Genomic DNA, 576,716 nt, shown 5'->3' with positions numbered 1-576,716 from the left:
GCAGTACAAGGCGATCTTCCCATGAAATCAACTCCCAAGCACCATAAAAAAATATCAAAGTCATGACAGGGAAGAAGTCAACCCTGGGAAGCAGCTAAAGGGGGTGAGAACAGCACATCCTTAGTCCACTCTAAGAGGGGAAGGCATCAATCCACTAACGACCTAAATCCTACAGCACCTATAGCCAGCATCTTACATACAAGGACAGTGCTAAGTGATTTCTGAAACCTGCCAGTTGACTTCTGAATTACTTTTTTTAAATTGTTTTTTAACCTGATGTTTTAATATAACAGAGGTGATCAGCCAAGATGCTCTGCCTTTCTGGTCCCTCTTGGCCCCAGAAAGATACGACTTTCTGGTTCTTATTTCTCATCTAAATCAGAGCCTTGATCTGGCAACCAAAAGATGATTTAAGGCTATATGGAAACTTTTGGAACTCATGAACCTATGCTCAGTATTAACTTGGGGGACCTATTTTGTTCTCACATTGATATACATATGAGCTAAATATTCTCTTCACTGAAGTGATGTTGAATTTTCATTCTTTTAAATTAAATCAGAATTTGATCAAGAATTTTTAGATAGTGTGTTACTAAGGGCCTTGTTACACCTTACACTGTGAGCTGTATAAATGTTGATGGGTGTTAGTGCTAGTTCGAGTGTGGACCAGTCACACATTTGGGCCAGCAGAGGCCTGGAGGATTGACAGGTAAGAATCCACCCACCCCACTATTTCAGGCTTCCATCCTGCCCCCTAGGGCTTCCTCAGTTCCCCTGCAGCCCCATGGGACCCCTCTGCCCCGTTCCCTCCACTTGTGATTGCCTGCACTGTCTGTCCCAGGGCAGCAGGCTGGAAAGGGTTAGCTTGCCTGCTCAGTCCCTACCCCTGCCACTGTTGCTGTTGAGTTGATGCTTTTCTCTGGGCTGAGCCCATCCAGAGAGCAGTGGCATCAGCACTGGTGGTCAGGCAGGCAGATTAACCCTTCCCTGCCTACTCCCCTGGGACAGCCAATGGAGGTAGTCACAAGTAAGTAAGGGTATGGGGACAGTAAGCAGTGATCTGGGGTTCTGGGGAAGGTGGTGGGGGGCAGTGGGCCCATTCTTGGCCAGTGGAGGAGGGGGGGCCTGGGTGGGGTGTTTACACTAATATGTAGCCACCTTTATGTAACACGAGCTAGGCAACATAGATTAGAGATAATCCTACCTTGGACTGGCATAACTTTGAGCTGCCTAATGAGTGCTTAAAACTAGTTTCAGGTGTTAGTGTATGGATAATCCAGGGGTTAAGAGCTCCAGGAGCTACCCAAAATTACTGTGTAACAAGGCCTAAGGTCTCAAGGAATGTATATCTACCTAGTATGCCATGGTTTTTGTAGTTAATACTCAGCATACTGAAATAAATGTGTTACCTAATATTGTGAGTATCTCATGGATACTCAGAGTTGGGCAAATTCCATCTCCACCATTGAAATCCGTGGGAAATGAGGCAATGTAATTGCAGGCAAAATCTCCCCCTTCCCTTTTTCTTTTTTCAGTATGCTTTACATTTGATCGTTTCAGTACAATTATAGATTCTTAATGAACTGTTAGTATTCAGAATAAACAAAAGATTTGTCTGTTTAGAGTTTTGTCTGTTTGCATTTTATTAAATTTCACATTGCATATGGCAATGTATTACTGCCATTTTGTAGATTTATTTCTCTCCTCCACCTCCTGTCTCTTCAAAGTGTCTAGAAATGCAAGCACTTTTTTATTTGGGCAAGCTGTTACACTTTTAAGATGGAGTCTTGTGTATATTGTAACTGTAAGGTTATTTTTTGCTTAACATATTTAAAAAGCTGAAGGAAAAAAACCTATGATCTATTTAGTGTGATGGAAGTGAATTAAAAGAAACATGGAGCTACGTCTTCTGGACCTTGCTGGTAACATTTCTAAAAATTCTTGTTCTTTTGTTTATTTTCATAGTATCTCTTTCCTAAAGGTGGGACTGAAGATCAAATGGCCAGCTCTGTTCATCAGCTGTGATCAGCTCTGTTCATCTCATGCATATTTATAAATACTAAGAAAAATTATCAGCTTTTTCATCCAATAGAAATGTATTCTGGGTCAGAAACAGACAGCTTTTGGCAGAAACTTAAGAACCACTATAATGTGTCAAAATAGTGATTCATTCTTTCTGATATTATGTACCACCTAAAATTTAAGAGGAAAGTTTAGATTGCCCCATAATGGTCAACTGGGAAATGACCTACACCTACAGAAAACAATTAGTAATTAGCTTATTCTCTGTAACCTAATGTTTATGTTTTAGATACTTTAAATATCATGGATGGATATGTAAATGTTCTTATTATTTGTATAAAGAACAAATTATTTTTCACTTCAAGGTAACATACCTTGTGACAAGGTTTTCCTAAGTATTGATGAAGTGTTTGCTTTTATAAGTTTCAATTGTTGCATTTTGCTTTTAGTTTTTCATACGGAGTCCTCCAACCCTGAATTGTCAAATAAAAGATTAAATAGGGATTTATTCTATAATAAATCCTTTATTCTGTAATTTCATCTACCTCTCTCTCAACGTAGACCTCATGTTTTCAGTTTGTTTCCAGTTGAAGTCTTTCTGTGACCCAACCATATTTTGTCTATCTATCCCTTAAATGTTTAATGACTCCTTCTATGAAGAGCATTGCTATTACTAACAACTCTACTAATGAAGAGTTTTAAAAAATATCCCCCCCACCCCACTCTTCCTCTTCCTCCCACCTCCATCTTTTGTATGAAGTTCATTATCTCAGAATTGGAATAGTCACCTTCACCAGCAAGGCATTCAGGATACTGGGGAGTCAGAGAGCTGGCTCATGCCAGGTAGTTTGAGGAGACTGTCAGCCTGCTCAGCTGGTCAATAGCTAGGAATCCTGCAAGACAGGCAACTCAGGGAGCTAGGCAGCTTACCCCTCTGCCTGGTATTTGCTGATAGTTTAGATGGAAACTGGCACATTCAGATGGAAAGTTTTGATTTTATCATTTCCTGTGGATAGACTGTTCTTGCTGAGAATCTTTTACTATCTCTAGTTGTTTTATCTATTAGTCAGCTTCCTACTTAAAAAAATAAGTTCCTGAGGCCCCCTCTGCATGTTTCATGTATCACGCAATTACAGAGTTAACTGTGCACTTAATTTAGGCTGACTCCATGTGCATATTAACTGTCATGCCATAAAAAGGTCCATCCAGCTATAAAGTTAGAGTTGGAAAATGTGTACCAACTTTATAGCTGGTTCCTATCCAACTTTAATCTGTATGTGTGTGTAACAGGAAACAGGGTGTACTCTGTTACTTGTAGAGGCCTGTAGCAGGGCACTAGGGTGCCTGCTACTGGTAGCAGTAAAATGGGCTCAGCTTCCACTCACCAGGGCAGCACAGGTATGGGTTGCTAAGACAACCAGTTGGGTCAGCTGACCAGAAGGGGTCAGGGCCTGGCCTTTATAAACAGCTAGGTTGAGGCCGGAAGGGCAGTTCCCCTCTGGCAGCCTAAGAAGCAGGAGCCCTGCTGGAGCAAGCAGGGCGGGCATAGGAAGGAAGTCGGATGGCCTGAGCAGTGTTGGCATGATGATACGGAGTGGAGAGGACCTGACAGGGATATGGATGAAAGATAGCCAGGTTAGCTTAGAATTTATGTTATAGCCGGGGGCTTTGCACCGGAGGACCGGGTGAGGCTGTAGGGGTGGAGGAGGCCTCATGGGAGCTCCCCAGTAGTGGAGGGGGTTCCTAGTGCTGGAGAGAGCGCTGTGTTTTGGGGTGTCCCAACCCTGGCCCCTGTGTGGGCGATTATTGGGAGGGGCCCAGTGTGGGCATAGGCAAGAAGCCCCAGTGGGGCGTAAGACCCGGGAAGAGGATCTGGGGGCCAGGTAAGGCTGAGGTCGCCTGAGCCCCAATTGGGAGAAGCCCCAGTGGGGCATAAGGCCTGAGAATGTGGGTCTGGGGGGCCAGGTAAGGCTGAGGCCGCCTGAGCCCCAATTAGGAGAAGCCCAGTGTGGGCGTAGGACCCGGGAAAGGGGTCTGGGGGCCAGGTAAGGCTGAGGCTGCCTGAGTGCCAATTGGGAGATGCCCCAGTGGGGCATAAAACCCGGAAAGAGGGTCTGGGGGCCAGGTAAGGCTGAGGCCACCTGAGCCCCGATTGAGGGGAATCGCGAGACGCAGGCCCCAGTGCAGGCGGGGAATCGCGAACAAGGCCCCAGGGAGGGCGATTCGCATAAAGGCAAAGGCAAGCCCAGTGTGGGCAATATTGGGAGCGTGAGATAGGCCCCGGTGTGGGCGACGGTATAAGGGTGAGGCCCCGGTGTGGGCGACGGTATAAGGGCGAGGCCAGTCCAGGGCGGGCGACGGTATAAGAACAAGGCCCTGGTGTGGGCTGCAACAGCCATGGGAGACAGGCCCCGGTACGGGCGATGGTATAAGGGCAAAGCCCCGGTGTGGGCTACGAGAGCCGCGGGAGACAGGCCCTGGGGCGGCGAGGGCCACGAGGGAAGTGAGGGGGCACCCGTGAGGGCGCAGATGGGCAATTGGACAGAGCCCCTTTACAGCAAGGCACCATGCCAAGGAGGGCAAGGAGGCAGCCTCCCTTTCATGATATTTACCAGAAAGACGTGGCGGGCGAGATATAGAGGGTGTATTCAAGACCTGATTTGGCACGGTAGGTAGGGGGACTAGGGGAGGTCACAGCACCCCTAAGGCTGCCCTGCCACAGGGCCTGAGTAGCAGCAAGGCAAGTTTTTCTGCCAGCAGCTGGGAGAGCAACAACCCAGCTGAGGCTGCTGCTTGTGAAACCTTGGAGGTAAGGGAGGAACTATGAGGATGGCAGGAAATTCCATGTCCTGGGTACAACAGAAAACTACACCCTGCTGGGGAAAGATGGTCTGGTGGGGCAGCCCGTGGTGGGGTAGTCCCTGCAAATGCCAGGCCAGTCATCTCCCCAGTGAAAGGCAAGTATGCCCCAGCCCCCACATCCCTGGTGAGTAGTAAGACCAAGCAGGGGGAGCCCAGACTCACTGTGAGTGCTGAGGTAGGGCCCAGGTCAGGAGGAGGGACCTAAGGTGATGCCCAGACACAGATGAGTTCTGAGGCTACACACAGGAGCCCGGAGTAAGGCTCCAGGGGAGTGGGGTCATGAGTCTTGGGGAGCTATGAGTAGGTAGGAGCTCCTAGGGTGAGGGGATAAGGGGTTATAGCCCAGGGAGGGCAAAGGGATGGGGCCTGGTGGCCCAGAGTGGGGCTTGGAGACCTGAGCTGAGAGGGAGTTGGAGTCCCAAGAGTAGATGGGGCTTGGAGCCATGAAATGGTAGGGGCTGGGAGCACTGAGGGGAACCGGGCTGGAAGCCCAAGTGAGTGAGTGGCCAGATGGTAGGCCAGATGAGTAGGATGGATATTAGGCCATGGAACATCTGCAGGGCATTGGAACTATGAGCTCCAGAGGGGAGTGAGAGTCCCATGTGAGACTCTGGAGCTTGGGCCCCAGTGCATGTCACTGGAGGAACATCTGTGAGGCATGGGGTATGGTAAGGGATGGTTGGAGCTCTGTACATAGGCCCTTATCACCAGGGCAAGTAAATGCAGCCTCCTGCCTGGATACCATCGTATAATCATTAACATCTGTGGCAGGAAGCCACCTTTATTTCTTCCCAAAATCTCTGTGCTGTGAAAATTTGATTAGGATGGGCCCAGCAGAGGAGGCACACCTTTACCCTATCTCTTTAGGTAACCTGAGCTGGCTACATTCCTGAGGGAGGGGGGAAACCTGCTCCCTCTGCCAGTGTGACTGGTATCAGCTACTTGGGTGAGGGGCTTCTACCTGGTGGGCTAGAGTCTGCCCGGCAACTAGTGAGGTATTTCAAATTGGTTGGCCGACAGCTGACAGGTGCTGGCCTCCATTGGACCAGGTGAATGAGGTCACAGGGACTATATAAGTTAAGACTGCCCAGGAGGAGGGGGAAGCAGCCACGTGGGAGACTCAGACTTAGAGAGGAGCTTTACCATCTGAAACTGACTCTCTCCCCAATAACTCATGAGCTAGGAACAGCCTGCCTCCAGAGGGAATCTCCAAACAGCCTCTGGATGATGCTTCTGAGTAAGCTACTCGAAATCTGGTTAGCTATATAGCTGGCATTAATTCAGATGCATGATCAAAAGGCTACCTCAGCCAGACTGTTTTGCTCTATGGGATTTCTATGATATTGCTCTGTCTTGTACCCTATCTTCACCCTATCCCTATAATCAATAAAGTTCTCCTTTGTGACCGGTGTCAGAGACTTATTGAGGGGTGGGTCTAAATTATGTCTAAGAGGCCCCTTAGGTCTGTGGACTAAGGGAGACTTTCCTTTTTGGCCCCCAATTTGGGGAAGTGCCCGAAGTGCCTGTCCTGGGTCGAGTACCCATAGGAGTATTAGGTCTGTGTTTCCCTGAGGACACAGGGCCAAGAGAGTCCCTTCTTGGGGTGGTGGCAGCTTACGTTACCCCCAGGCTAGTGAGTGTGCTCCAGGAAGGGGGTTAGCCAGATGCGAAGCACCCCTAAGGAGGCACTCGGAGCCTGGAAGGGGGTCCGGCGCAGTGAGGTGGGTGGCCCAATGCAGGAGCACCCCCTACTGGTCCACCATAACATCAAGGTGTAGCAGGTGTGGAAGGCAGGTGGTTAGGCCTAAGACAGGTGGGCAAGCCAATGCCTGACCAGCCCCGGGACACCCAGTTGTAACAGCTTAGTATAGCTGTGCCTCTGCAGCTAGGAGCTCCACAGCTGAGGAGACTCCCAGCTACAGCACCATCCCACTGGCTGCCACAGCTGGGAGTCCCATCAGCTGATGAGTTCCCCCATCTACCTCAGAGGAGTCCAGAATCATGATCCTCGGCTCCCCCTACACTTACAATAAGGCACGATAGGATCTGATGTTGGATCCCACAATCATGCCTCCTGCTATGCATGCATGGCATGGCAGGAGGCATGACTGCATGGATCATGCCTTTTACCTGAATGTATAAAGGAGCCCTTTTAGGACATGGGCATTAGCTACCCATTTGTACAGTACCTAGCACAAAAGAGTTCTCTCTGTCCTTTAATGGGAATTTGTACTAATCTGGCATACAATTTGGATGAGTGGAGCACTAATTAACATGCAAGAACCACTACTTTAGTGCTTTCTAGCAGTATCCTGTGGGCTGCATGAGACCCCCAAGGGGTAACCTGTGGCCCCCAGGCTCCTGGTCCCCACCACTGGTGCTCCCCCTACTGTTCCAGCTGCTGCTGCTTCCACTGGAGTCTTTCCCCCTCCCTCCTCCAGCTTGTACTTCTTGCCCCTACCCAGGAGCAGGGTCACCAGCAAGGCTGAAGTATCCTATGACCAGGAGGCTCGGGGGAACTGAAAGAACCCCGAGCAGCTTGGCACAGTGTGGGAATGGGTGAGGTGGACCCATGGGGCATGTGGCCAAGGGACCTAGAGTCCCAAGGAGCTTAGAATATGGACAGCCCTGATCTACATTATTACAGTCCACTGAGAACCAATGTGGAGAAGATTTTAGAGTTAGCTGTGCTGAATTGATGTAAGCTGTCAAATGGTTTCATTACATTGTATCACCAGACCAGTGTCTTCACCTTGTTAAAGTTTGATGTATGTAGCATGTTGGTTCGTTTCTTTTCAGATGAGGTCCTCTGAGAGAATGATGGACCACCTTAATTGGTATTCGTCTTGGAGCAATTTGTTTTCATTTGAATTGTTACCTGGCTGTGAATTTAATAATTTAATTTACATGCATACCTAGCTGTTAGCTGAAAGCTGTCTATCATTTTACAGGTGGTGGTACTGAGACAGAGAAGGATACATGACTTGCCCAAGGTTAGCTAGTGGCAGGGTAAGGAACTAACCTTCACCTGCTGACTCATGTTCAGATGCCATTTCTTTTTAGCCCCATTGCCTTACTAATTTTGTCATACTCACAGATTCAGCTTCTACTAGCCTACTTTACACAGTTCACATTGCCTTGGTAAGGTTATAGGATTAAGCCACATCAGCATATATCCTGCTATGTAACGATGAAGTACTTCTATGCTCAAGCCTTAGAGCTGGATTTACATGCTTGCAGTGGGAGAGAATATTTGGTTTTAGTTTCACGCTAGAGGCTTTCCAAGTCTACTAGAAGTTTCCCATCTTCTGGGTTTGTTTTCTCCCAATAACTGTTTTACATACATTACGAGATGTCACATAATTTAATGCCGAATCATCTTTTTTTCCAAGTGGGATGTTTTGCCTTTCCTTGGCTCATTTACTCTGCCTTGTCTCTCTGGAGAGAGGCTTGGTGGCAAAGGGTGGGGAGGAGGGGAAGGGTTATCATTAACAAAACTGACTAAACTCAACTGGAGAAATCAAGCAAAACATTACTTATCTTTTTTAATATTAAGGAAGACTATTTTAAAATCACTTTCGGGATAAGAGCTCTGTTTCAAGCCACAATATTATGAATATTTGCATATGTAATAGAAAAAAACATTAACTTAAAGCATAAGCAAAAGCAAAGTTTCAAGCATATTGCTTTCAAACTCCATTAAAAACAGTTGACTCAACAGTGTTGCCCACTTTCCAGATTCTAGCTCAGTTCTGAAGTGTATGCATCTCTATGAAGACAGCGAGGGTCTTTGTCCTTGTCTGGTTGGTGCAAAGAGCTGTTGCTTCTAGTTCTTCAATTCAAGAGGCAGCAGCTCATGATTTGAAACAGCAACATACCAAGTTCTATATACAGGGTTGTAAGAGAATGAAAACCAAATGAAACATATTCAGAGCAAACCAGCACTCTATGTAATCCATTTCATGAAACTGGCTGCTCCACAAACATACTTTATTCCAGCGTGGCCCAAAATGTTTGGAAGGCTGCATGCCCCTTCAGGACAGTGAAACCCAGTGCACTTCTGTTGAATGTAGAATGATGGTTCCTCTTTTTCTCTAATATGTTTTGAGCAGTCACCCAAGTAATCATTTTGCTGTTCTAGGAATCAGTGGCAGCAACAAGCCCTCAATTTGAGGATGGTCTACCACAGGCCATTGATAGGTCTTGAGATGATTTAAGAGTCCAGTTCTTGAACCACAGATGCATTTATAGGAGCTGCAGGTCTTTCCACAGTAGGCCATAGCTTGGGATTTCTCTCCTTTTCATTCCACTGTTTTCTCTTCTCTGCTTTGAGGGCAAGGCACTTTACATTGAAGCAGACTGCTTCTTGGTTGAACCTGCTGTGCCATTGGAGTCAGTTAGCAGTCAGTTCCTCCTAGCTCTTGATGTCAGTATCTGTTTTCTTGAGATATGCTTTCAACATGTCCTTATAGCATTTTCTTGTGAGATCTCAGGCCATACTAAGCTGGGACTGGGGCTAGAGCGCTTGGTTTTGAAGTTGAGTCAGGCATCTGCATCTAATGTCCAATCCAGTGAAGTTGTTGCTTGAGAATCACTGACTTGATACTAGTAACATTGGCTTCAGGAAGGCTGCTGGCATTTGTTTAACATTCTTCCCATTTGATGCAGAGGATTTTCCAAAGGCATTGTTGGTGATACTTCTCCAGGTTCTTGAGATGATGACAGTAGGTCACCCTTGGTTCTGATATAAAACAGAATACTAGGCTACATGGACCTGTGGTATGACTACTGTAGCACTCCTTACATTATTAGCATCCCCTAAAAAATAGAGAAGGTGAAAACATCACCAGTGGCAGACTATGCTTTTGTCATAATTCATTATCTAGTTTAAATGTGTTCATGATATAATTATGTTTTATACCTCACTTTCCCTGCTTAGCTTTGTACACTGGCAAATAGTGGGTTAAATATGTTTGGAACCAGTGCTATGGGTATCTGCCTACTCTTCTGTTAGTGGGTAATGGTTCAACCCCACCTGAACAGTTCACCCTGCTGGTGTTGGGAAGGCACTCCAGTGCAAAGAGAGGGTCTTGAAAAAAGGAGATGCCAAGAGAGAGTGGGGGGAGAGGGGAAGGGAGGAGGAAAAGGCAACAGGAGAGGAGGCTGGAGAGAGAGCAGCAGGGGCTCGTACCTGGCAGATTGTTTGGGTTTCGGGGCCTAGGTATTCTGCCTACTGTATTGCTGTTGACCAATAAAGTTATTTTTGTTTAAGAAGATCTGCTTAGTTTGTTGCCTGTGACTTTGAGTACACTACATCCCCTTGAAGAGGTAATGTCCCTCTCCAGGAACTAAATCAGAAAGTAGATCTCTCAAGGGAGGACATAGATAACCAGGGGGGACAGGGACCAGAAGGCCAAGTCTTGGAGTCCAAGGAGTTGTCTCTGGACGGTGTGCCTGGGCTGGCTTCAAGGGACTCTGAGAGACTATAAAAGGTAGGGAGGGGTTCCAAGCAGGTGCTCCCCTGGAGAACCTGTGACAACCCCCATTTGGGTAACTGCAATTTATTCAATTGCAACCCCAAGTACCTTATTTGAAAAGACTGAAAGGTGTGTTGTGGGTGTGTAGGGACTTTTTATATCTATGTGTTATTATCTCTGATTCCAGAGAGAAAATCACCCTTTTTTCAGCTTAAATTAGCATATCTGCTTTCAAGCTAATGACTAACATGTAAGGACATACTTAGATTAGAAGGGTGGAATTTTAAAGGGATGAGGAGATAGAGGTGAAGAGCTCCATTTAGGGAGAAGTTTAAGCTGTTGCTTTATATTTTGGTTTCTTTACTTGTCACATCTGTTGGGGTGTGATATCCTTGTTCGTAACTCTAGAATTACTTATTCTCCAATATTTAGCAGCACGAAGGTTATTTTATAACTGCCTTTATACTAAATCAGTCACCTTTCTGAGTCTAAAGGAGTTTACATGGTTGTAAATCTCGTGTTTATGGTGCAGAAAATAAAGTATAGAGAGGTAAGTATAGCTTATGTAGCTATGTGATATGCACTGCACCCATTCATTTAAGTAGCTTTGTCTGCATTTTAAAAAGCAAGCGCCGAATAGCTGCTATTAAAGCTTAGGGACTGATTTATCCTAAGCAAATCATGGCAGTCACACCAGAACTGAATACAGCAGTCAGTCACACAGAGCATGCTATTCTCTGGAAAACTTATATGTTGGGTGTTTTTGTTTTGTTTTGTTTTTTGTGGTCCAAGTCATTTGGACTAAACATATCAGGGATAGAGAAAACATCACAGAAAACAATTAACAGCAGGGCAGAAAAAGATGAGTTCAAACAGATCATATTTTCAAGTAAACCTTATTTTCATTTGTACTTTACATGTTAAAAAGCCAAAAGAAATAACACCAGTTTGTCCAAAAATTATTGATGAGTTAGTGCTTGCACCACCTTTTGCATTTCTGTGTTCAGCCATAGGCCTTACTTGAAGTGCAAGTCTGAAAGCATCAATAGATGGGGCACAGGGTTTAAATAAAGGGAAAGTTCAAAGTAATACCTTACACTATGGACAATAGAACTGTCATTTCCCAGATAATATATTAAGATCTTTGGGGTTACATAGTATCCAGTAAATAAATATAAAAATTGACATATATGCTTTCAGATGTCTAATTAAACTTTGAGAAATTCTGACAAGCCTCATGTCATCAACAGGTATGCTGAGGTACCGTTTCAGTGGAATGAGTAAAGTAGACCACACTTAAGCTGAGAGCTAGGATTTTAGTGGATTCTATGGGTGCCTATACATGAGCAGCAAGGCTGCTCCAACATGCTGTAATTATAGTGTGTTGGTAATTACAGTGCTCCAGCAAACTCCAGCCTCTCATGTATCAATGTCCCTGTGCTTAAAAATGGTGGTAGGAGACCTTTATCTAAAGCTCATTTAAGGAGCTTTAAATAAAGCACTCCCACTGCATTTTTAAGTGCAGGGATGCTGATACATGATACATTCCAGGCACTTTAGTTAGACCAGCTCTCTAATTAAACTGCCCTCCCCTCCAGCCCCACAAACGCCTGGAGCTCATGTAGAAATGCCCTAGGATTCCACTAGAGCTCTGATTGCCTATTCTTCCAGTACCTTGTACGATTTTTTAACACAGATCCTCTGTGTAAGTCTTAAAACTATCAAATTCTGTTTAGCATAATTCAACATATTTAATAGCCCCTCTGTTGGGACTGATCTAGAGGAAACCTGGCCAAAAACTCATTCTGGTTGGTATGGTCAGTTTTATATTTTCTGGGGCTGCATACAGACATTTGGGCAGGTTCGATCAAGTTATAAATAGCCACCTGATTTAAGGTAAGTCAGAATGGGGGGGGGAGAGCAAGCAGGCTCCAGGAGATATTGGGGGGTGGAGGACTTGGGGATAAATGGAGTCCACAGGAGGGATTGGGGGGCAGGCAGGGTCCATAGGGGTGTTGCTGGGATCCTGGAGGGTTCAGCGAGATCAGGGGGGCTCACAGGGTCTGCAGGGGTAGGGGCTGGGAAACTCTCTTCTGCACCCCTTGGGACTATGGGCTGTTTTTAGCTCCCTGACCTCCATCTCCAGACAACCACCCCATCCATCTTGCCCCTCCCCTCACCCCAACTTACTTGCTCAGCTCCTAGCATTGGTGAACACCAGAAAAACTAGCACCAGGAATATCCTGTGAGGAGCGGGGAAGGTGGCTGGTCTGCTGGGGAGGGTTGTCCATCTGGGAATTGGGTTAAGAGGCTGGGGGACTAAAAATAGCCTGGTTCCAGGGAGTGGGTATGAAAAGCTTAGCCCCAGGGTCAGCAGCTTGGTTTTCTGCACTGGGTACTGTACAAAAGTTCACTCAGATTAGTCCACCAGACCCAAGCTAAGTGTACCTTGGAGGTAACTTAACTTAGATCAGTCTACCTAATTTATTGTAAGGTTCACACTTGGATAAACTCAGTTAGATCAGGTGACCATTTTTAACACAGTCTAACCTCCCCTAAACATCCCTGAATGTCTGTATAGTTTGGCAGTATAAATGTATCTACTTTCCTTTTTCCCAGGTTTCAGTTTAATGAAATTACTTAAATGCTCTAAGGACCCATTTGTAAATATTCCTGATGACTTCCTAGAACCAAGGGGTTAGACTGGTCTTTCAGGTCTTTCAGTAATTGTGTTCTTGCATGAATCATTGTAGGACTTTGCAAATATACATTGGTTTACCTGCAAATTCTATTAATGGATTTTTTTCAAAGGCACTGAAAAATGTATATTTTTGATAACAGACTGAAAAAAAAACAGTCACCAAACCTAAGTTAAAGGAACATATGTTTAAATATTAATTGATTATGCTTTTCCACTCCTAGAAATGCTTGAGATTGTTGTACAAGCAAATAGTATGCAACTAATAACCTACAAAATGAAGGCTCCATGGGAAAATGCAAGCACCAATAAGGGGTACCAATGGAGTCTTGCAGAGGAGAGATTTATTATATTGCAGTATCTAAGTATCCAAATTCTGCTCAGAAGTTCTGTAATATTGATACAGTTGATTTTGAATTAATCTCTTGCCCCATCACCCAAGTTGACCCCCAGAAATGCTCCTAACAAGAGTGATTTTACAACATCCTCTTAAAATTCATATTTGTCCTCCAGTGTGCACAACTTACAAAATAGGCCTAAATAACAATGCATTACAACAAAACCACATGTACGTGCTCATGGTTTCACACTCTCACCTTTTCCCAGAGTATAGCATGATTTCATTAATTTCATAGAAATTAAGGCTGGAAGGGACCTCGGAAGATCATCCAGTCCAGCCCCCCCGCCCAAAGGGCAGGAAGTCAGCTGGGGTCATAGGATCTCAGCAAGATAGGCATCCAATTTCCTCTTGAAGGTGTTCAATGTAGGTGCTTGAACCACCTCCAATGGCAGGCTGTTTCAGACCTTGGGGGCTCGGACAGTAAAGAAATTATTCCTTATGTCCAGCCTGAAACGGTCTTGTAGTAGTTTATGACCGTTCGACCTCGTCATCCCTTGGGGCACTCTGGTGAACAAATGTTCCCCCAGATACTGGTGGTCACCCCAATAAACTTGTAGGTGGCCTTCAAATCACCCCTGAGCCTGCGCTTTTCCAGGCTAAAGACAGGACAGGCCACTAAAACAGGCTCTCAGCCTGTCATTGTAAGGTCTGCTTTCCTGACCTCTGATCATGCGCATGGCTCTTCTCTGGACTCTCTCAAGCTTCACCACATCCTTTTTGAATTGTGGAACCCAAAACGGGATGCACTACTCCAGCTGTGGCCTCACCAAGGCCAAGAACAGGGGGAGAAGGACATCCTGGGATTTGCTTGAGAAGCATCTATGGATGCAAACCAGCATTTTGGTCACTTTATTAGCTTCAGCATCACATTGCAGGCTCATGTTCATCTTGTGGTCAGTGATGACCCCCAAGTCTCTTTCTTCCGTAGTGCTAGCTAGCATAGTACTGCTGAGCCTATAAGGATGCTGCAGGGTTTTTTTTCCCAAGGTGGAGAACCTTGCATTTTTCAGTGTTAAACACCATCAGGTTCTCGTCTGCCCATTTGCTGAGCCTCTTCAGGTCAGCCTGGATCACCTTCCTGTCTTCTGGTGTGGATGCTTTGCCACAAAGTTTGGTGTCATTGGCGAACTTGGCCAGTCCACTCCTGACTCCAATTTCCACATCATTAGTGAAGATGTTGAATGATATGGGTCCAAGGACAGAGCCTTGGGGGACCCCACTGGTCACAGGACACCATGATGACTGACTGCCATCAATTGCTACCCTGTGGGTCTGACCATGGAGCCAATTACCCAGCCAGCGGATCGTGGTGGACCCAAGGCCACAATTGTCCAGTTTGGCCAAGAGGTGATCATGGGATACCAGATCAAAGGCTTTTTTGAAGTCAAGATATATGACATCAATCTCTTGTCCCTTGTCCAGGTGATAGGTCACCTGGTCATAGAAGGAAATGAGATTGGTCAAGCAAGACCTACCCACAACAAACCCATGCTGGCTATCCCTCAGGATGTTGGTGTCAGCCAGTCCATTAAGGATGGCCTCTTTAATAAACTTTTCTAAGATCTTCCCCAGGATAGAAGTGAGGCTGATGGGCCTATAGTTAGCTGGATCCACATTCCTTCCTTTCTTGAAGATAGGCACCATGTTGGCCTTCTTCCAGTCTTCGGGCATGACACCAGAGTGCCAGGAGTTTTCAAAGATCCGTGCCAGGGGCTGAGCTATGACGCTCTCCAGCTCCTTGAGTACCCTGGGGTGCAGATTGTCAGGGCCAGCTGACTTGAAGGTATCCAGCTTCTCAAGGTGTTCCTTCACGAGGTCAGCATTAATGGAGGGCAGGGGATCTCCCCCACGCAGACCTCCCTGCCCCGTAGTGGGCATGGGCGTCCTATGGGACTGATGAAAGACCGACGCAAAGTACCCATTTAATAGGCTGGCTTTTTCCTGGGCATCAGTTGTCAGTTGCCCCATCTGGTTTAGCAGGGGTCCAAGCGTTGCCCTTGCTTTTCCTCCAGCTCCCTACATATCTGGAAAAGGACTTTTTATTGTCCTTGATGCTTGAAGCTAGTTGGAGTTCAGTTGCAGCCTTGGCTTTCCTGGTTTGCTCCCTGCAGGACTGGACCAGTGCAGAATAATCCTCCTTGGAGGTGAATCCTGTCCTCCATCCTTTGTAGGCCTTTCTTTTTGGCCTCAGGAGGTCTGCTAGGTCCCTGGAGAGCCGGGGGGGCTGCTGTGCCCTCTTGGTGCCTTTCCTCCGAGATAGAATAGACTTAGCTTGTGCATTGAGGATCGCTCCCTTGAGGAGCAACCACTTTTCTTGAACTCCCATCTCCCTGGGGTCATGGTCCCTTAGGGCCTGAATGACAAGCCTCCTGAGCTTGTCAAAGTCAGCTTTCCTGAAGTGAAGGACTTCTGTGTTGCTGACTGACTTGTCAGCTTTACAGTGGATGGTGAAGGTGATCAGCTCATGGTTGCTGTCCCCCAGCTTCCCATCGATCACTAGGTCGCCGATTAGGTCACCCCCAGTAGCCAGTACCAGGTCGAGCAGCGCTTTGCCTTTTGTTGACTGTGTTTGTGTGTTACTATACATAGATCAAAAGTAAAGTTAATTTTCAGTGCTCTAAAATGATGGGCTGGATTTTGGAGTCTTTATTTGGTCAGTCTTCCCAATAGGACTGAGAGTAAGATCCTTAGGGTTTGTTACAGGATGATCATTTGGAATATTCAAGAGGAAAAATGCTTCCATAGAGACAAAGAAAATACTATCATATTTTCATTGATTCAAAGATTAAGGCTCCTCCTCATTGTTGTATGTAATGAGGATTATAATAATTGACCTCTAACTGAAAACATGATAAACTACTTGAAGCTGCTTGACCTAATATAAAGCCAGCTGACCTAGACTCAAAGTAGAGCTATCTAACAAGTATTTAATTTTTCAGTGGAGCCAGTTATGTAACCTGCCTTTTTAAGACAGAGTTATTTTTGCCATGTCTATCAAAATAATACATTTACCAATTAAGTTAATTCAGTTCCATCTCTTGCGTCCTTAGGATCAGACAGAGGAAAAAGAGATTATCTTGTTATACTCTTTCATGCACAAAACCAAAGCCAAGTAAAAAAGCAAAATCACCATAAAATATTTAATTCCATTGCTGTCTTCTATTTCTTCAGTAAAGTTAGTCTTTAGGAACCTTTATGGAATGTACTACTCCTCTAAGCGATCCTCTGGAGCCTTCTGGCACAGCTGTATGGGCATACCTTGAGCTGGGTGATACGGACAATAGAAGACAGCTGCACAGATAGGAGTTGGGCTGGAATCTGGGTGATATGTTAGTAAGAGTGACTCTAGTGAAGGTCTTTGAACCAAGGCCTCAGTGAAAGGGCCTTCTGAGCTATTTGGAGAGCGCTCCTTTGCTGAACTCCTGATACAAGTACTTTTTTTGGGAGATGGCTGTCTATGATGAGGCATACTCTGTTCATCTGTCTCTTGTTTTCTCTAGTGCTGTTCCTCTACAGGTATGCTGTTCTGCACACATAAGTTCAATTTCCCTTTTTATATCAGCACTGGTAACTTAGAAAAATTTAGGCAGTGCTAATAGCACCAGATCCAATTAAGATTGCCCAAGACTCATTTATGCAGTATAAACAAATGGTGAAAATACCTATCTTTATAGGTAAGAGGGCATTTTCATTGAAGTTTTAAACAACTACTAGAAGAGGGAAGCTTCAGCAGTTTATGTAAATCACAACATCCTTAAATTACAAATACAGCCTATAAATAGCTGGAGTTTGTTTATACTTTGATATAAAAGTCCTAATTAAGGATCCAGTTCTGTGGCCCTGAAACAATCAGAAATTTCTATAGAGCTTCTGTAGGAGTTCTGCCTAATTAACAACCACAGTAGTCTGTGTGTGTCTCTGGTTGTTTATGAGCCACAGAATTTGGCCCCGGGTTCTGACAGAGATTTAAGACTTTAATTAGTGCATGGGTTTCTTTTTTCCTTGCAACCAGTACTCATTGATTGCTAAGGGCTGAGAACTTTCTCTAGTTACTCTTCTTTAAATCAAGCCCATAGAGCTGGCCTTATGTCCTCACTTGTTCTGTAACTGTATTAGCAATGGACTCCTGAACAGATTCTGCTTTTCTTGGAGTTTGCTGGGATCGTCTAATAGTTTGAGTGAGTAGTTTCGCTTAATTTAGGACAAGCATTGCACAAAGAAAAACTGAGGCAAGTGAACCATTCTGATTCTGTAGCTACGTTCTTATTTATGTGTGTCACTGCAAAAGAGGCCAGTGGCCTCTCCATTCAGAACAATTGTCTCAGCAGATAGGCAAAGATTAGAAGCATACATATTATATGGCTTGTATGTTGTTTAGTTATTTCTTTAATTGCCAGCATAATAAACTTGCTAAATAACCAAGTGTTAAGAAGGGTCTATACTAAGCTGGCATCCAAAGGAAAAGGTACTACCAGCCAAATTGGGACCATTGCCACATCTGTGCAAGAGTATATTCTTCCAATTATGCCCTCGGTAGCAGCTGTGCATCACTCTAACAATCAGTGGGATTGCACAGGTGTAACTAATTGGCACTTACTGAATAACTTTTCTTATGTGCAAGTTGAAATACCATCTGCAGTTTGCTCACTGTAGGCTCTGCTCTGTAGGCTCTGCTGGGATATTAGGAGTAAATGGTAGATATGAAGAGAGGTGATCTGTTGGGCATGATGATGCATGCAGTTGTCCTCAGGCACTTGTTTCTAGGCTTCTACTTCCTATTTTCCTGTATTAGGGCAACTCCTACTTTAACTTTGCAGATAAAAAAAGATTCTAATGGCTACTATTCAACTTATTAATTGGGGGGGCAAGGTAGTTTCTAATGCTTCAGCCACACTGGCACCCTTGAGTTGTTTAGTAACTGAACACCCATAAATGAGGTTTTAGTCCTTACTACAGCGACTGGATATGGTTTGGGCATGGGCAGATCTAGGATTTTGAAAAGGGGGATGCAGGTGGTGTGAAGCATCATTTTTCACAACACATTTTTCTCTGGTTAAAGAGAAACTAGAAGATTTACTAATATGTTAGGGGCCCAGTGCTGTACTATTCAGTTTAAGATCAAAGCAAAAACATATATAACTGTATTGGAATGTGCACTAACTTGCTAGGTTATATATTAATTTTAAAAGCACAATAAATTAGGCCAAAATAGTCAAAATATATTGTTAGTCCTGTAGTCATTATAGTTAAATGTACATATTGTATTCAGATTTATAAAACAAAACCTAGCCTTCTTGAGTAGCTTGACAGTGCATCCAACACTTCATTATCAATCATGTCTACACCTGAATTAATGTTCACCCCGAGTTAAGTATTTCCACACCTGAGTTAAGGCTTTTGGCTAGAACAAAAGCAGTCTGTGAAATAGATGAGAGATTTTACGCAGCATGGCTAACAGACAACAAAATTGCAGAAGAAAGAATAATTTGATTAATGGAACATCAGGACCATTAAAAAGGAGACAGGGTTGTTAACACCTGCAGAGTGAAGAGATTGGCAGTAATCAGGTGCATTATAAAAAAGCCAGGCAATCAGTTGACTCTGTCAGTGCTGTCTGAATAGAAATGCTGCTGCCCCTCCCCAGGCAGTTGGTTTTATTTCCTGCTCCATCCAAACTTTAAAGTGGGGTGCAGCTGTACCACTGCGTCCTGGTTGGATCCACCCTTGGTTCGCAGGAATATATTGTATCATGCTACATGCTCAATGTAGAATTGAATGAAAGAGGCAGTGGATCAGAATATGTATCCCTTTTTTCCTCAGGTATAGAAAAACTATAGAAGGTACAGCTAAGGGCAGCAAAGATAACCAGAGGAATGGAGGGGCTTCCATATGGGAGAAACTTCAGTTTAGAAAGGAGATGGCTGAGGGGGGTCATGAAGAGGTTTGCAAAATATTCATATGGTCCAGAGAAAGTTTATGTGGATTTACTATTTATTGCCTCTCTCAACATTAGAATGTGGGGTCATAACTATTAGAAAGTAGGTTTTAAACCTGACAGAAGGAAGCTGTTTATTACATGTGGTGCGAAGAACTTGTGGAACGTATGCCACAATAAGATGTTGTGGATGCTGATAATTTAACCCAACTCAAAAACAGATTAGACAACTTCATGGAGAATTCCACTGGTAGTTATTGAACATTGTAGATGGGCATTCTACCTTTGTATCAGCACTTCCTAAAACTCCGAATTCTGGACGCTCCATTGGAAGAATAGCAAGGGATGGGAAATTTTACACATGACCTGTTTAACCTCCTCCTCAGCATCTCTGCCCCTGTGTGAGACAGGATACTGGGTTAGATGGGCTGTGGTCTGACCCAGTTCTAACCAGTGGAAGCTGAACTTGCTTTCTGGATGTTAAGATTCTGAAAAGAAAAATATAGGGATTTTTAGGAGATACTGCAGACATGTCAGCTACAGAGAGGTTGTTGAAACAAACAGTAACAAACTTCAGTAATACATCTAATGCTTTCAAGGGGCTATAAATCACACTATTTAATCCATTAATCTCATTTGCTGGATCCTTCATCTCTTTTGCCCTAGCAATAAGAAATGGCTGTGTTTGGCTTAGCTGGCAGCAAACAACAAAGCCAAAACCTGTGCGAACTTCAAGTTTTAGATCATCATAGAGCCCCTCCCCCTCCCCCCGCAATGTGAGATTTCCCTTCTTACACATTGGATACCTTTACTGAAGACAATAAAGGGAGAGGGCTTCATACCAAGAAGGGACTGATATCACTGGGGAGCGATGCTCTGTACAAACGACATATTGTACAGGCAAGTGCAAAATGAGCTTTCATGCAGGGTTCTGTCAGTGTCATTCAGCCCTGCCTGAATGGACAGCCCTCTTGTGATTTATCTTCCATTCATCAGTCAATACCCTGTACTTTTTCAGCAGTGATGGATAAGATCTCTTGCTAAATTGACTACTGCCTGCTGCGCATTGTTGAGCCTGAGAACAGAACAGGAAAGGGAATCTTAACGTATCCCACTTGCATGTTGAGTTTGAGGTTATGAAATATACAGAAATGAATCAGAATGGTTTAGAAAAGTATCTAGCAGAGGGAAAGGATCCATTCATTCAGTTCCCTACCCCACTGACGCTAAAGAAGCTAGTTTCTGCAGTGAAGTCCAGGAGACTATGGAATCTGTGAAACAATGTTTATGTCACAAAGTATTATCTTCAATTATATTTCTCAACAATTTATTTTCTACCCATACACAATAGCTATTCTCGTGGTACTTGTGAGATAAGATGACAGCATACATACTGTTGTATTACACATCTACAGGAGTTGAAGAAGTGTTCTATTGCTTTAAGTATGCCCCAGCTATTGAGATGTCAATACCTTAAACTACTCTATGCCAAAAATATGCTTTATGAAAATGGTTATATATTGAAGTAGTGCAGACAGAGAAAAAATAAAAGTAGTAATTACATTTTCCAAACATTAATAATAGCTGTATTACATACCATCTATGTATTTGTAGTGTACAATGATAAATGAAATCTGTTGTTAACAGTTATCCGAGTCTGTTATTGTTAAAATACTTTGCTCCTTGGAAAATCATTTTAGTAAAATGATACAATTTCTTAGTTGCATATTGAAATGCTCTACTCTTTTTTTTTTTTTAAAGCAATAAAGTAAGTATATTGTCTTTTCTCACCATACAGGTATGATCAGCTCGCTTAATTGATCTTTCCCAGTCTTGGTGTGGTTCTTAGCCCTGCTTGGTAATGTTTTCTAGGGGTAAGGAGGCAAGTATCTCTATTATGTGAAGTTCTTCTGACCTCCAAAATACACCAACAGGTCAGATATTGTGTAGGCTTATTTTGAAAAGCCATACTTCTTTGTTTCTTTCACTAGGACACTTGTCTTTCGTAGATTTTAAGGGAACTCGCTTGTTAACATGTTGGTGTCAGTCACATCAAACATTGCGTTTATAGCTTGATTTATCTCTTTTAAAAGTCTCTACAATACATAACTACGTTAGGATGAATGAAAAATGGAGAGGATATTTTACGTTCTTATTTTCATTGGCTTTTTTAAATGGGGAAAATGCATATATCTAGGGCCATTCCATTAAATCACTGTGAAATAAGTGCAAAAATATGATGATTTTCTGTGAGTATAAAAGCACTGTGTTATGAAAATCTATAGGTTTTCAGCAGCTAGATTTCTGTGGCTAAAGGCACTGATAATACATGAAGGGAGAGGACTTGGGTTACTGTAGGAGCTTGAGTTATATCTGGCTGATAGTGAAACAAAGCCTAGCTTTCCAAGGTGGCTGCCAATTTTGTGTGTCAGATTTATGTAACAAATTCATATTCACTGATTCTGAGTTTATATTTTTAGAGCTACTGGGCTGTCTAAAAGCAGAGGGGTGTATGGTGAGAAGCCACTGTTTAGGTCAAAAAATAGTTACTGTCATCTGTCTATCTTCTAGATTATACAAAGTGACTTATTGGTTTCACTATGATACTTAGAGGACAACAACCCACACTGGAGAAACGTCTATCAGGGACACAGTTAGCTATGTTAGTCTGAAGTCAGGCGGAGGCCAGGGAAGGGTAGTACCTAAGGCCACATATAGACATTTGGTTTCTACTGGGAGAGTCGCTAGTGTCTCAGTAGAAACCGCAAGGGCTCAGATATTCAGGATTTTTCTCCCAGAACAGAAGTGGCTGCTCTGGGAGAAAAATAACCTGGGAACAACCAGGATTAAATCATTTCCAGGAGAGTTTCTTTTGGAAGAGTAAATGTCTGTACGCTTTCATCCACAGTCTTAGCAACTATCTGACTCAGTAAAGCATAAATTTTCATAGATGACAGCTTTCTTCATCAGATACTATGGACAGGGAAACTGATATCTCTTCTCAAAGAACCTTTCACTCTTGCTTGTTTCAGGGATGTGGAAAGGTTAGTATTTCTGTCAAGCTTTTCACTGAACTTGGTCTGTGGAGAGACACTAAGTAAAATTTTCAAAAGCACCTAAATGACCTGAGCACATCTGGTAGTTTCAGCCTTTTGTCTCCAGGAATTTATCATAAAATGTTACAATTTGAAGTAACTTAAGTAACTCTTTTCAGGGGAGGAAGAGGAAAAGGGTGTACATAATTTCCAGTGATAATAATTTCCAGTGATAATAATATATATTTCAGATACTTAGCTATAATACTACTAGTAGGTGCCACTTAAAAATATACTCTTTGTTTAGGAAGATTGTAAGTATTGTGTCATGTGATATATTTAGTACAAATGAGTACCTAAGAAAGCAGCTGTTAGGAAATTAAACAGTCACATAAAGCCTTCTATACAAATTAAAGCTGTCTCCAGGTAGTCTTATTTTATATGCACTCCTTGTGATTTTCTAGGCTGTTCCTTGGAAATTTGACTTAAAAAGAATAGTAAAGAAGAGATTTCACCTTGTGCAGCTTCATTAATATGGCAGTCTTCCAGCTTCTGTTGTTATTGATGAGAGTAGAGGAAGGTGAAAGCCTACACTCACTTTGTTCTTAGTCCTAGACTGGATCTGATTATATGACTGGCTACTTGTACTTATAGAAGGAAGACCCAGCCTATAAGATGTGTAACAAGCAGAGTTGGTCAGGATTTTTCCAGTGGACGTTTTTGTCAAATATCACTTTATCAATATCAAAATGTTTTGTGGAAACATAGGAATGTAGGACTGAAAGGGGCCTCCTAGGCTATTGAATAGAGTCCCCTAGCTTCACAGGCAGTCATTAATCTAAGCAATCCCTATGATCTCCCTGCCAACCCTCATTTCTCAAAAAGACACCATACCTGAAACACCAACACCTTATAATATGTCATGGGTCAAAGGAGGAGAGATGAGGGCATTGGCAATGACCTGTTACTGTAATGACTGGGAAATTGTTGGTTAATATATGTTCATATGATCTCAGAAGATATTAGGAAAAGTCTCATGCAACACCCTATAGATGAAGCAAAAACATGCATAGTCTATGCAAGTTGAATTAGGGGAAAATTCCTTCCTGAGCCCAAATACAGTGATCAATATGACCCTCTGTGGAGGAGCAAGACTCTCAAATGAGAAACCCCTGGGTTTAAAACCAAACCAAACCAGTTTGACAAATATCTGCACGGGCAGATTTAAGTTTCCGGTCTGATGGAGTGCTAGGAGCCTGGACTTTCAGAGTTTGCATCCCTGGTGCAACCCTGCCAGGTTAACTTCAAGGCTTGGCTGCCCCAAGTTTCCAAGGTTTCTAGGTTCATGGACTGTCCCAGAGTGAATGGCTTCCATGCCCCCTGCCTTAGAGCCAGGAGCCCGAATGCCTTGGGAGCCTTAATTCTTGATGAGATATGGCTACCAGCTCATTAGCAGGGAACATGGAAGCCCTAGGTACCCTGATTCATGCTAGGTGTTTAAGGTTTTGAATCCCTTCTCATTTAGTAATAAAACTCAGTTGAGCAGCCTGAGCTCTGAGCTACCTAGCTGAATGATGTCCTCTAGGTCACCAGTTCTCCATCCTTCTACTAGAAGCTCTGAGATATTTTGGTTGAGCTAAGAACCTCAGAGCCTGAGATCTTAGGCTGGATATTTGCTTTGAAATAAAGTAAGTCAAATCACTCTTAAAACAATTAGTATATTTTTAAATTCTACTTTAGTTACAGAATAGATTCTTCCCTTTTTTTGGTTCTTGTGTGTAGCAGGATGGGACCCTAGGGTCACTGTGCTGTCCCCTAAGGTGCCCTCTGTACTGGGCCAAGCGTTCTCTAAGCACCCTCGGAATCTCGCCCACCACATCTTTGATGTTATGTATTTATTGTAGGGAGGCTGCCCTTCGTTCCCTTGGCTATGGTTTCCTGCTATGTGCCGGACCCGCCTCGGTCTCCCTGGCACTTGGGCACGCTACAGCCCTGCCTCCACATCCTGTTGACGCTCTGTCCCTTCACAATCTCATCTCGCTCAGGCTCTCTGGAGTCCTGCCTCACACTGCACCTCACAGTGCTCAAACGGTCGCTGCCCCTCTCTCTGGGGCTTCTCGCCCACCCCGAGCCTCACTGGTGCTCAGGTTCTCCACGACCTTGTTCTGCCTTCTGGGGTACTCGGGGTCAGCCCTCTCCCAATACTGTGCCTTTGCCTTGGTGCTCAGGGATGACACCTTCCCCACTGCTGCGTCCTTACGGACGCTCTGGGTCAATGCCCTCCCTGCACTGTCCTTTCTGGCACACTCCCTCTGCTGCACCCTTTTTGGCTTCACGGTCACTGCCCACTCTCTCTGGGCCTGGGGTCCACACTCTAACTTGGTTCCCCTATGAGGCCTCCTCCATCCCCTTATAGCCTTGCCTGAACCTCCGGTCTAACAACAACCAAAACACAAGCCCCTGGGCTATAACACAAACCTATACCTCTTGGCTAAAATGTTCTCCAAACCACACCACAGGTGTCCCATCTCTAGCTGCTCACACATTAAGGGCCAAGCTCCTTCCCCCTTGGCCACAAGCTACCCCGCTCTCTGGGCTTTGGCTTGTGACTTATATCTGAGCCAGGCCCGGCCCCTTTCATTCAACTGACCAAACAGGCGTGTGTCCTAAACTCCCTCCAGTTGCCCCTACCAACCAGCACCTGAGCCACTACTCTGGCTTTCCAAGTAGCAGGCACCTTAGTGCCTTACTACATTGTGGAATAGAAATTCCAGCTTGGGATCAGCTTTTGTCTACAGATATGGTAAAGGAGGGGCAAGGAAGTAATTTTAAACCGTTTGTTCAGGAATAGATGGCAAATGCTTTGAACTTCTTTTTTTTCTGAACTTCCTACTCTTCACTTAAAATGAAAGACTCAAGGCACACCCTTTTTGCTGTAAGGTACCCCTTGGAAAATTCCAACCCTCAGTTTTCACTCTTTTTTGACTACAGAAAAATAATAGAGCAATTCTTCCGTTGCAAACAAATCAGAAAGCCCACAACAGCTCAGAATACTTTTAATAGTATGAATTCCTACTTGAGATCTCTGGGTTTAGCATATGGATTGTAATTGCACATGTGACAGTACATTTTATGGCACCTTAAAACACTCTTGGAAGGATCTCATGGCACCCTAGGGTTGAGAATAAGTGCTCTAGAAGTTTAAAGACCTACTATTCTTAAAGGATGTTTGTTGAATCTTAAAGTTACTTTAGATGGTACATTTTTATGTTTTTATATCATTGATGGAATGAATGCATAGTTGCTGGGGAGTTTTTTGTTTGGTTGATTTTGGTTTTTGTTTTTTTCACTCTGGATTATCCAGCTGCATAGTTGGATGAAGAGGTATGTTACTTCAGTTAATTTTTGTCACGTTAATTATTTGGCAGAGTTTCTTGGGGCATTAGGTTTGCAGAGTCTCTTAAATCTGAATATTGAAATTTTGAATGAAATCAATCCAAAATCATAAATTAACTGTGGTTGTGGGAAAGTGTGTAATTGTAAGAAGAAGGTAGAGTGCTTTCAGATGCCTGAAAAGAAAGGGAAAAAAACACGAAGGTTGAGATTCTGCCCTGCATCTGCAGAGGAGGCAGACCCAGGGAAGGGAGACAAACATTTGTTAAAGCTCACATTTGAACACTTAGGTGTTGCTCCAGCATAAATAAAAGTGGACAGGGATATCTCAATGGAAGCCTCCTGAAGTTTGCACATAGGGTGTTCCATATTCAAGAACTGCTGATACCTCTGACTTATCTTGTACTAAATCTTGTAGGTGACCTACATTGGCCTAAATTGTACCTTCGTGAAGGGAATTGTCTCCCAGTGCATTGCAAGGTACTTGGAGAACACACATTGTTCCACTGATAGAGCCAATTCAAGAAAGTTTATCACTTTCAAGGAAAGGGGAACCTATGAGTTTAAAGTAAAATTGAATATAAGCCCCTATAGCTCTCTGATCCTGGTTTTGTTCCTGAAGGTGGGCTCTGTTACAGAAAAGGAATATAGGGTTGGATATGTGACAGCATTAATACTGCACCCTTGCTGCAGGTCCCCATCTCTGTCCAGTGTCAAATCAACAGAGTTTACATTAATCTTTTTCTTAAAAGTAGTCAAGAACAAGACCACTTTTGCAGAAGAGATTCTATTTTTGTTTACGAGCTTTCTCTTGCGAGATGCAAAATTGTCCTTGATATATTATAGGCATGATAGACTGTGTGTTTGGGCTTGGACATTAGGACCATGTAACAGAACTAATAATTGCTGGACTCTGAAATAAACCTGAAGAGGAAAATTAATATTAGTCTGTGGTTTAACTTGTGAGTGAGGAGTAGCAGTGAAATGATAATTTATTTTTGGATTGCCTTTTATTATTAGTAGTAGTACTTTGTCAGCATCTGAGCTTTTGCACAGTTTGAAGAGACTGATGACTTGTAAAGTAGGGGAAACTCATTTGAGAATTTGGAGTTAGGTTATGAAGGGAATAATGCCTACAGGAGCTTTATAATATGAGATTTTTGAAAGCCTTTGTCATCAGTAATTATTCATCAAAACTTCTACTTAATAAGAAAACAATTAGAGCCATTGTATTTATTTCCAAAGTGGCTTAGTGATATTTCAACCTGACAAAATCATCATGCAAGCTTGCTAGCATTGGCTTAAAACCATTTATTCAACACTTAAGTTGCTGATGATGGAGAGACTAATTATTTTTGCTCAAAAAACCCCCACAAACTGCCTGGGGCAAATACAGTTTGCAGGGCTGATTTATTCTGATTTATTCTGCTCCTGTTTTGGCCACATCATCTGGAAAATAAAGCCTGTATATAAACATTTCTCCTGTTTACAGAGGCATATCTGTTCTAACAATTCCATATTGTCTTTTCCCCTCACTCATAGTTTTGTGCATCTGTTACTTTGTAGTTGCTATTATTCCACAGATAGAACTTATGTTGAAACAGTGGTGTGGTTCTACATCTGGAGTGGCTGCAGAATTCTGTGCTAAATTTGGAAAAATGATGGAATAAACATTTTAAAGAAAAATTCAAGAAACTCTTGGTCAATTGCAAATGTTCTGGCATTATTGGCCTCTTCTTGGAAGACAGTTTCAGTGGATACCTTCTCAACATCCCACCTTATTATAACGTGTTATAGGGAGATTTTTAGCTAGTCTCTCAGAAGATAAGCAAAAATCTGAATTGTTTATCCAAAAATGTTGAGCTTTGAAGTTGAAAACTGAACTGTCCTTTAAAGACCAAATTCTGACCAGCATGGTTTGCAAAATGAAATGCAGGTTTGTCTATCTTTAATCCAAATCTAATATCACATCCTGAAAAGAAGGGAACAACATTAAAATCTTGAAAGCCACTCCCTTTTTAGGTTTTAGAGAGATCAAGATCCCTATGCAGCTATTCCAGATAGACTTCATCTCCAGTTAGAAGGCTTGTACAACAGCATAAATTACAGATGTCAGGGCAGGGTAGCACCTTAAAGACAGACTCAGTGGGGCATGAACTTTCATAGGCTACAGGTTACTTCGACAAATATTACAGTTGTCCTACAGGACTTTAAAAAAAATACTGTCTCTGAACAATAAAAAGTTTTGTATTTACTTTAAAACTCTTTCTTTGTAGACTCCTACAAATATTGCTTTGTTTTTAATCAATTTTAATTCCCTGTTTACCTACCTACACCCCTTACCAGTTTTGGTAAATCTATTTCATCCATTTCCCACTTGATCAGAGGGCTTTGTTAAACATTTAATTTTAGTTATCTCCTGGAGTTCTTGACCTCTAGGTTGTCCACATATTAACACCTAAAACTAGTTTTAAGTGCCCTTTAGGCAACTTAAAGTTACACCACTCCAGGACCGGTTTATCTCTGATCTATGTTATCCAGATCATCTTCCATTAATGTGAGGCCACTCCCTACTGATAAGCCACCCAAGTTTCAGTCCTCCAGCATCCCAAGATGCAGTGTTTCCCTTCCCCACCCTTCTGTTCTGTGTGCACAAACTTTCCATCCCCTGAACTCTACTGTCTGGGGGGTGGTTCTGGCACAGAGTCAACTCACCCTACTTCCCCTGGGGATGTGACATTCCCACCCCCACTAGTGCAACCCTGTGTGAATGGCCTGCATAGTATATGCCCACTAGCCAGGTCACAGGGCACAGACAGGTACAGGAGTGGGGCCTAGGGGAGGCAGGGGGTACAAGGTAATGGAGTGGATTGGGTTCCCATGATCTTGGGCTTCCTTCCTGGGGCGGGGGCATTAGCTCCCCCCAAAAGCACCTTCTGTCACCACCCCCACTTCCCAGATACCTTAAGAAGCCTGACCTGCACCCCCCACACTCCAATGCCGAATTCAATTTTATTAAAGCATGAGGCATTCTTTCATTTACTTCCTCTTTATTTTGTTTTATTTTTTAACTCCATTTCATCTTATCCTGTAATGACTGACTTCCATCATTTCATCACCCTTCCCCCACCCCCATTTCCTTTCCACTTCCCATTTCATTACTCACCCATATCCCATTAACTCTCTGCCTCCCATCTTCATGCTTCTTCCTTCCCAACCCTCCCCCACCCAGTCCATCTCTCACACACCCTCACCTTGGACATGGATAGAAGCCTGTCCTGGCTCACTAGCCCTGTAGTGGCAACTCATAGCTGTAGTTCTTAGTCAGGTCTCTGCTCTCAAGCTCTATAGTGGCAAGTCACAGCTGTGCAGGTGAGGGACAATCGGAGAAGGCTTTTTGTTTTAAGGTGTAACTGTTCCAACCTTGAGCTAGCACTAATACCAGCTGATGTCTGGGAAACTCAAAATGCAAAGTGCAGAATTACTGGGCTGCAACGTTGCCAAGCAATTTGAATAACGGTATAATGTTGAAGAGCAGAACTCACTGACATGAACACAACTTTATAAAGACACTGGTATAAGACAGGAGTGCCACCTTCGGCAAGATGGCAATGAATCTGTTTGCATGTCCAACCTGTGTGGCTCTAAATAAAAAGAAGAGTGTTTATAATATATTCTATGAATGGAGCAAGCCAAGGGATGGTCAGTTGACATTTTTACCTAAGGTTATTAGCCACATTAGAAGGAATAACTAACAAATGTTTTGGTTTTTTCAGATGTGTAACTTCCTTATTTCCTGGATTAAACAACAAGTTCAATGTCAGAAGTTTCAAGGTCTTAGAATTAAAATAATAAAGCAACTTCTTCCCTGTGCCAAAAATAATGGTAAATTCAGTTTTAATACATATAATGATAAGAATATTGTCAAAATTGACAAGTGCATTTGACAGGGCCAACTGTTGGATATACTTCGACAAGCTTATTATTTATTTCCCTCCAAATGAAACTGATGGTAGCTCTGTGTATAGAAGGTGGAATTATCAAAAGCCAAAATCTGCCCCCATTGGAGTCAGCAGTGAAACTCCCATGGTTTCCAAGGGAGCTGTAATAACTCCAACAGTGAGCACTACTGCAAGTAGAGATGACTGAGAAGTAGGAATTTTTCTGCTAGAAAACTGCCTTTCAAGGTTCGCCTATCAAGATATTCTGTTTTCCCATAGGACTTTAAGCAAGTTTCTCAGCTGGCAAGTGTTGGAAAACAAAATGTAACAGACAGAGTGGGATTTTCAGGACTCTTATTCTCGGGAGACAGTGGAAGAGAAGCCTGCTTCCTTGCACTCATGTTTTGCCATTTTGAAAACAATCAAAATCTTTGACAGTGTCCCTTTCTGAAGGAAGGAAATATCACCAACTCTCAGAGTTTTCCATTTCTGCTGTTTTCCTACTGCTTAGCAGTAAGAAACAGGAAGGGAAGGTGGGAAAATAGCCATAAGCTTCTAATTCTAAAAAGCAAAACAAAGCTTGGGGTTTTCCTGAAATTTTCCTTCAAGAAGAATCTGGGAAAAATTCACTGTTATCAAAACCCTAATGTCCATTTTTCCAGCAAATGTTACCTAAATATTTTCAACTGGCCCCACACTGAATCTATAGAATCACACTTGTCTCAAACCTGTAGGCAAGTTGTTTTCATTTTTAAGATTGTGGTTCTGGAATTCTGCAGATGAAAACACCAGTCTTTAATCATTTTATTTTTCTCCTCCCTTCAATGAGGAGTGGATCCTCACAGTATGAGTGTGGGTTGTATTTTCTGCTCTGTTCATTTTTTTGAAAGCACAATTTCTCTCACTCCATTGATAACAATGAAGCATGCTTAAAGGAGAAGGCTATGCAGGATAAAAGGTTTCATTAATCATGAATCATTACATTTTGTCAGTTGGCAAAGAGAGACTTCCTCATTTATCCTTTGAATGAAATTAGCTCTGGCCTAGGCTGCAGTAAGAAATTCTAAATTACCTTGGCATCTTTCTGCTGCAGCTTGTATATGTGCCATAAAATGGCAGATGGTGTTTTATTAATGGCAGATGAGTTGACTTTGCAAGATTCATCTTTGTATGCGGTTCCTTTAAGTAGGTATGTATTATGCCTTGTTTCTCATTTCCTTCAATTTCACAGCATGTGCACACATGCTAATTACTAAAATAAACTTTCTTTTCAACATTACATACAGTGAGCTTGAACCAGCACTTGCTATTGCGGACATAGGAAATAACAGCATAGTAATATAAATAGTATAAATACCAATACTTGGGTTTATTTTTTACCTTAGCTAGTAAAAAATAAATGATCCAAGGTTTTGAGAGAGGTTGCTCTTCTACAGTGCTTTTCTCCACTTGTAAGCGACAGACAAAATATGGTACTGGGCTGTGGCATTAATTCCAGTTTACCTCTATATGCCCATAATAGAGCCTGGGTGAAAGAGCAGTGACCAGTACAAAGCTTAACTAGGGTATGAGGAGATTGAAGTTGTATCCTTATCTCCCAAATAAGAATTATTAGAATTTACCAAATAAATACCATAATAGCAACTCACATGCATCTCTACTTTTTGTTAAAAAAAAAATCAGTCCTGTACCAGTGGAAGTGCGGCCTGTGTCATAGATCGTTGATTCTTCAGTGACAGAGGCAAGGTATTACACAGTTTTCACCTGTTCTATCATGAGCACTCCAGGATTAGGGACTGAATAGTTCATTCAGGTGTGCAAGTGACCTTCACCATACCATGAGCTCCCCTTCAGCCTGTTCCCTTGTGCAACAGAGCTGCACCAATTTTACTAATATAAGAACCCTCTGAGAACAGGGATACAGGACATAACTCTTTAGGAACTACTGTCCAAATAATAATGTAGGAAATAGTCCTCCTTTTCATTACCAGCACCAACTTTGCTAGAGTGTCCAACTCTTGACACGCAAAACAAGTGCTCTACTTCTAGTTTACTAATGGCCTGAGATTTCATGGTGGCTGGAGGATATGCAACAAGGACACATTGAAAACATACCTCAAGAAAATGGATGCCAACATCAAGAGCTGGGAGGAGCTGGCTGTTGACTGATTCCAGGGGCACCACAACTTCAACCAAATGGCAGCCCATGTCAAGGTAAAGTGTCTTACCCTCAGAGCAGAGAAGAGAGGATGAAGAAAGGAAAACAAGAGAAATCCTAGCATATGGCCTAGTTCTGCAACTGTGCAGGCAGTTCTGTGGCTCAAGAATTGGACTCGTAAGTCACGTCAAAACCCATCAATGAGTCATGGTAGAGATAATCCTTGAATCAAGGTATTACCAATGACAGATGTTTAATTCTGCATTTTTCAAGGAAGGATTGCCTGATTTCCCTCCTCTTTAAAACTGATGGAGAATGTGAAACCCAGTTTCTTAGTTTTCTCAAAAAATATTTTAAGGATTCTATCAAATTATTTTCCTTTTAATAAAAGCTAAACATTAAACATGAGATTTAATACACAAGGAAAATGTAAATATTTCTTGCAAAGACATTTGAAGAAGCTAATGTCAATAGGCAGGCAACAAAAGCCACATGAATGGTTAACAAGTGATGAGTGCAATATAAAAATGCCTCAGGAATAAACTGTAATCTCTAATAATAATTTTGCCTTTTCTGTTATTTCATGTCTGAGAGAGATGATTACTTCTGCTAGCATTTGGTGGGGTGGAGAGGAAGGGAAATACCCTGAAAATCCTTATTAAGATTGAGTGATTCTTTCCAGTGTAATCAGATCTCTATATTGAAGAGGGATTTACTAGGCATTGTTATAAATTACATTTGGTCATAATGTTGGTTTATTAAAATGTCACTCTTTTGCTTATAGTTTTTTACAACACTTTTAAAGGTACAGCAACATTAATATAAACTACAGAACACATCAATTTTAATATCTCTAATGTAATTACAGCGACCATTTGACAAATGTATCTAGATTTTTTAAATTTTTTTTTTAAAAACACGTAGAGGTATTTTTTTAAACACAGAGGTACTCTGGACATGTTCAAAAAGTGTTTGGATGATTATCTTGTTGGTCATCTGACCCCAGCTGACTTCCTGCCCTTTGGGCAGGGGGCTGTACCCAATGATCTAGTGAGGTTCCTTCCACCCCTAAAGTCTATGAAATCTATGAGGTATATCCTATATGAAGCTATCCACGTGTGATATCATAGCAGCCCAACAATGCAATTGTATGTTGCATTTTTTATTTTGCTGACAGATACAATTTTTGCTTTCTAAGCATTCTTCTGGAAATATCTTTCAAGCTTTTGAAGTGTGGCAGGCTTGCCGGGCTTTGCCTGACTCTCCAGGCTTAGGAAACTGTGAATATGATTGTTGGGGCAAAGCCCTCCAATCAGAAGCAGGCAGGGGAGAAGCCAGGAGGAGAGTCTGCTCCGTCTGTACTTAAGAGTGGAGGGTAGGAGCTGACTTAATAGGGAACTGCAGTTGCAGCCCCTAATGGGCTCTGCCCCCGGATTGAAATGAACCACAGAAGGGGATATAAGCAGCTGTGTGCCAAGGATCCGGTGCAATTAGTGAAGGAAGAAGTCCCCAGGGCCAAGAAGAGCTGGGAGAGCTGCCTAGCAGGCATATACAGCTGCCCAGAAGATCCCAAAAGATTCTACCACTGGAAAGAAGTGGTGGGTGGTGCAGGTGTTGCTGCATGGAGGCTCCACAAGGGACCAGGAGCCTGGGAGCCACAGGGGGCAGCACGGGTCTCCAACCCCAGCACGAGGCTGGGCTGCAGTGCAGGTATCACTGCACAGAGGGTCCACGAAAGACCAGGACCCTGGGAGCTGCAGCAAGGAAGCTCAAGTCTCCAACCTCCAAGTGAGGCTGGGCATGGGAGCCAGCGCTATTGCAGGGTGAGTCATTGCAAGGCGTAAGGCCCAGTAGAAGGAGGGGCCAAGTAGTCTGGGACTTATTCCCTGCAGTGGGTCTACAAGGGCCCCAGGAATGGAGTGGTCCCTGAGCACAGGGAACAGTATTCAGAGTGGCGTGGCCCTGCAACTCCCCCTGAGAAGGGTTGAGCCACTGGGATGTGTGAGCAAATCATGCCACTCCCCTAAGGCCTGGAACTGAACCTTCCCTTGGAGAAATACTGGCCAGGCCAGGGCAGCTTATCAACAACTCTGCACCCAGCTCCTTGGGACACGTGAGTCAGTGAGCAATGGGTCTTCCACCGGGGAGTGACACTCAGCGGGGCTTGGGGGGAGGTAGTCTCACTAAGAGAGGCAGGAGGAAGGGACCCTTTGAAGGAGGGGACCCCTAAAGAAATCTTGTGCTTCATGTTTTGAAGTATTTTATTGATTGTTTGAAATGCGCGTGAATCTCTGGAGTGTTTATTAACTATACAACTTGTATTTTAGAGTGTCATTTATTGTTGTATTTACCTGTTCATATCAGTTGGTCCATTATGCTTACCTGCTTGTATATGGGTATGTATATAGTTATAGTTATATTTGTAACCTATAAATACTCACCTCAGTTCTTATATATTAAATTTGTACTTGCTTAAAATATTGTTTTCTGTTTCTCCTCTATAGAGTCATGGAAGGAACTGTGAGTAGACTGCAGTACCCACCCCAAGCATGGGTGCCCTGCTGGCTTTCTCCTTCTATTGGTGAGGAGGGCGCACTCACTTGGGGACACCTGGGTTACAGAAGCAATACAGAATTATTTTTCTATCCCAAAATGTCATTTATAAATTACTTTCTAAAGTGTCCCTTTCTTTTTCATATGTTTTATAGTCTAACCAACATTTTTTTTCTATATAACTATCCACAAGTATCAAACTTCCCTGTCTTGAACAAGCTTGAATCCAACTACAAATTCATCAAAGTGAAATTAGTATTTGAGACATGGCATAGTCTGGACTCAGACCAATGCATTGAACTAAAACCACTTTAATGAACTGAGCTTAATTGTTGGTGATTTTATTTCATAGATTTCATAGACATTAGGGCTGGAAGGGACCTCGGGAGATCATCGAGTCCAGCCCCCTACCCAAAGGGCAGGAAGTCAGCTGGGGTCATAGGATCCCAGCAAGATAAGCATCCAATTTACTCTTGAAGGTGTTCAATGTAGGTGCTTGAACCACCTCCGCTGGCAGACTGTTCCAGACCTTGGGGGCTCAGACAGTAAAGAAATTCTTCCTTATGTCCAGCCTGAAACGGTCTTGCAGGAGTTTGTGACCGTTCCACCTCGTCATCCCTTGGGGCGCTCTGGTGAACAAATGTTCCCCCAGATCCTGGTGGTCACCCTTGATAAACTTATAGGTGGCCATCAGATCACCCCTGAGCCTACGCTTTTCCAGGCTAAAGAGTGCCATGGCTCTCAGCCTGTCATCGTAAGATCTGTTTTCCTGACCTCTGATCAGGAAGTGGAATGAACATCTATTCTTCTTCTGAAATGCTGTGATGCATGTGACAAAACTGATGATGATACTCAGAGATTTGGGAGGGGAAAGGGGATTGTTCCTGGGTGATGCTAAAATAGTTTCTCTTCCCAGAACAGTATTCTATGCTTCTGGAGGTCCACAAGGATCAATTCTTCTTAGTCCTTTTCAGGGTCAACATAAGCGATATTAAATGAACTCTTGATTTTATCTGTACTCAGCTGACAACAGAAGACCAATTTCTACCTGTCCTTCATCATTTACAAATACAGCAGTACCCTCATGATGGCTTATTCTTCCAAGATTAGCTTATGTTAAAGAACCCTTGGCTGACACTGGAAAAAGACAGAGATGATCATAATGAACAGGGGAAAACAATTTGCAGAGTTCATGTTCCTGATAAAATATCCTTTTGTTGATAATATGCAACCACAGTTAGTCAGTTCAACAGATGATCTGCCTAGAGTCCTTACCAACACCTTGCATTCTGCTAGCACCATCTGCAACTAGCACTTTGTGTCTTCTATGGTGTACTAAGACAATATCCTGCCCCACCTCAGGATAAACTGACCTTTGTTAATCTGTTGCCAACTTTCACATGGAGCACAACAGTACCACCCATCTGGGCACAAAAACTTCAGTGCTAACAAGACCCTTAAAATGAGGGTTAATTTGTCATGTGATTGGTCACTTTTAAAGTGCCCAGCAGCCATGCACTTCTATCAGGGTACAGCTGTAGGGCGCTTTCAAGGGACTCCTCACAAGACAAATGTCACTTTAGTCAGTGCCTTAAGAGTCCTGCTGTCTAGCATTGCATTTAGTAAACAAATATTCTTTCTTTAAATTCCTTTCCTACTGTTTGTGTGAAAAAGGTAGTCCTTGTGCTCAAGATTGTGCATGAGGTTCTGTAGCTTATAGATTATCCTAATTGATGGTGTGATAATATTGTAATTCTCAAGGCTTTCACCAAACCTGACAAAAAATTGGCTCAGATGAAGGATTTCTGGGGCTGGAGACACCCTTCATTTGTCAAACTTGTACTCACCTGAGTGATGCCAAGTACTGTAATGGGAATTCATGTGGATAAGGCTTTGCAGTACCCAGCCTGTAGTCTGCATGCATACAGTGTAGCACTACAGTTAGAAATCTGGCAGTGTGTGTTCTCCCCTTACAGAGTTTACTTTAAGTGCTTGTACTTTGTTTTTGTCTTTGACTAATATAGGTTTTAATGCCACTTTAAGGAAATTCCATAAAATATATCTGAGATTTACATTTTACACATATTGCGAAATGTTTTTGACACGTTCAAGATATTTGGTTTGGAAACCTTAAATGTCATGCAGAACAAACACACACAGGGAATCTTATACCCCTAGTATTTGTCATTCTTATCCTTTTATCACCTATCATATGCTGTACACACATTTTCAGAAATTGTTAAGGGTATAAGACACAATATGCACATTTACAGTATTCAACAGCAACCACATATGTTCTATATTCAGAAGGCATGACCATTAGTCACTGCTACAAGTGGAACAGCTGGGGTCAAGTCAGATACACTTCTGGAATTTTTTTCTATCCCTAAGGTGACCACAACAAAGTATGCAGTACAAATTTTTCCATGATTCTAACATCCCAAACTGCAAAAGACAACTGGAAGTCATGACGTACCAGCAAAACCTAAAGATTTTGCAAAGTGGATATTTATTCTTAAACCTTTTCTTTGAAATAGTGAGTTTATATATTGTTTCAAAAAAGATGTTCAAATGTTAATACTAAAAAACTAAACACTCCGATATCCATAACAGGAATAGCAAGAAAGATGGCAGTTAGCGTCCTCGTGTTCTGAAGGGACTTCTTAGATCTTAAATCCTCTGGTTGTTTCTAATACAGATTTTACTCATGTTTGTTGCTGGACTCTGAGTTAAGTCAAATATTTATGAAATCTGTCTATTTCTGAAATGTTTACATGCAAAAATTAACAAGGAAAGATAAGGTTCAAGTTTAAACCCAGGCACTGAGTCCTTTCATCATTTTTTACCCTTTCTTCTGAGTGTTGTGTACATTTGAGAGAATTAATAAATAGTACTTCATTTTGAAGAAGCTTTGAGTCAGTCCAAACAACTTGCTAGTCAAAGGTCCTGGAGTAGAAGGTTATATTGATGCCAAGTGTCACTTGGCCTGCCAGGTTAACAAAGGTGGAAGACAGTCTGGCTAAGACAGTTTGGAGCCTGCCCTGACCTTTCCTTATTCCAGGGGTATGCAAAATATGGCCCTCAGGCCACATCCCGCCCCCCAGGCAATTTCATTTGGCCTGTGGGCACCCACCAATTAATTGTACCCTGCTCATGCAGCATGCTTCACTCACACCCCCATGCACAGTAGAGCCTCTGAGGTAGGGGGACCCACATGTGAGGTGCAGGGTTCACATGCACCTCCCTGGAATCCACTGGGGAGCAGGAAGCAGGGCTCCCTACCACTTCCAGCAGAATCTCAGGAGATACATGTGGTGGTAGGGAGTGGAGAAGGAAGCCAGCTCTATTGCGCAGGGCTTCCCCGCAGTGGCATGCAAGTCCCAGAAGCTGTATACGAGACCCATGTGATAGAGGCGGGGTGGCTTCGCTCCACCCCTTGCCACCACATGCAGCTCCTGGAACTGGTTGGAGCTGAATGCCACCAGGCAGCTATACATGCATGGGCCATGAGCACTCTGAGGGCCCGCTGACTGCTGCTGTTGCCACCACTGGCAGGGGCTGTGCACCATGAGGGGGGGATGTGAGAGGTCACCATATCCCCTACCCTCCCTCACACTGCAAAAACCCCACAAACCCACACCTTTCCCATACCCCACTACAACCTTCCACGTATACACATACCCAACCCCCCAACATACCCTACACCCCCCCTCCACACAGCCTTATCCCCTCACAACCCCTCCCACATGCCCTCCCATACTTCACCATACACACACACACACAACCCCCACCCACACTCCGCCCCTTACAATATTCAAGAGTAAGACTATTTTTGCACTATTGTGCAATCACCTCTATATATGCTATGCAAACACACACATAACAGGACAAAAATATTTTAAAAATAAAGTTAAAATATGTTATAATAGATATTTGACTATTAGTATATGATTTGTTTTTCTTTCCAGTTTCAAGATGGCAACCCCACCTCCCGCCCCACATGCACACACACTCATGCACATGCACAAAGAGTATTTCCGGGGCAAGGGGAGGGACTTCTGGTGGCAGAGGTTGGGTTGGAGCAGTACTTTCAGTCCCAAGATGATGACCAGGGGGCAGGGCTATCATTTGAACCCTTAATAGCTCACCAAAACTCATTAACCAGTCCTTCAAGCAAAATAATTGCCCAGCCATGCCCTAGCCACATGTCTAGCATGCTCCAAACCTGAAAGTATTATGGTGATCCACTCCAAGCTCAGACCTAGAAGCTGCTCTCAAAGCAAGAGGAATCAAGAGTGGCTGCAAAATGATGTGCCTCCGTGTGTTTTCACCACGGATCTCTGGGCTTAGAATGCATCTTTAGGTTTAAGTGAATTGAGTATGCTCAGTTCTGTCCTGGCCAGAACACATTGCCACTATGAGGAAGATTCTAATAAGTGCAGTGGGATTTGGTGCTCAGTTGTTGAGCTGTCGGATTCTACCCAGAGCGAGGTACAGGAAGGCAAGGCTGTCACACAGGGATACATAGAAAAAGGGCTACCGGCAATCCACTGTGCCATAACCAGCAAAAATGCTGATAAACACAAACAATTAAACAAAATATGTGGATCAAACAAAATATATGTTTGTTCAGGGTGCCGTAAAATTTTATTGCCAATTATTTGGCAACCCTTTGCATTACTCAAATAGAGTCAAGCCACTCATGAGTTATGTTGATCTTACGTTAAAAAGTGCTGATAAAAACTTTATAGCCATGACTTCTATCATTTTTCTCTGTCCCTACACATTTCTGTACCCTCCCCCAACACAGGGTGAGATCTCTTTGTACGGACTGAGCTGCAGTTTTAATTAAAAAAGAATTATTTTAATTTAGCCATTGTTTTATGAAGCAAGCATTGCTACCCACTAAGATAACTCTTAAAATTATAGCAAGGCAGTGTTCTACATTCTGAACTGCTTTAAATCATTGTTTGTTGCAGGTCATTAACAAACTAGTAAGCAGACTATTTAACAATGATGCTAAATGTAAATTGTCTATGACAGCAGCCAGTGGTATCCTGCTGACAAATGATAATGTCATTTCAACATGTCCTTAGAGCATGGTAATTACTGCTGTATTCATGAATGTATATAGCTTGAAGTTTACCTGATTTGAATATGAAAAGCTCTCTGGAAAGTTCATATATGCTCTGTGCACTGCGCATGTGCTGCATAAAGTGTTAGTCTTGACTATCTACAAAAAATAATGAATTCAGTTTCAACTCAGTTGACCTCAGGCATTCCTCTGTGTTCTCCCTGCAACACTGACATGAGAACCTTCATAGAATGCAAAATGAGGTTACTTTAACTGCCATATCTTACAAGATGAAATGAAAACATTACTATTGCAGATTAGGCCATCAACATCTTGCAAAGTAAACCAATAACATTTGTTGTCTCTCTCTCTCTGCATACAAGAATGTGTTTTTCATGGTTAAAAATTTGTAATGCAATGCATTAAAACTTATGCTTGAAGATGTTGGGATTTTTTTTTTTGGTTTAGGGAGGTATTACTTCAAAGAGATCCATGTTGCAATAACATTGACAGTAGCGAGCAATCTTCTCAGCCCTATGTAAATTGGAAGAAGATGATAAAAAGTCTTAGTAGAAATATCCTCCAAGGGTCATGTGAGAGAAGGGACAGATATGCACTGGTCACTTGGTTTTAGGAAAAATGCAGATAAGAGACTGGTAAACCTGGTATCCGTGACATCATTGCTATTTCTTCAGAGGGGAGAGCAGAAGCTACAAGTGAATCCATTAGATTCTACTGTAACTGGTTAAAAAAGAAAGAACAATTCAAAACATTAGCTTATCCATAAAACACATCCTTTTGGGTATTTCAGCATTGTTTCATAGTTTCATAGTTGGTAGGGTCAGAAGGGACTTGAGCAGATCATCAAGTCCAACCCCATGCTATGGGCAGGAAAGAGTGCTGGGTTCATGGTGTCTATCCAGCCTCCTTTTAAAGACCCCCAGGGTAAGAGTAAGCACCACTTCCCTTGGAAGCTAGTTCTAGATCCTAGCCACCCTAACTGTGAAGTACTGCCTCCTGATATCCAGTTTCAATCTACTCTCTGTCAACTTGTGGCCATTATTTCTTGTTACTCCCAGTAGTGCTCGGGGGAACAGGGACTCTCCCATTGCCTGCTGGTATCCCTTGGCCAGTTTATAGATGGCCACCAGATCCCCTCTCAGCCTTCTCTTGTGGAAGCTAAACAGGTTTGGGTCTTATAGTGTCTCCTTGTATGGCCTGTTCTGCTGCCCCCGATCATGCAAGTGGCCCTCCTCTGGACCCTCCCCATGTTGTTCACATCCTTCTTGAAGTGCAGCACCCAGAACTGGATGCAGTACTTCAACTGTGGCCTGACCAATGTCATACAGAGGGGGAGGATCACCTCCTTCAACCTGCTTGTGATGCATCTGTGGTTGCATGACAGGGTATGGTTAGCCTTCCTGACTGAATCCCCACATTGGTGGCCCATGTTCATATTGGAGTCCATAATGACGCCAAGATCCTTTTCTGCCTCTGTGCTGAAGAGAAGGGAGTTCCCTGGCCTGTAGGTATGCTGCTGGTTCTTCCTCCCCAGGTGCAGTTCCTGGCACTTGTCAGTATTGAAACCTATCCTGTTCTCATCCGCCCACCCCTGTAACCTGTCCAGATCCAATTGCAGCCTGTCCCTCCCTTCTAGCATGCCCACTTCTCCCCACATCTTAGTGTCATCTGCAAATTTGAACAAGGTGCTTTTCACCCCCTCATCCAAGTCACTGATGAAGATGTTGAACAGTGCGGACCCGAGGACCAAGCCCTGGGGGACTCCACTACCCACATCCCTCCAGGTTGAAAATGACCCATACACCACCACTGTCTGGGTGCGGTCCTCCAGCCAATTGGCAACCCATCTGACTGTAGGTATCAACAGCACAATCTTCTAATTTTTTAATGAGAATGGGGTGAGAGACAGTGTCGAAGACCTTCCTAAAATCCAAAAAGACTACATTTACCATGACACCTGCATCCAACCTGGTCATAGAAGGCCACCAGGTTGGTCTGATAGGACCTGCCTCTAATGAACCCATGCTGGTTGCCCCTATGCATACACTTCCCTGCTTGCCCCTTGCAGATGTGCACCTGGATAATCTTCTCAAAAAGCTTCCCCAGGACCGAGGTAAGACTAACAGGTCTATAATTTCCTGGGTCCTCCTTCCTCCCTTTTTTGAAAATGGGAACCACATTGGCCCTTTTCCGGTCCTCTGGCACCTCGCCAGAACACCACAAGTTCTTGTAAAGCCATGCCAGGGGCTCTGCAATGACTTTTACTAATTCCCTCAGCACTCTGGGGTGGAGATCATCAGGACCTGCTGATTTGAACACGTCCAGTCCCACCAGAAGTTCCCTGACTAGGTCTTCTCTGACCCTGGGCCTGGCTGTGCCTCCCCTGGGACCATCAGGGATCTTGCTGGGGGGGGGATGACCTGGTCCCTTCTCAGAAAAATGGAGGCAAAGGAATTGTTAAATAGGTTAGCTTTGTCTTCTGGTGAGACCATCAGATTTCCTAGTGTGTCCTGCAGAGGCCCCACGTTACCTGGAACCTACTTTTTACCCCCCCCACCCCCGTATTTAAAAAAAGGATTTCTTGTTATCTTTGATCCGGGTTGCTAGTCCCAGTTCCATTTCTGCCTTGGCCTTCCTAACAGCGCCCCCTACAATCCTAAGCAATGGAGGTATCGTACTCCCTGGTGATGGCCCCTCCCTTCCATTGGGTGTATGGCTCCTTTTTAGCTTTGAGACATTCCTGGATGCTTTTGGTTAGTCATAGGGGCTTTTGAGCACTCTTGTCCACTTTGATCTGTGTTGGAGAATCGTCTCCTTCAGGAATGACCACTCTTCTTGGAGTCCCAACTCCCCACGCCTCCCCAACAAGTCGTGTTGTACATCATCTGGCATATTTTTTATTTTTTAATTTTTTTTTAAACTATGTATACTTATATCCTCCAAGTGTTTGGTTAAATTTAGAAAACTAATTCAAAAGGTATGCAGCTGGGTTAGTGTCAAATCCAAACATACCCAGAGATTTTTCCAACATTAGAGAAAACTAGAGCAACATCAGAAACTAATGAAAAGTGCAAACAGGTCAGTAACTAGAATTCTCTTTTACCTGAAAAAGCCTGAGGTAAATAATTTCAGGTCTGGTAATTAGAAGGTAATTTTTCCTTCTGGCATTTTAAAAACAATTCCCTAGGAATAGATTTAAAAATCTGTTTTGATTCCTAAATTTGAGTTGCACTTGGTATAGGATTTGAGGGGTTGTACTTGAGGTGGGAAAAGGGAGTTCTTTGTCCTGTCCTCTCTTCTGCCTGGATGGCAAGCAGTTTGGCCATTGCCCTGATGCAGCATTCTAATATTATAAAAGCCTTAGTCTGTCTATCTGTAAAGCTTTATTCACACTCTGATTCGTTGTCTTGGCAGCCAATTACAATGCTTACTGAAACAACCAATCAGAGTGCTCTACACAGACAGAATCACTGCCATGACAGTGGGGACTGAGAGCTGGTAGAGATAGGGAGGCAGTGGAGGGGGGAGTGAAGCAGGAAATGGGGAAGTGGGCAACGGCAGTATAGGGCACTGTGTTGTGGCTGTGGGCATTGCATGCAAGCTTCCTCCCCTCTCCCATGTCTAGGAGGTGATGGCACTGCAGGGTGGAGTGGCAGTGAGGGTGCACAGAGCTGAAGGCAGAGCAGCGGTAGTGTGGGGCAATGGGCACTCCATCCCTGTCTCCCCCGCCCCATCATTCTTGACAGGCAACTGGCTAGTAGTGTCAAAATTGCCCCATGGTGTACAGTCCACTAATTAGGGCTGTGCAAAATGGGCCCTATTCAATTTGGATTCAGATTCGGCCCAGATCAGGGACAGTGATTCAATCTGTTGATTTCACTGTCCCTGATTTGATTCAGCTGAATCCAAATCTGATGATTCAGTGCTGAGTTGGTGAATCAGCGATTTGGGCACAGGCACAGCTTTAAAAGTTTTTCTACATACCTTGATGTAGCAGTGCGGCTGTGATCTCTGTGATGCTGGGGCAGATGCAGCATCCCACAGCAGCATGGGGTGGGAGGACTCTTCAGCATGCTGGGCAGCGAACTCAGAAGTAGACCAGAAGTACTTCCAGTCCCCCACATACCTAGCAGGCACCAGTCACCGTGCTGGGGGGGTGAGCATGGGGAGGAGCCCCCAGCACACTCCCTGGTGGACCAGGAAGTAAAGCGGAAGTACTTCTGGTCCACTTTCAGGTCTGCTGCCAAGTGTGCTGGGGACCCCACTTCACTGCTATGGGATGCTGCATCTGCCCCAGCACCACAGGGTTCAGAGCCCCTGTTACCTAGAGGTATGTAGAAAAATCATTAAAGCTATCTCTACATCTGAACAGCCAAATCTGTCCAAATCAATTCAGAGGGTTCTGAATTGATTTGGAGAGATTAAAGGGTCCTACAATTCAGTTCAGATTTGGAGATTTGGTCACCAAATTGGGCCGAATCTCCACTTAATCAAATCATGGACCGAAGCTTTGCACAGCCCTACTACTTATGTCCCCTTCACCCATCCATTTCTCAGAAGTGTTGTCTCAGCCTAGAGCTCTGGATTGGTGGTATAGTTTCACAAAAACTGAGTGATTGGTGAAGTCTTCAGGGACTTTTCAATGTGACATAAACATGAACTTTCCTAAGTTTATGGTCCAGATGTTACTCCCACTATATAGTCCAGCTTTGTTGTTATTCTGCTTAGGATTTTTTTCCCCCCAGAATTATCATAGCATTGAGTTTCATCCTCCCATCCAGTGTTTAAAAGGATGTATCCAGTATGACAGCTCCTCTATCACAGAAGTTCCCACAACCAGATGATATTTCTTTTAAAGGCTATTCAGAAAAGCTATGATATAATGCTTGTATTCATGGCCAAGACTCCTGGGCCCATACACTTCAAGAGATGGCATGAAGTATTTTTTTTAAAGCTTTCCTAACTGTCTCTATTTCTAAAAGAGTGTACTTCTCACACATGGCCCAAGCCAGAGCTATCATTTAAGGTCCTCCAATAGCTCTAGTGCAGCTATATAGTAAAAAATAATTATTCTCTAATAATAAAATATGCAATTGACAAGGAAAACTGTGTGGATAATTTATTTAGTTATTCAAACATTCATAGAGGTGATCAAATGGAACATTCTGTCTCTGAATAATTAAGAAAATGCAGATCTGCTAAAATTTATAGTGAATAACATTGGAAACAAATTATTTAATCAGCTTTTATCACTTCAGATTAACATTAGTGGGATTAACTGTTTAGTACTAACCTAATTCTGATTAAGTGGTTTATTGCTCTGTTAAGAACCATCTTTGCATATTGATTATCTGTTGGTTCTTTTATTGTCTTTCTTTTCTATTTGTATATTTTCCTTTTATTTAGTTTCTTTTATCTTCCTTTATTCCATTATTTCTTAAACTCAAGGTCTGAACTCGGTCACATATTATTACATGATTCAAGTGTAATGTCACTCCTGTTCTGCAGCTTTCTTATTGAAGACAGCTTCACAGGTTTCTATGGTTTTTAACACGGATATAAATCTAAAAATTTAAATTGGGTGAATTCTATGACCTATGGAGGTAATAAACTCCTATACAGAATTGTCTTTCTACTTTCTTTTTGTAATTATTTCATGTCATCCTTTTACAATTAACTAGGCAGTAATTCATATCTGTATACTATTGGGCAATGGTTCTGTTATTTTATAGGAATTAGTGAGTGAAGGAAAGCTATAAAATATTGACTCATACAAAATTAGGGTGGGAAAACTGATGAATCTGATGAAATTCCACAGGAATTTTGTATAGTTAGTGCCTTTAAAGATCTCAGCATTTTGATACTCTAACTTTAGGTACAGTTATAAAATGTGTTTCCATGCTATTTCAGCTATTAAAACTCTCCATTTCTCTCTCTCAAAGCTTTAACCTTGGTACTGGTGGTGGTGGTGGTGGTGTTTTCTTCAGGAATGTAGAATTGTAAGGACCTACTGAATGTTCGAGTCCAGTCGCTTGCATAAAGAGATCAAGCATCATCTTAAGCTAGTAAGGATTTTTTTCCCTTTTCCCCACCCTGGCCTTATTTTCTTTACTTTATAGGCAGCAGTCATGCCCTGTTTCAGATTTTATTCTGACCTGCTATAATTATGGAGCTCAAGTTGCCTTTGTATAAGCGTTGTATTTGCTCCACTCCCATTATACAGTTCCAACCCCAACTTGATAGATTTGTTTTAAAAAGCCTTGCTACCCGATCTATAAGTATGCATGCCATTTCTTTTAGAATACTGGGATGGAAATTATCTATTCCCCGTGACTTGAGTACATTATGTTGTTTGAGTTTTGCTTTCACCATGTTTGTGATTATATCAATTTCTGTACCATCCTACCCACATTCCCACTCACTCATTTGGTCCCATGGTCAATATGATCCAACAGAACCAAACTACTCATTTAGTGTTTGGGCCATACTTATGTTAACCTTGTCTCTATCCATTCCTCAGCACATACCTTCTTCCTTTCTCATTCTTTTTCTTACTATCATTTGGTTAGTAGAACATGTTGGTTAGTAGAAATGTTCTTCATATGGTTGAAGAACATTTTGCTTTAAAACTAAAAATCCCTAAAAACAGTATTATAACTTTATTTCCTGGTTGTGTGTGTGTGTGTGGGGGGGGTGTTCTTCCTTTTGTTTTTGTTTTTCCTTTCTGACAGAGTCTCTGTATATTCATGTTATCTATCTTAAGATAGTTTGGAGCCCTTCACTACAAATTATTTGCCCTTAGTCAAGATACAGATTTCAGGTGCAACTTCCAGAAAAGCTGCAAAAAGCTAAGCTTCTTCCATATCTATGTCCCTAAGCTCCTCAGTCAATTCCTTTTGTTAGCAAAATTCCCCTTTGAAACAAAGAATCCTTTTCTTCTTCTTTTAGAGTATTTATTTGTATGCCACATGCCCCACTTAGGGCTGGCCCAAGGATTTTTGCCAACCTAGGCAAACACAATTTTGCTGCCATCCCTTTTCCTTCTGGCAGAAATGAAATTGTGAACTCAGGACCTGCCAAACACATGCACTGCCTGCCTGCCCAGAGGCTGTTTTTTGCTGCTGTAGGCAGCCAGCTGTGTGGCCTGTATGCTTATGCCAGCCCTGGCCACACTCTTCCCAAATAGCAAACAGACCTTGTTTTGGGAAAGCAGAATGAAGAAAAAAAGATTTTTCCAGAATCCTACCTGCCATAGCATGGGGCACACCATGGCTGAATGCTCTGGCTGCATGAAGGACAAAGGAAGTCTACTGTTCACCATGACTCACTGGTCCTTTGCTGCTCCTTAACTAAAGTTTTAACCCTCTCATGGCTACTTTCAAATTGGCAGCAGCTTTTGACTGCACCCCATGTATCTCCATGTGGCCAGATGACCACATCATAGTATCCCTTCTGGCAGTAATTCCAATTTTTCCAGGCCTCCACTCTGGTGCAGAAATTGGCTTGCTTACTGAAGAACACACACCCGACTTTTGGGGGCCCAATTTTCTGGGAAAAGGGTACATATGGTGTGCAAATAAATATGGTAATTTAAATAGATTCAGCTAGTGATCGCATGACCCCAGGTTATTTTCTACAACCTGCTAATCTATAATGTTCTTGATTACCAAACACCAAGAATAAATTACATCACATCCTGTTGGTTATTTCATAGTTTCATAGTTGGTAAGTTCGGAAGGGACCTGAGCAGATCATCTAGTCTGACCCCCTGCTATAGCAGGAAAGAGTACTGGGGTCAAATGACCCCAGCAAGGTGTTCACCTAGCCTCCTCTTAAAGACCCCCAGGGTAAGAGCCAGCACCACTTTTCTTGGGAATTGGTTCCAGATCCTAGCCGCCCTGACAGTGAAGTAGCACCTACTGATATCCAGCCTAAATCTACTTTCCGCCAGCTTGTGACCATTATTTCTTGTCACTCCTGGTAGCGCTCGGGGAAACAGGGACTCCCCCAATGCCTGCTGGTCCCCCCTGACTAGTTTGTAAATGGCCACTGGATCCCCCCTCAGCCTTCTCTTGTGGAGGCTGAACAGGTTCAGATCCCTTAGCCTCTCCTTGTAGGGCCTGCCCTGCTGCCCCCTGATCATGTGGGTGGCCCTCTTCTGGACCCTCTCTATGTTGTCCACATCCCTCTTGAAGTGCGGCGCCCAGAACTGGACTCAGTACTCCAACTGCGGCCTGACCGGTGCCGCATAGAAGGGGAGGATCACCTCCTTGGACCTGCTTGAGATGCATCTGTGGATGCATGACAAGGTACTGTTGGCCTTCCTGACCGTGTCCCTACACTGTTGGCCCATGTTCATCTTGGAGTCTATAATGACTTCAAGATCCTTTTCTGCCTCTGCACTGATGAGAAGGGAGTTCCCCAGCTTGTAGGTATGGTGCTGGTTCTCCCCCCCCCTCCAGTGCAGTACCTTGCACTTCTCAGTGTTGAAACCCATCCTCTTCTCATCTGCCTACCTCTGTAACCTGTCTAGGTCCGATTGCAGCCTATTCCTCCCTTCTAGCCATCTTAGTGATGTCTGCGAATTTGAACACGGTGCTTTTTACCCCCTTGTCCAAGTTGCTGATGATGTTGAACAGCGCGGGTCCGAGGACAGAGCCCTGGGGGACACCACTGCCCACATCCCTCCAGGTCGAAGAAGACCTGTCCACCACCACTCTCTGGGTGTGGCCCTCCAGCCAGTTAGTGACCCAATTGACTGTGTAGGTGTCGACACCACAGTCCCCCAGTTTCTTAATGAGAATGGGGTGAGAGACAGTGTCGAAGGCCTTCCAAAAATCCAGAAAGACTATGTCCACTGCTACCCCTGCATCTAAGGATTTGGTGACCTGGTCATAGAAGGCCACCAATTTGGTCTGACAAGACCTGCCTCTAGTGAACCCATGTTGGTTGCCCCTAAGCATAATCTCCCCCGCTGGCCCCTCATAGACATGCGCCAGGATAATTCTCTCAAAAAGCTTACACAGGATCGAGGTAAGACGAACGGGTCTGTAGTTTCCCAGGTCCTCCTTCCTCCCTTTTTTGAAGATGGGAACCACATTGGCCCTTTTCCGGTCCTCTGGCACCACGCCAGAGCACCATGAGTGCTTATAAAGCCGTGCCAGGGGTCACACAATGACCTCTGCTAATTCCCTCAGCACTCTGGGGTGGAGATCATCAGGACCAGCTGATTTAAATGCATGCAGTCCCTACAGAAGTTCCCCGACTAGGGAATGTTCAATGACCATTTTGAAGAAATCCACCAGCAATTGTGCTGTTGCTAGAAAGATTTGTTCTTCCATGTGTATCTAGGAAGTAGAAGTCTCCCATAATGAGACTGTTTGTAGTAGCATTTATATCTTTAATTACATTATAGGACTCTCTATCCATGCCCAAATCTGACCCTGTAGATCTGTAACAGACTTCCAGAAACACCTCTTTTAACTATTCATCTCTAAAATGATTGTAACCCAAATGATGTCTGTTTCAGCCTTACTATTGTGCCATTAATGTAAAATATAAACCTTCACCTTTATCTTCATATTGATCATTCCTGAAAAACATATGCCTTTCAATATCTGTGTTCCACTCATGTTGGAAATGTAACCATATTTTTGTTATCCCAATAAAATCCACTTTCCCGTTCTATACAAGTAATATGCTTAGCTTATTAATAACCTTCTCGTGTCAGATTAGTATATGGCATGCTTTGTGTGGAATTCATTAGTGTTGATTCATATCATGGGAAGATTTGATTGCTGATGGTTGGAATCTGCTTTCAGTGGGCTAGGCATACATCTGGTAATATCTCCATGTGCTTATTTTTCAATACGTAAGAGATGTCTGATTGGCATATTGATTTGCTTATGCATTTAAAGGTAAAATCATGTTCTTTTATTTCAAGAGTTGGTCTTTCTGATTTTTTAAAATTTTGAAACAGGGAGTGTGTGTACAATATGCATGTGTGTGTATATACACACCCCCCCCACACACACACACATAAAAATACAAATGTGTAGAAAGGCAAGTGGCCAGTGCTAGGGAGGATGGTAAACATGTAAAGAAATATAGAAGATTTAAAACTTGTTGAAAACATTTTTAACTTAGCGTGTGCTCCAAGTGCTTTGCTGAATTGTTAATGAAACTTGTTTCTGATAGCTTGAGAATGGTATTTAAAGGTTTGCTTTTGGGGAATTGGCTTATAGATATATACACATGCATTAGAATGGTTCAGGATGGGCAGCAGGGGTTAGTTGATTTTTAAGAGCCTGGGTCTCACATACAGAGTTTTTCAGTCTTCAGAAGCAGACAGGCTGTCTAACAAACACGGACACATAGTCTGAGACAATGGGGGCATGTACCACACTGTTCCATAACATGAGATGAGGTGGCACCAGCTCAGAAGGCCAAAGAGTGGGGCCTAAGTTTCCTGTTTTGGGAAGGGTGTTTCATAGTTTCATAGTAGCTAGAGTTGGAAGGGACCTAGGTAGATCATCTAGTCCGACCCCCTGCCTTGGCAGGAAAGAGCACCGGGGTCAGATGACCCCGGCAAGGTGCTCATCTAACTTCCTTTTAAAAATCCCCAGGCTAGGAGCCTGCACCACTTCCCCTGGAAGCCGGTTCCAGGCCCTAGCCGCCCTGACTGTGAAGTAGCGCCTCCTAATATCTAATCTAAACCTACCCTCCGCCAGCTTGTGACCGTTATTCCTGGTCACTCCTGGCAGCACATGGGGGAACAGGGACTCCCCCAATACCTGCTGATCCCCCCTGACCAGTTTGTAGCAGGCCACAAGGTCCCCCCTTAACCTTCTCTTGTGGAGGCTAAACAGGTTCAGGTCCCGTAGCCTCTCCTCATAAGGCCTGCCCTGCTGACCCCTGATCATACGAGTGGCCCTCCTCTGGACTCTTTCCATATCGTCCACACCCCTCTTGAAGTGTGGCGCCCAGAACTGGACGCAGTACTCCAGCTGCGGCCTGACCAGTGCCGCATAGAGGGGGAGGATCACCTCCCTGGACCTGCTCGAGATGCATCTGTGGATGCATGACAGGGTACGGTTGGCCTTCTTGACTGCCTCCCCACACTGCCGGCCCATATTCATCGTGGAGTCAATGACGACTCCAAGATCCTTTTCCGTCTCCGTGCTGGCAAGAGGGGAGTTCCCCAACCTGTAAGTGTGGTGCCGGTTCTTCCTCCCCATGTGCAACACCTTGCACTTATCAGTGTTAAACCCCATCCTATTCTCATCCGCCCACCGTTGCAACCTGTCAAGGTCAGCTTGTAGCCTATTGCACCCTTCTAGTGCACCCACATCCCCCCACATCTTAGTGTCATCAGCAAACTTGAACAGGGTGCTTTCTACCCCCTCATCCAAGTCACTGATGAAGATGTTGAACAGTGCGGGCCCGAGGACCGAGCCCTGTAGAACCCCACTGGCCACGTCCTTCCAGGTCGAGAAGAACCCATCCACTACCACCCTCTGGGTGCGGCCCTCCAACCAGTTGGCGACCCATTTGACCGTGTGGGCATCGACACCACAGTCTCCCAGCTTTTTGATGAGGACAGGGTGAGAGACAGTGTCGAAAGCCTTCCGGAAGTCCAGAAAGACTACATCCACAGCAACCCCTGCGTCTAATGATTTGGTGACCTGATCGTAAAAGGCCACCAGGTTGGTCTGACAAGACCTGCCACTGATGAACCCATGTTGGTTGCCCCTGAGCATGCATTCCCCCGCAAGGCCCTCCTGGATGTGTGCCAGGATAATTTTTTCAAAGAGCTTACCCGGGATTGAGGTAAGACTAACTGGCCTGTAATTTTCCGGGTCCTCTTTTTTTCCCTTTTTGAAGATAGGGACCACATTGGCCCTCTTCCAGTCCTCCGGTGTGTATGTGATGAGTTTGGAATATGCTGATGGAACATAACATAGATGGTGAGATGGACACAGAGAGAGACCAATCGGTGATATCCATGGATGAAGAGTCATCAGGAGTCATCAGAAGGGAAGAAGAATACAAAAGCAGAGACTTGAGAGTAAGAAAGGGTCGTCTACCTGGGTCCCTCCCCATCCTCCTTCCTGAGAGGGTTCTCTGTCCCCCAGGAGGGGCCCCTGGGACCACCATGGACAGAGGGCACACCACCAGGCCATCTCATCCACTCTGTTGGAGAGTGGGGGACATTAAGGTCTCAGCATCTCCCCTCCAGGCTGCTGACCTGCTGGCATCTGACACCTAAGAGAGCCTCAGAGTGAAGCCTGCATCCTGGCCAGATGTACTTTGACTCTGATGACAGCCCTAGAATTGGTAAATATATAGAATTGTTTGATTGCTTGTATTGTTTCTTTTCTGTTATCACTGTGTATCAATACATTTGCCTATTATTGAATGGAAAGGTTGTGGTCAGTCTGAAGGTGGGTCCTCCCCCTGGGTGGATAATAAGGCATTTGGGTCCTACAGCCAGAGCCAACAGTTTCTCCCTTTTTAAATTATTCATCTTTGTTTCTGGTGTGTGTTCATTTTCTTTCTGGGGGTTTCATTAATGCCGGGCTACACAAGTTACTGTAAAAATATGAAAACTAAAGTGTCCTTTTTCTAGGGGAAGAGTTCTTTCCTCACTGTGCCTGGTAGGGAACCAAACAGTTCCTAGGGTGATGGCTCTCTATCTGTAGGTAAACATCTGATCAAATTCTAGTAGATGAACTTTGTCTTCTGAGATCCTTGCTTCTGTTCCCACTCAAGTCCATAGCAATTTTGCCATCACCTCAAATTGAGGCACAGCCTTTAAATGGTCCTTTGAGGTGATGGTGAATATTTACTTCAAAGTGTTCTGTGTCATTGGACCCCATTGACTTAAGCAGAACAGCAGCAGTTTTCATTTTGCAACGAAAAAGTTTCTTCTAACAATTGAGGGTTTGCTTAATCCCCCAGGACTGGGGCCTTAACTCTAAAATGAGCAGAAAAACGTACAGACAAAAGATTGCAGTAGCTTTTTGTACTGGATGCCAACAATAGAAAAGATACTAACAGCTGTAATAAAGAATTGCCCTTTTGAATATTTAAACAAATTGAAATGTAAGTTAGTATTACAGTCCCATCTGTCAGGGATCTATATTCTTAAAAATGAGCAAGCCTCCCTATTTTCTTTTTAAGAAAAGAAAACAAATCCCATAAGGTTCTCTTCAGCAAATATTTTGTAATTCTTTTCATGGCAAAACACAGATGGCCACTCTGCAGCAGTCCAGATGCTGCTGCAGGAAGTTTAAGCTCTCTGTGGAGCCATTTAAAGGGTGTCTGTGGGTGCTGCTTGCTAGTGGAGCTATGTAAGGTGGGAAAAAAAACATTTTAATACTTGCTTCCTTTCACTAAGACACACTTACAAATGTGTGCAGCTACAAAACACATCAGTGGGAAAGTAGCTTTTTTCATGCTATACGCAAGATTTGCTTTCAGCAAGAGTAACAACTGTGTCACCTTAGCTTTGACAGCTTTCATCCTGTTCAAGGATAACTCTTACATTCAAGTGAGTATGCAGAATGCATCTATAGAATTTCCCCATCTAACTCATGGCCACTAGTCTGACTGAATCAAATGGCCAGATTGTGGCAGTTGCACAGAAATTGCCTTTAATAAAAAAAAAAAAACAACAGTGTATGGTAATTTTAGGAGACAGAGACTAATGGAGAAAGTGATTCTATTTGCTTTGTAGATTTGCACTTTACAGCCTAAATCAGATTACAGCATGAGCTTTCATGAGCCCGAGGTCATTTCATCAGATGCAGGGAATGGACATGCACAGAGAAGTATATAAAATGGAGAAGGTGATTTGAATACAAAAGACAGGGAGAAAAAGGGGTTGGGGTAGTTCTGGGAGAAGCAAACAAGTAGTAACTCCATAGGAGCAAAAGGGTTACAAAACCTATCCAGGTAATGGGATAAGTCCCTGTTTAAACCATGCTTAACACGATCTATTCTGTGGATGATTTCTTGTTTTACAATTTCCTGTTCAGGTTGGGGGTATTTTTTTTTTAAGTTTTACTGCCCACTGCCATGAGGTTCAGGGAAGTTGAGGTGTTGTGTAACAGGCTGGTGTCTTTCTGAAGATGATATCAAGGATTACCCTGTCTGTCTAATGTAGAGAGAAGAGGGGCACTCTAAGCAGGTGATGGCATATATGACTTTTGTAGAGTTGTACGTGAATGAATCTTTTTATATTTCACGTTGTTTGGTCCAGTGATTACGTGATCTGTGTTCATGGGGGGCATCTGGTTCCATTGCAAGGCCTGGTGCCTTGGTGAGAATGGCAGTTAGCTAGCATGTTGCTTGAGAGATGTTGTTTGAAGTTGGGGGAGCTTTCTGTAAGCCAGGCCAGGTTTGTCCCCTGGGTGGGTATGTTGAGGTGGTTGTCCTTTTCCAGAAGGGGTTGGAGGATATTAATGATGTATCTGAGGTTGAATGACAATCTAACATCAGCTCCAGAAAGACTGCCATCTGATGAAGGGAGCTCAGGGTCACACAAGCTTATACAAAGCAAATATACATCTCTTATTTAGTTGGTCTATAAAGTGCAAATCTACCCCACCCTGTGCTTAACTTCAGACTAACAAAGCTAATGATGTCTCCATGGGCAACTGGTGCCGCCTTAGTTGGGGGGACACATCCCCACAGTCAGAGACTGGGGGGTGTCCCCCCATGGCTGATCACAAGGCCTATTGCTGCTGCCGCTTGCAGGAGTGGCTGCAGCTGCTTCTGGGAGTGCAACAGCGCTCCACTCCCCAGCCCTTGCAGGGGGGGCACTGGCACTCCCACCTGCCCCCTGCCCATTGCCTAAGCAGTGAGTGCAGCTGGTCAGAGGGTGCACATGCACCCCCATGCACCCCCTAAGCATCACCACTGGACCTCTCCTTGCTTTCCTGGCAAGAGTAAGTTAAGGTACACATCCATATGCTACAAGGATGTGACAACTGCTTTTATTAGTATATATAATTGTCATGGCGCAGGGACCTAGGAGCAGCCATGATCTCCCTAACGCCCCCTACCGTGCCAAGTAGGCAATTCAGGACCCTCTTTCTCGCCCGCCACGTCTTTGATGTTGTCTAAATTTTATAAAGGAGGCTGCCCTTTGTCCCCTTGGACACAGTGCTATGTTAATCCTGTCCCCTGTTCTATATGGAGTGACAGGTGCACCCCAGCTTTATGGGCTATGCATGCCTCCAGCCTCCCCTGTAGCACACCCCAAGCCTTGCTGATGTACCGGACATTGTCTGGTCAGTTTCCTTCCTGCGCCCTGACTGGCGCCCCCCGGGCTTGTCACGCAACCGGCGCCCCTCTGCTTTCTGCGCCAGGACTAGCACCCTGGGCTTGTCATGCAACCGGCACCCCTCTGCTCTCTGCGCCCTGAGTGGTGCCCTGGGCTTGTCACAAAACCGGCGCCCCTCTGCTCTCTGCGCCCTGGCTGGCGCCCTGGGCTTGTCACGCAACCGGCGCCCTAACTGGCGCCCCTCTGCTTTCTGTGCCCCAACTGGCACCCTGGGCTTGTCACACAACCGGCGCCCCTCTGCTTTCTGCGCCCGGATTAGCGCCCTGGGCTTGTCATGCAACCGGCACCCCTCTGCTCTCTGCGCCCTGAGTGGTGCCCTGGGCTTGTCACAAAACCGGCGCCCCTCTGCTCTCTGCGCCCTGGCTGGCGCCCTGGGCTTGTCACGCAACCGGCGCCCTAACTGGCGCCCCTCTGCTTTCTGTGCCCCAACTGGCACCCTGGGCTTGTCACACAACCGGCGCCCCTCTGCTTTCTGCGCCCGGATTAGCGCCCTGGGCTTGTCATGCAACTGGCACCCCTCTGCTCTCTGCGCCCTGACTGGTACCCTGGGCTTGTCACAAAACCGGCGCCCCTCTGCTCTGTGCCCTGGCTGGTGCCCTGGGCTTGTCACAAAACCGGAGCCCTGACTGGTGCCCCTACTTGTCACGCAACCAGCGCCCCTCTGCTTTCTGCGCCCTGACTGGCGCCCCGCTTGTTAGCCCTCTTGGGCCTGCTCAATATGTCTGCCCCTCTTGGGCCTGCTCAATATGCTCGCCCCTTCCTGGGGCTCCTCCGCATACAGACAGTGCAGCCCTGGGTCCTGTCTCTCCACGCACTCACCCTCCCCGGGCTTTTCTGACCATGCACTCACCCTCACTGGGCTCGTCTTTATAACAGCACCTCACCTTGAGTTTCGCTTCACGTATGCCCCCTGGGCCTTAACATGAACACCCTCTGGGCGTCTGGCTAGTGCCCACACTAGTGCTCTTAGCAGTTGGGGCTCAGGTGGCTTTAGCCGTGCCGGGCCCCTGCAAGATCGTCTGTTCCCCTTCTCAGGGTTGGGGTATTGCACCCCTAAACTACGGTGCCCAGCTGGCACTGGGGCCTCCACCACTATGGAGCCCTACTGAGCTTTCCTGATACTATCTCTCTGGGTCGGGATACCCCCAAAGTGCAGCACCCTCTCCAGTGCTGGGAGCACCCCACTTTACTGGGAAGCTCCTAATGAGGCCTCCTCCACCCCTACAGCCCCACCCGGTCCTCCGGCATAACCATAACTAAACAGAACCATAAGCCAATTGGCTGTAACACAACAATAAGTCTCCTGACTATAACATACAATCTAGGCCCACCCGGCTTTCCTGCCAAACCTTCCAGTCAGGATTCTCTCGCCCCGTACCATGGTACGGCCACTCGGGTGCTCTGGCTGCTCTGCTCAGCTCGACTGCAGGGCTCTGGCTCCTCAGGCTGCCAGAAGGGAACTGCCAGCCAGGCTTCAGCCTGGGCTGTTTATAAAGGCCAGGCCCAGCCCCCTTCTAGTCAGCTGACCCACTGCGGTTGCCGTGGCGACCAACACCTGTACTCTCATCATAGGAACAGGGCACCAGAGTGCCCCTGTGACAATAATGTAATGCACAGCACCATATTAAGCGCTGGAGTATTTGCTCCAGGCAAAATGAAACCTGATTCTATTTATTCTGACCTATCTCACAATTCTTTGAAACAACTTGACTTCTTATCACCACAATAGTTAATAAATGACCAAATTTTTTGTGTTAATATAGGTGTAGCCTATGTAAATTATGCAGCATATGGGATGTACCCTTGTGGAAAGAATCCTTAACTCTGCTTAAATGGAATAATTCAGAATGTTGTAAACATTTAAGAATGGTCTTGTGGAAGCTTTTTTTCATGGTAGCTGCCATTTTCATTGGACTTCTTTTTCTTTTTTTTCCTTTTAAAATTTTATAAGAGTTGAGGTCTTGTTTTGTCCAATTCCCTATTCCCCCATGCACATCCTTTAACGAAACCTACGCTTCAGGGATTCTGTTACTTGCCTATAAGAAGCAGGAAGAAATTTGCTTTCTTTGTATAAATAACTTCACTCCAGGGTATGTAAGGGAAGGGTTACCTTTCTCTGAAGCGTCAGAGATAGAGCAAGATGTACTCATGCTAATGAAGTGACTGAGAAACCCCTGAGATGTGCACAGTATAACTCTAAGTATGTGACCAAATCTACACAAGATGCTACATCATCATAGAAACAAGATACAGTGACGTAGCTCATCATTACAGTGAGGTAGTGTTGGCAGACATTAACCATGACACCACTGCTACAAGCTACCGCTGAGTAGGGTCAGAAACAAGCTGTGCACCTCTGGGACTGCACAGTCATTTAGTACTTGCTTTAGCAAGTTCTTATAGGTAACTAACAGAAGCTTTAGCAAGTACTAAATGACTGCTGAGTACCAACTGTGCAGTGGGGCACATGGTAGATGTGCCCACTGATTACCAGATTTATTGGCAAGAAGGATTTTTTCTCCAACTCAGCCCCCCTCTACGTATTGCAGGTATCATGCAATTTACTGGTGTAATTGCACAATTACCTTGATACCAGCTACATGTGCAAAGTACTTATCTTGTCAGAAAAAATTCTGACCAGCTATAAAATTAGACCTCAGAAATGTGTACTAACTTTATTTACTAACACATTTGTGTAGTAACACATTTCTAACTGGTTGCTACCAAGCTTTAATTTGCACATGTAGGAGGGTCTCCCCTGCAGCTGGGAGCCCTGTCAGTGCGGCTGGTCTGGAGGTGCATGGAACCCATGGGGCTGAGAGACTGTGGCTGCCATGATCTTTAAGCCCTGGGGGTGCATGGGGGACACCCCTGCAGCTGGGAGCCCTTCAACTGAGAGGGCTCCCGGTTGGAGGAGCTTGCTTCTTGCCTGTGCAGAGGGATCCTGGGATCAGGCTCCCCCTGCACTGATTATAAGACATGATGGGATCTAATACACAGTCCAACAACCATGCCTCCTGCCATCCATATGTGGCATGGCAGGAGGAATAATGATGTGGACCACGCATTAAATCTCAATGCACCTTTACCTGCATATGTAGAGGGTCCCTCAGATTGGCAAGACACAGTGGGGTTTAGAGGGAAATGAGATCTGCTGCTTCCTTCCTCTCATCTTACTCTAGTACAGTAAAGTTTAGTGAACTTTCCTGAATTCCAAGGTAGACCAGGATGGAGTGATGGGCACTAGGCCTGTGCGAAGCGGCCAGTATTCAACTCAGATTTGGCCGATTTGAGGAACAGTGATTCAATTCAGTGATTTGGGTCACTGTCCTGAATTGATTTGGCTGAATCGGATTTGAAAGATTCAGCGCAGGTTTGGTGTGATTCGGCCATAGACTATAATAGGAAATCACTAAAATGCCTATTACTTCGTCATTTGTTTCCAGAATTGAATGAAAACAGAAGGGGTGGTAGCCCCCCTCTGAGGGCATGAAGCCTGCCAAGTTTCAAGGAGATAGGTACAGGAGTTTCTGTGAAACTGCACCTCAAACTGTTGAAAGTAAAACTCGTGTCACTTGTGTATGTGTCGGCAGAGAGGGATGAAAACAGCAAGGTTGGTAGCCTGTAACAGGGGGCCTTCCTGGTGATGGTTAGATCTCAGCCTACCCACCTATTTCTGGGCCAACTGCCTACCCCTTTCTCCTGCCACGCCTGGTTGGAAAACTGATTCAGATGTTACCCAGGCAGGAGGCTGCCCATTTAGGTCCCTGATGTCTAGGGGTGACATCCGTTCTGCAGCTCTGTACCTCCCCTACACTGTGGCCCAGGTCTTGCAGATGGCATCCCAGGCAGCTAAACTTACTTGGAGTCTCATAACTTCACTGCAACCAGTAAGCCTCAGGCCTCTCAAAGATCTTACAGGTCTGGGGTTTCCATAGCTAGGACTTTGTGTGCGTGTGGTGTCTGGAGGTTTTCAGGTGCTCCCTACCCTCCTTTCACCAGGGAGGTTCATGGTCCTGGCATTTCCTGGGGCTGCCACACACCTGGCAGTCCCACCAGGCCTCCCTACCCTGGCAGGGTGCAGTTTTAGGTTATGCTCAGAACCTGGGGCCTCCTCCTTCCCCATAGCCCTAGTCTATACCTCCAAGTTCATCCTGGCATGGGAGCTCATCAGGGAGATGAGTTTTTAGCCCTGTTGTCTGGTGAAAAACTGTTTCCTCCAGCTCTGAGAGTGGGGCATTAAATGGCTGTCAAAGAAAATAAATAAAGCAAATAAATGCAGAGTGAGGATGGTGGCACTCACTCCATCTGCATGTGGAGTTTGGGGAAACCCAGCAGTGGGAGGTTCACCTTCAGGAACACCAGCTGCTGCACCAAACCAGGATTCAAGGAGGTGTAGTGGGGTATCACAATATCACCAGCAATGCTGAACACCCTCTTCCTTGGAACACTGGTCGGTGGGTGGGACAGGTGTTTCTGGGCAACTGACGCCAGATCCTGCCACAGCTGGCTGTGGGTTGCCCAATAGGCGAAGGGGTCTCAGTGCAGCAGCTCCACGTTCTCAACATGATAGGTAGTCACCAAGGCCTCCACACTACCTGCAGGATGCTGGGGTCTGGTGCCTCTGGACCCCACCACTGAAACCATGCCGCTGGCTCACATTGGCAGCGGCTATGGTGGAGGAGACTGGCTGATGCTTGGAGTGCTGGCATGGGAAAGTGGATTCCCCTCTTCTACATCCCCTCGCCTCTACCCTTCTGCCTCTCTGACTGCTCACCAACACCTTTGTCCAATGATCAAGGGTTTTTCTGCTACAGATGTTCCCCTTCATCCTTGGGTCACACATGCCCGCCAGCACATGGACTGTACCGGACCTCAACAGATCCAGCTATTTTTTGATGCCCTCCTTCTGCTACTTCACGAATGCCTGCACCTCTTGTGAAAGCAGCTTGTCCCAGCCAGGAACACTGATCCCCATGGAACGTCTTCATTTGGTTCTCAAGCTCTTTCACTATGGGGATCACCCAGCTAAGGAGGGCATTGCCAGCACTGAGGCTGTTGGTGGCTTCAAGAAATGGCTTGAGGACACCAAGATCTGGGAGACGGTATTTCACTCTGTTTTGTTACAGGGGCTGCTGAGCCCAATCTCCCTGACCAGGGACACAGGCCAACCTGGACAAGCTTGCAAAGTGGGCAGACCAAAGCCAGATGGCATTCAACATAGAGAAATGCAGGGCACTGCACCTTGGGAGAAAAAACCAGCATCATATTTATAGGCTCACTGGTATTACACTCGCTAGCACTGCAACCAAAAGAGATTTGGGGGTCTTGATTGACCATAAGATGGTCATGAGCCCCCAGTGTGATACTGTAGCCAGCAAACCAAACCAAACCAAACCAAGGGCAAGGGGGTGCTGCCTCCTGAGATGCAGCAGTATCACCGTGGTGATAAAATGTTTTAACCTCCTTACCCCAGCTGATCTGCCTTCGGCACTGCTGGCAGATAACATACCTGGGCTCATCTGCCAACTCAAATGATTCCACACTACAGGTACTGTTCCTACTTCCTTACTCCCACTGGCAGCAGAAGACTCTTTTTGCTCCTAGGAAAGAGGGTGTATCTATGTTGGGGGTGGAACTTGCAGCTTTCCCCCTACCTCCTTTACCCTACCTGCTTCCCCTGGCAGAAGACCTGGCACCTGCCTTTCTAGCACACTTCATAATTCTTGCTGTGCTGGAAAATGTGAATGTGTGTGTGTAATATATCTTGTATGTGCTTAATATGTGTGTGTGTGTGTGTGTGTAATATGTGTTTTCCTGCACAGTGATGGATGACATGCTGTCTGGGAAAACACAGCTTTCTTTTCTTAAAGTGTGGGGGTAAAAATAACAAGAATAAATAAGAGGATTCTTGGGGAAAAATAAGTTGAAAGGAATAAATTGGATAGGGATAAATAGAGGGATTCTAGGCAAGGGTAATAAGTAGGTGTATCCAGTTCTTTCCAAGAAGAGGGACTAGCAAGGGACTGACTAGGAAGCCAGTACCTTTGACACGCTTTTGCTTCCAGACAGACAGCTCACAAAAGGGAGAGAAAGAAAGGCTTCACACTGAGCCTTATATGCTGTTTCTACGTCCCTCCCCCAGAGCACTGTGATTTGTAAGGGAACTCAGGGAAAGATCACATTCACTGGCCAGCTATAGATATCAATATCAGAGTGGTCTTCCTTCACCCCACCACCCTCTTCCTCCCCACACCCACCCTCTTTTCAGTTTCTGTTTCCCTGCAAGATTGCCTGCCAAATCACTGAATCCTTTCCAAATCTTTTCCAAATCAATTCAGATGCTTTGAACTGATTTGGAGCTTTTAACAGGTCTCCCAATTTGATTTGGATTCAATGATTCAGCTGCCAAAATGAGCTGAATCTTCTCCAAATTGAATAGGCAACTGAAGCTTCACACACCCCTAGTGGAGACTTCAGGACTTGTACAGGCATTCAAGTCCCCTGGCTGAAGAGCTGCAAGGCATCTTGTAGGTGACCTTTCCAAACAGCAGTAGATAAGAGGTGTCTCCTTGGGTTCTTCCTGCCCTTATCACTAACAGCCTACCCCCTGCACTGCCTGCTGTTAACTCACTTTCTTGTAGTGCTACAAGGGCGTATTTAATACTACGAATGTCGCAACTGCCCATGGCACCATGCTCACAGTGATAGAATATAAGGGTGACAGTTTGGAAATAGATTTAGAAATACCAGTGAACATTTACCTTTGGAGGCAAAATAGATAAGCAAGTGGATAAAGGGGAAGAGGGCCAGGAAATAATCACAGAGGAAAAGACTGGTTATTGTAGGACCTCTAATGAGCATCTAGTGAAGCTTGCACTAAGCCTGGAGTGTTTACCATCATGCAGAGTTGTACCATAAATGTCTGCATTCTAGTTTGATGTTCCTGTAGTGGGTTTTTAGCAAATGGCAGTTAGCATTATGCAAGTGTAAATGTTGGTGTGTTGGGATAGGAACTGTACAATATTTTATCTGCACCTGTTGAAACAGAAAATAAACATGTCCCCATACTTTGGGGGGTTGTAGTTGTTACCTGGAGTGCATTATCTTGTCATTAAAACTCAGATGGAAGAAACAGACATACTGTTTGAAATTAATTACTCAAGGAAACACTTATCTATGAGGTCCCTTCACATTTCCTGAGAAGAGAAGCTCTCTTCAGGATTTCTTCAGATCTCTGTTAGCTTGTGAAAGGAATGCTGTTTATGATGCCATTTTATGGTGTTTTAGTGTCATATGCTGCAGAGATGACTGCTGTCATTTGGCAAAAGAATTAATGCTGTAAAATGCTACAATTGTAAACTGATCCATGATCCAGGAGAATGATTACTACTTCTAACAGATTAGGCCATCAGATTGTAACACCTTCTTTTGCACATGCAAGGACAATCAGAATTGAGAAAAAGTTTAATATATCACAGGAAAAAGGAGCCAGTAGTTAAATGTCAGATTAGTAACTGGACATAAAGAAACAATGTATTCTGTCTTATTTGCTGCTTATGCAATCTTGACGTATTGCCACATTACGGTGTTTTGGGAATGTGACCAAATATATACGATGGGGGTTTTTTGTTTGTTGTTTTTTTCAACCTTTCAGTTGTCTCATCTAAGACAGTACACTAAGAGGGAATGAGAATCAGTCGCATAGGAGCAGCAGCTAAGGACTTTACTAAAGTCCTGAGACAGGTAACAGTTCCCCCTCCCTTCTCTATGCTCAGTGGCACCTCCCCTCTCCTCCCTGTCCATCTCTCCCTCCGGCACTGCCGCTGTCCCCAGCTGACCTGAGGACTAGGGGAGAGGTCCAAAGCCTCTCCTGCTTCACTCTAGTTGGTCTGCAAAGGCACTTGGGCTCATACAAGGACAAGCTTAGCAATCATGAGCAAGAAACTCTATATTCTAACTCAGAGAAATATAGCTATCCTGTCTGAGAAAGCACAGATGTGTAAACGTGTTTTTGTCCTTTTTATTAGTATCAGTATTAGACCTATAGTATTTCTATTTTAAGTTGTTCTGAAATATGATTTTAAAGGGTATATTTCTCAATGATCTTGCATGAGAAATCCGAGATTAAAAAAAAAAGTCTATAAGCTTAGTGTGCCATAAAATGGGAATTTGCATAAAAGGGAAGAGTTTGTACAACCTGACTAAGGATTGAGGTCATATATAGCACATATTTGAGGTCATAGGCATATGAACAAGTTACTAGGAAGATAATATGGCTGGTGATTTGCAGGCATTAGTAACTAACAGCCTATGTGCACACTCTTACTTTGCAGTAGATTTAAGTTACCCTGTGGCAGATTAATCCTTTTCTGTTACTTTGGATGTAAGCATTGAGTAAAATTCATGCATGAAGAACTAATGGTCAGCTTAAAATGAGCTGACACTTAGCCATAGTATTTAGAAGAGCCAGCTCTCTGAGCAGAATATTTCCCTAGGAACATAGAAAAGGAAGCTGGGCTTGCTTTCTGCATCATATTACAGTTGTTTGTTCTAATATTAAAGTACTAAAAGAGGAATTTTATCCCTAGACTTTACAGGGCTTTTATATGTCCATAGTAGAGAATATGCACTAGACTCCAAATATGGCTCCATGGCCCAGGCTTTGCTTAATAATAACCGTGGAAAAGACTTACCTCAGCTGGGCAAAGAGCGAAGCCGGCAGAATGCCATGCCACAACTGGAATGCGGCAAAAGTGAAACTGCGGTGGACGTGGCTGCTGTGGCAAAAGAGAAAAAGGAAAAAAAGCAGCAAAACCAGGAGGAGCCAGGACCAGCTTCCATGTCAGCATGGGCACACTTTATAGCAGTGTGCCAGGGCCAATTTGCTGCCCGGACCCCTGAAGCTAGGATAAAAAGCCCGGTGGGAGACCAGCAGGGGGAACCAGAAATGAGGTTCCTGATCGGCATGGAGGGGCTAGAGCTGGAACAGAGTTCCACGGTAGGGATGTGGTGGCTGCCCCAGGAAGGGGCTTTCTCAAAATACCAGAGCCAGATAAGGCCCAATAACTTACTTGAAGAAACACCATGGAGGATAGACATCTACAACTTCGACTGGATCCCAGCAGAGCCAAAGAGGGTGAGGATGGATGTGCTGTCTGACCCACAGCAAGTGTAAAACTGGAAGCGAGAGAGGGACACTGGGGGATGGGACAGCCTGGGGTCTGGAAGACGCATAAACAAGATAAGATTGCAGTAGGGAACACTTGGGCAAAAACAACATCTGGATCCTACTGTGATAAGTTTAGAAGGCCAAAACACTATAGTGCATGTGATACCAGTGCTAGTGGCCCAGGAAGTGACACCTTTGGTTGGCGTTAGGTGGGGTGGAGGGGAGGCAGACCCCAAGCAAAAAGGACAGTTGGGACAACTGAAGGAAGGCACCAGGGGAGGCAGGATAGATCATCTTCCTCCCAATTAAAATAATTTCCAACAAAGACATGGCAGGAAAGACTGTCTGGGAGACCAACCAAGAGTTAGCCCATTAACAAGCCTGTCTTTCCTAAGCAATGGCAAAACCAGAAAAGACCCTACAGACTCGAAGCACAGGTGAATAGCATGGGAGACTATAGTAAATTATTCTATCCTACAAGAGAAGTTTCTGAGCCCCATTGTAGGGGAAGTCTTGCTGAACAGGTAGGCAGGTCCATAGCAGCCATGGCTTTGGTAATTTCAGACAGTGCTATCACTCATAGGCTTTTAGATGGCAGATCTCCGCGTGCTGATCTAAATTAATTTTGCAGAAATACTAGCCTGTGCAGCAGCCAAATGTATGTTTTAAAGCAGGGGTCCTCAACCATCAGCCTACAGGCCAGATCTAACCTGTGATGTCATGTCATCAGGCCCCCAAGGGCTCCCCATGAAAAAAATGTTACTGCCAAATTTCTGGGCCCATGGAGAACCCCAAGCCCTGTGCACTAGATCAGATGTGTGGGACAGCATGGGACCCAATCCTGGTGCACAGCACCAGGCAGGGGCAGCAGTGTGCCCGAGGGTCCGATCGTGGTATGTGGTGCTGTGTGGGGGTGGCACAGACCCCAATCCTTGCATGTAGGGCCAGAATGGTGGTGCCTGGCATGTGAGGCCAGGCCCAAGGCTTGATTCCAGCCCATGAGGCAAGTACAGGAGCCTATCTGGGCATGCATGATCAGGCTGAGGCAGTTTGGGGCCCAATCCGGGCATGCAGAACTCAGTCTAGTCAACAGAGACCCCAGTCACCTGACACATGGGACTAAAGGCATGAGTACCACTGGATTAAAGGCCTCCTAGTCCTTTCAGTCCCATCTGTGCCCCTGAGTGCTGCAGCACAAAATCTTGGCTAAAATCATCAAAGACTTGTTCCTTCTGTCACCCTGCCAGTTTTATACCAAGATAACTTGATTGGCTTTGTGATGCAGCTGCTGCTACTGAACATCTGTGTATTTTAGTGCAAATTGAGGCCCCGACCATAAAGAAAAGACTACTAAAAAAAGGGAGGGAGTGGGGAAGAAAGAATGTGACTTCATTGAATGTTTCTGCTTTTGGACAATGGGAGGGGACCATTTGAAACAATGTAATATGTAACAGCTAAGAACAATGACAAACATTTTAGCATGTACAAACTGATATTTATTAAATGTGTTGCCTCATTCTTTTGCATCATGAAAATTGGTCTAGATAGTGGAATGCATAAGTGCTAAGAACTGAAATAACATTGAAATTGATTTCATTAATAAATTTTGTCCCTTTCACAACAGTGAAATAACTTGCATTCTGAAATGCAAGTCTACTTATTAACAAATAAAAATATGGTGCTAGAAAATGAATTTATGAATAGTCTCTCCTCTCAAAAAAGACATAATTGAAATTGACAGGAGTAAATTACTGTGCAGCAGTGACAATTCAAATACAGAATTGCTGTCAGCCCAGTACCAAAATGCTGAATGGCAGGTTGACTGACATCAATGTGAGCAATAAATACTTGTCCAGAATGTTCAGGATGAAACTTTTTTGTACGGTTAGACTCCAACAAATTCCTTTCTCTTAATTGGCCTAAATGCTCTCCCAGTGCTAACTAAGTCCAGTACAGAAACCTGCATTTTTTTATCATTTAAAGTTGGTTCTTTGATGGCAAATAGCATTGCTTGTTAAACATGTAATATAAAAAGCATATTAGAAAGTGGTCAAGCTAAAAATTGGTCACTTTTATTATGGTAGCATTAGAGGGATGTTGTAGTCGTGATGGTCCAGGAATTATGTGAAAGGCAAGGATTTCTTAGGATAATATATTTTATTGGACTGATTGCATAATTGGGATAGAGTCATACAAGCTGTTGAATGCAAGACATGGGCATAATACCATTTTGCATAGTAGTGTTAAAGAGAAATAGAGCCTGAGGGTTCTTGTACATGCAATGGGGGTTTAATTCGGTTAGTTCTCCCTAAACTGGAATGGTGGTTTTTTAAAAAAACACCGTTTCAACTGCTTCAATTTAGGAAGAATTAAACAGTGCCAGAGAATCAGGCATAGTTAAATCAAATGAATGCTGGAGAATCAGGTAAGCTCCAGCACCCCTGCACCATCCCCACCACCTGGGACTGCCTGGGAACAGCTGGCTTGTCCCTGGGGCAGAGCAGCAGGGCAGCAGGAGGGCAGCTGGGTCTCCTGGCAGCAGGAGAAGGTGGTGGGGATGGTGCACAGGGCGCTGGAAGCCCACCAAGCCCTGAACACATTGGCTTCCAAGCACCCTGTGCACAGTTGCACTTTGTTAGGTCACAAAGTAAAACACCTTAGAGATGTCTTATCTTGCTACATAATAAAGTCATTTAAAGCACAATATACCGTCAAACGTGCAAACAGCAATGCCATTAAAGCAGTGCAAAAGGGCATTTAAGCCACTTTAATGGCCAATTTTGTTGCGTGTACAAAGGCCCAGAGTTATTTTCTAGCTCAGCCTATGAAACCAGTATAAATAGTTAGGTCCTAGACAAAATCTATGGAATTAGGAGAGAGATAACTCACCTGTATAGTAAATAGTAAAATACAGTAAATAGATGGTGTATCTATCTTATAGCTAGGAATTACAAGCCCAGGTAATGTATTTTTATTCAAAAAAATCCCAACCTATTAAGGTATGGAAAAAGAGTTAAGTACTCAGACAACTTTAACTCTGCCTTCTAAAGATCCTGCATAAGATCACATAATGAATGGGGTGTTTCACTGCTGGAATCTCAATTAACCTTGAAACCATGGTAGTGTTTCAGTGATGCTACATGGGCACAGTCCTGAGTGGGTAGCCTTTTTTTTTTACTCAAAGAGCCTGGCCTTTCTAGAATTACTCATGCTGAACTTGGCACTTTCAAAAGCGATTTTCATGCTAGCAGTTTTTTTTAAGTTTTGATCTTCACATCTAGCTGTTCTTTGAATTAGCAGGGTTCAAATGAATTTAAGAATCCCATGTTGTAAGATTTAGTTGTAACAAAACCCGAAGGATTGTTAGGTCAGAATTCAAGTTCTATGGAACTTGGTTGGTCCAGGGTTAGTTCAGGAAGAAACCATCCCTGCACACTCACTTAAATGGGGTATATGAACAACAACAGCTACTGCTGCAGTTGTGACAAGTGGCATGGCTGCTGTCACCCAGGACAGACACTGGCTATCACACTTCTGCATCTAGGAGCTAGAAAATTGTTTGGGTTCATTTGAACCCTTTGTTACTCTTATGGTAAACCTGGTGTGAGTTCCAAAGGACTTAATCTTGCACTTAAAATAATTCTGCCATAATTCTGACATGGAGGCCAGTTGTGGGGATCAATTTCTGTACAATTTCAGATGCTGCTGCAAATTTCTTCCTTAACTCTAATGGAATGACATGAATGGCATGTTTACTTTGTCAGCAGCTTAGTAAGTGTATATGTTTTGTTTCCTATGCAAGATGATCAATTGGAAAAGCAAACTATTACTTTTTGAGTTCATTGGTTTTGACACTGTCCCTCTGCAGTATAGTGAGTTGATTTGTAAATACAGTTCTGCAGTATTTTTGTGTGCATATGTGTGTGTTCATGCGCGCTCATACACTTCTGTGAAATGGAAAGAATGGGCATCTGTGTATGCAAAGGCATCTATATAATGTATATATACAGATATCCATTCCTCCACTTTTTTGTAGAGACAGCATACTAGCAGAGAAAGCCATGATCTCATGGCATGTAGTTCAGGAACTCTATGCTGTTTTCTACCGAACTCAATGGCAAAAGGAAACATGAGTACACTTCAACTAATGTTGTAATCCCGCAGATACTTCAGGGGTTACTGATGAACTTTTAAGACACAAGAGAGGCTATTTTCCTGGTGGCCTTTATGGGGTTAGCTCTTTGCTTTATGACAGCAATTAATGGAAAGCCTCAGACATTATCTGGTCCTTTTAGGAATGCTTATGGGTTTTTAATAGGACAATTGAGGATAAAGCCCACAGTAATCATCTCAAAATCCTGAGATTTTATGGACTCTGATGTACATGTTTCAGGATTGGGCCCTAGGTCAGGTCAATTTTGCTAATTTACTTCCTTCTATGTAAAAAGATATATAAACTGTAACACTTAGAGTACATTTACCAGATGTCTGAATTTATTTTATGGAAAATTGTACTGAATAAGCAGAATCAGCAAAAATACCTCAAGACCTATAAAAGATGAGTCCAGTGGAAGCATATTTTGCTTCTTCCCAGAACCAGAGAAGAAACATATACTAACAAGTGCTCATACTGAAAATAAACTAAAATTCAGAAAGAGCCCTGTTGAGGCTTTATGGCCATGTTTGTTCATATCTTATTTAAGAGGATATTTATGTGAGTCATATATTTTGAAATGCTTACTGTAGAATCAGCTGTGGAAGAAATGATGTTGAAATAAAGTGTGACATCTTATTCTTATTGAGATGTACATTTTCCCTTCACTGCATGCATCCTGTGCATGTCAGTAAGAATTCCAGGCACAACATGAGAATCAAGTGTGTTCATAGTTGATGCAAATCTGTTTATGTGTGTGTAAAAAAAAAAGACCAACGGTATAGTTGGGAGAGCAGTTGGAAAAGATTTTAGACATCAAGTGTCCTTCCTCAGGTGATCTATCTGGCTTAGGACATCACAAAATATCTATGCTTCTTGTAAAAAAAATGTAAAAAACAGATGTCATAGAAACCAACCTTAATCGTTTTTAGTTCAGAATGCTTAGTATTTAAACTATGTTCTTTTGATTAACTCTAAAAACAGATATATATTAAAATGTTATAGCTAGTGTTACTGGAGTTATTGGTACATAGGGATGATCTCAGATGTTGTTTGGAATCCTAAATTTTTGAGCTAAAATCTCAAAGTTACAAAGGAACTTGAAGTATTTAAAATTGTTGCTGAGCAAGGCATGGGCATTTCCTCAGAGCAGGAAGTATTTTGTCAATGTTTATATGTTTTCATTATGTTATCTAGGTATCATTAAAAGTGTAACAAAAGCTTTCCTTGTGGGGAGTCAGTCAGCCAGTTTGTGGCTTTGCCTTTATACCTATCTTGCTCTGAGATTAAAGCAAGGAAGCTCCTGAGAATGCAAGTATTTAAAGTGTACAGTATTTTGCCTATTTATCTAGTGACAGGTTTTGGCTCAACTTTTCAATGGATTGAGTTGTCCTGTTCCTATTAAAATTAAACTCTGCCTTTGTGTTGGACTAAATCAGTGGATGTGGTCCTTGTTTCTTGTCCATACCATAGTCACCTCCAGCTTGAGTACAGAGGGACCACGCTAAAATGGAAGCTGGTGTTTAAATATGAGAGTTTGTTTGCTTTCCTTTACAGAGATGGTTTCAGGAAGGATGTTTATGTTATAAAGACATTTTGTGCATTTGCAAGTGCAATTCAACACACATAGTGTTTTTGCATCTGTATATAGCTTGATTCCTTGCTATATCATAGGATTTTCTATGTCTACAGTCATACGAATTAATGTCATGTGTATCTGAGTGTCTGGGTGAAGATGACAAGAGTATTTGGGCAAATTGTTCTCTACCAAGGTCCTTAGCCTTGAAAAAGACATCTGTGGCATCACATACTGGACATTCAGTTGTTCTCTGCACTGCAAGGGAGCAGTGGGGGTGGGGAGGAAAGGGAGAGGTTGATTCCTGGATATCAGGGGTCAAAAAAACACCTGCAGGAAAAAAAAATGGAGCAATGCATGGGATGCTTAAAACTGGAGCTGGGCTGGCCAGAACCATGCTGCAGCTGCCAGCCAGGCTGCACACTGCTGCAGCCCTGGAAGGCCTTCCCCCTGGGCATTCCCCAGGGACAAGTAGCGGCAGCACAAAGTGTGTCACTGCTAGTTGTCCCTGAGGAACCAAACATCCGTGCAAACGTGGATGCGGCCTTGGAGGCCTCCATCAACATCATGTTATGCTATCCATTCCATCCCTAAATATAATTACATAGGAGGCAACAAGTTGGCTTATAACAGTCAGAAAGCATCCAGACGTGTGGACAAGAAAAATGATGATAAAGACCTGGTTGCCAATATAACCTACAAAATAAGTACCTAGTCATCATGTATCTAGCTGTTGAAGTTTCCTGTACACATCACTTGCACCTCAATCAATGTTAGGCGTCTGCACATGAGGACAAGAACAAAAAGATACGTATATTGTTCATGAAGTTCTAGCAGAATCTATAATATTTAACCTACTTTTAAGGTAAAAGATTAAGAACAATACAGGGTCTCCAGCTTAAAATTAGGCCATTTTTTCACTCCCCAAAACAGTATTGTAAAAATAAAATATGTGCTGTGGCTGTGACGCTGTTTCTATCAAGTGAAGGGTTTTGGAGTTGCTGCTTTTCAAAATATTCAGTGAATGTTATTTCTGTTGTTTGAACTTAATAGCTATCCTCACACAGGATCTGGTCCTTCCTCAGAAGAGCTTGTCAGGGAAAACAGGAAAAAGGAATAACCTTTTTCTATATATATAATCAAATCCAAGACTACTCTGAATTTAATATGACCCCCCCCAACCCCAAATGATTAGAATTTGTACGTGGAAAATTTATAATGGGAGAAGAACTGGGGAGACAGTGGGAAAGTAAAACAACTGGATGCTTGGCCCCTCCTGCTGCCTGCCCACCCCCCTGCCTCCACTGCCTCTGCATCTGCAGTCCCCCACTTGCCCCCCCATCTCTTTTCCTACCACTCCCCCACCCCTGCTCCCCAACACTTACCCTCGTTCCAGCCCCACTTGAGCCTGGAAGCATGGAGCATATGTTTGCTTCAGCCCCAGCCCAGCCTGGTAGACTGTGACTCAGGCTCCAAAGCCTGCTAGAGCTGGCCCCACCACATGACCTGTTATCAGGCCAGATGATGAACATGTACCCCAGCCCCCAGGTTCCAGATGCTTGACTTTGTATAGGGAGTAGGTGGTGGGGCTGAGATAGTAGGGGAGGGCAAGTGCTAGGGGTGCAGTTATGAGGGAGCAAATAACAGAGGGGTGGCAGAGCTGGTGCTAGGGGGCAAGGGTCAGAGCCAGAGCTGGAGCCACAGCAGCTGCCCTCCTCCTCCCTCTGCTGCCTTGTACTTGAATCCAAGACAAGTGGCTTTCCCACCCCCCCATATTAATGGGGAGAAAAAAACCTTGTCTTGGATTCTAGTAAATACAGTAATTATTTCTGTCTTAACAGGGAGGAATCTGAGGCAGAGAAACACTGAGAATCTTGCAAAGGTTTCACAGGAACACTCTCCGAAAAAGCTATAAATACAATCAAGGTAATCGGATCCCCATTTCTCCACCGTTAGTTTATGTAGCCTCTTCAACTTCATTGGAGAAATGCGCCACAGGCTCCTGCCAAGGTGTTCATCTGAACAGGGTTCACTCCAAGCAGCATAGACGTCCACAGACTGAGGCTTTGTGGAATGCAAAATGCAACTAGTCCTTTCCTTTTTACTCCACTTCTTGAACCCAGAGTATTATAATTGCATAGCGTTTGCCACTTTCACTTACATTCACAGAAGAAAAGACACAAAGAGCAGTTGTGCTTCTAGCTAGTTTGCTTAGGGCTAAGTTTAAAACTCCTAACATTTTGCACACTAACCTCACAGTACACTGACAGAGAGACAAAATATACTATCTAGTTTCCAAACAGTACGGAGGAAAAGTTACAACTTAAAGAATTCTGCCTGAGGAATTGGCTAAAATGGTGAAAGACATTCAACATCATTTGACACCTTAAAAGATCACGTCATATAAAGTCCCAATTTATTATATTTCCAAAGAATATGCTTAAAGTTAAGATCCCCAAGTGCCTTACTGACTTTTGATGAAGTTACTTGCATTATGACAATGATCTTCCTTTGAGTTGTGGATGCAAGATATGGGAAGTGATAGTGCCTCTCTGTTTGGCACTGGTTGGGCCTCATCTAGAGTATTGCATTTTAAAAAGCATATGGAGAAGTTAGAGAGGGTCCAGAGGTGGGTGACAAAGATGATAAAGGGCTTGGAAGCAAGTCATATGAGGAGAGGCTGAAAAGCTAAGCATGTTTAGCTTGGAGAAAATATATTTAAGAGGGCTGTGATAGCAATCTTCAAGTAATTAAAGGGCTAACATAAAGAAGAGGGAGAACATCTTTTCCTTCTTGCTGCAGAGAGTAAGATGTGGACCAGTGGCCTGACATTGCAGCGAAGTAGGTTTAGATTAGACATCCACAAAAACTTCTTTACTGTTATGACGGTGAGGTGGTGGAATAGACTGCCTACGGAAGCTGTGGACTCTCCATCTGTGGAGATGTTCAAGAAGAGGCTGAACAGCCCCAGTTGGGTATGATAGGCAAAACTATACCTACGTTCTACTATGGGTATTTCTCACATTTCTTGGGTTTGCTAGTTGTCCCATGGAGTTGTGACAAAATCCTGCTTCCCCTGCTCCTTTTCCCAGCCCACTTTGTGCTCCATGTGCCAGGGTTTTTTTTTAGTTTTGTGTGTGTGTTATTCTAAACCTTCCCCAGAGGCATTGGGTGTTGACTACAGCCAAGGTTGGGGACTTTGATTGGGGCATGCTAATGCTCTTGCTGGGATTAAAGCTATAGGTTCCTGGCTAGAGGGCCTTGCCCTCTGTTCAGAGGCAAACGTATTGTCAAATTTGGGTCAGGAAGAAATTTTACTCATGGTCAGATTAGTATGGACTGGGCGGGGTAGAGTTGCCTTCCTGTACCTGGCCCTCTTGAGATCCTATGTGGGATCTCTTGAGCATATATTAATGTTGACTGCCATGGTCCCCCTGCTTTACCTGTGGCAGGTTAGTGGATTAAGTCTTGTGTTATGTCGGGATTGATAGTATATTTATTAAGATGCCAGATTATGGATTTGTGTAGGATGATTTGAATAGGGATGCTGCCTCAGGCAGCAAATAGATGATCTCTGGAGGTCCCTTTTAACCCTAAATATCTATGATTTTTATGTAATCCTATAGCCCTGGCTTGTGTTTTTACCTTTCTACAATGCATTTGCTCTTCCCTGTTCATCTCAACATATGGCAATTCAAATGTCAGCAACCTCTAAAAACATGCTAAATGCCCTGAAGCACAATTTATTTAAACAGACTTTTGAAATAGTTTAACTTACATTCTGGGTACAACCATCTCCTTTCAGTTAGAGGGAATGGCTTCCAATGTGTCCACTTTACTCTGTCCTGAGCCCAGGAGTGCTGATAAGGAATGTGCCTACCAAATCCAGGAAATTAAGCCAATGGCACCATTTGAGAGCAGTGCTAAATGTGCACCCAGAGCTGCTCTCAGGCTGTCTGTCTTGGGGGCAGTCAGGGCTGCTGTAGGTTGGCTGATTTCTGAGATTTGGCATATGTAGAAGAGAAGCAAGTAGGAAAGGTATACATTCTGGTGGTCCTACAAATAATCTTTGAACATACACCTGCTTCAAAAAAATATCACAAGGAGTGCATTGTCCATGAATTTAGCTTTCATAAATTGTATGTGATTTTAACTAAGGGCTTTTTTAACATCCTCCTGTACTCACAGGCTTGTAACTTTCCCAAATATACTTTTCCAGCTGAATTTTTCTGTCTGTTCTTAGCTGGTTTCTTTTAAAGCAAAGGAAAAAATTGTAACTTTGATTTATACAAGCGTGTAAACATAAAGAGTATCACACAGTTAACACACAAAATAGCTCAGGTACCTGGCTACTGAGAGCTCCTTTAAATTTCAAAGCTTTGACAGCCTATGATGAGACGTGTAGCTGTGTTTTATTGATCATGTCTGCATTACCATACTCAGTAAAATACCACATGCATCAAGCATGCGCTGGGCTCACATTACACTGGAAAGAATTCTCGGTGGGAGTTTCCTTTTCGATTGTTCAGAACTCCTGGTTAGGAGTCCAGAGCTCACATTTCTAAGATGATATATATATATATTATTGAACTTTCCTTTCAACTTTGATAACCAGTTTGCCTGGCATGTGGGCTCACAAAGAGGAATCAGCATTCTGGGAAACCTATTAATTTGTTTTCCAATTGTTAAGAGAATTAATTTTAAGTAGGTCATAGAATAAAGTAACAGCGTTTGTTGGCAAAGGTTGTTCTTGCCAATGCAGAGTGCTCAGTGATATACTCTGACTTTAGACCCATGACTCTGAAGCTCTTTTTAATCAGTGGGCACTAGGTCATATGGGTGGTTGTGGCAGGTTTTAATGCTGGCTGCATAGAGCCATTGGCTGTAGAAACTGATGTGCACCTTAACCACACCAGGCATCTAGGCTTAGGCTATCTATGCTTAGGTGGACCTTCAGCCTTCTGTTTTATTCTAATTGCTGGAAATGTGTGTGCTTTGTTTGTGACACATTCAGAAAGTATATATAAAGGATAGCACTACATTCAACGAATATGAGGGCATTCAGTATCTATAAATTTAGGGAAGCTGGAGAGGAATCACAGCCTTGGAAACTTCTTATTAGCCACTGTTTTCTTCATGTTCTCATCTTTTGCATGGTCCCCCACCTCCATCCCAAACCAAGCTAAAAGAAAACACCGTCATTCCAGCTTCTTGCAGTCTCACACATTGTCATAAGTACTGTCTGCCTTTAACAGAGCAGCTCTGGTAAAATACAGTTTTACTCAGAATCTCTGGGAACCCATTTCCAAGGGCCTCCCTCAGCCCATCACCTTTATGCTGCTCAGAGAACACTTGCTTTCTTAATTCAGTCTGGCTGTATTGTGCAAAATCAAAACTCGTTGACATTGTTTTCTTGACTTTTCATGAAAAACTGCCAAAAAACAATAGGAGAAGCTTTAAAGTCTTATACAGAAAGGCAAGCAAACAAAACACATTTCATATACAGTAATAATACTGAATGAGCAAAAAGTCTGTATTTTGCATGCTGTTGAGAGTAAGTTCCATTTCCTTCCATGCCCATCAAACTGAATTAGCACTTAGTGATCTGGTAAAAAAAAAAAAATGTTGCCTAAATCGATCATCTTTTGGGATGGTTAAAGAAAAACTGCTGTGTATTCAGTCTGGCAACCAAAAATCAATAAGACACAGCTGAGCGTGCACATGAGTTAACATCAAAGCAGCTCAAGTTCAGACCCATGGTTAGTGAATGAAGAGAAGTCAGGACAATGACAACTATTTTTAGCTCAGGTATAATGTGTGTGCATACGTACTTCAGCCAGGCACAGAGATCAGCTGCTGAGCAGTAAGTGCTCTCAGAAAAACATTTAGTAATTACTGGTTTGTGTGAAATGTATCTCATGAGTTTTGGCAGAAAGCTTATGCTTACAGGTAGGAGTTCGGGAAGCTGCTTGTCAAGAATAGAGAGGAGAGCTGATCACCAAATGGAGGGTGGGCACCCACCTTCCAACAGCACAGCAAAAGATAAAAGCTTGTGAGTAAAAGGCCAAATTCTGACCTGGCTCAGAATCAAAGAGTTGCACATATTTTAGGGCAGGTTTTGACTTAGTATATTAAGGAAGGGTTTATAAAACCCAGGGGAAAATATGTTGGTTTTTGTTTACCTATCAAGCCAGAGATTCTAATACAAAATGTGAAAACAAGAGAAAGAAGATTCTTTGGGTTACATCAGGAAAAATGCTCTGTGTGTGTGCACTCACATGTGGACGTGTGCACTCCTGCACACACATTATACCAAGCAGAGAATCATACAAAATGAGGGTTGGGAGGGACCTCAGGAGGTCCTGTAGTCTAACCCCCTGCTCAAGGCAGGACCAGCCCCAATTAGATCATCCCAGCCAAAGCTTTGCCTAGCTGGGTTTTAAAAACCTCCAAGGAGGGAGATTCCACCACCTGTCTGAGTAACCTATTTCAGTGTGTTACCACCCTCCTAGTGAGAAAATTCTTCCTAATATTCAACCTAAACTTCCCTTACTGCATCTTGAGACCATTGCTCCTTGTTCTGTTTTCTACCAGCACTGTGACCAGTTCCATCCTCTTTCGAACCCCCCTTCAGGTAGTTGAAGGCTGCTATTAAATCCCCTTTCAGTCTCCTCTTCTCTAGACCAGATAAACCCAGTTCCCTCAGTCTGAGGGTAAGTCATGTTCCCCAGCACCCTCACCATTTTTGTTCCAATTTGTCCACATCCTTTCTGTAGTGGGGGGCCCAAAACTGAACACAGCACTCCAGATGTGGTCTCACTAGTGCTGAATACAGGGGAATCATCACTTCCCTTGATCTACTGGCAGCACACCTACCAGTGCAGCCCAGTATACCATTAGCCTTCTTTGCGACAGGGGTACACTGCTGCCTCACGTTCAGCTTATTGTCCACTGTAACCCTTATGTCCTTTCCTGCAGAGCTGCTGCCCAGCCAGGCAGCCCCCAGCCTGTACCAGTGCATGGGATTGTTCCGTCCTAAGTGCAGGATTTGCACTTGTCCTCGTTTGAACCTCATGAGATTTCTTTTGGCCCAGTTCCACAATTTGGTCCCTCTGAACCCTAGCCCTACCCTCCACCTCCAGCATATCTACTACTCTCCCCAGCTTGGTGTCACCTGCAAACTTGCAAGCATTTGGTAAGCCATCTTTAGATAAGTGTAGCTGTGTGTGTATAATTTCTCTGTAATCAAAATAAAAGGGGAGGCATCAGGAGCTCATTTGCTCATTTGTCCAAGAAATTGAACTAATCTGTGTTCTTATGTTTACAGCCGAATCCATTATGCCACATCTCCTATTAATATGACCCTATTATACAAGTATGTTTGCATTGTCACTGGCATAAAGAGCAGTGTGCCCTATGTTTCTGCATAGTTGCAGCAGGAGATTTTGAACCCCTTTGCCTCCTGAAAAGAGGAACCAGTTTAGTTTAATCTGTCCAATAGCTGCAGATGGATAAGAAGGATATTTGTGCTTCCAGTACATGTGCTAAGGCTGTGCCAAGGCAAGGAGCTGGTGTAAAATTACAAAACCACCACACTCTATTTTAAATTGCACAAAACATGGCTGAGTCCTTTTTTCAAGATCTTGTTATCATGGCCTTTCCAGACCACTCAGTGTTAATTTTAATGAATCAACCATGGTGAGCAATCACCATCACCACAAAGGATAGCCCTTTCTCTTAGTGAGCTCCAAGGTTTGGATAGAAAGGACAGATAATAGGTAGATAATTACCCCTGCTGTTTGGCTATCCCAAGCATTCAGAGCAGTCAATAATAATGGAGTCAAGTTTTCACCTGTTCCTGTAGAGGGTTGGTAGATGGCTTAGCTTTTCATTTTACTCTTAGCCATGTTATTTCTATTATGTTTGTAATGCATTAGTATCTAGAAGCCTGACGCCCCTTTGCAAGACACTATACAAATATAATAAGGGGAATGTGTTTCTACTGCTGGTTTTGAAATTTAAACATCTAAAATCTTGTATGCTGTGTGTAGGCTGGGAGTGAAATGACAAAAGGTAGTTTATATGTATTTGCTGCATTTTTAAAGGAGTGGGACCTATTTTAAGAAGAGGTAGAAATCTTATTTTACTGATGAGGGGAATCATTATCACAGTCTTATTAAGGCTGATTGATTATATCATCCACAGAACAACTGAAAAAAGTAATGGAGTTGAAGATGATTTGATCATTTTAACTAAGCCATATTTGCAAAAATAAATTCTGGCATGAGAAAAATGTGTCACTTTTCATCTTTATGAAAGATTGGTACTTAATATTGCAGAACGCTTCCCGCTTCAGAATAGCGTTCAGAAATTATGTTACATTTGTTTAAGCTGTTAGGCCATTATAATATTTCATGTAAACAAAAACAAATGAACTACATTAATTTTGTAGAGACTAAAATTTATAAAGTAAGGTGATAACTACTTTGTTAATGTGCTTTTCCTCCCATTTGTCATGTGAGAACCCAGCCACAAGTGACACACTGCACATTTTCTTTGTGTACCAAATTCCAGACTGTCAGGCTAGCCTGTATCTCTGGCCTTTTTTTTTTTACTTTGGTCCTAATCCAAAGTTTGTTGTAGCCAGGGGAGAAACTTTAGCTTTTTCTGTTATCTAATATCTTCATAGCTGCACTAGGATTTTAGGAATCAGTATAAGGGTACACCCATTTAGATTTCAATTATTCTTTTTTATATTACTTTTATTATTTCCAGATCATCTAATGTTGCTGCAGTTAAAAAAAAAAGAGGTGTTTCTTCTTTACAAGCAGAATAATGTCAGCCCTATTTAAAACTGATTCTCTGAACCCAGTTGTGGGGAGGTGGGGGACCAGTGATTGTCCCACTCCTCTCCAGACTGGAGGGGAAAGGAAACTCCCCAGCCTGGGCTCAAGTAGGCCTGGGGGAGGCAGGGAAGCAATTGCTGTTCCATTCTTCTCAGGGACTGGGAAGAGTTGTGGTGGGGAAAGGCTCTTTGCACCTTTCCCCAAATAGGAGTGATTCTGGTTTGGGGATACGTGGGGAGCAGAGGTCTCTCAGCTCCTCCCAGGACCAGGAAGAGTGGACCTGTAGCTGCTTCCCCCTGTTTTGCTATTCCAGGGGTACCCCATTATGGGAACATGGGGGGAGCAGGGGAGAGGGAAAAGCTCAGGTTGGAGTGCCTGTATACTTTGGCTCTCTCTAGAATTTCTAGTGCTGCACATTTCATAGAAAATCACAGAATCAGAGAAAATGAGAGTTGGAAGGGACCTCAGGAGGTCATCTAGTCCCACCCCCTGCTCACAGCAGGACCAGAAATTTACAGCGCTGGAGATGAATGCCTGCTACCTACTCACTGTGTGACACTGGAAATATCAGTGTAACCATGGAAGTCTCCATTGCTTTGTATCCTCTCCTACCAGTGCAAGGTGGAGTTGGAATTTTATCAAATCAGAATACTCAGGCCACGTCCCCTGGTTTGAATGACTATGTAAAGCCCTATGCCTTTGTTTATCCACCTGTAAAATTGGTAATGAGATTTCTCCACACAAAAGGAGTAATTGTGTCCTTTCATTTTCAATTATTTATTTTACATTAGGAAAGAGAGAGAGAGAGAGAGAACAATGGAAGGAAACGCTCAAGGAGTGATCGTGGTGCATTTTCCTTTTAACATTCTGTCTCAGCTGACATGTCAAATAGTGGCTGCCCCAGAAGTGTCCCTGAAGCAAGGTAGCTGCTCATGTTTAAAAGGCAGTTCCTTTAAAAATACCCACTTCTTTCAGTTACCTATGCCATGGATGCCCAACTCATGGTAGAAGTGCCATAAGTGCCAGATGCAGAGGCTACGTGTAGCATGCGTGGGCTGGGGTCAAGGCTACATGCAGAGATGAAAACAGCCATGTGCTGTCCTTCGGGAACCAGGAGAGGAGCAGCAGCAGCAGCAGGAAGAGGTGAATAGCCCTGTGCTGCTCAGCTCTTGGGAAGGGAGGGAGAGAAGAGCCCCTAGTGCCTGGCTGTAGAAAGCGAGGGGGATAACAGCCCAGTGTAAGGCACAGAAACAGTAATACTCAGGTCTTTGCTTCCTCAATACAGGTAAGACTGAACTCCCTCTTTCCTTCCCGCATACAGATGCCCAAAGGCTCAAACCTCCCAACAATGCCCTGGGTTCTGAAGGTGCCACTTATGAGGTCCTGCAGACTCCAGAGTACTGCTCCATCCCTGGACACCAGCCAGTACAGACCATATGGCATTAAAGGCAGTGTCCTGTCACAAGGGCAGAGCCCTATTTGTTCTGTATGGGAAGCATGAGCCCTGCATCTGTCACTGGGCACATGGCAAACCCATCGCTGAAGGAAGGTTGAGCTGCAGCCCCACAAGCTGCCTCAACTGAAGCTGTCACAGGATAAAGACACCTGTTACAACTGTGGCCAAAAAATAACAATGCTAGGAACCCCCTATCCATGAGACTCCCTGGCTGAGGACCCGTTGCACAGCCAGTATACAGCAATGTTTTTCTGCACCTCTTGAAAATGCTTTTATTTTCATTTTCTTGTTCATTCTCAGCCCAAGAGATGCAAAGCAATCAAACAGGTGATCAACCCTTATCCCAGGTAGCCAACCTTCACCCCACAGGCAGTCACTATGTGGCACATATGGCCTGAGCTCTCAGTGGAATGGAGGCAGGTTAAGGCTTCGCTGGCCCTTCAGCTGCTGCCAACTTAAAGCCTGGATCCTCCCTTGCCATATAAAACTAGTGGTTGCAGAGCTAGGGAAAACTCTTGGTGCTGACACCCTTTCTCTCAGCAGTGCTCTGCCACTGTTCTGTGCATCTGGAGCCTCAAGGCCCCCTGACACCATTCTGGCTCCCACAAACTCTATCAGGTACCTCTCTGGGGGGTGGGGATCAGAGTGGCACTTGGGAAGAGGTGGGACTTAAGTGGTGGCACGCCTGCCAAAAAGATGGGCCACTACTGACCTAGACCATAGAAAACAGTATTTGCCTAAAATAGGCAGGTTTCTTATGGTAACTGAGTATAATGATTATAAAACACTTCATAATCATGTGGTGAGTAATGTTTCAGAGCCACAAAGCACTGCTGAACCTGGCCATAATACAAAAATGTGTGTGTGTGGTGGGGGGAGTTGTTTGATTTTTGTTTCTCCCATTAAAAAAAAAAAAATCAAACTATCTTGTAAGACACAATGAACCCCAGGAGAAGTATATGGAAATGTGAATGTCAAGTAATACACTTCAAATCCTCAATACAGGGAAGAATTCAAGTATCGAAAGTTACATAAATTGCTGGCCAACCTGGATAGTACAGCAGAGAGAGCTGCAGAGTCCTGGAAGAAGGTTTAATGTGGAATGACCATAATTACCACCAGTCTTACTCTGATATAATGAAGATCATGGGTATTAAATGCAAACTTGATGTGTGCTAAAATAGATTAAAAATGAAATAATATGGGGAAAATTACTAACATTTGAGTAAAGATTTGTGGTGCTGCAGAAAGCTCTTAGTATACTGGGGTTAGGAACAGATGTTGCATCTGTCCCAGGACAAATTATGCTTATGTCTGTCCTGGAGCAGAGACTATCTGAGATTGGCAAGTGTACATGTCGCTGTTCCAGTCAGGTTTTAGCAGCCAGCTGATACTTTTCTCCCATTGATTCCATGATGCAGTCCCAGGACAACCATTCAGCTGCACTTTGAGATGGCTTAGGACAAACTGTTAGCACTTCTTATCACATGAACCTTTCTAAGGTTGTCTGACCACAAACACGGTTATCTGTATGGCTGCGCTTTGTCCCAGGGTAGAATGGTTTTTCTTGACACAAATGTAATGTCTGTTTATAGCATGAGAATTCTACTGAAGGCTACTGATGAAAATAGTAAGAGCTCTGTGCTTTTTTACTGCAATAAAAACAAGTAGTAATACTACAAAACATAAAATCTGGAATAATAAATCACACACATTTTTCTTTTCTATATGAAGCCAAGATGTACTTAGCAACTCTGGACTCCCAAATATCCTCAGCAGAAATGGAGATTTTAGATGTTCATATGTGTAAAACGTTTGAGCTATTTTGGGCCTGATACATGAAAGTACTGAGTAAGTCAATACCTTGGGCTTATACATCCTACCCCTTTTGACTTAAATTTGAATCTAAATTAGGAAGTTAGGGCAAGATGCCTCAAGTTGGTAGTATAAGTAGGAATGGGTACACAGGGTATAAGCCCCATGTGCTGACTTAAAAGGGGGTATCTTCAAGGTCCCCCTCCACTTTCCTCCTCCCCTCCACTCAGCAGTTCCCAAGTCTGCTAGACATGCCTGTGCCCCTAATTGTCCCCTCTGCCTTTGCCCCCTAATGGTCCCAGGGTACAGCAAAATAGCTCAAACATTTTACACATATGAACATCTAAAATCTTTATTTCTGTTGAGGATATGGGGAGTCCAGAGTTCCTAAGTACATCATGGCTTCAGAGATAAAAGAAAAATGTGTGTGATTTATTATTCCAGATTTTACGTTTTGTAGAAAACTACAGTATTCCCAGCACTCATGATTTTGTTGAGTCATTTGGTACCTGATGTTTCTTGATTCTTAGTGACAGATAAAATTAGAATTTCTGAATTCAACTAGAACAGGGGTTTTCAACCTTTTTTAGTCTAAGTACCCCCAGTGGCCAGATGCCAAGCAGGGGGAACGGGGGGTTGGGTTATGCACAGCTAGACACCAAGCGGGGAAGGCGGGGGTTGGCGCACAGGTGGACATGGAGCAGGGAGGTGGGGAAGGCATGAGGGCGGGCAGGGATGGAGCACCACCGCCTCCCAGGACCAGGGCCAGGGTGGGGCAGGGAAGCTCACTGCTCTAGTATGTGTAATGGTGGCAGCCACCGCATGAGAGATTCCTTGCCCAGCAGAGGGTTGCTGCTGCCCTCGACCTGCCCTGGCCTTACTCCTAGGAGGCAGTGGTACTCCATTCCTGCCCGCCTGCATGTACCTCCTAGAACTGGTCCAAGTACCCCTAGGGGTACACGTTCCCCTGGTTGACAACCCCTGAACTAGAAGAAAAAAATAATCTAAAAGAGAAACTCATGAAAGTACAATTCCAGTGTGCTTTACATACCTAGGAACCAAAGACAAATAAAAGGAACACAATATTTATTTAAAAAATTGAATGGTTTCAGAAGTCCATCTTGTGACTTGAGTCAGTTTTGTTTTTTTTAAATTGTAGTTTTTGCTGTTCTGTCTTGTTTTTTGAGAGGGTAGGGTGGGAAGGATTCAACAATTCTAGAATAAAGAATTTTAACAAGGATGTCAATGTGCAATAGCATACTATAGTCTTTGCAGCTATGGGGTTTCCAGGCATATGGTTAGAACCCTAGGCCCAGAATTCCAGGAGAAGCATGGGTCAAGGCCTCCATCTTTTATGATACTAACATGCTGTGGAAGAATGGCTTTCAAGGGGAGATTAAAAAAAGGAAATTTAAGAGGTTTGCCTGAATTACTCCTTACAGGAGTATGAAGATTTCAGAATCCTCCCCTTTATCTTGGCTATGCTGTAGTCATGTAAAGAGTAACTCCGGCAAACTTCTTGAATTTTCTTTTTAATCTCCTCTACAAAGCCATTCTTTCTCAGTCTCTGTGTGTGCGTGTGTGCTAGGAGATTTGAGAAATGGAAGTCTTTGACTCAGATTGTGGGATCTGGGGAAGAAGAAGCTTCTGCCTCTGTATGATCAGAGAATTTCACTTTTACATGCAATAAGGAGAAAGAAATTCCTAAGAATGTTTGTATTGATGGCAGGAATGGAAGAAGTTTTTCTTAAATCATTTTTCACATTGAAAAATAATAGCGCATTGAATCACAGTTATGGATACTCAAGTTTAAGTGATATGGCACTGTTTATGACTGATGTAGCTTAGGACAAATCTGTCAGTTGGCATTTGGGACAGCTGTTTGTCAGCTGGCATTTAATTAATTTTGGACAGTAGGATATCGAACACAGTTTTTCCTGCTCTACAGCAAAGCTGGTCAAAGGTAGGGGAAAATTCATAAAAAGCCGAGAATTTCTTTCTTCTCTTTCTCCTGCCACCCTGAACACCCACGTTAAGGAACTTTGAGTTAAGAGAAATTTTCATTGGATCTAAGCTATGTTGACAGAGCAGTAGGGGTTATTGCCTCAACAACTAACTCTGAAAGTAGACTGAACATTAACATTTTGTTATGGTACACATTTTGGTGTGAAGGCAGCTAAGCAAGAGACATTTTGATGGGATGGAGCACTCATGTTTCCCTGTAACAATCAAAAGCGTACAAAAACATCTGTTAGTCTAGAAAGTGCAACAGGATCCTGTGTTTGTCATGGGGGTAGAAGCAGTTAGCTGGAAAACAGGGATTTTATATGACTCTGTGGGCACTTCTGCATGTTTATCAAAGTACTATAATCACAGCACATTAAATTTACTACGTGTAATGACGGGTATTAACTTAATGCACCATAATTGGAGCTACTGTGCATTAGCACAAAAGAACACTTTTTTAGTGACATGAATGTGCATTAGACTAAATCTGTGCATTAGCATGGGTTTTGCCCACCATGCTAATGCGCAATAGAATTAGCCTTCTGCGCATTTAGTGCATATAGATGCACCCTGTATGCATAAGAAGTGATACTTTGAGCTCTGTATAGTAGGGAAGAAAGACAGGTTGATTACTGGACAGTGACAGGCAGCTTTATTTTAAGTGACTGGTCCTGTGGGTTGTGGGTGTGAGGGAGGAACCTGTATAACTGTTTGGAGTATTGGAAGAACACCATTATGTTTGTTCACATGTTTTCGAACCTGAATTGAGGCAAGTGGGTTACATTCAAGGCTTTAAATTTATAAGTTGTTGTTATGGTTATAAAGTCATGATGGCTTGCAAGGAGGGAGGTAGCATCAGGAAAAGAGATAAGTGATAGAAAGTAATTTAGATAAGTAACTCTTTAAAATATGTTTCCCTTTCCAACAGGTTTGTAATTCCATTACCTTGTTCTTTTGCTATTTCCTTTTCATGAATACTTTGGGAGGAGAAAATAGGGGTGTTTCTGGAGCAAATGAAACAAAAATTTAGAAACATTTTAGGCAAACTGAATTGTGTATAAAGAACCCAGGAAGAATAAAGAAATATATTTGTGGTAAAGTTAGTATATCATGTTCAGAACTCTGATGGAATAGTACTGGCTAGTCAGAATATGAAGTTTTACATACTCTCTCACATAGTAATTAGGCAAACCTGCTACTAACTATAAGAGCAGGGACCTGCTTCACACATATATAAATAATAGGCCTGTGCAAGCAGGCAGCTATACGATCTGGCTTTGGATACGGCCATTTCAAAAGCCAGGGATCCGATCCGGAGCTCCAGACAAGTTTTATGCCTCGATCTGGCTAAAGTGGTTCCAAAGCTTCAGAGCCACCTCAGAGATCTGGCCATAGGGTATAATGGGGAATCAATGAAATATCTATAACTTTGTTGTATTTGTCTGATTTGGATGAAACATGTAGGAGTGATAGCCTCTGCTGAGAGCATGAAGCCTGCCAAGTTACAAGTATATCAATGCAGGGGTTCGGGGAGAATTGCACCCCAAATTCATGAAAGCAAAACTCATCTCATGTGTATGTGTTAAGCCACAGGGGGATCAAAACTGCAGGGGTGGTCACCCATGGTGAGGTCACAAAGCCTGCCAAGTTTCAAGATGATAGGTGCAGGGGTTTGGGGGGAACTGCAACTCAAGCTGCAGACAAGCAAAAATCATGACATAGGTGACCCTGTGTGTTAAGTCACAGCAGGATGAAAGCTGCAGGGATGGTAGCCCCTGCTGTGGCCACGAAGCCTGCCAGCTGTCAAGGAGATAGGTGCAGGGCTTCTGGGTCCTGGGGCCCTGCACCTCTAGCTGCTGACAGGCAAAACTCGTGTCATGGGTGCTTGTGCAACTGTGTCTGTCTTGGGGCACAGGGCTGAGGGGAGGGCGGGGACGTGGATGGACATTACTGCAGGCCTGGCTGCTAAACTGCTGTGTTACCAGTTAGCAATTAATCATGATTCACTCAGGGACCAGCTCATTACACAGTACCTAGCTACTACGTAATGAGTTAACAAGCAATGATTAACCTACAAAACCACAGACTAAGGAGAGGAAATAATCCACACAGACAGTCAACTGCCCCAGGACAGAGACAGTCAGTTGCACAAGCACCCATAACATGAGTTCTGTCTGTCAGCAGCTAAGGGTACAGGGCCCCAGAACCCTCTTGCACCTATCTACTTGACAGCTGGCAGGCTTCGTGGCCTCAGCAGGGGCTAGCAGGCCTGCAGCTTTCACCCTTCTGTGCCTTAACACACACAGTGTCACCCATGTCACGAGTTTTGCCTGTCAGCAGCCAGAGGTGCAGGGCCCCAGAAGCCAGACTCCCCCTGCACCTATCTCCTTGACAGCTGGCAGGATTTGTGGCCTGAGCAGGGGCCACTACCCCTGCCGTTTTCAGCCTGCTGTGTCTTAACACACACAGGGTCATCTATGTCACAAGTTTTGCCTGTCGGCAGCTTGAGGTGCAGTTACCCCCAAACCCCTGCACCTATCACCTTGAAACTTGGCAGACTTTGTGGCCTCACCAGGGGCTACCATCCCTAAAGTTGTCACCCCCCTGTGATGTCACACATACATGAGACATGAGTTTTGCTTTCAAGAATCTGGGTTATGGTTCCTCCCAAACCCCTGCACCGATCTTCTTAAAACTTGGCAGGCTTCATGCTCTCAGCAGAGGCTACCATCCCTGCAAGCTTCATCCAAAGCAGACAAAAAACAACAGTTATAGATATTTCATTGATTTCCCATTATATCCTATGGCTGGATCAAAGCAGGAACCCAGTGGAAGTGTCCAAAGCTTCTCCAGATCTGAAGTACGGTCCAAAGCCTCGCACAGCCTTAATAAATAACTAAGTAGCTTCCCTGCACACTGAGCAGCTGAGATGAGTCCAGTTTGTATAATGCATGTGTATATGTAAAACAACAAGCAGGAAAAGCCCCTAACCACACAGGCCCTTCCACTTCATAAGCTTCTCTTCCTAGGGAAAGCATGAAAGCTAACATGTGACATACCAATGCACTGGAGAAAAGTACTCAATACTCTGCTGGTAAACATGGTACATGAGCAGCTATATGAAACAGACTGGTTTGGCTCTAGCTTTAAATCCTCACCTGAGTCCCCCTTGCACTGTTATTCATATAAACCATCGCACTGCATAGCATAATAAGGCATGGTTGCCTAAACAGCCTGGATTGAACTAGCATTAATTAGCCATGTCATGCTATTACTCATTGTCCATAAATTCGCTCTTACCATTCAGATCATGCTTGAATTTACTAGCAGAGCGGCATGTGGAAAACTTATCTGATCTGAGTGATTCTCTTTGGCATTTGTATTTGACTCATTCTGTTGGTATGAGGACAGATTCTTTCCTGCAAGTATGAAAGCAGGCTTAGAAAGGAAGAAGAATAGACTAAAAAATCTTGCATGTGCTTTGCTTTATATACAGCCATCAATGTTTTTTCCTCTCTCTGTACTACATTTTCAATTTTGAAGGAACCCACTTGCATGTAGGAAATAGTCACGGATTTTTAAGGTAGACCTGATTCAGCACTTTATAGATGAAGTATTTGCTTTGTTTATCTTTTTTCCCCCTTTAGTCATTCATTATGAGCAACTCTTTACACATGCAGATTTGTACCAGTGAAACATGAATGAGTTAAGAACACAAGGATAGTATACATAAGCATCTATACCTGTGTTTATTTACTTATAGAAAAATTTTGTAGGTTAGACCAGTGAGTAGCCATGTCCACATCTTGGTTTCATGTAATGATCAAGAGAAGTGGCTTATACCACACAGTAATCTACACTGCACCCTCTTAAGGAATATAGAAGCTAGATTTGATCAGTAAATACTTTCCCATCTTTCCCTGAAATCTCAACAATCTTCCCACAAAGCATGAAACCACAACTTCATTTTGTTTTTCATGGGGAGGGAGGGAGGTGAGGAAGGAGGATGTCTGCCCTGCAAACTTACTGCTGACTTCCAGCAATGCTAAATACCTGTAATGCCACAGAAATGGGGGCATACTGCTTCCAGTTTGAGAAGTAGCATGCATGAAGAACTGACTTTTTCTGAACATAAACATATTGCATCCTTACATTCCCAATCAACTCCAGTAGCAGTTCCCCAGTCATCTTCTGCATCCTGCTGCTTGGTTAATATACTTCCTTGCTGGCCTCCAAGTAAACATTTATTGCCATAAGGCAAAAATCTACTCACTGGGGGCATCTATATGTCTGATTTACTGTAGAGTTGACTAATTAGTTCTGCAGTAAAGTGTAAACACCTACACTTGTGGTGCTATTAGACTGGAGTAAACTAATTAACTCTGCCAAATGGTAGTACTGCCTGATACAAGTACTATCCTATGGCAGATTTATTTACTCCACTGCAATGCATGTGTAGATGGCAACCCAGGTTGGCTGGGGCACAAGGGTGCTGCAGTCTGGAGGCTGCCTGTTGGCTAGCCCCACACTGTAGCGCCCTTGTGCCCCAGCCAGCCCCACCACAACACACTGAGCTGGGGCAGAGCAGCTCCAGGATGAAAGGAAGATTCCCAGGGTCCCCTGCCAGCTGAGGCTGCACCACCCTGGCTCAACATGCTGCAGTCCCAGGTGCGCATGTACACATTGCACCCAGGCTTTGACCTGAACTGCGATGGGTTTATGCAGCCCTGCTAATTGCATGTGTAGATGTGCCCAGTGAGTAGCAATGACATTCTAATGTTGGGTTTCATAAACCTAATAAGGATTACCTGCGTATATCGGAAGAAAGAACTTTCTATGGTATGATTTTATTCTTTCTGCATGAAAGCTCTGTGCCTGTATGTCTGTTGTTGAAGCAATTACACTGCTGTTCACATTAAAACTACCAAACTACAGAGCTCTTTTATTGACTTTGTTGAAAGAAATATACAAGGTAGGAGAGAATGAATGTTCTCCTCCTCTAGCTCTGTGGTTCTCAACTCAAGGCCACCCGTCTGGCCAGCTGTTACCTTTCACTCATTTTTTGACTGGGGAAAAATAAAAGAGCCTTTCTTTTGTTGCAAAGAACTCAAAAAGATCACAAATGCTCAGGATGGTTTTGACACTATGGATTTCTATTTGAAATCTCTGGGTTTATCTTGTGGATCATGTGTAGGTGTTAGCACTGGTAGGTGTGCAAGTACTGTGCAACATCTCAATACCTTTAAAAGGATCTCATGGCATCCCAAGACACTATGGCAACTTGATTGGAAACAGTCAGCATACTGATGATCAATATCACTTCTTCCAATAAATGTCTTGGCTATAGGAAATATGTTTTAAGTAACATAAAGTCAAACCTAATTCCCCTCCCCCCCACATTTAACATGGACAAAGGCAGTGGTGTTTTAATTAATAAACAGTATGATTGTCTTGGGAACCACCTTCTAGTATTGACAAGGCAATGAAGAAAGGATGGAACTTTTGGTACCGGCAGCAGTGTCCTTAGCCATTTTTTTCCCTGGAGTGATATCATGGATTGTAAAGCAGATTTCATTATTGGTTTCAATGAAGATTTCAAATAAATAACATGGCATGGTCTGAAAGGTCTTGACTTATTGTTTAAACTTGGGAAAAATCACATAACACTTCTGTGCCTATTTTCTCTGTTTATATGTAGCTTTCATAGGTTTATGGAAAACTTAGTGAATAAGAGTTCTGTAAATGTGATAGACAGAAAATCTGTATTGAATATATCCAGAGCTTAGGCAGCACAGTTCATTGACAATCTTTATCTCTTGATGGGGGCTGGCTATAAAATGAAAAAAAATATCATTCTAAAACTGGAGGCATGGAGATATATTCTGGATTTTTGCAAGTATGAAGGGAGAGGCTTTCCAACTTTTAATCTGTTCCTGCAGAGCAGCCAGATTTTTCTGGTTAAAAAAGTCAGTATTGTAAGCTGGTCACACAATTCATGCTGTTGCATATGTTATACTCACATGTTCAAGTGCTGATGGGTATTTGTAACCTCTCTCTTTAATTTCACTTTCCAGACATAGTTAAACCTCATCCTGGATGCAAACCCATCCCACAACAGCATCTAAATCAGGCCCAAAGAAGTTAGAGCAATAAACATGAGACACTATTTTTGTTTCCCCCTCAATAATATAGATATTATTCAACTAAGCCTTTACTAGCATTGCTTCATCAATGTCTGTTGGGAACTAGTGCAACACAGCAGGAAGAAACCACAAACCATAACTGCATTATGAAGGATGCCATTTGTTTGCACTGATGTGTGTTTGTCTGCCTGATCTGAAACCACTGTGTCTGATGCTGCTGCTAGCGCCTAACTAACTCCCATGGGGCCAAATGGTACTTCCACTGAAGTCAGTGGAAAAATTCCCATTGACCTTAATGGGAATGGAGTTTGGCTTGTGTAGCATTATGTAAGTAGACTTTTTTATACTTTCTGTATCTCTGAGGCTGTTTTGATTAGCAATGCCAGAAAGCAGTATCATAGTTGAGACAGGGTGACCAGGGCAGCAGTCCCAGGTACTGACTTCTGTGTGTTGGGGGGTGTAACAGGGCGTCGAGTCCCTGTTACAGAGACTAGAGAGAAGTTGCTGGAGAGGGGGGACCTTCTGGGCCAGCAAGGGCCAGGTGGCTGAGTAGGCCACATGATGGGAACGGCGGAGCAGCCAGGACAGATAGAAGGTAGCCCAGTAGAGGGAGAGGAGTCAGTAGTCTCTGACCACTGTGAGGGTTAGACCACTGTCTGAGGGAGAGAAGGCCTGTCAAGACCTACTGTAGAGCTGCAGAAGGAGAGAGGCTTTTTGTTCAGGGTTTTTTTTCCCTTTTGGTCCTGGTTTAGCTTAAACAACTGGCCCAAACTCTTGAAACAGCTGTGTCTGTCCCCCACCAAAGTGGGAAGAGAGCTTTAAGTGGGGATTTTTTTCCCCTTTTTTTCTTTCTGACGGACACCTGGTAGACCAAGAGATATGGCAGCTGCATAACAGTGTATCCCAGCACCCTGCCCTAATACCTTTCTGTGACAGGGGGCTCCCCTCTAGGGCCCCAGGTGATCAACACGATCCCCATCTAGGGCAGTCCACCCCGCTCTTGTCCATCATGCCTTGCTATAACTAAATAGATATGAAGCAGGAGGCTACCCCATTTTACAGCCGTAATGCCTTGGGCCAAATACATGGCTCTGTACCACCCCATCACCATGTCCCAAGCCTTGCAGGTGATATCTGATTCCCTGTGTGCTCCCCTAGCCTTTCCCCTCCACAGGGTCACCCACAAGGCAGTGGGGGCTGAGGCTTTCTGGTGCCCCATCCTCACCTTTCACTGGGAAGGCACAGGTGTGACATTTCCTGGGGCTGCCCCAGCTGGATGCAGTTTCAGGTTTTACCCAGGACGAGGCAGACACTCTAGTCCTACCCTCAAGCTTTCCTCTGTTCTTCTCCAGAATGCCTTTCTACATACATGGGATCATTTTACCATCTCTGGCCCCTATTCTGCTATAGGCCTGGCTTCATTCATCTCTGCCTTCAGGTGGTCCAACTGACCCGCCTCATATGGGTACAGGTGGCTCCGGCTTCCAGCTCTCACCAGTGGTCCCTCATGCAAGGGACCTTTGCCCACCCAGGGCCTGGCCACACTCTCTGACCAGTCAGGGTGCCAGGGCTCTCTGCAGCACTCTCCTGCCCTTCACTATGGGCACCTGCCCTTCAAGCTTCCTGTGGCCTAGCCCAAGCCTGTGCCAGTCAAGGTTGGGTAAGCCCTCTTGGCTTCCTGCCCTCTCATGCTCTATCCAGGCCTTTCTCTCTGAGCCTATGCTCTTGTACTAGCTCTGGGACCTCCCTCCCCTGTCCGTTCTTCACCCCCACTGTTTTTCCAACACTCCCTTCTCTCTGGCACTGGTCTACCAATGCCTCTGCCTCTGAACTCTCTGTATTACTCTTCCCTCCTTAGGTGGCACAGTGGCTGCCCAGGCAGGCCTATCTTCTCTTAGGCCACCCCATTACCTGGGGTGAATGTGGGGCTCCCCAAGATCCCCCAGAGATGTTCACCTCAGCAGACTCTTAGTTTGGGCAGCCCTGGGCTCTACATGGACCCCTCTGCCCTCCAGGGCCAAGGTCCAAGCTGCTCTACTTTCCAGTTGGCCTGCAACCACTCCCTGCCCTGAGTCCTGGCTACCCCTGCTTCTTGGTCTGCAAGATGTCCTGTGGGGCCGTGCTCCTGCAGTCCCACCTTCCTACCATGTGTTGGGCTTGGGACCCTCTCAGGGTCCCCTGGAACCTCCTCTACTTCCTTTAGCCTTCAGTGCAAGGGTTTGCTTGATGGTGGCAGTATTTGAATGGTCCAAAGAAAGCCGATTGATATTGGTCATCTTCTCTGTAACAGGTAACAAGTTTTGCCATGCTTAATTTATCTCACTTTTGAGCTTACGTTATAAATATGTTTAAAGGACTTTTATGTCTATTTTTTTTTGTAAATCCATAACTGACCCTAAAATATTGTTTGGTGCATCAGTTTACATTTTGAGGCCTCAAAATAATCTAACATTTTTCTTTAGGATGGGATGAGGTTTAAGATGGATGAGCTGCCACTTTTTCTCTGATGAATACCAATGAGATGGAGGCCTTCCTGCTTCAAGGTCTCAGCATTAGCTAAAGAAAATTTCCTTTAAAGTAATACTTGAGCTATGGCACTGCAAACTGTAAGACTGCCAATTCATTGCTGCAGACTTCTGTCAAGAGTCAGGGTGAACTTTGGACTCAGTTTTGACATGTATGTTTATGTTATCACACAAGGTTTGCTTTTTTCCAATCATACTTCTCCTTCGGGTTTATTCAGTTTCATGAATATCATCAACACTATTTGTGTGGTACCTGCTGATTTATTATCAAAGCCATCTAACAAGTCACTCTATAACTTATTTTTCCTGATTGTAATTGAGTAACGAAATCTTGGGTTTGGAATTTACTCCTTGGGGAACTGCCTTCCAAGCCCCATGTAGGCTATTCCTTTTTCCCCCCACTCCTTAGACACTGACATACTATTTCTTTTGTGTTATTAAAGTGAGCTACTCAAGTCAAAAAAACATGTTGTTAGTGCTATTCATAATACAATGTGCTGTGTTCCCTTGGGACTTTGTTTTCTGGGTGGCATTGTGTGTTAATTGTGTCATTTCTTTTTTTTTAATATTTTTGTATGGCTGTTAACAGTATTAACTTTTATGGCTAAAAATACCTGAAACAAGTTGGGCAAAGGTAGTAAGTTGCCAGATGGGTGTGGTGTTTTAGGAAGACCAGAACTAGCCCAACATTGAAGAGAAGCCCTATCTATTTGTATGGTTTTGCTCTGGGAGGATGGTTGTAAATTAAAATGCTCCCAAAATGAATTGATCTTGGGTTAACATATTTTAGCAGGTAACATCCACATTGATTTTGCACTGCTATTTCAAGCAGCATTATTGACAAATGCAGAAAAATGTTTGCCTGTCTCTGTTTTTATTCATTACAAGCAGGTCAGTAATCTAATGCATGGTATTTCCCAGGAAGAAATTCCATAGGGGAATGGTGAATTGAGCAGCTTTGCCAAATCCCACAAATGGTAAGTGTGCTTGGCAAGGTGACTGCATTAATTGGAAAATGTTGAGCTGACAGATGCTTGAGAGTGATGGTATTTGACAGACACCTCTAATTCTCAACTGTGTGTCCCAGCTAGTTGGTAGCTGGATTTAGTTGCTAACTCATGTGATAAATTGACAGGCTCTGTTTGGCCTTTGGCCTGTGTAGGTGTTTAACAGAAGCACCCCACTGATGGGCCATCCTTCAGGAGGTGAGAAGATAATGATGTGGGTAGTTGTTCCAAATAATAACAAAGACTATTTGTCAGTCAATGGAAAAAGACCTTCATTTTGCATTTCAGAGAAGAGGAAAGCAAAACAGAATGGCTCAGTCAAGCTCCCAACTCTGGTACTGCTGTTCTTGAGGAGCAGTGAGACTGAAGAGCAGCATGGACAAGATGAGTAGGCAGGTACACATTGGTTGCAATTGCTAAGGAGGAATATGAGTGTCTCCATCTTGACTACTGGTGCTCCTTTACTTTCCAAGGCAAAAAGCACAGGGCCACTATGTCCTTTAAATGCTACTTAAGCTGTCAGGCTGATGGAGTTACTTGCATTGTGCTGGCTATCCATTTTGCATGGGTAAATTTAATTTGAATGGGTCACAGAAATGTTATACCTTGTAGTGGACAAGCAGGCTCTTGTTTAGAATTCAAAGTGCTGTCTGAAAAACAAATAGCAATACTTGATCATGTTTGAAAATAACATGGCTAGACTTAATCCATGGATCATCATCACCATTACAAGAAGGTCTAAGTGGAAGTTTGGTGCTGTTTCCATCCTTTGGCTAGTTCTCTGCCCAATACATCAGTACCCTGAGAAATATTGTGCTCCCATCTCCTAATAATGCAGGAGTGAGAGACTCAGGAATGAAATAGTAACCAACCTTCTATCAATTTACTAGTCTTAGTACTTATTATAGCTCTTATCCTCATGTGTGACTGAGTAAACTTCTTACACGAAAGCATGCCACAAATGAACTGAGCAACTGGGCAAATCTTTCAGTACTTAGCTTTGATAAGCTAGGATTGAGCAAGGTATTTCAGTACATGTGTAACTCTAAATGTATGTAGAGTCCAATTGACTTTAATGGGATTATGAGTGTGTTTCAATCCCTGTTGAATTAGGACTTTAGCATTAGAGCTGGCTGAATTTCAGGATTTTCATCAAATTCTGATTTTTTTTTTATTTGGCTTTAGTCAGAATTGGATGAAAACCAAAACTTTCTTCTGAATCAGAAATTCTTGGAGCAAGGGGAGTATTTCAGAAACTCTAAGACACAGCATTTCTGAAATGAAATATTCTCCCAGGAAATCCACAGCTGCTGGCTGCCAGGAAACTGACAATGTCAATTTCATTCAGCAGCTGCCAGGGCTCCCAAGTCCTTGGACCGAGGCAGCCCCTACTGTGAAGATTATCCCAGGGATACAGGTCTTGGGAACCTGTTCCAGGACTTCCAGACTCAGTCCCAGCTGTGGCGAGAGCCTGTAAGCCCTTCCATGGCTGCCTGTCCCACAGGCACGGATTCTTTGAGGTCCCTTAGGGATTCAGACCCCTGGCCACACTGCCCCAAAGCTGCAAATCCTGAAAGCCCTGGAGGTCTTGAGAAGTCTGCCAAGAATCCAGGCAGGGATCCCGGGAACTCTAATTCATGGATTGACATTTCAGGTTCAGTGAATCAGTTTTTTTGCCAAAACTGTGGCATCAAAATAAGTGTTGACCTGTCCTAGTCAAGTGATTTGCTAATGCATATACACACATACACGTATATGTGTAGACAAACATTTTGTCTCTCACCTTGATTTTGTGCATAGATGTAAATGCAGGATTGTCTCCATTACACTGCAGAACTAACAGTCTTGGTGTTTTCTTCTTCACTTTTATCCCAGTCTCATGTTACTGGAGGAAAAAGGGAAATAACTAAAAATACTTAGACAAAAATGTAGAGAGGGCTCTGGCTATAAATCTCAGATTCAAATTCAAACTTAAAAAAAATTGGTCTTATCCCATTCCTTTGTGCCAGTTTCTCAGCTGGTAAAAATTGACCAAAGTGCAGCTTTGCCATTGATTTATATCAACTGAGGATCTTCCCCTTCTCTCTGGTACAAAACAAATCAAACAAATGCAGAAGAAAATAATGTGTGGGCTTGGTTCACAGCCATGCACTAGATAAAGAACCTAGTTCAATAGTTAAGCTTTCACTCATTACAATTTATTGTGCCAGTGATCCATGAAATAAAGAGTATATTTTTTTTCCTGAGATTTTAACGATTGTTAAACATGGGGGAAATTGTATCTACCCATTTACGTCCATGTCATGTTTTTTATGTACATGATGAAGTGTTTGGCTTCAACACAAGGTTGACTGGAGTTTTAGTACTGACCTCAATGGAATCGGAACGGACCTTCAAGTCAGAAGGGTGATTAAAGGGGGGAAAATACATTCAGGTGCTTCTGACAGTTCTCAGAATGAGGCCTCCATGGTCTCGGATAGACTTCTGCTTTATAGAAAGAGAATGTGTATGTGTATTTGACTCAACACTAAAATGCAGTGATGCATTTTTTTTCTCTGAACTATAACTGATTCCAGAGTTTTGGGTCTATTCCTATTCCCACTAGAGTGAATGTGGTTTTTGCTGTTGACTGTACCAGGAAGACACTTCGGAGCCTGATTGTGGCCTCCAACTCTCTCACACTGTTTTCAGTGGAGGTATTATTGATTTTATACCAGATCAGGATTTTGCTTAATGGAAGATTGGAAGCTTCAAGTTCAAACCATTAACATTACTCAAACATTATTTGAGGATTGGTTTTACCACTAACCATGGTACATGGGATATTTCTGTTAGATTTTGCTAAATTCCATATTAGGATAGTTATTGTTGTTAGCATTTATCATAAATCCGAGCCTGGTTTCCAAACTGTTTTTTTTGTCTCCTGGTTTTGCAATTTTTGCAGCAGTCATGTTGAGTTAAACAATGTGGCTTTATCCAGCAATGTCACTAAGTAATTACCATAATTGCAAAGCAATATGCAGTAATGCCAAAGAGGAAAGCAATATTATGGTGTCTAGTGGACAAAACTTCAGAAGTAAATGAAGTCTATTCTTGGAAAAGCTTTTGATATTTGTGTTCAGCTATGACACTACAAATCCATTGATTTATAACCATTTTTTTCCATTAATATATATCCTTGTGCATCACAGGTTTAAGTGAAAGAAAAGGGAATTGGCTCAGATTTGTAAGCATCTTGTGATTGAAAGGAAAGACTGTGGCTGGTGCTACAGCCAAAACTCTTAAGTTTTAACATGTACTACATTATGAGCTCTCCAGAGTTGCATTACTGCAGTAGCTATAATGACAGAGCTTGTTAGAACATGGAATTTCTGTCACAAATTTCATCCTGAATTGGAACAAAAAAAATCAGAAATCTTCATTAAATAAAAATATTTCAGATAGTGAAAGAATCTAGACTCAAGCACTCTGTTTTAGACTTTTACATTCAATGATGAGATTATATTAGAAATCAAAACATTTTAAATTATAAAATTTCATATAAAATGTTAAATGATACATTTATGTATATTGTTTTTATATTTCCATTGTAAAAATATTTCATAGATTTCATTTATTCATAGACATTAGAGCTGGAAGGGACCTTGGAAGATCATTTAGTCCAGTCCCCTGCCCCAGGGGCAGGAAGTCAGCTAGGGTCAAAGGATCCAGGCAAGATAAGTGTCCAAGCATTTCTTAGAAGAGTCCAGAGTAGGTGCTTGCACCACTTCTGGAGGGAGTCTATTCCAGGCCTTGGGGGCTTGGACAGTAAAGAAGTTTTTCCTTATGTCCAGTCTAAAATGGTCTTGGAGGAGTTTGAAACCATTGGATCTTGTTATCCCTTGGGGTGCTCTGGTGAACAGGCATTCCCTCACATCCTGATGCACACCCCTTATATACTTATAGGCTGCCACCAGGTCACCCTTGAGCCTGTGCTTTTCCCAGGCTGAAGAACCCCATGGCTCTCAGCCTCTCTTCATAATGCATATTCTCCTGCCCTCTGATCATGCGCATGGCTCTCCTCTGGACTCTTGTAAGCTTCTCCACATCCTTCTTGAATTATGGAGCCCAGAATTGGATGCAGTACTTCAGCTGTAGCCTCAACAAGGCCGAGTACAGCGAGAGGGTAACATTCTGAGATGTGCTTGAGAAGCATCTATGGATGCAAGCCAGAGTTTTGTTCACTTCACCAGCTGCAACATCACATTGGTGGCTCATGTTCATCTTATGGTCAATCATGACCCCCAAGTCCCTTTCAGCTATGGTACTACCAAGTGTAGCACTGCCAAGCCTATAAGCGTGATGTGGGTTTTTTTTCCCCCAAGGTGGAGTACCTTGCATTTTTTCATATTGAATGTTATCGGGTTTTTATCCACCTACTTTCTAAGCCTATCAAGGTCAGCCTGGATCACCAGCCTAGGTGTTTGGTGTCATCAGCGAACTTGGCCAGTCCACTTCTTACACCAATGTCCACATCGTTAATGAAGATGTTAGAGAGTATAGGCCCAAGGACGGAGCCTTGGGGACCCCACTGGTCATGGAGCACCATGATGATTCACTTCCATCAACTACCACTCCTTGGGTCCAACATCAGAGCCAATTCCCCAGCCATTAGACTGGGGAATGAGCTGATGTAGCTGAGGCCGCAGTTGGCCAATTTTTCAATGAGGAGATTATGGGACACCAGATCAAAGGTGTTTTTAAAGTGCAGATATATGATGTCAATCTCTTTTCCCTTGTCCAGGTGATAAGTCACCTGATCATAGAAGGAAATGAGGCTAGTCAGGCAAGACATACCCACAACAAACCCAACCTGGCTGCACCTCAGGATGTTGCCACCAGCCAGCTTGTCAAGAATGGTCTCTTTGAGAATTTTTTCCAAAATCTTCCCAGGGATTGAGGTCAAGCTGATTGGCCTGTAGTTCCCCAGACCTACTTTCCTCCCTTTCCTCTTGAAGATAAGCACCACATTGGCCTTCATCCAATCTTTGGGTACTTCACCTGAGCTCTCAAATATCCTTGCCAGTGGATGAGCTGTGATGCCTGCCAGCTCCTTAAGTACTCTGGGGTGCAATCTGTCAGGACCAGCTGACTTGAAGGTGTCCAGCCTCTCACAGTGTTCCCTTACAAGGTCTACACTGATGTTGGGTATAAATTCACCCTCACCCTGGCCTTCCCGCATCATGCTAAGCAGGGCAGTCCCTTTGGGCTGGTGAAAAAGCAACACAAAGTACCCATTAAGCAGGTTGTTTTTTTCCTGGGTGTCAGTTGTCATTTGTCCCATTTGGTTTAGCAGGGGTCCAATGTTGCCCTTGCTTTTCTTTCAACTTCCCACATATCTGAGAAAGGACATTTTATTGTCCTTGATATATGTAGACAGTTGGAGTTTAATTGCAGCTGCGGCTTTCCTGGTTCACTTTATTCCTTTAGAATATTCCAGATTTTGATAATTCATCAGTTAGTTCCCCCCAAAATAGGAATAGAGCTGATGATCTTGTCAGATCCCTTGCAGCCCCTAACATCTATGAATGTGATCACAATACAAACATTTTTTTTGTAGACTTTAAGAAATCATATGATAGTATATTGATGAGATGGTCTTTGAGTTGCAATGAAATAATTCCATTGAAAAAGTTATTAGGAAGCAGGTGCTCCATGAAGTAGAGCATAAGTAGGGACTGAAATATCTGTCCATAAGGTATCAGAAAAGGCTTACGGCAGGTAGGTACATATGCCTAGTACTCTCTAAAGTAGCTATGGAGAAGTAAAAAACTCAGTGGACTCAGTGTGGCACTCTCAGATGGACTAAATTGAAAAGACTGGCACCAACTCCCTGTATATATTAGCTTCCATTATAGACTAAGGTGACACAGTACAAAGGATGATTATAAAGACTTGAAGGAAGAGATCCAAAGTATTGTGGGGAAAGACCAGGCTTTAGATGGACAAGGCTGGTATGAAATGATAGGTCCTATAATTATATAAAACCTGGATACCTTAGTCTGAAGGAAAGACAGATCAATACCCTCCAAAATAAAAGCACTCAAGTGGATTTGGAGTCTGGTAAATAGCTGCAAGGAGTTATGTAGTGCAGTAAATATACTGAAACTGCATTGACTTGAGTGGGTAGGGCATATAGTCAGAAGGCAGATTAGTTAAATGTCTCTTGGAGGACTTTTAGTAGGCTTGACCTCATGGCCAATCAGAGAGACAGTAAAGTACTATTATTGTGAATTACCAGCAATTGGAAGAATAAACCCTTGATGGAAGAAGCGAGGGCAATTTGTAAGAGCAGCAAAGGACTCCTGTGGCCTATAAAGCCAGGGAATAACTAAGTAGCATATCTGCAAAATAAGCACGTACAAGCCCAGGCCCCAGAGTCCCAGGATAACAGTATAGTCTGAAATGTATGTCAAAATACACCTGCTTTTCATGGCTGGAAATGAAAGCTTCAGGATTTTGAAATGAGTTTTAACCAATGGAGAAATATATGCATGGTTCTGCAGGTGGCTTCCAGAAGAGATGAGTAGCAACCACAGGAGTCAAAAGAAGCTATGTCGGTCAAGAACCACTACTGAGTAAATCTGACTTTTCTTATTATGGTAGTCTGTAACTGTGCTAGTCATCATAGCAGCAGGGGTAGCACATGCGCCTGCTTGAAGTAAAAGCTTATCCATATGGGATCCCTGCACCACTGCAATTTCAGGTGTTTTGCAGAATTTCCTGGACAGTGACAAGAAAGGACCAAAATTACATTTCCCCACCTCCCACTGCAATATGCGGTTATGATAAGTGGTTCAGATTACCATAGCCAAGACGTAGCCAGACTTCTCTGTTTTTTAGAGCTTCCTAATGCTAGGAAAGCTTTGCATCTTAACACAAGGAGGGAGAACATAAAGAAATAGTTACTTTCTGTATCAAACTAGCTAGGGTGTTGGTAAAGGAAAAGTCCATTAATGTAGAGACTCGGTCATGATTTCTTTTTTTAACTTTGTAAAAATGTCTTTCCCTCATGCTCATAACTAAAGCAAAAAAGATCAGAATTTAGTGCTGGTGATTGAAGGTAAGGTACAGTGTACATAATTTTTTATGTGTAGAAAATACAATAAGGAGGATACAATGTGGAGAGATCTTTGTCTCAGATTGCTGACAGAAGCTGCAGTGGAGGCGATGGAAAAACTTAACATGCAGATAGTGACTCACATGATTCAGCCAAGAGTCTTCTAGTGTGTCAGTGTAGAAGAAATACTGTACTGTCTACATAGGAAATCAATGACACTGCCATACTTTAAATACTCTACAAGCTTTTAAAGGTCAGACTGACCTCCCCATTGTACATTCACTTGCTTCCCCTGCCTGTTACTTCCCCCGATTGCTAAGAATATTGTAAAAAAATTCCCTTTCAGCATTGTTCACACTTACATGTATCCCCCTCTCCACTCTTGTAATTCTGCCACTGATTACTGTACTTACAAAGAACTAGCTTCTCTAGTGCAAGTGTGGATGTGGTGCAACGTCATACTTTTTGCTTATGAAAGGATGTCCCTCTAGAGGAACTGTTAGGAAACGTGTAAAACAGGGTCTTTAGTTTTGTGCTTGTATTGCATCTCCCTCATACGTAGGCCCTCGGTCTATGAAGAGGGTTGCCTGTTGATATGGACTAAGCATCAGAGTTTTCTCTTCACTCTCACTGAGTAGGTAGGTTTGTTTTTTTAGGCACTGAGAGCTTACAATTCCACTTGACTTTCATGAGACATGAGAGTAGTTGAGTCTGCTTAAAATCAAGCTGTCAGTTGAAATATGGGATGGCTTCAATGAAAGTGAAGATAAATCAGAGGAGTCCTGGGGAACTTCTTAGGTGGAGAATCAAGTAATAATTATGCAGGCTGGGGGGTGGGGCTGGTTTTGAGGGATAGATTAAGGGATAGCCTCCAAGGAGGTATAATTATGGTATGCTGGGGGAATCTGAATGGAAAGATACAAGGACTGGGGCTTTTAAAGAACAAGATCCTAAAGCAGTGAAATAGAAAGCAACGGAGTTTAGCAGTGTCATCCAGTGAATGTATGGCTTCCTTATTTTGTAATGTGCATATTAATCACATGTAATCAGCTGTACAGTCTCTTCTGCTTAGTATTCCTTTGCACAGATTGGAATAACACTGCTCATGCTTACCTGTACAAATGAAATCAGAATTTTTTGACTTCATAAGGAGGTAAGGAGTCTAAACATATTGTAAACCAATTACATTCCTATAAAGTAATATGGTGTTCTGCCAAAATCACGGTAGTTTCTACATGAGGACTTCTAGAGGAAGTGTTAGTGATTTCCACTCCAAGTACAACCTATCATGTGTTCAAAATATCCTCTTTTGGACAAGGTACAGCCACTTCTCATTTCAACTATAGCAACTACAATATACATTATTGTGTATCATGTGGTGACAGAAGAAAAACTGCTTCTCAACAAGTTTGCCTCTACTTATGGCATTCAGCCAGAAAACAGTTTGACTTGAAAGGACTGTCTGTGTACTGCAGGATGTGCAGCGAACCATGTTGCAGTCATCGCAAGATCATTTTTCCTTCTTTGCGGTGACTGTAGTTATCTAGGTGGGTGGGTTTATGCTTTAAGCATGGTATAAAGATTGTAAAGCTGTATGCCACAGGACGAAAACGCAACATGGCCTTATCCTGCCTGTTGTAAAACATATGCGTTATATGACCACATCTACTGAGTTTCTGTTTTGGAGCCTTTTATGATGAAAGCAGTAATAACAGAGAAAGGGGGAGTAAGAGAGAATTAGGTAGAAACATGAAGATGGTAGGGGGTGATGGAATATATTTTCCTTCTTTCTGGTTGTCTGTTTCCCAGTTAGTACAACATACCTTAAAACATTCTTCCTGATTTACAGATGTGGAAAATGAGACAAAGTTGAAGTGATTTGCCCATGGCCGTATAATAAGTGATTGGCAGACTTGAGTTTGGAAGTTAGGATCTCCTAACTACCAACTTCTTGGTAATGTTACCAAACTATCATTTAGGGAATAAAAGAAAAATCCTGCAACTAAATGGTAGTGGTGATATTGCAAGTGAGGGACAGTATGCTGATTGGACTCCCTTTTCTAAAATGCAACTGGCAAACCTTCCACATTTTGGATGCAATGGCAGTGATAAATCACCTGGAAACCATGTTCTGGGCCAAAGGTAACAAGCCAAATATTAGGTACTTTGGAATCCTGCCTTTAATACAGTAATACATTCATAATTCTCTTCTTTCTGGATCTAGTGCTTTAGAAGGATGTGAAACTACTTCAGTTTCCTCAACTGATTTAGTCCTTGGTGTCTTGTCTGAAATATTCAGCAAGGATAGCCAGTAATCAGGATGGGTCTGTTTGTAATGAGGTCAGACTCTAACTTAGGGTCATACTAACCCCAATCAAATGTGACTGGTATTGACCTTACATTATTTGAGTTGATTCAAAATCATAAATCAGAAGGGAAAAGTTCTGTCATATTGCCAATTCCTGGATCCATATTGTCTTGGAACTGCTTTTAGTAACATGCATTTTGGTTCCCCAAATATTAGTGTTAGAGGAGACAGTGTGTCCACTTCATTTCAAAACAAAAATGTATGTCTTTTGTGTTAGCTTGGTAGAGGGGTGTAACACAGAACCCTAACCCTGGTAATAGACTGAGAATTCCACTGCTGCAGCCAAGCACAAAGTAATTTCCCCCCATCCCTTGTCAGCTTCCTGGCTGGAAAATTTGGGTCCAATCTGGCAGATTTGGGTCCAATCAGACAAGATATGGATCTACCCACCCCTTGTGTACCCAAATAATGTAGATACAACCCTTCCTGGGAATGGAGCCCACCTAAACCCCCACCCCCACCCATGCGGTCTGTCCTGACCTGGTCCCTGCCAGGAATGGAGTCCCCAACTCCTCCTCCAAGGCAGCACGCAACCCGCCAGCACTCAAAACGCCAGCACCTGATCCTGATCCGACTCATCTAAATGGTGCCAAAACTCGTCAATCAGCTGGTGCCAGATGGGTAAGGACCTACTGAAGGCTGTAGGAAAGGAAAGCGACAGGCTTGAAAAGACGGCAAACACATTATGGTTCTGCTGGCTTGAAGTCTGAGCTGGAAGGAAGGGAGGGTAGGTTTGGTCCTCCAAGGCAGCCAGCCAGCCAGCTCTGACATGTGTCCTCAGCTGCTGTCAGCTGACTCCAGGCAGACAGATAAGCCTGAAAAGCATGCAGGGATGTATGCACTGGAGTCCCCTAAGTGCCATCAGCAGTACAGGCTGTTTGTAGAGCATTCAGCCAGGCTTGGAGCACTTGTATGGTGTTCTACCAGTAAGATTTCCAACCGCTCAAACTAAACTGCTAAACTTCCACCAGTTCACTTAAAGTCTGTTTCATGACAATGCCCTCTTCCCATTGCTAATAGCAAAAAATAAATCTGTTACAGAATTATATACCTACCAGTAATTATTCTATGGTGAAGTGGTTTGGGGCTTGCTCTTGAAAAACTTGTAAAGTTTCTTACTAAATATTGTAAGTATTTTCTTCTACCCCTATACCTTTTCCAGTATGCTTTCTGGTTGAATTGCTGAGCAGTATACTATCAAGTCAATCATACATAGTATATAATTAAGCTCTTTATGCAAGACATTTGCTTTTGTCATGCAGTATTCTTGCAGTGATGACTATAACAAAACAGCATATGTGTTCCAACAGCATTTTGAGAAATTGAAGGTTTGGGGAGAGCTTTATTTGCTTCAAGGGAGATGTTGAAAACTAACAGGGACTATCAAATTAGAAGAAATCTCTCATTTAAAGTGCAGGACAAAATAACACCTTAGCTGAACATCTTCAGAAAATAGTGTGTTAAGAGTTTATGATAAGTGACACAGATCAGAGCCTACATGCCACGCTGAGCTTGAAATCAGTATTCAACAGAGAACACACAGGCCAAAAATATATGGTTCTTGGTGGAGCCTTACAATTCTGAGTAAAAAGTACAAGGAGTAAACAAATAGATCTCCTCACAATAAAATCACACCTAGGGTTAAATCCTGTTTTTTCATTAAGAAATGACTGCCTGCTGTGTATAAAAATAGCCAACACAAATAGCACAGCTTAGCAGTGCTAATTTAATAGCTGAATGTGCTTATGGGTGTTCAGTGGAACGCAGTGAATAATCCAAAGGGAATAGTTTGTTGAACAATTTTAGTCCCTTCTTCTACTGACTAACCACAAGCAGATCCCAATTTCCTTGAATTCAGTCATTCAAATATTTTAGATAAATGGATTTTTTCCAGATACTACTTAGTGGACTGACCACGAACATGCCAAATTCGAACCATAGTGTATAGCTGTGATTAATTAAGCAAATCATATTTTGTCATCCGTATTCACTGTCTGGATGAGTGTGTAACATTTTTAGCACTCATATTTAAATTGTCTCTTAATCATATTTGTTCCAGTAAGCTAGATCGTGCAGATGCGTTTTGAAAGCACATGCAAAAGGGTACAGAATAGCCAAAGCATGTACATCATTTAAAAGTCCAACAAACATTCTCTTAAACCTTTTTTCCATTGTTTATGTAGTTGTAAGGCTGAACCAGGAGGCAAAACAGGAATTTATTCATGCTTAATTATAAGGCAAAATGGTATTTTAATACTCGTTTACACATTGGTAAGTATTTTTTGACTGCTGATAAGAATACAGTATCCTAGCAAACAGCATTAATATTGTTAGTCATTCACATAATAAAGTGAATTTAGTCATACAATCTGCTGGATTTTTCTTCCTAGTACAGAACTGGAATCTAGTTCAATGTAGATGCCAAAACTCAAATACTGTGCCTTTAATTGCATATGAAATTCAGTTGTTTGGGCTGCACTCCTCAACATCCTGAAGACAGGTATGCGTAGCTCAGTCACAGATGGCTCTGGGAGGCAGGGAGGTAGGGGGCACTTTAATTAGTGCAACTCCAAAAGCTGTGCTAAATAAAGTGTCCAGAACATTACAGGTATCAGCATTGAAAAGTGGAAGAGGGGCACTTTGAACTAAGCTCATTGAACAAGCTTTAGTTTAAAGCATCCTGCCACCTTTTTTCAGTGCAGGGATGCTGATATATGTGATGCTGGAGTCTATTGGAGCTTGGTAATTATCTCACTCCAACAGATTTGATTAATCGAGTCTGCTCTGATGTACTGTAATTACAACATATCAGAGGAGCCTCCCTACATGTGTATAAGAGCACAAAAAAAAGTGCTGTAAAATGAATAGCTTTGCACTGGATCTGCTGCCCCTCACTGCCCCATGCCACGTAGGGAGCTCTGCCATGAGATCCCTGACCCCCACCTGCTCTCCCAGCCTGCTCCCCCAGCAAGGGCTGCCTCGCCCACCCCAGCTCCTAGCCCTTAAAAAAAAAAGAAGCCCCAACTCACCAGCTCCTGCGTGGCTGGGGAGCAATCCATGCCATAAGCCCCCAGAAGCCCTGAAGCCACTGCAGCAGCTCATGAGTGTGGGGTTTTTGTTTGTTTTTTTAAAGGGCTGGGAGCTGGAATGGGAGAGGCAGCTATGGGGGGGCTGGGAGAGTGGGTGGGGGTTGGGGGCTCATGGCAGAGCATCCCATGCAGCATGGGGCAGTGGGGGGAGCAGGGATGACTCCCTCACCTGGCAGCAGCTGGTGAGTGGGCTTTTTTTTTTTGAAGAGCGGGGAGCTAGGGCCAGGTGGGCCAGCCATGGCAGTGGGAGCTGGGACAGCAGGCAGGGGTCAGGGGGTGCTCAGGAGGGCTGGGGGAGCAGGCAGGGGATAGGGCCTGGCAAGGGTCCCCCCATGGTCCCCTCCCCCCTCCTACAGTTCCCCCTCCTCCACCCCTACTTCTGGCATGGAGTCCAGGTCCAGCTCCCTGCTGCAGCCAGCAGAGACTGATCGAATCGCTGAAGCTCTCTGAATCTTTCCCAAATTGATTTGGAAAGTTTTGAATCAATTTGGACCTTCTAATTGGTCCCCTGATTGATTCAGATTCAGAGATTCAGCCACTGAATTGGGCCAAATGTCCTCCAAATCGAATCAGCACCTTAAACTTTGCACAGACCTATCAAATACCCACTTCAATCTGCTTCTATTCAAGGGTGTGGAAATGTACACACATGTAAAACGTGCATGCAGAATTAAAACTCTAAAATAACCTCTTTATTACACGATTTTGTTATTCTGTAAATTGATAGGAAATATAGGTGGTTGCAGTTTTCTCTGGAAGAAGTTAGGGAGTGTAGAAGTGATTGGAATAGTGTTTTTCAAGTCTGTAAGATGCTATCCCCATCTAAATTACGTTCAGAATCTAATCTAAGCAATAATTTCCCATGTCCCCACCCATATGCATCATCTATTGCTAACTGATCTCCAAACTTTATTACCTGGCTAAATTCTTAGAGACATCATGGTAGGAATGAGTTTTGCTAGCATTAAGTACAAATCAACAGTTCAGGTCTTTTCACCTTCAAAGTACATCTTAAAGCTTCTCTCTCTTTTAGTTTGGAGAGGGAAAGTATTAAAGGAGTAGAACTACCAGTGGGCATGGTAAGTGTTTTATTCTCATTCCTTGGTTTGGACAGGCTATTCTGTTTCTTTTTCAACTATTATAATCCCCCTGTATTAAAAATGCAAAGTTACCAAGAGTCTTATATACAGGCCTTTTTTTTGTGTTGTAGCAATAATACATTTTTCCAAGCTTAGGAACAGGTATTGCATTTGTCTCAGGATGAGTTGTGCCTCTGTTTGTCCCAGAACAGAAAAGTCCTGGGACTGGCATTTACACACATCACTTTTCAAATCTGGTTTTAGTGAACTGCTGCTTCTCTGTCATTTATTTTCAATGATGCAATCCCAGGACAAGCATTCAGATGCAGTTCATGATGTTAGCACTTCTGGGGACAAACTGTTAGAACTCTATTATTCCTTGAACCTTTTGAGGGTTTGTCTAGGGACAACAGACATGGATAATCTAAGCAATTTTCCTTTGTCCTGAGAGAAAATGATTTCTCCTGGGACAAATACAACATCTGTCTGTAGCCCGAATGACCTTGCTTCCTATCCAGGATGTCCTCCTACCTTCCAAAATAGTTAGGGATAAGAGAAGCCTCTTTAAAATCTGAATTAAAGAAGAAATATGGAGTGGTTATGCCTTTTAACTTGTCAAGTATGGATTGAAACACATGGTCAAGACCCAAAATAAAAGGGAAAAATCTGGAAAAAAAATAAAATGCAAAAAATTTCATCCCTGATGTGGAAATAAAATTAAGTTTTATCACTCCTGAAGGTCAACGGTTCTCTGAGAGAAGGGATGCAGAAAGCATGCTACAAGCCGCTAACTTTGGGCTAAAATGAATAGTGTCTGATACTGACAGAGAGACTGGTTACACTTTTGTGGTTTTGTTTTAGTTCTTGCAGTAATAGAAGTAATAGTCTCTAAATATTCTCTCTTGAGATTTTTGTACTGCTCTAGTTACACCATTTCTGTTTAATTTTCTTGAACTGATTGAGAGCACTCTTTGGTGAAATTCTAAAACAGGACTTGTTACGTTTTCTAATTATCTGTATATAGAGTTCCTGTTAATTTGACTACCCGTGAATTGCAGTACATATGCACAAGCAATACTGATAGCAGAAAATGAGCTGTTTTATTTAAAAGACCTAGAACTGTTGGCTGATGGAATTAAGCTTTTAAAACACACACACACACACACACACACACACACACACACACACACACACACACACGTTATCTATAAATAGAATAAGGGACACCAAAAAATAACATAGTAAGGCTTTGACTAGTTTGTGTTACATTAAAAAATGCTTCATAAACCTCACATAATTTGACCTTGAATGAAAGAGCTTTCACTGTTGATAGAAGCTAATTGGATGTGTGGTGTTCAAATCATAGTGTTAAAATGAAATTAGTACTGCACAGGAGGGGATATTACAAGGAAAAACATACCATCTTAATGGGCTATAAACCCTTTGAGTGCAGCATTATTTTTAAACCAATGAGATAGCTGTAAAGTCATCTTAGCTGTCTATGACCCTAGTACACTCCCTGAATGGCATAATTTATATCTGAAATAAAAAGATTGCAGAGACTTTAAAACCACATTCTGACACCACCAGATTTCTTTGTCTGGAGCACCAGAATCAGATGATATTCTTAGCAACTACAAAGCTTGGAAAACGTAAGGGCTTCATAGAAAATTACATCTGGACACTCATTCTTTGTACCATGGTATTTGCTAACAACCTACTTGAATTCATTTGTCCAGTATAGAAAGATGCTCCAAGGAGCTGGCAATTTGCATGTTTCAGTGATGCTACAATAAAGCCTTTGAGAGTCCATGACAGTTAGGATTACAGCCAAGATAAATTAAGTGTTTCAGAGATTTTTAGAGGCAAGGACTGATTGTGTAATTTTTTTTTAATATGTTCTTTGAAGGGCGGTCAGATTTTATTGTATTAATATGAAACTTTGAAGACTGCTCTTCTTTTTGTAAAAGAACATGTAATAAATTACTTAATGTGTTTTTCATTCTCCTTTAAAACACGTACTGCACTTCTATATTTTACACAGAAGTTCAAGTCTGATCCTGTTTCCTTTGAAGACAGAGGTAGTGATGCCAAGACTTCAGTAGAAAGAGGATTTAAAAATTGTATAGCTAACGATTTGGGAATGTTGCATGTTTTATTTTGGACTAAGGGGATGCACATATTGATATATATATTAAATTGCATATCATGATAAATATACATTTTTATAGATATCATTATGTGCACCCCTTAGTCCAGAATAAATCATGCAACATTCTCAAATTGTTCAGGTCATCATCTTACAAGCACACTTCCATGAAATTTAAGGCTTGATTTTTATTCATACTGGGGTTCCTTTCCATTGGTCTAGCTCTTGCAGTGTAAAGCACTCTTAAAATGAAATTATTGTAACTTCATGTTATTTACTTTATGTTGTCAGATTGCTTTAAAGTTCCTTTATGTCATCAAAATGGATAGACGTTCTAGAGGATGTGAGAGTTAGGCCCTTAGAATAAATAACTACTGTAACCCTTCAATATTATACATATCAAAGGCATTTATGAGATGCCTATTATACTATTAATTTAGCACAATTTGCTTTATCTAGGAGTCTGACTTGAATTTTATTATTATTATGTGAACAATGCTTAGGTAATGAGACATAATAGGCTACTTTTTAAAAGTGAAATGGAAATATAACTTTTCATTTCATTTCAAGAGTTTTTCTGAATTTAGAAATAATTTAGCTGCTAAACTCAAAATCATCCCTTTAAAAGTATACTGAGGTATCTTTAATATAAATTATTTAAAAATTAATTTTATGCTTAGGCCAAGGTATACAAGTATGGAAGAAGTCTCTGTTATTTTAGTGTCTTATCAATTTAGGACACTAAGCATTTTATTAAATACTACTGTAGGGCTTTTTTTCTCCTTATAGTCTCAATAGTATACAAGCCTATACTATATACTTATACATTTCCATGAAAATGTATTGTAAAGGAGCATTAACTTCTCACAAGCATCTAATAAGATCTATAATATAAACCCCCTTATTATTGGGAAATCAGAGCAGCAGATGCTGGGGCACTGCTGCAGTCTCCCAGACCTGGAGGTGTGAGATTGTAGCTGCTGTGCAGGAGTCCTGATGGGAAGGCTGGGAGCCCAGTTGGTTGATGAGGCTGTGAGCCACAGGGGTGGACACTGCTACACATGCTGATTGAAACTGGATAGCAACCAGGTATAATATTAGTACACATTTTTCAAGGTCTAACTTTATAGCTATTTGGATCTTTTTATGACTTGATAGGTACTTTGCATGTGTAGCTGGGTCTGCCCCTTTTTGTCCAATTAACCAGTTAATTATGTAATAACTATAACATGTAGAGGGGTCTTGTGACTTACTCCCACTGCTTCAGCCAGCTTGACTTCAGGGTAGTTCCTTGCACCAGGACTAGATCTTTCTCTGTTTCCCTTTGCCTGTTCCCTTGAACATCTCAGCCAATGTAGGTGGAGTATATATGTAACTCTGAATGGACATATCCCCAGTGCTTTCCATCTTCTATTTCTATAACTGTTCTAAAGTGCACTTGAACAGGATGGACATTTGCATACTGCTTTGAAAAACAAATCATGATAGGTAGTCAGGGTTGGCTGTTAGAAAATGTTGAGATAGCAGGTACTGCATCCTGTTACCCATGAAGTTTTGAGTCAGCATGTAAATAGTTAAAGATGATATAATGTTTGAAGTTGAGCATGCCCAGTTAGTGATTCTAACAGAAGCCTCCAAAAGACTGTGAACTTTGGACCTGTTGCCCCACTTAGTGTGGACGTGCATAGTAGGGTCAGAATGTGTAGTGGGAGAAGTGTGACTAGTTCCCAGGTAAAGGTGAGCTGCACCAGTTGAGTGACAGATGAATGCATCAACTCTCAGTGAGATTTATTGTTTGGTACGTGAATGATTGGCAGTGACTGACAGCCTTTTGCCTCAGATGATCGGTTGGGCAAGAATGGAGTGGTGTGAGTAAGAAAGATATAAAAGAGAATGTTAGAAGCCACACGGCATGGCAAGTGAATACCCTATGGTGAGTGATTTGTGGTTTACGCATGGATGCAGGCAAAGGTGTTTGGTGTTGTGAAAGTGTGGTGATCTCCATTATTGCTACCTTCTGGTCTAAGTACAGATGGTCAAAAAGCTGGAGACTGAATCAGTTCAATCTTCGCAGGTTAGTTTAATCTGCATAGATTGAACCAATAAGCAAGTGAACAGACATTCACTTTTGATTCCAAAAATGCAGCCACAGGCCAGAAACTGGTAGGTGCTAGAGCACACCTGCCTGCTCAGCTGGAGCAGACAGCTTGGGCCAAGGCTAGCCTGCCCACCTTGCGAGATGGAGCTTGCAGAGGAGGTGCAAAGCATCTTGGGATATTGCGGGACTGTGAGTTAACTTGAATCTGGAAGGGATCTGGCACAGAAGTTCAATAAACTTCAGTTTATTGAACTTCTGTGCCAGAATTTAAATCAGTTAAGTCTAATACTGTATCCATCCAGGTTTATCTTAAACTGGTTTCAGCCATTTTAAAGTGGTTTATATGCGCTGAACTTCTGTTGTATTACACATTTGAACTAGTTTCCAGTCATTTATATTGGTTTATATGTCATTTCTGTCCCTAGCCCCACTGTCCTTGTCTGCCCAGGAGATCTAGGGTATCTCCTTGTAAGAGTAAGAGCCTGTTGCTTAATTCTGTGAGAGTAGTTCAACATTTTGGGATTATAGTGGGGAAAGGAGAAGGGCTCCTCAGCTCCTCAGAGGAACCTCTCTGTTGTGAGAAGAAGTGCAAATGTCTTATCACAGGATTCTGAAAAATGTGCTGTACTCTGAAGCTTGCAAAGTGTCTAGGAAGAGAGGCGGACTGCTGCACAGATTTGGGGATGCTTGCAAAGATGATTCAGCATCCCTTGGAATCTCTGGGGATGATTGGGAAAGGAGTGCAGAATGCTGCTCTGGTTGGTGGAATCATCTTGCAGATAGAACGAGGCACTGGGAGGTAGACTGGATCATGTTTTGTAATGACCAGTGTCAGAGGAGGAAAATATCTGCTGCTTGGATTCAGAGCATTGCTAGTGTGTGGGTATAACCTGTGGGCCAGACTATTACTCGCACATTGAACTCAACAACCATCAGAGAACTCATCAGCACATATACCATGCTCTGTAAAGAATGATGGTGACAGTTGATTTGATTGACTGCTGAATCCGTAGGAGGTTCCATCGTGGTAGTGAGTAAATGAGTACATGTGAGGTTCTTGAATGATTTTGTAGAAGCTGTGGTTTCTCTCAAAAAGTACATGTATATATATTACTAGCTTTTAATTACTATTATTATTGCTGTTATTAAGAAATTCCTTTTACACTTAATTTCATTGACTGATAAACTAATATTCCCCGAAACCAGGGAGGGTCTCTATGCCCGTAGTATCCACCCATACCCTTGGACACCCTGGCTAATCTATAACCCTTTGTCATCCCTTTCCAATCCCAGTGAGGGTGGGGTTCAGGCTCTCCCACATATTCCTGGGTGCAACATCCCACCCTGTCAAGTGCTTTAAAAATATTTTTTACATAAAAACTATTAGGGGTGTTGCCTTCCTTTGAAATATTTGATGATTTTTCTTACAGCTTCACCTCCTGTAGTCAGCTGAGAGCTTCAGCTTTGATATATATATACATATATATATTTAATAAAACAAGCTTCTAGCCATCCCGGTTGCATAGGAAACCTTGAAAATGTGAGCTCAAACTAGAAGACAAATAAAAAGGAACCCCAAATGTATTATTCAGTATCTTGTGGTTTTAAAGCTATTCTCAAGATTTTTGACCACCTGTGGTTGGCAATGCTGATTATGTATTTGTCTTTGATCAGAGAGCCAAAGGAGCTCTTAGTACTGGGTCCTCCCTTCTGTTATTTCCTTGCAGGGATGGGGAGCTGATAGCAGTATAACTTCCTTCAAAAGAGCAGCAGCTGGTTCCCCACTGTTATGCCTCTTTCCCTCTTCACGTATTTGATTCTCTTGGTTGTAAGCTTCCTCACAAAAGTTAGTAGAGGAGAGGAGCTCTGGTAAGCAGGGGTGGGTTAATCCAGGGAGAGTAGAATAGCTTTCTTCCCTCCTATAAAAACATAACTTGGATTTTAAAAAGGGTGACTTTTCTAAATTTCTCGATGTCCCTTGGTCAGCCAAAGGTGGTTTTGAAATGAAAACACCAAGTGAAGGGATGTTTTTGGATGTTAACTGAACCAAAAAAAAAAAAAAAAAAAAACACATTAACCCCCCCCCACACACACCTAAAATAAGCATTTTAAACTTTCTTGCTCAGAAATTAATTTATGTTTAGAAGGGTAAATATTTTGCAAACATAGGTAAATTTTGAAACTGCGATATTGTTTTAAAATGTTAGAACACTTGCTTGGATATTTTTGAAAAATGATTAAACCAAAAACTACTTGAGTAATAGATATCTGTGAATGTTATGGGTCAATTGGGATTTGCTTTTTTTTTTTAAAGTTTGCATGGCTGTTAGAAAACTATTTCATGGAATCTCACAAAAATTGACAATTCAGACACCAAATTGCCAAAAAATGAATTTGACCCATTTTTGTTAGGGAGGGAAAGAGTTTATATTTGCACTGTAATTCTGTCATCAAAATCATAACAGCTAATGTTTGGGGTATGTAAGTTCTGTTTTCATTCCAGGGATCTGTCATGTAAATGCTACCATGAGCTACCATGAACTATTAATAAAAAGTGCTAGTTCTTAACAGTTAAATTCAGGACTACAAAACTTGATTTGAGTTAAGTTCCTCCATATTCTTGGACAGAAACAGGTGAAGTATGAAATACCATTCCATTACTTCAGTCATAAGCATCTTCTAAGGCCCCCACTATAACAGTCCAAAAAGACTTTCTCCTTTCTAGGACCTCCCGTCCCCGCACGGATTTGTAGGAAACTGGCAATATGATTAATACAGTGATTCTGTATTGGTGAAATTATTTAAGTCTGTCATTGACATGCTGAAAAGACTGGACCTAGAGAGAATTAAAGCTGAATTCATTCATTCAATTAATTCTGAATTAATTGGAACCGAAGAATAGCACACCGGGAGTAATAAGAAGATACAAATTAACGAATTAGAAGATATAGCCAACATATCTAGGGTTTTTGTCCCGCTATCAAAACTGGACTCAACTTAGAAAGGTTAAAAAGTATTAATGGTAAAATGTTACGGCCACTGCAGTCAGGATCTGGACAAAACAAGAGCAAGAGAAAAAGATGTGTCCATGCTAAGAATGAAACGTGGGAGTTGGTTAAAATTTAAGTTAATTGAATTCATCTGTTTCTTAAAAGGAGACAAGAAACCAAACATTTTAAAGCATGTAAAGTCACTTAAGTCCCCTCAAAACTGTTGGGAACTACTAAGCATATAAGGGACTTCATGCTTTCAACACAAAAATCCAGCACTGTTCAGGAACATTATATTCACTTCCAGTACTGTTGTTAAATTGTAAAACCACTGACCTCGAAAAATGACTTTGTTTTTTAACTGTCAAAGCTTTTTCTGAGCTGGAGTAGTCAGAAATGCATATTTATAATTAAGTCTTCATTTTCTCTGGGTACTCAGTGAAATTTAGGCTGCTTTGAAGAATCCCAGCCTAAGTCCATAAGTTGTATCTGTATACAAAAAAGTCCTACCAAATGGCAGAGAGATTTCACTTAGGAAACAGGCAGTGTACAGGACCTAAATCATTGCCTACAAGAAAGCAATTTATGCCAAGCTGCAAGAGAGTTAAAGTATTATAATGTGATGTCTTTGGCTCAGACTTGTCATTTAGGTATTTAGAAAGCAACTCCTACATTAAAAGTCATGTCAACACAATATTACCAAAAATGTGTTTATGTATGGCATCCCTAAACAGGGTGCTTACTGTATCAAAATTGAACCTTTTTAACTTATCAGTAGTACAGAATCTGGTTTTTTTCCTGTCTCTTTTGAGGGGAAGAGTGGAGAAGATGATAATTTGAGCTAAAGATAGTTTGTAGCACTTTTAAAATACTAAGAAAGACAATAATTCCATTTTGCATTTTGCAAAAGAGAATCTGTGTATGCAACTATTATCTAACTACAAAAGATTAATAGTGGGTGGCAAATGCCTCTAAGCATATTTACAGAGTAGCTTCCTTTCCCATACAGTTATCTGATCTGTAATTCCAGTAGAGGGTGGAAAGAGTTAACCTTGACTCACTGCTTTCACTGACTATAGTCTTCTTCACCAACAGCTAGCTTGAATGGCACACAATAAGAGGGCTTTTTGTGCTTTATGGGGCATAATTATTAAGGTGTGACAGTAGGATATAAGAATTGAGGCAGCAATCTGTTTTCCAATCTGTGCTGTCTGAGGAGGACACCCTTAAAGCTTTAGAGTGTTAATTTCCTTAGCCGTTCACAAAAAGTAAAAAGAGGCTTTGGCAAAACAGCTGCAATAAAACACTTACATCTTGCAAATGGTTTTTTCTTTTTACATAAATAATCTTATTGAGTGGAAGGCTGTGCCTTCCCGTAGGCACATATAAAATATCTAATTCAGTTCAACTCTTTCTCCTTTCATTACATTCAATGGCTCTAGTGCAATCGTATCTTTTGAAAAAATAAATTGTTGCATTCACCATGTTGGAGCCACATTATAATTGTTGACCTTCCATTTTGCCACAGTGTGGGTTAACTATGTAGTACCTGTAGAAGATGCAACTTTGCAGCCATTGTGAAGTATTTTTTGCATCATCTGCCTGCTCTGCTCTTAAGGGCTTTCATTTTTATTTATTTACTTATTGAATCACTTTAGTCTAGAAACCTCACTCTTGACATTGCCATCCTGGGTGCCACCCTGTCAGAACAAGACATGCACAGGAATCTTCCTTCAATAGCTAGTTCTGCAGTCATGGGAATGTGGCAACAAGGACAGATGCTAATGATTACTGAAAGCCCCTGGCCATGCACCTACATAGAGGCTGTGATTGTGTAAACGTCATTTTGTATTTGGAACTGAGACAGGTGTGCAGTTTGGTAGTTGCAATCTTAGTTGCATAGCTGTTAGGGGCTGGAAGGGACCTTACAGATTATTTGGGTCCAGCCTCCCTGCACATGGGAAGGAAAGGCTGCTTGGATCAAATGATCCCAGTAAGATGGGCATTGAGATGTTTTTTGAAGATCACCAGGGTGGATGACTATACCAATTCTGGGAGGAGCCTGTTCCAAACCCTCGGTATTCAGTTTGTAAAGAAGTTTTTCCTTATGTCTACCCTGAAGCAATCTTCAATCAGCTTGTGCCCATTATTTCTTGTCCTCCCCTGGGGAGCCTTGGTGACTAGATGCTCCCACAAACCCTGATGTATGCTCCTGATATACTTGTAGGCTGCAACCAGGTCCCTTCTGAGTCTTCTCTTCTCCAGGCTGAACAATCCCAAGTGTTTCAGCCTCTCCTCATACGTCTTGGTCTCCAGGCCTTTAATAATGTACATGGCCCTCCTCTGGCCTCTCTCAAGCTTCTCTACATCCTTCTTGAAGTACAGTGCCCAGAACTGGATGCAGCACTCTAGGGGGACAGAAGAGGTAGAGGTACCCTAAACATAGTCTATCTCATTTCACGTAACAGGAAAACCATGTTCTGTGGGATGATTCTATCGGTCCAAATCAAGTAATGAAACTTACAACCTAGAAAGTCTGCCCCCTGATGAACAGCCCTAATGGTGACCCACTAGAAAAAAGGATGGCACTCATGGCCAGACAATATGCATGTTTTGATGCTGGCATTGCTGCACTTAGTGAATTAAGATATGCAGGAGAGGGGCATATAACTGAGCATGGTTGAGGCTCCACTTTCTTTTGGAAAGAAAAATATGAAAAAGACACATCCATGGCATTGTTTTTTCTATAAAGACCAAAATTGTTAATCAGCTGTCAAAATGTCCATTTGGCATCAACAACCATCTCATAACCTTTTGTCTTCAACTGACCAAGACGTCCATGAGGCATAGAAAGAATCTTGGCCTCTCCACAAAAACATCAGGACAGGTTCACTACAATAGGTAAATACAGAACAATAGGTAAATACAAGCTCTCATTGACAGAAGAAGTGGGTTTTCAAAGCTTCACAGAATGACATCAGCTCCAAACAGAAGCAAGACACTTATCACCACATTCAAGTCAAGACCCAGAGGAAAATTTGAAAGCCAAAGAAAAGGTGGTAGGAGGACAAAGCAAAAGAGATTTAAAAATCAGCCACAATAGTAGTTTCCTGACTGCAACCAAAACTATCTATGAACTATCTATGCCCCTAACCCCCCATTTGTGGGATGCTCCATCCTCCCCACCATCTCAACGTTCATAAGTCACACCTGGTATCTCGAGGTATGTAGAAAAAAACATTTAAAGCTGGGTCTGTGGCCAAATCACTAATTCTCTGAATCAGAATCAAATCTTCAGATTCAGATTCGGCCAAATCAAACTGGTACAGTGATCTGAATTAGCTAATTGAATCACTGTCCCCTGAATCGGGCCGAATCTGAATCCAAATTGAATAAGGCCTGCTTTGTACACCCCTACCACAAGCAACATAAACATCTTTACATGGCCTTCATTGATCAGTCAAGGCTTTTGATTCAATTAGCAAATGGCCTTATGGATGGTCCTGATGAGATTTGGATGCCCATCAATATTTGTTACCATTATAAGACTTTTTCACAACATGACAGCAGTCACCCTAAACAGTGGCTCTGAAATGGACCTCTTCACTACTAAAAATGGAGTCAAGCAAGGATGTGTGATGATCTGACATCAGGACTCAAGCTTCTTGTTTCCCAGACTGTTATCATCTCTACCCTATTGTATGGGTATAAAACTTGGACAACATATCAAACACATATGAAATCTTTGGAATGTTACCATCAGCAGTGTATTTGAATAATCCTTTATATCAACTGGAAGAACAGAAAAATGAACACCATCATGCTGGTTCAGGCAAACACCACCCCCACTGAAGCCCTGTTTATACAGCATCAACTCCGTTGGCCAGGACATGTCATAAGAACATTTGACAACTGGCTCCAAAAAACAAATTTTATACTTCAAACTCACCGATGGTTATCACTCTGGAAGTGGGAAAAAGGAAAGATTCAAGGGCACCTTGGAGGCCAGTCTGAAGAAATGCAATATTAACATTGATTTCAATGATATATTGAAAAGACATTAATCATTTTGAGCAAACTCACTTCACTATGGAGGCAGATAGATAAGAGAGACTAAAGGAAAGAGCTGTGACCTAACATCATTGGGATCTATTACTTCCTCCTGAAAGTATTTGCCAAATCCACAATCAAACATACAGTTCTTGTATCAGCCTCCTTAGTAATTTACAAATTCACCAATGAATTTCCTATTTACTGAAAGACTATTATCCTTGTGCTGTGGGACTGTGGACAATGATGTGCAAAACAATTATCACAGAGTATGCTGGGCCTATTGAATCAACAAAACAGTATAGGGGTGGGCAATTATTTTGACTGGAGGGCTACTTAACAAGTTTGGGCGAGCTGTTGAGGGCATAAAATTAATGCAAGCATAAAATCAATGGAGAAGATATCATTTTAACAAATTATAAATAAAAAACAAATCATGCAACTCTAAAATATTTAATTTTATTTCAGTTTTCCCTGACTTATGGTTTTTTGAGTACTGTATATAAACGTGATTGCATAACAGCTCAGAATAAAATCTTACTCTTGTATATTGAAAATTAGGTTAAAGAAAAAAAACAAACCCTCAATGGGAAGAATGAAGCCTCTGATATAACAGATAATAACCAGAGAATGAAAGTCAGGCATCATCTCCATTGCTGCAATGCGGAGCACTCATCAAAGATCCATGTTTTGAATTATTGAATTTCATCACAGAAAATGTCTGATCACATATGTATATTGATCCAAACAGCACAAACATCTTCTAGGCATGAGCCTTGATATTTGGAAAGTTCTGTTCATTAAGAGAAGCATAAAACCTAGAAAACAGCACAGATTCAAATTGCTCCTCAAGCAATGCATCACATTGCAGGTCAATAAGCTTGAGTTGGAGGTCACATGGAGCATTGTCAACATCAAATGTGAAAGGTGAGGAGACCAAAGACAGGTCATTTTTCTCTCATCTGAAAATCCTCGAATCAATGAGAAAATTCAGCATGCAAGTCGAGTAATGATGATGTGTATTTTTTTCCGTTTTTAATCACAAATAGATTCTGCTGGAGAGTAGGAAAATGGACAAACTACTTGTTTCTTATCTGACAGGAGAAAAGGAGTAATTTTTTCATAAATGACTTGACACTGAACTGCAGTTCATGAGCATTAAGTCCCTTCCCTTGCAGTCTTTAATCCAGTTTGTTTATGTATCCCATGATATCAACAGCAAATGCAAAATCACAGACTCAATCCACGTTGTTCAGCTATGGGAAATCCAAATCTTTTTCTTTCATGTTGAAAAAAAACTCCGCAATCTCAGTTCTCAGTTCCCACACTCTTTTCAAAATGTTACCCAAACTAAGCCATCTTACATTGGTATGATAGGGCGTGTGTAGATGAAATGATATTACCCATTTATGCCAACGCAACTCCGTTTGTGTTTGCCTGACCCAGGATTTCCTGCCGCTCTGAAGTCCATTTAACACCTTAAACTGACACTACTTGGAGATGTGTTAATTTGCAATACTCTCCAGTTACGCTGCTCCAAATGTGGATTTCTTCATGCAAACAGCCAGACTCCTAGGACTTCTAATTAATCCCCTTTGCTATGAGGGGGCACCCGTGTTACAGCCTGTAGCCAGTAGGTGCTGCTGTGTATTCTTTTTTACCCTCCTCCATTCCTCGCTTCTCCCTCCTCCCTCACAGCATGCAGTTCAGGTCGGGACAGGTCCACTCAGACCAATTGTTATTTTAAAATGGGGGAGACAAATAATCTCTTAATTTTCTATACTCTCTTAATTCTTCTTCCCCTCCCCGCCACCTTAGTGTATGTCCTCCCCACCACCCATGTTACCCTCCTGTCCTTCTGCACCCCCACCCCATGTACCCTCCACCTGTGACCCCCATACCTCCATCATGTGCTGCCACTGCAGTGGACATAACTCCCAATGACAACTGCAGCACCACTGTAATGGTAAGTTTTTTGCAAGTAGTTTGAAACTTTGGAGTGTGTGGTTACCTGACCTCCCTCAGTATTGCAAACCTTCTGGACGTCATCGCATTCCATTTTAGAACCATGACTAAAAGTCCAGGGGCAGGATGCTGTCTGCCAGACCCAATGCCCAGGATATGTAGTGGTGATTGAGATGCCTGGAGGAGGAGCAGATTTAGGTGCCTGGAGGGGAGGCCAACCAATCTGAACTACGGGTCCTGACCAGCTTTGTGTCCAGCCTGCAAAGCTTCTGCATTCACTTCTGCCCCTGGCTGGCTGCAAACCACTCCGCTGCTCCCAGGTCTATGCCCTGAAATCCAGCAGGAGCAAGTACAAATCAGAATTTTTTGTTCCTCATCTTTATTTTTTTCACAATAAATTGAATTACAGTCAATTTGATTGAGAAATCACAGTAAAGCTAAAACAGAATAGACTTTTTTTTTTTACTCAGTGCCATTGGTAGTTAACTGGTGAATACATTTTTTTTTACAGTACAGCCATTGCCAGCAAACACAATGCAATAGGATAAAACACCAATTCACAATATGTTCCCATAGTCCCTTGAGTAATCCCTTGATATGATATGGATGGATGGAGGGCTGGATGGTGGGAGAGTGAGAGGAGAGCCTGCTTACTGGCCCTTCCTGGTTACTGATGACTGCATGACTTTTATGGAGTTATGGGGTTACTGGAAAGTTGCAGGGTGGACTGTTATTGGATGCTTGGCCAGTGCTAGTGTGCTCAGCTGGCTGGCTGAGTTGGGCCTTGCCCCCCTCCCCCCAGCCTCCTCCTGGAGGCAGGGGCAATGGAGCAGATGGAACAGGAGGGGCAAAGCCAGTGCTCACCCCCGCTTACCCTGGTCCTTGTAGGTGGTGACAATGGAGTAGGGGGGGGAGCCAGTGGAGCCAGTCCAAGGAGGGTGCAGGGCCCAGGGCAAATCTTCCTGGTTGCTGACCCAAGGCAGCGGGTCTCCCCACAAGCTGATCTGCCCTGACCCTGTACTAGAGCTGATCCAAGGAGGGTACGGGGCCTGGGGCAGATCAGCTCATGTGGAGCTCCACCCCCATCCTGGGATCGGGGCAGTGGGTGGCCACACAAGCTGATCTGCCCCAGCCCCATACCAGAGACATCTCAATGAAGGTGAGGGGCCCAGGGCAGATCAGCTCATGTGGGGACCCTCCCCCACCCTAGGGTCAGGGCGCCTAGTCCTTGCATGAGCTGATCTGCCCTGGCCCCATAGCCACTGGCCTCAGGCAGCAGCACCTGGCTCCTGTCAGTTGGCAGGCAGATCAGGGGCCTACCCACACCCCCAGGAGGGCTGTGGGAAGCTGTTTGGGAGTCCTCCCAGGGGTGCATGCTCCCAATCTACCAGCAGGGTGACAGGAGCCAGGTGCTGCAGTGGCAGCACAGATCTTCCCAGTGCTGGGTGCAGGCTGTGCCCAGTGCTGGTCTGGCATCTGGCAGGCAGATCGGGGCCTGCACCCCCAGGAGGACTGTGGCACAGGCCCCACAGCCCACCCAGGATGCAGGCAAGCCCCCAATCTACCTGCCAGACGAGAGGACCTGGGTGCTGCCACCTGGGACCGGTGGCAGCACTGATCATCCTAGGCAGCAGCACCCAGATTCTCTCATCTGGCAGGCAGATTGGGGGCTCGCACACGCTGGAGGCCTCTGGCACAGCCCCCACAGGCCTCCCAGGGGTGCTTGTAAGCCCCTGATCTGCCTGCTGGATGACAGGAGGCGGGTGCTGCTGGCTGGGACCGGCACTGAAGCCAGTAAGCCTGGCTTTGAAGCTTGAAACACTTCGCAACTTTCTAAATGTTTCGAGTTCCCTTGTTTAATTTCGAGGCTGTTTTGAAGGCTTTTGTTACATTTTGAGTTTGCTGTTTTGAGCTTGAAATGCTTTGAAACAGCTTTGAAACAAAATGCGAGGTGAAATTTCTCACAGCCCTACTCAATACATCTCATAATAGTTTGCCTTGACAAAAAAATGTTCTCAAACTACTTTTTCCTTTCTGGGTGCAAAACGACAGCAATCAACCATACATTCCTTTATAAATTCTCATTCAGAGAATGGTTTGCTGATCTTGGTGATGTTATATGCAATCAAATAGTTCATTGTCATCATTCTATCATGTGCCACCAATAGTCTTGTGAAAAAAACTTTGCTCTTTCTGCATTCAAGCAACTGTGTCCACAGCTTTTTTAGCTTTTTCTTTGGCAGACAAGTTCTTATCTTTAGAGTCATACTTGCTCTCAAAATGCTGATTTAAATTGCTTTGAACACTGCCCCATTTTCTTTGCAAATTAAGCACACAGTTTTACATCCATATTGGTAAAAAATATATCTTTGTTGAGTATTTGGCATTCAGCATCTGCCTCCTTCTGAGCTCTTTCCAACTCAGGCTCTGGCCATTCGGGGTGGCCTCCTGCAAGTACCGTCAGCACTGCCACAGGTTCCTGAGCCACAGACAGATGGGACAGTGCCAGCCCAGCCTGAACATGAATGCTAGGACCCAAATACAGCTCACCTGTGACCTGTCACACAGGGCCAGGTGGGTGGGGCTGCTGCTGCCCAGTGTCCCCTATGGTGCCTTTCTCTGATGCTGCTAAGCTGCTTGAAGACACAGCTCAGTAAGCTGACCCCAAGGCACAGATAGAGTTCAGTTCAGCCAATGCTTTTTATGCTGCTTTTCTATCCCTCCCCCAGAGCACTGGGATTGGAAGGGACCTCAGGAAAAGATCACAGACACTGCCCAGCTAAACAGGCCAGTATCAGAGCAGTCCTTCCTCCACTTCCCCGTCCCTCGCCTTAGTTTCTCTTTAGCTGCAAGCAAGCCCAGCTTCAAAACTTGAAATGTTTCAAAATGTTTGAAATGTTTCAAGTGCCCTTGTTTAGTTTCAAAGCTGTTTCAAAGCCTTTTGTTTTGTTTTGATTCTGCTGTTTCGAGCTCAAAACAAGTCAAAACTGCATCAGAATGAAACACCCGTCAAAATTTTGCACAGCCCTATTTGACAACCCTAATAAGAACTTAGTATTGCTGCTTCCACAGCCTTGCAGATCACTTATGGTGCTTCATTCAGATGGGCAGCATGCAGGATCATTCAGATGGGCAGCATGCAGGAACAATGCTGTGTTGTCAACTCCCTATATTTTATAAGCCTTTTTATATTCTTTTCTTAAAGCCCTAATTGCTGGAATCTAAATCATCTCCACTTTTATTTTTAAAAACCCAGTACCTAGCCCATGTAGTTGCTGAGGAAAGCCATAAAACTTAACTCTAATAGTACAGAACACAGAAAGAACCCCAAATTTATTATAGTAAAAAAAAAAATTGTGGGGTGGGGGCTGACTGAGGATTCCTGAATGCTTGAAACTGGCAGTAATTAACCATGCTGCTCACAGTTCCTGAACTAATTGCCCAGGGTGATACATAATTCACAGATTTAATAATAGATAAAATCTACCTAAATAAGTTTTTGAAGTGAATTCTAAAAGTTCTGAGGCTGACTTATGCTTATTGAGGCCATGAGACGCCTCTGGAGTCATAATGATTCAAGAAGGTCTAATACTTTCTTGACTAACTGAATCTGCGATGCATAAGCATCTGATGAGATGAACTCCTCCTCACAAAACCGTGTGCATCACTTATTCAATTAGCCTATAAGGTGCATCTCTACCCTTTCTTCTGCCAGACTTCAGACTAAAACAGCTAACTACCTCCTCCTAATACGTTTTTGTTGCAGTGGGAGATGGACTAGGACTATTATACACCTTTTTAAAGTATAGTCTATACTCCAACTTTTCCCACAGTGTCCTGGATGGACTTTGCCGGGTCAGACCACAGGCCAGATGGTACTGCTGATCTAGCACGCGGAGCATGGGGGGACCAAGGCAGCTCCTTCCTACACTGGGCCAGGCCAGGTGGACCCCCTGAAATCTGCTTGAAGCCTCCTCACTGGGGATTGCATGCCCTTGTTTGAGAATCACTGGTCTATACTATCCTGAATGAAGTAAAAGCAGTGCAGAGAAAGGTGTGGGGGCAGCGCCTATCCATGTTTAGGTGATGCAAACTGCCTGTAGAGCTAACTAATCTTCCCAATCTTCCGCCTTCAAAATACATCTTCCCTTTGTGTGTCTGGAGCAAATGATTCCGCTGACTGGGAAAGGCATAACCAAGTGTTACTGCAATCAATATGTATGTGAGCGATCAGATATTAAAGCCAGGATGAGCTTGGTGCAAGTATACACCATCTGTAGTATATAAAAATAAATATGAAGTAATTAAAATGTATATTAATGATCATGTTCACTTTTTCTTTTGGAACTGTACATGCTGGTATTATTGTGAGCTATTGCATATGAAATCTAATCTAAAATGAAATCAAATCTTCTAAGGGTTGGTGCAGATATGGGTTTTAGTTACCTAATGTATTAACTGAGCACTCCTACTTTATTTGAATTTTGTTGCCTCCTTGTCTCAACCAGAGTTTAGAGGAGGAGGAATTTGAAGCATTTATATTGTATTGTTGGTGCATGATACTCATATTTCATATTCAGAAATAGACCTCTAAGGATGCATTTGCTTTCACTGTGCCATGAAAGTGCTGTGGCCTTGTTATGAATCAACCTGGTTGAACAGACACCTTTTCTCATCTGGACAAAGTATGAAGGGTGCGATTGCTACGAACAATTCTGCAGAATATCAGACAGTTTTGAACAGACTTGGTAGACACATGCAAACAGTCAAAATTACATTGAGTATTTAGAAAGTTAGGCAGAGGTCCAGTAATTGCCTAAAACATTTACCAATTTTCTTGCAAGCACAACATGAATGACCTAATTATTGTAATAGAAAAATGTTTGCTCTTTATGAATTTGTAGACACATTGCCTAGGCGAGGAACAGTTTTATAAGGGTTAAATGTAACATTCTTTAGGTATCTTGCCTCATTGAAGCCTGGCAGAGTCAGGGAAAGAGTACAAGCCTTGAACTGTGTTCTTCGTCCTGCCTCCATCCTATGAGAAATTTCAAATTCCAATGCAAAACATATTCCTGTTAGCTGCAGCAAAAAGGTGATGCCTTTTTTTTTCTTTTTAAATATGACATGAAATGAAACAGTAATGGGTTTCAGCATAGGAGACTGTGTGCCAGGAGGTAGAGAAAAGGGTACATTTGTTCTGCTGAGCAGAAGACTTGGGAGTGACTTTAGAGCCATACTGCATGCTGTGGAAAACCAGGAGGAAGTGCACAGTAATCAGTTTCTAGAAGTTTGTTGCTAATCCATTGTTCATGAGATACCCCAACAGCTGATGTGACAGAAGGAAAGAGAATAAAAGATTGGAGGAAGGAACACAGGAGATTGGTAGAAAGAGCCCTGATAGCTGGAAAGCCTGCCAGTCAAATATAAGCACATACCTAATGGGACTTTTCTCTTGCAGCCTACAAAACAACATCATGAAACATGTCTCAACACTTTAATTTTTATGTGTCTTGTTTTATATAAGAACCCCTCAGCCCTGTTTCTCTTGTGAATTTAGAGCTACATTTCAGTGAGCAGAAGCACAGTTGTATGTGGAGATATATAAACACAAGTGTGTGTGCACTATTTCCCTGACAAAGCTCATAAACTCATGTGTAATAAACAGCTATCTATTGCATAGGTAAATGTTGCTGTCTGAATGTATGCACACGTGCTGACCTCCAGCTTCAGTCTTTGAAGATGTCTTTGATATTAGATGACTGGAACAGGCAGAAGTTATGTAGATTTCTGTAAATCCTTTTCCCTGTACATTGGATACATCAAGGGCAGTGATAGAGTAGGCTTCCCTACGATATGTCCAATGTACGGTGACCTGGATAAAGAGGGACTGGATTTAAGGGAAAAATTAATGAAGACCCCTGGAACTCTGAAACTTTGCTCCTTCCTGAGAAAGCCCAGGTGTGGCATGACTGACAAAGTGGGCACCCTTTTCATACTTCTGACCCTCCACAAAACTTGCTTCCACTGGCAGAAGCATGTGACAGCCTATATAAGAGAGACTGCAGGGGGCTTGTATGAACAGAGGTTCTGGCAAAAAGACCGGGAGGAGGTGAAAAAAGAGAGCAAAAACTGGAGTCAAAGTTGAGGAAGACAGGGTTCCAGGATACAGCCCCGGGAAATGCAGTGCAGGGGGCCTGTAAATTTAAGAACTTTAGTTTATATCTTGTGGTAATGAAATAATTTGTCTAGTTAGAAAAATATGTTCTCAGTGCTTAGGAGAAAATAAAAACAAGAAAAGCATGTTGCTTTGCACCGTTTAACTTTGGGTAAAAACAGACATCAAGTTTATCCCAGGTCTGATTATCATTGAATCCAAACAGGCACTGGACAGTTGTTTACATAGACAGCTTGAATGACCATTAACTCTGATTAGCCCTGATTGTCTTGTTATCTTGGTAAAAACTGTTATCTCGTACTTCACAGGTACTTACAGTGGGACAATGGGATAGTATGTCTGTAGGATCACAGAATAAAAGGCTTTGCCCTGCGAGAAATCCAACGTCTGTTTTTAGCCTTAGAAAACATTAAAAAAAACCTCTAAACAACATGTTTTAATTAAAGTTTCTAATTAACATACAGAACCTTCATAAAGATGTTTCAAAGGCTTAAGGCATGTTCTCTCACCTCCCTTATTTCTACAAACATCATCAGACTTTAATTCCCAATAATTCAGAGAGAGGCCATAGGGGGCTATTCCTCTGGGTTGGTTGGCTTATTGGCTCTATTGATTGGCTTGCTAGCCTTTATTTGATTTTTTGCACAGATGTATTTACCACTGAACCCAAAGCCTATTAAAATCAGTGGGTGCTCCCTTCACTTTAATGGGCCCCAGGATCAGCTCCCCTGCCACCTCCCCACATTGCCTCAGAGGGTCTTAGAAGAAGAAAATGAATACTTGGTAGGATTTAGAATTTAAAAATGTGTTCATTTAAACAGTCCCTACATTTGAAGGGTTTGGTTTCAGAGACTTTATTCAAGACACATCCTAATTGGTACAGGCCCATAGAATGCCTTGCAGAAAGATTCTTATCTTACCTATTATTATAAGTAATAGTACTGCCAGTTAAGTGGCAGATTAACTGTTCTGTAAGTTTAGTTAGAAACTGAGGCATGAACTGGTTTGGAGAAAAAAGAAAGAAAGAAAAGATTCTATTAAAACTCTTATTTCTTTGTCCACCGTATAAACAAACCCATGATGAAGGCCTGCAGTTGTTTACAGAGTATGAGCTCTGTTTTAGGCTTTTGATTTAATGAATTGTTTAAATGTTTATTTTCCTGCTAACACTGTTTGTAGGCATTTAACACCAGTCCAAAATTCTGGACCGGGTCAGGAAATTTTATAAAAAGCAGTATCTCTCTTTCCCCCTTTATGTTTATTTAAATATATGTTTGCTGTTCCTTGTCTCTGGGCAAAAAGGTGGTTGGTGATTTGCTACGTATATGTGAATCTGTTTGGGTCCCTACCTAAGACACATAGCATGAAGTTTTTGTTTCTGTCCTAGTTTTGCATTCTATGTTCTTTAGGGAGCCTAAAAAAGTTTGCTAATGATTTAATAATGAGAGTTTTTCCACTTTTAAAAACAGAGATAAATAGACTATCTGATTAGATGATTGGAGGATATCCAAATTGGAAAGTTAGCTTTAGTAACTGTAAGTCAGATTTCTCAGAAGTATTCATTGCTATATTTAACCCTGATACTTGATACATTACCTGGACCATGTAATTTCTTCAGTATGAGTTTCTGGAGACTTTCTCTGGCCTTCTGCATTATTGTGGTAACAGAAAGACTTTGGAAGTCAATTAGTGGCATTCTCAAGTATCTCTGTCTTTTCAGAGATGTCATTTTATTATTAGGTGAGTATTTGATGGTTTTCATAGGTTTAAGTATTCTGTTCCAAATTTTACCATATAGGATTGTTAAACTTCTTCAAGTTTGAATTCTTCCCAGGTTGGAAAATAATTGGTGCTTTTTGAAATCTCAGTTTGAATTAGATTTTCACTCCTGTGGCCTGACTCCTAGAATCTTGGGGCATTTATACGCAAACATTTGTTTGCTCCAACAGGATGGAAATCCAGTGCGTTAGGGGAGACTCCATTAATCGAGTCTGCGGAGGATGCGAGCTGATGCTCCTGGCGCTGCATCACATGCATTTGTATAAATGGCTAAATGTGTGTCAGCACACAGAAAATGGCAGTGGTGCACTTTTGAATTAAAATACCTTTGATGTGTTGTAGTGCAAAATTGCACCGCCAGCATTTTCTCAGCACTGACGTGCATTTCGCCATATATACAAATACTTGTGCCAAAGCACCAGGTGCTTTTGAAAGCACTTGGAGCTGCAACACATACATGTGTACAAATGCCCTTGATTTATAGTTGCTAAACATTTCATGTTGTATGCATGGTGTCTACATTTGAAGTTAGAGTGTTCCTCCAACTTGGAGTGTTGGAGTTTATATTTTTTTCTTTATTCCTCGTGAGATTTGACCAGCTCTATAAAACCATTTTACCATCTTGCTTTGTCTTTGAATTGCACCTTTTTGAGCATGGCATTTAGTACTGTTGCTGTTTATTGTAAACATCTGCAGCTCTTCATTGGTAAGACTGTTGCACTTTGAGTGTGCTGTTAGGAAGGTAATTTAGGTATTTGGTAGTGTAAGCATCCCACCCACACCATTCCCCTGCTGACCTGGAGCAGTCCCACAATGCCCCCACACCCCTCCTCAAAACCAAAGCTTATGGCTACCCATGCTGTTTGTCCTGGGGAAGCAGGCAGGGAAGGGTTAACTTTCCTGCCTAGTTGCTGCTCTCTGGGTGCACCCTTAGGGCTAGGGACAGAAGTTACACACAAACCAGAAGTTACATATAAATCAGTTTAAGTGATCAGAAACCAATTTAAACCCATAACAGAACAGTTCAGCACACACAAACTGCTTTCAAAATGGCCAAAACTGGTTTAAGATAAATCTGGTTGAATGCAGTATCAGACTTAACTGATTCAGGTCAAACCAGTTTATGGAACTTCTGTCCCAGACTCCTTCCTGGTTTAAATTAACTCACAGTCCTGGGCTGGGCTGTCTGCTGCAGCACAGTAGGACTGGCCCAACCCCTCTCTTCCCTAGCCAGAGCACTGTCACTGGGGGTGGGAAACCTTGCCCTGGAGAGACAATAGCCTGAGGGGAAGAGGGGGGAGTTTAATTACCCCCCCTTCCCCTCTCCCACCACGTGGGGCCTCAGCCAGGGTCTTCCTGGCAGGGGGGCAGCAGCCCTTGCCAGGCATCCCCAGCCCCCACCCCAGGTCACTGCTTGAGCAGCAGGAGTGCGGGGGGGCATGGTGCTGCAGCTTCTTGAATTCTTCTTTCACTGTCTTTAACAGCTGTTCCTCTTGTTGTATGTCGTTAGTTAAAGCTTTGCATATCAATTGTAATCCTTCAGATTGATTCATTTATTTGTCTCTTTATTCACCTAGGTTTTATGCCCAGAGATGATCTAAGGGACCACTGGTCACAAAACTGTACAAACTCATCTGGTCCACAGAATATATCCTTACTCCAAAGACCAGGAGCTGTTTTTCTTATCACCCACTTTTCTATTTCCAATAGTTCTTTTTTTCACCAAGCCTGCTATATCAAGTCAATCCGAAAAGGGGAAAGGTCCTGAACTCCAGCTTAACTTCTGCTCCCTTCTTTGCAAAACCAGTTTAGCAAGTTTAAGTGACTGACCCTCCTGGAACAAATTTTACAATTCTCAACAGCTCTAAGTTCAAGCAGCCTCCAATTTCTAAGTCCAGAAATTATAGGTTTATAGGCCCGGCAGTGCTACACTGGCTAGCACCACGGATGAAAGGGACTTGGCAGTCATGATTGACCACAAGGTGAACATGAGCCTTCAATGTGATGCTGCGGCTGGTAAAGCGAGCAAAACTCTGGCTTGCATCCATAGATGCTTCTCAAGCAAATCCCAGGACGTCATTCTCCCCTTGTACTCGGCCTTGGTGAAGCCGCAGTTGGAGTACTGCATCCAGTTTTGGGCTCCACAATTCGAAAAGGATGTGGAGAAGCTTGAGAGAGTCCAGAGGAGAGCCACGCGCATGATCAGAGGTCAAGAAAACAGACCTTACGACAACAGGCTGAGAGCCATGGAAAAGCACAGGCTCAGGGGTGACCTGATGGCCACCTATAAGTTTATCAGGGGTGTCCACCAGGATCTGGAGGAACAGCTGTTCACCAGAGCGCCCCAACAGATGACAAGATTGAACAGTCACAAACTCCTCCATGACCGATTCAGGCTGGACATAAGGAAGAACTTCTTCACTCTCTGAGCACCCAAGGTTTGGAATAGACTGCCACTTTGAATGCCTCCCAGACACATTTGGATGTTTATCTTGCTGAGATCCTATGATCCCTGCTGACTTCCTGCCCCTGGGGCAGGGAGCTGGACTCGATGATCCTCCAGGGTCCCTTCCAGCCCGAAATGTCTATGAAATCAGTGCTCAACAAAATTTCCAGGTGGTGTGCACAATTAAGCCTCTCAGTCCAAGTTAATTCAGTAGTGCCCACCCAGGGAAGGGGGAACCTTGAGCACTCCTGCAGCAAGCGGGGGTGGGGGTACTGGGGATGCCTGGCAAAGGCTGTTGCCCCTCCCCACCCCCCAGGCATACGCTGGCTGGAGACTGTGCAGGCCAGGGTGGGGATTTAAACCCCTCCCCAATCATATCAGCTTGCCAGAGCCTGGTCACACCACCCCATCCAGCTCAGGTTCCCTCCAGACTTCCAGTCACTGGAGAACAGAAGGAAAGGCTCACTCCAACACCCCCCAACTTCAAGCATGAGCCACTGCAGGCATGTGGCTGCATTCCCAGAATCAAAAGTGAATGTTTATTCACTTGCTTCTCAGTTCAATCTAAGCAGGTTAGACTAACCTTGCAAAGATTGAATTGATTCAGGCTCAGGCTTTTTGAATGTCTTTTCTTAGTCTAAAAGAGCAAGGCTTGGCAGCAGCAGCCAGACAGCCAGGTTAACCCTTCCCTGCCCACTCCCCTGGGACAGGCAACTACAAGCAGGTGGGAGGGGGGCAGGGAGGAGCCCTCAGGGGCAGGGGGGAAGGCTGGAGTGAGAAGGGGGTTCTTACCTTTCAGACCTCCAGGACCCTGCTGGCCTGAACATGCAACTGCTCCAAACTCAAGCTAGCACTAAAGCCCATCAACATTTGGGTGGCTCACAGTGTAAGGTGTAATAAGGTCCTTATATCACTAAAGTTTAGGTCTCTTTGAATAACGTCAGTCACCCTTATCTTAGGTGGAATTAGAGGTAAATTTCCCTAGAGGTTTCAGTGGTTCAACTGCTGCAGACATATCATAGATGGAAGATGTTGTACATTTTCAGTAGTTTGCTTCCCTTGAACATTGGCATCATCAAATCAGTGTCATTTAACTGCTATATATAATGTTCTTATTTTCAATCCAAGGATAACAAACTACATGTTTGGTCTTGTTGTAAATAATGTAGTTAGTGATTGTGAAATGCTTTGATTAAAAGCACCATCTCTGCATTATTAAAATATGGCATGATTTGTGTGGTAAAAATATTGGGCTATGTTTTCTTTTTCTTGTCAATAGCTGATGTTAAGAGATTAAATTAAATGTGAGCAAAGACTTGCTGAGGGAAGAAATTACCTGGCTCCAAACAAAACTTGTCCCGGTAATTTCAGGAAAGACAAATGATTCAACCAGGTGATGGAATGCATTTGTAACTGGCAACCTCTGCAAATGTTATCTAAAAAGAAAAAAAAATACAAACCTTAATTTTTCAAATGGAGAGACGTGTTTGATGCCTTCATCAGCGAACATCCCGATATCTATGGCAATGTGTCTTAGCATTCCTTTCTTCCCAAATAAGCCTTCAAACATCTGAACAAAGAAACTAATGCCTTTCCTCTCATCCTTCTCCTTGCCCCTACTGTTTTTAATAATGTATGTCTGACATGTTAACAATCGGGCACATGCTCATTCATTGTTGTCTGATCTCAGCTGTCTGATAATGGCTTAAGAGGGATGATGAGTGGAATCGCACATCAAGGGTCTCCTTTGTTGATGAAGTAACCAGGAGTGTATTTCCAATTTGCAGTTTGGCTCTGGGGCTTCAGAAGTGCCACATATGTCTGATATCCACTTGGTTGCCTGCCACCAAACTACCAACCTCAGAAGTCTATTTCTCTGCTGCTGTGGGAGTGCAGGAGTACAAAGACAAATGTCTGTGTGTGTGTTGGGAAATAGGAGCACATTTCTCAGGCAGAATTTTTTTCTATCACAAAATATCTGGGAGTACAAACGCATGTGAGAGAGAGAAACAAAGAGTGCTTTGGGGGTGAGTGCATCCCTGGTTTTCACAGGCTCTAAAAGACAACAGTCATTCCAGGTCTGACACCTCTGACTCTTCTGGAGTTACACCAGAGTTTTGCTTGACCCACTCTCAGCAAACTGTTTCCACATTAGCTCAGAATTCCTTTTGGCAAATCTGCTCTGTCCTTAATCATTTGGAATCAATCAGTTTTTAATTCTTCTTTGGCTTCAGCCCTGCAAAGTTTGTGTCTGAAATCCCTCTGCTTTAAGCATCAAAGAATGTTTTCTTAGAGTATCTCTGACCTGCTTATGAAATGCTTTTTGCCCGTTAACCTTCTTCACCAAGTAGTAGATATTAACAAAAGCAGATTCTGGAGTAATCTTCTGAGTTCTAAAAAGCTTACATAGCTGTGTTTGGTTTGGAATTATTGAGCCACGTATTCCACTGTTTTTCTTTGAAAGATGCCTAAGGAATTGCTACCATATATATGCCATATTCAAGAGGGATGAATTGGACCATATTGTTTCTTTATTAATCAGTATTGTTCACTAGCTGTTTTACACACACTTAATGGAATAAGACTCACCCTACTCCCAGAAGTGACTGCTTTGATCAGTCACATTCACAGTTCCCAATATAGATATCACATATGCAAATATCATAATTTACTATTGACCTAAGACTTTGGTGGAAACTATCTTTATTTATTGCCTTTCCTTATTAACGATTTATTGTTAGACCTAGAGCAAAACTGATAATGATAGGCTAAGGACAGATGTTTAAAAACTAATGCCTGAGGTCAAAGCAGTCTAAGTATTGCTCTTTACTCAAAGCACTCTGGATTAGGTCAGGACCAAACAGAACAGCCGTGCACTGTTTCGTGAGCGGGGTTGGGGGTTGGGGGGGGGGGCGCGGCTTGGAGCCTTCCTACAGTGGCCAAGGGAGCAGCTTAGGAGCGCTCTTGCACACCTTCCAGTGTGCCCTGTGGGCTCCTCAGGCAGCTGGAGACTCCCAAGCACAGCCAAATGCGCAAGCTATCCCTAGCTGGCTGCTTGGCATGAGAGACTAGGCCCCCCACTCCCCCCGCCTGCTGTCCTGTCAGCAGCAAGAATCAAAGAATCACAGAGAAGCAGGGCTGGAAGAGACCTCTGGTCCAGGCTGGGGATGCCCAGGGGCTGGGATTCAGGTTGGGGAGCCCATCTACAGAGGGCTGGTGGGGGCAGGCTGGGCACAGGCATCTCCCCAGAGCCACAGTGGGGGTGGGGAGGGTAGGGGAGGGGTGCAGGGCAGAACCACTCAGATAGGTTTTCTATATGTCTGGGTTTTCTTGGACACGTCCTCTTTTTGGGTCCTCCCATCTCTGCCTGGGCAGTTTTTTAAAATATCAACAAATGTTCAAGATTTTTCTCTGTCTCTGCTCAGCATCAAAGTTTTTCCTGGCACTTCCTGGCTTGCCCTAGCAAGGAGCTGCTTGGTGCTGGAGGCAGCGGTGGGGGGAAGGTGATTGGAGGCAGGGTATATATGGCACTAGGGCTGCAGCAGAGTGGGACAGCTTGAAGAGGAGCCTGCCCCTCCAGTGGGGGAAGGAAGTGGGGGGCTCTTTAGAGGCTGCAGGCAGCTGCATGGCTGGGCCGGTGCCTTTGCGTGCATGGGCAGGGCAGCTGGGAGATGCTGCAGGGGTGGGAGAAGCAGGGGGCTGTGGGTCAGGAGTAAGAGATGCCAACAGGGCTGTAGTTTTGGAGTGTGGGGCACCAGGGCGGGCAGTGGACTGTGGGTTGGGAGCATGTGGCACAGGCAGTCAAAGGGGTCTGTGGGTCAGATGTGAGGGATATCAACAGGGATGGGGGGGCAGTTATGGGTTGGAAGTGAAGGGCACCAGCATGGTCTGGGGGGCAGGGTACTGTGGGTCAGGAATGAGGGGCAGCAGCTCAGCTGTGGGACTGTGGCTTCAGAGTAAGGGGCAGGTCAGGGCTTGGGCATATCACTGTGCCCCCCACATCATATTACCTGCCCTCCCCCGACAGATGTCCTCATTTTTTAAACTAGAAATATGGTAACCCTAGCTAATGGCCAAGTTGGATACAAACACACACAGATCTGTCTGCCTCACACTGACTCATCCCTCACACTGCCCAAGCCCTGCCCCCCAAAGAGAGCGCATGTCAGTGGCCACATCAGCTGTGCCCCCCTCCCCTTCCTTGCTATGGAGGCACACATACCACACATATGTGTACATGCCCCCCAACAAACCTTGTTCCCCACAATCAGCCAGCAGCAGCAATTCCACACCACATGCTGTGGCCCCACCACGTCCCATGCACACAAAGCACAGCAGACTGCAGCTGCCACTTGCTCACTGTACTTGCCCTGACCTGCTGTGCTTCCTCCACCTGCCAAAGGGTCCAATTCTTCTGTCTGTGGAGCACCCCTGCCCTGTGTAGGGACATTGTATAATGCTGGAAAAATACAGAAATACACTCCTTTCCCCCTCCTCCCTGCCTGTGGCTGACAGCTTGGAGCAGCTGAGTGAGCCAAGCTCCAGTGCGCCTTCATGCAAAGTGTGGAGGAGGTTGGGGGGGAGAGGGTAGGGTGACCTGCTAGGTCACCTGGGATGCCAGTGGAATGCAACCTACCTTGATTTGCAACAGGATGTGGTACAAAAGTTCAATAAAACTCTGTAACCTAAAGCAGTTTAGTCTGATACCACATCCATCCAGGGTTTATTTAATGCAGAATCTGCCATTTTTAAAACACACTACATACTGTGAATGTCTGTTCAGTTATAGTTTTAGAGCACTTTCTGCATACTTAACACATGATAAGTGTTACTTCTTGTACAGGCCTAACATCCCCTGTTTTAAGAACTAATGTTACATTTCTGAGTTAGATTAAATACACAGGTCAGAGTAGCGCACGTATACAGTAGTGGAATATATGTGGATCAAAATAGCATTTTGTTCCTTCATTTATTCTGTCTCACTTGTTTGATCCTATGTGAGGTTATTCCAGCATCTTGGTGAAGTCTAAAAAGGTGCTACCTGATAAAGTTTGTTTCTCAGTTTGAAGGATTAACTGATACTGGTATCAGACTAGGACTGCCTAAATTTATTGTGCAGCAGGTATATTTTTTAACATGTGTTGTGCTTTAGCCTGAGCTTTCAAGAGCATTCTCTATGAGACAATTTAGTAGAACACATTTAAATTAATATTTGAATACAAATTAACAAATCAAAATGAAGAAAAACCAGGAAGCACACAATGAAATGTCATAAATAGCAGAGGTCTTAAATTAATAAATCCACTATGTATCACATTTGCCATCTGACTGAAACTTCATAAATGTAAACTGACTTTAAAAAGGGATCTTGTTAATTGAATACCTTCGTACTTCAAGGGTACATAGTAAAGAGGGCATTGTACCCACTTTATCTGCCACTTGCTTCAAAGGTATAATTAATTGATATTCAGCTTTTAAATGCAGAATGGATTAGGCTGAACCCAAAATGGCAATAATCCAAGGTAGTGGTATATCTTGAGATATGAGTGAGATGATTTTACCCTTCAAGCAGTACTTTTGGATGAGTGCTTGAATCTTTCCAGAAGCCAGAGTATGCAGTGTGCATTGACTCACCCCATAGTTCCTAGATGCTGTACAACCAGTGGCAGGTAGGGTCTGCCATCAACTCTTATACATCCCTCTCATATGAATATAAGGGGCTGCTCAAAAAGTAATACAAATGCAATTGAGGGACTTGGTAGTATTGGCAAGTGGACCCTTATACTTGTGCAGATACTTTCCACAGCTGCAGCACCAGAGCCTGCTTGCATAACACGGTTCCCAGGACTGGAAGGAAAGTGAGGAGTTGGACAGAGACCATAACAGCCTGCAGAGATTGTCCAGTCAACATCAGCTATTGTCTGTAGGACTGAAGCTGGCATCTGTTACCTAAATGGAATGCAGTATGCTCACATGGCACCCATCACAGCTTTATCTTTCTCCATGTTACTTCTTTGGAGCACTGACTTTCTGATGAATGAAGCACCAACTGCCAGTACAAGTTAATGGAAATACTATGTGCTCGGCCCCTTTGAATACTGAGCGCAGGTAGCACAAGCTGGCATTTGGTATCAGTGTGCTGGTTTGATACAATTTGGGCAAAATGATTAACCAGAATTCTGGTAGTTACTTCCCTCTAAGCCAGTGCCTACCCCCTGCATTTCGAGCCCCCATGCATACTCAGTTTATTGCTTGTATTTAAGAACATACCAGTTAACCAATTTTCCAGTAGTACTTGTTGTTTGCTACAGGTGTACTTTTTCACTGTGCCCTTGTGAACCTATTTTTCAATGCAAGGATAACAGTGATGTTGCCATTGTGATGAGACTGCTCCTATTCCCACTCCATAGAGCTAATAGGTAAGAACAGAATTTTGAAAGCAAGGAGCTTATTTATGCTATCATGTTGGTTGATTATATCACTCTTTACTCCACATTGTGCTCTCTTGTTCCAGCTTTTTCCTCTCTTCCCCGTAGGTTTCACTTTGACTTGCTTTGTTTTTAAAGTAGGTTTGGAGTATTGTTGTAGCCATGATGGACCCAGAAATATGTGAGAAGCAGGGGTATTTTTTAATATCTTTTACTGGACCAGCTGTATAGTTCAGAGAAATGGACAGAGTTTCGTGCACAAAGTTTCTATCCTCAAGTCTGTTTTTTAAAGCTTTTCTTGTAATAATACTTTTGTATTTAGAGGTTTATTTAATGCAACTATCTATTAATGAAGGCTCAGGGTGCTGCACAAATCCAATCCACATTATTACAATTTACATTCTTTTTTTTAATTTCTTGAAATACAAGATACTTAAGCTTGAATTTAAAAAAAGAACATGAGATTTTTGTGATATTTTATTATACTTTTATATGCGATCAAATTCAGCTTTGAACAGGGGGTACTACAGCAGTCCTAGCTTTTGGGTCAACTGGAAGTGAATATAGTAAGTGAGACCAGGCCAGGACGTGTCATGAGTGTACTACTGTTTGCATGTTCTTTTTGGCCTCCTAGTGGCTGTCTAAAGAACCTGTAGGGATTTCAGCATGTGGAGAAATGCAGCCTGATTGTGCACTCTGTTACCGCTGATTCATAAGGCTTGACATAGACAGTCTGTGGGTTGTTTGTCTACTGATTGTAAGCTGATCCTGAGTCTTTTGGACAGGACACGATATAAATAAAATTATATATATATAGAGAGAGAGAGAGAGGGAGAGAAAGAGAAGTGCAATTGGTATAAGCATATGGATAATTAAGTCCACAGTATGTAAACTTTGCACTAGATAAGGTGAACACTTCTGAGTCGCTGAAGAATGTGTGGCTTCATGAAAGTTTGCCTGTGGGTGTTTTGAATAATGACATGGAAGACAACCTTGTTTCACTTTTGATCTTTTCCTTTATAACCACCAGCTTCACAATTATTCACAACATTATCATTAGATACAGATGTTAAGATTTCCAAGAGCAAACAGTGTGTTCAGAATCCATTCCCTATCAAATAGAGTTTAATTTTCACTCTGTAGATAACTTTTTTTATCTACAAAGACATGGTTAGTTTTCTCTAAATAATGGTTCATCAGAGATGGAGAATATGGGAGTGGAGGCAGCATGAGTCTATGACACACATGCAGAAATATGAGTGCTCTATACAGATAAGTGAATTAACCATTTTGTGACCTGGGATAAATTACTATAGCTTCCCCTCCTTTGTCCCAGTTAGATTCTCAGTGGCTTGTGGATGGCATAGCCTTATGCTTTTTGTCCTGTGTTCTTACTTTGTCACCTTCCCTCCTCCTCTCCCTTCCCCCTGATCCCAGCAAATCTTGAGGCAGACCTGGTACCCCCACCACCTGATCCTATCCACCCCTCTCTTCACCCCAAGTTACTTGGTCCAGTTTCCCCACACAGCTGCTAGGATTGGTGAATGTTTGTACATGCTACTCCCAGGAATACATATTTCTCATATGCAGCCTAAGAGATGTAAAGAATACCTATTGTTCACTGCCCCAGATAACTACTGGTAAGGATGAAGATCTCTTTAGAAAATCCTTTTATGATCTGACTGGCCTCTTTCTCCAGAAAACAGTATGGCACACAATATTTTTTTTCAAGTAAGTTACAGAAGAACAATCATGTATGTGGGACACTGATCAACTTTTATACAAAGAACAGGTCTGCCATCCTGAACTGTGAGATAAAAATGCAAATTGTGCAGACAGCAGATAACTAGTCTTAATGACACAATATTGGACCAGCTAAAGTAGTGGTGCTTTACCTCTGGCTCATGGGCCAGCTGCCTTTTGAATGGCCTATCACCTAACATCATGCCTCTATAATGTCTCTGCCTTCAATGCAGGGGTAGATTCAGAGAGTGAGGTGGTGTGGCTACACCTTGTTTTGGGTGTGCAGAGTATGCACAGTGAGCTTTCTGAGCTCACTGACACATCAACATGGCTCCTACCAGAGCTCCACATGCACAGTGGGCTCTCTGAGCTCACCAGCATGTTAGTGTGAACCCTAGTGGAAGCAAGGGACAGTCCTCAAGGAGGATTATACAGCAGTGGTCTGCACCTGTAGGGAAATGATTAGGAAAGCTAAGGCAGTGACTGAGTTTAAGTTAGTCAAGGGTGTCAAAGACAATAAGAAATCCTTCTTTAGGTATGTAGGAAGCAGAAGGAAAACAAGAGGAGACTGAAGGGGGATCTTGTGGCTTCCTACAACTTTATCAGGGGTCACCAGCAGGGACTTGGGGAAAGTCTGTTCACCAGGAACAATGGCCACAAGCTGAGGGAGGATAGGTTTAGGTTAGATATTAGGAAGAACTACTTCATGGTAAGGGTGGCCAGAGCCTGGAATAGGTTCCCCAGAGAGGTGGTGCTCTCACCTTCCCTGGAAATCTTCAAGAGGAGACTGGATAGGCACCTGGCCGGGGTCTTATGATCCCTGCCACCCCCAGTGCTCCTTCCTGCCCATGGCAGGGGGTCGGACTAGATGATCTGTCTAGTCCCTTCCGACTCATTGATTCCATGATTCTATGAAATGGAAGTGTGGGGACCCTGCTTAATACCTCAGGACAGCTGGTAATGGACACTCAGGAAAAAACTGAGCTCCTGAATGCCCACTTTGCTTTGGTATCTCACTGGAACAAGGGGAAAGACAGGTGAGATAAGGATCACAGAGGGCATGGTGGGAATGACAGCCTTCCCACTGTGGATGCTGAGCTGGTACAAAACCAGCTAGAAAAGCTAGACATTTATAAGTCAGCAGGACCAGATGGGCTTCACCCAAGAGTGCTGATGGAGCTGGCTGAGGTCATTGCGGAACCCCTGACACAACTCTTTCAGAAATTGTGGCACACAGGGGAGGCCCCTGAGGATTGGGAGAGAGCCAACATTATGCCCATCTTCAAGAAGGGGAAGAGGTGTGGACCGGAGCAACTATAGGCCAGTCAGTCTAACCTCCATCCCAGGGAAGATTCTGGAAAAACTCATTAAAGAATCTATGTGCGATATGCTCAGTGAGGGTAAGATTCTGAACAACAGCCAGCATGGCTTCGTTGTGGGTAGATCTTGTCTTACCAATCTCATCTCCTTCTATGAACAAGGTCTCTCACTACCTGGACACTGGAGAGAGGGTTGATATTATATACCTAGACTTCCAAAAGGCTTTTGATCTAATATCACATGATATCCTTGTGGAAAAATTGGAAGATTATGGGCTTAACTGCTCAACAGTTCAGTGGGTGGAAAACTGGCTGCATGGTAGGACCCAAAGAGCTCTCCTGAATGGATCTGTATCATCCTGTTGAGAAGTGGCCAGTGGTGTCCATCAGGGGTCTGTGCTTGGACTAGTGCTTTTCAACATCTTTATCAATGATTTGGATGCGGGAGTGAAAAGCTTGCTGGCCAACTTTGCAGATGACACCAAGTTATGGGGGAGTATGGTCATGCCAGAAGATAGGTTGCATATACAGGGTGACCTGGACAGGCTGGAGAGCTGGGTAAATTGGAAACAAATGAAGTTCAATATTTAGAAATGTAAGGCGCTCCATCTGGAGACAAACAAGCCCCAACATACCTACAGGCTCAGTGGCGCCGCACTTCAACAAGAACATGGAAAAACTTAAGAGGGTCCAGAGAAGAACCAACCATACGGTCAGGGACTGGCAAGACAAGCCATATGAGGAGAGGCTGATAGACCTGGGCCTCTTCAGCCTACAGAAGAGAAGGCTGAGAGGGGACTTGGTAGTGGCTTATCGCTACATCAGGGGAAAACATCAAGGGCTCGGTGAACAACTGTTCACTAGGGCACACCTGGGGAAGACTAGGAGCAATGGATACAAACTCCTGGAAGGCCACTTCAGGCTCAATTCCAGGAAGAACTCCTTCACAGTTAGGATGTCCAGACCATGGAATAAACTCCCTCAAGCGTTAGTATAATCACATACCTTGGAAATCTTCAAAAGGAGATTGGACAGTCACCTTGCCGGGATCACTTGATCCCAGTTGTCTTTTCCTGCCTAGTGCAGGGGGACTGGACCCGATGATTTACAAGGGCCCTTCCAGCCCCTGACAATCTATTAATCTTGCCAGAGCTACTACTACACAAAAGTGGTGGCTCTGGCCAGAGCCTGTGCTGATAACTGGTGAGCTCAAAGAGCTCTCTGTGCATGTGAAGCTCCAGGGACAGTTTCCTGTGTGGCTCTCTGGCTATCTCTGGTTATCAGGTTTGGCCTACTTGTAAAAAAAATAAAATGTTGAGCACCACTGAGCTCAAGTATTGATTGTTTCCTTTCTCATATCTCTGACTCCATATATGGAAGCTGTGTGCACTAAGGACATATAAACTTCTAGCCACAGAAAGAAGTAAGTTTGGATTTTGAATCTTATATTTGGAAGCCATGCTGTAATAGGAAGATTCTTAGCTTTTTTTAATCAGCTATGTAGAATATCTGAGGATAAAAATACATGATGGCACAAAATATTTGACAATGCTCCAGAAAATAGATTTTAAAATTCAAGCTGGGGCACTGGAAAGGCATTAGCCAGGCTGCACGGAGCAGACACATGTGCAACTAGTGTGTGAATTCCACGTTCGTCAGGCAATGGCAACAGGAAAAGACTAATATACATGCAGACAAAAGTAAATACATCTATAAGCCCAGAGTTCATGCCCTGTCCAAACAGCAATGTTCTCAAAGCAGAATTAGAAAAGGAAAGAAAATCGAATCTTTTGAAAGCAGCATTATCTGAAATATAATGATAAAAGTGAAGACATGAAAATTGCTGCTCGGTAGGACCCTAGAGCCAAGTGAAGAAGCTGGAAGATTCTGTGGAAAAAGCAGAATCAAGCCTTTCAGCAGCTGTTGACTGAAAAGAGAGTAACTGATAAAGAACTCCAGATGGTACCGGAAAGAACTGATAGCTTAACAAAACTGAAGGATGCAATTGTGTTTAAAACATGCAGAGAGTCAATGAAAGTGATGATTTGATTGTAAACGTAGACAAAGGAAAAACAAAACTCCTGTTGGAAGAATCAGGAAGATGCAATATGCTGTGCCATTCAGTCCATCTCCTTGAGGCACCGTAAAAGAAAGCAAGCAAAGTGTTTTATGGGGGGAGGAGAAGGGGGGAATGTGCAAAATGATATGCAACCCAAACAAATAGGTCAATTCTTTAAATAAAAACCTATTAGAAATGTATGAAAAACAGATTCTTATGTTTTCAGACAAGAGGAGCAGCAATCTTTGAGTGCAAGATTAGTGACGAAAAGTCTGCAGGACTGAAATTTTATTTGTACTACTATAGTATCTGGGAGCCCTAGTCATGGACCTACAGTGCAAGATGCTATCCAGGCAGAGAACTAAGAAGTGATCCTTGCCCCAAAAGTTCACAAGTATAAAACAAGAGTCACCATATCCATAAGACACGGACAAGTGGGTCTGAGAAAACAATGAAGTCATATTAGTCAACAGTGTTGGCACTGGTTTCAGTACACCAGCTGTCTAACTGTGCTTAGGTTACCATGGATATGGTTTACTTTGACAACAAACCTATAGACGTTGCTTAGCCATTGATGAGTTATGCAAGAATTAAAAACTACTTTAGTGGCTTCCTTTAAGTCAACTGTGTGGTTAAGTCCTTAAATATAACTGTGTGCTATTCTGAAAACCCTGGAAGCCACCAGAGATTAGTCTGGTGCTCGGTGCAGAAGCTGTTGAAGTCTAGAGCAGATGTCCAATAAAAGAGCATTATTTCTGCAGCATTATACATTACTACATTTAGTTCTAAAAAGCACTGCATTTCAGGTAGAAATACTCTTTATTTAGTAGGGATTTCTCTCCCTTTCTCCAGAAACATAAGTGCTTAGGTAGAAGACCAACTAAGATTGACTGCATGGAGAAGATGACATGGTAAATGTTATTGACTGCTTTGTTATTTATCAGTAATATCAGTCAGATTTGAGAGAGAGACTGTTTTGAAAGCCTGCAGTGGCAAATTCCACTGCTTTTAAAAAAATAGTTTTACTGTTTGTTCTCTGGTGATAAAGGGTTATCTGGATTTGCACTGCTGTAAATAAAAGCAGAATTTGGTCCTGTGCTCTCAGTGGCTGTAGTATGTATAGTGAAAGCATAGTACCTGTCTACTTAATAAGATCTATCTAAATTAACAAGTTAATTCCCTTCACAACTGTGTGTTGTTTTTTTTTACCCCTTGGAAAGATTTAAGACTTGTAGATTTCTAAAACCTAACCGCTCTGAATCTGGAAGGGATCTAATAAGCAGTAGGGAATATTTATATCTAAGAGAATCAGTAGTGCTATTTACCAGTAACTCTGAGCCTTTCAGCTCAAGCAATGTCACCAACAAGCCAATTATCAATATTGTCATCATTTGTGCTAAGAAATTTGTAGTCGACCCTATAAGACAGTGGAAAACTATTTTTATTCTCTGCCTAGCCGAAGAGACAGACAACGCAGTGCACGCAGAACTCTTTCTCTCCATTTCTTCAAGGAAAATAAGTTGGTCACTCAGCTTTTATTATATCATTTGAGTATCAGTTGAATTATTTTATATCATTTATATCTCTGGAACTTCCATTTTATTCAGGACAATGATAATATTCATCTGTGCCCAACCAGGGTCCTCAAATTATTGTTTCATTAGAAGAGAAGCAGTTTGGACTAAACATACCTTTAAAAAAAAAGATGAAAGTAGACTATACACATATCTGTCCCTTTTTCCCTTTAAGACTTACCCTTCTGGGATTTTGCAGGACCCTACCTCCTTTAGACTGACTGAATCACTCTCCCCCAGTTCTCCCTCTCTCTTCCCTGTCCTTATAGAGTATCTGATGAAGGCTTCCAACAGGGATACAACCATAAGGCTTGGATCTAGAAAGTCATAAGCAGGCAAGTGCAGGAAGAGAGGGTCCATGATAAAACCACAAGACAAGGGAGCTGGCAGGTCAGGAGACACATTCCTGTCTGTAGGAGACAGAGATGTGGGTAGTCACTGAGAGTGAGCCACGAGCCAGAGGGACCAGGAACAGGAAGCAGGGTGACTCTATATCAATAGAGTCACTAGTGGGGGGGCAGAGGTCCAGACTGTGTGCAACATGAAGTCAAGAAGGAAGGGTCTGAACTGCAGCATGGTACAGAATTGCTGCCCAGAGGGCATCTGTACTGTTGAATAGGCTGAGGGATATTGAGAGATCACCTACTTATATGGAGGCAGCCACACTCCCATGGATAACTGGGATCAGCTCAGGGTAGTTGGGAGTCATTGAGGGAGCTTAGGTTTCTGGCAGCGAGGCCCAGTGTGCTAATCAGGCCCAGCTGGAAGCTAAAGTCTGCCTGCTGCTCTGACTCCTGGCAATTCCCTTCTCTCTCCCCGTTAGAAGTATCGTTAGTGTTCTTTTGATCTCTAGTCTTCTAGCCTGGTGTAACAGCTTTGACTTGTTGACCAAAAGTCTTTTAGAGCATTGTCTTATTATTAGTCCCAGGATTTTTTGGGAGGTTTTTTACTTGGGACCTTTTGTGAAGCTACCTCCTTCTCTCTGATTCCATGTGGGGTACCTTGCCCAGCATGCCTTGCTGAGGAGCAGTGCAGTGTAGGAAGCATGGAGGACCAACAAGATCTATGTCACTGAGTGTCTGGTGGCCACACAACACTAAACTGGTTCACGATGAACCAGTTCAAAGTAGTACTTGATTTTCAGATATATTTTTAACTATTCCTGGCAGCTTTAAGCTGGATTAATAGGCTTTTATATCTGTCTGTTCTAGGTTTAAATTACATTTAAACTGTTCTAACTGTTATGTGCATCCATGTCCTTACTGCTGTAGCTATTTTCTGTTTAGTATAACACAAGCTCTGTTTTAGGAATAACAATATTCCCATATCTGAATAATAAGGAAAGGGAAAAAAGAAAGCAAGTCCGCACTAGTATCAGCATTTGTTTCAGCATCTGAAATCTGATTTTTTTTCTGTACCATAGGTGAAATATAAACGAGAGAGACCCAAATGCTTACTGAGTACTACAAGATTACTATGAAAATAAAACAATTAAAAACATCTCTCTCTCATGTTTACAGCACATACTTTATAATATAATTCTTTTTGTGTGCATTTTTTGTACTTGTTAGTTACACAGTAAACTAATCCAGCTAGATGCCCTGTCTATTAGTCTGCAAGTCTGATGTCAAACTTGCAGAGGAATATTTAAATTCAGTTGACGCACTTCCACTCCACTTTCCCCAAAACAGAAACTAATCGTATGAATAATGTCATAATATATATGCACTTTATGCAGCCGTATCTCCTACATTTTATTCTGTTACTTAATTGCATCCTTTGCAAGGAGGCATTGGCAATGAGTTTGCTGTGCATGATTAATATTATTTTACTTTTTGATGGCCATTTTGGCAAGAGATGACATTTTCTTTATAAAAGAAATCTATTGTAGATAGTTGCTTTTATAGCTAAAAATACCCAAACCCTTGTCATTATTCCTTTATTCACACCATTCTAGAGGTCTCCTAGTCTTTAAGTACCTCTGTAACACAGTCTTATTTTATAAGATTCATATAATTCTCCTGTGCATATTCAGTCCTAGCTGAAATGTGTCATGCATGCATGTATTACAATGATATTTCCCCTGCAAACCACTTCTACTAAATATTTTACAGGCATTCATATAAGCCAATCTGTCTTCTCTTTCCCTCTTGCTTCTCCTTGTAGTAGTGACTAATGATTTGAAGTGGTGGTCTGGGGGTTTCCTTCAGTTAACAATTGCCTGCAGTCTCAGAGGACCAAACTGAATGGCCCAAAAGGTCCCTCTAAGTCCTATGTTCTTAAATGTTGTTATTCTGTGAACAATGGCAGTACTGCTAGTTAAGCTTAACCTGTAATGGCTAGTATATCATGTTGTTTAGAAACAGATACATTCCATGCATGAGGTTGGTTACACACTTTCCTCTTTTATTGCATAGTTAGCAAGTGATTTATGTTTCATGGGGAAAATATGCAGCTAAACTGCAATTGCATTTCCGACACCTTCCTACTATATTCCATCCCCATATTAAATCACGTTTTTCTTATTATACCTAGCCACCTCATATTTGCTGTTCAAAACTGAATTTTACATCCTGCCTAGTTAATCAATTTTTCTGTGAATTTTCAAGTAATTATTACATTAGTATTGTGACACAGTTGAAGCTTAGTTTTAAATAAGCATGTTCTTTCAGATAACTTACACCCTGACTTCATTCATCAACTTCATGTAGTACTTCACTTCCCTTTTTCTTTAGTCTTCTTTTGCACTTTGTTTATGAGTCCTGTATAACTTGGGAAGCTACAGAGTTTTGTTTATGGAGCACAACCTCTCCTGTCGTATTTAACAGTATCTTATTTGATGGCTGGGTGGCATTGAGCTGAGTAACTAGCCATAGGATTTTTCTATGAAAGGTCACTATGTCTATGAGTGGACCAGGGCAGGAGCTCAGCACCCATTTGTTCCCATTGTAATTCTTAGTTTCAGAATGTTAAGAGCTAAACACTATATGTGCCAACACTTTTCTGTTAGTTATGTGGATCCTTAAATGGGAGTTGAACTCTTGAGAATCTTGCTGTTTTGGATTTCATGTTTAATGAGTTACTGGTGTCAGTCCAGGTCTCTGGGAGGACCTGGTCATCCACATCACAACAACATCCTCCATGACTGGTATGAATTAGCAACAGAGGTCAATGTTTTGAATTAAAATATGTGTACATGCACTCTCTTGTGCTTAAAGATGATCCCTTCAGGTCAAGAAGGAGGAATATTGGCAGGACATCATGCAGATGCCACCATAAACACAGAGGCCACAACTATCTATGCATGTTGGCTTTAAAATAAACTCTCCGCTTTTTTTGTTTTTTTTTTAATAGTTACTTAGATTTAAAGCCCGAGATTAGAAGCAACTTTTTGTGGCTTCAATTTAATTAAAAGTTCAATTCAAGCTCTATAGACATTAAAAAGCCTTTTTGGAAGCAGACTCTGACTTAGAGTCCCGCAAGATAACATGATTGATTATTTTTGAAGTTATTTTAATAATCCTGTAATATTCTTCATCAGATCGAAAGTTGTTCTGACATTTTGTATGCAAGCATGAGCTCCAGAGCACTCTGTCCAGGCACTGCGATCATTGCCATCACTCAGACTGTGTCATTTCCTTGTTTAGCAAAGAAAAATATATAAGATAAATTTGTGTTTAGTAAGGATTTTGATCTCTCATGTATTAAAAAAAATTAGTTTAAGATTGGCAGAAAATCATAAATCATGATTATATGTTTCTCTAGAATGAGTTTTATGGAAGCTACAGCAAAGATATTGCCATGTGCACTCTGTGGTTATACAGAAATGCCACTAAAGGCTGTTTTCTTTCTTCAGTGGTGCCCTTTCAGGCAACACTAAATTCCTCTTAATAGAGTAAACATGCAATTTGTTTAAAACTAACACTGCACATTCTGGGGTGTCACAGTTAGGACTGCAGTGACTAATTTGTGATGAAGTAACATTTGCTTCAATATGTGAATTCTCTGCCAACAGTTCATGATTTTTTTTAATTACTTTCTTTGCTGGAAAATGCAAAGGAAATATTATCAAAATATTTCTGTCCATTCCTACTTTGAGAGTTTTCCCTTGTTTAGTACATGAAATCCAAAAATTGCTCTGTGTGGGATGTCACTGAGTATTTTTTTTGTCCCTGCGCATTGTGAATACATTTACAAATTTTGTTTTCCAAGAATAACCTCTGATATTTGCTTAAAATCTCCTTTCCCAAAATTAGGAGCATTCAGAAAAATGAAACCAATTCCATCCCCTTGCAAGTCTACCAGACATTAATAAAAGCATGTTGGTGTCAGTTCAGGATTTTATTGCAAGACTTGTGATATTTATTCCCACCCCCGGAATAAATTTGCTGAATCCAAATATTGCATGAGAATTTAAAATGTGGGTTATTTTTTTTAAATTAAATTTATAGCTGTGACCTGAATGTATCTGAAAGGCTCAGAAGCCAGCAACCACAAGTAACTCCAAATGCGAGGATTTTTAAAAAATCATATTTAAGGCTGTTTACCTCTTAATACATCCTGCATGTCAGTGAGTTTTTTCAAACAATCCCACCTCCCACCCCCTTAGGAAATAAGACTTTAGATTCTTTTAATATCATCTGTCTTCTGTGTTTGCATGCTTTGAGCAGTGAACTCGTTAACAGGGCTGATATTTTAAATTAGCATAGGAACCAAGCAGTTTGGGTCTGTAGTGCCTTTTGTGTTTTATCTCGGTAAGGCTGCTAGGGAGACAACATGAATCCTAGGCTGCTCACTGGGATATTATCACTGTCTTTTTCCCACCCTGTCCCACACTGCCTCTATATGCATATTTATCCAACAGACGGCGGATTGGACACAGCGGTAGATAGCAAAGGGCTGCTTCTAGGCTCGTACTCCCTGTGTCTTTATTGCATCCTGCTACTTTTAGAGAATATACTGAAGGGTGTTTGCTGTTTGTGATCTCTAGAGCTGCTGCTCAGCCCCTTTCCTCTTGAATGCTGCTGCTCCCTCTCAAAGCTCCTCCCTCAGAAAGTAGTGCAGGGAAGAGGGAAAAGCTGAAAAATTCCTTCTTCTTTGAGAGCTTGCAGCAGGTATTGGAAAATGAATATAGATAACTACCTAGCTGCCACTTCTTCCTTCAAGAAAGTCCTCCATGAGGAAAAGATGGATCGCTGAAGACCCTTCCACCTACCAGAGAAGAATGGAGGAAACTCCTAGGGGTATTAGAGACATGGGGCAGCCTTCATAGCAGAGCTAAGTAAGAAGGCCGTTTTCTTTCCACAAAAGAAAAAAGACACCTTAACCAAAACAAAAGGCTTCTTTGCTTCATCAGGAGCTTTTCATGTTTTTTGCTACATCAAAACAAAATTATTTTTAGAGTATAGGTTTTGGCCTTCTTTTTTCTCTCTGTCTCATTTTTGTCCCAAGAATGTTATTTGCTTAAAGTCTCTGAAGAAATCTGTAGCAGAGCTAGAAATCAAACCCAGATCTCCCGAGTTCCAACCCAGGGCCAAATCAACCTTCCTTCAATATACAGAGATAAGCTTATAAGCACAGTTATACACTGACTAGGAAAGGAGTGGGAAAAGGAAGAGATGGACAGGCCTGCTTTCAAGCCATCACCAAGGCTAGATACAGACATTCAAAAAGCCTGACGTGGAATCAATCTAAATGACGTGGTTTTCTGTAAGCGGTGTAGGTTAGAACAGGAGCAAACAGAACATACATTTGCCATTTGAAGCAGCAGGCAAATCTTAGACCAGGTTATACCACTTTTAAACCAGTCTGTGTGTGCTGAACGTCTGTTCCGTTACAGGTATAGACCAGTTTCTGATTACTTATACACATGGGCGACTGGTGCCACCTTAGTCGGGGGGGCACCTGCCCCCCTTGCAACCAGTCAGCGACCCAGGGGGGGAGGGGTCTCCCCACGGCCAATCTCGCCAACCAGGGGTGGGGGAAGCCCCCCCATGGCAAAACTTACTGACAGGTGAGCGGCTGCACTGCTCCTAGAAGCAGCAAGAGTGCTTCTGGAAGCGGCTGCAGCCTACATCTGGTGCTCACATTCCCTGGCCAGTGCTTGCAGGGCCACTGGCACTCCCTCCTGCCCGCCGCCTAGTCATTGCCTAAGCGGGGAGCACAGCTGGTCAGGGGGTGCACCAATGCTCTCAGGGGGTGCATGTGCACCCCCTTGCACCTCCTACACATCGCTACTGCTTATACCAGCAAAAGTATAATGTCTGTACCTGGCCCAAACCATACTTTCATCAACATGATTGCTTTTACAGGATTTTTTAGGGCTAAAATGCCACTTATTTAATTAAAAGCATTCTGATTTAAAACAAAAAAACTTTTAAAGAAAAGCTTGAACTTCTCCAGGGAAGCTGAGCCACAGGGCTGGATAAGATCTCAAGACACTGGGTAGATTATAGCAGTGTTTGGGAGATATTCAGAGAGTGTTTACTGTAAAGAGAGGCAAGGAAGCATAGGAGCTGAGGAGGTAGAGAATGAGAAGGGATAATGGCATGAGGGAGGACAGGGAGAAATGTGAAAATAATAAAAGGGCAAAAATAGATCAGAAAATGAACAATACAAGAATACTACATGATGAAAGAGAGAAGAAAAAAGTGAAAGAACAGTTCATGTATTTCACATGTGTTCATGTGTTTAAATTGCTTTTCCCCCTCCCACGCTTTTCTTTCCCTTTTCCTTTCTCACAAATCCTTCATCGCTCCAACCTCAGTACTTCATTTGAGTATCGAGTGGGTTTTATTCCCCCTTTTAAATCCATCCAGCTGAATTTCTCCCTCTGTTCCTGCCTATTGGAATTGTAGGCGTGAGCTAAAGAGCCCCTGACCTTCCTTTTTTTCCCCTGAAAACTTGGTCAGAGAGACAATAAAAAGTACAGATTCAATATATGTCAGGAAGGGAGAGAGCTGGAGAGAATGCAGTAGCACAGAAACCTTGCCACACATATTTGCGGGGAGATGATTTTAGCCTTTTCATCCTAGAGGCTTTGTTGCTGGAGACAGTATAGTGAAAAGACAGTGATAGTGTGCTAAAGTCCATTTATTTGAGACAGATGCTGAAATTAGACTTCTGTCTCTCTGGACATGGCTATCTTTTGGTTGGACTTAGATACTCTGCTTGACTGGTGGTGGGGTTTGATGTTTCTACTTTTCCTGTGCTGCTGGAGGGAGACGGGTGGGGGGGAGTGGAGAGCCTCTGATGCTGCCACCACCCTCTGAACAAGCTGATGTAAGCATGCCAGGCACTGGGTTGTAGTTGGGAAGACCCAAGTGCCAAAGGTTGTGTGTATGTGATTTCAGCAAGGAATTTAATCCTTTTGTGCTTTAGTAGCACATCCATAAAATGGGGATAATACCAGTTTCCTCCCATCCTTTGTATTATTCTCTAAGACTGGCAGCTGATCCAAGCAGGAGCTGTTTCTTACTATATATATAAGTAACACCTGCATGCATAATTTTGCGCAGGGCAGTGCAAATAATAAAAATGTAGCTGGCCCAGTGGTTCTTTAGCTCCAAGATGGCTGTTTAGTTTGGTGACAGGAAGGCCCAGGAGCAAAATCAAAATGGTGACCTGCAAAAACCAAAATCAAATTGCAGATTCAGTGTAGCCGATCCCTGTTTTTACCATGCAGAACTAGAGTACTATGTGCTGGGAAGGGACTGTGTATGTAGGAGCATTCCACTGAGCAAGGGATCAAAAAAATGAACACGTTTCAGCAACAGCTGCTCTGCAGTGATCCCCTCTGGATGAGGCATGGAATAGCAGGAACTAGCTCCAGGAGAAGCTGCCTTTCACTTTGCTTCTGTAGCCCCAGTGAAGCCCACACTGGGGGGCTTGGGATGAGGCAAATGTAGCAGAGAATATTTTAAAACAAACAAACAAACAGTTATACAGCAAATCTAATTTAAAATATGCATTCTGTGGTGAAACTTCTGATAATAAGATCAGAGATGATTGTGCCACTGGAAAGAGCAGAGCCTCTTGAGGGGCTTAGCTACAGTGCTTTGCTAGAGATATCTCAAAGAGGAGTAGTTAACTAGGTCTGAATGTTTTTAACCCCCAAATCAAAAAATTCCTGAAGGAGAGTGGACTCCAATTATTCTCTGAGGCAGAAGGGATTAAAAAATGAGATTGACCACTTTTATAATAACTTTTCCCTGGAAGCACTGAGGTCTGATAGCATGGCCATGTTTGCAATTGTGTTTAGCCTAGGAAAGAACAGTAATTGAATGTTATCAGATTGTAAGGGGCTGAAATGTTGAACCAAGAGCCTTAAGTTATGTGAATCATGTGCTGTAAGAGCAAGGACCCTAGGAACTGCTAATGTGAAGGGAGCTTCTTCCTGTGATTTATTGGCAGGTACTGCTTGTTTGATTTGTGCTTATTTTATCCATGGCACCATGACAGAAAGCGCTCTCTGTGGGCAGGAGGGGAGGGCAGGGGGAACTGGGCTGCATGTTATGGAGAAGCTACTAAGGAATAGGGAGCTCTGAATGTGTAACTTTATGATTAGCCCAAATGTTTGTAACTGGTCTGATATGAGACTGTTTGGGGAGTTTGAAGAAGATCCTGGGAACTGAGATCCAGGAAGAAAATGAGGGTATCTTGTCACTTGGGATTTTTAAAAGCTTAGACAGAGGTTTTCCCTCCTCAGATGTGTTGAGTTTTCCAAGTCAAATTCTGGGTTAGGGTCAGGTGCACTTTAGTTACCTTTTTTAAAGATTATACTTGAAGGTTAGGTCCTTTGGGTAGATGTGGTATCTGTTATGAGACCAACTGAGTAGTTGGAAAAAAGTTCTTTGCAAGCTATTGCACATGCACCCTTCTTCAGCCTTTGGGAGTCTCTGCTATTGTTCTGAGATCTCCAAGGAATGAATACTTGAAGGTTACCCTTGGAGGAGTACGATTGCTCCCCTATGCTGTATCAGAGACAATTGATCCCATCCTTTTACAGATGAAGCTTGCCTTTTCTCCTGTTCTGTGACAACATGGCTCCCAAGGCAGTTTTGTTTCTGCAGACTACTTCCTCTTTTCCTCACGTGTCCCACCTGCAAACTGATTTCCCATCCTCTTCAAAAAAGGAGGGTGGAACCAGCATTGCACCCAAGCCCCTTGCACAGAAGCTCGTGCAGCGATTGTTCCCCACAGCTCCTAGACTTGCACGTCTTTTTCCACCCACCCTCCACTCTGATCACCAGGGATCCTGGCTTCCTCTGATTAAAAAAAAAAATATCCCCAATTTTCAGTTGAAAAAAAGGAACTCCAAATCCACATTTTTCTGTGATTAAAATGAAATTCCACTAATATATATATTGACATATCTATATATCTATATTATATACCTATATAATATAGCTATACCTATGTCCATTATATACAATAGATAGCTATGGATATATAGCTATATCTATCTATCTGTCTATCTATCTATCAGTGGTGTTTCATTTTAATCACAGAGAAATGTGGATTTGGGGGTTACATGTGTTTCCGTGATTCAGATGAAACACCACTGTCTCTCTCTCTCTCTAGATATAGATATAAATATCTATATCTCTATATCATACCTCTATCTTTTGATAGATGACATTTCTATCTAGACAGATACCTCTATCAATTGATTGATAGATAGATTGTTCCATCTATGTATATAGTGGTGTTTCATTTTCAATATCTATCTATCTATGTATAGACATCTATAGATAGGTAGATAGATACCTATATCTATATTTATCTATCTATATAGTGGTATTTCATTTTAACCACAGCAAAATGTGGATTTGGGGTTCCTTTTTTTAATGGAAAGTTGGGAGGGTTTTATTAATCAGAGTATACCAGGATCCCTGCTGATCACTTCCGATGTTTGTGTGCTCTTTTCCCACCCCGCGTCACTCCTGAGCCTCCGTGTCGCCTGTTGTAGCGGGTGGGGACGGCACTAGGACCCGGCGAGCTCCCCTCAAGCTGCCCGCAGAAAGGCAGCGGAGCAGACTCCTCCTTATCTCCAGTGTCAAACTTGACATCAGCCTGCGAGCGGAGCATGGTAACTTCTCCTGCAATCAGAGCTCTCACATCAGTGGCATGCTTCAGGAAGATATGCTCCTCTCACTGCCCGCTGCACCAGCAACATGGATTGTCACATCTCCATCCTCCTCCTCCTCTGCTCTGCCCTGGGGGAACTGATTCTCCATCCTACCAACGAAGGTAAGGGAGGCACGGCAATTAGCAGCCCCCAGCAGTGCCTGCACTTTCCCTCCTCTTCATCTCGGATCCTGTTTGAAGCCTGGTCCACATCGGGGTTTTTAAGGTGGTCCTGGATTATAACTGTGTGCTCATCCTGGAAACTAGGGATTTCTTCTTTTTTTCGGGGGAGGGGGAGAAAAGAAAAGGAGTGATAAGCCCTTTGCAAACAGATGCGGAGCAATTGTAATCTGCAATCAGAATGCAAAACCATTAGTATTTAATTTAATTAATGCAAAGGAGCTTCTCCTTCCCCTCTCCCCCTAGTCACTGCCACAGTCCTCTTACAAGAAAGTTAAAAAAGCAAAATGTTTCCCCCTCCTCCCCTTTTAATTTTTCGTCTGTGAGCACATCTCTCGAGTGATGACATGTCGGAGTGACTGTGACCCATGACATTTGGGCATGCAAGGGAAGGGAGGTTGTGAGGTGGAAGAAAGCTTAATGCCCTGTGCTTATCTAGCAGCTGGATTTTTCCGCCCAGGTGAAAGTTGTGCCTGTGCATATCAAGGTGATGGGCTGTTTTGTGGCACAGGTTATAATGAGCCGTCTGTGCACTGTTAATGGCACTGCTAACGAGAACCATCATAGTAATGCACGGTGTTCTTGTCTGGATACTTGCATGTAGGAAAAGTACATGTTATGCTGTGTTAGAGAGCTGAAGGAGGACGGGAAAGGAAGAAAAGATGGAGAAAAAAGAAAAGAGTAAAGAAAGGGGGTGAAGATTGCATGCTTTTCTGCCACTGAGTTTATATTTTATGTGCCTCCCCAGTTACACAATTACAGAATTGATCTTGGTGTTTCAGGACTGATGTATGGACTATAACGGGTATAATTGCCTTGTGTTTTGGGGGGTTTTTTTAGTCGTTAGTCTGAAATAGTTTTCAAGTGACTGCTAATTATACTGAAGAATCACATAAGTTTACTAATTAACATAAATACACATAAAAGAAATGACATATGGCTCCTATCTTCTGATTCCATTACTGGTAACTGAACCTCAAACCTTGTTTATATGCATGATGGTAGTGATTTAATTAGTCTTGTTCTATTCCAAAATTTTTAATGAAATAAAAGAGCAGCCACTTGTGCTCCTGTGTTTATATAATCTACAGTTGTTGCTATAACAATTTAATTTCAGTCTTTAACTCCTTCAGTGAATCATGCATCTAATTCTCTTTTAATTCACCCATGCAAGACCTTAATACTATGTTCTGTTTTGCCCTTCCTAGGATGATTTGGTGACATTCCTGCGCTTAAAATGCACAAATTTCAGAAAAATAATTACACCCATCCGACACTCTCTAGAAAAGTAATGTTTAAAAGATAAATGGATAACAATAAGTGGTGCTTCTGTTCACTTGTATATTGGACACAGCCTCTGGCACCAGTGTGTCCAAAGCAATTGTCTTTTATCTGTAAAAAACAGAGGCCAAAAGATTGTGAATAAGTTCTAGCAGGAAGCAAAGGTTTAATGCCCCCCCCCAACAAACAAACAAACAAAAAAACTTGCACCTGCTTGATACACAGCATTTGTACAGAGACTAACATATACAAACTATTGAAATAATAATGTCTGGTGCAGAAGTAAATCTGCTGACCTGAGTGGTATTCTAGCTACATTCGGGGTTAGGCAGTAACTGAATAAAATTATTTATTTTATATTAGACTATTATGGAATGAATGAGGCTTAATGAATCCAAGCAAATTTTAAATCCTCTGTTTTTGCTGCTTGGGAAGCATTCATTGTATTATGTTATCATAAACATGATAGATCATCTGTTTGTACGTGTGCTTTCTCTGTGTAAATATTTTTGTATAGTCAAGGTTTCAGAGGTTATTTAATAGAACATGCTTTCAAAGTGGTAGGCTTAGCTCAAACTTCCTTCAGCCATGCATTATTATATAAATATTGTCACCCTTCACAAATAATTTTGGCTAATACAAACAAGCATGTTAGTGAAAGTTACTTGTGTGTGTATTTTATTACAAAAGCTGCGTAATAAGGTACGTAGTTCTGTTACACAGTCAGCAGAGCAGCTTTGCTTCCTTGGCAGATAGACACATAGTATAAACTAGGACCTTAATGAAGGGCAAAAGATATTTTTTCCAAGTTTGCAAGAACACCACTGGATTTTTTTATTATTATTTTTGAAAATTGCTGGCTTTGACTTTTAATAATATTGAATTAGGAAAAGTGAGGTGTGTGGGGGGGGGCGGAATTCTGTTTAATACAAAATATATATTGGGGATTGCCACCCCAAAAAGACTTTCATCAAGACAGTATTCATTATGACTTTCAGGTTTAGATTTGTTTATTTTAAAATCTTATGCAAAATAAAATGTATGTAAACATTTTCTAAACGTTTAATGAAAGCACTAACAAAAGAGCAGCTCTTACATGTTTCATCTTCCAGATGAAAATATTCAGTGTTCTTTCCTAAGGATGAAAAGTAAGTATGCCTGCAAAAAAGAAATCATACTAACTTTAAAATGATTGAATTTTTCTGGTCATTTAGGAAGGCTCAGGTTAGCTTTTCAGATTGGTTACTGCATATTTAGAATAAAATGGTAAGTTTAAAGGTTTGCGTTTTTATAAATTGTGAACCTCAGACACAAGCCCACAAAGTACATTTGACAATCAAGTATCCATGTGCAGCTTAAAATCTGAGTTCATAAATGTTTTCTATTTTGCTTTGAGTGATTTTTTTTTTTCTCCCAGCCATCTTCCTTTATTCTTCTCCCTCCCCGCCTTTGCCCTAAATTTCCACACAAAAAAGTGAAGGGAAAATGAATATTTATATACCCCCAACCAGCTGTGAGAATGAAAAATCACTGCTTTTACCTGAAAATATTATCAAGTGGTGTGTCTGTATAGCCAGATTGATGAGGTGATTTGATTAAAATATATAAATGTATAGTTTATTTGCACAGATATCCATATATTCAGTTAACTTTGGCATTCAATTAACTTTAGTAACTATTTAATTTCTCATCACCAACACTTTTAAGAAAGAACTTTTCACTTGCTGTTCAGTACTGCGTAACTTATGGTGGCATGGGAGCAAATACATAGTAGGCATTGAAGTTCTGTGATCTGTCACCAGAAACTTACAGCAGATTTTTCTGTGCCTCTGGAAGAATTAAATAGATTTTTATGAAGGCGTTTTAATAGTAAACTATGATGTAAAATACAGAGCCATTTCACCTAATTCTAATGCTGAAACAGAAAAAAAATAGAAGTAATGGTCATGTAGGCTTACTTCACTTTCCATTATTAAATCCAGGTGGACTTTTTTTGGTTAAGGAGAGGTAGAACATGGGATGATTTACATCATCAATATTTTTAATTTAGAGAAACCATTCTCTTGTGGAAATGGCTAATTTCCTACAAAGCTTATTCCTTACGTTATCCACCACGGAGTAAGCTTAGCTTCAAATAAAAACATGCTTCCACTTTGTATTTCTCAACAGTCTTAGTAGTTAAGAAGTTTAAAAGTGGGGTTTGGCTCTGTCTAGTACTGAAGTGCATCCCATTTTGCGTGAAATCAGAAAACGTTAGGAAGAATGGATTTCTGACTACAGTGTGTGGCTTATTCCCTGTTTTAGGTTAGGCATCAGTTTTCAACTTGCAAACAGAAACCGCAGTATGACAATATGCCGTTACCCTTAAGGTGCATGGAAACCACGTGCGCTGTTATTCCAGTTGTATCTAACACTTTTTTACTTTGCAAGGATTACATTTTCTTTCTTTTCTTTTCTTTTCTTTTCTTTAGAGGAATGTAGTTCCTTTCTAAACAGTTCATCTATTATCAAGAAATTGAATGTTATATAATTCTGTAATGTAATAGTTCTTCTTGATCATTTTCTATAACTATGCTATTTGCCCGAGGGTACCAGCAACCTTAATTTCACTGTTTTATAACCCACAACAGTTAACACTTGACCTAGGTCATTAACAGGATTATCAGCAAATTTGTTTAAGCTTTTACTGACAACCTGAATTGCTTCAATAATATTTTGACTGTGCAGACAGGAAACTTCTTGTAACCTCTCAATCTAGCATAAAATTAATTTCTTATGAACATGACTTTAGAAAGAGACCAATATTGTAAACGTGTTTACAGTACTTGGTTTTAAATAGTCTCAGCTTTGGTAAACAAATAGCTTCTAATCAGTTCCTCTTTTTGGGCTATATTGTTTTCCATTGTGTGGTTTCGTGTGTTACTCATGTTTTACCATCTCGGGACTGCACATCTTTCTGCAATCAAAACTGCATAGCTTTATTTACGTAAGTTTTTAACCCAAGGACTTTATTAATATTAATATGCTTTGTAGTGATGTCAGCTGTTGCATTTTTTGTAATACCAGTGTCAGTTTTGCAGTGGAATGTATGACTAACTTGTCCGTAGATGTTTTAGTGATGTTAAGAAATACTGAAAAGATGGGAATTTTTTCTGTAGAAACTGAAAGGGAGTGTTGTCTTAGAAATACTTTTTAACAAACCTTTTCTTACTGTATGTCAGCTGCTATTAGGTCATGCAGGGCTTGATGCATCATGACATAAGTCCTGATGCATTTAAAGTTAAGCAACTACTTTTTAAGAGTTTAATTGTGAAAACCATAAAAATACCTTGAGAAATATTAACAATAACCATATTGTCCTTTTGGACTTGAATTTAGGAAGAATAAAACTGGTGAGATTTAAAGGGCTATTTTTCATACAGCTGTAGCTTATTCAAAGCTGCTGTGCTTTAATCCCTATCTATATGCTGAGACAAGTAATGAGCATGCTTTAAAATTCACACCGTGATGTTTTTAACATGCAGTGCTACAGGAAGAGAAAGAGCAGATCCTTTGTTTTGTAAGACTGTTTTTAATAGGAGGTTTTAATTCTCTGAATTATTTGTTTTCTTTCATATTGGTCACTTTAAATCTTTCCTGATTAATTAATTCTGTGTTTATTGCATTGTGGCAAAAGGAAAGAAAAAAATCAGTCGATGCTCAATAACAAATTTAATTTACAAACATATCTAAAACTAAGGTTCTTGTTACAATTTATTTATTTACCTTTATGCACTTTATATGTTCATGTGTTCCCAAACAAATAAAAAATAATAAGCAAGGCAGCAGGGAATGCTGTTTAATTTTTTCCCTGTGTTAATTTCCCTCCTAAGAAGTTACAATCTTTACGGTCATCAGCTGACTGAAAAAAAGCTTATAAGTTGTTTCAGTGATCGTTACAGTATGCTCATTGCAAATAATTCAGTTATATAAATTCTCATTATAACTGAATGGATCTTGTTTGCATTTCCTTTCAGCAAAAATCTTGATATTTGTTTAAAATAAATGTTGTCCTTGGGATGAGTGACTTTTAGCAGTGTTGTCGGCATGCTTACTTTCGATTTTTGTTTCAAAATATACAACTTTTCTTCCGGGAAAGTATGTAACCACTCTTGTTCTTGTAATCCCCATATGATGAAAGGCTTAGAAATACATATGCAGGTGTTCAGAGAAGGTTTTTTGTTTTCAGAGATCTGGATTTTATCACCAGTGAGGGTCACTACAGAGCTGTTACCAAATCCGAGAGTACAGTCTGCAGACTTTTAAACAGAGGCTGATGTAGTTCTGTTAGGTATCCGTTATTCATCTAGGTATAATGGTATCCAAGGTTCCAGTTTCATTTATCTGGAGGTATAATGATGTCCTTTAAAAAATTGCTAACGTTCCATGTGATGCTCTATGAAACCGAATTGTGACATTTTTCAAAAAGTCACACTGACATTGATGCTGCTGAATTAACCGGGCAAGGAGGAGTTGCCCGTTAGGAGAAGGTCAGAGGTACGTGCAGTATCACAGGGCTTACGAGTCCCTCACTATTCAAGATTTTAGAAACTGGTTGCAACTGGTGGGGATTCTCTGTTGAAAAAGTCATTATCTGTTTTACTTTTACCACTGCTCCACCTTTTATGAAAAAGAGCTCAGTTGCTGAGAAGCATTTCCGAGTGAAAGGGTTTTAAAAGGAGGAGGGAAAAAAATTATACCGGGAGTGTGCTTCAACTTTTTATCATTATAACATCTTTAGCATTCCATTTGAGAGAGTCCATATTTTAAAAAAAAACCAATACAAAACCCCAAACCAAAAAATTGTGCATATAGAACCAATGAGATTTCATTACTATGATCTGTAATGCAACTGCCATTTTTGTTACTACAAATTGGAAGGAAATTAAAAATAAAAACCATAGTTTTAAATTGCAATTGTTTTCTAAACAATTAAAAAAAAAACCCTTCTTCATCATAAAGAAGTTCAAGAGAGATTTTATCTGGTTTAATTCAGGACCAACTTCATTATCATTTCTTGGGAGTAATTTTTAAAAGAACTTCTGTTACTTTAGGATCAGTTGTCTGAGATACTGGTGCATTTCAAAATCATGCCCAAAGTTTTTTCTTAATTTTTTTAAAACAGTGTGAAGCCAATGTGAAATAGGAATTGGGACCCTCAGATTATGGACTGCTTGTGAAGCTCAGTAATGAGTGACTGACTAAAGAAATAAAGATATAGAAATAAAGATAATCCTATCTGAAAGAAAACGTTGGGACAGTGACAAAATAATTACACTCCAGCCTGGGAGACGGTTGGATGGAATGAATGCCACCACACCAAATAAAGTCTTAAACTTGAAGAGATGTTATTAAACTAGACACACTGTAAGTAGAAACGTTACTGCCACACTCCTTTTTTTTTTGTAAACTACTGTATCCTGCTGTTTCAGGCAAAATATGGACAGAAAATCCCATTAATTTGCTGGAAAAATATTGATGAAAGGATAATAGGAGACGAAATGAACAGTAGCAGAAACTTACTAGCAATTAAGCAAACAATAGGATGAATGTTACTGAATAAGGTTCAGTCAGGGCAGTTTAGCGTAATATGTTACAGGAACAGTGATTTTTTTTTTTTTTTTAAATTTCCTTTTTATTCAGCTTGCTTCCCACACGGTTTTTATATCTATACCTCAATGGAAAAAGTAAAGTTACTTGGATCTGTATTTTAAGATATTAATAGAAAGACTGTTAGAAATCTGAACTCTGCATATATATATATATATATATATATATATATATATAGTGTGTGTATACACATATAAAAGGTGATACAAACTTAAGTGTTTGGTTTGAATTTTTTGTCTAAGGAGAAAGTTACTCTCTCCATGACAAAAGCAAATTTCTCGTGGAGAGAGTAACTGTCTGGATTCTCAAATTTTAAAAGTGCAAAAACTACCTCACTGTACAGCAGGCTTCCCACAAAATGTGTCCAGTAAGAAACACCATGGAATTGAGGGGTTTTTTTCCATTTGGGGGGCTTTTTTAAAGAGGGAAGAGTGTTGGGATGGGATTGGTCAAGTAGAGAGGAAGGCCTGAGCTGAATCTCAGCAAATAAACAACCGCCCAAAGCATACTCCCATTAGTAGCACTATTATAATTCTTAATTCAATGCTGACAATGTGCTGTGCACTGAACAAGGCACAAAGAAAGAATCTCCCTGCCCCCAAAAGCATTCAGGCTTTGTGTGTATTAGCAGGCTTCATGTTTGTTATTTTCCAGTGGAAGCTGTTCCATGGATGCTGCCATGTAGGCAGGGCTTAGACATTTTTAACACCCTATTTAACCTTTAAATGACAGGAGGTGAAAGAATACAAACCTTGTCTCCACAGTCAGCTTCGTGATGTTGATACTCATGGAACAGCATTACTGGAGAACCTATAGCTATGAAGTTTTTTTGAGTAAATAAGGTGTTGAGGTCTGAGAGTCCAATCCTACAACTGTCTTTTGCAAGTCTTTCCTTTTCACTGACTTAGTGTTTCCCTAATGAAGTGGTGGTTAGGCTCAGCTAGAGACAGAACACACTGTGATGGAGTTTGGGGGAGTGGGGAGTGGACACGGGATCTGTTAGAGTATCCAGTAGCGGCAACACCTACACATACACATGCTGACTGAAGAGAAGGAGGGCAGAAAATAGTCTCTGGGGCTTGTGCACAAGGAATATTTCTATTGGGCAGGGGTGCCCAATGCGAACACAAGGGGAGCATAAGGCATGATTGGCAAGAGTCTTGCAATGAGGTGATGCGAGAGGCGAGGGTTTGAGGTAATGTCTTTTATTGCACCAACTGCATGGTTGGGATAGAGTTCGACAAGATTTCAAATGCAGGGCATTCTTCCTCAGGTCAGGGAGGAGGTGAAGAACCAGCAGACTAAGGACAGTGAAAAATTGTGATGAGTGAATGGGTAAGAATGTAATAGTTAACTTAGTATTTACCTTGGGTATAAATATTTGTAGTTCATGCATATGGGAAGAGTGAAAAAAATGTTAGCAACGTCTGAATTGGAAAGGCAGCAAATGAAGTCTGGGGCAATTCCATTTTTCATATGGAGAGCTTAGCACACATGTTCTGCATTAATTACCTCCATAAATTCTGTTAACCTGGCAAACAATGAAATAGCATATTGGTGACATCACTGTATTGGAAAATAGAACTTGTTTTAGCATCTTGATTTCCTCAGAATGACACTTTCTGATGCTATCAGCTTGTTACTCTCCCAGTTTGCACACAAAAAAATTAATGATTTGCCCTTGGGTGTATTTTGTGTGCACAAGGAAGTGGGTAAGACCCCAAGCATGTCATACTCTGTGCATCTATACAAAAAAATACACCCTTAAAAAGACACGTAGAAAGAAAAGATTAATGAAACTCTGGGACATGCACCTGTATAGAATAGTGCCTCAGCATGGTCTCTCTGCCTAGAGAGATCTGTCTAATATCTTTGCTTTGAAGGAGGAAGCTTTCTGGTACAGTCCCATTTTTAAATTTTAGAATAGTTGTAAGTCAGTAAACTGCCATTGCCTTCTTAACGAATTTAACATTCTTCTACTTTATTTAAGTTTTTGTCCATCTTGCAATAAACTCTAGCATCAAAGAGCTGTTGATTACCTGTAGTTCCCCAAAACAGCACATGATCAAGACCTCATAAGATCAGGGCCTTTGGTATGTTCTATCCTTTTGGGAGTCAGTATAGGGGTGAACACTGCTTATGGGGAAATACTCAGTTGAGTTACTCCCGATTAAACATAATGGTAACACAGTAGAATCATTCTCTGTGAGCCTGGACCTTGAATTCACATACTAAGATGTGCATATGGTCCATAAGAGATGCTAGAGAAAGGACAGCTGAAGGAATCTGAGCATAAAATGGAATCCAAAATATATTTACACCTCTTTCCCTCCAATGGGAGGCTTGGAGCTCCATTATGCTCGTCCTTTGTTTTACTTTTTTAATTCCTTCCCTAATGAAAAGAGCTGGTAAAGTAACAACCCATAGGAGATAGGAGGGGAATTAATCTGAAACCTTATTAGACCCATTGGGTAAACATTAATTTAGAAAGTGAGTGACAGAGTTTTAACAACACCTTAGATTAGTGAAAAACTAAGTTGAATCTGGGTTAGGTGAAGTTCACCCAGGAGGAAAAAAATGTGAGGAACTAAGCAAAATTGCAAAGCTGTGAAGAAATCTCCCAATCATTTCTGCCAAAGCACCTTGCTCGTGACTGGCAACGTGTCTATTAGTTTAGTTGCTGTCTTCTGCTGAAAGACTGCTTAAGAGATTTCTCTCTTATCCTGTTAGAATTAGAGCCCAATCTTCTGTGAGTTTAATAGGACTTAAGGGCATTGTGAACTGTGGAGACTCAGTATGTATTGGATGCACAATAAAATGAGTATATTCTTTCCTATTTTGCACCTACCAGACTAGCTTTTGAACACCTTGATACTGTCAAATGTTTGCCAGTAGATTAACACTTCTCTAAGCTTAGTAATAAATGTTTAATAGTTTTAATTCCTATCTGAAAAACACAAACAAACAAAAATAATATTTTGCTCCTCCCATACATCTATCTTGTGTGGATTTAATAGTCCCATCAATTCCAAAACTTGTCCCTGTCTGTGTCTGTACATGGGAGGTGGCTCATAACCTGCCAATTTAAATACTTGCATGCTTCTCTTCTAGTGGTTGTGAAAACAGTTCTTCAAGGCTTCCACTTGGCCCGGAAGTGATGTTACATATAAACTGGTTTACGTGATCAGAAACTGGTTTTAACCTGTAACAGAACAGAAGTTCAGTGCACATAAACCAGTTTCAAAATGGTTGAAACTGGTTTAAGATAAACCTGGTTGAATGTGGTATCAGACTTAACTGATCAACCCAGGTCAAACCAGTTTATGAAACTTCTGTCCCAGACCCCTTCCTGGTTCAAGTTAAATTAGAGTCCTGCAGCATCCCATCATTTTGGAGCCCTGGGCTGGGCTGTCTGCTCCAGAGAGCAGGGCTGTCCCCACCCCTCTGCTCCCTAGCTAGAACAGTGACGTCTGGCTCACTGGCTTCATTGCCCACCTCTCCTCTCCCCCCTGGTCAAACCACTGCTGGGGTCTGAGCTCAGGAGGGGGGTTAAACTTCCCTTCCCCTAAGTACAGAGCAGCCCTGCCCTGCTTACTTAATGCTGGCTGTGACTGTGGACTACAAATCACAGAGCCACCTGGAAGCAGGGAGATGAAGTGATGAGCAACTCTGCAGAGTCCTGCTGCTGTGAGTCTGGACAGCAAATCCCTGAGCCCTTGGGGGCAGAAGGAGGAGGAGGTGAACACACAGTCCATGCAGGCTACATGCCAGAGAGCCATGCTGTAGCACCCCCGGGCTCGAGCTGCATGTGGCGGCTGCATTTCCTGAATCGAAAGTGAACGTATATTCATGTGCTTATTGGTTCAATATTTGCAGCTTAGACTAACCTGCAAAGACTGACTGAATTCAGCCTTAGGCTTTTTGACTGTCTGTACTTAGCCCCTGTACTCCCTGTGCATTCAGGTGAGACTGTGGTAGAGGTGAGCAGTAGAATGAACCTTGATTGCCAGGTACTACTGCTGAGCCAAAGCAGAAGGGGAAATGATCTGGTATTGGCCCATGGCAGCAATAGAATCTTTTCACACATTGCAAGTGGGGAGCCAGGGAGTGTAACGTGGCTCAGTCACAGCTTTCTTTCCGATTTGTTCCTGTCTGTTGCAATTTACAATCTGGCTCTTTACTTGCGAGTATTATTATAGTGCTTGTCACTGTCTCAGGTTCTCTCTTGAAGTTCTTTGCACCAGCTCTGTGAGAACAAAAACAAGAAACTCACTGTCATTTTCAAAACGTGGAAAGAATCTACCTGTGCCCTCACCCTACAAGTTGTTATGTATTTCATGAAGAGAACAGAGTCTTAGAGTGTCAGTAAATTATTAACTGACCTTAGATGACTCAAAGTATGAGAAAACAAATTTCTGTAAAAAGAAAAAATAAATAAAAACTAGTAACTCGGCACATCTGAATATTGCTGGGCCCTTGTGCTTTTTTATTTGAGGTTGATCACAAGAACTATTAGATTTGGACATAGTTTAGCTAATACTTTCCAAACATCTTTACTGGAATGGCAGAAGCTGTGTACCCTTCAGGATTTTTCTGCATTCGGTTTTAAGGCAATTAGGGTTTTTTGGGGGAGAGGGGTGAGGAGAGGGAGGGCATATGTATAGAGTTTTCTGGTTCAATTCTGAAGTCAGCAATTTAATCACAGATTGAAAATGTCACTTGCCAAATCTGCAATGTTCTGCACAAAATCATATTTGTGTTGTACAGTACAGCTGCCGCATAGCTGTGATTTGTTAAAAGTGCAAATCTCACAGCAGTCTTTCTCCTTAAGAACTACAGACTGGCCTTGATCTGCAACAGAATTCCCACTGAGGCTTGCATGTGGAATAGAAGAACTGGCATAGCAGAAGGGCCAAACTTTGGCATGTCTCCTGTACCACAAGAGTTCTGCACTAAGAGAATGTTCTGCAGCCTGAATTACAGCATTTAAATAGTGCCTTAAGGGGCACAAAAGGGCAGTAAAATAACTATGGAATCAGGCCTGCTCTTCCTTTCTTTTTTGTGTCCTTATGTGACAAGGTGGACCTGTTTACATGCGTGCCATTGGAATCTCACAGGGCTGTGCTGCGATTGCTTCTCCTATGGCCTCAAACTTGTGACCTCTGTCAATTGTGCCCCAGTCAGCTACTTAGATTTGGGGCAGGGATAATATTGGGTCAGGCTTTGTTGATTAACTCTATCTTGAAAAGAAACATAGCACTGGTTATTCCTGTTGAAGGAATCCCTAATTTTCCAATGACTTTTTGTCTATAACCGAAGATTCACTAGAACCCCTTTGCCTAATTTTTGATGCCTGGTTCCAGGGAATGGGCAGGTCATCTGTCTGGTCAAACCTAGTCTGTCTGCCTGCCTGCAGGTACCAGTTCTATCCACAAAACAAACTTAAGATAAAAATTTGAGCTGTTGCAAATCCATCTACTTCACTTTTGCCTGGAATCAGGTCAATTTGAGTCCCCAAGACTAGAAGGTATGCCCATAGACAAGGAAGCGCATAAAAATTCAGGTACAGATTGTCCTTGGAAAAAGGGAAGCTGCTGATCTAAAAATGTATGTCAGTATGTAAGCAGACTCCAGTGTGTCCCACCCCAAAACCAAATCCTGGTTAGATTCCTGCGGCAAAATGCTTTCTATGCTTCCAAGACTTACACGACACATTTCAATTATGGCATCCCCATTTTTTGTGTTGGATAGCAAAGCTAAGTTTTTTCCCTTTTGTTAGCATTTTGCCTAATAACTAATACACTCTCAGACTTACAGTTTGATGCTTAACCAGAAAAGACAACACTCTAAAGATGTTGTGGTGTGTGGCTTTTTGTTGTTTCTTTGCAAAAATGGTGAATGGAAAAATGTCATGTAGTCAAAAATCACCTTGTGTTAGTTGATCAGTCACTGATCATACCAACATTCATACCTCCTCCATGCAGCTAGGGAATGCTTCCACTAAGTAAGCTGGTGTTATCAGATCACAGCTTTTAAATTTGGCTGTTTGTGAGCTCTCACCTCCAGTATATATGAAACAAAGATTCTTCTGCTGGGCACACCATTTATTTATAATTTTTTCTTCTAGGTTTTGATTCTATCTTCAGTTTACAATAATAATTATTTCCCATTTTCCCCAAAATGTTGCATCATGATTCTTAGTTCTTGTTGGATTTACACTTAACAAGTTGGTCTTCTGTGAAGTTAGTCCCAATTTAGCCTAAAATAACTGAGAACAGAATCAGGCCCATTGTCATGACTCTACCCGTGCTCTGAGGTAGTATTTGTTTTCACCTTGGAACAGTATCTAATGTCTATATGTCGAATGCCACCCAACCCCATCATTCAGATAACCCCTTGTACCGTAAGAAAATGCAAGCAAGGCTTGCATTCCATGTGTGTTACATTCCTGTTCCAAGCTCTGGGAAGAGCTTCATCTCCTCAACTTGGCACAAACCTATATTGAAGCAACTAATTATGGTTTCTCTTACATTGTGAAGTTGGCTGCTGTGAAGCCCAAAGTAGCCAGGCAGGAGGCAAGGTTCTTAAAAAAAAACCAAAAAAAACCCCAAAGACACTCATGTTCTCAATAGACGGCACTGCCGGCACATTGCCATATGGCATTAATAGAGACAGTGTGCTCTGCAGCAAGAAAGACTTTTGAATGAAAGGAATAAGTCACTGAATTTCCAGAGTGGGGGCACTGATCGCTGCTCATTTTGTAGAGCGCTGTGATATTTAAATACTGTCAAACAGAATTCACCCTCACAAGTATCTGGCATCGTTTTAAAGAGAAAAACTTGCATGACTTGGGCTAGTAGAGTGTACTGAGGTATTATTAGCAAGCTGTTGACCTTTAAAAAAAAAAACTCCATCCCATCTCTTGAAGTCCTCTTTGCTCAGTTTTTGCTGATATGACCTTGGTTTTATACAGAAATACTTATATGCCAATGCCAATTTACAGGGATGTGATAATTAGACAAGATTTTTTTGTGTGTTTAAAGCAGAAGAAACTGTACCAATTTGTATCCCTCAGTAAGAAACTGACCAAAGAATTATATCACAATTTAGTAAAGTTTAGAGGCTTGAAGTAGTGAACGGCATATTTGCATCACAACATTTGTAAGTAGACTGAAGTATCAAAATGCCGATTGGCACTGAAGCAGAGTCTGCTCAAAATCCAAAGGGCTCTGCAGTTTTGGGCTGCATAATTAGAAACAATAGGTGTAAGACATGGGAGGTGATAGTGCCTCTCTACTCAGCACTGGATAGGCCTCATCTAAAGCATTATGTGCAGTTTTGGGCTCCACATTTTAAAAAGACCATGGAGAAGAGGGGTCCAGGGATAGCTGACAAAAATGATAAAAGGACTTGGAAGGGAAGTCATACAAGGAGAGTTTGGGGGGAAATAGGCATGTTCAGTTTATGGAAAAGGTGATTAATAAGAGGACATGATAGCAGTCTTCAAGTATCTGAAGGGCTGCCATAAAGGAGAGGGCAAATACCTTTTCTCTCTTCCTGCTGCTGCAGACCAGAACGTGGACCAATGGGTTGAAGTTAGTGCAAAGTAGGTTTAGGTTGGATATCAGGAAAAACTTGGTCACAGTGAGGCAGTGGAACAGCTTGCCAAAGCAAGCTGTGGAATCTGCATCACTGGAGGTGCTCAAGAAGAGGTTGGACAAGCACTGATCAGGGTTGATCTATGAGAACCTATGCCTATGCTGTACTGTGGGTATCACTTATGCTCCTGGGCTTTGCTGATTGCCACACGGACTAGGAAGGAATTATTTTCCTCTCTGGTTGCTGCATGCATCATGTTTTTTTTACCGTCTTCCTCAGAAGCATTGGGTATTGGTTGGCAATTTCAACTGGGTGTGCCAACACTCCTGATGGGACTTAAAACAGGGGGAACATAGTGACCAACATCCTGCTGCTGCACAGATTGTTAAAATATACTTGACAGATTCAAGGAGGAGGGCCGTGCTCTGTTCTACAGAGGAAGACAAAACCCCTCACAGTCCATATCAATATGACCATGGGGTAAAATTCCTTCCTGACCCCAAATACAGTGATCAGTCTGACCTGATAGGGAAGGGGGTGGGGGTAAAAAATTCCCTATAAAAAAATCTCTGGGTTTCAGTGCCAGGGGGAGCACTGGTACATTCCAGTCAAAATCCCTAGCCATGGCTGCAGCCAACGCACAATGCTTCTGAGGAACACGAAAAAGTTTATGGTATTATGCCTTTGGTTGTATCAGGGTTGACTGTGTAGTTTTACTGGAACCTTCTACTTACATAAAAACATGAGTAAATGGAAATATACAGTCTTGTGAAGTGGTTAAATAATAATCCAGCCATTCCTCTAAAGGAGAAGACTAAGGAATAGGGTGCCATTAGTGAGCCCACTGAGATCCTATATGGTGGGTCAGTGTCAGGAATAGAGGGAGCCCTGAAGTTGTGATTCCATTGCCTATGTTAAGCCTTAGGATATGGGAGTGAAGGTCAAATGACTTGATCTCACTGAAATCAGTGAGGCTTGTTAGTCCTCAACACCTCTGAAAATCAGGCTATGCCTAGAAATTAGTTGTGACTGCTTAAATCACTGGAGGTGTGCCCAAGTTTTCTAACAGTATGCCTATATATAAAAACTTCTTAGGAAATGCATGCTGTACATATATTAGTTCTAGATCTTTCATCGTCTCTTCTTTTTAAAACAAATGTTTAGTGTTTACCCTATTTCATATTACTTACACATTTTATAAAATGTAGTAAAATATTGGCATATTTTGGTTTTAATTCACTTTTAATTGTATATATTGAAAAGTCCTGTTGGGTTAGCATGATACGCACCAGCTGCTGACATGGCTGTGTATTTGTTGCTCAGGTCAAGGTTGGAAAGCAAACAGAGGGAACCCAGGGGTGGTTGCAACCCCCTCCTTTGGTGGTTTGCTATATGGGAAGTAAGTTGTCAGAGCTCACCCACTTCTGGTAGGAGCTCCACACATGCTGTGAGCTCTGTGAGCTCAGTACCAATTGATGCAGGCTTTGCCCACAGTCACTGCTTTCAAGCGTCACTGGAGCCTGCTGCTCTTCACTCTTTCCACCTCTCTTCCCCTCAGCAGCAAGGGAAAGGAGGGGCAAAGTGACCAGTGGTGTGAAGCCTCTGCTTTCACTCAATTCTGGAGGCTCTATGCTACCATTGCTCATCCTCTCTCCCCCTTTCCCTGCTCTGATTTTAGTAAGGGGAGGTGAGAGAGATCGAGAAAGTGGCTAGCAGCAGGCTCCAGTGTTGCTTGAAAACAGGAAGTCTGGGCAGACCCTGTGTTGGTGAGCTCAGAGCTCACAGCATGTGTGGAACTCGCTGGCATCCATGATCACAGCAAGGGGATGAGGTCACATCTCCTTCAACTCTGTGGCACTCGTGCAAAGAGCTGTCTTCCCTTCCCCTGTTCCCAGCCCTCGAAGAGAGTGTGGCCATAACTGCAATCCTGGATCCACCCATCACCAAATGCATTGGCTCTTAATACGTTCCAGTATATGCATCACAGCTCATGAAATCCTTTGGAGTTATTTTGTTATATGGGACAGTAGATTTTATAATCTACCATTACTTATTTATTATTTCTAATCCTTACAAAAAGATTTAGGCCACAAATATCTAATCCAGTTTTTATTTCAATCTTTATCATTTCATTTGATGTAAGGGATTGGGTTTTTTTTCTTTTTACTCCAGATTTTTAACATGATAGATCATGAGACACACAACATCCAGTTTTATCAATCCTTTCTTTCATGTTTTGTGCGCCACACTGTGACTGTCACAGCCTAATGAAGTCTAGTTGTACTGTTTGCTATGTATTGAGGTACCTGAGAGAATACTGTGTGGTTTTCCCTCTGCTAAACCTAAGGAAAAAATTACTTGTATATCTCATGAGCCTTTTTCCAATGAGCAACATGTGAACAACAACAACAAACTGTTAAAAAAGTGGCACTTTTTCTGGAAGGAGGAGATAAAAAACCCACCCTTTAAACTTTTTTTTCTAAGTAAAAAAAAAAATGCTGTTTTCAATTTTGAGTTCGATTCTTGCGAACCTGAACTTTTGAGCATCACAATTAACCGCACAATGGAAATCAGTCTAAAATATGCTAGCTTCTAAAACGAATCCCATTAGACCATGGAGGAAGGTCCTGAACAAAGGATAGGATGTCTTTACAAAGATTGTCAATGTCCATAAGCAGTGTTTCCTTTGAGCATTTTCTACTAGTGCTCTCTCATATATGAATATGTACAGTGTTGTGCAGAGGTATCTGGGTTAGGTCAGGAACCGGACCAGTATAAAACAAGGTGGCAGCACTTTGCCTTAGTTATTCAGATCTGCTGGAAGGTTTTGTTCAGAGTGAGCTGATGTATCTCTTTACAGCATTGCATTTTGTCATACAGACAAATATATCTTGACCTATCTCTCACTATTTGACAGAAAGGCAGAATAAAAAACTGGTGTCAATGAAGGTCTTATTGTAAGTAGAAGAACATGAGGCTTCTGATCTTATTTGACCAGAGGGGCACTTGGCCTGTTAGTCCCTTTCCCTTTTGGCGTCAATGAAAATTGATGGGAAAAGTATAAGACTGAACAGTAGATGGCTACCTGATGAATCAGTTCATCACAAAATTATCCTAGAGAACATCTCCCACCTTCCTGAATTTATGAGTAAATAAGTATTTCCAAATGCTAGTGAAACATATATAAGATACATACAAAATGATCAGAGAGGAGAACCAAGAAAATTGTAGGTCAGACTATGATCTTGCATTCAGTCTTTGTGCTATGAAAGGGACTGCTTTGGATCAGAACCAGGTTGTGATTGTGATTTTTCAGCACCTCTCTTCTGTTAAGAGGAATTTTCCTGCCTTTGCCGTTAGCTGATTTGGTTGCTATTTTTAAGTCTAAATTACAGGGTTGCTGCTGTTCTGTAACTTTTTTTGTTCCTTCCAATTGGCATTGTAACTTGTGAATATTGTTACATATGAACACTGGTGCTATACACCTAATGGTGAGAGGAAACTGCAAGAGAACGGCCTATATTTATTTATGTAAAGGTACTGGGCCACATCAGGACCCTGGGTATAAACACTAAGGTTCACACAGTGAGTATCAAACAAGGGGATACTACGTATCTGTAAAGAAGTTCCTGACCAGTAGGGTAGAAAGCATAATTTTCAGTGATTAGTTAAATAATGTATGGAAAAAAGAATAGGTCCAGTAGAAAGCATTGAAGGAACCTTAACTCAGAATGTTTTAGAGTCCAGAGGATTTACTATCCTTTTCGTGAGAGTTGAGAAATAAAAACACTTTTGCCAATTGCCATTGAATTGTGGAAATGTGAAGTTTGACTTGACAAAACTCACTCCAAAGTTACTTGTCCAAGGCTCTGTCAACCCACTTAAAGCCTTAACATGCCCTGGTTTTACTGTTATACAGTTTCATCCCAGCTATACTGGATTCAGCACTTTGACTAAACTATGATATGTTAGTGATGCCGGAGAGGCGGTTAACAAGTTAGTCTGAAATCAGGCAAAAGATGGGCCAGGGTGGCTGGAACCTTAGAGACCAACAGGTTTGGAGGCATGAGGTTTTGTAGACAGCAGTCTACTTCATCAGACATACAAAAGGGATTCTGAATGTGCTTTCCTAGGCAACAGCCACATCTGAGAAAGTAGGTTGTTGCCTGTGAAAACTCGTGCCCCTCTGAACCAGTCTCTAAGGTACTACCCTGCTCTACATTAGGGATATTAATAGCAATTTTCTTCTTAGTGTTGCACTCACCATTACAACTCCCTGATCTGGGGAAAAAAAGAAGTAATTCATGGTCCCATTTTTTATAAAGTGGGGGCATAACTTTAAGGGAGAAGTGTTTTTCATTCCACAGACTGGAGAATAAGTCATTCATTGTGAAATAACACAAATGTGAAAATATATTTATTTTTCTTTTTATCATGATGCATTCTCTGTTCTCTCTCTCTCTGATGTTGTGTGTCTGCCTTTCACCACCCCCTCACCTCCCCACTCCGGTTTAAAAAAAAAAAAAAGAAGGGGAGAAGGGGGATCTTAATAGCTTTATTTTCCTAACGACGGCAAAAATTAAATAGCAAGTCAAGGAGGATGCCAAAATTAATACAAATGGCACACTACTTAACAGATTTATGGACAATTTTACATGCTTTTTCCTCCTAGTCCCATTCTTTTCTTTTCTCTGAGCACCAATATTCACACCATCTGGTCCTCGGAACAGTGACAACCCTTCAGGCTTACAAACAGAAGAACCCTTGACAGAAATGCCTAGATTGTTGCACTTATTTCTGGTAGATCCATCATATTGAGATGTTAAAATGTCCTCATATGTGAAATGAGATTTCTGGCTTTTTTTCATTATCAGTAATTTCCATAGTTAAAAGAAATTACAAGATGCAAATATTGGAGGTGCTTGGATCTATGTATTGATGGAAATCAAGGCTGTTGTGTTGTCTCTTAATGATTTCTTATTAACTTGTACTCATATACGTTCCTTGCGGTTGTTAGTGTATACTGATTCACTTTTTCTGGCTTATGATAATAAATGGGTAGTTTATGGATCAGTTGCTTTTAGAATCTAATTAAATGTTCATGATGAGTTAATGAAATTATTTTTGTGTTTGTAAAAAGCAGCGTCAGAAATATGGTTTTTATTTGAAGCTGTCTTCTTTAAAATAAGACTTTAACAAAACTGTCAATTAATTGAGTAGAGAATTAAAATTTCAAACTGTTTCCAAATAAATCTGCACTCTGATAATAGATCATTTTTAAAAATAGAAGACTGTTGAGGTTAGCTTTGCAGCAGCAGAATCTTTAAGAGGTGTTTTTTCTTGAAGTTAAAGCATCTGTTTATTAAATGTTTTACCTAAGGCAATTTAGGAAATACCCCATGAGTCCAGCGTGAATTAGGGAATAAATTAGTTCAGAAAGTAGAAAGGATTAAGGCTGCAGTCGACATTTTTTATTTTTGTATTAAAAGTAGTATGTGCAAAGCATTTAATCCAATAATGATTTTAAGTATCCACCTATCTGGTTAAATTAAATGACCTAAATTTCAGGCATCTGAGGGAAGAACAGGGCAGTTTGTGCAGATGATGGAAGTGCTTCATTGCCAACCCCTGCTGTAATTAATTTGGACATAGATCCATTGCTTATTTTTGCCAGTACTTTTGTTTCTAAAAGTTTTCGCTCCTCTGTACTTTTGACTTTTTAATATAAACATGTTGATCCTTTTTCATTTGTCTGTTTTTTGTAGCAAATTTCCAGACCACCTGAACAAATTGACTGTTTTGCAAGTACCCCAAATAAACACAAATCTTTGAGTTCGGGGATAACTAAGGTTAACTGGACAAAGGCAAATTAAACTCATTCCTCTTCATTTTGTCTTCTTTTTGTAGTTAATCTGCTGGATTCAAAAGCAATTCAAGGGGAGCTGGGCTGGATCTCCTACCCATCACATGGGGTGAGTTCACTAGACTGTGAAATGGGAAAGTGCTGCTACAGATCAATGTGCTATTTAACCATTGTTTCCTCTTCAGAGAATACTGTGCAATAGCTGTGGATCTTTGGAGCATCAAAAACAGTCTATTCTAAAGTTGAAATTTATGGTTTGTGCTATATTACTCTGGTACCTTTTCATTAGAAAATAGACCATGCTGCATGTAATCCCCTAGTGAGATCATCCTGATTAGAAAGAATGAAAGGGGAGGGACTTCCCATTTTATGCAAATTATCTGCAAAGATCCTTCCCAGCTTTTCAACTGTATGTATATTTCTACAACATAGGGTAGAATCATGCTCTAACACTATTTTATGATTCACTCAGATGAAAGTAATAGGAAAATGTGTAAACGGGTTTTCAACAGATGTTAAAATATCTGTTTTGTGCCTTTCTGGTGATCTGTTGTCAGTGACCACTTCATTAAGAAAGGAAAATGTCTGGTTAATTTTGTTATGGATTTTTTTTTCTTGGTATGTTTGCAACTTTTATCTGCAGGAAATAAAACTGACTTTCTTATTTGGGTCTGTGAAAGAATCTAGTTCCAGAATTCTGTGCTTTTAGTGTTTAAACTTATTAAAAAGGTAACTTATCTTACAAGCAAGAAATGTGTGTGTAATATGACCATATGAAATACTTTTTTTTAGTGAAACAGCTATTTATCTCTTTTCTATCTGCTATAACAATTATGGATGGAGAAATGACATATTTGATAAGTACTGGTTAGGCTAAAACAGTACTCCACTGCTACTATTTGACAATGCAGAATTGTTCCCACCAGTACATTTTTTATCTAGTTTTTTGTATGGTCACAGTTAGAGAAAATATTCCTGCTTTTTGTCTCCCATTGGGAAAGAATTCCACAGCTTAATATATCTACCAGTAGGAAAGTTTGCTTCCATCCTCTGTTAAATGTTTTCTCCTCTCCTGTCTCCATTTCATCCCATCACCCCTGGCCGTTCTCTTTCAGGCCATACTAAAAGATTCCTTTTCATCTTTGGCCCCAGCTACTTTCCATTGAAGATCGGGCAGGAAAATGATGGCCAAAACAACTTTTTTTTCTTCTTTTGTGACTGCTGTTTGAATATGATGATAGTTTGGGAGAGAATTTCAGTGCTTGAATTTGATGGAGATTAATCCTATTTTCATTTTGAGCTGCTTTCATGTATCTGAGGCCTTTGTCCATCTCATAGTAAGTTCAGCAATATAATTTTTTAAAATTCAGAATGCAGTTCTCGGCTTTTCTTTTCCTTCCGGATCATAGTCTTGAGGAAAATTAGGTCTAAATTGCTTAAGTGCAAGTTTGCATTAGCTCACTGAGAAATAAGATCACAAAATCTAAGGTAATTTTACCTCCTCCTTATTGTGGCTGCTTCATATCATACATGCTGATGGTTCACTCAACTTTTGTCTGGTTTTCTTCCTACCACAGCTTGCAATTGATGGAATGCCAAATCTTCTAGATTATCACATTCACTACGATTCATCATTTTTTCTGGAATGGTTGGTAGTATGATTTGAGTCAGGGCTCTGGTATTTACGTGGGTGTAGGATGACTGAAAGTGGTTAGCATGGTATCGAGCAGGTCAGAAGGTGTTAGCATGTGCAATCTCAGATTTCAGTGGTCTAGCACGTAATTAAAAACATTTTAAAATAATCATACTAAAATCGATCATTTGTCAACTTCTTTGTCTGTTTTGTTTTATGGATGTATTCTGTCATGACTCAACCTTCTCTATTGGAGTTGCCAGGCACTGAGTACTCATGAAAAGATTCTGGCCACCAACCAGGTAGTTAGGCACCTAAATAGGACCTGTTCTTGAAGGCTAAACTCTTCAGAAAATCTTTCCCATCTTGCAGTAAGTCCTCATGAATCATAATTTTTGTGCGATTTCTGCACTTTTCCCCATCCAGAATTTGCTTGAAGGATTTTGGGTTATGACATTGTACATCAGTGAAACAAAACTGTGCCTGCAGAGAATAGTTAGGTTTCAAAATAGTAATGACAAGGGGTGTTTTTTTTTTTAAAATCATATGTTTAATATTCATCTAAAGTATTACATTTTTACCTACTCAATATAGTGAGTTCCTCACAGGATGGCTTGGATAAGTGAAAATGTAGTCATTATATTTAGGTTCCTAAAAGTGTAGATGCACTCGTTGGAAAAAATTGCTGGCTCTGGTTGTGTGCACTGATTTCCTTGTGACAAGCTGGCTCCTGGTCTTATTGTAGGCTTGGAAATTGTGAATTTTAGAGCTCTAGTTGTGAGAGTTAATGTGACCCCTTCTTTATCTTCAAGTCTACTAACTTGTCTGCTCTTAGTCTTTCTCTGTACATTGCTTACAGCATGGGTATCTCTCTCAAAAGATTCAGTTAGTAAATAATGGGTGGAGCCTGCTTTGTAAGTAACAAATGTTTTGAAACTATTCACTTCTGTTACAGTATTAATATATTTTATAATGTTTATACAGAGAGCATCTCTCTTTTGTCTCTTCAGAAAAAGCCTTCAAAAATGTTTCCAAGTCTCATAGAAAATAAGTGGGAAGTTGGATGTTAGAATCCATATATATCCTATGGCTGTTCCCATAGACTTTCCAGTGAGAAACCTTGTTGAGTTGGGTATCCAGAAAGGGATTCCCCAGAAATTTCCTAGCTCATCAGTTTTTAGCTGTCTATTTTGTGTTTTGTTTTACAAAGGCACTTTTTGTTCTTTTGGCAGTCACTTGGTCTCCTGTGCTGCTCTGATCTTCCTGCAGCTGTATCCCTCCTGTCTCAGATACCTAAAGCAGCAAGAGGCGAAGCAGCTGGCAGGGGAATGATATAGGACATGCTGGGGGCTGTAAGAAAAACAAACTTGCTAGGTTCCCTTCCACTATAAAAGCACCCCCAGATCTCTCAGAGCATTTTTATTAGTTTTTGCAAGTCAGTATTGGTTTTGGTAAGTCTGCCCAAGATTTTCTTATGTGTGCTGTTCCTTCCTATCGTAATATCCATGGGGAATAAAGCTGAGGTAAATCATTGAATTGTACTGATGTGCTTACAAGATAATAAAATCCTTAGGCTGAAGTCACAAGGTAGTAAATTCATTTGTGTCTTGTTTCTTTGTGTGTGTAAGAGAACCAGATCGGAAACTATTTTCCTAAGTGTGCTGAAGTTTTGTGTATAAAAATTGAAACGTCAATAGAAAACAAGAGAAGAAGTAAAAAGTATCCTATTTAGCATGGGGTTTTGGCTGTAGCCGTGTTGGTCTAAGGGCATAGTCAGGCAAGGTTCTTTGGGTAGATGTCATATCTTTTCATTAGACCGACCACCTTTTTTCCTATTTAGCATGCATTGTACCATAAAAGTGATTTAGAAGAGAAGTCAAATAACCGTGGAAAAGAGAAACGCCTTTTACATAGCACTTTATTTATACTATATTAATTAAAACCTGTAAATACGGCTGCATCTGTCTTCAAGCTAACTAAAATTATTAACTTAAACTTCAGTGGAAAACATTATAATAAAGATGTCACGTCATATTGAAACATTGCTAATAGCGCATTGGTGATTTACAAGGTAAAGCTAATAGAGCTACACTTGAGGCTGTGATTCATAAATGAGACTGTTGGTATTGTGCCAACTCTTTTCCAAGATCCAGCAGTATTCTCAGAAGCTGCAAATGCCAGTGTGCTGAGGAGGATGACTAATAAAATATACATTTAAATAAAATAAAATTAAAATTAAATGAAATCTTCTAGTGATTTATCAAACAATGTCTAAAACTTTTTCTAGGTTAATCATGCTAGCTGAGCTGTTGACAGTTGATTCTAAAAAAAATGACAAGCCTCGGTTGTCATGCTCAGTATTCTGTAATACGTCTCATTCTGAAAATCTGATTTGACTTTCTGGAGGGGATATATAATAGCAGCTTTCAGAAATTCCTGAATATTCATGTTAAGATTTATAGCTCATTGGTATTCAGACATTTCTGTGTCCCACATAATAATTCTCTGATGGCAGTGTTTTAGCCCCTGGTTGATAATATCACCCTGTAAAAATGTGATCACTCCTTGAACCATCCCACACATCCACAATTTTGGCATCAGTAACACTAAGCTGGTCAAGCTCATTAAAAACAGTTAAAGACAAAGCATCAGCCCCTCCAGAAAGCAAAGCAACTGAATTAGAAATGTAATAGTTGGATTTGCTTATCCTTGAACATGATTGGCAGCAGCCACAAAACCCCTATTCCTTAGTACCATCGCTAGCACCTGCATATGCAACCTTTTGTGCTGTCAATCAGTCAAATACCAGTTCCATTTCTATAGGTTTCATTAAAAGGAAAAAAAAGAAGAACTACTTAGTCTTTGCAGAGGATATTATTGATATGCTGATTAAGCATAACACAAGTGATCATTAACTGCAATTCACGTAAATTATAGCAGCACAGATGTGGGGGTTGGGAGGAGAAGGCAAGTCACTTCAGTAACATACAATACTAATGTGATGGATAATTCATACAGGACAAAGAGTAGAGCCTGATTCCTACTCTGCATATTCACGTGAATATTCATGTTCGTTTCAACATGATATCTTGGATGACTAAGATGACTAGGCTCTGACCCTAGTTACACGTTCTTTGGTCAAATTTAATGCATCTTCATGACACACAACTGGTAATATGAAATGCAACCTTTTGCCCACATTCTGATTAGGAGATGGACTGATCTATCTTACATTTATTTGCTGCTGGAATTTGTTTATTTTTGCTGTGGTTACCAGAAATAGGGAAACTGTGTGTTTATTTTGTCTTTCTGTTAGTAAACAGCCATTCTTTGCATTTATTTCCAATAAATCATACCTATTCATAGATCAACTGCCTTGGTTATGAACAACATTAACAAAGTACGGGCAGTCCTGGGACTTACGACACAATTGGTTCCTGAAAACCGCGTCTTGAGTTGAAATGTTGTAACTTGGAACCAATTTTCTCATAAGAAACAAGGTTATAAATGGAGGATTGGTTCCTGAACCAAGGCCCGATACCCTATTTTCACCAAAAATATCCCAGAATTTTGTACTCAATCAATTATAGATGAGTAATATAGTTACATTAATGTATTTATATTGTAAATAGCAATCATACTCATTTGGAAGGACATCTTTGAGGTGACTTTGCTGGGCTTTTCGTAGGGTTCTTGGCTGGACCTTTTGAAGGGTTCTTGACTGGAGTCTTCTCAGGAGTCTTGGCTGCAAGTTTTTCTGAAGTCTTGTCTGCTTTCTTAAAGAAAGTGTCTAAGGAAATTTGGAATTATGTTCTCCAGGGAGATGAGTGACAACGCAAACTTGTTCACTGGCATGGCGTCCCATCAGATCAAGCATTGTAAATCAAAACTGGCGTCAGAAAGTTGAAACAGGGTGTCAATTTATAAACCTTGTAAGTGTGAAATGTTGTAACTGGAAACGTTGTAAGTCAAGGACTTCCTGTATAGGCAAAAATTTCAAAGGCTGGATGAATTGCTTTACATCTGGAGGTAGCTTATTCAACCATAAGGCCGCTTTGGTCTAGCTCCACACTAACTGGATAGTTATAGATGTTCATTATTTTTGCACACATTATGAGACATTGTGCTAACATTGTGCAATACCCCAGGTTGTGAATCACTGATCTAGAGTGACAAAATATTTTCATCCTATTTTCCTCTGACCTTTCCTCTCTGGCTGTAGATCCAAGTACCAGACTTTTAAGCAATTGATTTTGAAAATTTTGAGATAAGTGTTTCTGTCTCCTCCTTGCTTTTGTTTTCAGTCTCATAGTCCTGTGTATGAAGGCAGCTGCATATCTCAAGGAAGTTGGAGAAGAAGAAGTACAATTTGTGCTGCTTCTGGAATATTTTTTATTCTTGCTCCAATACAGCAAATAGGCATTTTTCTGTTGATTTAAAATGGGAGCAGGATTCAAACCCTAAATATAGAGCTAAGTTTCCTTCAGATTTTTCAATAGGATAAAATATTTTGTCACTCTAAATAAGTGATTCTCAACCAGGGTGCGCAAACATGATTCACAAGATAAACCCAGAGGTTGTTTATAGATGTGCTCTGGGGAGTATGGGGAGGGTACTTTAACTAAAGCTCCTGGAGTATCATGTGTATCAGCATTCCCATGCTGAAAAATGGCAGCGGCAGCACTTTAACAAAAGTTCATTGAATGAGCTTTAGTGCCCCACCACCATTTTTCAGCATGGGGATGCAGATACACATGACACTGGAGTGTACTGGAGTGTGATAATTACCATGCTCCAGCAGACTCAATTAATCAAATCTGCTCTGATGTGCTGTAATTAGAGTGAATCAGAGCAGCCTTGCTGCATGTGTATAGGCACCCAGAGATTTCAAACAGGAATCCGTAGTGTTAAAAATGTTCTGACCTAATGTGGTCTTTCTGAGTTCTTTGCCAAAGAAGACTTTCTCCAATATTTTTCCATAGTCATTTCCAAGGGTGCTTTGAATATAAAAAGGTTGAGAAACATTGCATTAGATGTTGTTCCCACCATTCCACAAAGCAGTGTTTCTAAATCTGTAAAGCCCTTGACAGACACTAGTGGATGCATAGAACAGCTTTGTGTGCTAAGCAGTTGTAGCTGCTGTTTTTCCAGGTGAGAAAATAAAGGAAGATGAAGTTTAGTGATTTACCCAAAGCGGCACAACAGATCTTCGCTGAAGTCAAGATTAGAACTCACAGCTACCCAACATCTATCCTCGTTCTCATGTCCCTGGATTACATTACCTCCCATAACCTTTTGTTTTGTTTTGGTTTTTGGTTTTTTTGCCTAGAGGGGTTACAGTACATGTACAGGAGACTAGGAGGCCCCAAACTCAAAAAAAATTCACAGAGAGAAATTTAGTGCTGGGTCCTACAAGCTTTATTTGTGCTAGGAGTCCTACACTCATCTTTAACTTAGACTCTTATGAGGCCCCCATGAAGCCGTCATTCAGCAAAGTTTTTAAGTACAGGCAGTCCTCGACTTACAATGTTTCAAGTTACAGCATTTCACACTTACAATGTTTATAAATTGACACTGTGTTTTAACTTTATGACATTGGTTTCGACTTTACAACGCTTGATCCAATGCAAAGTCATGCCAGCGAACAAGTTGGCTGCGTCACTCATCTCCCTGGAGAACATCTGTCCAAACTTCCTTCAACACTTTCTTAAAAAAAGCAGACAAAACTCCAGAACAACCTGCAGCCAAGACTCCTGAGAAGACTCCAGCCAAGAACCTTCAAGAAGTTCAACCAAGAGCCCTTCAAAACGTCCAGGAAAGTCATCTCAAAGACGTCCTTCCAAATCAATATGATTGCTATTTACAATATAAATACATCAATGTAGCTATATTACTCTATTATATTACTCTATAATTGATTGATTACAAAATTCTGGGGTATTTTTAGTGAAAATAGGGTATCAGGCCTTGGTTCAGGAACAAATCCCCCATTTATAACATTGTTTCTTAAGAGAAAATTGGTTCCAAGTTAGGTTTCAACTTAAGACGTGGTTTTCAGGAACCAATCGTGTTGTAAGTCTGAGGACTGCCTGTAGTGCTTAACTGTAGTAGCATAACTGGCCAACAGGGGAGGGGACAGGTTTATAGTCCCAGGTGCTACCTTGGGCGCAGAGCAATTATTGCCACAACAGCAGCTGATTGTGCTTCTGCTGTTGGTGCAGCAGGAGTACTGCCTCACATACTGTGTAGCTGCTTTGAGTGCAAAGCTGCACTGCTATGCCTCTGCTTAACTAAACATGTAAGCACATGCGATAATCCCATTGATTTCCTTCTGTTTAAAAGCGTGTGATTTAAATTAAGCATGTGCTTAACTGGGCTGTGCCAAAGCAGGCCAGAATAAAGAAGACTATTTATGTGGTTTTCCCCCTTTTATAAAAATACCATGAAAAGACGATATATTTTCTTCACATCTTATAACGACATTTCTATTGCACTGAAGTCCAAACTCGGAAAATGAAAGCCCACACTAAACCTGTTCTGCTTCCTGTCTTTTGCTGACATACTTGGCACCTTGTACAGTTTCTGGCCTTCTTCATGGGATTTGAGAAAGAGCGGGTCTGAATCTCTATAAAATATGCTTTTGGATGTCATTCATGACTCGGTGAGGTGAAAGGAAATCTTCCTAGTTGAACTTGTCTATGTTACAGAAAGCCTTAGTAAAATGGCTGTTAACAAAAACCACTTGGAGAAGGGATATCCACTAAGGTGCATTGTAGAACTAGTGCTGGCATCAAAAAATGACCTAAGTGCTTGTGACATCTAGGTGCACAAAACGATGATAGAGATTCTTGAAAGCAGAGATGATTGAAATTGGTTCCTTAGCTTCTAAAGCAGTTACAGATGAAAATATATATTCATCTACATTCTTTTATCTATATATATTCATAAATAATCATCTTTACTACACCTTTAAAGTTAACTGACTACATGGTGGCAAATCATCTTTGAAAATGTTTTATCTTGTCAGCCTTTGGTTTTCCCCCTGTCTGAAATGGGGATATAGCCCAATGCATTAATTGTGTAGGTTTTCATTATATGTTTATAAAGGACTTAAAGATTAAACAGAGTTATAGAAAGAGCACTTACATAAAACTTAAGATTAAAATAGAAAATATCTCCTTTTTATATATTTTAAATATTTAAATACTGCTACAAAATGGAAGCATATGCTTTACTTCCTAAAACAGTGCATTTTCCTGTTCAATAGTAGTAGAAATTAATTGGCTGTAGTTAAAGATAACTCATTTTATTGAATACCAAGATTATTGATGTTACGTCTGAGGCCTGGTCTCCTACCAACTGTATATATTGTAGATCATCCTCATAGATTTCAGGATTTGTGCAAGCGGTGCTTGAAATGCAAGCAGAATATTTTGACAACTGCATGTCAGAAATAACCACATAACTTTCTAGTTTTGTAAATCACTGTCTAAATGTTTCTTATACTGAATAGCTGATTGAGAAAATCTTTTTTTTTATTTTTGGTATTTTATATCTCAGGATTCTAGGTAACTTCGAAATTTGATGTCTGATCTATATCTAAAATAGAGTATTTGCATACTTGATCTTCTTCCAAAAAGGAAGAGCATCTACCTAATTAAATTAGAGACATTTTAAAATTCATACCCAATTTATATCTCTGTAGCTATATAGATCTATAGATCGGGTATGAATGTATACCCAATGAATTTATACCCTTCTCTTATATCTATATCTATATCTAGATATAGATATATCATCTAGATATAGATATATAAAGCGAGATATCTATCTAGCTAGCTATCTAGATAGATAGATAAATAGTTAAATTGAGTATAAATTTTAAAACTTCTGTTTAATCAGGTAGACCCTTTTATATATATATTTCTTGTGACTATAAAAGTATGTAAAGTGTCATTCCTTTGGAATGAAACTTCTTTCTCAGTATTAGCACACTGTTTTGTTTAATGTCTAATACCCTTAAGGTGAAGAATTTTGTTTTGTAATTCTATGATACATTTACATTTTCTCTATTTCTAAATAAACAAAATAGCATTCATTTAAATGATTGCAGTCATGGCTCAGTTTGCAAAGTGGAAACTTTTTCAGACTGTCTGCTTCATTTTGCTAGCACATAGCTCAAGTAAAATTCCAGGTTTATAATTCTGTAGTTTTCTTCCTCTTCATAGACACTTAAGTTTTGGAGCTCCAAGTGTAGAATGCAGATGAAAATGGTGGTGCATGTGTTGTGTTTTGTTTGTCTGGGTCTGGATTTTTTGAGGAATTTCTTTTGTGCCTAGATTTTGCATATCAGATGCATATTCATAGCCTTAGAATAGAAGCAGGGGGGCTGGATTTAACTTCTGTCACCTTAGTTGGCTTTGATTTCTTACCTTTAGTTGTTTTTTAAATAAAAAAATTCAAAATAACTTTCTTATTTTAGATGAAGCTGAGTGGGGAAAAAAAATTGAGAGGGTGACTAATAGTTCAAAAATATTTTTTTTGAAATTCATACGTACTTGTGCAGTATTTTCCCAGGTCTAAAGAGTGACTCACTTTTATTTAAAAAGAAAGGACTCATTAAAATGTGAATGAAAAATGCAAAAATTGTCATAATTAATTGACTGTTATATTAAATTCAAATTTTAACCTAAGTGTTCCTTTACACTTTTAGATGATGGTGCTAATGTTTATCTTCTGTCAGCTTTTCAGAGATTTTGATAACTTTCTGTAAGGTAATCGAAAACATTCTAATTGGAGTTCGAGAAGAGTGGTTGCTTCTCAAGGAAGCGATCCTCAGTGCACAAGCTAAATCTATTCCAACACGGAGGAAAGGCAGCAAGAAGGCACAGCAGCCCCCCTGGCTCTCCAGGGACCTAGCGGACCTCCTGTGGCTAAAAAGGAAAGCCTACAAAGGATGGAGGACGGGATTCGCCTCCAAGGGGAATTATTCTGCACTGGTCCGGTCCTGCAGGGAGCAAACCAGGAAAGCCAAGGCTGCAACTGAACTCCAACTAGCTTCAAGCATCAAGGACAACAAAAAGTCCTTTTTCAGATATGTAGGGAGCCGGAGGAAAAGCAAGGGCAACGTTGGACCCCTGCTAAACCAGATGGGACATCTGACAACTGATGCCCAGGAAAAAGCCAACCTATTAAATAGGTACTTTGCGTCAGTCTTTCATCAGTCACATGGGATGCCCATGCCTGTTATGGGACAGGGAGATCTGGGTGATGGGGATCCCCTACCCTCCATAAATGCTGACCTCATGAAGGAACATCCTGTCCCTTCCAGCCCTGATGTCTATGAAATCTATGAAATCTATAATTACAAGCAGAATAGTTCTTTCTATAGCAAGGTTCGCTACTTTTGTTAACATTAATCTTCTTCATTCTATTCTCTGGCACTCCAAATTAATTGTAGTAATACTTCAACAACAACAGCAACAACAAAGAAGGGTGCAGTAAGTGCAATATCCTTTTTCAGATTGGGGATAAAATATTGAACAACCATCTTCTTTAATTAGTTATGTAATCAATCATTGTGCTATTTGTGTAGTAGGTTGTTGCAAGTTGGATATCATTTTTCTGTGGTTTCAAAAACCAGCAAGTTTCAGCTACTATTCTAAGGCCTAAATAAAGATTTTATTTAGAACTAGTATTGCATATGTTCCAACTTCCCATATTTCCTTTTAACTCCAAAACTTAGAAACAGTATCATTTCCCTCATGGGTAGGAATTGCATTTCTGTCAGTCTGTCAGCATAAATGCAGACCATTTGTGAGAAGTTATCAGAAAAATGATCACCACTAGATATTTTTCTCTTACTAAAGAAGGCTTTATTATTACATTTCTCTATCATCTCTCATTTTCTGCTGTGGTGAATTTATTTGCCTAAAATGCAATAAAACAATCAATTGCTAAAGCTAATGGGGAAACACAAGAAAAATGCCTTGTGATATCTTAAATGTAAATACTAGATCATATTCATGATGACATGCATTGAGAGAAAAATGGTAAAATTTATGAGCCAAAAAAATATTGGCTATAATGTCTATAAAGCAATCTTCATAAATCATTTGTCTTGCTGATAACATTGATATCACTGCAAAATAACTGTCACCATCTAATGTGTTTGTTTACAACTAATTCATTCTGGTTCTCTGAGATTCTTAAAATTAAATGACTTTCTCTGTAGAAGTAACTGGTGTTTCATGCTAGTTTGCTTGTGCCTGAATGGCTTGTAACAAAAAGCGAAGTTTACCTATTAAAAGGAAACCTCAAGGTAAATGGATAAATGGTCTAAATTTACAACTGAAACTTATTGGCAAATAATGGAATTGAGACTGTAGCATGTAGTGCCTGGGTAGAATAGATATGTAATATGCATTGCTGTTTGCCTCTGTTAAGACAACACACTTTTATAAAGACCCAAAGGCTACCTCTAGTAACAATCACTTTGACACCTCAGTGTACATTCTTTCTCCTTCAGATCCCTAGGTACTCTAGTTTTGAGGTATGGAAGTAGTATAACATGATGCCCCTGCATTGCAACAGGAACTAAAGCCTGGACTGCTTGATCGAAAACTGTGAGCATTTGCTGCCAATGCCAGAAAACTAGTGTGTCACCTCAGCAGCAAACTCACTGGTAGACTTTCAGCCATAAAAGCCATGTTGTGTAACTGTCGTTATGAGATTTTTAGTTCAGCCACCTGTCCCTAGCAGCAGTTCTGCTCTTGGAAGAACCTCTTTCTTTCTTCGTTGGCCTGGTCCTAGGGCCCTTCTGCCCCTCTTGTTGCTAGCACTGGCTTGTCCCCTTGGCATCCTCTTGTCTTCTGGCAACTGAGAAAAGCTACCTTCTGCAGTTTTAGTTAGCTCTCCTCCTGGTATTGGTGCTTCAGAATTGCCCTATGCCACCACAGCCATGCCTTCTGTTGCCTCTAACATCACTAAAATTGGAAGCAGCAGTAGCCCAAATCCTGTCGGGCTTCTGAAGAGATGCTCAGAACAGAATAGGAACAGGCAGCCACAAAGGAAGTGAAGAGAAAGGTTTATCAGTGATCCAGGGAAGTAGGGAAGGAATTGTGAATTCAATCATTTCACCTGGCTATTGGATTTCAGGTGGGTTGCTAGTAAGAAAGTTACAAGGCTGGCTTAGCTAATGTAGTCACACCCTTCCTAAAACAGTGTCCTCTCATTCGTATAGTAACTCCCCTCCGATTAGCTTGATATCTATTGTTGCAGGTGGTGTAGTACTTCCAGATTTTTGTATCTTTTGAGGAGGCTGTGGGTGAGTTGGGAAAGTTTTAAAACCTGTTCAGCTGGACTTAATCATTTCTCAGATATCAACTTGCACTTACATGGCCTCCTTCACCCTGAAGAATCCAGAGCACTCTCTACATCATTCATACATGAATTGCTTGAGCTTCCTTCCAATGCAGTCACCTACGGGTGGAATGCTGCAGCTGTTGAAAAAACATGCAGCAGCACTAAACATATCGGCAACTGGAACTGAAAAAGAAGAAGGCAGTCCACTGTGTTTGCAAAAAATGTGAAAGCCTCTCTAATGTGAAGACAGGGAAAGTATTGTAAATTTTGAAGTTGGCATCTGCAGCCAAACCCCTTTGCCCTGTGGTTTTGCCATCTCTCACAAGCTGAACAGGGTTGGTGTGAATCAATCTGTCTTCTCGAGGCCCATCCACTCCTATCCCTATCAATGCCTGCGGGCTCCAGGAGGTTGTGCTGGGGATTCAGCAGGTGGCACTCTTCCTTTTAGAACTGTATTAAATCAGTCTTGCATGGTTTTTGGAGGCACTGTGCTGCTGAAAGTGTACAAGTGGAACTCATCTCCTAACCTCTTTCAAATACAACTGGTGATATTCGTCACTGTCTGCCGTAAATTTTGATTATGCTCTTCATGTTTTCTTAAGCAGCTGATGTTTTCCACCCTGTAGACATGAATGTTTTGGAATCAAGTGAAATAGTACTAGCATGAGTGTTCTGTGTTTTTAAAGCTTAAATTTCTAAAGTCCCTTTGGATTAAAAGGTGTTATGCCAGATTTTTTTTCTTTTTGGAATTAATTCATAGTGCTTTTAGTCTATGACTAAGACATACAGGGTGCATCTACACATGCCATTAAGGCAACATGATAAACTCCAGCACAGTTCATGCCAGGTGTAGGTGTCATTATCTGCATAGACAGTTTGGCTGAGTTAAGTACTCTGCCATAAAATAGTACTGTCCCTAACTAATTACTGTGGAGTTAATTAATTTTCTGTGCCCTAATACATGTAGATAGTGACATGTTACTGCAGAGTTAATTAGCCAGCTCCATGATAAAACTCACATGTAGGTGCACCTACTGTTATCCATAATGTGAAACACATGTTATGTTCACAGTTTTTTTTACATGACATGTATAGTATTTACTATTTTAGAATCCATGTACACAGTGAGTTTTGCTCTACCATACTGTGTGACTCTTGGTCTTTTCATGTCTGTGTTGGTTTCGCCACCTATTATCTATTTCCTGATGCCTGTCAGACTAGAACTACGTTTTCCAGCTGTTGAAAATGTTGATTTTTCATAAGCCCAGAAGGGGAATAAAGACATGCAGAATGATCATTAGTTGTCTCTTAGCCTGTATACATACGGGTTAACACACTGCTCTACAATGTGATTTATGAGCTGGTCACAGAACAGTCACTGGGCAAGTAGGACATTTGACTCAGTTCTTCCACAGTTGACTGAAAACTGATTGTTGTTCAGACTCTGGGGAACAAATTTGGAACAGCTCTGTATAGGCTCTTGTATTTAAAATGGAATGACAGATTAAAACCAAAATAACTATTTTTTACAGGTGAGCTATATACTCAGCTTTATGTAATACTATAGATTTATCACTATTTTTTGATTTCCAAATATTAAATGCTAGCAGCCACACTATAACCTGTGTAGACTGGGCAAAAATTGTTTGTTTTGTTTTTCTGTGAAGAATCTTTCCTTTATCATTGATTTCTGGTTTAAGTGTACAATATTAGCCACTGCCATAGATATAGCATTTAACAACATTTCACCTACAACCATGTCTGGGATGGTTTTATTGGAGTTAGCTTAAATTCTGAAATACAAGTTATGACTGTGTGTGTTAACTTTAAACTGAAATGTAGTTTTCATTCAGAAGAACCTGGAAGTTTTCAGTGGGGCTAAAAGTTCTCCTGCATAGGTATTTTAGAGCAGTCCTACTAGATCCTGATGCCATGTTCATCTATATAGTAACTTGCCTGCATGGAGAACTGATATGCAGAGAAGCCCATGTGGGGTTGCAGAAATGGAGTCAGAGGGGTGGAATAGGGATGTGGCTATTCTGGCTTTGCCACCTCCTGGATATTTCAATACGGAAACTGCCTTTAAGCAGTTTTAACTTAACTTGTCCCTTGTCTAGAGAGCTGTAGAGTTATAACAAACACCATCCTGGATCCTGACAGAACCATTCATGCTTGGGAAAGGGGTCATAAGAGATATATGGAATTACAGGCCCTTTATTTCCATGGGTTTAAGTCTTTACTTCGTCTTGGTTCCTGGAAGTAGAAAACCATATTCTCACTCATTCTGTGCTGCCCAAACCCATTTTTATCAGAGGAGGGAATTGCCCTCAACTGGAATGCAACCTTTTGTAGGCAATTGATTGTAGACCCGTAACTGGAAAGAGACCAGTTTCTGGTCTTTCATTTATTATTATTTATTATTACAATAGTACCTCACGGTCAGTCAGTCAACAATGATGCTAAACACAATGCAGACTTAAGATGAGGGATGATCTCTGCCTGGAAGAGATCTCTTTTTAAGTAATCAATATAGACACTAGACAGGAAAAGAGATATAACATACCAACAGAGACACAGTATTGGAAGTTTCATGTTTGCCCTGCTTTGGGGGTATTATTTTAATGTTTAGATCCTTTAGTCTTAACCAAATTTGGGAGGGGGCAAGAAAAAGAGGAGGGGAAAACTGAACATAGTGGAAAGTTAAGAATATATGACAGAAGAGAGAAAAGGGACTTTGGGAGAGAGATGAAATGGAGTTCAGATAAAAAAGCCAGGTAGAAAGGTGTTGGGGGGACACCCAAAGCACAAGGAAGACAATGTCCAGTTTGAAAACTGTAGAAGGAAGTTTGACTCATCAGTATCCCATAGACACATGTTTAAACTGCTTTTGCAAGTGTTTTTACTCCCTTCATTCTTTGGCTGGGTTTCCCCAGAAATTTGCATTCCCAAAGCCATGGTCTGGGTTGGAGAAAGTATGCTACAAGGGTCCCACTAAGAGGAAGGGGATCAATCCTCCTTCCATCCTTCTGAGTCTCTGTAAAAATGCCATCTGTTCATGGACTCCCAGTTCCCATTGCACATCCAACTCATTCTCCTATGAAGCAGTACTCACTCAAATGCTTTTTCAGCTGATCCACTGGCTTATGTTCCTTTGAATTTATATGTAAATTTGTTCTAGAAATTCAAACTTTTCCCCCCTCCTAGTTGTTATATCTATCTGTATTGTGTTCACACAGTACAAGTCACAAAAAGCCAAAATATGAACTTCCTGGCCTTGTACAGATATTCAGTTTCTCCTGGGAGAGCTATTCCAGGAGAAACACAAGTGTACAGATGGTCAGGCTTTTTATCTCAGGGTAAAAATGGCTGCTCCAGTAGAAAAATAACCTGGGAACAATCAGGCTAAATCACTCCCAGGATAGTTTCATAGATTTCATAGACGTCAGGGCTGGAAGGGACCTTGGGAGATCATGGAGTCCAGCCCCCTGCCCAAAGGGCAGGAAGTCAGCTGGGGTCATAGGATCCCAGCAAGATAAGCATCCAATTTACTCTTGAAGATGTTCAATGTAGGTGCTTGAACCACCTCCGCTGGCAGGCTGCTCCAGACCTTGGGGGCTCGGACAGTAAAGAAATTTTTCCTTATGTCCAGCCTGAAACGGTCTTGCAGGAGTTTGTGACCGCTCGACCTAGTCATCCCTTGGGGCACTCTGGTGAACAGACGTTCCCCCAGATCCTGGTGGTCACCCCTGATAAACTTATAGGTGGCCATCAGATCACCCCTGAGCCTGTGCTTTTCCAGGCTAAAGAGTCCCATGTCTCTCAGCCTATCATCATAAGATCTGTTTTCCTGACCTCTGATCATGCACATGGCTCTCCTCTGGACTCTCTCAAGCTTCTCCACATCCTTTTTGAATTGTGGAGCCCAAAACTGGACGCAGTACTCCAGCTGCGGCCTCACCAAGGCCGAGTACAAGGGGAGAATGACGTCCCGGGATTTGCTCGAGAAGCATCTATGGATGCAAGCCAGCATTTTGGTTGCTTTATTAGCCGCAGCATCGCATTGCAGGCTCATGTTCATCTTGTGGTCAATGATGACCCACAAGTCTCTTTCTTCTGTAGTGCTATCCAACGTAGCACTGCCGAGCCTATAAGGATGCTGCAGGTTTTTTCTCCGAAGGTGGAGAACCTTGCATTTTTCGGTGTTAAACACCATGAGGTTCTTGTCCGCCCATTTGCTGAGCTTGTCCAGGTCAGCCTGGATCACCCACCTATCTTCTGGCGTGGATGCTTTGCCCCAAAGTTTGGTGTCATCGGCGAACTTGGCCAGTCCACTCCTGACTCCAATGTCCACATCATTAATGAAGATGTTGAACAGTATGGGTTCCAGGACAGAGCCTTGAGGGACCCCACTGGTCACAGGACACCATGATGAGTGACTGCCATCAATTACAACCCTCTGGCTCCGACCACGGAGCCAATTTCCCAGCCAGCGGATCATGGTGGAGCCAAGGCCACAACTGGCCAGTTTGGCCAAGAGGTGATCATGGGATACCAGATCAAAAGCTTTTTTGAAGTCAAGATATATGACATCAATCTCTTCTCCCTCGTCCAGGTGATAGGTCACCTGGTCGTAGAGGGAAATGAGATTGGTCAAACAAGACCTACCCACAACAAACCTGTGCTGGCTATCCCTTAGGATGTTAGCCTGGGCCAGTCCATCAAGGATGGCCTCCTTAATAAACTTTTCTAAGATCTTCCCCAGGATAGAAGTCAGGCTAATGGGCCACTCTCCTCCCTTTCTTGAAGATTGGCACCATATTGGCCTTCTTCCAGTCTTCAGGCACTACACCAGAGTGCCAGGAGTTTTCAAAGATCCGTGCCAGGGGCTGGGCTATGACGCTCGCCAGCTCCTTGAGTACCCTGGGGTGCAGATTGTCAGGGCCGGCTGACTTGAAGGTATCCAGCTTCTCAAGATGTTCCTTCACGAGGTCAGCATTTATGGAGGGTAGGGTAGAAAGACCTAGTCTCTGTACATACCACCTCTTTTTAATTGTGTGTGGTGCACTAAATTACAATGACATACTATACACATCCTATAACATGTGAAAAGTGGTTGTACTAGTATTGCTGCTGGAACTTGATATTGTATATTTCCAGATATACTGGTGACTTACCTGAGCAACCTTTTGTACACTATCCATGGAGGTAATTTAATTTATTATGAAAACCCAGTAATAAATGTACAAACTGCAGAGCATTTATGTAAATATACTGTAGCCTGAAGGAATTTTTGGTGGAGGAGCTGAACTCTTTTTCCCCTGCCGGTACTGTAATTCAGTGGCATCCATTCAGCAGTAAATGATTTTCAAATTAGAACATTTTCCTACAATGAAAACATCTACGGGGTGAACATTAAGTGAATTGGTACTGTTGTATTATTTGGATAAGGGGCAGAAGGAGGTGGTAAGGGAGGCAGTTGACAGAGAGAATGTGGAGCCCAGCTGCAACCCTGCCCCATTACAGTACCATTGGCTTTCATGGACTGTCTGAATTCTAACCCAGTAATCTTTTGTAGGTAAAATAGCTCCTCTTACAAACTAGTAAATGGAGAGGCAAATGGTAGATGTCACCATAGCACTAAGGTAGTGAGAGAGAGTTAAAAGCTGTTAAACACAATAAATGCAAGCGTTGCTGAGTAGTGCCACAAATTGAAACAAGGGCTTTGCACAGTTATGCCAATTCTTCGAACTGATGTGGAAAATGACAGGATCATATAGACACAGAAGGTGGAAGCTACTTCATTGTTCTGGTCCTGCAAAGACCATGGCTTTATTTTAAACGTATGTTAACATTCATTCTTTCTTTTTCTTCACAATATATGTATACATTGAGAGTGTGTACGGAAGTGTTCCATGTATATTTTACAGCACTGTAATTTAGAGCACTTGTAATAGCACAAAAATTTTACAGTGCTCTTAAACGTGACAGAAGTGCAGTGTTTGGTATGTGTGCATGGGGAGTGAGAGATGGGGAGTAGGGAGGGCAAAGGGCCTCTTAGCCTTCCTGCACTTTCCAAGCTAGGAATCAGGGAGCACTCCACTGCCTTCTGGAGCTTCTCCCTTCTCCACTGGTCAGAAATTTCACCAGTGCACAGAAGTTATGTAAAGCGATATAGTTTGCTAACTTTAAATTTAATACCTCATTTAACAAGAGTTAATTTAAAGCACTGTACCATTTTTAAAACACTTTATCCATTTTTAAAGTGATGTAAAGCCATACACTTCTGTTAAGTCATGGCAATAAAGCACTTTAAATGGTGAAGAAAGCAACTTCCGTATATACCCTTGAGAGTCTGGAGAAACTAGAGAGTAGAAAAAGGCTTTCAGATTGAACGTTAGTATGATGTGATGCTAACTGTATGGGGTTTGCGGAAAGAGTTACATACCCTGATATCATCTCACTAAATTCCATTGTTGTTCATGCCTTTGCCAATACAGTAGGTGATTTTTATGAAGTGGGGGACAGCACACTTATAATTAAATTGTATGGGTAGATCAGTTAATAATATTGATGAATGTAAACTGAGTGTTGTGCAATTCATGTTATATTAAGTTGGAAAACTAGTGATGGTGAGATCTGGATAGGAAAATAGTTTTTTGAGCCGGATAGTCATGCTTTAATCCAAGGAGAGACTGAGGCATTCTGAAGAGAGTGGGGAGTGCCAGGACTGTATTTTAAAGTTATAGAAGAAAACAAAACTGTTAGGTTATGACAAAAGAGTATAATCTCTTCAGTTTTGAAATTCAAATTAAAGAGTGCTGGGATCATAGGAAGACGAGTCTATATTTGGACTTTTTTCAGTGGGTTGATGCAGTTATGTCACTGGGAAGCATCTGCCATATTGTTTTATGCTGGACATAAAATTTACATTTGATTATGTCTGACATGTTTTGAAGTAACTTTTTAAAACCATATGTATCCTCACTGGTGCATACAGAGGTATTTACAAATATCGGTCAAACGTGATGTGTGTTTAACCTAGTTAAGCAGTTGAGTTGATGGCATTGCCATGAATGAATGTAAACAGCTTTTGGCATGCCCACTTGTAGTGCTTTTTGTGTAAAAATTAAGTTCATTTGGTGAATGTGTCTCTGTTTTTTTCTGTCATTTCCCCCCATCATTTATGGAAACTGATTAGGTGCATAGAATCTGACCTTTCTTTTGAGTTCTTTATTTTTTATTAATTTTTTCCATGCCCATTTACCAGTTTTGTGTGTTCACAAACAGTAGACTTTATGCAAGCAGAAATGACTTGAGTAGCAGATATTCAACATCCTACATATAATTGGAGTTCTTACAGCATTAACACAAATGTTCTCACTTTGTTAAGGCAATCTCTGTTCATGACAGGGGTTAGTTTCTGTTTTACCTGATAGAGGGGAATTTGGCTGGGGACTAACAGACCAGATCTGTTATGCAGGCAGAAACTTGATCCTTTTAATCACTAAATGCATTGAGGCCTGTTTTTGTAGCCATTTTGCATGCTAAACAGAGCCAAATTTCTCTGAATTCACAGTGGGTGCCCTGATACGGCACCCGTGGGATAAGATAAGAGGGAAATATATCATATTTCCTTCTCTGCCCTGCTACAGACTTACAACAACCATCTAACCCCCTACTATACTATGTTAAATTTTCTTTGTTTCTTTGGTTTGAATCAGTATAACCCTATTCCCTTAAGAGCTATTCTAGGTTTACATTGATGTAATTGAGAACATGGTCCATTTCAAGGAAAATACCTGCAATGAGTTTGAGAATTAAGTAGATAATAGAATGGGTCTTTTCCATTTCTCTTGTCCTGAGTACAGGTAATGATGTATTTGACTATTTGGTAAAAGGAAAAAAAAACATTAAATGAAATGTAAAATTGTTAAATTTCAACTAAACACATTTTGTGACCTTGGAAGAAATTGGGGGACAAATCCAGTGGGATAATGTACTGGATGGAAAGGACAGAGATAGGAAATAGGCATTAGAAAATCTGTTATTGGTCCCAAATGGCTGCAAATGCATTTGCTGTGAAAAGACAGGATGAAAACCGAAGTGCAATAAGCAATCAATGATTAGTGGGGTAAGCAACTTATGGATGACTATTAGGGCTTGGAAAGATTACATGATGGTTTATAACAGTATAAAAATGATGATAAGGAAAAGTATCAAAAGGTCATAATAAAGAAGAACAATGTATTAAATTATTTGAGGAAGAACTGGTCAATGGAGGAAGTGCTGTAGCCTCTTAGCAGTGGCCAGAATCATTTAATGAATGTAAAGATTTCTTAAAACAAAACTGAATTAATAATTTGTTTCAGTGTTCACAATGCCGCAAGAGATGATGGAAACACCTATAGCATATTATACATTTTCTAAAACAAAGAAAGGAATAATGAAAGAAAGATCGCATTGGAATAAGTGATCACGTACCCATTTCATATTAATCAGGTTGTTCATCAAGTACCATGAGTGTTATTGTGCCGTGACTCTTATTTATGTTTCCCTGCTTTATGGTTCAGAAATGTGGACTACACATGCTAGGCATATCAAGAGACTGAACAGCTTCCACACAAGATGTCTGCATCTAAGATCCTGAAAATAAAGTGGGGAGACAGAAAACCAAACACAGAGGTACTGGAGCGCACAAGATTGATGCTTAGAAACCACTATCAAGAAGAAAAGGTTGCAATGGCTTGGCCATGTCAGAAGAATAGGAGAAGACTGTATCCCCAAGAATATTTTGTAGACTGAGATTTGAAACATCTTTGGAAAGCAGGGTTGACCTCTATGATGGTACCATGGTGTGTACAAAAATGATCTGAAGTTGTTACACATCCATGTAGAAAGCTGCGAGGAGCGTGCAGAATCCCGTTCTATCTGCAGAGAACATCTGGCACTAGGTACAGTTTAATGTGAAGTGGCTTTGATCCAGAGGATGGAAGCAAAGCGAGAAAGAAGAAAGCAGCATGCTGTAAACTTGGACTCCACGACAGACAACATATGGATCTGTGAAACTTGTAAAAAGCAGTTTCACTCTCAAATTGGGCTTCTCAGCCACAAATGGATTCATCAAGTGTTTCACAAGATCTCTTATGCGTACACCAGGGGTAGGCAGTGTTTTTGGCTGGAGTGCCAAAAAAACTGCAATGTCTACCTTGTAAGGTACTAGAGTGCCGGCATGCCAGAAAAACAAAACTGGAGCAGAGTTATGTGGCAGGACACGCTGCATATGAATATAGTTAATACTCATAAATTTTGCTTTTTTTTACAGTAAATACCAGCCTTTCCAAAAATTCTAAACCTGGTGACACTAAATAAAACTTCATGTACTACTTTTGTTGTTGGGTATTTTTTTTTTGTTAAACATGTTGTGATGAGAGAGAGAAAAAAGAGAAAAAGTGGGGAGGGAGAGAAAGAAAAGAGGGGAGAAAAGATGAAAAGACAGAAGAGAAGGAAAGAAAGAAAAAAGAAAGATAGAAAGAAAACAGAAAAAAGAAAGAAAGCAAAAAAAGAAAAATTAGAGAGGAGAGAGAAAAAAACAGAAAAAGCAGGAAAGAAAAGAAAAGAGAAAAAAGAAGAAAAAAGAAACAACAACAACAAAAAGAGGGGAGGAAAAAAAAGAGAAGAGAGTGCCTGGCGTGCCAAGGAAAATGTCTCCGTATGCCACTAATTGGCTCATGCTGGGGATTTCCTATCCCTGATGTACACAATGAACCAGAGGATCAACAGTTGCCTATATGTCTTACGCTCCAAAAGAAGTATTGTAATTATTTTGGAAAAGTCCATTATAAATCTTACACGGAAGCAGACAGAATTAAGGCTGTGTAGGACCAGATCCAGAAGGGAATGATCTGGAAAAAAGGAAAGAAAGGGTGGAAAAATGGAGGAGCAAAAAGGCTAGAAGAGAGGAAGTGAGTCATCTATAAGCAGAGAGAAAGGAAAGCAGCTATGATGTCAAGGTACAGCATTCATACGATGATGTATGTCATGGGGAGTGTCTGTATGGCACATGGCAGATTGTGGAAGCGACAGATAGCGAAAGGAGCAGAAAGTGCAGCAACAGATTGGGTAGGGAGCAAAAAGCAAAGGAACAGGTCAGGCAGAGGAGGGGAATTGGGGTGACACTTGGGGACAGGGGGACGGGGGAGGGAGACAGGGCTTACCTTGTGGCATGCCAGTCAAATGATCATCCCCTACTGAGGTAGAATATAGTTGGGGCAGGAGGACTGTATCTTCCAAATCTACCCCAGGGCTGGAAAGGCTGAAAATGATTTTCAAGTAACTACTTACCAGCTAGAGAAACATTATTTATGAAGGATTCTAGAACAATTATATTTTAGGAAGAAATAGGTTGAGCAAGGTAGCCACATGATTTTATAACACAGCTCTGGAGGCTGTTTCAAGACTAGGCTAGGTTAAGAACTTTCCGTTTCCAACAGTATAGGAAGGATGTATGGATAACCCTCTTAGCAGGCATAAAAACTGCAGTCTTCATAGCAACATGGCCCTCACCCCTATGCATCTTAGTGCTTTCCCCAGGTCTGGGGGTCTTTATGGTAGGAGAAGGAAAGGGGTAGGATTATTACGTTCTTCTGTTGTGGCTTTTTACTAATACCTCCAGAAGTCTTATAGAATTTTTTCCCCCATCGTGTGTGGTGGTGAAGGATCCCACTCCCAGCCCCCATTTTGTTCAAGTTCTCATAAAAAAAAATCTGAGGAGCTCAAATTCCTACCTCAACTCTACTGGCTCTTAAAATAAACTTTTTGATTAAAAAAAATGTAACATTCACCTGACAAGTACAGCGTGGATCATTTTTTTCATATCTTCAGAAATAAATATTGTATCTTAAAAATGTGTTCTTCTGTGGTTCAAGGGGAAAAAAGAACTTGGCTACCTCATGTTCCATGTTCCTACTATGGCATGCTTCCTTGTTTCCTTTTTAGCCTCCTTGTTCTTACCCAAAATTTTACAAATATTTTAACAGTAAATGCGAGAATGGCTTCAGTGCACAATATGAAAATATTACAATGTCATCCAGTTTTATTCCTGAATGTTATAGAAGCTTTCTAGGCACTTTCTTTCAAAGTCAAAAGTGAGACAATTTTTATATCACCCTACTCTCTTTTTTTTTGAATGATATGGAAATAGTTAAAATATATGCTTAGTTTTCAAAGTCACATACTGCTAATTCTGTATGCAGCTTTCTGTATATAAACAGACATACTTATTTTCCAGTCATATAGTACATACTTATTATCTGTAAGCTGTATAAATCTTGCCAGTTTCAGTTTATAATGAGTTTATTTAAATAATTAATGTTTTGGCAGTTTCAGAGCCATACAGTATTATGTGCACAGAATTTAAGTTTGTTTCTGGAATGCTAAAGAGGAAACTTGGAAAGCTCCCTACATAGTGTGTGTGGTTTTAAAAATGTCTCCAGAGTTTGCTACTCAGAGGACTTATCCTGTATCCAACCATCAGATGTGTCATTCGGAAAATAACCTAAAACTATGAGTCTGCTTTAAAATGGAAAACTTTTTGCCTTCTTTGAAGTGTAAAGGTTTCAATCTTTAGCAACAGTCTGATCCAACAGCTGGTAGAACTTGGTTCTAGGTTGAAATCTCACCATAGCAAGTTCAGCTGCTTGCTGGATTATTGTCATCAGAGCCAATAATTGAGGTGCCATCATTTAAAAAACATTGGAAAGTAAAGGAGAAGCTCAATTTTCAAGTTCTAATTTTTATTTTAAAAAAATTTCTATCTCTTTAAGGTGAAGAGATGGCTTGATAAACGTAAACTGGTTCATTTAAACTGGTGAAAGAAATATGCAGCTGTGTTCTACTTCTATGGCTGCTTGGTTGTGTATATGAAGTTCAAATCCTTCCCCTCCACAGGCACTGCAAACTTTTCTGATTTAATCAGATATACTGGATCCCTAAGACTGACCCTGCTCTTCCTAGAATCTTTAGGATTGCCCTATGCATAGTGGGATAGTAGTGGGCAATAGGAATATTTGTAAACTTAACCTGGATTTAGTAATCACAAAATCTAATGACTTCTACCATGACAAAAAGTTTTGAAGGAAAAAAATGTGTGGCTGCTTTTAACTTAAGTAAAAAATCTACTATTCTGAATGGGTTTTCTCTTTGGCAGTGTTTTATCATTTTATAGATTTGCTCCCTCAAATAAGTCCTTGTGATTGTTATTTCACAAGTATTTTACAGTGTTTTAATTTCCCCCAATTTTTTTATTGCAAAGCAAAAAAAACAAGTAATATGATAGGTTAGAGTGAATCAGCGACAAAATAATTTTTCCTTTCCTTTTTCCTTTCCTTTTAACATGAGTATGAACTCATTTTCAATTGCCAGATATACATATAAATATACATATATATGTATATTATATATGTGTGTATATACATATATTATATACATATACATGTATATGTATATTGTGTGTGTGTATATGTGTGTATGTGTGTGTGTGTGTGTATATACATGCATATATAATATACATATATATGTGTGTGCGTATACACACAAACACACCTGTCTGTCAGACAGAAGGAGGAAATGTTTCCTTGGTTGATCTTTGGTTCCTTCCTTCACTGTTCTCAGTCATTGCAAATCTCATTTTTAGGGAACTGCTGTAGCTATGACAGATACAAAATCATACTAATCCCTTCTCCTGGTGTACTTTCTCTCATAATTACCTCATCTCCCTAGTGCAGGCTTTCCTTTTTTAACTGGTTTTTATTTCTGGTGCTAGCCCTTTAAATTTGGCAAAACCAAGGTGCTGCAGCCCTAAAACATAGTTCTGCGACTGCAAGTTGCATCTTTCCAGCTGCAGGTAGCTTACAAGTTTCCCCTTTCTTACTGCTAAGGAGCAGCACCCAAGTTTTATGGTAAATGCTTTTTTTCCTTCCCCTTCAGCTGAATTTGCGTGTTGTTTTCCTATGTCAGTTGTGTCATCTTGCAAGGAGTTGCATTCTCAACTTGAGATCGGAATCTCAATTTTATATTTGTGACTTCCCTTAGCTGCTTTGCTAAACACCATCTATTCATACTGTTTAGTACAGGTCTCTTGAGTACTGACTTTTTCCTCAAGTCTACACACAGCAGCTTCCACTTTCTGGAGGCATCAAATTCTGCTTGGCCCAGGTGGTCTGCCAGTCCATTTACATTTCTTTCCATGTTATTCACTTTTCTTAATACAGTATCAAACCTGCTTTCAAGGATGTCACATATTTGCAGGCAGCCTGCACATTTTGCCATGCAGGGATTCCCAGTCTCAGGGGCCCTGCACATACTAGCAGTGTGGGGCTGCTAGCCTAAGAGTGGGATTTTGGCAGCCCAGGCAAAATGCATGTGCTGTAGAACACAGCTATATTTAGGAAGCAAGAACTGAAAGAAAGTGTCATGGCTTTATTCATCCTATGCTGAACAGTTTGTCTAGTGGGCTTGCATTTATAGCTGCAAATTGTGATGTTGTGGGAATGGAACTCCTCAGTGCCAAATATCAGTACTTATAAATTTATTCACAGATCTAATTTTTTCCCCTTCATGGGAATAGTTTCAGGGTTATACTGGGTGCATCCTACACGTTGTTCTTTACTGCAGAATTGACTAATTAGCTCTACAGTAAAGGGTCACTATCTACACATGCTCCAGTACTAGGGCACAGTAAATTAACTCCTTTGTAAGTTAGTACTGCTGGGGACAGTTCTATCTTATGGCAGAGTCATTTACCGTGTCGCAGTGCTTGTGTGGATGGTGACTGGGTCTGCAGCAGTTTGAGCTGGGGCAGAGCAACCCTAGACTGGCAGCATGTTTGTGGGGGGTCAGCCACGCAGTTTCAGCATTCTGGTGCCCCAGCCAGCCTGTCTGCTGCTTGATGCTACTAGCTGGAGTGCAGGGCTGATCCCCCAAAGCCTACAGCCAGCTGGGGCTGCTCCATGGCCCAGGTCAAACTGCTGCGGCCCCAGATACACATGAAGACACTACACCTGGGAGCAGCTGATTCCAGTGCAAACTGCACTGAGATGCATTAATTGAATGAGTAGGTGCACTCACTATGAGTAAAGTTGCTCCAGTGATAGAGGTCCCACTGCCTGACTTCCTTCATACATGCTACCCTGCTCCCTTCTCTAATCCTCCCCCACCAATCCCCCCACCCCAAAGGTGTAGGATTGTGAGTGATTCATTTATATTTTTGCAGTTTTGAAGTAATTGGTTACCTTGTTTCCAATTTGGAATTCTTCACCTACCACATTTACCAAACACATTTGCCAAATTTGCTATGATGAAATGTGTGGTAACTTAGGACTTGAAGCACTCACTGAGGACCAGTGTATTTTTAATGTGTCCATTTATGTATGCTGCTACTTATTACCTCATTAGTTTTTTATTGTGAATTTTAAGCGTAAATCAGTTTCACCGTTAAATATTAATTTGTGTTAGACTGGGGATTACCAAACAGCACTTATAATAGTTCTCTTTCCTAGGGACAGATTCCTTGCATAAATGCTTGTATTATTTTGTAATGTCATTTTGTTTTGGAGGAGTTTGCTGCCTGTCTGTATCTCTGTTAAATTCTCTGCCTGAGGCAAAGGTACTCCCTGGGTAGGAACCAGACATTGGTGTTTTGACTGTGATTCCTGAAACAAATCTTTTTTTTTTTTGGTGAGTGTAAAAAAGAAATTGCACCGAGATATTGCACATGGAATCTGTCACCCTGAAACATATTTGGGCAGATATCATGTATAGCCTTGACATCTGCTACCATCAGCAGAATCACAGTGGTTAATATAGCATCTCAATTTCCATCACTGTTTGGAAAAAACAGTAACTTTTTCAGAGGGAATATTTCAGAGTAAACACTCTTGAGCCTTGCTTACACTGGGAAACTTCAGCATCTGCCATGGTACTACCAGTGTGGATAAAGGGAAGTAGTTGCCAAAGGCAGAGACAAAAGTGACAATTTTTCCCCAATATGGCCCCTGAAAACTCTCTTCAGCCATGACCTAACACAAGTGCATAGCTGCATAGTGCTTTAAAAGGGCCTGATCTCATGACAATCTGAACCCTCATTACATGAACGTTCAGATGAAGATGCTCCAAAGCAGAGCGCCTTTATTGGTTCTGGAGGATGGGATGGGTGGATCAGAGCCCCCACAAGGTGGGGACTCCAATCCACACCCCCTCCCCCCAACTCCAGCGCAGGCTGGGGAAACCCCAAAGCAAATGTCCCTTCCCTGCCTTCTCCCCTTCCCATCCTGAGACAGCACTGGGGGCCAGGAAGGGGGGTCAGGGGCGCAGCTAAGGAAAAAGGCTGAAGAGATGCAGCATCACTCCCTGGATTGGATCCAAACTGGAGATTGATCCCTCACCCTTCTGACTCAACAGATAATGTCTGTTGGGTCAGGAGGATCAATCTAACTCATGGCACTTTCTGTGAAGCACCATGAGTTAAACTAGGGAGTTGTACTTCTGTCTGTGCCTTATGTGCTGTGCAGAATCCCAAGGGAGTCAACAAACATGTAAACAGGACCATGATAGTAAAGAATAGGAATGTTACACCCTTGCCAACTTGACTGAATAATTACTTAGGAACATTTCAAGTAGAAAATTACAGAAACAAGTGACCAATTTGTCAAATTTGGCAGCCAATTCTGTATTTTTAGTAGACTTCATTTGGAGTTTCAGGTGCTTGGCTTTACTGAAAATCATAGCAATTTCCTCTTTAAAGGCTATTGTAGGATCTTTAATTTAGACACATATGCTTGGTCAAATTAAAAATTCAAATGGTATGATATGGAAACTATCAATAATTGTGCAAAAACATATTTATCTGTTACTATGTGACTATATGTATAGTAACATGTAGTGATCCATGATTATATCTAATGTTAGCTGAACTGTTCTAATTTTAAGCAAATCAATATACAGGAAAAACATTATATTTTAACTCCTTATCCTGTTTTGGCTTAGCATACGGAACTCAACACCTGGGCTTTTCTTTTGGGGGTCAGGTAATTTTAAAGTAATCAACATAAACTATACCCCAGTGTTTCCAAAACTTTTGGGCATTATTTTTTCTGTATTAAAATTGGCAGCACACTTCATGATTACATCTGAAAGTGGGGGGGGGAGGTGTTTCAAGCCATATAACATTCCATTCCCCTGCCAAAAGAAATGATACCTGTGCTGAGATGTACGATAGAAAAAATAAATCCATAATTATGGAGTAGAGGGGCAGACTGAGGGTTAGAAAGTGTGGGGGAAAGCAGCAGCAGCAGTATCAGTCCCAAAGGAGCAGCTTCGGGGACTGCTGGAGTAGCTGGGGCAGGTGCAAGGCACCAGACCCATTTAATGCCTCACATGGTGATCTCAGAGCACACTTCTGTCACTCTCCCTGCACACTGCTATACCATGGCATAGCCTTTGGGAATCACTAATATACCCTTGCAAGTAATTTGGATTGTGTCTTTACAATACATGAGAATAATGTCAATGGAAACCGTAATCCAGATATCTAATTTCTTATATGTTTTTGCGCATTATTAATGCATTAAAATGTTTATACCAAAGTAATCTGAGTGCAGTTCTGCTCTCACAGTACTGTATAATTCCATTAATTTTAGTGATGTTACTCCTAATATATATCCTGGTATGCTGTCTACAGGCAGCCTAGTATCAGTTTTGTCCACCTTCCTTGTTTGTAAGTCCATGCTTTCCTCATGATGAAACGGTGAACAGACTCTAGTGATACGAGTTTATCATCAATCAACACTAAACTTTCTTGCTAGTGATGCAGAGATGAATCAGAATAGGGTGGTTTAGAGTATGTGCTTTTATAAAATTTTGGTTGTTAGTGGAAACACTTACTTTGCATCAGTGTTTTAGAGGTTTCATTAATTTGGACACATAGGAATCTTCCACTATAAAAGAAGCCGCAGCAGAAGCAGAAGAAAGGAAAAACCTGCCACAAGCTGTTAAAACAAAAAAGAAATAGATTTTTTTAAAATTCAGCAATGGATAACAAAAAGAAAGAATTTGTTTATCACAGAGTCTCTGTGTGTGTATCTTTACTGTGGTTTTTTTGCAGAAAGGAACCCAAGTGCCAGCCTGAGGCTGGCAGAAAAATTGGCATAAAAACAAAACTTTTTTTTATTTTGTTGAACACAAAGAGAAATTTTAAGGAGAAGGTTTGGACTGCTCATCTCCTGTGGCAGTTTCTAGTTGTTGCTATAATACAAAATGAAAATAAAAGTTAATGAACTAATGAAAAATCCTAAAATTACTTTAAAAATAGAGTTTCTTCAAGACTCTAAAAGAGATCCTTCCCTGAGTTGGCATTAAAAAGGGTCACACAAATATGATGATGGTTGTTTTCAATTGTACCTAGTACTGCTATATTTCAGATACTATACATTTTATATTTGTATCTGTTGAGCTCTTGCAGCTCCCACCAACTCCTTTTTCATTAGGATTTCATCTTTGTGGTAATGTGGCAAAACACATACCATGCTGTGTGTTAGGAACCAGCCATATGTAAGTAAGAAAGGTGCTCTTTATTAGCACCCTATGAAAATGCAGAATATTTCACACATTTTGTAGGACCATTAAAGCTTCTTGCACAATTCAAATGCAGCTCCTAGGATAAGGTCCCTAAGACTAATAGGTATTTCTAGAAATTTTGTAATGATATTGTGGTGTTAGTCCAGTTATATACAAAAAGCGGGATTTGTTCGGTAGTGAATTTTATGAGATCAGGTATATAGTTGGGAGAAACATTTTATAGTTGATCCAACAAAAGCTATTGCTAAACTAAATCCTGCTCGTAAAAATGTTGTCCTTAATACTAAGAGCAGGAAACTGCATCTCAGATTTCTTAGGTCACATTAACTCACTGTGTTTGTAAAAGAGAAACAATTCTTTTCTGTCAGGTATATTGCATTTGTTTTTTGAAACAAAAAGGTCAGAAAAATTTTGGTTCAGAAATGGTTGTGTGGTGTTTTTGGCATTTTTAATCAAAATAGTGTTTTAGTATTCCCATTGTGCTTGGCTTCAGAATGTCAAAATGTTTTCCTTTACCTCAGTTCAACCTAAATTTGTGTCTCTCAGAACAGTTACATAGAAGATACAGACTGTGTGTCTCCTGCTTCTTTTCTTCTCTGTGGGCTAGAGTTCCTGGTTGACTGTTACTTATTTAGATTTAAAATGACTTAAAGAGTCATCTTTCCAAGGTTCCAGGCTACCTACAGATCATTAACAGTATAATAAAATTGCAGCTGCATTAGAGTAGCCATTTTATAATACCCATTCTTCATCATGGGAAGCCCAACCTCATTATTCTCCAAACACTGCCAGCAAATATGGGTATTTTGGAAAATGGCTGAAAAGTCCTAGACTCAGACTTCTGTGGCACACCGTGGTCCTGTGTATATCCACAGTGATACAGTGCAAAGGTACAACCAAAGGGAGTGCTGATGTGCATTAGGGAGAAGATACAATCCATCCAGGGGACAGAGGAGTGAGTGCTCACGGCATTGAACAACACCATTGCAGATGCAGATAAATGCCATACTGCCATAAAAAGAGAGTTGCATGTCCACAAATGCAAATGTTTTAATTTGCTTCAATTTTTCCTAATAGGAAAATTGAAAAATTAATGGCAAAATTGAAGTATTCTGGGATAAAACATTGTTTTAGCACAAACTTATATTTCATAGCATAAGAATGATGTCTAACTTAATTACTTAGTACCTTGTTACATGTTACATTGTGAGCCGCACAAATGTTGATTGACTGAGTGCTAGCTTGCAGTCATGCATTCAGTTTAAGCGCACTTATGTGGGGAGTGGCTGGGTTATGCAGATCAGAAAATAATCCTGCCTTGGAGTGGTGTAACTTTAAGTCACATAACGAGTATTTTAAGCCACTTAAACATGTTAATATATGGACAGTCTGGTTGTTAAATACTCTAGGAGCTGCTTAAAAATAACGTGCTTAGAGTTTTAAAGCATTTTGGGATCCTCAGATTGAACATGGTATTTTATTTCATGTATCATCTTTAGTGTGTGTGTGTATGCACAAGTATGCACATGGGTAAAATAGATAGCCATCACAAATGCAATTTGTAACAGGTTTTTGAGTTCTAATATATTAAATATATGTGACCTGCATATTTATACATCTCCATTCATACTAATGCTGTTAAGTAACTTTGGAGCTTTAGTAACTCTGTATGTTTAATAGGTTATTAGATTTTCTTCTGAAATTGAAACAGCATATTTATTTACTTCAAGGGTATAAGTTGTAGCCGTGTTGGTCTAAGGACATAGATAGATGAGGTTCTTTGGGTAAATCTGATATCTTTTATTAGACCAACTCAAGTAGTTGGAAAAATTCTTCCAGTATTTGAGTTGATCTAATAAAAGATATTAGGTTTACCCAAAGAACCTTGTCTATTTATTTACTTGTCATTTTTGACACTTTTGTGATGCCTAAATTAACTGAATGTGAAATGTGGGCAATACATTCAGTGCATTTCCTTGGAATATTTTGTAAAAGAAAATGATTAAAATTCTAATCAAATGGATAAGTCTTAAAACTATATAATCTGCTAAGTGGGTAGTGTAAGATATTGGTAGGTAAATGGATCATGGAGATAAATGTAGATTATAGGAAGACTGGAATTTGGGACATTATTACACATGCTACAGGATGCATGGGGGGCTTTAATTAGCGAGTGCTTTTAATTAAAAGTAGGGGTGCACCAATAGATATTTTTGGGGCCAATACCAACAGCCAATTTTTAAGGAGGTATATCAGCTGATATTGATCCAATTTCCAATACTAACCTGGCAGCTTGAAGAGCAGTGTCCAGCTGGTAAGTTTGTTGTGGTGGAAGGGGAGAGGGGAGGGAAGGAATGTGGTAGGGTAGATCAACGCACCCCGCAGGGGAGTAGTGCTGGGGCTGGGACAGGGGCTGGGGAAACCACTCCCCAGACAGGGTGGGGTGGGCACGGGATGGAATTGCCTCTTGTCCAGGGGGCATGGGGAGAGGGGTCAGCTCCTGCTGCTGCATCCAGGAGCCACTCATCTGGCAGGTCATCTGGCGCTCTCCCAGTGTCTCCCACTACTGCTCTCACCGCTTATCCAGAAAGGCAAGGGGGGAGTGTGCCCCCGGGTCTGCACAGGGCAGGTGGGGCCAGGGCTGTGCAGGTCATGCTTTGGGAGTGGGGCTACCGGGGGGTGGCTGTAGCCACACCAGAATTCGCCATAGCCCCCCCATAAGCCCCGCTCCCAGCACCACCGCTGTTCATCCCAAGCACAGCCTGGCCCATCCCCGGCCCTGCCCACCCCGTCCCTCCATCCACTCCGCACTAATATGGGGGTACCCCGTACCCAATGTCCTCTCAGACAAATGGCAGGAGCAGCAGTGGGAGCTGCCGGATGAGTGGGCAAGTGCTGGACAAGCCACAGGATGAGTGGCGCTCAGATGAGCGGCACACAACAGCAGGCACCTCCCCTACCCTCTCTGTCCCCCAGATGAGCCACAGTTCCATCCCATGTTTGCCCCACTCCAGCAGGCAGCCCTTGTCCCAGCCCTAGCCCCACTCCCTCCCTCACTGCAGGGGGGTGTTGATCTGCCCTGCCATGCCCCTTCTTTTCCCCCTCCCCTTCCACTGCAACTGCTGGCCTGTGCTCCTTCCCATCTACATGCTATGGCTGCACGTACATAGGCCATTTATCGGCCAAATTATCAGCCATATCAGGCCCATTTCCAATACAGACAATTTTCTTTATGTTTGTGCTGATCCAATATCGGACCAATGTATTGGTGCACCTCTAATTAACAGCGCCTGAGCATTACATGTATCAGCATCCCCTGTGCTGAAAAATGGCAGTGAGGTGCTTTGAACTAAAGCTGTTTTTCAGTGCAGAGACATTAATACAAGTGACGCAAGAGTCTGCTGGAGCGCATTTGTTTCTGTGCTCCAGCAGACTTGATTAATTGAGTCTGCTCCAATGCGGTGGATTTCCAGTACCTTGGAGTCAGCTCCCTGCACATGTATAGGAGTCTTTTATTTGAAAACCTGAAATGGTAATGGAGATTAAAAGCATCTCTGACACCAACAAGAAAAAGTTAAGTTGTTTACGTACTGGGAACGTAATTTAAAATAAGTATAGGAGATGATTCTGAAACTTATTTGGGAATATGGAGTACTGACCAAAAATACTGAGCAAAAATTAAAGGGTCAAACTCTAGCAAGTTTTGCTTTTTGAAACTAGGAGGTGTTCCTTTTTTCTCTCTGCTTATCATATGGAAGATCTTGAATGCTTAGATTAAAACTATCTACTATAGTTTCTTAGATAATTATTTAGGGGATATTTTTACCTGCAACTCGTATAAATAGGTCCAAGAGGTGACAGAGCAGGGCTGTGATAAGAACCAAACTACAGGGTGCTATAAGACTGCAATGCCAGATAGCCCATATCCTCCCCCATATTCTTCTAGGTGGCCTTTCTTGTTTTTTTTCCGCCCTTCTCAATCGGCCACACCTGTCAACTTCCAAATTTCACCTGTTTAAATTCATGTAACTAATACCACAATTAAACACATCTTTGGTCTGTTCCAAGGTAATATATAAATATGTAATATCATACTCACCCCAGTAATTCTTGGATTAACTTGTTTATATAAATGAGATGAGCAGGGTTTTGCCTTCACATGTGAGATTTTTTCAGTATATTTTGGTTTATTTAACCCAGATGTTTTATTTTAACAAATTAAGGATGCAAATATCAAATACACTGTCTGGGGAGAAGTATAGCTGGTTGCAAAAACTTGAACAGTGAGTCTTTAGAAAAAAAGAAGTTCCCAGTATTGAGAGGGCCACTGTCTGCATTCTCTTGGAAGTTACTGAGCATCAAAATCTACGCACATCTACGTCTCTGCTGTTATGTAATACATAAGGAGACTGCGGGCTTATATTTTTGCCCACAGTGTAGCTCATTGTGTAAATCTTTTTCAGGAAGGCTACATTTAATGCTCCATAAAAGTACAGGTATAATATGACAAGATTAAAATATTTTTTCCTAGGTAACTCAAGTGCAAAAGGGAGCACTTGACTGTACAAAAAAAATGGTGTGTTATGGGAAAGGGAGGGAAATAACCACAAGAATCTGAGGAAGAATCATTTTGGGCAGGTACAAGGTGTCTCTCTCTCTCATTTAACCCCTTTCTTATTGGACCAGAAATATTTACATTACTGTAAATATAAGACATATATGACAGGCTGAGAAGAACAGGAACAATTCAGCTTTAAAAGGTTGATTTGCCCAGACTGTAACCACAGGAGGGAAAGAGACATCCCTGCACGATGTAGAATATTGTGAATGTTCACAGCAGTTCGACACCCCAGTATTTTGCCCAGGTGTCTGTGTAAAAGTAATAGATCAAGCAGACATTTCCAGCTGCATTATGCTATAGTAGTGTCTCAGCTGCGTATGGTACTTCAATAGGAAGAACTGAAGACACAGGATATGTTTTTGGCTCATCTTTGAACACTTTCTCAGTCTTCTTAGCTTAAAAAAGAACAACATCATGGGAAGGAAACGTGTAAAACAGGTGTGGGGCTCTGATGGAATGGCATTACTTTCAGAATCCTTGGGGAGAAACTGGACATCCAAAATATTACATACAGAGCTTGTCATTGGCAATTAATCCCATTACTCTAGGTCCAGCAAAGAATTAAGTGGTAATTACGACTTCATTAGCCTGTAATTAATTCCATGCAGTCTTTATAATTTGCTGGATGGAAGTTCTTGGAGATAGTCTGAAGAGCCCAGCAGAGAGCAGTGTTGCCAGAAGTAGGGGCAGCTCTACCTCTCTTCAGGTTGGTTCGTGGTTTTCTGCAGCTTGTGTGTTGCAAAAGAAGCCCCTGACACATGACTGTAAGAACAGTGATTCTAGTTTTGAGCACTGAATATGTTTATGCCTCAGAATGGAAGGTCTTTTTCACCCTACCCCAGTAGGATTGGTGTATGCTGCATGGGGGAATGCTAATATTCTCAACACGGCTATTGTAATATAGTTTTCTTGTGCCAAAACCATAGGAGTTAAAGGTGAAGAAGGCACGTATGGTCATCACCTATCATGTTGCCTTGATGAGATGTATGCTTCTTACAATGCAACTTATATTTTATACAATCTAATTTTAAAATCCTAAGCAATAGGCCTCTCAAATCCCTCAGTAAATTGTCACTGTGTGTTTTATCTCACTGATGCAAATTATTTGCTTATAATTGGTTTGTTGTAGATCAGCTTTTTAAATGTTTGCCATTAGTTTCTTTTAATTTTACCCCTATGATTACCACATTTTTCTGGTGTTGGTATTGATAATCTAGCATTAGATTGTTATCATGCTTTCACTTTTGTTTCTGTTCAGCCAGCTATAAATACTGAGGCCTTTTAATCGGTTTTCTTATTTCAGCCCCTTTGGCTCCCTGATAAGATGTTTTACCAACCCTTCCACTGTTGGTAACTTGATGCTAAAAGTGCCACAGATTGAAAAAGCAATCCATTTACATTCTTTTTGTAAATTATATGTTGTAGCTCTCTGCATTCCATGATGGAAAAGGAAGTAAGATGCTACATTAAAGTGAAGCAGTGAAATAAAATCCATGTAGAATTTTTCTTCATGAAGGAGTGTTGATTTAATGAGATTTAAATGGGTCTGACCATGTAAATACACTTAATCATGAGAAAAGTGTGTGCAGGATTGGGGAAGAAGAGGGTTTTTTTGCAGGGAGGGGGCAATTAAGAAGTCGGAAAACTGAAATTATGTCCAACAGTTTTTTTTAGACAAATTCAAGTGCAACAGACAGATGATATACTCCAAGTCTGAAGCAGTAAAGGAACGGGGAATATTGTTAATGCATGTTTATACAACATCCCAAATATATGATCTGCCCTTTGCTTCTTCAGAGACAGGAAAGGATCTGGCATTTGTATCTGATACTGCCAGTGGAAATGAATCCTGATACAGTGAAGCAACATCAATAAGAGCCCTCTTAATTTAATCTTTGACATCTTGGTGTTGCTGGCTCCAGCCTACTTGAACTTGAGAGCAACAGGGCAGTGCTTTGCACTTGTTTGTTTTTCAGGGAAAATTATAATGTGCATTAAAATCTTATCTCTGCAATTTTTTTTAATGTGGCTTTGTATAGAAAATGTTGTCAGACCTGATTAAGATGTATATAATCATTTTCAGTATGAGTGCTACTCAAGTTTTCCACTTGAATTTTGAAGTGCTTTCCTTTTTATAGAATGCGTGTCTTTTTTCATTTATTTTTTGCTCAGTTTAAGTCAAAATATAGCAAATGTAAACTGTGGTTTTTTCAGTCCATTTACATTTTTTTTTGTTAGTATTAAATTTGCAGTCTCAAAGAATTGGCAATGCAATTGGGAAGAACTTTTTTTAATTGGTCTCCATTTTTTTCTGTTACAGATGTGATGAAGTTAAGGTCGCTTTCTCTCTCTTTCTTCTTCTCGCGCTCTCTCTCTCTCTCCCCCCTCTTCTTCACCCCCTTCTTTCCCCTCTTCCCTTTTTAGCTTAATGTAAAATAGTGAAAAAACTCTGATTACCCTAATTTATAGTTTCCTTTGTCCCAACTGTATAATGAAAATCACACTTTGTAACAATGGTTTGCAACTGTTTAGGGGAAAATGCAGCTGGCCTAACAAAGCTTTTAAATAATCTAACTTTTATATTAAAGATGTGTGCGCTGGACTTAACTACAGTCATTAATGAGGAATTTTATGCCTTCATGGATGTTCCTGTTAATGATACAGGTTTGTCTGTAAGTAGAGCTGATCAGATGAAAACCGTTCTTCATGGATAATTCATTTAGTTAAAAAATCGAGTTTATGATAATTTATTTGTAATAAATGTTTGATTAGGTCCATCAAGGACCTAATCAAGTAGGTGTATATATACTTTCTAAGACATGCTGCTGTTTCCTTGAAACTAAAGGTGCACCAATATATTGGTGGCATATTGAATTGGCCACCAATAAAAGGAAAATTAACATTATTGGCAATCAGTTTTTTTCAGCTGGTGTAGCCAATAATGTCACTGATAAATGCTGCATGCATGCAAGCAGCCAGGAATGCAGCCTGGCAGCATGGGGAACAGCCTCCTGCCAGTAAATCTGTTGCGGGGAAAGGGGCAGCGGGGAGGGAAGGGGGATGGGGGGGGCATATCAAGGTCCCCATGGTGAGGGCAGGAGTAGGGCAGGGGTAGGCACTGCCCAGCCATGGCAGTGAATGCAGCTCTGGGGGTAGGATGGAGCCATGGGCAGCTCATCCAGTGAGCATGGGGGGGGGCAGCTCTCTGCTTCTGTGCATACCTGTGGGGGAGGCATGGGGGGCATTGGTCCTCCTGGATTTATGTGCAGTTGAGGGTGAGATGCCTGCTTCAGGCTCAGGGCCAGGGGCTGCACCAGCTTTTTCCTGGTGCAGGGGCCTGGACCGGGGCTGCACTCAGGGCGGATGGGGGAGGGACAGGTGGCAGTGGCACTGGGAGGGGGCTACAGCCACCCCAGAATTCCTTATAGCCTCCCTCCCAGTCCTGCCACCACCCATCCGAAGCACAGCCCTAGTCCAGCACCGCCGCCAGGAAGAGGCTGTCATAGCTTCTGGCCCCAAGTCTGCAGTGGGCAGCCCACCCTCACCCCACACACAAATCTGAGGGGGCACATGCCCCCCATGTCTCCCAGCAGTGAGGAGTTCCCCGCCTCCAAGTCCCCTAGACAAGCTGCCTGCAACTCTTTGCCGTTCCCAGGGTCACATTCACTGCCCTGGAAGGGTAGCGCCTGGTCCTGCCCCTGCTCCTTCCCTTCCTCACCATGGGGGTTTTGATCTGCTCACCATGCCCCTTCCCTCCCCTCCCCTCCACCCTTCCCTCCCTCAGAGTTACCAGTTGAATGCTGCTCTCTAAGCTGCTGGGCTGCATTCCTGTAAATTGGCTATTGGATTGGTATTGGTTGAAATGGTTGGTTAATAGTTAGCCATTGGTATCGGCCAAGAAGATCTTTATCAGTGCACCCCTACTTGAAACTGTCAATGTTACCATGATTGTGATGAGTAAGCAGAGGCACACAGTGGCAAAGTCAGATACAGAGCCCAGCTCTCCTTTGTCCTAGTCCAGTGCTCTGTCCAATAATTCCCTTTACTTGCTCCAGTCCTTAACTGAGACATTGTCAGTCATTTGATTGTAATGTTTCTACCTCCTTCCATAAGAAATGATATGTGGTCTGTTAAATTAGCAAAAATTTCTAATCTGTGTAAATTTTAAAAACAGCATACAACAACCCAAACTTCTCAAGCAATCTATTTCATTTATTTGTACCATCCTTCTGCATTTTCTATGAAAAAAAAATTTAGGATGGCCTTTGGTGAAGACAGAGGAGGGGTGTGGGTGTGTGTATATATAAAACTACATACTATTGAGAGCATATTTTGTATCATAGGACCCTATTACATGGTAATTTTAGGCAGCTCCTGGAGAACTTAACCCCGGGATTGGCCACATGTAAACATCTTTAAGTGGGTTAAAGAGCTTGTTGTGTAGCTCAAAGTTAAACTGTTCCAGGGCAGAATTATCTCTGATCTGCATAACCTTGTTCCTGTTCCGTTAAGGTGTAGCTACTCCCCTCTGATGTGCCACCCAAGTTGAAATCCTCCAGTATCCCAGGAGGCAGTGGCCCCTCCCCCACATGGTGTTTCTGCACACAGCTGAAGACGATGACAGCTTGAATTGAGGAGTGAGGGGGAGGTGAGGCATGGAAAGGTAGAGTTGATGCACTAGATTACTGCTGTGGGGCAGGCAAAGCATTGCCCAGCACAAGAGAAAGAGGAAAGCTACATGAGGAAGCACTGAGGATATGTGTGTGTGTGTGTGGGGGGGTGCTTTGATGCTGGCTTTGCTGCCCACTCTGCTGAGGTGCTGATGGCTCCATTACTGCCTGGTCTGGGAGGATTGCACTGAGCCACCCCAGTGGTTTCCAAATGGAGCACCATGCCATGGCTTGTGGAGACATTTAGCAACCTTGGCAGTAAATCGGGAGGCAGGGGAAAGGAGTGGGAGTAGAAGGAGGAGGAGGGAAAGGCACTGCTTCATCAGCAGGTATTGGGGGAGTCACTGTTTCCCCGAGCACCGCCAGGAGTGACCAGACATAACGGTCACAAGCTGGCAGAGGGTAGGTTTAGGTTAGATATCAGGAGGCGCTACTTCACGGTCAGGGCGGCTAGGGTCTGGAACCAGCTTCCAAGAGAAGTGGTGCAGGCTCCTACCCTGGGGGTGTTTAAGAGGAGGTTAGATGAACATCTAACCTCCTCTTTCCTGCCATGGCAGGGGGTCGGACTAGATGATCTGCTCAGGTCCCTTGCGACCCTAGAAACTATGAAACTATCATGGTGAGCCGCCAGCCTGCTGCCCATATCCACACTTGGCTCCAGAGGAGACAAGTGACATTGACAGTTACATGTCCTTTCCTCCCCACCCCCCCAACCCACCTTTCACACCCCTGCCTGTGTAGCAGGATAGAAGCCTGTCCTGGCTCACCAGGCCTCTAGTGGCAAGTCACAGCCGTGCAGGTTGGAAACAGAAAATTTTTAGCCTTAAGGTATGACTGCTCCAAACTCTAAGCTAGCACTGCGTGGATCAACATTTGTGCAGCTCACAGCATAAGGTGTAACAATGCCCTTAATTTCACAAAGGAGAACGTTGGTATTTGGGGAATTTTGATCTAGTACATATACATCTTATAGGAAGGAAGCTGCTGTTAATGACAAGATGCTCACTGTCTTCAAGCCTGTACTGATTCTGAAGTTTTTGTTCTCCCCGTGTTTGTGAAATTTCTATGAAGAACCAAAGGGTGCATAAATAAAGAGCAAACAGAACTTTGATGTTAGTGCTCATCCAGCAAATATGATTTTGCCCTTAGGTAAAATGAGGTTTTTCATTATTTTGGTTGTTTTTAATAGAACTCGGTGAATAACTTATTCAGATATCCCTCAAATTTCTGTTTGAAACTCATCTAGAACTGCTAGAGAGTTCCCAAATTCATTTATTTAAATTATTCAGCAAATATTTATTCACCTAGAGATGCCTATTCTTTTCTTTTCTAAAAGTAGATATTTTAAATTCATATTTTGGTTGGTATTGATTTGAACCATAGTCCCCTAGTTTCCATCATCTAACTGAAAGAAAATAATCCTTAGATGCAATTTTTGGTGCATTATTAGTATTTACAAATTCTAATTTTTTAATTGACAAATAATCTTCAGGGTGCATTTAAAACTAACTCTCTTCCAACTTTCTTGCTTGTATACTTGTGTGGTTTGCACTTCTGTTGATTTCCTGTAAAGATTTCTTATAAAATGAATGTGAATGTACTAAAGCCAAAACTGATTTTGTGGACTTTGATTTACAATATTCACTCAGTTGCGACTCTGCAATTATTCTCATGAAAGAAGAGCAAACAACTCATCAATAATGAGAAACAATGGTTTTAGTTCATTTAATTTATTGTTTTAACTTTGGCATTAGCCTTCAGAGACCTAAGATATTCATGTCCCTTAAACTTTGAGTTCTTATGGATGTTGTGGAATATGAACCTGCAAATGCAATGCTGTCTTCTGAACACTGGAATATGTATTGTGTCCTAGCAATTCTGATATTTGTGTGTTGGTGACTGAATGGCAGTTATTTCATTTTCCTGGAGTAAGAAACTTTTTGCTTAAAATATTTCAATAGAACTTGCCCACTGCTGTTTATTGTTAGCTATCTAAAAATAAAGTTTTTTGTTAAATATCAGCCTTCTGTGGAAGTCTAGAGTTGCTCTTATGTATCTAGCCTACAGGACATCTATTTTCAGTTTTCAAGTAAAAATCTCTTCTTTCTCTTGCCCATGACTCATTTTTCTCTTTCAGTTTTAGTTTAACTAGTCAATGATTTATTATTTACCTCAGCATATTAATTTAAAATGCAGGTTCTGATATGCTAAAAGAAATAGGACTTCTATTCATGCATAAATGTAAACCTCGGAGTCCTATTGAAATTAATAAGGCTACTTGCATGTAAAGTTATGTACGTACTTCTGAGTTCACAGGACTAGGTCAATAATTGCCTCCTTTCATTTCATTTTTCATGTGAATCAGAACTGATCTGCTAATACCATGTATGCATATGTATGTGCGAATGCATTTCATTGGACTGTATATCTAAATATATACAGAATTTACTTTGTTCTCTGTAGAGAGATCAAAATTGCACAAAACGTAAAAATTAGGGGATGTAAAAACTTCAGGCTTAGAACCTAGAGTTCACTTTGAGGTTATGGAGGAAGATTTCTCTGTTGCTTATAACCTTGTTTGTCAGTTGCAAAGGGATAGAATTAGCACAGCTAGGTCACATGTCCTGCCCTTTTCTCTGAAGGTTTATCCTATTAGTTAACTTTTTAGCGGGTTGCAGAATAGAACGGCATAAAAGAGACCCTTATTGGCATTTCATTAGAAATGTTTAAAGTTCCAGAAAGCCACTAAGAGGAGAGCTAATAGTTGGCACTGAATTATAGGGGATGGGGGAGCCTTGAACTAATTTAAAGTCTGCAATTAGCCTGGATCACAGGTGGCAAGTAAAAGTTTTAATGATAGACTGGCCCAGGCCTTGAGGTAAATTATGCATAATTATTCATAACTGCTATTTTTGGCTTGCCTGAATTCGTCCTAGACCTCTGCCTGAGGAAACAATTTGAAATAATTAGTGTGCTAGTGCATTGACAATGATGAATGAATCAAATGAGTCTGGTGCCAAACATGGATCTTGATAAGAAGCAGATAACTTAGGCAACTGTGGAATTCTTGTTTTTAAATCTCTGAGACTGGGAATACTTGGTCCTTTTTTTTTTAAGCTGACATGCCCAAGGTGGAACTCTACAACATGCTGTGCCATGATCAAAGAGAATTTTAGCATGGCAAACAAGAAACAGTTATATGAAGTGGATACCATGTGTAAATATACATTGCAAAAAAACCTCCCTTGATGTTGAGTAATTGAACACGAGGTAAGCAATACAAAAATAAGATCCTGCAGCCTTATCTCCATTCTACTGGGCATCTTACCATATATTGATTCTGATATAAATTTAACAGGAGAACTAAAGTGGAATGGACCTCCTCATGGCGCAAGAATGGAAACCAAAAGGATTATAGTTGTCTTTTGTGTTCTAACCAACTTAACGGTGTGTTGGGAACATTTTCCTGGTTGGCTCACACCATTCACGCTTAATGAGAAAGTTACTGTAAATCAAAAGGGGAGATTGTTCCTCTCGAAACTTACATTCAGGGCAGCTTGTTCTTTCTCCTGCTTCTGAGCTCCCAAGTATCCTGTTAGGCTAGTGAAAGAAATCATACAGCTTTTGTATATGGTCAGAACAGGTTGTACACATCACCAGAGAAGAGGAACAATGCTATGTACCGCTTCAGGATTCTGTGAATCAAAGTAGTTACCACCTGCAAAGTGAATATCATATATAACTTATTCTGAAACAAACAGAACTGCAGCACAGAGCTAATATTCTAAAGAGAGGTACGTGAATTTCAACTTTGGCAAAAATATCCTTGATGAGCTTAGTTAAGACAGTTAGATGAATTTGTGAAGATTTACTCTTCTCTGCTTATTAGCCTTTCATTGCACTCGCCAGAAAAATGCCAAGAGCCAGGTCTACAGTGTAGTCATCATCCCACCCTCCTTTACAAATGTGAAATATGGTTGACCTACCATGGTCATCTCAAGAGCCTGGAGAGGTACCACTAGCAATGACTTTGGAAAATCCTCCACATGAAATGGGAAGATTACCACACAAACTCCAGCTTGCTCACTGAAGCCAATGTTGCAGTGAGTCAGTGATCTTCAAGTTCCAGCTTCACTGGACTGGACATTGCATGTGAAGGCCCAACTCTTGGCTCCCCAAACAAGGCTCTACTCCCAGCTTAGTAACAGCCTGAGATCTTGCAGTGGCCAGAGGAAACATTTAAAGCAGAGGTGGGCAAAATGCAGCCCACAGGCCAGATGTGGCCCACTAGGCCATTCTATCCAGCCCACAGGGCCCCTAAAAATTTAGAAAATTAATATTTATCTGCCCCTGGCTGCCTGTCATGCAGCCCTCAATGGCTTGCCAAAACCCAGTAAGCAGCCCTCCACCTGAAATAATTCCCTGCCCCTGATTTAAAGGACACATTGAAGGCATACCTCAAGAAAATGTATGCTGACACCATAGCTGGATGGAGCTAGGTACAATCTGGGCATGTCTACATGTGCAATTAATGTGACTAAATATGCTCCAGCTCAGTTTGAGCCAGAGTAAATTAATCCCAACATCACCATCTACACGTGTTTAAGCACAATAATTTACTTCACTGCTGGATGCCACTTGTATCTGACAGGACTTTCCAGTAGCGCAGTAAATTAGTCTACTGCACCCTAATTACCATGCACAGTGATGCTTTACTGTGCAGCAAATTAGTTTGCTGTGCAGTTTGTATAGACCAACTGCTTCCAATGGCCCCATAACTTCAACCAAGCAGCAGCCCTTTTTCAGGTTAAGTGTTTTGCCCTCAAAGCTGAGATGAGAGAGTGGAGGAAGGAAAAGGAGAAAAATCCTGACCTATAGTCTACTCTCCTCTGTGGAAAGGCCTGCAACTTTTGAAGATGGGTCTGTGCCTCAAGGATTGGACTCTTAAAGTCACTTCAAGACCCATCAGTGAGTTGTGGTAGAGATCATCTTCAAATCAAGGGATTGCTGACAGTGATGCTTGTCAGCCTTATTTTACACAGCAACCTTTTCAAAAAAGCAGTTGCTTTCACTGAATCTTTTAAAGTCAGTTTAAATTTGTAACAGATAAACTCTAGTCAGTGTACCAGTTACCATTTAATATTTTACATATTTCAAGCAGTTAGACTCTTGAAGTATTCCACCTCGCTATCACAAAAAATTCTGTATATGGGATAAGATAAATAGGGATTTATTACTTACTATCTCTTGCAATACAAGAACTGGGGATTCATAAAATGAAACTAGTATATAGTAGGTTTAAAAGTAATACAAGAAAGTTTTTTCATGCAGTGTGGAATTCAAGTGCACACCCCACCATACGCTCAAATACTCCTCTATGAACTCCACAACCACATCCTCCCCCCCCCACACAATGATACACCCTAGAAACACTATACCCACTAATTCCCTCCTCCAGCCCTCCACAAACCCCATCCCTCCCCCCACACACCCCTGGGGGGAGCCACACTCATTGCTACATGCACGCACCCCACCCACACACACACACACACACACACACACAGAGCCACCTCCCCCTTCACACACCCCACAGCTCCTCACAAACCCCATACCCAGACACACACACACATGTACACAAAACCCTCAAACCCCGCATACTCACCCACATCCACACATACCCCAACACCCTCCCCCACACTCTATATATATATACACACACACACGCACACCCCACACCTACCCGCCCCCCCCCCCCAATATACAGTCGTCTCTATATACACAATACAAACACACACAAGTCAGGACAAAAATATTTTTTTAATAAAATTAAAATATGTTATTGTGGATGTTTGATTTTTAGTATATAATTTGGTTTTTGTTCCGGTTCCAAGATGGCAACCCCCCTTCCCAAAAGGAATACTTCCAGGGGCAAAGGGTGGGACTTCCAGTCCCAAGATGGCGACCAGAGAGTGCGCCTGTCAAGTTGTGGGGTCCCCCTGGTGGGACAGCTCACCAAAGTTCATTAAGCAGCCCTCCACCTGAAATAATTGCCCGGCCCTGAATTAGAAGAATCATGAAACAACTACAATTTATACACAAGAACAGACTTTGAGAGAAAAAAATCTTGCCTCTTGCATAATTTCCAGATCATCACAGCCACATTGTTCAAACACTTCTATACAGGCTATACTATTCTATACAAAGCCTGATCCTTATGAATGGTTTTGAGTTTGTTGTTGTTGTTTGTTTGTGTGTGTGTTTTTAAGTGTATTGTAGGTGACTGTAATAAAAATATGGTGTTTTTTACTTGATTAGTTATACAGCCACTTACTGGTGGTGGGGATTAATGCATATAAAACCTCTGCTGTCCCGAGCAATATGTTTTTGCAGGTAGAAGCCAACTAGGTTCAGTTTCATGGTGTCATAATATAAATGCAGACATCCAGGGAAACAGAAGCAACTGTCAAAAATGATCAAATACCACTAATCAGAATTAATGATGTTTTCTGAGTGTCAGAAGAAAGAAATGCTGTCATGCTGGGTAATAGTATGCGGGGGGAGGTTATGTTTCTTTAAGGCCATGTTAATTGCTATTTAGTTTTTGTGCATTTTATTGAGCAAGTGATACCACAAGAAGTTTACCCGAAGCTTTAAGCATTGATGTGGACCTACTCTCTGTTCTCTAGAACAAGGCTGAACAAGTTGGCCACTGCACTGCAACCCTCAGATTTTTAATTCAAATGACTAAGGGAAGCTGGCAAACTATGAAACAAGTGCCAAAAAAATAAAATTAAGTCTTCAATTAAAAAGCACAAGATGATACTAAAAGTAATCAGATTTTCTACACAGCTGTAGAAATAGCCATGGCTCTTTTTTCTTTTTTTATGTAGTAAGTGCTCTCAAATCACTTCTGTATATGATAGTATGCGTATTCTGTTTTGCTATGCAAAACTATGTATGGAAAGCCCTTTCTCTTATTTTTGCCATTTTTCCTGTTACTTATGTTACAACATACATTTACTTGTGTGCCATGAAGCACAAGAGGATAATTTCTCTCTGGCAGCAGGATAGGACTGAATATTGAATTTTCCCTGAAGGAAGCTTAGCATAAATAAGAGAACATCTTTAGCAGGAGAATATAAAGCAGTTGTCTTTGTGGTGGGCAAAACCTATTTTATTGTCAGTGTCTTAAGCTGTCAATCCATGGACTGTGTATGGTAATAGCTAGCTTGAAGGTTATTAGCATCTTGTTATAAATGCTAACGGCTGCCCATACACTGAGGATGGGTTTTTGTTGTTAACATTATGAGAATAAATGGGGAAATCTTCCCATTCACATTATATCCCTGCCCTTCATTCACATGTCAGGAGCCCATTGTGTAATGGATGTTGTCAGAAGTTACTATATGCTTAATGGTAGGAGTTTGCCATTCAGGGTTGAGAAGAGCGTTGCAGTGGGAGGAGAGGATGCTGGCACAGGAAGCCAGGTGGTGGCCAACTGGCCAGTAACTAACATGCAATTTAACCTAACTCAGCTGCAGCATGCTGCACAGTCAAGGCTGTTCTACAAAAGGCACACATGTGTCCTCAGCAAGCTTCATTAACTCCTTTGGAAGAGAGAGAGTACTACTTTGACATATTAATTAGTTGCTGTGCTTTCTTTTACTCCAAGTTAACCTTTGCATTGGTCACTTGATTCAAATTACTGATAATTGCAGGGCTGTTAGAGGCCTATTTATGCAAAGTGTACTTAAAGGCTTCCCTGTCTGAATGACTAGGTGAATGTTTCATATCACCATAGGGCTGCTGGTGGGTTCTGCTTTTTTTAAAGAGCAAAGCAGGAAGAAACAAAGCCAGGAAAAAAAGAAGAGAGGCTGCTAGGGGAAAAAAGTCACTGCTAAGAAAGACAGATGCTCCCTACACAAGAAAGGGCACTGTAACAATGGTGGAAAGATTGTGCATAATATTTCCTGTGCTGTGTATGGGCTATTTAAATGTTGTGTGCCACAGGCACTATCAACTTCAAGAGAGCGTAATGCAAAGTATTTAATTTTTATATAAAGAATGATTTTACCTAAAACAAGCAGAAAAGAGTGAGACTGTTGACTTGGAACAAATACTTTTTTCAGGCATAACAGGAGCCCCCCCCCCAAAGGCCCACAAGATAAATTGAAATGCAAACATCTAGAACTTTTGGTTCAGAAATGATACCTACTATTTTTGCATTTCTTTTTGTCTCAGACCAACACAACTGCCAAATACATCCCTGAAATATAAGATAAATTAAAATCTATACAATGTAAATAAACATGCAGTGCCTTGTCACATAACAAAATATATTTAACATAAAAAAGTGTAAAAGTGTGATTAATATACTTTTTGCTGTATTCATCTGAAAAATGGTGTAGGAAAATTTAATTCCAGATCATCTGTGACCATATTTTTCTCCACTTCCTGAAAGGAGTGGGGCAGGGGAATAATATTCCTTTACCTGGTTTTTTTTCACCTTTAAAAAAAAAGTTTGAAGTGAAAAGTTGCAACAGTTCATTTTAACCTTTCCCCATTTTTGGAGCCTAAACTCTTGAATCTCATCTAATTTCATGAATAGTTTCAGGTGATTCTAAACTGTATTTTTCAGCCAGGAAACTACTACTATAGTTTCTTCACTGACAGTAATTTACACTGTGCATATTCTCTAAGTTAAGCACGTAATGAATGCCAGAAACATAAATTTAGGGCTTGTTTCATCACTCTGAGGAATCTTACGTTATCCCATTACTTGTGATATGCTTTCTGAGTCATACTTTCAAATGGCTGTGAGAAATGTCTGGCACTTATGCCAATTTGGAACAAGAAAGCATTTGGATGAATACACTGCAGAATGGTACATGTTAGCTCAATAACGATTCTCAACGAGGATGCCAAGGCACCCTGGGGTGCCTTGAGATGCTTTCAAGAGTGTTGTGAGGTACCACAAACTGTTAGGTGTGCAAACACAATTCACAACATAAACCCAGATTTTTCAAATGTGCAGTGTTAAAAATATTTTGACCTGTTCTGGTCTTTCTGAGTTCTTTGCCACAGAAGAGTTGCTCTATTATTTTTCCATAGTCAAAAAAAGAGTGAAAACTAAGAGCTGGTGTTTTCTGATGGATGCCTCAAGTTTGTTAAGAGGTGCTTTGAATCTAAAAATGTTGAGTACCACTGGCTTAGCCTCTTCATTTGTGCCTGTATTAAACCAATTTCAAAATGTTTATGGCTTTTTAACCGCTGTAGTCACAGCAGTTTGAGAAACTGACAATCCTGTATAACCCCGGGATCTTCTTTTTCAAATCTACACTATATACTACTAACAAACAATCTTTTCATTTCTCCATTGTTCTCCCATCCCTATCAATGGCATTGCCACAACGGTTAATAATTTTCTTTTTTTTTCTTCTTAGCATGGCCTATTTTATAGTAAAGATGGGAGTTCTATATTGTTGTTGTGCTAAATATACAGAAAAGATTCTTTGCTTTTTGTCTGCAATTTGTATTGACAGAGTAAATCTAGATTTTTAATTGCCATCATTTAGCACAGTGGTGGCAGTGACCCCATGGGGCTAGATCAATGCCAGCAGACATGTCCACAGGCTGCAGTGGACCCACAGACCACCCCACATTCCACATCTGAACTGTGCAGGGTGGCATGGAGCCTGATCCCAGCACACAGGGCTGGGTAGAGGCATCACAGGGCTCTGGGGGCCCTGATACCAGTGATAGGAGCACAGCAGAAGCTATTAGTTTTCCTGGGGCCCTGATGCCTGCACATAGGGCCAGGTGGAGGCAGCATGGGGTCTCAGGGCCCCAATCCAGATGCATGAAGCCAGGCAGAAGCAGCAAGTGGCCCTGGGATGTGTGGGCCTTACCATATGCTGCAGGGTCCAATGCACCCTGTGGAATCACCCCATGCCACTCATTTGGCCCATTTGATCGCTGTTGTTGTAAATCATTTAAATGTTTTATCTCGGTCTTCCATTGTAAAAGTGCCATATCTTATGACATTATATACTCTTACTATTACAGTAGCTCTACCTCCCCCATGTATCTGAACAGCAACAAGATTGTCTGCTGTATATTGCGTAGTCACTGGCTGGCATATCTGACTGTCCATAGTCAAAGTGGAAAGCTGGTGTTCCTTCTAATGAATATAATAAACTTGTCTCTGTGTGATTATTGAATGGCTTATCTGTAAAGTGCCAAGTCCAGATGACCAATGACCAAGGCTGATATGACATGTCTGTCTGTCATTCCTTTTTTTTTTTTTTTTTGGTGTCTAGTGGGCGCAGCTACATGTGCAATTAGTACATAGCAATAAACTCCAGCGCGGTTCACACCGGAGTTTATTTCTCCCAGATGCAGCATTTACATGTTCTCCCAGGACTGCAGCACGTTGAGCCAGGGTAGAGCAGCCATGGGCTGGCAGGGAGCCTAGGAAGGTCAGACTGCCAGCCTCGGGATGCTCCACCCTGGCTCAGTGTGCTGTGGAGGGGTTGGCTGGGGCACGAGGTGCTACATGGTGGGGATAGCTGGCAGGCAGCCCCTGCACTGTAGCACCCTAATGCCCCAGCCAGCCCCAGTTACTGACTACATGTTTTTTTTGGTGCAGGTAACTACTCTGCTGTAAGATAATACTTGTCCTGATCAGTACTGTGCTACAGCAGAGTTAATTTACTGCATCCTGATATGGGCGCGCCTCATTAGTCAGGTCCTCAGTAAATTGCACATGTAGATGCACCCAGTATTTCCATTTAAAAGTGAACTAGTCCACAGGAATTTAAAACCAAAAAAAAGAAAATTAGCAGGTGCTGTTTTTACGATGGTTGCTTACAGTGAGATTTTTGCATGGGTGTGATGCATGTGATGAACTCTGTATATGTTAGTATGGACACTCTCTATGACACCTTTTTTGCATCTTTCTCTTTCTTTGAGCCTTCTGCTGTTCCTGTATGTCATTTCTTCTTTTCTGGAGGAGCTAGTGCCATGTTGGAATGCTGATCTTATTCACTTTGTCTCAGAGAGAAACAAAGATACTGCATGCAATACAAATCCCAAATGCTGACTTTACCTGTATCTTCCTGTCACAGGTGGTGTCCTGTGCCATGTCCTTTTTACATATAAAGAGTCTCTTGTGGCGCTTGGCAACTGGCTATTCTTAGTCCAATGGCTCTCAACCTTTTAAACTTAAGGCACCCCTTGTCAGACTCAAAGCAGTCCCCCATAATTTTTGTGAGTTGTGCAGCACTCCATTTAAAAAAACGTATTTATTACAGCGCTTATGTCCTTGCAGACAGGCTAGGCACTGAGGTGGGGGAGTGGCCAGGCATAGAGAGCCTGAGCCTGCCGTTGCTTGTGTCAAGCCACAGTGAAAATTTATATCTAGGGTCTGAGGCTGCCCATATCTGCTTATCTCCCTATGCTTTCTGCAGTGCCGTTCAAAGGATCTCATGGCATCCTGGCTGATAATCAGTTTTAGTCAAAGCAGAATGGTAAGTGTGCAGCTTTGCTATGGCCAAAATGATCGGATCCTTATGCAAAGTTGTCCAGTATCGTCAGTGACTTGGCTTTTGTACAAGGTGTCTGATCTTCTCCTCATTATGGACCTTCCCCCTGTTAATTCTTAGTGTGTGTGTGTGGGGGGGGGGGGAGTAGGTACAAACAGAACAATTTTTAATTAACACAACAGCTGGACAGACTTGTTCATAATGTTCCCCAGAGTAATGACAGAAAGGTTTTTATGATCTCATCTTACTGTTCTCATCTAGGATCACACATGAGTCTCAGAACTACTATGAGCGTGGTGATTCATGTCAGAAAATGTGAAACCAGTAAATTAAAAATAGCACTGGTATATTTATAGATCAGGTGTTTGTATGTGTGGCAGTACTTACAAATAGCCCAGTACCAATGAGTTTTGGCTGTGCAGACCTCTGATCAGTTCTAACAGAGATGCTGTTCCCGGCATCATGTTAAAGTCACTTGGGAACCAGGAGTCTGTTTTTGGCTGCTCCAGTGCATGTAGGTAGGAAGGTAGTAATGACAAAATGAAATCCTGCTATAAATGGCATGACAAACAGTAATGTGAGAACAGTGTCATCAAAATCCCAAATTAGAGTTTCAGTCCTACTGAGAGAGAAATGGAAAGGCCACAAACATGCAGTCACACCCTTCATAGCTAACACCACACAGAACCTTAAGCACAGCCCTGCCACAGTAGCAGCAAAAGCCAGACAAAGAAGTGGTCACACCCTTTGTGTTTGGGGCTGTGCATGCGCTCACTACCTATAATTACTTGGTATGGATATCATGAATAAAATGTCATTTTAACTCTGACTCAATCATATAATATTACAATAGTCATATTTTCCAAGCAGTAAAATTCAAGTAAGCCCTGGTTCTAGTGACTTGAGATGGAAAAGACTTAAAAGTGATATGCCACATTTTTTTTACATACTACATGTCCCCCAATAAGAAAAGCACTTTCACAACTCAAAATGAAGGTTTTTTTCCTTACAATTATGCCTGAATCCTGACTGCAAGGGATCCTGACCATCACTGCTCAGTCAAAGCTACAGTTTTAACCCTCTCGTGGCCACTGCTGAATTAGCAGCAGCTCTTAGCTGTTCAGCAGCCATTGGCAGCATCCCTGAGCAGCCATTACAGCACAGAAGCTATTTTATCTGCTTAAAACATGTGCAACACATATACAGGCAATTTTGCATTGCAAAGTATGTTGTTGTGAATATGGTTTTAGTTTAAACATGACTGCAATTTTTTTGTATCTGTTTTGCTCTATATACACGTTTATGTGTATGTATGTATGTATGTATGTTTATGTACGTATCTTGTCTCCTCTCCCCTAATTGGGTAATCTGATCAGAAACGGTGCTCTTTGCTGGTCAGCAGAAAAGGCACATTTGTTTAGTCCTTTTGTTTTCTGACATACCCTGCTGCGTACTGTAAACATTAGGTTTAGTCACAGCAGGGGGATCAGACCCCATAGGCTGGTTAGCTGGACTGGGCAGTGTTCTTTTAAATTAATTGGTTGAGAGAGAATCTGGCAACCCCTGATTGGATACTTGGGGAGATGGCGTGCTAAGGTATATAGAAATTTTTAAGCGGAGGCTTGAGCTTCTTTGGGGCTGCAGAACTGGGGAGCTGAGCTGCAGACAACTGCTCCCCATGCAGGGGTCCCTCTACCCCCTCCCCCACCCCCGCTCTTCACTGGACACTGAAGAAGCGAGCTGGAGCTATGTGAAGGGAAAATCCAAGGAAAAGGGAGAGATAGTCTGTCTCAAAATTTGGGACTCAGTTTCTCTCTCTCTTTTTTCCCCCTTTGCTTTTCCTGGGTTTTAAGTGGGATGATATTCTCGGGGTATTAATTCCTTTCTGGCCAGGATTAAAACCTGGCAGTTTTGCTGGCAGTTTCTGGCCAGGATTAAAAGCCTGGTACGTTTTGTGCCAAGGTTGAGAGGCTGAACCCCGGCTGTATGTCTGCTGACACATTTTGGGCCAGGGTTGAGGCCTGGCACATTTTATTGCATTGGTAGCTTTTGTGCCTCAACCCTGCAGTGTGCTTGGGTCCTAGCTTAGTTCAGGCCCAGTGTAGGATAGGCTTGGCCCTGTTTTGTTGCTTAGTCCATACTCAGTGCAGTAGGCCTGGCCCCAACTTGAGGTTTTTGCAGCTTTTCTGCCCCAGCAGATCTGGGCATTCGGACTAGCAATTTTGGGGGTGTGGTATGCTGACTGGAGCTGCAAGTCACCTCATCAAAGCCACCATGTAGAAGGGGAGATTAGTGCCTTATGCTTCCCAGGGAACAACAGAGGGTCCCTTGCATTGCAGAAGGACCTGCACACACTAGCAGTGACCCAAGGTGCAGTGAACCCCCAAGGAGTAACTCATAAGACTCTCTGGTGTGCCCCCCACCCCTCCAGTCTAATACTGAATGGCAGGTGTAGGGGTACAGGCCCCCAGAACTAACCCTTTGGGTGAGTGCCCCCTCAAGTCCCAGACTGCCTGGGCAAGGGGACATTTCCTCAAAAAGGGTACAGCCTATAGACTGTACTTTATAGTTAGTAGTATTTGAATTGCATTTGTTGGTTCCTTTGGGGTTTTTTTGCCTTTTGTTTTCTGTAATAGATCTGCCCTTTTGTGTTTACACTGCTTGTGAGGTGGGGATTTGTTTATGGGGGACACCCAGCCAAAATCAGTAATCCCAGATTTCTGGGTGGGGGCTCAAACCACAGTAACAATTTATTGGGTACCCCAAAATATGAACCAAGCCCTTGTTGCTGCAGACCAGTGGCCAGCAGAAGGGTTACAGATGCCACTCTAGTTTTGGAGGGCTGATTTTTGGGGGAAGGTTGTGTGTGGCATGTTAGTATACATGGCAGAGTTGTGCTTAATCCACTGGATTGCCAAATCCACAGGCTCTCTTCAGTCTACAAAAATCAAAAGTGAGAGCACAGATCATATTCCCTCTTTCTTCATTACTGCTGTACACAGCAGTCACAGAGTGGAATTAGTAAATAGTACATATAAAACATATCTTTGGGGGAATTGTATCTTCTGCTTGAAATTTACTGCTGAACTTTTCATAGGAAAAAAAATCTGTTGTATAAAGTTTTACTTTTGAATCGTAAGAGAACAGGAAAGTGGAAAAGTTGATAGCATGACTTCTTTTCTGCAGAAGCTCTGCCATGCTGTCTTTATAGTACACAGCCATATTTTCCTTTTGTTGCAAACCTCCAGTATAAATGTTTTAAGTAGTCCAGTCTGCTTTTAATTTGCAGGTGTAGAATACAGTGAATATTTTAAGAATTGTGACTTGGAATCTAATACAGTATTCCAAAGTAGAGTTAAATAACATTGGAAAAAACAATATTTAAAGCTTCCCATCTTGGCATTTGTAATTCCCTCCTTCTGGGTCTTTTTAAATCCCTTCTTTCTTGGTACTGGAGGTTTCCAGGACTCTAGAGACATATTAGTCTTCTGCTGTGAAAAGCCTAAGTATATCACCTCCATCCTCTACTGCCTTAACAGGTTCCTGTTCCAATTCATAGCTGCCTTCTTGGCGCTTGAAAGGCTCCATGGATTTGCTCCATCCTCTCACTCTTGCTGGCCTTAACCACCTCCTTCTGACTTGTTGCTTGTGGTTGGGAGCAGCTCTTCACCTTATACCAGGTTATTTATTTTTTCATGGTGTCCTTTTTTTCTGATGAATTTGTCCTTTCTTTCCCTCTCCAAGTCTCTGACTTCATTTCCCACTCTTTGCAAGTCTCCCTTCATTTCTCTTTACTTTGTAAGAGTTGTTAAAGCATACCTGATCTTTTTCTTTTGATTTGGTTCCACTGTTATGCATTTCTTCTTTCTCATGGCAGAAGGATTCTCTCTGCATCACTACTTCTACTTCCCTACTCTGTCAACAGGCTTGCAACCCTGATCTAATTTTTGGCCTTGTTCCTTCCCTTTCGTACCCCAAACACATGGGCTGTAGTCAATTCTTGTTAGTTTTCTTCCTCTCTCTCTCTTTAAAATCCATCTTTTCTTTTTTATGCTTGGAGCATAAGCTTGCATAAACAATTTGCAATGAATTTTTTGGGGGTACATTTTGCCCTTTATCTGGTCTCTGCACTTTCATAAACCAGCTGTGATTGTTCATAACTTGTGTTGCTCACTGCTGTTATTTTTTCAAATGTGTACCATGTTATTCTCATCTACATCGCATGGCGATGTTGGCTGTTTCCCTGAGAGGATCATCTAAGTCATTATAAAAAAAAAAAAAGAGAGATTTTCCTGAAATTTTTTGTGAGACATACATACCTGGTCTTAGTGAAAGAAAAAGGCAGAAAGAGTAGAAAAAAGAATTTAGATAACAAAATAATCATTTTGTATTTCTAGTAGGTTTGGAGTGTTGTTGTAGCAGTGATGGGTAAGTCAGAACTAAAAAAGGCCCTTGTGCCTGATGGCTTGTCAGACAGCTCTCCCAACTATACGGTTAGTCCAATAAAAGATATCACTAAAAAAATTCTTGTCCCTTGCACACTTCATATTTGAATTAAGAAGATCTATGTGAGGTAACACAAGCAATGACTGTACTTTCATGTCATACTCATTTTGTCAAAGAAAAAACACTTAAGTATACAGTTGTCAATCCAATAATAGTAATAGTAAGTCACACAAAGCTGGCAAAAATGTTAATAAAAGAGAAATTGGAAGAAAATCACACAAGCAGAATATCAAGAATACAGATGAACGCTGCCTATACCACATTTGTTCTTGGAGTTCACCAAGTTCCATTTAGATGCACTGTTTAAACATAGCATATTGAAAATGCCCTTTATGTGATTAAAGCGATGGTTCTGGTAACAGAAACAAGTTTGCATTTCTGTCTCTTATTTTTCAGCCATCTGCTGTACCTTCCCAGCTAGATGTATATAGGAATATTTGTTGGAATTTTAGCTTCATCAATATGCATGTTTAAATTCATTTTTGTTTTCAGAATTTCTAAATATGACCAATGAACTACTAAATAGTATGAAATCTATTGGTATTTCACTTGGAACAGACAGAGAATTGTTTTTCAGTGTTGTCACTAAACTGTTAAAAATCAATATTCAAAACAGTATGTGGCAGCGCATCTTTGGGGGCTTGCCACTTTAAGGGCTGGAGACAGGCAGCTGGCAGGTGTCTGATTAGGATGGCCATTTTAGGACCCAGCTTATACAGGGGGAGGCAGCATTTTGCTGCCAGCCGCTATGAGAGAAACATGAGCCGGCTGAGCTACAGCTCAGGAATATCCCGGAGGTAAGAGCAGGAGCTGGGGGGATGACCTAAAATTGCACTCTTTTAGGTAAGGGGGGTCTGGCAGGGCTGTCTGTGGTGGGACAGCCCCCAAGAAATACCAGACCAATTACTCCCCCTGTTGAAAGGCTGGTAGGGGTGCCTTAATCCCAGTGCCCACCGTCTGGTGGGTAGTTGTGGGAGTAGTGGGGCCAGGTGCGCCCATTAGTAGGCACCTGAGCCCAGCAGGGACAAAGGGTCCCAGAGGGGGCAGCGTTGTTGGCAGACAGTTATGAGGGCCTGCACAGAGTAGGGTGCAAAAGGGGCACTTGAAGGACTGCGTGTGTGGGGTGCAGAGTAGGGCTTCTGAGGGAGGCTTGAATGGCTGTGCTGGGGCGTACTGAATAGGGCTGTGAAAGTGGTCTGAAGGACAGTACATGGGCCAACCCCTGCAAGGAAGAACAGAGTCAAGGGGCCAAGTGAGGGGCTTGGGGTGGAGTCAGACCAGTACCTGGCATATGGCCAGGCCACATAGAGTAGGGGACCTTGAGGGAACCCAAGGGCTGCATGGGTCCTGCTGGAGTGCAAGTAGCAAAGCCTGACAGCCCAGAAGAGGTTGCTCAAGGGGAGCTAGGGCCATGAACGACGCATGCCTCCGGTGGCTGTGGGGGGACAGGGCCGCAGTGCCGGTAAGCCAGGAGTTGGAGACCACCCGCAGATGCCACCCCCATTCTTCCCCCAATATGCTCTTTCATTGTTCCAGTTGAGACCTTTGGATTAAGGATGGAGGCCCAGGCCTTCTAAAAAGAACCAGTGCCAGTTGTGAGGGTGGCTTTTAGGTATGCCAGCATGAAATAACTGTAGAACATATGCTTTAAAACTGTGTTGTAGCATCAGTATTATTAGCTATAATTTTTAGGTTGTAATTTAGTAGAAACGCTTGCATTTCTATGGCCTTCATGGATTTCAACATAGTCTGAATTTTTTGTCATGTGATGGATTGCAAGTTAGGTACCATCTATTCAGTATGAGAAGGTTTAAACTCCAGAAATAGCTTAGATTCTTGGCAGTCTAGATTCCTTTCTCCGAAGTATTTTAACTTTTAAATTTGTTCTTATAAAAGATTCAAATGGAAATCACGCAAGACTGATGGAGAGACATTTACACATTGTAACTTTAGTAGTCAGATGTTTACTGTGGAGTTGCCTAATGGGCTCCACAGTAAAGTGTCAGAGTCTACATGTGCAGCCCTATAAGGCCACAGTAAATGAATAAACACTGCCATAGCATAGTACTTGTCAACACAAGTACCATCCCGTGGCAGCAATATTTACTGTGCCACAAGGCACGTGTAGATGCTGATGGGCTGGCTGGGGCACAGGGTGCTTCAGTGCAGAGGCTGCTTGTTGGCTGGCTCTGCACTGAAGTACCCTTGTGCCCCAGCCAGCCCCTCCACACCATGTTTTGCTGGTTCAGAACATCCCTGGGCTGGCAGGCTGGCCCTCTGAGCCCCTTGCCGGCTAGGGCTGCTCTGATCCAGCTCAATGTGCTGTGGTCCTGGGTCAGGTGTAAACACGGCGCTGGGAGCAATAAACTCTGGTGTGAACTGTCGGAGTTTATTCAGTCAAATTAGTAGATGCATCCAGTGCGTATTAATATGCCTTAAAAACAAAAAACAACCCAGGTAGATAGATTGGATTGTCCTTTGACTTCTGTGATTCAAATTCAAATAGAATTAGTTTGGTGGTCTTATCTCAGACCCCTGAGATTGAGTTGTCTTTATCAGAAACTCATATAATTTGACACAGTAACTCAGTTGCTAACCTTTGGCCAGGGAATACTCAAGGGACTGAGATAGCGCAAAGGTTGTCACTTCTTATCCTTGTAGTGGTGGTCCCTTTATTTGGGCTGAGGTCAGTGGCAGAGCGATATCGAAGACTGTATGGTTAACTACAGTAGGCTTGGATCATGGGCAAATAGAAGGTTTCATTATATTCTGGTGCTGTCTATACCTTAACCTCTGGAGCCACAATTCCTCAAAATAAATAAAACAATGAAATCCTTGTCTGATTTTTTTTTTCACATGCAGGCACAAACACAGAGAACAGAGTCAAACACGCTCACACTTGTAGATACATGTTCCCAGCAGGATTTCATTTATGTCCAGTGCTGCGGTTTGGTGAAAAAGATCTCTCATGTGTGTAGTTGTTTTCATTTTTGAGCTTGTCACAGTAGGTAATCAGTGTATCATAGAGAGCAATATAAGTTTAACTTCATTTTTTACCACAAGACCTACAGACTGGATAATTTGAATGGATGAATTAAAAAACTGCAGTACCATGTTGCTGGTACGTGAAGGGTTGTTATGATAGAGAAATACATCTTGGTAGAAACAATCTAAATTAGCTGTAATTTAAAACTGTTACTATAATGAGAACTCCTTAGACCTCCTTGTAAGACTTCTTGATGCCATATTTCTTTTCCAAAACAAAGCATTAACAATACAGTGATCACGATGATGATTAACACGATGTTTCTCAATGTCTTTTGCAAACCTCAGAATGCTCTTGTGAGGTAAAAAGAAAATATTAAGCCCATTTTTAAAGATGGAGGAAAAGCTGCTTATTTTAAAGGTAGGCTTAAAACTCAGGCATTTTTGTGCTCAAACTGGTGTCTGCCTTCTGTGTAGCTGCACACAAAATATAGGGTATATACAAATTATAGGGTTTAGGTATGTCCTAGAGATTTTGTAATATTTGGGAGCACAGTTATTTGTTTGTTTCTGTTTTTTTGCCTATCATGTGTCCTACTCCCTCTATAGTTGTTGGGCAAGAATCTGCTGCAGAAGAGTTTTGAGTCTGGTTTGCACACAACTGAAACTCAAGAGATCTGGCACAGATATAGTACAAGATAGAGACAATCTCATGAAAACAATTTTTCAAAATCCCTGGCATTTTGAGTCATCATCTTTTTATAGTAGTGAACCCTAAGCTAAACTTCATTTGAATCTAAAATCTCCTCACTTGCCATCTTGCTATGTTTTGTTATTACTTTATTTCATACAGAACTGTATTTACATCATACTGCCTTTTTCTGAGCTACAGGTAGAGGATCATGAATCAATAAAATGGAAATACTGTCTCAGCAAATGGTGTGTAGTAATTCAAGCCATAAACTGTTAATACCTTGTTGGTTAAAACACTTGCTAAGCCAGCTTTGTTTACATATTAGAAATCAGGCTATTAGACTGGGTCTGAGTTGTTCTTATTTTTAATGGTGTTTTCAATTCAGTCATTTAGTGGCAACATATGATCCTGAGAGATTAAGGGCAACTTGGCTAGAGGTGCAATTGATATAACACCTAGACTATCTCCATTGTTGTTAAACTCTCGTTCTCATTTATTGTCTCTGTCTTAAAACAATTCCTATCAAGCAATGATTTTTATATTAATGGAAAGCATATTTTGCAACTAAAATGAATATAGGCATTTATATACATCAGGAACTTACCTAATTGTTCAAGACATGGTAAGGACACAGAATTTCCAGAGCATTACAATAAAAAATTAATAATTCTCATTCCCCCTTTGACTCAGCAGTCTACAAAAGAATAATGGACCCTCTTAGAAGAGTTTTACCTATTTAATTTTGTAAGTTTAGTACTCAGCTCTTCTTTCTAAAGGCAGTTAATTTTATAGCCTTAAGAGGGTGCTAGATGAGGGGAGGGAGGGAAGTGAAACAAGTAAAATAATTTTCAGTATCTTTACTGTTACTCTTACCACTACTTTTATAGTATCTTCCAGCCAGACTTCAGACATATGCAAACATTAGTAACCTAGGTCTTAAACACTCTGAGGTAGGCAAATGGTATGATCACCATTTAACACAGAAAAAAGCTAAGATCCATTGTGAAGTAATTTACTGGTTAGTGGAAGAGCTGAGGAAACAGATATTTTGTGAGAGACAGAGTCTGTTTCTAACCTTCCACATTAAGGGCCATTTGCTTGTATTGGTCATCATAAAAAGGAAAGCACATATCATCCTGTTGTACATTATTGTAGCAGGGTGACAAGATTATGTATGTGACTTACCTTATTAGTAGTTGAGGTGATGATTGATTCCTGCTAACTCAGTGTGGTAGGCATAACTAACTACAGTTGAAGTCCTAAGGAAGTGTGAAAGGTCATTCAGTGAGAGGGAAGTCAAAATAAATTCAGTCACCATATGACATACTGCTGCGGTCAGTGGCACTACATAGGGGGTGCACCCCTGACCGGCAGTGCTCGTAGCTTAGGCATTGGGCGGGGGGGGCAGGCGGGAGTGCCAGTGCCTCCCCTGCCAGCAGATCTCTACAATCGCTACAGCTGCTTCTGGGAGCAAGTGCCAGCTGATCACTGCAGCCACTCCCAGGAGCAGCCACTGTGATTAGCCATTGCAGGATCACCTGCAGGTCACCCCCCTGGTCTGCAGGATTGCCCACAGGGGGACTGGTCGCGGAGGGGGCACGTGCCCTCCCCCCCGACTAAGGTGGGACCAGTCTCCCATGGCTGCGGTAGTTCAGCTTTGCTGCTACTGCTTCTAGAGGGGCTAATCTCCAATATCTCTCTATGGCATTATTTTGTACCATATGGACATAACTGGTGATAACAGAGCTCTTTGCTATTCTTGTTCAGGTACTGTGGTGTAAGACTCAATAGTAATGATATATTTAATGTTTTTGTCAAGTGTGAGAAGAAGTTTAAATCCTTAAATAATCTTTTAAAAAATGAAGTGATGTGTACATTTTTAGAGGAAGATTGAAAAGGGGCTCTACCACTTGTTACTAAAAAATTACGTTGAGTTCTCGGGCTAGGGGTATGACTCCCCACAAAAGAGCAATACTATTGTGAGCTAGTTGAAACAAAAACAACCTTCATAAAGATAACATTGAACTGAAAAGCCTTTTCTCTAGCTGACTGTGAGCCCTGTCCCTCCTAAAAGTTGCAAGCCTTTTTACAGGGAAATTTAAATCACTGCCTTAAAATAAGTTATGAAGAATTAAAGAGTTTTGAAGAGTTAAAGACAGACTAGGGCAATTGGTACCAGATAATAGGGACAAAGCTGTGCTCTTCAGTGAGTTTTTTGCTTCTGTATTCCCAAACACAGATCAAGACAAATCTCCCAATTGGATTATAGGCAGGCACAGAAGGAACACCAACCTGCCAACAGTTAACAGCAACCTACTGAACGGACACTTAGAGGGGCTGGATGTGTTTAGGTCAGCAGGCCCAGATTATATTCCTCCAAAGGTGCTGAAGGAATTGTCCAGTGTCATAGCAGAACCACTGGCACGACTGTTTGAGCACTCATGGTGCTCAGTACAGGTCCCAGAGGACTGGAAAAGGGCCAATATGATCCCTATTTTCAAGAAGGGGAGGAAGAAGGATCCGGGTACCTATAGGCTGGTTAGTTTCATCTCTATCCTTGGAAAAACATTTGAAAAAATTATTAAGCATTACATTCATGGGAATCCAGCAGGAAAAATAATGCTGAAGGGCAACCAGGGTGCATTCATACCAGGTAGATCCTGCCTGATTAATCTTGTTTCCTTTTACGACCTGGTCACAAAATGCTTAGATGCAGGAGCTGAGGTTGATGTCATGTACTTGAATTGTAAAAAGGCCTTTGATATGGTCTTTCATCCTATTCTGATAAATAAACTAAGCGGCTGTGGTGTAAATGATTACACGGTCATGTGGGTGACAAATTGGCTTAAGGGACGCACCCAGAAAGTGGTGGTGGACAGGTTGGTATCAACCTGGAAAGAAGTGGGCAGTGGAGTCCCCCAAGATTCGGTCCTTGAACCAGTGCTGTTCAATATCTTCATCAGTGACTTGGATGAGGGCATGGAGAACACTCTGTCCAAATTTGCACACGGCACCAAATTATAAGGCAAAGTAAACACACTGGTGAGCAGGGAATGAATTCAGGTGGATTTGGACAGTTTGGAAAAATGGGCAGAACAGAATAGGATACAATTTAACAAAGATAAGTGAAAAGTATTGCATCTAGGGGAAAACACTAACACACCTATAAATTGGGAGGTGACTTCCTAAGCAGCAGAGCAGCAGAAAGGGATCTCAGTGTTGTAATTGACTCCAAGATGAACATGAGTCATCAATATGACAAAGTGATCAATAAAGCTAACCACACTGTATCTTGTACTAGTCTGTGCATCACGAACGGGTCTAGGGAGGTGATACTTCCCCTCTGCAGCATTGGTAAGGCCGCAGCTGGAGTACTGCGTTCAGTGTTGGGCACTGGACTTCAAGAGGGATATGGAAAACTCTGAGAGGGTCCAGAGGAGGGCTGCTCAGATAGGGGCCTGGAGGTAAGGTCCTATAAGAAGAGATTGAGGGACCTGGATCTCTTCAGCCTCTGCAAGAGAAGACTGAGAGGGGATCTAGTGACTGTCTACGAATTCATCGGCGGGGACAGCAAGGAATAGGAGATGCTCTGTTTACCAGGGCACCCCTTGAAGTTACTAGAAACAGCAGCCACAAACTGATGGAGAGCAGATTTAGATTAGACATCAGGAATAACTTCTTAACAGTAAGGGTTACCAGAATCTGGAATGGGCTTCCAAGGCATGTGGTGCTCTCCCCTACCTTGGAAGTCTTTAAGAGGAGATGGGACAAGCACCTGGATGGGGTCACCTGACCCCAGTGTTCTTTCCAGCCCAGGGCAGGGGGTCAGACTCGATCTACTAAGGACCCTTCCTGCCCCTAAACATCTATGAAAGAAGTTCCACATAGTAAAGCTTTCCCACAGCTAGATTTTTTTTTTTTATCCTAGGTCATGTTTTCAAAAGAAGGAAAGAAAATTTCAATATCTTCTAGATGTCACATTTAGAAAAGAGCCAGTGAGTATGGGATTGTTGCCGATGATGTGTTCTGCAATGCTTTGAAAGAAGTTTGAAGATTCCAAGTGACTGATCTTGAAATTTTTCAAGGTTTCTGTGTCTTCATACAGGAGCATGTTGAGTCATTTGTAGGAATTGCCCATACCTTGAATGTTCCAAGCAATGAAGTTTCACTACTTCCATTAAGAAGTAGAGCACAGAACGATAGATTTTAATAACAGAAAATATTTTCTCATGTTTTGTCTAACCATATCAATAAAATGGCTGTCAAGATGAAAGTGAGCAGAAAGTTGAAAAGGAAATGCTAGTATAATCATAATTCTAAGGAAACAAAATGGCAGAACAGTGAAACAAGGAAAGAAAAGCTCAGTGAAATAGACTAGGTACCATGAAAAGCTGCATGAGGAAGGTGGGGTTATTTTTGCTATCTAAAAGTCAAGAGAGAAACATACAGGTAATGGAAGGAAGGGCAAGGTGCTAAGGAAGTAGACAAAGGAACAGCACAGACATGCACGGACAAAATCAGGAAATCAAAGGTAAAAAACAAATTACAATTAGTGAGAGATGTCAAAGCCAGGAAGAGAGTTTATAAAAAAGAAAGGTCAGGGAAACTGTATGTTCACTTCTCAGTGGAGAATATAAGCTATTGATGGCAGAGGCATAACTACAAATTTTGGTCCCATGGGAGAGGTGCTGAGCACTGGGAAGTGGTGCAGATGCTAATAGTGCCAAGTTCTTCCCTCCCTGCACAGGGGCCCCTGTGGCTGCAGTTGCAGCTCTATCTGCTGCTGCCTCAGCATGAGCTCCCTGAGGACCAACCACTTCAGTGGCATTATAGAGGCTCTCTGCAGCCTCCCACCAGAACTGTACCTAGACTTCTGGTAGCTCCAGGCTAACTTTTACTGTCAGGCCCTCCTTCACCAGAGATAATTTATAATAATAATCAGACAACAGAAAAACAATTACCATTTTCAGGCCCTCTTTCTATCCAGGCCCTGGGTGGTTGCCCAGTTTGCCAGTGCCTGTGTCCAGCCCTGCCTCCCATCATGGCCCCCTCTCTAAATTAGTGCCTGGGGCTACTACTATGGATGTAGACAAAAGTGACAATTTTTCACCTAATCTGTCCACAGAGAGCAGTTTATAACTGTGACCAAACACAAGTACACAGCTGCAAACAACTTTAAAAATTTCCAGTCGGGTGAAAAGCTGACCCTTTATTGCATGAGGTATCAGATAAAGCTGTTACAAAAAGTAGTGTCTTTTGTAACTTATGTCCCTGTTTTCAGAATGGGAAGGCGGAAAGAAAGCAGTGGGAATTCAGTCTAGGGGTTTTTCAGCCCACCCTGGAGAGTAGTTGTGGGTGTATTGTAGCCCCCCAAGGTGGGAGGGTGCTCCAGTTTACCCACCCCACCCTTCAGCACCATCTGGGGAGCCCCAAGAATGAGCTCCCTCCACTGCCTTCTCCTTTTCCCATTCTGAAAACAGCAGCACTGGCAGATCACCTGCCTGCCCCTTGCTGTGGGAAACTAGCTGCAGGCTCCTAGCCTAGTTTTCCTCCCCCCCTGCAACCAACAGCGAACTTCTGTTTGATCTGGGGTAACGTTATAACTCAGAACACTTTGCAAAAATCATTCTGAGTTACAGCTTGGAGCTGAATTTCTCTCTGCACCTTGCCTGCTTGCCCATTATGTGAAAAAAGGCAGAGTTGCCCAATGCGAACCATGCTTCCTGATTCACAATAAATAAAAGCTGCAAAAAGACACCTAGCAATATAAATATAAGCAAAGTGGGAAAGGCTCATGATGAGCAAAACCACATCTTTAATTATTTTGATTGAATTTTAGTCCCCAGATCCTGATGGAATCCACCCCACAGCATTCAAGGAACTAGCTGGGGAGATCTCAAGTAGCATTCTGCAGGGGTCTCTTCTGAGTGCAACATCGTTTAACATTTCTAATATTAATGAGTTGCAAGAATACAGTATCCTGATCATGTTTACAGATGATATAAGACTTGGAAGGAGTGCAAATGCTAGGTAGGATAGGATTAGGTTTCAAAGGAATCTGGATAAATTGGAGGTCTGAGCTACAGATAAAAACATTAAAGTCAAGAAAGGTAGTCCTACACATAGGGAAGAAAAAACAAATGCCCAAAACCAGAATAGGGACATACCTGGCTTGGCAGTAACACTGTCAATAGAAAGCGGAGCGTTTAGGTGAATCACAAACTCACCGCAAGTCAGAAATGTGCTGTTACAAGCAAGAAAAGCAAATGAAGTTTTGGTCTGCATTGAAAAACACTTTATGCAAAATCTGAGAAATAATAATACCTGTCCATAGTGGTAGTTAGGCTCCAGCTTAGGTACTCTGTTGCTTTCTCAGCATCACATTTTGAGCAGGATACAGAGAAATTGGAGATTTATTTAAAAATAAATGATGACGATAAATGGATCGGAATTTAAGCTAGCTGTAGAAAGGCTGAGGGAACTAAGTATGGTTAGTTTGGAGAAAAAAAAGTCCATACATGCAAGTTAGCACTTTTCAAATGTGTGAACAGCTATTGGAAAGAACAGGGAGAAAATTTGTTGTTCTTTGCCACAGAGGGCAGAACAAGAGGCAGTGTAAGTAAATTATAAGAACATAGATTTAGATTAAATTTTGGGGAAAGCTTTCTAAACATAGTAACAGGCATCTATCCATGGTGGTTTAGGGAGAGTGATTCCTCCCTCTGTATAGGAGCCTGAATCAGATGACCTGTGAAGGGCTCATCTTCCAAGTTGATGACCACATTTCTTCCTCGTTTATTGTACCATCTACATCAAATTTTCTTTATCCATAGTACATGTAAAATACTGGTAGAGGGCTCCAATGGGTTGAGAGCAGCTGGTGCAAAGATGTCTAGATTTCTTCCTGTTAGCTTTCTATTCAGAAAATAAATACTGTTTGGATTTTTTTTTTAACATAAAAGGTACTTAAAACATGTCCCCATTGGAGTTCAATCATGTGAAATAAGAACGAGTCCTATTTCCCATTGAGAAGTATTTTTGTACATATTTGTGTTACTTGTCCTTGTGTAGTAGTACTGCCAATTATATTTATTAGTCCTAAATATTAAACAGCTGGCAGGATTCCATTGTATATAAATAAGACATTTGAGACCTGGAAGAATGCCATTTCTAATACAGCCAGCTGGTGCATTTTACAGTTTCATTCAGCACAGCACTACTGAATTTCACTGTATATTCAATGTTGTGTTAAATGACAATAGGAGAACACATAGTGAACTGGGATTTCTATAAGAAATTCTGTTGTGTAGTAATATATTGTTTTGAAAGACCGAGCGTAAGGAAATAGTATATTATGCACCCGGTAGTGAAGCTTGAGGTAAACATAGTTTTGTACTGACAAAAAAAAGAGACAAACTGCAAAGATATTTGAAAGGTGATTTTTAGGAGGAAAACCTCTCTCAGTATAATAGCTGTCTTTTTTTCTTAAAATAATCACTTTATAATTAGATTTTTTTTTCCCTTTTTGAACTGTGCCCAGTATCTTTAAAAGGATGAATTTATACTTTGGGGGATTGCTAAATTGGTCTGATCTGCTCTTTATCAGAGCCCAAGTATATTCATATTAGCTTGGGACAAATTAAGCCACAGTCTTAATTCTATCAGCCAGTCTTGACTGCTGCAAGTAATAACTATGATATAAATTATGTATTCTGAGCTGCAGGAAATAGCACAAAACCGAAATAAAAGTCTGCTCTTTTATGGTTCATTTACTGCAAAATCACCTTTTAAAGAGAAAAAATTATCTCCATTTTACGAGTAGGGAAATGGAGAAGTGAGCTGGTTTCTTGACTTTATCAAAGTAAACAAAAGATAGTCAGGGCTAGAACTGATTCTTCTGTTCTCCAGGTACTAAACCATAATCATTCCTTAGCCAGTCTCCCTCAAGTTACCATCTCAAATGTAGCTGTTAGGTAGGTGTCTCTGGTTGATTTGGTGGATCTCCAGGGAAAATAGGAAAGTGGCATTTAATACTGTGGAAAGTAGTATTTGTGAATCAGCAGATAATAAAAATGTCTAGCTCTTAAGGTGCTTTCTTTTGGATAAGTATCATGATCAAGGGCTCAACACAGTGTTAAGAATGCTACAAATGGAAGTTCCATCTTTCACCCGAAGTGTAAAACCAAACTCAGATTTATGTGGGATTATTTGACTTGAGCATTTGGAGAGGTCCAAATAAGGTGGAGATACCCAGGGAGATACCCATTGTGTACTAAGCCACTGTGGGCTTCTATCCCCTTAAAGTGACCATGTAAGGCATTTTGGGATGACCTTTTATACCCAATAGTGAAGTTTGCCATGGCAGCTATTGTGTTTAGGCTGTTTTTTAAGAATTCTGATTATTTGAATAGTTAAGTGTTTAAGAAAAATCTGCTTCTCAATGATAAAGTAGGTTAAAGAAAAAGTAAAAGTTGTTTTACTTCCTTGGCCTCTCAAATACTGGATTTTGAAGTCTATTCAATTTCCTCAATTAGGCAGCTAAGTACTTAGAGGGTTTCTACATTACAGTTGCATTTTTCCCTATTACTAATGAGGGAAGTGAAAGGTAAATACCTTAAGGGAAGTGAAATGAAAGTGTTGGATTATTGATTTAGAGACATGTAAATATAGCAACAGTTTTACTTATCGTCCAGTGGGGTGAGGTGTGTTCTCTCCTCTTTGCAGCTAATATTGCTAATTATGGCTTTCCATTCTTGCTGTCACATGCATTCATGCATGCACGCGCATATAATATATGTGCATGTGTCTGCATGATGGCTTTTGGAAGCAAATGTGTGTTTCCTTATTTATTATCTTTCCGAACCAAGATATTTTCTCATTTCATCAAGCTAAACTTGCAAGAACCAGACTGTTATCACTTTTTCAGTCCATGCTTTCTCCAGCATAGGAGGAAAGAGTCTGGGGCTTAATTTAATTAATATAAACCCTAAGCATTTATTCCCTGGCACATGTAGGTAAGTTCATTTTTAAAAAGTGTGTTGATTACTGTGGCAATGTAGTCTTAGTAGGACTGTATCAGATCTTTTTTGTTCCATAGAAAGAAGGTATTTGAAACATTATTTGTAAATGAGTATGACCTGCTGAAAACAAACATTTATTTGAGAATGTCCCAGTAAACTTGCACTGCTTTTGGTTTGTAATAGCTGGTTAGAATTTACCCTTTAAAAACAGCATTGAGATTAGAGGAGCCAAGTATTGTATCCAAACATAGGGAAATTGAGGGGGAAAAGTTTGGAAGAAAGGTTTCCAGTTTGTTTCAGGTAAGTATGGGAAATCTGAGAATGTGCTGAGAATGCTCTTGGCAAAGTTTTAATGTGGTTAACCAAAATTAATGTATTAATATGGCTTTTGTTAAACTCTGTGACAACAGCCTACATATTCTGGTTACTTTTTCCCATATTATCAGAACCATGCAACATAGAAATAAGGGAGATTCTGATAAATGGTGCTTATTTTGTCCTATGTCTACTTCTGTAACTGTTTTACTCGAGAGCAGTGTAATTTTTGGTAGAATAAATTTGCATTTAGATCTCCATGAGATCCTATTAAGCCTTACATTCCTCTTTCCTTGCAAATCTGATAAATTCAATGGAGTGTTTGCACAGATAGGGAAGCAAAGTGCTGAATTCAAGGTCTACCATGTGCTTCAGAGAACAGAATTTTTGCCATAATTATGTATGTTTGTACTAGTATGGTTATCTATAGAATGCGACAATGACATCTACATCTACATGTGCAGCTCTATCAGGTCGCAGTAAACTAATAAATGCAGCTGTAGGTTAGTACAGCTCAAAGGTGTACATACAAGTGCTCAAAGGTGTACATACAAGTAGTATCCTGCAGTGGCATTATTTGCTGTGTAGCAGCACACATGTAGATGCTGATGGGGCTGGCTGAGGCACAGTGTGGGGGCTGCCTGCTGGTTAGCTGTGTGGCAGGCCAGTAGGGGGCGCTCCTGCATTGAGCCACCCACCTCACTGCACCCGACCACCTTCCAGGCTCTGAGTGCCTCCCTGGGGGTGCCTCACATCTGGGCAGCCCCCTTCCTGGAGCACACCTGCTTGCCTGGGGGTAACACTGCCACCACCCAGGGCTGGGCTTGATTCTGGCTCTGTGCACCCTGGGAAACACAGACCTAGTAGCCCTTGAGGGTACTTGATTCACTTCAAGAACTTGGGGTGCTTCCCTCAGTCTGAAGCACAAGTAGTGGTCTCCCTTAGTTGGCCGAACAAAGGGGATGCCAAGGCATAATCTGGACCCACTCCCAATAAGTCTCCCATGCTAGGTACAAAGGAGAACTTTATTGATTACAAGGGGTAGGGTTGCAATAGGGTACAGGGTAGAGTAATATCAGATAAATCCCATAGAGAAAATTGGCTGGGTAGCCTTTGATCACACATCTGAGTTACTGCAAGCTCTATATCTAGTTAGATCTCAGGTAGCTTACTCACAAGGATCACCCAGAAGCAGGGGGAGATTCCCTCTGGAGGCAGGCAGTTTCTTGATCATGAGTTTTGAGAGAGAGAGCAAGTTTCAGATGGTTCAGCTCTTCTCTCTCTCTGATCCTTCCTCATGGCTGCTGCCCCCACCTCCTGGGCAGTCCTTAACTTAGCCCTTGTGACCTCATTTACCTGGACCAATGGAGGCCAGCACCTGTTGGCTGTCAGCCAACCAATTTGAAATGCATCACTAGTTGCTGGGCAGACTGGCAGTTCCTAGCTCCCCAGGGAGCCCAAGCCCCTCACCCAGGTATGTGATGCCAGCCACGTAGGCAGAGGGAGCAGGTTTCCCCACTCCCTCAGGAATGTACCCAGATCAGGTTACCTAAAGAGATAGGGTAAGGTGTGTACCCTCTGCAGGGCAGAGTTTTTGGAGAGAAACAGAAGTGGCCTTCTGCCACAGGCTGCACACTGAAGCACTCTTGTGCCCCAGCCAGCCCCTCCACAACATGTTGAGCCAGGTTGGAGGAGCCCTGGACTGGTAGGCTGACCCTCCCCCTGCCCCAGGTCCCCTGCCATCTGGGACTTCTCCAACCTGGCTCAACAAGCTGCAGTCCTGGGCACATGTGTAAACATGATGCCCAGGAGCAATAAACTGGCGTGATATGTGCCAGAGTTTCTTGCTTTGTCCTAATAGCACTTGTAGACGCACCCACTGAAATCTACAATAGTAAACATTTGGTAGGAAATTAGGTATTGTCTTTAAAAGATAAAAAGGTATATAGGGTTATTCGCTTTTATTTTAAAACTTTCAAACCTGCTTCCCAAAAATGAATTGAATTTAAAAAACATATCTTTTGAAATATTGACCTGCATGGAAAGTATTAAAGAAAATCAAGTGTACTTCTCTTATACATGAACAGTATTAGTCCTTATCTTCTAAAACTTTACTCATAACAATAGCCTTTTTCTCATGACTTGTCCAGTTGAAATTAACCAGACTATTTAAATGAGTGTTGAATATCTCTGTGTATAAGTTTTATAATAGTTGTATTTCTGTTGATATACAGTAGGCTATAAAGCTAATGCTTCTCACCAATTATCTTTTTAGCTAGTAATTTTAACTGAAAAAGGATTTTTCTATTGAAGACTCTTAGGCTAGGGGCAGACAATCAAAAAGTCTGAGCCTGAATTGATTCAATCTTTAAATCTTAGTCTAACCTGTGTATATTGAACTGGCAAGCAAGTGGATAGACGTTCACTTTTGATACTATAAATGCAGCCATATGCCCGCAGTGTCTCAGGATAGAAGCCAGAGGGTGCTAAAGCAAGCCCTCCGTTCCCTTCAGGCTGGAGGAAAGCTGAACGGAGGGGGGCATGGCCAGGCCCTGGCAGCCTGAGTATGACTGGGGAGGGGTTTAAACCCCCACCCTGGCCAGCAGGGTCCCCAGGTAGGGTCTGCCTGGCTTCCCCCAGCTTGTGGCTCAGCATGGCCTGGTCCCCCCAGAATTCCTCTCCCAACCAGGGGGCGATCCCACTTCACCTTCCCAGATGTTGGGGCTGGGGTTTTGTTTGGGGCAGCCCAGGAGCAAAGGCCAGATGGGGAAAGGAAGGGTAGTGAAATGACCCCAAGACCAGGTGGGGACAGGTACAGAGGGATCACAGTGGTAGCAACTGTGTTCTGGATGTGAGCCCAGCTGAGCAGAGGGACCTGGGCTGGTGGGGAGCTCGAGTAAGTCAGTGCTAGCCCAGGACAGAGCCAAGCCAAGCCGAGCATGCAGCTGGGGGAGCAGCTCCTGCCCAGTGGTACCTTCAACCTGCTGGTGACCAGTGCCTGGGCTGCCCCTGGCCCCAGCCATGGCCCCTGCAGTGGTGCATACAGTGTGGGACACTACTACCTGCATCCCCAGGGCTGCTGGGCACCCTGATCAGTCTTCCCCTACCTGGTGGTGGCAGCAATACCACACACCCCGATGTACCATATGCTAGATGTGGGGCAGTACCCCTTGGGCTTTCCTGCCACTGCTGCCAGGGGGGCCAACCCTGGCTGTACTGTTAGGCACCACTCATGCTGCCACTAGGCAGGGCAGGCTATAACAACAGTGGGGAAGCCATAGGGGTACTAATTCATGTTTGGCACCTGGTATACAGGCCCATGCTGTGCCTATAGCTTTCCTACCACTGCTGTCTAGGTTGTGTCCAGACACTATCCCAGCATGGCCCCCTCAGTGAAATGGGCAGGGAGGGGATTTATTTCTCCCTCCACCTCATCTCCCCCTGGGGGACCACAGCTGGAGTCTATCAGCCTGAGCTCCTGCCTCTTCCCACTCCTCCAGCCAGACAGACTCCAGCTGGGGTCGCCCCAGGAGGAGAGGGGAGGAGACCTCAGGTGGCCATGCTGGCTGGTATCTGGCCATGCTGGCTGGTATCTGGCCATGGCCCCACCCCTGCTGCTGGATGGGTGAGGGGGGAAGGACCTTGATGCGGTAGCAGTCCCCATCATGGTGCTTAGGGAGCACAAGCAGGGAAAGAGTTTATTCTCTCCTTCCTCCCCTTGGGGAACCCCAACCAGGGTCTGCCTGGTCAGGGGCGAACGGTGGAGGCAATGGTCAGGGCTGGCAGATTGTGGTTGTGGTCCCCCAGTAGGAAAGGGGATGGAAGGAAGAATAAACCTCCAGGAAGAAGCTGATGGGCTGCTGTGTCCCACCTAGCCAGACCCCAGCTGGGGTCTCTTGAGTGGAGAGGGGAGGGAGTGGGGAATAACCCCCCTCTCTGACCTCCTCACCTTAAGGAAGCTATGCTGGCCCAGTGTCTGTCCATGCCCCAGATGCTGGCAGTGGTGGTGGGGAAGCCATAGGAACAGCATGGCCCCATGTAATGGCCAAAGGGGTGATACCCCTACAGCTTCTCTGCCTCCGTAACTGTCAGGGGCAACCGCCCTGGCCATACTGATAGGTGCTACCCAAGCAGTGTAGGGGTAGCACCTTGCACCTGGTATCTGGGGCTGTGCTGTGCCCATGGCTTCATTGCCACTGCTGCCATTTTCTTGCCTGGTGGCCAAAAACAGTTTGGCAGTGTGGGCAGTGCCTACCAGTATGGCCAGGGCAGGCCCCCCTGATGGCAGCAGCAGTGGTGGCAGGGAAGCCATAAGAGTAGCACCCTGTGCCTGGTACCTGGAACACAGGGCCATGCTGCACCACTGCCACTGAGTAGGGAAAGAGCCAGCAGTGTGCGTCTAGCTCGGTGCCCAGTGACCACAAGTAATAGGGCTTGGGGCTGAGGGGTGAGGCCACACTGTGCACACCACTGCAGGGGCAGCCGAGGCACTGCTGTCCAGCAGGTTAAAGGGGCCGCTGGGCAGGAGTTGCTCCCCTAGCTGCATACTTGACTTGGCTTTCTTCTGCCCTGGGCTAGTGCCAGCACACTCCTGCCCCCCACCAGCCTGGGTCTCTCTGCTTGGTGGGGCTTATATCCTGGATGGAACCTCTGCCACAATCCCTGTGTGCCTCTCCCCACCTGGGCTTGAGGCCATTTTGCTTTCTTCCCTTCCCCCGATCTGGCATTTGTTCCTGGACTGCTCCAAGTAAACCCCAGCCCTAGCAGCTGGGAAGGTGTAGTGGGGTTGCCCCCTGACTAGGAGAGGGCTCTGGGGGTCCTGGACCATGCTGAGCCATAAGCGGGGGGAAAAGTCTGTGCTGGTGGGACAGGGGAGGGAGGCAGGGAATTAAACTCCACTCCATTCCCTGTTCGCTTGAGTCTGCTGCTGGGGCTGACCATGCCCTGCCACTGCTCCCACAGTGAGGTGGGGCGGGGGTGCCTGACAGGGACTTCTGTGCCCTAGCCAGGCAGACCCCAGCTGGGGTCCAGGGAGAGAGGAGGAATAAATCCCCTCCCTGTCCCCTTTGCCTCAAGGGTAATGCCCTTCGGCATCTGTTCATGCCCCCATACCTGCTGCTGTTAGAGAGCAGAGGGGTGGGGCCAGCCCTGCTCTCTGAAGCAGACAGAACTGCTGGGACCAGGGCTGAAAAGCATGCTGGGATGCTGGGGGACTCTGATTTAACTTAAACCATGAAGGTATCTGGGACAGAAGTTTCATAAGCTGGTTTGACCCAAATCAGTTAAGTCTGATACTACATTCAACCAGGTGTATCTTAAACCAGTTTCTGCCATTTTGAAAATGGTTTATGTGCACTGAACTTCTGTTGTGTTACAGATTTAAGCCAGTTTCTGATCACTTAAACCAGATTATGTGTAACTTTTGTTCCTAGCCTTAATGATCACTGTTTGCTGGGTGATTTGATTAATGAAGTTACTTCAGTGGTTCTGTAGTGGTTACCCATTACAGAATACTCTTTTGTACTGCTTTTAAATAAGCCTGCCTGCCTTTGTCAGTCTCTTGGCAGAAAGAGGTCTTTTCCAGCATCTCCAGTTAAGGACCTGTTCCTGCTCCTCTTTAAGTTAATGGCCAAGCTCTCTCTGCCAGCAAAACTAAGGACCATTAAGTTAGTGTCAGGTATAGACCAAGAGTTATGTAGAGGGCTTATGTGAGAGTGCAAATTCATTTCCCAAACCTAACCACCAAAAAAGCATATTCTGGCTCTAATGGGTACATAATGCTCATCTGTGACAGCACCAGATATTTTGTTCATGCTTACAGTCGAGGTCCTGGTTAAATGGAATTCTGGTTAAGAAAATATTTGACGGCTGTTCTTTTTTTTTTTTTTAGGGAAAAATAGATAAGCTCAGCATATTGTCCATCCATTAACACAGTGGTTCTCAACCTTTTTGGCCTCAAAACACCCCTTACTGGTCTCAAGGCACCCCTCCATAACTTTTGTGACTTGTGTGGCACCCAATTTCAAAAACTAATTTATATATTTCAGTACTTACCTTCTTGCTGAGGGGCTGAGCAGTGGAGGTGGGAGATCATTCAGGCAGGGACAAGCCTGAGCCTGAAATTATCTACTTGGCTTATCTGCTTATCTCCTCATACCTCCCTTATCTCCTCACACCTTGCATCACCCTTCAGAGGATCTGATAGCACTCCAGGGTGCCCCTACATGTTGGTTGAGAATCACTGCATTAATAACAAAATTTCCATTTAATGTCTGTTATCTGAAATGTGTGATTGTGTTTTATGTTTAATTAAAATGTTCTTTCAAAAATATACATTTTCTTTTTAATGGATAATTGAGTTTTCAATAAAACAAAACATTTGAATCAGCATGTTTATTTTCCTCAGACTGTTTTGAATTTTTGCCCAAACTTGTGGCTGAAAAGTCAAATTACTTGTATTCTTGACAAAATTAAATTTGTACATCAGGGATATGCCCGTTCTTAGTATCGGTTCAGGTATAATACAAAATTACATGAATTATAGCACTTGCTGTCCATTGTTGTTAATGGGAGATTACACCAGTTTTCAGAAACTGAACTTGTGTCAATCTGGTCCCTATCTTTTAAGTACTTAATTTGGAAACTTTAATTTCATAATGAAGGATTCTTCCATTAAAAAATTTTAATGAAGCCTATATTAAACCTGTAGTTTTAGGCCCCGAAATTGACTTGTATGCTAAGATGTTTCCCTCTTTTCTTGTTTACCCCTGGTTGTGCAATTGCTTAGCAACAAAGCAAAACACATGATATTATCAGCCCCCTTTGTACTCAATCATTAAAATTTTAATGTTCACATATGATGTTATCATGGAGATGATCTTAGTGTTTGGAGAGGGAACTGATTAAATAAATGGAAGAAGGCAAAAAATAAAGTGTGTGTGTTTCCTTCTACTTGTCATCCACCTGCTCCCCTCCCCCCACCTCCAGTAACAGGTCTTCAATGTAGTTTATATGTTGTGTTCTTTGTCAGAGATATCCAATATATATTTCAGGGCCAAAAATTACTAAAACTGGTAGTGTTAACATACATGCACATTCACACACATTCTTTTTTACATTATCTCCCATAAGGATACACTAAAGACAGTTTGCTATTTGGAGAAAAAATTACCAAACACTAAAAGCCAGTAGAATGAGAGCAAAACCGATTTCAATGCTGCTGGGATTGCCTGTCTTAGGAGCTCACTCATGGTACAATGCAATTACCATGATAATAAGAATATCAGATTATTCTCTTTTTTTTCTTTTATTTGGCAATAAATAGTAATTTTCCCCTCTGTCCAGGATTTCCTGGACTTGTTAACACATGAAGCAATCTGCATGTTTTCCTTCTCCTTGTCATTTTCCTCCCTGCTCCCCCTCCCTCTTCAATATGATTTATGTGCTGTGCTTTTTGTCAGAGATGCAATATATATTTCAGAGCAACTAATACTAAAACTAGTAGGGTTAACACAGGGAAAGTTAGAAACATTATAAATAGTGTTTATTTCAAATGACATATGTTGTTTAACCTATTGCTCAGGTTTCTCAAAGAGATCCAAGGGGGTTAGATCCCACATGTATTGAATGTTCATGAAAATTAAATATCCAGATCGCCTACCCTCCCTTGAATATCTCAGTGGTAGTGGTTAGGTAGCTTAATGGTAATTAATGGTGATGGTAGTTCAAAGGTAGAGTCTTGAAATACTGGAATGATTTAATATTAAGTGGGATACCTTCTAGAAGTAGCACATTATAGACCAGATTCTGCTCTGAGATATATCAATGTGTGACTCGGGGAACTCCAATGAATGAAACTGAGTTGTTGTAAATGGTACACCAGTATGACTGACTTAAATCAGGGCCTGATTCAGTCTGTCATTGTATGATGTGTTATGCAAATGAAAATCTTGTTTTCCTCCAAAGTTCCTAACTAATTCCCACCCTCAACATAAATCTTTTACTGTTCCTCTGCTTGAGGATGGACAGACAACGTCAGTACTTCTGTACTCTCTAGAGTTTTTCTTAACCCCTACTTTTAAAAATTGCCCCATCAAAATTCTTTCAGTGGAGCTACTATTGTGTATTGTTTACCTCTTCATGCTGATGTTTCTTTGTGATTTCAGGCTACTTTAAACACATTTTAATGATGTAATGAAACAGCTCCAGGTTGCTGTTGCTTTAACAACATCACAGCTGGGACAGGCAGAACAGGCATGGTGGCAGAAGCTCAACCAGAGCTGTTTAGACATTCGTAGCTGCTAAGAATACTGCACTCCCCTCCCCGGCCCCCCATCCTTTATCTGACCTGCCTCCCTACCCTGGCTTTTGGGCCATGTGCCCCTACCACCCCACGCCTCCTCTCTATTCTCAGCATCACCACCTGGCTCTCAGAAACCATTTTCCTTAACCCTCTCACCCACTCTCCCACAGGGTTTGCCCCAGGCGCTAATTTGTCTTCTTATACCACTGCTTTATTGTCTCTCCATGTGGTAAGTGCAGCTTCCGTACCATTAACCCTTTTGAATGTCCACCTAGTTGACTCTTGCATGTTAGAAGTGTTGACCTGCAGTGTCCATAAACCAGAAGGTAGGAACATGCACATCACTAGAATCTTGAAGCATCTCTACAGGACTTTGGTATTTTTCTATATAGTTCAGAATGGTCCTCCCTAAGTTTTTCTTTTGTTTCCTGAACTTCCTAATATCCTTTCCATGTATCCATCCCTGATGCAGTCTGTGATCCCTACTAAAGCAAGAGCTGCTTTCTCTGCAGCTCCTGAGATATGGAATGACCATGATGTATATTTTCATTTTTTTTCTTCTTTATTTTAGAATTTCATGAGCAAGCACATTTATTCCATATTTTCCCTTATTTATTTCTTCCTTCTCATGCCATATTATGTACTTCTGTAAATCATTTGAAGATACAATTCATGAAGGTCAGTGCAATGAAGTTTCAATGATTCTCTTATTAAAGTTGTTGTGTAGCAGTGCTTTGAAATTGGGCAATTAATTGCTTCCCCTCTGCTACTCGGCCTACAAGAAGAGCATCCAAGAGAAATTATTCCATTGGCACCCACCTCTCTCACTAGCAAACAGAAGTATCTCTTCACAATACTTAAAGGTTATATACTTTAAAGTTTGGCTGTATATTTATTTTATAACTTTAAATGTCAAATAACCATAGAAAGGGTTTTATTGTTGCCAATAAGAAGGGTAGGGGGCTGTAGTTTAGGACATCTGATTTTGTTTCAGTGTTATCTGGTCTTTTGCCTTTATACAAGCAGTGTTCAAGTGCACTATAGAGAGCATCCTAGGATGACAGTGCTGGAGAGGGGGTAACTTTTACATGAAGAAGAGCTTGCATGTGTCTCTCTCTATGATTTGAAGTAGAGAATAGGTATAGCGCTTTGCAACTCTTTAACAACATGGAGCCTTGGGATTACCTATGTTCAGAGTAATCCTGAGCCTGTGAAATCCCTTAGGAAATGATGAACCAAACCCAAATAAATTATGCATACAGAGTTTCATTTGATTAGGCTTTATAGTAAATGAAGGGTTCCTGCTTCCCCTTTGGTTGATCTTAAGAGTAGTGGTCTTCTTCTTTCAATATTGATGGCTCTTGCTGTTCTCTTATGTGTTTCATGCTTGATTTATCTTTCTTGAAAGGCCAAGTGCTGGAGTCAGGCGAATATTTCAGAACCACAGCTTTCATTTTCTGTAAAAAAGCGGATATCTATCAAGCGTGGTTGCAGAGCTAATCTAGAAAATGAGGACCCTAAAGTTTTTTGGGGGGAAGATAGGAAGAATTAGATATTTAATTATTTTAAAATATCCAGTTTTAAAATCCATTCTTGTGGTTTGTGTCATTATTAATAGTGCCAACACTGTAGTTTACTTAGCTAAAGCAATTTGTATGAAGTGTATAATTTTGTTTTGAGTCTGATCGTGTAACTGTAGAAGTGAAGAGCAAGTGTCTTTTTACAGGCTATAGGATCAGGATTAGACCCTTCATTCAGAAAACCTCACTCTTAAATAGTAGTTTTAGAGACTTGCTGTTTATGCAACAGCTAGGCTGAAATGGCAATCTGCAATCATTTACAAGCAATTTGGTCTTCATTACAAATTAATGAAGTGATAATTGCTCTTTGCAACCCTTTATATGCAGAACATACTGGTGTTGTTTGGTTTATCATGCAATTTATACTTCTGTATTGACGTGCTTGTATAAACATGCCAGATTAGAAAGTTGCTGTGAAAAAATTGCAGCAAGATTACTATGGCACAACATATCTTTTGAAGTTATTAAAATTCAGCAAATCAAGTTCCTGTTTTGTTTGCATCTTTTATAGAAAGTGTAGAATGTATTGGAATGACTAAAAATGATATTAATGGGAACAGTGATGAATGAATCATGTGAATATCTATGTAAGATCCTTTAAATTTCCTTGTAATATACCTTTCATAATCCTGTCTAATTTAGTCTTAATTGATAGATGTCAATATTTGAGTGCAATTTTTCTAGAAATCCAAGTTTTTTACCGAAATTGGAAGACATTGTGATTCACATGTATATTATGTCTCATTTTTAGGTCTTGTCCACATACAGGAATTGCAGTGGTTTAATTTAAACTTATTTAATCAGTGAACAATTTTTAAGATCTAGTAGTTGATTGGGTGGAGGTCTCTATGTAGATCTCTTGGTTTAGGGTCTGAACAAACCTGGCGCAATTAGTTGTTATTTCAATGTAAATAAGTTAATTTTCACTATTCTCCCTTAGAATTATGCCTGAAAGAATCAAGGGCAAGGCTCAGCTGGTATAAGTGGCATCCATCTGCAAGAACTCCAGACTGCCAGCTTGTCTGTCAAGTTTAGTTCCTGCTTTAAACTGGTTCCTATTAGTGTAACATACCAGTGAAAGTTTCACTGATGTAAATGTTTCATTTGCTCACACATCCCGGCTACAGACAGACATTGTTGTCTGTCATTTTTGTTGCAGGACCAGCTACACCAGGCACAGCTGAACCAATTAATTAGCAGATGTAGATGTCACTTGGGGCCATTGTCCCACAGAACTGGGCTCCTGCCATTTCTAGGGCTTCAGTGGCCCAATCCTGCAGAACAACAGCCCCAGGTACCTAGCCCTGACCTGGGGTGCACTTCTACAAGTGCAGAGTGGGGAATCACCTGGGGCTCCCATGCTCTAAAGTGTGAAATGTGTCCCCTGAAATCCCCTATAGAGGAATTCCTGTGGCATGTGTTCCATGCTGCAGAGCAAAGGAACCCCATGGGGAATTCCCAGGGTTCATGCCTGCAAGTCTGGACCTAGGGCATTTCCTTGTTCTTCAGTGTGAAATATGTGCCTCTGGAATCACCTACCTGGGGCTACTGAAGAATAGAGACAGCCCTGGTGTGCATCGATTGTGCCATAACCAAACACACATTTGTCTGTGATAAAGCAGCACAAACCATCAATAGTAATCATCGTGCTAATATTTGGGGGCATTTTAGGCAAGGATGTTTGTTTACTTGTGTTTTATGCCACTATAAAAGTTTTTCTGATCTAACATGGGCAACATATCTTTGCAGCCCCATTGTGAGTGTATCAGTTTAGTTTAGATTGATGGTTGTTAGCCTTGAAAGACTCAAGGCACTCCTGGATAGACTCAGGGCACTTGGGAAAAGCCAGCTCTTCATTTTCACCTGTTTTTTGACTACAGAAAAATAATAAAGCAATGCTTCTGTTGCAAAGAACTCAGAAAGACCACATCAGGTCACAATGTTTTAACACTCCAGATTCCTCTTTGAAATCTTTGGGTTTATCATGTGAACTGTGATTGCACATGTGACAATGCTGTCATGGAAGGATCTCAAGGCACCCCAGTTTGCCTTGGCATCCTGAACTGTGTACAAAATTCCCCTGTGCATGTTTTACAGAGCTGTAATTTAGAGCACTTTTTATAGCACTATAAAGTTACAGCACTTTTAAACATGACAGATGTTCAGTGTTTGGGGGTGGGTGGGCTTTGAGCCTCCCTGCACTTTCCAGCCTCAGAGGTAGGGGGTGCTCTGCAGCATGCTGGAACTTCTCCATGGGTCAGAAATCTGACCAGCATACAGAAGCTATTTAAAGTGCTACAGATTACTCAAGTGCTATAAAATATTTAATACCTCATTTAATAAGGGTTAATTTAAAGTGCTGTACTAATTTTTAAAGTGATGTAAAGCACTTCTGTTAAGTCATGTTAATAAAGCGCTTTAAATGGCCAAAAAAACCCCAACTTCTGTACACACCCCTGTTGAGAATCACTGGTTTAGTTTAAACTAGTTTCTATTAGATCTAGCTTATCTGCTGAGGTATTCTAGTGTAAAGTTACCAAAACCAATGCAAGTACCTTGATTCCACTGTAACAATATGCACACAAGGGTTTTACTGATTTTATTTTTTTTATCTATACTAGTCTAGTACGAAGTGTACATGTTTACAAATGCTTAAACAAAAATAAGCCTGATTTAAACAATACAAAAGAGTATTCATAGGAAGATTCTTCAAAATAAATGATATAGAAGTGTCAGCTGACAGGACTCCCAGCCTGAGGGGTGTACCATGTCCAGCATAAAACCTCCAAGCCCTAGCGGGCTCCCAGCAGCAGAAGACTGCGTCTTACCCATGGAGGGGCTGCCCAGGATTGGGCTCCACCTGCATCAGCAATAAGACATGATGAGATCTAATGCATAATCCCATAATTGCCCCTCCTGCAATGCATATGCCTTTACCTGCATGTGTAAAAGGGGCCTCTGAATTCTTTGTAATTTAAGTAGATGGGGAAAGGCATATTCCTAGAAAAAAATTATGATCTGTACTCAGAGAAAGTGCACTTTCTCCAAAAATGCTTTGTTCCATCTACTTCACTCACTCCAACATTTACAACACCTAGTAACTCTGTCTCAGGGGTTACCACTCTCCAGCTGCATTGCATCTGATTGCTGCCATGGCATGGGGTTTGCATTTTGGAATGTGTTGTGTGTATCTCTCTGGGTGACAGTGATCCAGAAGATGGATTTTTGTAGCTTCTATAAACAGTCATGTTTCACTGTGCGCTAAGTTCTATGTCTTTGTATATGCATAATTCTCTTTAAAGATAGAAAAATAGCCTTTTAAAATTGTCTGTAAATGGAGGCATTCAAAGTTTCATGGATAGTTTTGAGGGAGGGAGATTATATAAGTAAAATATTAAAACATGTAAATCCATCGTTCTTGAATGGTTGAAAGTCCTTTTAATTGTTAGGATTAAATGAACACAGCATGGTAACTACAATAATCTATTTTTTCTATCAACAGTGAAAAAAGCCCATATATCTGTCAAAACTAATTAGAGGACCAACACTGTTAAATATCAGTTGTGATGAGGCTGGTGTAAAAAGCTATACAGAATTGAAGAACCTGAGTTATTGGATGTTTGAAAATAAAGTTTGTGATAATCTTTAGTAACTGTGGTAGCAAGGTTGAGGTGAACTAGTGGGGTCAGAGAGAGATGCAAAATAAATAGAAGTCTCCTTAAATTTTTTAAATGTTGCTCAGGCCCTGAAATGTTGTAAACTCATGGTATTTCAGCAGCAGCTGGAGAGAGAATGAGCTTTATATCACTTTATACTAAATGCTGACTTGTTAATGGTGACTGTTAGTGTATGTATAAAGCATTCATAGGATGGGTTAGAAAACATGAAGTGCATGTGTCACAAGACTTTCCTAGCAGTTTTAGGTAAAACAGTATTGCTCTGTATAGTGGGGCCAGACTCTTCAGTGAAGTGTTCTATCATAATGTGCAGCTGCAAATACAGTAACTACCAATTATAATCAATATCCTTAATATTTTTCTTTTTTTTTCAGTGGGAAGAGATAAGTGGAGTCGATGAGCACTATACACCAATCAGAACTTATCAGGTGTGCAATGTCATGGATCACAGTCAGAACAACTGGCTAAGAACAAACTGGATCCCACGCAATTCAGCTCAGAAGATATATGTGGAGCTCAAGTTTACCTTGAGAGACTGTAATAGCATACCACTGGTTCTGGGCACTTGCAAAGAGACCTTTAATCTTTATTACATGGAATCTGATGATGACCATTCGGTCAAGTTCAGAGAACACCAGTTTACAAAGATTGACACCATTGCAGCTGATGAGAGCTTCACTCAAATGGATCTTGGGGATCGAATTCTCAAACTCAATACAGAAGTTCGTGAGGTGGGACCCATCAGCAAGAAAGGCTTTTACTTGGCCTTTCAAGATGTGGGTGCATGTGTTGCCTTAGTATCAGTGCGAGTGTACTTCAAAAAGTGCCCTTTCACCGTAAAGAACCTGGCTATGTTTCCAGACACAGTACCTATGGACTCCCAGTCACTAGTGGAAGTGCGAGGTTCTTGTGTCAATCATTCCAAGGAGGAAGATCCACCTAAGATGTATTGCAGTACAGAAGGAGAATGGCTAGTGCCCATAGGAAAGTGTTTGTGTAATGCTGGCTATGAAGAAAGAGGCTTTGCTTGCCAAGGTAACAATGTACTTCATATTTATAGTTTAATTATTAGCAGGTGTTTCGTATCATGTCCCTTCTCTTCATAATGATTCATGTTCTTCACAAACTAATGAGATAGATTAACTGGATCACAAAATTACACATTTAGTTTTTACTTGTTTGATTCCCATGCATAATATACTTTAATAGTATCCACTTGCAGGATTGAGTGAATTATTTGCAGCTAAGATCACATGCAACAAATCCTGGCTCTCTTCCCTTATCTGGATATCTACAAACAGATTATCATTTCTTGAAATGTATTAATTCTGGTAAAACATTTGAAATTTTGTATGAAGTTTCTTTTTTTTTTTTAAATCTCGATGGCTTGAACTATAAGTATTCAGTATTTGCTGCTTGACTTATGGGTTGGTTAGGTCAGGGCTGATCAGATAAAACAGAAGATGTTTTTCTTGATCTCAATTGATCTAAATGTGCAAACACTTGCAAAGTGAATATGAATGCATGAAGTTTTTTATTATACTTCCACAAATACTCATGACCCAGAAATCATTTTCTGTAAATGTTTGGGTCAACAAAACTTGTTTATATAAGTTATGGAATGCGATGAGGATATGAGAGTTGCTAAATCTAAATATATGATTTACATTTTATTTGGAACATACTTGCTGTAATTAATACAACTGGTATGACACATTTTTTTTCTTCTAGTCAGATACATTGGGTTTTTTCTCCCTTTTGCCCCTTTGTGCCATGTGTCTACCAGAATATGGTTTGTTCCTGCTGGCCAGTGGGCTTCTAGTCTCCATGCTTGTGAAATCCTTGGCTTGTTCACAAAGAATTCCAGTGAAAAGGCCAATGAAGGATTTTAAAGTGCCTTTTGTAAAAAAGGTTTTACAGTTATCTCTGAAAGCACTGATATTAGTAGTAGTAGTTTACACTGTTGCTGGAGGTTTGTTTGTTTTTTAAATTAAAGGACACATCAGTACTTTGAAGTTGATTGAGACTAGCAGAATCTTGTAGTGGCCAAACTACCTGTCTCCCTAAACTCTTCAGTGCAACTTCCTCACCGTTCTGCCTGCCATGCCTTGGTGAGAATTGTATTTTACATTGGGAGGCTGTTCCCCTAGGTCCCTGAGTATGAGCCCCCTGGATCAGCATGTGGCTTAGCTGATTGGGCCCTATCTTTGCCCTCAGGCACTAATTTGCCTTAGGGGCATTAACTGTGGCCATCAACTACCCCCATAGCTATGCCCATGCTTTACAAGTGTTGCTCCATCATTACTTTTTATGAGACATCATCATCCCATTCTCATTCTCCCCTCAGGCACTAATACCTTTGTCTGAGTTTTAGCCTTCCAGATTTCTCTTGTTGAAGCCCTCAGCTGTGGCCCACTGTCTTGGGATTTGATTCCCCAGCCCCAGCCCCACTGCATTTAAGCCCTATACAGAGCTTAACACAGAGCACCCCCTTAGCACCCTGCAGGATGGCCTCCGGCCTCTTCCTGGGCGCTCTTCTCCCTGCAGACTGTGGGGCCAAACTAACTTGAACACACTTGGGAGTGGAGCCCACTGGGCACCACCCTTCTGGTCATGTTGCTCCTCTACCGTGTACAGGTGTTTCTTTTTAGCTCAAAAAAACCACCTGTTCCTGCTGTCCTGCTGTTACCTGTCAGCTCAGTATTTCCCCTTTAAAGTGACAGGGGCAAAGCCCCCTGTTACAGAAACGTAGGGGTTGTACTACTTTGTGCGCCCTTTAAAAATAATAAGAGCGAGGCTTTTATTGACCTGACACACTTAAACTTTGTGCCTTCTGTAGCTATCTTTTTAATTCCTAAAATTTGAAAGCAAATACAGATATTACTGTAAAGAACCAATATGAACTTGCCAAAACATTAGAGCACTTGTCCCTTTAATGACTGGAAGCCATTGGTTTAGAATTACAGTGAAATGTGAACTTGAAATGATTATTGCTCTGGAAAATATCAGAGAAAAATTGAAGTAATGAAAATAAGTATTTAGTAAATGAATAAGTAAAGGTGTTTTCTTAAAATAAGGTTCTACATTCAGACACTGCATGTATACATAATTTCTACTGGAGGCAGCAAGAAATGTGTGTTGGATTTTTTTTGGGGGGGGGTAGGGGAAGGGGAAAGGCAGGGGTGTTCACACTGCAGGTGGGTTTTGACCAGGAACAGAGAACATAAAAGCAGATTCTGTTACCCCAATCATACCTTGACAACCAGTTCCGCTTTCCCATTATTTTGGTCTTAGTTTCACACGTTCATCAAAAGAGCTTTGTATATGAGATTAAACAATTTTAAAAAGTGATGGGAGATTCTGGCTTGCACTGGCTCTGCATATAATATCCTTCTGTCATGACAACTTTCAACAGCATTCATATTTGTCAAATCTTTTCACCCTCGTTTGATTTAAGTGGCACTCTAAAAGCAGTCAGTGATCCAACCTCACTGTTGTTGACATCAGTAACAGCAGGAATTGGAAGGCTCGGAAGCAAATTCAGTTTTTCACATGTTTTTTGAGTGACTGCTTTGGCTCAGCTCTGTTCCTTCTGTACCATTTTTTCTTGGCTGTAACAGGACTTAAATTCAAAATTATAGTGTTTGAAGTAGACATAAGATGGAGTCACAAGCACACAGGCATGAATGAGTGAGGAACTAAGAGTAATATCACTCTCTAGTTGAAGTTAAAATAATCTGAAATGGAAACAGCAATAACAATGCTTCTTATCTTCAGAGTACTTGAAAAGCATTTAACTAATTATGGAAGAGATTTTACCAGATGAGCCTGTGTGCAAATACTTCCTGAAAATCTGATTTGCTTTCACACCAGTGACTTTTATTGTCTCTGAGCAAATACTTATAAGGATTTCATAACACATTTTCAAATATAAAATCAGTTTGCATTAGTAGAATGGCTTCTCTGATAATGAAATTAAGCACACTAATGAGGTCTGATCATCCCATTAGGTTTCTTTTGAAAATCCTGCGTGCGGTTTCTTTTATTATTGGCAAAAAAAAGTTGAGTCCCAATCTTTCCCTCAAATAAGTAGCATCTGCCATTTATCACATATGTTGCCAACACAGGTTCCCTACCTTAGCTTTAGGTCTGAATCTTGTACTGTGGAGTGTATAGACAAGCTGCTGGCCTGGTACAGAATGCTATATACTGGAAGGCAATGCATAGTAGAGCTGTGCAAAATTTCTCCAGCTGTTTGGTTTCAATGCTGTTTCAATTCATTTTGAGCTTGAAACAGTAGAATTGAAATGAAATAAAGGACTTTGAAACAGCCTTGAAACAAAACAAGGGCAGCCAAAACGTTTCAAAAGTTTCGAAACATTTCAAGTTTCAAAGCAGCCCTTCCCCTCCCCAAGCTATGATTGGGCTGGGGAATGGAACTCAGCCCAGCTTTATGACCCCCCTAGCTGCTACCTTGCAGTGTGGAGAACACCTGAATGTGTGGTATGTGGAGCTGCAGACATGTCTGTGGCACCACATACTGCACAGCTGCGCTTCTCTGGATGTGGTCTATGAATCCTGATAGCTGTTCAGTGAGGCAACTACAGTCAGATATAATGATCTGCCAGGATTGCCCTCTATGAATCTTGGGGAGCATATAAAATGTTCCTGAAACAGGACAGTTGGGGTGTAGTAGTAGTTTTTCCTGAAGCTGGTATGGGCAGGATTTGATAACATTTTCCTGTTCCAGAGTAAATACTGATGTGGAGTCCTCCCCAAGTTCTGTATATTAGTTGGTGTCTGAGAGTTGTCTAGTAGTCTCATTGTTAGAAATATTATATATAATATTAGGCTTGTAAACAAAAAGATACGTTTCTACTCCCACTGAGGAATTTTGGGCTACTTAATTGCTTTTAGGGTTATTATTAGGATTTGGGTCCTGGGGAGACTTTGCCAGCAATGTGTTGTTGTGCCTGGATATAACATTACATGCCAACTGACATAAAAAGGTGTGACTTAAAGAGCTTGTGTCTTTCCAACATTAAGGCCTTGAAATGTTGTTCACATTGCTAAAGAATTTTACTAACCAAGGCACTTAGCACAGTCAATCCTATTTGACTGGGGCATATATTGTTTGGGATTTTGTTTTCTTCCTTCAGCTTTACCAGTGTTTATTTTGGGGGTGGGCGTATAACATCCTTCCCCAATTAGAGCATTAGGTTTCTTCTGAGTACTGTCTGTGTTGGACTTTGTGGTAGTTTTCTGTTGTTTACTTAGTGCAAAGTTGTGTTCACCTGATTGGTTTTTAATACAGCTGTGACCTGGATATGAATATACAGTACCTGTCCCTATTCACAGAATGTTTTACAAAACAAATGGTTATACTGCCTACTTGTTCCTCTAAAGCAATGATATTTCATTTTTAATTTTGCCCTATTTAGAATGAGAACTATTGGGAAATTATTTTAGCTACTAGATTTAGTCTCTTAGTCTGTTCCTTGCTGCTGTCAGAGTTTTTCCTCTTCTACTTTTGTTAGTGCTTTGTCTTGTTTAGTTTAAATGTTCCAACTTTTACTTTGAAATGTGTATCTTCACACATAGTCACCACTTATGTTGTCCATGTTTAACTATTTTAATCCTGTTATCCATAACTTCAAAATTGTCAGTTATATAGTATATTTAGTCACTTGTTTCTTTACTTCCCTGTAACAGTGTAGCCTGACTAATCAGAGTATTCTTTACTTGGCTTTTATGAAGGAGCCCCTTGGCTACATGTGTCAAGATGCACCCTTTACCAAGATAGATGGGTTAATAGCTGTTTTCCAACCCTGAGGGATCCTTTAGTGAACAATTCACCCCAGGTATCTTGCCCCACTATAGTAATCTTAGGTGAATGAAAAGTTGTAATCATCATGATATTTTCAGAAATAGAGGGTTAGGACAGAAATAAGACCAGTGATAAACATAGACAGGAAAAGTACAGATACTGCTATACAGTAGCAAAAAGAAAAATAACTTTATATAACAAAAAATAGTAAAGAGAGAAGGAAAAGATTTGTTCCTCACGGCACAATGTTTACCACAGCTCTTTTCTGCAGATGTTACAAAGGATCTAAATTGATTTAATTTTGAAGAGTAAAGAGTATTTCCAAATCCTCAGGAAAGCAACTGGTTCTTTTGGTGACCTTCCTCCAGCTCTGGTAATTCTCTCAAAGAATATACACCTGCAAAGTACTTCTCAAAACAGATTGAAGTCATTCACCATCCTGGTGCAGAGCTTTCGGCTTGCCGTTGCAGACTTTTCCACATTCTCTTCAAATATCCCTGTGGATGATCTAAGGAGCTGATCTGAAGAAGACTCTCCATATATGGAGTCCCTATGCTTCCGTCATACAGGCAGTCCTTGGACTTACGACTCAATTGGCTCCTGAAAACCGCATCTTAAATCAAAATATTGTACCTCGGAAACAATTTTCTCATAAGAAACGATGTTATAAATGGGGGATTGATTTCTGAACCAAGGCCCAATATCCTATTTTCACCAAAAATACCCCAGAATTTTGTACTCGATCAATTATAGATGAGTAATATAGCTACATTAATGTATTTATATTGTAAATAGCTGTCACATTGTTTGGAAGGACTTCTTTGAGGTGACTTTGCTGGGCTTTTTGAAAGGCTCTTGGTTGGACTTTTTGAAGGGTTCTTGGCTGGAGTCTTCTCAGGAGTCTTGGCTGCAGGTTTTTCTGGAGTCTCATCTGCTTTCTTAAAGAAAGTGTCCAAGGAAGTTTGGACAAATGTTCTCAGGGAGATGAGTGAACGCAGTGAACTTTTTTTGCTGGCGTGGCATCACATCGGATCAAGCGTTGTAAAGTTGAAACTGATGTCACCAAGTTGAAACAGGGTGTCAATTTTTAAACATTGTAAGTGCAGAACGTTGTAACTCGAAACGTGGTTAAGTCGAGGACTGCCTGTATAATAAAGAGATTCAATCTCTCTATCTTCAATCAGCAGTTCTCAGCCTTCATCTTTAAAAGAGTGTTGAAGGAACTGACATACTTGTCTCTGAAGTGCTCCTCTCCCTTGATAGTCCATTTAGATGGAAGGATTGAAGTCACATTAGGACTTGTTTTATGAAAATCACAAGCATCCACTGGCACGGACAAGTGGAAGGATCAGATTTGTAGCCTAAGAGTATTGACCATTGAGTTCGGTGATAATGATAACATCCCATAGGAAATCTCAGCTACTAATTTGGGTAGCAAGATACTAATGGGATTGAATGGATAGCAGAACCTCTTTTGGCCACTTCTATTCAAAAAGAGTATTGACAGGCACAGAAGTATACTGCAAGTAGGCCATGCTGTAAGTAGATTCAATTGAGAGAATCAGCAAACCTTGAAAGGAGAGGTGCAACAGCCTTGTAGCTGTGATGACCATACTGCACATCTCAACTCCCTAAGTTGCTCAGTGATGCTCTGTTATAGGGACAACATAAGAGAGTTCCAGCAGTGCCACACACAGCCTTCTCTTGTTCCAGGGTACCTCATCTTCCTGCCTTAAGACAGTAGAGATCCAAGAAAGAGAATCAATTAATCTCAAAAGAGAGGTGTAACAATCATTCAGATGAAATGCTCCATATCATCGAATAGGGCCAAACCTGCTTTTTTGTTTGTTTGTTTTTAAATACAATCCAAATTCCTTAAATACCTTTCCTATTTTTTATTTTGTAATAATAGCATTATGGAATCGTTAGTTATGTTTTAGTTACAGCAGGTCCTTTAAGGTTTTACCAGCTACCTTTTATACTGGTAGACTTTAATATTTCCTCCTATCAGACATTACCTGCTACAGTATTCAATTCTTCTTTTCCTTACTAAGCAGAAGAGTCAGAATAGCTTCTCCTTGAATGGGATTTTTTTTAATTGAGTCTTGGTAGATTACAGACTCAATATAAGTCTGCAGTGTAATGTAGCTGCACAGAAGGTGGATGCAGTTTTGGGATGCATCAATACAAGCATTAGGTGTGAGATGTCGGAGGTGATTGTGCCTCTCTACTCAGCACTGGTTAGGCCTCATCTACGGTACTGTGTGCAGTTTTGGGCTCTACATTTTAAAAAGAATGTAGATAAGTTATAGAGGGCCCAGAGGTGAGTAGCAACAATAATAAAGGGCTTGGAAGGCAAGTCATACAAGCAGAGGTTGAAAGAAATAGGCAGGTTCAGCTTCTAGAAAAGGCCCTTAAGAAGAGACATAATAGCAGTCTTCAGATATCTTAAGGTCTGTCATGAAAAAGAGGGAAAGCACCTTTTCTCTCTGGCTGCAGAGACCAGGATGCAGACCAGTGGCTTGACGTTGCAGGAGAAAGTAGTCCTAAATTGGATAGCTGGAAAAACATCTTCAATGTTAGAACAGTGAGGCAGTGAAATAGACTGTCTAGGAAAGCTGTGCACTCTCCATTATTGGAGATGTTCAAGAAGAGGTTAGAGAGGCATTGGTTATAGATGATCTAGGTGTAGGTATGCCTGTATTCTACTGGTGGGTATTTCCCAGGCTTCTGGGATTTATTGATTGCCACATGGGATTTTTTTTCTCTTTCTGCTGTTATGTGGCAGGCATTGGCTTCATTCAAGGCTGGGGATTTTGACAGGGGTGTGCCAGTGCTCCTCTGGCTAGAGGGTCTTGCCTCTCTGGTCAGGGTCAGGCTGATTGCCATATTTGGGGTCAGAAAGAAATTTTATCTCATGGTCAGATTGCTATAAACTGTGGGGGGGGGAGGGCTGCCTTCTTCTGTAGTGGGGGGCATGGGCCTCTTCCTTGGATCTCTCTACTGTATCTTAACAACCTTTGCAGCAGCAGAACAGTGGCTGCCATTGTCCCCCTGCTTTACCTCTGACAGATTTGTGTGTCATGTCTTGTAGTTGTGTCAGGGATAACTGTGGTGTTTGGCTAGTAGGTTAGACATTAAATTTGTACAGGATGTTTTGGATAGGCCTGAACCTGTCTCAGGCAGGTGTTTGGATCACTTGAGGTTCCTTTCAGCCTTGCTTCTATATGATTCTATAGAGCACTAATGTTAAATGAAGAATACAAAGTAGGCATTTATATGATTCCAATGAAGGTACTTCTGGTATACTGTAGCCAATTCTGACCAACTGAGAGCCAGAAAGATTTAGATCAGGGGTGTCAAATTTATGTGGCCTACACCCCCTGCCCTCTGGGCTGGATCCAGAAAATAGGGAAGAACACAAGGGTAGGCCACATCTGAACACTATGGCAGGGCGGGCAGTAGCAACACCTCACTCCTTGCTTCAGGCACAACTTCCCAGCATGCTTCATACCCTAGGTTTTGGAAGCAGACCCTGCCCTCACTTGCCCTGAGATGACATGGCTCAGTGGACCATATGTTCTGCATGCCTTATTTAGATAAACCTGCTGCAGTCCAAAGAAGGCTAGCAATGGATGAGCATACGTAAAGGCTGCCAGACTGTCTGTGTGCAAAGTGGTCATTCCTCATTAAATTTTTCTTTTTAAGGATATAAATATGAAGGAGTAAGAGGAAAAACTGCAAGGTTTCAACTAAGAAAAAAAAAGAAAATGAGTGTTCAGGTTAAATGTTCGTAAAAAATCTCTACAAAATTTGTTCTGTGATAATTTTGAAATCTCCTGAGGGAAGTTAGTTGATGCGTCATTTCTGGAGGCTTTTAAACATATATATAAAATATATATGTATAAATATATGTATAAAAAGAAACAGGATAGAGGAAATCCTGTATTGGGATGGGATATCTTGATAAATCTCTTCCATCTCTGATTTGAGTTATTCTGTTATTGGGTTATTATTTCATGCACTTCAGATTAGCTGAACATTGAGAGTTACATTTTCAAAAAGATATACTTAATTTGCAAGATTGAAACAGGCAATTTCATGCCCTTTGGGGAACTTGCATGTACCCGAACACTTTTAACAGGTGACATTTCAGAGCACAAAATCCATTTTGTTCCCAAATGGTAGAACACAAATAAATTGGCAGAGAATGGTTCCTTATGCATAAAAGTGGGTTTTCTATATGTTAGCATTCCAAGCTAGTCTTAACTGTAAGTGATGATTTTCCAGTCTCCAGTAATTATGAATAGCAGTTATGCTTTTTTCTGCATTGTCATATTTTAGATTTCCTTGTAAATCTCCTACCTGATAAAGTGTAATACAATTTAAAACTTAAACGATAGCTGACTGGCAATTTTATATACCAAAAACAGAAAAAAAAATCAAGGCATGATCCAGCAGATATTTTAATGCACATGTTCTTACTTAGCTGCATAGTCTGGTTTAGTTAAAGGGGAAAATGCAAGTGGGGAGGGAGGAGAAAAAGGAAAATTCTATCTACTGTACATAGTTATTAAGGAAACAGTTTCCCAGACTCTGTACCATGAATAAATTATTCAAACATTTACACTCTATAGTAAGATTGTTCCAAATTGAATTTATAACTTTTCAATTCAAAGAAATATGAAAAAAATGCCAACTATGCCTGCATAAATCTGAACAATCTCATTTATGTGGGAATGAATACGATATTTCTGATGTATGGGTATTACAAACATCATATTAGCATCTGTGCAGGAGAAAAAGAGGTTTTGACTAAAAATGTTTAACTTAAAATACAGATAACAATTTTTGTTTCAGCATAATTAATTACAGGTTTTCTCCATCAGTAATTGTAGTCCTGCTTTAAAACATTATTGTTTAAATGAAGAGCAGGAAAGGATCTTTTAGGAGTTATTTAACATAGTATAAGGGAAAGCAGAGGGAGAGTGCTGGTTGCATTAGTATCCAAGTATGTTTCACTGATCAGTTAGCAGTTGAGAGAGCAATAACTTCTCTTAGAATGGTTGCCTATGCAATCTTGGTGCGTGACTACAATTGCCGTCTATAAGATGATATTGTGTTTTAACTAGAATTTAAGAGGTGGTTCTAGTAGTGGTTGTATGATCATATAACAGCAATCTAATAGTAACATACAGTGAGTTATCTACATGATACTTTACTGAAATCAGAGAAGTGTTGGTCATATGGTATATAAGTTATTAAGCAATAGTCTTAATTTTGAAATAATATCATTTCTCTTTGCTTTTCTTTACAAAAAAAGAAGGAAAGAGAGGAATCATCAGGATTTCTTTTGAAAGGGAATTTCTAATATATCTAGCTAGCTAGCTAAAGTTATGTAGCAATAGCTATAAATTACAACTCATAAATTACTAATAGATATGAAATATTCATTATTCTCATCCAATTCAAATTCTTAAAGTTGAGTGTTGGCCTAATTTATTTCCCATACAGCTGGTGGTAATCAATTAACCTTAATGAAGGCAGACTCAAACTGAACTGGGTATTTTGGTCAAAAAAAGACCATTCAATTTTTTAAAAAATGTTTACATTTTATTATGAGCTTGAAAAAAAAATCTTCTATAATAAGCAGAACTGCCTTAGTTATTTAGTAAATTAGATAACTTATTTTTAAGTTGCAGAATACATTTTAATGAATTATTTGTAAACATGTTAGTCATATTATGATCCCACTACTAAAGAAGGGCAAGATTAAACTGAAATTTCTCAAATTATATGTGCCAAAGGTTGAGAAATCCATTGATTCAATATTATGCAGCTAGCTCTTATAAAATATATAGAAAGTTTTCAGTGAGAAGATTCCTTACACAGATGCAAAATGAAATTTCTACCAGTACTTATAGAAATGTTAGAAGCTTTTGTGTTTTTTGTTGACTTCTTTTACATACTGTTAAAAAATCAAACAGTGGTCTTAATGATTATTTTATGGTCTAATATTTCTCATAAAATGTATGTGTAAGTATAAAGCATAATTTCATAACTATGGTACTCAAAACTGGCATTTCAGAATGTGCTTTCCTGGGATGCTGGTTGTTTCTGCATGAAAATGGAATTTTCTGAAGTGTAACTGAATCCCTTACTACTTAAATTTGCACCATATATTTCTTTAGGTAACACAAATGTATTATTGGCTCAGAGGCAGACAAGGTTCTTTGGGTGAATCTGATATCTTTTATTAGACCAACTTAGATAGTTGGAAAACAATTATTAAGCAAGCTTTCGGGTTTAAAAACCCTTTGTCAGGCTAAGGAAGTTTCAGCAGTTGGTGTGTGGTCTTCCTGGGTGGAATGAAAAGTAAAGAAGCCAGAGGCTGGGCTGGCATGCATACAAGACAGGTAGTCAGTGAAAATGTAGACTGAGGAGTCAATGGGTGAGACACAGGCTGGGGTGGTGTCAGGGGCAGGACCACCAGAGCCCTTCAGCCATAGGCATGGGAAGGCCCCACTGTGTTCAGCCAACAAAAAGCATGCTGAGCCCTGGGATCTGCCCTCAAAATTGGTTGGCTGCCTCCTTGAGTTAGGTAGACCTCTACCTAAGAGGAAAGATGGAAAGAACTAGGATTATTTTGTTTGGAGAAGAGAAGACTGAAGGGGCAATAGGGGTAGCTGGCCCTCTCCCTCCTTCCCCCTCCTGGTGGCCAGAACACAGTGCCATGAAGACTGCTGGCTCCTTCTGGGGAGCCAGCATTTTATTTTCAGCAAGTATTTTTTGGTTGGTTTGTTTGTTTGTTTGTTTTGTGTTTTTGCAGCAAAAATTGGCTCAGAGAAGCTTTATGCTATGAACTACTTCAGTTCATTTTGCAATCTGCATCTTCAGTACACTTTTTTTTAAGTTGTACAAGGTCCTTCCAAATTCAAGTTTTCAAGAGCAAATTAGACATGCAACTAAGATGAATTACTTACAAATGATTCTGCCTTGAGCAAGGGGCTGCACCAGATGACCTCATGAGGTCTCTTCCAGCCCTACTTTCCTATGATCCTATGATCATGAATTTGGTAGGTGCCTGCTCATAAGCTATGCCTCCCACAAAGCTAATTATTTTTGGTTTTCTACACTGGACTCTTCCCCAACTCTCCACATCCTTCTTGAAGTGTGGGGCTCAAAATTGGACACAGTATGCTAGGTGAGGCTTCATCTGTCCTGAATTGAGCAGAAGAATCACTTCCCTTGATCAGCATGTAATATTCCTCTTAATATATACAGTTAAATGCGGGCTCCCTGTGGAAAATTACTAGGTATCTGAGGGGTGGTAGGCTCCTATTTCTAAACTTGAAGTTTGTTCCTGAATTCTGCATTTTGATAGTGTGCAAGATACCATCAGACAGCTGTTTTTGTTTTTCTGTCAGGACTTCAGTGAAAACATTTTGCAAATACATATGATAAAGGCTCTAAAGGGAGTTTTCTGGCATTTCTTTAACCTTTTTCATTTTAATGATTTAGCTGCTTTTTTTTTTTGCTGCCTTGTTGGGTCTCACAAGACTTAAAAAAAAAAAAGGAAAAAGGAAAAGAAAAGAAAAAGCATCTTTTTCTTGCACTAACTTTGGTGCAGTTACACATGCAATGTAGTTTGGAGTCGCACAATGACTGTATTGTCAGAAAGAATTCATTGAATGCTTTGCACTTTTCTTTCTATCCGTTTATTCACCACTTGTGCCTGTGTTTAGAGTGATTTGACAATCCCTTATTAGTTCCACAGTGAAACCTATAAAAGCTAATAGGGGTTTGCATTACAAATGACAGCTGGTACTAGACTTTACTAGAGAGCAGTTGTAGTGAGAAGTGTAAGTTGTGATAACATTTGATGAAAATACTTTTAAAGTAAGAGCCATCTTGAAAGATGAGTATATAGGTAGACACAAATAAGATATAAAACTGATGCACCCCTCAGCATGCACACGTTGTTATCAAAACATGCTGTTGGCAGACATCTAAATATCCAGTGAATTTTATCAGCCTTTGCTGAACATTTAGGATGGTAGAAATTTTTTTGAATCACTCTTCATTAGAGTGTGAATAATCAAAATTGCATTTATAACCTTTCCCTTTTTCTGCCTTGTGAAATCACACTTATTGTCAGTACGTGGTTCTTGATGGCATAATCCTATTCTGTAATGACTTTATATTTGTGTACTAAAATGGTACATGAAAGTGTAGAGGCTTTTGGAGGAAAAACAAATATTTGGAATTAATTATTTAGGGTATGTTTGTAGTTTCAGTATTAAACCTATCGATGTCAGATGTGATGTACATCAGTATACCTGGTGTGTCAAATCAAAAATAGAGTCTGAAACATGAAGGCGAACAAATTCTTCTGAGGTCGGGGGGGAACGTGTTTCATTGTCATGATTCTGTGGGTTCAGTGGTTGTCTACTGTAAGGTTAAAATTTGAAATGATAATTTAGAACAGCTGCTGTTTGACGGGAAGATTCACTTTCTACAAGGGAAGAAAAAAACATACGGCAAAAGCTGACACTGTGCCAACCCTGAATAACTGCAGAAGCAGTATGGGGTGATTGCATTAAACAATATTGTTGAAGTTAACTCACCTTTACTTGCCATTACTATTTCCAAACTCTGAATTTCTGGTCAAGTGTATATTATACCGGAACTTTTGGCTGTGACTTTCAAAGTCAGATAGTGGGGGAGTAGGGAAGATTACAAACTAACCAAAATTTGAATACATAGGATTTATTCAACCAAATGTTAGTTAAACAACAATACCACCATTTCACACAGTAATTGCTTCAAAGTTTGCTACCAGAATCATCTATACTAAAGGAGAGGTGTTAGGTTAAGGTCTTAATTAATTAATTTATTTTCTGCAAAGTATATAAGAAAATGCTAAAGTCTCCTTGACTTTAGGCATCTATTTAAGTTTTCTTAAAATTAAGCATACACGTAAAATAAAGATGTGTAAAGCCCTGCATGGAACAGCTTGCACATTTGAGGTCTGTATGGTTAACAGAAGTGCAAAGTCTTACAAGAGGTTCTCTTGTCTTAACATTCGGAGGAAATGTTTTGAGGTCAAAAGTCAATTCCCTCCTTTTTTTGACACAACTCTCTGTTGGGAAGGGGATGATGGAAAAGATGACCACAGATGTCCAACTCTTAACTACAAAGTGAGATGTCTTGTATTTCTTGGCTCTATCAAGCCATGTTTTTCTACTTAAATATGTAATAAGAATATATGGTATAAGCATTGGAGGACGGTTTTATACCTCATACTTTTACAAGTAAGAAGGAATTTCCATGCTGAATACTGTAAAGCAGTCTGATACAGTGAAGTGGTTATTTGTTACTGTATTTAAAAATAAATGAAGTCTATATGGCGAAAATTATATAAAATCCATCTCTTAAACTTTCACACACCATATTAATACACAAGCATTTTACTAGTATAAACAGAGTTCAGCTGCTCAGTTTTTGAGCAAATTTGCATATTCATCATCTAACTACAAAAACTATCATTAGTAGGTACATATGTTAATATGTATAAAATTTGCACGCACATTTTTTTAAAATACACCCTTGATCTATCTTCTTTATGATCTTGTCTAATGAAATGTATTCCCAAGTGGAAAGTGGAAATTTATCCAGTAAATGAAAGAATATCAAATTAAAAAACACCCCCCTACCCCTACCCCTACCAAATAGACTTGGCAGAAAATAAGAATTATTCTCCTATTTTTAATATTGAATTAAGTAATGTATTCATTATTATAGGTATATTCATTGTTACAGTACAAAGAAATGAAAGCAATCATAGAATGTGAGGTGGGTCCAATTAAACAGGGGCATATCCAGCTGCTACAAAGTTCTCTTTTAGGTTACGAAACTATTTGAATTCTCTGAAGGTCTGACAGGATATAAAATCCTGCCATTGGAGCCTTTTTACTGTAATGCGATCCTAATAATGAGATGACAGGTACGAGCAATTATTTTAACAAGCAGTTTTTCAAGTCTGTCTTAGGAATTTCCAGGTTCTGTTCCCAGAAGAGTCATGAAAAAAACTTAAGCAGCTTTAGGGCTGTGGGATTGCCACTTGAGAAGAACTCAAGGTGTATCAACAAAGAAAATGAGAAAGGAATAGCCGTTCTATCTCTAAGTTTAGTTTTCATACTGAAAATTAAGCGTGAGGTCAGGGGTGAAGTATATTAGCAAATGGGAAGGTTTAGGAAATTTCATCTTGCCAAATTTGATGCTCTCTAACTGTTTCACAAATTAAAAGACATCATACACTTAAGGCAAAACCTTCCCCTTGTGTGTCATGAAACCTCACTGGCTATTTGTCTGTGAGGCTGTCAGTTGCAAATATTTTATGAATATTTGTATTCACACACCTGTGAATCCAGTGGTGGAAGGGGGGAAAGTGGAGGCTGTAAGTTTTAGAGGTCCATAATTAGTACTTGTCTTTAGCAATTTACTAACCAAAAGTGAATCCTTTCCCTCACATCCTTGGGGAAAGTGGAAGGAGGAATAGTCCATTGGGGTAATATGGAAAATAAGGAATAAGTATTTATACTTTGCTTGGTATGTGTTGTGCTTACAGCATGACATAGGATCTTATGAAAGCCAGGCTGGAAGGTACTTGATGAGGTCATTTTGGACCGGCTGGAGACAGGATCATCCCTAACTAACTCATCCCATTCAAGTGTCTACCTAACCTACTCTTAAAAACAGCCAAGAATGAAGATTCCAAGGCCTCTCCAGACAGCTTGTTCCAGTGCTTAACCATCCTCGTATTGAAGTGGTTCTTCCTAATCTTCACCCTAAATTTACTCTGCTGCAGTTTGAGGTCATAGCTCCTAGTCCTGTCCTCTATGGCCACAGAAAATAGTCTATCCCCATCCTTTTTATAATCACTCTTCAGGTATTTGAAGGTTGTTCCCAAATCTCTCACAGGCTTCTCTTCTCCATACTAAATAATCCTAGTTTTTCAGCCTTTCCATATAACTCATATGTTTTCCAGGCTTCTAATCATTTTTGTTATTATTCTGATACTTTCCAACCTATCCATATCTTTCTTGCAGTGTGGAGTCCAAATCTGTACACAGTAGTTTTGGGCGTGGCCTCACCAGTACCGAATAGAGCAGAAGGATCATTCCCCTTGATTTACATATGACACTCCTGTCATGGGTGGTAAATAGCTGGAGATCTTTCAGTAAAGGGAATGAGGAGGTATGTTGTTTTTTGGAAGGAGGAAGACAGAAATAAAAATTAAATCCAAAGAAAAAATACAATAAAATAAAATCAGGTGTAATTGAAAGAAGAAAAAGGCTCAGGGAAACATGAGGGAATTTATAAGCTAATTGTGAATAAAGTAAATAGTGTATATAATTCATTCATGTAAAGCCAAATGCTACAAATATAATACATGGTACATATTTGATGTGTGATTTAAAAATGTATAAATAAAGTGGGAACATATATAACAGAGCAGGAGAATATTGACTGTTATATGGTTTATGATCCATGATCACTTTAAAGGAAAAAGGAGAATCTTAGTAGTTGAAAATATCTTCTACAATTAAAAAGTGGTAACAAAGGTAATTGGTTCAAAAGTGTCATTCATTGTAACAGTTTCAGGTCTGTAGGTGAGCATGGGGAGCATTTATATACATACTTTTTGGTCCCGTGACACTGCCAGAGATCACTGTATTGCACACAGGTTTATAAGCAGTGAAATGTGCATCAGTGTGCAGAAATGGCAATGGTGCGCTTTTGAACTAAAGCACCTTCTACGTATTTTAGTTCAAAAATGCGCCGCTGCCTTTTCTAAAAGCTGGCATGCATTTTGGTGCTTATACCACTGCAAGCATGGCAGCACCGGGAGCTTTTCAAAGCGCTCAGTGCTGCGGCGCTTCCATGTGTAAAAATGGTGTCTACTTGTAGTAGAGTTCATCTAGAACAGTGGTCACTAACCAGCGGATCTCAATCTACCAGTAGATCTCAGAGCCTCCTGTAGTCAATCTGAAGCTGGGGTGGGGGGCTGAGTGCCCACATGCATACACACGTGGACCCCTGCCCAACAGGTCAGTATGTGGGGGAGGGAAGGGGCGAGGCCTCTGTGGTGAGGGACAGTGCTGCAGAGGCAGGAGCAGGGGTAAGTTGAATCAGGCCCCAGCCAGGTGGGACTTGCCTGCTGGGTAGGCACGCCCCCAAATAATTTTTTCTCCCTCTGCCTCGATATCCCCCCCCCAGAGACTTACCTGCTGGGTGGGGGGAGGTGTTGGCGACAATGCACACTAGATCTTGGGTTGCTTTTAAATGTCAACAGTGATCTCCTACTTAAAAAGGTATGAGACGTCTGATCTAGAACAGGAATGGGCAGAGTACAGCCCGCAGGCCAGATCTGGCCCATCAACTGACTGGAACCAGCCCACAGTGCTCCACATGGGGCTGAGTGCCACCTGCTCCTGCCAGGGCAGCCCACACTGTGCTTCCACCTCTGCCTGCAAACCTAGGCCCTGAGCAGTATGCCGCTTGCAACAGGGGTATTCCCAGTGCTGTTTTGCTCTCCTCACCTCCAACAGGAGCTGCCCAAGTGAAACTCCCCCCCAACCCTGGTTTGTCCAGAGTAGCACAGCGAGGCAGGAGGGGGAGGAGGAGCCATCACTGGAGGCAAGGGGAGCACATCAGCACCCGGCTGGCTGAAGCTGCACCAGCAACAGCCCTGCTGGAAGCTGCATGCATTGGCTGGGGCCTGGCCCTGTTGAACTGTTCTGCTCCCCTTGCCTTCAGTGGTGGCTCTTCCTTTTTGCTCCTGCCCCTGCTGCAACACTCCAAGTTGAGGCTGGGGGTGGAGTTTCAGCCAGATGGCTCCTGCCCCAGTGGTTCCAGCTCCAGCTCCCAGCCTCTTTCCACCTGCTCTGCCTGCTCAGCATGATGAGCAGCCTGCTCTGGACGGGCAGAGTGGAAGCCATCTGGGAGCTAGAGCAGAGCCTTGCATGCTGGGTCAGGAGCTGCCACCTGAAGTTTCCCTCTTGCCCACCCAGAGTGGTGCAGTAAGGACAGGGGCAGGGGCAGAAGCAGAAGCAGGAGGAGAAGCGCCGCTGGGCACAAGGGGAGCAGAACAACCCCACTGGCCCAGGCCCCAGGCAGCATGTGCAGCTTCTGGTGAGGCTGTTCCTGGTGCAGCTGCAGCTGGCTGGATGCTGCTCTGTTCCTCTTGTTTCCAGTGGCAGTTCCTCCTCCTGCTTTTACCTCTGCTGACCGCTCCAGGTGGGTGAGGGGGACGCTTTAGCTGGGCAGCTCCTGCTGGAGGTGAGGAGAGCAGAACAGCATGCAGCTGGCTTCAGTCACACCAGGAACAACCCTGCCAGAAGCTCTATGCTTTCCAGGGCTAGATCCAAGCCAGCAGGCAGGACTGTGGCATAGTCTGCCCCAGGCAGGGCTTGGCTCCATGCAGACTGCTGTGGGGGCCAAGAGAGCTCTGTTGCATGAGCCTCCCTCCTCTCACCCCCATGTGGCTCCTGAGACCTAGTGACCAGGTAGCTACACACACACACACACACACACACACACACACACACACACACACACACACACACACACACACACACACACACACAGAGGCTTACACTCCCCCCCCCACAGGGTAGGGGGTGCAGGGAGTGGATCGTGGCTTCGCACTGGCTCCAGCCCTGAGCCCTGTGACCCAGCCCTGTGATCCTTGTCTTGTCCTCTCATCCCACTCCTGAACACTGCTTTCTGCCTGCCCAAAGCCCCATGATGGGGTTCTGATCCTCTCCACAACAGCTCATCAAAACTCCATATGTGGCCCTCATGCCCAAATAATTGCCCACCCTTGAGGTGGAACCAGTTCTCCATACAACAGTAATGATTAGGGGTGCTGCTACACTTTCAACTGACACTAAGTTTAGTTAAAATACAGGCAGGCACATGTTCAAACAGTTTAGTATATGTAAAGAGTCCTCATGGCATTGCAAAGTCATTCCCTTTCAGGCAAAGGTTATCTCCTAACACTTAATAACTTAATATGTCACTACATTCCAATGGTTTGCAACTGCTGCAAGTGAACATGTGTCAAGGTATTAACAGATAAAGTGGAAACCCCAAGCTGAGATACACCTGCAGTTTAATGTGTGTATCTAAAAGAAGTCATATTCAAGGAAGGATTTGACTAAATTGTCCAGGGTCAACCTGTTTAAGGAGGAAGATCAAATTTGCACATCTGGATATAATCTGTTTTAGAACAAATTTGCACACATAGCCAAGGCTCTTAAGAATGGATTGCCTAACGTTAGGCTTCTAAATCTTTAGATTCCAAGTAAGCAACGTATTTTTGTAAGAACTAAGCTTAGCAGAATCTTAGAATAAGAACTATCTGATGTCCAGTTAAGTTAGGCTGTCAACTACTTTTTTTTCATGATTGAAAACAAAAGGCCACTTCCTGTACCAAACTCAGTGGATTTTGGCTTGAGTTGATCTGAGGAAAGTTTTGTCATGATCTCTTTGCTGATATGAACAGTATAGTTGGGAGAACTGTTGAAGAAGCTTTGGGGTATCAAATGTTCTTCCTCAGTCCCAAAAGCTTGTCCAGCAGCTCTCCCAACTATACAGCTAGTCCAGTAAAAGATATTGGACATAACCTGCACCATCATAGCTACAACAACACTCCAGTCCTGCTACATCATTTGAACTGTAAATAAATGGTCATATATCCAAAGGAAGAAAAGAGAAACGTGTTGTCTCTTTTACAAATGAACAAATGGAGAACTGTGTGAATTAGTCACGAGTGGATTGTTAATTTACCACTTGTCTTGGGCAAGGAGTTACGTCACCCAAGTGTTGGAACACAAATTGAAATGTTTAAAGGGATTAAAGTTATCCTCTTCTTCCCATTTTATTGAGTTCTTTACTTTTTCCACTCACCCAGCTACCTGCTCTATCCTGGCAGATCCAGGATGCTACCTATGTTCTGCCCATTGTGCACAGAGGTGATTATAGAGGTGAAATAGTCTCTGTTCTTTTCCTCCCAGATGGTTCAAATCCAAGTAGAAGTGAGCAAAAAGAATAAAAGCATAGAGGCAAGAGACTTGTTTCCTCCCTGTTCACTTGTATAGCAGAGTAAGGGCCATGGTTAGTTATCCATGGGGTTAACACAAAGTGGATTATAATCTCAACTACTTCATCTTTATGCTAGGATAACCGTTGATCTCAGTCATTTATTTTCTCATATAATATCAAAAAGAGCATCCAGGCCTTTTGACTCCCAGTTACAAATAAACTCCACTACATTTCTAATAGAAGTGGATGATATTGTCTTATCTAGTCAAAGAAACTTGAGATAAAAGCAGGTGTTTGGTCTCTAGGTTTGTTCAGCATGGAATGTGTGTAAACTGGGATTAACAGCTTCTTTGGAATCAAGCATGTTGTTTTCTTATGCAGTAATTAGTTCTGAAGGCCAGTCTGATATTGTTTAGGTCCCTTTCTTAAAACCAGGCATGCCATCCATCCCAAATTCTTTTATAATTAGGGATTATCTTATAGGGTGTCAGTTCCCCATCTGGTGGCTGACTTCTCTTTTTGGGGCTGTATTCAAGCTGTAAATTTATGCTCAACTCTTTACTGAATTTGATCACAGTACATACTGCTAACAGGTTGAAACCATGATTCTCTACATAGTTTATTTTTTGATGAGATACGGTACTATAGTATGGGAGTGTATATTTGGGTATGGAGACAAAGACTGTGTTTTGCATAGGTAGTTGCTCTTGGTTAGACTTTCTTGATAAAGAAAATCTGACTGGATATTATCCTATGGAAAAGATAGAAGGCAGGATATTCCTTTGTTGTAACTGTTGATTCATTCCATAAAAGAGAGTATGTGTGTGTACATGCACGTGTTTCCTTTCTCATACCCAGTTGTTTTGATAGGAAAAAAAACTGGGAGGCTGAGGACACTAAAGAGTCATTACCAGGTGGCTTAAATTGCTCTTAACTTCTCCATTTATAAATAAGGTTATGGAGGCAGATACATGTAGAGTGCTATTTTCCTTTTGCTGTTGTAATCAGTCCTGAGTTGAAAAGATCATCGTCAGAAAGCAAGTTAATTCAAGGTGCATTGCCCATTCCTATACATAATTCATCACAGTTAGGCTTTGCAGCAAAGTTAGTGATATTAGATTAGGGTCCAGTAAAAAGAAAAAGAAAATGATTGCTTGGCCATAACCATGCATGATAATACATGTGACGATAGTTGTCAATTCTTTTCACGATAAGCAAACCCTTTCCCATAAACACTTTATATGAAAGATACAATGAGACATAGAAGCAGTGATTAAAAAATATATATAATTTCTACAGGCATTAAAAAACTAGAAGATTATTTAGTTAACTAGAAGATTATTTAGTTATAGATCATTAAGCTATAGTTTAGGGATTTATTTCTAAAATTAGTAATAGATAAGTTTTCAGTCCTGAAAACTGGCAAACATTTGCTTAATTTTAGTACTTCTACCAAATTGATTGTGAATCATTGTTATTATTTTCCCTGTATGAAACCTGCTTTCTTTCCATGCAGATATTTAGGTGGTTTGAAACTGTTTGTTTTAGAAATTAAGAGGCTTTTCAGGTTCCAAGTTTACCAGATAATTCTACTATAAACATGGAAAAAAATTGTATTTTCTGCCTGAATTCAAAATATATTAGGAGCCTCAAGAGGGGTCTCCTCCTGATGTAAGTACAGTAGGAAGGTAGGTCTGGAACAGACCTCACAAGGTCATCTAATTCAGCCTCATGCTCAAGGATGGATTATCCCTCACTAAACCATCCCAGTTAAGTACCTGTCCATCCTGCTCTTTAAAATTTCCAGGGTGGAGATTCCACGATTTCTCAAGGTGGCCTGGTCCAATTCGAAACCATCCACATAGAAAGTTCTTCCTAATTGCCAACCTAATTTTTTCCTCCTGAAGCTTTAGGCCATTGCTCTTAGTCCTGTCCCTATGGCCACAGAGAAGAGACCCTATCCCCATCCCATCCTTTCTATAGTCACCTTGCAGTTATTTGAAGAATGTTATTTATGAAAGTTTTCTCTTCTCCGGACTAATAACTCTACTTCTTTCAGCCTTTCCTTATAAGTCTTGCTTCCCAGGCCCCTAATAATTTTTGCTGCTCTGCACCTGATTCTGTGTCCAAACTGTCCACAGACTTCTTGAAGCTTAGGGCCCAACTGGACACAGAACTCCAAGTTCACCAGTGCTGAACAGAGTGGAAGAATAACTTCACTTGCTCTTCAAAAGACCTTTTGGTTGATACAACCTAGTATGCTGTTAACTTTTTTTTTGCAGCAAGCATAGAAACTATTTTTCAGTTTTAAAGTCCAGCACGGAGACGGAAAAGGATCTTGGAGTCGTCATTGACTCCACGATGAACATGGGCCAGCAGTGTGGGGAGGCAGTCAAGAAGGCCAACTGTACCCTGTCATGCATCCACAGATGCATCTCGAGCAGGTCCAGGGAGGTGATCCTCCCCCTCTATGCGGCACTGGTCAGGCCGCAGCTGGAGTACTGCGTCCAGTTCTGGGCGCCACACTTCAAGAGGGACGTGGACAATATGGAAAGAGTCCAGAAGAGGGCCACTCGTATGATCAGGGGTCAGCAGGGCAGGCCTTATGAGGAGAGGCTACGGGACCTGAACCTGTTTAGCCTCCACAAGAGAAGGTTAAGGGGGGACCTTGTGGCCTGCTACAAACTGGTCAGGGGGGATCAGCAGGCATTGGGGGAGTCCCTGTTCCCCCGTGTGCTGCCAGGAGTGACCAGGAATAACGGTCACAAGCTGGCGGAGGGTAGGTTTAGATTAGATATCAGGAGGCGCTACTTCACAGTCAGGGCGGCTAGGGCCTGGAACCGGCTTCCAGGGGAAGTGGTGCAGGCTCCTAGCCTGGGGATTTTTAAAAGGAAGTTAGATGAGCACCTTGCCGGGGTCATCTGACCCCGGTGTTCTTTCCTGCCAAGGCAGGGGGTCGGACTAGATGATCTACCTAGGTCCCTTCCGACTCTAGCTACTATGAAACTATGAAACTATGAACATATTTTTAATGTGTGTGACATAACCAAAGGAAGCATACCTCTTGATAATATCTCTCTAGCATCTTAGTGATTAACAGCCCCAGCATGTGGACCCACCTTTGGTGCTGCTGACAGATGATAGAAACATGGCTATTATATGGGTGCAAGACACCTCCCAGGCCATTCTTAACAAACAAATCCTCAGGTGGAATGCATGAAATGGGGTATGCAGAAGAGGAGACCTGAAATGGGAGCATGTTTTCTTAACATATTAATACCAGCACACCTTCTGTTAGATAAAAGCTTCACATAAATTTTTTCCATACAGTGCTAGGAAGTGATGCAAAAGTTGTCCAGTTCTGGTAAACCCTTGATTGTGAATGCATGTATTAATGTAATGAATGTTGTTTTCAAAAACTGGCATCCAGTTCAACTTCTTGCGGAACAATAAAGGACTCAAGGCTTGGCCAGACTGGGGTCAGTTGGCAAGCAGTATCAGACAGATTGATGGAAGGCAGAGCTGTGCAAAGCTTCAGTTGCTGATTTGATTTGGAGGAGATTCGGCCCTTTGGTGGCCAAATCTCCAAATCTGATTCAAATTGGGAGACCAATAAAAGGTCTGAATCAATTTGAAGCCTCCAAATCGATTCAGAGGTTCGGGCAGTCCCCACTCTCCACTTTAGGAAGCTGAAAAGCTAAAGCAGACATAGAGCTAGTACTTGCGACCAAAATCAAAGATAACAAAAAGTCCTTTTTCAAATATATAGGGAGGATGAAGAAAGCACCGGGAAATGTGGGGCCCCTGCAAGATCCTCTGGGCGATCTGGTGGTTGCGCCAGAGGAGAAAGCAGACCTCTTTAACCAATTCTTCACCTCTGTTTTCTTGAACAGGGAACGGGGCTTCCCCACCGTGATGCAAGACGGACTCGAGGGGAACGCCTCCAGACTTCAGGTTGGGGAGGACCGGGTTAGAGAGCTTCTGGAGTGGCTGCACGCGTTCAAATCAGCGGGTCCAGATGCTCTCCACCCCAGAGTGTTGAAGGAGCTAGCAGGGGTTATTGCAGGGCCCTTGACTCGTGGTCCTCGGGCCAGGAGCCAGTTGATTGGAAGATAACCAACATGGTCCCCATCTTTGAAAAAGGGAGGAGGGAGGACTCGGGCAACTATAGGCCTGTCAGTCTTACCTCAATCTTAGGGAAACTCTTTGAGAAGATCATCATGGAGCACATCTGCGATGGGCTGGCCTCAGAGATGATACTCAAAGACAACCAGCACGGTTTCATTAGGGGCAGATCATGTCAGACCAAACTGATTGCCTTTTATGATCAGGTCACAAAAGGATTGGATGCAGGCGTCGCCGTGGATGTAGTCTTTCTGGACTTCAGCAAGGCCTTTGACACCATCTCCCACCCCATCCTCATTAAAAAATTGGGCAACTGTGGCACTGATGCCTACACAGTCAGATGGATTGCAGGTTGGCTGAAGGGTCCCACTCAAAGGGTGGTGGTGGATGGGTCATATTTGACCTGGGAAGAAGTGGGCAGCGGAGTCCCCCAGGGCTTGATCCTTGGGCCTGCGCTGTTCATTTTCTTTATCAGCAATTTGGATGATGGGGTGAAAAGCACCCTGTTTAAATTCGCTGATGATACCAAAATTTGGGGTGAGATGAGCATGCGAGTAGGGAGGGAAAGAATGCAGCAAGACTTGGATAGATTACGGGGGTGGGCTAGCAAAAACAGGATGCACTTCAATCCTGACAAGTATAGGGTGCTGCAGTTGGGCAGTAGTAACCAGCAGCACACTTATAAGATGGGAAACTCCCTTCCTGAGAGCACGGAAGCAGAAAGGGATCTTGAAATCATTATTGACTCCAAGATGAACATGGACCGACAATGCGAGGTCACGGCTGACAGGGCTAACCGGACCTTGTCGTGCATCCACAGGTGCATCTCTAGCAGGGCCAAGGAGGTGATCCTCCCCCTCTGTGCAACACTGGTCAGGCTACAGCTGGACTACTGCATCCAGTCCTGTGCACCCCACTTCCAGAGGGATGTGGACAACATTGAGAGGGTCCAGAGGAGGGCCACCCGCGTGATCCAGGGACAACAGGGCAGACCCTACAATGAGAGACTGCAGGACCTGAACCTGTTGAGCCTTCACAAGTGAAGGCTAAGGGGGGACCTGGTGACCATCTCTAAATTCACTAGGGGGGACCAGAAGCGTTTGGGAGAGACCTTGTTTCCCCTAGCGCCCCCTGGCATAACAAGGAATAATGGCCACAAGTTGTTGGAGAGTAGGTTTAGATTAGACATCCGTAAGAACTGCTTCACAGTTAGAGTGGCTAGGAACTGGAACCAACTTCCAAGGGAAGTGGTGCTGGCTCCTACCCTGGGGGTCTTTAAGAGGAGGTTTGATGCCTACCTAGCTGGGATCATTTGAGCCCAGTTTTTTCTCCAGTCCAGGCAGGGGGTCGGACTTGAAGATCTACAAGGTCCCTCCTGACCCTACTTTTATGATTCTATGATTCTATGACCTGGGCTCCATGCCAGTAAGTAGGGGGAGGGGACCATGGGGGGACCTCCCCCAGCCCCCCTGAGTGCCCTCTGACCCCCACCTACTTTCCCAGCCCCACCCCCCATGGCTGTCCTGCCCAGCCTCAGCATCCTGGCACTTTAAAGCAAACAAACAAAAAAAAAGCCCCGCACTTAACTGGCTGCTGCAACAGCTGTCAGGGCCTCTGGGGGCTCATGACAGAGCCCCCTCATGCAGCAAGGGGCAGTTGAGATTGCCCCCCAGCCTGGCAGGAGCCAGTGAGTGAAAGGCTTTTTTCTTTTCTTTTCTTTTTTTAAGTGCTGGGACTCTGGGGTCAGTTGGGGTAACCATTGACGGGACTGGGAGAGCGGGCAGGGGATGGGGCCTATTCAATTCAGAGATACAGCCAATTTGGCAGTGGCCAAATCTCTGAATCAGATTAGGCCAAATTGATCTGGGATAGTGATTCGAATCATCGAATTGCTGTTCCCCAAATTGGCCGAATCCAAATCCAGATCCGAAGCGCATACTAGCTGCTTTACACAGGTCTAATGGAAGGTCACTACTGAAGCCTTTTAAAGGCCTTTTAGAGGGTATGTACAAGGATTACACTTAGCTCACTCTAACTAAGATTAGGGAAAGCTAAATGCCTGGTTGTGTTAGTGTTCACAGGGTTTAGGTCATCCTAAAGATGGTCTGCCTGTCTCAAGTGTATTTCCCTAAAACCTGTGTGTTCTAAGTCTTCTCTACGTGGCATTATTGCATTTTTTTTTTATAATGTGGTCTTATATCAGGATTGCCAAAGATCCACAGGTTTTCATCCAGATGCTAAAGGCTACACTAGTGGCGCCAGATCTGGAGTGCAGAGTGATGTCATCTGGCCTGCAGAACAGTCCACAGGGTTGGATATTTGGTGGTTGGACAAGCTGCGGTCCAGCAGTGGTGGTAATTAATGCTGCTACTGCAGCCAAATTTCTGATGGGGCTTGGTAAATTTGACATCTCTTCTGTATATTTTATAGGCTGAATGAGCCTAACAATGCATCAAAGGCACAAGCTTCCAGCTAGAACACAGCAAAGGAAACAAGAAACACTTGAATTGTTTTAGGGTTAAACAACTTAATTGAGATCCTTGAAAGGAATGGCTCATACCAAAAGCATATTGAAAAAGCTGCTACCTGTTTCCGTGTAATTTATGTAAATTATCAAAATTAATCATAATATTGTGGTGGCACAGAACTTTTAATAGTATGTCGTTTCCTTTTACTTTAGCTTGTGTAAATCAATGTAGAACTATATACAGCAATGATCCTACACCCATTTCCATGAACTGGAAATTGGGGCTATAACCTTCAAGAGGCAGTACAGATTTTTTTTAAAAATGCAAACACACAAATATATATAGTGTGTATATATATACATACACACGCATGCATGCAAACATGCGCACACACATGTAGATACAGTTCTTTGTGGCTTTATACTCAGTTTAGGAGCCTTCCAGTGTTTTGGATTGTAGACCTTCATAACTGATACATCTGAGGAAGTTTCTGCTTAGCAAGAAAGATTGTATGACACAATTTTCTTTCCCTTTATGAACATGACGGAATGTTGGCACTCAACGAGAAACTTACTGGTAATGATTTTTTCGAACTTAAAGAGCTTTGAATGGAAATTTCTATATTAATCCAAAGTAATAGCATTTCTTTGTTTTAATAATGCCTTTTATGTTAAGCTGAACATATTCTAACATATCTATAATTTAGGTTATTGTATTTAAAATAGGTCATATCAGAGCCAAACTTAATTAAAATTTAAATGTTCACTGAGCTATATGGAACTTTAAAAAATCCCTTACTCAAAGTTGCAAACTTGGCTATAGAATTTACAAAAAAAATTTAAAAATTAAATACATCCTAAAGCATAAAAGGGCAAGCAGAGTTTCTAATCCAAAGTTTCACTCAAAGCATGTCATCTTGTTCATTCTGCAGCACTTCCCCCATTCAACAAGAACCTGTAAATGTGACTGTCTGGCTGTTGTTTTTAATGGGGGTAGATGTTACGCTATGAGCATGTCTTGCCTTCTGCATCAGCGACTATTCATAACATCAAAGCATTCATTTTTCTTTGTTGTTGTTGACATGACTTTTTACTTCACCTTCTCCTGCTGTGATGGACCTTTAGACCTTTGCACTGGCTGGCTTTTTTTTTCTCCTCCACGCATCTACTGTGTTACTGTTTGGGACAAAGAGGGTGGGTGGAAGAAGCAGCCCAGGTTTCTCTTCTTTGATAGCTGTTGCTGGCTGGCTGTTTGTGGATTGATGCTCATTGCTGGTTCTCAGTAGGAGTCAGTGGAACACATGACTAAGATAGATGATTGTACATTGGAGTCTGTCAGCTGAAAAAGGCAGTGCTCTAATGTGGGAAGGGGGGAAATGCTTTCCTCACTGTCTGAGCTTACATTCAGATCCTCCAAAAGGAGGGAATGGGGAAAAGCACTTTGTGGAATATCTTTAATTATTTTTAAGTGCCAAATGTTTGACCACACAAAGGGGCTGCTTTTGCCTTTATTCAAATTGATGACAAAGCTCCCAATGATTTCAAAGTGAGCAAGATTCAGCCAATGTGTATGTATCACACAATGTAAAATTAATTCTTGGACATAAGAGAGGAATTTATGGATACATTTTTTAAAAAATTGCATATTATTATTTAAAAACAGAAACATACCTCCATGGTGTTAAGAGATAACAGTAAATTGCAATAAATTAATGAATGCAGACCTGAAAAAGAATGTCTTGCATTTAAAGCTTCCCAACCAGCCAGTTGGTCCCATAAAAGAGATTACCTTAAAAAGCCCTTCCCTCTCATACAAATTAATGAATGATTTTTCACTGTTGTCTCTGAATGGTCTGCAAACAGATTATAAAGTATACAGGACTATACATCATCAAAATTATTCAGCAACTTCTCAAGCAGGTAATTTTTGTTTTGTCAGTCACTCAAGGACATTTTTTTGTTGCAGTTCACAAATTGAAACTGCCAGTGAGTGAATTATATGAGCCCTGTGATATTGTTTTTAGTTTCCTGATAGCTGATATAGCAAGCATCAATACACATTGCAAACATTACAGCAAAATACACAGACTTTCTGTGGTGCTGCTTAATTGCATAAATTAACCGGTCACAAAAACAAATATAGCTCCTTCATGATTTAAGTAATGGACAGGGTAAAGACTGTATGATTTTATAGGCAAATATACAAGTAGACATTTTCTTTAGCAAATACAACATACAATTTTTTTTTACAAATATTTGTGATAGCAAAACTTTAACTCCTTGTATACTGGCATTAATCACTCAAGACAAAGTTACAACATGGTCCAACTGGAATTCACTTTTGAATGTAGATGACTATGGACTTTTCCCCTTTTGGTAATTTGGTTATTCAGGATTCATTTTTGTCATCTTTACGTATGCTGACTAGTTGCATTACAACTTCATTACAACTGAGTTTCATTAACTGAGTTTCATTACAACTAGACCTGCGGTACATTGACAGCCCTTCAGTTGGCAATATATTCAAACAGTCTGAAGATTTCTTAGTGTTTATTGTAATTAAGGTACTAGCCTCAGTTGCAAAGTTCCTATGTGGATCTGAACGTCTAGTTTTAAGGGTTCCCATGTGGATCTGAACTTCCTGTAAGTCTGAGAGTTTGGCATCCCATGTTCTTGTCCAGATATGTCTTTTCAGGCATTGCAAGGACTAAATGCCCCTTTCTACTCCCTCCCCTCCACATCCCCCCCGACACCCTTCCCCATAGAGAAAGAATTGATGGCTAGCCTTCTCAGTTTTCATGTCTTGAGAGAGCAATTTATAAAGTACAGGACAGGGAGATTTATTTGAAAACATATGGAAACCATGGGGGTGCGGCCTGCAGAGCCCACTTGTCCCAGCATGTTGTACTCCATCTTAATCTGGGCGGAAGCCACTGGGATCAAGCTAGATGATCCCATGCTGGGGTTGGCAGTCTCCCTGCACTAAGATTAGAGTGACCGTGGGGCACATTTGGCTCACAGAGCACCATTGGCATATCATGCATTGTCCAATCTATAAATGCCAAGTGGCCAAACTTGCAACAGAAAAATGCTACTTAATATGAGGTGTGTTAAAGAGCAATGCATTTCTGCATTTCATTTAAATTGCTCTGGTCAGCTAATGGGGGGGAAATGAGAAAGAAATGAATTACATTTAATTGAAAAAGGGAACAAACTATGTCATAAAAGAATAACTCGATTCTATAAGCTGGAGGAAGGCTTGATTTAAAATTTCACTGTAAAGTGTAGCTGTTAAGAAGTATGTAGAACAAGGGATCAGAACTCGACATTAGAATGAAGAATTGTATATTATGTAAATCCCATAACAACCTTAGTGTCTGCAGCAAAGAATGTTTGCGTTTGTTGAGCTTAATTTAAACTGTGATTCAATTACCTTCCCTACATAACAGCTGTTTTAGTCCATTTTACCCTGAGGAAGGCTCATAATGTTGCACAAAGCATTGTTTAAAAATAATTATTCAAACAGAGCAATAAATTTCCACAATGTAATCTGAATGGATGGATGGCTTTCATTAATACTTCATAATTCATATTTTCTCAGCTTTGTTAATAAATGTTACTTTTTTATTATGATAGTGGAAACATTTTTTTAAGATGTCATTTTCTCTATTTGGGATTATGAATTATTACCCTCAGGTGGTGGTTTCTGGGAATGTTGCTAGGCTTAAGAATCAGCTGAAATACCTTCTCTGTAGTTTTTTGTCTTCAAGTGCCATGACGTTTTTAAGATGGCAGGACTTCTGAAACTATGGCATGTGGTCTTCTAGAGAAGCAACTTGGTGGAGCCTTGGTGGAGAGACAGAGAATAGGCAGGCATTGTTTGTAAGACTTTGGAATAAATAAGAGAATGAATTTGTAAGATTGCAGAATTCTACCTTGAGCAAGCTTTACATGGAGTTTCTTCTCGTGAAGTTCACAATCAAAAGGAAAAAATGTCTGCATGTAAATCCATTGTGCACTCAAGGCTGAAGCCTTCTGATTTAGCATTAACCATGTAATGTACTTGCACATTGTTTCTCATATTCTGGGATGAGGCATGTAAAGAGTTTCCCTCAACTATCCTGACTCCACCTCTGGTTCTTTAATATGATTCAGAATATGTTTTGACTTATAGGTATTTTCGAAAGTCACTCTTTCTTCAATTTTTCTTCTCATTCTTGTCTTTTGTCTTTCAGTTAGGTACCTACTCTTTTTTTTTTCTTGGTCTCTGTCATTTGTAAGATCTGACACTCACATTGATCTGAGACTGCCATGTGCCACTTGGTTTCTTTAGCTAAAAAAAGGAACAGGGAGAGGTTTAGTTCTCCACCTGGTCTCGCTGCCTTACTCATCCTATGATTAATAAAATACTTATATGCTGGCTCACTTATGTTTCTAGTACTATATGTGCTATATCAGGTGAGACAGTAGTCCACACAGGTGACACTATTGGCCTCAGTCTGAGCAAGGCTGGATCTTTTCCATATCTCAGTTAAGAAATCCAGGATCTCCGTGCTGCTTCCAGACCTATTCTTTGGGACGAATGGGATGGAAGCATTTACCCCGTCAGGGTCTGCACACTTTCCATCTCACAGCATGGATGTTTTCAGTGGCAAAGCAAGTTCCCTCAGAAATCTTATCATCTGCAACAGCAAATACTCTCTTAGATGGCCTTTCCATACTAAGTAAACTAAGTTCTTATAGCAGACTGTTCTTTATCTGTTCTTTAAGATAGTATTCTTGATGTTGATCATCTCAAAAGGAAGAATGGGTAAGGTCTAGGCACTGATAGCAGATTCTCTATGCACTGTATGTTACCTGGACAGGATCTCATACAGGACCCAATGCCAAAATCCCATCCAAGGTTGCAGTAGAATTTCACATTAATCAACAGATGAATTTCCTGGATCTTCTCCCTGAAAGGAGTGAGATCTGAGGCATTGCTTGGCAACTTAGAAGTGAGATGGGCACAAAAATTAAACCTTTCTGGAAGTCCCCATGCCTATTTGTTGTCATAATGGAAAGACCATAAAGCATAGGGATTTTAGCCCATACGCTGTCAAAATTGTCTTTGATGGTCTAAGGTGTGGCTATGATATTGGCACTGTGAATCTACTGACAGTAGTTAATATACATTCCAAGAAAACCCAGATGCCATTGTTAGCCCCCTTCCAATATGGTTTCTCTTCCTGACATTTATAAGACACTCACCTGAAGCTCCATTCATGCTTTTACTGAGCTTTATTCCATGATGGATACTTCCAGTATGTTTTCTGCCTTTGATGGGTTAGTCCTGGATGCTACCTTTGAGTTACCCTCTGCAAAGCATGAAGCAAGCACACAGAGAGAGAGAGAGAGTTACTTGTGAGCAACTGGAGGTTTTGAGACATTGTCTACCGTTACATTACATAATTCTGCTTCTCTACATCTTTCCCTTCTTCTTGGTAGTCCCTGATGCCCTGGGATTCTGTAGCTCAGAAGGAACCAAGGAGCAGGAAGTGCATGGCACTTGTTTTATGATCTCAGCAAAGAGTGGAAGAGAAGTGAAGATTATAAGGTGCATGTGCTTTCCAAGAATGTCTATATGAGACCTGAAGAAGAACAGTTTGCATTCAAAAGCTTTCCTGACTTTATCCCAACTATACAGTCTAGTAAAAAATATCATCTCAAAAATTCCTTGCTGCTTGCATATAAAAAAAAGCATCTCAAAGAGCACCTTTCATTCATAAATACCTCCTGTTTTTAAATACTGCATAAAAAGCCTTCTGCATAAAAACTCCTATACATCTTGGGTTACTTCCTGAAGGTGGCATTTAATACAAGTGGAGCATTTGACATGATTGGGAATTCCTTAGGATGTTAAAACAGAAGGTTGTCCAGTGAGCAGCTTATCATACACATTTTGCTGTACTGATAACTATATTTGCCAAGAAATCTCTTTCATTGAAGTTCCATCAGCAATAAAATTTAGCTCTCCCGGAGGAGTTTAATTCATTAATCACAAAGCCCTTTGGGACTTAGTTAAGTATTATCACCTACAATTTATAAATAAAGGTACTGAAATGAAAGGAGGTGTAATTGTTTGGTCACACGATGAATCCATGACAGAATGAGAAATAGAATCCAGTTTTCCTGACTTCCCACCTCCTTCTCACTCCATGAGCCCACAGCAGCCCCTCAGTGTTGGAAGTAGCAAATGGCTTCCATTTATGAGTGCATATGCATGTTCTGGTAATACAGTAAACAATGAAACCTTTCAGTATTATTTGAAGGTAATCATGTGGGACCAAGGCTGTGGTCCTTACTCAGGCAAAGGTCTTGTTGGCTCCAGTCAGTGTTTTGCCTTTTGGATGATTACAAGATCAAGCCTCTAGTGTGTGTTTAAAATTCTTCTCTGGGGAGGAAACGCACTAACTTGAAACAAATCAGAAGTGAGAAGGTTTTTTCTGGTTTTTTTTCTGTAGAAAAAAAGGGTTAAGAGTAGTGTCACTGTGCCTGATATAAGAATATACCTTGGAACAGAAGTTGGTTGTGAGTTCTGCTTCTCCTAAAACTATTCCTTAATTTTAAAGCCAACTACAGTGCAGTGATTGGTGGGTTCAATAAATACAGGTATATATGGATGAGGAGAACAATAAACTTATATTGTGGACAAGTATTCAACCTCTGGCTGGCTCTAACCAGATAGTCTGTCTGACTGATTATGCCAATTCCCAAACCTTCTAAAATAGGGGAGACTTTAAATTATAACTTTTATCACTACATAAAGAACCATCATACTCCTTATGGTTGATTTATCTGGTGAATTTTAGTATGACATATGGTTTTTATTTGTTCAATAGCATTCCATATATAGCAGAGGGCTATTTCTTACAAGAATGTCTAAAGAATTCCTACTCAAAATTTAAAAACAATAAGGTAAAAGAAATGGGAAAACTGAGGGACCCCAGTTTTTTATTTCTACAAACACTTGTTAATTTGCCTTTGGCCTTGTAAAATAATCCTGAAGTTGTTCGAATTAGATGTTTTAATATTGGCTTATATGGTGAAGTTGGTGACGATGATCCCTCAATCAAAGATGTTCATTACCACAGGTCAAGTAAAAGGTTGTGAGTGAATCCGTTGATGGCTAAGAAGGCTGCTTCTAGAGCCACAGATGCTCTGGCAAATGCCACAAGTGGTGGCTAGAGAGGACTGAACCACAGGTTTCTTGGTTTGTTTCCTTTCCTTCCATTTCTGTCATTTTTCTGCCTCTAGAACAAGAGTCTTCCTCAAAGTAAAATGTACCTTCTCTTGCAAGGCCTCGTCATGTAGCTCTGTTCCAGGCGCGTTTTTCCCGATTTGTGGTGCCAATGCCACAATTCTTAATGTTCATCTTGAGAGTGTCCTTCAAGTGTTTCTGAGTAGTATCCCAAAAACTGGGCACCCCAAGGCTAGATAATTTGTTTTCATGGCATTAACATCAGTTTTGTATCAGATATCTGAGAAAAATGTTTTTTGATGTTTTTATTTAAATATAGTACATTTTTTGCTTGGTAATGCAGTTAGTATCTTTTTACTTTTTTTCTTCTTTCTTTTGGATAGTTTTAATATTTTGTCATGTTTCTAATTGAAAATAGAAAGGTAAAGTACAGAAGCATTGTGTTGTATCAGAAGCAGAACAATGGGGAGCCTATGGGAGTAATTTCTTTCAGCTCCCCTCGTCCTTCATCAAATCATCAAGCATACAACACTCTCCAGCTGATGTTTTATGTCCCAAACATATCCTAACTGTAAATTAAGTTGGAATGCAGTACACAGTGACCTAAGCAATATTGAAAAGGTATTTTTGAACTAATTGGACGAGGTAGCCTTCAAATAGCCTCTGGTACTATGGTGCAAACAAAGGTCATTGCATACAATACATGCTCTCTTCACTTCATTCAGATTTTCACAGTAATATGGATATACACACATATGCACATTGTGTCATTTTTGAGAAGGGCTCAGATTCTGAAAAAAATGGCTCCTGTGCTGGACCAGCCCTGCACACTGGCTCCAGCCTGTGGTGCTTTTCTATGGGTTCTATTCGGACAGATTCAGCAACTCAGATGTAGATACAGCTTTAAATGTTTTTTCTACATACCTCTAGGTAGTAGGGGCTATGAATGCTGTGGTGCTGGAACAAATGCAGCATTGTACAGAAGCACAGGGGGCTCCCCAGTGTGCTTGGCAGCAGACCCGGAAATGAACCAGAAGCACTTCTGGTCCACTTCCTAATCCACTGGGGAGCATGAGGGTGGGCCCCTCCACACCCTGCTGGCTCAGCTACTGGCACCTCCTGGATCTGGGAGGGGGCACTGAGGGTCCCCCTGCAGCTGATCGCCAAGGGTATGGTGGGGGGGGCAGACCCAGAAGTGAATCAGAAGTACTTCTGGTCCACTTCTGGGTTCACTGCCGAGCATGCTAGAGAGCCCCCTGCGCTGCTGTGGGATGTTCCATCATGAGCCATGCTGCCACCTCAAGATATGTAGGGAAAAAAATTTAAAGCTGTACCTGTGTCTTAATCTCTGATTCGCTGAATAGGCATTGAAGCTTCAGATTCGGATTTGACCAAATCGAATCAGGGACAGTAATCCGAATCAACAGATTGAATCACTGTCCCCAATTTGGGCCAAATCTGAATCGAATAGGGCCTGTTTCACACAGCCCTAATACCAATTCCTATTTACTCAAAGATGAGGGGGTTTTTTCCCCAGTCAGCATGGGGGGAAAGACTCCTTGTCTTACATTTTCATATAAAGAAACTTCATTAAATACACTATCATTAAACACCTCATTAAACACTTGCTGCCAAAAGCAGGATATACTTAGTAATGACAACCAACTATGAAGTTGATTAAATGCAGCCAATGCTGAGATGGGAATCTATTTTATTTTTCAAAAAATAAATTGTTATATAGTTATATATATACAGCATCTAGCATAAACTTTCAGTCACACATCTTAAACCACATTAAGAAACTGCACACCCATTACAGTAAATGCACCAACTCCCCTGTGCCCCCACATACCCACCCTTTCTCTAGCCCAAATGCAGTCCCTTAGTCCTAGCCTCCATTTGGGTTTTACAGTCTTAGTTCATTTACTGTCCTTGTTGCTGTCAGTTGCACTGCTGCTGATCTTGCTGCTGTCTTCCTCACTGTCTGCAGGTCCAGTTGTGTTGCTGTCCTCTTTGTTCTCCCTGTCCACTTCCCCTCCCGGGGGGTCTTTGTAGAGCCTGTCCCAAGCATCTCTTTTGTAGGTGGAGTGCTGATGGGAACCTACCACAAGGATAGTTAGTGAAGCTTTTCTAAATAAAATATATGGTAGTGCTCATTGTGCTCAGTCCCCCTTTGTGCTGACTCTTTTTCAAGTAATTTTGAGCCACTGCATTGAATATATCTTTATTTCTTCTTGATTCCCAGAGCTGAACTGTGTCTTTCACCTTAAATGCCTGGCAAACCTCATCAAGCAGGGCCCCAAACAGTTCACCCAGAATCCTCATCTGAATATCATTTTTTTTGAGCATCCCAGGCCCCATGACAAGAATGCCTTGTGGTCATGAGTGGGGAGGGGGGCACGGGCAGTGCTAATTAGTATAGGGCATTAGTATATGGATGGCATTAGGTAATTAGGGCATTAGTATATGGATTCTTGGAGTATCTGGAGTACACACACATACTGAGCAGTGCTGAGTGTGGGGTCATCGTGGCTGGAAATGCTGTTGACCCTACTGGGGCCCAGCCCAATGAACTACAGTAAACTCTCTGGTAACCGGCACCTTACCAGCTGGCATGCTCTACTAACTGGCATGCCAGCTGGTAAGGAAAAGTGAAACTGGAAGTGCCTACCATGACGCTTCCAGTTTCTCTGAGCCCCCCATGGCCCAGGGCAAAGCAGCCTGCACTGTCAAGCCCCCATGGCCCAGGGGCATAACAAGCTGAACGGAGCCCACCTCCCTGTCCCGTGGGGCCCTCAGGGCCTGCGGGAGGGGTGGCAATGCAGCAGGAGGAGCGGAGGGACTGCCCAGATGCAGCAAGAGAAGCAGCAGCCGGGGCTGCCCAATTAACCGACATATTTTGTTATCCCCAGGGGATGGCGGATAACAGAGTATTATATATGTATATCAGAAATTTTGACTTTTTTGGCTTTGGACTAATATCATGTTTGTACTGTATATTAGTATGTACAAAAGCGCTGTTTAAAATAGTGTTTATGGAGTTAAAATTTGCAGCAGTTAACAAAAAAAAATGTAAAATGCATCAATTTTGGATGTACTAAGTCTATAAGCACCCCACAGGCATCTTTGTATCAAATATGCTTATCACTTCCATGTGCTCGGGGAAAGCAGAATCTGTCACTAACCAGAAGGGGTGTGGGGGCAGGGACAGGAAGGGGCTGCAGGGGGCAGAGGGCAAGGGGCCCACTGGTCCCTTCCAGATTTACTTTTCCTGCTGTAGCAGTGGGAGGGGGACAAATTCAAGGCAAATTTCCAATAGTTAAATTTTATACCTGGAAAACTATAGCAAATTTATACAATATCTAACTGTATACATATACAATATCTAATTATGAGGGGTCATCTTATATTCGAGTAAATATAGTACATTGAATGCAAAATCAACACAAGTTACTTAACATTACAACTTGTGTCCCTTGTTCAACTCAGAGATTTATTTGCACAGGCATTTAACCTGATCCAATGCATGAGAAATCATACAGTACAGTGCATAAAATTCAGGGATAGATTCATATTTTATATAAGCAGCTGCAGGTTCGTGCTTGATTTACACCTAATCAGAATTTGGCCCTTGGAGCATACCGTCAATAATTCTAAATTATTTATATATTCATACAGTGTTTTTATTTTCTCTGTAAACTAGATTCCTGGCTATCAAAAGCTGTTTAATCAAGAATGATTTGACTGTTGAGGGCAAATGCTTATTTAATATGGATTTCATTCTCGGAGGAATTCAAGCAAGTTGTTGGGAAGGAAAGTAGAGAAATATTTGGTGAATGACCACATACAATATTAGCATCAGAAGAAAGAGATAAATTGGGTGATAAAGTAGTCAGTATCTCAGACTAGAATTATTTCCTTCTCCCTAGAGTTGTTACAGAGAAATCTGCACAGCGAGAGAGAGCTGTTAGCCATCACAAATATCATTTAATGCCTATAGACAGAGAACTCTTAATATTTAAGGTGTTATTTTTATTTTTTTTTTAATTATGGAAAGAAAATCTATCCCTTTATTTAAAAAGAAAAGAAAAAGACAATGGATTTGCATGATTAAATTATTCAGCGTGTCTGAGTCCCAAATGCTTGATTACAGAGCTAAAAACTGTTATAATATTTTTTCCTTAGTGCCCTTTTTGAAATAGCATAATTAATCAAGGCAATATTTTCCAATAATTTCTGTGAAGAGTAATTTGCCTTATTCTTGTCTCTTATGTGACAAATTGCTAAAGTTGAGCCTGCCTCAGAGACAGACAGTTTCATATTTCAGTGAATGTTTTGCTGGCCTAGTTGACTTGATTTATAATAGCTGAGGTAGTGCAAAATTAAAAATTAATTAATTTGACTGAATTTGTAATCAACCAAACTGGGCTGAGATACAGAGATGCTAATAGTTTTATTCCCTGGCCCGTTCTGGCCAGCTGATCCCCTAAAATATACGACAGCTGCAGTAGGCAAAACTGACAACTGAGCACAGTCAAGGCGAAGGGTCAGTAGTTTGTCTTCTAACCCCGGTGGGGCCAAAGAAGGGAGCTGCTTCTTCTGACTTTTTAGTACAAGGAGGGAACTCTATCAGATTTTTAAAATAACATGTTTGTGTGACAACCTCAAGGGAAACCTCAGTAAAGAACCAATTATTCTAATTTGTATAGTACTGCCTGTTTCATAAAAGTAGCCACCTTCATAGAAGTAGCATACTTGAATGCTTTTTTCAGGTATGGTGACATTAGTTTTAAGATTTAAAGCCAAATCATAAAGTGTTGTTTCATCTTCTGGAAAATGAATTTTGGGAAGTTTTGCAATAATAAACCGGGCTCCTGATGCATGGTTTGTACCATTTTAGAGCTGTTTTTATAAACTGTATGTAAGTATAGAAAGATTCTGTATATACTCTTTAAGCAAGATCTTTACACTGATAATCAAAGGGAATTGAGCTCTAGAACCTTTATGCTCCCAATTTTCAAGCTGAAACCCTTTCCCCTAAGTAAGTGCCTAGAAATATATCTGAAAGAAAAATTATTTATAAGCTGACACAATTTAATCCATTCTCTTTAAGTCCTATGTCACCTCTTCCTCAGTAGCAGTCCATTTACTGTAAGATGATTGCAACAGATAATGGCCATTTCCTAGAAATAGCACCATGCTCGTTTTAACTGAAGCAGTAACAAAAGCAAACAAGATGAGAAACAAGCAGGCTATCATGCATTAGCTCTCTCCTCAACACTCTCTAGTTTTATCTGTTTCTTTAGTCCTTTTGTTCTGTACCACTTCATTTCTCCTGCAAGAGAGCAAAGGAATGATGATTAATAATATCACAAAGCACAGTATGATCTAAATTACCTTTGGGAATGTGTACCTAATGGCTAGACACAGACATTCAAAAAGTCCAAGATGAAATCGGTCTAAGTTCCGCATTTTTCGGTTAGTGGTATAGTTTAGATCGGTTGTGAAGAGAATACACATTTGCCCTTTGGTGGGGGCAATTCTTAGACCAAGTTCCACCAGTCTGTGCGCCAAACTTCTGTTATGAGGATACAGCAGTTTCCGATCACTTATACCAGTAAAAGAGTAATGTCTGTACCTAACCGATATGTTAACAAGATGGTCAACTAGAGTGTGCCTTTATCACTGAATTATGTTGCTGACATACTGCCTTTGCTCCACATATGCTCAAGCACTACTTCCTGAACCAAAAATAGTGTAACCATCTTAACATGGTGCTGTGCACGCACCACTAAGCTCTCCTGAGACAGAGAGTTAATTCTAGGGCTTGATTTTGTGTGGTGTGGCCTGCCTTCAGCTCTTTGTGAAGTCAAAAAGTGGGAAAGATGCTCAGTACTGCAATTTGTAGCAATTCCCATTTTAAAACCAAAGTCCATATTAAATGCAATTAACTGCATGGTTGGTTTCTTTTGTTGATCAGGATTTTGCCATACAGGTTTCTAGACACAAAGGCTGCTTGCAGACATTTAAAAAAATTAAATAAAACCCGCGCTTTACTGGAAGAAGCAGCATGTTAGCTTGACCTGGCTCCACAGCGTCTGTTTAAATCGGGTGCTTCTATTTGATCTGAGATGAAAGTGCCAAAAATCCCACAAAGGTGTCTGATCAATGCAGACATTGGGTGAGCTGGGGCCAATTAATATGCTGCCTCTTCTGCGCATGCACTGGGCTTGGCATGGAAGTGCGCCAAGTTTTAGGTAAAGTGCCTTTTCTTTAAACAACTGCAAACAGCTAGAACTAATGTATGTGTTCATACCTTACTAACTGCACATGGGAAAAAAAAAGGTATGTGCAAAACCAAATATGACATTCAACTGGATATCGATAATGATTATTATTACAAATACATTTATTCCTTATGGATTTTGAGTGATTTCTTTTTGTCTGAAAATTATCTACACTTTTGTGCCCCAAATTCTGATTTCCATTACTCTGGTATAAATCCAAAGCAACTTCTTTGACTTCAGGGTCTCTATCTGTTCCTGTGTCCCCTAAATAAAAATATATTTCTCATATGTATTCTACCACTTCTCCATGGATTTCAAACAAATATTTACTTAAGCACACTAACTCCTACCCAGGTGTCAGTCACTTACATGTCGTTGTTTGCAGTATGCAGGGATATGCATAGCTGCCTAGATTAATAGATCTGTGACTTGATATTTACACACACATGCACACACACAAAGGCAGCTCTGGGTGCAGATTATAATGCAAGCCTGTAGCTTGATATAAAATTCTCCAAAATCTGTGGATGGAATTGGTATCCTTTTGGAAAACTTTTCCCTTGCAAGAAGGCGGGTCATGTTCTATTAACAAGTTGATGGAGCAGTGCCCTTGTTGATAGTAATGGTGATTTGTTCCCGGTAGGCACATAGGTGTATCAAGTTTTTTATCCCCCAAACAGTAACATATGCCATGTTGTGGTATTTTGTTCTGCTCTACATTCAGGACATCATTAGAATGTATTTTGTAATTCCCTGTTTTCAGTTGTTTATACTTCAGTTTTCAAGAGGCCAGAGGCAAAATAGGGCTAGACATCATGAGCAGCAATGCTGCACGGAACAGCACTAACTACTGTATTCTCCCCCTGTAGCAGTGGCGGTATTTATATCCCCTCCCCGCCACCACCACTAAAGGCAGTACCTGGGACAGCTTCCCTAGTTGCTCTCCCCATCCAATTATGCTACTGCAAGAGGTTGTGCCCCCAGTGGCAGTTAGTCAAAATTAGGCATACTAAACCACAGGTATGTACTTTCACATCTTAATACCCAAATTTCCCAATTGCATATGCGGCTTAGTTGGGTGCTGTTAAGATTAAAATCAGTATTATCATTAATATCACTGTTGTTTATTAATGCATTTAAGATGGTCTTACACACACATCATTGAAATGCAGTACCTTCGTTGTGAAGACTGGGTATCCTACCAGCATGTCACAGTAGTATCAAGGGATGAAGGGTCAGGAAGTCTTGTTGCCCTGGACACCTCTGCAAAATCATCCTATTAAGGGAAATTCTATATAGTTAAAACAGAAGAGGTTAAGGCCTGCCCTGAAATCACCCATATGGTGAGCTACATGGAATTCATTTTTGTCTCAGGAAGATGAAAGGCTGAATGGATTTCTGATGGGATTTAAACCTGTGGTTCCAGAGAGCCTGGGTGTTGGTAGCTTGATGTGCTGAATAGTAAGCTAGCCATTTTTGTGTATACCTGTAGTGAGACAGCTAAATAGCTTTTATTTTAGCTATTGCTTCATAGTGCATCAAGCATTAAAGTATACCTGTTAGTATACTCTCAGGGTTGTGAGCAGCTCTAATTATTATTATGGCTTTCTGGTTTTGGCCTTTTCCAACTATAAGAAAAAAATATTAATTCAAAATAGTACACAAGTTGGTCATTCATATACCAACCTTTGCTCCAGCTGACATTTTCTAATGAATAGCAGACAGAAATGGTTCCACATGGAGTGCCTGGAGACAAACATAATTTTTCAGCTTACATTTAGAAGGTCTCCGATCCTTGGTGGAAGGATGAACAGGAAAGTTTCATTTGAGTTCTATATTTATCTCATTTTTAATATTAACACTTAATTCATGTGTTGAAAAGCAACTTACTTTCCTGACCTTGCATGACTGCTTCAATTCCTAGCAATAAAGGTTGATGTTTGCCCCCCAGTACATAGTGAAGAGCTCAATCTTCTATGTTGTACTCCGCATAGTTACTGAGTAGGATCTAAGTTTTCAAAAGTTACTACTGATATGGTGTCACTGGTTCCCACAGGGGAGTACTTGCTTGGGACCCCCAGACCTATCTGGTTTCTCTGAGTACTGTAACAAGGAACTCATACCCTGTTACTGGGAAAAGGCTGTGTGGCAAACAGGACCAGCAAGGGCCCTTGAAGAGCAGGTTTTTTGTGGCTCAGAGGGATGAGGGCTTAAGGGAGGAAAAGGCAGCTGAAAGAACCATTAGAGAGAAGCCCTGGGTGGCAAACAGCAAAAGGGAGAAGAGACAAGGCCCCTGCGATCTCCAGTAGTCCTGCCTTAGGAGGCAGGGCACTCCAAGGGCACTTACACACGTGCAAGGAGCAGAGTTGATGAATTGGGTCTGCTGGAGCACATAAATTGATGTGCTCTGGCAGCATCACGTGCATCAGCAGTGTAGTGCATCTCTGCACTAAGAAAATGGTAGCAGTGTGCTTTGAACCAAGACACATTCGATATGCTTTAGTTCAAAGCACCCCACCGCCATTTTCTTAGTGCGGGGACACGCTGTGCTGCTGATGCACATGACACATGGGTGCATTTAATTAGTGTGGCTTCCTAATTAAAAGCACCCAGCGCCATGTTGGAAGTACATGTAAAAATGCCCTAAAAAGAGACTGCTGCCAAAAGGCAGGCAGCTGTCAAGACTAATGAGAAACCCTGGGGTTGGGCCAGGCAATAGGACTGGCTAGCTGGAAAGGGACTGGCTGCATAAATAAAAGGCTTGCCCTCAGGCACAGAAAGGGCGCTCGGGCCCTGACCAGGAAGGATGCAGAAGTCCCAGGCAGGCCATGGTGGTACCTGGTGTAGCAGTAAGGGGAGCCCTGGTGTGTGGGTATGGAAAAGGGCTTTTTTTTTCTTTTGCCATCTGAGCAGGCTCAAAAGGATAAAGATTTAAGTTTATGTGGTTTTAGTTGAGAGTAGTATTTTCTTTGGGTTTAAGCTAGTAAAAACCAGAGGACTGGCAGGAGGCTTGGAAGCTGCATGGCAGTCCACTTAAAGACCCGGTGAACTTGGAGAGTATTTGTAAGGCAAACTCAAGTCATAATGCCTTGTACAAGCAGATAATTGCTTCTAACTTTTGCTATATTCTTACTGTGCAGTGTTCCCCAAAAGATGCACAGGGAAAAGATTAAACCAAAGCCTGGGGATTGTTCTAAACTATGGTACATTATGAATCCAGATATAAGCAGTGTGGCCTGAGCCCATCTTTGGCAGTTAATGCATACTAGAATACTTGTAGAATAACAACTGTTTTCAAAGCCAGTTCTGGGAAAATGGCAAATTTTGTAGATTTCTATTTTGAAGAGAGTTTATAACTATGGAGACTGTTGTTCTGATAGAAGCAAGAGGTAAGTGTATATTACCTGTTGCAAAATTATTTTATGACAAATACATGCACAATACCACCAATTAGATATGCTTTTAATCTAACAAATCCCATTTTCTGAATGTTCTTAGAGAAAAGTAAGTACAGTTAAAATTAGCCTGACTGTGGCTTAATTGCCTCACAAATCTGCCTGGTCTGAAGAAGTGTGTGGGGGGTTTTTTGTTTTGTTTTGTTTTTTTAAATCCTTGTTCAGTCCAGTCCCAAGGTGTCATTCTGTTATTCCCAGAGATAATGTAAGATTTATGTATTGACAAGTGGGGAGGTGAAACAGTGGTTAAAGGAGTGCTGCAAATGATACTCCTGATCCCAGCAGGGGTTGCTGGCATGCTTACATTTTTGGAAAATTTTGCAAAGGTTTCCCTTGTGAATAGCCATAAATTACCTTCTGGAGGCCTTTTTGTAGAGGCTAATATCACCTCCTTTTGGCCTCCAGATTCCTGAGGTACATGGCAGATGTAAACTAGTACATTTATGCTGGGTGGATCTACGGTTTTAGTATATGAAAAGAGGGGATTTGCAGGCTTATAAAGTAAGAACAATTACCACCAGATGATATTTAGAAGATTTTCTCTTTCCTCCCCAATAACTTTTTTTTTTAATGTAAGGTCATATGCAAAAACTTATAAGGTTCAAGGTAAGCCTTTGTTGTTATTACCATGCTGTACCTTCACTTAGCCTCTTGAGAGCTATAACATATATTTTATTCATCAGATAGAGAATAAGTGTCAACAGTGACCCCATGTATAATAGGGAAAGATCAGGTCCCAGTTTCATGGTGTATTAAAAACAAAGGCCAAGTTCAGGCCTCGTACATAAAGAAAAGAGAGGAGGATTTCAGGGAGATTACTGAGTCAGGCAGTGATGCTATCAATAAGCACTTACCTTGATTAGTAGAGCAAAAACTGTCTCTCCAAATATTTGTGGTTTTGAACAAGCTTCAAAAGCTTTGCTGGTAGGCAGGAGATTCTTGAAAGAAAAATTAAAGTACAAAACACACAGGTCTGGGCTGTCTACTTTCAAGGAGGGGTTAAAGTGCACGTTTATCAAAGGGATGTGAATTTCAGCTGTTCTTTCCATAAATGCACTGGCATTTAATAAGCAGTATTATCTTGCCCATGATTTCAGGAATTTTTAGCAGCAAAAATATCCCCAAAACAGACTTCCATAGAGTTTATGTGCCTAATTTTTTTTCTGCAAGCATAATTAATTAGAATTTTGGGTAGCAAAATTGAATTTAATAGCAACCTTCAACTACCTGAAGGGAGGTTCAAAAGAGGCTGGAGCTAAACTATTCTCTTGAATTACACGAGAGTTTTCTTACACCAGGTACTAAATGATGACCCATCTTTGTTGTAGGATGATATTTCCTGCATGCATGCAAATGCTGTGGCAGAACCATTCCAAGGATACTGTTGAGGTACTGATGATCTAGTGCAGGTTTCTTAAATAGCTAACAGCATTTTTATCACTCACTTTCAGAACAGAGATATGAGATGCTGCCTTCCAAAGTTCAAGAGGTAGAGGGGAGAAATAAAAGCAAATTAAGGGGGAGAATTGCATATTTGATTTCTGACTTTTATTTGTGGACAGAATTGGTTCAGTGACTTTTCAAATTCTGAAATGTCAACATGGCTTAGAGTTGGAATGACCCCCAGTACCTGTAGGCTACAAATATCATTGTGAACCCACTGACAAAAATAGGGCTCATATACATCCATTGTTTCACTGGAAGTGAATCTAGTGCTGTCCATATTACAGAAGAACATAATATTCTTTCTTCCAATAAGCCCAGTTGCTGGGAAACAGGAAGAGCAATTTCACAGTGCCTGAGACTATATAAAGGAAGAAATGAAGATTTTAGGTGAATTTTGAAGAAGAAAACATAATTTGAGTAAAACTATAAAGAAGCAAGTTTTAGTATGTATTTGAGTTAGAATCAATAATTCTGTACACATCTACATTACAGTAAGATCTTTCACTCTTTTTTATCATTGCTCTGTATTCAGTGTTATGAATCTCATGAGGTTCACCAAAGACAAGTGCAAAGTCCTGCACTTAGGATGGAACAATCCCATGCACAGTACAGGCTGGGGACTGACTGGCTGGGCAGCAGCTCTGCAGAAAAGGACCTAGAGTTTGCAGTGGACAATAAGCTGAATATGAGCCAGCAGTATGTCCTTGTTACCAAGAAGGCTAATGGCATACTGGGCTGCATCGGCAAGAGAGTTGCCAGCAGATCATGGGAAGTGATTCTTCCCCTCTATTCAGCACTGGTGAGGCCACATCTGGAGTACTGTGTTCAGTTTTGGGCCCCCCACTACAGAAAGGATGTGGACAAATTGGAGAGAGTCCAGCAGAGGGCAATAAAAATGGTGAGGGGGCTGGGGAACATGAATTATGAGGAAAGACTGAGGAGCTGGGCTTATTTATTCTAGAGAAGACTGAGCAGGAATTTAATAGCAACCTTTAGCTACCTGAAGCGGGGTTCAAAAGAGGCTGGAGCTAAACTATTCTCAGTGGTGGCAGATGACAGAACAAGGAGCAATGGCCTCAAGTTGCAGCAAGAGAAGTTTAGGTTAGATGTAAAGAAGAATTTTCTGACGAGGAGGGGGATGAAACACTGGAATAGGTTACCCAGAGAGGTGGTGGAAGCTCCATCTTTGGAGGTTTTTAAGACCCGACTAGACAAAGCTTTGGCTGGAATGATATAGTTGGGAATGCTCCTGCTTTGACAGGGGGTTGAACTAGATGACCTGCTGAGGCCCCTTCCAACCCTCATTTTGTAGGATTCAGTGATTTCTATAACTACTGTTTATGAAGTAAAAATAAGAAAGATCAAATAGTGGGCCAATCAATGTGAATATGTTCCTATAACAATCTTTAAAAAAAATGTATAGTGTATAAATAAATAAATAAATGGTATTAAAGGATGGTGATCTTATTGCATGTCAAGTGCTCCATGCTGATCTGTTCCATATGTCTAACCTTATCCTGTGGTTAAGTGGAAGCTAAACTGATGCAGTTTACATCAATTTAGATGAAAGAAACAACTGCTTAATTAATGTGTTTAGTTTCCGCTTACTTCAGAGTAGAAGCAAACACCAAAACAGTTACCACAGAGAAGCTAGCTGATGCATGGTAAAACCCTAATAGTTTCTAGCACAGCATCATTTGTTTTTCAGCCCTTTCTTCTTAGGGGAAGAAAACAAAATAGAGAATTCCAGTTAATTAAAGGAGAAATGACATAGCCGCCAATTCATGAAAGGAGGTAATTACATTAGAAGATAGGAAGTTCTGTTAAAAATAATGAGTAGAGAATTCCCTTGGACATGCCAAATACTTTAGTCACCTTACCTGATACTTTCTGCTTCCTTGAGAAAGCTTCCAATTCTGATTGTGCTTCAGAATACCTTAGTAGTCACTTAGATTGTTGGAATATACACAGCTCCTCCAATCTCCAGGGAATCCTTGATACTTTTGTGTAGGTAATTCGTAGTGCAAATATTACTTTGCCTTTATTTCCCCATCAACACAGATAAAATGTGGAAAATGAAGGAGATGTCTGTATATTTGTTATGACTATTGCATGTATCTTGGTTTAAGTGCCTGGTTATTCAGAGTTAAATCCAAGGAGAGCAGTAGGGAGGAGAAAAAAGCAGAACGTTTAATGGTAATAGGGAGAACACACATTGAGACAGAATCCCAAGGACAATGGAGGAACTACTAATTGAAAAATTTCTTTTCACCTTCCTCCAGCCAGGTAAACATTTATTTTCAAAAGCGTTGAGGTTTTAACCAAAGGGAGGTTACAACACCTGCTTTGGGAGGAAGAGGGGAGTGGCCAGAGACTTGAGGAGGGGGAGCATGTAGCAGTGGTTCATTCTGTTTCTTCTAGCCCTGAAGTTGGGTGACTGATATAGTAAAACTTACCAAAAATTTGCAAGACAAAAAGGAGGTTTAGGTAAGACATAGGAGAAATAAGTGTTTTGTTGTCTTTCCTTAGTTTCTCAGTTTGTTCTTCTGTGCCTTTAAGACACTTTAGTCCCCTAGGCCTATTGCCTGAAAGATACCTTGAAGAAGGGAGTGCAGAGGAATCTAAAATAGTTTGCCTTATAACCCAAATAAACATGCCTGTATGAACATATACACATAGAAAGTAATCTAGGCAAGAAAGTAAAGAAAATTGAACAGGAAAAAACCTGCATTTTTTTGTAATATGGAGCACAAATGGTAAGTGCAAAAATGAAGTAGGTGAAGTATGATGATCACTGACCTTGTAATTTATCAAACTTCCCATGCATAATGCCTCTGCCCTGCTTCAATATCTTGTGATAGATTCTATTTTCCTCAGACACAGATCCACCTACTCAACCTTTAAAGTCCTCCAAGAATAGTTGACCTTTAAGAAATTATTTAAAACAAAATGCCAAACAAAGATTCTTTTTTAAGTGAAATTATTTTCCCTGCATCCCCCTTCTCAGTTTTTATCCACTGCTTGGATACTTTTTATGCTTTCTGGCTGTGACAGCACAGCTTGCTCACAGATGCAAAGGAGGAGGAAAAAATAGATTGGGCCTTTTTTCCTTGGTAGCTAAATTGTAAATGAAACTGAATAAAATGTAGCAGAAAATTAGTGGGAATCAAACTGGATCAGTGGAAAAAGTAACCTTATCCTCTGAAAGCCAAATTGTGAAAGTTACAGAAAATCTTACAAAACTCCCAATAGCAATTTAAGGAGCTGATGAACTACATTACTGTTTGCTTTGTAAATTAATTCTATTGGATGTCTACTGATATGGGATCTTGAGGTTTTGGTTGACATTCTACTGTATGTTCACTGAAAGCATGTAATTAATTATTTGTGGGTATTTTATGCCATGGATAAATCAGATGTTACTCACTCAGCAAACAGGAAAGACCTATATTGTAGGGGACAAATCTACACTGACAAGAGGGGTGGCCTAGATGACCTAATGGGACTTTTCCAACTCTAACTTCTTCAATTCTGTGAAATAGGGTTTTTTTGGATCATAGTATTTTCTTGTTAAAAAACTGGGAAGTTGGCAAACATTCCTGACATGAAGAACAGGGAGATCAGGGAGGGGAATGGTAGAATTGAAAATAAACATGAGGAAATGCTGGTATGAGATGTTGGTACTCTAGTTGAATGAAAGGTCACAACCAGACAGCTTTACTTAACCTGTGCTGGTTGAATTTAAAATATTGTTAAAAGTTTTCTTGACAAACCAAAAGAACACATGAAGTAGAACACATCACTTGTTTCATCTTCACTCTCTTTAAAGTGGTTCTTCTTTAAAAGTAAGTTTGTTAAAAGTACCTACTAAGTAACATCTTAAGTGTCTCCAATTTTATTTATCTGTAAAAGGAGAAACTATTGTGACAAACATTTATATCTGAAATGAGTCTGCTGTTCTATTTTAGCAAAATGCTAATAAAAGTGAATTCAAATATCAGCTGTTTCCATGACAAGTTTGGGGTTATCTGTTTCTTCAGAAATGGTTGCAGAAGAGTGACAAATTGCACAGCTTATTTTTGACAAATACACTTTAGATTTCTTCCCTTAATTTGCTAAAATTCTTTTTACATCTATTTTGGTTTCAGTTTCTTTGATTTAGGGGCTTCGTGTTTAGAATGCTCATAGGGACAACAGTGGCCTTGTTCGTTATAGTAAGTGAATGGGGAACTATCTTTAAGTCTTTGGCTTAAAATGTTGTGATTATTTATTATTTTGAGCAGTGCTTCATATTTTTTAATCAACTTGTGTTCAACCCTACTTCACAGTAGGTTGACCACCTTTTCAGAATGCAAAAGTGGGCCATGAGCCCCCTTGCTGCCCCCCAGATGAGCCACCCATTGCTTCATCCTGCTCCCTGGCTGGGCCTCATGGCTGTGCATTCCCTCCCCAACCCTGGGCCCCAGGCCCCATGCACTGCCCCAGCTGGGCAACACCTACAGCCCCAGCCACTAACCCTGCCCCACTCCCTCCCTCACCTTGGGGGCCTCAATCTGCTCCCCCTACCCCTTGCATCACCTATGCCCCTTCCCCCTATAGATTTACCTCCAGGCAGCTGGGAGAACTTCTCTCCACCACTGGCTGGCTGTCACCCCCCCACCCCCCACCAGCCCTAGGTAAGGAACTCTGCCAGCCTGCAAAGGGAAATGAACTGTTTCCCATGTTTTTCTCGTGGTGAACAGAAAACCCGGATCTGTGTACACGCTACTGGGACAACGGTTGACTGTGTCAAGGGGAATCTGGGACAAATACAGTCCGAGAGTCATTCAGCCTAGGACTGGGACTCGATGTTTACATTTTAGGAGTGTCCTGCCCAATTAGGAATGGGTGGTCATCCTACTTCATAGCTAGTTTTACTACGTGTAGCTATTTTGATTCAGACACTGAGTGTATAATTTGGTGGGTTTGTTTCATAGTACATTTTTTGTGATTATAAGGTTGGTTCATATCCTGTTAAATGAACCTTCTGTTTGTAATTTGGAAAAAAAATCTCCAGGGCCACAAACCAACATTGTATTTGTTCTTGTATAAACCATTTTATCGTGGGACAAAGTGCAATCATTTAGCTATCCATATCCATTCTCCCAGGATAAATACTGAAAAGCTTCACACAATAAGAAGAACTAACAGTTCATCCCAGGGTATTATACAGTGCATCTGAACGGTTGCATCATTGAATCAATGAATCAATTGAACCAGCAGACTAGCCCCAAGCTACTCATCCATCCCATGAGCCCAGATAAGCTTTACACCCCTGACTTAGGGTAATAACAGCTGTTTGGTTTATCAGGGGCCTGATTGTCCATGCTTTGACTCGCATCAAAATAGGGCTGGGACAGTCATTTATACATGCAGCTTAAATGGCAGCTAACTTGAATTACCCATGATTGTCTGGGAGCAGAGTTGTGTTATCTCTGTGCTTCACAGGTATTTGCAGTGGGAACATATGCTTATGCCACTATAGGATCCCAGAATAAAAGACTCTGTCCCTGGAGAAATCCAGTAGAAGTCCAAGGTCAACATTATCAAATTGAAAAAAATGCCCTGCTTACTTCTGTTACATGTGTTTGTAGTGACTGTAGTTTATTTAAGCATTTTAGTAGTTTTTCCAAAGCAAAATGGAAATGTTAAGAGCCATCACCCACATGGTGACAAACCAGCATGTTCATGAGATGATTTTAAATGTTTTTTTTTTTTTATCACTAATGTGGCTATTATGACTCAAAATGAAAATGTAAAAAGGTTTCTAGGAGTAACACTAGAACATTGTCATTTTGATCATGCCAAGTGTTATGTAACACATTCAGCACCAGAAAAACTAAAGAAAGAAAAGACCTGTTGATTCCCATAGTCTTTCTCTTTCAGTTTTGGTTTGTTCAGTTCCCATTGGTTTTTCTTTTTGCTTTTCCCTATCCCTTTATAAAAATGCTAACTCAGGAGGTTTCCTATGGCAAGCTATTTCACAAGCCAATAGAGTTCAGTGTCAGAAATATTAATTTCCCCCCCAAAAAAACTCATTAAATATTTTTTCTACAGTTTTTTCACTTGTTCCTATCTAATACAACCTTTGTGATGTGCTCAGTAATTCCTCCACTTCCATGATGTTGATATGTCTTATGTATTTATGGATTCTCTGTGTCTCTGGTAGCATAGACCATAGTGAATAATGTGACTGTACAGCTTCCTGCTTTTATTCATTTTTGATGACAAGATATTTGGATTAAATCTTCACTCCCAGGTTTATCTTTGTGCATGGTACTGACTGTTTTCTAGTTCTTCCTTTCCTCTCTTTCATTCTGCACCTTGTCAGATATACACGACAATTCTTCATGCTTAGCTCTCAGGAACTTAAGTTTTGGTTCATCAATATGGGCATGAAGAGGATGGCCATACAAACCAGTAGTTTGTTATGCTAAGAGGCATCCCATATGACTGCCATTCAGGATAGTAGAGTACTGGTTCAGCATGGCGGAGAGTGAGTCAAATAAAACTTCATACACTCAGTTTCATATTTGTATAGCAGCTATTTTCTCATTAGAACCATTGTTAATTGGCTGTTTTTCCAGTATAATTAGGGCTAATGAGTGTTCCCCTGGCATCTATCCTAACAAAGCTGTTCAGAGGATTCAAGGAAGAAATGGTATAATCAGTGAGGAATGCCTAAGAGTAGTCCAGCTGCAGAATTGATTTGTCTTTGTTGTTGTCATTGTCACATTCTTCCCTCATTCCTTTTGTTCATTGTTCATCAGAAGCCTTCCCCACGCACACATACCACTACCATATATGTGGTATAGGTGTTGTGATGTAACTTAATTCATTTTTCTTAAGTCATTAGGGATGCGCCAGTGATTGAATCAAGTAAATACAAAGGCAAGAAAAAAGAGTCTCTATTGGACTTTGTGGAAGAATTGGGATGTTACTTTGTTCCATTCCACTACTCTCTCCATATAGACCCATCCCCTTTCCCACTGTTTTTCTCTCTACCAGATTTGTGTCTTGGTGGCTATTTTTGCTTTTTGGGCCTTTGCATATCTTTACCTGTGAACTACAGTATACGTGATTGCTTCAGATGATTCCAAGTGATTCTGTTTATAAAACATGAAAGACACAGCAATGCAACTTCAAAATTACTGAAAGGTTTTGGAGTGTTTTTGGTTTTTCTTTTGTCTTTTTACTGTGGTTGGAACTATGTGGTTTGTCTGCAGGCAGGATCACTGCAATTCCAGAAAGATAACACTGAGTCTAGTCCCACTGCCAGGGCTGCACTGGTTCAGAAAAAATTAGCCAGACCTACACCAGTGCTACCTATTACCTCTTCTCTTGGGGCAGAGTGAACTGCTAATGTGTTATTTACTGCTTATGCTCCACAGTTGCATAGCATGGTGGACAAGTCAAGAGGATACTCTTGTAAGCAATGTACTAGACTTGGAGCTAGGACAAAAATTCCAGTTTTTTGTCATGGACTTCCTGTGTGATTTTGTATTAGTCATTTTCTTTATTTTAATTTCCTGTCTCTAAATTGAGGATAGCATTTCCCTATGAGATATAGGTGTTGTGATGTAACTTAATTCATTTTTCTTAAGTAATTAGGGATGCACCAGTGATTGAATCAGGTAAATACAAAGGCAAGAAGAAAGAGTCTCTATTGGACTTTGTGGAAGAATTGGGATGTTACTTTGTTTACAACTATTTTCACTTGTTATGTTTCTATGATAACTGTACCTCTTCTCCTCCTGCCTAATAGACTTCAGTCTAGATGTTTCTAACAGTTTCCCTCGAGAAAACATCCTTCAGCTGTTGAAAATTGGGATGAAGAAGACATTTTGCCCTGTGTTCTTCAGCTTTAAAGCCAAGCCAGAAATTCCAATCTAATGTTTTCCAGGGGGGCTTCAGATTTGTTTTTAACCAGTCCCACTTCCCTGTTGGAACATATGCCTGATAATCAATTGACTTTTGCAAAAGGGAGTAAGAAGAAAATTATTCATTTGCAAATACAATCTAATCTTGTCATTTACATGCTAGATCTATGGCCGTGTCCACACAAGTATGGACTGTTGGTTCCCCAGGCACAGATAGTGGCAGCACACTGTGCGCCACCACTACTTGTCCCCAAGGAATCCCCATGCCATGTGTTGGGGATCTTCTGGGATGGCAGGGCAGACTCTGTGGGGAGAAGCTATGGGGTATGAACCTGTTCAGGCTCCACAAGAGAAGGCTGAGAGGGGATCTGGTGGCTGTCTATAAACTGGCCAAGTGGGACCAGCAGGGAACAGGAGAGTCCCTGTTCCCCTGAGCACTACCAGGAGTAACTAGGAATAATGGCCACAAGTTGACTGAGAGCAGGTTCAGGGTAGACGTCAGGCAGCACTACTTCACAGTCAGGGCAGCTAGGATCTAGAACCAACTTCCAAGGGAAGTGGCACTTGCTCCTACCCTGGGGGCCTTCAAAAGGAGGCTAGATAGACACATTGCTGAGTCGTTTGACCCCAGTACTCTTTCCTGCCCATGGCAGAAGGTTGGACTTGATGATTTGCTCAGGTCTCTTCTGACCCTACCAACTATGAAACTATGATTCTGCTTTGTGGAGCCTAGCCGGCACTCACAACATGGCTCCGGGTGGTCCAGCTCCACTTTGTAGTCGTGCACGCTGCCTGTGTATGCTTTGCTCTACTTTTTTTTTTTCCCACGGGTTTCTTTGACCCCTGGGTATCCAGGGGTCAAAAAACCCACGGAAAAAAATGTGGAGCAGCGCATACACGGGCAGCTCTTCCTTGCAGCGCAGAGAACATCTGAATGTGCGGTATGTAATGCCACAAACGTGTTTGGGGTACCACAGACTATAAGGCCGTGCTCGTCTGGACATGGCTATGGTGGTAATTTTGCACTGTTATGAACCCACACAGACTTACTTTTGTTTCCAAAGAACTTCAATTTGAGCTATGTATGGGAGAAAAAAACTGCCAATCTCTAAGACTTGTCATAGATGAAAGCATACCATTTTCGTATAGATATCCCATAGCTGTTTGTGGTAATTGATGGTGTTTCAACTGCCTCTTATTTTAGGGGGAAATTTTGAGGAAAGAATGAAAAATATTTCATTAATGAAAATCCATGAACCCTTGACTCCTTTGTGCGAGATGTCAGTAGTAAGAATCATTTCTCAGCACTCTACCCAGTAGTCTCTCTGTTCTAGATTCATTTTTACTTGCTTTATAAAATCAAACGGATCAAAAGTAAAATGTGGCTTGATCATTATTTAAAATGATTGAAAATGCACTAGATAACTGATTTTTACAGTTTCTATTTAAAAATATATTTGAGCTAATAATTTTTTACCAGATGATTAAAGATGCTTTAGAGGTATTAATTGAGAAGTTAATCAGTTCTGTATACTAATTTTTTATAGCATTTTTAGAGATGATTGATCTTGATATTAGAGAGGCTGACCTTATTCATGCCTTACTGTCTTTAAAATACAGAGTAATGTTTCGGTGTCTAATGTTGAACAGTTCCTTGCTAACTGCCATTGTTTAAACTGAAGTCACTCTTTGTCGCATGAAAGGAAAAAGGCCCCTGGCACTTTTAAACTATTTCTCACTAGATAAAATTGGCTGAATCCGTGACCAAAAGTCATTACTATGCATTGTTGATTTCAGTCCAATTCCTATAAGCACATCTGGGAGGAAAAAAAATAACACCCCCCATCCTAATTAGACAGTCTCAGCAGAGAAACAGAGGACCAAATGCACGCAGAAAATTAAATTGCCCACTCACCTCTTTGGTTTTTGATGATTTAATTCACTTTGCTAGGGTAATGCTAGGAAGGCTGTCTGGGAGCAAGCAAAGGTTTACACCCTCCAGGACAGCCAGTGTGTTCGCCTTTCTGAGTGCCTGGAAGAGGCTTGCATGCTTGCTGCTGAAGACCTTTCTCTGATTTTACCACCTTACTTAACGTTACAGATTACAAAGAATAGGGCTTTTTATGCTAGTAATGCTGACACAAGCTGACCTATAGCAGTGAAAACACTATGCTATTTAAAAGACTATTTAATCAGCTTCAACTGAGTTTTCCATGTGAGAGAAGTGCTGTGTACCATGCTGAGACTTCACAGCCTGTGTTCATATATTATTGATCATTCTACTTGTCACAATCTGATTCTTATAGGCAGGACAAAAGATGATTGAATGGAAAGGAATTTTTAAATGGTTGCCTGCCTGTAAGGAGTGGTACCACAGATTTTTTTTATACCTCGTGCCTAATTAAAGCTTGGATAATGATATATGTCAAGACAACTTGCTCTCTTCTATTTTTAATAGAACAATTTGAAGTATGCATACATATTAAAAAACATAGGAGCCCACAGCAGCAAGAAAGACACGGTGCTGCTTCTACTTCATAGATATGTCTTACAAAAAGCTTCATGAAATAAGTTTGATTAAGTGAGAGAATAAATTTTACCATGCTTTCTGTTTTCAATAGAAAGATTTATGAGACTATGTTGAATGGCTCTCTCAAGCCTTGGTTCCCACAAAACACAGGAAATGATGTATTTTTCTATAGCACCAAAGAATATATTATGTATTAAAGGGGATATCATTGCTGTTTTGAGGTACTACAGCTGCGATTTTAACTTATGCAGATCACAGTAACCTTGTTTTCAGTTTAAAAATATATAAATCAAGCATATACTTAAAACATTTTATTCCTTTAATTTAAAGGATCCAATAGGTGCCTTTGGTGGTAGCTGTCTGAGAATTTTTCTGATGCTTCTTTCTTTTTGTTTTAAACAAGGAAAAGGGCTAAATTTCACCCTGAAGTCTTCAGGGGACGTCTTGGCTCTCTTTTTGCCATACAGCAGGCTTTTATGGACATGCATCTTACGTATTTGCTTTGAAAAAGATTTTGGCCCTTTACCTAATTCATTAATCTTTCAGTGTTTAGTTCATGATCTGGTCCTGTTGTTGCAGCAGATGACTGTTGAGTGTGCCTTAGGCCTTAGTGTACTTTGGAACTTCATGTAATAGTGACACTTTTTTGATTTTAAGATTTAATTTCCACTTAACTGCATTTTATTTATTTATTTAGAGTTAGGAACCAAATCTGCAAAGTGATAGAGAACCTCAGCAGACCTTGTGGTGAGCGGTAGATATCTCAGAAGGGAAGTTTCATGTTTCAGGAAGGAGCACAGCAGAACTTCCTTATACGTTCATGGAAGTTCTGCTGTGCTCCTTCTTGAAAGTTTGGTGACATTATATTGAAGGAGCAAGAATGGGACCCGCCAGCAAGGAAGGAGACAGAAAGACCTAGGATTTGTCAGTGTTTTTTGTGCCACTGGCCTTGCTTACATCTGGCTCCAAAGTCTCACTAGAGATTGTGACCCCTTCCCTCTTTAGCACTCAGAATACAATCTGACTTGTAGCTGTCACGGGATTGATATGCTTGTTCTTGGGGAGGGATGACATGTTTATTTAGTTAACAAAGACACAGTACTGAGTATCTTCAAAGAATTAAAAGCATATGCTGTGCACACATTTCATGATATTGATACTTTACAGTAAATGGCAAAGTTGAATGGCCAAGCTGCCAACAGTAGACTGAGCATAGGTCAGGGTTTATTCTGTTACTGCTAGTGACATAATAGATTTTCTCAGTGGTGTAATTCATAGGTTAATCCACTGAAGTCAGCACAGTGATGGAGGTGATAAACTAACAGATGTGAGAAGAGAATGAAGTCTAAGCAGTTATTTATGTAAAGTATTTTTCTTTGTGTACTGTTTGGTGTAATAATACCAGGGTTTACCTTGCACTTCAGAAAGTCTTTATACTATTTAGAAAATTGCCCAAAATCTATATTGATATTTTATCCTTTATGCATTTGAAATAAAGCGTATTTCTATATAATAACATTCTGCATGATACAGTGTCTGATGGCCATCACAGAATAAAATAGTTGTTAGCTTTTCACCTTCTCACTAGCTCTTCTGATTTCCAAGTCAGGATCTGTATTTCCCAAATTCGTAAGGAGCTCCGATCAGTGGTAGTCTCGTGCTTTAACTTTCCTCCTTACTCTGACTTCACCAGAGTTACCTTCAACCATATTAAACTTGGGAGTGTAACAAGAAGGCTGAGTCTGATATGTCTGAGTTCTTATATGCCTGTTGCCATTCTGCAACAGCAATAAAGTAAATGACACAAAAATATTGAACTAACAATGGTGAGGAAACCTTCCTTAATATGTTCTTGGTAGATTTAACTGGTGGATTTTACTGGGGTTCAAATACAAGGTTGTGGTAAAGACTCTAAAAAAGAAAGAAAGAAAGAAAAAGGGACAGCAGCCTTAGTCTGATAGACTTGAATGGGATTTAGGCACATGCTAAATGGTTTGGGTCCTGTCAAATACAGGAAGAGAGTGGAGAGTAATAGAAGCAAAAAGTAATAAAGTATATGTTGTGAAAACCCACTCATACCAGCCTAGATTATTAAGGGTATCAATCCATGGCATAGCAGTGAATCCTTTATAATAAGAAAAAAAAAAAGATTTTTGTTTTAGACAATATCATTGGGGGTTGAGAGTGTAAGTGAAAAACTTGAACTACAGTATTTTTCAATAATCCAAAAAGAACTGAAGTGAGTTTGGTTTAGAAGAATTTTATTTTGGGAGCATTTGTCCTGCACTCTGATTCAGAGTTTTCATTTGCTTGTTATTGACTGTGCCAGCAACAGGTGTGACGGTGTCTGGTTGGAGTAGATGACTGGTCATGCACTATACTGTAGGCAAAAAATTGGCTGCTGTTGCCTTGGAGAATGAGTTCAGGATGTTCCCCCGATCATATTTCATATTTCGGACAATGATCTTTGCTTTTACAAGCTCTGTGATGGGTTTGTAATTTTTTTTACAAGATTCTTTTCAAAAAGTGTGTCTTTAATCCCCCTGAAGCCTATTAAAATGGACTCGAGATGCTTTTCTGTTGAATGAAAATTGCCCTGAAGGCCAGTTTGTTACAATTTTTCTTGCTCTAGTTTTCATTTTGAAAGATTTATTTTTAATCCCAGTCATGCTGGAACATTATTCAGATGCACTGCCTGATTTTATTCCAGTGCGCTGCTGGTCCTTGAGTCATGTGTTGGTAGCCTACATATCATTTCTCTGAATGAAGGTAGCAGTGAGCATGTGGCTGCACTGTAGGTGGTTCCAGGCTTAAGAAGCTCCATTCTTCCAGGTGGGAAATCAACCTGTCAGACTGAGTAATGCAAACATGATTAGTTTACTAAGTTCATTAAATGAAAACTTTTGTGGAGCTGGGTTCCCCTTGCTCACTGTGCTTGTTATAGTGAAACAATCCAGTTTTTCATGCACTGAGTGGAATACCATGTGTAAACACAGCAGGAGGACATTCCAGAATTTCCGTTGATTTTCTTTACCAGAAAGGTACCTTGTGATCTTGCTGACTATATATATAGTTTTTATCCTTGTCTTATTCTCTTGCAATTGGATATGGACACAAAATAGAATAAACATAAACTGTCTTGCAACACAGTACCTTAGTTGGGCTAGCTAGTACCCTTGTTCTGAGGAGTACTTTACATTGTACAAAAAGTTGCTAAAGATTTCCAACTACTTCAGTGACCCTTGAGATCCTTTTGGCTCATTGTTTCCTCAGGAACTCATCTAAACAGCCTGCAGAGCGGGGAGGTTTTTTTGTTTGTTTTTTTATATTTCGTACCACTTTTACTAAGGTAGAACAGCTCAATAGCCTACAAATTAGCCCCATTCACTTCAGGACATATACATGCACTTTGTTGAATATCAGCAATGGATTAGACTCTACCTTATTAATCTCTTTAACTTAGGCTATCATTCTGCCGTTCTATCTCACACCAAGAAGTACCTCCCCAAGAAATACCTCACTCTGTGATAGAATTGGGCCATTTGGTATGGGGAATAAAGGCAGAACCTGGCATCTCCCTTCTATATGTGTTGGCAAGACAGTGTTTCTAAGGACTAAGTAAGAACGGGGTCTGAAAAAATCATCCCAATGAAAGTAATTACCACTAAGAAGCTTTGTAGTTGAAAATTTACAAAACGCAACATTCAAAAAAGGACCTACAAAGCTGGATATGTTCAAGGGCAAAAACAGTAGTCAGGACAGTGACTTTCATTGGGAGCTCGGTGTTTAAGTGTCATTTGTGTCTTGGAAAATGTGCCTGAAATAACTGTGAGAGGCAAGGATTTCTTAGGGTGATATCTTTTATTGTACCAACTGTGTAACCAGGATAAAGTTAGACAAGCTTTCAAATGTAAGACTTTCTGACACAAAAGGACAAGAAGTTTTCTCCTTTTTTTAACTTAGCAAGGCAGCCAGCCTGTTAACTGAAATAAAGCACATTTTCTTTAACTAAAAGTGGCCTTCTCTGACTTAAAAAGCAGACTCATACCAGTCAGGTATAAATTCTTCTCGGTGCCCTCAACAATACGCTGAAAAGATTGCATCATCCTGTCTAATATAATATCAGCACTTAGCTTGTCTTTAAGGAAGAGAAGGAAAAGGGTCAATGAGGTACAATCACTGTGGTATAATATTTACAGATAAAGCATTGAATAAGACCTAATTTATAAAAGAAACATCTCAAGTTGTCCATAATTAATTCATTTTATACCTTCTTTTAAGCAGCTGTCTATAGATAATTGGTTAAGGGTTTCAAGATTTGTTTAATACATGCCCAGGGTAAATGGAGCTGAAAATACAGAGAAATGGCTCAATTTGCTTAGTATTCAGTGAAGTAAGCTGATCTGTCAGCCTAGTCGTACATGTAGGATTTTGGCTAATTGATCACAAGTGACATCCCACTGTTTCTTAAATGAGTCTATTCATCTTCAATAGTGTTCTATTAAAATGAATATTTGGTACAACGTTGGGGTGTAGGTAAAGCAAATGTGTGTTATATCCTCTACTTATTATAGGGGGCTCTCATTAATTGTTAGTTAGAGCTTTTTAAAACTAAATGGGGAGCCAGAGTGTCAGTGATAAGTAATGAGAGCAAGCAGAGTGTCTATAATCTTCAGCCTAATTACACAGGGCTATGATAGAAATGGTTTTTAATTAATTGTTCATGGTCTTTAAAAGTATAATAATGCATTTGCTTTAAAAAGTAAAGAAATTAATTTACTATTCCCTGAAAGTAACATTATTATTTGTGTTTTAGGTATAGATTCGCCACTAGCTAATTACAGTTCAGGTTTCTGTAGCAGGAATGAAAAATCAATAACCGCTGTGTTCCATAGATCCCTAAAGATTTGTTTCTATATTATATATAAAATATATTACATGATAATAATTAAGAAACAAGATAATACACTAAGACATGAATACCAAAATGTAGCTGTCTGTTTCCATTGTGATTCATTTTAAACAAGACATACAAATATGCATGCAGTGGCATGAAGAACATAAATTCCTGATTTTCAGTCCATGGAAAATACATTGGAATTTTGTCAATAATCTTCATATTTCATAAAGATTTCAGAGCACAATTTTGCTGAGAGACTGAAGAATGGTAAGTCAGATGGGAAACTGGGGGCCTTTTATATATAGACTAAGGGCAAGTGTTGGGATAGACAGTCTGTCTGCATTTTAGTGACAATAGTGTAGGAAGAGCTTCTCAGATTTAACACTAGATCAATATGAAGGCTGCTGGGGATTGGTGAGGAAAACCAGGGGGCATGTTGTCATCTTGTCTCTACTGCCTGTTGTACAGCTCATACAAATCAAAACACTTCAGCAGTGACAAGTGATGTTTCTATTCCCATCGATCAGGACTCAGTGAACTATCCTGCAGGGGATGATTGTTTTTCAGAGAGTCAAGTCTACTATAATCAGGTTTCGGATGTATTAAGAGATCCATCAATACATCTGTTAGAAAGGCCCGAAGTTCATGTAGATATGTATCTACCTCTGTGTAGTTACATATATGTAGTACACACAGTAGATTTGGCAGAAAGCTCAGCATTTGTTAAACATTCAATGGATCAAACAAGATGGAGGGAGAAAGAAGATGGAGAACATTTGAGTATGAATAACATTTATAACCAATCACTGAGATTCAACTTCACATTCCATCAGTGTGAGTGGGTAGAACTTTGATTATGGGCTTCTAGTGATGCAGAGCCCAGCAAACCAAACTCCATCCAACTGCTGCCAGGTCAAGGACGGACTTGGAAATGAGTGCAGGGTCAGCTCAACCAACCAATTTATTAATTTAAGATGAACATTAAAGGCACAAATTGGTGCGGTTCCATTCATGGCAGTGGTGTTATACAATATTTACCAACCTCAGCCTTTAAACTGAGGTTTTATCTCTCTGGGTAGATATTTTCAAAATCTAAATAGAAAAGAACTGCTCCTGGTATCGTGGATCTTAGGGAGACCCATCCTGGAATTTATAGCTGGAGTTTTCTGTCAGATAGTAGGCTTGCATCAGATATCCTCCCAGCCAGAACAGCTGGCCACCCGGAGTACTTATTTTGCAGACAGAGAAGGAAATCCAGCTCACTATATCTAGAGTGTGTTTTTGAAATGGTCCCACCAGTTATGATTGTATTTATCATTCAGGAAACAAATAGCACAGCAAAAGCAAAGTCACATATAGTTTATGTTACATTAATAGCTTTCCTTTTGACAATATTAATTTTAATATTTTTGGTCAGTTTTTAGTTCACATGCATAATCTAGAAGTGAAAGGCTCTGATCATTGTTGATTTCTTGATCCATCTAATGCTGTTAAGTTTGTTATATGTCCCAGTTAAAAATATGAGAATCCTGTAACCTGTAGAGATATAGAGTCTTTGGCCCCCGCTACGTTACATATAATACACACTTTGCTAGTTAATCATGCAATAAATTTAGACTAGCCATATGTGCAAAGTAAGACCAGCCACAAGTGCCAAGTAATTATCACACAATTAACTGGTTAATCATGCAGTAAATTTAGACCTGCCATACATGCAAAGTAATTATCTCACCATAAAAAGGACTACCCAGCTATAAAAAGAGCCAAAGTTAGTGCTTGAAAACATGTAACAACTCTATAACTGTTTTCTATCCAGCTTTAATTTGAATGTGTAGTAGGGCCCTTTATATTATTATAGTATTGCTGTATTAGATCAATGGCTGGCACCCATTTTAGGCTGTGGATTGGAATGGCCCAGTTTGAGTCAGGGGCAGGCAGGTGGAAAGCACTAAGACCAGCTGCCACTTTTCCCCTAGGCAGCAGGGGAAAGTAACTGCTGCAGAAGCCTTCTGCTGTCAAATGCCACTGAAGCCCCATATCTTTGGGCCAGATTAAATGGTTTTACACGCCAGATTCAGACCATGTGCCATAGTTTGCTGATGCCTGTACTAGACAGATACCGAAGGACTTTTTTTTTTCCATTGCCCTCTACCCTATGTAGTCATTGACACTGGGGCAGGAGGGAAAGGAATGAAGATGGAGTGGATGCTTGAGAAGAGAGGATAAAAGCCCTTTTACACCTTCAGGAAAAGACTCACCCACCTTGCTAGAGCCAGTGAGACCAGAAGGTGGGCAGGATGTGTTCCAGAAGGCAGTGGTAATGTGGGACTGCTGAAGGAGAGACTTGGGAACTGGGCTGCCTTCCAGTGCAGGAGTTTGGAGGAGCTCTGATAAACTGGGGGATACCAGCATTAAGCCCACAGTGGAGAAGGAGCAGGAGAGTTGTCTGGAAGCCACGTTAGGTGATGAGCCAGCCACAAAAGAGCTGGGCAGGCTCTAATTGAGGTCCTGAATTATTTTTTTTCTTTGTGGTTACTTTCACTAGAGGAGAGCTAGTTAGGCTGAGCCCTGTCACTGGGACCATGAGAGTGAGGAACCAGTAACTGGCTGGGCCAGAGAGATGCAGGACTAAAGCCAGGCTCCAGTACCCAGGCCTGCATAGTTGATTAGGGCTAGAAAAAGTCCTGCATCCTGGTGTGAGCAGACCCCTCTGGGAGATGCTGGGAACAGATGCTGAGGCTTTTGCATAGCTAAGAGGCAAACCCAGCCAGGGTCCTTATCAGTTCCTTGTTTTTTTGTTGGGGAGAATGGACTTTGCATGAAAGGGAGATACCCCACCACCCTCAGGAACCAAGTGTACTGCAGTGAGAGGTCTCCGTCAACGAGCTGAAAGACCAAGGAGACTGAGAGACTTACCTGAGTTTCAAGTTTCCTTGTCTGTATTACTCTTTATTTATCCTTACCTTCACAATGCCTTGACAGGGTGGCCAAGGTGGCTGTCATACTTTGGAGATGAGCTCAAGGCAACCACGAGTCTACAGGGTCAAAGAAAGGAGACCCAAGAGCAAGACTGGCGCTGTAACATCTGGGTGGCACATGGACAGGGTGTGGGGAAGGTAGAACCAAAAAGAAGAACTGCTGCCCTGAAGGGTCAGGCCAATGCTCAGGATCTCAATATTGCACTGTTAGACAGGAGGGCATGGTGTACAACTGCACATGCACACATAAAAATCAATTAAACACACTCACTAGATGCATACACCCCTTTTAGGCATGCGTACTCACACTAACAGCTCAGGCACATACACTATACACCCCAAAAGTTAGGCACAGATCACCAATTCATATATCATGCACACAATGCCATATATATATATCTGTACACACATACACACTCTCTCACAGTAGCATCTCAGATACACGCACGTTCAAAAGAATTAGTCTAGGTTCGCACACTACACACACCAAATTTAGACAGAATCAGTTACCAATTACCAACACTTGCACATCCAATACACATACCTGGATTACTAATTTATATACCACACACACACACACACACACACACTGATATCTATATATGTATATGTATTCACTAATTTACACACATACCACCCACCTACACATACACACAAGTGAGTTCCTAAGTTGGATGTTGTGATGTGCATGTATGTATGTACTTGGGATACCTGGGAAAAGGTTAAGGTAAGAAGATAGAAGTGTAGGGAGTTAAAGTTACCAGGACCGGGATTAGAACCAGTAGACTACAGGGGCCTGGGCTGAAGAACTGAGGCTTGGGGGTAACTTTAGGTTAATTGATCTTAATTGATTAAAAGACAACACCCAAAGCCTGCAAAACAGGGAAGCTATGCCAGCACAGCTATGGGGGAGCTGAAAAGGTAGGTAGTGAGAGGGAAAAATGGGACTAAGGGAAAGTATGGGTGTTAAAGAGGGGTTCTGGGTGTGGGGAGCCAGAGAATGGCTCTGGGGCAGCTCGAGAATTTGCAGAGAGCGGCAGTAGGTGCTGGAAGCTGGAGAAAACTGGACAGCTAAGAGGAGCTGGGAAGCTGCAGGGGTTGGGGGGAAGAGTACAGAAGGTGCTGGGGAAGCCTGAAAACAGAGAGGACAGCAGAAAATCACAGGAAAAGCAGCAGGCGACAGGGCATCAGGAAAGCAGAGAAAGGCAGCAGAGTCACAGGGAAAAGGCAGTAGGAGCAGGGAAGGCTGAGAGGTGGCAGAAAAGGGGAGATGGAATTGGGAGGAGATGGGGAAACTAGCAGAGAGGTTGGGAACTGGAGCTGAGAGAGAGAATGAGGCTGGAATTTAAGATAGGGAAGGGACTGGGATTCAGTAAAATACGACCCAACTCGGGGTTGCAAATGACAGTGGTTTTATTGAACAGGGGAGATGGTGACACAATGCCAAATTGGTTCCCTTGCACCCACGCGCACACACACACACAATGGCAGCAGGGGTTAGAGAGGCTTGGTGCAGGGGCTGAAGTCCACTGAAGTCCAGGAGGAGAGAGAGAGTCCAAATTGTAGGAGGAGGTAGTATCTACCTCTCCATGCTGGAAAGGGATCCTTGTCCAATAGATGTTGTCCAGAGGGGAGCCTCTGGCAGGGCCTGTGGGTGGTATAGGTGGTGTGGCATGGTGCTGGTCCAGATGGAGAGTGCATTCCACTGTGTCTGTTTTTACTGCCCCTTTTTATAGGGGCAGACCTTGTGTGACCCTAGTGACAGGAGGCATGCCCAGGCAAAGGTCAGCCCCTGGCATACTAAGCATGTGTGCTTAAGGCAGGGATGTGCAGTTTCTGGTGTCTGTAATGGTGAGAGTTGCTGGTTCTGCAGGGTCTTTTTTTTTTCAAATGCTGGTCTTGTCTCTGTTCCTGGGTGAGGTCCGTGGTTCCTGGATGAATCAATGCGAGGTGATGGCCCAGTCGTTACAGGCCATTCAGTAGAGGCCTGCTACCACTGTATTTCAATCACGCCCAATCATTCTCATTCATGGGAGGGGTACAATGAAACATATTGTTGCAACATGGGATGCCCAGGCAGAGGACAGAAGATGGAGGCTTGACATACAACATGGAAACTTACCATGACTTTGGTTCACTTACAAACACAGGCCTAAACCATGTAATATCCATATGAAACAATAAAAATCAATACACAAATGATAATAATACAATACACAACAGTAAAAAATAATACAAACCTAATAATTATACAGTATAAAACAGTGGATATCCCAAACCAAAAACTTGCTACCAAAATAAAAATGTTTAAAGCTTATCCTAAGTTTGAGCTCACTTATACTTATCTATAGGAAATAGGGGGGAAAAAAAGTCAGAAATGGTTGGGGAAGGGGAGGAAACACAATAAATAAAAAATAAAAAAAGAAACTGGGGGTTTTACTACAGAAGCAAGCCCCAAAAGAAGAACCAAGCCCAGGGCACCCAAGTCTCAGATACACGCTGTACATGGCTGAACTGACTACTTCCTGATAAAGTATCATTCAACACCAAGATATGACTGGCAAGAATTGGGTGACCTTCGCAGAATGTTTGAATCAGGTGATCCTGTGTCCCTATGGCCCAATCCGACCGGGCACAGGAACTCCGGGGCACATGGCCCTATTCTGTACTGCACTGACAATGCTATTTGTATTTTATAGTGTTCCACACCCAAATTACTAATACTGTGTAATATAAATGACCACATGTAGTACCGGACACTAAAGTATCTGCCCCAAAATAGTGTCTAGGAAAAATAATAGTGTTAAATACAGTTTTGGAGACTGGATACAAGGCAAGCTGACACTCTAATATTCTGCAAGTTTTACAGTAGCAGAAGCTGGATATTTTGACAATGTGTTTCTTTTTCATTTTTTCACTGGAGATATGTTAAAGGATGCTGCATTTTGAAACATATAGTGACATCTCTCACAGTACATCTATTTTTGAACAAACAGTCTATGCCAAAAACATGCAAAATTCCATCAAAATATACTTCTCGTAAGCTCCATTATCTGTAATATGAATAGTGACTATTTTTGAAGGCTCTTGTGATAATTTTGCCTTTGGGAGCCAGACAACGAAGACATTATTTCACAATTGTAATTTTTTCTGTCTAGGGGTCAATATGTTACAGTTCTTGTCCAAATAGACAATCATTCTTTTATTACTTTTTTCTGTTGATTGGATGGACATGCTGGAAATCTTCAGGGGGGACTTGTACAAAATGGGATTTGGATGTAGTCCTTTCACTTCCTTAAGAAACATCAGGACACATTTTTAATATCTGAAGCTAAATAATTGGCTGCATGGTGGTTTCAGCAGCTGCAGTTGGGCATATTCAAAAGTTCAGTTTTATCTATAGCAGTATAACTTACTGAAAGTTGAAGTTATGGTTATGGTTTGAGGAAGACCCTGGTTGTATAAACTCCTGGCTTCCTCAGTGCATCCTTGATTTAGCACATGTCCTTGGACAAATCACTCCATACTTTGTTTCTCAGCACATGCCACACTACAGCAGAGGGTAAGGATAACTGAAAATTAGGTACAAGCAAAGCCAGGTCCTGAAGGTGTTGTATCTGTTGTAGCATGGAGTTCTACACAGGCTAGTTTATCTGAGCGCTAAACTACTTCCATTATTCAAACTAAATCATTTAGGTTTGTTGCACTGCATTGTAGTATGCCATGTAGATATACCCTTAGTTAATCCAAGGATACAATACAAATAATACCCAGTTTTACAAGTCCCTTAGATAACAGGTGCCATAAGAAAAATGGCACTTCCTTTAATTTCTAAGAGAGTTTTTACAGTCTTCTGTTCATTCACAATTGTTTATGGCTTTATTGTGGTCTTGAAAGTCACAGATATGTTTTAGAATGTGGAAATGCATTACCAAGGAGAAAGTAGTACCACGGGCATCCTGTCTGTCAAGAACAGACACAGTCAGAATGCCTTAGAGGCCACCATGAGGGTATGCTTACAGGAGTAGCAACTACACCTTTCAAAATTGTGTTTGGGCTCATCTTTTGTACTGTTGACACCGGGCACTTTGTATTGCTCTACACCTGAACTTTAATGCACAGGAGATTATTTTACTGTTCATTAAAGCATCACATAAAAAACCATGACATTATGCTAATGTGCAGCAAAATAATCTAGTGTGCATTAAGCATCTCACTAAAAAAGCGTGCAAGTGTACTACCGCGCATTTGAGCAACCTAATGCACATTAATTTAGTACCTAACATTGGAAGTACTAAATTTAATGCATGTTAGAAAAGGCACATTAATGCATGTGTAGACGTGTCCGGTGGACATGTCTACATGAGATACTGTGTCACAGTAGCAATGAGCTTCTGCACTATAGTTGGGTGTTATGGCACTGTAGTGTTGCTGGGAACAAACCACAATGGTGACACTAGTACATTTAGGTGATATATGCTTTGGGTTAAGGGCTTTCTAACTCTGTGTCTAAGTGTGCACTGGCTAAGAGAAGGGAACTCTGGTAAGGGTCACTATGCCCTATAACAGTACAAATAATAAATCATGTACACCCACAGGTGTTGGGTCATGAGGATAGAAGTATATTCAATATGTTCAGCAGGGATCCTGGTTTTCTCTCTTTAAAAATCTAACCTTCTCTGATTAAGAAAACTAAAACCTGTGTTTTTCCACAATTAAAATGAAAGTCCACTATATATATAAGTATTAAGGCTGTGTGAAGCTTCAGTCCCTGATTCGATTCGGCCTGATTCAGTGGCTGAATTTCCGAATCCAAATCGAATCAGAGGACCCTTTAATCTTTCCAAATTGAATTGGCAACCTCTGAATAGATTTGGAGAGATTTAGAAAGATTCGGATATAGAGACAGCTTTAAATGTTTTTTCTACATATCTCTAGGCAGCAGGGACTCATTAATGCTGTGATGCTGGGGCACATGGAGTGTTCCACACAACTGCGGGGGGCTCCACAACACACTTGGCAGCAGGCCCAGAAATGGACCAGAAGCACTTCCGGTCCACGCCCAGGTCCACCAGGAAGCACACAGTGGGGGCCCCCCCTTCATGCCCCGGCTCACTGACTGGTGCCTCCTGGGTCTGGGGTTGGGCAGCTGGGGTCCCCTCAGAGCCAGTCACTGACCTGGGGAAGTGTGGGGGTGCCCCCAACATGCTCCCCAGCAGACCTGGAAGTGGACCAGAAGTATTTCCGGTCCACTTCCAGGTTCACCCCCAAGCATGTGGGGGGCCCCCCGCACTCCTGTGGGACGTTCCACATGCTCCAGCATCGCAGCGATCTCGAACCATGCTGGTACCTCAAGGTATGTAGAAAAAACATTTAAAGCTGTGTCTGTCTAAATCGCTGATTCTCTGAATCAGCATTAAATCTTCAGATTTGGGGTTGGCCAAATTGAATCAGGGACAGTGATCCAAATCAATGAATTGAATCACTGTCCCTGATTTGGCCTGTATCCAAATAGAATAGGGCCTGCTTTGCACACCCCAATAGGTATCAGATTAACACAATGTTTTATTGATATATTTACAATCTTAAAGCAATTTGGGAGCCTACCGGTGCCTCAATCATTATAATAAAATACATTCTAAATACCTATATATTTTGTTATTTGATTTTGTTTTATTTATCATAGAAAATCAAAGCTCTCCCTGCCCGCTTTGCTCACCAGGACACAGGATGAGCTGCAGCTGCTACAGCTGCATTGTGGTGCTACATCCTACAGCTGCTTTGTGGTGCTAAGCAGCACTTATATGCCGGTGTGCTGCTCCTGCCCATGCCGCTGCCCCTCACTCCCAACCCACAGCGCCCCCCACAGCCCCGCCTGCTCCCCACTCTGTCTTTCCTGGCAGCAGCCTCCTCACCCCTCCCACCCTGGCCACAGCTGCAGCTGTCCCACCTGCTGCTTTGTGGTTCTAAGCATTTGCTGGCCCTTGCTGTTCTGCTTCCTGCACCTATGCTCAGGCCCCAGTGGTCCCCATGCCCTTCCAGGGAAATCCTGCACTGGGGCTTAGGGGACTGGGCTGGGCCTGCCTCTGGATGGGCAAGCCCTTTCCCTTCCATGACAGTCTCCCCCTGCACAGATTGCTTTAGCAGGCCAGGGGGGTTCTAGGCCTGGCTCTGGAGGCCACTTCTTCCTTCAGCACTGCTGCTCCCCCATCTCTCTCTTACAAAAACAAACACCCCTCCTGCTGCAACCCCCAACCCACCACACATACACATAGACCCTGCTGCCACCTCCACCATTCCTCCCCGACCCATCACAACCGCCTGAATGGTTCTTGGGGCAGGCAAGTCTGAGAAGGCCCCAGGTCGGGCAAGGCAGTATGTGGGCTAGTTGTGTTACTCCTCTCTTCCCCTCCCCTCCATGTGACCCGTTGCACAGTGCATCCCCAGCCACTACCTCTAGTACTAGCCCTAGCAGAGTGGCCAGCAGCTGCCACAGATGCAGGCCAGCAGGATGTGGTGCAGTGGTGTGGTGAGCAGCAGGGCAGCAGCTACTAGCACAGCAGATGGGCAATGCTCTCCCCCAGTTCCCCGGCCCCAGCTGTGGGCACCACCCGGACTGGGAAGTACCCCCAACCCCAACCCTGAACGCTGCCCTGAGGGCGCCTGGCCTGGTGGGCAGGTGTGCAATGTGATCTCCCTCCCTCCCTCCTGCACTGAGCTGCTGCCACTGCTGCCCCAGCTGGGCAGTGCCCCCAGCACCAGCCTGAGCTCAACTGGTATGAGCCACAGTGGGACGAGGCAGCCTGCACCCACCCTGGCCTTGGCCTGCAGTGCAGGACATGGTGATTGCCACCCACACACCCCTGCCCTGCCCCCCACCCACCCTGCCAGCTTTTCCCATAGGCCACAGCCCCCCTGGCAGCATGACTCGCACTCTATCCACAGGGCCCACCCTAGCCCTTCTGGAGAGGGACCCCAGCTATTGACAATGTGTAAGGGGTGCATGCAGGTGCACGTGCACCCTCTGAAATTGGCCATGCTCCCCCTGAGATTGGTTGTTGCTGCTTGCCATCCTCTCCTACCACTGATGCTGCCAATTGCCATTCAGTGCTTACCACCCCCTCTCGCTTCTGACAATGCCATGGCTGCCTGCGGGCAGTCCCTGCTCAGCCCACTCTCTCTGCCAACATCATTGTGGCCACCTGTGGGTGGTCCCTGCTCAACGCCACCATGCCCCCACCACCACCACTAGTGCTGCCACCTGTAGGTGGTTGCTGTGCCCCCCAGCCTCAGGAGGCATAAGGCGTTCATGCCCCCAGCTGCCCCCATTCTCAGGGACCAGCCCCCAAAAGGCCTACTTACCCCAAAGGCCACAGGAAGGAAAGTGAGTCTAAGCCAGCCCTGGTGACTCAGATTCTCAGGCCCTGCCTCCACTTCCTCCGGATAGGGCTTAGGGTTTCCTTTCCTTCTGCAAGCAGCTCTTGGAGGCTGAAATGCTGCCAGCCTGCAGAAAGCTGTTTGCAAAAGAGGAAACCTGTGTTTTCTTGCTTCAAAGGGGAAAATCTATGCTTTTCTCCGTTAAAGGGGAAAATCCATGTTTTTCCGCTTTTTTCCATAGGAAACAAAAAACCTGGCTCCCTGTTGTTCAGTATAGTCACACACATCATCATGTCTGTTTCTGTCACCTGTAACAAGGTTTGTCTGCCATAAAATACCAGGCTAAACCATTTTTCAAGGGAAGGTTTGCTGTAGTCTTGTATATTACACTGTATGGGCCAACTTCAGTTTTATTTTATGGCGCTGAAGGCAATAGAGATGCCACTGATTGCATATCTATTTTATAGCACATCTTAGTGTTTACATACTGTAAGTATGCATAAACATAACTTTATTAAAATAAATAATAAGCAATGATTTATACATCTCTCTTTCGAAATACATAACTAGCAAAGTAGAATACTAGGTTTACATTAGAAAGGATAGAGTAAGAGGTCTTTTTATTGGTATTCCTTGGCCATGATTTTTATTTTAATTAAATCATCCATTACAAAATTGTGTTGAAAATCTACATTGCTTTTTTTTAGTTTGAAATAATTATCTTATTTTATACTGTAGTGATGCAATGAAACAATTTAGGAATATTTATTAACAAGGCTGAAATCATAAGCTGTCTTGTGAGGAAGGGATGAAAATGGTTTGGATTAGTTCTTGGCAATAGTTTTACAGTCAGAGGGTGAAACTGATTTGATTGCTACCTCCATTTTCATGATATACTTCCATATACTATGCTCTTTTTAAGATATTGAAGATTTTTCGGTTATAGCTTTTTGGTGATTTTTATTGTCTTTCTTTTTCAAAAGGATTGTCGCACATGTAATAATTTTTAGTACTGTAGATAGTACTCTTCCAGGGAAGAAGAATGAACTTCATGTAATTCAGTCAAAAGGAGCTAGATCTTTGTTCATGGTTTATTGGTCCCTTTTGTTGATTTATAAATTGATGCTTTTCTTTTGCATTCTGTCTTGAGTTTCACTGTACAAATCATTAGCAGAAGGGAAAATGTCTTTTTCCCAATTTCCAGATATGCCGTGATACTGCCAATAAATTTGTTTGTAAAGATGTATGTTATCAAAAGGCTGCATTATTAATTGGAAGTCCTAAAAAGATAACTAATCTTTGTGATGGGACATGGGAAATCTTTTTTATTGACCTGCTTTGATAAGTAATCATGTTCTAATAATCTTTTGCCTGCAGAGAGTTCTACCAAACGGGATTCACATTTTATATAGTCAGTCCTGTATTTGCCTCCCATCCCGGTCACTGGTCATTCTGTGATATGTTTAATATTTTCTGAAAGAAAATGCTGTTGCCCCAGTATTTTACAGTGTTCTATTATGACTATATCTATAAACTTATCTACAAGTATTTATCAATAGCAATTACCCTTTGCCTGTTTCACAGCTGGGATTGCTTCCCCCTTGATGGAGGAAGCCAGATGAGTTATTTTATGTTTTTATTGATCATCTATTTCAAAGAGTAGGTGACATTCTTATTACTCAGTGATTTCCAAAAATATGATTTTTTGTATTAAACCTTGTTTATGAGAAATCTATTACAGGAGTTGTAAGTATTGGCAAAGGATGGACTTTAATATCCACAATAGCTTTTAATTTATTGGAAACCCTTTAGAATGTCCCCATAATAAAATGTATATCTGCTATATGTCTTCCATAATCTTTCCAGACATGAACCTTTCTCATTCATTTGCAGATTAATTATTATATTACCCCCTGGGAATTAAGGAAGAGCAGAAATTGGTCAGAATGAGAGATGTTTTATCTCAGGAGAATGGTTCCAATTGTTTTATCATAAACTTTTTTAGGAACATTAGTAAAATGCGAGAAATCAAATGGTTTAGGCAAGATCACAAAGAAGGTAGTATGAAAGCCTTTTTATTTTTTTTCCTTGGGATCACAGATAGTTTTTGTTAATAATTCTCAAAATAGTGTACCTACATTCAGCTAAATTAAAATAAACTCAATCAGCACCTGTTCTTAACAGGCAGGTTTTATAATAATCTAGCCTATTGATACTGTTTTTTTGTTTGCTTGTTTCAGTGACTGATTTTATAGGCCACCCTTTCCAGCAAAGGCTCCGGCAGCTTATAATAAGGGGACAGAATAAATAACAAAATGGGTACAACAAGAAAAACAGTTTCTCAGTAATACTTTTTAGAGGAAGGGTATATCATATATGTAAGGCAGTGGACTTTGAATGAGTTCCTGGCTTTCATAGTACTTTCTTTGTGAACTTGTCTAAACCGTTTGATCTCTCACATTTTACTAAGGTTCCTTATCTATAAAACCAATATCATATAACTATATGGTACTTGACAAATGAACTCTGAGGTACCTACATTGAACTACTGGTGCAGCTGGATTCAGATTTAATGTGTGCTGTTGGTTTTTCTCTTCGGTATAATTGCTTATCTTCTTCATGGTTATGAGAGGTGCGTTATTAATAGAAAATGACATATTTGTAAATCTTTCTGGTTTAAATATTAATAGTACCTTCTTTGTACATACAAAATTTGCACAAGGTGGAAATGTTATCACTGACTCAGTAATTAATACAAAATATTAAGTGTTAGGGGTTGTAGTTTTAGAAAAAAACCTGTTACTGGTAGTTTTGTTCATGACTGGTACCAAATTAATAAACGTGTGGTGTATTGGTGGGTGGAAATTTAATGGATTTTTTTAAACTCTACTTGTGTGATTTTACCATAAAAACACTCTTTTTTTTTTTATCAAGTTGGCCTAGGGTCTGATATTAGTCATTAGAGATTATCAGTGTCCACCTACAGTACTCAAGCATGAAATCTTAATTGTTGGGGGGGGGATTGTTGCCTTACAGGTTCTTGAATTGACAGCTTCAGTACTTCAGCTGAGACAAGAGAAGCCAGGCACTGTGTTTTTCAGAGACCTGATCAGTAAAAGTGGATGGCTTTAAATTATATATTAGGGAGTGACCTTTCAGATGGAGTAATTGGGCATGAACTCAGTTTTAATGAGCTGATAATTATTTGGAACCTTATTATTACCTTGATGAATAGGTGAATAAAACACTGCTGAAGACAGAACCAAGTGGAGCTGCACAGTGCAGATTCTTAACAGAAACTTAAGGAGCAAAAAATCATTTTATGGCACTCAAAAAACACATCCTTCCCTGAGACTCTTCATGGATGGCCTCTAAAGGTGGAAACAAACATTGGCTTTTGTTGCCTTTATACCACCATGAAATGCCAAACAAACAGATATCTACATCCAGTGCCAGAAATGCCCAAATGTTGTGGCCCTCTGGTGGTGATATTTGTGCCACTATTTAGTGGTGGATATCTATTTGCTTTGTGGTAGGACAGCCTGGGCAGCGCTGAGCTGCTGTGACTCTCCCACCACCCTGGACAGGAGTTCTGGGAGTTTGAGGGTACTGATCCTGCACGCCCTAGGAATTTCAGTGTGGCATCGGGACCTGGGAGCACCTACCCAACTTTCCTACTTACAAAATGCACCCTGGGCAATCTTGGAGCATGTTTCTTTTTCTCATAAGTGGGGAAAAAACTGGGGTTTCCTGCTTATAGACATGTGACCTTGAAATCCCTGTAAGTGGGGAATTCCTGGGGTACACAGGACTAACCCCCAAAGACCTGGGAGAACATACCTCTCATTGTCCCACAGCAGAAATGGGCAACATATGCTTTGTCTGATGAAGTGGATCAGCTATGCCAGGAGACATCCCAGCATAACTGATTCACTTTGATTGGCAACATCTATTTCTAGCCTAAAAAGCATCTTTCCCTTACGCATTTTGAGGTGAACTGAGAGACTAGTTGCACGTGAGGGATCATTGGAACGATTTCTTTGGTGGGTCCCAGGTGGGTGCACACTTTTTCAGAGGTGATATACATGGGCAAACACATTTGTAGTCTAATTGTGTGCTGGTTCAACAGTATCAAAGGATGGTTACCTTAAAAATTAGTTGCAATAAGACTGGTTCTTAAATAGCCTCTGGCAATAAGCATAATGGCAACTCTTACAGTAGGTTTGTGTTTGTTACATTCAGAGGCACACACAGAGGACCACAGAAGCTGTATTTATTAACAGATGAACTGTAGGACATTATTTCAGACTTGTGATACTAGAGTGTTGTTCAGTTCCAGTTTACCACTGAAATTGCCTTGAATACGAGTTTTCATTTGTCTCTTAATCCCCGGTAGACTAAATGGTACTAGTGCAAACATTCATGGATATAATAGTCCTCATCATATAAAGACCACTGTGTTTGCCTGCACACAATGACTTCAGTACTCTGCACTTCATAATCTCTAAGGCTATTTAAGATGGTCTATGAAAAAGACAATAAATCGTAACATAATATGCATCATGGTACTTCATTTGTGTCAGGAAATGCATGCTATAGTTTACGACTAAGCGCACGAAGAAACTGCATTATGATACCAGTGTACAACAAAGTTTAGTGTGGAAATTATAAGTGATACTTCCAGCATTGTAAATAGTTGACAGACTCAAGAAAAAAAAATCAGAAAATATTATTTTATCTACTAGAAAAGTTATGAGGACTTATTTTGTGTGCGTGTGGATAGTGAAACATTGACTCAATTGCCATTAAGTGGGTTTTACCATCAGCGTTATTGGAGCCAAGATTGTTACCTTGTGTATATGTGTGTATCTGTAAAATAATGTGATAGAGAAATGGCAATGGTGGAAGTCTTTTGGATGTTTGCAGAAAAAATGGAATTTAATATTATGGAATTTTGTGTGCACTTCTCTCTCTTATCCTATCATTTCTTTTCTTTCTACTTAGTATTGCAACTTGGAATCTTACTGTGGTGTACTTTTTGGATTTGGCAATCTCACTGCTCTAATGAAGATAGGAGCAGCCAGGCAATGCTTTTTCTCCCACCCGCTAGAACAGATCAATATAAAGTGGACGGCTTTAGATCACAATTTAGTAGATAACCTTCTGGGTGAACTAATTGAGTGCAAACTGTATTTTACTAGCTGGTAATTAGTTGAAACATTATTATTAACAAGTTATCAATACTTTTGTCATTGCACACCCTTTTCTGAAAAGGCCAGTTTAGTTAAAAAATGAATTACCAATGGCAGTTTGCCATGTAATTCATTCTTATTAAAGAGATTCTCTTAGGGTTTATTGTATACGAGAGTGCTGCTGCTGACAGTCTTTTCTGTGGATCTGTAAAAACTAGAACTACAAAATAAAGGGGTCCTCTTGAATATATATGGTGCATGTTGGAAAGAAAGGAGGCATGAGTCAAAGTTCAAAATAAAATGTTAGTTTTCAGAATCCCTCAGAGAAGGAGAGTGTGCATGTGTATGCAAATATGTAAGACACATATAAAAATTCAACCATCTTTTCAGTCAGTTATTTGATCTATGGTTTTATGATGCCTTTGTAATCTTGGAGGCCATGTTTCCTGATGACTAAAACTGATTTTCTTTCTTGCACGTCTCAGTGTATTGTGTTACATCTTCCCTATGAATTTTTTTTAATACGTTTGGCCGGTTCATGTGAATCTGTTTGCAATAATAGGAACTGGTATCTGAGTCATTTTGTTAAAAAAAAAAATAATTTCTCCTCATGGTGCAGAACATTTCACCACCCCAAATATTTAACACTTTTAATTTTTAGTAGGAGTGCATTTTTGTTCTAGAAGCAAAGTTATTGAAAGTCCAGCTGGATTTTTTTGTTCCCCAGGGCTGTAAATGTTTCTATCACTTTTCAGAAACTGTCTGAAACTACTAAGAGTATCTCTTTCCTTCATCCATGAAAATATGCAATTTCTGGCATATGACCAGAGAACTAAATGTTACTGAGTATGTAAAGGTTAGTGGCATCAGAATAAAAAATTCTGCCATTCCTATAAATGTGAACCATGTGAGAGGCAGAATATAGAATTAGTAAGGCATTTCACAGTGAAGATCTTTTAAAGTCAGAACACAACAGAGCACACAAAAGAGCTGTTCTGATAAATAAAATAATATGAAGAGCATATTGGTAATAGCCCCATTATAAAGTTAGGAAAACTTAAGATATCGAGTTACATGCTCAGGGTTACACACTGAATCAGTGACAATGAGAGACTCAAGCATAGTTCTACCCTTCAGAGACCACCTTCTGTTTCAATTATTGCTTTTTCCATATACTCTTCCTCATCTGTGTGGTAAAGATCTTTTACTGTCCTTTTCCTTCCTTTGGTTATTTGTCAGACTCAAAGCAAAAGACAAAGCTGAGTTCCCATGACATGGGAGTTGGTAGTAGCATTATACTGTAATATTCACTTATTGGCCTTTCTCAGAATGAAGAGTTCTGTGAAAGCCAATGAAAGTCTTGCCTTTTACTAGTTTATTTAACTTTTCCAAGGTCCCTTAAGGAACAAAGTTTAGTGAGGCACTGTTGTATTTAGGGTTCCTGAAGCATGTGAAGTACATTTTGGTCTAAGAAAAATTACGGTGATTCAAAAGCAACAGTACCTAATTATGTAGAACAGTTCAAACAGCTTGATGTATATGCAAAGAGGCTTAAGTAAAAAATGCTCTTTCACTCCTGAACAAAGGCTGGAAAGGTAGGGAGGGAACAAGAGAATTTTTTGCAGGGCATTTGAATAATAAGATCAATAGATTGCCCATCTAAGATACCTTTTAGGCAATTTGGGTACTTATGACTTAGGAGTTATTATTAAGAGTCCACTAATCTGAGGACCTTGAAGTGCAATGTTGCATGAGATTATGTTCAAGGATCGTTTGCTGCACTGTATAACTCTGTCGCTTACTGACAGCAAGAAGAACGAAACTTTCTGTCTTGCATGGCTAAAAGTTTGGGCTGATTTATGTGATGTGTGTGCCCAGCTGGCAAGATGCATGAAAATGTCTGTTCTCCCAATGAACTTTTTTGTGTTCCACGTGAGATTTGATGTATTTTGAGCAGGTTTACACTCTGCCATATGACAGCTTCAGTGCCCAGTCAGTGGAGATAAATGGGAGATGGCTGGCAGTCAAATTTTAACAAATGTGCTGACATTCCCACTAAGCTGCAGGCATCTGATGTGATTGATAGTTTGGCCTGATGCAAGCATGAGGACTTGCTGTCATTCGAGGTTCCCCTGTTCCGTAAGCCCCTGGAGATGAATCGTTTTGGTTGATTTCCACCCAAACATATAATGCAATACTCTCCCTAATCTGTACCAATGCTCCTGTTAAGAATGTTGCTAATTCTCTCGAGCTGTTGTAATGGGTGACATAACACATACTAAACTGGGCAGGTTTTAATGGTGTAATATGATTTTTAGTGCTATAGTGAAACAAGCTGTACTTTCTCATTGGTTTTCCTCTTGTGTAATTATGATGCATTTGCAGACTGTGCCATAGCTGCTTTTCCATTTTCTTTGTTAAGTCATGTTTATTCTTTGAAACTAAATAAATGAAAAAGAACTAAGTGTTAATGCTGGTGCCCACCCGGGCTTGAGTCAAAGGGATTTATGAAGTGAGGCTTTGTGAATTTTTCCAGATTTTCTGATGTTTAACTGCTCTGATTATCCCATAATTGCCAAAGCACCAGCCAGTACTCAGAAGTGATACTAATTCAGTGGCCATATGAGATCACATATGGAGGACTGTTTAAAATTTTAATTCCAAGTCTTTATATGTTGAATAACTTTGATCTGATTAATGAGCAGCACAGTGCAAGCTGCCCCTTTGTCCTTCATTTGATTTCCATGTGTTCTCAGGGCATTGTCGAATAGTGGGAAGAGATTTTTTTTCTTTGTCCATTGGGCTGTGCTACTATAGAAGCTATACTACTATTGCTCCGAGTTTATCTTCATCCTGCCTGTTCATATAGGGTATCCATTTTAGGAAAGGTTCCATATGTGTAAAGCTTAGGTGTACAGTTTTAACTGAATTTTGGAAGTCAAAATAGCAAAACAGTAACAGTCAAGCCTTTGAACAGGTGGGTTAATATATTGTTTGACTTTTGTACACTCAGTGCACTAAGTCGGAATAGGTGACATATGAAATAGGAAATGTTGAAATGGAGTCTTAGTCGATTATTTATAAAGTACTGGCTTCGTCACTCCAAGGATCATGCAGATAGTGAAGGAGCAACATGAAAAGAATGTTAACCACAAGTGGAAGGGAGCCAAACAGTTAAAAGAACATCATTTTACTGGTGTTACAATGTTCAAATAATTGCTTATCTGAATTGCCTGCAGGTCCCAATCCATTATGGTGCTTTCTACTTCCCGTTAACTCTTAATAAATGTCAAAAACTCTTTATTAACCTCATGCTAAGGCCTTTTGCCCTAACTTTCTCTGCCTTGTTCATACAGCTCTTTAGCTTTTATGTAAATAAAAGCCAGGTATAATTACAGTAAACTCATTGTAATAGCTCTCCTTTGCTTGCCTTCCCAAAAAAAGAGATATACACTTTCAAAATTACAACTTATTTACCTCAGAGGATCTGATGGCTGGCATTCTTCAGTAGCACAGAACAGCTAATATACCCTTTCTGAAAACACAGGAAACTTGGTGTGGAGCAGAGTACAATGGATTTATCTAAGACTTAGCTTTGGAAATAGTAATTAAATCTTCAGCTGTATAGAGGCAATTTTTGCTGAAGGCAGTTGTTTCCTCCCTTGTATGGCTGTATGCACCCTAGAGAGTCCTGGTTCTTTGCTTTCTGAAAAGGACTGCAGTATACCCTTTTTTCCAGATTTCTATCCATTTTATAGACTATCTTTTGTTTTGCTTCTGTTGTTGCTTGCTAGCATGCCATGCAGGCCTCATGACACAGGTAATAGGTGCTATCAGGAAGTGACTGAATTGCTCAGGCAGTTTGTAGTGGGCTGTAGAACAATTCAGTCCAGTTTCAGTAGTAACTGGAAGTCGTTACTATCCACCTAGTAATTATCAACTAGACTTTAACTACTACATCCATAATGACAAATGCATTTTGGTCTTTTTCTTGTTGGTCTGTGACATCATAGCAGGAATTACCATTTTAGTTGGAGTTCTCGTTGATCATGTCAACAGAAAAGCCATAGATGTTCCCCATTACCACTGAGATGGTCATTTCAGAACAAAACTGAGGGACATAATAGTGTAATAAGAGAATCATTTATTCCTTTGAGACTGCTTTGTGATCTGATGCTAAAAATTTAATTGAATATCTTTCCTCCATACTATTGTAAGGAAAGATAACATGTATTGTCTAGTGTGTTCCCTGATACTTTTTCTGTCCTTTCTAATCACTTTGGTTATGATCTATATGGTTTTTTGTTTTTATTTTTTTAAATGATTTACTATTTGAATGGTTTCAATATTCTGTTTTTGAAACCAGGGATCTAGCCATGTCACTAACACATGTATATTGTGAAGCATACTGAAGCCCATATTGAAAAATGTCATCCTATTTTTCTGTATTTTTTACTCTTCTTAACTGTCTTAAATATTTATTCTAGAAAGATACTTGCGAATTCAATAATGATAACATAGGGCTTACAGTGTCCGTGCTTAACAGATTCTGACTTTCCATGGAACTACATCACTTGGGAGGCAGAAGAAGCACTCAGAGCACATGCAGTACTACTCCTTAGTGCCGTATCTGCTGTGCCTATTTAAAATAATAATGATTTTAGATCATACAAACTAAGAACAACTAAGGGATTAACAATGTTAGCTCATGCCAGGATTAGGCAGGTGCTGTCAAAATGTTCCTGCATAATTCTGCCAATGCATTTGAGTTTTAACTGGTAACAAATATGCCACAAAAACTGTGAGCCTCCTCTGAGCGGAGACACAGCCAATTTTATTTTAGAGTATTTTCAAGTTACATACTCAAAGATGATATATGTATGTGGGCTTTAGCTCATGAGCAGATTGCACTAAGTGATGACCATCCTTGCATTTTTTATGGATGAATAGAAGAGAGGGGGGATCAGAATTTTTTGTTTTGTTTTTAAAACAGCATTGAATCATAGGAAAGATTGAGAACCATTGTAAAGGGTATTAGTGGTGCATTGTATCCTTCTGCACTATGAAAGGATACTTAGGATGGTTTTCTACATTAATTTCGTGTCACATCCAGCCTTGAATACCTCTAACAATAGCAATCTCATAGAATCATGTGATAGAACACTGCCCTACTTGATCTTACTGTCATAAATCGCTTTCTAGTCATTTTACTTTCTTTATTTTGGCCCTTCACTTCAGTTCTTGTTCTTTTCCTTTCTTTATTGATTGCTGACAGACACCTACACACCATCAACTTGCTTTATCATGGTCTTTTCCCCTTGAAGACTGGATTTTCTAAACCTACATTACATGTTTCTTGCTCCTCTGTGGATTCCCTCCTTTAAGTTGGAGGCAAAGGGTGAGGTATCCCTAATAAAACTGCAAGCACACATATACTCCATCACTATCAAATTATAGGCAGGTGAGCCAAATTCTTCCTGTGTGCCAGTTGAATGCTCTGAAAGGTTGCACCAACTGGGAGTAGTGTTATTGGCCCACTTAGAAGAGATGTACATCTGGCATCTTTCTAGTTTAACTAAATCTTGAATGGATCTGGTAAGTGTGTGCAACACTCCAGCTGTAGTGCTTCTGTATGGAATTGAATAATCACCACCTAGCTCCAGCTACAATCTCTCTTGTCTCTGCATGTCAATATAACATTTGCCTTTTCTGCGGAAGTACTCTATGCCCTGCCATAATAAGCTGTGTTTAACTGTAAGTCAAATAGTATGTTAAGATACATTTTAAGCAATCTGGCTTTCCTATTTACAGGTCTTTAATTCTCCTGAAATGCATATATGTAACAATTGTTACTGACAATCCAAATGTTTTGTCTTGTCACTGCCAGTTTATAGTAGATGTAATAATAATATCATAATCTTAGTTCAGGGTATTTCACAGGTGCATTTTCCAGGGTCCTTTTTCAACACCTTCATTAATGATGACCCAAAATATTACAGAAAGTACATGTTTTGATTTTCATATTGATCACATCATATGTGTGTTAGGCCTGGAAGCTTCTCCCTGCCCTTCATTTACTTCCAGAAGTACTTTGCCCTTGGATTTCTGTGTCTTTCTATTTCTGCAGTACTGTTCCTAAACCAATATTCTGCTATTGTATACAGTCCAATAGATTCTCTCTGTTGGAAGGAAACTGCATATACTTACTATAATTAAACACCGCTCGCTCACTCGCTCTCTTTTTCTCTGCCCCATTCATGATAGACAGAAATGACTACTGGGGAAATGGAAGAGGTCACAAAAATGTTACTTAATCCTTTCACCTAAGATAGGGTTTTAATCTTGGTCTCCACAAGTAAAGTACTCATGCTAATAAAGGCATCTTCTGTTGCATTTACTTGAGAGTTTTGCTTAGCTACCTGTGATTTCAGGCATTGGTTCAGGAGTGTTTGAACATTTCTAATGAGTAGAAACCAGATGATATTTCACCAAGGCCTTTTCCCTTTTCAGTGAAGAAGAGCAAGGATCTCTACCTACAACAAAGGGCTATCCAAATACAATTGTATGTTTTATAGTGCTCCATGGAAAACAATTGTCTTTGTAAGTGGACCTGAATTTTATGTAGAGCATGAAATGCTGTCCCTTATAGTCATGGCAATAGGCCACAGTGCAACTCCAAAAACTGTAATAACTAAACACTTCCAGTTTCATTAAAAAAAACAAACCTCTAAAGAAATATAAAGTCACTTTATCATTGGTGAAAACAGCCACAGAAAAAAAAAACCCAGTAACAAGCCATGTTTTTAATGGAAGAAATGATGTATAGGCAACTATTTGATTTTAAATGAGAACAAACAAGCATTTTATCCATACTTTCATGTGTGCATTTCTCATTATCTTTACATAACTGTGCAAAATTCAGATTGTGAGGAGTGATTCAATTATTAAGAATAAATCTAAGAGTAAGCCATCATAGTTCATCTCCTCCATCTGGTCTATTAATAACCTGCAATAGTTGTAGCTTTTACTAAATATCCAGTTTCATGCAAAAGGAAATATTGCACTAACTAAACAGCTTTATCAAGAAGGATCACTAGCAGAGTGTAGGTGACATTCATGCTATAATAACATGCTACCTTAGTGTTCTATCAGCTGTTTGAGCTATGATCTTTGGAGCTATGGAAAGAATGCTGGACGGGTGACAGGCCTTGCAAATTAGAAGCAACTGTGAAGCTACAGGTCTCAGTGGTAGAACAGGTGGAAAATCCTAATTGACATTGGCCTTAAAAACTGTTTCTTATAAAACTGAAGAAATGGCCCTAATTGGATTTGTATCCAGAAGATAACATGCCTTTCATCACAGAAGGACCTATATAAATGCTGCTGCTTCTTATAAGATTGAAAACGGAAACTTAACGTACAATATGTATAGTCTCAGCAATTTTTTGTACCCATTAGTGTGACCTACGACCAGTACAGATGTGTGTGAGACACTGAAACGAGAGCCATTTCACAAACTGTAATAGCTCTGTGAATGTGACATGGAAAATGGCGCTCATTTGTAGCAGGGGAAACATCTCAGCTAGGCAAACAGTGTTTAGCCATGACAGGTCAGAAAAAAATTGATAGGTCCTGGGGTTCCAATGCAGAAAAAAAATTAGACAATTCAAATTAGAACATTTGAAATTAAATTAGTAAGGTACTACAGTACTTCAGCAATGGTGTAATTAAGGGTTGGCGTCTGAGGCATGAGCCCATGGCACTTAGTAAAGCAGGGCACAAAGTCCACCTGTGCAGAACAGAGAAGTCAGGAGTCCCTTCATCAGCCTCTGGCCCTATCCCTATGGAAGTGCTATGGGGGATGTTGCTGCTATGAGGGGGTTGCTTGGTGTCACTAGCAAGATCTAAGTTAACCCTTCTCTGGCTCTGCAGCCACCTTCAAATTAAGGGCTTTGGATCCTTGCTTGCTGTATAAAATTGAGGTGGCTGCAGTACAGTTGAGGGTTAACTGGTGGCAACCCTCAACATCTGGTGGTAATATACCATCTTGCAGCAGTGCCTTGCCCTACCTTCTCTCCCCATGGATGAGTCTCAAGCCCCTGTCCTTCCTTTCCAATTCACAATATTGTCAGGTACAAATGTGCTGCCCAGGATGCAAACTCCACCTGTTATGGCTCTGTACTTGAGTATACTATTCACTCTTTCTGTGTGCTTTGTGGATCTTCAAAGATGCTTCAGAAATTCCTGAACCAGATTTGGATGAAGGCATTTTGAGAATGCATATTTTAACAAGACATTTTGATCTATATATTTCCACTAATATTAGAATTAATAGAGATTCCTCTTGTTCCATCTCCAAAGTTTGGCATGCTAAGGCATTGTCTTACACAATTTTTGTACTGGTTTAGTGAAACCAGTTTAGTGAAACACACACAACACATTTCTATTCAGGAGTGCCGTGTTTTGGCATAGCTTAAATGTTTGCATGAGGTCTTATCTATGTAAGAAAGTTGCACTAATGTAAGTAAGGTTGTAATTTTAAATTAATTTAGCTAAACTGATGCAAATTCCTCTAGCAACACTATTTTAAGTCAGGCCTAATTAATTTTAGCTTGACATGGTTGGGAGCCTATATAAGGTAAACTAAAATAAGCCATTTTTAAAGTAAAATGAAAAAAACTACCAGAAAGCTTTCAATCTCTTAACTAAAAGAGATGAATAGTGCACATTTAACTAGGATGGTAGAAATGTCTCTGCTTAACTAAACTTAAACAAAACCAAAAGAAACTCAATTGAAATCTAAATACGTTCATCTGCAGTCTTTTGCATCAGTTTTACTAATGGAGATTAAATCACTCTTTTACTTTAAACCAGTACTATTCTGTATGTAGACAAGAACTCTGTTAGAAAAATAAGGAATTGAACATAACTTTGTAAAAGACAGATCAAAAATAGTTAGAGCATAGTTAGTTTTAAATATCCCTCAAATACTGTAAAGGCTTAACATCTTGCGAGAACAAAAATAATATGGGTTTTATGAGAAACATTGTGAAGACATGAGTGAGTCAGATCCTGATATCCAACAGAAACTATAATACATGGGGGGAAAGAGGTAAGCCTCTATTTTTGGGCAGTGGCTATAAATGGCTAAGTTGAAATGAAGGTAATGAGGGATCCCATACTGGGTGAATCAGACCTGTGATCAGTCGGATCTGACAGCCTGACTCTGAGGGCTTTGTTGCACATGCATTTTTAGGAGGCTTATGAAGCTCTTACCCCTGGGATTGTCCTTAATGTTACATCACTCTAGGGTAGGGTTATCTGTGATCTGTATTATGCAGCTCATGTTACACTAACATGTGGCCACTCTAGGCTCCATTCTTATATAATAAAGGGCTTAGTCCATCTGTCTGTCTGTCCATAATGCTCTTGGAGCACTCTGACTGGTTAGTGAAAAAACCAATCAAAGTGCAGAGCGCCACCTCCGAGGAGCAGAGCGGGGGGGAGGGGAAGGGGGGCAAAACTAGCAGTGCTGGAGGTGGCAGCAGCACAGGGTGGTGGGTGGTGGTACTCCATCCCCACCAGCCTCCTCCTTCCTCCCATCATTCTTGATGGGGTCTTCGCTAGTATTAGGGTGGCAGCAACTGAGCCAGCAGGTTCATCTTCCCTGCTCCTCTGGGACAGTGTTATCAGTCGAAATTAGCCAGGGAACATGGGGCTGTGTGCAGGTAAGCCACAAGGGTGGGGAGGTCAGAGGGGGGGAAGCACCAGGGAGCAAGAGGTAGAGTGGGACCAGGGAATAGGAGGGGAGAAGAGGGTTGTGGGGGCGGGATTTTTATCTTACAGTCATCCAGGCACATGTTCACTAGGGGCAAGTCACAGCTGTGCAGGTCTGGGACAGTCAGAGAAGGTTTTTAGCCTACACATGTGACTGCTCTAAACTCAGGATGACACTAATGCTGATTACCACCTTGAGAAGCCTAAGTGTAATGTGTAACAAGGCCCTTACAGTATTCAGCATCCAGGATTTTAGTTTTTTTCCATCTAATTTTTCACATACTTTGCTACTTGTAGCTTTAGATTTTTCTCATTTTTCATATGAAATGCTCATTCATTTTTTGAAAGCTACTTAAGAGCCTAGTGATACCTTGTGGCAAAGATTTCCACAGGCTAATGCATGCTTGATGGAAAAGGTATTTCCCTTTCATAATTTTAAATTTGCTGCTGTTCATTTTCCTTGAAAATCCCCCTTTTCATGTACTATTAGAGAAGAGGGAATGAAATGAATTATACACCTTGTCTGTATTATATTACTTATACCCTCTCTTGTCCCCTCGCATTTGTCTGTTCTCTAAACAACTTCATTCTTTTAACTTTCTCCACATAAAAGGATATTTCCCCTTATTTCTAATCATTCACTTTGCTGATTTCTGATACTCCTGTCCCTCAGGTTTCTACTCTGTCCTCCTCAGATCTGTTTTTGATGCTGTGTTTATAACTAGAGTACAGCTAAATCTGAACCCCTTCTACTCTACCGTTTTCTTTCTCTTATCTCAACATAATCTTGGGGCCAAAATTAGGCCTGGTATAATGAAGTGCATCCATTCTTTCCTTTAATTGGAGCAGAGAGTGCTTGCACCAGGGCTGGATAAGCCCACCATGGGTAACAAACCAAACCACTCTCCATACCTCTCTTTTGAATATCCTGTAAATGCAGTAATTTACCACTTCAAACCTTCTTCTGACACATTGCTTCCTTCCATTTTTTGTCACCACTGAACTTGGCAGTGTCTGTCTGGTCATCTCTAAAAAGCCAAAGCTGGGTTCAGCAGACAAGAAGGCAACACATTTGTATATGTTGTTAACTGCTCATCCAAACCAACTCTTTGGTTTTTTTCTCCCTCCTCTTCCAACCTTTTTCGTTGGTAAAGAAACTACTTCAAGATCTGTTGTAAAACTCAGCTACTTGCAATAGGAACTGTAGTCTTGAATCCATCAAATGTTGCTATATCAAAAGCTGTTTGTTCTGTACTTAGGGAAGTTCTGCTCTTTTGTGTGTGGTATGTGATGGGATCAGCCTACAACTTACACTGAGTCATCTTAGGGCAAAAGAGAATCAGGCCCAGTATGTTTGTCCTTAAATCCCAGAAATTGGAAACATAAGTAGCCAGTTAGATTACCTATTTCCTGCTCTCCACCTGTTTCAGGATTGTTCTCTACAGTCTCTTTCTAAATGTTTTGTCCAGTCAATTTATCATTTTTCTGTTTGAAGAGACAGTTTTGAAACTGCCTTAACTAGGCAAATGTCTCCGTAAGTTAGGGGTGAACTAGTCAAAATCAGAAACATGAAGAATCAAACTGTTCTTTTAAAATGTATTGATGAGAGAGAGCGCTTAACATATTCCATATTCACTTTCACAAGTCTTTCAGGGCCTTAGAGAAAAATCTGAGAGTTGAATTCTCAGATGATAATAGGTACAGGGTTTATTTGTTTGTTGTCACTGTGGATGGATATCAGCAACAGATAATAGTGTTTGAATTGCCTGACGACTCTGCCATTTTGGATTCCTTCAAGTTCTGTCATAGAGGATGGAATGGTACCACCTTACTTTTGTGAGACGAGTCTACAATTTGTCCCAAGAATTAAATGAGAGTAGTAGTCCTGTGGGACATTTTTTTGCTGCTGACAGGGATAAAGGTAATATGGGGTCCTGACTTTACTTTCCAACAGTAGTAGAGGAAGAGAGGATAAATCTCTCCAAATCAGAAAATAAACGTAATAATATGAAGGCTCCAGAGAGTCCAGTTGTAGGAGATGGGGGTCTCTGTGTGTGTGTCTGTGTGCACATCTATATGAGATGCTAAATGTGCAGTAGACTAATTCTGCTACACATTAGCGTGGCAGGAAAAAACCATGCTAATGCATTAATATACGACAGAATTAATCTACTGCTCATTAGTGTCACAAAAAAAGCGTGTGCCAGCGCTACTGCACAATAGTGTCAATTATGGCACATTAAGGTTAGTACCTGGTATTGCAGGTACTAACCTTAATGCACCATAATTACGGTGCATTAATGACATGTAGACACTCCCTGTGTGTTTTCCACTTTAAGGCATAGATCTGATGTAACACCATTGATAATTGTAGGAGGGTAAGAAGAGTCAGTGTCAACGCTTCCTATTTGTCACAAGCAATGTTTCTACCAATCTGGAGTTTTACTTCAATTTAAGAACAGCTAGCATTCCCAACACATGAAAGCTGTTGCTAAACACAAATCTTCTAATGAGTGAAGGGGAAAGAATCTAAAGTCGCCAACTTCTGCCATGAGGCTGTATGTAGGTATATTTTTGTTTAAAGAGAGAAACATGTAGAATTCACAATACATGTCCCCCTTCAGTGTGCTTATCATCAGCTTATTTAAAAAAAACCGAACCTGGAAAATGTTACTCCCATTTTCCCATGATACTTTCTTGAGTTTCACCTCTGTTGCTGATCCTCCCTCAGTAGTGGCTTCCTTTTCCATCTGTTCAAAGTCTTATATTGCATTCATCATGGTGGTGCCAATCCCCATCTGAGCACAGCTCTAGAGGGATACCTAGGAGTCATTGCTTACAGAGCAGATGAAGGGAGAGGAAAGGGTCATTGAACAGCCAGAAAAGAAACACTTCCACCTGCTGCCAGGATACTCATTAGGATTAGTCACTTAGGGTAGGTTTACAAACCTTCAGACATCATCGCAAAACTTGGACTGTTGGCAGCTATTAAATCAGCTTTAGGAATTCTAGCTTCCACCTGCCTTTATTCATGGCAATTAACCAGTGGGACATAGATGCCAACTCATTTCAGATTGCTGTTGTGTCATAATTCAATCCTGGATTTACCTGTGACTGGAAGGGTAGAGGAAAAGAACATTAAATACATAATATTAACAAACCATATATATATATATGTATGTACGTGTGTGTATATGTGTGTGTGTATACATATATATATAGGGGGAAAATATTTTTCTCAAAACCAGAAGGGAAAAATGAACTGCACTCTCTTACTCACCTGGAAAAGATTGTCAGCGCATGTTTACATTGCTGCTAGCACAGCTAATACTCAGCTGGCATCAGGCAGTGGGAAAAGACCATCATAATATTGGCAAATTCTGCCAAATTTCACATGGCTGTGATGCTTAGTCCGTGATTTTTTTTCAGCCAGGATGTGGTTCAGAGCAGATTTTGTGCACAGATAATTATAGGATGAAAAATTCAACCAAAATCCAGACCTGTGTGTGCCATTGTCCTGATATCAGGTGGGAAGGAAAGCACTTAATCAGCTTCTCTGGCATTTCTTGGATCCATGGTGCCAGGTTTATACCTGTGAATAGTTTCCTTAATCTTACTGCATGATGTCAACACAGTATCAGTGACATTCCTGTCAGTGAAACATCATTTCATATTAGTTCTGATCTAACATGGTATTTCACTGATGCATTGTGACAGTGTGTGGAAAATGCATAGCTTATATGTGCCTATTGCTTTTCTTGTACACGTAGTTTGACATGTTCCTTATCTCATCTTCACTGTAACAAAAAAAAAAATATATATATATATATAAAAACTTTCCTGTCTCTTATATGAGCACTTTTTAACATAGAACATTTTATAGATGCTTTTGCATTTCCCAGTTTGGTGCTTGCATGAGAAGAATTCAAGGAACATTTTTTATTAGGCTAATGAACACAGGAATGAATGCTAGAGAATCTGCATATGTAATGACAGACAGACAGGTGTGTGTGGGTAGTGTGGTGTAGTAACTGTTTGTGTGTTACACCATTGGCAATACAGTGTTCCCTCATGTTCCACAAAGTAATATTTTTACAAAAAGAATTTTTTGCATCAATTTCTACAAAAGTTGACTCAGGTTTTGCATCAAATCTAGCCCTATGGATCAATTATGATTTGAATGTGAGGAGTTTTTAAAACTCCTCATGACAGTCCTCAGGTCTGGGTTTGAAGAATAAAAATGGACATTTGAGATTATACAAAGATATGCTGTTTCTGAATGAGAAGACATTTTCCTGGGCATATCTACATGTTCATTAATGCACCATAATTGGCACTACTGTGCATTTGTGCAAACAAATTGTCTTTTTGTGATGTGAATGTATAGTACACTAAATCTACTGTGCCTTAGCAAGGGTTTTGCCCACCATGCTAATGCAATAGAATTAGTCTACTGCACTCAAAGTGTTTTGTGTAGATGCACCCCCTGAGTTCTACCTTGCCACTGTAATTTCTGTTAAAATTGTAAATTGTTAATCATGCCCATGTGTCATATAATCAGAAGATAGTTATCCCTCCAGGCATATGAAGGAGAATATGGACTAGTTGTCTGATTCTTTACCTGAGAGATAGAAACTTGTGAGTTCTAACCCTGTCTCTACTGCTTTGGCTTCAGGCAAATCACTTAATAGGCATCTCAGTTTCTGTGTTTGAGAAGTGAAGGAATATTGGTAATGTTGCCATATCCATGTTATTATGAAGAGTGAAAGTCAGATTCTCAGAAGAAGTTAAGGGAATTTGAGCAGAACGTGAATGGGTGTTTAACTCTCTCGGGGTATGGCCATGACCTCCTCCCTGCGTCAGGGCCGCTTACCGGTCGCCAAGTGTTGGCTCACCTTGGGTTGGGCATTTTACATGCGCTTGCCTCACCTGCCACAACTTTGATGATATTAGAGTTGGTTCAGATGGTCCGGTGCATGTCGTCCAAATATGAGACTCCTCGGTGTCCTGCAGGTCCCGCGTTGATGAGGGCTCCACCACCCCTACACCCTCGCCCGTTCCACCGGGAGCTGGCCACCTATCTGGCTCAGCCACATGTCCGTAGACCACACAGATTGTCCATGAAAGAAATGTACAGATCAACACAAATGCTATAGCTAGGGGTCTCCCTGGGTTGGGGCTGCCGCTTCTGCCTTCAGCAGACAGTCTCCGATATCCCCCCCGTACGCTGTGGGGTCAAAACCCTACTCCCGCTCTCACAGAGCTCTTCTTGAGGGCTTGCTCGATTCTTCCCTTTATAACTAAGGCTCACTGTGGCTGTTCCTCCCCTATTATAGGAACTACGGTGCCCACAGTCAATGAGTGCCCTGCTATTAGGGCTTAGGCAGTACTCGGCTCTTGCCGGGTCCCAGCAGCTCCCGGCCGGTAACAAAACAGTCCCATGTCCCACAAGGGCCAGCTGACTGGGCTCAATAGCCCCGTTGGGGCTCACCCCTTCTCCAAAGGCTCCTACCGTGGTTGAGAGCTGCTCGCATCCGCTGCAACATGCTCCAGCCGGCTCCAGCCCCTCCGCTGCCTGCTTCCGGTTCCACACCACCACTTCTTGCTGGCCCCGGCCTCTCTTTTATGCCAGTCCGGGGAGCACCGGCTCCACCCTTCCCCACACACCTGTGAAAGGTGAATTCCCGCCCAGCATCTTGGGCCTGCGGGCATGGGACTAGCGGGCTACCACTGGGGCATGGGGTCCCGGAGCCTGCTGGCTCCTTCTCTCCCTCACAAACTCCTTTAGATGCCTTTAACAGTACCACTTTAGTGTAGTTTGTTAATATTTGTAGCACATTTCCATAACACAAAGCTCCTGTCTAGGCTTGTAGTAGAGAGCCAGGGCAGAATTCCGTTTAATTTAATATACCCAGAGGGCAGTTACCCAACTGCACAGTTTGTGATCCTAATCCATATGTAGTGTGGACTGTCCACAGGACTGTTGAGTGTGTTTAGTAGGCTGTGGTCTCACTAAACATGTACATGGTTTCATACATATGTACCTGAACATAATTCCTTAGATTGTGGACTGGCAAAAAACAAGAGGAGGAGCTATAGACCAGTAGCATGGTGGCTGAGCTCCTTGGCCAGAACATGGTGGACACAGGATCTAGGATCCCTTCAGTGAGCAGGTGTTTGAACCCATATGCAGCCAACTTCCCAGCACAATACTCTAACCAAGGCATAGGTCTGACATTTTCTAGTCCCTTTGCTGTTCTTTTTGGAACTGAGGTACTTTACCCTGCATTTAATATTCACTGGATAAAATAAACAGCGACCACCAGGGAAGTTTCTGCCTCCTTGGAACAAGAATCCAGGCAAAAATTCAGCTGCCTATCTACCAGCCTTACACTTCCAGGGCAGCATCTGTCTCATGGAGCCACAAACCCTGTAGCTGGCTGTCTTCGTCCTGGCCCTACTTATCTCCTTGTTCTTTGTTTTCAATAATACCCATAAATAGAAATATGCTGAATAAATAACGGTAAATGTTTCTGTGAATTGAGATTTTCTTTCCCTTCTATAGTAATCACATTTTATACGTAATATGAATCTTAAAAGGCCACATTAAAAGCTGAAATATTGTCCTTCCTGCTATTTTATGGCTCGATTAAAATGCCTCTAGGCTTGAATGTATTCAGTATTCTGCAGAGGGTTAATTAAACTAGTACTGTATTAATATTTGACAATTTCCTGTGTTTGACATACACCAATGTGGCAGTATATCACTATAATCTAGAAAGCAATAGACTGCCCTGAAACAGTCAGATTCAATTTTAGCATAATATCCTATCATATAAGTTACTTTATTATCAAATTTTTGTAGCATCAGATTTTCTGATCCGGTCATAAAGAACATAATGATTAGAATAGGTCTTTCAGCAATTCTCCTGAAGAGGGAACACAATTTCCACAAAGAAGGGCAGCAAAGAAATTGCTTCTGTGTTGTTGCCAGGCAAATTTAACCAACTTCATTTTTTTTCCTGCAGTAAACAGGAAAAATGCTTGGGCTACCCTCAGATTGCTCAGTTAATACTGCTTAGCTAACCCTTGGAAATCTCATGTCTGGGGATTTTTATACCATGGAGGAAGGTCAGCATGAATATACCAGAAGCCTCTTTTCTATTAATTGTTGTACCAGCAAAGATAGACTTGCATGTATCTTGGTGAATTTGCTTGCAGAAATATGCTATTTTGGCGTGTTCATTTCAGATGTTCTCTCACACTTTGCTTTTGGTTTATGTCATAAAGTTTGTTCAAGCCCCATATAGCAAGGGTGAAAATCAGAATAAAATTTACTAATATGAAGTCTTCCTTCAACCCATATGACTCTACTCTGTCTTTCTGCTTGTGACACGTTATGTTATAAAACCAACACAGTGTCTTCAAACTCAGGTTTTGGGGTTTTTAAAATAGTTGCCTCAGAGTCATCAGAATTTTTGTCTTTGATTTTAAATGACAGGCAAGCTAGGTAAAGAAAAAATATTATGAAAATTAGAAATAAAGGTTCGCCTGCATAATTTTAGCAATATAGCATGACAGCACCAAGAAAGGTTTGCAAGGTGATGACATAGGGCAGCAGACCAGACTGGCTGTGTTCACAAGCCAGATCAATGATTTTTCAAGGGCATGCAAGGCTATGGACAGAAGTAGTCGCTATGATTGGATTCCCATCATAGACTTTTTTTTTAATTCTATGTCAAGAGAATTATCCAGGTAATACTTCACCTTTATGTGTGTGATTTCGTTTTTTTAATATATTCGTATAATTGGGAAACAGGAATGCTAGTATTAAAAACTGTTTTCTTATGGTCTTCATGTGGGATTCAGGCCAATTGGGAGACTGCTTCTTTTGTTGTGTCCCATTCTAATGCTCCAAAGCAGAGAGGGCCATGGTTTAACTAACAAGAGTCATCCAGACCATCTAAAGTACTGGTGAATTTGGGTTTAATATTTTGCAGATTTCCATAGCTCAGTAGTTTGTTGTCTAACATGAGTTTCTTTTTTTTGTTTGTTTTTGTTTTTATTCACAATATGAAAGAGTGCATAGTCGTGCAGTATTGCTATTTGAATTTTTTTCAGATTGTTAAACAGTGAGCAGTTCCCAGGCAAATAATTTACCAGTAATTCATACAATTCCCATTACATTTATTTTTGTATTAGAAAAGTTTACTTAGCAAGAACTTCCCACTAATGCAAATTGTCTTAGCTTCAGTTGAGTTAGAAACTGTTAACTGAGGACACAGTAATTAGACAATTTCATCCAGAGCATAAATAGGTCTTAGTAAGTGATCAAACTAATACAGAATGCCCTCAATATATAAAATTCCCTGCTCCTGGTTATTTCCTGCCTTGAGGATTGAATACTGCTGAATACCTAAGTCCCTACTGGGATGCTTTTTAAATCTCCTTTACTGAAAGACACAGATTTTAAGTCATTCTGCATCCCACCTAATTCATTTTACCTTTTTATATATTGAAAATGGAGATTCTACCTGCTTGTTTTCATATAAATCTTAAACTAGTGAATCAAGATGCTGAACTTTTTGCCATCTTATTCTACCTTTGTTGAGTAGATGGCAGCTTACTGTGGAAAGGCAGATTTTTTTCACACACAAGCACACACTTTGGTATTTTTAAATTACAGTAAGGTTCTGGCTTCAAATGATAAAAGCTAAGGATGCCTAGGTAATGGCCAAAAAATACAACCATGTTTAAATATTATATTTCTATGGTTCTCTAGTTTTTCAGCAATCTGAAGTTCCTCATTTCAGCTGTGGTCAGAGTTCTCTCAGGTCATAGCTGTCCCCAGAAGCCAAAATGTTTAATTTTCAAACTTTAGTTATAGCAGGAGAAAGAAAATTCAGCTAATGAAATAGAGATTTAGAAGAGTGGAGCTAAACTACTGAATGGATAGTAAACTGTGTAATCTCAGCCAACTCCAAGCCATAACCAAGCTCCAGTACCCGAACCTCAGTCATCAAGCTCCAGTACACTGATGATACTATGTGCTCACTAGGAAGCATATCTTCATGCAGTCATCAGCATCTTTACTAAAGCATGCAAAAGAACAGGACTGACCCTTAACAATCAGAAGACTAAGGTCCTCCATCAACAGGCTCCTAATGAGCAGTCCCCAACTTCAATAATTCAGAATTTCAGTGAGACTGCAGAAAGTTGAATATTTCCTGTATCTTGGAAACCATCTCTTGCAGAAAGCTGACATCAGTGAAGAAATCCAACATTGCCCCAAATGTGCACATGCAGCCTTTGGACGCCTAAGGAAATGGGGGTTTGAAGTGTGCATCATGAAATTCAAAACCAAGCTCATGATTTATCAAGCAGTTGTGATCCCCACCTTACTGTATGGATCTGAGATGTGGACAACATACAGGAGATGTCTCAAGTCACTGGTGAAATATTATCAATGCTGCCTGCAGAAGTTCCTCTGACTCCAGTGGGAAGACAGACATATCAACATTAGTGTCTTCATAAGCAAACACCACAAGGATTGAGGCAAATGATAATCTGACATCAACTTCTCTGGGCCAGTCACATCATCTGCATGTCTGACTCCAGATTTCCAAAGCAATTTTTATTTTCCCAGCTCAGTTAAGCATACGCTGGAGAAGATGGCAAAGAAAGCTCTTTAAGGATTCCCTTAAGGCCAACTTGAAAAAATGTAAAATCAACATCAACCTATAGGAGACTATCTCCCAGGACTGCCCCAAATGGAGGAAGAGTCTGCTGCAAAGATCTCAGTATTTTGAAACCTCACAATGATAACAGGAGATGGAAGAGTAGAAGCAGCAGAAACAGTGTGTTGTGAATGAACCAAGAATCCAGAGCCACCAGTCCCATACGGAAACATGTGCCCAAGTTACAACAGAGCCTGTTGCTCTTAGATTAGCCTTGTTAGCCATCTTCAGATCCACAGATAAGGCAGCTATGGAAGACAATCATCCTTGACTGTGAGGGATTGCTGATGATGAATGTTAGGCTGATGCTGTGGTTGTGATGATCCAGTAAATATAAGAGAGGCAAGGATTTTTGGAGGGTGAATCAATTATTTAGTTGGGAGACTAGACAGTTGGGGTGAATCAGTTGTCTAGCTGGGATGTCATTTGTTGAATCAGTTGTACAGTTAGGAGACATCTTAGATATGCTTTAAGGCACATGCTTAAGGTAAATAGCAGATAGAAAAATGGCCCTTGTAAAACTCCATATGCAAATATCACAGTCTGCTAAAGAAATGGATGAGGGGAGCAGAACAGAAGCAAAAAAACTTTATCAGAGGACAAGAGAAATGCAATAGAAAAGATAACCTGATTAGTGGAAGAGCAAGACAGTCCACAAGAGGGAACAAGGTCCTTAAGTTATCACCCATGGAGTCAAGAGAGATTAACAGGGATCCCAGATAGACTGTCATGTTCTACAGAGTCAGTGTCTGAATTTAGTCCATGTTTCTTAGTGTCCAGTAAACATACACAGATTTGTTTCCAGGCCTGTCTTCTGAAGGTACCTTGTATATTTCCATTGTATATGATGACTGTGAGGTCAGAAAAGAAGTAGTTGTTTTTATTAAAAGTGTTTTCCTATCTATGTTTGTATACCTCTGTCCTTTATCCTTTTTCTGTGATTGTTCATTTTGGTACTTAGTTTTTGTCCGGTTTTACCTACATAGTCTCCATGAAGGCATTGGCTGTAATTGTTAGATGATCCTTCTAATTGATCCAGGTATGGAATAAGAACATAAGTTCCACACTGGGTCAGACCAATGCTCCATGTAATCCAGTATTCCTTCTCCAGTAGTGGCAAGAGTGGATGCTTTAGAGGGAGAAAACTGAACTGTTTATATCTAGAGAGATCATGACCCAGTCCATTACCTTGCCTGGCATCCACCATGATTTATTTGGAGATGCTAAAAGAAACATCTGCAATTCTTTTTTTAAATAACTATTAATAGATCTATTGTCAATTTATTTTAATCTGTTTTTGAACCTAGCTGTATTATCTGCCTCTACAACCTCCTATGGCAAATGTGTTCCTCAAGTTATGCACGGCATAAAAAAGTATTTTTTTTAGTATTAAACCCGTCACCTATTAATTTCAGTAGATGCCCTTAGCTCTGGTATTCTGGGACTTAGTGATAACAGTTCCCTATTCATATCATGTATACCCTTTAATGATTTTACAGATCTTTGTCCTATTCCCTCTCAGCCTTCTCCTTTCCAAATTGATGAGCCATAGCCATAGCCTTTTCCATCTCTCCTGGTATAACAACTTCTCTGTACCCCTGGTCATTTTGTTTGCCTTTTTCTGTACATTTTCTAATTTTGCTATGCCCTTTTAAGATCATAGTTTCATAGTTTCATAGTAGGTAGGGTAGGAAGGAACCTGAGCAGATCATCAAGTCTGACCCCCTGTCATGGCAGGAAAAAGTACTGGGGTCAAACGATCCTGGCAAGGTAGCCTCCTTTTGAAGACCCCCAGGGTAGAAGCCATCACCACTTCCCTTGGAAGTTCGTTCCAGCTCCCAGGCACCCTGACTGTGAAGTAGCACCTCCTGTATCTAGCCTGAATCTACTCTGTCAACTAATGGCCATCATTCTTTGTTACTCCCGGTAACGCTCAGGGGAACAGGGACTCTCCCATTGCCTGCTGGTCTCCCTTGGCCAGTTTATAGACAGCCACCAGATCCCCACTTAGCCTTCTGTTGTGGAGGCTGAACAGGTTCAGGTCTCATAGCCTTTCCTCGTAGGACTTGTCCTGCTGCCCCCTGATCATGCCAGTGGCCCTCCTCTGGACCCTCTCCACGCTGTCGACATCCCTCTTGAAGTGTGGCGCCCAGAACTGGATGCAGTATTTGAACTGCGGCCTGACCAGTGTCACATAGAGGGAGAGGATCACCTTCTTGGACCTGCTAGAGATGCATCTGTGGATGCATGGCAAGATGCAGTTAGCATTCCAGACTGTGTCCCCACATTGGCGGCCCATGTTCATCTTGGAGTCTGTAATGACTCCAAGATCCTTTTCTGCTTCTGTGCTGACTTGAAGGGAGGTCCCCAGCCTGTAGATATGCTTTTGGTTCTTTCTCCTTAGGTGTCAGTATTGAATCCCATCTTATTCTCATCCACGCATCCCTGTAACCTGTCCAGGTCCAATTGTAGCCTGTCCCTCCCTTCTAGCGTGCCCACTTCTCCCCACACCTTAGTGTCATCTGTGAATTTGAACAAGGTACTTTTCACCCCCTCGTCCAAGTTGCTGATGAAGATGTTAAACAGTGCGGGCCTGTAGACTGAGCCCTGAGGGACCTCACTGCCCACATCCCTCCAGGTTGAAAATGACCCGCCCACCACTCTCTGGGTGCAGCCCTCCAGCCAATTGGTGACCCATCTGACTGTGTAGGCATCAATACCACAGTCTCCTAATTTTTTAATGAGAATTGGGTGAGAGACAATGTCGAAGGCCTTCCTAAAATCCAGAAAGACTATGTCCACTGTGACACCTGCGTCCAAGGCTTTTCTGACCTGGTCATAGAAGGCCACCAGGTTGGTCTGACAGGACCTGCCTCTAATGAATCCATGTTGGTTGCCCCTAAGCATATACTCCTGTGCTTGCCCCTCGCAGATGTGCACCTGGATAATTTTCTCAAAGAGCTTCCCCAGGACCGAGGTAAGACTAACAGGCCTATAATTTCCTGGGTCCTCCTTCCTCCCTTTTTTGAAAATGGGGAGCACATTGGCCATTTTCCAGTCCTCTGGCAAAGACCAGAATTCCACAATGTATTCAAGATGGGGGTGTACCATGGGTTTAGTATTATGACCACTTTCTCTGTTTTGTTTTCAGTTCCTTTCTTAATGATGCCTAACTTTTTATTGGCTTGGTTGGGAGGGGGTTGTTTTGTTTTTGGTTGGATTTTTTTAAACTTTTCACTTTAAGGTTGCGTTTTAGATGTTTTTGGACAGCTATTTATGGTGAAATTCCAAGGTCTCTTTCCTGAATTGTAACAGCTAGTTTAGAAGCCAGCATTCTATATGCATAGTTGAAGTTATTTTCCCCACATGCATAACCTTGCATTTTTCAACTTTGAAGTTCACTTACCAGTTTTGTCCACTCACTTAGCTTGGGAAGATCTGTCCACAGTTCCTGTCCGTCAACTTAGGATATGACTACCCACACTAACTTCATATCACCTGCAGATTTGGAGGTTACACTATGCACCCCAATTCCAGGTCATTGGTGAAAATTTTGAACAAAACTGGCCCAGCACAGATCCCTGCAGAACCCTGCTTTTGACATTCCTCCATCCTGAAAATTGACGATTTAGTGATACCCTTTGCCTCCTATCTTTTAATCAGTTTTCAGTCCATGAAAGAACCTTCCTTCCAATCCCATGGCAATTCAGTCTATTATTTAAAAGCCTTTTGTGAGGTACGATGTCAACAGCTTTTTGAAAATTCAAATATATTATGTAAACTGGATTCCCCCTTGCCCACATTCTTGTTACTCCAGCAGATTAGTAAATCAGGATTTCCCTTTACAAAAATCATGATGACACTTCCCCAGCAGGTATTTGTTCACGTGATTGCTGATTTTATTGTTTATTATAGATCCTTCCAACTTGTCAGGGATGGAGGTGAGACTCACTGGTCTGTCATTCCCAGTATCACTTCTGGAGCCTTTTTGAAGATGGGTGTGGTGTTGACAACCTGCCAGTCCTCTGGCACAGAAACCACTTGTAATGACAGGTTACATATTATTGCCAACAGTTATGCAATTTCAGCTTTGACTTCCTTCAGAACTCTTGAATGAATGTCATCTGGTGCTGCACCTGGGGTGAAGGAATCCACAGCATACATACAAGCTGGGGAGCTCCCCCCTTTGTGAGCACAGAAGCAGAAAGGGATCTTGGAGTCATTATTGACCCCAAAATGAAAATGAGCCACCAATGCCAGACCGCAGCCAGCAAAGCCAACCGCACCTTGTCATGCGTCCAGTGATGCATCTCAAGCTGGTCCAGAGAGGTGATACTCCCCCTCTACGTGACATTGGTTTGGCCTCAATTGGAGTACTGTGTTCAGTTCTGGGCACCACACTTTAAGAAGGATGTGGCCTGCCTTGAGAAGGTTCAGAGGACAGCCACCCACTTGGCTGGAGGGCAACAGGGCAGGCCCTATGAGAAGAGGTTGAAGGACCTGAACCTGTTCAGCGTCAGCAAGCTGAGGCTGAGGGGGGATTTGGTGGCTGCCTACAAACTCGTAAGGGGAGATCAGCAGCAAATAGGAGGGGTCCTATTCCCCCCAGCAGCACCTGAGGTGACAAGGAACAATGCCAAGAAGCTGCTGAAGAATAGGTTCAGGTTAGAGATTAGGAGACATTATTTCACTCTCAGGGTAACTAGGATCTGGAACCAACTTCCTAGGGTCCTCGCTCCTACCGTAGGTAAATTCAAAAAGAGGTTGGATGAACACTTGTCTGGGGTCATGTGATCCAAGCATGTGCTCCAACCAGTGGCGGGGAGTTAGACTAGATGATCTATTCAGGTCCCTTCTGACCACTAACTACTATGAAACTATCTGGTTCTAGTGACTGATTAGTATTGAATTTATCATTTTGTTCTAAAACTTCTGTTGTCTCTTCAGTGTGAGATGGTTCTTCAGACCTATCTGCAAGGAAGGCATGATCTGTTCTCTGCTATGGCCTTATCACCCCTGAGTGTACCTTTTATATCTGGGTTATCAAATGTCCCACCGATTTCCTTGCTTGGTAGTTGGCAACCAGATGTGTGCATCAGTTGGGGTTTTCTTTTTGTATTATAGTAGATTACTGCAGGATATTTGACTAACTCTTTCAAAGATGCAGTCTTTTTCTCTGCTGGACTGTCCTTGCTGAGTAAATGCTGAGTGGCAGGGATTTCTTAGGGTGATATCCTTTATCACTGAATAGTTGGGATGGAGTTAGACAAACTTTTAAATAGAAAGCATTCTTCCTCAGGTCTGATCACAGGAGATGCTGACAGAAATGGCACATGTCATGTGACCGGCCCCCTGAAAACACTCTATAGCCATGCCCTGACAGAAGCACATGGCTGCAGAATGCTTTAAAATTGCTGATCGCACAACAAATTAACCCACATCTAATGAGGGTTCAGATGAAGGTGCTCCAGAGTGGAATGCCTTCATTAATGTCTATTAGCCCCTGCACATGATCGGGGCTGGGCTGATCCAAAGTCAAGTTTGATTTCCTCCCTCTTCCTCTCCTGACAAATGTCTGTCGGGTCATGGGGTCATTCTGACTTACAGCACTTTTTGTGAAGCTCCATGAGTTACAGCAGGGAGTTGCACATCTGTTAGCACCTGAGGAGCCAGGCAGAGCATAGTAAAGAACAGCACTGGGAAAGGGTGATAGAAATTCCCAGGGGAAACAAACAGACAACTAACAGAAGAAAAGAAGCTACTTACAGAGAGATCAAAAGAGAGGAGGTCATTCTCACCTTTCATGTATGGAAATAATTGAGGAATCAGGTAAAATATAATGTGCCATAAAACCAATAGTCCTTGTTTATCAGTGTCCAGCCAGCTTATGAATTTTTGTTTCCAAATTAAAGGTGTTGGGTAGATTCTCTTCAATATGAGGATAGTGAGGTCAGAGACAAAATGGTTGTTGTGTGAGAAATATTCTTCTAATAGGTGGGGTTCATGTGTGTGTTCTCTCCGTCATCTTTTTTTCTATGAGAGTTTATTCTGGTGCATAGTTTTTGTTTAGCTTCATCTACACAGTGGCCGTGAGAGCACTTGGCACACTGGATCAAGCATATCAAAGTCATGGGTAGTAGTGGCAGTAGAGATGTCCTGACAAGTTAAACATTTCTTGCCAAGGTAAGGCTGTATCCCATGTGGTGTCTATTGGGCCATGGCGAGTTTACTTCTGATGATGAATTGGGCAAGGTTAGGGAGTTGTTTGAAAGCTAGGAGTAGAGGGACTAGGAATGTTTCTCTCAGTGTCCAGTCTTTGTTGAGTATAGTCCATAGTAGTTTGGTGGTTCTTCCATTTGATTCTAGTGTGGGGTGGTGAGTAGCCACGAGGGGCATGTGGTTGCAGCAAGTTTTCATTTTATATTGTAGCAGGTTACTGTGGGGTATTTGAATAGTTCTTTCAGATGTATGGTTTGATTCTGTGCTGGAGTGTCCTTATTGTATAAAGGCAGATGTTAGGCTGGTCAGGTGAATGTCAGGTAAGCATCACACTTCAGTGCAGAATCATGGTATCTGAGGGCCTGGCTATTGATTGCAGCTTTTTGGTGTGCTTTTGATGACTGCTCGTGAGCATAGGTCAATAGGTTTTCTATACATAGTGGTGTGTAGGGCGCCACCCTGAGTAAAAGTATTAGCAGGTTGGTTAGGTGGGCAATGTGATTGTTCTCCTTAAAGTATATGCAGTGGTACCTGAGGGTGTAGATTACTCTTTTCTTGCTGTATTTAAGATGATTGCTGATTTTGTGGACATAAGTATGGTGGTCCATGGTTTCTTTTGTATGTAGTGGTTTGTACAGGACCATCCCAGATATAAATCACAGCATCTAGAGAGCTGATGTCAATATAGGAGTATTCCAGGGAAAATTTGTTTGTTTGTGTATTCATTAGATTTTATTCTGCCTTATAGGAAAGGTTGAGAATAGCTAATTTGATTGAAGCATAGTAGTTGTTGAACCTGTGGTAGACATGAATAAGCATGTTTAGGGGTTCAGTTCAGATGATGAAAAATATAATCTTTGTATCTCAGGTACAGTGCAAGTTGCTAGTGCAGTTTTCCAAAAATTCCTCTTCCAGGAGGCTCATGAAGAGTTTGGAATATTGGGGAGTTATACATGTGCCCATAGCTGTGCCCATGGTTTGGAGGCAGTGTCGGGTATTGAAAGTTAAGTTATAGGTGTGGATGACATGGATGATTTGTACAATATTTTGTGGTTGCAGATGTGAGTGTAGCCCATTCTCCTCTGTATATTTCAGAACTGCAGCTGTGCTTGCATGGAATATTAGTGTACAGGCTAGTGATATCCATGGTTGTAAGTATGGCCTTCTCGTGGTGCTGGTTGATGTTCCAGATCTTGTTCATGAAGTCTATTGTGTAGAAAACTTGAGTGACAAGTGTGCTAGGAATAGCAAGTGGTTTTAGGATAGCTTCTATGAATCCTGACAGTTCTTCAGTAAGGGTTTCACAGTTATATATGATGATTCTGTTAGGGTGTCAACCTTGTGAATCTTTGGGAGTGTATAGAAAGTTCCTGGGGTGGGAAAGTGGAGGATTCATGAAAGAATGCTTTTTTTCATAGCTGCTCTAGAAAGGATTTGGAAACATTTTTCTGTGCAAGCAAAAACTGGTGTGGGGTCCTCCCCTCTTAAGTGGTTCATTTCAGCATTGTCTATTAGCTTCATGAATATGGTCTTAATGGCTGGGAATGACTATAGTTCTCCTTCATTAAGCTGGTTTAATTATTGGTCATTGTTGGATCTTAGGGACCATATAGCTTCTCTTGTTCAAGGAAACTGGTTTGATCATTCTGTTGAGAAAACACCAGCTGAATAGTCCTTTTCTGTTCAGTTTGGTAAAAGATATTAAGCATTTGAGGGAGGCAGTTGTCTCCTGGAAGACATTAAACTGCATCAAAAGAAGTATGAAATGTCTGTTGGAAATCTAGCAATGCACCAAAATTTTCTTGATATTCTGACATAACTTAAAAGTATTTTATTAATCAAAATACATCTCAATTGTACTTATAGGAGTTATTATACTGAACAACCATGTTGTAACATTTTCTTCTAATCTGGATTTCTCAGAGCTTTGGACAGAGCAGCATCATTTAAACATCTCTCTCTCTCTCTCTCTCTCAATCAATCTTGATATTGGCTCCATTTGTGACTCCAAGACACAGCATAACGTTAATCTCTCAAATTCTTTGTACCATATGTTGCTTCTTGTGGTTGTTTTTGGAAAATGAAAGTTGTAAAATTGATGGAGGAACATGAGAAAATTAACCGTAACTGTCTTTTGTAATACCTCCACCTCCAGGAGATAAACTGGAAGATCCAAGTGTAGCCATTAGAGAACTTTCAGCTTCTTTTCTGAAGTTCTGCCTCATGATATTAGGTATTGCAGAAATCCCAGCTGTTGACCGTGCAATAAGGCCTTGATTTCAAGAAATGAAATATTTCCCCCTTTACGTGAATATAATGCTTATCAAAGGTGCCAGATTATCAGAGCCAGGAACTGTAACCCTCTTTTATACATATAAAACTTATGTGTACAAGATGGGCCAATGCAACATAACACTGATCATTCAGCGTGCCAATACCTTGACCTGAAATTAACTAGACTGCTCAGCAGAAACTATAAACAAACGTACTAATACATTCTGATGACAGGAATGGATATATGTCAGCTGAGAGCCAGACTGAGATCCTCCTGAACTTACTCAGTCACCAAACAGGTTTTTGAATAGAGCACAAGACTTGTTGTCAGGGCACCAGAAATTGTCTCCTATCTCTGTGCTGACTTGGACAATTATTTACATTCTACCTCATTTTCCACAGCTGCAAAGTAAAAACAATAATTGCCACCTGCCTCTTATAACTGTAGGTAAAAAGCTTTGAAGCAAAAATAAATGTCAATAAATGCAAAGTAATGACTATCAGAGGGAAAATGTAACCATTTGTATATTTTAAAAGTTTCTGGTCTGAAAGGTTGTGCATTATTGTAGATAGTAAAATGAGAGAATCTGCTTAAAGTACTTAAATGATTTAAAAACAAGATGATGTTTGATACTAGGCAATGTGATGGATTAATATAGAAAATATTGTTTTTATATATATACCCGTAGTGCAAGCTCACTCAAAATACTGAGCACAGAATTGTTCACCTAATACAAAGTAACAATATTGCAAAATTGCAAGAATGGATGAAAATAATCAAAGGAAAAGGAAGCTTTCATATGAAGAGGACTTGGCAAGTATGTGCTTATAAAAACAGGAATAGGAAGGGGTGTGATAGAAGGTAAAATAATGATTGGCTGAGAGAAGGCAACTCAGGAGCATTTATTCTTTCTGTCTAATCATGTGAGAACAAGGGGGCATTTAGTAATTAATTAAAAGGTGGAAAGTTGTAAACTGATGGAGGGCAATACATTTTTTACTCAACAGGAAGTTTTGCTCTGTGGAACTCAATGCAGGCATCAAAAAAGAACTGGCTAGTTTACATGAATAACAAGAATATTCCAAACTGTGGTACATAGCTGTGATGAAAATATTAGAAGGGATATTGAACCTCAAGCTCAGGGTGTAAGCCAGCTCTAGCTGATAGACACAAGGCTAAAGGACAGACCTGCCTCAGATACTTACCAGTGTAAAATACAGGATACTAGACTAGACAGTCCCTGAACCACTATGGCAATTTCTGTATTCCTAAGAGAATTACAGCAATGAATAGCCTAGCCTTGCTTGGAATGTGTACAGGAGATGGGTGATAAAGGTTGCCTTAAATAATTCTGTGAGATATCCATGCAGCCTCAACACCAACCTTTTTTTTTTTTCTTTACGTTGTGAAATGTAGCCCAGGAGGATTAGTACAAGCCCCTTTGACTCACCTTCTCAAACAGAGGGGAATAGCTGAGGGCATATCTCCATTACCCATGGATTTTATGGAGCTTCAAGGCAATATATTCTTGTGCATGCATACTGTGTAGAAGGATGCCTCAGCACCAATGGGGTTAACAATGACTCATTAGCAAAACTGACATACAGATGGAAGGCAACAGAAAGCCTGAGTCACGATGGCACTTTGCTATTTCATACATTTGAAGTCCTTATGGCATGTTATATATATTCTTAGTGTGCACATATACCTATGTTATTTCAAATACCCATGTATTTTGAAGCTGTTGAGAACCTTTAGCAAATTTGTCTTCCAGGAATCATATTTTAACTATATATTTTTTAAAAAATGAAATTCTTGACCTTTAGGATTGCCAACAGTGCATCTAAATCTCTGAACTTTCTTTGTGTTCCTGAGTGACAGATGGTGATTGATTTTATAAATGAAAGTCTTTTTTTTCTTTTTACTCTTTAGAAAATATGTCTTGGATTTAGAAGTTGCTTTTCATTCCACAGCATGGAATAAGATCAACCTATTCTCGTGTTGACAAACTCACAGTTTAGGCTCCTTTTAAAGGATCCACAGGCCCTAATTCAGAACAGCATCCAATTCAAGGGGAAACCTGAAGCAGACGTGTGAAAATCTATTTACTAAGTTCCATGGAAATTAGTGGCTTTTGAGCCGGTGCTTACCTGCTTTCCTCAGCAGGAATAAAACTAACCACATGCCTATGCAGTTTTTATTTAATCAAGAGAGAAGTTTCTAATTCTCCTCCTAATAGCAAAACATTTAAATATTCTGGAAGAGAGTGGCTGGAAGTGAGTTGAAACATTGGCTGCCTTTTGGTGTGAAGCTTTTGTTTGTCTATTGCAACTCAAAACACTTTTTACACTTTTAGACCCATTTGTCTTTGACAATGTGCCTTTTGAGAGCATTGCCACTAACAATCATTGCCATAATGCACTTCAAAAAAAGAGATACAGAAGCCTGCAAAGGATAATATGAAGCTACAAGCGAAAGGTGCCCTGTTATTCCCTCAGGATAAAGATATCTCTTATGTACTTATAATTAATAAGTCTGCCAGTAACAGTTATTAAACAAAGAAAGGAATTGTTTCTGCTGAATAACTTGACCTTGGAGTAAAGCCAATTTAAAAAGCATCTGATTAAAATACATTTAGGTCACAGATCACTGTAAAATATGAAGTGGGAAGTAAAAGGCAGAAATTTACTCATGGGTAAGATTAATACTACTGAATATGTTGTTTCCACTAACAGCACTTTTCAAGTGTAAAATATGAAAAGTGCTCATTCTAGGATGGTTTTTTTTTGTAGAGGCATTTAGATGTTGCTGTACAGAATCTCTGAAGCATGGTTAGTGACAGTTCAGTTTTCTGGGAAGAAGTTGCGGGGGGAGGAAGGAGGATAAATGGTGAGCATGATATGTTATTGTTACAGAGTAATGTGCATCACCTTGTTAAATGGTCACAGTTTAACATTGTAATACAAAGTTTTTACAAGTGAACCAGGAATTCAAGATACACTTACACTCCCCATAGCTGTTAGCACAGAACCCATTGGTGCAGACTCGATATAAGGCATCTCGTTCTCATCTCTGCACAACACTTTAGTCCATTCAAGTGCTTTAATTTAACTCAATAGGCTCAATATAGAGATCTGTAGATAAGAATTAAGAATTAGTGATTTGCCATACACCAGAAATCAGAATAGCTCACGTTTAGCTTCAAAAGTTGTGTCATCTATGAAAATTAAACAAAACATTCTGGAAATATTGCCACTCTAAAATCTGTTTCTCCTATGTAACCAACTCATCCATAAAAAACACATTGGCCACATCCACACGAGCAGGGACATGCCTTTGCAGTAGCACAAATAGTACCAGCACTATTTTGTGCCACCATGCATGCTCCTGCCTGCGTGTCCTGCTGCTCCATGTACTGCAGGGAGGAGCTGGCTAGGGCACATCCCCTGTACTAGCCATCCCTTGCACTGAGGCACCCTGTCTCTTGGCCAGCTGGGGAGCAACACATGGAGCCCCCATGCCGAGACCCCCTACACCACAGTCAGTTGCTCCCTGGCTGCCTGGGGCTCATTATGGCTCAAGATGGGGGAAGAGGCAGCCCTGGGCTGGCTGCTCCCCTGTCTCCTTGTGCCTTAGCATGGAGGCTCCATTGCAGAGCCCCCATGCCACCCGGGTCACTTTGCCATGTGCCAGGGTGTGTGTGCAGGGGCATGCTCAGAGACAAATAATAGCTGTGCCTATATGTGCAGCTGCTCTTCGTCCTGCAGGAAGCACGTGTCCCTACATGTGTACGCTCATTGGGACATGCACATTATGGTCAGAAAACAGCTTTACTACATTTTTGACTAATAATTTATTTTATTTGTAGCAAAATCTGAAGAAAATAAGAAAATAGTTTTTGTCAACTCAGAATGCTTGATTCTAAATTACTGCGCTAGGTCAGGTTTTGTATAGGCAAGGAATATAAGATCAGTTACTACAGCAGGGGTATAGTTTGGTGGAGGGGGAGTGCAGAAGTAAGAAAAATATCGTGAGATTCTTATTTCCTGGGATAAAAAAGGTAAGATGCTTATATCATAGAGCTAAAATCCACAATTTTTTATAAACTAAAACTGTATAAATCATTTGAATGGTATATTTTTAAATAATGCGAAACAAGAAATGAAAATAGAAAAAGGAAATAATGAGAAAAAAAACTTAATATTTTAGAAAGCTCCAAAATAGATATATTTACATAATGCTTGGCATGTACATTACATTTCCATTTTCATAGGTACAGTGGTAGTTAATGAAACTGTATTTTTTTTTCACTCTTGTCCCCAAATTCAGCCAGACATAATATGCTTCCCAATGCTCAGAACTTAACTGTGAAAGAATAGCTTCAATATTTGTGCATAGGGCATCACACTTCATTGTAGAAGTTCTCATTGAAAGGATCAGATATTTTATCATGAAGGAACTGGAATCACCCAGGAAGACAGGGATAGTGATTTCATTGTCCAAAGCAGCGAATGATCTTTCTAGATCCTTGAGTTTCATAGCTGACATTTCAACTAGAGAATATTTCACTTTGTTGTAAGCTCCTGTCAGAAGGCTGAGCTCGCTCTAGAGCTAGAGTTCATTTCAATATTCAGAGCTGAGTAAAAGTGAAATACAGAGACATCTCTGGTCAGTATTAGACTTGAGTATTTCTCGCTATGTAGAATTTTCTCTTTACTTTGTAAATTAAATGGATTGGTGTCCGTTTGAACTATTTCATGTTTTAGAAGCAGAACACTAGCTGTTTCCATTTTAGTCAGTGGAGCTAGGAAGTTAGGGACCTGCTGGAAGTTTCATTCCCCAGCCTGTGAGCTGAACTCTTAACCTCTGTAGGCCAGGAGGAAGTAATAGGTCCACTGTTGATTGATATATTCAAGTTTTCTGTGCGGTAAATTGGGGCTAGATGCCAGGAGCTATTGAAGAAGCCTCTGTATGACCTATGCTCAAGAAACTCTCGTTATTGAGAGTGCAACTACTTCTCAGCTAGTATCTGGCTCTTACTTTGAAAATGATTGTGGCAAGGCAACTGATAAATGCCTGAGTCTTTGGACCCTTGACCCTGGTCAAAAAGGTTAGAGCTCTGGTGATGGGATAGAAATTATTCTGATTTCATCTCAGCAATGGACATCTGCACCGGTTCTGTTTTAGATCTGTCAGGAGCTTTTGATACCGATTGTGACATTGTATTGACTTGCCTACAAAACCCAGTAGGAGAGACTGGAGTTTGGAGGTTAAAATTAGACTATGTAGAGTTCCATCCTCTGCAACTAGACTACTTCTGGTACCCGACCTAGCTTGTTTAAAACTATCTTGGGTACTGGAGCACTACATTGCAGTCTAGAGAGAAGGCACATCCATTGTTCTCTTCTGTATCTGAATACAGTAGCTGGAATCTCTTGTTCCCTTACACCAAGCGTTCTCAACTTGAGGAGCCATTGAAGCCATATTATGATATTTGCCTGCTCCCCCACCTATGTAGTTACATGAGAGACCTGAGTGGGATATTTGCAGTCTACTGATGACATCCAGCTGTCACTGTCTACAAATTCCACTTAAATTGAAACTTGTTTCCTTACTCAAGACAGTAAGTGTTCATTGGATGTTTATTAAGACTTTTCTCCAGAAAATTCCTGTTGAGTTCAATAGGAGAGCAGATTGAATAAAAGCCTCAATGAGTTCCAGGGTAAGCTTATAGCCCCACAGTTTGTTTGTGCTGGGTACATAAGAGGATACTAAGGGATTCAGGAGTATGAATATGTCTGTGCACCCATGTGTGTCTATTTCTTTTTCTACTGTACTTTACAATGGGAGATAATGAAAAGTGTTTCTCATGGCCATCTCACTTGCATGCTGGCTTCTGGTTTCTTTACTGTTCCATCCAAGAAGAGCACAGACCAACTGCAAAAGGGTATTTTTACCCAAAAGCTTGCAAAGAAGAATTTTTCCAAGCATTTGAGTTGATCTAATAAAAGATATCAGATTTATCCAAGGAACCTTCTCAGCATTGAGGGATTTTATCAGGAAATCTACATTATAATACATTGTTCCATGCTGTGAGAGATCCCACAGTAGAATGTGAGGAATGAGAAGCTACACATTTTCAGTTTGGTTTAATGAATTACATTCATCCACTCATAACTGGGTGGCTAAGGACAGAACGTCCACCTTCACATTGAATTTTCTTGTCTTTGTCTGTTCGGGACAGAGACTTAATGTTTTAATATATGTTTAATTTTTAAATCTATCACAATCATGTCTCAAAGGAGCGAATATATAACTGGGTGACCTAAGTGTGAAACAAACCAGATCGTCTTTGTTAATACATGGTTTCAGATTTTGGTTTTCTTGCTTATCATAAAATGGGGGGAAAATGGGAGGAACGGAGAAAAACAGAAGGGACATTTAATGCAAGTAAAGCCTGATTTAATTAGTCTGTAAATGCAAATCTAACCTGCCTTGGGACTGGCTTCAGACTAACACAGCTATCTACCTCTCTGCTCATACTGGTAATGCCCTCCGTTGTCCCATATTTTTTTTCTGATACTTGAAATCCACTGCTTAAACCAACATTTTTTGTCAGTGGAGTTTACATTGACAGGCATTATTCCAGAGACAGTTTTAAAAGGACATGCCAAAGGTTTAAGTTTCTACCTCCGAGTCAAGGCAAACTGCTCTGTAACATTCACTGCTCAGCAAATGTGTGCTGTCCTCCGGCTACAGGTCTGGTGCAAAGATCTCCATGGCTCCTAGTCTGATCACATCCTTTCCTTAGATGAAAGCTGGAGTGGTTTGAAAGGCTTCCGTAACACGGTCCGCTCAGGGGGGCGCTTTACCATTCTCTTTGTAGAGGAAAGAGACGTGAGATGTATTCCAGGGCCACTGACACCTGTCTTGTTAAAGCATGGGGGGGCAATGGGGTGGAATGTTGTTATCTACGAGCCACACTGGTTTATGATTGAATCCCCTTATTTTCTAGATGTTGCGTTTTAATGCCATGGTGGCATTTTGCCCTTAGGCTTTTAGATTGAACAGTAGATGAACAAAGGAGGGAAACACTCGATCACATTGTAAATGCTGCCCTTTGCACACGGTGTTTAACAACTGCATATATCCACTTTCAGTGCATTGAAATGCTTCAGCCTTCCTTCAAAGTGTTGTACTTCTATTCAAAGCGCAAAGAATGGGGTTCCTGTAGGATCATGGAGTGCAGCTCATTTTGCGAATAAACAGTTGCTTTGACCTTGTACTGGCAAATGGGCTCTGTCAACCCTGGAATAGCAGGGCCAGGAAATCATGTTTAGTCAGTGCTGGTTCAGGTCATTAGATTGTGTTTACCACTGGGAATTGGTGATATTGCTGTGTGTATAGGGGGCTGAAAGTCTGAATACTAAAAGACCTTTATTTACCAACAGCTTTATTTTTTAATTTAAAATTAATTCAGACTGAAATGAACCATTTAACCCTTAATTAGGACCATGTTTTCCTCTTAAAGTCAAACACATTAGTCAAATGGAGGTAAAATTTGCTTTGCTGTTGAAGAGACTGTCACTTCTTTCAGTAGTAACTACCAAGACTTGCTAAACATATTTGTTTTCCTTTCACAAAGGTAACTTTCCTCATATTGTCCCTGGCTAAGTCAGACATATTAATTATGGCATAAGGAAACCTGTTGCTCTACAGTAATGAGACAGTACTGTCATCTTGAAACAATACTTGGTTTGATGGGAGTACAGTAGCTTCAGGAAATTCATTGATTTTACACTAAGGCAAGAAAAATAAAAACAATCTGCATATTTTAGGGCGTTTTTAATTAATGGTTTAGCAGGAATTGTCACAGAGGTCTACTATTGAATGTCAGGTGTAGTTGGGCACCTTGTACTTCTGAAATTCCCAGTCGTATTATATATTTATTGACATTATCCATTTCCTTAGTCACTTTCAAAACCTACTTCCCTCATTTCCACTGTGTTCAGACTTTTCTCACTATAACTTATTGTGTTTTCTTCTTCCCGTAATGCTTCTGCCTCAGAGTTGATACAATCAGGTTAGTACTCCTGTCTAGTTAATCAAAGGAGTTATTAATCCTGGAGAGCTTGCAATAACCCTTCCTTGCTATTCAAGCCCTGCAGTTGGGTGGTCTAAAGGCAGCATTTCTCTATATAGGCCTCAGTGAGGGGTATTCCTTTATTGATTGGTAATGATGATGGAACAACTTTTGGGATTCAGACAAGAATGACCTTGCCCCAAACAGTGTGACTGCTCTATGATCACCTTCTGTTGTGTCCCTTGGGGAGGAAGGGGGAACAAAGGGAAGAAGTTCAGCTGAGTAACGTAGGGAGCAGGAGCTGGTTGCACCTCTGCCTCAGTCTCTTTTCCAATAGCTAGAAGCAGTCCCCCTTTTCAGACACAACAGCATCCTTTCAATCTAGACTGAAAGTTCAAGATTAAAACCTTTCAGAATTGGCCAATATCTTTTTTTTTTTTTTGAGTAAAGCTTCCATGAAAGCTGCAATTTTTCAGTAATTCAACCAAAGGAAGGATAACCTATTTCTTATCTCTAATTTTAAATGAAAGCAGTAGTAGTAGTAGAAAGAGAGGCAGTAAAAAGTAAACCTTAGCCATAAAAGTGCATTTAAAGCAAATGCAAATGCTGTTCACAGCTATTCTCCATATTTAAACTTAAAAATATTGTGACAGTGAATGTACCGGTGCTTTTTTGTTTTCTACCTGCCTGAAACCAAGGGCTTATCTCAAGAAGCCCAATACTGCTCCTTCAAAATAAGAAACCCAGCCCTTCTTAGCCATGAAACTAAACAACTCTCATAATGATGGTTTCAGTTTTCCTACTTGTATGTAAAACAACTGACAAAAAAAGTGACCACTTCTTTGTGCCATCCCTTTCCATGTTTTAATTTTCCGTATAATTGCAGTTTTTTCTCCTTTGGGTTGCAGCACTGCATAATCTTAAATTAGTCTGACACACAAGGACAGAAAGTGCAAGGCAACCCAAGGGGAAGAAACACATCGGAATCCTTCTCCTAGGGCATGCTGGGACAGCAGGGCTCTAACCAGCTCCTTTCCCCCCGAGTGCGTGCTTCATACTACAGTAGCTTAGTGATACAGAAAGCAGAAAGACAATGAAATTCTTGCCCCAGAGGGGGAAAAAGTCTAATCTAGGCTTATTAGGATGTTTCCAGCCCTATGCTGCTTCCTTTTTCTCTCTTCCTTTCTTAAATGAAGTCTACAGGCTTTCCTCAGAGGCATCCAAAGGAAGAAGCATATTAACAGAGCAGCTTTGCTCCTTGTTTCCCTCTGTTCTTCTCCCTCCAAGTAAAAATTATGCTTACCTTTCACATAAGCTTATGTGCTATTGTCATATAAGCTGTTGTACAGATGCTGTAGTAATAGCCTCTTTGGCAATGCCCATAATAAAATATATCATATTGTAAATTCCACCCCAGCAGCTGCCTGTAAGCATAGTATGAATTACATTGATATTATGAATAAAGTGTTTTTGAAAGGCAGTTGCTGTTATGTCTAGGAAAAGGAGATGGATGGGTTGACTGCATGATGTAGATTTTACTTTTTAGAGTCTTAACCTTTGAAGCTCATCACTGCCAAGATAGGAATTGAGTATCACTATATTAAAGGAAGTATAACTTTTTCTATTCATCTAGCCAAATGTACTTTTTACTATTAAGCCTATTCTGCAGTCTCACAAGGGTTAAACTGAAAGGAAGACTTCTAGGGAAGGAATACTGTGGCCACGTCTACATGAGACACTGACTGTGCAGTGGTTACTGCCCAGTCATTTAGTTCTTGTGTAAACAAATACTAAATGACTGCCCAGTAACCAGAGTTACTGCACACTAGCATCGCTGAACAGCTTTTTCATGACACTGACTGTGCAGTAGATTGTGACTACTGCACAGTAGTCACCGGCTACTATGAAGTCAGTGTCTTGTGTAGATGCAGCCTATGTATCAAAAATGCAGTGTCATTTTGATTGTTTGAGGCATGTACTCTGGCTAGCACTTCTGAAGTTAGCATTAAAACCAGTTCTCTGTTGGTTTTGAATTTTTAATAACGGACTGTCAGAAGCCCTTTTATGCCAAGACATAGCAGGGTAATTTGATGACAGGAAGTAAAACCCACCAGGTCACTGTGACACTGACATTTTTGTCCATGGAGCCTTATTGGGGAAGGGGACTGAAGTTTGGTACTTCAGTGAAATGAAAAAAACAAACAAACAACAACAACAAACACAAGAAGCCATGGCCAGAGGGCACAAAGGACTGTCAGTCCATGCAGATGCAGTTATTGATATAGGGCTCTGTGAACTCATAGGCCAGGTACAGACATTCAAAAAGCCTGAGGCAGAACCAGTCTAAGTGATATGGTTTTTTGTAAACAGTGTAGCTTATATCAGTAATGAACAGGACATACATTTACCTGGGGGCGGGGGGGGGGGGCAGCAAATCTTCAACATTTTAAAAGCAGCTTATGTGTGTCAAACTTCTGTTCTATTATGGGTCTAAACCAAATTCTGTTCACTTATACTGGTAAAAGTGTGTGGCCAAACTGTGGCAGGTATCCCAGACATGGCATGGGCAACCTCTGCATGCGGCACACGGCAGATCACGGAGGCCTAGTGGTAGGTAGAGCATGAAGCAGAAACCAGACCAGGAAGGGACCACTGGGCAGGGAGAAGAAAGCAGGGCATCAGATCAGGTAGGGGAAAGGGAACTGAGGGGGTGCAAGGCTCCATTTGTTTTGCGTCTGCCAAAAAAGGTTGGCTTCCACTAGCCTACAAGGTCATTTTTGCAGGTCAGATTTTCCTAAAATGCCTGGTGGCTTCCACATCAGTGACTTAAGCACAGGCTTGTTTGTAATGCTAAGTGGGAAGATCTTTCAATATGAGGTCTTTCTGGGATAGTTTAACAACAAAATTAAGCTGTGGCAGCTGCAGTCAGTCAGGCTTTATTTGCAAAGTCTGTGGAGTACTAAATGGTGACCAGGATGTTTCTTGAGACACATGTCGTATTTCTTAACTTGTTTGTAGTGTTCTGTGAGATTCTATTTTTAAAAGTTTCTGAGCTGGATATTTGCCCAGATTTTTTTAAAATAATTATTATTTTCAGTTGTTTCATTCAGGTGTTTGGCACCCAAAACTGACAAACATATTCATCTAATCATCTAACTACAACGTGTCAAGAAACTATCTTGACATGCAGCATCAGAAAGTAACCAGTGAATTCATTTTTTGTACCCCAACAACTCTCTCTCTCTCGCCCACACTCACAAAACTATTGGGACAATTATTCAGTATCTTTTTCCAACTAACAAGTGAAGAGTTGGTTTCCTTTGCATGCATTTTGTTTTCTTTTTGAGTAGTATGTGGTTGATCTCTAAAAAGATCCCATTATTTTTATCCTGGATGTGATGCTACACTTATGTGATGGTCGTCTACCACTTGCAAAGCTGAAATTCAGGAAAATACTGATGATAAAGCCCTATTCCAGGTACAGGTGAACTTTCAAATCATAGACACTTCAGGATACCCTCAAGCTGATCTTGGCTGTATGAGTGAAGTAGAGCTCTGTCTCAAGTGCAGGAGAGGCCTGTAAGTGTTCTGTGAATATTTTACATAGCTCCCTTTTACCACAGGTCAGTTAGAAGATAGCAGGGTGTTTCCTATAAAATCTGTACATGGCCAATATTAGTATGGACCATGAGAGAACAAAAATTAGCAGCTAACATGTTCTAAGATGTATGAACTCTACTGTATTATCTATTGTTGATGCTTTTATGGTGTGTCATCATTATATATCTGCATATCTGTAATATGGCAGAAGTTCACCAGGACAGCTGTATTTGTTCAAACTAACTTTGAGAGGCTTGCATTTCTCAGAGAGAGGAGTATCAGTTGAACAAGAGAATTTGGTGCTTGTTATCTGTGGATCTTTTTCTCACATGGACCATGTCACACATGTGTTTATGTCACTTTAGACATGAGTGTTAGCATGTCCAAACAGTAAAACATGTACTAGGTGTGATTGTATTATAGCAAAATTAGGAGTTTTGCAGGAGGAGCATCTCCAGATCATATTAAGTATCATGTTCAGCTGTCGTGGGACTGCTCCATGAGATAATGTGAACACAGCTTTCTGATTTTCAATCCAGCTTGTCTTGAACTGGTTCTGGTGTGGTGTCGGGGCTGAGACCAACAGTCAGCAAGTTGTGCATAAGAGATCACGTCAGAGATCACAGCAAGCATTACCGTGCGACTACTCAGAACAAGTTTGAACTTTTAATATGGCACAATAACACTTACTACAATCTAAATGCTACAATCTAAATAAAACATGTGCTAAGTGTCCAGCAGAACAAGGCCCCTAGACAGCAAGGTCTTTTTACCAGAAAGAAGTCAATGGTGTTACTTTCCTGCACGGGGATTTTATAAACTACTTATTTACTTACTTCCTCTCATCTATGACATTTTATTTAAGGCCTTTTCTCTCTGCTGCAAGTGTTGCAGAGTTGATATTAAATGCAACAAGAGGGAATTAGGGGGAGCATGCCAATGTTAATGAAACAACACCACCTGGAGTATGTCAGATGCAGCTCATACAGGCTCAAGCACCACTCCTAGAGGACTGTGTTAATGCAAAAAGTCGTTGTTGTAGTGCACATGGTGAAGTCCCTGATATTCTCTCGGCATCAGAATGAACTCATTGAGCCTAGCTTCTCTCTCAGAAGCAGAAAAGATCTTTCATCTTATTTCAGGGTATTTATTTTTGGCCAAAAGAAGGCGGGGGAGGAACATTGGTTGACATCATTTTGCTTCTGTAAACAAACCTTTGCCAGAGGAGCCTGGGACAGAAGTTTCCTAAACCGGTTTGACCAAAATCAGTTAAGTCTGATATTACATTCAATCAGGTTTATCTTAAAACAGCTTCAGCTGTTTTGAAACTGATTTATGTACACTGAACTTCTGTTCTGTTACAGATTTAAACCAGTTTCTGATCACTTAAACTGGCTTATGTGTAACTTCTACCTCTAGCCAGAGAAAGAAGGTTAGCTTCTTTCAATACAACACAGACAGGATTTCAGAAGTTGACACCCAGTATGTGTGTGTAAGGGAGGGCAGGGAGTAAACCTTTAATGATGCAAAGCAGAAACTACTTTTTAATGCTGTTTTGTGATCCAAACAAATAGATTACGAATCAAAGTTTACATATAAAGGTTTCCATTGTACTAAGAATTGATCATCATCAACTCCCTTATTAGGAGAAAAGTATATATTTTATAGATGATAATCATCCGCAAAAATGCAATGTATATATAAACAGATGCCAAGGCAATAACCCAGAGAAAATGCTAAAATGAATCTGGTGCCTTGAGATTTCAAACTGCTGCTCTTGTTTTGCAGCTTGCCGACCTGGGTTCTACAAAGCCTTTGCTGGCAATGTGAAGTGTGCTAAATGCCCACCTCACAGCTCCACCTATGAAGAAGGGTCTCTGAATTGCAGGTGCGAAAAGAACTACTTCCGCTCTGAGAAGGACCCTCCATCCATGGCTTGCACCAGTGAGTAGAATTCTTATGGTTAAGGCCGATTGTTTTTAGGCCTCTGCCTGGTTTATGTTCTTTAGCTGTGAACAGAGCTTTTTTCCCTGATAGCACCTTGCTTTTCACATGCAGAATACATTCCACTCCAACCCTTCTCCCTAGTGGCGATGTGTAAGGGTGTACATGTACCCCCTGAGAGTGCCTGTGCACCCCCTGACGGGCTGTGCTTGCTACTCAGGCAACAGGCAGGAGCACCAGAGCTCCCCCCCCGCCCCTCCCGTGAGCACTGGCTGGGGAGTGGGAGCACTGTCAGTGAGACTGGCTCACTGACTGGTCACTGGGGGGGCCACTTGCCCCCCCTGACTAAGGTGGCACCAGTTGCGCATGCTTCCCCCTCCCAACCTCTCATGTTAAGCTTTTGACAACCTATAAGGCTTCTCAAGTTAGGTTTCTGTATTCTTGTTTTTAGTTCTTCCCTACTGTTTTCTGTAAGATTTCAGAGGGGAAAGGGAGTGGGCCTTTTAAATGAATACCACTATTTTCAGAATAATGTGTCTGTAATAAAGCAATAAATTCTTATGTATGTTTCAGAAAGCATCTCCAGTCTTGATTTGTATCTTGGAGGCCATTACCAAGTCTAGGCACACTCCCTGACTTTGTTTGCAATACAGTAGAATGTCCCAGAAGGCCCAAAAGGCAGATAAAAAAAAGTATAGTGAAAGAGCACCAGATGAAACAAAAGTCCTGTTAATCTATTTTTTTTTTTATTTACCTTTATAGGACCTCCATCTGCACCAAGAAATGTTATCTCTAATATCAATGAAACATCAGTTATCCTTGACTGGAGTTGGCCCCTTGACACAGGTGGCCGGAAAGATGTCACCTTCAACATCATTTGCAAAAAATGTGGGGGAACTGTCAATCTCTGTGAGCCATGTAGTGGTAATGTGCGGTTTTTGCCCCGTCAAATTGGTCTCACCAACACCACCGTGACAGTAGTAGACCTTCTGGCGCACACCAACTACACATTTGAGATTGATGCAGTCAATGGGGTATCTGACTTGAGTGCACTCTCAAGGCAATTTGCAGCAGTTAGCATTACAACTAATCAAGCTGGTAAGTGTCATTGTACTCACTTTCTTCTCTGTTATGGAGATTGCTAAGATTTGGTTTCCCTGTCCCCTTTTTCCTATTTCACCTGTGTAAATGTTTATGTGCCAGTGTATCTCACTGGGTCCAGTGTTTCTTAGTAAACTAGGAAAAAGAGAAACAGAACCAAAGTGTGTTTCCGTGAAGGGGTCTGGCAGAATTACTGTTATGATTAACTTCCAGTCTCTAGTCAATAGTCTCTAATAACACCCTGGTATGATGCCATAGCTAGAATGTGTTTTATTAATAAAACCATATTTTAATAAAACACTCATTTCAATAATCTCCAACGTAAATTACTATAGTAATCCTAGTGATTAATTTTGATTAAACAGAAGTGAAAATATGCTTTGATGTTGGGCACATAAAAAGCTAACATTAAATTATAGAGTTTTAAAGCACTGTGCGTTTTTTTTCTTAGCACATTCCCTTTTCCCTCCAAGTCCAGATTGTTGCCAACTACATAGGGATGTGGACCAGAATATGGAATTACGCCCTGAACCTGTAACTGACAGCATGGAGGGGGACATTCTTTATTTGCTGTAGGAAAGGCATTGAGAGTATGTATGAGCCACAGCAGTCTGTCTTCTGGGACTGCAACAGAGATCAAGGCTGCCCCACTTCTACCATTTGCTTTTCATTTGCCAAAGTTTCATTTATATGATTTGTCCAAAGGATCTCTATGGAACATTCAAGACTGAGGTAACATTTGCCAACAAAGGGCCAACTAGATCCCCAACCATCTGTAGTTCTTTTTTGTGTAATGCACCATTCAATAGTTTTCTTGCTGAAAGCACATACTTTTGTGGTATGTTTGCTCCCTCCTCCTCCTCCCCCCCCACCCATCACAAAAATAGAATTATTTTGCTCTCTTCCTCAAAATGCAGACCAAGAAATGAACGTGCTCCTGGCTAAGTTACTCTGTTACAGTATCTAAGGCATCTGCTTTTAGGAAGTTGGGTGGGCTTATGACAGTTGCTCTACTGGGACAGACCCAAGCTGGCATACAACTCAGCATTCTTTGGGGCTGCACTAACTTGCATTAAGGGCCAGTGTGGCACTGTGCTGCATCTAAAATTCATGAAATAAGATACAAAAGTATCTCAAAGCCACCTTTGGGTTCCTTTCCCTCCTTATGTCGTGTTATGGTCACGGCATGGGATCTGAAAAGTAAACAGAATCTGTCCCAAAGAATCTTCGTAGGGGTTGCAGACTATGCTTTTGCTACAGAATAGGGGTGTTGCGTGGCACCTGTCATGGGCTGGATCTGGCTTGGACCACAAGATAGTACTGGCAGTAGCAGTGGTAGTGGCAGTGGGGCAAGTGATGGCAGGCCAGAGAGTGGTTGCCACAGTGGAGGTGCATAAGCAGGGGTGAGCCATGTGGCTGCAGGTTGATCAAGGGCTATATTCGCACAGCCTTCACTTATGTACCTGCTACCAATATCCACGTCTACCAGGCCCCTGGATTCTGTGGCAGGCCATGCCCCAAGTTTCCTGGTAGGCTAGAAGGGACCGTATGTTTTACACCTCTGCTGTAGAAGCTTGTCTTAAGAATCCTCCTAGGTTTTTATGTTCCGGATTCTGAAAGAGAACTGAGCTAAACCTTTCAGTTTTCTTCATGAAATCTTTTGCCCATTGTTTTTCAAGCTCATTTACAAATATGGTAAGTACATAAATTTTCCTCTTTCCCACAGAGCCCCTCTTATCTTCCATTCCCCTCCCCCCCCCGAGCCTAGAAGACTGGTAGGGGAGCCACGGGGGGGCACGTGCCCTGAGATTGGCCACTGCCGCCACCACCGGCTTCTGTGGGCAGTCGCCACACACCACCCTGATGCTGACATCTCCAACACTGCTGCCCACAAACTGTGCCCCCCGCCAGGCTCAGGAGGGCAGCAGTCACCCATGCCTGAGAGAACTGTAGACACTCCAGCCAGCCAGTTGTTCTGCAGTCTTATGCCAGGTGATGATTTTCACCTGTAACAACTACCTGTTATTTTTCCAGAGGGGAACATTTCTGAAAGCACAGAGATAAAACTGCAAAATGTTTCATTTTCCTCAGTGGTGAAAGTGTGATTTCATGGCAGTTCTTCCAGTGGTGTGAACCATAGACTGCACATCTTCACTTCAGGCAAATACAGCACAGAGAAGTATCTGTATGAATTATAATTCCAGTGTTTCCAAAAAATCCAAAAGCCACCCAGAAAGTGAGCAAATGTTTCTGTACACAGTATTTGCCACTGTTTATGTGGACATTTTTTGCCTTTGACTCCATTAGGATCCTAATAGATCATACACATAAGTAATTTTTGGTAATGTTGGATTTAAGAGCTTGCTAGGCTATTTTAAAATAAATGGAGGCGTGATGCTTTGGCAAGTCAGTCAGTTATAAAGAGCAACACTTTTTATTGCATGTATATATAAATTACAAAGAATCATGTCAAATGCTGCTGAGAAATCAGCTGATGCCTGTAAAATGACTACAGAATTTTCCATCTAAGACTCATTGAAATGCATGATACTATGTAAGTAAAAAAGACAGTAAAAAAATGAGCAGATGTTTTCCATTCTTGAAAAGGAGGTATCCTTTATTATCCCACATAAGCTCTGATACTGTTCTGATCTCTCACTGGTGTCAATCCAGCAGTGATTCCTGGAAAGACAGTGGAGTTACAGAGTGTGTGGTGAGGAAAGAGGACCCAGCTCCTTGGCTTCCTGAAACACCAGCATGTTATGATAGTAGGTGTTAATGCAGCCTTTCATCCTTCCAAGATGAAACTTGTACCAGTTACATTCATTGTGTGGCACCAGAGTGTCATAAACTTTTGTAGATGGCAATCTACTTCAGCAGATGCCATTAAACTGATGTAATATTTTAAAAGATCCCCTTTCACAGCTGTTGAATGATATATACCTTAGATATAGGAACACCTTCCCTGTATTACATGCCATTTCTAAGATCCTTTTAGGATGGATTGGTGCTTTATGAATGTAAGAGACTGATTCTGATTCTCCTTTACCAATGGCAATGTCGTTTTCTTGGTGTAAAATGTGTGTGGGTGAAATCAAGCCGATTACTTTATTGTATGGTTCATGGCATTGAGTGACTGCTTGTTACTTCAACTCCCCAGTGATTGGTAAGGGAGACTGGGAACAATGTCCTCCCTCATGTGAGTTTTACTTGGCTTTTGTTGCATTTTGTTTCCTTTTGGTGAAGGTTAATGAAGCCCTGAAAAGCGAGCTCTCTGTCAAGATACAGCTCACACTGATATGACATTGCAATATTTATAATTCCCTTAAGACTTTCTGTCTTTGGCATGGAAATAATAATGGAAAGTTTAGCTTATAGAGTTAGGTTTGTTGATTACCCTCTTGATTTCATTGTAATATGCTATAAGATGCCTACATGATACGGAACCCTCTGAACTGTGCTTTATTACATTATAGACTGGAGCAGTGAGTCTCTGCCTATTGCATATGCTGAAGGGAAGAACTCCTCCTCCTACTTCACATCAATATGTTTTCACACAGATGTTATCTCCTAATAACACCAATCAACCCTGCTTAGGAAGGGTCACTGGCTGCGTTAGGAGATTATATGGTATTCGGTATCCCTGAGGGTGGGGTGCTAATTATGAATGTGTCATGCAGAGAGACTGACAGCTGTGCCACATTGCCTGGCCTATCTGCAGAATTATCAGGCCCATGTGCAGATTTGCTGGCTTTGTGAATGTCCTAGTCAGTTTCATTCTTCTGCAATTGATTTTCTTATTTTGTTTTTTTTTATGTTGAAGGATCCACAGATCCAGGGGCAGATCGAGAGGGGCTGCAGTGGTGCAGTTGTACCTCCCTTTGATTCCTGCTCCATGCAAACTTTCAAACCAACTGCCTGGGAGTGGCTGTGGCATTTCTATTCATACAGTGCTGAGGGAGTCAACTGACTTCATGTCCCATTGTAATCTACCTGATTCCTGCTAGTCTATCTCTATTCCACAGGTGTTAACAACTAGGGCTGTGCAAATCTTCGACTTAATATTCGAGTCGACAAATATTCGACATATTCGACCTTGAAAAGCGAAAGTCGAGTCGAATAGCAGCTGGTTGAATAGCTGTCGAATCGAACACCAGAAGTCAAATATTAACAGCGCGAGTTGAATGTTAACAGCACTTGCCTATACTGGATTCCCTGTGGGGGGGAAAAAAACAAAAAGTAAGGGGAGGGGGGAAGGAGTGCTTTCATGACTGACATGTGTGGTTGGCCAGTGACCTGTCAGTATTCTCTGAGGTCCCTTCCAATCCCAGTGCTCTGGGGGGAGGGCCAGAGAAAATGCATAAAAGGCAGCAGTTTTTCAGCTCCCCTGCTTTCTGCCTTGGGGTCAGTTTCTGAGCTGCTGGTGTTCTGCAGCACCTCTGCGTCAGACCACGATGGCTGGAAGCCCTGATCTTCAACAGATTCCCTGCTTGCAGTGCTAGCAACAGGGATTTCTGAGAACTTGGTGCTTTTAGTTTAGAACTACTTTTCATATTAGTTTACGCTTATATTGGATGGGGTTAGTAGTAGCCTAGGATCTATTCTATATATAGGAATTTAGTTTATATGTATATATATTTTTATACATCATTCATTTTTTCCACCACACCAACACTTCTCAATATATTATCCACACACACAAACACATTTACATAACATCCAGAAATCTAATCCGTGGTGCACAGCACACTTAGAGGTTCCAGTTTACATACGAAGGAACACATTATGAAGTGGGGTGGAAAGGCAGGTGGCCACACTGGCCAGCCTGCACGAAGGAGAGCAAGGGGGGTTGCAAATGGGGGAGCTGCAGTTTCTCCCCCCACCAAACTTAGACCCAGCCTCTTTCCTCCCACTACAAGGGATGAGGCAGCACAGCAGTGCGCTCTACCCCTGTGTCACTGCCGATGCTGAGCCTTCCAGCACCAGAAGAAGAGCTGGTGCTGGATCTGGATCTCAGTGCCCTGGCAAGGAAAGTCCTGGGGAAAGAGGGGGAATCAGTCGAGTTTGTGCTCGACACCCCTCAGGTTTTTCCTTTCAAGCCACGAGGTCTTTCCCAGGAGGCACTTCAGAAGGTGCCTCTGTACAGGTGAAGGCAAGCAGCTCATCTGAGTCTGCTCTTCCTCTTGCTGTGCCTCTGACTGCTGAAGAGGGGGAGAATTCAGCAGCATCCACAGATGTACCCGCACGCCAGAGGGAAAAGCCTAGTACTAGCATGGTCTGGGATCATTATGAGCTGGCATATGATCCCGTGTTTGCTATCTGCATGCACTGCTGAGCCAAAATCAGCTGGGGCAAGGGAACAAAGCCCATGACCACCTTGGGGATGCTGAATCATCTCCGCAGGTACCACCCCTTTGCCACAGGAACGGCCCCCACTTGCTCCACAGCCCCCGTCCCCCACAGCAGAAGCAGGGCACCCTGGCACATTGGGGGCAAAAGGGACCAGTTGCAAATGCGAACAAGGTCTCCCAGACCACTGGGGAGATGCTTTCTCTGGATGGCCAGCCCTTCACCTTTGTTGAGCAGCCAGGGTTCAGGCGGCTCCTGGCACTGCTGGCTCCATCCTACCAAGTGCCCGCATGCACCACCTTCAGCAGGACGGTGGTGCCCTCCCTATACTAAGCATGCAGGGAGCACTTGAGGGAGGAGCTGCACAAGGCAGGTCCACAGGTGACCGTACACTTCACCTTGGACATCTGGAGCAGCCAGGGTGGAGATCATGTGTACCTGTCCTTCATAGGGCACTGGTGTGGCCAGTCAGGCTGTCAGTGGGCTTTCCTTCACGCCAAGGTGATAGATGAGTCCCACACAGCAGCAGAGATAAGGGGGGCCATGAACCGCAGGTGCAGGGGCGGCTGGGCGTTGAGCAGGCTGAGCTCACCCGCGGCTTCATGGTCACCGACAATGGGGCCAATATGGTCAAGGCAGTCCGTAATGCCAACTTTGCTGGTATTCACTGAGTAGCACAGAATTTACATCTGATTGTGAGGGGTGCCTTGGAGGGGGACAGGGCTGCCGGTGATGGCGCCAGCAACACCAGCAGGCTCATTTCCAGATGCAGGAAGGTGGCAGGCTACTTCCACGGGAGTATCAAGGGGGGTAAGATGCTGTGGGACAAACGAGCAGACCTAAATGTCCCACAGCTCAGAATCATCCAGGATGTGGAGACTCAATGGAGCTCCATATACCTGATGCTTGAGAAGCTAGTGGAGCAACAGAAGGCCATCCATGAGCTGGCCTTGCTTGGGGAGATTGGGATCCGCAGCCCCCTGACCAAAGCTGAGTGGGATGCCATGTCCGAGATCTTCCTCGAGGCCACTGAGACTCTCAGTGCTGCTGATGCCTTCCTCGGCCAGGTAGTGCCCATAGTGAAAGAGCTCCGCAGCCAAAAGGAGAGCTTCCTGGGGGCCAATGTTCCTGGCTGGGGCAAGCCGTTTTCACCAGATGTGCAGGCACTGGTGAGGCGGCTGAAGGAGGGCTGTAGGAAGAGGCTTGAACCCTTGGGGCCCAACACAGTGCATATGCTGGCTACCAACTGTGACCCAAGGGTGAAGGGCACCATATGTGGCAGTGAGATGCTGAGTCACTGGGGGGAGGTACTTATTAAGAAAGTGATGGACGTGGAGCAGCGAAGGCAAGGGAAAGTGGGACAGGGGGATCCACTGCCATCCACGAGCCAGTCTTCCCCTCCACCACAGGCGCTGCCAGTATGGGCTAAGGCCATGGCAAACATTAGTGGGTCCAGACCCACCAGACCCCAGGATCAGGCAGACAGCCCTCACACCATGGTGTCTGCCTATCTTGCCGAGCCTGTGGGGCCCCTGGCCTGTGACCCTGGCCTACTGGGCAACCCGCAGCCCGATGTGGCTGGATCTGGCCACCGGGAATACCTGTCCTGTCCACCGACCAGTGTGCCAAGCAAGAGGGTGTTCAGCATGGCTGTGGATATTGTGACACCCCACCGCACCTGCTTGGATCCTGGTTTAGTGGAGCAGCTGGTGCTCCTCAAGGTGAACCTCCTGCTGCTGGGGCTCCCCAAGCGCCAGGTGCAGACGGAGCGAACGCCGCCCTCCTCGCTCCATCTGGATCATGAGTTTTGTCTGTCAGCAGCCTAAGGTGCAGTTTCCCCCAAACTCCTGCACCTATCACAGTGAAAGTTGGCAGGCTTTGTGGGCTCCTCAGGGGCTAACAAGCCTGTAGTTTTGAGCTCCCTGTGGCTTTCCACACAGAAGTCACAGGAGGTTTTCTCTCAAGAATTTGGGATGCTGTTTCTCCGAACCTTCTGAACCTACCTTGTTGAAAGTTGGCAGGCTTTGTGGGCTTCTCAGGAGCTATCATTCCTGCAAGTTTCATGAAGGTCAGACAAGAAATGCCAAAGTTATAGCCTGCTTCGACCTTCCGCATTATAGCGGACGGCAAATCGAAGCGGGACCTGGTTTAATAGTCGACATAGCTGTCGAATCAAATATTACCTGGTCTGCACAGCCCTAGTATCCCTATTAACAACCCTCTCTCCTTCCTGATGGTCTTCATGTTCCATTAATCAAGCTATCCTTTCTTCTGCAATTTTGCTGTCTGATAGCTATTTCTGGTAATCTCTCTCTTCTGTTTCACAGCCCTGCAGACTGTTTTTAGTTCTAGCTAAAAGCGTTAACTCGGGCATAGTAATATTAACTCAGGTGAACATAAACTCAGGTTTGAAAATGACAGTGAAGTGAAGTGTTGGATGCACTGTCAGGATGCTCAATAAAGCTTGGTTTTGTTTTAGTGTTCTTATTAAGATGTACATTTAACTATATTGACTATAGGACTAGTAAAACAATATATTTTGACTACTATGTCTAGTTTGTTATTTTTTTTAACTTTATATGTAATCTAGTAAGTTAGTGCACATTCAGAAAGTTGTCTTTGGATTTGCTTTGACCTGAACTAAATATCTCTGGGCCTCTAGTATATTAGAAAATCTTTTAGTTTCTCTCTAACTGGAGAAGAATTACTTGCTGTGTTATATGTGATGATATACCATGCCACCTGCATCCCCTTTTTCAAAATCCGAGATCCACCTTTGCACACCTCATACTTATTTGAGTGACTTACACAGCTAGTTGAGCATTATAGGCTCTCACTTTGATACACCAGATGGAAATAAAAAAACTATTCTAGTCACCATTGTTCTACCGTATGCAGACTTGTTACTAGGAAGAAACAGAATCCATCTGATAAAGAGAAGAAAGAGCATCTTTTCAGACAGGTTTGCTAATCTAGTGAGGAGGGCCTTAAACTGTTCACTGAGGGATGCAGACCAAAGCCCTGAGGTAAGTGGGGAAGTGGGTGACTTGGAGAAAGTGCAAGCAGGAGGGGGCAACAGGGGTGGGGTTCTTATTTTTCCTGAGAAAGTCGGGCTATCAGCTCAAGTGCCTGTACACAAATGCATGGATCCTGGGAGACGAGCAGTGAGAATTGGAAGTCATTTCACAGTCACGGAAGTATGGCATAATTGGATTAACAGAGATTTGGAGGGATAGCTCACATGACTGGAGCACTGTCATGAATGGGTATAAACTGTTCAGGAAGGAAAGGCAGGGAAGAAGAGGAGGAGTAATTTATATAAAAAAGCCATGATTGCTCACAGCTCCAGTATGAAACTGGAGATGGGCCTGTTGAAAGTCTCTGGATTAGGGTCAGAGGGGAGAGCAACAAGAGTGATGTTGTGGTGAGACCAGGAGGATGTGGTGGATGAGTCTTTCATCAAATAGCTAGCACAAGTTTCCTGATGATGGCCCTCGTTCTCATGGGGGACTTCAATCACCCTGACATCTGCTGAGAGAGCAATACAGCAGTGCACAGGCAATCCAAGAAGTTTTTGGGGACAGCTTCCTGGTACAAGTGCTGGGGTGGCCAACTAGGAGCCATGTTTTTATTGATCTGCTGTTCACAAAGAGGAAAGAATTGGTGGGGAATGTAGTAGCAGATGGTAACTTGGGCACCAGCAATCACAGGATGATTGAGTTCAGGATCCTAAGGAAAGGAAGAAAGGAGAACAGCAGAGTAAGGACCCTGGACTTCAGAAAACCAGACTTCAACTCACTCAGGGAACTCATGGCAGGATCCCCGGGGAGGCCACTCTCAGCGGGAAAGGAGCCCAGGAGAGCTGGCTGTACTTTAAAGAAACCTTACTGAGGGCTCAGGATGTGCAGGAAGAAGACCAGCTTGGCTTAGCAGGGATCTCTTCAATAAGCTAAAATACAATAAGGAAGCTTATAAGAAGTGGAAAATTGCACAAATAACTAGGAAGGAATATATGAGTATTGCTCAAGCATGCAGGGATGAAATCAGGGAAGCCAAAGCACAATTGGAGTTGCAGCTATCCAGGGACATGAAGGATAACAAAAAGGATTACTATAAGTATGTCAGCAATAAATGGTGGAGGCAACCCAGTGGCAGAGAATGCAGAAAAGACTGAAGTGCTCAGTGCCTTTTTCACTTCAGTCTTCACAGTCAAGTTCAGATCCCAGACTACTGCACCTGGCAGCACAATTTGGGGAGGAGGTGAGCAGCCAACAGTGGTGAAAAAACAGCTTAGGGACTATTTAGAAAAGCTGGACATGTACAAGTCCATGGAGACAGATGGGATGCACCTGAGGGTGTTGAGGGAGTTGGCTGATGTGATTGCAGAACCTCTAACCATTGTCTCTGAAAACTCATGAAGATTGGGAGAGGTTCCGGACAATTGGAAAGGGGCAAATATAGTGCCTATCTTTAAGAAAAGGAAGAAGAACTACAGACCAGTCAGCCTCATCTCATGCCCTGGAGAAATCATGGAACAGGTCCTCAGGGAATCTATTTCTAATCAATTGGAAGAGAAGAAAGTGATCAGGAACAATCAGTATGGATTCACCTGGGGCAAGTCACACCTGACCAAACTGATTGGCTTGTGTGATGAGATGGCTGGCTCTGTGGATGCAGGAAGACCTGCAGCTGTGATATGCCTTGACTTTAGGAAGGCTTTTGATAGGGTCTCCCACAGCATTCTTAAAAGCAAGCTAAGGAAGTAGGGATTGGATGAATGGACTGTAAATTGGATAGAAAACTGGCTGGATTGTCACAGTCAGAGGGTAGTAGTCAATGGCTCAATGTCCAGTTGGCAGCCAAAATCAAGTGGAGTGCCCCAGGGGTTGGTCCTGGGACCAGTTTTTTTCAATATATTCGTCAATGACCTGGAAGATGGCATAGAGTGCACCCTTGGCAAGTTTGCAGATGACCTCAGTTGAGTAAATATGCTGGCGGGTAGGGTTAGGATTCAGAGAGACCTTGAGAAATTGGAGAATTGGACCAAAAGAACATCATGAGGTTCAATAAGGACAAGTGCAAAGTCCTGCACTTAGGACAGAACAACCCCATGCATCAGTACAGGCTGGGAACCACCTGGCTAGGCAACAGCTCTGCAGGAAAAGACCTGGGAGTTACAGTGGACAATAACCTGAATGTGATCCAGGAGTGTGGCCTTGTTGTGAAAAAACCTAACAAGGTACTGGGCTGCATCAGTATTCGTGTTGCCAACAGATCAAGGGAAGTAATTATTCTCTTCTATTCAGCACTGGTAAGGCCACATCTGGAGTACTATGTCCAGTTTTGGACCCCCACTACAGAAAGGACGTGAACAAATTGGAGAGAGTGCAGCAAAGTGCAATGAACATAGCGGACTGGGGAAGATGACTTATGAAGAGAAGCTGAGGGAACTGAGCTTAATTTAGTTTGGAAAAGAGAAGACTGAGAGAGGATTTAATAGCAACCTTCAAGTACCTGAAGGATGCTTCCGAAGAGAACAGAGTTGGACTGTTCTTAGTGATGGCAGATGACAGACCAAAGAGCAATGGCCTCAAGTTGCAGCAAGAGAAGTTTAGGTTGGATATCAGGAAAAACTTTCTCACTAGGAGGGTAGTAAAACACTGGAGTAGGCTACCCTGTTGTGAGAGCTTGTGGAATCCTGCCCAGAGAGGTGGTACAATCTCCATCTTTGGAGGTTTTTAGGACCCAGCTAGGCAGAGTCTTGGCTGGGATGATCTAGTTGGGGCTGGTCCTGCTTTGAGCAGGGGGTAGACTAGATTACCTCCTGAGGTCTCTTCCAACCCTCATTTTCTATCATTCTATGACTTGGCCAAACTCAGAACTCCCCTGAAGTTAATGTGAGTTATGGTGGATAGCAGATTCCACCATAGAGAGAGGTAATAGCAACAACCCTTTTTTTCTGGATGTATTCAGCAGTCTGGTAAATGCTTGCTTATCTTGACTGTAGTTACCAGTTTAAGAACTTGGTATTGAGTGGAGTGTACCACAACTTCTGTGTTGATTTGGGCCATGATTATTTATTTTTGGCTTGGGCAGGCAGGACATTTAGAAACACTGATTCAAAAGTTGTATCCACAGTACAGCTTCAAACCATGATTATATACAGGTTGGCATATGCAAAACTCCCTGTTTTTAGGACTCTTGAGACAATAACCAAGGCTTTGCTAGAAAACGTATCATTTTCTTCATTATCAAATGATGGAGTGTCACAGATGGACATGCATGCCTTCCTCAAACATCACTTTCTCTTTCCCCTTCACAAAGAAAAGAAAAAGAAACAATAGCAACAAAAGCAGCATCATAGCAATGCCTTAGCTCTGGGATGCAGGCTCAAAAGGTTAGAAACTGGTTTTCCTACCTGTTGTGTTTTGCTTTGCTTTCTTTCAAAGGAGATTTGGGAGTGGGAAACTAGCAAAGAGACTTCAATCTCTGTTTCAGACTTGGAGGTTAACATTTTACAGCTGTAATGGAAAGTGTGGAAATTAATTGTAAGAATGATATTTTGGAGTTCAATTGTAGTGTTCTTCATTTTCTTCAATGGCTTCCTGATCAGATATTCTCAATTTACCAGTCAAAAAACTATTTTCTCTCTGCCATCACTTAAAACTCACTTCTAGTTCTAATAACTCTGAATTCATGATTCATCTGCTTTCTACATCATTACAAATAATAAAGATTCTTCAAAGTGACCGAGCAGACACTGTTACCGATGATGCATGAGCTATAATAAAATTTAGCTCTTCTGTTACGTCCTTATCTCTGAAGTGTAGTCAATAGTAAAACAGATTTGTAGATGTAACTTGGGCATATTGAGCAAAAAGTTATTTTTCACCTGCAGTGCTCTTATTCAAATAGCCACACTTCAAATAAGAACGTACAAATAATTGCATTCATAATTTTAGAGAAGACAAAATGAATCCACAGAAATATCAACCACCACTGCAGCATAGATAGTTGATCTTCCTGCTGGAAGAAGCCTTTAGCTGCTGTGTTTGCTTATACGGTATTTCTTAGACCCCCGGTATATATTACACTTACTGGGATTAACCAGTTAATCATGTCGTAAGTAGTGACCTGGCCACACATTCATGCACTTAATCATCGGCACCTGGTGCAACTTTAACCAGCAACCAGTCAGTGACTGGGGGAGGGGGAGGTGGTGTTCCCTGTGCGAGAAGTGGCTGTGACACTCCCAGAAATGGCCACGGTGTTTCCTCCGGCACTCCCACTTCCCGACCGGTGCTCGCAGGGAGGGCACTGGTGCTCCCGCCTGCACCCCCATTCCCATCGCCTAAGCAAGGAGCGTGGCCAGTCAGGGTGTGCACCAGCACTCTCAGGGGGTGCACTTGCACCCCCTATGTGTTGCCACTGCACTTAATGGTGCAGGGCAACAGGGAATAAGCCACAGTTATTATACAAAATATTTGTAATAACTTTGTTGCTGTTACCTATTGCTTCTTAAATTGAATGTGTGGCCAGTGCCAATCAGTGCTGATCATGGCTGAGAGTGCCCATCAGCTAATTTGTGTTCCCAGATTCAGGAGTATATCACAATCCTTGGCTCTTGATCTGCATGCCCAGCTATGGGAGTGCATCACTCTGATGTGCGCCAGTGGCTGGGAACAGTGGTCAACTGATAGGTGCTTCCATCTGTAGAAGCACTTTGGAGCCCTTCGCTTCATTGCGCTCTTGTGTCTGGATTCTGCAGTTGGGGCAGTGCTCCCAGCATGGGAGTACATCAGTGTCTTGAGGGGCTCCAATGTACTTCTGCAGCTGGGAGTGCCAATCAGCTGGTTGGCATTCCCAACCACAGGAATACTGGGCACCCAGCTTACTACTTACCAGTTCAGTAAGAACTGCTCATGCTTCTGGGCTTCTCCTGCACTGGCAGTAGGGTGTGATTGTGATCTGATCCCCTGTCCCACAATAGTGCTTCCTGGCATGCACGTGTAATTTGCTGAATAGGATCTTACACATCCAAATGTCCCACCAACTTTTTGGTTTTTGCTTGCTGTCCATTGCTTTGAAGTGAAGGCAAATTCTATTTTCCCTTGGAACAAATTTTATAAGCATGGCAATGATACATTGCAGCGTGCTTGAAGTGTTCCTGTAAATTTAACACATCAGTAATTCCATTCATCCTTTAGGAAGCTTCCAGCTGTAGATGGAGACTGTATTTCTTGAAGTTGAATAATAAACTATACAAAAACAGGCAGTCCACCTCCGGGTACATTTTTGGCACCATGATGAAGCTTAAAGTCTCAGGGTATAATCCTCATGCTCCACAGTAAGGTATCCTGCCACACCATCTTTACTATTGATCTTTATGATGCCTGCCTATGGCTAAAGAGGGAAGAATACTTAGGAGATGCAGAGGATTCTTTGCTTTTTCTTGCCAAGTCCTCTCAACAGCAGAAGCGTATTTGCATATAAAAGCAGCAGAATGGAATCCAGGGGTGTTATCCTTCTCTTCCCTTGCCTCCTCTCCTCACCATACACACACTTCTCCAAGGAAGGTGCTGTGCATACTGCCTTGTTTGTGTCTGGAGCATCTTCAGCTCTCCTTCAAGGAGAACAGGCTCAACTCTGAGTCATGTATTCTCTCTGCCTGTCTCGCTGATGTTTATTGATGATAGGATGAAAACAGGTAGTGTTTGTCTTAGCACTTAAAGATTATGCACACATGAATATGAAAAGCCACAGTTGGATAGGGATTATTTTGTGAGAGAGCTCCAGAAAAGCAGATTAGTACAAATGGAGAGATTTGATTTAGATAAACAACATCTTCAAGGTCAGACTAAACCTTCCTTTCTCAAGAAGTTTCATTAAAAAGGCCTGTATGATCTTGTTTCTTTTTTTCTTCTGTTTGTGTGCTTTTGCTGTGTATAGTTTAAGACCAACAGTGCTTCCTCAGAGACCTGGCTGCATTTCAGTGGTGGGTAGTTCAATACCTTTCTCTCAGGGTGGCATGTTGGGAGATCCAGAGACTTACCTATCGGAGAGAGAGGCACCTATTTAACCTCAAGAATGAATGTCGTAGAATTCAGTCAAATGGTTCTGAGCCCTTGTGTGATATTCTTCTTGTTTAATAGTGATTATTTTCTGTTAATTGTCTTAAATTACCAAGAACAGACTTAAGCAAAATTGAAATAAGAGCATCCACATGGGGTTTCCAGCCAGTCTAACTTGTTCAGATTATGGACTGATTTTATGATGTTACATTAGTGAATTTTTGCTCTACAGACAGTTGTATTGGAAGAGTTCTGTTTGAGCTCTGAGCCAAGAGAATCATGCAGGCTGTACAAGGTGGTCTGTAGAGAACAGTTTTGCCCTGACAAGAGAGCTAGATTGGGTAACTGTTCCAGTGTCAGGCTTTAAGTGCTGTGTTTTCAGTGGCACAGTGTAATTTCATGACTTTCAACCAGCATGTCATGGCATCCTGGGGTACTGGGAGATACTTTTAGGGATACTACGATATGTTGCTCAGTATTAGGGCTGTGTGAAGCTTCAGTCCCTGATTTGATTTGGTGTAGATTCGGCCAGATTCGGTGGTCAAATCTCCAAACCCAAACCGAATCCGAGGACCCTTGAACCTTTGCAAATCGAATAGGAACCCTCTGAATCGATTCAGAAACATTTGGAGATTTAGACATAAACACAGCTTTAAATGTTTTTCCTACATACCTCTAGAACCAGGCAGCTTGTGAAAGCTGCAATGCTGGGGCAAATGGAGAGTCCCACAGAACCGTGGGGGTCTCCTCAGCGTGCTCGGCAGCAGACCCGGAAGTGGACCGGAAGAATTTCTGGTCCACTTCCAGGTCCACTGGGGAGAGCGCAGGGGGGCCTTGCCACCTTCCCCCCGCCAGCTCGGCAACAGGTCTCCTGGGTCTGGGGGTCACCTGGGGGTCCCCCTGGGGCCAGTCACCAAGGTGGGAAAGCATGGAGGGGCCAGCATGTTCCCCAGTGGATCTGGAACTTTCAGGTTTGCTGCCGAGCATGTGGGGGGGCCCCCATGCTCCTGTGAGATGCTCCATGTGCCCCAGCATTGCAGCATTCACAAGCTGCACCTGGTACCTCGAGGTATATAGAAAAAACATTTAAAGCTGTGTCTATGGCCGAATTGCTGATTCTGCAAATCACCATCAAATCTTCAGATTCGGATTCGGCTGAATTGAATCAGGGACAGTGATCCGAATCAACTAATTGAATCACTGTCCCTGGTTTGGGCTGAATCCAAATTGAATAGGGCCGGCTTTGCACACTTCTACTCAGTATTAACACTGAGACTCCAGTGTCAGGAATCCATAGTGTCAGAAATGTTCGGATCTGGTCTTTCTGAGTTCTTTGTAACAGGAGAATAGCTCTGTTATTTTTCCATAATCGAAAGAGAACAAAATAGTGAAAGTTAACAGCTGGCATTTTCTAAGGGGTGCCTTAAGTCAAAAAAAGTTGAGAACCGCTGGCGTAAGTAGCGGAGCACCAAATTCAGTTGTTCATTGTGGAAAAGAACTTAACAAGGAACGCATTACTACTGACAACTGGCCAGAGATTATGGATATGGTCATTCAAAGCTCTGGACAGGGTTGGTGGGAGAAGCGTACCACTGTGCCCCAGTAATGCAACAACAACAGTTACCTGGCTATATATTGACTTCTTCAGGTCAGACCAGTGCCCAAAGTCTTCCCAAGGAGCCCAGAGGCTCTTCCTGATCACTGCAATATGATTCTATAGGTTCGAAGTGCTGGTAGTATAAGTATCAGTTACCATAATCCATGGCAAAAAGCTACATTGTATCCTGTTCCCTTTAAACTGCTTAAATAAATACTTCCCAAAATGTCATTTTCCCAGATCTTTACTGTATTATTATCATGCAACCAAATACCCCATTTTCTCTTAACCATTAAAAACACAATACCGTGGTTTTAAACATCATATTAAATCAGTTTGCTTGTTTGTTAGGGACTAGTACCCTGTCAACCAGACTAAGGCTTGCGGAGCATTGATCTCATTCACCATGGTCTTCACACTGCAAAAGGACACTCAGGTTTGGTATCCAATGCAGGTTTAGATTTCATCTGTTGGCAAATCCTCGTCCCAGGGAACTCCTAGAGAGGTGGCAGAACTGAACTTGCCGCTTACTGTAGATGGACCCCTATAAACCAGTAGGGACCCTGGTGAGCATGTGCAGAATGGGTAGAGGATCTGCAGTACAAAAGGACTGAGCAGACATTTACTCAGTCAATCAGGGTGAGACTTTGGGGTAGGACTGAAAGGAGGACTATACCACTGCACATAAGTTGCTCTATGGATAGCTCTGTATTCCTTATTTCATTAGAGAGTCCCTTAGGCTTGGGTTTCTGGCTAAATTTCAGCATTCAGCTTGTCTATTTAGCTGCATGATGAATGTGTTTAGAATCCTTGGCGTAACGAGCAGGCAACTTCAGCCACTTGCAATAAGAGTATCAGTGCAGAGGAGATTGGCTGGAGGTGTGTTGAGCTCCTATTTGTCTTGGATGCATCCAAAAGCATGGAGAGAACAGAGGGGATATGTCCTGATTTGAACACCCCAACTTTCACAACCCCTTTGATCAGATGTGCTGGGAAGGCTGGGATTGGCCCCTCTCTCATTGCACAGTCATGACAGAGGTGAGAACATTTAATGCTGCCTGTCTCAGAAGTGAAACATGGGGGAAGTCCAGCTGCTGTGCCAGATGCATCTCAGGACTGCAGAAGAAACCGCAGGAGATGACCCTCAGAAAATAATAAAGCTATTTTATTCTTTCTCTCTTCCCCAAAGACGGTGATGGAGAATAGGAGTAATGCTCCACCTTGCCTCTGCTGAGAAAGCACTACATCCTTTTCCTTCTTCACTGCTCCTCTCTTCTCATTTTCTTTCATGACATCTTCCTTCATGGACTTCCATAGTGCCCTGTCCTCCGTGTGTTTGGTGGTACTTTCTCAACATTCATCTGCCTTTCTGTGTATGCCTCAGTCCAGTGTATGAATGAGTTTATACTAGATTCCCTTCCTTCATTTCCCTCCCCTTCATCCTCTCTCCAGGAAGCCAGTCTGCCATGAAGCTGTGCTGAGCTATGATCTGAAGGTCCTATCTGGAGTTCAGCTCTCTCAACTGAGCCTGTTGGTAGGGATGGGGTAAAGCCTTTTTAATCATTGTTGTGAAAACTAGAATTTTCAAAATATTTTTGGCCAAAGTGGATCCTTGGTCTAGATGACTAATGCTTGCGCTAATAGGTATTTAGAAAATGGTCCTGAAATCTCCCCAGTATATGTGAGGTGGTGTCAGTGTAAATAATTATCTGTTACCATTTGTGATCATTTACAGTGGAATCTCTTCAGGACCTTCCTTTTACTAAACATTCTGAAGTGTCTGTTTAAATGGGATCTCAAACAATGTAAATAATAACCATAAGGTGCATCCTTTGTATTTCTGAAATCTATGATGCTGAAGTGTGTAGTGAATTTGCACCTATTGTGCCATATAAATAATCCAGCAAAGAATATAGGAAAGGAGATGCCTGCAAACTCAGAGCTCTGCCCAGCTTTCTATATATCATAGTGTCATTCTCGGATATTAAGTTTCACAGAACTTGATGCTATGGCATAGTTCTCGCTTATTGTTTATTCCTTGTTCAGAGAATCAGCATGCTTTTTCTGCAGCTAAGAATACACAATGTGATGTGTACATTTATTAGGTCACATTTTGCTATTTTTCCCCAGCTTTTGTTTATATGCTGATGCTTTATTCCATTCAATCCCAGTGCTGAGGTGGATATTGCACTAAGAATTTCCTTTGAATCATTCTCAAAGTACTTAATACTTACCACAAAGATGATTTCAGGACAAAAAACCTGTTGTCAATTCCACAAATGCTCGTCTCTGACAAAAGATTTAACTGTTGTGGATAGCAAGATTTAAAAACACAGATACTGCTTGCTTTTTGTTCTGTTTTGTTTTTTCTTTTATGTTTTTCATGCTCCAAACAAGCTGGATTCCAAACCTGCGTGAATTTCAGAAGGTAGAGCTTCAATGTGACTTACACTAAAACGGGTGTCTTGAGCACAATGCACAATTCATTCCGTTTCAGCTTTTGAAATCCCTTAGCTGAAGTCTGTTAGGAGCACAAGTTATTTGAAAGCTCACAGAGAGCATTCCCTCATGTGGAGTTAATAGGCAGCTGACTGGCAATGTGTGCTTACACAAATGTATCTGCTATTGTAAAGGAACCAGTGCAAACATTGGCTTTTCATAACCTGTTGTGACTGTTGGTTCTATTACATTAAATACATTGCAGTCCCACAGTCCTACTCTCATATTTCATGCTGTTGGGTGGAAATAAGTTGCATTATATTCTTTATGCATTGAGCACTAAGATGTTGAGCCTCACAGGGGCCTGGAGAAAAATGTGGCTTCATCCTCTGGAAGCTGAGCATGTTCATCAGAGGCAAGCAGTATAAATGGGAGAGATAGATCAGTGGTCTCCAAACTTTTTTGATCGTGCACCCCTATCAGTAAAAAATTTGAGCATGCACCCCCAATATATGTTCATTTGTATTTGCGCACACCTATCAGTAAAAAATTTTTGAGCATGCACCCCCAATGTATGTATATTTATATAAATATAAATAGAAGTTCTAATATTTTCTTTCTGCACCCCAATGGATCATCTTGCGTGCACCCCGCTTTGGAGACCACTGAGATAGAAGACACCTTCTGGAGAGGGGGGATGGATTTTTGTACAGTGTCAGTAATTCAGTGTTGACAGACCTCATGGAAGAACTATAGTCTGAAATGGGATTTGAAGGGAGGAGAAAAGGAGAGGAGAGGTCTTTCAAGCCCAAGAAAAGCATTGAAAGGAGTAGAAAAGTATGGAAGAAGGAAGCTTTTCAAGAAGCAGCCCTAGATGGAACATGGAAAGGGGCGTGGGATGAAACAGGTTTGTCTGTTTGCCTGGACCCATCACTGTGATATCTCCAGCGATAAGGAGCCAAATAAACTTAAGTTTATGCTATGTTGACAATTATTTTGGGACTCCTAGCAGCATTGTGGGTAAAATATTCTTCAACTCTTAGGGCTTAGTATGCTTCTGACATTCCACTTACTTCATATGCATAGAAGTAAACCCAGGCTAGCAGTTTCCCACTAAAAACCATTTGAATTCTTATAGCAAACTTTAGCTTTTCTTGTGTTCATGCTTCTGCATTGCCTAGCTGTGAATCTTATTTTGCTTGGATGGAGGCTTGCAAAAAAAAGATAACTTTAAGTTTATATGTACAAATAGTTATGGACAGCAAGCTTGAATCTAAGATTTATGCTCAGTCAAAGTCCTTATATGTTAAATATGTGAATCAGAGAACAGAATGTTATTTAAAGATGATATGTATGAAAATGAAACTTAATTGCTAATGCAAAATACAAAGGGAAGGATCATGTTTATGTATATGTGAGAAGAGGGAAAGTTATAGTTCAGCAACATTCATGTTAATTAATTAAAAGATAGGATACAGACCTAAAATAGCAGTAACCTAAACCAGCAGGGTAGCATGGGTCCTTTCCATGTGATTTGACATTTGCTTCCACAAGTTAAAAATCAAAAAATTCTGCACAGTCTATAGCATCTTGTGGAACCAGATCGCTTGGTGGTCATGCATGCAATTGGATCTAGAATTCAGTGCCATAATTACATGATATTTGACATTGTGAGATACATGACATTTTTTGGATTCCCCAACTTTCTGCAGTTTTAAAACACTTTAAGGACTTTTAAAGGAGCAAGTCTTGAAGAATTTGAATGAGGAAAAGCTTTTTTAGTGGGGAATGAGACTATCTATGAACAGGGACTGGTGTGAAAAAGTGTGCAGGCATACTTGAAGATGAAAGTGATTAATGAGGTATTGAGATTGGCATGAGTGGCATTAACAGGCCCCAGATATAGATGTAGCTGGTTGCTCACACCTTGATTTACACTGCTTTTTTTAAAGCATGTAAATATCTACTGAACTGTCATAGTTCCCTCACACTTAGAATTTAATTTTTCTGTGCTTGGTGACTGGAGTGAATGAGTGGCTTTGTATATGACATTCTGCATCATGTGTGACTTTATTGGAGTTCTTGGATGTGTACCTTATTTGCAGGAATTCTAATGCCTGCTGTAGATGCATCTTTTTTCCCTATTAAGCTGAAATACACTGTCCGTAGCAACTCACATACAGTGTATGATGTCCCCGGTTTCAATAAAATCCACTTTTAGAACTTTATAAACTATATCCTAAGACAGGTCCCTTAAGCAGATATATCTTTTAAGAGACACAATATGACAAACCAACAGATGTTTGGTGCATGATATATTTCTTTCTTTCCCAATGGCCCTTATAAAAAAGCCAAGAAGATAGAGTTATTAAAAGTCAGCTAATGACATGATGTAGGGAGTCTGTGGTTCAGTGGCTGTTATTACAGCTGTGCCCCATTACATATTGGTTACCTAGGACATGCTTGTTATTTGAATGACATTTATCTTTTGAGTTTCAAACATTCTTCACATAAATAAGGATTTTACGCTTTTCAAATGTGTTTTACAGTTCAGTCCAAAGAGTGCTAAAGGACTGTTCTGTTTCAATAAAACTCATCCTTTAGGGATGCAAAAAAAAAGGGAAGTGTTTATAAATGTGTCACTCCACATCTACTCTGATATGGGCATGATCCCCAGCTCCTTGGAACTTTTGGAAGTCAGGCCTAAGTTCTCAATTTCGTGTGTGAACAAGCATTTGTTGCACCTGGTCTTTAGGTGTAGGTGGCTTAGTTTAAGCTCCCTACACCTAAACCAGAAGCAGATGTATACAGCAGTTCCCTGCTCCCAGGAGCAGCACGTACAGGTGTCCACCACTTCCAGGAGCTATGCAAGGAAAGTGAAATAAGTAACAGGGTGGGGAGAAGAGTGGGTAGGATCAGGGTAAGGAGTGGCAGGTTCAAGGTGGGTTTAGTGGGATTGGGAGGGGCTGGCGGTCTGCAGGATGTGGAGTGGTACCAGGTCTAGGGAACAGCAGGGGGTTAAAAATAGTCCAGTCAGGGATTGGAGAGTGGAGGGATTAGCACGGGGCTGAGGTGACTGGCTGGGATTTCCCAGTCCCCGGGCTACACTGGGAATGCAGGCAGGTGTTCACAAGATTGGGTTAACCCTTTTAGGTTAACCTGATTTCAATCTAAGTTAGTGCAACTATTCAGGTAAGCTAACTTAGACTGGGAACACCATTTTTTTTGGTCTGATTTAAGACTTCTGAGCACCTGCATGATTGGGCATTTGGATTGACCTAACCCCAGTTACATCAATCTAAATATAACAGCTATACATACCTTTTGGGACAGACATTGCCCTTCTCAGTGGGCTCATCTACACGTGATGCGACATCACCATAGCAATGCGCTATGGCAATGTAACACTGACAGGCAAAAAATGTGACGCCGCAGCTACATTGCTGTATCAACACACTCCCTTGGTATAGCATGTTGCTACAGTGACATAGCAGCCAAAAATAACTGTGCGCTGTTGGCATGATGCAGTATAGACTTTCGAAAGGGAAGTACTAAATGACAGTGCAGTAACAATGGTATCATAGAGACACGTATAGATCTGCTCAGTGTAACATAAGCAGTCTGGGCACTTTTACATGTGCTCTGAGGGGAGGGGGAAGCATTTAAATTAGAGTGGCTCAGCACCTCGTGCATGAGCATCTCCACACTTCAAAAGGGCAGCAGGGGTGCTTGAACTAAAGCTCATTCAAGTTTTAGTTCAAGCACCCCCACTGCCCTTATGAACTGCAGGGATGCTGATACACAAGACGCAGGAGGCTGCTGGGCCTGGTAATTGCCATGGTCCAGCAGACTGGGCTCAGTAATTGCCACACTCCAGCATGGAGGCTGCGTCAACACACTGTGATTACAGCCATGCTCCAGCAGACTCGGCATGGTAATTGCCATGCTCCAGCGTGGAGGCTGCTCCAACACACTGTAATTACAGCACATCAATTGTAATTACAGACAATTAATTGAGTCTGCTCCGATGTGCTGTAATTACAGTGTGTTGGAGCAGCCTCCATGCTTGTGTACAGGCACCCTCTATCTCTAAATACAGTTGGTTCTTGATCTAATTAAGATGTGGAGCTTATGTTCAAAGCCTCCTTCTTACTGACACCCCTCATCTCTCATCCTTCAAACCCACCTTCCGTACTTTTAAGAGGAGTTGTTGGGCCCCTACATTAGATATCGACAGATAATGATCATTATAAGTGTACCACATATATAGTCCGCTTATACCTTGGCATCCAATTGTAAATGTTCAAGATGTAAGGTCACATACTTGACACTAAGGATCTTATCTCCACATATGTAGGCTGGATAAAATAGAAAGTAATGCAGGCAAGTAAAATGTTCAGCTTTCAGTTCAACATGGAACATTTCTTCAGTCATCTTGCTCAGTTTTCTTTCATTTCATTTGTTAGTATTTCAAGGTGAATCACCACAGAAAGAGGCTGTTCATCTACTCCTTATCTGCACACAAAGCCAACCACTTGTATTACCCCTTCAAGCTGCTTTTATTGGACAGTTTACAATTCTGGTCAGCTATAAAGTTAACTGGAATAAAACACCTGTCTTGGAGGTTTGTGAGTTTCCAATTCTTTAATCCACATTTTAACCTCAAATATTCATTCACCAGTTTCAGATTAAATATGTCATTTCGACATATTCAGAACTTCCAATAATTTCAGAAGACGTCAATGGGAGATTTTTGTGTATAAATTATATAGTAACAAATAATAGCCTCGCCAATTAAACTGCAGTTATTCATTGATGGTGATGGTCTCTCTCATGTTGGAAAGGCTGCATGGAATTTAATTTGTAGGTCTTATAGGATGCTGCCAAATGAAAAAAACCCTGCTCTATTGGAAACAACAGCGTGTTACTTCAGCCTAGCTCTGCAGTGTTTGTACAGACTGGGCCGTTTAGTGAGGCTTTTTAGCGCTTTAAACTAAAGCTGATTCAATCAGCTATTAGATAAAAGCACCAAAAAAGCCCCACTAAAGCACCTAATCTCTACAGATACTGGGAAAGCCAGGTGCAACTAACCTGCTGCCTGTTCTGGGCATGTGCTGGGCTTGGCGCAAGAGTGCACCAAGTCTAAAGTAAAGCACCCTTTGTTTGGTTTTTTCCATGTCTGCAAGCAATGACAGTCAACCTGAGTTTAAGACTATAAATGCTCAAAGAAGCTAAGCTAGTTTGTGAACCTTGAGTACCTCAGTTATTCCATAGTAACTGTGTACATATTCTTCCCTGTAGTACATAAAAGCAGCTTACCCCTTGGGCTAACTACTGACAGTCAAAAAACCCAAGGCTCAATAGATTCCGTCTTTGCAGGTTACACTGAACTGCATAGACTGAACCAATAAACAAGTGAATAGACATTCACTTTTAATTCTGGAAATGCAGCCACATGCCTGCAGTGGCCTAAGCCAGAAGCTGGGGGGGTAGGGAGAGGCACTAAAGCCATGCCTCCCTGCTCAGCTGGACTAGCCCACCCACCCTAGAAGGTAGGGTGGGGTTTGCAAGGGAGGTACCAAGCATCCTGGGATTCTGGGAGACTGAGTTAACTTGAATCTGGAGGGGATCTGGGGCAGAAGTTCAATGAACTGATTTACCATAAATCAGTAAAGCCTGCTACTACATCCATCCTGGTTTATCTTAAACTGGTTTCAGCCATTTTGAAAGTGCTTTATGTGCACTGAACTTCTGTTGGGTGTGTAATTTCTTTCCTAACCTCAGTAAACATGGACTAACCTGTGTCATTCTCACTAAAGGGTAGCAAGGTGTAGGAGCGTGCACATAGGCAATTACTGTGCAGCACATAACACACTATAAATGTGCATCTTAGCTTACCTCACAGTCACTTGTCTGTGTTCCCATACACTAATGGTGCATCCCATCATCATGGTAAGTTGGCATGCTCTAGAAAAGGGGTGGGTAATTATTTCGGCTAAAGGGCTGCTTAATGAGTTTGGTGAGCTCTTGAAGGCTATTCCCTGGCTGCCATCTTGGGACCAGAACTCCTGCCCCTAATCCTTGACCTTTTCTGCTGGAAGTCCTGCCCCTTGCTCCAGAAGTACTTCTTTTGGGAGGTGGGGCTTGCTAGCTTGAAACCGGAAAAAAACAAATCGTATACTAAAAAATAAAACATCTACTATAACGTATTTTAATTTTATTTTAAAAAATACTTTTGTCCTGATTTATGTGTGTTTGTGTAGTATATCTAGAGGTAATTGCATAATAGCTCAAAATACAGTCTGACTCTTACAGCCCTATGAGGAGAAGCTGAGGGATCTGAATCTCTTCAGTCTCTGCAAGAAGAGACTGAGGGGGGATCTTGTGGCTGCCTACAACCTTATCAGGGGCCACCAGTAGGAACTTGGGGGAAGTCTGTTCACCAGGGTTGCCCTTGGGGTCACCAGGAGGAATGGCCACAAGCTGAGGGAGGATAGGTTTAGGTTAGATATTAGGAAGAACTGCTTTACTTTAAGGGTGGCCAGAGCCTGGAATAGGCTTCCCAGAGAGGTGGTGCTCTCACCTTCCCTGGAAATCTTCAAAGGAGACTGGATAGGCACATGGCTGGGGTTTAATGACCCCTGCCACCCCCAGTGCTCCTTCCTGCCCATGGCAGGGGGTCAGACTAGATGATCTGTCTAGGTCCCTTCTGACTCATTGATTTTATGATTCTATAATTAATATATTGTGTGTGGTAGGGTATGTGGGGTGTGAGAATGGTGAATGCGGAGTAGGTGTGGAGGGGTGTGGGTGCAGGTTCTGTGGTTGGGTTGGGAGTATGTGAGAGGGTGAGGGTGTGTGTTTGGGTATGGTGGGGTTTGGAAGGGTGTGTCTGTGGGAACTATGGAAGGGTGTGGGTGTGTTTTGGGATATGGTGGTGGGTGGGTTGTATGGGTATGTGGGGGTGGTTGGAGTGGGGGGATATGGGAGCATGTATGGGGGCTGTGTGGTTATGGTCAAGGGGTGAGAATATGTGTGGAGGCTGTGGGAGGGTGTGGGTATGGTGGAGGATGGGCTGTGTGGGAGGGTGGGTCCTCAGAGTCTCTGGAGTGTGCGAGTTCCTGAAGTTGCATGTGGTGGCAGTGAGCAAGGCCATCCCCAAACTGCCCCACAGCTCCCCATGTTCACACCCCAGTCCCTAGCCTCAGGTGGCAGCAGCATGCAGGGCCAGCCACACCCAGCCCCATAGCTTTCCCACCCAAGTCCCCAGCCACATGTGGTGACAAGGTGTGGTGCCAGCTCCACCCAACCCCATAGCATTCAGCTCCTGTGCTCCTACCCCAGCTGCAAGTGGCAGCAGCAGGCAGGGCCAGCTGCACCTGACCCTGTAACACACAGCTCCCACCCAAGTCCCTAGCTGCATGTATCAGCAGCATGTGGGGCCAGTCCCACCCAGCCCAATGGCGCTTCTGCCCAAGTCCCTGGCTGCACATGGTGGCAGCATGCAGAGTCAGCCTGGCCCCATACTACATAGCTCCCACACTCCCATCTGAGTCCCCGGGTGCACATGGTGGCAGCATGTGGGGTCAGCCCCACCCAGCCCCATAGCATGCAGGTCTTGCGCTGCTGCAGCATGCGGGGCCAGCCCAGTCCAGCCCCATAGCACATGGCTCCCCGCATTCCCATCCCCTCCCTCACAGCAGGAGTTCCTGGCCTCGGCCCATTGTGGCCCATACCTGCATTTCCAGGCTCGCAGGCAGGGTGGCTGGGAACAGTCACAGGGTGGCCCGGCACAAGCTTTGCTAGGCATAGGCTTCTTGTCTCCAGCACCCCCTGGCTAGGGGCTGAGGCAGATTGGGCCAGGCTGGGGTGGGTGGTGGGGTGGTTGTTTTAGCAACCAGAGCTGTACCTCCTGCATGGAGGGACCGGCTTGTAGAGGAGCAGCCCAGGGCCAGGGCTTACAGAGGAGCCATGCAGGCCAGACAGACTTGCCTGACAAGCCAGATCCAGCCCATGGGTCATATTTTGCCCACCCCTGCTCTAGAATGATCCAAACTTATTATAAACTGCTTGACACTAGATCCTCCTCTCAGAGGTGCTTGGAAATCCAAGCACTTTAGAAGTAACTAGTTTGGATGCCAGAGTCTCTCATGGAAGTCATTAGCAGTCATTTGATTCCAGAGGAGGTTGCTTTTTTTTATCTGGCATTTACAAGTTGGAGCAGTTTAGCAGATCACACTGTTTTAGACAGAAAGAGTGTTAAAAGGAGAGGGAGAGAGAAAAGAAAGAAATATGACCTCCACTTTATTATTGACTTCCATGACACATTCTGGTGTCCAGACTGACCAACCTTAAATCAGACTAAAAAGGGTAGTGTGCAGCCATTCTTTGAAAGTACAGCTTTGTTCAGAGATAGCATATATTAATGAAGTAAGAACTAAAATTTGTATTCATTAGTGTAACCAGGCCAAAGGAGTCAGGATGGAGGCTGAGTGAAAAAGAAGAGTGTCTCTGAAATATTCAAGATTTTGTACTGTTTTTAGGTGGCTTTTGTTTATAGTATCCTTTGATATTACACATCTAGACTGGAGAACCTCTGATAACACTTGTTGGCAGACCAGTTGAAGGACTTCAGAGCTACTGATTAAGGAGGGAAGGAAAAGAAAAGACAACATTTTTGTAGTACAGAAACTTTAATCTAGCACCACACATTTTTTTCCAGGACTAGTGTTTGGTTTAATATGCAGGCAGTCATAGAGATGACTCTTAACTACATTTCTTACAGAATGGACAGAATTTTTCTGACTGAGGTGATAACTTGAGTTTCACAGAAAGGAAAAACCTAGCGATTCTTTGACAGTTGGTGCTTTAGTCAGGGTGAATAATTCCCTTTTTTTCTCAAAACCTCACACCAGTAAACCTAAGGCTGTAGTGTAACATGAAGTCATGAGACAATAGTGTGGGGGTGGGGAAGCAAAAATGTTTATTTAAAATTGATACGGCCTTAAAAATATTGAGTGAAAAAGAGGAAGTATTGAGAAGCTCCCCCACTAACATTTCAGACAGAGAATGGAAAGAATAACATTTTTATTATGAGTACCTTAGGCTGAAACCTTAAGAAAGCATACATGACTTTTCCCTCATCTGTAAAATAATAGCTATGAGCACCATGGCACCATAATTTTAGTTTCTGAAACAAGTGCCTTGCGCAGCCTGATACTTCCCAAATGGATATGGCATGTCGGTGATTTATCACACATGTGTTGGGCATATGAGTAAGTCAAGCATTTTGCTTACTGTGTGGCAGGCATTTGCTATCTCTTTTATGAAAAAGAGAGAGAAACAGAGAGATGAGCACCTGACACTGAAAAACCTTAATAAAGTTTGCTTTTATTTTAAAAATGAATAGCAGCAGAGGGGAATAAGCTGTGATAATCAAGTATCTGGTGACAGCTGCTGCCCTGAAGGTGGCCTTCCTCTGTACTTGAAAGCAAAAGTAAACAGCTTCACTTTAGTGCAGTTCCTGCTGGAGCTGCTTTCATTCCCCATTTGTGTTCTTCATCCTCTCTTTTTTCCTCCAGGTAACTCATACAGTGCTTGTAGCTGTTCCAAAGTGGGTAGCCAATGGCTACAGTCCACTGCCTTGGAAAAAGCATTTATTAACTTTCTTGTATGGGCTGCAAGTAGCCACTCAAGCAATGCTAATTAAAAAGTCCATTTTGCAATATGTAAGATAAATGTAGCATAGCTTTGACTGAAAAAGAGAATCGCACTTAGGCAGAGCAAGGCACATAATCCCACATTGTCCTGAAAATGTTGCAGATTTAGCTAGCAAGTTCCAATAGCTAATTTTTTTCAGTGAAAGCTTTTCTCCCAAGTTTTTTTTTTTTTAGGATTGGAGAATGACTTCAAAGGCTTTAACAGAAAAACAAGTCACAAGGCTTTAAGAAAAAAGCTTTGTTTGGGCTACAACTCAGTTAATCCTATGTACTATAGTATTGTTCTGAATCTTCTGAAGTTAGCCTGTTTCCTCTTAACCTCACTTCTTTCCCCTCCTGTTCTAACACTGAAGCATCTTTTTTCTAGTATTAACCCTTAGGTCTGGTTAGTCATCTGTTAGAAACCTTTACTCTTTTTCCACCTTCATCGTTATTATTATTGTGTCCTGCCAGAAATTTGGGGTCAAAATCTGTACCCCAACGTGGATCCCCTTGGCTCTGAGACTCGTTGAAGGCTCTAATTCCATGCCTTCAGAGAAAATAAAGGACAAGAAGGGTGAATTTCTTTGTGGTTAACAATCACTTAATGGCCGTACTGAATCAGGTGACATTTCACAGTGCACACCATAAAAATATATTGAGTCTGCTGCAGCTTAAACGAAAGGTGCAAAAATGCATACAAAAGTACAATGTTAGTTTAACTACATATCCTGGAGATTAAAGGGCAAAGGACTATGTGCACACATTCAGGAGGGGAAGACTGTATAGAGGGAGGGGAGATGTTGGGTTTAGCAGGTTTCTAACACTATCATTAAAATCTATTTCCTTTCCCTTCCATGTGCCTTGTGAGCCACCTGATAACAATGTTCTATTTGTACCCTTCTGAAATGTGCTCATGTGCTTAACCTTGTAAATATTTGTCTTAAAAGAACAATATATAGGGTGGCAACACATTTCATTCCACCCAATTAAGAGGGTAAATTGTAACACAATTGAAAAAATTTACCTCTTAAAAAGATTTCAACTCCTGCTTTCTGTAAACTATCAGGCAGAATAAAGCATTGGCAGAGGCCAACCTGAAGAGAAGGGAGATGGGGAGTCATGAATTTTGAAAGCAAATACCTTTGTGTTCATACAAAGAGAGTTTGTGTCGAAAGTATTGAGTTGTTGTGCAGATGTGCCACCATTGCCATTACAATTGATTAGTAAACAAATGGGTGTCTACACACATGATCTGGATCGGGAGGGAAGTGTTTTAATTAAAGGGGCTCCCAGGCAGCCACTCTAATTAAAATGCCACAGCATCACATGTATTCAGCCCCCTGCATTTAAAAATGGCCATGGTGTGCTTTAATTGAAGCTTGTTCAATGAGTTTTAGTTAAAGCACCCCTGCTGCCATTTTGAAATGCAGGACACTGAATACATGTAATGGTGAGGCGCACCGGAGCATTCCAGTTAGAACGTTACAGCAGATTCGATTAATCCAATGTGTTCTAATTAGAATGCATTGGAGCACATGTATAGGCATCACATGGATTCCTGCTCAACAGTGGTATGTTAGACAAAGACCACAATTTGGGAGCTTGCTCTCAAAAACTCAGCTTTTGGTTTCTTCCTGTTTTAATATCTGATTGACAGTAAAAAAAAAAAAAAAAAAAAAACAAGAAGAAGATAATTTGTTATTCATGAAAGGTGCTGGACTGAGATTAACATGTCAGCCATTTAGCTACATAGCACAAAAAGAAGCACAAGCCTCCTAACTTATTTCTTCACTGTGCATGTGCACCTTCTGTTTTGTACAGGCCATCCCTAGGTGGAAGAGTAACTTTTTCCTCATATCTGTTCAAAACTTGGCCTCTCCACAGTCACTTACAGCAAAGATCTCTAGGTCAGTAGGAGCCAGGTATGCCACAAAGAAGCCCTTCACCATTCCTAAGTGCCACGCTGATCCCCTTCCCATACTAATCTGCTCCTCTGCTTTCTGCTCCCTGCCCTATGCCCATGCCTATTCTGCTCCTTTCCTTTCTTTTTGTTGCCTTGTCTACCACTGTACTGCCTGATATACCACATTCGACACATAGAAACTGTCTGTGCTATTTGTGGCATGTGTGCTGCAGCTTGGCTAGTTCTACCCTTGGTAGTAGCTTCTATCATTTGGACTTTAAGAATCTGAGAACTGGACCAAAACTGCTTACCCTCCACCTCATTTTACATGCACCATCAGTCCTGAGTTGGTAAGGCCTTTCAGTCACTTCACACTTGGGATGGAATTGACCAAATGCCATTTGATTGGTAGGCTCCGTATGGCATTACAAAAGCATCCAGACCTTCAATTTCAAATATTACGTCTATTTAATGTACAGTATAGCTTTACCTAACAGTCTGGAGAGGCAGGGAAATAGACAAAAGGGAATAAGGTACATATTCAAATGATAATAGAAGAATTATGTAGAAGTAATCAGACTTTTTTTTTAAAAGGGGTTTTTATTTATTTAGTCTAAAGGTCAGAAAAGACCTGCCTTCAGGCAGCACAATCAATACTGCATTTGAAGTGGCTCAGGCTCCTTCCTTTGCAAATCTGTTCTAAATCCCGATGTGATAGCTGAACTTATTTGGATTTTTTTCTCCTTAACGCTACAGGACCAAATTCATCCTTGAAGAAAGGGGCTGAAATACCATCAACTATGAGTGGCACACAGTCATTTTATGTATGACATATAATCCTTTGTAACTTTGCTAGATAGTCACTAAAATTTCATTTGTGACCATCAGGACTATACAAGAAACAAGATGAGTCTAAATGTTTGACCAGTTGCCTAAACATAGCTTATCACAGGTCCTGCTGAATCTCCCTGAGAACACAGACATTTCTCTTACAGTATCTGTATCTGAAACCCAGTCACATATGAAAACAATAACCACAGAATAACAAAAGAGTCAATAAGGAGATTTATATACAGCTGCTATTAAACTGGAGGAAAACGAATGGTCTGATAGAGTCCATTTCTCTGGGAAATCAATTTTGGTACAGTTTTATTGTCCTTTCTGCTAGACCCTTCATGTTACTTGCTTGCAACTTTAACAGTTCTGAGTGAGGAGGGTTTTACACATGTGATCCTAAGCTCCCTGGATCACTGCATTTGTTACTTTTCCAACATACACATCCCCAGTTGCCCTGAATGCTACCTACCAACACCGAATGCACAAAGTCAATTTCCCCTGGTACCCTTAGGGAGCTCTGACGGTGAATGTTAACTGCTTACACCAGTCAGAACCAGCAATGCTATGCATGTACAAATAATAAACATTTGATGGACAAATATGTCTCTTAGTGCATTCCATGTAGCTGTAGAGAACGTACATCTTCCCTTCTTGGTGAGGGGAAAAAGTTAATTATGTATGTAAAAACGTGCAATGAGATTGTTAAATAAAAAGTCACCCAGGTTGTGAGGAAACTAATATTGCTGATCTAAGACAATATAAACTGTAGTACAAAGCACTTGAATTACCAGTGGGAGCATTCAGAATCTTCCAATATTGCATATTCTGCCTAAGCACTTTAAAAAAAGTCAAATCCAAATATATGTACATGCATATGCATATGCATACGTCTAATTTTAAGTAGTTCTCTGCAGGTCCTGCGCTTACCTCACTCTTCAATCTGACATTATTCTTATTATTGTCAGTGTTGAAGTTAAAGATTCTGAAAGAGTCAATCCTGTCATTTATCACAGAATATTACTTCTTCCCTTGTTGGTCTTTTACATATTATACCCTAGCCCTTCCAGGTAAGTGAAGGAGTAATTGGCTATATTAGAATATGACATGCTTATTAGAAAACAGACGTTGTTTTCTCCCTTGAACCAGATTCTCCTGTCACTAATTCTCATTTTCGTATCAGAAACAATTGGTTTTACATTTATATAAGCCTGCTGACTTAAGTGGTTCTGACTATGTTTTGCATCACTGTAATCAAGAAGAGAAATAGCCCCTTGGGTGCAAAAGAAGTATGAGGAAATAGTAAAGGCCATTTGACGAAAAGGATTATTTCAATTGCTACTATTTTTTTCTTGATTTAGTAAAATTTATTGGGAAAATTTGGAAAAAGGTAACTGACATACTACCATACAAATTCAGACCTATGTTCATTTCTTGAATTCTTGTCAATCCAGCCAAAGTAATTTCTCAGTTCAGGAAAACATTTAAGCTGTACTGAAGTCCAACCCTATTCAGGACAATTTCATTCCATAGTGTAGATGACCCTTCACAAATACTGCTTTACCTTCAGGCCTTTCTCATGTGAAGCTTGTGTTCTTCAGCTGATTTCTGTTGCTACAATATAGACTTTTTACATAGCCCTGACTTTCTACCATTCAATATCTGACAAACCTGTCCTGCCCAGCAGAATGAGAATAGTGGTTCTCTTTGAAGAGATCCTCATGGAAATTTCTCCCACACCCCAGGCTCTTTCCCATTAAATGTTTGTTGAAGGCAGATATTATTATTGTGAAAATGTACAGCAGTCACAAGTACACAAAAACATTGAAAGCTCTACAAAAATGTTTGATATTTAACAGGAAACCTAATTCAAATAAAACCATCTAGAGGTCATTAAGAAAATATGCAGAACATTTTCCTTTTACTTTTAAGTAAATTGCCCCTTGTATTCACGTCAAACTTTTTCTCCCCTAAACAAGGACAGTTTGGGTCATCATTTAGATACCTTGATCACAAGTTGATTAGACCAAGATTGGCAATGTTTTTTTTCCAGTGGTGGGCCAGAATAACTCGAATTGGGTCCAAATTGGACTGGCATCACTAGGAACTGGCCTCCTCTACCATCATGACTGCTTCTCCTTGCCACCTGGCCATGGCACAGAAGAGGTAAATGACAGTAGTGACGCTTCATGTGTAGTAGACTATTCTACTGCTCATTAGCACATTAGCATAATGTCACTTTTTTACTAGCATAGCAAATTAGATTTACTAATGCGTAGTAAAATAGTCTACTGCACATTAAAATGCACATATAGATGTGCTCTGTTATTAGTAAATGTATGATGAGTACATTTCCGATACACCAATGTAATCTATGTTATTTGCACATCTGTAGAGATCTGCATAAATGAGTTTAAAATAACTAATAAGAAAGCAGTTATAAATTGCCTGGGGACTGGAATGAATAAGATTATTTAAACCTGTCTGGAGAATATGCTGTAGTACATCTCAACATAAAGTATTAGAGGAAATAACTATTTTTGATAATCATTTATTAATTATACATACAATATTTATAAATTTTATCTTAATGGGAAGTGCTCCTGTTGAGGTATAGGACGTGATAGGGTGTTCAGATACAAAAAATGAGAAATGATGTAACTTGAAAAGACATAAAAATGACTTACAAGGGCATAAACACAGCACACAGGAGGAGATGACTTAACACAGGACTTACTACACTAGAACAGGCCAGCTGGATAATCACTTTGGTATCTTGGCTTCAGCAGTGGTCTGTACTTAAGTAAGTGTGGAATTACTAAAGGATATCCATTACACTTCTATCCTATATACCTTGCTTAATGCTTTTCAGCAACTGTAAGGGACTTGTATATGTAATGAGCAGAAGGGAAATTAAGGTAGACTCCCCAAAACACCCAGTATCAACAGTCTAACTTAAAGATAAACATTGACTTAGATTTGAACATTGAGAACAGATTTCTGAAATGTAAATGTTATTAAGGGAGGTGTGGCAGGGCACTAGGTGTGCCTGCCACTTTAAGGCCCTGGAGCTGGCAGCCTCCAGGTGCCTAATGAGGGCAGCCATTTTAGGCACAGGGTTGCCTATATAAACAAGGCAGTTCCGCTGCTGGTGGTCAGGCAACAACACTGCCTGGTTAGAGGGCTGTTGAGTTTCATCTGGAGGTAAGGGAGGAGCTGTAGGGGATGGTAGGAGGCTCCTGGTCCTGGGAACATCCTGAAACTACACTCTGCCAAGAGTGCATGGCCTGGTGGGGCTCTCAGTGGTGTGGGAGCCCCCAGGAAATGCCAGGCCAGTTACCACCTTGGTGCCTTAACCCCTAGCCCTCACCTTCAGGTGGGTCGCGTACACCAGAGGTAGTTGTGGGTGTGCCAGCCCCAAGGAGGAGAGTTGGAGGCCGGGTGTGGCCAAGGCTGCCTGAGCTCTATGGGGGTTTGAGACCCTGAGGAAGAGAGTTGGGGTCAGGCATGGCTACAGCCACCTGAGCCCACCTGTGGAGGGAAGCTCCGAGACCCCAAGTAAAAGGGGGTGTTACAAGCAGTGTGGAGCCCCCAGTGTGAGGGAGGCAGCGTGTGGAGCCCTGTGAAGGGAGAGGGGGTCCAGCCAGAGAGAGAGAGCTGAGTTCTGACCCCAGTAAGTCCTCTAATGTGAGGAGGCAGAGTTTGGGTGGAATATAACACTGGTAGTAGCACCATGACCTGCTGCGCAAGGTGGGGGGGAATGAGAGTCCCCTGTGTGACCCTGAGGCACCAGTTGTGGTGTGAGGTAACCCCAGCTCCCCACATCTGTGGAGGAGGACCCTGAGAGGGGGACCCCAGGATAAGAGTATGGGTCATACATCAAGGCCTGCCAGAGCTTCCCCTGACTGGCCCAGGCAGGGGCCAGGACCAGGAGGGTCAGAAGGGCAAGCAGGCCCACTGAGAGGGACACCCAAGAGCTGGGGGCCTGGTGTCCCGACTGGCCTGGAGGTGGGCCGGGGCTAGCGTGAGTTGAAGGTCCCAGTGAGGGACCACACCTGAAGGGGAGCCGGTGGCAGAAAGAGACATGGCCCAGTATGATGGCAGCAGAGTCCGCCTGAAGGGAGGAGCTCAGTTGGGGGTCCTACAGCAGGATTCTGGGCCCCATCGTGGGGGACTGGTGCATATGAGAACATCAGGATGTCATCTGCAAGGCTTGAGCTGTGGTGTAGGGGAGGAATGGAGCCACAGATGGTGCCCCTCAGCAGCGGGACAGAAAACGGACAGCCTCCCACCTAATTACATCTATTAATTAATCAATTAAGACCAAGGTGTGGCGGGCAAGAAGGCAGGCAGTTTGCCCAAGAACAGGTGGGCGGGCCACATGGAGATCACCCCCAGTAGGCCCCCTGTTACAGGAGGGTATTGCAGACAAATGGGAATCAGTTTGAACCACTGTCTATAGGAAGTGTATATAAATTTGGTAGGAGCATTTATATTTTTCTCATCTCACTGATCTATTAAGAGAGTGACTGTCAACATTTACGGGTAAGTCTTGACATCACAAGGTTTGTGTTTTAAAGACACTTAACAAAACCAAATATGAATAGAAATAAGTTTCTAATTTATTTTAATTAAAACATTTTTTTGGCATTTAGAAGTGTTCCCGCAGTGCTGGAAACCTGAATATAGCAATGCTGTTCTAGTGCATGGCAACAGATGATAGCTGAACCTAAACAAATCTTAACACTATCATAAATTCAGCTGAAATCCTGAGGGCATATCAGTACTGACTCTGACAACATTAGGCCATACCACTGTAATAACACATTGTGCCCACTTGCCCCACTCCATTAAATGCCAAAAAGTAGCCTAGCCACAATTTGGTGAGCTCCCATTGTGGGGCCAGCATACTTCTCCATCTTGAATGTGGTTAGTGGCACATGGCCAGGGCTGTTCTAACACTGGCATTTGGTCGAGCAGCAGTGTGTGGGAGGGTTGTGATTTCACAGTAGAACTCTACAGCTACAGTGGGAGGTGGTGTAGGTTCTAATTGTTCAGATCAGCTGATACATTTTTATTAGGATGTCGTAATGTGAACTGCACAAATGCACCCAATTTCTATCTTACTGTTTACTGGTAATTAGTTAGGTGCTGAGCTGGTTTATCATTAATTATGGCCACCTCAAAAAATGGACATTTGGAAGGGAATCGTAGTCCATTGAAGTTTTGCTATAGCCTGCAGTGGGTCCTGGATTTCATTCCCAGTTTGGGCAAGCAACATGAAGAATACTATGAACTGCTTTATGCTTGAAAACTTGTGAGATGAGAGTTTCAGGACCTCCAGTACTATTTTCATTTCACTTGTTAGTGGCATGCTGTCTTTTGCCACCTGTATCAGTGTATCTCTGAACTAAAGTTTAATTGCTTATATTTTGGCCTTTAGATTTTTTGCCTTGTACTTTGCCCTTTTAGATTTTTTTTTCAAAGAAACATTATAAAGGAAATGTCATGTAGGAGGGAACAAGTTGCATTAGGGGAAACATTACTGAATAATGTCATAAAAAGGATGTATTCTGTAGTATACTGATGATAATTATTAACTATGGATACCAGGGGACTCCTTGTATGTAATGTATTCCAGTCCTGTTGTATTCTTGCATATGAGAGTATTATCAATGATCTGCAGTGTCTGGTAATAATAATGCGCAAACGTTATAACAAATAGGTAGTACTGTTGTTTTGTTCCTTTTTAATATATCACATGTATTTCATTGCTTACATTATAGTAGCAGATTGAAAACATCTGCTTTCTTGCCACTAGTCCACAAGTAACAGAAAGTCTCAGCTCATTTTCCTTCAGGCCAGTATGCTTCAAGCCATGTTTACCAGGACTATAATCCAGCTGCTGAGTGTTGATACAGGGCCAGACCTATACTCAGGAGTCTTTTAAATGGAAACAATACCTTCTTGCCAAGGATTAGAACAGTGATAAACTCCATTTGCTTTTCTCTCCCTCCTCCCCCGCCTCCCTTTCCTTGCAGCTCCATCCCCCATCACAATAATTAGGAAGGACCGGACATCCAGGAATAGCGTGTCTCTATCTTGGCAAGAACCTGAACATCCTAATGGGATCATCTTGGACTACGAGGTCAAGTACTATGAAAAGGTGGGAAGAAGAGGTGGAAGGGGGATGTTTCAGTGTTTATAGTCTCGTACTGAAATCATTGTCTTTTGTGCCTAAAACGACCAGGATGCAGCCATGCCTTTGCTCTCTGTCTCTTTCAACAGTTACTGTTCAATTTGACAAATTCCTGGTTCATGAAAATGAGCCCATGGATGAGCACAAAATGTGCAGCTGTCTTTGCCTCCTTGGTTTCATGGTGTTTATTTAAAAAATACTCTTTTTAAAAATATTTGTTCATTTATGAGTTGTCCTTCAGGTGCAGCATATTTGCACACAAGTGATTTGAGAGAGAGTAGATCACAATTTACAACATCAGAGTGATTCACACTAGTGAACCATGAAAAGTAACGATATCTTTCCTAAATAGGACAGAAAAAGAAGGGAGAGGGGAAGAGAGAGGGGGAAGAAAAAGGTTTGTTTTATTTTGTTTATTGTGTTCTTTCAGTTGTAATCAGGCTATCTGCTATTGAGCTGTAGTAAATTCACTAGTAAATCATGCTGATAGGAAGGAAGATCCCCAACAACTGCTGTGCAAATCACAGAGTGAGACTTGCCCTTGCCTCAATGAATGAGATTCCACTATAATGTTCCAAAGAATACATTGTTGCCAATTCCAGTTAGGCATAAGAAAAAATTGGCAGGAGTAAAGGGTTAACTCAGTAAATACTGATAGTACTTATTTGTGCAAACTAAGGACTTCAAGCCTCCAAAAGTGAACAAGACACTAGTTTCTGTGGGTTTGTATCAGGATAGAGATTGTGTTTAAATCCTAGATGTTAGAAGTGAAAAGGACTTGATAGATCAGTCAGACCATCATTCTCTTATTTTAAGTCCTATGAAGGGCAGAGTGACATTACTAATAGAAACTACACTTGATCATCGCCAGTCTGAAGACTATGTTCCATATTCTAAAAAGATGTATGAAATGAGGCTAGGATTCAAAGAGACCTAAAAAAGTTGGAGGATTGGACCAAATGAAATCTCATGAAATTCAATATGGGCAAGTGCAAAGTCCTGCACTTAAGATGGAATAATCCCATGGACAAGCTGGGGACCAACTGGCTGGGCAGCAGCTCTACAGAAAAGCACCTGGGGGCGTTACAGTGGACAATAAGCTGAATATGAGCTAATTGAATATGTGTACCCTTGTTGTGAAGAAAACTAACAGCATAGTGGGCTTCATTAGTAGGTGTGTTACCAACAAATAAAGGGAAGTGATTATTTCCCTCTGTGAGGCACTAGTGAGTCCACATCTGGAGTATTGTCTCCAATTTTGTTCCCCCCACCACCCACTACAGAAAGGATGTGGATAAATTGGAGAGGGTCCAGCAAAGGTCAATGGAAATGTTTAGAGGGTTGGGGAACATGACTTGAGGAGAGGCTGGTCTTATTTAGTATGAAGAAAACATGACTGGGGGGGGGGGTTAATAGCAGCCTTCAACTACGTGAAGGGTGTTCAAAAACGGGTGGAGCTAGACTGTTCTTGGTAGTGGTAGATGATGGAACAAGGAAGGAGCAGTGTCTCATGTGGCAGCGAGGGAAGTTTAGGTTAGATATGAGGAAACACTTTCGTACTAGAAGAATAGTAAAGCACTGGAACAGGTTACCCAGGGAGGTGGTAGAATCTCCATCCTTAGAGGTTTTTAAGACCTAAGTAGACAAAGCCTTGGCTGGGATTATACAGTTATATATGTCTTGGTTTGAGCAGGGGGTTGGGCTAGATGACCTCCTGAGGTCCCTTCCAACTCTAATTTTGTGACTTTATGATCTGACCATTTGACTTTTTTGAGAATTTGGATTTTGAAGGGCCTTGGTGAAGTCAGACACCCATCATTTTTAACCTTTGCTGGTAAGAAGAAAAAAAATCCTCCCAAACCTTTTTTAGCTTTAAACTAATTCTAGACAGGAGTGTATTGTAGATTTCCTTTTTTTGAGACCAATTCAGTTTCTGTTTTGCCATTTATTTCAATGACATCAGGATTGAGTCATTAAAGGAGAACCAACCATATATCAATTTGTCTTTATTTATACAACCACATGTAAACCAGCAGTAAAACCACATGGAAAGTATTTGGACTTTCTCATTTTCTTTCATTCTTAAAAAAAAAAAATCATATAACGTATTGCCTTTTAATAAAGAATTTAGGGTTATTTACCTCACAAAGTACCTATATCTAAATGCACCCAGAGCTTCAGTCTCTTTCACACAGGACAGATTGTTTACTTGAGCTAATGACTTCCATCTCATTTGAGACCTACCAGTGTGCTCATGTTGTCATTGGCTGTAATTTTGTTTTTCAAGACCTGCAGCAGGATGAGCTCAGCTTGAGAGTCTTTTCTTTTGGAACTCATTTCCCAGGATGGTCCTTCAAGAGTTTGATGGGATTCAGGGTACAATTTAAGATTTTTTTTTCAGTCTGAATTTTGAGCAAGTTAAATATCTTCAGTAACTGTTTAGGAATAGGATGTTTTTTGATTTATGAGCAGAGTAGAGGATCACTGATTTTTGCAAATTGCATGACCCAACTGATTTTCTTTCTGTTTTTTTTTTTGTTTTTGTTTTTTTTTAATGGTAGCTCTACTCTGAAAAGTAATGTTAATGAAACAGCATTATTTTACTCAGTGACAGTTCAATACTGTGAGGTATAGGAGGCTTCTTGAAATCAAAATGCCTTACATTCCCTATGACTGGTAGGATTAAACTTCAAATATGCTTTCTTCGTAGTATCAGAGTCATGTCTGCTTATACCAATGATTAAAGTACACTTCCATGACACTTACCCACCATTGGCATTGCAGAGCTAACACAGTTCTGAGAACTTGACTCACAGTCAACTGAATCTATATAAAACACCCCATCATATATATTAACAACACAAATAAGTAAATGGCAGATTTCAGACCATAGCCTCTCTTTAACTCCTCTTCTATTTATTTATCCATGTTTCTGTGCTGCCTTATAAAAATATTCATTTCCACTCACTCAAGCTGTGGGTAGGAATTGTCATGCCACAACAGACTAATGGTCCATATCCTGCTGTCCAGTATCCTGCCTTTGTCCATTAGTGAATGCCAGCTGTAGTTATAATGCCTAGCTCTTTTCTCTCTACTTCAGATGAAATTTCTCTCTTGATGATGAGCCTAGCTGTCTTCTTCCTGGTCCGTTTCAGGACAGCTCTTCTAGCACCAAGCCCCTTTGTGCTTTTATTCTTCTCAGGTAGAATTTAACAATTCCCCTACTCATAAACTGGGCATGGGGCTGCTGGCCATCAGCTTGCCAGTCTGATCCCCATGTGGAACTCCCCTCTCTTCCCTTCCATGGGAGGAAGGGGAGATGGTCCTTTAGGTTTTCTGGTTCACAGGCCTCAGCCAGAAAGTTATCACATCTAGTTCTGTAAACTGACTGCAGCCAAGAGGTTGGATTTTCACTAATTTGGGCATTACTCTTAAACATGTGTAAAACATGTTTATAAAGGTGTGGCTTGTTTTGAGAGGTTGTTTCTCTCTGCTTGTTTTTCCTCAAAACCCCATTATTAAACTAAATGTTTTCATACAGACAGTATTGAATAAGCTGTTCAACAGACTGTGTTCATAACTTATTACACAGAAGCTCCGGTATAGTCACATCCCTCAACTAAAGCAAATTGCTCTTTTAAATGTTTATTATCCTCCCCTGCTGAATGTCACCTGTTGTTCTTTTGGCCTTCTCCCTATCTTTTTTTAAGCCCTACTTAAATTCTTCAGAATACTTAAAATTGATGAAAAATTTAACTAAGTTACAATTGCTGTTCCAAATCTGGCAGAAATCGCTCATTCACATATTGCTGAACATAAAATATAAAATAGTACCATTGGTAAGGTATGGTTAAGGGGAGATATCTGAGAAATTACCAAGCTGTAGAGCTGCGTCCAGATAAGCACAGCCATGCAGTATGTGCACCACATACCACACATTTAGTTGTTCTCCGTGCTACAAGGGAGCAGCATGAACGGGTTTTTTGACCTCTGGATATCCAGGGATCAGAAAAACCCCATGGATTTAAAAAAAAAAAAAAAAGCAGAGGAGCTCACACTTGGGCAGCAGGCACTGCTCAAAAGCAGAGCTGAGCTGCCCAGAGCCATGCTATAGCTGCCACCCTGACTCTGTGTGGCAGAATTGCCACTGCTGCAGCCCCATCCCTGTGCAGCCTCCCCTACCCCACCCAGGGTAACTTGCCATGCACCAGAGCATGCGTGGCACAGGCATTCTCCAGAGACAACTAGCAGTGGCACAAGGTGTCCCCAGGGAACCAAGCATCCACACCATGTGTGGTGTGTGGCCTATGAGTGTAATTGACCCACAGAACCTTCTTTACAGGTGGGATGTTACAACAAGAAAGAATATAGCTTTGAGGGGATTCTAGGAAGGGTTTGCAGTGGCACTTGTGGGAAAAATCTTTTAACTTGCAGGCCTATCACCTTGATTTAAATGTGATTGAGACATGATAAATATAGACTGCCAAAATAGCTTTTTAAAGACTGTCATTTCAGAAAAAAACTGCATTTTAAATAAAGTTTATGGTACCTAGTTAATGTTAAGTTTTATACAAAAGTTAAATAATATAATACTTTGAGAGAGAGTTTAGTAAAGCTGGAGGAAATACATGGTTCATTTTTTAAGGCAGTGCAAAATAATACTCAAGTTAAGCATATACCCAAGTGCTTTGCCAACCTCAGCCATATAAATGCCACCATGTGCACTGGCCTGCTTTTTTTTAGGTGCAGGTTTTTTTGACATCAGGATCTCCCAGGGTCAAAAAGCCACCCCATACTGCAAAGTACTAATGCAGAGAATGCCTGCATAAGCGGCACGTGTGATGTGCAGCACTGCAGACAGGTCTGTGGCGCCACATACTGCACATCCATGTTCATCTAGACATACCCATTGGGAATAGCCAGGGGTGCATAATCCCCAGCCTGTGGAACAATATCATCTTGCCCTTATGAGTCCCTATGAATCCAGAAGTTTGGCAGAGGGGGAGCACCAGTAGCATTTATTGCCACTCCCCTGCTGCCAGATTTCCATACTGTGGGGAACCCAGTGGGCTGGATAGTGCTCTAGATCAGGTGTATGGGACCAGGGGTGCGTTGCCTGATCCAGGTGTATGGAGCTGGACCAAGGTGATGAAGGGCTGGGGCTTCTCATTCCTGGAGCCAGGAAAGCATGGGGCCTGATCAGGATACATGGGGCCAGGCCAGGCAGCACAGGGCCCAATTAGGGCACATGGGGACAGGCCAGGGTGACTCAGGGCCTGATCATGATGTGTAGGTCTGGGCCAGAAAGGGGGCCCCATCTGGGCTCCTGGGGCCAATCGGGTCATGTGGAGATGGGGCAAGGTGGCTCAGGGGTGGAGGGCCTGATCCATATGCGTGGAGCCCAACCACACATGTTGACCTCTCAAAGGAACCAACCATGGACCACTTGTCCCACCAGTGGGGCCAAAAATTTCACACCCTTGGAATAAACTGTAGATAATCAGGTATTAGCCTCATTCAGACTCTGAATCCCTCTTTTTTGGTGGCTAGGTCCGGTAGGTTTTGAGAGGTTTTTTGTTAAGTTATCTTGTGAATGCACAGTTCAGATTCTGGATGAAGCAAAAAATATTCTTTCAATTGTAGGTGGCTATAGCTCCTTTTAGTTTCTCATGTGCATTAGCCACAACTGATCCATATAAGATTACATTGATAGTCTGTTTATCTAAAAAAGAACTGCCCTTTACTTTCATTAACATTGCCAATGTAAATATTAAATTTACCTGAAGTTTCTATGGGAAAACCTAGATTAAAATGGAACAGTTTTCATTGTATGAGACACTACTAATAACAGCAGGATTTTCTCTCTAGTAAAGATGATATCTAGTGTACCAGGAGGAAATGCTTAAATAGAACACGTAAGATTTAATTCATCAGCTAAGTGAGTGTTTGATTAAAGTTCTTCCTGGCAAAGACTTTCTCTTCTTTTTGTATATTCCTTTTGCTTATGGTGACTAGTGTGCCATATCTCTGAAGTTCTCCCTTGTCCCCAGGAAAGATAAACTAAGGCTTTTATGTGGTGTCAAGCTGATTTGATTACTATTCACATAAAAAATGACTTACAAAACATGTGTCTTACAAAGCTTACCATAAACTAAGATACTTTGATATCTTCCATACCATGATTTTAAATGTTTATTTTCAGAGTGGCATTGCATATTATTAACTGATATAGCCAACACCACATTCTGTCTGTCACATACATCCGCTAAGAAGGAAATATTTGTACTGTCTGAAGGGAACCTGAAGTCAGATTAAACTGAATATCCAGCCTAAATCATACACAAAAAAAATTACATTTTTAAAAGCAAAAAATGTTATGGCTTAAAAATCAAAGCATTTACTTAAATTTGGGGAGTGGGGAAGGGCAGTTAAGAAGTAAATTTAAGTTAAATCTAGTTAAATTGAATTAAGAAATAAATCTAGGTTTATTAAAGTGAAAAGTTATACATTTAAGTCAACCCATTAATTTTTCAGACTGTCTTGTATATTTTTTTTGCTTGCATGTTTAAACATACCCCTTTTTTATATAAGGGATAAAAAATGGAGAATAAAATGAATTTCTGAAAGTGAATGGAACATGATAGAGGTTTTGTAGAGGTAACCTCTCTTTGCTGAATTGGTCCAGTCCATCTTACTCTCCTAAAGAAGTCCTATTTAGGGATCCATTTATAAAAGTCACTTAAATGTTGTCTTTTTAGCATCAGTGAGTGCATCCACACATGCAAGCATGTGCACTTGCAGCAGCTCATATAGAAGCAGTGCAAATTTGAGCCAGGGCATGTCGGTGTATGTGTTTGGACATGTACTTTGTTGTGGAGCAAATTGTGCCACTTGGGGCAAAATAACCCTGCCTGGCTCCTCCTGGATCCGCAGCCAGGGGAAGCTAGAGCTAAAACCTGCCCTGTCCTTGCCCCATCAGTACAAAAAGCTGCCTTGGCAAGAATCTCAAGGCTACTCACTCTCGGGAGCTTCTGGGGCCCAGCCAATTGGTTCCTGGGGACACTACCCCTTGTGCCAGCTGGACTGCTCAAGCAGCCTGGAGAGTTCCCTGCACCCTTTACCCACTGCAGCATTCTGGCAGTGTGGGCTGCTGCCTGGCAGTGACCTGATGTGCACCTGTCAGACCTGGATGGGACATCTGCCCCTCTGGGTCAGCTGCCAGTGGGTCGTTGCTGCAGAGTTGGCCTTTGTGCGGCACTACTGCCATGTGTGCCCCCTGCCTGGCCATGTGGGCAGCTATCACCCAGAAGATGTTCTGGGTTTGGTGGCCTGCTTTGAACTGTCAAAGCATGTCCTCCTAGTCCCAATTGGCCATGAGGTCAGTCACAGTCAGCTAGGTCCAAGGTGACAGCTCAGAGCAGGCAGGGTCCCACCACTGGCCTCCCTAGCAGGAACTCTGGTGTTCCCTATTGGAACACTGAAAAATCCCTGATTAAAAAAAATCCCAGAGTCACTCTGTAAAATACCCCAAAATCTATGTTCCTCCACAATTGAAACAAAAGACCACTGTAAAGAGAGACAGCGATCAGATGTGCAATGTTGTATTGATATATCTACAGTGGTAAAGCAATTTGGAAAAACTACCAGTGTTGCTATCATAATATTAAAGTGAACTCTGAATACATGTTTCATGAATACATGAATATATATTTTGCTGCCCCCCAACAGGGGCCATGCCCCCCCACAGGGGCTACTTCCCTCCCCCTCAGGGGCCACAGCCCCACAACAGGGGCTATGGCCTTCCTCCAGGGCCCACATGCACTGCTCCAACCCCGCTTGGTCCCCCAGCTCCCCCCCCCATTGCTGTTCTGCCTGGGCCCATCCCTTGCTGGCTCCTACAGCCCCCCCAATGGCTGTCTCACCCAACCCCCCCCTCCACTCCCCCAGACCCCTGCAATGGCTGTCTCAAAGGTGTTTGAGATGCTTCAAGGAGCATGCGTGGGCTTGTCTGGACACGAGTTTTAACATGCGGTATCCTATTTTAATCCATTAAAGCATTGTGTAAAAAAGCATGCTAATACACTAATGCACAGTAAAATAGGCTACTGCACTTTAGGGTAGCCTAATGCACATTTATTTAGTATCTCAAAGCTAATACATGTGCAGCGAGTCTATTCCATCATCCTGTAATCACAGTGCATCAGAACAGACTCATTTAATCAAGTCCGCTGGGGTGTGGTAATTACTGCACTTTAGCAGACTTCAGTGTTACATGTATTACCATCCCCATGCTGAAAAATGGTGTTGGGGGCGGGGGGGTTAACTAAAGCTCTCCAAGTCACTGTAATTAAAGTTCTTCATCACCCCCACTCCTGGACATATGTATAAATGCCTTCGCATTGGAGGTATTAAATTTAATGTGGATTACGAAAAGCATATTAATGCATGTGTAGACATGCCCAGTGGGAATACTCACATGCTTATACATTACGCACATACATCAGTACATTCATAAACTGGGATTCAAGTCTCTTTTGGGTGTTTCCATACTGGAAGCTGCAGGCTGATATAAAGATATCTGAACTACTTCAAACTAGCTAGCTCAGAGATCTAAAGTAGTCTAGTCAGAGTAGGACAAAGCTCAGTGAGGGACTAATTTACCCTTTCAAACATAAGGTAAATGAGCCGGTGCTGAGCTTAGCATTGTTGCCGCTAGTGCTCTTTTCTTTTCCTTCCTTTGTTGTCTTTTCTTAATTGAGTTAGCTACATTAATGTTCATTCCAGTTTCTCCATACTGTGCCATAGACCACAATGCATACATAGCAAGTGTATGGGCACACATACACATTACACTCTGTGAAAGGATTGGGGAAGGATTGTATTGTATATCAGATAATTTGTGGTAATTATTATTTTATTTTTTTTGCCTACTCCACTCCTATCCTGCTGTAAGTGGAAGATAAAACATGATACTTAATCTGCAGTTTCCTTTAGGGGAAAACTGCCTAGTTTAGCTTCCATTTACCAGAGACCTCAAAGAGTTGCAGGGAATCAGCTAATGGACAGTAAGACCCCCACACACATACCTCCCTTCCATTCTTTTAGCTCAGTATAACGCAGGGGTGGGCAATTATTTTGGGCAGAGGGCCACTTACTGAGTTTTGGCAAGCCATTGAGAGCCGCGTGACAGGCAGCCAGGGGCAGATAAATATTAATTTCTAAATTTTTTAGGGGCCTCACAGACCAGATAGAATGGCCTGGCGGGCCACATCTAGCCCACGGGCCATATTTTGCCCACCCCTGTTATAATGTGTTCATCTGTCTTTACTATTAAATAGCCCACACTAGTTAAATTCCTTATGTGAGTAAGATAAGTAGCAAGTTTTGGGGTGTGAAAGTATACAGTCTACTTTCCAAACTCAGGATTCATGCCTCAGTACTCTTGGTACATCCAGACTATAATCACAGAGCCTCCCAAGTTTAGGTTAAAATTCTGAAACATCACAGTGGCCGTGTCTACACAAGACACTACTGCACATTGGTTACTGAGCATTTCTTTAGTACTCGTTTAAACAAGTACTAAATAAATACACAGTAACCTGAGTTACTGCACAGTAGCACCACCGAACACCTTTTTTGTGACACTGCTGCACAGTAGCTTAATACTATTGTGCAGTAGCGTCACATCATGGGTTTTGCCACATGACACTGCTGCTCAGTAGTATCAGGCTACTCCATAGTCAGCATCTCATGTAGATGCGCCAAATATAATACAAAGCTAGGTGAGAGTGCTTGCTCTCAATATACACCAAGTTCAGTTCAGCATCTTCCTGAAGCCAGGCAAACTCAGTCAAGTCAGTAATATTTTATATTCAGTTTACGTGTTCAAGCCAACAAAGTAGCTTTTGAAGGGAAAAAAATGTTCACATACATCCCTGTGAACCAGAGTAGTTGAATTCCTCACGGCTCTCTCCATACCTGTATTTCCTTGCTTACCACATCCCGCCCCAGTAAATGTTTCCCTGCTTCTGTTCCTCCATACTTCTGTTCCAGTGAAGAAAAATCAGCTTCCCTGTTTAAGACACACACTCCAATTTTAGAGGGCTGATTTAGGAGAGGAAAGTACATGTGATATTCAGTTAATACAGTATATAGCTGTTATCCAGAGTTTTTCCTGAGCTGCCATTTTAAGGAAAACAAGAACAGCACAGGCTGGCTTTAAAATACATAACTGCACAAAACACCTCAAACTACAAACAAGTGTTTAAAGCACTGGACTATCAAGTTACCCGTCATTTTCTTAGCATAATTAACTTTTGCAAGATATGAAATGTCATTCTTACTAAGTTACTGAAGCCGTGGGTGTTTCTTTGCTCACATATGAAACTTTTTATGAGAAATATAGATGTACTGCAGCACATTTTGTGTTCTGACGTATGAGGTGTGGATATAATGGATATACATATATTGTTCTTTGACAATCAGGGATAAAAAGCATACATACCTTGCTCTTTTGATTCCAAGTCCTCATCCAGGCAAAGCTTCTGTTGAGTTCAGTGGGATTTTGCTTGAGTGGGCTTGGGCTCATAATTTAACTGCAGTATAGTTCTATTAAAATCTCTATAAAACCAAAGTAAAGAGTTTGAATATTCTGTTCTAATTGCTATAAAGGAACAAACTGATTTGTAAAACATGTTGCAGTAAAAGCTGAGCCATAGCAATAAGTCTGCAAAGCACTAAAATGTTCTAAATTATCCTGTAACAGGTTTCAATTTGGTGCAATTGGTGAGTCTAGGCTTTATGGTTTTCAGATAACACTTTAATAATCATTTTCTTGTAGTATTACAGGTTAAGGACAAAGTGATATGAAAACATTAAATAAAATGTCATAAATAGAATATATGATACCAGGCAAAAGAACCGCTAATGATCTGAGACTCTTATTAATCTACAGACTCATGATGATTTAAATTGAATGGCTGCACAAAGTTTAATTGGTTCATAATTGTTATTATTCAGAAAAAACTGACAATGTCATGCAGCTAATTTTGTGCTAAATATTGAGTCTTTCTAATTTGATTTGGAGTGTGTTGGGTTTTAATGTGGTAACTTCTTCCCCCAAAGCAGGAGCAAGAGACAAGCTATACTATTCTGAGAGCAAAAGGAACCAACGTTACCATCAGTAGCCTCAAACCCGATACCACATACGTATTCCAAATCCGAGCCCGAACAGCAGCTGGATATGGGACCAATAGCCGCAAGTTTGAGTTTGAAACCAGTCCAGATTGTATGTACTAATTCAAGCAGTCATTAAATGTTTTTCCTGCTCAATTTTAGACTGATTTGAATGACTACTTTTATTCCCTATCTAGCAAATGTGAGTCATAACAATTTATAATGTGTCTTTCTGGGTAATATTACCATATAATGTTATATTTTTATCATTAAAACTGAAATATACTGTAAGGAATATACCATAAATAGCACAGGTGGTATTTGCTTCCATTCTCAGCCCTGAGACCTATTGCCAGAATTAATATGATCCTATACTAGATGGCAGCTCCTGCTGAGACGGGAAGTCTAATTCAGTAACAGACCCACATGGCATAATATTCCAATCTTGTTGCCTGACCCTCTGGACTGTAAAAACTCCATATTCGAAGAGAACTACTGTCTCATTTTTCTTCTAGTCCCATGGGTCAGTGCATAATTCTCCTCATTATGGAGGAGCATTGCTGTTTTCCCTTTCTAGCTATAAGGTGAAGTTGATATAATCAGAAGGCATGGTTATTCAGTCAAATCGTACTTCTGGTTGTGGTTGTGGTTCTAGTTCCATTCTGCCACTGAATTTTGTGACCTTGGACAAATTATTTATACCCCATGATTCAATTTTCTATTCTGTGAGGTGGAGACAATACTACTTACTACACAGCAGTAAAATGTGAGGTTTAGTCATTAACCTTTATAAAACGCTTTGAGAGTTTTACATGGACGTGCTGTAGAAAACAACATTGAGCTATTACTTCATCTGCTTTCTTTGCACTGAAAGATCTAACCTTACTTGAAATTGAGCAGTGAAAGAACAATTTTAAAGATGCTGGTAATGCTTTAAAATGTTTTTATTACAAATGTTTAAAAAGATGTTTGGTGTACTTTTCCTGATGTTTCTAAATATCTTTAGTCCCAGTTGTCAAATAGAGTGACCACAGTAATTCTTTGCACAGTAATTGCCTAATTTTATGTTTCAGTTTTGAAATTGATACTTGTGCTCACACAATCCAGATATTTGAATCCAATTCAGCAGGGCACTAAGCATATGCTTAACTTTTAAATCACAGCAGTAGTTCTGTTGAACTGAAGTTTAAAATGAAGTTTTCAGTGCTGAAATATAGTTCTACATGCTTGCTCCCCTACCAACATTTATGCCCATTCTACTTTGTGTGCATCTGCACCTTGATTTTCGGTGAAGGTGCCGTGATATCCTTTTAATGATGCTGGAGAGTGCTGCACGATACTAACATTGTTGGGTGTGCAAACATCTCAGCGCAAAGCACAAGATAAATCCAGAGACTTCAAATAGTGTTGAAAATATTCTGACCTGTTTTGGTCTTTCTAAGTTCTTTGCAATAGAACAATTGCTGTTATTTTCCCATAGTCAAAACACAAGTGAAAGCTAAGAGCTGGCATTTTCCAAGAGGTGCCTTGAGTCTAAAAAAGGTTGAGAATTGTTGTTCCCTTCTGCATGCAAGTTATGTCAATGACATTCAAATGCAAGATTAAAATGTTCTTTTACAGCTCATGGTTCTTCCATATTTAAGAATTAAGCTGTCAGTCTGCCTCCAAGTCTGTTTGAACAGATGCTTCAGGCTTTATGAACTAGACCTGATGAACATTTTCAAAAGTAAAATGTTGACTTCATGAACTGTTTGTCTGATATGGTTTTTTTATAATGCTATTAGCTTTTTTAAAAAGTTGCTTCTAAAAATTTTTGAGCAAACTTCTAATTTAATGAGCTTTTATTTCAACCCAGGTAATCATTTGTCAGTTTTTGTTTTTTGTGTGTCATCTGTTGTGGAGCCCTGTCACCCCAAAGGGACCATTTTCCACTGTAAAATGGTCATACGTAAGCAGGTTTTCAAATTTTGGTTCATCAGCTATATCTGTTTTTTCAGAATTGGAATACTTTTTTGAAATGACAGATTTTGGAATGTTAAAAAAAAATGGGGAGTGAGAGAGAGTGCATCCAACAGAAGAAATAAAATATATCTTTTTTTTATAAAACCTAGAAAACATCAACCAACAAATGGAATGAGGATGCTTTCTAGGATTTTTCTCTTCCAGCAATTTATTTATGTATTTGTTTTTTAGTCAGCTTCACTCAGAAGAAACTCCTCATTAACCTCATAACTACATAGTATGAAACAGATGTGTTGCTACAGATGTTGCCATCAGACATGTTTATTTGGTAATATGCTCTCACAGTGACATTTATTTAATTGCAGAAGACTATTGGCATACCAATACATCACCTAGATGGGTGCTGATACTTAAAGCTACACTGGCCTGCTCCACAGGGGTGAATGAGCAAATTAATCAAATACCTAGCCCAGAAAGATTTTCCAAGAGAATTTTAAGTAATTTATGTTTACAATAGTGTAATGATATAATCCAGTTAAATTACCTATGTTTCTCTTACGAGGCCATTCCTACCTCCTTTTACCCATGTCTGAAATCAGTAAAGCATCTGCTACTGTAATGCATACAGGGGTGTTGGTTGTAGCCTGAAGAAGGATGTTTGTTCCCGAAAGCTCGCAAAGAAGAATTTTTCCAACTATTTAGTTGGTCTAATACAAGTTACCACATTTACCCAAAGGACCTTGCCTGCCTACTGTAATGCATAAGCATTTGCAAGTTGTGTCTCTTATCTGTAAACTGAACACTACAGAAGTTAAGTATACCCTATAGTGCTCTGCTAACCTGTGATCCTTACGAGGCTTTCTCTGTGTTTTATTGTTGCCTAAGAAAGATTCTGGTTAGAGGTGTGCGAAATGGGCCAGATTCAATCTGAATTTGAATTTGGCCCGAATTGGGGACAGTGATTCGATTCATTGATTCAGATCGCTGTCCCTGATTTGATTTGGCCAAATCTGAATCTGAAGATTTGATGCTGATTCGGAGAATCAGAGATTCAGCCATAGACACAGTTTTAAATGTGTTTTCTACATACCTCAAGGTACCAGAAGCAGCTCATAAATGTTGTGATGGTGGGGTAGATGGAGTGTCCCACAGGAGCTTGGGGACCCCCCTGCATGCTTGGCGGCAAACCCAGAAGTGGAACAGAAGTATTTCTGGTCCACTTCCTGGTCCACTGGGGAGTGCGTTCCCCCGGCTCAGTGATCAGCTATGGGGGGACCCTGGGTGCCCCCCAGACCCAGAAGCCACCAGTTGCTGAGCTGGGAGAGCGTGGGGGGGGGGGTCCTGCACACTCCCCAGCGGATCCAGAAGTGGACCAGAAGTGCTTCTGGTCAACTTCCAGGTCTGCTGCCAAGCACACTGGGGAGCCCCCCATGCTCCTGTGGGACACTCCATGCACGTCAGCATCGCAGTGTCCATGAGCTGCTACCTTGAGGTATGTAGAAAAAAACATTTAAAACTATATCTATGTCCAAATCTCCAAATCTTTCTGAATCTCTCCAAATCAATTTGGAGGGCTCTGACTTGATTTGAAGAGATTAAAGGGTCTCCTGCTTTGATTCAGATTTGGAGATTCGGCCACTGAATCTGGCTGAATCGCCACCGAATCGAATCAGGGACTGAAGCTTCGCACAGCCCTACTATGCATCCAGAATATTTGCTTTATCATCAATATTGCGCTGGAAATTGAATCTGGTGTTTTCTTTATTACAAAGAAGTTGTAGGTGCCCAGCATATCGATGTTGGTTCATTTATTTAAGTGCTAAAATATGGATATAGATGCCTAATGCATAGAATCTGGTTTTGAAAATGTTGGTGACAAATTGACACAGGAAGGAACTTGCAGTGGAATTGCAGAATGTAAGCAATCCAACTCTCTCAAAATGTTCCTATCCTGTGTTTTAACAATAATGTTATACTGCAATAATGTTGCAGTTATGAATCAGGAGGGGAAGGATTCCAAAGGTACAACCTAACAAGATTATACCACAAATATTGTAGTGATGTTTTATTTATGGTCCAATTATAAGGCTTGAGAGTCTGAGGTTTAAGAAATATTCTGTTTAGAAATTGCAATGTCTTTAAAAATAAACAGAAAAATTTAGTAACAAGCCAAATAGTCTTGCACTTGACATGTTTGAATGTTTGAGATATGTGAGCTATTCCCCTTCCCTCTCAGCTCTTATTCTGGAAAATAATTGAGCTCCTTGTTTCAAAACCAGTTAGCTGCAAATGGCTATTTTGGTGACCTTCAGCCTTTATAGTAACTGACAAACAGTGTGTGCCTGGAAAAAAGTCGTTGATGATAGGAAGTATATGATAAGAAAAACGAAATCATTTATGTTCTTTCCATGTTGTCTTTAACTTGATTATAATGTATAACTGTATGCCACAGGGTAAGAAGCAGATCAATAGCTTTGAAGAATGGCTGACAGGCCACAGCTGTGAACATATCTGAATAATTTGTGTAAATTTTATGTAGATAGGTATTAAATTGCCCCATAATTTCATCACAATTATTAGTTTGTCAAGGCTGCACAATCATTATTGTATGTCTGTTATCTATGGAACATGAGCCAGGCTATGTCCATAATGCACAGAGACCACCGACTCTGTTATAAGGTCTTTCCTGCATTTGTTTAGCCTGCTAACATAGACTTCTTTTCTCCATTTCCAACTTCTCTACAGCCCCAGAAACTTGTGCCCCAGTTTGAAGTGACTGCTCTTTATAATGTACTTCTTCCTAAATGTATATGTAGGATAATGATGATTCCTGACCTCACAATGATACTCTGAGGTTTTGTCTTCTAAAGCACTACGATCCTTGGTTTGAAAATGTTACAGAAATAAACTAATGCTGGTAATTAGTGACTTGACCTTCTTGCTTTGCTCTTGTCACAGATGACAATAACATAAAACAGAGTAATAAATACCATCAAAATCTTTTCCAAACTTGTAAAGCAAAGAAAAGGAATGAAACCTTACTCTTTAGAATATTAGGAAGCAGCTTTTCAAAGTTCAGAACAAAGCAATGAAATAATGGGTTAATTTTTCTGATCCCCAAATGCATGTCAGTTGTGTTGTGCTTAATGCTTTCTTGGTTATTTTTTTATTTTTTTTTTATTGTTTTAATTTTCCCAGCCTTCTCCATCTCCAGCGAGAATAGCCAGGTTGTAATGATCGCCATTTCAGCTGCAGTAGCGATTATTCTTCTCACAGTTGTGGTGTATGTCCTGATTGGGAGGTTAGTTTATCATCTGTTTTACACATTTATTCTTACTTCTATTCCCCATCTGCCACTTGGTGAGCATGGTCAATCAAGTGGTGTCAGACAATAGAATGGCTGTATTTTACCTTCCCCCTTTCTGTAGCCTGAGAAATTGGAGCACTGCTACTCAGTAATGAGCCTGCTAATATGAGCAGCACCAGTCATACAGTACTAGTTAAAAAATGCTATAAACACATTCTTAGGCAATTGTAAAATTAAATGGTAGGGGTCAAAAATCAATGAATCCTCTCATTAGCTAATTTCCTTGAATTCCCTGAGAACATAGCTTGACTCTATAGGGTAGAGAATGGAAACATTGTTAAACTTCCAAACAGGTATTTAATTGTTATGGGGAAAACATTTTATTCTGTTTGATCAAATGATTAAGATGTAAAATTATATGTGTTTCTTTATATTTTTCTCTGTTGCTTGTAGATTTTGTGGATACAACAAGTCTAAACATGGTGCTGATGAGAAGAGGCTACATTTTGGGAATGGACATTGTAAGTTATGAAAGACTCTATATATTTTACTGAATAATCCCCAGCTCAGCAACTAGCTTAAATTTAGATATAAATGAAACAAAAGTTTTCTTGTGTCAGGCAGGAGAGTTCATCCAACTAATTAATATTTGGTGCAGTTTCTTTCCACCATGGTTAGATAGGCAATGAGCAACATAGTGTTGGCAGTGTTCAAATAATACTATATTACATTGATTCTGCTCTGCATTACTTGAACGAAAAACATAAACTTCCTTATTATTAAGCATTTGAAATCTAAATAAAGGCAACTTTTCCACAGCAAAGTATAACTGACTTCACAATTACTGAAAGTATCAAGGAGAAAGGTTTTCTTTACAAAGTTAGTCTGCTAATAAATTGAGATTAGAATTAAGCATTCTGAGACTTTGGAGAGGTTTCTAAAGACAAGCATATCAATTAAGTGTGGTCTTGTTTAGAATTTTCACTGCTCCAAGAACATGTCCTCTTTAATTTGTTAATGTTCAGTTGCCTGATGATAAGAGTGAAGCAGTTAGCACAGTATGCTTTCTGAGGGCCTGATCCAAAGTCCAGGTTAGGATTTTTTCCTATTGATTTCAGTAGTGTTTGGATCTGGACCTTATTTTACAATCAGTAAATAGCAATTTGTAATTAAAAACTCAAGATGTCTATTCTAAAGCTTCTCTTGGATGCTCTTGTAACAATCCCTTTCGTTATGAAATCTCTCCAGTCTCTCACATGCTTTAGTCTTTGCTGTGATTTAGATTGCACTTTTAAAAATATGCTATGCACTTAAGACACCAATACAGTCTGGCAGTGATTAAATACATTTATACTATATGGGGTACTGCATTTTAAAATTAATTTGGTTTACAGCAAAATTATGCTCTACCTTTATATCATTTTCTAGATAGCAGTGGAGACACTGCACCTTCTGCAAAAGAGAGCTGTAGGATATAGCAATTGGTTGTATACCATGAAAAATTGCATTACCATTCCATACTATGGGGTTATGCCACAGTAGCTGCAAATTAGAACTGTTTCCCAATTACAGTTGCAGTGGGACAATTGGCAGGTGACAATTAATATCATTCTTTTGTCCGGAGTTATTGTCCCCGCCTGCCCCAAACTCCCTCCCTCTTTTCTTCTAGCGCGTGGTGCTGAGCTTTGTTAGTGCTGCACTTTGGCAGCTGACAAACTAAGTTCAAACAATCCATTCAGTTGTATGTGCCCCATGTCATTAGAGCTTCATCATTCAAATTTAATTAGGTTATAAAATAAAAGCAGCCATTAAAAAAAATAAGCGTCACAGACAAATCACAGATCAGAGTTAGCTCTCCCTACTGCTTTACAACAGAATGGCACAATCACTCTTCTAAAACCTGTCGGCTCAGTTAAAATTCTTATGGATTAGATTGCTTTTCGTTTGGCTTTGGATACCTACGCTCTGTTTTCTGAGTAGTGTCATGCTGATACTAAGATGAATCCAGTTGGTCATGAATTCTGGGTCTTGATCACTTCTCTGAGAAACATCCCCAAAAAGAGTTACTGATTATGCAGACATATTTAGAGTTGTCAAGTTTTCTGCATGTGCGTGTCACTGTTGAAACTATTTTTCTGTTCCTTTCCAGCTTTTCTCACAAAAACAAAAAATTGTTTGTATTAACTGCAAGAAGATAAAGTCACTTCCATGGCTGTCATAAACTTTCTGCATCTTAAATACAGCAGCTGGTTTATTTCAGTTAGTTTATTCTGAATTGCTTTTTTTTAAAAAAAGCTCCAGCCATGAACTATTCCCTACAGCCTTATTACAAATCCTATAATATTACTTCAAAGGAGCTGAAATGTGTTTCACCTCCTCAGATCCTCTCCCCTTGCCCTCTTTGGCTAGGCCCTTTCTACTTTTTGCTACCCTTAGGGCAATTCATGCTGGTAAAATGGAAATGTAAATTATTGTGTTTGCACAGAATGAGCTGTAAAGTAGTGCAGCTTAACACATGTACATGTGTTTATTATCTGTTTTTCATGACAGAACCCAGTGACTATATGGGCTGCCCTTAATTATTGGTCTGAATGGATTATTCTTCTTGCAGTCACCATCACCTGATCTTGGGAACCTCTGGGGTCAGCATTAAAAATCAGCAGCCCTACTAAGCAGAAGCTTTTAATTGTTGTTATTTTTATTGGGGGCAGAGGGAGCCTTGACATACCTTTAGCATAGACGGAGAGAAGCATTTACGAGGTTGTTTTAACCAAGAGCTATATACGGCCAATTACTTTTTGTTTTACTTGCAAATGATTCTTTAATCATCAGATGCTTTAAGGAAACACGTTCATCATTTATTAATGCGCACATACCACACAGCCCTTTTGTTGGGAGCGTGAGTCTTAGTTGGCATTGTTGTGGAGGCAGTGAATATGGGGACTTGCTTTTGTAATTTTCCTCTCAGTTCTGAGGCCAATAAATCTCCATAAAATTTACTTTTCATAAAACCTGCAAGAAAATATTTGCAGTTTATTGTTGAAACAATGCCACACTTTAACCAATGATTTAAAAAAAGATTATTCTTTTCCTTATCATATGCACTGAAAAGCACATTTAAACCATAGCAGAGGTCAGTAGTTTTGACACATTCTTTCAGGCCATACTTGGAAAGGATACTCCTGAGGATGGTGGTTATTTTACTTTTTGTTAAAGAAGTGTTGTGGCACACAGAATGAATTCAGAGCCAGCCACACAATTTATCAGACTCATGCAGGAAGGGGGCCCCCAGCTATAAAGCGACTGAAGGGGGGGGAAAAGTCTTTAGATTGCCTCTGGCACTGTTGCCAGAGGGGATGATCTGGGATGACAATGTGTTTCCTTTCCTTCCAGCCCTGATGATGGGGGCGGGGAAGATTAGGTTAGCTTGTGACTTGCCCCTAAAGCCAGATAGTCCCAGGCACTTATTTGAGCATACTGCTTGCCCCAGGTGAAATAAAAACCACAGGTCAGAAAACTGGAAAGGACAAATTGTTTTGTTCTCAGATTGTCTGTCTCAGAATTAGCAACAACAGCCTGCCACTAACTCTAGAGGACTTTTGAGCATTCCTCATAAATGGTGGTTTGTCAATTCTTCCATAAGTGAAAATTTTGTTTGTATATATTGCAAATCATGTATATTTTAGTTTTTTCCTCTGTTTGCTACCCTGAAAAAAACAAAGTAAAGGAGTATCTAAACACTGAGTGGACATTATGAGGTAGTACTTTGATATTCAAATGCAGGCCAGTTTTTCAAGTTCAGATGTGTCTGAGGGCCTGTTTTCAAACCTTATGGTCTCTATCTGAAAATAGATATGTTAATGAAGAGCAAGGTATGTGTGTTCCTGAATGTTGTGGTCACAAGCTATTAAGAATTTTTGGCCTCTCAGAAACCTTCAAAAGCAGCTAATCACCCTGTGTACAACCTGAGGAAGCAATGCACCTTTTTTTTCTGATAGTGATTGGTGGGTGTTTGTTTATTGCTCTTTTCCTGTTTGCCTAATATGGTTAATTGAGCCCACATGATCTTTCCTGTCTCTTTCTGTTTGTCTTTAAACAGTAAAACTTCCAGGCCTCAGAACATATGTAGACCCACATACCTATGAAGACCCCAACCAGGCTGTGCATGAGTTTGCCAAAGAATTGGATGCAACCAATATAGCCATCGATAAAGTTGTTGGAGCAGGTAATGACCAGTAACAAGTCAAATTAAAAGGAGGAGTTGATACGTGAAATTTATTAATCTAAATCTGAATGCTAGTTAAAATTTATGAATTGTTTGGGATTGGATCCATACACAATGGGCTAGGTGTACACTGCGGGGTTGGGTTTTTTTCATTGACAAGAAACAAGCAATTGTTGAAACTGAACTTAGTCCATGGAAAGGTTCTGAATTAACAGCTCTGGACATACGGGTCTTATGCTTTTCTCCCAAAGAGACATAGCACAGATAAGACAGTTTCTCAAAATTTACTTGAACTCTTTTTTTTTTTGAGTCAGCATTGTTAAGAGTGAAAATCTTGTTCAGACTTACATGCAGCACTGAACAGGTGTATCATTGCAGTTTGTCAACACAGCAAACAGTTATAAAGCTGTCATGTTTTTTTTTTCATATATGGACACCGTATATGGCCTCAGCTGACTCCTGGAATTCACTTCATACTAGTCACCACCCACCCATCAGGTTGTGGTGACCTTTGATCCCAGAATTGATTTTGGTCAGCTTTTCAGTTTGAATTAGTGATTTAGGAGCAAAAGACTGGCTGACTGGTTACTGGCTGTCTGGGCCATAGAAATGCCCTTTAATATAGATTGTATTTAAAACAAACAGTAAGCTGCTTCCAGACATTTAAAAAAACCCAAAATGGTATTTTACTTTAAATTCAGTGTACTCCCATGCTAAGCCCAGCACATGCCCAGAAGAGACATTGCTTTAGTTGGACCCAGCTCACCCAGTGTCTATGTAGAGCAGGTGCTTTCATGAGGGTTTTGGCACCTTTAATTAATAGCTGATTGAATCAGCTGTTAGATAAAAGCACCAAAAAGCCCTGCTGAAGCTCTTGATCTATACAGATGCTGAAGAGCTGGGTCAAATAACATGCTGCTGCTTCTGGATAATACCACATTTTGGGGTTTGTTTGGTTTTTTTAACATCTGCAAGCAGTCGAGATGGCCAGATTTTGGAACAGGAATGCAAGTGTCTTATTGAACTATGTTGTCGGTGTTCCAGGATAGCCATGGTCTTGATGGGCACTCATTCCTCTTCATGTGACGTGTCAGAGTGCAGTAGATAATTGTAAAATCTCAGCCCTCCCCTCATCCCCATGGAAGTATTTTAAGCCTGAAATTTATCAGATATTGTTTTATGCTATTTCTTATTTAAGCTTCCTAATTTTTTCCTTAACCTTTTACTGATCTCATTAACATTTTGAGAAGAAGGAACAGGCTTTCAGCAAGCACTTTTGTAGGATTTCATTAAGAAAGCTGAGCAAGTGCTTTCCACATATGTCACAATTAACCCAACAAGGGAATAATTTTTCATACAGTTTTTATTCCCCTTCATTGCTGCTAGGAAAAAGTCAGATTATGCTCCTTGGCAGTAGACTTTTTGTTAGTGCTGGTTTTAATTTTGTCCCACAAGAGTGCACTGTTCTCCATCCTCTTCAGTAAAAGCAGTGAAGCAGTGTACTCACTGCACATGGATTTTTAGAAGTAGCAGGGGGAGAGAGAGAAAGGAGTCATTCAAAATCCCAAGTTATATTTCTGTGAGGCTGGAATCTTAAGATACCTAATGAATATATTGGGCTTCATACATTGTGAGACTCTTAAAAGCAGAAGGTACATCACCAGAAACATGTGTACACTCTTTGTGTGTGTGTGTGTGTGTGTAACTCATTGATATTACTTATTTTTATCACAGTGCATATAGGACTGAACAGTATGTACAAATTAATAAATAAAATATACAGCAGTGGGGAAAAGAGTTTTATATTCAGATAAGCCTCAAAACCAAAGGTCTCCTGAGGAGTCAAGGATGTCATAAACTTCTCCCTGAACCACTCCACCCCAGTGAAAGTGGCAGTGGCTTTTGACCCTCAAAACCAGCAGATTCTTTTTGACCCACACTAGTCTCAAGGGAGTTGACAGCAGCATAGAATAAATCTATGGAGAATCTGTACCCCTCTGTAGCACCTCTAGCATCTCCTGCCTCATGGCAGCATGCCCTTAATAGAATCCAAATCTCATGAAATGTCTGTAGATGTCATACCCCAGAGCTTGCTCTCTCAGCTTCCATGTTTCTAGCTAGCATCTGCAGGAACTTTTTCAATTTGAGGATACTGCCGACCTTCTTTCTGAAATGCCGTTTGAGCTAATTTCTTGGGCATTCCTTGCCCATCAGTCACCTTCTTTATAGATGCAAGCGTGAATAATATCAGAGGAAGATAAAGACATTGCATTAAGAAGCAGCTGAATCGAAGAGGGATTCTTTTAAACATTAAAGCATGAAATTAAGAACTACACACACTGGTCTGTGAAGTAATCACAACATTCTGGAGCAGTTCTTCAAATATTTCCACAAGGCTTTATCCAGGGACTTTAATAAGGAGGAACAGGGAAGGTCCCTTTATCCACATGACTTTGAATACCTTGGTACAACAAGGGTACATCCTTTTCTCATGAACAGAAACATGGAGGATTTCAGAAGCTGAGCATCAGAAAATACAACTTGAATAGTAATTGTTTCAGGTTTTCACCCAATTGTTCCTTCATTTAGAACAATTTACTTGATGCTTTTAAAGACCCAGTGTAGCAAAAAGCTTAAGTGTATCTTAAATCTTATTGGTTTTAATGGTTGTTTAAGCACATGGGGAGTGTTTTCTTGAATAGAAATGGATTGAAGCCCTTGCTGAACTATGCCTTAAGTGTTCACTTTTTTCTTTTAAAGTTTGGACAGCCTTATAGAAAAATGTCCAAATTAATCAAAGCCCATTTAACATTTGTCCTATCAATCAAAACGTATTTAGTTTTAATAGACTGGACACTACGTTTTCTGTAAGGTTTGCAGTGTATGTCCATGAGATTGATGAGGCTCACAAAGCTCATGAAACTTTTAACTTTGCTGACTCTCCATCTGTGGTGGAGGAGTGGATTCCATGAAATTTAGATTTAAAATCAAATCAAGGAAGTAGTCACTTTCACGGATTTGTCTGCTATGAAGCTCTGTGGTCTAAACTGACAAAATGTAATTGAGTGATGGAGCAAACAACCAATTTAATGAAACATTTTGGATCCCCTGAAAAGATTAATATCCTATAGAGCCCTTCCAATAATGTCTGTTTAGATTATCCAAATGGGCATATCAGTTTGAAGCCAAGGCAACACCACCTCTGTGCGTGTCATTTCAGCAGCAAACAATACCTACTGGATGTCAGAGACAACCAGCAGCACTCTCTCTTAAAAACCGTCACATATCTAAAAGTATGCAAAGCCCTTCTGTTGACAGACCTAATTTCCTGCTGAAATCCAATCACTTTTCCCTCATGTGAGCTCAGCTAAAGTGGATGAAGAGCAATGGCTCATACAAAAAAGGTGTAGTTTAACTGTCTGCTAGCATAGATATGGACTAGCCCAGGATCTTTGAGAGTCTGTCTGTACTGTATGTGAAGAGACCAAATGTTAATGAATTTGGAGTACCCCAACCACCATATTACAGTTTCTTCAAGGATTAATTTGTGGTACTCAGCTACTTGGAAAGCATGACACTAGGCACAGACAGAAGTGCAGCTTCCCACTGTAACTTGTAGCACTTTGCAGGAAGCGCTATGAATTACAATGATCCCCCAAACCCAACAGACATTTCCTGTTGGATCCCAGGGGTTGAGGGATTCAGATGCAATTTGGAGCAGCTGCGAGTCTGCAACCACTCTCTTCTAGCTTTGCCTATCCCTCCTCCTCCCAGCCACAATGCTGTCTTCAGAATGAGTGACCGGTGCCTCCTGATTCATCGACTGGGAGAGGGGGGATGGGGACTCCAAGCAGCCAATCGCCAACCCCGGAAGCGCCAGCAGCAAAACCAGATGTGCTGCTGGCAAAATTGGGAAGTGCCATTGGCACTTCTCAGGCGGGCACTGGCTGATGGTGTACTCAGCCCAGCCCTGCTCCTGGTGTGTACAGACAGACATTAATGAAGGCACTCTATTTTAGAACATCTTCATCTGAACCCTCATGCAGTGAAGGTTCAGATTTTTGTTGGTTTAGGCCCTTTTAAAGTGCTCTGCGGCCATGTTCGGTCACAGCTATAGAGAACTTTCAGAGGTCAGGTTTGACAAAAATTGTCACTTCTGTTTACTATCTACCTGAAAGCTGGAAAAAAATCTCTTACTTAAGTAAACTCACTTAATAGTCACAGTCCACAGAGGAGTGTTGCTACTATGTGATGTAATTTTCAGGAGAGCTTACAATACTCATTGTTTTCAGTAATGTTCATGAGTTTTCCACAGTTCTGAAAATTAGGTCAACAGGCTTTACATGCTGGGTCTGAAGGAAGACTATAATGTTCTTATAAATCGTCTTGGTTCATCTTGCATCTAAATTGCACAATTGCTGTTAACTGGTACAGAGAGTCGAAGGACATGAAGCATAACTTTTTTCTTTCACAAAAATCAAACAAATATCAAATAAACAGCTTATTCCTGACTCTGGTCAGAGATGAAGGATTGATTGCCTCTGTACTCAGCTTGCTGAAATCATAAATATAAGTCTGGTTGGCAGTGACCAAATAATAGTTATAAAAGACTTGCTTGTTAATAGTTTTTCAGGCTGTTAAAAATATAGAAAAGCAAATATGAGGCTACAGCACAAGATACATTTCCAATTTTTTCCTGTTTTAAAGTTGTGCTTTTGGCCTTCCTCTCAAAGGATGTCATAACAGTATTGAATGGTTGCTAACATATGAACTGTATCACTGTTTGCCCTTAACAAAGAATACTGGCAGTTTTAGCTGGTAGGGGATTTTTTTTTTTATTAGGCGTTTTAATGATATATATGGAGCCTGGAATAGAACTGTGCTGCCCACAGTCCTCAGAAATCATTAAAATATATATTTTCTCATCCAGTGAGTGGCTTTGTACTCTGTAAAAACATTTAATTTTAGAAAATGTCAGTACAATATAACATGTACTATTCTAATACTTTACTGCAGCGGATGTGCAGATATTTTGAGTAATACTTCATTCCATTAAATTTTGATAGGTATTTGTATTAGCAGACTAGCAAATCCTACCTGGGTACTGGGTAGCTTGGAGATTGGTTATGGGATATGAAGACTTTCAACTATAGATCGTTGGTTGAATTTCAACTTAGGGTAGTGGTGACAAAAAGCTGTTACTATATTATACAGGTTCATGCGACTGCTTCAGAGAAATAGGCAATGTATGTTAATTTCTAAGATGAGTTTATATTTAAAAACTAAAACCAATCTGTCTTGACACCATTTTTCTCCATCTCCTAGACTGTGGAGAATGATTTTTATCTTGTGCCCGTTAGTTGGTACTTTCAAAAGCGTGGGGAGACTTACTAATAGGTAAACAGGCAAAACTTTAGCAATGAGGGCTTTCAGTCCAGTGCTTCTCTGAGCACTGAATCCACTCAAACAAGCATACTACATAAAAGGTTGTCTACTCAAAATGTTTGATTCTTGTACTATACACTCATTTTCAGTTTCTGCAAACACTGCTTAGCACAGATAATGAGCTCATCAATGTCAAAATGAATCTCTGTGGGCAAATGACTTAAAATGCCTTTGTTGGCCTAAATAATCCTACTGCATTTGGGATTGACATATTGGGAACGTCTACATGAGATACTTAACTTCACATTAGCATAGTTTACTGTGAAGCAAGTATGTGCATCTATATGTGCACATGCTTGCTTCACAATCAACCTCCCTAATCCCAAGTAAATTTGCTAGCTGCAAATACAAGTTGAAAATCTATTTGGGATTCATAGTGGTGCTATAGTGCTCATATAAATGCCTGACCAGGAGCAAAATCTGACCTGGTCAGCCATCCACTAGGGGGCAGGAGATAGCTCCCTGCCCCCAGGAGCTGCCTGCTGCCTGGGCGGCCTCTGCCACAGGAGCCTGGGCAGAGACTATGTCCCCCTGCCCTGGCAGCAAGGAGTTCCAACCACCCCCCGCACCCAGATCACGATAGGGGAATTGGGGCTGGGAGATCCTTATCCCCCAGGCCCCACTCTACCATCGCAGTCGGGGAATGGGATGCTGAGAGACCCTTATCTCCCAGCCTGAGCCCTGTGGCCATGGAGCAGCCAGCACTGAGACATCCCTGCTGGTGATTTCGGAGTTGAGGTTGGGAATAAACTCCCCATCTCCAACTCCATGATTGTAATTCCAGTTGTGATTGTGGAGCAGGGGCTGGGACTTCCCTGCATGAGGAAAGTTCCCCACCCAGTCTGGAACTGGCTGGGACTTGCCCCTGACCAGGACAGTTCTCAGCCAGCCCCAGGCTGTGCAAGGCAGCACGTGCAGCCTGGAGGTGGCTGGAAACTCCTGTTCTGGGCAGTCTCCAGCCACCTCTGGGCTGCATGTGCAGACTTCCCTATGCAGCTCAGGGCTGGCCAGAAGCTGTCCTGGTCAAGCAAAGTTTGCAGCCCTGTGCCCTGATTGGGTGATTTGAGGCATGGAGCTTGGAAAAAGCTGTAGGGGTGGGGTAGGTCCCAGCTCCCTCCCCCCAGCTGCCAGGGCCAGGAGCTCCCTGTTGCTGGAGGAGGGGGACATTGTCCCCACTCCAGTAGCAGGCAGCTCCCCAGAGCTAGGAGACAGTTATCTTCTGGCTTGGTGCTCCCTGCTAGCCCCGGGGCTGGCACCCAGGGGGAGTCTGGAGCTCCCCACAATGGCAGCAGGGGCCCATTGCAGGGTTGCAGGGAACTTGGTACAAATTGGCTCCCTAATCCCCACATGTATAAATGCCTGCCCAAACACGCTTACTCCAGAGTAGCTTACACCAAAGTAAATTTGGGCTGCAGTAAATGCATGTGTAGATGCACCAATTAAGTGGTAAAAAGCTAATGTATAAACAGTATACTCATTCTTAATATAATGTATAACTCAAAAACTTCAGTAAAATTCTTGATTCACATAAAAATTAATCAGTTCAAATTCAGATTTGTAGCTCTTCCTTTCCCAGTCAAACTTTTCTACACCAGAACATCTAACTAAATATGACATATAAGGAGCTATTTACATTTAAACATAAACAATTTTGAGGAAAAGGGGCTGACTCAGTGCTTATCAATAGAAAATGGGCATTAAAATAGGTCTAGACATTGCTGCCTTATGGGGAAAAAACATTAGCTTACAATTCCATTCTTGTCTGTTCAAAACAAAATGTTTTCTATGTCATTTAAGTAAACCACACGGGGGGAAGTATCATGATATATAGGCTATAATGAAGTGGTTATTTATATGCCTCATATGTGGATTGTGCATATGCAAGTCATTTTCCATTTGGGGGAGGGGTTATTTTGCCTCTTGGAATGTGTCAAATTTAAATTACTGGGAGTCAAGAACAGCTGCCCTAGCTGATTTTTTTAAAGGCATTAAACCTAACCTGATACAATTGTTTAGAGATTGTTTAGTATAAAGTCATAGCTTCTCTATATCTAAAATACAGGGAATAATACTCTAAGACAATTTATTTGGAAAAAAGCAAATCCAAATTGTATGTAAGTGCAGTGTTAAGGCATCTAGAAAGTACATTCTAGCAACTTATCTATAGATTTTGATTTGCCTACATGGAACATAAAATAATTTTTTGTATGTATTTTACATGGGTCCTGTCTTGCCAATGTGTATCCAACAAAGAACAAAGGAAACTGCATAAAATAGTATTAAAAATATCTTCACACATAATAGTCATCACACACGTTTGCAAAATTGAGCTATAGTGGAGCAATGTTACTAAAGGTTAGTCTTTTTTTTTTTTCCAGCAGACTGTCTCTGGCATCTACATCCAAACTCTTGTAATAGTTTTTCACTACTTACATTGAAATAACTAAGCCACTTAATTTTGTTCTGTTCTACTGAGTGGTAGGTCAGGACACGGTTCATGGGAATGCCTCACTACTCTGATGTAACTGCATCAAATCAATTGGTCCTGTTGCTCCTGTCCCACACCACATCCGTTTAGACCTAACTTGAACTCTCAGGTGATCTCAACATGTACTCCTTCAATGAGGCATCAGGACCTGTGATGCAGATAAAGTATATAAAACAGGCATATTGAAGTTAAATAACTGTCTGAAGGTCTCATGCTTAAAACAAATGTCACTGACCCTCCATTTTGTAACTTGAGCAAAGGATGTATTACGTTAGTGACTTGGCTATTGGCAAGACTTCCCCCTTAAAGTCCTAAAGAAATAACTAGAATTCATATTTTGCCTCTGTTTTACTTTACCAGGTGAATTCGGAGAAGTGTGCAGTGGGCGTCTAAAACTTCCTTCTAAGAAGGAAATTTCTGTAGCAATCAAAACTTTGAAAGTTGGATACACTGAAAAGCAGAGAAGAGACTTCTTGGGAGAGGCAAGCATCATGGGACAGTTTGATCATCCCAACATCATTCGGCTAGAAGGAGTTGTCACCAAAAGTAAGACCTTAGAATGCATCTCATGTGGAGTGGCAGAGTAAAATTTTAAAAGAAACAACCTTATTTCAAGGTATCTTCTGAAAATCCATCAGTGTTCTTCTATGAGTATGTCCCAATAAAAGATGAATGGCACCTCCCTGAAAATCTAACAAGGGGGAAATGTGCCCCTTGATTTTTTTTTTCTCAAAAGAGGAAAAGACAAGTTCAGATGAATGATACAAAGTGAGCTTTCACTGATCTAGGAGTTGCTGTGAAGTCAGTGACCAGCACTGCTGGGGATCTGTTGCAAGTGAGGTTAAGAAGAGCGGTTAGCTGAAAAAAAATGTGCAAAGGGATCTACAAAATAAGAGGGAATAAAATGCCTACCTTGAAAGAAAGGGGGGGAAAGAAAAAGAGAAAAATAGAACATTTCATGAGAATATTTACAACTTAAAACTCAGCCATAAAATGACAGATTGTACTAACCAATTTAGTACTCCAGAGCTAATTGCTAACAAAGCAGCCAACAGACTCTTGCTGATAATCTGTTTAGAGTCATGGACTTTGGTGTCCTAAGGTTTCTAATGGGATAGAAGCAATATGCCACTTTCAAGCTAAATCATTAGCCATTTTTATTAGCACAGATTTGACAAATAATTTTTTAGGAATTCAGTTATTGGTATTAATAGTTTGAAGTGCAAGATATACAATATCTAAAAGTGGTTTTAAATGCCCCAATTTTTTGGGTACCCAAATTAAGCCACGCCCTATCTTACCGGCAGGGTCCTAGAAGAAAGAGAGAGCATGCCTATTTCTTCTCAAGAGAATTGCTTTATTGGGAAGCTAAAAATAAGATTAACTAGCATTCATATCTATGGAAATGCAAAACCCCCCAAAATGATGTGTTTAGGTTGGACCCCAGGATCTCTGAGTTCTTGTTAATTGTTCAGTTCCTCAAACAACTTATGTCTATTATTCCCTTCCAATCCTCCCCAGTTTTGCAATCACACATGTACAGTAACTAACAAAATGCATATACAATTTGATTGGATATGTGGCATTGAAGAAGGTTGACCCTGAAGACCTTCCCCCCCCACACACACACCCAGTTAACTGAGGGCACCACGATTGTTGAGTGCCATTCTTTATGGTAACAGGCTTCAGTTATTTTTTGTTTTACTGTGGTCAAACACTTAGGGTGAAGTTGCACATTGCACTTCACAGCAGGAATAGAGCTCAGGTATCCTGGCTCCAAGCCCTGCCGTTGTTCACCAGCCTTCTAGTGGCAAGTCAGAGTTGTGCAGGCAAAAAATAGTAGTAACCCTTAATTCTGTGGCTGCTCACAGAATGTTCTAACATTAACACCGCTTAACATTCAACAGATAACATGGTCTAAATATAACATATATCTTCACAACTTCACCCTTAGTCAGTGCTTTCTTGTTCAAATCAGAAAAAACGTGGAATCTGGCCTTGTAAGCCCATCTTTATATAAAGTTACCCAGAGTTTCCATTTTTTAAGTTACACATTTTACAGCAACAATACAGTTCCCATCTTTGTATAATTGAGGATTTATACAAGGTGGAGGCACTTATACTAAGGCCTCTATGTTCGTGCACATTTTTACTAAAGGTGAATTTACTACCTTGGCTCTTCCTTTTATTCCCAAGCAATAGGAATACTTTCAAATTTACAGGCTAAAAGTGTAATATGTTTTAGAGCATATTTCATTAGCATTTCTGATTTATTAGACTTACCTGTCGGACTACATTGATGATTCCTGCTGAAAACAATACTGTTTACCAAAACTGGGTCAGCGTCCACAGTTGAGCCATGCATTAGAAAGGCATCTCATTTCAAGAAAGCAGTTCTGTGTTTCCTAATCAAGCAAAATGCGCGCTATTGTGAATGGGGCATTGGTCGTGAAACAAACACAAATAGCTAGCATTCAATCAGTGTGATATTTGCTGTTATATATAAGAAAGGATCCCCTTTCTTCCTACAAGAGATATTGTGCAGCTTATGGGGGTGTCTGTTAAAAAATGCTCCCCCACCTTCTAAAAGATTTACGGATTACAGGTGGTAAACTCCTGAGGATACCAGCAGGCTGCATGCTGTCATGCTGGCCCAGTAGTAGCTGAGCTCCTCTAGCCCTGCGATACCATATGGCTGCTTCCGTTCTGCTGCTCCCCTCAACTCCACTTCACTGCGTTGTTGGCTCTCCATTTTTTTAACAAATATCACTTGCTGATTTGAGGTGGGGCCTCTGGAGTCAAATCTTAGCGTCCTTAAAGCCTACAACAGAATACAAAATAGTGGTTTCATTTTTAGGTTGGTAAACATAAATACAGAGACTCCAGTTAAATTTTCTAACTTAGAATTACATTGTAACGTGCTAAAAAGCAAAATCAAATTCCTGTAGTAATTGATAGGTAGAAGACCAATAGTATCCTGTAAGGAATACTCTGAAAAACCTATAGGAAGGAAGTGAAATTTCATCTCTGGAATTCTGTAGGTTAAAAATCCCTATGTAACTCTGCAAGACTGTCAGTAAAACAAACCACTAGAAATGACAACTTTTTGCCTCTTCAAGGAATAGCTTGGATACAGATGGGTTCTCTTCCATGTTAAATGGATGCAAGGATTGTGAATATATTTTAGTATTTCTTTAATTGCCTGCATGTGAAGTTTTATGCAATGTATAAAGGTAACTTCAGAGGTTCGCATCTGATTGCAACAGTCTATGAAATAAAGACAAACAAAAGGCACGAACAAAAATAGCTAGTGTAAAACTTTAGAGAATCTCATAAATTACATCTAATAGACACAGCTATAATAGAAATATTTTCTCTGGGACCATTCCATGAGCACATACTTTATTTCCTTAGATAACAAACTATTTATTTGATTTTTCTATCTGACAATCCAAATACAAATGAAAAGGCTGCCAAATCTGCCTATATAAATCTCAGTTATCTCATTCTTACATTTAATGAGACACATTGTACATTCTGAATTCTCGGAAGTGCTTGAGGCTCCAGTGATAGTTTGAGAATTGAGAAGAAATTCCTTACATTCATTTGCACTTGATATTTCTGTGGCATTTCTGAAAATAATTTCTGCACACACAATTTTGCGCATCACTGCCTCTGAGTGTGCACTGCAGAATAGCCAGTTCTTACTCTGTTCTTATGCAGGTGACTTTTAGGAAGTTCGAGTCTTGCGTTATATTATTCATGATAGGCTATGAATAATTTCAGTAGTAAGTTTTGCATATGAAAGGTCTGTCATATAGAGGCTTACATTTAAGTAAGAGAAGGCAAGATTTTAATCTTCTATATTCAAATCAGCAGAAAACTAGAGAATGCAGGGTCCTCTTTAAATATAGTCAATAGTTCAGATATAAATTGAGAAAATAATGGCATCTTTCCTTTCAACCCTCCATGCATTGTCACATTCTGGAAATCCTATAAAATTCTTTCGGTCAATTTTGCCAAGTGAGACAGCATCTCACTAGCAAATGGGTTGTATTCAAGTGTGTGCGTTTGTGTGTGGGCTGGATAAAGCTTGAATATTGTTGGTTTTCATTAATAAGTACCCATTTAGATAGTGGAAGAGTAAGCAGACAAGGTGTTTTTGTTAATGGCGTTGCCTGGAGTGGTATACTTTAAGCAACATATAATATTAATAGCAGTTATTAATGGTTAGTTATAACCATTAATGATTAGTAGCAGTCATTATTAATGATTAATAGCCTAGATTTAAATATACTAGGGACTTATTTGGCAATAAATGGGAACATACACAACAGTCAGAGGAGTGTCTGGTTTGGAAGAGAGTTTACAGGATCATTCCCGATATATAAAATGCAAGGTAAATAGGCAATGTGACTTTTCATCATTAACCATATGATTTTTGACAGTTGGCTCCTCCCTAGCAATGCACTGACTTTTTATACTGATCAAATGTTTTGAATCAATTTCTAGCAATCTGCAATGGCCAACCTAACTAGAGGAGATGATTGGCTATTAGAGGCACTCAAACTAGTATGGGGCAGTATGCCATGCAATACACAGGAGAGGTGATGAGGTGTGTTAGCTAAATAAGACCTCCGTCCTTTGTTCTAACACTGAATTATTCCCCTGCTTCATATTTGTTTCTATTCTGAACTTTCCTTGTACACTAGTCTCATGGGTGTCCTATAAGCAGTAGTCTTAATAGCCAGCACACATGTTCTGCTTAGTTTACTAATAATTTACAGCAATTTGTAGCCTGTTAGTATAATAAATTTCAGCAACACTGTTGACACAAGTTGTTATCATGTATAAATGGCTACATTTTGATAAATGAATGCAGAATGTTCCTTTAAAAGTACACGGCATTACTTTGCAGCATGTGTTTCTGATTACAGAAACATTTTCAACTAGATGCGAGTGAAAACCTTCGCTAGAGGCACTCAGTTTATGGGAAGACAAATAAGACAGGGAGATGTTATTTTATAATAATTTGAAAGGTTTTCCATCTTGCCCTAACTAATCTCAGATTTCTGATCCATCTTGAAATTATCTGATTTTTTTTTATTTTTTTTTTTTTACAGTAACTAGGCATTTGAAAGTGATACAGTCCTTCAGAATCATAAGAATATAATTTATCATGCAGCCTTTTCAGGTAGCCTAGTTATGATGCTACCCTGTTGTTCAGATTGATAATTTGAGGTGAGCTTTTCAGTATTCCAATAGGTTCTGAGTATCACTTCGCTCTTAGTATTACCAAAAATAACTGTTGGTTTTAAGTGTGTGTTCTCTCTTATTGTAGATTACCCAGTACCATGCTTGTAACCAATTATGGGAGGGTTGTGGGAGGTCCAGTGTTCTTGAGTCTCTTAAGCAGTCCACATCCAGTAGAACAATTCAGTACAGGGTCAAAGTTAAGAACGGGCTGATTTTTGTCAACTCTAGTCACTGATATAGGCAGGCAGACTACATTTCCCATGAGACATCAAAGCATATCTACCAGGAGAGACTCGAGTGCATCATGCATAAGAGAATCATAGAAGAATATTGCTGGAAGGGACCTCATGAGGTCATTTAGTCAACCCCCCTGCTCAAGACGGTATCTTGCCTGTCTAAACCATCCTAAACAAGTGTTTGACTAACCAGTTCTTAAAATTTCCAAGGATGGGGATTCCACCACTTCTCTGGGTAATGCTATTTCAGGCAGAGATTCCTGGGCACAACAGAAATGCAGGTTTACAGCTCCAGCGATGACTGAAGTGGATAGACTGGTGTTAATCTGACACAAAATAAAATGTTTCAGTTCATTTAGACAAACTAAAGTATGTTAATTCAATTTTCCAAACAGACTTAAAAAAGCTTTTGTAAAATATAAATGTTCTTTTTGTAAGTGTCCATTTTGTGGAAACCATTGCTGTTAAGAAGTAAAACAGAGAAAGAGACAGAGAGAGAGGGATGACAAATTCACAATAGGTTCTAATTGGTACCATTGATTTAAATGTCTCTTTGTTGTTCTTATGCAGCTAATTATGCAACATAATTCTTAAAGAGCTGGGGCAATTCCTTACCCTTAGAAGCTGCAATGTTATTGTGGGTGACTCAAGACTCTTGTCATGTGTTTGTACACCCATGTCTCCCTGTATTACGTGGCATTACAGTTACAGTAACAGTGTATGTCCCTAACTATCCCCCCAGTCTCACTCACTTTCCCTACCAAAAACAAGATTTGGAAAATGGACTGCAAAATAATAAAACCTGCATGATAGTAAGAAATTGAGAGAGCAAATGGCCTTTTCTAAAAACTTCACTGTAATAACTTTTATTTTTATATCTTTCTCTCTCATATGTGAAATGCCACATACATCCCTGGTTGTGCTGCAGAAGTCACAGGGCAAAATGAATGGTTTCACTAAGCTGTGATTGCAGTACCTACTGCATTTCTACAAACTACTTTCAAGGATATTTAGTTAGTTGCTTTTCAGATGTTCAAATTGTAATTCAGGTCAGAGCTGAACAGAGGAATTTTGAAAGTATTTCTCTAGAAGAGAACATAAGAAAATGAGTATGGGGCTGTCCCTCTGCTCCATCACAAACCCGAAATCTAAGGTTAAATGCTTATCCACATCCAAGCTGCCCTTAATATAGCAGGAAGTATGTTAAAGTGTAGCTTGTGATGATCTGATCTTCAGCAGCCCAGTTAGGAGAAGTATTTCTAAGTTACAGCAATGGAGAGAACTGCTTGTTGTGGAACTCCACATTGTTCCAATCTGTTCTGTCCCTAACACACTTTGCCCTCTCCTCCTGCACGGGGGCATCGGATGCCTGGCACAATAAGCTGTAGACTACCACAGAGTTCCCATGCACTGTGGGTGGGGAGGGGGAATTATCTGCTAGCCATTCCTGTCATGACGGCTGAGTCCAGACATGCCTGGATGTTTGGTTTCCTGGGGACAACTAGCGGTGGCACACCTTGTGGTCCCCGTGATGGCTCCGGCAGCCTTACCTGGGGTCCTGGAGGCCTCCTGGAGCTGCAGCAGTGGTGATCCTGCTACATGGCGCCTGACTGGCAGTGGAGTGTAGCTACAGATGGCCAGGATCCAGCTTTGGGTGGCACATGCTGCTGCCATGTGCTCTGCTCCACTTCTTTTTTCTGTCTTTTTTTTGACCGCCCCCTGGATATCCAGGGGTCAAAAAAAACCCTCCACACTGCTCCCTTGCAGCACAGAGAACAACAGAGCATGCAGTATGTGGCATCACTGACATGTCTGCCACGCCACATACCATACAGCCACGCTTGTCTGGTCATAGTCTATAAGATTTCATAGCCAATGGTAGGTAAAGGTATCTGCGTATTTAAATACACAGTGGATAAGGGCATTTCTATAGTACTTTTCTATGTAAGTTCTTTTTAGCACTTACTATTTGAACACCAACAAACATTCATTCTAAGGCATGATGGGATCTAATCCACAATCCCAACCACTACATGTGACTGGCAGGATGCACAATTTTAGGATCAAGGACCAGATCCCAGACATGCCCTACCTGCCAGTGTAGGGGAAGCCCAGCATCATGAAACTCATGTCTCTTTCACTGTATTATCATGCCTTAAATTGACTTGAATGTGTGGCTGGGTTATTATTTAAGGCATGCTTAACCTGTTAATTGCATCTTAAATATAACCTGTGTCAAGGTCCTTACTGTGAGCTCTTCATGATTGGGGGACAGTGTGGTGTAGTGACAGTGCAAACTGGAAACATTGGTACTTCACCTGCCTTTCTTAATACTCAACTTGTTCACAGTCACAAAGCTAATAAAACTGGGTGCATTACCCCTGTCTTCAGTGGAGTTGTATTTATACCTTAATACTGTTGTTCTTGCCTCATGAATCTTTCTTTAGTTTTGTTTTTCATTTTTTATTTAAAATAATCTGTGCTTGGTGGGAGGAGGACATTATTTAGAAACGAGTTTCTAAAACAGATACAAATAACTTCTTCTGTTTCTGAGAGTGGTGCATTTCTTTTAATGTATTTTCAGGTAAGCCAGTTATGATTGTTACTGAGTACATGGAGAATGGCTCCTTGGATAGCTTCCTACGAGTGAGTACAGCTGTCAGTAACATTGCTCAGTAATACATTTGTCTTTTTTTCCCCATTCTTTCCTTCCAGGCATCATGAATTCTCATCCTGTTCTTGTATCATTCATTGTTTCCTTTTTGTTTTGTTCATGTTTGTTTTGAAATGCTCCAAAGGCATCTGGAAATCTGTTATTCTGTTTTGATTCTTCACATTCAGAGTCACTCTGGAATTAATTGAAGAAAGCCGAAATGTTGCTTAGTTCATTCTATTTGCGGAAAAACAAATCTGATTCATAAACATTGTAAAGTGTTTTTATGAGGCCATAGTGCACTGCTATTGGTAGACAGTCAAGGTATGCAATATATGTCTTGCTAAGCACTATCGAAGAGGAATGACTGTGCGTAAGCGTTAAAAGTAAGTTGTTACTTAGCTGAGCAAGAGCTTAAATGTGACAAGGTATAAGAATAACCACGTACCAGCAGGTGTTGAAATTTTATGTTACCGATCTTTATTAGCATGTCCTCTCCTCCATTCCTGTACTGCATTCATTTGTATGCTTATTTTATCCTCTTTTCTTTAAAGCTTTTAGCAAAACTGGAACCTTCCCCAAATCACCAGAATTTAAATTTAGACAAAACAATATGTCAAAAATGAAATCCCTTCTAAGTGGCAACATTTTATTTTCATTTTTTGGGGGACCCTCAATTCTGACTTAAAGCTTTGTCTTGGTTTGGCCATGGTTGAATGCCCTCCAAATTCATAAAACTGAAATAGATGTTTAACCTTAAAAGGGATTTATTTTCAGTATTTATTTCAGTATGCTCTGTATAAGCATGTGTAACACATATACATAGTACATTAACTCTATTGAATTTAATTTTGTTAAAGATAAAAATCCCTGAAAAAACCTCTTTTTGAGTTTTTTTCTAATGTCTGATCTAGTTAGCCTGTTCAAGGACTTCACAGCCAGTATACCCAAAAAGTTCTCCCTGGACATATCTACACATGCACTTTAGTGCAGAGTAGCCTATGTTACTATGCATTAAGGCATCACATAAAAACCATACAATTACACTAATGCACAATAAAATAGGCTACTGTGCATTAAGTGTCACTTTAAAACCATGGGAATTCATTACTGTGCGCTAAGGCAGCCTAACGCACATTTCTTTAGTACCTCATATGAGAGGGCATTTTTACGCATGCATGTGTCACAGTGTCAGGAGCTTTGAAAAATGCCTGGTCCTGTGACACATATAGTTGTAGAAGTGGTGAAATGTGCATCAATGCTAAGAAAATGGCAGTGGTGCACTTTTGAACTAAAACACCTCGGAGGTGCCTCAGTTCAAAAGCATACCACTGCCATTTTCTGCACGCTGACATGCATTTTGCTGCTTATACAACTGCACATAGGGCAGTGCAGTTTGCCTCAGCTCACATGCGGAACAGACTTGATTAATAAAGTCTGTCTGCTCTGAAGTGGCGGATCTCCGGCATGTAGCTGGAAAAATAGTGTGTGCATAAATGCCCAGTAGCACTAAATGTAATGCACATTAGAAAAAGCCCAATGCACCCTTTAAGATCTAAGCTAAATCTACTTTGCCAGAGATGAAGCCAATTACTTCTTGTCCTACCCGATGTGGACATGAAGAACAAATTATTAATATTCTCTTTAGAACTATTTATTTACTCCAGGTCACAAGTCAATTATTGTTGTTACACACACACAAAAAAAACACAAACTGCATTTATTTTAACAGGTCATGCTTGTTCAAACTAATTTGTTCAGCATTTCACATCATTCCCTAAAAAAGTTCCATTCAAGTCAATAGCAAGTCTCCCAATTCCTTCAATGAGCTTTAGACCAGACCACATGAGGGGCAGAGTTTTGTGAGAAATCACAGCATATAATCATGTGTTTGAAGACCATTTAATAATATATATTCATAACGTGGAAAAGTTCAGGTAGTAGATGAAAGTTTTACAGGACTGGGGTCTCTTCTGTCAGCTGAATTAAGGGAAGTAGTTTCTAGGAGTGAAGTAAGTAAGGATAGTTGTTGTGCAACTATGTGCTCAGCTAACGGCATGGACAAACATATTTTTAGCTATTTTTAAACAAAAGGGGAAGATGCCCATTGCAAGTGCGCACAAACTGTTACAATCTGTCTGTTACATCTCTGGGATTCTGTAGAGATAAATTGCCCTAACTATGATCCAGAAAGAAACCAGGTTAGTACTTTTGGTACTGCTTTTGCTAGACTTACATCCTTGCAAAAATCAAACAGAGGCAATAGTTGCATTGTTTATAACAGATGGTCTTGGAATATTTTTCTAATGTTTTACGAAATCCCAGGGTCTGGTAAAGGGCTTAGCCCATAGCTACCTTTTCTACCCAGGTACATCTTCAGCTGATATTTGCATATAAAAGATACCATCCAACCAATTCTGGGTGCCCCCCAGAGTATGTGAGAGGCAAGGTGTAATAGAGTGCCATCCTTAGTGACCTTTAGAGGCACCTGTGGGCAATCTGGAGTCTCTTTATGTTTGCCCTTCCTGCTGGAAATAGACTCCCCTTCACTCTTCTGCCACATCTTGATGTTTCTTTGGGTTCCAAAGAGGAGGCTACCCCAGGGTTTCCCAGAGTCGGGTCTATGCTCATGAACACCTTGCAGTGACGAGCTTCAGCCTTAAGGACTCTTTATACATTCCTACCTTCCCTTAACGTGCACCATGCCTTGCAGATGTTCCCTGAATAATGTCCTTTTTTGGGACACGAGTTAGTCTAATGAAAGACATCACCCGAAGAAATCTTTGCTTCTCAGATTTTTTCTAATGCAGATTTGTACTGATGACCACTGTATATGCACTGTATCCTGCCACTTTAGTGAAGTCCCTCTGTTCTGCCCATGAAATTCAGACTTATTGTCTTAGCTTCCAAGGCCCTCCATTAGACAGCCTCAGACTCAGCCTATATCTTCAGGCTACTCTCACTTTGTATGCTTGTTCAGGCTGGTTGTTTCACCAACAATACCCGCGTGATAAATTTTGCATCGTTTTCTCTCACAGACATCTCAGTGCCATGCTCCTTTTTGGGTGCGGAAAGAAGTGCAGCCCTCTGCTATAACTGAGAACACTTTGCAGGAAGAGCTCCAAGTTACAACAGTCCCCTGGACCAAACAGACGTTCACTGTTGGTTCTAGGGGGGAGGGAAATCCTAGCTGCTGTCTGTAGCTGGCAGCTAGTTTCCCTGGCAACAGTACCCCCTCCCTCCCAGCCTATCCCTGTTTCAGAATGGCAGGGAGGGAAAGGGAGCAGAGGGAGCTCATTCTAAGGGTTCCCCAACCAGCACTGAAGGGTAGGGTGGGTGACTTGGGGCCCCTGTCTCAGTGGGCTCCAATACAGGCTGCAAAAGAATCCCATTACAGCCTCCTTCCTCCTCACTGTGGGTTGCCTGTCCCCCTTCTCTTTCTCTGCCCAATTGTCTGTCAATTGGATGTTCGGCAACCAAATTGCTGCCTACTGTCCCTTAGCCCAGGTAAGAGGGGGGTGGATCTAGCTCTCTATTGTTCTGAGCTTTGACCTTGTGACCTGGGGGCAGGGACTTGTGCCATGTCACACCCTTAGGTAACCATAATGGGTTTTTTTAATTGGTTGGTCAGCATCAAACAACACCTGCCTTTGATTGGGTCTTGAAGGAAAGGTCATTTAAGGGTCCCTTCATCTTGTGGGAAGGAGGGAAGAGGCACCCTGAATCTCAAGAACACACAATGCACTGCCTGCCTCCAGAGGAAGCTCAATCAGCCTCTGGATGACACTTGAGTAACTTACCTGAAACTTACCTAGAAGTATAGCATAACAAAAGGCTACCAAGCTGTACTGTTTGCTCTGAGTTATTCTTTGACACTTATTGACCTGTACCCTTCCCCAAGCCTACCAGTAAAGTTGTCCACTATAACAAGCTCAGTGGTGCTTGCTGGGAGAGGGATTGGGCAAGCCTTTTTGATCCCTTTGCTCAGCTGACTAAGGAAGGCTACTTTCTATACTTCAGGCTAATAGATGCACTCCACAATCCCAAGGAGTGGATCTACAGGTCCTGTGTATCCTGAGTGGCACAGGGCTCAGATAAAGGCCTGAGTCCGGATGGTGGCAGAGGTACCCTAGGCTTGCAGGTATGCTCCAGGAAGGGAGTTGACCAGAAGTTGGGGAGTCATCCAAAGCCTGGTTTTGTCTCTTTCAGATCACTCCTAGAAACTACTTCCCTTGATTCAGCTGACAAAAAAGACCCCAGTCCTGTAAAACTTTCATCAGAAAACACCTGCACACCTAAAAAAAATTCAAGCCTAAACCAAGAACCTTATCCTCCTTTCCATTCCTGGCATGTTTATATGCATGCACTGACTGTGATTGATAATGTGACCTTTTCAGGACAGGCTCCTATCACTGTGTCCTTATCCCATGCCTGTCACATTCTAATCAATGCCTGGACCTGACCTATTAACATTCCATCCTACCTTTCTTTAATGCATGATGTAATTTAGCCAGTTAATTAGCAGACTCTGCTTTCAAAAGTATTGATTTAAATGTACTAATGAATTCATTTAAATTTGTAGTTTTAATTTATCAGCTCTTAGAAGCATAGGACTCATCCACATGGGTCACTGAGTATAGCATCCAGCTATCTCAGGCAGCCAGCCCAGACAATTGCATTCATACTCCATCTTAAATTTGGCTACCTTGTTGGCTCCTCTTGGAAGGCAGTTCTAGGACATCATCCTTCCAAGTGGTAGAACCTTCTTCTCAATTCTAGCCTAAATGTGCTATGAGCAGTTCAGGGCTGTTTTGTTCCTGGGCAAACCAGGCAAAGTTTAAGTGAGTTTCATCATTTGCAAATGATGTGCATCCTTTACAATAAAGAGGGTTTTTTTTATGAAAGGAAATACAGAAGCTCTTAATTGTCATATGAACATCAGCAGGTTATACTATATGTTCCTATTATATTTACATGGATAAGGTTGGTCCATAAAATCAGTGGCCAAAAACAAAACTTATTCTTGCAATCTGATTGAGGTTTCACTCCTATGCTGGTTCAGACTCTTGATTTATAGTCTTAGCCTCTGCATAAGCCACAAGCTAAGACTATATGTTAGTCTCAATGTTATTGCAGAAACAGGGCTTTAGTGTGCTAACTGATGACTGAGCAACCTTTTGTTGTTATCTGTAGATTCAGAGCACCTACCATTCCCACCCCATTCTTACCTCTCCACTCCAGGGCTCTCCACTTTCTCCTCCCTTCTTTCTCCCATCCCTGTGAAGGAAGAAGAAAAAGAAGCGGGGAACCAAAAAAGTGAAGCCAGAAGTTGATGTAGCCTTTTCAAGTGCCCCATGGCTGGCACTAGCAGAGGCTGTAAAATTTGGAAACATTCCAGCCAGGAATGACACAGAGGGCTTTATGTGTGTCCCCTGGCTCAAACATTCCCTTTATCACTTGGAAACATTTAAGTTTTAAGTCTGCCTGCACCCTTAATGATTCCACTAGGATTTTCATAGGTGCCTAAATCTCACTGAAATTGGATTCACATGGAAGTTAAGCATTAACTGTCACTAGATACCTTGAAAATCCCAGCCTTGATGGACCTGTATAGTTTGGGTTCAACTGAAATTTAAATTTGCCTTCCTCTTGTGTGACAGAATTTCTGTTAAGAGTGTAAACAGTAAAGCAGTTTTTGTTCCCCAAAAGACAGCCTGTCCCAGATGGGCTTCCAAATGATCTAGAGATTGTTTTCCTTTAATTAGCAAATGTTCATATAATGAAGTTTATCCTGGGTTTCAGTGATTTTAGTAGAAATTATGTGCATGTGGAGGAAGAGGAGGGACTAGTCTCTTAATCATGCCTTTCAAATGTGTTACAGAAACATGATGCTCAGTTCACAGTCATCCAACTGGTGGGCATGCTCCGGGGGATAGCATCCGGCATGAAATACTTGTCAGATATGGGTTACGTCCATCGTGACCTAGCTGCTCGTAACATCCTCATCAATAGCAACCTGGTGTGCAAAGTCTCTGATTTTGGCCTCTCACGTGTATTGGAAGATGACCCAGAAGCTGCTTATACAACAAGGGTGAGTTTGAAGGTTGGGGTTTTGCCTTTCTTAATTACTGCTGTAAAACAGTGATGCAAAAGAGAGAAGTTTGAGGTAGAAATATGCCCTTGAACTTCTTAAACTGTGCCACATGAACCACTGTGCCCTACAGAGCCTCATAAAAGCTGAGCAGTGAACTGATCGGCTTGCTACTTACTGTTGAGCACGCTACAGCCAATTCCAAGTTGTACATCAGGGAAAATAGAAATAGGAAGTTATAGCTCTGCAGTTACTGAAAATCTTTCTATATATACAAATTAGGTGTCACCTAGCATCTTCTAGCAAAGAAGAGGTAGTCTTGTGCATAAGGCATTGGCCCTGGCTCTCAAATAAGCTGGGTCCAGTTCTCAGTCTGAGTGGCTTTGGGCAATTTTATTATCTATTGATACCTCAGTTCCTCCATCTATATAAAGTGATCAGTAATTCCTCCTTTCTCTTATCTTTTGCTTATTTTTTTTACAAGGCAGGATCCCCAGAACAGAGACTATTTATTACTATCTCTTTTTTACAGTACTTAATAAAATAGAGCTCCAGTTTTGACTGGAGTAATGTAGGCATTACTGCAGTGCAAGATTACTAGACTCTCCTAATGAAGACAAGGGAAAGCAAAGGTACACAGATGTGTGTGGAGTTTCTCAAGGCTATATATCAGCACTGTCAGAGTACAGCAGGGGTCAGCACCCAGGCACATGGGCTGAGCATGGAACGCAAAGCCATTTTGCTTGGCACGCCACCGCCAGCCTGGTCTCTAGGCAGCTGCTGCCAGCCACAAAACCCGGGCTGCTCCCAGCCGGTGGCTGGGCAGCTGCAAGCCCTGCTGCAAGCAAACCAGGCTCCGTGGTTAGCAGCAGCTACCCAGAGCCTGGGCCGGTTGCAGCCACCGGTACGGAGCTGATGCCAGAGCCCGAAGCAGCTGTTTGCAGCCACCTGGCTGCAGCTGGCCCAGGCTATGGTAGCTGCTGCCAACCACAGAGTCCAGGCTGCTTGCAGGGCTTACAGCTGAGCCCGCCTGACTCCCACCCACTCCAAGCCCAGCCCCAGCCCAGTCCCCCCCCAGGATGAGGCTAGTGCTGCCCCTTGCCAGGAGCACTGCACATTTTCTGGGCTTGGCTTTGCGGGGTGGGTGGTTGGTTGGGCTAATGGGCAGGCTCCAGGCTGGGGCCTTGGCCAGCTGCACTGCAGCCCAGGAGCAGGATCCCCAGGGAAGCACAGGGGCTCTGATGGGACCAGGGTATTGTTGGGTCAGACTTTGTCCAGTGGCCCAGGAGACCATCTCCATGTGCCCGTGCATCTGGTTCTGTGTTTGTCTGGTTTTGTGTGTCTGTGTGCGCACACGTGTCTGGCTCTGGATGTGTGTCTGCATGTGTCCGTTCTGGGTGTGTTCTGGTTCTCTGTGTTTGTGCACATGGTTTTCTGTGTGCATGTGTGTGTCTGGTTCTCTCTCTGCTCTCCTTTTTCTTTCTCTCTCTCTCCTTTCTCTTATTTGTCTCTCTTTTTTTTTCTCTCTCTGTCTCATTGCAACATGCTCAACAAAAAAGGAATACACAACAACAAAGGCAACATTTATGATTATTAAATATATATGCAGTGCATCCTGCCATGTACGCCCCCCACCCCCATTTTGTTTTTATGGCATGCTGGCACTCCAGCACTTTCCAAGGTAGACATTGTGGCTTTTTCGGCACTCCGGCCAAAAAACTTTGCCTACCCCTGAGTTTTAACCCTAGTTTCTTTGTGGCTAGTCTAGTACCCTCTCCCCTGGACTGTGCTGCCTTTGTAATATAGTTTTGATTCATTCAATTTGAAAAATGTCCTTATTTTTTTAATGATTTTGTCAGACTAACAAGTTTAGTTTTGTGTATCTAGTTGTTAAACAGGAATTGGGTTCTGTCATCCATGTTAACGTTGTTGTAAAAGCACTTTATTAACCAGAAGAAATGACATTTAATATCCAATGTCATTGTCTTATTTAATTTACACTGATGCTTGGTAAATGCACTCTGCTTTTTCACTGCACAAACCTGATTAGATTGGAAAGGATCAGCAAAAATTGTAATGCGTGCATTTCAAGCTTTCCTCTGCTTATGATCAATAGCAGGCACAATCAGCTAGCGTGATATTTTCCAAACTCTAACCTTCACAAGTGAAATGCCAGAGGATCTTAACAGGTGAAAAGTGAATTATATATGGTAGCTGTTTTCTTTAGATATTTTTTCATATTATAATCATAACTTGCCTATCATAAAGATGGCACTCTTCATCTTCCTAGTGTTTCTGACTGCTGCTTGATAAGCTGTCTCATTAGAAGTATACACCAAATGAAGCTTAACGGCACATAAGAATGAATGGATTCTCTACAGTTGTCCTTGAGAAACAGATACTATGAAGAAGATTCAATATGAGAACAGTGATTGTAATGCTCAGAATTTAGGCAGAATTGTATAAGATTATTAAATGCTATTGAATCATAGAAAGGCAAGATTCTATGATTTTACAGAATCATAGAAATGTAAAACTGGAAGAGCCCAGAAGGTCACGTAATCCATCTTCCTGCTCTGAGGCTAGACCCTATAAACCAAGAACATCCCTGATGAACGTTTAACCTTTTTCTTTAAAAGTGCAGCAGTGGCAGGGATTTTGTAGCCTATCCAGAAACATTGTTGTAATGCTTCTCTGTCCATACAGTGTGAAATGTTTTGGTCATTGCTACATTAAATTTAATCTATTGCAAATTATGTTGCTTATTTCCTTTTATATTCCTGATGGACATGGAGAAGAAATGGCCAATGTCTTCTTTATAACTTTTTTTTAGATATTTATAAGAACATAAGCACCATACTGGGCCCAACCAGTGGTCCATTTGGCCCACTATCTTCTCTCCAACAGTGGCAGGTGTGAATGCCTTAGAGGGAAAGCATTGAACTGGGTATATCTAGGGTGATCTATCCCCTATTTATTACTGTCCTTGGCATACACATTGGTTTAGACATGCCAGAGGAAACATCTCCAGTCATTTTGTCAAGACAGTTATAAGGTCTCAAGTCTTAACATTTCTAGACTAAATAGAAAATATCTCTTTCCACCTTTCATGATACTTTATTGCTTTCTAAATAACTTACCATTTAAATTGCTCTGTTCTGGATTCCCTCCAGCTTGCCTACACCGTCTTGAAAGAGTGGTGCCCAGAACTGGATAAAGTTCTCCAGCTGAACTCTCACTGGTATAGAATAGAGCAAAATAGTGTAGTATGTCTTACAAATGGCACTATTAATGTTATCCGCCTTTTTTGTAGCAGCTGGATTACGTCTTTTGACTTTGTATGGTTCACACAAGACATACATTTGCTAGGTTGAAAAACTAAACAAATTTTAAAAATCACGATCCATACTCCCAACATCAGCTGGATTTCATTGTACACATTTCTTTAAGACCTGCTAAAGTTAAATTTAGTGAGGGAGTCTTTGAGGCTGTGCTAAAGCTGAGGAAAGCTCCTGAATTCCATTTTGGTTGGAACAAAAGTGGCATGGGTAGAAATAGTCGCTGTGCATCAGCCTATGAAGTTTTATAAAGGAAGTGGAATTTCCTGAAAATGAAGTGCATGGATGGAATTGTATGACTTGTATAGCCTTTCGGTAGGAAATAAGGATCAGAGATTTATATGATATCATCAACTCTGGCCAGTATGTTCCTTAGCACTTATGTTCCTATGGCAAATGGTATGATTGAACTCTTCTCCTACCTGATCTACTCACAGGCTTACCTGCTTGTTTACATTCAGATAAAGAAATTGGATGGGAAGAAAACATTTTTCAGCATGTATTCCTCTGAATTTAATGAGGCCAACAGTGGCATTTAGACAGCCAAAGGAAGATGCCAAGATTATGAATATCTCCTAGAGCAGTCTAGGCCGCATTGTATTTCAAGCAAAGGATAAATGGGGAACCCTAAGACCCACTTAAAAATGGCAAGAGAAAAATTCTGCCAGAAGCAGGAAAGTTACTTAGTTAACAAAAAAATGAAGTGTGTGACAGTGAGGACATTTGGATGGCATTCCTTTTGTTGCTCTCAAGCACAGAGATTTTGGTAGCAGCAGCTGGGGGGACCATCACATTTCTGCATTTGGAAAATGTTGAATAGGAGAAGAAGTTTTTAGAGCAGTCCAGAGACCATCATTTTTTCTGAACATTTTACCCCTGAGTCTTTTCTGAAATGAAATTGAGGTCCATTGACAAAAAACAAGAAAGTTTATGCTACTGCTGCTTTTAATTTAATGAAATAAAAACACTGTCTACAGGACGGTCCACCCTAAAACATTTAACTGGCACCAAGTCCCTGATAAGCAAACAGAAGAAAAAATAACAGCATCATTTAATGCATGTACCAGCTACACAGAGCAGTAGCAATTAGGCCGTATTTTTCCTTAAATAACAAAACTGTGACCTTATGTCAAACCATTCACTTTAAAGTAGTGAATAAAGTGTGCTACACTGCGATGTTCTCAAGCAGTAATAGTTCAGGCCCCAGTCCCATGATGACTGCCTGGACAGACACTGGCTAGAAACAGATGTCTCCAAATGAACCTGATCAGCTGTGCGACAGTGTTACAGCACAGCCGATCCATTTCATCATGCCAAGCATGTCACCCCTTGTCCTACCCTTGAAGGCACAGGACAAGGAACTGTGTGATGTCCCTGCTTTCCCTGCCCAGCCAGACCCAGTCTGTAACAATCTGACTTCCTTGCTTATGGAGAGGCACCCCAAGATTTCTCAGGATACCTCTCTGTAAGCAAGGAAAGCAGGCAGGTGCTCCCAGGCTTGAGGAGGTCTCAAGGCCCCAAACCACTTGCTCTGGGTGGCAGCAGAGTGCAAGCAGCTCAGGCTGCTTATACTCTTTCACCACAGAAGTAATAGACATCTACCACAATAAATTAGCAGGGTCTATCATCACCTTTTGTCACACCACTAATTTTCCCTTTATGTAGCATGAAAAAGGGTGTCAGTGGCTTTTTGCTTAGCATTTGTGTCACCTTAAATATTTTAGGGTGGCACAAATGAGACGTCAGGGTGACATCTGTTTCTACCCTCTGTGCCTGTGCTGATTTTGTGGATGCTTTTGCTATTCTGAGTTCCTTACCCTCAGATGTTCTTTAGCAACATCATAGATATGTTCAGCTGTAAGGGACTTTGAGAGATCATCAGATCCATCTTTGTACTGAAACAGGATCAAGTATGCCAAGACTATCCTTGACAGATGTTTGTCTAACTTGCTCTTGAAAACCCTCACTAAAAAAGTTTTCACAGCCTTCCTAAATAACCTGTCCAAGGAATTCACTGACAAATTCACCCAAAAAGTTCTTAAAATCTAACCTAAATCTACTTTGCCTACAGATTAAACCAATTACTTCTTGTCCTATGTAATGTGGATACGAAGAACAAATTATTAGTATTCTCTTTAAAACAGTTTTTTTTTACATATTTGAAGATATTTCTCTTTCCTCAGTCTTCTCTTTTCAGCTAAGCAAACCTAATTCTTTCAGCCTTTTTCCATAGGTCACATTTTAGTTATTCTCTTCTGGATTCTCTCATTTGTCCATGTCTTCATTAAGGGTGAAAGTCCAAAACAGGATGTGGTACTCTAGCATAGGGTACTCTAGCATAGGTTATGTACCTATGCTAGAGTACCCTATGCTAATCCTCAGCTTCACCTGCTACAGCCCCTCCTGGCTTGGCAAAATCCACTGTTTATAGGTGCACCCCCTCTTTGGTCATCCAAGTTGTTAATGAAAATATTGAATAGAACCAGTCCCTGGAAAAACCCATGTATAATTGCACAGGCTTTATAAGTAAATCCTATGATACATATGCTATTGTCCAAATCCTCTGAAACATGATACAAAGATCACCAATTTGTGTGAATGTATTATAGGGCATCAGGCACGCTGATCGGAGTTTCACTGCGAACTGGCTGGGTCAACAGGGGGTCTTGTATCCCTGAGCAGGATTGTAGATCCTGCCACACTGCCATCACAAGCCCTCAACCTATGTTCTTTCAGCTTCCACCAGTGAAAACTAATGAGTGAATCAGACCTGTTGTATGTTTTGCTGCTGTTGTTGTTTTTTTAATTGAGCCTCTGCCACCATGCATATACTGTAAGTATCTATATTTTGTGCATGGAAACTGGTTTTACTTTCAGGGCCATGCACATGTCAGATATTATTGTCAGGTCAAATGAAATTTTCTTAAATGAACTTGTTTAACATTTGAGATGTGCATCTGGCTAGAACCTGGGATAATCACATAGTACTAAGTAATTTATATCCACCTCACTTATTTAAGTAAGAAATTATACTTCTCTAGGGCATGGTACTTATGTACTCAATACCTTAGACCACTTCAATGCATAGTTAAGTCCAACAGTAATGTGCCTGATATCTAAATGAAAAGTGCTGTCCAGTTAAGTATTTGTCTCTCTTTCTCTGAAGTCATAGTGTAGGAGCAAAAAAAAACTGAGGCAAGAAAAGTTTATCTTCCATTCTCCCTTGAACACCTACAGATCATTGGTCCAGATTATCACCTGCCATTCAGGAGGACTTTTAATTCATGGAGTTGGTTTGAAAGTCCGTTAGTGCACAAGAGGGATCGTATTCTTCAGTCTATTAAGACTCTTCAGACCTCTTCAAATTATTCTTCCCTGTACCAATCGGATGGCTCCTGTACTGATGATCATTAGAGCTGTGTGAGGCTTTGGACAGAGCTTTGGATCCGGAGAAGCTTTGGATGCCTCGGGGTCTGAAGCAGTGCATCCGGGTCGCAGCGCTGCCCTGTTCGGCTTCCCAGAGCGGTTCGGAGCTGCCTCAGAGATCTGGCCGTAGGGTATAATGGGGAAAACAATAACGTATCTATAACTTTGTTGTTTTTTGTCTGATTTGGATGACATTTTCAGGGGTGGTAGACTCTGCAGAGAACATGAAGCCTGCCAAGTTTCAAGAAGATCGGTGCGGGGGTTTAGGGGAACAGCACCCCAAATTCTTAAAAGCAAAACTCATGTCACATCTAGGCAGGGTGAAAACTGCAGGGGTGGTAGCTCTTGCTGAGGCCACAAAGCTTGCCAAGTTTCAAGGAGGTGAGTGCAGGGGTTTGGGGTGAACTGCCCCTCAAGCTGCAAATGAGCAAAACTGGTGCCCTGGGTGCTTGTGGGACTGACTGTGTCTGGCTTGGTGGGGTGGGGGGAGACACTGCTGCAGGCCTGGCTGCTGAGCTGCTGTGCTCCCAGTTACCAATCCATCAATCATGATTCACTCAGGAACCAGGGACTCGGGGACCAGCTCAATGCACAGGACCTGGGACTACATAACCAGCATCAATTAGCACCTACTCAACCGGGCTAAGGAGAGGAAAGACTCAACACAGACGATCAACTGCCCCAGGACAGACACAGGCTTGGCAGGAGTTGTATCTGTCAGCAGCCGGGGGTGCAGGGCCCCAGAGCCCCCCTGCACCGATCTCCACAGCTGGCAGGCGTCACAGCAGGGGCCACCACCCCTGCTGCTGCCACCCCACTGTGCCTGAACGCACACAGGGTCACCCATGGCACGAGTTTTGCTTGTCCACAGCTTGAGAGGCAGTTCCCCCCCAAACCCCTGCAATGATCTTCTTGAAACTAGGCAGTTCTCATGCTCTCTGCAGAGGCTACCATCCCTGCAAGTTTAATTCAAATCGAACAAAAAACAAAGTTATAGATATTTCATTGATTCCCCATTATGTCCTATGGCCGGATCATAGAGGCGGCTCCAAAGCTTCAAAGCCGCTTCGGCCAGACTGAGGCGGAAACCAGGTCCGGAGCTCCGGATCAGATCATGGCCGGATCCAAAGCTGGATCAGATCGCTGCTGACTCGCACAGGCCTAATAATCATCCAGTACAGTACAACACTGGTCCCTGTGCCCAGTACACACTGGCACTTCTGTAATGTGATCCCAAAATGTAAGGGTCAAGAGTCTGCCCCATGTTTTGCTGCCAAGTTCTTCTAAATGCATTCATTTTGTTCCTGGCCCCCTAATTAGGTACATGTTACCATTGCCTTGTAATTGAATATAAATCCGAATAGTAAGCTGAGCTATATACAGGTCTAGAAACAGCTTGTGTGTGTAAGGATCTTAGACTCACTAGACATAAGTTGAAGGCAATGTTTGCTTTTGACCAAGTGATGTTTAAAAGATACAGTAGGAATCATAGCTCCATCTATAGGAGGGGAAAATAGTTTCTACTTATTCTCTTATTCCAGTGCACAAGAGCACCTCTTAGGCCTAACTGGTCTAGGCTGCTGACTTGCTGCAGTTAAGTTCTTTTATCTCTGGTGTTACCGTCATCTCCCTACTTGTAGTCCTCCCTTAGAAAGAAAATTCCCTTATCCTTTAATTGAAGGCACAGAACAATTTTTTTTTTTTCTTGATACCTTCAAATATTCAACATAGTTTTAGTAATATCTTCTGTATGTAGCATAGGCTTTCTCAGGGAACATAACCCTAAGGGGTTGTTTTTGACTGATTTAGAAAATGTTTAGGAGGATCTTAGTTTGTATATTGTTCCTCCCTTGGATGTGCGAGGCAGTTTTGATTTCTTTTGTAAGTCCTTTAGCTTTAGCACTACCTTTTGAAAGTACTAATGCACAGTGCAGTAATCACCCCTACCACACTGCATGTGGCACATGGTTAGCTTTTGTCACAACCTTGCCTTAAAGCCGCACACAGTGCAGTACGGTGTGGTAAAACAGGGGAGTGCATCACTATGGCAAAGCAGCTGCCAATCATGTGCAGACTCACGTGATTGCTACATTTGCCACAGCATGCTGTACAGTGACATAGTCGATCACCATGGTGACATAGGGTGACATGTAGATGTGCCCTTAGTAAACTAAGGAAACAGGAAAAATGAAGAGTAAGTTTTAGGAAATAAGAGACCATGTTTTAATTACAAAGTAGGTGGTCATACAGCATGTATGCTGCTTTGGTTTGTAGCATTATGTGATCCATTTCCTATTTTCCATAGTCAACAGGAATTTATATTAGCTGAGCTAATGATTTAAATGTCTTTTTCATATGATTTAATTAGTCTATTAGTAATCCTATGGCTTTGTTTGTGGCTAGAGCTATCATTAAAAGAAGAGTGCATGGTGTTTTTGGATTATGTTGCTTCTAGGGGGCTTTTTTTATTTCTATCCGTGAAATACTACCCAATTTTTGCTGACATATCAGGGAGAAGTGAGAAGCCTATATAACAGGAAGAAAGCTATATAAGTGTCACCCAATTTTAAAATCAAGATACATATATACAAATGTACAAACAGGTGGAAATGCTTCTGTGACTCAAACACTCAGTGGCACTGTGTTGTGCTTCTTGTCTTGACAACATTTGACAGGTCCTTAACATCATCATATGTTCTTTCTGGCAGGACCATTTTTGTAGACAGAGATAAGGCAAAATCCTGTGTCACTTTACCCACACGGCAGTTACCCAACCCTGTAAATGCTGTTTTATGTCATTTTTACCTGGCTTTCAATCCTATACTACATGTATAAGCACCCACACAGCTACTGATCATGGCAGAGCAGGTGCATTGTGCATGGCTCTGTATATGCAGGCAAGTGTAAATCCCAAAATTTCTTTTGGCAAATAAACATGATCACAGTTTTTTTCTACAGCACTGTGGTAGTAAGTCAGAGAGATACAAGTTCAACCTGCCCCCCTCTCCCCTACCCCCCAGGTGGTGAGGACTAGAACCTGACCTCCCATTTCCTTAGCCAGCTCAGCTAGTGGGTTGAAACATGAATGGCTCTCCTTACTTTTGCCTGGCCACAATTTTGAGACCTATGGACCTACATAATTTTGAGACTTATGGACCTACCTGCTTATGCATGCTCTGTAGTTACTTGCACACTCATGCATCCACACTGTGTGGAACAAGATCACCAACTATGCATAAGTGCCAAATAGGGTTCTGCCTATGGTGGCTTCTTTTCTCAGTTTGGTACTCCATGTTCCAGTTTTCACTGATGCTCTCAACTTTTAAAGAATCCCAACAGCATTAGCCTGTGTTTCAACTCAGGATGGTTGATGAGAAGGCAGGAATTTTGGGATGCATGACGCTGCATTCCCACATTTCATGATGTGCTCAAAGTGTATAGTATAACTTTAACAGCAGCTGGCTCTTGCATAGCATTTTTCATTAGCAGATCTCAGAGCACCTGAAAAAAGAGGTATCAGCACCCCCATTTTACAGCTGGGGAAACTAAGGCACAGAGAGGTGAAATGATTAGCCTAAGGTACTCAAGAGATGTGGGGCAAAGGCAGAAATAGAACTGAGATCACTTCAGTCCCAGTTTAACACCATATCCATTAGACTACACTGCCTCCCTAAAGAACAGTATATTATAATATAGTGTAGTGCTCCATCTGTGAGACATGAGTCTGAAGAAACATGAGCAGTGCATAGGGAATCAATCTGTCCTTTCTTTGCTTGTCATATTTGTAATTACATGAATTGTAATTCAAAAAAAAATCTGGTAATAGTAAAGGCTCTCCAGAGAATTGTGTATACTTGCAAATGCCATTTTATGATTCATGGTCTAATAGAAAATGTTTGATTTAGTTTTGTTAAGTGGTTAACCAAAAGTTGCGTAACATCTTTGCTATGGATAAATCATAAAAGGTAACCAGATATGAAATACTGGTACATGTAAAATGTTCAACTAAGATGAACATTTCTTAAAAGGGACTGGGAGAAGTGATTAGCAAGTAGTTTCTTTGAATTCCCAAACTGGCTTTTTTTTAAAAATCGAAGTAAATTGTGTAGTTTCTTTTTGTTCCAGAAAAGGTATTTGTGAATAGAAACTCCAAATTCATTGTGCTGTGATTCACTGGATCATCATATTTGCCCTTGACTGCTGTTTCAAAAATATGAAACTTGTACTCAAGATGATGCTTAATTTTCAGTGCAAAAATGTTCATTCATTTAAAAATTCTTTACCATAAGTGTGTTGCTCGTTTTTATTTACTTATATTATTTATAACGATCAGGTCAAAAAGCTCTCTTTTTAACTTTAGAGTGGGCACAGTCATCGACTTTCATGTGTCAGAGCAGGTTGCAGAATGGCAAAATAATAGTTCTGTAAACAGGGGCTGCCCAATATTAATTGATTCCTTCATCTAAAATATCTAGAATAGCTCAGTGCTAGCCTTGGTTTTCCCTCTTGTTCACCACAGTCTTCATTTCTCCACTAACAGAAATATTTTGATGAGCATTCCAGAGACTCATATGTGTTATTTATAAATATAACTTCTAAAAGCTTATACATAAGATGCCTTAATGCTCTCAAAATGTTGAACTTTAAATATTTTGAATAATCTTTTGGGGGGGGTTAATTCTGTTTTCTTACTACTTTTAAAAAATGGATTCTTCAGCGCATTCTCCTTTAGTTCTCCAGTGAAAACTGAAAAAAAGCAAAGTTGCTTTTGACTTGAAATTAATGCCAGAACATCCTGGTGTATACTTCATGGATTTTTTGAGTAATCGTTTCCATACAGTGCAGAGCTGAAATATTCTGCTTTGTAGTGTTATTGGTCCTTGTCTGACCTGGTTTATTGCAAATGTCCTTGTTCACTTAAAATTATGTAGACTTGTGCTCCTTGTTAGATGCCTGTGCTCCCCTTAGCCAACCTGTCAGACACATGGAAAGGAGAGAGCAGGGGGACACGGATGGCTTGCAAGAATCTTGGTTTTATAGTAGGATTGTGTTGTTACTCTATTCTGAGAAATAGCTGTAATGTACTAAGACCCCAGAGTAAAATATTGGCTTCACTTAAGTCAACTTCAAAACCCCTTTCAAGCTCAATGGAGTCAGGAAGTCATCCCCAGTCTATAGATAAGGTCCTTGAATATTACATAGAGAAACAGGTTGAAACAGGAGAGAGAAATAAGTGCTCTTTTATATTTATATTCTTCATAAAAATCCAAGCAAACACTATGCCGAAAAATAGCCAAGGGACTTTGGTTGTTTTACTCCATTTAAAGCCATTTTACAATAAATTTATTTGTAAACATTTGAAAACGATCCCACGTTTTGTATTATTAATTAGATAAGGACTTTTTCCTTTAAGATGATAGCAGAGAAGATCTTTTAGCAAACTGCATTTTCCTTCCATATGTAAAGTGCTTGGCTTCTAATCACAGACAACTTTTTGTGTTTGACACTTCACATCTGGCAATAACTGCTTATAAAAGCCAGTCAGAATGGCCTTGGTTTTGCACTTGAACCAAAGCTGTTATACATTATACTTCACCTTTATTTCCCATGATCCTAGGACACACATATCTGCATATTTACATATACAAGTATGTTCCTTTTCCTTTCTATCAGGCTGTGCAGACACTTTAGAACTTTTTCAAAAGCTCTGCTGACAAATGGGAAGCAAGTCCATCCAGAAACTATAGACACCTGGATAGAAGTCACTTAGGGTCACAAAGAATTGAGACTGCAAACTTTCTTCCTTCCATTTTGTTGTTAAAAAGTCTCTCCTTGGCATCCTTTCTCTCATACACAGACACACGTTCTTCTCAATCTTTTCCAGCCATTTTAGTGCCCCTTTACTCTTGGATCTTTATTAAATACTGGCCATGACCAGAATGTAAGCTCCACATTCAGTCAGGGAATTAAAACTTTTGGAAAACAGCAGCCTGAAGGCTCTCAACCAATATGATCTTTAAAACAGTAGGACATTTCTTGCTTGTAAGAAAAATAATATTATTTATTACCCTCAGGTAAACATAACGTTACATTAAATACCTGGTATAAAAGAAATATTCTTATACTCAGTGGGCTTCCACATACCCTTATATGTGCAAATAATCCAGAAGCAGTCTACTCTCGAGTAAACTACTCTTAAACTACTCAAAAATAAACTCTCCTGGGCACATATCTACACGTGCAGAGATGCAGGAGCAGATTTGCTGCTCCTAGGAGCAGACATCTCCTGCTCCCTGTGGCCCTTCAACTGGTCCCCACAGCAGCCAGGGGAAGCTCTAAGCTTCCCTTGGGTGCTAGCCCAGGGGCTAAGAGACTGCTGTCTCCTGGCGGGGTAGTGGGGCTGGGAAATTGCTCCCTGCCCCCAGGAGCTGCCTGCTGCAGGAATGGGTTCTGCCACTGGATCCCAAGTGGGACACTGTCCCCTCTGCCCCAGAAGGAGGGAGCTCCCAGCCCCTGCTCCATGATCTCAGGGCCAAGGTTGGGAGATCCTTCTCTCCCAGCATCAGCTCCACAGCCATGGGGCCAGCACTGGAAGATAAGAATCTTGCAGCCCAAGGCCTGCAATCATGGAGTAAGGTCTGGCTGCTCCCTGCTTCTGGGGCAAGGGAGCATTGTCCCCCACCCAGGCCTCACTAGGTAGCTCCTGGGGGCAGGGAGCAATGTCCCAATCATGGGGCTTGTGCTGGGAGATAAGGATCTCCCAGCACTGGCCCTGTGACCATGAAGCTGGTGGTGGGAGAGAAGGATCTCCTAGCCCAGGTTCTGCAATTGCAGGGCTCAGGCTGGCATATAAGGATCTCCCAGCCCCCACCCCATAACTGTGGAGCAGGGCCTGGGAAGCTCCCTTCTGCTGGGGCAGAGGGACATTGTTCGCACCTGGGCTCTGGTGACAGCATTTGCCCCAGCAGCAGGCAGCTCCCAGGGGCAGGGAGCAATCTCCCAAACCCTGCTGCCCGGCTGACTGGGAGCAGATTTGCTTCCAGTCAGCCAACTACATGTGTGCTACTGCAAAGTAAGTAATTTTGAGAAAATTAGCTAGTTGCGTTTGTAGGTAACAAACTTAACTGCAATTAGAGTAAATTATTGCACAGTTAGTATCTGCACATGTAGACGCAGACACTTACTGCGCAGTAATTGCTCTACAGCACAGTAAAGCATCTCATGTAGATGCACAATATATTTTAAGATCCTTGAAATCCAAACTTATTCATACAGGGTTTGTCTACATAAGACATTTTACTATGCAGTAGCATAGTTTTCTGCACAGCAAGCATGTGCGTCCACACATGCACCTGCTTACTGCCAAGTAAACCTCACTAATCATAAGTAAATTTGCTACCTGCAAGTGCAACTAGGAAATTTAATTTCAATTAGTAACGGTGCAGTAGCATTTGGGTAGATGCCTGACTGAGAGTAAATCTGCTCCTGGTCAGCTGGCCATCAGGGGGTGGGAGATTTACTCCCTGCCTCCAGGAGCTGCCTGCTTCCAGGTCTGCCTCTGCCACCAGAGCCTGAGTGGGGACTATGTCCACCTGCCTCAGCAGTTGGGAGCTCCAAGCCTCCCGCTCCAAGATTGTGATTGGAGAGTGGGGGATGGGAGATTCTCAACTCCCAGGCCCCACTTTGCCATCATAATCAAGGAGTGGGGGGTTGGGAGACCCTTATCACCCAGTGCCAGCTCCATGGTTGTAGAGTTGGCACTGCGAGTACCCTGCTGGCGGGGGCTGGGAAGACTTTTCCCCACTCATCTCTGTAAGCACAGAGCTGGGTGGGGAGCAATTTGTGTCCCCCCCCCCCAACCTGTTCCCTACTCAGGACCATGCTCAGGGATCTGAGAGGGGAACAGGCTTCCTACCTGCAGGTATGGGATAGGTCCCAGCCCCCTATCTCAATCTGCCGGTGGGGCAGCTAGCAGTGAGCTAGCTGTTAGCTGCCCCACTGGCAGATCAGGGCAGGGGCTGGGACCTGCCCTTTCCCTGCAGCTCTTTCCAAGTTCCCTGCTTCTGATTGGGAAGGCTGGGCCAGGAGCTCCATGCTGCTGGGGCAAAGAGACGTTGTCCCCGCTCCGGCACAGCCGTCAGGGGCAGGTTGTAATGTCCCAGCCCCAGCCAGGAGACAACTGTCTCCTGGCCTGGTGCTCCCTGCCAATTCCTGGGCTGGCACCTGGGGGGAGCCTAGAGCTCCCCCTGATGGTGGCAGACGCCCATTGCAGGACCCCAGGAAGCAGGACCAGTTTGCTGCCATTAGCAGAAGATCTGCTCCTACTTCCCTGAATATGTAGACACCTGCCTAGGACCATTTACTTATATGTAATTTACTCATGAGTAAACTGATCCTGGATTAAATGCATGTGTAGGCACACCCACAGATAAGAAAAGACAGAAATGGCTAGGGTAATTCTGTTAGATCTGCCCAGTAAATCATAGTACCTTTAACCACAAGGTGGTGCCTCTGTCTGAATAGCCTGGTAGAAGAGCTAGAATTGTTCTTCACTAGCTCCATTCCTCTCCCTTAGAGACAACCCAGAGAGTAAGAGTGCACTCATTCACCTTATGGGCTCTGTCATGTAGTATATTCTTGGGATATGCTTTGCCAATCCTCTTCAATCTGTTCAATCAGTATTCTTAACCAGGGTGATGCAAGATACTTCAAAGGGTGCCACAAATATTAGCACTGTTGGGTGTGCGGACAGCTACATGTGATTCACAAGATCAACCCAGATATTTCAAATAGAAATTCATAGTAGCAAAAGCAGACTGCCCTGTTGAGTTCTTTCTGAGTTTTTAGTAACAGAAGAATTGCTGGCTAGGTTTCTACAGTAAAAAAAAACCATGCTGTGATAAATTTCTTGTTGAACCAAAGTATTGCTAAATTCAGAAAAGTTAGTGTGGGGTGCCTTGAGTCTGAAAAAAGGCAGTGTTGTAAATGAAGGTATTAAGGGGGAACAGGAGACAGCCTATGTTTGCTGATGATACTCAGTTCTTTATCTCTGTTTCTTTGGAATCAATAAGGTGTGATCACCTAGGCCCTTGGCACACATTCATTTAATTATACAATGAGATTTGATCCCCAGTCCCAGCAATCATGCTATCTGCCATGCCACACATGCATGGTAACATGCTCAATTTTAGGATCAGAGATTAGATCCCAATCATGTCCTTTCTACTTACTGGCACAGCAGGAGCCCGGGACCATGATCCAAGGCTCTTCCTGCACCAGAAAATTGAAAGCTGGGTCCTCAGCCCCATATGTGGGTTCAAGACCTGGGACTGTCCAGGGCAGGGATGACAGTCAGCTAATTGTTGACCTTGGCCCCAGACAGCCCTGGGGTATGAGGAAAATGCACAGTTTTTAGGTATCCAGGTATTTTTAGGATACCTAAAAACTGCTCCTGCAATCCAATTCCCTACAACTCCTTACCACTCAGCATTTTAAAATGATATGCCTTACTGCCTGTGGCAGGGGACTAGAAAGGCTGCTGAGCACAGGAGTCACCAATTGCATGGTGAGGAGAGCCCCTCAGCTGTTCTCCTACCAGGGAACATTGCAACCCACTCCCTCAGAAGCACATTTTTGGCATAAGGGAACAAATCAGCCCCCATCCCAGTGCCGATGCTGACAATTAGCTTACTGTCCACATCAGGATGGGGACAAGTTACACATTCAGTTTATGGCACCATAGAAACAAGCTACAAATATGTTCTACATATTTTGTGGAATACATTTGTGACTGGTTTGGCACCATAGATCAGCTGCATGGGTAGCCCTGTTGTTTTTTATGGCATAATTAACATGTGTAACATCTGCCAGGGGCTATAGTGTTCCCTGTGGTAATGGTTTGGGATACAACCTGAGGAATCAGCAAAAATGCTGTGACTGTTTGTGAGGATTTCATTAGCTTTTGTTGCAGAGGTTCACAGTGTAGATTCCATTGTTTTAAAAGCAGCAGCAGCTCATCTTCACTTGGATAGGACATTGTAACGCTTCTTTTCCAATCAGACTTTACTGTTATCTGTTCCTGCATCACTTGCTCCTAGCTGGATTTTTTTACCCATAGGACCAAATCATCCAATGCAGAATTCTGCTGCCAATGTACTCATCTGTGCGCCACACTGGCAACATGTTCCATCTGTGCACCAGAGGCTCTAAGAGCTGCAAATTCATTTCCAGATGTAGTTCAAGGGGTTCTTTTTGATCTTTAAAAGTCCTTTTTAGTTTTAAGTCCCAGGTAGCATACAGGCAATTTTATCCCAACAGTTAAGATCAACTGGGGCATGTAACAAATATTCCTTGGGTTTGTGGTTTTGAAGGTTGGGTGTACTCGGTGCAAAGATCTTGCTTCTTGAACTCACTTCCCCTTCGCACTGTCAGAGCTCATATTTGAATCTTCCTGTCTTTTTACAAGCCTTATCAATTTCTTAGTCAGTATATGTGGATCAAATAGCATTACAAGCTTTTTCAGTGTGTTTTCAGTGTGAAGTTGTATTTTTTTAAAGTTGATTTTCTTAGTTTTACAATATACTGGTAGATCTTACTTTGGTGTTTTCATTTTTTTCTCAGAGATCAGATCCATCAGAGGTTGCTATATGCAGACTGTACAAAGTACAAACAAAAATATTTAATGTAATAAGAGTAGTGGAATTCATTTATTTAATCTTCACTATTCTAAAAGAAGGAGGATTTTCTGGTTAAGACACTAGCACTCAGTGAGGCTATGCCAGGAGACTCATCCTGCAACCGTAAGCATCTATAAAGTGAAAATAGCAATGTTTCCCAGAAAGGATACATGTATTCTTATTAGTGTGGCATTCAAATATATCCACAATGCAAGCAGTAGAAAAACTTGTATATTTGAGCCAAAAGCATTTTGATTTTTCTGAGTTGGAGGACATCTTTTGGGCTGTAAGGTGAGAGAGAGTGAGAGACTGGAAAAACAAACAGTAGCAATTAACAGAGGTTCAGGAGTTAACGTGTTTGAGCTGCTCTGAAGTAATTGTCTGTGGGCACCTATACACATGCACTGAGCCTGCTCCAACATGCTGTAATTACAGCGCATTGGAGCAGACTGCAGCGTCACATCTATCAGTATCCCAATGCTGAAAAAATGGCAGTGGGGTTGCTTTAACTAAAGTTCATTTGAGAAGCTTTAGTTAAAGTGCCCCCACCATCATTTTTCAATACAGGGACGCTGAGACACATGATGCTCCAGGCACTTTATTTAGAGCAGCTCTTGAAACTGCTCTAATTAAAATGTCCCCTTCTCTCTCCCCCAACTCCCAGAGCATGTATATAAATGCCTTGTGTGCCCACTCTTACTCAGCAGTAAGCAAAAGTTTAACTGGAAGACCTTAGCCCTCAATGAAATGGGACTAAGCTACTTTTTGTTTCACTTTGACTTACCATGTGATGAGAATGGTCACATGGGCATTTACTTTGGAGCACCTGATTGTACAGTAAGTTCTTGCCCCTGTTCATCATTGCCTCATTTGGCTGTACCCAGAGACTAAGGGCTCGGTCTGGCTTTTGACATGGATTAAATTGACGATACTTCAAATCCTCTTCATGAGGAAGCTGCGTAGGGACTGACCCCAGTCACAGTTGAGGGTTGTGTGTGAGATGAGAATTAGTCTAAATATAAAAACACATACTCTGCGGAATCAGGTGATACTTGTGACTCAGGGGGACTAGGCTCAGTCCTCTTCACCAATTAATTAATTAATTGCAATTGGGAGATATAATTGTAGCACAATAAGTTATATAAGTGCTAGCTGTAATCTACCTAGAGTAACAGTAGGCTTCCGTACAGGCTGTACAAATCAGCCAAGCACTTTGGGTAGATATTTGAGCACCCTGTTCAGATTTGCTGATGACACTAAGATATCGGGGGATGTGGGCACATTGGAAGGATGCGACAGGCTACAATCAGACTTAGACAGGTTACAAGGGTGGGCGGATGAGAATAGGATGGGTTTCAACACAGACAAGTGCAAGGTGATGCACCTTGGGAGGAACAACTGGCACCATACCTACAGGTTAGGGAACTCCCCTCTTGTCAGCACGGAGGCAGAAAAGGATCTGGGGGTCATCATTGACTCCAAGATGAACATGGGCCGGCAGTGTGGGGAGGCAGTCAGGAAGGCCAACCGCACCTTGTCATGCATCCACAGATGCATCTCGAGCAGGTCCAAAGAGGTGATCCTCTCCCTCTATGCGGCACTGGTCAGGCTGCACCTGGAGTACTGCGTCCAGTTCTGGGCGCCGCACTTCAAGAGGGATGTCAACAGCATGGAGAGGGTCCAGAGGAGGGCCACTCGAACGATCAGGGGGCAGCAGGGCAGGCCCTATGAGGAGAGGCTACGGGACCTGAACCTGTTCAGCCTCCAAAAGAGAAGGCTGAGGGGAGATCTTGTGGCCTGTTATAAACTAGTCAGGGGGGATCAGCAGGCATTGGGGGAGTCCCTGTTCCCCCGTGCACCGCCAGGAGTGACCAGGAATAATGGTCACAAGCTGGCAGAGGGTAGGTTTAGGTTAGATATCAGGAGGCGCTACTTCACAGTCAGGGCAGCTAGGGTCTGGAACCAACTTCCAAGAGAAGTGGTGCAGGCTCCTACCCTGGGGGGTGTTTAAGAGGAGGTTAGATGAACATCTTGCTGGGGTCGTTTGACCCCAGTACCCTTTCCTGCCATGGCAGGGGGTCGGACTAGATGATCTGCTCAGGTCCCTTCTGACCCTAGAAACTATGAAACTACTAGCCAATGCTTCAATCCATGCTGCTGATGGTTCACTGTTGGGATCCTGGTTTTCTCTGAATTAAAACTTCCCCAATTTTCAGTTAAAAAAAAAAAAAAAAAAAGTAACTCCAAATACACATTTTTCCATGATTTAAGTGAAATACCACTATGTTAGACCCCAACTCCATGCAGTGCCCAACGACTACGATTGTTCATGGATCCTGTTATACATTAGCCAGAGCAAGCAGGGAGCAAACATGAGCACACATTGCTCACAACAGCTCTATTCAGAATGGAGACAGCTTCAGGCCAGGTCCCAAAAAAACAACGAACTGGGGACCTGCCCTGAACATTAGTTCTTTCACATTTTATGCACCTTGGTTTATACTCATTAACATTCACTCCACCCTCACTCTCCTTTGGTTCCACCCATTTCTCCTCCCATCTCAAGCTCTGTCTCTGTTTACTGCTTACTTCATTAACATGGAATTACCTATGCATTTCATTCATTTACATGCCTCTCTGGTAAGAGCACATGCATAAGGCCATTCACTCAGCTTCTCCCAGTCACTTGCTAGTTCTTTCTGGTTTCTTGCTGACTTCAGCAGCCTCTCCAAGGTTTTGCTTCTGCTTTATCTCCTGACGATAGTTGGTGGGCTGCATCTTGTTCTTCTTACACCATACATTCTATACACTGTCCCATTGTTAGAAAACAACTTACCTAAGCACTTGCAAGGTTATTTTAATACATCATTCTGCCTTGTGGTCAGCAGCTTTTGCTGAGACCCAGATTAAAGCCTTGTCTCAGCTGCAAATCCAGGTCTTCCCAAAATCCAAATATTGTTACCCTAACACACTATACATACAATAACAGAAAAATGTGGATTTGGGGTTACTTTATTTTTAACCAAAAATTGGGGATTTTTTTAAATTGGAGAAAACCAGGATCCCTGGTCATAAGACAAACTAGCTCTCTTGAAACTGGGTTACGTATGTCTCTTTGCTTTGCATACATAACTTTAATCTCTTGGGGTATATTTGTGTGCACAGTACAGTGCCAGGCAAAGACACCTGAGTTAGCTGTACTTATGCTCTCTCTAGTACTGGAAGCAATGTAGTTATGTTAATTTGTTGCTCTGCCTGAGCAAATTAGTCCTCCTGGAAAGGGTAGTTCATCCCCCCTAAGATGGATATGTTGCTTCTAGAATACATGCTAGCTTGTCTAGAGCAACTGTATGCCCTGAACTGTACCACATTGACTTACCCTCTGTTCTTCAGTTCCCCATCTGTTAAATAGAGATAGTAGGACCCCAACCCTCATGGGGATTTTGTGAGGATAAGTGTGTTGAAGATTGTGAAGCACTCAAGTGCTGCTGTAAACAGAAGGTAGAGAAGTGCTTAAAATAAATACAGTTTAATCTGAAGTCTGAGCTGAAGCTTAACCCAGAGCTGCATAGATTGTATATCCCTGGAGCTGGAAACAACTTTAAACAGTCACTACATTCTGCATTTAATTACATTCTTTTTTAAGTCATCTGAAGTCAAAAAGTTTTGTCTTGCCATGTTTTAGGGACCTGGTTCTTTCGTGCATGACCCTCAAATCAGAGACTTGCAAATGTTGTAAACACTGGCGCCAATGGAAAGTGATTGTCTCTTCCCTCTAATTCTCCCATTGCGGCCTGAGGCTACTTGCGTGTGTTTTGCTGATTTGAGTTATGGCAAAAACAGTGGCCTTAATCAGAGAGAGCTGTTTCCCCAGCTACATGTACTAATTGTAACTAGTTTTTATTCTTTTCCAAGTTTAAATCATTTAATGATGTGCTCTTCTGACTTTAGAAATGTTTAAGTCCAGCCTCTCCTTGTACAACTGAGCTGAAGTTGTGGACTCTTGGCCCTGTGGGTTGTTCTGTCCTGGCCCTCATCCTGACAGAGCAGTCTTGGAGCTGCTCTAACTTCACTTACTTGCATATGGTTGCCATGGACTTTATGTGAAGGACCAGTGTTAGGGAAACCATGCTGCCTCATATCTCCACCCAAGAGTGAAGCAGAGGGCACCAGGCTCCTCAAACCCTTAATATTAATGTGTCAATAAAAATATATCTATATAATTTATAAAGAGAAAATGTGCAGATATGCAGACCATCTGGACAATGTTGTGATACAATATCATTCAATGTTTGCTGCAAAAACCACTGTGAGTAGGACATGCAGACACACTTCCATGAAAACTGGCAATAGCTTTTGGTAATGTTAGTTATTTACTGAAGCAATGTACTGATAAACATATGGCTTCATTAAAAAGTATTAATCCTATGCAGTTATACTCGTTATACACTAGGTCAAGATTTTTTTGATTTTTTTTTCCTTTTGCTTCTAGGGGGGAAAGATTCCAATTCGATGGACATCGCCAGAAGCCATTGCATACCGCAAATTCACGTCAGCAAGTGATGCATGGAGCTATGGGATTGTTCTCTGGGAGGTGATGTCCTATGGAGAGAGGCCATACTGGGAAATGTCCAATCAGGATGTGAGTCTATTGTTGTCTGAGTTATGTTCTCAAATAAAGAATCAAGCTGTGAAAGGAAGTGGAGCATAATGAAACCAGGTGGCTCTGCATTTTTGACATTGACATTGATGAAGATGTAGAGAAGAAAGTTTCCAAGTCTCCCTGCTTGTGGAAATGGGTTAAATTTAACAGAAAATTATAGTTTTTCTAGAAAAAACACCTGAACTATTCCAGATTGCTAAAAAGAATGATGTGCCTGCAGCAGTGTTCTGTAAACAGTGTTAAAACAAACATTGTAATTTCTTTCATGTTCCATAGATTTTTTTATGAACCCCACCTACATTTCTGTTCAAATCTATAACATTCTTTAGAATTTTTCCATGACCCTTGAATGCACAAAGTAAATTGCTGTTGGTTCCCATGAATTAAAATTGAAGCATTTGTACTATGGTTTTAATGAACCAAAAATACTTCTGCAACCAGGCAACAGATAAATTGGGAAAATAGTTAAATTAATTTAGGAAGATTTCCATGTGGGGTGGGAGGTCTAAGTAATTAATATCTATGCTAACATTTTTGGTTTTTAGAAATATAGCTTTTTCCAAACCAGGATTTAGAGAGGGGAAAGGAAAAGCCTTTCCTGCTATTTCTCTTGACTTGTGCTTAGATTTATTCCACATGAATCAACTATAGACAAAGCTTCTGGATAGAAATACAATTAACCTTCTATTACAGTGAGGCCCCCTCTACACATTATAACTATTGTGCAATTAACTTGTTACTTGCACAACAAATTTAGATTAGCTACATTTGCACATTAAAAAGGTCCAACCAGCTATGAAATTACTTAAAAATCTGTAATAACTTTATAGCTGGTTTCTATCCAGCTTTAATCTGTACGTGTAAGTAGTCTGTGGTAGGGAGAACGCAGCTGCTGTGATCTCCCAGCCATTGCAATCTCCCAGCCATGGGCACCCCCACAGGTAGGAGACTGCAGTCCCCACTGCCCCATGTCTGTGAGGGCTGAGAGTCCCACAGCTGATGGGCTTCTTGGTCCTGGCTGCATACCATGGACAGCCAGGCCTGAGACTCCCCACACTTGATGGGGGCTCTTGATCCCAGCTGCACATGGGACACAGCCAGGAACAAAAGCCTCCATCAGATGTTGGGATTCATGATCCCAGCTATGCATAGTCCCTGCATCTGGGAGCCCCATCAACAAAGGGGGCTCCCACCTACGGGAGTCTGCTTCTTGCAGATGCAGGGGAACACAGGATCATGCTCCCCCCCCCCCACACTAGGAATAAAGTACAATTGGATCTAATGTGTGATTCCACAGTCATGCCTCCTACCATGTATGTGGTTGTATGGATCACTTATTAGATCCAATTGCACCTTTACCTGCATCTGTAGAGGGCACCTAAGGCATAGATTTTCAGGTGTTTTTCCCTGCCCCTTTCTTAATACAGAACAAAGGAGTAATAGTGGTAACCAGAATTAGGCAACCAGGGTTTTCTTTACTGCTGTTCCTAAAAATGGTAATATAAAAACAAAAATACAAAGAAAAACCTTCCTTCCAAATAAGGACTACTGGCTGTATATTAATTCTTTACAGCAAGCTGTACCTTGTTTTTAAATAAATATGATAATTTGACTACTGTAGTACAGGATCAATTTAAGAGTGTTCCTTAGGCTAATATTTTAGTGGAATGGCTTCCTGTAACAGGCAGCCAGGGGCTTCCTGTTATTGAAAACAGTGCAGCAGGCTAAGCTGGCTGTGTGGGGCTGTGGCAACAGGAGCACAGGCTGGCCCTTAACTAAAAGGGGAAACTCCAGTGTGTGGCTGGAAAAAGCCACATGACAGAAGGGGGTGGGGCTTCAAGGCATATAAGACCAGGGCTTGAGCTAGAGCAGGCTGTCAGACCCTGTATGCTGCAGGGAGAGGAGCTCTCTGGGGAAGCTGACAGCAGAAACCAGGTCCATGGACACCCAAGCTAACCAAGGGAATGAGGGTGAGCCTATCACTGGGACGTATAGCTTATGGTAGGGTATTGTTCAGAGAGGGAATGAACTTTGAGGATGCAATTTGCTCATATTTCTGTTTTACTGGAGTTTGTTTAGGACTAGAGGACCAGATTGTGGCTATGGGGGTGGTTTGGAGGCCACAGGGGATCCCTGAGAGATGCCCAGGAGAGAGTTCCCAGAGGCCCAGGGCCCAGAAGCATGAGGCAGGGGCCAGAGGCCCAAAAACATACGTGTACAAGATAGGGCTGGGGCCCAGAAGCTGAGGTCCAGGACAGTGGACCTTGGGTTAGGGGGCCCAGTGAGAGTAAAAGGGCTGAAGCCAGGAAGGCAGAAGCCCCAACAAAGTTTGAAGGTTTGAGGGGACAAGTGTAGAATCAGGGCCAAGGGCCCCTCCCTCCAAACACTGACTGACATATTCAAGGCACGGGCATGCCTATAGGGGTGGCTGTAGGTCACAATTATTGCTCCTAAGGCACAATTGGGGCTGCCTTAAAGGGGAAATCCACCCTGTGGAATTTGGGGCAGAGAAGCACTGAGGGCTATACGCAGAGGAATGGCACCCAAGAAAAGGCTACCCCAGCCTCTGGAGGCAGCTTACCATAAGATCAAATCATGGCGGGCAAGAGACAGGAGGTAATAGGAGGTTGAGGAGCATAGAAAGGCAGATCTGACCACTAGGGGGTATCAGATACCAGTCAGATCGCCTGAACCTGTCACACTTCCATAATACCTACTTATAGTAAAATGAAACTCAGGGACAGGGTATGCCTGTATGATTTTTTGCTATGAGAGTGCTTAAACATAGAGTCGTTTCCTTACCATGTTCTATCTAGGACTCTAGGGCTACTTACAGATGTTAACCCCGCCCCCCGCAAAAAAAACCAAAAAACAAACCTCCCCAGAGCTTTACTGGAAGAAGTAGCACATTAGATCGACCTGGCTCTGCAGCGCCTGTATAGATTGGACATTTCAGCAGGGCTTTTTGGTGCTTTTATCTAATAGCTGATTCAACCAGGTATTACACAATTACCTGGTTAATTGTGCAATTAATTTAGACCAACTACATGTGCAAATTAACTATGGTGCCTTAAAAAGGTCCAACCAGTTATATAATTACTGATGGAAAATGTGTAGTAACTTTATAGCTGGTTTCTACCCAGCTTTAATTTGCATGTGTAGCCTGTGCCTCCACAGTTGGGAACCCCATCAGTTGACAGGGCGTCCAGTTGCAGGAGTGCTCCATGCACCCCCACAGCTGGTTGACTACAGCTGCTCAACCTCCCAGCTAAGGGGGTGCACCATGCATCCCTGCAGCTGGGAGACTGTAACAGCTTCCCCCCCTGCCCAGCTGTACATGGGGCACCCCTGAAGCTATCAGATCACAGCAGGTGGTCTCCTAGCCATGGGGGGTATATGAGGTACCCCCATAGCTGGGATCCTTGTCAGCTAAAGGGGCTTTCTTCTTGCTGGTGCAGAGGAAGCCTGGTGTGAAGCCCCTTCTTTGGCAATAAGGCATGATGGGATCTGATTTGCAATCCCACAGTCATGCCTCCTGCCATCGTACACTTGTGGAGGAGCACAGTAAGATCTGTTACACTGTAATGACTATGTGCTGCCCTCTATCTATAGAATATCTTTGGGAAGGTAGGCAAATTACCCATGATTTCAGTAGAAGTTAGATGTGGACAGTATATGACATTAAAGATGCATAAATAATGGGGTTGTTACCCTCTAAAGTATAAAGTATTGATCAAGCTTTTGGAATCAAGTATCGAGTGGTCAGATATGGAGTGGCATTCCTAGCAATACTAAACATAGGTTATTGGGAATGATCTGATTTTTTTTGGTTTTGTGTGTGTTAGAGGGATGAGGACATGGGCATAATACAACTTACCATATTAAATGTACCATTTAACATAGACTTCACTAACATAATCATATGTCAGTTTTAGAGAAGCTTGTTGAAACTGCATCTTCCTCAAAGTCACATGCTGTATCTTAATTTTCCTATAGCTCTTTCTGTATGTCATTTATTATCTGATTTACTATGTAGATAAACCAAGAGTGTTGTACCGCAAGACAATTGGAGAATGAACACATTTGTTTAAACGTTAAATGTCCGTGATAATGTATTTTGCAGAACTGATAAAACAAGTTAATTTAATCACTTTTTTTCCCAAAACTTTTATCCTTGTGCAGGTAATTAAGGCTGTGGATGAAGGGTACCGCTTGCCACCTCCTATGGACTGCCCAGCTGCCTTGTATCAGCTGATGCTGGACTGTTGGCAAAAGGACAGAAACAACAGACCCAAGTTTGAGCAGATTGTCAGCATCCTGGATAAACTGATCCGTAATCCCAGCAGTCTGAAAATAATCACAAATGCAGCTGCAAGGTGACATATTCAATCTTACATTGCACATGCTGAAAATAAGTGTGTTTGCTTTCCCCACCTACAGTAATTAAAATATGTTTGCTTTGTCCACCCACTTCTTCAGTTTTAACCATAGTTATTTGCATTCTTGAAATCTGGAGAAAGCTTTCTGCAAGAGATTTTTTTTTTCTAATGCAAATATAGCAACTGTTTGGTTATGTGGTAAAACCCAGATAGCTGTGTGCTGAGATTGGAGACAAAAGGGATTTAGCTAAATGAATTTAAGAATTGCCAATTACCCTGTTTCTCACCCTGGGAGGGGCTGTGCCTTCACTCCATTTGATATACTCTGTCTCCAGAAACTTCTGGGTTTTCATCTAGGGTAGAATACTAGAGTATATAGGTAGCCCTACTAAGTTGTATGCTTAAACTTATACATGCTTTCATACCTTTCTGAATTGTGGCCAGCAATGTCCCACTCTCATGCCCCAGTGTAGCAAATCATCTAAGGATGTGCTTAACTTATCTGAGTGTTCTTTCTGCCTTATAGCACATCCTTAAGCTTTTGCTGAATTCAGGGTCTTAATAATGACCTGAATTCCTATTCACAAACCGATATAAGATGCCCAGTTGTTTTGTAAAGAGTCATTCATCACTTCTTTTATCCATAATACTTTGAGAGCATCAGTAATATCCAGATAATTAGGAGGGAATAGAAGGTGATGAAGGTGTGAATGTCTGAGCAGATAATTGGGGCAGTTACCTGGGAGTACTGGTGAGGAAGGGTGCAGATTAATAGGCCTGTATCGCAAACAAAATGTTTGGCTTTTAATGGTCTCTAGGAATAAGCCAAATTGAATGCCATTTTGAGAGGCATTTTTCCTCCCTGATTTCAAATGTAAATGTTAAAGAATGGGAAAATAGCTTGGAGACCAAGGTCTCAGGCCTGCAGAACAGGGACATCATAGGCGGCAGCAGCAAAGCTACTTGTTCAGTCTTTCTAATATATTACAGCCTGAGCCAAGGGAACTACCTCAGCAGGTAAAGGGCTCAACCAAGTATATTACTAAATGTCTTTTAAAAATGAATCTCATTGTTTATTCTTGTTAAACTGTTGTTTTTAAAACGTTGGGTCCCTTGTACCTGACCTTTACTAGATCCAAATTCTATCCCATTATAATGAGCCAATAGGAAGTCATTAAAGTGAAGGTGGGGTTTGAACTGAGAAAACTTGCTATGTGCTTCAGTCAGTTATGGCCATGAACAAGCCTTATGGTTCTTCCAAGGGGGCTGCCATTCCCCTGGTAAAATCTAGGAACATACAACCATTCATTCATCTTCTCCTGGAGGAAGAATGCCCCCTCAGGTAGAATGATCATCCAGGCATCAGATCTCGCTTCTGAAGGTGAATCTTTTGCAAGAAAGAACATTTGTGCACTCTTCTCAGGAGGCAAGTGGGGCAAAGCCCCACATCCGTTTCTTGGACTGAGTAGGTTTCCCAGGTCTCTCCCTGGATTCTTCTGGGACGGAAGTGGAGCAGCTGCTCCATGGCCCCCCACCCCCTGCCTGCTCCCTAGACCCTACTCTAGAAAACAGGTAGGGTGGGTGTTGCCTGCTGCTCCCTGACTGTGCACAGACCAGAGGAGCAGTCTATCCTTTTTCCCTGCTTAGTCCCCAGACTTGGGACCCTGGTCTGTGAAACAGATGGGAGGAGTTAACCTGTTGTTCCATTCCCCTCTGCTCCATTTTCTTCAGGCACTGGGAGGAATGAAGCAGCTATTTCCTCCCTCCCAAACCAGGACTGCCACATGTTGTTTTCCATGCCTGGTGAAGAACTGGAAAGCAAAAGAGAGGAGGCAGCTGCCAACTGAATATCTGTATACTCAGAAACGAATGTTCTCAAAGGAAATGTCTCAGAAATTTCCCCTAGTGGAAATGAATGCCTGTGTAGGTGCAGACATAAGCGTAGCTCCTGGATCTAACTCATGGTGATTCATAGAAAGCACCATGAGTTATACCAATCATCCTGACCCAACAGACTTCAGCTGTTGGATTGGGAGGGTGGAGTATCAGCTTCAATTTGGAGCCGATCCAGGGAGAGAGACTGCCTATGCAGCTTCTCCCCCTAGCCCCACTCCCCCTCTCACAGCTCCACTACTGTCTCTGGATGGTAGGGGGAGAAGGCAGGAGAGGGAAGTCTGTCACCTGCTCCTCCCACTCCAGGGGGGCTGGGGAAACCCCAAAACAGACGTCCCTCCCCTGCCTTCTCCCCCTCCCATCCAGAGAGAACAGCCAGAGCAGACAGAAATTAATGAAGGCACTCTGCTTTGGAGTGTCTTCATTTGAACCCTCATACAATGACTGTCATACTATCAGAGCACTCTGCAGCCATGCTTTTCTGTTTTGACATGGCATTAGAGTGCTTTCAAGGGGCCCATCATGCCACAAATGTCATTTCTGTCTGTGTCCTTCATAGCCCATGTTGACCTGGCTCTTTTGTCCCTGACCTTTCAAGCTTGTGTTGTTTCCAACTTAGTCATCTGATTACCTCCTACTGCCACTCTGGAGGTAGCCACCCCTTGTTATTGTTAACCCTTTATGTTATTCAAAATATATAATAATCTTAAAAGTTATTTGGTAAATACTCAACAAACCAAAATAAAAGCATTTACTAGAGTAGTTATGCCCTTTTAAATGTTAGTTGGCTGTTTTATAGCAAACTAGGTTTTAGCATTTTCTTGCCCAGTTAAATGAATAAGTTCTAAATGTATTTGACCCCATTTTTGTAAAGGACACAAACATGTTTAATATCAAGCTTAAATAAGGGTTTAGAAACCAGTTCCATTTTTTCATACTTGTTTCACATTTAAAACTAAACAAAATACACATTAGCTTCAAGCCTGTGATAAGAAACCCATGTACATCATTCCTCTATGACTTCTGTATTCCAAAGTGTTCCAAAACGAGTTCAGGGATGAGCTGCATCTATGATCGCTATTTCATGGTATGTCTAAATGGCAATCTAATAGTGGAGTTGCAGCTTGTGTAGAGACGAACCAGTTAGCTGAAGTACTGATACTAGTATAGACAGGGGAACAGTGGTCCTAGACAGATTTTTTAGCCTGCATTAAGATTTGTGCTGTCCTGGACAAGGCACTAGCCATGCTTCAGTCAACCAGTCTTAAGCCACTTCAGTATGTCTGCATAAGCTGCAGTTGCTTCTCTGATTCTTGTGTGGATATATAATCTATATTTCTCCATGATCGATTTTTTTTTTCCCCAAATTTCAAGCCTCTGGTGGTATCTCTAATAAAGAGAGAGCCTGCTTTTTTTACCTCACACTAGACCTAGGTTACCAGTCTAAAACATCTACTACGTTTAGGTGCAGACCAAGGGTATGTTTACGAAGTGTATTTACTTTAGACAGCCTAATAGGGTATGGGTTTCACTATATAATTCTCTTTGGGATCTCATGACTAGGGTCTTACTCAAATTGCAATCACACAGATTTCACAGAAATCATGAAACCAGGTGATCTTCACAAAATTTGTGGAAAAATAAAACAACAAAAAAATTACTAAAAATAAAATGCTGGCTCCCCCGTGGGAACCAGCAATCATCCTGGCCATGCAGCCTACCACAAAGGGGGCTCCTGGCATGAGGGCCAGCACACAAGATGGCTGCTGTCCCCACCCCTTGCTGAGATGGCTGCCACGGGGCCCTGCCCCTCTCCACCAATCAGCAGCAAGAGGTGGCAGCCCTCTCCATCAATTAGCAGTGGGGCCACCGGGTTTCCTCAGCCAATCAGAGGCTTGTGGGGAGGCACCACACTAAGCCCATGAAAGTGGGGGCCAGCCCCATAATCTGCCCAAAAAATCATCTGGCCACCTCCTGGAGTTGGGTAGACCCCTACTCACGACCATTTAGAAATTGCAGTGATGAAGGGCAATTCCTTCAAAAAGAAGCACAATGTCCTCTTTGAAAGTTAACAAGCAGAGGCATACAACTAAAGGAGTTTTAATAATAGTTAAAACTATTTTCATTGTGTGTCATCCAAATTTTTATCATTGTATCACCTGTACAAGTGAAGTCCTTTGTCCTTTTGTCATTTCTTTTATAGAAAAGTCACTACTTCTACATCAAAGTTTAACTTGAATTTGACTTCAGACCCTGTCTCTCGCTAGGCTCTCAGCTTAGTCCTAAATAGTACCTGTACGTATGATGGATCTCTACTCCAGTACATGCTAATTAAAGTGCCCCCATGACAATTAGCATGTGTCAGAGCAGACTCAATTAACTGAATCTGCTGGAGTATGCTAATTAGTGCAGTCCAGCAGCCTCCACATCACGTATATTCAGTGTCCCTCTGTTTCAAAATGGTGGCAGGGGTGCTTTAACTAAACAAGCTTTAAAGCACCCCCGTTGCCATTTTGAAACAGAAGGACACTGAATACATGTGACGCTGCTGGTGCTTTTATTAGAGTGGCTCTCAGAGCCGCTTTAAGTAAAGCCCCTCCCTCTCCTCCCCCCGCCCCCCCCCCCCTCCCCGCATCCAAGAGCATGTGTGTGATGCCCTTGATTACCAGCAGAGGCTTAGTGCTTTGAAGGATTAGTCCTTGTTTCTGTTACTCTATGGTAGTCGACATTTGCTAGAATTTGCCTCTGGTGTTGATAAAACCCCCAACATAAAGCATGGAAACACGGATTTCATAAAAACAATCCAAGTAACTCCCATATTCATCATACTAATATACTTGCAAATTTTACTTGATTATCCATCAGCACAGGAGGAAGAGAAGTTTGCAATCAGAGTGAAGCATTATGGAGCAAACTATGCCTCCCTGGGATTGAGTGGAGGAATCCTCCCACAAGCTACTATGATGGTGTCCTTTGAGGATACTATAGTTTTTACTGCCTATATGCTCTCAAGCATATTGTTATGGATCCCTTAACTCCCTCCTTTATCATTCATTTTCATCTAGCTTCCAAACCCCAGTTGTTGAAAGCATGCTTAAAACTTCCCCATGACATATGCACACAAGTGGTCAAAACCAATTCATATGGGAAATTTTTCAGCCAGATGACATCTCTCAAATGAGGTATATAAGACATGTATTTCTTTGATAGCTTTTTATCCTCAACTGCTTAAACCTGGTAATCAGCTGTTATTTACTTAAAGCAGTAATTTTGTTGTAGTACCCAAACAAAATGCATGCTACTGCAAGTATAGAATATAACTAGTGCTCATCTTGCATTCCTTTCCTTCTTGTATGAAGCCTCACTTTAGCAAACCACTTAAATGACTCCAGGTAATATATATGCACAAGTGCTTTGCTGAACTTGGGGCATGCTGAATTCATACAGTTCGTTTTATACTAAATCTTCATAGAAATTTGGGAGAAGGGGTACAAAATGAATGCATTCTTCAATTGTTTATTTCATTTTCATTTTTCTATTCCTCCCATGAACTGTAGGATACCTTGATACCTGCCAGGGTGTTTTTAGTCACAGCTGCTTCAATTTTTTTTTATGAAATTAAGCAAAAATAAATGTTTTAAGATATGTCTTCTGAAGGACCTGGACTCTAAATTCTACAACCACTTCCTTTTCCTGGTATTTCTGCTGCTGTAAAACACAGCAACATTCACTAGCAATTTTCGTTTAGTCAATTTGGGGTGGTTTCTGTTTAAAATCTCTGTACTTCAATTTTGTAGTCTATATAAGGACTCTTTTACTAGGCTATATAAGCTCAGATGTTTGTAACCTTTATGCCTCCTTGAATAGGTGTAAAGTTCTGTAAAGTGATGTTGAAATTGGGTACAGTACGAGTCAGTAAAGCATAGCATAACCTCCGAATATTTTCTTTTGATTTGTGACCTGCTGTTCTCTCCTGGTATCTGAGCATTATGTTGGATTTCATAATTGAATTTCTGAGTTGTTTGGCTATTTTTACAATGGAAGTTATTTCATAGTTCTCCTTGTCCCATTATTTTTCTCCATGGGCTTATTATTTTTTAGTCCACTGTGTATTACTTCATGTCTGTGAATGTTTCACTGAGTTACAGAGCATATGGTAAACTTTCCAAACTTTAATAGGTGAGCCAGAAATTCTTCATAAAATGTTGGTGTAGCTATAATCTAAAAAGGTTTCTTGGTTCATTTTTGACAAAATGTAGGAACCAAAATCCATATAATTGAAAATATTTCTCAAGCAATCAAAATCTAAAAAAATCCTGGCACCTAATTTTTTTAATAAAAAATTAAATCCAATTAGAAATTTATGTTTTTCTTCATGGTGCATTGACCCAATTTTATTGTGGCTAGATTTCAAGCAAACATTTTTTTCCTATTTCAAATGCAATTTCTAAAACTTTGTGTTATCATCACAGACATCAACGCTTTATTTTTCTCACCCCCCCCCACACACTTTAAAATACAAACATATATTTAAAATATAGTAGAAGTACTGCATTAACCCAAAATGGGTAATGTTAATTTAAAGTAGTGTGGTCTAAATATTACAAAGTACTGACCTTGGAGTTGAGTGATATGAGTATTATTTCCACTAATTCATGCAGTAGTTAGGGACAAAATTACTTATTATCTCTGTGTTTCACCCCGTTTCTGTAAAAATAAAATAAAATAAAACAAAATAAAATACCCCTACCCAAAACATAAATATAAAAAAAATGAACAGAAACTTGGAAAACCATATTTTTAAAAAATTGCTGATATTAAAATTTTGAAACTGTAAACTTCAAACATTTTCAAAGTTGCAGAATTTCACAAAATTGGCAGGGTATTCCACCAAAAAAAATCATGACATTTCCTTTTTTATTCGTTTGCTTTGAATTTTTTCATTAGAAATGTTTTTCTCATCCTGACCAACTTCTTGGTAAATCGAAAGCACTTCGTAATTTCCAGGGTATATCATCAGCAGGAAGAAGTGAAAAATAAACATAGTGGAGGCAGAGGAAGAAAGCACTGAAAAAAATAGTATATTTGCTCTGAATCTCTTGTAACCCACAAACTAAGTGCAAATATATAATTTGACATCTGTAAATATATTTTGGTGTACACCAGTTCTTGTAGAAGGATAAATGCATTTGCTTGCTATTTTGTGTTTCACCTGTTAAACCAAGTAGCAGAAAAAGGATAAGCTTTCTTGTAAAGAAATTATAGTACTGTGAGTTGCTTGATCTTCATGGCTGCCAATGAGAGAGGTGGTGCTCTCACCTTCCCTGGAAATCTTCAAGACAAGACTGGATAGGCACCTGGCCGGGGGCTTATGACCCCTGCCACTCCCAGTGCTCCTTCCTGCCCATGGCAGGGGGTCGGACTAGATGATCTGTCAAGGTCCCTTCCCACTCATTGATGTGATGTTGTTTATGTAGTATGTTCTTCATTGAAAATTGCCACAGTTTTATTCAAAATTTGTGGAGGGATTGAGATTTTTATTAATGAGACACAGAAACTGTAATATCTGTGTGCCCCCATTTAAAACTAACCAAAGGACCTTTTGAGTGAAAATTATTACCAGCTTACCATCTTTTATTTTGGTAGTTTTCTGATATTAACTTGTGACTTCAGTCCAGCTCATAGTGAAACCATAACAGTAATTAGTAGACCTGATTCACCAGTCTTCCGTTTGGAAACGAAGTGCCTTCCAAATCAAAACACTTTGAGAAATTATATCTATTCTGTTTCACAGGTAAAAGGGAGAAAGTTCAAACAGCTCCAGAACATCCAATTTGACATTTTTCAAGACAAAAAAAATAAATTCGTCCATTGTAAATTGTATTTGATTTCAAATATGTATTTTGTATTGCATACGAAATAATATTTTTAAAGTCAAAATCAAATAGAAGCACTTTGGTTAAAGTGAAGATTGCTTTATGGAACCTACTTCCATGGAGAATTCTGAAATGTTCAGATTAATTACAAGTAAGAACCAAAACACATTTTGTGATTTGTAAATTCTATACAAAACTCAACAGTTCTCCTTCAAGTTCTAGTAATTTACAGGCCACCACCATAAATTTCCACGAAAGGGACCAAAAAGTAAATGGCTAGAATGGAGATTGAACTTGTCAAGAACAAAAGTTGAGGTTTATTTGTGTAGCAGCATGTGGAAGATTTTATGCTGCAACTGCCTGTGATATAGGAACCAGATAAATAGATTACCTCAGTGAGAGAGAGATGGTACCATTTGTGGGATGAGCAACAATTCCAGGAGGCAATAGCTTTTCAGTGATGACCCTGACTCTTACATAAAGGTCATCCTCTAATTGTCTCAGTGGTGGCTTAATAAGTTAGCATTTGCAAGTTGTTTTGAAGATGAGACATGTCATATGCAGGCTAAATAGCTACTAGGATTCATTTTCCACTTCTGCAAATATAGCTGTTTTCACAGCATTACATTCATAACAAAATGAATTGTTAGAAATTGTTCTATAAAGCCAGTGGGCTTTAGTAAAACCATTTGGTTTCATAAATGCATACCAAACTGAGGATGACCTTTTTTCCCTTGCCTTGTAGATTTCTCCCACTCTACCACTCCTCCTTATTATATCAGCAAAAGTTTCTAATTCACAGTCACTCCTTGCCATAAGGAGATTTTTACAGAAAAAAGGACAGAAAAACTAAGTTCCTGCTTCCAAAATCTTATGAAATAATACTTTGTTTGTGTTCTTTTAAGCAGTTATAGAATCATAGAAAAAATAGGGTTGGAAGGGACCTTAGAAGGTTATCTAGTCCAATCCCCTACTCAAAGCAGGACCATCCCCAACTAGATCATCCCAGCAGAAACTTTGTGTAGCTGGGTCTTAAACTTCAAAGGATGGACCTTCCACCACCTCACTGGGTAACCTGTTCCAGTGTTTTACTACCCTCCTAGTGAGAATTTTTTCCCTAATATCTAACCTAAACTTCCCTTGCTAGAACTTGAGATCATTGCTCTTTGTTCTGTCGTGCCACTACTGAGAACAGTCTAACTCCATCTTCTCTCAACCCCCACTTCAGGTAGTTGAAGGGTGCTATTAAAACCCCTCTGTCCCCTCTTCTCTCAACTAAATAAGCCCAGTTCCCCCAATCTTTCCTCATAAGTCATATCCTCAAGCCTCCTCACCACTTTTGTGTCCTCTGCTGGACTCTCTCCAATTTGTCCACATCCTTTCTAGAGAGCGTGTGTGGGTGTGTGTGTGTGGGGGGGGGTGGAAGGGGGCAGGGGGGCATATTGATCCTTCCAGTAGTCTGTCCTTGCTACACTAAGCAACCTAATATGTTTTAAACAGGAAAACTAACATGGTCAGTGCTTATTTTCAGTTTATTAATGGCTTTCTGAAAAGTCACATAACTAAAAAAAGCAGCTTCTAAGATAGAAAACATTTTTTTTTATGATAGTGTTTATCCATTTAAAAAGACATTTAAAATTATATTCCTCCCCACCCCCCTAAACACAGACCATTATCCTAGTTAACTAATCCAGTTCTTATTTGGTAGAACATTAATAACATTTTGATCTAAATCTCATTCTTGAGAATACAGGCATAAATCCATAGAAACTCCATGAGATTAATTTAATCTTCATATGTAATAATGGATATGGGAGCAGAACCTTGCCTCTTATATGTATTCCTCTATGCAGTAAAGATTAGGATACAAAACAATTCAGAATATTAGTTGATTATATTGTGAAGGAGGAACTCTGTATCTGTCATCCCATAATTACATTGATTTCTAGGACTCCTGCAAGAAAGGAATCTGCCAACAAATTGTACTTAGGCCAGAATTTGTACAATTCATACTACTATACAAATTTCAATATAAATCAGTTAACTTACTGACTTTGGTCTTGTGACAAAGGCTGAGCAGTGCACATCTTATTATTTAATTTAAAATAAGTTTGTTTGTTTTTTAAACATGGCTTTAACTCCTAACCCAATATTATTATTACTATTATTTTTTAAATTTGTAATCATGACCCTATCTCCAAAATACATTGTGGAATTCCAAATAAGTTTGTGTCTAATAGTTCTCTGTTTAAAATGTTATGCCAGCTGCTAGAAAAATATCCTTTTGAAATCTGCACATGTTAGTATGGTCTGTTAGAACAACAAAAAAAGTGAAAAATGTACTTATTTTCAGGAAAAGTATGCTTTGATCCACTTAATAAAATCCAGCAGCTTACAAGTTCAAGGGGTTGGAAACAATTCTCTCCATGATGAAACCAAGAATCTAGTTGGAAAGTTATGTAAATAATTCATAATGTGTACTTTTTCAGATGGAAAACTGTGATTTTTAGACTGCAATATTTTCAAGATTAATTTCTTCAAATACCTCCAGCTCTGTAAATTATTTGAAGCATCTTAATGCAGTTGTTTGGTACTAACGTGCACTGATTTCTGGACTTATTGGTCTCATAGTATCGTTTCAGTTCCTTTGTTGTTTAAGCATAACCAATGAAGTATCAAGTCCCCAAAGCAGTTACTCACATTTTCAAACTCAAAGTTACCTTCCCACAAATAGCAGTAGCAAAACTTGGAGGGGGGGTGGACTTTGGGGGCGAAAGCAATGACCAGGACACCAGCCCCTGGCATCAGTTCAGAGGAGAGTGCCAGAATGGCATTCTTGGGAAGCTTGCACCACTGCCATAGCACATGTTGGGCGAGGTTGTGCTGAGGCAGCAACAGCCCATGCCACCACAACCTGCTTGAGGAAATAAGACCTCTCTGCCCCCCCTCCACCTTTGCCACCTCAGGAACCAAAATTGAAGTTACTCCTCTGATAAATACTATCTAGAATTAATTTAAAATGTGAAACACAGAAGTGACATTTGTCACATGATCATCCCCTTGAAAGTGCTCTACAGCCATACCCTGACAGAAGTGCATGGCTGCAGAGTGCTTTAAAAGTGCCCAATTGCATGCTATATTAACCCTCACTTAATGAGAGTTCAGATGAAGGCTCTCCAAAGCTGAGCACCTTTATTAACTCCTGTTTCTCCCTGTGTGAGAGCAGGACTGGGCTGATGCCCAAGGTTGGGGGTTCCAATCCAGCTGCTCCCCCTGCCCCCTCCAGTGCAGGTTGGAGCTCAGAGCTCCCTCCCCTTCCCAATCCCCTCTCCCATCTTGCAGGCAGCACTGGAGCTGGGAGGGGGCACGGCGGGGCAGGGCAGGGCTGGGAGAGAGAGGCTGCAGACATGTAGCCTTTCTCCCCTGAATCAGCTCCAAAATGTAACTCAATTCCACCTCCCCCCCCCCAGCCAACCAAACAATGAACATCTGTTGTCTGTTGGGTTGGGGGCAGGGGGAGTCACTGTAACTCATAGTGCTTTCTGTGAAGTGCCATGAGTTCAGTGGGGAGCCACAAGTCTGTCAGCATCCTATAGTTTGCTGAAACCTAACTCAATTGAAACAGTGAACAAGTTAGAGTGAATATTCAAGAACAATATATTTTTATCTTTCACCCATTTCTGGTTGTCAAACAGCTTTGTAACACATCAACTATTTGTAGTGCTGGAATAGCTTGTTGAAACGCTGCCTTATTTATGACCATTGCAGAATGGTTAGGAGTCTTGAAACCCAATCTAACATGCTCTAAATAATGGTTACTTGCTTATCAGAGGGATTTTTAAACGGACGGGTTTCGTAATAAAGCTGCAAACTGACTTGAAGCATTTCAGTCAGTGCCAATTATACTGTTGTGTTTCCTCATTATATGCTTGTCTTGGTACGCATCACGGTTTCTTAGTTTGGCAGAATACCATGCAATGAGACCATAAGTGTGAGTTTATGTCCTCATTCAGAAGCTGCTAAAAATGTAATCCATATCTCGGTACAGACCATCTGGTTTAAAAGGCTCCATGTAACAGATGCTTAATATTTTACCTCCTTGTTAAGTTTTGTTATTCTGTTCAAATATCACGGGGGTAAAATCTGAATCGCTAATGCTAATGAAACAGGCAACGGTAAAGGATATGCTCTGTTATTGAAACATCTGCAGTTAAGGAGTAAGACAAAAGTGATTGCTGGCCTGTTTAGCTAGTCAGGATTAACTCTCTTCTATGAAGTTTGTAGACACATCATGCCAGTAGTGTAACAAGTAGTGGGTGACTGGGGCACCAGCCCTTGTTGCCTACTAAGAAAGAGCCCAAAAGCAGCACTTCTTATAGCTGACCTGGCAACTACTGCTGCTTGTACCCGGGGTGCAAACCCTTGCTGTTACACCTCCTGGTGATGCATTTACTTCAGCACATTCCCAACTTAGTCTACAACAAAAGTACAGCAGACACATGGTAATAAGCTTTTACTCCAGAGGAACTGTTGTTCTCCTTTGTAAAGTTACTTCTGAAAATCAAAAGTAAATTCAGAGAAAATTAGTCTCATGTACATGGGGTGTGCCATTCTTACTTCCACTTCAGGGTAGCCATGTACTTAATGTAAATGAACCCCACCACACACCTCAGGCAAGCAGCTTGGGAAAACTGGTCATGTGTCCCTTCTTACTATAGAGTAAATTTGTAACAGTAAAATCTGGGGTAAATTTATCCAGAGCAAATGTGTTGTATGTCTGCATCCTTAGAGAAATAAAAGAACCCCTTGCCATGGTACTCTTTCCAACAGTCCTGATAACAGAAATAACCCCTTTTTCTATGGAAATGCAAAATAATTAGGACTTATGGTTAATGTATAATTAATACAACATATTCTACTATTTTGTGCTTTGGATTTGGCTGTGCTGATGAGACTCAAAGAATAAATAAATTTCAGATTGATTTATACAGTTTAGAATTGTCCACAGTAGCCCAGAAACAGATCAGAACGTGACCTTGTTTTCATTGCTTGCTGTTTACTGTGATTCTAAAAGGGTATATTCTGTTCTCAACAAAATGTTCAGGACTTTAATGGTGTAGCCCTCATTAGTGTTAATGGGAATTCTAAGCTGGAAGTTCTGGAAAGCAAACTGAGTAGGGCTCTTGCCCTCTGTAGCAAGCATTAAGCCTGTACAAATTCACAGTACAGTCAAATGTGGTGCCTCTACAAGGCAAGTTACATGCACAAAAAAGAAGAGACAGGGAGGCAGCATACCACTTTGAAAGCTCTCTAAAAGCTTTTTTTTCCCCCTTAAATCTTTTTAAAAGGCTATAGATTATTTTAGCAATCATGGGTGGCTGATAATAATGGACTCTCTCTCAGCCAGTCCTGAATCCCCAGGAATATTTTTGCACTCGGACTGTTGTTAATATTACATATACATAACAAATTGAAGCTATATTTCTGCAACACAGCAGTAAATTTTACCTGCAACACCATCCTCACTTTTAAGCTGTGTTGGTCTTGCTGGGAAAGAGTATAGTGAGTTATGTTGTTAAAAATATCACGTGGCTCATTACATCAGTTGGAATATGGTGGGGACTGGAAGTGGATCATTGAGAGAAGAACTGGTGTGTGTGGTGACTAACTGAGAGAGGAACTTTAGAAGTCTGATGAGAAGATTAGCTTTCTTTGATAATAAAGCCACTCAGAGGGTGAGTACACATAGGTTATGGAGCATGTCTTCAGAATAAGTTGGATATGTTGTCAATACATTAAGAAAAATACTCTTAAAGTAGAGCTATAAAATAGGTAGGTTTGAAAAAAGCTGTTTAAAAATAGGGTCATATCATAGAAAATGAGCATGGGAAGGGACCTCAGCAAGTCATCTAGTCCAACACCCTGCTCAAAGTGTGATGATCCCCAACTAGATCATCCCAGCCAAAACTTTGTTTAGGCAGATCTTTAAAACCTTCAAGGATGGAGAGTCCACCACCTCTCTGGGTAACCTGTTCAAGTGCTTACTACCCTCCTACTGAGAATTTTTTTTTCTAATATCTAACCTAAACTTCCCTTGCCATAACCTGAGACCATTGCTCCCTGTTCCTTCATCTGTCACCACTGAGAAGAGTCTAGCTCCATACTCCTTTGAACCCCGCTTTAGGTAGTTGAAGGCTGCTATTAAATCCCCTTTCAGTCTCCTCTTCTCTAGACTAAACAAGCCCAGTTCCCTCTGTCTTCCCTCATAAGTCATGTCCCCCAGCACCTTCACCATTTTTGTTGCCCTCTGCTGGACTCTCTCCAATTTGTCCACATCCTTTTAGTAGTGGGGGGCCCAAAACTGAACACAGATGCGGCATCACTAGAGCTGATTAGAAGGGAATAATCAGGACTAGGAGGTCTTGATGCATGTCTTTATCACAACAGCAGCATACAAACAGACTGCTCCAGATGACTGTCAAACATTTTAAGGCAGTGCAATGCTAACAGTGCAGTTCAACTTCTTCCCCATCCAGAAGGTACCAGATGATGATCTATAGATCTTTCCCATCACCTTTCAGCTAGTGGACATATGGATTTTGGGATATGTCCTTTAGCAGCCATTCACCCATTTGTGGGTCAAGAATTCCTAAACTATTTGGTTCAGTTTTTTCTTTTAGCAATAGAAGCAGAAATTACAGAGCAAGGTGCTCTGCTCATCTCCTAGGTTTCTTGGACATTTTGGTAGAAAACTATCACCAAATTTTTTGAGCTTAGCTGCTGAATGAATAAGTGATATATTTAACTAACTAGAGTAATGAACCTGAAGTGAAGTGATGGACCTAATTATTTTAGAGCAATTCGTTGGATAAGGTGCAGGCTGTGATGTGTCTGCAGCACGTATGTCAGTTGGCAGCAGGCCACCTTTCCTAGAGCTTGAATACATTGTCATGGTGGTAGATTTGGTGCTGACCTGAAGGCTGTGGGGCTGCAAAAAGAATTGCTCAGGTTTAAAATGGAGGTTCCTGGAAGACTCCACAGGAACATATAAAAATGCCTTTTGTACAGTCACTAGTGGAGAGCTGCTAACACTTCCTGTATATTATTTTGCCTATGGGCAACTGAGAGCTGACCAGTGAAGATGTGTGACCTAGCAAGATATATGAATCTTCTAAAGAGAAAACCAGAAAAGGACACTTGTCCAAACATTAGAGAGAACCCACTAGCTGCTCCTATAATCTGTCTTTTGTTTGTTTGTTTGTTGTGCTTTTTGTAATTGGGGGATCATATAAGCAGGAAAAAAGTGCCTGCCTTTATTTCTCAAACCCACTTTTGACCTCAGAGACAAAAAGTAGCAACAATACGGTTGACTCTCAAACTGAGCAAACTTGATATGAAACCTGGGGAAAACAAATATTCCAATCATAGAGGTGAACTTTATTTTAAGAGCCAAATCACTAATTTTACCACAGGGACCGTATAAACGAGACATAAATAGCTGTAAGTGCAAAGAGTCTAGTCCTCAAGGACCAGGCATAATTAAAGTAAACACAGTGACTTAACATCTCCTCAGTATGTCATTTATTTACTAAGCTCCTGTTGGGAAGCACGCACACTCATGAATTCATTTGCTGTTGAAGATAAACCTAAAATTAGTGCACATGCACTCCATTTTTACAAAGTTGGAGATAACTGTGTTGGCCTTATCATTAGTCCAGGATTTCAATGTTTGAGGTTACTTGAATCATAAAGAGATTTTTCATTGAAGTCTATATGGTGAGGGCCCCAGTTACTCCCCTGCTTTTTAGGAAATGCTTACATCTACAAAGTCCAGCCATAATATCTAAAACTTATTATGTGAAATAACTTTTTTTGTTAAACTTTGCTCCTTTTATAAACCCATGCTTCAACAAGCATATGTAATTTCTTTTAAAGGATATTTTACAGATATAAGGAATTAGATTGCACTGATAGGAAGAGAGAACATGAAATCCAGGATGTAAAGTACAGGATTCCTCTATTCAGCAGCACAATACTGCCTTTTATTCAGAGGTAATGCCTGGGCATTATCCCCTTGGTGGTCTTGGTAGCTGAATATTACAAATTAAGTTATCTCCTTCCCAGTGGACAGCTGGCACACCCCGAGTAGAGGTTTGTATCAGCAGGGGTGAAGTTCTATTGCTCATTATATTTCTTTCTAGACATGATGGGCTGTGACAGGAAAGTTCCTTGCTTCATGACAAAATCTATCTTAATGACAGTAAACTGTAGTTCTCCTTGCTTATGTGCACAACATAAAAGTTAATTCCAGCTGTTAACATAATGGGCCTGTCCACAAAAAGCTCATTGCAGCAGGGCATTTTATAGAGAGGCACTCAAGCATCTTGCTGCAGAATTTGTCACTATATTTAAATTGATATAAACATATATAGATTTGGAGTGCCACACATCAGCAAATATGGCCCTCCAGCCACACAGAACTATACAGATGAATAGCCCTGAAAATATTCTCCATGACAATAGATGGATAAGAACTTGCAAACGTGGGGGTTGGGGGTAGGGGAGCAAAATACAGAATTGGGGGGGGGGAGGGGAAAAAAAGCAGGAAATGTTCTATTTTACTTCCCCTGAGCAAACATGTAATTTCCATGATTTCTTTTTAATGACTCTGTTCTGAAGCTAGTAGGTACTGATTTATGAAAAGCTGTAAAAGATCAGGTAGAACCCTGCAGGACATCGTTTACAGCTGCACGGATTGCAACCCATCTAATTTGTCTAGTAAAGTGTGAGCTCATGGCGCACATCACCCAGCCCATAAATTTCATGTTCAGACCTGCTGTCTAGGGGCTGGGTCAGAGGGAAAAAAAAATTGCCGACGTGTGCAGATGCTCTGGAAGCCCAGCATTCCCTTGATGCATGTGAGGAGACATCACAGACTCTTCACAGTGAGAGACAAATTCCTCTCCATTGATAAACTGTCCAGATGTCCTCTCTGAGGAGGAAAGTAACTAATTTTTGCTTGGAATCCTACAAGGAGAAAAATGATACTTTACAGTGCTGGTTATGCTGAGGTCACTTACATTAAAATTAGGTCATATTTTTTGGTTCTGGTGATACTTTGATCCAAGTAATAAACATAAAAGCTCTGCTGGGCCACTCTAATTCCTAATCCCAGTGTCCTGTTCTATTTCAACTTGTTTATACTTTTTTTTTAAATATTATTTTTCATTTTGTAAGGGGATTGTTGAGCTAGGCTCTGCTGAATGGGAGTTAAGTTTAAAAGCAAAGCTAAGTTGAACAAAGAGGAGTGGGGACCTTCTCCCTACTTTATCATGAAGCACACTTCATAAATAGTCTTAAGAACTGTCTTGGGATTTCAGACTTTATACCCAGAAAACTATAAATAAAAACATGACTCTTCCTGGAACAAGCAGTAGTTAGCTAGAGGCCAACTGGGTTACTACTGGCCATGCCTGGATTTGATTGTCAAATAGGGCATCTAATGCTGAAGAATGTTACCTGAACACCTTACACCTGTTTTTGACATGAAAAATGCCAATGATGTAGGCACCTAGCATTAAAGGGCCATGTATGAAAATTGCTTCCTATAGACCTCTCTTTGTTTCCCTTAGTATTACTTCTCAGTCCCTCCATGTCTATTGTACTGTTTTTTCATTGTCATCTTTTATTTCCTTAATCCATCATCATGGTCACTCCCACTGTCCAGACATTTCTTTCATTTCTAGCTAGGAGAGTTCTCAGAGGGGCAGCTTTGCAGCCAGTATAAAACATTATATTGTGGTAGAATCACAATGATTTACACCCGCTGAGGACCTGGCCCCAGCTGTCTCCCAAGTCACTAGGCTTTTGGACTGGATGGCTTCCAAAGAGGGGAAGGCCAGGCAAAATGGATTATCCAAGTTTAAAAAGACATACACCAGTTTTTCATTAGGCGGGTTGCTGATTTGAACCTAGCAAGAACTGTGTATGAGGCTGAAGCATCTTATGAGGAAAACAATCCTGTCCATTATGAGTCCTGGGATCAGTGATTTGTACCAAACCCAAACAGTCATGAACCGAAGGAGTTATGCTGTTCTGTTCTACACTATACTATTCTGTAGTAGCGTTTTAGTTATACTATTCTACATTATACTACAGAATGAGTTATACATTTTACATTTGTGATATCTGGATTTTTCTGTGGTGATCAAACACTCACCCACAGCTTCTAAGGCCTATGTTCTTAAGAGGTCTTTTAAGAGGTAATTGATTCATAAGGAAAATCTCACTGGTAAAACACACAGTTTGAGTCAGAGCTGCTTATCTGAATTGAGTCATGATTCTGCAATCTAAAAATTAAGTTCAAAATTGCATGAATAAGAAATCTGATATTTCTTAGTTCCTAACTGGAGCAGAAGTTTGCAGTAAGATTTGCTGTTATAGAACCTGATTTTGATGCTGCATTAAGAAGGCAAAGCAGTATAGGCTAGTATTTTCAAAATTAGCTTAAAGGAGTTTGGCACATGTCTTCTGGTGAAATTCCATGCTGAACTCTTGGTAGAGGTGATATATTTTATTAGACCAACTAAACAGTTGCAAAAAAATCTTTATTTGCAACTATTTAGTTGATCTAATAAAATATATCACCTCTCCCAAGAATTCTGCATATTTTTTGCCTGTAGAGCAACATAGCTAAAACCTGTATCAGTGATATTCCATGGAATTTGAACACTGGGTTCCCCTGGAAATCTTTACAAAGTTTTCTTTAAAACTTGTTCTAGTCTTTGGACTTTCTTCAGGTTTTGTCTGAAGAATGCTAGAGGGTGATGGTAGTGATTCATTTCCATCCAGATAATAATAAAAAAATCTATGTAACAAGTACTGCATAATCATTATCTTTAAATTGGATCACTTCACCTGCATGGAGCAGATTAATTAAGCTTTTCTATGCAGGGGAAATATGATGGGGGAATGGGAAAGTGAAATCTACCAAAAGTAGGGACTGAAGCCAGAGCAAAGCTCCAACAGCTTTGATAGAGCTAGCCATGTGAATGCAGATGGTGTGGCTTGTCTGGCCCATCCTCTGTTCCTGTCTTCAGTGGACTTGGAATGGGTGAAGCAAATCCCTCTATAGCATGTAGCGGGTCTGAGCATTCTGATGGCAGGCGCAACATGTGGTTGCAGTCCTGCAGCTGGTTCCCCCCGGCGAGCTGCACTAGATTTAAAGATACACAAAGGAGGCAGCTGGCCACCCTAATGGGAACTTATAGGCAGCAAGAAAAGCAAATCTGCAATGTTATTCACTAGAAATAATTGTTTTCTGTTAACATTGACAGTGTTGTCGAACCTGCAGCAAAGAACAAAAGTAGCACTTTCTGTTTGGATGGATTAGTTTGTTCTTGGTTGCTTAGACATTCCTAGGTTAATGTTCCGTTGTGCATGCTAGTGTAGCTAGTGGTCTTCAGTGATTGTGTAAATTTTCACACCACAACTGAAAACATTAGTAACAATCTCTTACAACAAAGGAACTGAAGGTGGGGCAGAGTGACACCTTATAGATCAGGGGTACTCAACCACTTGGCCCAAAGCCTGGTCCTAGCCTGTTGAACCATGTCATCCAGTCCACAGGGCCCACCATGAGTCTGAAAATTTGCTGGTTGGGGAGCAGTGGAGATTCCAGTGGGTGGATAGTATGGCTCTGCATGCTAAATGGGGAATACAAGATCTGATCCAAGTGGTGTGGGGCTGGATTCAGGTGGTGCAGTGACAAATACGGACACGTGGCACCTGATGTGCTAACTGCATGCAGGTTCCAGCCCTGTGCTACTCATCCAACCCACAGGGGCAAAAGGTTGAGCACCTCTATTATGGATTAACTCAGAGAGGCATAAGTTTTTGTAAGCAACAGTTTATTACCTCACACCACTCTTTAAAACTAGGCTTTGCAGTGCTACATTCTCTGAGACAGGTTCTCTGGTGACTTCTAAAACTGAGATCAGGTTACATGTGTCCCCTATTCTCCAGACAGTTGCACCATAATGCTTTGAAAAATCACTTGAGCACATGGTTCACTTTAAGGACATAGTTGCACTTTGAGGCTACTCATGTGCTTTGTTGAATTAGTACTATAAAGCTGTCCATCAGCATTATCTGTGTGGCTGTCAAATTAAAAACAAAGGATAGTAATTCATATTCTCTCAAGGTAACCAATTTGGGGAGGAAGCTGTTATTGCACATTGAGAAATCAAAATAATTATCATGGGTTAAAATGGTGGGGGCCAACCCTTTTGGCAAGTGTACCACAAATTAGCCCCACATCCTCCCAAGTGCCACTGCCAACTCTTTCTCTTACCCAATCTGCTGCTCTGCTTTCTACTCCCTGCTCTGATCTGTCACTCTGCTGCCTGTCCCGTCCCCAACCTGCTGTCTGCCACACAGACACTGTTCATGCCACTTATGGCACCCATGCCACATGTTGGCCACCCATACACTAAGATATCTTGCAACAAGAAGGAAAATTGTGACTCCATGGCTGTTCAGAGGCCTTTCAGCAATGTTGAGAAGAAACTGCTAGAACTATTGGCCATCTCTCCACATCTATGTACTGAAGTAAGACATTACAGTGTATTAGCAAAGTAGGAACCCCATCACAAAGTATATCTGAACTGCCGGATCAGCATGGGAGCAGAAACATTAGCCACCATGCAACACTGGCAGATGCAGCTAGAAGAGTCATCCAATTCTCCTCCTTGATGTGGAAAACACACTTTGGAGCTAAATATTATTTTCAAAAGCACATTTACTTCCTAATTGTAGTTCACCCAGTCACAGCCTCCTGTTAGGAGCTACACAGATTGAAATATGGTTAAAATAAACCAAGCAAAATATAAACAAGCTCTTTCCATCTTTATGAAGTGTAAGGTGAGGAGGAACAAGAACACTGTGTGAAAACGTTTGGCTCACTAAAACGTGTAGTTTCAAATCAAATGAAAGCATTCACAGTCTCAGGTTGAATCTGGTAATTAGTTTGTGTTGAAAATATGGAAAAATACGTTTTACTTCAATATTTCAAAACAAAACATTTCAATCTTCCATTTTAAAAATAATCTTTTAAAGACCAAATTTGCTTAAATTAATTCAGGTTTTTAAAAAAATAAGACCCCTCAAAACTGAAACATAGTGTTTTGTTTTGAATAAAATAAAAGCTTTCATTCAGCCCAAGACAGTTGGAGGAGAAGGGAGGGAGGCAGAGTACAATGCAGGGTTAGTTTTGTAGAGAAAAAAGAAACATATTCATTACAGATCATGCCCCAGTTTGTTGTTGTTATTTTTGTTTGACTCATTAAAGTCATTGAAAAAATCAGCTCAGGATCCAGTTAGATCACACACTAACAGTTATATTTGTTGCATATCCTATTAAAACAGACTGCCTTTCTGAATTACCAATTGTATTAGATGCATGCTGGAGAGGATGCTGTTCTCCCCTTTACTCTAATTCCTGCTCATCATAGTTCAGTGGCTTGCTTATGTAATACAGAACCCTTTGCTCACTAATGATTTTACTCATGTTTGGTGTGAGCGACTTTTAGTACCTGTCATTACCAGTCTTTGCTTGAACATTAACCACAGTGAAGCAAATTAGTGGTCTCAAGTCTGATTCATAAAGACCAATTTGTACCGTACAACAGGGGAAGGAATGAGAGTTTGAAGACTGACATAGTGTCTCATCATTACAGCAGAGTCCCAATAGGACTGGACTAAGGTACCTAGGGAGTGCAGTGAAAGGGAGAAAGTCTGTGTGGCTGATGTTCTTGTCCTTTGTTTCATGGATGAAGGGAAGATTTGGTCAACCTACCATTTGTGAGCACTAAGGTGAAAGAAAAATGAGTGTTAACTTAAAAGCAATTTCTGGGTTGTATTACTATGTTGCAAAATCCTTTCGTTGGTATGGTACTTGCTCCACTAGTTGATTTTCTGATTTTGAGCCTTAATGGAACTTGCAGTTTCTTCCCAATGCTCTCTGCAGTTATCTATGCTTCCCCCCAAATTCCACCATCTAGAATAATCGCATAAAACTGCAGCGTTGCAATGATGAGTATCTAGTAGTTAGACTCAGTTAAATTTTGTAATTGTTTAAATAACGTAATGATAATGTAAAAATATTTATCATGAATCAGGAATGTTTCAGGGATTTAAACCACAGGCTTGAGGTGAGTAGTTTGGAGCCCATAAACAAGATGATTACACAGAGTTTCTTAAAGCTGCCAGCTGGAGCAAATGAGACCTCAGTGGGTGCATCTACACAAGACATTTAGTGCAGAGCTGCCTAATTAGTTCCACAGTAAATGTGTCTGTATCTACACATGCTCCTATTAGGGCTCACAAAACTAATAAATTCTGGAGCAGGCTAATACTTGTATTTACTTACTAACTTATAGATACTAAGCATTGGAATGCTGCAGCCTTATGGGATAATTCTAAATGGTGGCATTTGGGGGGGAAATCGCAAATAATTGCAGAGAGCAGTGGGAAAAATCATGAATGCTGCATGCCCCCAGAGGCTGACGGGGGCAGAGTGAGCTCCTGCAGGTGGTGACAGCACTGTCAACGGTGGCAGCATGGCGGCAGCAAGCAGGGAGCTTCCACAGGTGGCTGCGGCATTGGCGGCAGCAGGGAAGGGGTAACAAGCACTGACCAGTGGTCAGTGAACACCTGCCAACATCGCCGGTGGTGGTGGCCAGCAGTGATCACAGACTGCCTGCAGATGCCACTGGTAGTGTCGGTGGCAAGGAAGGGGAGTGGTGAGCAGCAAATGCCTGCAGGTGCCGCTGGCAGTGTCAGCAGCATCTTTTTGCAGGGGGTGCACCACCAAGTTCAGGGGGTTCACATGCACCCACGTGCACCCCCTACGTGTCGCCAGTGAGTTCTATTAAGGCTCAAAATTTACAAGTACTAGCCTGCTCTAGAGTTTTCTGATGTGCAGCAGCACACATGTAAATGCTGCCTGGCTGGCTAGAGCATGAGGGTGCTTCAGTGCAAGTGATGCCTGCCAGCTAGCCCTACTCTGAAGCACCCTTGTGCCCGAGCCAGCTCCTCCACAATACATTGAGCCCAGTTGGATCAGCCCTGGGCTGTTGCCAGCTGGAGCTGCTCCTATTGAGCTAAATGTGCTGTACATATCAACTCCAAAGCAATGTATTCCAGAGTTTTTTGCTCCTAGGTGCACATTCAAACAGTGAACCCTGCAGCAAAACATGCAAAGCAATAAGCTCTGGCCTTTATTTGTGTACATTAATTGCATGTGTAGATGTGCCCAGTGGTAGACAAATTTCAGACATGGACAGGAAAGCCACATGTCATCTGGAAGTCCCTGATGATGCCAGTGTTAAGTGTAGACATGAGGGGTATGTTTGCTTACCCTAGTTCTCATGCTTTTGCTGTCTTGTTATTTCAGGCCATCAAATCTACTACTGGACCAAAGCAACCTTGATATATCCGCCTTCCGCACAGCAGGTGATTGGCTCAATGGTATTCGGGCAGGACACTGCAAGGACATTTTCACCGGTGTGGAGTACAGTTCATGTGACACAATAGCCAAGATTTCCACAGAGTAAGTTAAAGCCATTGGTATAATGATGTATCCCAGGACCTGTGACAATTTTTTGTGTGTGTACACATAAATGCGCGCACACACACACCCACACACATATATATACACACACACATTAGCCGTGTGTAGATGAAATGAGAGGCGTGTGTGCACAACACTTTAAAGCGGGCTAAATGCTTTTGCACTGCTTTAATGGTGTCAGTGTTTGCACGCCTCAGTGTCATATTGCACATTAATTCCAGCCACTGTATGAAATTCAGTGGCATAATGCACTTTAAATGACTTGCGGTGCAGGAAACTCCTATGAGGAGTTTTAGTTTGCTGCCCCATCAGCCGTGGAGTTAAGCTCAACAGGCTCTGTGGAGCTCCGTGGCTCTGCAGGAAGCCCTGCAGGCAGCCTGATAGCAGCCCAGGAAAGCAGCTCCGCCCAACCAAAGCGGTGAACTTAATCCTCCTTCCCCACCCAGAGCCTGCCTATCTGCCTGCCCTGCGCAGTGGCCCGATGCTTCCCTCCTTGGCTGTGGTACACCCTGGGACCGCCCAAGCTGGGTGCCTGTGGGCAGGTGCCACCTAGAGTGGGGCCACAGCTGCCACAGAGGGAAGCCCCAGCCCTCAACTCCCCAGACTGCGGCCCAGGGATTGCTCTGCCCACCGGCAGCTCGCCCTCCCCTCCCAACCAGAGAGGCAGATAAGATAGGACGGTGTGTGCATGGCATGGTGGTTTAATCAGCCCTAAATTGAAGTGGTGTTTTTTAAAGCCCACTGCTTCATTTTAGGGCCCCTGTTTCATCTATACACGCTCATAGATAACACACTCTCTCTCTCTCTCTTTCTCTCTCACACACACATACACATATAGATATCTATCTGTCTGTATATAGATATATACTCACAGACACACATACACCACCTTTGCTCAAATATAAGACAAGGTTTTTCCCCCCAGTCAGCATGGGGGGTGGGGGGAGGGGAGAGAAATCTCTTCATCTTAAATTTGCATATAAGGAAAAATCATTAAATATACTGTCTATTATTAAACTGCTGCCAAAAGCAGCATATACTCAGTATTGGAAAGCAACTATGAAGTTGATTAAATGCAGCCAGCCAACACTGAACATGACTGGAAAATACTTGTCCCATATTGAGCAAATGTACTACCACAAAACTAGGTTAGTACAGCTCATCTGAATAATGATAATAATAATAATGATAATGCCCACTGCATACAGTCCCCCTGAACACCAACTCTTTTTTAAGTCATGGTGAGCCACTACACTGAATACATTTCAACTTCCTCTTCATTCCCACAGATGAGCTTTCTTTCCCATTTCCAATTATTCCTGTTCTTTTACCAGCATTGAATGTTTTTCAAACATCACCAAACATGGCCCTGAACCGTTCATATAGAATCCCTTTGTCACCCCCTCTCTCAGCCTGTTGCATATGATTAGTGTGGCCCCCACCTTCAATGAAGTGGAGCTGAACAAGGTTGCCCTGAGCCTTGTTTGCATATGACTTTTGGAACATCCCAGGACTTGTGACAAAAACACCCGGTTCCAGTCATGAGTGGAGGGCTAATTAGCACATGGATCCTTTGTGGGGGTTATCTGGAATACACACACATACTGAGCAGTACTGAGCTGGGTTCACCATGGCTTGAAATGCTGACTCTGCTGGGGTCTAGCCCAATGAACTATGTGGTAAATTATGAACCTTTTGTCTTTGAACTAATATTATGCATAGTTTCTACTTTCTATAAGTAGATACAAAGGTGTTGTTTAAAAGTGTGTTTATGGAGTACCTTTGCTAAAACTTGCAGCAGTTTCCAAAGAAAGGTAAAATTCATCAATTCTGGATGAACTAAGGCTATAAGCACCCAACAGGCATGTTTATTTCAAAATCAGTGTTTTTAAATTTGCTTCCATGTGCTCAGGGAGAGCAGAGTCTGACAGTAAGCAGCTAGAAAAGAGCTGCAGGGAGAAGAAGTTTTAGGGGGCAGAGAGAAAGGGGCCCACCTGACCCCCTTCCCCAAATTTACTTTCCCTGTTATAGCAGTGGGACCAGAGATGACTATAGCAGGGTGAGGGGCCCGAGGTAAATCAGCCTAGGTGGGGCCCAGACGCAGCAGGGGGTGGCGAGCAGCCAGATGTGAAGCCAGCCCAGCTCAATGGAGCTCCCCAAAACATGGGGCCCAGGGCAGTTGCCTCAATTCCCTCCCTCTACCCAGGATGGCCCTGACTCTGAACACCTTCAAGAGCAAATTGGATGCTTATCTTGCTGGGATCCTATGACCCCAGCTGACTTCCTGCCCTTCGGGCAGGGGGCTGGACTCGATGATCTTCCAAGGTCCCTTCCAGCCCTAATGTCTATGAAAGTCTATGAAAGAGTGGAAGGGGGATAAATTCAAGGCAAACCTCCAATAATTAGATACTGTACAGGGAAAAGTATAGCATAAATTTTTCCATATATAGAATCTGATTATTGGGTGGTCATATTCTAATCAGGGTCATCTTCTATTTGAGTAAATGTGTGTGTAAACATATGTACTTTAACACGCATCAGATATTACAATTTTGATCGTGATTATAACATGATTTCTGATGAAAATACTTTTGTATTTAAAGGCCTGTTTTAAATGTAAATTCACAATCTATTTATTATATACCTGGAAAAAACTACTATTGTTCTGTGTATGGTGTAGAGGTGCCTACTATAGCAGAATCCCACAACTTCCTCTCTGCAAGCAGGTTCCTGTGCTCACATGGAGTCCAAATGAAGTCAGTAGAGGCCTTCCCGTGGGATGCTAGCTGCAAGTTCAGAGTTTTCATATGTGGTTAACTTCTGAGAAGTCACTAGTGCAGCTTTAATGACTGCAGAGATTGCTCAGCAACTCTGAAAATTAAACCACTTCTGTTGAAGAACCTGACTTTAGGCACCTAGCTTTGAACAGCTCTGACATCGACAAACTTCTGTTATGGTTTTAAAAGTTTCCATGGATTTTAAAGTTCAGTTTTGTTCAGATAGTTTGCTGGGAGCAAAGTACCAATACCAATTATTACTAGAGCTCAGTGAGAGCTATTCTAGCAAACAGTTTCTCCACTGAATGTATCAGTTCACCAAACTGCCTTTGAGGAGAGATCACTCGAAGCACTGCTTTTATTCTTTTGGTCCTTTCAAGCCATGAATATTTTGTGTAAATATATTTCTGCCCATGAATTGTTCCCTATTACATTTAGAGATAACAAGGATCAAAGCCTGTTTTACTAAGTACTGTACAGCCAAACAGCACAGGCAACAACTGCCCTGAAACTGCAATTCAGACAGCGCGTGGGAATAATTGCTTATAGAAATCCAATGATTTATTGCAGCACAACAGAAAATAATTCCAGCATACCCAAGCAGAGCTTAACATCCTCCTCTCCCAGCCTGGAGAAGAAGCAACAAAATAGTTTAAAAGATGAGCATTTAACCCTAAAGTGAAGATACAGCATAGCATCTTGGGCCATGCGTAGATGAAACGAGGGGTGTGTGGGCATGACACTTTAAAGTGGGCTAAATGCTTTTGCACCACTTTAATGTTGCTGGTGTTTGCACACCTCAGCGGTGCATTGCACATTAATTTCAGCCACTGTAGGAAAGTCAGCAGCGTAATGTGCCTTATATGACTTGGGGCACAGCAAACTAAAACTCCTAGTAGTTTTAGTTTGCTGCCCCTACAGCTGGGGAGTGAAGCACTGGGCTACATGCAGCTCTGTGGCTATGCAGGAAGCCCTGCAGGCAACCTGGCAGCAGCCTGGGAAAACAGGGTCCCCCCCAAGAAAAGCAGCAAGCCTGATCTTCCCCTCTCCTCCCCCCGAACCCTGGAGCCTGCCTGCCCGAGCTCCATGGGGGCCCGGTGCTTTCCTCCATGGCTGCAGTGCCCCCTGGGACCACCCGAGCCAGGTGCCTGGAGGCAGGTGCCGCCTGGGGGGGTGGCCTGCCACTGCCGACGAGGAAAGTACCAGCCTCTCCCTGGTGCCCAAGGGCTGTGCCACCCAGCAGCAGCTTGCCCTCCCCTCCCCACTGCCAGAGATGCGGGTAAGTTGGGTGTGTGCACAACGTGGGGATTTAATTGGCCCTAAACTGAAGTGATGTTTTTAAAAATCCACCACTTCAGTTTAAGGCCCGTTTCATCTACACACACCCTTGGAGGTAGGTTTTCACAGATTATTCCACCTTCCAGCATGCATTTTGCTTCCCTTTCCCCTTATTCCAGGGGAATCCAAGATTGGTGCTGTCTCTCAATATGTACTCCATGGTTTAAACAGAATCCAGGGTCAGATTAGATCATATCTCCTGGGTTATATCTCTGAAGATACTTATTATTCTTCAAGAACTCGGTACCATACCACAAGAGGAACTCTTCTAGTTACTTCATTTCTTTGGTCTCTGAAGGTGCCTTTCTCAGGTCATCTCTCAAGCTCTTTACCGGACTGAGCTGCTTCCCAGGTCTTGACATCTGCCTTTGTGACAGACTTGGGGACATCACTATGTTGCACACCATCCTCATGTTCTGATTTTACACTAACTGCACTTCCTCATCAATTGTATTAATTGCCCAGACCCAGAACACATTCTTTGGTCGAGACTGAAAGAAAATTCTGATACCCAGCAACTTTAACTGGGTATTTGTAGTCTCAAAAACTCTTCACTGTTTACTACATCAACTCATTATCTTTAGAGGCACTGCTGCATGTTTACCTCTTCTCATCACAACTTTAATCTGAGCCAACAGGGGGAACATTTCACTATCATCACTTTGTTTCATGGCACCTCTAGGGACTCAAGTGTTGCCTACATGGTTTACACTTGCTCTTGCTCATATGAAGCAGCAGTATCTGAATATGGCCTACAAACAGTTTATTCTATTAACTTCCCAGCAGTTTTTGTGATGCCCTTCAGGAGATCTATTTTCTTTCTAACAACAGTGGAGATACTGGTCCATTTAATGTGCAGAGTCCCCAAGTTCAGTAGGATTAATATAACTCCTGCAAATTTTCTTCCCCTTCTTCAGCAGAACAGACATATTTCAGAATATGATTTGAATAGCATTGTTTGTCTAGCCCCCAGTGTGTCTGACTCACACAACAAATATCTTGATACCTCTTCAAGTTGCTGATAATGGTTCTAAAGCATCAGAAACTCTTTTTTTTTTTTTGGAGTGGCTTCCTCTGCTTGGAAATTTTGTTTCCGGTGTTTCTGTGTCCCCATTGCCTGCAAATGACATGTGCCCAGGCCCACTCAACAAACAGTCTCTGGCTGTGAACAGATGAAACAATTACAGTGCTTTTATGTTATTCCACTTATACTATTATAAATTACTTTTATATTGGTGGGTGGGAGGAGAAGAGGCCTTAACATGCAAAGGCATGTCAGCTTCTCCATGTATTCACTTCTAATGAAGGACCTGCTAAAACACCATGGTTTAGCTACTGCTTACTGTGAGATAGAGTGTACACATGAAACAGTGAGACTGGATCGATTTAAAACACCCTCTCCATGTTTCATCTGGTTCACAATGTTTTTTCTGTTCCCTGATTAAATGATTACAAATTTAAAAAGGGAAGAGCAGTGTGCAGACATGATGCAGGATTACATTCTCCAAGGGAGTGAGTAAAAACATTGAAAACTGAGGTAGTATAGATAAACAGGCTGAAGGATTTTTTTTTTAAACTGTAATCCAGTTCTTCATCATCCTGTCTCCAATCCAACCTTTCTATGTGGTCTGTTCCCAATATTCTGCACAGGCCACTGCTTCTGGTTGATGTTGCCAGATCTTGTGGGGTGCATTGTGATGTTACAGGGCATCTCAGAAGGTCATCAGGTTTATATCTGCTCACCTTGCGAGCCTATCCAGGTCAGCCTGAATACCCAGTCTATCCTTCAGAGTAGCTGCACTTCCTCATAGTTTGCTGTCATCGGCAAACTTAGCCAGTCAGCTTCTGACACCTGAATCCAGATCGTTAGTGAATATATTAAAGAGTACTGGTCTGAATACTGAACCCTGAGGGATGCCACTGGTCACCAGACACTATGCTGACTCAGTGCCATCCACTGTGTCTCTCTGGGTCCCATCACAGAGCCAGTTCCCCAGCCATCAGAACGTAAGGTCGTCAAGGCTGCAGTTCCCCAGTTTTGCAAAGAGAACATCATGAAAGATCAACTCAAAGGCTTATTTGAAATCCAAATAAATGGCATCAACCTTCCCCCCTCCCCCTCATCCAGGTGATGCATCACCTGATCATAGAAGATGAGGTTAGTCAGACATGACCTACCCATAACAAAGCCACGTTGGCTGTCTCTCAGAATGGCATCTTCTGTCAGCCTGTTGTTGATGGATTCTTTGATCATTTGTTCCACAGTCTTCCCAGGGATTGAGGTCAAGCTGATTGGCCTGTAGTTCCCTGGACCCAGCTTTTTCCTGGGTGTCGGTTGTCAGCTGCCCCATTTGATTCAGAAGGGGTCCAATGTTGCCCTTATGTTTCTTTTGACTTCCTACATATCTGAAGAAGGACTTTTTATCTTATAGCCAGCTTGAGCTTGGTATTGGCCTTAGCTTTTCTGGTCCACTCCCTACAGGTGCAGGCCAGTGATGCATAATCCTCCTGCAATTCTCCACATCATACCTATAGGCTCAGCAGTGCCTCACGCACTAGCACTATATCCAGAAGAGACTTGGGAGTCATGACTGACCACAAGGTGAATATAAACCAGCAATGCAATGCCGCAGCCAACAAAGCAAATCTACTTGGCTTGCATCTACCAACACATTTCATGCAAGACCCAAGATGTCATTCTCCTGCTTTATTTGGCCTTGGTGAGGCCACAGCTGAAGTACTTCATCCAGTTCTGGGCTCCACACTTTCGCTCAAGAGAGTCCAGAGGAAAGCCACATGCATGATTCGAGGCCAAGAGAGCAGGCCTTATGGGGAGAGGCCGAGAGGCACAGGATTCTTCAGCTTGGAAAAGCATAGACTCAGGGGGGGACTTGGTGGCAGCCTATAAGTATATCAGGGGTGTACATCAAGATCTGGGAGAACATCTGTTCACCAGGGCTTCCCTTAGAAAACAAGGTCCAATGGTCACAAACTGCTGGAAGACCATTTTAAAATGGACATAAGGAAGAACTTCTTTACTGTCCAAGTCTCCACAGTCTGGAATAGACTCTCCAAAACTGGTGCAACCACTTACTCTGGGCAGTTTCAAGATGCATTTGGATGATTATCTTTTTGCAGCCATTTGACCCCAGCTGACTTCCTGCCCTCTGGGAAGAAGGCTAGACCAGATGATCTTGCAAGGTCCCTTCCAGCCCTAATGTCTATGAAGTCTATGAAATCTATGAAATGATTCACGGTTTACTTCTCCTGACAAATACATTGGTCAATTGCATAGAGGCCCCATGATTTAATTAGAAAGTTATACCTTTTGAGACCCACTCTTAATCTGTTCAGGCACTGCCACATGTGCCATTTGTAATTGGAGCAGGATGCTAACTCTTCACTGGGGGTAATTCCTCGCCAGCTCCATTCAATGGCTTTGTAATCTAGTTCTCCAGGAACAAACACTGAGATCCCAATTAAGGATCCAATGAAGTAAATGGAGACAGGTTTGGAATCTTAATTTTCACACCGTACTTTTTGTACTTAGGGAAATGAGAAGGAGAAATATCAATTTTTAAATCCTTTTGCAAATAATCTTCCCATAGCTTTGTCATCCTCTGTTAAAAATCTGATGTATATTCCTAATTCTCATTAACACTCATGGGACATAGATACATACGTGAAAAAGAAAATATAGAAGAGAATATTCTCCACTAGGCCTAAATCATGACAAGTACTACAGTCCTCCTAATCTACTTTAATTTCTACTGTTTTTTAAAGATAGTTGTGACCAACCTTTCTGAGCTGTGGGCTGGATGAGTGGTACAGGGTCAGTCCAATGGGTTAGATCTGGTGCATGGGATCAATTTGTACAGGGTGGATCCATTTTTTTCCCAAAGAGGGGTGCAGGAGCAACAACCCATACTGCAGTGGTGGCTGTGCTCCCTGCTTCCAGCCTCCTCTCCTCCCACCAATGCAGGCAGACCACCCTTGGGAGCCTTCAGGGACTTTTCAGAGAACCTAAACTGATGAAAAAATCCCTCCCTTCCTTTCCCTTCTCTCCCCCCCAGCCCCTCCCCCAGCCACTGTTGCTTTCCCTGCTGTCCTGGGGGTAGGGAGAGCACCAGAGCTGTTCCTTCCCCACTGCTGTCAGGGCTGGGTTCAGCTGGGGAGTGGGGCAATGGCCACAGCATGGCAGGAGATTAGCTCTTCCTCCCTGCCTGGTTCTCTTACAGCAGGCACAGGAAAGGTGATTTCCCCCCCACACAACCTTCGTGTCCTTAGCTGAGCCCAGCCCATGGGGAAAGCAACAGAGGCAACTAGGAAAGAAAGGAAGGCAGGATTTTCATTTGCTTTAGGGACTTAAACTAGTCCCCAGAGGCCCCTGTGGTGCAATCCAATCCAAAAGGGGGCACAGTCACACCACTGCACCCTTTCTAGGCCACTCCTGGGTCTGCAGACCAGATTCAGTGTAGGGTTGACATGTGGCATATGTGCCATATCCCTCTGTCCTGGACCTGTACGTGCCATATTGGGCCTGCTGCCCAGATCCCAGCCCCTCAAGCACTGGATCAGGCCTCCTGCCCCCACCCTCTGCATGACAGATTGAGCCATCTGCCACAGCCCCAAACCCCTGGTGCCATGCACACCAGATCAGGCCTGACACCCTAGTTCCATCTCTGTGCATGCTGGATTGGGCCCCAGATCCATGCATTGACCCTATCTGGCATACGGGGCCATGTCATTGAGCCTGTGGAACCTGGAAGTTGGTGGTGGGGTGGTGACAGTGTTGACTGCCATCACACAACTGGTGCCAAATTTTTGGACGTAGGGAGAGCTCATGAGCCAGATGACATGGCTCCACAGGCTGGAGGTTGAGCACCACTGTTTAAAGGAGAAAAAAGTCTTGCTCAGATTGGTAGTTCATCTGAGTCTTCTGCTGCTGGCATTTTAAGGAAAGAGTTGATATACTTAATACCAAGGGTTCATGCTTCCCATTGAAAAATGAATTTGTTTATTAAAATTTAAATCTGACCCATCTTTATCCTTTTGGTAAAGACTGGTATAGTAGTGTCTCTGCACCTGATGAGGTATTGGATAATTACAAATATACTGTAATAAAAAATCTTGAATCCTCATTGCTGTAAATTGGTTACAGATACGTGACAGAGAATAAGTAACCAATAGCTGCAGTAAAAAGAGTAAAACACATTGATACAGTCAATTAGTACGTTATTGCAACTGTAAAAAAAGGTTGATAATGTCTTATTATGGCAATTAGCCTTGGGAGACATTGCAAAAACTCTCAGGTAATGGCCAATTTCCTGTGGACTAATGGTTAATTAGCTACAGCAGAAGTGTGAAACCACATTTCCAGTACACCCAATAAAGAGAGTGGACTGTCTGGAGAAACAGAACGTGAAAACACAGGAGACCCTGCAAGTATGACCACTTCGCTATTGTTTCAGTGCCGGTGCCAAAGTTATGAAAGGGTAACTGTTAAGAGCCTGCTACGTAATGCAAGATGGCAGGGTCAGTCCAGGGGAAAGAAATCAGGCTGACTGGGGTAAATGAAGTATGAAAGAAGCTTGATGACTTCTCCAAAGTCAGAGCACGATTTACTGGTACAGAAGTAAAAAATAAAAATCTAAGTGGTCCCAGTTCCCTGATAGCCTGCTTCTATCAGTGCTTCTACACTGTGCTGTTTTTCTGTCTTTACTTTCTGGTGATCTTTTTCTGGTGTTCAATATAGGAGAACAAGTTAAGTGACAACTTGTCTTCTTCCAAACATTGGGAGATGGTAGTCTTTTTGCTTTATTCTATGAGAGTGGTTCTCATTTCTTTCCAACCCGAATACCTGTCTCGGTTCAATTTTAGAAACTTATCCTCGAAGAGTCTTCCAATTTAGCAACCTAGAAAGGTCAGGGTGATCACTATCCATTGATATCTGTTCCTGACTTTCAGTTTTGAAAGCTTTTGTGATATGAAATACAGAAGTAATGTGTCATGTACTCACTGAGCCTGTGTTCTCTTTCTTTTAGTGACATGAAGAAGGTTGGTGTTACAGTTGTTGGGCCTCAAAAGAAGATTATTAGCAGTATTAAAACTCTAGAAATTCATACAAAGAACAACCCAGTTCCTGTGTAAGGTACCAAAATGATGTTGCTCAGGACAGAAACAGAGAGAAGTTGCTTCAAAGGGCAAATGGTGATGGCTGAAGAAACTGCAGCATTTAAAGGCGTTATCACAACAGTGCTGGGAATATTGGTGGAAATTTCTAGCCCACTAAGACACTCAAATATTGAGTACAAATGCCTTAAAATAGGAGCGAACTTTTTTTTCTATTAGTCCTAAAGGGTGGGTGCTTTTCTTCCCCTATGATAATTGACTGTTAATCCATATAATAAATTTGAAAAGGAAAAAAAATATGTAAAATTCTTTCCAAGTAAAACAGTGAAACTAAAACCTGGAGCCATTTGAACATTAACTGACTGAATACCATGAAGAACCATAAACACACAGGCTCTGTGTTTGATCAACAGCAGCAACAAGAAAATAAAAAATAAAAAAAAAACTTGCAGTATTTTTATACACAGAAGAGATCTGTAGCAGGTACTTTATTTCTTTAAAATCAAGCAAAATAGAGGATTATACCTCAGACTTATCTGGCCATACTTACAATATTATCCTTGTAATACTCTATTTCAACTGGAATACAGAAGCAGTAATCACTTTAGAGTCAGTTCACAAATGATTTTTGCCATTATGTTAACTCTCCTGATTGTGTTCTCTTTCCAAACAAAAGAGGCTTAATTTTTGTTAATGTATATTTCTTTTCCCCAGTATTGTTAACAATTATGGTGAAATATCTTAGATTTCTTATTGCCAAGTGCCAAATCTTGTAAAACTTCATTGGTTTAAGCTGAAAAATTGTTTGATGATGTGTTACTTACTAGATTTTTTTGTATAACATTTTAAATACAAAAGAAAAAGTCTTTTTCCAGCTCTTGTTCTAAATGATCTGTCTGGAGTTGCTGCATTCCATCCATTTACAGTAAACAGCTGTGTTACACTTTTAACCTAGGGTAATATACTGGCAGAAATGTATGTGGACAACATGCATGTTGTTCTCTAAATCAACAGCAAGCAAGTTTCTTTCTTTGACTTCCCAAAGGACAGATTTGCCATCAATATAAATGATTGGTTTCAGTAGTGTGATTTGCAGAGAAAGTTGTGACATCTCAAGTAAGTGGGGCAGAATTGTTTCTTCGCTTGTTGGAGCTCCATCATAAGTTTGCTTGAGAAAGGTCTATTTCTGGAGCAGAAGGTCCAAGCTTGCTGTATGTGCATGATTAGCTGGCAGTGAAGGGCTGTGCATGTATACAGGCCTGGTCATTATACTAGCATGGTGATGCAGGGGCAGATCTTTAAAAAGGGACTTTAGTGCCTACAGTCACACTTGTGTGAAATTTAGGCAGACTTGTCCCAAACTTCCATCCTGAACACCCCTGCAAGCTACTGCGTAACCCTGTAATCATCCAAATCCCATAGGCACTTTACCTTTTGCTTTTGGGTTTCCCAGGCTCTAGAGCTGTGCCTCTGTGCATGTTCAGAATCTCCTCAAATTCGCTGAGCAGCTCAGTGCCTTGCTCACATGTCGGCATGTTAAGAAGCCTTATTGGTGGCCAGAGCTCAATCCAGTAGGCATTTCTAGAGAACACTGAACACAAGCTGACAGAATTGGGCTCTGCCCAACAGAAGTTGCAACTGCAATTTTTCTTTTAAAACCCGTCTGGAGCAGGATGAGGAAAAGGCAGTTGTCATGTTTTTTAAAGAAAGGAGTGATCCCTGCTAAGTATTTTGATAGGGAGTGCCTTTCTTTAGGAAAGGGCTCAGAGCTATGGGTCCTGGGCGGGACAGAGCTGCATCCCTGAATAAGGATTCCTGAAGGAAAGGATTGACAACTCCCCTCTGTCCTACCCTTGCCCTCTTGGCTCACTCAAAACAGCTGCATGCTAGACGTTCTACCCTGTGGGGGCTCCACGTTCAGTGTCCTTGCCATTTTGAACCAAATTCTTATGCACCAAGCCCTCTCCCCGATTGGAGGCACGTAGCATGTGGTTTTGGACTCCATTCAGGAGCAAGGGGATGATACAAAAGTTGCCTGAGGTTCTACTTAGGTTCTACTTAGGCATCTAAACTCCAAGTGAAGTCAATGACCTAAATATTATGCCAATATTTAGGGTCCTACATACTTTTTGGGGAGGGTTTGGATCCAAGGTACCTAAAAGATGGTGCCTGTGTTTTATTAGAACTGACTCTTTGTGTTAGCAATGACTTGAATGTTGCACTCTTCACACCACCACCAGTCCTACATTAGATTGTCCCAAATAACACTGAGTTCTTGTAAACACAAACAGAAAGAACACAAAAAGAATCTTAAAGAGGAAGGACTGTATACGACACAAATTACTGTGTGCTCTGCTAAGTCAGCTATCAGATGTACATTTGGTTTTCTTGAAGTGCGCAGCCATGTGAGGGATATGGACAAAGGCAAGGCTGAGCTTTTACAATGCACTAGGCTGAATCAGCTTCTCAACTCAAGATTCAAACCTTGAACAGTGTAAAGAAAATACACTGATAACTTGTTGCTAAATAAAGACATACATTATAACTTGCCTTTCCAGCAAATCCTGACAGTAAGCCTGCTCAGAAGAATCTGTTTTGAAATGTTGCTCACTGGATAATATATTTGGAAAGAACAGTGAAGTGGTTTCAACTTAATTTGACCTAAAACAGAGAAAAAGGCAGACAATAAAAACAAAGCACTTATGTACCATTTGTTATGCCTTTTGTAGCTTAAGTGGTGTGTGGTGAAATAGCAGGATCAGAAAGCGCAAATGCCAAGTTCAGCTTGCTTAAGTATGTTCGAAATCTTTCTTCCACTTGGATTTGAGAATGAGATCCCAGTTCAGACATTGTTCTTAGTGAACATAATCCACTTAAATCCTGTTTGGTCACATGTGTACAAAATATCTTTTTTATGTTTTCACATAGTATTTCTATAGCTATTTCTCCTCCACCTCATTCAGGGAGGAATGTTTTAGATGATTTCAAAAACAAGACAACTGTTCTTTAATGACATTTTTGATTGAGACTTAAAACCTTGCACCACTTGCATACTGTCCGTGTACTGTCATCCTCTTGCACATCATTCTGAACATGCCCACTCTTTGCAATTAATACCACTTGTTCTTGGGAAGAAGGAAATCCATTTTTGCTTTTCTTTGCAGTTATAAATAGAGAATTTATAAACCAACTTAGCTTTTTCTCCCTTCCAAAATGTTATTTGTACTATAAGTAAGTGGCCTCTATTGCAAATATCCCACACTCCCCTTACCCCCTGTACATATGTAAACATAACCGTGTACAATTCTTAAATGTGGAGTAGAGGTACTAGGATTCTTGTGGCCATCCTCCTATACAGGACGTGCATTGGTTATTTACATCAAACAAAATGCAACTATTCACAAAATTATGTACCATATTATTGGTTTCTGTATCTTTAAATATAGTTTACATATATTATTTATTTCTGTTAACATATATAGTTTTGTGCTGTTACTTAGCATTCAATAAGCAATGTATAGATGTGATTTGATTGGCAATATGTATTTACTTTAACTTGTATTTCAAAACATTACTTACTCATTTAGTTTATATGTTGTGCAATTGTAGATGGCCTCTTACTAATGTAAAATGATTTGTAGTGGAAACATTTATATTTTTATAATAAACATAATGAAAGTATTTTTTACATATTAGAATACTGGGGTTATTGCTTTGAGGTGATGTTTGATGAAAAATGTTTGATGAAACTGACATTAAACATAATTAATTACAAGTGGCTATGCATTAAATTGTAAAGCACAGCTTTGGGGCTAAGCTGTAGTTATGATCAACTATTTGATAAGTCAATAGTAGATGTTTAAAGAAGATAGATTGGCCATTTGAGCGATGTCAGATTCCACCAGCTGAATATTTGACTCACTCTGTGTGCACTAGGAAGGCTGTTTTAGTTGCGGGCTGCATGTAGGATATTGAGAAAAGTTTTGTTTATATTAGTTAAACCACGTAACTCCAAACTTCTGTTTTTGTTTCAAGGACTGGACCTCCTCTGGTCTTGTCAAAATGCCTGAGTACAGCATGTTATGTACTTTTCAAAAGGATAAGAAAAAGCCCATCGCTTACTCTAATTTTCCCTGTATGATCATTTATTTCCTCGGGGTATGTCTCTGAGGCAGTGTTTCTTCCTGCTCACTATACCAAAAAAAAGTTTTGTTTCTATACGCTTCACTGAAGCATAGATCATTTGAAAATACCAATGTACAATCTAGCTTTCCATCCTGAGAGCTATCTTCCTAGAAGAATGAGAATGCTTAAGAATGTTCTGCTCCACCAGTTAAAATTACTTCAGGATGAGTAAAAAATTGGTATCCTTTTGTGCTATAAATGAGAAGCACGTGCTTGCATACACTTTAATTCACTCAGTTTCTGACTGTACGAAGCAGCGGATTCCATACCTATTCTGTAGTGTATGTGAGTAAACATGACAAGCTTTATCTGCTCAATAATATTATGTGACATTTAATCTTGGTGATGCTAATTGAAAGGAGAACCACTGAAAAGAACAGAATAAAGACACAGAGACAAGACTTTGACTTAACTCCAGATGACAACATCTGGAGCAAAATCTATTGCCTCTTCATAACACCCATGGGCTATTTCGTATGAGTAGTGTGTGCATATGGTACAAAGTTAACTCCTAACAAGAAACTTGAAACATATACTTGAATGGTGAGGAAGCTACTCAGTCTGTCTAACCTGTACTGTCTGCAAGCTGTTTACTTTTGAACAAATTGTCCTTCACCAGTAATAGTTCCAATGAATGATTTGCCTTGTGGTCTTTACTGTCACATTTCAGTTATTTTCTTGAGGGTGATTTGAATAATAACCCTTAACAGCAGTTTTATTTATTGTAAAATAATATTTGGGTCTGTGAAAGGTTCTAGATGGACAGACGTGACAGTGGAATAGATATTATATGAACAGAAACAAAGAAATCAAACCTCTTCCTACTGATCCCTGCACCTCAGTTCAAATCTACAGGAATAATTGGTAATGGTCAGTTCAGTATCCACTTGTTCTTAAAAGCACCTACAAGTACATTTTTACCTAACGTCTTGTTTTCAAACCTGGTTTGAAATCGTAAGTCTTGTTGAAAAACTGTGAAATGTAGGCTCCTAGGTTACATTTAGAAATGTAAACATGCACTCCGGTGAGTTCAAACCACTTGCATACTTTTAAAAACTAACTGTCTTGGAGTCTCTGTTTCTCAGTCTGTTATTGAAATGTTCAGGGGTGGTGTACCAATCAGTGCTAGTGAATAAGGTGCTTTAAATATCAGTCTGCAAGGAACAAGTCTGGGAACACCTCTCCATTTAACATGTAATTTGCTATTAAGAAACCTTTGGAATTGCTTAATGCAGCCAGTAGTCGAAAATATCTACTATGGTCACACAAGTTTCTTTTATCTGAAAGAGCCTACTTGTTTCCTAGCTATTACTTGTACCAATGCTGGGGAATACTGCTGGAACAGGTGATGTCTCTTAAAACAAAACAAAATCATGAAGTATGGCCACTCAGTGGATCTCCACCGAACCATTATACAAGAGATCTTGAATTTTGAAAAGGTTAGATTTCCTTGGGTGGGCACACCCAAGTTGCATGTGCAAAATGGTTATTTTACATGGCAGCTGTATTTGTGTGTAGACACACAAATATGGTCCTAAACCCCCATGTTCTCACGAGTGCAACATTCCCGATGTGAAAAGGAATTCCCTGAACAAAGACTACACTATTTTAAAACAACTTCCCAAGAAAATATCTATTTAACCTTACTTGCAAAAAGGTCAAAGTAGATTGCAAAACACTATCGTTCCATAGTTTCATAGTTTCTAGGTTCGGAAGGGACCTGAGTAGATCATCTAGTCCGACCCCCTGCCATGGCAGGAAATAATACATTTCATTATAATACATTTCATTTCGATGTCCATTTCACCGTTTCATAGAAACAGTGTTTCGTTTTGTCATTTTGTTTCATTTCGAAGCACTGTACCATTTTGTTTCATTGAACATTTCACCCATAGACTGTAATGGGGAATCACGAAAATGCCTAAAACATTGTCATTTGTTGCCTGATTCAGATGCAAATTGCAGGGATAGTAACCCCTTCTGAGAGCATGATGCCTGCCTCGTTTCAAGGAGATAGCTGCAGAGGTTACTCAGAAACTGCACCTCAAAGTCTTGAAAACAAAATTTGCCAGCAACGGCAGCCTCCTGTCATCCAGCAAGCAGATCCAGGGGTCGCACCCCCGGGAGGGCTGCGGGGCTGTGCTGGATTCATCCCAGGGGTGTGGACCTTGGATCTGTGCCAGATGACAGGAGGCTGCTGCTGCCACCTGGAACCGGCACTGAGCACAGCACACACCCAGCGCCAGAGAAGACAGGGGCTGCTGCTGGCCACAGGCAGCAATGGCAGTCTCCTGTCATTCAGGTGCAGATCCAGGGGCCTGCACCCCCGGGAGGGCTGCAGGGCTGTGCTGGACTGCTCCCAGGGGTGTGGGCCTCCGGATCTGCACCCAGATGAGAGGAGGCTGCCCTGTCACCTGGGACCGAGAAAATTGCTGCTGCCACCTGTTCCAGGCACCAGCAGCAGCCTCCCCTCATCTGGCACACAGATCTGGGGGCCCACACCCCCAGGAGGAGTCCATCACAGCCCAGGTGCAGGTCCCCAGATCTGCACCCCAGATAAGAGGAGGCTGAAGCTGCAGCAGCAGCAATCTTGTCCAGTGCTGGGCATAGCCTGCACCCAGCACCTGTCCCAGGTGGGAGAGGCAGCTGTGGCACTGATTGCGGACCCCCAGATCTGCGCCAGATGACAGGGACCGGCGCTGGGCTCCATAGAGCTCAGCCCACTGGTGGGAGGTGGACAGAGCTGGTGCTGCACTCTGATCAGCTCCACCAGCCCCACGCAGCGCAGTCTGGCAGTGAGAGGCAGACAGAGCCGATGCAGTGCTCTGCCTCTTGCTGCTGGGCTAAGCTCCATGGGGCTGGCAGAGCTGATCAGGGTGCAGCCCGGTGGCAAGAAGCAGGCAGAGCCAGCACTGCCCTCCAATCAGCTCCACCAGCCCCATGGAGCACAATCCTGCGGTGGGAAAGGAGGGAGAGCCAGGGTTGTGCTCCCCACCAGGCTGAGCTACATGGAACTGGCAGAGCCGATTGGAGGGCAGCCCCAACTCTCCCCTGCCTCCCACCACCGGGCTGCTTCAAAACTCAAAGCATTTTGAACCTTGCGAAATGTTTCAAGTGCCCTCATTTTGTTTCAAAGCTGTTTCAATGCTTTTTGTTTCATTTCAATTTCACTGTTTCAAGCTCAAAATGTGTTGTAATATCTTCAAAATGAAACAGTGAAATTTCACACAGCCCTATTAAATACTGTCAAATTCCCATGCTTCTGAAGGCCTTCCTCAAGCTCTCTAAGTTGTAATAAGACTAACAGTGTTAAGCTAGCCCTTCAGATGTCATCGTCACCAATTTCTGGAAGAGAGAAAACACAGAGAAAAGGTATTCCAGATGCTCCCCCTACAAATCTGAATAGTTAAACTCTACTCATTCAAACTATCATCTGAAATAATCTTTAAAAAATGCTGCAAAATAGACAGATAGATAGATATTGATGCTTACCAAGTGGCATTAAAAAAAGCCAGCCCAGAAGCAGGGCCAAATGAGCTACTTCCAAATTATTGGAAATAGTAAATATCTCTGTACTTGTTTCAAAGATGTAGTTTGAGGTCCCAAACCCTATTCTGGGCCTTTAAGTCAAGCAGTAGTGCCAGAGTGGCCCACAGCTGAGTTCTTCTTGGAACTGGCTCACTCATCACTATTCCACTATTCCATGTGTACAGCACAGGTGAGTTCAAAGCGATGAACCATAGTTTCAGAAAAGCTGGCTTATAAAAGCCATGATTCCTAACATGTCAGGCCTGGTTGGATGTTGCCTCACTATACGTGCAGTTAGTTAATATGGATTGCTGTTGTTGTAATTATGTATGGTTCATAAAAGCGACTGCCTTATTGAACACAGACGGACTGTGTTCCTCTGTCTGCAACCTGAATATGCACTAAGATCAATGTCTGGTGTGAAGAAGATGTATCATAAAGAATGTAGACTGGGTGAAATTCTCCACAAGGTTAATGTGGTTCTGCTTAAACCCTGAAGTGCTGCAAAGCCCCTGGGCTTGGTCCTCTGTGCAAGGGTAACTTCATTGCCTTGAACACAGCTCATAAGAAAGGTAACCAGACACTTGAATCCTCTGGCGCAGATGCAAGTATGCAGCATAACATTTGAATTTAAAGGACATTGAACAGAAATGAAGGCAGAATGAAGCCATACACTAAAAATGATTTGTTTGAATGAAAAAATGAAGGTATAGTGCCTGTGTGTTGAGTGCTGTGATGGGGGGGGAAGTACCCTTCAGGTTAGCCCCCAACCTCCACCTCCAGCTGCAGAACGTGGACCCCTGAGCACAGAGCGGACATCTTGAAATGATTTGTTTTCGCAAGGCAGTTGAGTCTTTTCTGAGCGCCCTTTCATGACTCTCCAAGCTCCCATTTTCTTTTGCACAGTTAGGTAGTTCGAGTAGTCCCCTGAACTTGGGTTCAAACTGTAAACGTTTAACAAGTGAAACACCCCTTCATCTCTCTGCTTTCCTTGTAACTTAGCTTTCACCTTTCTTTCCCAGTCTTTTGAAAAACTCCTTTGAATATTTCTAAAAACCAGGAAAATAAAGTGCAGCAGCTATATGTGTGAGAGTGGAGTGTAATCCAGAAATAGGTGCTGGATATTAAGATGCATGGAAAGGAACATTTTTCAGCCACTATAGTTTTACTGGTAAGTTGGAATCCATTGGTATATACAAGGAGGTCTATTTCCCTGGCTCTCACTCAGGCTAATATAGGCTCCCAACACCTGGTAAGAGCTCCTTATATCCTGTCAGATACACTTGTACCTACTTATACTTATTTAAATGATGTGTGAGAGCCAAGAGGAGACTGAATTCCTGGAGCTTGCAGGCTAAAGAACCAGAAGAAAATGGAGCTGTAATGAGTTGGAGCTGCTGTAAATTACAACATACAGGGTGCATCTACACTTTCACTTTAATGCACATTAACCTATTTTAATGCTTATTAAAGCATCACAAAAAAGCCCATGCGCTCCTGCTAACGCACATTAAAATAAGCTAATGTGCCTTTTTCTACTACCTCACACTGGAGGTACTAAATTTAACTCACATTAGCAAAAGCGCATTAATGAACATATAGATGCACCCAATTGTCCTGTTTGGTGCTACTTTCCTCCTTTCTGATCTCTTGGGCACGTCTACAAGAGATGGTTAATATGCAGTAGACTGACTGATTGCATATTACAGCAACATGGCAAAAACTGTGGTATTAGGTTAATATCCAGCAGTATTAGTCTCCTGCAGGTATTGTCAACTGGGGGCACTTGTACCTGTGGGGATACCTAGGAAGGCCCTAGGGGATATGCACAGGCAGGGACAGAGTACCAGCACCCTGTGCTGCCACCTCCCAGAAGCAGGGCCAGGGGGGAGGCAAGGGCAGCCATACCGCTCTGTGTCACTCAGCTGGCTGGATGCAGGTGGGGGAAGCTCGCATGAGGCAGCCGCTACTGACACCCACCACCCTGTGTTGCTGCCACTCTGCTGCTGGCTGCATACCACCCTGTCTCCCCCATCCCCCTCCACTCCTCATCTGGCCACCTGGGGTACACTTAGTAGAAAAGGTTGAAAACCCCTGGTCTACTTCACATTAACTGTCACAAAAAGGTGTGCAATTGTGCTAATATGCAGTAGGGCAGCCTACTGTGCATTTATTTTTCAAGTGCTAAATTTAATGCATGGTAGGGACTGCGCATTAATGAATGTGTAGATGCGCCCTTTGCCATGCAAGGTGCACCAGTATAGATTCCTGTTAGAATATTAGCCTTGTCTCTGAAGTTGTCTCCTAAGTTATGCAATATATAGTTTTTTCCATTCAGTTGTATTTTCAGTTAGCAGAAATCATAGGACAGAAACAAGTTTCTACATTGTTACACAGATTTGCTGTTTTTTTCATCAAAAGTCTATGTGAGAAAATCTTGATAAGAATAGATGCATCCGTAGGCCTTTGTAGGCATGTAATTTAGGCTGTGTTGAATTAACATCCATACAGACTAATGCCAAATATCCAGTAATTCTGCATGTCCTAGTTGTCTGGCATCTGCATGGTTTGCTGATTAGTTGGATATTTACTAGCATTCTTGGTTACTGATGGAACATAAGAGTCTCTCTGCAGGCTAACTGTTGGCAAACTGACACTAATGATTCCCTGCTTTTGGGTTTCTTCTGTAAAACTGACATATTTTATTTCAAAATCTTCCCTTCCCTCCTAAAGTACTTATTTGGGGGTTTGGTGGAAGAATCATACTTAAAATTGCATATAATTTTAAAAATCTATGTCTCATTAACTGAGTTAATAAATGCTTAATTGTAGCAATAAAGCAATAAAATCCAGTCTCTGTGACAGTGTGATTTTGTAACTCCCCTCCTCTAACTGATGGAGCTATGGGATATCTGCCAGGGAATTGCAATGAAACCTAGGAAGTAATATGAACAAATAAAATTTCTAATTTAAAAGTTAGGTCTATTATTGCTTGCTTTCTCTGCCTTCTCTCTCCTTATGTCATTACTTTATTCCCCCATCTCTTTTTCTTTCTTGCCAACTTTTAGTCTATCCTTTTTTGGATTTCCTTTCTTGTTGTGTATTCAGTTTGGATGCTTTTTTTCTTAAATTTTTATACTTAAATTGTATAAAGCAATTCCATCACGCACACCAGAAAAATGTATCTTGAAAAAAAATTATTCAGTAGCCTTTAAAAAAAAATTTCGAACATGTTCATATAAGTAGGGACCTACCGAATTCACAGAGGAAGTGGGCTGCATAGCAGCTCCTTTATTCTTGCAGGTTTTCCAGCCCACCCCACCCTAGTTCTCATGCCCAGCATTGGCTGCTTGTTGCTGACAGTCTAGGAAGCAAAAACAGTGCCATATTTAAAGCCACAATGTTTGCCTCCCTGATGATAAGGCGCTAGTGGTGGGGCCCCTCTGCCAATCAGCACAGGGATGGTGGGCAAGGGCACAGGGAACCTGTAAGATTAAAGGAGCTGCCGCACAGTCCACTTCTGCTATGAATTCAGTAGGTCTGTACACATAAGAAACTAAATTAGTGCAAAACATTAAAGGCCAAACTCTGACCAAAAGTCATTATGCTTGGGACACTATATGTGAACTGAAACTAAACAAGGTCTCCTTCCCTAATTAGAGCATGTAACATTTTCATTTCAAATTTATCAAAAATTCCACAGAAATCCCCAATACATAGAATACAGAACCAGAGAGGAGCTTCCTCCAACATATTTCCTAAAACTCCCCCCGCTCCAATTGATAAATGTAAAAGTTATCACAATATGTTTCTATGCAAAAATATTTAATAGTGCATGCTCTTGTACATAACACTGACTCTTAACCTTTCATTGACACCTGAGGTGTAATACAGTCTCCCATCTTTCAGCATCTAGTTAGTTTTCCTAACCCAAACATAGAAGAATGATGAAATATTACATTGGCTATAAGCTCGTGGTCCATTTTAGGATGTCACTTACCAAGTAGGGTTCTATGCCTGCATTATACTATGAAAAATCATAGGTATCAAAGAAATCTATTGTTTCTCTGATTGGCACCACAATCATAATTGCACTATATTTCATCTTCGTAGGACTCCTGTTCTAAAGTGAATTGTAGGCCAATCACTAAAAAGCAGACTTGGGTTTTATTTCCAACTGCAATCAATATATCACCAATAGAACCTCATCACCAAGAAGCACCTTCCTCAATGACTTTCATATCTAAAATTCTTGGGTGCAGAGCTGTCCTTTATAGGAACCTCTTCTTAGTACAGATTTCTTGGCCTGGCACTTTAAAGAGCCAATCACTGCCAGCTCTCCAGTAGCTATTTTATAACCAGGAATTCTTGGCCGTCTTCCTTTCTTTTTTACGTACTGGTAAATACCTCGTAAAAGAATTTTTACTATTACTACCAAGACCATGGAATATTTAGTGTCATTATATATATTAAGGGAGGGTGTGTGGATATGTGTGTAAATGGCTTCTGTATAGAAATATCTCTTGAGAAACAAGAGAACCAAACATATTTAAAAGGCAATTACCTTGGCCTAGAAGTGCCAACCTGTCTAAACTTGATGAAGGAGGAATCTGAAACACAGACAAGATAACCTTTTTAGTTTGCACTCTTCTCTTTGAAGTGCTGCCTGGCTGAAAGAGGTCAACAGTAGTGAAGGATAGTTGGTTCTCTGTAACCTACCTCAACAGAAACTGTTGTGGTTGTAGCACTTTATCCTTAAATTTGGAAGGTACAAGAACTAATGGCGCTACGGGAAGTGAAACTAGGAATTCTGGCACCCTGGGCAGGGACACTAGAGATCAGGGCAGAGAGAGGCTGAGGAAGATGGGGGAGTCTTATCTAACCACATGGTGCGAGCTGTCTGCATACCACAGTTCAGACTCCCCAGGGGCTGCCATCCTAGCATCCCCTCTGCACTGGCACCCAGAGTGGTTCCCCACCTACCCACCCACCCACCACTAGTTATGCTAATGAAAAACAATGGAAAATACACTAAGGTTTGTATGCTCTTCTAGTGTTTTTCATGAGCTAGTGGTCTATGTTTGCACTTTTAGCATTAAAATAGCATTGAAAATACAGGTTTTTCTTTTTTATGTCCCATAAAAATGACACTGGCTTTGAAAACAGGTATAAGAAATATAGTTTGATGTAATATTTCTCCTAAAATGCTCTCTTCTGATAGTATCCCCCAAAAGCTTTGGGGAAAGGTTGCCACTAGTATGCACAGAGCACTTAATATTTTCCAGCGTAAAAAATTCTGCAAGACTCAGGAGACTTGTCAAAAATTTCACCCACACTTTGTGCAGAATTGATTAATTCTCTAGTGGCAGGAAAGAAAAAAATATATATGGTTTTTACCTGAAATACCAAGCTCAGTAAAATCAAGAGGCAGGGTAAAGTCTCCGGGGGAGCATTCTTGTTTCCTTCATTTAGCCTTAGCAGAGTACGGACACAAAGCTAAAGTTACCTTGTTCTCCAGAGGTATTGTGTAAGATATGGCATGCAGAATGAAGGGGGTTTGTTGTAAATCTTTTTGTAGAGCATAACATAAAAAATGCAGGGCTGGCGGGGGGGACAAAACTATGTCATGTAAAGATTGCTGCATTCATAACTTCACAGTAGTGGTCTAAACACTTCATATTCACAAGTACAGATAGTGAAAACTTCTTACACGTGGTTCTGTATATCTTGAAAGTGAAGCCAAGAATTGAGGAAATGCTTAGGTAATTTACTCCAATAGCAATAAACTGTGGTTAATAGATACACCTCTTTCTCTTTACAGAATGCATAATTTCCCCACTGTCTTTTAAAAGGTGGCTTTTCATTGTTTTGACCTTTAAAGGCCCAAAGCCTGATCATCTCATCAATTTAGCTTGGTGATAGATGTAGTGCATATAGTTGCTTGGTATTCTAGATTCATGGTCAAAGGGCTCTCTGTCATTGTGCGACTGAATGTCTTGGATATTTTGAGCTTCTGTCTGAAAGCTAAGCTTTCAGCACCAGGACTGGAAATTTTCAGACTCATGCCACACTTGCATGTAGGGTTTTTTCCCCACTTTAAAGCTGGAGCAAAAACAGTTCTACTTCCTGAATGAAATGAAAAAGTACATGTTTGAGAACTGTTTTCTTTATTAAAACATGCCCAATTTGAGCTCCAGAGCTGAAAGGGCTGGGATCTGTCAGGAAGAGAGGCTGTCTGAGAAATGACTGAATGCTGAAGGCAAAAATTGGGTTTGATTATATTTTCTGATAGTCCATTAAAAGTTGGTAACTCTTCTGCTGGACAGTACCTTAAACAGTGTTTCTGTGTGTAAGGTTCCCAGGTAAAAAAAACATGGGAGGAGGTGAGGGTGAAGGGATACAGCTAGGCACCAAAGATGGTAGTACAGATGAACACATGGTCTGTTGCTACAAACGTTAAGTACCTTTCAGGTTTTGTTCTAGGATTTTTCTCTGTCTGTGTTTTTTTAAGAACGCATTTCATGACAGTGAGTCCTGACCTTCACTCCAGATTAAAGAGGCTCAGTCTCCCATAGTTTAGAATTGCAAATTACTCTCTTAGGTAGTCTGCCTCTCTTGAAAGTGCTCCTGCTTGTTGTCAAAAAGAGAACCCTAATATTTCGGCTTCCCTAATGAATAGATCAACAAACAAGAATACACATATAGGAGATCTGTTGCTAAAAGACAGGACCTCTTCAGGTACTGCTTTTATTCTAAAGTCGTTTTCATGTAAGTGTCTGCTAAAGAGCACAGACACAGAATTTCTCTGTCAGCGGGCCCCTTGGCATCCAGAGCAAAGCAGCAACGCTTCTCATGCATATTTTAGCAAAGGGCACAGGAGGGAAGGTGCACTCCCTAGGGTGCAGGACAATGGAAGTTCTCCCCTCTGAACTTCAGAAGGTCCTCCGGAGGTAGCCAGCTGCACCCTTTCTGTTGAGGTTTGTACACATAATTGTATCTGAGCGCATGGTGATCAGCTGGAACATGGGTGAGTGTTGCGAGTGGGGGAAAGTGGTGTCTGCAATGTAAGGACAGCACTGGAATGCAACAGGAGACGTGTAAAAAATCAGCAGGCCCTAGTCCAGAGGGATTAATAAAAAAGACAAGATCACAAGGAATACCTTTCCACATCAGTCTACCATCTGCATTATGTCAGATACAGGTAACCATTCATAAGCAGCCCTATAGCTGCAGTGTCAAGCTGGAACAGAACCATAATTTTACAGAATGCTTCTGTACCCAAAATCCTTTGCAGGGAAGAGACACCTGTCCTCTGCTTTCTGGGTGACTGGCAGTCCAACCATCCAATTCAATTCTCCTACCCTTGCCAAGCCTCCAGAAAGGGGTTCTGCAGAGCATGGGGAGGAGGTGAGGGTGCAGTGCAGCAGTACAAGGCAGCAGTGGCTGTAAGGGCTTTCAGCTAGATTGTAAACTTAGAAGAGGAGTGACAGTATTTCATTTCCTGCGGATATTCAACACCTGGCTGAGCAAGTCTCCAGCTCTGTCTGGGGCATCTGGGAGTGGAGGCAATGCAAATGGTAAATAATAATGTCATACTTTACTATGAGATTTGAGAATGCTCACCAGGTGGGTTGAAATTATTTTCAATCTTCAGAGAAATACATGTGTTTGAATACCTCAGCAATATAAGGCGAGCCAACAAAGCTAAATCATGTGCAATTAATATGTTGTATGTGCATCTTTAGCAGCCTCTCCTTATTTTCAGTATCTCATCACCTTCTCAATATCAATGCTCACACACCTCACCTTTATTATTACTTCTTAATGGAACAGCTGTAATTTACCTTGCTACACTTCTGAGTGCAAATTGGCCTTTCTATGTCTCCATCACACATCAGCTTCATACAGAAGTTAGCGGTGTTCCTGTTGCATCACAACGGAAATGACGAGACTAGCCAATTGCTAGTATCTTTTTTCCCACTAGGGTATTCAATATTTTTCAAAAAGTTTCTTCTTAAAGGCTAAGTACAGAGGTTCAAAAACCCCAAAGCAAAATGGATTGAATCTTTGCAGGTTTTTTCTAAACTACGTAGATTGAACCAATAACAGACTGAACAGATATTCAGTGTCTGGGTGGCCAAGACAGGCAGAAGCCTGCACTAGCCCAAGCCAGGAGCCTCGAGGCGCTCACGTACACCACCCCTCACGGCCAGGCTGCCTAAGGCTGCTCAGCTCAACTCAGTGGCAGCCCAGGACTAATTGGCAACGGGGAGGGGGGAAGCTCCCACCAGCCCCACCCCTTCCCCAGCTGTCCGGCTCCGAGAGATGCGGGGTGCAAGGGTGGGAACACAGCCCCCTTGCCTGGCACTGCCCTCCTCCCTCCCACAGCTGGGGTCTGTCCAGAGCAAGTGGAAGAGCAGGGGGAGCGGTTTTCACGTCCCCGCTGATCAAGTGGGGCTGGGATCGCAGCAGCCCCACCCCTTCCCCAGCCATCCACCTCCAAAAGGAATGAAGGCAGGAGGGGGGAACACACTGCCCCCCTGAAACACCCCCAGCTTTGGTCTGCCCGACATGGTGGAGAAAGCACCTACTGGGGGTCTTTTCACCCCTTGCAGGCAGAGCTGGGTTGGGATTGCCCTAACCCCACTCCTTCCCCAACCATCTGCCTCTGAGAAGAGCTGGGGGTGGAGGGGGACAGCTTATGGGAACACACTGCCCCCTGCACTGGCCCTCCCAGCCAAGGTCTGCTGGAAGTGGGGAAAAAGCTTGTACCAGGGAGGCTTTTTCGACCCTCTTCCCTCCCTGCAGCTCCAGCCTGGCTGGGATCACTGCAGCCCCACTCCTTCCCAAGCCATCTGCCTCTGAGAGGGGTGGATGGGCAAAGTGTGAGAACATGCCACCTCCCTCCCTGCACTTCCCCCCACCCCAGCTGAGGTCTGCCTAGAGCAGGGAGGAAAGCACCCACCAGAAGGCTTGTTGCCCCCCCATGCAACAGGTGGGACACGGGCTAGGATCCCCCAGCCCCACCCTCTCTTCAGTCATCTGCTCAGAGGTGAATGGCTGGGAAAGAAGTGGAGCTGAGTTAATAGCAGCCCAGCTGTGAGCTGCAGGGAGGCAAAATACCCTCCCCGCCATGGTGCTTCCCCCCTAATTCTAGGCAGACCTCACTAGGGGAGTGCCGCAACAGGCACGTGCTTGCTTACTCCAACTTGTTTTGTTCCCAGTGTCCCTCCCTCTTGCGGCATCTCGAAGCAGTTTGAGATGCCGCAAGAGGGACACTGGGAACAAAAAAATCTTCCCTGCACTGCATATTTGTGGCATGGACTCTAAATGTGATACTGGGAAATCCCGGCTATTTGAGCTGCTGCAAGCCTACATGTCTGGATGTGCCCCTAGGCCACATCCAGATGAGCGCAGACATGTGGCTCCCCAGGGAGCACCACTCATACTTTGGCGCTCGACAAGTTACCCCAGGGGTGGTAGGGAGGCTGGCCCCAGCACCCTTACCTGGGGTTCTGGGGGCCTCCCAGGGTTGCAGCTGCAGTGATCCTGCAGCATGGAGCCTGCCCAGCAGTGAAGCACAGCTTCGGGTAGCACAGCTCTGCTTTTCAGTCACACATGGTGCCTGCATGTCCACTGCTCTGGGGTTTTTTCCACCATTTTTTTTGATCCCTGCATATCCAAAAACCCAAGGTAAAAAAAAAAGGAGCAGCACTCACACAAGTAATGTGCCTTTGCTGCATGGACCACAGCTGACTGCGGTATGTAGCGCTGCAGACATGTTTGTGGCACCACATACCGCATGGCTGTGCTCATCTGGACGTGCCTCTACTGTCCATTGATCTACACTGCTTCTCTCCATTCTTTTCAGGCCTCAAGCGCTAGCAGTCTAGTAATGAGAAAACAGCCTATGAAATCTGCTTAGTGAGAGAACAGCTCATCTGAGCACAGTTTCTTCTTCTCTGTTGTTGAATATAACTTCCCTGGGGTAGGTGAAAATTTTGGCAGTGTACAAGAAAGCTCACAGAGAGAAGCAGAAGCCATAATAGAGCTGTTATGACTTGACAGCCCCATTTTGTAATGCCAGGGGGAATTTTATTACAAGTTAGTTGAAGCTTTAAGAAGTTTAAAGGTATGGCTTCTACTTGTACAATATGTTGGGTTTTTTTAATGTTTAATATATGAAATTACAGTAGATTTAAACACAGAGAATAAAGCTGTAGCTGTTATGGATAACTTAATAAAAACCAAAATCAGTCAAACAGCTTTATTTTACTGCCAGCTTTTAGACCTATAAGTAGAAGTAAGTGCGTCTGCAGCTGTAATAATTTCACACACATTTTTTCAGGTACTGGAGAAACACTGCATTTTAATGGTGCATCAATTCTTGCTAAAGTAGTGGTTAATAAAAATCTTGTCAGAGTAAAAATTACTTTAACGTAGCTTCCCAAGGACCAGTGTCATTTACAATGCATAACAATAATGACTGGAAGCCAAAAAAACCCCACACTGTCAGCTCTACAACTAAGGAAAAGATACTTTCTGGAAATTAGCCTTTTCTCTTTTTTTACATGAACAATGCCTGGCAAAGCTTTTGCAGTTCTAATTTTGAGTATTTTTGGTATAAATAACAGATAAAGGGGGCAGTTAAATGGGAAATGGTAGTTACTCTATCATTCTAACCCTTTGATCAAGATGGGATGTATTCCTACTGGCAAAGAACTAGCTCAAACAGAATTTATGAAACTAGGTCAGGAATCACTGGCAGAGGTTTTACAGCCTGTCTCATTTTGTAAAACAGATTAGAAGGTTGTCATGAATCGTTGTGGCTTCAAATCTATTAATTCTTATAGTAGGGATTTCCATTAGGATCCAAAAGGAGCCTAACTCCTAAATCCATAGACATTCACATCCCTAAATATATTTATAGCGAAACCAACCTTAAATTATCACTTTCATAAGTAGTATGTGGGAGGAGTGCTGTTTTCCTAGACACTGCCACATATTCTTCTTTTTCATTTTCTTCTTTGCTCACTTGTTTTAGTCTGTTGCCTTTGGGAATTCTCCCACTGAAGCTACAAGGAATACGTTTAGGAATAAAATTACACACGTGCATAAGCATATTGCAGGATCACAGGTTAAGTCACCATTACGCTATCCACTTTCAGCCCTTCCATAGCTGGTGTTTCATCTTAAGACACTAGTAGTTATATTTGCTGAGGTATATTGTGAAGCTTGGAACCAGGAACAGGGAAAATTCAATGTTCTCTTAACAGCTAATTCTACACTGGTTGGATTAACATGTGCTCAGATAAAGCCAGTTCCTCTAGTCTGTATTAGAAGCCAAGTATAAATGGTTATCAAATGCTTTTATAGACTTTTGACAAAATAGTTCTGTAAATTTAAAAAAAAATGCCTTGTTGTAAGTGTTCAGATCAGTCTAATCCATTTTTCAAACAAATTTCTCAGCTAGTGCCTGAAATGTCAGAGTAGATTTATATGCTAATTTGGGCATCTAAATGATAACGCAGACAGTTTAAAATGAAGGATCCATTCTGTGTTTCATAGCAGGAAGTGGGACATCTCTCTGGAGTAATAATCCCCTGCAAGCTACATGATGTCTCAGCCTCCCTGGCATTTGCTGTTGATGAAGGTTAGGTGCATTTAATGGCTGGCATAGAGTCATTAGATATAGTTTCAAATTCTTTACACATAATGGTTTTCCACTAGTTTCGGGTAGCTGAACTACAATATTTCAGTATCTGGCAATTGAAATTTCAATTAGCAAACTCTTCCACCTCTCTCATAGATAGATAGATATAAAACCCGTGGTATGCACACTACCCACAGCCATGTCCAGATGTTCAGGACCTGGGGTGCCAGGTAGCTTTACCCCTGCGCACACAGGCTCCCTGAGATGAGGAGCTCCCTTTTACAATGAAGAGACCTTGCAGACCCAGGAGTAACTATTTACAGAATGTAATTACATTACAGAAAAGAATTGCTATATGCAAGTGAATCTTAAATACTATCAAAAGTTTGCCAAACTCTACTCAGAATACACAAGGATGAGTTTATACAAAAATAACAGTTGATAACTGGTTACACTTAAGGGGTGATCAGGATAATGAATACAAATCCAATAACTTATGCACTATGTTAAATACTCATTGTATTATGAGGATGGCAACTGTTGATCCTTCTGGATCATGGTGTATTCAGGAGGACCACCCAGACCTTCGATGCGTATGCCTAGGCAGGAATTTTTTGAAGGAATGGAGGCTGCCCAGACCCTCCATCCTCCCATTAGGTCACTGAGAGAGAATCCAGAGACCAGACTGAGTCCAGATGTTTGGTGCCTCCGTGGCTGTAATTGTATAAGTCTCTAAGAATTGAACCTAGGTCTCCTGTTGGTAGCCAAGGATCCTACCACTGAACCACAGAGGACTCCTTCATTGTATTAATCCCCTAATTAATTATTTACAACTAACAGCCAGTCAGTCCAAACATTGCCCAATAGATGGAGGGAGGGGCAGTCCCTCACTCCTCTCATCCTGCATTTTGTGGGCTTCAGCTGTCTCAAGTTAGCCCACGCAGCCCAGGTGTCTCTCAGTCTGCAGAGACTGTTTCTACTCTAGATCTCTCCAAAACACAACTTCTTCCCCATGCTTCTGCATGCACATTTCTCTGCCTAGGCACAGCCTCCCCAAGCCCACAGAGCTGTTCATGCATTTAAACTCGGTGGGAGAGCAAACTGCTGTTGGCAGGCCAGGCAGCACTTCTGGACTTACTTTTCCTTTAGGCTCTCAGGCATACCCCGGTTTCCCCGGGTCTCAGTCCACACAGGTGCCCTGGGACCTTTCTCTAGCTGATGTCTCTTTCCACCAAGCTGACCCAATCCTGCCACAGTCCTCTCCCTGACCACTCGCATGGAGGGGCAGGTTATCACACTCTTAGCAAACCCCCAAAGTCTCCAAGCCCAGTGGAGAATCGCCTTCCTGCTCTCTAGGGGCTTTCCAGGGCTATGTCCCCACCCTAAGGAATTTGTTAAGCTTGCTCACAAACTCAGCATGTTCGCTGTAGGGGTCTACTCTCTCCTGCTCAACCCTTGAGGCACTCCACTGGCCCCTGGCCCACTCAGGAAGGGTCCAGCAGGCACCCCCGGGGACTACGCTGCAGGCTCTTCCCAGCCCTTTTCATGCAGCATGCACCTCTCTCTTTCCAATCTGGGGAGACACCTGGTCTTAAGGGGAGCTGTCCAGACAATCCCTGGGCTGCAATTTTCCCAAGCTCCCTAGCTGCTTTTTTAATCGTGCATCCCCTTGCTAGGGATAATACCGAACTACAATTATGGTGTCCCTGTTGGGACAGTCTCCCTCAAGCACTCAGACAGAGCCCGACGTAGGACACTTGGAAAGTAAGTGCCCCTTAAACTGCCTGTTAATATACATTTTCCTTTGACTTAAGACCGAATTTTTAACCTGTATCAGCATAAAACTGTTGCAACCCTGTGAACATCAATGGAGTTACCGTGGTTTAAACACTGTGGATTTGAAGGGAACTGGAGGCTCCATACCTGAATGATCTCATCCAAGAAAAGGGTAATTTTATTTATGCTGTAATATGCATAGCATGTGTTATGGCCTCAAGCCAGGAAACTACAAGAGAACACTGGATCCTAACAGATGTACTCATGTTTCAGTAGCAGCAGGACTGACGCATGTCCTGACCAAGCCTGGTCTACAGACCAAGGTATATATGGTGCCATATGGACATAAAGACTAGTGCAGGCAAAAAAGACCTCAAGTGCATAGTCTTTGGCAAAAGAGAAGAACCAAATAACAATCCTGAAACAGATAAACTAGGAAACAAATTAGGTAAAGCAGCCAATATACTCCTTGGGGCACCAACTTCTCAGTACTAGTCTTGGCTGCTACACAAGCATGAATATGCAGATAATGCAGTCATTATATAGTAACTCTGCTAAATGACTGGTATTTTTCTTGTCTAATGCCTAACACAGATAAGTCTCACTTCAGATGCAATTTTAAAAGGTAATATGCATATTAATAATTAAGAAAAGATAAATTGAGCATATTATTTGTATATAAAACAGTGTGTATAAATTGTATATGTACCTATATGTGAACATATTTATTTGTATAGAATATAATATACACACACACAAACACAGATCCTTTTTTCTGGCAGCTATCCTGTCCCATGTTATGCAGAATCTCATCATCATCATTGCCGCCCTCCCTTAAATGCCTGTGATCTCCTGCTGCAAATCCTCCTGGATCTTAAGAAGAAAAAGTCACTTTACCTGCATTGCTTCCAGACAATCCTTGCTTCTTGGTCAAACACCAGAATTCTTGTGTCAAACTAGATGATTCAGTCACACGGGTAAAATTCAGGGGTATAGGACATCCACAGAGAGTGAGGATAGGAACAGAACTACAGGAAAGATCCCCTTCTATGCCTTATTAGGTTCCATGGCCTGAGACTAAGGGTTGGAATCCCACTCTATTGGAAAGCTTGACCTCTCCAAAACAGGCTTTATTTTGAAGCAAAAAGGTAATTCCAAAAAGAAAATATATATATAAATATATAGGGAGGGTGTGTGTGTGTGTGTTTTGGAAAATCCAAACCCTTTCTGACTGACTTTTTAAAAATGAAATAGAACAGCCACTTCCTGCAGACTTCCCTCTGAGCTGCCTCTGCCTGATACCCCCGGCTCCCAGCACTGCCAAGCTCCCTACCATTGAGAGGACTGACTCTCCAGAATGCCAGATAATTGGGGCTCCGAGATCACGGGGCTACCAGCTATGTAGAAGAACTGACAGCCCAAACCATATTAGCTATGGACCCTGGAGTACCATGAGTGTATGCTTATGCAGCATTTATGTTTACTCTGAGGATTTTCCTCCATTAGTCTTAGTTACACAAGCTAAGACTATATAAATCTATATAATCTATATAAAACTATCTATATATTACTTTGCAGGCACTGCACATTGTGCTTCTTGTAAGCAAAGCCCTTCTAGGAACTAGTCTGTCTACTACTTGTCTCTCCTTCTGTGAATTGCTCTAATTACAGGCAATGGAGCAGGAAAGTGAGATGCAGAAGGGCCAGAAGTAAGGAACGGGGAGTTATGAGACTGCTGTTGGCAGAGTTCCTGGAGTTTACAGGTGGTGTTCCCAGCAGATTGCAAGAAAGGACAGATTAGAAGGGAGGTTATTTCAGTACCTGGAGGTCTGCAGAGCTTGCAGGCTTGGCATAGACTCCCGTTCAGAGTCAGGTTTAGGGGTTTTTAATGAGGTAGTTGTTAAACCTGGTCCTGAGAACACCCTAAGTCACTCAGAGCAGCAAGGAGATCCCAGATCAGTCAAAAACATAGTGCTCTCTCTCACAGCTGCAGCCCCAAGAGGACTGGTCTCCACAGCAGCCCCAACAGAAACCTGCCTAGGTTTTGGCATATTTGTATTTTGAAACCGAACCACTTTTTTGAAATATTTTGGTTTTAACAAATTGGGAACAGGCCTAAACAGGCTTGTGTGCAGAAGTGCTTGGTCCTTGACTGAGGAACTCAGCTGAAGCTGGTCAGTGGATAGTAATCTGCCTGGCTGGGAGGCTAGGGGCCAGCCAGGACTGATTACCAGCTATTGAGGATGGAGCCAGCAGGAAGCTTAAGAACTCCAAGAGGGACAGCTAGAGCAGGTCTCCTCTTCTGATGCCTGAAGTAAGTTTGGGAGTAGGGGGTCATTTGTTCAAGGGCCCTTCATTCAGTTTGTTGTGGAGGCAAGATCATTCTGTGCAGAATAAAGTGGTCTGAAAAACTGAAACCAGAACAGACTCATCTATTTAAAGCAGCAGGGTAAGTGGCCCACTTACAGCTTACCAGAAACCTTCTGATCTAATACAACTAGGGACATAAGAAGTAATAAGAGCAAAATGCTTTAGAACACAAGTGGAGTGCCCCAGGGGTTGGTCTTGGGGCCAGTTCAATGCCTTCATCAACAATCTGGAAAATGGCACAGAGTGCACCCGCAGCAAGTTTGCTGATGACACCAAGCTGGGGGCAGTAGTAGCTATGCTGGTGGGTAGAGCTAGGATTCACAGTGACTTAGACAAATTGGAGTATTGGGCCAAAAGAAAGCTCATGAAGTTCAATAAGGACAAGCATAGAGTCCTGCACTTAGGACAGAACAATCCCATGCACCAGTACAGGGTGGGGGCTAACTGGCTGGGCAGCAGCTCTGCAGAGAAGGACCTAGGGGTAACAGTGGACAGTAAGATGGATATGAACCAGCAGTGTGACCTTGTTCCCAAGAAGGCTAATGGCATTTTATCTTGGTAGGTGTGTTGCCAGTATGTCAAGAGAAGTAATTATTCCCCTCTATTCTGCACTGATGAGGACACATCTGGAGCGCTATGTCCAGTTTTGCCCTTCTGCCACCTGCAGAAAGGATGTGGACAAATTGAAGAGAGTCCAGCAGAAGACAACAAAAATGGTGAGGGGGCTGGAGGACATGGCTTATGAGGAAAAACTGTGGGAAATGGGCTTATTTAGTCGAGAGATGAGGAGAGTAGCCTTCAACTACCTGCAGGGGGGTTTGAAAAAGGATAGAGCTGGACTGTTCTCAGTTGTGATAGATGACAGAATAAGGAGCAATGGTCTCAAGCTGCAGCAAGGGAAGTTTAGTTTAGATATTAGGAAGAATTTTCTTACTAGGAGGGTAGTAAAACACTGGAACAGGTCACCCAGAGAGGTGGTGGAAGCTCCATCCTTGGAGGTTTTTAAGACCTAGCTAGACGCAACTTTGGCTGGGATGATCTAGTTGGGTCTGGCCCTGTTTTGAGCAGGGGGTTGGACTAGATGACCTCCTGAGGTCCCTTCTACCCCTAACTTTCTATAATTCTGTGATCTCTTGATTTCAGGGAATGTCCTGAGTTGGTGTATAACTTGAAGAAAGTCTGATTCTGACAGCTTTAGCTAAATAAACACTTATATGCTAGCAGAGAGAAATAGCACAGTAACAGAGCTACTATTTTTAATATTCCTTCTCCGTAATGAACGCAAGGAAGAAAGCGATGCATTTGTTAAATGTGACGGCTCTAGGTTGATGAAGGAACCCTGGGGATGTTATCTTGAAGTCTGACACTATAGTCAACTTTTATACCATTTCTGTACACGCAATTCTGTGCGTACAAGCAACGGAAGACCTAAATATAAGCAAAACATCTAATGCGTACACTTGAATTGTTTTGCCAGATCCAGGTTCATTACAATCTTTGTGCAATGAAAGTACAACCGTCCTTTCTTTTACCGTGCAGCTGTTTGGAGTGAAAAGCAACCTCTAAATGGACATATGGAAGCCTACCAAAAATACTGCTACATCTTGCCCAGTGTGCTGATATTTGCACATGCATTCCAGATGGTGTTGTTAACTAGACGCATTAGGCCTCTTGTGCTATCATACATTACTTTCTGTTCCTCCTCTACAATCATCAGAGTGTGGCACTTGTCCTTTACAATGTGGTGCATCACACCGAGCTGGAGAGTACTGCCTAATGACAGCAAAAAAGGAAAACACAAGCTTCTATTTAATAACTGAGTGATACCACATGTACAATCTCTGGATGTTTACAAAACTGTGTGGGTGGGTTCATCAAACACACTGGGCCTTCCCTTCAGTTTAATTCCTGTTTACAGATGAGGATGAGAGGGGGAAAGCCCTCCTTGGGCTAGAGCCAAACAGCAAAATAAAAGATGACCAAGTTGGACTCCATTTGTATCATGTTTTTCAAGGATTACCCAGTTCCAAGATTGTCTGTTCTTTTTCTTGATTATCAAGCCTTGGAATGAACACTACCTTCCGATTTGGCACAGGCTGAGTTCCACGTTCTCTCAAGATGCATAATATGTTGCAGATTTATTCCAAGGTGGTTATGGGACTTATCTTTTTAAGAAAAAAATTGAGACGGAAAGATTCAGCATGAAGAACAGCAAATGCATGCCCTGACCTGTAGAAATGAAATGTCGCATGCCAAGGGCCCTTGAACACAGCTCCTAAATAGCTAAATGGATACTCTAGGGTGTGTAGACATTAGGAATGCTTTGGCACATGCTGTTTGGTCTTAAGGGAGACATTTGGAGATCTGAGTAACCAGACATTTGTCAATTGTCATGGGAATGTCTGTTTCTGTTGTTTTAAGACAGAAGATGGATTTGGCCAAGAGTTCTGCAAGCTTTGTCTCAGGGAAAGGCCTTACATTTGACATTTGAGTTAGCTTTGCTTTCTGTGCTGCTGCAGGTCAGAAAATACAAACTCAAGGCAAACAACTAAAAAGAAAGCTTTTCAAATTAGTAGGCCTGGCAACCTTGTGTCACATGTAGCTCTTTTGGCATATTCGGGAGTACACTACACTACCAAGTCAGAAATGGTAGCTTTTTTGCATAGGCATAAATACAAGCTATTGGAAGGCATGCAAGTAGGGCTGGATTGCACTTGGGTGAGCCCTGGCTGCATAATGGACCCTTGGGGGCTATTGTAGCATGATTTTTTTTTTCATAGATTTCATAGACATTAGGGCTGGAAGGGACCTTGGAAGATCATCGGGTCCAACCCTCTACCCAGAGGGCAGGAAGTCAGCTGGGGTCATAGGCAAGATAAGCATCCAATTTGCTCTTGAAGGTGTTCAATGTAGGTGCAATTCAAGTAGCCCAGAGGCTGTTCTAACTGCATCCCCAGGAGCAGGGGAGCTCATGACTGGCTGAAAGTGAATCCTCAGAAGAAAAGTTGAGAGATGATGTCTTGTTCTTTCAGAATGCAAAACATCCCATGTTGTATCTGTATGTCTGTGCACTTACCAAGCTGGACCTCAGTTTTGATTGTACTCACTCTTAACACTCTGTGACTATGGTATGCATCCACTTTTACAAAGATCCTTCATCCTCTTAACAACGTAGCAATTTGTTTTATTCCAAAGAAGGAAAAATCAATAATTCTTCATCAGAGGTAACAAACTCATCCAGCCCTGCAGGGTCCAGTCCATGGTACCTGCTGGATGCAGCACCCATGCCAGACCAGCACTGTATGCTGGTTCTGATATGTGGTTCCTGTCAGTGGGCCTGATCCAGACTGGCTCTGGATCCAGTATACAGGGATGGTTCCACATGCTGGCTTCCTCCAGCATGGTCCCTGGACCAGCCTCATGCAGCACATGCAGTGGGTGCCCTAGACTGGTCCCATGTACTGCATGTGCTGACCAGGGCTGGTCTGAGACCCACAGGCAGCATAGTGAGCCAGATGATTGGGCTCCATGAGATGCACCCAGCCTGCAGGCCATATCTTTGACACCCCTGTACTAAGCAATAGCCTAACCATTTGTAACACTCCATATTTAAAAAAAATGTTAGGCACACTTGGTGTTACACAGTGGACTGGAACTGACATATAAATTACACTCTCTCATGCTGAGAGAGTGCATTTTGAACTTCCCAGCACTGCATTGCCCAGGCCCCAATTTTGACCGACACAGACCCTTTGATTTTCTGTTAAGAGTTTGGTCATATTGCAGAACAGTCAATAAAATCCTGTTCTGTTTTTTCTACTAAGGCAGCTTAAAGTGCCCTGATCTTTGAGCTGCTTGTGATTTCCTGTTGAGTAGAACATGGAGTTGTAGGAGTGTATTTGGTGTTTGACTTAAAATATGAAGCTATTTCAAACCAAAGTAGGGGGGTTTTTTTGTCATTTTCCTTCCCTCGTTTTGTCTGCAATCAACTCCCTCCTTTCCCATGGGCTTTTTGTGCCCATTTATGATAGCACCTCTCCTCCTCTCGGCTGGGATTTTCATTAGCAAATGCAGAGCAACATGGTACCGGCCACCATGTGAACCAGAGAGCAACCAAATGTGCTCGAAAAGCCTCCAATTGTGGAGTGAGGTAGAACAGTTGCTCTGTTACATTTTTCCTTCATTGTCCACATCCTACAGATGTCTGGGCTCCGTGGCTGTGGGAGAGGGAGAAGCAGAGGAACGTGCAGACACACATTGCAGAACATTCCTCTCAGCTCTGGGAGTATTTCCAAGAAGCTGGAAGTGCTTTCTTTTTTCTCTTTCTGTCTCTTCTTCTTGTTTCGCTGGTTGTTTTGGCCTTTCCCCTCCTTTTATTATTATCATTATTTAAATTTTTGCACCAGTTCTTTTGTTCAGCCACAAGAAAAACCTTAAATATCAGATTTCCTCGAGGTATTGGAGCTCAGCCTTGAACCTCAGAACAAGCTGAACCTTGGCTGTCTACCTAGACCCAAGATTTTATAAACCCACTGGATTTTTTCAGATTTCTCTGATGCCAACGGCATTTGCAACACGGTACATTCTGACTGTTTGGATGACACATTTGGCATGCCACTGGACATAGGTGGTAAAAATTCCTATTGACCTTACTGTAGTGGAAATGCTTAGGTAATGCTCAGTCCTGGACCAGGACCCTGTGGCGCTAGGTGGTTTTCAAGCATAGAGAAATAAGATGGCTCTTGTCTCAAAGATTTTGCAATCTATGCAGAAGAAAAGAAACAACAGGTGGGTACAGGCAGACAAATGCAGGGACCCCAAAGGAAACAATGAAACAAATGTTGGTCAGCTCAGAGGGCAGTGGTCACAGCACACCAGCTGCCTAGTGGTTGTCAGTCTTCAATGGGATTAAGTTTTGGCATTATGTGAATTTGTATGGTGATTACTTCACCCTCTGAAAGATAAAGGATTGTAGTAGGAAAGCTGGAAGACTTTCGATTCCAGTGACATATGTCATTCTTTTAATGGACTGCTTAACCCTCAAATTCTACCATTATCAGGAAAAACGTTTTACACCAATCGCCATGTATAAAACAGGATTATGAACAGTGCATGTGACAAAAAGACAAAGGAAAAAGATCACAGAGCAAGTTAGGTCAGACAGGGAGCTCACTTCCCTAGAAAATAAAATGCATTCTTTATGGAGGGTGTGGGGAATAATCCCTTTGCTGCACGCTTTTGGCATGTCAGCTTTCTGATCCACAGAAAGCACTAATGCAAACTGTTGTAAGAACACTGAATTGAATTAAATTCCAGGCTTGCAACTCAACCTCCCACCTTGACAAATCGTCTGTTAGCTAAACATGATTTGAATCACTCTAGTGCAGTTCCATTAGTGTCACTCCTTGTTGGTCTATTAATAGGATGTGTTAGCGTCAAACAGATTGGTGAAATGGTAAATATTACACAGCACATGGTCATATTGTTCGTTTGACTGTAAATTGATTCTGAATAATGCTATGATAGTAAAGAGAATCTGCTTAGTGTAAGGCATGAATTAGACAAAATCTCTCTCTCTCTCTTCCCCCAGCTTCTTTCCTTCCTTTCCCATTCCAGAGCTCAAATATCACAAGTACTTATTTTCTTTGCCCTAATTAGACATAATCAGTAATACAGTCAGTGACTAGTATCAATTCCCAAGCCACAGAACCACAATATCTACCTTTTTAAAAAGTTAATCCTCCTCATTAGCTGATTAGTTTAGTTCATTTGTAGTGTCCCATGGTGATTATAAACTAAATAAAAGAGGGAATCTGTCTAATGTCTTTTCATATAACTGCATGTGCTTGTTTGTGTGTATGCAATACATAAACACATATGCCAGTTTTTTAAGAGGAGCTGAAGAACTGTAGCTTATTTGGTACTGCAAATTAGGTAGAACATTTTTTCTGTATTCAGTTAGAAGACTCCTTTTTTCCAGGTTTTCTGTGGAATGAAAATGAACATTACATTAAAGCAAACAAACAAACATAAAACTTGTCATTCTTCTGGGTTTCCAAGTACATCCTGGGCACATCTACACCTACCATTAGGGGGCAGCAATAAACTCCCAGGGGTTTATTGCTCCTGGGAAACTCCTGCATGCACAGTTTACATGTGCGCCTGGAACACCACACATTGAGCTGATGGTGAACACCACACCTGGCTGACAAGAAGCCTGGGGGGTCAGCTTGCCATCCTGGGGCTGCTCCAACTGGGCTTAATGTGCTGCAGAGGGGGTGGCTGGGGCATGGGGGTGCTTTAGTGCAGGGCTAGTTGGCAAGCACCTCCGCACTGAAGCACCCTTGTGCCCAAGCCAGCCAGCTCAGTGTCTACACATGCACTTCTGTGCACAAAAAGACTCTGCAGCAGGTAAGACTGTATTTATAAGTCCTACCTTGCTGTGGAGTTTATTAGTTTTGTGCACCCTAATAGGGGCACACGTGTAGATGCTGAGATATTTACTATGAAGTTAATTAGTCAACTGTGCAGTAAATGACTTGTGAGGATATGCCCCCTGAGTCTTTAATACTTGAGGCTGAAATTGTTCCCTTTATAGTGCTGAGCATGCAGTCTGCAGCTACATAATAAAATAATGCATATCAACAACACGGAGCAGTCAAAAGTGTGAAAGTAAATCTCATATTTGAATATTTCACTGCATTCTGCTCCGACCAAGTGCTGTTATCATGGAATTAAAATGGCTACTAGTAGCAAGTATTCACTTCGGATTCAGCTGATTTGGAGGGACACTGATTTGATTCAGTGATTCGAATCACTGTCCCGACTCAATTCGGCCAATTCAGATCTGAAGATTCAGCACCAATTCAGAGATTTGGCCATAGACTACACAGGCAGCAGTCCTTGAGGATGATGGACACAGCTGCCTCCAGCTAGTAAGTCTGTTGTAGTGGACGGAGAGAGGGGGTAAGGGGGAGGGAAGGGGGGCGTGGGTGGGGGCAGATCAATGACCCCACAGTGAGGGAGGGATTGGGGCTGGGGCTGGGACAAGCTGCCCAGCCAGGGTGGGGGGGCATGGGACTTGGGGGGGCAGGCTCCTGCTACTGCGTGCCAACATGCTCTGCCAGTCCAGGAGGGTATGGGAGTGGGCGTGTGCCCCTGGATCTGTGCGGGGCAGGCTGGACTGGGCTGCACTCTGGGAAGCTAACCCCAGCCAGACCCAATCCAGGTGCATGCACCCACCTCTATGCCCTGCTGCTGCTCACCCAGTTGGGTCAAAGCCATGGCTTATCCAGGAGGCACAGAGAGGCTGGGTGAGCAGTGAGAGAGCATAGCCCCCACTCCCAGTGCTTTCTGCTACCTGTCCAGAGCACAGCCTGGCCCAGCCCACCCTGCACAGATCCGGAAGCAAACACCCGCTTCCATGCCCTCATGGATCAGCAGCATCAGAGCCCCCCTCCCCACGTCCCACACCCAGGGCTGTCCCTGGGGAGGGCGAATCAGAGCAACTGCCCCAGGGCCCGTGATTTGGGGGCACTACGGACAGTCCCATACAGGCCCTGCTGCGGCCACCACACACCGCCACTGCTGAGCACTGTCAGCTCTACTGCTCACCAGCTCCAGCAGATCCTCTAGCCACTTGCCACCCCTCCCCTCCCCAGGCCCCGCACGCCCCTAGGGACAGCTCTGCCTGCACACACACTGCCCCTTCCCCCCACCCCTGGCTTGTCCCAGCCCCAATCCCTCCCTTGCTGTGGGGGTGTTAATCTGCCTCCCCCACACCTCTTCCCTCTCCAATCTGCCCACCACTACAAACTTACCAGCTGGAGGCAGCTGTGCCAGCATCCTCGAGGACTGCTGCCTGTTTAATCTATGGCTGAATCTCTGAATCAGGCCAAATCTTTTCTGAATCAATTCGGAGGCTTCCAATTCATTTCAGAGCTTTTAATTAGTTTCCTGATTCAGAGATTTGGCCACTGAATTGGGCTGAATCTCCTCCAAGTCGAATCAGCTACCAAGGCATCGCACAGCCCTAATGGCTACACCGCTTCTGGTTTGGGATGTTGTATGTATTGAGTGCTGTGTTTTGCTCAGCTACTCTGCCTGGCCTGGTCAGCTAGAGATGAAGACCTGCCTGGTTGTTTCATATGTTTTGTAAGACTGGTAAAACTTGTTTATGTTGCTCATTGCAAATGGTTTCTTCTGTAGAGCTAAAGAAACCGGAGCAGTTAGATCTGATTATGGCACAGAATGTGCTAAAATTTTATCCAATTTAAAGTCAGGTCATGGTCAGTCAAATTTAAAATATAAAATAGAATGTTTGTTTGTAGGGGTCTGTGGAGAAGAAAGATACTTTCCCTACAAATATGTAACCTGGTCAGACCTTTTCTCATTAAGGCCCTTGAAACTCAGACCAGCAAAGTGAACCTTTTCAGAAGTGGTCACTGATACCACATGGCCTGTTTTTGGGTGCCCAAATTGAAATATCTAAAACCTCATTTTCAGTAGTGCTGGGCACCAGCTGTTTTCATTGACTGCTGTATTAATCTTTATGCCTTCAAACAGACTGCAACAGCACTTTCAGAGATGGCATTTTTCATTCTGAGACAGGTGGGTGGCGATGATAATCTGATCTGGTTCAAAAGGAACTGTTAAGATAGCAGGTAACAGAGACTTGTAATAGTAAAATTATTAAAGTGTCAAGTTACTCCTCTTTTGTATTTTACACAGACTAAAAGATTGACTCAGGGTGATTTATCTTCTACTAGTGTCAGCTGACAGTGAACAAGACTGTAACCAATTTGCCTCTAGCAAAGAAACTAAGAATAAATACTGAAGGACTAAAAGCAAAGGAAAAGCATAAATTAAATGTTCCTTCAAAGACTCCGGCCAATATTGTTAATCTTATCCCATCTATCATTTGTTTCTAATCTCCTAGAATTTGCATTGTGGGATACCAGCTAATCACATCTTTATTGTTACCTGACCACAAGTTAAAACAATTAATAGTGTGATAAACCAAGGAATAAGCCACAAAGTTATTACACAGAAAATGGGAACCCTCTGGCCTGTCCTATCCTGTGAAACCTGCAGCCAGGTATTCAGTCGTTCACCCTCCCTGCCACCGCTGGCTTCATGTCTATCCATTTACTAGCCACCTCTCCACCGCTGATGCCAGCTTCACATGTATCCACTTTCCACCCCGCCGCCCGGCTTCTTTGGCTGTTTGCCGTCACCCCCACCAACACTGGCTTCTTTGCATCAGGGAGCCCCAAAACTATATCTTGCAGGGGGCCCCAAAAATTGTGGGTTTGCCCTGGGAGCCCTGGAACTTGCTACTTGCCAGTGCAGGGGAACCCAGGATTCTGAACCCAAGTTCCCCCTGCACTGAAAATAAGGCCCCCTTTACACGTACAGATAAAGGTGTGATTGGATCTAATGTGCGATCCAAACAATTGCATATTCTGCCATTCTCCATGTGCATCACAGGGGGCAAAATTGTGGGATCACACATTATATCCAATCACATCATATTGCTGGTGCAGGGGGAACCCAATCCTGGGCTCCTGGCAAGAAGCAGGCTCCCAAGGCTGGGAGCCCCCTTTGCTGAGAGGGCTCCTAGCCATGACATCCACATGCAGCTGGGATCAAGAGAACCCCACAAGTGATGGGGTTCCCAGTACCAGCTTGCATGTGAGGCACAGCTGGGACTGGCAGTCCTGTCAGTTGCAAGGTTTCATAGTTTCATAGTTTTTAGGGTCGGAAGGGACCTGAGCAGACCATCTAGTCCGACCCCCTGCCATGGCAGGAAAGAGTACTGGGGTCAAACGACCCCAGCAAGGTGTACATCTAGCCTCCTCTTAAAAACCCCCAGGGTAGGAGCCTGCACCACTTCTCTTGGAAGTTGGTTCCAGATCCTAGCCGCCCTGACCATGAAGTAGTGCCTCCTGATATCAAGCCTAAAGTTATTCAGTCCCAGTTACAAGTAAGGTGTTGCCAGAGCTGAAATCCACATCAGTTATGAGGTCTCTTGGTCTCCGCTGCCAGTGAGGAGCCAGACAAAGCCCTTGGTGGGCTGTGGGTTTAACACCTCCCCCCACTGCCAGACCTTAGGAATCACAATAGGTGTGATCCCCAGGGCTTGGGATTTTCACAGTGGGCATGGGCCATCACTATGACTAGGAGCCCTTTCAGCTGATGGGGCTTCCAGTCACAGTGAAGGCCCCACTACATGTGCAAATTAAAGCTGGATAGCAACCAGCCATACAGTTAGTACACATTGTTGAGGTCTAACTTTATAACTGGTTGGAGCTTTTATCATGATAGCTACTTTGCACATGTAGCTGATCTCCAGGGCTAGGAACAGAAATTACACATAAACTGGCATAAGCGATCAGAAATCAGTTCAAATCTGTAACATAACAAAAGTCCAGTGCACATAAACCATTTTCAACAGGCCAAAATGGTTTAAGATAAACCTGGATGGCTGTGATATCAGACTTAACTAATTTAGGTTAAATCAGTTTATTGAATTCTGCCCCAGATCCCAGTTAACTTACAGTCCCCCAGAATCCCAGGATGCTTTGCAGGGTGGGTGGACTAGCATGGGTCTAAGCTGTCTGCTCCAGCTCAGGCCAGCACCCCCTGGCTTCTGGCCTGGGCCACTGTAGGCATGTGGCTGCATTTCCAGAATCAAAAATGAATGTTTGTTCATTTGCTTATCAGTTCAATCTATGCAGCTTAGACTAACCTGTGAAGATTGAATCAATTCAGCCTCAGGCTTTTTCCACTGTGTGCACTTAACCAGTTAATTGCACAATACCTGTAATGTGTAGAGGAGGCCCAAGGCATGATGGGATTGAATGCTGGATCCCACAATCATACTTCCAACTATGCATGTACAGCATGTGTCAAGGGGGCAATCAGTCAAAAGAGCCCCAGACCGCACACTGGGGACCCCTAGAGTGGGGACCATACACAAAAGAAAAAAAATAACACAGGTAAAATACTTAACTGCAGCAGGACCCACGGCACAGCCGGGGCAAAGGAAGGAACCCGTGTGGGTTGTAAGTCGCTCCTTTATTCAGCTGAGGCTGGCCAGTGACATCATCGGCAATCATTGGCTGGTGGAAATAAAAAGGACTGCCGGCAAAGGCTGGGGGAAGGAGAAGGAGAGAGAATCAGTGAGAACTCTCAATGCCAGTGACAACAGGCATATGCAGGAGGAGGAAGAGCCAGCAGAGGCTCTCTGTACCTGCAATGATCAGTATGCTTGGAAGGAGGAAAGCAGGCAGGGGCTCTCTCCACTGGCAAAGCTGGTGTGCCCGGGAAGCAAGAGAGCCAAGGGAAGCTCTCTACGCCAGCAGAGAGTGGTGTAAACACCCACAGAGGAAGCCTAGTTGGGAAGCAGCAGACTCAGCAGCAGGTGACAACACAAACAGTGACTGATCAGACCCAAAGGAACCATGCTTTGTTGTTCAGGGTGCTGAAAGTGGGACGTCCCAGACAACGTCAGGGGAGAATGATTCCACAAGCCGCATTTGACCGTGTGAGGGGAATGGTGGCCCAAGAAGAGAAGCTGTGGCCAGATGACAGGTCATCTCCCATTGATGTCCCAGATACCAGGAGCGGAATACTGATTAGCAGAAATGATTCTGAAGAATTTTGTAGTGAGAGTGACGAGGAGACATCTCCTTTTTCATGTGGTAAGGCTGGGGAGGGAAACATACGGACCTTCCCCCAACTTGTAATTTTATTTCGTTCCTTTTTTCTTTACCCCCTTTTGGAGGGGCTGTGTGTGGCAGGATAAAACAATGCCAGAGGACTAAGTCCCCCAGCCAGGAAATAAGTCCCTGTTAGAGGAATAGAGCACAGAATAGAGGCGCTGGCAGGACGGCTCCTTTCCATGCTTCCTTTTTGTTTTTTTTCTCTTTGGTTCTTGGTTGATTTTCAGGTCCCAGGCCTGAGGCAGCATAGGGTAGGAGGAGGCCCCCTCAGGCCAGATAGCGAATCAGTTGAGCCATCCCAGGAGAAAGTACTTGGGGCACAATAAAGCTCAAGAGAATGTCAGGGTCAAGAGTGCAGCGGCATCAGGGGAGCAGCTGACAAAATCCAGTGACCTCCAAAGGTTGGCGTAAGGTTGAAGTTTAGGAGAGGTGGAGCCCAAAGGATGGCCACCTAGAGGAGTACCCACCACGGAGGAGCCCTGGATGATTTGCCCCCCTACCAAAAGTCATGGCAGGAGAGTCTGGGGGTGGTCACCTAGGTGACAAACATCTACCTCATGGTTTACAGGAAACCTTGGGACGTCCATTGCCGACCATCCAGGCCAGAGAAGTTGTTCAAGGCCAGGCAGTCACAGCATGGTAGGAAGTGTAATTGTGGGGACCCTGCATCAGACTCTGTTGTGCCTTCACTCGCATATCTTCCAGGGGGATAATTTTCTGGAAGGCTTGTTGTGTCACTTAAATCTGCTTAGTATTTTCTGGAACTTTTTCAACTACCCATGCTTTCTCCTTCATTCCTTCTCCTTTTCCTTTTGAACCCCATCCCCAACAGTTCATGCTCCTTCTCTGCACCCTTCTCTTCAACCAGTAGTTCCAGATTTAGTTTTCTTCCCTCTTACTGGAAAAAAGACTGTTTAGGTGATGTGGAATTCCTTCAAGTTGGCTATTCTCTTGAAAATGAGTAATCAAATGAATCAGAGAACTTCCCACAGAGAAAGATGAGGTAGATACTGGTGGAAGGACCAGCCAACAACTTTAACCAACTATGCAATTGCTTCTGTACTCTTCTTCTTAAAAGAACTTCAATCATGTGTTTATGTTGTCTCTCCAGTCCTCCAAATGGAAGGACTATGACTGAAGTTAAAGACTTGCATTTGGTTTACTTGCTCAGATAAGCGCTATGGGCCTTGTTACACCATACATTGTGAACCACACAAATGTTGATCCACTCAGTGCTAGCTTGGAGGTTGAAGCAGTCACACCTTCAGTTTGAGTGGTACATCTGTGGGGAGTGGCTACATCCTAATGGAACAATACCTGGGTTCTATGGATCAAGAGGTAATTCTGCCTGTGGAGTGGCTAACTTTGAGCCAGATAACAAATGCTTAAATGAGTGCTTAAAGCCACTTTAAGTTGGCAATGTGCAGACAATCCAGGGGTTAAGAGCTCCAGGAGCTGCCCAAAATTACCATGGAACAAGGCTCTAAGTCTGTTTAGAGCTCCAAAAATAAGAAAAAAAATGCAATTGTTTGTCACGAAGCAAAAGATACACTACAACATTAAATAATTACCATTGTTTTTCTTTTGATTTCATACATGAATTTGAAAACTATTAAAAGGTAGACATTACACTGACAACTGTGAATGTTATATCCTGTTGTACCCCCTGAGCAAGCAGAGCCCAACCAAGAAGCTTCAGCCATGGCCTAGAGGAATGATTTTTAAGGGTGAGAGGATTATTTATATCCTATGTATATTCAGTGATTCTTCTTTCTGCTGTGCAGTTACCTACACCAGCATTCTGGGTATTAGTTTCAAGGTATCTGTCAAAGCAATTGATGGACATATTCCCATTTAGGATCTACTGATTTTTAGTGCCTGCAGGAGAGGGGCTTGTGCTCATTGGATAGCAATACAGGAAGCTCTGGGGAAGTATATGAAATACTGTCTTTGGCTGGAAGTTTACAAGAAGAAAACTACAGTGTGGAGTTGCATAAAAACAAACAAAAAAACACGCATCTACAGACTTTCACCAGGTGGATTAAATCCAACCTCTGCACTAAACCCCATTTAGCACAAGTTTACTAATTAATTTATGTCTCTTTTTTTTTTCTGTTCCAGACACTGATTCAGATAGCTGAGAGCCCTGAGTTTGGAGAGATGGGATAATAAACTTTTGTAAGTTGTAATATTTATCAATCAGTAAAAACAAAAGGTTCTTCTTTAATTAAAACACACGGATTCAATCCCAATTTCCCCTGCACTTCTAGAGAGCTAAAGAAATAATTTTTCTGTTCACTAGGAATACAGACACAAGTTACACATAAACTAATTAAGTGATCAGAAATTGGTTTAACCCTGTAACAGAATAGAAGTTCACTGCACATAAACCAGTTTCAAAGGCCATGTGTAGATAAAACAAGAGCCGTGTGTGCACAACACTTTAAAGTAGGATAAAAGCTTTTGCATCACTTTAATGGTGTCAGTGTTTGCATGCCCAGGCAGAGTATTATGCATTAATTCCAGCCGCTGTAGGAAATTTGGCAGCGTAATGCACCTTAAATGATTTGGGACACAGCAAACTAGAACTACTTTGAGGAGTTTTAGTTTGCTGCCCCACAGCCACGGAGTGAAGCACCAGGCTCCATGCAACTCCATGGCTCTGTAGGAAGCCCTGCAAGCAGCCTGGCAGCAGCCCAGGAAAACAGGCTCTGCCCAAGAAAAGCAGTGAGCCTGATCATTCCCCCTGCCCCACCGTGAGCCTGCCTGCCTGCCTGAGCTGTATCAGGGTCCAGTGCTTTCTTCCATGGCTGTGGTGCCCCCTGGGACTGCCTAAGCCAGGTGCCTATGGCAGGTGCCACCTCAGGGAGGGGGCCACAGCTGCCGCAGAGAGAAGCATCACCCCCACAGCCCAGGGACCACTCCTCTCACCAGCAGCTCACCCTCCCCTCCCTGCTGGAGAGGCAGGTAAGTCAGCAGGGTGTGTACATGACATGGGGGTTTAAATCAGCCCTAAATTGAAGCAGTGTTTTTTAAACCCACCACTTCAATTTGGACCCCCTGTTTCATCTACACACACCCAAAATGGCTGAAACTAGTTTAAGATAAACCTGGCTGAATGTAGTATCAGACTTAACCAATTCAGGTCAAACTGGTCTATGAAACTTCTGTCCCAGCCCCCTTCCTGGTTCAAGTTAAATCATAGTCCCCCAGCATGCTTTGCAGGCCTGGACTGGCTGTGACTGTGGACTACAAATCCCAGAGGCACCTGGAAACAGGAAGAGGAAGTAATAAGCAACCCTGTAAAGTCCTGTTGCTGTAAATCTGGACTGTAAATCCCAGAGACCTTGGGAGCAGCAGGAAGAGGAAGTAAACATATAGTCCATGCGCCATAGTGCTGTGGTCTAGTGTCCCCTGCTTTCTGGCCTGAGCCGCTGCATTTTCTGTATCAAAGGTAACTGTCTGTACATTTCAATTTCAGTGTAATCTCTACATCTTAGACTAACCTGCAAAGACTGAATCAGGCTTTTTGACTGTTTATACTTAGCCTAGCTGTTCTGACAAATAATAATTAAAATAAAATTAAAAAAGAAGGTCTGGGTGAATCTAAAATAAAGTGCATTTCTCACCCACCCCCCCCAACTTGAGCTTTTAAATAAATTATTAAAAAAACAAGTTTGACCTGGATTTTTAAATGAAAGTTCTTTTGAACTGGCAAAATAAGTTTACTTAGAAAATTGATTTCGCTACGTTTTGACTTTGGGGGAAATTTTTAAAACTTTTTTGTGAGGTTAACAGTTCAGCAAAATTGAAATCAGTTCATGAAGTATTTTTGTCCCCCAAAATTAACTTTTTTTGCTGAAAAAAATGTTTGAATGACTTTCCCTGCCCCCCCTTTCTAATTTCTAGTTAATTTTCCCTGCAGCAACCCAATCTTTTAAGTGCCTTCTGTTCTAACCGGAAGCTAAGTGTTTTCAAGTCTCATTCTCCCAAGACAAAAGTATCCCTTTTCAGTAACTACATTTTTGTTAATAGAGCCTTGAGGCATTGAGAACATGTACAATGCCCCCCCTTCCCGATAACAAGAATGTGTACTGTATCATACAACTGATATTTCTCCATTTCCCCTAATTCCACATTTTGTATTCCCAATTGTAAATGGAATATATAAAGGCAGCCATTGAGCAGGGCAAACCATTGATTGGCAACCAACATTAGCTGAAGGTCAGTGCTAATTACTCTGCTTCATTTGCATGAGGAGTTTTGAAAGATGGATCCTAAAGTGTCTGTGGCATTTTCTGCCAACAAATTACTTGGTTGACAGGAGGATGTCACTGCTCATCAATGCTGATAGAGTGTAAGTTGGTGCTTATGCAATTAAGGAGGATGGAAATATTGCCTCAGAGAGTTACCTTTCTGGGAGTAATTACTGTAGGTGTCAACATGCATGAAAAAAGAATATATTTACTGTATGCGTGAGTCAAGGTTATGAATGATGAGACAGTTGCTTAAGATAATCACCTCTCTCTCTAGCTCACCAATCCTGCCTTCTCTGCTTCTTGCTTTTGTAAATCTTATCACTGATTATTCCAACACTGGAAGAGATAGAGACAAACAACTATGGTAATTAGGCTCTGTTGATTAGATGCACTATGCATATTTCTTTTGTTAATTGAACCATCTAAGCTGATGCAACATTTATAATGTCTTTCTTTTTCAGACATCCCAAAGAGATGCACTGCATTTAAAGATGTTGCAGAGCTGAAGCTTATGCTAACTGGCCATACAATGAAACAGGAAATTCTACAAAGAAAAAAATGTGAGGTTTTTGTTTCTTCAGTTCTAATCAAATGATTTGAGGCCTGAAAATCTCAATTCCTAATTACCTCTCCAGTTTTATTTGAAAGTGGTTCTGAGGCCTCCGGCTCCCAGGACCAGGATTTCTAAAGATAACTCCAGTTAGTTACCCAAAAATATGACCTGAAGTCACAAATCACTCTTGAAAACACTAGCATTAATACTAATGAAAGGTCCCATAGTAACGGCAGTGGACATCTGCAGTGGTTGTACAAGCTTTACCACAAACATGCCACAACAACCTGGAAAAATGCCAGTTGCAGTATGAGAAAATAAATTAATGTCTATGTTATCCAATCCTTTGGCTTTTCTGCTTTCAACACTAAACATACCAATGAGAAGGTAAATTTCATGTTAACATGAGTTTAGACATTTCAAAATGTTCAGGAAAAAAGTTTGCAGAGGTTCCTTACTTTTTAGGTAATCTATTGAGGTATCTCTTAGATTCGTTTTAAGTGACTTGAAATAACCTACCCATTTAATTATTCACATAGAGTAATTTAGGCTGGAATTTTTGCAAGAGTTAATTGGAGTGTAGTCTATAAGGACAAAGTAAATATCATATAAGCATAACTGATTCAGTTTAAAAACCACAAGCTAAGCAAAGAGATTACTCTAGTCTCATATAAATCAAATAAAAGTATGGCCTTATCTACTATACATAAGGGAAAGATAATGTATAAAATATAACTATCCTTTGAGACTTAGATCCACATATCAGAGGTAGTGCGATTCATCAGACTTTTCCTGGATTGAGGCAATGAATATCTTCCCTTTTTTTCTTCTACAGCATCTGTACCAAATTTATTAGTGCTGTACACTGTGTCACTGTGTTGTTTTTGGATCTGGCATGCATCATTTTATACCCTGAATCACAGAGGGTACCATCGAATCTTGTTCTATCATTCTAAATTAAGAGGATCTAAAGGAGGCTACTGGTGGGGAAAGTCCCATTCCCTAGTCCAGGAGTGGCAACCCACGGCGCACATACCACAAGTATCTTTGGCATCTAATGTGTGTGGCACGTGAACCCCAGGTCAGGGATGTGTCAGAATGGAAGTGGAGAGGCTCAAGCCTCTGGCAGCCTGGTGTCCCTGGGAGGCAGGAGGGGGGTCAGGTCTCATCAGCAAGAGCCCAGTTAACCCTTCCCTGATCCCACAACTGTTGCCAAATTCAGGGCTTTGGAGCCTTGCTCACTTGACAAACTGTGGTAGTTTCACAGATTGCATAGACATTTGGGCTGGAAGGGACCCCAGAGGATCATCAAGTCCAGCCCCCTGCCCCAGGGGCAGGAAGTCAGCAGGGATCATAGGATCCCAGCACGATAAGCATCTAAATGTGTCTTGAAGGTGTTCAAAGTGGGTGCTTGAACCACCGCCGGCGGCAGTCTGTTCCAAACCTTGGGGGCTCGAACAGTGAAGAAATTCTTTCTTATGTCTAGCCTGAACAGTTGTGGGGCCAGGGAAGGGTTAACCTGGCTCTTGGCCATGACACCACCTCCTGCTGCAGCATCCTGTCTCTGCTTTATGTGGCCGAAGGCTCACATCACCCCTCCCTCCATTCCAGCTCTCCAGGGCATAAAATCCATCAGGTCTGCCTTTGGGGAATGGGAATGAGAGTGGCACTCAGGGAGGGGGCAGGACTTAATATATGAGACACCTGCCAAAGAGGTTGACCACCACTGCCCTAGTCTTTATTCAGTTTTATTCTTTGGTTGGAGCAACTACTGTTTTACATTCTTTTCCTTTGAAAGTCCATCTATTTCTTGGCAAGACATATCCTAATCCATCTGGCTCAGATCCTGTTCCATCCCCCAAGTTGCTTAAGTAGCTTTTCATATATGTAAAGTACTATGCTCAGTCCTCATCCTGCATTGACCAGACTTGTCCAACAATGCATGCCTAGAAGTCTTCTCAAATGGGCACCTCTTACATTGTGTCCCAAGACAATTCCTTCCTGGGAAAGCCTATCATTTTCACATGAACCATGAACCCCTGAATCCTCAGTGACAGAAAAAACATACACAGGACAATTTAATTATGTGGATTTAATGGTGGTACAACCCTACCTAATTTAGGCATCTGCTTAAGAACTGGGGGCACCTATACATGAGGACAGAAGCTGCTGCAACACACTGGAATGCCAGTGTGTTGGAGCAGACTCAGTTAGTCAAGTTGGCCGGAGTGTGGTAATTGCTGTGCTCCAGCAGCCTCCTGCATCTTGTGCATCAGCATCCCCACGTTTAAAAATAGTGGTGAGGGTACTTGAGTTAAAGCTCATTGAACTTGCAAAAGAGAATGCATACAGGCATTTGCTATCCCAAAACAAACTCTCCTGGGAGTGAGTTAACTCTGGTTGTTCCCAGGGTTATTTTTCTCCTGGAGTGGCCATTTTTGCTCTGCGAGAAAAATCCTGAACATCTGTGGACTCGTGGGAGAACAGCGATAGAAACTGAATGCCTGTATACAGCAAAAAGCTAAACTTTTTGTTGTTAAATCTGCTAATAGTAACTGATTCATGGTCTTAGTTCATGTTCATGAATTACTCTGTACTGCCTGCAAGGCAAAGCTCTAACCCAGACCATTGGTTTGAACCCTCTTACCACAAGTTATGCTTGGAAAAATATAACAGGGTCCACTGACGCTGACAGCAAGACTGAGAAAGACTTGCCTAAGGAGACACTGTAAGAGCAGTAAGAAGGGAAACCTGGAGAATCGGGTTAGCCCTATAACATTCTCCAGTGATCATAAATACATATAGCATTTTATAGAACATACCACACATCAATTAAATGCAAAAGGTTGCATACCCAAAGAGAGGAGATTAATTGTTCCTGAGCCAATCACTATCAAATAGAAAGTATCTCGCCTACCATTTCCTTCTGGTGACTGGGTACAGGTTCTCTAGTTTTGAATACTTGCTTGCAGGAGAGTTAAAGTCTAAATATTACATCAGTAAGTAGGTCACAATATGATTATTGTTAGCATAAGAAAGAGGTTGAACACAAATACCAGCAGGGAAGAAATGGGGTTACATTATTGAGTTACAAACTGTTTTTATGAGGTCAATGAAAATGGCTATACTAGAGAGAGAAATCCATGCCTAGTGCAGGTGCCTTTAACCTTTATTTCCAGTTTAAATAAGAGTAGAAATATTTTGCAAACTTCCATAGCTAGTTTACAAGGCAGCATTGATTTGTCCTGAAAGAAGTCAGAGGAAAATGTAAACAGAAGATTTCACTGTTTCTCGTACTGCTCCTACTTAATAAGAAAAAACGTTAGAGATGACGCATGGCCTGCTGGTTAGGGCACAGGACTCCAAATACCCTTTTGTCTCCATGCTCCAGTAAAAATCCCCTGACTAACGTTGGACAAGTCACTTAGGCCCAGATTTTCAAATGGAAATTAGTATAAAATTAGCTGTCTAAATACCAATGGGGTTATGGCCCTTACTGCCTTGTTTTTTGACCTGTAAAATAGGTTCAATGCTCTACTGCTCTGAGTTAATACATTAAAGATTATGAAGCACTCAGATGCTGCAGTAATAGAGAGAGTTAGAGGACCAGAGATAGATATGTTACCCTATTTTGAAGTTGCCTTTGCCTTTTATTCAAACCATTATAACCATTTCAGGATCATTCATAAAAGTGTATTCTTCTGCCTGCTCCCTTTCCCAGTTTAGCATTTGCTGAAATGGCAGAAACAAGAATGCAGTCAGTTTACAGAAAATAACAAATTTCAGATGTAAACTCTTTCATTTCACAACTGTAATGCATAAGAGTGAATTAGATTTATTTTAAAGGCTCTTCAGAAAATAAAGTTGCTGCAGCTGGCATGCTGATTTTCATATTTAATTAGGAAGGAACACTGAAAATCTGTAGTAAAGAGCAAAAATCTGCAGGGGATATTACTCAGTCTAGTACTATCATTTGTCACTTAGTTCGGTTAGATTAAAAACAGCATGGCTGCTGTTGAACTATTATCCAGAGCCACTTAAATGCCAATAGTTTCATTTTTAAATGCTTTCACATGCCTGTGAGTTTCAGTAACACTTCTTCACCCATGACTGCACTTCTTTTGTTCACTCTTTATGAAGAAGAAATGGTAAATGCTCATGTACTGTGTGCCTTAAACAGCTACTATCTGAAGGAATGTTCTTTTTCTCAACATGTAGGGACCCCCCAGAAGTGTGTCCTTTTGCTTTTGATTTAAAAATAGCATCTGATGAAGTAGGCTGTTGCCTACAAAAAATCATGCCTTTTAGCCCATTAGTCTCTAAGGGGCCACCTTGCCCTAACTTCTGCCTGATTATTGCAGAAGAAATATGGATTTTACCACCTTTGGTCTTCAGAATAAAAATTGGTAGCACAGTAGCAGGTAGCATACCACTGGAAACCAAAACCATGATGATAATGGGAGGGTGCTGATATAAATCCAGTAAAAATACTACATTTTAAATATCACTTCTCTCTCTCTTTTATTAGCATCACAACTTTAACTCTTGCTATGCTACATTTTCCACTCTAAGAACTTTTTTTCCCCAACTTTTGCAAGCACACTGTTGTATCATTAATTACAGCTGCTGACAACCAATCTAATCTGTCCTCCAGGCTTAAAATCACAGGCTACTACCGAGTGGGTGCATCTACATGAGATACTACGTGAGTTTACTGCAGTAAATTAATTTGATGTGTAGATGTGCCCAGTGAGCAGTAAATTTTGGAGCTTTAGGTCAGCCCCGTAGCATGCCTATCACCTGCTTTGTAGCCTAATGAGTGCACGGGTAAGGAAGAAGGCACTGCATTAAGGTATGGCCTATACAAAGTGAAGAATCTGCCCTCCCTTCCCCTTCTTCACAGTTCAAGTGCTTGAGTATAGTGAAGACTGAAAATCAGTTGGCCTTTAAGAGAAGTTCCTTCTACTGAATGGAGGGAGAAAAATTCAGTTCAGCAAGTCTCTTTTTTTCTTTTGTCAGTCAGTATAGCTAAGGATTACCAACCTAATGAGAAAACAGCAGCGTGTTCTATTCCTCAGCTGGAGGCAGTGAGCAAATAGACACAGTCTAAGCATAGCTGCCCAGCAGAGCCTAATTAAAAATCACAATTGTACTAATAAGCAATCAAGTGGAAAGGGGATGGCTTGCCTTATAAAAGATCAGAGTAAAGAAAACTGCTTTTTCCAGGAAGGCTAACACAGGAAGAGCTATGGTAAAATCCCCTTTTCAGTCTCAGTTATACCTCAAATGCATTTCCCTTCAATGCTGCTTAGTCTTTTTTCCTCTGAATTCATACCTGAGAATTCTTCAGAGAATAAGTAATAAAATATTATGTTATGTAGAAGAGCTAATCTCTCAATAAAGAGTTACAGTTTTGCTCTTTAGTGTGATTTAGAATAGAAGTCTTTGATATCATATTTTTATTTTATTTATTTATTTTGCTATGCCCAAAACTAAAAAAAGGTTGGGGTGCATCTGGGAGGGGAGCCTACCACCTAACCCCTAAGACCCAGAAAGGTGATCGTAATCTCCATATGCGTTCTTGCCACCCACAGGTGGAAATTCCATGATTTAGAGGAGTAAGAGATGTGTAACTGGGAGAAAAGATTAGAGATGAGGGATCTGCACGTCTAGTGACAACGAGTGGGAAAAGGGATATATAAACTAATTAAATTAATGCTGTCTCAGTGGGCAATCTTCTTGATATGATGCAATAAATGCATTTGAGCCACCTTGGCTCTAGCCATATATATACGGGTAAAAAAATAAATCCCCAACGTATAGTTTCTTTGGCTTAAATACCACAGTTCAGACATACTGTACAAGCACAAACTGATGTTGCTACTTATGTATCTTATGCTAATTAATAGCAATATTTTGTGGGATGTAGAGCCAGCAACCATGAACTTCTTTTGAAGCTCTATTAGTTGTATTTTGACTTCCATTCATGTACCTTAAATGATTTTGCTATGACTCAGTTCTTCGCAAACCTCAGTTGCAGAGAATGATATTACTCTTGTGACTCAGATAATGAGAATGAAAATGATTTTTTTTGGTTCTGCTGCTGCTAGGCTGTAAGTGAACAACTGCTGCAAACTGCTCCATAATAACCTTCACACTGTCATCACATGTGGTCTTTTCTGAAAGCTGGGCAACAAGATAATTAGTTGTATAGAATCACATTGTGTCTGGTATGCTTAAAGATTCCAGAATGGGTAAATGCTTCCTGAAATTACATTGCAGAGAAGGAGGCAAATTAAATTTCCTCTTTTTGCCTATCAGGAGTGTCATACTAGCTTAAGTCACCACCGATCACTGTCATTTCAGGTCTGCTTTTTGATAGTCTCATGGCAGCTATTTCCAAGGGTAGTAAGTGCCAAGATCTGGTCTGTAAACAAAACTTTTATGTAAATGTTGTTACGTATATTTGAGTGATACGCACAGCTCATATCCTTAAAAGCAAAGAAATGGCAAATGATAAAATGTCCCTTTACCAAGTTTTCCGCAAGTCAGGGTAGAGAGTGCTCCTTTTTGACTAGCTGAATCAGGGCTGCCCACACTTTCATGAGCAAGAACTCACTTTACTGGAAGCTGCACCTGATCATCACAGCTTTTGCTCACAAAAGCTCATGCAGCTCTAATTCAGTCTGTAAAATGGATGCACAACTTCAGGATGGTGGGCCAAATCTGGCCCACAGCTCTGTGTCATCTGGCCTATGGGGCTGATGAGAGGTCTGGAAATTTGGTGATGTGGGAGTGGTGCCACTGTTCCCATGATGCCAATTTGTGGACCTGTGGGGAATCGCACACTGTATGTTGGATTGAGCACTGATCTCTGTATGTAGGTCTGGACAGGGCAGCACCAAGCCCTTGTGGCCCAGCCCTGGTGTGTGGGCCTAGTTCTGGCCTGCCTACCAACCCCATACCTCTCACATGACCTGCAGAGCCAAAAGCTTGAGCACCACTAATCAGAAAGGTGCTTTGTCTACCTTTTCTCCAGCCTGACTTCAGACCAACCTAGCTAATTACATCTCTCGCATTCTTTCAGTTATACAACCCATTTTCTGTGAAAGTAGCAGTCCAAATCTCTACAAAATTTTCCTCTTGCTTCTGGCAGATCCAGTATCACACATTAATCTCTCTTGCAATATATACAACTTGAACTGCAATCTAAGAGAGATTAGCAAGTGTTGAGTCTTCATATGTGTACATCATAATGATGCAAAAAAATTGCGGTTCGTTTCTTGGAGGCTCGCAAAGTATCACAGACACACATACATTAGATGGCAGAAAAGGTGTATTTGCAAATAGGGTCAGAGCAGAGTCAAAAACTCAGATTACTCTGAACCCACCAAGGAATTTTTGCAGGCTGTATTTATCTTTTTCCTCCTGGGCACGTGTGCAGAAACAGGAACTCTTACAGCTCACTTTCGTTTCATACAAGCATACATGTGGTTACATCACTACATATATTGCATGTATATTATAATTAACTACTTAAGTATGCAGGACGGAGAGGTAAATATGCATCAGCTAATAGAGCATGCTCAGAGACTACTATAGGTCACCAAGAGTTTAAACCCCCGCCCTTTCAAGGACACAGTCAGTTGAATTCCAGCTTCTGTAATCTGCATGAGAAAGGCTAGGGAGAAGCTGGGGGAGAGTCTGCGATTTAGTATAAGAAGAGCTGTGGCAAGGCTGGGCAAGGAAAAAAAGTCCTTGGCAGTGTTTTTTTCTTATCAGGTGCAAGATGCAAGCTGTGCATTTCTAACAATACTTCATTTCTAACAATAATACCCAGTTTATATTGTGGGTGAGGTGGAGGAGGCAAAATTGCAAAGCTTTTGCAGCGGCGTTAGCATAAGAATAGGTATTACACTGTGGAATCTGAAGTGGTCTTGTATTGCATGCTCTTGTATTGAAGTATAATTTACAAATGCAGAGGATCAAATAGATGTATAACTTAACTTATTTACAGAAATGGATATATAGCAGTCTGTTAAAAAATACTCTTCAATATAAGTTGCACCTAGCAGAGACAGAGCCTAGCTGGCTGCCAAAAATATATAAACCTGGTGAGGTCCCATTAACATTAAGAAAAAGATAAACCTGATGGTGAAATTAGATGTTGTTGGGTACAAACTATCACCAGTTTTTTTATGTTGTGTAATAGCAGAGTAAAACGGAGAGAGATTTGTATAGATCCAAAAGGCTTTAGTTAAGCTATCAAATCTGAGCACTACGTCATAACTATGGTTGATAGGGTTGGAATTAAATTTCAGAGCACAAGCTTGTTTCAATTCTACAAGGGGAGGATTTTTATAGGTCAAATCTGATGGAAAATGTGCATCAAGGGGGGCTAAATCTGCAAATGTTGAGATATAAGTAACTTTGCACAATGTGGGTTCTGTACCTGATGTGTACAGAACCATCCCTGTAATTTGGGAAGAAGTTATTTTATTGAAGATTAAGTTTACTTGTAGTGCAAATTATCCACATGATGCAGTCCTTTACGCTGAGCCAAATAACAACTCTTCAAACTGAGTTGGAGATCAGGGTAAACGAGTGATTTAAGGTACGTACTCAGTGACACAAGTGTACTTCCAAAAGGATGGCACCATAGCAACATCACCAGACAGTGATGTATAGATATTTTCTTTGAGTGATAGAGCCCAAGATCTGGGGTTGATCAAGTAGCTCAGATGGTCATTCAGTGATGTCTGCTTCCCAAGCGATGACTAAAACCAAGCAAAAGAATGCCTAGCGTGAAAGACATGTTGGCAGTCATTTGGTTATATGAGTAAAATGAATGAGATGGGCAGAAGTCAGCTGGAAGCCAGTTGTATGGCCCTGGAAGCTGTTTTACAGAAAGCTTTGTGCTTGTAAGTTCATGACAGTGCTAAAAAGCATTCTTTAAACATGACATACAGACTCAGTAAGGGTGTGGCAACTTCATGGAGTTGCTAATCTTACATTTTCTTTATGCTCTGCACAAGCAATGTTGGTAACACCTGTGGCAGACTGGGGAGAGGAAGGGTAGCAAGGAGCAGAAAGCAGAGCAGCAGATACAGCAAAGGAAGAGGATCAAAGTGGCAGTTGGGGACGGGGTGGGGCTAATTTATGGCCCACCTGCCAAAAAGGTTGCCCCCACTGCTCTAGCACAGCTTCAGATGCTTTGCATAAATCATGCCTGACATGGTGATCCAAGTGGCCTACTCAGCATAGTGTATGGCCCCCTTGCACAGCAACATAAGAGGCATTTACAGGAGTGGCTATAGATAAGTTGAGGTGACTCAGGGTAGCAGAAGCACTATGCCACAGAGAGGTTGAAACTAAGCCATCTGGGCCATCAATTTCCAAAACACTTGCACAAGAGCTTTCATACAGTTGAAAGGAAGGACAGCGTACTGCTTAACTGCCTTGTAATAGGTTCAATGCCTCCTTTTCTCTAGTTTTGTCTCCCTCCAGTATTTGGATCCTAGCCTGAACCAGAAGTTTAAAAGCAATCCCTCTATATTTTGGGAAATGTATAAAGATCAAAGATGTAAAGATAAATAATTCTGTGTGTTAAAAGAAAAACCTGACTCTTAGGAGTGGGGTTCACCTACAGCAAATGCAGTGTCCAGACATATTAAAGGAATATTTTTTTTCATCTTTGGTTCACTTGAAATCAATCATTAGTAAGTGGATATTAAAGATTCCAAGGCTGGTTGCAGGATTTCTGTAGAATCGTGTCATCTTCTATAATCTTTATGAGAATCCTACTCGCTGCTTCTCACTTATAATTTAAGTTACTTAAGCAGAGGGAACAAGTAGTGTGAATGTTGAAATTTTTCAGTATATGAAAGTAAAGCTCAAAGGTATATTTTGGACACCAATTCAGGATTGCCTTATGGCAACATTTGATCAATTAGTGAAGTAATTAGGCGGGGCAAAATACTAACAACTAAAACTTTAACTTTAGGTTACTTGTTTTTGAGTTAGTGAAATATCTATGAAATGATAGAAAGCTTACTAAAATATCAGGAAATGTTCAGCCAAATGGTGTGTACTGTTTTCCTGTAAGGGGGAAGTAAAGAGAACAAAACCAACTAACCATACTTCTCTTGAATTTTGAGCAGGATTAATTTGGAGATTGGTTACAGGTCATGTGGTTTGGGTTCTGGTATCCAAATTAGGCCAAGTGTTCAGAAAGGTCAACAGAAGCTGTTTTCACTTATTTTTATCAGAAGGAATGGCTCTCAGCTCATAAACGGACAAACATGCTAGCAGCAGGAAGGTGGAGTAGCTCTGCTGCTTTTTACCGTATATATGGGAAGGGGTGAAGGAGCCATCTTATCACCCTCACTTCTCAAAATTAGTCTATCACCTTGAGGATAGGTGAGTGGGAGGACTAGTTATTTTTCAAAGATGTCATGGATGGTATCATGCCACTGAATCCTCCCTGGAAGATGCTGCTAAAAGCATAATTGGACGGAGGAAGATGCCTTGTGGTTTGGTAGGTTCAGAAGATTAACAGTTTTCCAAGTCATTTTGAACCTGTTGTCCTGTAACTAGATTCCTCTCACTAAACTCTGCTGAAAGAGATATCTGGAAGGCTTTTTTAAACCTGATATTTGATTGTTGTAAGCCTGGTTTTCTGTAAGTTTCTTTCTGTAGCATGGTGTTATGCTTTTAAGTTCATTGTCCAGTAGCTATATTGATCATTTATAGATGCAGAATCTAAGCCTTTCAGGGTGCATCTATATGTGCAATTAATGTGCATGACTAACCTCTGGAGCTTGTTGCTCCAGAAACAATAAACTCTGGGTACTGCATCAACACGTGCACCTGGGATCACATCACACGTAGCCAGGTCAGAGCAGCCCTGCCTGGCAGGGAGTCTGCGGGGTCAGCCTGGCAGCCCAGAGCTGCTCAGACCTGGCTCAATATGCTTCACAGGGGCTGGCTGGGGCACAAGGGTGCTTCGGCATGGGGCTAGTCAGCTGGCAGTCCCTGCACTAAAGCGCTCTTGTGCAGAGCCAGATTAATGCATAGTGCCCTAGGCATATACCTAGTTTGCTTAAGTGAAGAAGGAGCCCAGCTGTGCTTACTTAAAGTCCCTCAAGCAAGTATACCCCCTGTCTCCCTCCCCCCGCACTGTGCCCCCATACTTCATGACATGTTCCTCCTCCCTGCCTGATACTGCTGTTCCCAGTTGGCCTGGGGGCAGGAGTAGAGGGAAACTTCAGAGCTGCTTTTGCCCCACTCCTGGTATAGTTGCATGTGGAGCCAAGCTCAGCCAGGGTCACTGGTGGCAGCAAGTGGGTTCTCTTCTCTCACTCTTGCTCTTAGGCTGGCAGGGAACACCAAGGAGATAGGGCAGGGAGGAGGAACCCACATATCCCTGTCCCTGTCCCTGGCTGAGCCCAGCTCTGCATGGAGCCCATCTGGAGTGGTTCTTGAGTTCCCACCCACTCCTACCCCCAGGATAGCTAGAGACAGTGGTGGCAATGGGTGAGAGAGCAGGAGTAGAGAAGGGGGTGGGATGCATCACTGAGTACAGGGGGAGGAGGAAGGAAGGAAGTGAGAAGGGATTCTTATTTGCTTCAGGGACAAAAAAAATGTTCTCTGTTGCAGCTGCCATGGTGTGGCTGACTGAAAGGGTAGGCAGGGTATCTGCACCACTGCAGTGCCCTGGATCTGCCTCTGCTGGTAAAAATACCCTGACATCTTTTGCCTTCTTAAAATCTACCTGAAAACCTGCATCATTTTCAAAACAAGCCTAAACTACCTTCCCCACCCCACCCTCCACCCCTTTTGTGGGGTGATAAATGGTGTCAGCATAATGTACCAAGGCAAAAATAGTTTTTTGGTGGCAATGTGCATTCACTTGGTCTATTTTGTTTCAGCCTGAAATAAATAAAAATATTAAGACCAAAGATGATATCTGAATTGAGAATTTAAATAAATATTACCATATTTATACAAATACGATCTCATGGGGTGGGGGGCAAAAAAGCCCCTCATCTTATATTCTCATACAGGAAAACCTCATTAAATACATTGTCTGTCACTGAACTGTTGGCAAAAATAGCATGTTCTCAGTAATGGAAACCAACTATGAAGTTGATGAAATGCAGCTAATGCTAAGTAAGGCAATAAACACATGGCCCACGTTCGGCAAATGTACTGAGAACCCGCCACAAAGATAAGTTAGTACAGTCCATCTGAATAAGATATACGGTACTGCCCATTGTACACATTCCCCTTTGGTGCCAATTCTTATTCAAGAGTCACTACATCAAATACATTTAGCCTTTCTCTTCACTCCCACAGTTGAGCTGCGCCTCTCTTTCCCATTTCCAATGATTCTTGTTTTCTTCACCAGCCTTAAATGTCTGGAAAATACCACCAAATGGGGCCCCAAACAGCTCACCCAGAATCCCTCTCGGCCTGTCTCATAGATTAGTGTGGCCCTTTCCTCAATGAAGAGGAGACAGGCCAGATTGCTTGGCACCTCATCTGCATAGAACATTTTGGAGCATCCCAGGACTCATGACAAGAACACCTGGTTGGGGCTCATTAGCACATGGATCCTTTGGGGTGCAGGGCAGGGGAAGTATCTGGAGTACACGCACATACTGAGCAGTGCTGAGCTGTAGGGCCACCATGGCTGGAAATGCTCTTGACTCTGGGGCCCAGCCCAATGAACTACATGGTCAATCATGAGCCTTTTGGCTTTGGACGAATATCATGCATAGTTTGTACTTGCAGACAAAACCATCTGCAAAAAACTAAAGGCCTGATCCAAATCCCATTAATGTCATCGGGAGGTTTCTATTGATTGAAGTGGACTTTAGATCAGACTGCATTTGAAAAAGTCAACCAGTAGACTTTTTTTAGTCGTTTTGATTGTGCTGCTTAGAGGCATTATGGTCAACAATGCAAAACGTAATCAAGTATATTAGCTCTGACTTGCTAATCTGAATAAATTATAATATAGGCACAAAACTGGTATTGTTTAAACATTTCATTTTTGAAAGATGCCAGAGGTATGCATGTAACAGCCCTCCCCAAAGACTTGTTCCCCCATGATTAATTCACTTGTATTCGCTTTAATCTGTTGCCATATGCAGCAAAAAGAAATAATCTTTAAGCTAGCCTGGCCCCTCCCACCATTTCCCAAACAATTGCTTTTATGCACTACAGGCAGCTTGAATCATGCTTGATTGCAAAGTCCTACATCTGCTTTTAATCTCTGTGCTAGTGTACACAGTTGCTTTTTATACTCGTGCCACACAGTGGTCCCATTTATTTATTTATGTTTTGGTTTTTTTAATTTTATATACAATAAGCTTGCAGTAGGACAATAGTATATTAAGTCTGACATCTGTCATACTATCGTTAGCAGATAGGGAGAGATTCCAGTTTCTGCTTTTACTTATGGACACTTGAACTTTGTCAATACAGGCATGAATTTTAGCTTAAGCAAAATGAAATGGAACAGTGTTCAGCTAATTCATCTTAATAATTGTACATGTAACAGTCCCCTTTTCATCAGGGATTGGTCTGCAATTTGTTTTATCTATATTAATCAGGCCTGGCTAATGAACTGAGCCCTTAGTTACCCCATCTACTACTTGAATGAAAGGAGAGTTTTGCCAGATAAAGTTTTGATATTCATCGTGCTTGTTCAATGATGATCTCCACTGAAAGCAGTGCTAGTAATAGAATTTAGACCCTATACCTTATTTCATTTTTTAAGTATTCATTCTGGATGTGCTTGTAATCTTATAACAATTCTTGTGATATGTCATCTTTAAAGCACCAACTTCTGTCCTGTGCCAAAAGGGCCTGGGGAGGGGCAGGGGGTGCAGGAGGAGGAGGGAGGAGATCTTATTGTTTTAGAGAAACTTTTGAACCAGTGACCTCCAAGTAAGAGGTCCAAACCCCAGATATATTTTATTAAAATATTTACTTTTTATAGGGCCAATCCCACAATTCTTATATTTAATATTTATAGCCACATGAATATGTATCCTTCCCTGCATCAAATTGCTAAAATAGAAAAAGTGTGTGGGTGTGTATAACTAAAAATCAAGGGCCAGCTGTTTCAGAGGACGGCATACAGTACTTCCTATTTCAGCACCTTGAAGGGGTAAGGTTTTTTTTAAAAAAAAAGGGATAAAATCTGGTCAGGAATTCTCCACTGACAACATATCTTTCTGGAAAGATATGAGATTCAACTTTCAACCATGTTAATACTTCCTTTTGAAGTGAGATGCCACTTTAATGGAGTTTAGCACAGGCCACTTCCCAGCTCGCCCACATCACCACTGCTTGAGCCATGTGGGTGCAGTCAGCTGCTCCCTCCTGCCCTTCCCACCCAACCTGCCCACCATGCAGTGCAACCACTGCCACTTGTATGAAGCCCCCTTCTGCCACAGCACCGAAGCCCCCAGCAGCCCCCCCAATCCACAGGCTATAGGTAGCTGACCCCTGTCCTAAACCAGGCTATCACAATTTGTTTTTCTATACATACAGGATGCATCCAAACATTCATTAATTCACCTTCGCTACTGCACATTAAGTTTAGTACCTCTGATATGAGGTACTACATAAAGACACATTAGCCCGTGCTAATGTACAGTAGCACAGGCAACTGGGTTTTTTGTTGATGCTTAATGCACAGCAGACTAGTTCTGCTGCACATTATGGCATTAGCATGGTTTTTGCCATGACACGTTAATGCACAATAGAACAGGCTACTGTGCATTACAGCATCTCTTGTAGGTGCACCTGTAGTATCTGTGCTTGGATGAGAAGCATGAACGTGTCCGTCTGTTAGCCACCTGATAATGTATCTTATCTTATTTTTAGTTATATATGGAGGTTTACTATCTTCTATCTGATAGTTTTATCTGATTTTTTTTTATAGGGGGGTGGGGTTTACTTGCTACCCAAAAGCTTGTCTATATCCCACCCAACTATACAGTTGGTCCGATAAAAAATCACCCACAAAAATCTTTGCCTCCAATACAAAATATGTACAAATTTAAGGTTAGGCTTGTTATCTGTCTCCATATAATTTGTGCTAGAGAAGTTCATAAAATATTCTGAAGGCATGAATAAAGGCTTAACACTATTTTAGGAGAAAAATGGTGATTGCTTCATATGTGAGAGAAATCAACCTTGGGGGAAAAAATTTGAGGAGTGAGCTTCTTATCTCATAGGAAGTCTGGTGTTAAGTATATGGAGCAAAATACAAACTGCAGTGTCATCAGTATCTTAAACTGACGTTCACCAGCCAAGGAAATAAGATAAAAATAGTTTGCAGGAAAATGGCATTTCATCTCAACTTGAAGCAAGCTTGCTATAGCTTCTGCATTCAATTTAAGTATATTTAAAGCATATCATAGAATGTTACATATTCACATGTTTTATAGTAAAGAGTCATGCCTGAACTTCGAAGGTGTTTAAGAGTTTGATCTGGGTTAGTTTCTTGTCATGGTATGCATCAGATTAAAACTTTACCTCTCTCCTGCATAACACTACTAGTCAAAATAGGAGCAAAAAAATGAAATGTCTGGATCATCAGAGGTGATTTTTGGTAAAGGGCAATGGAGGTTTGTTTCCATGTCATGTTGGAACTATTTTGAGGTAGGACCAAAAATTACTATTTCCAGTGTCAGGAGGTACAGAGTTTAATGCCAATGTATGTCACAAATTCTTATATGTTGTGGCAAGTAAATGTATTACTTACTGTATTACAGTAGAGTCGCTGGGTGAAGCCCGCTGCGCCCCTGCTCCCCCGAAGCCCCCCAGACACCCCCTCAGCAGCCGCAGAGCCCCCTGCCGACCCCCAGCACAGCCGGAGGTAAGCGGGCTCATAGTGGGAAGGGGTTAACTCCTCGCTCCCCAGGAGAAGGCTGCTGCCTGGTGCCAGGCCGGGTCAAGCCCCCACCCAGGCTCAACCACAGCTACTGGCCCCGCTCTCCCCAAGTCAAAGCGAAAGGTGTTTGTTGTGGGAGACTCCATCCTGCGGGGCACTGAAGGGGCAATCTGCCACCCCGACCCCTTAGCCCAGGAAGTCTGCTGCTTCCCGGGGACCCGCATCCGAGACATTGCGGAGAGGATCCCGCAGCTCCTCCGGCCCACAGACCACTACCCCATGCTCCTTATTCACATGGGCACCAATGACATGGCTCAGAGCACCCCCAGCCAGGTCATGAGGTGCTACAGGGAGTTGGGAGCGGGGCTTAGGGGTCTGGGAGCTCAGGTGGTATTTTCGTCGATCCTCCCAGTCTCGGGCTATGGGCTGAGGAGGGAGAGGAGGCTCCACGCAGTGAACCAAAGACTGCGGAGCTGGTGTCATCGGGAAGGCTTTGGCTTCCATGACCACAGTCCGCTCTTTGGGGAGAGAGGCAGCGAGCTCCTGGGAAGAGATGGCCTCCACCTCTCTTCCCTGGGGAGGAGGTTCTTCTCAGCCAGGCTGGCTGACCTGCTCCACCGGGCTTTAAACTAAGGCCGCTGGGGGATGGGGGGGGACTACTGCCACTGCTGGCCCACTGAGCGACCCTTGCAAAGCCAGCAGACCAAGGCACTTAAGGGAGCCCACCCCTGCCCCAGCCCTGGCACAATCTGTGGGCAAGGCAAGAGCCCCTAAGGACACACTTGCCTGCCTGTACACTAATGCCAGGAGGCTGGGTTACAAGCAGGAGGAGCTTGTCCTCCTGCTCAGTGCAAAGAATTATGATGTCATTGGTATAATGGAGACCTGGTGGGACTCCACCCATGACTGGACCACGGGTATAGAGGGCTATACCCTGTACAGGAAGGATCGTGTTGACAAAAGGGGCGGGGGTGTAGCTCTCTATGTGAAGGAAAGCTACATGTCCCTGCAAGCTGATGTTGGCAACCGGCATGGACAGCTAGAGACCCTCTGGGTAAAAATTCGTGGGAAAAACGGCACAGGGGACACAACGGTGGGAGTCTACTACAGACCTCCCACTCAAAGTCCTGAGTTTGACCAGGAGTTCGCCCGGGAACTGACTGAGGCCGCTTGCCCCAGTACCTTGGTTGTCATGGGTGACTTCAATTACCCGGACATCTCGTGGGAAGATCACTCAGCAAAATCCGAGCGGTCGCAAAGCTTTCTTTCATGCGTGGATGACATCTGGAAAGGCAGCAAGAAGGCACAGCAGCCCTCCTGGCTCTCCAGGGACCTAGCGGACCTCCTGCAGCTAAAAAGGAAAGCCTACAAAGGATGGAGGACGGGATTCACCTCCAAGGAGGATTACTCCGCGCTGGTCCGGTCCTGCAGGGACCAAACCAGGAAAGCCAAGGCTGCAACTGAACTCCAACTAGCTTCAGGCATCAAGGACAACAAAAAGTCCTTTTTCAGATATGTGGGGAGCCGGAGGAAAAGCAAGGGCAATGTTGGACCCCTGCTAAACCAGATGGGGCAACTGACAACTGACGCCCAGGAAAAAGCCAACCTATTAAATAGGTACTTTGCGTCAGTCTTTCATCAGTCACACGGGATGCCCATGCCTGCTATGGGACAGGGAAATCTGGGTGAGGAGGATCCCCTACCCTCCATAAATGCTGACCTCGTGAAGGAACACCTTGAGAAGCTGGATACCTTCAAGTCAGCCGGCCCTGACAATCTGCACCCCAGGGTACTCAAGGAGCTGGCGAGCATCATAGCCCAGCCCCTGGCACGGATCTTTGAAAACTCCTGGCGCTCTGGTGTAGTGCCCGAAGACTGGAAGAAGGCCAATGTGGTGCCGATCTTCAAGAAAGGGAGGAGAGTGGATCCGGCTAACTACAGGCCCATTAGCCTGACTTCTATCCTGGGGAAGATCTTAGAAAAGTTTATTAAGGAGGCCATCCTTGATGGACTGGCCCAGGCTAACATTCTAAGGGATAGCCAGCACGGATTTGTTGCGGGTAGGTCTTGTTTGACCAATCTCATTTCCTTCTATGACCAGGTGACCTATCGCCTGGACAAGGGAGAAGAGATTGATGTCATATATCTTGAGTTCAAAAAAGCCTTTGATCTGGTATCCCACGATCACCTCTTGGCCAAACTGGCCAGTTGTGACCTTGGCTCCACCACGATCCGCTGGCTGGGAAACTGGCTCTATGGTCAGACCCAGAGGGTTGTAATTGATGGCAGTCACTCATCGTGGTGCCCTGTGACCAGTGGGGGCCCTCAAGGCTCTGTCCTGGGACCCATCCTGTTCAACATCGTCATTAATGATGTGGACATTGGAGTCAGGAGTGGACTGGCCAAGTTCGCCGATGACACCAAACTTTGGGGCAAAGCATCCACGCCAGAAGATAGGCGGGTGATCCAGGCTGACCTGGACAAGCTCAGCAAATGGGCGGACGAGAACCTGATGGTGTTTAACACCGAAAAATGCAAGGTTCTCCACCTTGGGAGGAAAAACCTGCAGCATCCTTATAGGCTCGGCAGTGCTACATTGGATAGCACTACAGAAGAAAGAGACTTGGAGGTCATCATTGACCACAAGATGAACATGAGCCTCCAATGCGATGCTGTGGCTAGTAAAGCGAGCAAAATGCTGGCGTGCATCCATAGATGCTTCTCGAGCAAATCCCGGGACGTCATTCTCCCCTTGTACTTGGCCTTGGTGAGGCTGCAGCTGGAGTACTGCGTCCAGTTTTGGGCTCCGCAATTCAAAAAGGATGTGGAGAAGCTTGAGAGAGTCCAGAGGAGAGCCACGCGCATGATCAGAGGTCAGGAAAACAGATCTTACGATGATAGGCTGAGAGCCATGGGACTCTTTAGCCTGGAAAAGCATAGGCTCAGGGGTGATCTGATGGCCACCTATAAGTTTATCGGGGTGACCACCAGGATCTGGGGGAACGTCTGTTCACCAGAGCGCCCCAAGGGATGACGAGGTCGAACGGTCACAAACTCCTGCAAGACCGTTTCAGGCTGGACATAAGGAAGAATTTCTTTACTGTCCGAGCCCCCAAGGTCTGGAACAGTCTGCCAGTGGAGGTGGTTCAAGCACCTACATTGAACACCTTCAAGAGTAAATTGGATGCTTATCTTGCTGGGATCCTATGACCCCAGCTGACTTCCTGCCCTTTGGGCAGGGGGCTGGACTCGATGATCTCCCGAGGTCCCTTCCAGCCCTAATGTCTATGAAATCTATGAAATGATCAGTAGGGATCCTGGTTTTCTCTGATTTAAAAAAAAAAATCCCGAAATTTCAGATTTGAAAAGTAACCTAAATCCACATTTTTCTGTGATTTAAAATGAAGTACCACTAATCTATTAGTACAGGAAATGGATAAAGTTTTAATCTGATGCACACCATGGAAAGAAAATAGCCCATATTCAATTTAAATATTATGTGTAAGCATACTGGAATGCTTCACATGCCAACAGAATATAGTTAGCCACTTCTGGTCCACAAACTGACTTGTAGCAGTATTTAAAAAACTCTAAGTTTTTATAGATAATGGAGAAAAGGGCAACTCTATCACAATTAGGACATATAGGTTTAAATGCAGACAGCTATTTGAGCTTTCATATTGCCACACCTGCAAGAGACCTTGTTCTTCTGGTCTAGTACCAACATTTATTTTGTTAATATGCTAAATGACATTAAATAAATAAATATATATATATACACATAATGAGGAAATAGCCGAAGATTTTAGATGTAACTTATCTTGATTAGAC

The 576,716-nt window shown here is 41.8% G+C and overlaps 1 protein-coding gene across 2 annotated transcripts; it reads left to right on the top strand.

Moving 5' to 3' along the window:
* The first annotated feature begins 154,105 nt into the window (after positions 1-154,105).
* EPHA3 (EPH receptor A3) lies at positions 154,106-520,650 on the top strand. 2 transcript variants are annotated; one of them, XM_090057555.1, is made up of 17 exons: positions 154,106-154,282; positions 174,776-174,840; positions 257,647-258,307; positions 375,606-375,761; positions 376,524-376,859; positions 413,798-413,922; positions 425,083-425,242; positions 430,291-430,393; positions 430,853-430,920; positions 434,499-434,624; positions 442,918-443,103; positions 450,634-450,695; positions 456,584-456,793; positions 478,726-478,875; positions 483,079-483,272; positions 506,499-506,654; positions 516,835-520,650. In XM_090057555.1, exons 1-17 carry the CDS (start codon positions 154,207-154,209, stop codon positions 516,938-516,940), a joined length of 2,940 nt encoding a protein of 979 aa, XP_089913681.1. In that variant the 5' UTR covers positions 154,106-154,206; the 3' UTR covers positions 516,941-520,650. The 2 variants fall into 2 exon arrangements, with proteins under 2 accessions (XP_089913681.1, XP_089913673.1); XM_090057547.1 differs by having other exon boundaries at positions 425,080-425,242; positions 516,835-520,649.
* Positions 520,651-576,716: the final 56,066 nt, after the last annotated feature.

Source organism: Crocodylus siamensis, chromosome 1, assembly GCF_052110815.1.
Source record: "Crocodylus siamensis isolate JL-2025a chromosome 1, ASM5211081v1, whole genome shotgun sequence".
NCBI classification, from domain to species: domain Eukaryota; kingdom Metazoa; phylum Chordata; order Crocodylia; family Crocodylidae; genus Crocodylus; species Crocodylus siamensis.
This window is presented reverse-complemented; position numbering and strand designations above follow the sequence as displayed.

What these genes read in the sequence shown, in the direction of transcription:
- EPHA3 (XM_090057547.1), top strand. Translation starts at nt 154,207, where the DNA reads ATGGATTGTCACATCTCCATCCTCCTCCTCCTCTGCTCTGCCCTGGGG. An exon ending in AGGTCAAGTACTATGAAAAG is followed by an intron (nt 413,923 to 425,079) that starts GTGGGAAGAAGA and finishes CTTCCCCCAAAG; the next exon opens with CAGGAGCAAGAGACAAGCTA. An exon ending in CGATAAAGTTGTTGGAGCAG is followed by an intron (nt 434,625 to 442,917) that starts GTAATGACCAGT and finishes TTACTTTACCAG; the next exon opens with GTGAATTCGGAGAAGTGTGC.